At 33.6% G+C, this 576,716-nt stretch overlaps 2 protein-coding genes across 2 annotated transcripts; both read right to left on the bottom strand.

Moving 5' to 3' along the window:
• Positions 1-46,417: 46,417 nt before the first annotated feature.
• LOC118190946 (uncharacterized) lies at positions 46,418-88,905 on the bottom strand. The gene is made up of 27 exons (XM_035361742.2): positions 88,748-88,905; positions 83,552-83,677; positions 83,322-83,476; positions 80,853-80,961; positions 80,593-80,695; positions 80,424-80,521; positions 79,906-80,184; positions 79,367-79,648; positions 77,850-78,109; positions 76,784-76,940; positions 73,183-73,812; positions 72,891-73,097; positions 72,765-72,818; positions 72,565-72,690; positions 65,109-65,257; positions 61,598-62,036; positions 60,637-61,448; positions 59,235-59,358; positions 59,022-59,165; positions 57,151-57,412; positions 56,468-56,850; positions 55,847-56,046; positions 54,157-54,271; positions 53,769-53,989; positions 53,010-53,293; positions 47,094-47,284; positions 46,418-46,742 (listed from the first exon to the last, which is right to left on the bottom strand). The coding sequence occupies exons 1-27, from the start codon at positions 88,839-88,841 to the stop codon at positions 46,594-46,596; spliced, it is 6,153 nt and encodes a 2,050-aa protein (XP_035217633.2). The 5' UTR covers positions 88,842-88,905; the 3' UTR covers positions 46,418-46,593.
• Positions 88,906-114,609: 25,704 nt separating this feature from the next.
• On the bottom strand, positions 114,610-440,804 carry LOC118200694 (WD repeat-containing protein 17-like). Its single transcript, XM_085808418.1, has 27 exons — positions 440,696-440,804; positions 393,988-394,114; positions 368,615-369,041; positions 354,479-354,739; positions 340,162-340,400; positions 336,146-336,259; positions 317,506-317,649; positions 286,053-286,138; positions 281,423-281,509; positions 276,502-276,590; positions 273,485-273,560; positions 273,109-273,311; positions 267,495-267,644; positions 262,336-262,472; positions 241,675-241,794; positions 234,414-234,569; positions 220,490-220,554; positions 203,024-203,245; positions 202,765-202,864; positions 199,914-200,050; positions 177,942-178,053; positions 155,351-155,495; positions 144,772-144,874; positions 139,511-139,612; positions 134,164-134,265; positions 121,131-121,287; positions 114,610-121,050 (listed from the first exon to the last, which is right to left on the bottom strand). The coding sequence occupies exons 2-27, from the start codon at positions 394,108-394,110 to the stop codon at positions 120,931-120,933; spliced, it is 3,777 nt and encodes a 1,258-aa protein (XP_085664544.1). The 5' UTR covers positions 394,111-394,114; positions 440,696-440,804; the 3' UTR covers positions 114,610-120,930.
• Between the last annotated feature and the right edge of the window lie 135,912 nt (positions 440,805-576,716).

Genomic DNA, 576,716 nt, shown 5'->3' with positions numbered 1-576,716 from the left:
ATTTAAAATTTTTATGTGAAAATTGATTAAACTAAAACGAAGAACATAACGTATGTGTAGGATAAAGCACAGTTGCTTTAGAAAGTCTTCCACGAATGCCTCTTTTTCCTAGCCTTTTATATGGTTTTCCGTTATTTTCAATTAGGCTCATTGCATTTCTATCTGTTCTCGAATTTATGAATTATTCTCTCTTGAATTTCTGTGATTGGATTCATGTGTATTTTGATCAATGTCTGGGAAATAACGATCACTAACAACGAATGGTTCCAAGCACTTACACTGTATATCTTCGTCATCCCTTTTTCTTAAGAATACAGCCAGTTAAAAGAGGAAATGTGCTTGGTACTTTGCGCAATGTATCTATCTCAATTACTTATGATGTACTATACGCGTAATAAATTAAATGCCATATATGTTCGAAGAATTGTATGGATGTGTTGTTTAACTAAAATAATGCTTCTTTGAAAGTATTAAAATTTCATAAGAATATTATTCGTTCGCCTTCGCAGTTGCGCAAAGATGTTAAACGGTTTGGTGACGTTAAAACAGTCTTGCGCATGAGCAATCGTTTAGCCTAGTGATATAATTTTTTTCGCTGGTACACAAGGTCAATAGACAAGTTTTCTTCAATGTCTGATGTGGCTCTGCTTGCTACTAGATTCGCACTACCCTTGACTCATTGCTTACTTGCACTAAGTATTCTTCCGGACTTGGCGGTCGACTACATCCGTAGCATACTGGTATCGATTGGCTCATCACTATCTACTCTGCGGACCTTTTTCATCGACCTGTGCAATACTATTGCTTATCTTGCTGTTTCACATATTATACAATCTAGATATGCATTCGAAACTTATAAATATTCGAAAATCGGCATTTGTGTTACACTGGGATAGCGCTCACGCGCGGGCTCCTGTCAGCAAATGCTATTTGCCTCAACCGATGTGGCTCTGCGGTAATGTGCGACTCTGAAATTAGTTACAGGTTCGAATCCCAGCTTCTTAAAATTCCTGGAAATATATTGTTATTAAATTAAACAATAAAATCCATTAAAAATGAGTAAATATTAGGTAATGAGATGCTCAGTTATAAATAATTAAAGAATAAATAATTAAAATAATAAAGAAAACTGATGCCGTCCCAAAGACATATTAAACACGTCCCAAACACAAAAATAAAACTTAGAAAAATATTGCCGTTGCCACAAAATAAAAACGAAATCTTAAAAACCCATTACATCATTCAACCCGTCTACGTCACTTCCAAGAAAATCGAAGACGGTGACGTCACTCCATGATGGCGACGATGATGCTTCAAAGGCGCGAACCCATTGTTCTCTTCTTACATCATCTGTTGTTCTATTGCCTAATGACTTCCGAGCCGGCATCCTTTCAGCGCACGAGTAAGGCCTACTTGCACTCCTTAGAGTAGCCTTTCTCATTATATTCGAAAGTTTTGCATAATTAATTAAGAAAGTTTTCTGCTCTACATTATTTTTATTTAGCTGTTCCAGCGATAAAGAAATTCGGAGTATTTTTTCCATCTTATATCGCATGTTATTTTCAATTTGCATACTTATTCTTTTTTATCTTCAATATCTCCGTAACTCTCATTACTTACTAATACGGAATGTATTTTCTGTGTTTAAAGATATCAGATATCAGAGTGTGTTAAATGACAATCTATCGATTTTCCATATGTGTAAGCTGTATATTTCGTCTTATTTTTAAATAATAATTAGAAATCATCACATTTATCAATGAAATAGATTTTAGAATACCTGGTATAAATTTTCATTTTATCAAATTAAAAATGCAGTTAAAATGAGGAAGCTTTGCTACTGTTTATTGTTTTTTTAAATAATATACCAAAAACAGAAATTTCAAGCTAGCTGAACAAACTCATTACTTTTGATAAACATTAGGAAAGGGGGTTATTTACAATTCTACATACAGCAATACCTAGCATAGCCCGGCTTCGATCAGTCCGAATTCACTGTAGTCCGAATTAAAAATTTCAAAACAAACTAACTTTATTTGAATAAAATAAAAATAAATTCTAAGAAAATAGTGCACAAAATTATTTCTAATGTATAAGTGATAGATATTTTATCCATTATATAATCAAATTCCTTTTTGTAAAATTTTAAAGTTATGCGATATAATGCATATTTCTGTTTTTTCTGGGGTTCCCCGTTGTTTACATATGTGCCTATGCTCAAGCTTTTCATTCTTCAACTCTAATAGATGTCGCTGGACAACAGTCGCTGGACAACAACAATCAGAGTAATTACCATTACTCTGATTATTAATAGCTGAACAACTACAAAAAATTGTTGGGATGACTGAAACTTTGTAAGAGTAAGTAATGGGAATGAATTCCAAAACTGGGCGTAGCTTTACATTTCGCCGAACGATAAACGATTCATTTCGTTGTTACAGAGAAATGTCTGAAGTGAAAAGTTCAAAGAAACGTCTGCAGACATCGAAATTGAAATTTTTAGACTACAAAAAATGAATAACGATAAGCATGCATTTTTAAAAATCATTCATAATAAAGATATTTGAATTGATAAACTGCATTTTATTTGTTAAAAAACACGAAGAAAAAAAAATTTTTGGAACCGATTATTATTTTTTCTGTGCATTTTACTTTTTAGTCTGATTTCAAAAAGAAGTTGGTGATGAACTGAATAATATGTTAGTCAAACGATGACAAGTTTCAACAGGTTCAAAATTGTATTGTTTTAGTAAATGCGTCATAGTGAATTCCACGCATACTCTTAATGTGCACGAACTTATGGACTGACCCTATTTTTAAAACTTCGGTACACGATACTATATTTTGAAGCCGTTTTAGAAATAAAAGACTAGCACGATGAAGAGAAAAATTTGAAAAACACGTTAACAACACCAATGCTGTAGTGGTTTGAAAAAATAGCGACATACCTTACATTCTACAATTGGCAAGTATGGCTGAAAATCTTATGTATAGGTCATGAACTTAAGTAAGTCATGAACTTTCGAATAACGCTTACATTGAAGAAAATGCCTTAAAAATAAGTGTCATTATCTGAGCATTAAAGCCATGAAAGAAGAGTGGCAGCTTTTATGTCCTCTTAACGTTTCTCCTCGAAAACAGATTATGTTAGTTTGTGACAACAAACAGCGAAAGTTTCAAGACGGAAATTAAAAGGTCAATACATCAGTCTTGGCCAAAACAAGCAAGACTTAAATGCATCAACTTCGCTCATCCTAAGAGCATTACGGTTTGAATGAGTAATTCTATGAATTTAAAAACACTCGTTTTGTTCAACTAAGGGCTTAAAATGGATTTTGAATATAATATGCAAAAAAATATATATAACCTTTTCTGACGTATAATTTCCTCAGTAATATACCCGAAAGAAAACAATGAATCATCAAGGTTGATTTCCGAAAACTTTTTGTTACAACGTGGGCTCCGATAAATGTCAAATGATCTAACGAAATTAAATTCTGAATACTTCGGCTACAGTTATTTACTTCGGGGACTTATACTTAAAAAAATCCGTACAATCTGAAACAAGATCCTGATAGTTTTCTAAATAATTAAATTTAAGCGAAAAGGACTCAAGGTAATAAATACAGGAGAACCAAGGATTGCGAAATATTTAGTTCAAGTGCTGCTTCTGTGCGTTCCAGCATATCTTTACGAAACAGGCTTTTCGCATCGTGATGCAATGAAGAGAAGAATAAGTTTAATACAGCTCTGTCATAAGAATTCAACTCTGCAACATTTTCCCCAAACAGCAGAAGAATTCGGAATTTAAAAAGTTCAAAAATATTATTTTTAAACTAATGCTTCAATGTAATACAGTTGTACATGTCGCTGCCTTGGCCTTAATAATAAAGTTACGATCCATCTTCTCTTTGCCTTCAACAATACAAATAGTTTTTCACTTGCATTCCAAGTTAAAAAAAATTGCTCAATATATATATATTATTTAATTACATACGAAATGAATACGAATTCATTTCAGACTTTTTTTTTAAAGTTCAAAATGAGTTGTGTGTATTTTGCTATGACCTTTCCTAAATGTAATTCAGCCAACAACTTTCTTTCATGGTAAAGAAAGTGGTAAAACTCGGAATTTTCTTCGCAGGTAATTAACTAATAATAATAATTAACTATAATCACTTTTTAATATTTAAGTTACATACAGAACATTCTCAGCTTTTAATGATTCTGAAGCTTACTCGCAATTTTGCGCACCTTTTCAATAAAAAGTAGTCGGTCTCTCAACTATGGAAATATTAGGCAAGTTTATTTATAAAATAACTGATTATTGACTTTTAGTATTAAGAGGGAAAATATAGATTGCGTAGCTTTTGTTGCTTCATTTTAAAGTGTAAAAATAAAATTATATTGCTCAAATATTAATATAAAAGAGGTCTTTGATCAAGAAAAGGGAGTTTTAATCGGAGCTCATCAGAATGATTATAATGATAGACACCCATATTCCTCTTTTGCATCACCAAGAAGCTCCTCAAGACAAGTTAAGTTTCTAAATCTTACTGAATAAAAATCTAACTCAACAAAAACAAAATAAATAAACTGATTGCTTATTGTGAAACATTAATAGCAGTTCTTCATTCAGTGGTTCTATATTTATTACTAAAGGAGATATATGAGTTATTTATTTATGCTTTAGCATCAGATTAATTAATTTTAGCCCGGAAAAAATTAAGAAAATTTTACAAAGAGAGAATATACATAAAAACAAAATTCCTCTCCCTCCCGTACACGCTGAAACAAAAAAGGTTAGCATAGATGATTTCTTTTTAAAACCAGAGCGTAGAATATAGTACAGAGAAAAAAAAGCTTTTTTTTTTCAAGTTTACAAATATTCATTCGAACAGTTACAAGTGCTTAGACACTAAGAATAAAAAAAATTGATTCATTGAAAAATTTTTTTTTTGATTTAAATGAATACCATACAACTTAGAAATATTAAAGCACATTTTTTGTTATTTTGAATTTGAACAAATTTTTACCGTAATTTTTTTTAAATGTATACTTTATCTCCTACAAGATTTCCTATTTGAAATACTGAATAACATGCAGCTATATTGATTTTAGCCACACAACGAGATTATTATGTTAGACAACGAACTGCCTTGAAAAGGTACGGGGAAAACCATCGCAGGAAAAAGTATCATCTTAAAAAACGTGCCACTTTATAGAATATGTTAAGAAATCTTTTCAAACATTGGAAAAGAAAAACATTGCGAGTTCTTTTTATCTTATTCAGGTTTGATTAGGATGAAGAAATTATGTTACTGAAGTAGGTACAGGTGCTTCGATAATTAAGTAATCCACTGTCTATAGCTGCAGTTTATCCAAGTAAAATGAAAAATTCATTTCTCATCTCAAGAGGACTGTGAATTAAATCACCCAAATGTAGTTTGTTAAGCAAAACACATAAGTCCTTGGAAGTTTGTTCATTGGGCATTTGGGCATGGCGAAACATGCGGAGATATGCAGAGACAAATTCCATCGTGGAAGACTTGCTAAGGAAAACTGACTCATATTTACGTTACACATGAGGAAAACCACGAAAGCATACATCATTTCGTAAGACGCGATTGGGTCAAATTACCTGTATTCAGCGGTTTTAAGCCTCGCCGCTGGCAGACTCAACCAATGAAAGAATTTCCTTGATAGAGGGCTTTGCTTATTTAAATTAATACGGGAAAGGGTATGAGGACTATTTGCGTAAAAGAATGGGCTCTTTCGTGTTGGATTTTCTAAGAGAGCCTGGTTCTGCTTGCTTACCTGTTGGAAAAATCATAAAAACTATTTCTTTAAGGAAAACTGACTCCTTTTTAAATGAATACCATACAACTATACATATGAGAGAGGACACTTATCATTGCTGAAATACTATGTGTGTGTGTGATTATGGCAAAGCCTCGAGGGCTATCTGCCTAAGAGAAGGGATGCCTTCATGGAGGACTTTCTAAGGGAAACTGGCTCGTATACACGTTACACATGGGGAAAACCACGAAAAAGCCCATGCAGCCAGCCCGTTCGCAGAATTCGAACTACCAGTGTTCAGCGATTTTACCACTCGGCCGCTGGTGCGCCACTGAAATACTATGATTTTCGTCTATAATTTCATGCCTATTCATTGCGAGATTTTCAAAATATCGATATTGAGATCTTGAAGCTTAGCCTGCAAGAATTATTGATATTTTAAGAATAAACTTTTCGAATATTTTAAAGCAAATCTAAATCTCTCAGTTCTGTAAAAATAATAAAATAATAATTTTAAGCTTGATGATCGGTTGTGTGGAGTGTATATATAATCTTTATGAAAATACGGTAGTTCAGATAAAGTGCTTAAAAGTAAATTAGACACATGATCCTAAATTTATCTCATCTTTATTCTTTCTCTTTTTAAAGTACTCATAGTTGAAGTGGTGTATTACTGTAAAAGAATTATATATAAATTTGAGGATGGAAAAGTAGATGGAAGAAAGCCAATATATAAGTTGAGAATAAAAATCGTTTGCCGCCTTATTGGCATGATGATAGATAAGTTGACTGCCATATCCTTGGGACCGGGTTCGAATCCCGGAGAAGACAGGGATCTTCGGAAGGGCACTATGTCTTTGCAGCATGAGGGTACTTAAAATACCGTCGAGCCGAAAGCCCTCACGAAAGGTTATGGTAGGGCAGAAAAAAGTAGAAGATCCTCTAATCCATCTACCGGCGTTCTTCATTTGTTGTAAACATTATTGTGTAACCCATTTAGGGTAAACATTATATATTAACTAGCTTTTTGATTTAATTACATTTTTGCACCTCTATTTTCAATAAATATTTCATTTTGTTTGAAAAATACAAATGTAATTATTCTTACCTCTATATTATAACAGTTGATTGCATTTTCCTCCCAGCCAAGGATGTGAGTATTATCAACCGTGTTTTTGTTGCGTTTTGTACTAGCCTCTCTCTCTCTTTTTTTTTTTTTTTTTTTTGTTTGTTTTGTTTTTGTTTTTGTCCTCCTTTTCTCCTAGTCTGTCCATTATAGTTATTTTTTAATAAAATATACTCTTTGTTCTTTGTGTAATTATACATTGTTTACGAATAAATATAATATGAATGCAAATATTTATTTCAGTTTCAAAATACTTATATACCTCTTCTGTTACTGATATCATCGTCATTATTTTACGCACATTCGAGTTATGTTACCTGGCTCAGGCTACGCTGCTCATTATGTTTTTACCATAGATTTTATTTTATCTTACTTTATTAATATTGTTCATTTTCACTGCACATTCATGTTACTTTTTAAACTGTTTTGTACCTTAACCTACTGAACTCTTACCTTGGCCTTAGACCGAGGTTTGGAAGTTTAATAGATTCCACTGCTGGTAGAGTTTATTTGTCTTGTACACGTAGACGCTGGTAAGCTATCGTAGTAGCCGAGTAAAGGAAACTGAATTAGACAAAGGCGAGGCTCAACAGCGGACCTGTTAAAATACTAGCTGACCGGCTGTCCCGTTGTGGGTGCGAAACTAAAAATGTTAGAAAAAGTCTCGATCTTTAAAACGTAGGTGTAAAGAAAAACAATGGAAATAAAGGGAAGCGTATGAAGTTATTACTTTATGAACCCTTTTTTTAATTTTTGGTATATTTGTATAAATGTTTAATAACGATATTCATACAAGTATTACGTAGTCGTTTAAGTAACTGACGAAGAAAGATTATATTGAAATAGGAGTAAATGAAAATGAAAAGTGAAAATACATTAAGGGAAAAACATAGTACAAGTCTTGTTACTTACGCCTATTTTTTTTCTTACTAAAACGTCTTGCATGCTGTGCTGAAGGCTATAAACCCGGAACTCGGTAGCAAGAAAACAAATAAAAATAAATTACAAAATGTATAATGTGGGACACGTTTTTAAAACCTTCGTGAAATACTGTTTTAGAAGGAAGAGCGATTTATAAAGCTTATTTAGAAAAGTATAAATATTTTCAAGTGAGCAAAGAAAACCTTTATTTCCTTAGACTGTTATACAGTAGAAAATAATACTCGTAAATAAGTAAAAAAGAATAAATTACTTAAAAATAATACTACAGTTATGTCGCTACTTAATCTATTACTTTTAGAAGTAGCAGCTCAGAGCACCAACGACGGGTTCTCGTGTTTCCTTAGAAATCATACAAAAGAGGCACCCTTCGTAAAGCAGATAACCACTGAACGTTTTCCCCGTTATAATTATGTTCTTTTGTTGCAAAAGAGACAATCTTCAATTTGTAAATTTTGAGGAAAAACTATATAATTTTTGACAAGTTTTTAAATTTAAGTATCTGTATTACGCAAAGCAGACCAGGACTATAGTCCGGTCTGAAAGGGATACCTTCGTGGATGGTTGTTTGATGGACGGTGACTCTTTTTAACTTATGCGTGGAAAATACTATGCAAATTCTTATGCAACTAGCCAGTTCGCTAGGATTTGAACACGAGTTGTGCTACTAGCTGTTAGAAAATTTTTTGCTAGGCCATTGATGGAACGACAAGTTTTTGAATCATATGTGTGGAATTCAAAGAAGTGCATCTTCAAGTATTAACTTTTTTCTGTATAACTGATAAAGCATATAGTTCCTCCTTATATTAATACACGTGTCACTGAAACTATAATAATCTTTTTTATTTAAACGCACGTATCATACTGGTCGTTCGAAATGAAGTCTTACTCCCTGTAGTAGTGGAAGAACACAAATCCTTTCACTTGAGATGAAATTCATAATTTTGAAAGAAAGGTCTTTTTGAAAAGAAAGGTCTTCTTAAAAACGGTCTTTTCAAGATAACTTTTCTCCTTATCCCTAAAGATTAAATTACATTCCTAAATTCAGCAGGCACTACTTTTCTTATAATCCATAAAAAGCCGTTTCTTTAATGCTGCACTAAGTGCACAGAAAATGCACACAGGATTTCTTACGTTAAATGGTCCAAATACCAATAATGAGCAGCTTTTCGCCGGAAAACACCAACACAACAATAAAAAACAATAGGAAAACATCAGCATAACGACAGTTTGCTGATGAAATAAATTAAGAATACTGGTGAATAAAGAAAGGATGACTATGATATAATAAATAATTCTGTAAGACACAAACAAAAACTCAAAATGATAATTGACTTTTCCAAAATCCTCAAATATTGTTTATTTACCTTTGATCAACTTATTTTAGATTCAATCTGGAATAAACAAATTTTATTCTTAAAATTTCTGTAAGTGTTAGCTGTATAATAAATGGACACACAGAGGAAAAGATAATAAATAACATAAATACAATACATGATATGCCACAAATGCAAGAGTCAATGGGCTTTTTTGCTGGGTTTTCGTAAAATATCAAATTAACCAAAGTACGAAAATAGGCTTTAAAGTTACATTGTATTTAAAGCGCATAAGTTAGTCGCATTTTTATCAGTAGTTATTAATTATGGCCGCGGTTTTTCGTTCGTCAGAAATTTCAGATAATTTAAAGCAACATCAGTTCACATTACCTCAAGTAATAAGAGTTCGACTCAAGTTGCAAGGGCTTATGAACTCATTTATGGACCACGAATTTCCATGATCTTTGCGTAACATAATTTCAGTAAAAGTGGGATTTCAATAATATTGAAGATATACTGTTATTGAAGATCTGAGGTTCAGCTTCCTTAATTTTTGAAGTCATCTTTCCTTTGACTAAGTATTTATAAAAGTAGATCCAAATGATTCTGGCATAATATACTTCTAAAAGAAACAGAAAATTTTAATAGGTTTTATTTCTGTATAGTATTGTACTTCGATGCACCTTTCACATCATTTCACATCAATAAGTCGGTTCTGGGCAGCAAAATATCAGTGCCGCATGAGAATCGTGTATGGAATGAGCGGTAGTGAGAGAGGGAATCAGTCCCTTCATGAGTTTATCACTTTTCTGTCCTCGCCTCCAGGTGCTGCTCACGGTGTGATGTGGATTTATCACATCAATCGTGATCGGATACCTTTTCTTCGAGCAGATGCATGGTTCTGCTAACCAAACTGTCGGTGTGACGTGTGCGAGGTACGCTGATATGATACAAAATCGTATCCTCCTTTGTTTGCCTGATAAACACCTATTGGAAGGTATGACTTTTATGTAGGCTAGCGCTTCAACCCATATTGCTACACGTGTGAAAGATCTTTTGCATTCATCGTTTGTTGAGGTTCACGTACTGGGACGCCACTTTTGTCATGCTTGGCTTTTCAGGTTCCCTCATCTCAATTCGTGTGATTATTGGTTGTAGAGTTACCTGAAGTTACAAGTCTATCGCGATCATCCAACCTCATTAGGGATGTTAAAAGACAACAACCGACAGAAATTTCTCACCCATACCTACAAATATACTATACAATGCTGTTCATAACATTGTCCGTCGACTACAGGTATTGTTGATGAATGACAGCCGGCATGTTGAATATTTGTTATAAAGAACATAGTCTTTGCTAAAAATCACTTGTTATGCTAATTATAGCTTTTGCTATCATATGAAGCGCCATCAGTTGGCCGTTTATAGCACTTTTTTGCTTTCAATAAAACCTCATATCATTTCAAGCATGTGTACAAACTTTTACCTCTATACCTACATTATTCAGTGAATTATTGAATTTTTAAATCTTAATGAACTTCTGGGTCACCCGGTATATTTTCTTCAATCTGGATACGGTATGGAAAACGACATAACTTTGTGATGATTCTCAGGTATTTCCAGTAAAAAGTGATTTAGCGTTAAAATATATTTTTAATATTTTATAATAACGTCTTTTAACTTTGAGCTATATCTTTAAGACTCAGGATCTGTAGTTTAATTCGAAAAACAAGAACTAATTTGCAAAGGACAATAAAGTCGGGTAATTGTTTTGAAATATTATTTTTGAATCTTTATTCTCTTGAAATCTTTACGTTGAAATGCATCCTTTAATAACATTATGAAATTGGGGGAAAAGATTGAAAGCATTTTGACAGGCGTCAAACTGGAAGAAGTTATTAATTCATATTGATTTATTATTAGTTCGCAAAATTATTGCAACTTTTTATTAATTTCATAATTGCTTACATCTGCAGGAAGAGAATGTTTATACAGTAATATTGTTTCAATGTTTATACAGTAATGTTCATGTTATGTTCAATGTTTATACAGTAATATTGTTTAAAATGAAAATATTTATTGGTATATCGAAGGAAGTATAGACGAATATCGTATAAAATTATCAAAATTAAGTGAAAAGTATTTAAATTTGAAAGAATCTAAGTAAACAACAAATCTAATTGGTGTTAAAATGATAGCTCTGTCATTTATTTAAATGAGCTTGCCAAAAAAAAAAAAAAAAAAAAAAAGGCAAATGCGAAAATTAGAAGTTTTTACGACGTTTATCCTGCTAATTAGAGCTCTCTAAGTATAAGTGTCAGATAATAAAAATAATTTTTACTTAGCTGTACAGAATTTTTTTTTTTTTTTTTTTTTTTTTTTTTTTTTTTTTTTTTCAAATGAGTGCTTTATAAAATAAAGTTTTACTTTAAAACCCACGTTTTGAGAAGAATCTATCTAATATTAAAGAGAAAAAATTAAAATCCTAAGATTTTGAAAATTTTGTAACATTTTGAAAATTTTGTAACATTTTGTTTATTCTTTATCAAAACGTTATAATAATTTGGAAAAATTTATCACTAAACAGTTTAGAAGGAAAGTTATTAAAACTTGGAAAAATTAATCTTTTTGTACTGAATGTGCACTGAAGAAAATGTATTCTTTTCATTAAAGCATTATCATTATCGTGATCTTAAATTAATTAAATGAATATATAGATTACATTGTTAGCCTAATATGTATCCTAATATGATAAACAGCTGCGTCACTTCTGTGCTACATGATGCACTTCCAAAAGAAAGAATTCGTTTTCAATTTCGTTCATTTAAATTTTTGATAATAATAATAAAGGCAAAATTTTAGTAACATGCATTTTATAATATTTATTTTATTATTTTGGGTTAATAAAAATAACAGTGAAATTTTAATTGAAAAGAAACACATTTTTCGTTTCGTTATAACAAGTAAATAAACGAACAAGAAAAAATTAAATTAATTAATTTAAAATTAAAATAAAATAAACAAATAATTTCTTTGCTTATTTTCTTAATTTCAGGGCCTACATAAATAAAAACTAATTTCATTGTTTTATTTTAGATGAAATGGTAATGCATATAAGAAAAGAATTTCATTGTCCAGGTTGGTCGAAACTGTCACTTTTTGTATAATGGAAATTTAAATATTTTTAATTGGATAATAAATTGTCAAAATGAAGTTTCTGGCTCCTTTTTCCAAAACCCTGAATGACTATCTTATGTCAGGTTTTTTTAACAAAATATGTATATTTTTTACATATCTTTTAGATACGACAGACTAAAAAATTACAGGGAAAACGAAAAATTTTAAAGTTTTTGAAAGTTTTGTTTAAAAAAAAATCATACATTTTTAAGATTCTTTTTTTAATTAATATGAGGCCCACCAGCGGCCGAGCGGTAAAGTCGCTGAACACTGGTAGTTCGGTCCGAGGTTCGAATCCCGCGAACGGGCTGGCTGCATGGGTGTTTTCGTGATTTTCCCCATGTGTAACGTGTATACGAGCCAGTTTCCCTTAGAAAGTCCTCCACGAAGGCATCCCTCCCCTTAGGCAGATAGCCTTAGTGAGCTTTGCCATAATTAAATACACCACACCTAATTCATATGAATATTCTTCCTCTCTCGTACTTTATTAGTTGAATATGAAATTTCCTTTATTAGTTTTCTTGATTGCATTGTCGGAAAGTTTTCTGTAACGTTTTTTAAGAAAATAATCCTTTCCTTCATTATCTACTTCTATTTTTTCAATAAATGGATCTCCATGTTTAGTTTCTATTTTTCTCAATAAGATCAGATAATATCTTCCAGGCTCTAAATCTTTCAATTTGAGTTTTAGGATAACATGCGGGACTATTGAATTCGTCCATTTATTTAGTAAACTGTTTTTGAAAGCTTTTCATTTAGGCCTCAATATATTTATTAGTAAACATTTCTTTTCCGATTTGCACATATGTGAGATAATAATATAACGAAAATCTCTCATGTTTTTTAATGAAAATTTCTGAGACTTGTAAATTTGGATTACACCATTCTACTTTGTCTTCATGTTAATTTAAAAATTTTTCACTGCAACACTTGATGTTTAATTATTTCATCCCAATAAACTACATCTTTCAATTCTTCAAAAGTATTTTCTGTTAACTTTTTATATCTAGAAATTAATTTCATATTTAATTTTATAAAATTTTGTAAAATAAAATTATTACTTAAAGTGTGATATTCTGAAAATATATCCCAATTTATTTTATCTTTGTTATCTAGAATGAATTTTTCAAATACTTGATATCTACGTATATATAATATTCCAATTAATGAGATTTTCGTGCGTAATCGTAAAGGGTTTAGATAATTTCTGATAAGATGAAATATTATCCCAAAAAACTGTGTTTACATTCACTGATGAAAGTTTCAGAAAATTTTTTATATCTAGAAATCAAATCCCAGTGATCAGCATTTTCAAAATTTCTAATTAAATCTTCATTTAAAACACTGCTTCTAGAAACCTCACCCTAGTTAAAATCCATTTATTTAGGACTATAATTCAGGCTTCCGATCTAATACTTCAATTTACAACTAAGAATGAATAATAATATATCTCTTTTTGTTCGAACTTTTAATTTTGGCACATACCCTTGCTTAATAAGTATAAAGATCTATCTTTAGGAATTTTTGAATTCAAAATAAAAATATTTTCGTCAATTTCAATACGAGCTTCGACAAATTCTGGTTCTTTTGCAGTTATTTTATATATTAAAAATAACATGATTCTAACATCCCCTTGTATTAAAAATTTAGAATCTTTATCCAATGTTCCATATTTTGTAAATTTTTTGATTATCGCCAGGTTTTTCTTCGTTAATCGCGCTTACTAAAACTATAATATGTCTTGCAGTTTCTTCAGTAAATTTTGACAGAGTGGTATCTAATTTCTTAATTTTTCGATTAATTTTTTTAATTCAAAATAATTACGTTCTACATATCTTAATACAAATTCTTTATCAGCAGCATCATGATTATCGACTGGATTTAAACAAATTTTAAAAAAATATTCTCCATACCATAATTTCCATCATCCGTTAATTTAAAACCAATACCAGGAGGGCTTATAGGTCCTTCTTTCATTTTATCACGATCAAAAAGGTGGATAATAAGCTGCCATTCATTATAAAGTTCATTTTATGTTAATACTTTATCACTAGATCGCTTGGTATGATAATTATTTTTAAATGTCTTTTTTTTTATGGGCAAAAGAATACTTTTTACCACATTCACAATCCTATTTTGTATTATTAATTTTAGATTTAGAAATACTATCACGATTAAATTTTCCATAATTACAATGTTTATAAATTCATCTAATGATTTTGACAGTCTTACAATATGTACATATTACTGTCCCATCCGTTTATTACGATTTAATTTTTAAGGCCTTTCGGCTATAAGGAAATTATTCCTTATTTCTCATATTTATTTTTTATTTTATTTCTTTTTTGGCTAAAGGTTATACTTTTTTCGCTTGGAATATTATAATATTTTTATTATTATATATATTATTATATTATAATACTAACATGAAACTCTTTCACAAAGGGTTAAGTCTATAAATTTTAAAAGCATATTATCTGCTTCTTGAATTAAAATATTTTTTAAATTTCATTAAATAAAAATACTCTACTTTTGTATGTTCTGAAAACACACACATATATATATATTAAAATCGTAATAACATTCATCTTCTGAACTAGCATAAATTATTGGTGTTTTTTTAACCATTTTGTTATTAATCCAAAGGGGATCCAAATTTCTCCAGAGGGACAATTAATTTCGTTTTGGCATTTTGCTTCGAAATGTCAGTTCATTTTTCAAATTGTTGGCAACAAATTTTAGAGCCCTGTATTATATTTAAAGAAATTAAATAATGAAAAATCCGCATAAATGTAAGTATGTGTTCTCGCATTGTGATAAAACAACGGTACCTAGAGCCATCAAATTTTGAATAACGTACGTTTCCACCCGAATATGGGCATCTGGAAGCCCGAATTTGGAATTTGTTTTATTATCTATTTCATATTTTGTAAAAACTTAACGAAATTTTGATTAACAAACTCAATGATTTAAGAGCAAGCAATAGCAACACTGTACGGGAAAAAATATTTTTATCTCCAGTGCGCGAGACTGTATCGGAAATTCTAAAGAAATGCTCATTTAAAAATTATTTTCGATACTGCTGTTGAACTAAATTTTATGGTTTAAGTGCGAAGAACATATTTAATAAATAAAGGTAACACACAAAACATTAAAAAAACTTCCCTTTGGGCGTAATGTAGAATGTGAAAGCTTTCAGATTTTTATATTATCAGAAGCATCTTTGTCAGATTCCGCAGCTTAGGTATCTTCAGAGCAATCTTGTGCATATTCAATATCTTTGAAAAAATTTGCATTCATTTATTAACGCCTCACAACTAAATTTTCGTTAAGTTTGCTTGGAAATTCTGTAAAAGATTTAAGTACTTTCTTTGGTCAATTACCTTTAATTCTTTTAGAACTATATTTCATAAAACACATTTTACAGATGTAGGATGTTGTAAAAAACGCATTATTATAGACTATGTATATATTTTTAATAGAAATTTCCAAATGTTATCAGGAATAAGCTTTTCTTTCAGTTTCATTTTACCTAATTTATATTCACCAAAAGAATCCAAAATATTCTCTATATTTATATTTAGAATCGTTAGAATAACATACCCAATGAGTTTAAGGACCTTTAGATACATCTACATTAATAACTCTATTTTCAAATTCTTTAATCTTTTCAGGTAATGCATCTGACGTAAAAATGCCATTTAAATCCTTCCGCATTTTTAATATTTTCTTCAGTCATTTGTCCTGAAAATCCCATTGCTGATATAAATCCTTTCACTTTTTTTTTTTTTTTTTTTTTTTTTTTTTAGAAAAAAAAAAAAAAAAAGACTACGGAGCTTTTGACTTAGACAGCAGACAAGCGGACAACCCTTTCCTAAAGCTTTTTGAACCTATACCGCTTATTGCTTCTAATTCTAATGACGTTAAAATAGGCAACAAAAAAACAAAACAAACAAAAAAAAAAAAAAAAAAAAAGGTAGAAAACCTCCAAGTAACTTGCTCTTTCTTTAAATTATCTGAAGTTGTGAAAAATCCTGGATTTTTCTTTGAAATAAGATTTTTTAATATTTGAGTATGAAGGTGTCCGGATTCAAATAACCAACTTTTTAATGTTCGAAGTATTTGAGGCAATTTTAGTTTTAAAAATGTCATAAGTTGATTAAGAACTTCAGGATTAATTTGATTTAAAATATCTATAAATAACGCACTACCTTGTTTTGATTTAAAATGCTCTTAGATATTTGATTTTCAATTATTGTAATTCTTTTTCCATTATTAATTTATTTGTGTTTTTGTTAAATTTAAATCATATTATGGAGTTTTATATATGTATAAAAATGTATTATATAAAAAAGAATTTATATTGTTGGTGAAATTATTTTATAAAAAGCCTTTAAAAATATTTAACAATAAATGAATGAACTCAATAGTCTCGGATATAATCCTAAAACTCTAAAATTGAAAGATTTAGAGCCTGGGAAATATTACCTGATCTTATTGAGAAAAATTGAAATTAAATATGAAGATTCATATATTGTAAAAATAGCATTAGATAATGGAGAAAAACAGTGTTTTCTAAAAAAAATATCAAGGAAACCTTTCTGACAATGCAATCAAGAAAATTAATAAATGAATTATACAGTCAACTGTATAAGTATGATAGATGGATGATATTCCTATGAATTAGAAAAAGAATCTTAAAACTGTATATTTTTTAAATTTTGAAACATCTTTTATTTTAGAAAACATTTTTATTTTTCAGATTATTTCGTAGCTAAAAACAATATTTTTATTTTTCAGATTTTTTTCGTAGCTAAAAACAATATTTTTATTTTTCAGATTTTTTTCGTAGCTAAAACCAATATTTTTACGTCATTTTTATTTTAAAAACTTTTTTTGTCATTTTTATTTTAAAAACTTAATTTTTGTGCGTATTTCTTCATAAAGCACACGTTTTTCCTCCAAACTGAAGATACTTTTTCGTTTTACCTGTAAATTTTTTGGAGCCTGTCGTATCTAAAAATATGTAAAATCATACATATTTTGTTAAAAATACTTGGTATGAGATAGTCTTTCAGAGTTTTTGAAATGTGAGTCAAAAAAGTCACAGACTTTATTTTATAATCTTTGCGAAATAAAAATATGACAAGAGAAAAAAAATTAAGTATCCTTATTCGTGTCACATTTAGTACGTATTTGCCGTTCAGAGAAATGACAACCCAGTGATCTGAAGTTTTTTTAATAGGGCTGAATATAATTATACTGCTCATGAATAATAATTTGCAACTATGAATAAATTGTTTGAGTTATGATTTATATTCATCTTTAATAAGAAAATTGAAGGAATAAAAATTTTTTTATGTGGGTGTACATTTGATCTTAAACAGCCTACATAACCAATGCTATTTCGAAAGGCAAAATTTAAAAACATTTTGATGTGTTTTGGGGAAAAGGAGAGGGGGAACGAGTCATTCAGTGTTCGCCACCAACACAAGAAAAGTAATTCTGGCATCATGAAAGGAGACGATTTAATCAGAATATGACTCAAACATGCATATATATTAATTTTCCTAAGATAATTTGATAATATGAATGATAAGCTATCTTGATATAATTAACAGAATTCAAAACTGTTTTCTTCCCCTTTCTAAGAGAAACGGATTTGAGCATTTACTCTTCGAATAAAAATGAATATAATCCTTATATTTGCATATAAATGCATAGCTGAGTAGTTGATGAGAACATGGTTCTGATTAGAATTCCTTTGTTTTTGATTGGAATGAAAGTTAAGTTACCGAATTAAATACAGCAGTTTACGATAGTATAGAAATTAGGAAAAATTATCGTTACGTTGTATCTTACTTGCTTTCAGGGATACCAATAACCAGTATAATGGATGCAGACCTAAATTTAAATTGTCGAACTAGACACGGCTTTTATAATTAATGGTTGTTTTACAGTTTGTAACTACGGTAATAATTTGTATGGTTTGTTTAGTATTTAAAAAGTATAATTATTCCATGTGGTATGATAATTAAACTCCTTTCTCTCACTCATTTCTTTAAATACCGATGTTAAGATTCTACTAAATTTTAGAGCAAAAATATTGCAAAAAAATGGGGTTATATTCGAGTAAATATGGATTTCAGTATTTTTAACATTATATCAAATTTTAATTCATTATATTTTGAAAATAACACTAAAGTTACGATTTCAACGGTCCCTGTGATGGTCAAACTTTTCAAACGAAAACTAGCCAAAACCTATCTAAAAGAATGCATTTATGACAATTATTCACGCAAAAGAAAAAAACATAATGGTACAGTGTTGTAACTGACTATTTGATTTTGCTTCGATTCCAAAAGTGGTATCAGACCTAAAAGTGTATCATAGTATCGAAATATTATACCATACTCTGTAACTGAAAAGACGTCACGTTTCCGCGTTTTTTCGCATGTGTAACGTGTATACGAGCCAGGTTTCCTTAGAAAGGTCCTCCAAGAAGGCAATCTCTTAGGCAGTACGCTTTCGAGTACTATTTAAATAAACCAATTTAGCCATATTTAAATAAACCAAACCAAAATTGAAACCAGCCCGTTCGCATCGTGTTGGACTACCAATAATCAGCTGTCTGGATAATTTGGAACAATAACCGAAATGTTTCAATATTATTGAGGTAGGAAAAGCATTGAGATTTCGATATTGTTCGAATGTCGAGAAATCTCTCACTAATGCATGTTGTCCTTTATTTTCCAGAGCCAACCAGCTACCGAGGGGGGAAAGTCGCTGAACACTGGTAGTTCGGTCCGAGGTTCCCTCGAACGGGCTGGCTGCATCGGCGTTTTCGTGGTTTTCAGCCTGTGTGACGTGTATACGGAGTCCTCCACAAAAGCATCTCTTCTCTTAAGCAGATAGCCCTCGAGATTTTGCCGTAATCACATAAACCAAACCAAAACTTTCTTTCCCAGAACTAGATATTATGTTTTCGTTCTGCAACAATAATACGTTATTTCAATAAGTGCGAAGGTAAAAGTGTAAGCAAGTATTTTTTCAAAACATTAAATGAAAAAGAATAAAGAATAGCCGATTATACGATGAACAAGCAATCGACAAAAAGGGAGGCAAGGTTGATTGCTAGAATATTCTGATCTTTAAAAAGTTAATAGTTTTATTTAATAGTGCTATTCGCAAACGAAAATGATATTAAAATACATTCCGGATTAATTCTAGGAATGTTCCTTTGGAAAAATAGTACGAAAAGAAAGCTTTTCAAATCAAGAATTTGTGATCATATCATAGCAAAATATGTCTCATTTACAGTTTCCTTCCCTCTTGATAAAAAAAAGCAGAATTGAAATCTATTTCACGTTCTTAAAATAAATCCTTCTTGAATTAAAAAAAATATAACGATTAAATACGAAGAATGCATAGTAATAAATTCATTTCACGTTGAGTAGTAAGCTACACGCATTAGAATTTAAATATAATACTGCAGTCTCTTAGATCGTATAAGATACCATTCATTGAAATGCCTCGGAAGAAGAGTCGTTACTTAGATTGATAAAAGGGAAATATTCTCAACTAAAATTAACTCATTTTGCTACATTTTACGAAAGTTTTAAATAGAGATTATTTTCTTAAAAGCATTTCAATTTGGTTATACTTCTTTTAAAGATTAAATAAAAAACATTTGAAACCTTTCTGGAAAACGAAAACTTGTTAGAAATCTGTTTAAAGCTGCAATAAATTTAGTATTTGAAAAGCACTTTTATAAAGAGCCAATTTGGTACTATTCCGTTTTGGGGACCGTAAAAAAATTGCAGCGAAAATGTATGGGCAAAAGCGCCAAATCTAGCAAACGCGCCCATTTAACAGCGTGCTAAATCTAGCGTACATGCTGATTTCAAATTGCGTGAGTTTAGATAGTTCTATATTTCTTAAGACGTCATTGAAATACTAATTTAATTTTTAAATCCTTTTTTTTTTTTTTTTTTTTTGATAGCGCTGTGGATTTTGACAATTTGGGAATTGCCCAGTGACGAAAAGTCTGCAATAGAATTTTTTAAAGAAAAGGCATCATTCATTATAGAAAATTATGTTTGAACAACGAGATGAAACAATGCTTTAGCGATAACTCGGTAGGCACTCAGTTATGTTTAGCCTTTTTTATATAAATTAAATAATGATCTGAAATAGTTATTTACTCTTATGCTTCCATTCAATTATGTTTATCCTTTTTATATAAATTATAATAATAAAGTATTATATGAAATTAATCTTTTATCTAAATTAAAACAATAATCTTTAGTTATTTTCTATTATACTCCTTTCTTGCGTTAGGGTTGCCACAATTATTTTTGGCAGCACTGGCATCAACAATAGTTTGGCGATATTTTACGGTCCTCAAAACGGAATAGTACCAAATGGAATTAAATCATGTTTAAATTTTATTTTTTAAATTTCTTATTCAAATCAAAGCTTAGCTTCCAATATCTTCTTTTTTACTGAATCCTAATTCTGATATTTCTGATGCAAGTGATTATATTGAAGATACGGTAGCAAATGAAAAGAGGAAATTTATTTTTCAAATAAAACTTGCATATATACTTTCAAATCAACAATAGTTTAGCAATTTTTTACGGTCCTCAAAACGGAATAGTACCGATAATTTTATTGCAAAATTCAGCAGACATTTTTCATTAAATGTTAGTTTAATCATCAAAGTTTGGGAAAATATACTATTTACTAATGATAAAGAAAAGTGTATCTTTTCGCAGGTAGCATATGAAAAGGTAAAATGTTCCCCTCTTACACGTCTATTTGAAACCTACCAATTCTTATTCGTAAGATTTTATTTTTAGAGAAGATATGACTACTTACTTGAAATTAACGGCATTTTCTTCATGTACAGGCCAACTAGGGGATGAGGGCATTTAACCAGTTAGTTCTGCCTGAGATCGGTTTTCAGCGACTTAACAAGGCGGCTACATGGCGTTTTTGTGGTTTTACTTTTCTGCAACCGGAATACTAACCATTGCTCATCAGAATGTCAGACAAACATTTCCATCGTAAAGCAAATATATCACAATTGCTTTATCATAATATATAATACAAATTAATATTTTCATACATGTAACTTTAACAGAAACAGCAATTGTAGCAAGCTTTACATGAAGGCATAACATCTACCCGTTAGGTAACATAAATATAAGCCAGTATTACATAGAAAGCTATACACGAAGGCACCTTTCCTCTTAATAAACAGGCCTCACGTTCTTTTGCCATTAATAAACTAATCCTGTCTTATCACCCCCCTCCTCAATCAACAGATAAAGCTCTACTACTTTGCGATAACTAACAAAAGTCATTGTAATTTGTAAAAATAAAATTCACTCTACGGCGAAGCACTGAAGGGCTAACAGTTTACAGCGACGAATGCCTACGTAGAAAGTTTCTAAGGGAAATTAGATCATACTTGCATAACATAGGATGCAACTCGAAACAACAAGCATCAGGCACCTGTTCAGCCGTTCAGAAATTCAGTATGAAATACTAGTGTTTTGCGGCTTCCACTATTCGACCACTTGTGAACTAGATGAATCAGTGTTAGATTAACCACCAAGTAAAATAAGTGCTTGCCTAGGGCAACAAGGTCAGGTAATACCACAAAATTTTCTTTTACCGGTTTTACTATGGAGTGTATGGGGTTAAGTTACGTTATCTGAATATAGAAAAGCACACGAAGGCTGTCTGCCTGCGGAAAGAGAGCCTTCATGGAGGACTTTCTGGGAAAAACTGGCTCGTATCCACTTTACACATGGGAGAGTACGGAAACGTCTATGCAAACAGCCGGTTCACCTGACCCAGGTCCGTGTTCAGCAACTTTACCCTTTAGGCTCTGGTGAGCTAGGACTTTCTAAGGGAATCTGGCTTGTATTCCAATTACACAGGTCGCCGCTTTTTCGGATGGCCCAGACTGTCCTTTCCCCATCGATGACGAATAGCTGATAGCTTTGCGCTTTGTAATCGATTACGAAGCTTCGATACTTTGTTTACGTTTTATGTGGAATTGTGGTAAGATTGTATATGGAAAATCTTGCGGAATTGATAAGGACCGCTCTTCATATTTAATTTTTTTTTTCTTGCTGTATACGAGAGTGGACGCAATATGAATAAATCTCTACGCTACAGTCAATTATTTCCATTATTCGAATTAATTCATCTTGAGAACTTTAAAAGTCTTAATAAACAGAAACTTACTCATATTGCTGATACAAAAGGATTGATATGCTTTGTTCAATTCTCTTGTTACTAAAAAACAGCAATTGTGCATGTAATGACAGTAAAAAATAGTGAAAATTTATATATGTCTGTATTGTTGCCTAAGTAGTAATAATGCATGATTATAAAATAAATATTAGAATCTACTGAAGTAATAATTACATATGTTAGAACACAAGAAAAGAATCTGAATTTTTATTTATTTTAGTGACCCGTATTTTTTTTTTTTTTTTTTTTTTTTAATTATGTTCACAGAGTTCTTTTTTAAGTTTCCCCCAAACAGCAGAGATGCGTGACCTAAATTTTGTACTGAACAACACAAAATTATGTTCAAAGAAAAATTAATAAATTCTGCATTGCCTACGATTGCTAGTTAAAAAAAAAATCATGTTTTCCATTTCTCCACATCGAAAAATTATACTGGGAGGGGGAGACACCACTTCATTTGGCATTTGATGTTTTATATCAATAAAAATCCCATGGTTTTAACCATTGATTCTAATATTAATCCTTCTTCATTGTTAGTTTTTAAGGAAATTTGCTTCTTATTTGCATTTTAGTCTCTTTCTGTCAATAGTGGTATTAAGGATTTGGTTTTTATCATTTAACCATACTCTCCAATTTCTTTCTGTTGCTTCTCTTTCCTTACACCCAGTGTGCATGCTGCGCTGAATGCATTATTTCAGATTCAAAATGTGTAGACAGAAAACTGTACCAGGACGACAAAAGTGGTAATTTAACAACATTGGCATCAATTATCCCCTCCCTAAGACAACCACTTCCGTAGAAATATTTTTATAGCAGCTGTGTCTGGCTGTCTTACATATGGTTCACTGTATTTTGTGATTTAAAATTTATTAGCTCGTTATAATACTGATGCAATTTAAAGTTTTTTCTTAGTTAGTTCAAACATCCCATGTTATGAATCAAAAAGTAGTATCTTATGATTATTAGTCATATTATTAAAAATTTCAAAATGGCTTTTGGAAACTTTCTTCCTTACGCAATGATTTGCAGTTTGGCAAAAAATCTTTCACAAGTTGGTCTTACTATGGGCAAGTATTGAATTTTGTTTCCGAAACGATAACCAGTAATTTTGTTTAGAGTTAAAAATCATTTCTATGGTATATATAAATCTTTTTAGTTTTTAATATATTAAATATTAAATATATTTATATATTTAATATAAATTAAATATATTTATATATTTATATATATATATATATTATTTTTTTTTAATATATACTCTAGTGAGAGTAAGAAATTTAAGGAAATTATGCTTTTCTGTCAGGAATTAAATTTTCTGTAAATAATTCTCTCAGATCATCTCTATTGGGAGTAATTGACTTTCAGCGACTGTTAGATTTTTACTGTATAATGGTAATTGTTTAACTTTGTGTGTTTGATGCTTATTATTGTTCAGTTTTGTTGTTTCCACTACTTATGTTACTGATTTAAAATTAGAAATGGTTTTACGTAGAACAGACGTATCTGACATTGAATGCATCTATGTTCTTATAAATTGTAACGGTTACTTGTAGCCTATTAGTTTTGTAATTGTTAATTAAATTTAACAGAAAATTTTTGTGACAATTTTATTATTTTGCATATTTTAATGCGTTCTTTTGTAATTGAATTGATTCACTTTGGTGAATTTGATAGGCATTAATTGTGCATTCTATTATAAAAATTTGCATTCATGATAGTTATTTTATATTAATTTTCTTTACTTTAATCTTGAATGCATTTTGTTTTTGATTTTGAAATTCTGTAAAATTTTGTGTCGGCATTTTTCTAGTATTGCATTTGTCTTAGCGATGCCAGCAAACCAAATCTAGAATAATTATTGTATACCTTTTTGCACTTTTCTGAATTGAATAGTTGACCTGTTTTTGTGAATTTTATTGGTTTTACTTGAGTTCTCTATTGTAAAATGTGCATTTAAGGCAGTATTTTATAATAATTTTCTTTGACTTATTTTTGAATGTTTGACTTATTTTTGAATGTATGTGGTTTTTGGAATCGGAATTTTTCATATATTTATGTTGGCATTATTCTTGTACTGTATTTCTATCGCGTTGCCAGCAAACCTGATGTAGAGTTTTTATATTACTTGGAGTGGTTTTGTTTTTAAACCAAATTTATGTTTTGCATTGTAATAATATCTCAGGTTCAGTGTATTTTATGATAATATACTTCAGGTATCAAAGTTATTGGTTCTTAATTCTGAATTCATATGAAAAAATTTTATTTGGCAGTTTATTATTGTCTTAGTTTATCTTTATGCATTTTTTTTTTCTAAATTGAATTGTTCTTCTTGAAATTGTGAATCTAATTGATATTAATTGTGTATAATGTAGTAATGGATGTATTATATTTTGTTTGTACTATAGTTTTTATTTAAATTAGTTGTACTCAGTTTTGAAAGTATTTCATATTTTCAGTACAAATTATGAAAGTATACTCGGTTTATTGTTTGAATGCTATAGGTACTACTTGTAACATGCTTTCTTTAGGGTCTTTTATGACTATGTTACTTATGTTCTTGTAGGCCTTGTATGCCACTGTAAACTTATTCTGCTTAGTCATAATAAATAGCTTCTGGAGGCAGGGGCTTTAATCCGTGTAAGGCAGACATCATGTCAGCTAGGTAATGGAGCCCCTGTTCTCTGGTTAACAGTTTTTAATATATTTCAAAAGTTCCTTTTCTTATGCCATAAGGCATGTGTAAAATAAGCTTATTTTCTTGTATTATTAAACCATTCAGAAAAAACCTTTCTGATAATTAATCACTGAAACTTACGCCGTACCTTTCTGTTAATTAGAAAATAATTTTGGATAATAAAATAAATGTATTAGAAAAGTATTATATTATTAAAATATTTTTAAAAATATATTAAATTAATGTATTAGAAATCTCTGTAATTTAAAGCAAGCTTTTGTTCTTTTCCATGTCCATTTCCGATACCCAAAGGCTAATTCCATCATAATAACTTATCTTTTACCCGGTCATTATTCAGTGAAACCTTTCTATTTGAAAATTCTGTGATTCAGATATTCAAATTAAATACATTAGGCAATTTGTGTTTATTATCTACATTTGTTTCAATAATAATGTTTTTGTTGGCATTAATTTCTCCAAGTAATTTAAACATGAGGTTGTTTAAGGCCATTTTTTATCTATTCATTTATTGAAATATTTACATTTATTATTTCTTATATATTAATATTTACATTTATTACTTCCCCCCATTATATAATCCAAGAATTTTATATACTTATAATTTATGGTATAGGCTTGTATATATATGCAATATGATTTTTTTTTTTTAATTTTCCAGAAGAAAAAATTCTTATCTTCTACTTGTTATCTCATTATCGGATTGTTTTATAAGGTATTTCTCCTGCCTTCGTAGCATGCCTCGGCACATATTCGGGAGGTCCATGGTTCTAGTCGCGGAGAGGGCATTGCTCGTTTTTCACGTCTCTCAGCTTCCAAAAAAATCCTAATTTCTCTACAATATCTTCTTCAAAATAAACAAATAATCTGATGGAATAAAAATATTTTGGTCATTAAAACTTTTTAATCACTGCTGTTTACATCTACATTTCTTTTTTCACATAATTTGAAGTTTTCAAGTAGTTTGAAGGTTTTCAAACTAAGTTTCAGAGAAATTTTAGATATCGTGCAACTCCTCTGGGACATCTTCAAGTTAAAATCAAAATTTAAAACTATTTTTAATATCACTGGACATGCAATAGAATAAAAATATTTCTTTAAGTTTTTGTTACAAAAAATATTAAGCAGATCTGTTTTTATGATTAACATCATAATGAAATAATGATTTTTTCATTTTCTGCATAAAATGCACAAATTTTGTATTTCAATTCTTTTTTAACATTTATTTTTTTTTTTGAGGATGGAAATGCTTCTCTCTAAAAAATTACAATTTTAGAGTTTTTTCTGAATTTACAGATTTGAAGACAGTTGGATAGGAAAGCCACTATTTTTTAAATGGAGGAATAAATACAGCCCTGGCTTTTGTTATGTTTTATGCATTTAATAAATTTCCGCCCAACTGTTTATTAATTCTACCTAACACAATTAATCGATACTTGTTTCTAATATAGAATTTTAGCATCAATTCTACATAATAACATGAGTAATCTTTTTCTAATTGAATTTTATCAATATTAACAAAATTCTTTGGCACTATGAACTGAGAATTTTTTCCTTGACTTTTATCTTTCAATGCTTTAGGAACTGGTCATTGATTTACATCTATAATAAAAGAAATAAATGCTTGTATGAGTTTTAACATATTGTTAAAAATGCAATAAACTTCAGCTCCTTTGTTGCATGAATAATGTTAAACTCCCTGTTAAGTATTTTTTTAGCATCTTCTATGTAACAGTATAGACTCCCTGATTATTCCTTAAAATTGGAAGTATCAGAAATAGATGTAAATATGTATTGTCTTCTGCATTTACTTACAAAAATAAAAGTGTGAATATCTGAATGGAATTATATAGAAAGAGCTACAGGACGCTATGTTGTCATGATGGTCATTCCACTATACAGGAAATATCAAATCAAACAATAAGTGCAGGAAAAGATTCAGTAAGAGTATATACTCTCTTCTGAAACAATACATTTGGCTGTAGTTGTTCCATATGATATTCCTATACAGCATCCCAAAATCTTGGTAAATAACTTTCTAAACCAAGATTACAGTTTAAAAAAAGTAGTGGAAAAATGTTATAGTCATGTAACTGGGCTACCATACATAAAAATTAAGTAGTGTTACAAGTGTTTTTATCTTAACTGCCTGTTACAACCAAATAACAAGCTATGAGAAAGAACATGTAGTGTCAGTACAGCTGGATGATCCCTGTTACAGAGTTGCTAATTTGAAAACAAGTTAACCTGTAAAACTACCCTTCATACTGGTTTGCTTTAGATTCATTTGGTAACAAATATGCCATTTAAGTCTGTACCAATCAATCAATAAACCTTGTTACAAGCAAGTTTTTGTTTGCAGGATGCTGTTCATAATTGGCTTTCTTTTGGTGGTATAGCAACAGCGAAGGGAGAAAGATTTCGGATAATTTAAATTCAACTAACATAGCAAATTCCATTCTTCTGTAACTTTATAATTTGATACAGCTTTATTTTTCAGGATTTTATTCACACCACTATTTCATCCATTGCAGACGAATTCCACAAGTGCATATTTTAAAATTAATTTCACATTTAAAAAAATATGATTTGTTTATAAATGATTTGTTATAAAAATAAAAATGAGTTATAAAAATCATTGTAACTTGGATAAATACACACACACACACAAAAAAAAAAAAAAATGGGGATCCTGCTTATTAAAAACTGAAGAATTGTTATATGCACATACACATGGTTGACACAGTTTGGTGCATCCTGTGAAATTTGTTATGGTAATATGGTAACAAAAAATTTTTTTTGTTATTTTGTATTAAAATTATTAAGGTTTTGACGGCTATGCTAAGTTACACTAAACAAGGTAACTACAGTAAGAGCTATGTACCTTAGGTAAAGGATGCCTTTGAGAAGGTATTTCTATGAGAAATTGACTTGTATTCACATAATACATAAGGAAAAACAGGAAAATCAGCTATCCCATTCACCAGTATTTGTACCTGGATCAAACATCCAATGTTCAGCTATCTTATCTGCTAGCCTACTGGTACCAGTCAAAATAGACAGTAATGTAATATTATACAAGCTAAGTAGCATTGACTTATACATCACTAAAGAAATAAATACACTTCAGAAAACCTGTTTTAATTATAAAATTATTTTGAAAAACGTTGCTCGTTATAAAACTAAAGAATGGATTTTCTTTACACACTGACTGTTAAATTATTATATTTCAAATCAACAGACTGCATTATACAACAAGACAGGATGAAAAATACAGTAGTCATTGAGGCAATTGTTGAGTTTCTGAAGAAACAATAAAAATTTTCAAATCTATCATAGTATACCCTGTTTAATGTTTAATATAGTATGGAAGGTTTTGTAAAGCATCAGCTATTAAAAAAAAAAAAAAAAAAAAAAAAAAAAGCATGCAATAGCCTGTCAATGAAACCAAATAAAAATCAAACAGAGTTCTATTACATGTTATGCAACAAAATTAATGAATATGAACGTCTATAAACAATTTTTTCTTTTTTAACTTGGACCAGATCTGGAAACATCAACCAGATCTTAGGCAATAAAATTAATAAAAATTTATGTTGATAAATACTTAAGAACAAAATGGCCAAACTTTCAACTAGATAACCAAATAAAGTGTTTGCGTTCTAGAGGATTTTATTTACTTCACATACATACATACATTATATTTACATTTACTTTCATAACTCGTATGATATATAACATACTTCGTAACATACTCTTATCATCGAATGGTTATGATTTTCTTTAATAATAAGCAAATTTTTATAACAGTTTCTACTTCGCGTCTGCAAAGTATTCCTTTAAATTGCAAGGTTTCGCGATATTAATTTTCCTCTGACAAAGTTTATACACGAATCCAAACATTAAAATCTTCGTAATCGATAAACAACGGCCATTTCATTATCGGTGGCAAAAAGCTGCCTATCGATAATAAAAGGACAGTTTGGGACATCCGAAAAAGCGGCGACCAATTACACATGGGGGAAACCTCAAAAACTAACCACGCAGCCACGTCATTCACCTGAGGTCGAACCCCCAATATTCAGCTGCGTTAACCACTCGGCCACTGCTGGCGCTGGAATGCATCAAGCAGCTAAGTACAACAGAGAAGGAAGGGGGCAAAGAACAAGTGTTAATGTTTGCGAGGGCACAAAAATCTTTAAGGTGCCTAGAGCGAGTAAACGTCTGAATCCGGCCCTGACTGGAATGGAGAAGAAATATTATATAGAAGTAATGTCATTAGCCTACCATTTGAATCATCAGATTGAACTGTTCCCCACTGATACTGCTTGCATTAAATAAACATTTACAATGAAAAAAAAAATAAAAGCCGAAGATTCACTGACGCAAAATATCTGCATATTTTGATTCGGATATTTTCCTGTAACTGCAGGCTTGCATGGAAAATACTTATTACCGATTAAAACTAATCTAGTAGAAAGAAAAGATAATACCCCTTCTTTGCTAAATAGTAAAATATCGCAAATACTGGAATTACATTTGAAATTATTTCATGAAAGCAAGAAACCTCTGAATTTAACGCACTTTCTTAGAATATACTTCAGAAATTCGTAATCCTAAAAATAGAAACCCACCAATAACCAAGGAAATAAATTTACGAAATGCTGCTAATTCATCTCACGTTTCGATTCCATACAGGTCTGCAAATCCTGAAGCCTTAAATTTGCTGAAAAAAATTTATGCGCGTCGATATTATAAGTCATTTGAAAATAAGCGAAACATTTAGCTGATAATATTCTATAAGTAGGTAGTTAAAACGTGAAAAATAACGAGATGTGATTACATAGCTCTACTGGGTAATTTTCCAGATTTTCAAAATAAGATTTCTAGTTCTACAGCTGATCGACTCACACAAGTAAAATACAAAATAATAAATTATATACAAAGAGAAAAAGATACATATTCTAGCTGTTAATACACGATAACGGAATACTGATACTGCAATCATATTCTCACGATAAAAAGTACCCATTTCACTTGATAATAAATTTGCTGACTGTGGATAAATTATGTAGAACAAATGAGATACTGAAAATAAAAATCAAAGCAGTAATGTGCTCTACACCAGCTACATTCAGCGACGGGAATCGAATTGCAAGTTCTACATTTGCAAGCTACTTAACTGTAGCTTGAAAGAAGAGAAGCACGCTAATGAAAAACGTTTTACTTCTGAGGTAGAGAGATCTGTACCTGATCGCCCTTAAAATCCATAGATTTTTGATTAAAACCTATACCAAGCAGCATACTGCCGTTTGGCCTAATTTTAAAGTTAGACTGCAGCTGGTTTACGAAACATAAATTCGTAGGATTTTTCGAAGCGATTTATATGCATCTTCGCATGTGAACACTCAGACTAGAAATGCCTCCATATTTTTATAATATTTCGTTGATAACTGATAGTGAGTAATAGTCCATAATTTAAAGATATTTTTCCTTCAAAAGAGATGCTCAGTTATTGCAATAAGTTTATAGAGAAAATTCTTCCAAATTCAGAGCACATGTGTCTCACGAAGTTAAATTCAAGAAGCGAGTGCAAGGAATTTTTTGCGAGAGGTTCACACTTTCAATGAAATCGAGATTTTTTAAAGATAACTAAAAGTCTTTAAGTAGTAGCTTTGAATACCGAGTACTTAAAAATACTCTGCTAATACCCATGCTTCAAAGTCTTATTTACTAATTTTTCCCGATTTAGTAGCAATAACAAATAACAATATATGCCTGATACACTCCTTCCAGTGCATTAGCTCCAAACGGAGCTGCAGACGGCTGAAACCAGGTAGTCCGATCCGGGTACAATCCCGATAAAAGGAATAGCTGCATGAACGTTTTCGAGATTTCCTTAAGTGTAGCAAGCAGTTTCTTTTAGAATGTCCAACACTGGTAGTTCGGTCCGAGGTTCGAATCCCGCGAACGGGCTGGCTGCATGGGGGTTTGCGTGGTTTTCCCAATGTGTAACGTGTATACAAGCCCGTTTCCCTTAGAAAGTCCTCCACGAAAGGCATCCCTCCCTTTAGGCAGATAGCCCTCGTGTGCTTTGCCATAATTAAATACATCAACATCAACCCTTAGAAAGACCTCCACGAAGACATCCCTTCCGTTAGGGGCATATAGCCCTCGAGGCTTTGCCGTAATTAAATAACCTAACCTTTTAGAATGTTCTAGTGTACTTTGCCATAGTGAAATAACCAAACTCTAGGTAATCAGGTTTGACTACATAGCGACTACATATGACTACATATCCTGAATAAATTTCTATGTTGAAATTGAACTGATTTGTGCATTAAATATCTGATTATCAGTTCATTTATAATCGTTCATAAAAATGTCTACATCATTCATGAAAGCAAGTTCAGTTAATTAAATATTAGTACTTTAGGTGAAGTAATCGTGTAAAGCTTCCCTTATTATTTTCCTGCTGATAGAGAAAATTTATATTTAAATTTGCTCAGTCAGTCTCCTAATGTGCGAAACGACTCGCCCAGAATTTTAGATCAGAAGCATTTGCATTGCATTAATGTCTTCTGGCATGCTAAAATTTTCTAGATTTCTCCTCCCCCCCCCCCAATCTCTGGTCTTTTGAAGCTGTTCCTCCAAATATAAATTGTGGTCAAATTACTAGCTACGTTTCGTTTTCCTTAGTCATATATCATGACAGAATTTTATCGCTTTTCCTTTATAATTCTATAATACATGATTTGCGTCTTCGAATTTTTTCCTCCTTCTCTCTCTCAGATTCATTACTTGAAGAAATATCTGCGAATTCGCTTTTAGAGGCGCTATCCAGTTCATTTTCAGAGCAAGTCTCTTCAGCTGATGAGGGTACATCGAGGAATTTTTCTGTATATTCGTCAAACATTCTTTTAAATTTTCCGGCATTAGAAATTTCAGTACTTCCTTATTATAACTGCCACATTACTGAAACAGCATCAAGAAACCTCTGGTTATTGGACTGCCCCCAAAGCTACTTCACAAACCTTCCGCTTGTCACAAGACACCCCTTGGACTGCGCCAAATTGTCCACTAGTCAGAACTCTTCACAAAACGTCCGCTTGCCGCGTGAAGAGCTCTGGAGATTGTTTCTTTGGCAGCTACCCTTAAATTAACGGGGGCCATAATATGAAGGTACCAAATCTTATCTACTAATTTTTCCCGATTTAGCGTAAAGTGTATTAGTTCTGGACACCTCATTATACTTTCCCAATTACCTTTTTATGGATTTATATTAAAAGTTGAACCCGATATCTTCTTAATTTTTTACACTTGACCGCAAACAGCTTGGAAGGAGTAGGGGATAAGAAGGGAGTAGCAGTTTAAGTAAACACTATATGCAAGATAACTTAAAAGCAGAACACTAAATTTTAGCATAAATAACATAAAGGCCATACATAATTTGATTATTCGAATGTGGCAAAACACACAACGGCTATTTGTTTAAACGGATGGATGTCTTCGTGGAGAACTTTCGCTGTATTTAAGTTACATACCGAAAAAACTGAAAATCAGTCGTGCCACCAGCCTTTTAGCCTAGGATCGAACCCAGGTCGAAGTGGTAATATTCTGCGATCTTAGCCACTCGGATCATTGGTAAGGCCACTTCAGAAGAAGAATTGGCAAAGTTTTGCAAGACGGCAAATTGAGCGAATATCTTCTAGTCCTTAAGTCATCGCAAGAAAGAATTAAAGTGCGACAGATCCTGAGAAAATGTTTCGCTTTGGTGATAAAAAAACATGTCGACTGCCACAGAAAAATCGTGTAAAATAGCCTGTCGGGGCCATTTTTTAATTCTAGTGTTTTCTTGTCCCATTTATCCTAAAAATGAGTTCAGTACTCAGTTTTGATTTGAACTCGCTATTGTTGAGTTTTCATTGTTGAGTTTTCATTGTTTTCAGCGTGAGTCGCCGGTGATTCACAAAGCCTTAATTTTTTTAGTAGAGCCTGGTGTATCACCAGTGATTCACACATCTTATTGCTTTCATCCGTTCTGCTACATCGATTTTATGTCGCAATTTAATATTTCAGTATCTGATATTGATTTTCAGTGTCTTACTTCCACATACCTAATAATTACTTAAAAGTTACTGCAGCAAAATACATATTAAAACCATATAACAATTTATGGAAAAAAGCCGGAAACCAAAAATGTGAAGCAACTTTCTGAGACAGTAGAAATAATTCTAACTGTATAAATTTGCGTGTTTGTGAAACACGGGCGACTCACGCGCCTTCAAACTATACAAAACCTGTTAATCACATTCGATGCGCACGGCTCTGAAAAGTAAGGCCATTGTAAATCATCGGTAATGCACATGGCACTCAAGATGTTAAATGTACAGGATCAACAGTATGTTCTTCCCCGAAACCATTTAAAGTTTAGGTAAGTATAGCCAAGAAAATTACTGAAAAACTGAGAAACAGTTTTTGATAAAGCATTGAAATCATTGGAAGCTTGCAGCACACTTAAAACCATAAACGCTTTTCTACGTAATGTTAAAAAAATGCTAAATCGATGTGAACAAGAAAATTAAAAATGTACAAATTCCATACGTGGTGATGCAATGTTGCTTAGGTAATTTTCTGAAATTTTAAAATCCTACCGGATTTCTTCGGAGAGCTTGCTGTTGATCAAAAATTCCACATCTAATTTCTGGATTACCTACAGAATATATACCGCCTAATTTTGAATTATATCGTGCCTTTTTAAAAAAAGTACGAAATAAGTTTCCTCTCTCCCTCCTCCTAGACAAATCTGAAGTTCAGAGTTGACTGGCTTTCCTTGGCAGTGACTGAATAGGCTGGCTAAATGGAGTTTCTGCTGTTTTCCCACAAGCGTAACGTAAATACGAATCACTTTTCCTTCGAAAATTCTCCATCATGGCAACCCTCTGAAGGCAAATAACTATTGTGCTTTCCCAAAATTGATTAACGAGTCAACCTAATAGTAGCCTTAAATGTAGCATTTTACCGCTTGATGCATTCCACAAGTTTCGTATAGTGAAATAAAAATGAAAGAGAAGTAATTACTAGGTTAATTAGCTAAAATAATTAAAATCTGTTAAGGTTCTTCCCAAGAAAAGGCATGCATTTAGGGGACACACTATCACGCCGCTGACCACTGGTAGTTCGGCCCGAATTCAAATTCCGGCATACAGGCTGGCTGTTCGGGTTTTTCTCTATGTGTAACCTAAGTACGAGTCCTACTTCTTTAGACAGCAGTACGCAAATGTGTCCCTTCCCTTAAACAGATAGCCCTCGAGAGCATTACCGTATTAAATTAATCGACAATGCAAATTAAGCTTCAGCTGGTCCGGTATTGGTCTCAGGGACCCAAACATATTTTACTGTACAATAAAATAAGTTTTCATGTTTTACTTCTTTTAAAAAAAGTAGATTTATCTTATCTCTATATGCAGGATTCAATACGTTATTTATAGTACGGCAAAGCCCACTGCGGCTTTTCGTATACATACTACATAAGTAGTATTTTTTTTTAATAGAGTGAACATCGAAAATGGATACATTTGTTTGATATATATATAAACACGCAATAAAAAACTAAATTTAGAATTGTGCAAAATTAAAACATTGTACACTAGGAAATGCACAAAATAAATACCGAGAGCTATGACAGGCATTATTTACTGAAAGCTCTTGGGAAATTTATAATTAAGACAAAGTAAAGAATACAATACGCAATACAAGCGAAAGATATGCCAAAATTTATTTAGACATAAACTATCATTCAGGAAATATTCCGTATGTATAAAGATGCATAGGAAATAAAGCTCTGCTCTAACTAAAAATTAAAATAAAAACTGAAACAAAGTAATGAAATTTCATGAATACGATGAAGATTCAAACTAATAAGACATTTCTCTAGTTAGGATGTTTTTGTTATTTATCACCCCAAATTATTTAAATCTCGTACGTTGACACGTATCTAGAAAATAATTCAGTGTCCTTAAAAACAAACTTCTTGTCCAGAATTTGCTTTATAGTTACAATGAATACGTATATTACAAAATCATAAGCCAAATATTACCTAAAATTTGACTCTTGCAAGTAGACTTAAAAGTTGTTCTGCTATGCACTCCGGTTAAAATTTAGTTTCGAAAATTAGAATGTAATACAGGAGACTTCGCTTATTGTAATCATTTGTCAGTGAATGTTTAACATTAACCCAAGGAAGTATTCCTTCTCAAAATAATAATCAAATTTAGTGGAAACACATATCAAATGCAAGAATGTACTTCTATAGAGTTTAAATGATAAAAGTTAAAATAAATCATCATTTATATTTCGTTTATAAAATTATTTACATTTCTAGGGTACTTAGAAATCATCTGCCTGATACTATACTCCTTACCCAAATGAGTTCATTTTCTCAGGCAACTGTTAGTTGCAATCACAAATATACTTAAGATAGCCATTTCTTAGATTATTTCTATTTCTTCTGAAAAGGCTATTGCTTCTTAAAAAGGCAAAACTATGACGAAGTATTGCAAAACGAATCGTATTGACTTTCCAGTACGAGATTATAGGAAATCTGCTTATTTTAAAACCCAAAGTAATTTTTTTTCTTTAGGAAGATGGTATCCGTGAAGGGTTTATTAAGAAAAAGAAGCAAGCATTTGCATTATACATTTTTTAGAAGAAACGCAGAAACGACTGTGCTTTCAAACAGTTTAAGATTCACAATTTTAACCAATGACGAACACAGTGGTTTTATTTGTACACTTAACGCGCTGAATGAATGCGGTAAAATACTTTAAATATAAAAGCTTAACTCGAGCTTTAGCACAAACAATATAATAGCTTAGCACAAACACGCACTGTCCGTGATAGAGAGATGTCAAAAAGATGCTAAACGAAATGAAGGTCAGTAAAGCTACCACAGAAATTATATGTGCATGGAATTTCGAATTGTCTCTTCTAGAAAAGACTGTTTAATGCCAATTCGAATAGAAAAATTTAACCACTGGTTAACGAGCGCGTTACAATTAGGCCCTAGGAAGACACGTAGAGAATTGGATTGGATTATTGTAATTTGGCACAAAACCTGTCTAGGTTATCTGCGCCAGACAAATGGTAACAATGCAATTAGTCATTTGTAAAAACTTCCAGCTTAGGTAAGAGACAGATTACAGTCTATGATAAGAGCTCATATCTTAAAAAAAAAAAAACAGTTTAAAATCTATTATAAAAGCCAATATCTTTTAAAAATAGAAACAAATTACGATGATGTGCTTTTTCCAATTAAATTTTTTAAGTCCAGTTCTGAACTATTAAAATGTTTTTGGCGAAAATAATTAAAACTCTGGCATTCCACCAAGATATGATGAACTGTCAGATCTGCGTTGCAGTTTGGGCAGCTGGGATTCTCTTCTCCCTTCAGAAGATACTCATGGGTCAGGCGACAATGGCCAATTCTCAGTTGAGTCAAGAGGACATCTTCCTTTCTATTAACCATACATGGCCAGTATCCAATGGTGGGTTTTACATTTCTCAGCTTGTTACATACTCTGTCATCCCATTGCTTCTGCCATTTGCTGAGGATTTGGCTTTTGACAAACCCTTTGATGTCTGCTAGTGGAATCTGAAGATTGTACATTGTGGTTGCAGTTTTAGCTGCAATATCTGCCAATTCATTCCCCTTAATGGCAACGTGTCCAGGGATCCATGAATATAGAATCTGGTATCCCCGAATTTTTAAAGAATGATTCAACTTTAGGATTCTGATTACAACTGGATGAGTACATTGAGCGTGATTTTTCAATGACATTAAGGCACTCATGGAATCTGTGTAGATAATAAATTTTGTGTACTTTTGTTTTGAAAGGTAAGTCAAAGCCAGATGGATTGCAGTAAGCTCAGAAGTAAGCACAGAGCAAACTGTATGTAATCGAACACCTACTATTGTTTTTTCTGTGACGAAAGCAGCGCCAACATGATCCTGGGATTTTGATCCGTCTGTATATAGAGGGATATATTTCCTATATTTGTTTCTATGTTGAAAAAAATCTGCTTGTAGATTTCATTAGTTTGTGATTTATTCCAGTGTCGAAAAGTATCCAGAGAATGGATTCTCCTATCCTCCCAGGGAGGAATTCCAAAAAAATCCTCCATCTGTATATCTATATTAGATAAATTATACTCCTCCACCAGAGCACTCATCCGCAAGCCGAAAGATGGGACACATGATGGTCGTGCCTGATATAAACGGGAGTATTGGTCATTAAGCAATATTGACCGTGTAGAATTTTCGGTTTGTGATAAGACTTTAAAATAATGCTTTAGACAAAGATTTTCACGTCTTAACCGCAGGGAGGTCTCGTTACTTTCCACATATAAGCTTTCCACTGGAGAAGTTCTAAAGGCACCAGTGCATATCCGAAGTGCATGGTGATGTATCGGCTCAAGTTTGGCTAATACTGAAGGCCTTGCCGACCCATAAATGATTGATCCATAATCTAGTTTCGAACGAATGAGAGCTCTATATATAAGAAGCATTGAGCTTCGATCAGCACCCCAAGAAGTATTTGACAGTACTTTCAGAATATTCATAGTTTTTAAACATTTCTTTTTTAGATATGTAATATGGGGGAGGAACGTAAGCTTATGGTCAAATATCATTCCTAGGAATTCTATTTCCTTTTCTACAGGAATCAGCACATCTTGCAGATAAAGTTCGGGGTCAGGATGAAGAATTTTCTTTCGACAGAAATGTACACACACAGTCTTGAGTAGAGAATCTGAAACCATTTTCCTGTGACCATTTAACAATTCTATTGAGAGATGTCTGCAATTTACATTCGATGTCTTTCAGGTCTTCTCCCTGGCAACTGACTTGCAGGTCATCGACAGAGCATACCCTGGACTGCTAGAGGCAGTTGTTTTAAAACAGAATTAATTTTTATACTAAATAATGTAACACTTAATACACTTCCTTGCGGAACGCCCTCTTCTTGATGGAACATGTCAGAAAGTGTATCGCCTATCTTCACATGAAACTTCCGATCCTGTAGGAAATGTTTAATGAATATCGGCATGTTTCCTCGTAAACCATTGTTATATAGGTCACGAAGGATCCGTATCTCCAGGTGGTATCATAGGCTTTCTCTATATCAAAGAAAATGGAAACAATGATTTCTTCTAACGAACGCTCTACGGATACCTGTTTCTAAGAGTAGGATATTATCGATAGTTGCTCTTCCTTTTCTAAAACCGTTCTGATAAGGGGAGATACAGTTATTTGTCTCTAAATAATAAACCAGACGAGTGTTGACCATCTTTTCAAAGAGTTTGCAGAGGCAGCTAGTAAGGGCGATGGGACGGTAATTCGACGGATTAGTAGGGTCTTTTCCTGGTTTAACAATGGGGATGACAAAAGCTATTTTCCAGTCATTTGGAAAGACTTGTTCCTTCCATACTCTATTAAAGAGAAAGAGGATGGTTGCCAATGACTTGGAAGGAAGATGTTTCAGCATAGGATATGCAATATCATCTGGACCAGGACATGAATTTTTTGTCTGCAGCAGAGCTCTTTTCAGTTCAAGCACAGTAAAATCCTGATTATATGGTTCAGTATTGGGAGAGTTGAAATTAGTTGTTTTTCAATGCATTTTTTTGCGGAAAGAAATTCAAGAGGGTAGTTACTACTGTGTGAGACGGCTGAGAAACTCTGTCCAATAGCGTTGGCAATTTCTTCCCTACTAGTAACTGTTTCGCCACTTGTCTTTAAAATGGAAAGTGTGTGCTCTTTGTAGATACCGGACGCTTTCCGGACTCTCTCCCACACCTTCTTACCCGAAGTTGAAGAGCTAATCGAAGACACATACGAGATCCAAGAATTCTTCTGACTTTTCCTTCGCACCTGCCGAGCTTTTGCTTTAGCCCTTTTGAATATTACGAGATTTGATTCTGAAGGATATCGCCGAAAAATGCTCCAAGCTTTTCTTTGTTTTCTGATGGCGTCCTGGCATTCAGGATTCCACCAGGGCTTTGGGTATTTTGGCTGTTTACCCAACGTTTTTGGTATACATATATCAGCTGCTTGAATAATTTTATCTGTAATGATCTTCACAGCCTGATCAATGTGCACATTCTTTATTATTTCTTCAGTAAAAAGAGCATAATGTAAGGAAGAGTCCCAGTCGGCTTTGTCCAACAAAAAGCGTGGTGTTCTAGGTATAAACACACTCCTATTTCCTGTAATGCTTATGATAATAGGAAAATGATCGCTATTATATAGATAATTCTCGACATTAAAAAAACAAAAAGGCAAAAGCTGTGGAGAAGCAATAGCAAGGTCAATGGAATGGAAGGTCCTTGTTGGCTGATGAAAATAAGTGCTTTGTGTTGTTAAGGATACAGAGACAGTGGTCGTGGAGTAGCTGTTCAATTTGCTTTCCTCGTGGGTTGGTGTCTTTACTACCCAACAAGGGATTGTGTCCATTGAAATCACCGACTAGAATAAACGGAGCTGGTAATTGGGCAATTAGATCCTCTAAATCTCTTAAGTTAATGTTATTAGGCGGGATGTAAATACTGCAGACAGTAGTCAGTGTTCGAATGCTCAACTGTACTGCAACTGCTTGGAGAGGAGTATCCAAAGGGAGAGCACTCGAAGGGCAATTAATTGAGGTAAGTAGGCAGACACCACCACTTGCGCGTTCACTGTCATATCCTTTCTTGTCATCGAGTACCTACATAGCTTTGCAAAATTACCAGGTTTGAGGAATGTCTCTTGTATCGCTATACAAATAGGTCGATATTTATTAATAAGTTGCTTAATACCATCAATACCCTGATAGAAGCCCCGGCAGTTCCACGAAATGAGAGTAGCCATTAGGAATGTTTATTGCTTCGATGCTGTTTCTTTGTTTTGTGAGGTAGAACATTTTTCGAAAGATCTCCGCCTCCATCTGTTTCCATCTCAGATTCTATAAAGTCTGAAAAGGTCCCTTCAATAGAACTTCGGCTTGAGCTTCTCTTTTCTGAGCTTTTGATTTTCTTTTTTGAACTCTGTTTCTTGTGTTTTTATTTCTCGACTTTCTATTGTCTGTTTGGGAGGAGGTAGAAGAAAGACTTTCTTTGTCATTTGTTTTTGGTCCAGGTATCTTCTTCTGTGTGCTATGCGATGTTTGTGTACTTATTGACCGATATGATTTAGTGGCTTGTGCATAGGTGACATTTGCTTTTGACTGACCCGTGCTAAAAAGTTTCTTAGCTTCAGGATAGGAGATTTTTCTTGTAGTCTTAATATGCTGTATTTCTTTCTCTTCTTTCCACTTAGGGCAGTTTCGTGAGTATGCTGGATGATTGCCATGACAGTTTGCACATTTTGGATCAGCTACACAATCCTGACTTTCGTGACCTCCTGCAGAACAGCGAGCACATACCAGGTTTCCCCGGCATGCGGCCTTCGCATGGCCAAACCGTTGACACTTGAAGCAGCGCAGTGGGTTCGGCACGTAAGGTCTGATGGGGCAATTTAGGTAACCTGCCTTAATGGCTTTCGGTAGCTCTGGAGATGAAAAAAGTCAGAATAAGATGTTTTGTGTTGACGAGTTGCCCGTCTCTACGGACTTTTATTCGGCGGACGCCACATACATTTTGCTCGGCGAGTTCTTTTGAAAGTTCATCCTCAGAGACTGATATCAAGTCTATTTCCGAAATGACACCTCTTGACGTGTTCAAAGACTTATGTGGGGATACAGTAATAGAATGTTCCCCCATTTTGGTCATTTTTTGGAGAGAGGAAGATTGTGCATCAGCTGTAGTCTCGATGAGCAGAGATCCTGAACGGAGCTTTATGTGTTTTGGCTCGCCTACTGAGGCCGCAATATGCTTATGGATGAAGAATGGTGATAGATTTTCTAGCTCACCAGTGATAACTAAGAACTTTGGATATTTGTTTGTGCTAATTAAGGTCGAAGTACAAATTCTTTTAGCAGCTCCAGAATTTTTCACATCCATATGGTTAGGAGAAGAAGTTAAAGTATTCATATTGAAAAGAGAGAAGGTTTCGGGCCCGACCGCCCCACCCACCATGGAGCCCAACAAGGGAACACAGATCCCTGTGTTAGGGCTAGCCGGGCCTATACGCAAACTGAAGCCCCCACAGTCGGCTTTCCCAAAAGCGGAGACTTCCGAGAGCTTATCCCCTAGCCACTGACCAATAGGACTAGTGGCCAGCCGATTGACACTAGCGGGGACAGCTAAGTGCCTCCCGTTTTAAGTAGAAGCAGAGGCCAAAGCAGTGTGTTGGGGACAGTACCTCGCCCCTCAACTGCCAGGATCCTCCTTTCCCACCCTACGGGTCACCATGCACGGCAAACGCATAGACGGTATTCTCACCATGGTGAGACAAAAACCAAGAGTAGTAGCTGCATCTCACAGTGAGCCCCAACCTCCAGTAGAGGAAACCACAAGGGAGAAAAATAGGAGAGAGAGCTAGACAAGAGGAGAGGAAAGAGAGGAGGAAAGGTCACTGGGGCCCCGGGAGTGTGATACCCGATCACCAAGACGGCAATCCCCTGAGGGTTCTTCACCTGCTATGCTTTAGCTGGGCATGTTGGAACAGCCTTCACGCCTAGGGTGGCCCTACGAGGAGCTATGCTCCCGACGTACTTCGCCCGTTCCGCCCAGTGACACCCCCCCGCCACGTTGAGGCAGCATAGAAGGAGTTTGGGGGGGACACGTAGAGAAAGCTTCAGCTAATGCTTTACGCAATATGCATAACATACACAGATGCCAGATTTAGTAGTAGTAGGTATATTGTTATAATACTTCATAATTGGAAGGACCGGTGAAATAGAGCAAGCAAATTAATTTTCAAGTTACTAAAACGGATTCAGGAGAAGGTGCTGCGAAAGTTTGCTAAAATATCCTCAAAAAACACACTAATAAAATTATCCGGTTGGTGGCAAAGTCCATGCAGCTTTTCATAGAATGTTTTCCTAAAAGTTAGACGATGGCAAATGGAATTTAATAAGTCAAATTGTATCTAACCTCTCTTCTAAACTAACCTCTCTTCTAAACTAACCTCTCTTCTAAACTAACCTCTCTTCTAAACTAACCTCTCTTCTAAACTAACCTCTCTTCTAAACTAACCTCTCTTCTAAACTAACCTCTCTTCTAAACTAACCTCTCTTCTAAACTAACCTCTCTTCTAAACTAACCTCTCTTCTAAACTAACCTCTCTTCTAAACTAACCTCTCTTCTAAACTAACCTCTCTTCTAAACTAACCTCTCTTCTAAACTAACCTCTCTTCTAAACTAACCTCTCTTCTAAACTAACCTCTCTTCTAAACTAACCTCTCTTCTAAACTAACCTCTCTTCTAAACTAACCTCTCTTCTAAACTAACCTCTCTTCTAAACTAACCTCTCTTCTAAACTAACCTCTCTTCTAAACTAACCTCTCTTCTAAACTAACCTCTCTTCTAAACTAACCTCTCTTCTAAACTAACCTCTCTTCTAAACTAACCTCTCTTCTAAACTAACCTCTCTTCTATCTATATTCTATTATATTCTATCATTAAAGAAAACGGTAAAGATTTAAAAAGGTCACAAAATCAACGGCCTAGCTTAATGAACAGCATTCATTTTTTTTCCAGGACACTCATTAAGTGCTGTTTTGATGACAAACTTCTTTAGAATTCTTCATACTGATTATGGGTGTAATGGCTTTAGAATTTCTGCTCTCTCATTCGTAAAGAATTTGGTTTCGTTCCGATGATCGTCGAGCACTTGGAAGTTTTCGTGGAGGATTTCAGAAAGTTTCCTATTTATGTTGCACATGGAAGAAAACCGCTAAATAATCGCGCAGCCAACCCGTTCCCCGATATTTGAACACGAGTTAAAGTACCAGCGTTCAACTGGAACCTTTGGTAGGCCAATTTTTCTTGCGACGTGAATGATTAGGCTTACTTCTTAAATTAACTCCAAGACTTCCATTTCCGTTCCAAGAATAATCGCTTTCAAAAGAGCCTACATTGTATAATTTACGGCATAAGATGAAGGCGTGTTTTATTGCTCATTAGTAATATAATTACTATTTAAAAACTTAGAGCAAATAACAAATCAGAGCAAATAACCCCTTCTTTGCCAGCTTTACGGTATTTGTTCGATCTACGCTGTTCTAGGCCTGAGTTATTTTTGGGACAGTCTAACACGACATAACATTCCTTCAAAAGTTCTGGTCTTGTTCATGTTAACGAGTCAGATTTAAATACAGAAACTATTCTGAAAAGCAAGAAATAACCCTTATTAATTTCGAACCTCATGAACAGTGAACAATATTGTACGTATTACGTCGAATTAAGTATTCAAAATATAATGAGAGATTACTTGCTGGATTTATCATGGGAACACTAAACAGAAAGAAACAATTTCTATATAAATGTATTCTGTAAAAAGGTCTTCACAAAATGTAGTGTACTTGAGTAAACTCGCTTAATGAAACAAAGCAATATGCATGTTAGTTGTAAATGAATTTGCTTCCACATCAAGTTAAAGTATGTATGCATTCTACAGACGTTGTGCCCCCCTTACCACCAACAAAACTAATCTGCCAAGAGCTGAATGGAAAAGAACGTTGATCACTCGCAGTGTTTCACGGGTTCGACTCCCGCAACTACATTAGCTATCTGAATGAGGGTTTTTCCTCATGTGTGATGTGGCAAGGAGCTAGTTTCCTTTAGGAGGGAGAGAAAGGGCTTAACGTACAGAATTTAGGGCTGCTTTAACCCAGTATAGCCTAAGAATTAACTTTTATATTAAACATTTGACGACTAAAATTTTTAATTCACAATCTAGCAGTTTTTACATTAATAACAAAAGATAAACAATTGCGTTATAATTAAGCAAGAACACAAGAAAGTTTCAGAGATTGTTTTATTTGTGTGGATTTCAAAAATATACGAGCACTTGAAATTAAACCCCTTGACATTTTAACCTTGCATCACCCTTGAGAACGCTCATTTTCTAAGAAAAGCAAGCAGCGATTAAATGCAACTGCATCTCAAAAGCTTTTAAAATTATCGTACGTTATCAATGAATTTCGAATTTGCGAAGCGATAAGGATTTTGATTAGTCTTTTCAATTCCTCCCATTTCATAGAATTTCAAAAGCAGGTACTAAGCAAAAGCTTTGAGACATTTATAAGCTATTATATAAATTGTCTATGCAAGAAGTTTACGCTGTTCAGAACAATCTATTAAAAGGAAACTAGCCTGTTGAGGGGATCACCAAGAGGCAAGTAAAGAGAAACGCTGTATAGTTGCGCTTTTAAGATAAAATAACTCTTGAAACATACTTTAGCTGAGTCTGTATAATCGCAGAATTAGAGAGATAGTATTAAATTTTTCGAGTTAAGAGATTTCTGCCAGATAGGTAGCGTACTTCCTAAAGCTTCTAAAGATAAGGGAATAAAATAGCTTACAGCAATGTTTAAAATACGCTCGATTTGCGGGCGAAACTGCTGGATTTAATAACTGAATGTTTCAAGTCTTACGAGAAAAGGAAAATTCGTTATAAAGCATTTTAAGTTTCACTTTCACCAACTTCCAGTAATGTATTGAGCATTTACAGGAAACTCATTTGTTAAAAATTTTAATATATAACAGTCAATTGCCATGTCGAAAATAAAGACAATTTAAAACAAATTTCAAATCATTTTAAAATACCAAATCATTTTAAAATCATTTTTAAATTATAAATTATTAATATTTTGAAATAAGTACATTTCTAACAGAAGTTAAAATTTAGTCTATTTTATTCTTCAACGCGGCGTTTCCTTCAGCTCTGAAATACTGGTTATACCCAGAAAAAAATGGGAAAGTTATAACTACATTTAGACCTCAAGATTTCCAAAACTAGATTCGAAATAAGATGCAAGTTTATTTTGGCGAAAACAAAAGTGCTTAATCTAGATAAAGAAAAAACAGTTCAAGGTTCAGAAATAAGCAGAAGTGATGGGATTAAAATGTGGGAGTGCTTTATTTGCTATAAGATCTGGCAACCATATATGGAGCCCTGGCTTTCAGGAGTAGGAGTTAAGATTCGTAGGCGCAAGTCATTTTACGGAAATTCGCGCGGAAAAACTTTGGTACAGAAAAAAATTGAATTTGTTTTTACTCTTGAATGAATATTGCATATATACATAATCTAACGACGATCTTCGACCAAGATTTAACAGAGTATTTTATACGAAAAAAATTAACCGAGATCTTATTTGTGGAAAATGTTAGTAGCCACTTAATGTCAAGGGATTTAAAAGTAAACCTTCAAAATGCTAAACTCGCTACTCAAAACTCAACTGAAAGTCAATACTTACTCAAAAATCTTTTCTACTTTATACAATATGATTTAATACAACATCACTTATAGCGAACAGAAAAACTTATCTTAAGACTAATACTCAAGTTGTAAAAGTAAAATGAAAACCCGAAATTCTATGTCTCGATATGCATCATATTCATTAAAAGTAAATAAATATAAGATAATTAATAGCATCAACGTTTGTTTGCCCAACAGGATGGATGTTTTTGCAGAGCGCTTACTTTTGAAATGATCGTAGTTACGTTATATAGAACGGCCTGGCGCCGTAGCTGTTAAATAGCTGAAAAGTCCAAATGCCAGTGTTCTGCAGTAGTAGCCACTCTGCAGCTTCTCAATAACATTCACAAGTGACTAATATGATCAAGACCAATAGATACCATGATCATAACTGTATCTAAACTTGAGTGTTTTAGAAGTAAAAGGTATAGAAATAAAAGCTACTCTATAAATACATAAAACAAAGTAACAATAGGCAAGATTATGTGAATTAAATGCCCTTTGTTATTTCAAATAATTCACTTTTGAAGTTTTTTTACTTGTTGTATACCCTAAATTCTTCCATCAAATACGTGCAAAATGTGAAATGAATATTATTTTCACCATTAAGCATCTTACCATCTTGGCATTCTGTTTTTGCTATTCAAAGCCTGATTATTGCAATGTCGATACTGCAAGTTAGTCTCGTGTTTCACAAAATGTAAAGCTCAGCATTATTAGATTTATTTATTGGAAAACGTTAATAAAATTAACAATTTTAACTGTATATATATAGGTATTCAAATAAAATCCAGTCGTACAATTTCTGAAGTTTACAAGATTTAAAGAGAAGTTTAAAAAGTTTAAAAATAAAGTCACGGTTAACAGGCAGCTGTTTTCACTTGAATTTAGACTTCAGAATTTTAGCATAATCAATTCCTTGCGATGGCTGCGCCATTAGAGCTCGTGGACCAGCAAGAGCAAGGTAATGGTTCATACTATCGCTTGGATCTTCATGTCTGATGAAAGCATGGATATTAACAGTTCCTAAAATCAAAAGTAACATAATTAGAATCAAATCATTTTTAAGTCACTACAAAAATTTTGCTTGCTGTTAAGGCCTAGAGCTTAATTCTTCAAAACAGATCGCTCAAGACCTACTTAAAAATATTGGACTTTGCTCTTGTGAGGCATAAAAACATGTCAAAAGCTAATCTTATTTTAAGCCGAAATTACCTCTTAAAGTATAGCTCATGTTTATCTAGTTGCCATAAGGTTTACCAATTTGAAGTTAACTGCAGTCATGGAGTTCAGTTATCAAAGATACAAAATTAACAATTAAATTTATCGCATAAAAAATTTCTCACTGTGCAGAAAATAGCTGGAATCATTACATACCAATACTGGTAATCTTATCCACTTTGACAAATCCCGATGCACCTTTGTACTGATAAAGCTTTATTTCGCCCATTTGAGAGTCTAAAGCGAAGAAAAGTAGTTCTCCCGTTTCCAAAACTATCCACTCGAGATCACCGTAATCTTTTATTTCCTGATATTTGTGGAACTGCTTGTCTATTGATGCTTCATACCTGCGCATAAAACAGATATAAAAATACGTTACATGACATTCCTGAGCATGTTAACAAGATTAATCACTTTAGAATTACTTGAATGGATTGAGATCAAAGATTAATTCACTGCGATAAATTTGAATAGGAAGGAAATTTGTTAGCTTAGTACGAGTTAAAATTCATACAAGAATTTCCGGCTAAAGGCGGACAAGGAAATTAAACAATACTTAGAGGCTCACTGTGGGAATAGCAAAATAAATGTTATTTAAAAAATTTTAATACTTTGTTAAAACACAAAATTCAATTCATAAAAATTTGATCAAAGAAAGGAAAGTTAACTGTCAATAGAAAAAATCTTAAAATACGAAATGATATCTACTCCAATATACACAGTTTGACTAAAGATGAAACTGAATATTAACTCGCTTTATTTATCAAACGTCACAAATACTGCAAAATGCACCATCCGCATTGCAATTAGATATTGCAAACAGCGACTAAAATATTTGGCAGCAAAAAACAAAGGCAGATAGAGGGGATAGAATTAAGCAGATATTGAGATTTTGTTATGGAATATGAGGGTGGAAATGGTACTTTCGAAAAGTATAGGTGTTGTGGAGATCCGTAGGTGAAAGCGGTCAGCTAGCGTTAAGTTTTCTATGCACTTTTCGAAATGGTATGCATGGTTACACGAAAGCAGAGCTAAATGATGAGCAATTATAAATAAAGGTGCAAACAGATTACTCATTTAGAGGACTTTTGAAAGCAGACGGTTACCCTCTGTATGGTAACGTTAGCCACTGCTATCAATAGCAGGCTGCAGTAAATCCAGACTTCCATTTGCCCATTTTATTAACTGTTGAAAATAAATTTGTACGTTCCAATAAGTTTGTTTTCTGTAGTTCTTGGGTTCGGGTGACTATAATCCCTGCGCCACAGTCCCATGGCTAACAGGAAAATCTCTCCATTAAGATTTCAGTCAGCATGGTATAACGATTATATTTAGCAGAACTAGTCTACTTAATGCTTTAAAGTAGCACATACGAAATCTTTCCACAAGAAATCTTGCTGAAACTTCTTTCTGATGTACCTCAGCTGTTCATTGGTTCCTGCGCTATGGATTGCGAGCACACTGCAGTAGTAACATCACAGATTACTTCGGCGGTACTTACGACCTTCACTGGATCAAACAGAGTAAATCTGCTCCTCGGGTAACTATTTCCAGCAGTGGCATGTCAGTGGACTAGAAGGGTTAGGTTAGTTACATAACATTTTAGGCATTAGCACTTTCAAGCATATTCTTACCCAGCATTTTAAAGAGCTAAAAACCTTCCTGAAGGAAAAGATTAGCTGCCTTAGATATACTGTTGACTTCTGGCCCGAGGTTGGGAGAATTCTCAACTTTCTCCCGATTCTTATAAGCTAAATTAACTTCTAGTGCTATACTTAAAACATTTGCGCGATTCGTTAAAGTATTCGTAAAAGTCGTATTTTCGAGCAACTGTAGTTAAAGGTTGAACCATTAAAACTTACTTCCTACCTTCTTTACACGCTATTAGTTCACCGTCAAATTTTTCGTATATATTCCATTGCAAAATATATTTGATTCCCTCAACCAGCCTTTACATTTTTGCCGGATGTTTTAGAATCACGCTATATATATATATATATATATATATATATATTTGGTTATAGCGAAGAGCAACTGTATATGAGTAATGATGGCTTCACGGAGAGCTTAAGAAAAATTGGCCCGCGTTTACTTTACTTATACTCGAGAAAACGCTCATGCAACCAGTTCAATATTCAAGCGCCCACCAGCGGCCGAGCGTTAAAATCGCTGACGGCTGGTATTTTAAACTTAGATTAATGATTACAGGCGAACGGGCTCGCTGCGTAGGCGTTTCGTGTTTCTCCCCGTGATTAACGTGAATACGAGACAGTTTCCCTTAGAAAATAGTCCATTAAGGTATCCCTTTCCCTTAGGAAGGTAGCCTTACCGTGCATCAAATAAACCACATTTTCAGCATGGAGGTAAGAAAGGAAGGAGTGGCCAAATCGCAATTAGAAGTGAAGCACTGCTCCGAAGCTTCAGTCACAGATGGGGTATTTTTTTGTTTACATTCAGAAGCGCTCCGATAGTATTTCGACACACGATAATTCCATACAAATCGAAAAACGGGACACTTCCGCATAAAAGAAACATTCCTAGCATGACTGGATTGGTTAGGTTATTCAATTATGGCAAAGCACACGAGGGCTATCTGCCTAATGGGAGGGATGCCTTCGTGGAGGACTTTCTAAGGGAAACTGGCTCGTATAAACGTTACACATGGGGAAAACCACGAAAGCACCCATGCAGCCAGCCCGTTCGCGGGATTCGAACATCCAATGTTCATCCTCGGTTCCTAGTATGATGGATAATAGGAATTTGTATAGTTTAGCGACATTTACACAAAATTCACATCTTGGTTATTTTTCGATAACTAACAATAGCGATTTTGATTATGAATTTCTTTCATAAAATTCTAAGCTGTTTAATTAAAAAATATAGATTTTAGCAAAAACGTTATGCTTAAAGAATGAAAAATACCTCACCGTACCTTTAAAATTGTATAAATTTTTCGATACCCTTAATACAGTATTCGCTACATTTATGTTCCAAGACGCCAAAATGTTTTAAATAAAATAAATTTTTTTTCACATCCACATATTATTGTAACATGTACTTTTTAAAATTAGTGTAAATTACTTTACTCGAAAAATATAGTGAATGCACAGATATTGAAGATTTCCACATGCCGGAAATGAAAATATGAAATAAGTATGGGTATTTATGCATGTATGCCTTTAACAAAATACGTAAATATTTATTAATTTATAAATTATTTCAAATGAAGGATTTATTCATTCATAAATAACTGAAAGTTACTGCGAAGAAATCTAATTATTAAATTTATCTAAATTTATAATGATTATAAATATTATCTAAATATATAATAACCTTAACATTGAATTGTAAACATAAATTTACATCTTGCTCACAAATACGTTATAAAACTATTTAAGCAAGAATTGTTCGTACTGGAAAGCAATCTCTTAAAAGGTATTGTAAAGCAATTTCTATGAGATGCGTATTTAAGAAAGTAATAAAGAAGAGTTTTGGAATACGCATTGTTGAAATTAAGTGTAAAAAATCTGATAAGTATAATTAAAAGAATGATTCCCCTTACATTTTATAATAAGTCAGTTATAAGTTTTAAATAATATTTAAAAAATAATCCTTACTTTATTCCCTTTCAGAAATATTCAAAGAAAGTTAAGTACTATTTAAAGTACACTCCTGTCCATAAATTAAGGATAATTCGGAGTCACGGGGAAATCGAACTCTAAAATAAATATATCACCTGTAAAATCACTACACACATCTTCAAGAATCATATGAAAAGTTCAGAAAGTAACCAGATGACACCGATGGTACGTCACAATGAGAGTAAGAGTGATATACAAGGAATACAGGCAAAGAAGTGAAATTGTTCGCAGGCACTTTATAAGCATTTCAGTGCAATAACCGAATAGTTATGACACAAAGGACAAATTTGAATGATTTTTTACGTGGTAGAATTATCGGCCGTCTGGAATGTGGGCGTACCCAACTGGAAGTATCAGAAGAACTTGGAATTGCCCAGAGTGTCATCTCCAGGCTTTGGCAACGACTCCAAGATGATGGTAATGTGAGTAAGACGTTACAGCACAGGTCGCCCCAGAGTTACAACGCCGAATGAGGACCGGTATTTGGGAGTTACTGCCAAAAGAAAGAGGCGGAGCACAGCCTCAGACTTCTCGTCAGCTCTCTTCAGTTACTGGTACGACAATTTCAAGGCAGGCCGTGTACAGACGCTTAGGGCAGATTCGTCTATATGCTCTTAGACCTGTCAGATGCGTTCCAATTACTGCAACTCACTGTCGCCTGCGGTTAGCCTGGAGTAGAGAGCATGCATTGTGGACACCGCAGCAGTGGACTTGTGTGATGTTTTCCGACGAGTCCAGGTTTAGCTTGCAGTCTGATTCTCGCCTGACTTTCATATGGAGAGCTCCAGGTACCCGTTATCACCAAGAAAACATCATTGAACGACACCGTTACGGTGGTGCAGGAGTGCTCGTTTGGGGTGGAATTATTCTGGGTTCCAGAACTGACCTGCATGTTCAAATTGGAACCATGACAAGCCAAATCTATCGGGACGTCATTCTGGAACAACATGTACGTTTGTTTCGGGGCGCCATGGGTGCACAATTTGTATTTATGGATGACAACACCCGTCCTCACTGTGCAAACATCGTAAGCGAATGCCTTCAATCGGAGGATATCACCCATATAGACTGGCCCGCATTCTCACCGGACTTGAATCCAGTAAAGCACGTATGGGGACATGCTTGGCCGACAAATTGCAGCCCGTCAACCTCCTCCTACATGTCTACCGGAACTTCGAGAGCATTGCTTTATGAATGGTGTAATATCCCCCAAGATCAGATCTATAATTTGATACTCAGCATGCCTAGGCGTTGTACGGACTGTATTGCATCGTCTGGGAGACATACAATGTATTAACAATCATACCAACCATGTTATATTGTTTTTTTTTGTAAACAGGTGTTTTTTGTAATTTGCTCGAGGGAGAAAAAATCGCTAATTTTTTTCATAAACATATAGCATCTTTTTGCTCTTTACCTTTTGTTTAATAAATAAGCTTTACAAATAAGTCAAATTTGTTTTGCTTTTCCTTTGCCTGATTTTGCATTATCTTTAATTTATGAACATGAGTGTATTTCGCTGTTAAATTAAAAGGTGCTCTAATTTGAAATGGACCGACTAGAGCATTAATTATAAACAGATTTATAGTTTTCGATTTAAAAGATGCCTTAGAAGCTAAAAAATCATGTCATTTGAGAAAGTATTTTAGGAAGAAGCTCTATAAATAGAAAAGGAATAATGCATAATTTTAATACAATAAACTAATCTTAATTTTTGTAATCCTTAACCGAATCAAATTGAATTACCTTAATTTTTTTCTAATGTAATTAACGAAAACTTGTGAAAATATTTCAAATTAAACCATTCTGAGCAAACTATTCTGTGAAAAGTATAGCATTTAATTCCGTTCAGAACGAAATGTTTAAAAATGTATTCTTTTCATATACTTAGAACTCTGAAGTATTGTAGAAAAAGAAAATATATACATTTATATGCATAATTACGACATAATTACAATATTTACGTCCGATCGCGTCAAAAACCATTGAACTTAATGGTAAATGACCCAATGTTTTGGTCACCAAAGAAGGGATCGCCAGTGCTTCAAAGCAGGGTATGGGGGAAACCGGTTTAGGGCCACTCCATCTAACTTCCTACCTCCATGACTTTCAGCACTTAAGAACAAAGCTTGAGACTTATTACTGGTGCTTAGTCGTCCCGTCAAAAGTTTGTCGTCGCGTCGTATTAAATTCAAATAGATTAATCATGCATACTTAAGTATTGAAGAAGTAAAGCTTATTATATAACTGTTCAAAGTTTGTATTTCTATGTCAATATGTCTGACTACCTATACAATTTTGAAGGGTCTTAATCTGACAAGTTTCATAAATCTGAACAGTTAACTTTAAAAATGTTAATCAGAATTCCCTTTCATTTTCCAATTCCTGCGTTAAAAGATAACAAGTATACCTAGTAAATTTGGTAGCTTACCTATAGATCAGAAGTTTTGGTTCGTTGTATATCTTCGGTATTCTACCTTCTGCTATCACCAAGAAAATGTGCGAAGAAAGCATATCATGGTGGCTCATCAGCATAACCGACTGGGCGTAAGTTGACAGAATGGTTTGAGATGGATTTGAAAATCGGGACTCGACTGGATTCCAGAAATAAATATCCACTGGTTTTTTTTCTTCAAATGACCTCGATCTTAAGTTCAGAACGTCTTCGGTGGCAATAGCTAGTATTGTTTGACCATCCGACTGTATGATTGAGGCCTGCAAATTAAAAAAATTGTAATAACAGAAACGCAACTGAAATATTTTCCGCCAGGTCTTCATCTAATGTTACAAACGATGTAGTTAATTGTTTTACCAGTAGCTAAATTACTTCTCTTTAACTTTTAATGTTTTGTACGCATTATAGCAGGGAAAACAAGTTTCCAAAACTGCTGCACGCGAAGAATGAATTCACATCCAATAGTTAAAGATAAGTTAATGGAATTCTAAGTCTTTGCTAGTCTAACATATTAATGCCCAAATAATATAATTAATTTTTAGCACAGATCATTAGCAGATCCACAGTTTGGCTGAACTACAATGATAGAGAAGAAATCTTGGAAAAATAAATTTGCTAACCACTTCATAATTGTATAAACAAAGCTGAAACTGAGAATGAATTCCACAAATTCAGCGAAATTTGTCCTTGAGCTTCTTTAAAATGAAACTGCAGGTACATTGGGGAATCACTAACCTTTCGTCCACCTTTAGTGTGCAGAATTTCTGTGAAAGCAAATTGTTCGCCATTATGGGAACAATATACTTTTACATCTTGAAACTCCATGTATATAACACATGCCAAACTTCCATCAGTAAATGCCATCATGTTGATTACTGAAGTTAGTTCTATGGTTTGGATTTTTAAGAATGTAGCATTAGTCCATAAATAGATGTCTCCACTTGCATTATCGCTGCCTAGAAAACACGTTAGAAAAGAAAGTAACTGATAATGAATGGTAATTGTATAACATTTCACAATAAATTTTAAGTTTTTTTTTAAAGTGCAGCAAGTTTAGAAGAGAATAAGGTGTTCACAGTACACCAATTAATTTTATTAATACAAAGCATCAATTACTACATACCAGATCCAATAGGGCTTTCGCAAAATTTTGTCGGATTTTGGTTAGCTACGAAAAGGTGGGTTCTTCCATGAATAAGCAGGCTTTTAACAGAGACCGCATATGAAGTTGTGAGCTCCTACGAAGAAATAAAAGTATTTACTAATGATATAGGGATCCATTATATTTCACTCATGTCCTTGGATTGATACGAGAAGACAACTAGCTCAGTGTGAAACTAGTATAATATCCATCTCGTTCATCACTTAATTTCGGCATTTAAAATGCCGAAATTAAAAGTGATGAACGTTTGGATTTTTAAGAATATATATTCTTAAAAATGAAAGATAAAAGAAAGATATTTCAGAAGAAAAAAATATTTCTAAAAGAAAGAAAAATATTTCTAAAAGAAAAATATTTCAGAAGAAAAAAATACTTAAAATAATACTTAAAATAATAAAAGAAAGATATTTCAGAAGAATGCCTCTTATGCCGATGAAAAAAATAGAGGGGAAATAGCTGGATTTATAAATTGCATATCATGAAATTGAATACGAAGCTTCCTAAAAACAACGTACCTATTAAATTTTGCTGGGTTAAATTATTAAATAGCTTTTGTGAGGGCACAAAGAACTGCTTAACACCGCATTTTTAAGAAATTCCATTTCTGTGAATAAGCTATCCTATATTATGTACCTTTTCTCTGCACGATATGGCTTAAGGACAAGCATTTTGTTTCATTGCCTTAGTAGGATTGCTTCTGTTACTACGCTTCAGCTTAAAATTTTAGTTTACGCTGAATTATTTCAGCAACATCTCATACCCAGTTTGAAGCCTAACCCATATTTCGTATTTAGTAAGAAAAGTTGCATTCTATGAAGAATTTTTTTGAAGTATCATAACTGAAGTACACTTAATCGGCATTTAGTTCAATAAAAAGTGACTATATGAATTTTGCTTATCCTCATAAGTACTCGTATTTACCTACTGATACAGAGCTTAACATTTAAATTTTTATACTGCTAATTCACGTCCGTCTTGATATCAGTTCTAGAATATCTATTATAAAACTTTATATACAGAAGATATTTTAAAAGAGTTTATCTCATATTACTACAGAAAGCTAGTAGCAATAGACGAATGTTTTTATTTCTACTATACTCGACAATAGCATTAATTGTAGAAGCTTTCCTGGAATGCAGACCAACATTTGCTAATAGACTGTATGAGCATTTTTGCCAAATTTCAAAATCATAATACAACGCTTAATTCTGAAGCGTCAAGTTATAAAGTAACGACGTATTTCATTATATTCTTGAGAAGTACAGTAAAATACAACACTCACTTAGCTTCTGACTGTACCCCGCCTCATTTTTCATTCTCTTGTAAAATTGTTTATCCACTTTTGAAACACCCTGTATTTCAAATAAACAAAGCTGTTTTACTTTCTTCCGCTTGAACTGCAGCTTAGTCTTTTTCAAGGGAGAGCAAGCTGCATTTAAAGCTTCCGTTTTAACTGCGTACTGAACTGTTCTGCACTAGTTTATTTCTTGCATTACTTTAGAACTTAGTCATTAAAATTTGTTCCAGTAAAGCCTAATGGCTTCAAAATATAGATGGCAAATTCCCTTAAACTTCATAACAATTAAAATGAAAGATTTTATCTTGGCTTTAAAAAATGAATCATTTCTGAAATATAAAAAGGGCATTTTACCTGTGGGTGAACTATGAACTCGTCTCTAATTTTATCATAGTTAAAGAGTCTTATACTTGAGCAATGCGACATCGAGCTTGAATTATCTGAAAGCAACAGCAGTTCGCCGCAATCCTCTCCAAACACATGCAGCCAACTATAAGCTGTGGGTATATCAAATTCTTGAAACAGTTCGTAGTATTGAAATATTACAGCTTGCTCTGTAATTAAAAAGAGATTCCATTTAGAGAATTGGCATTTACGGAATGATTCAATTATAGCAATCATTAGTAAGATAAATGCAGCTATAATAGGTTAGATTATTTGAATACGGTAAATGCTGTCCAAGAGGAGGGATTTTCTGAGACACATGGAGAACACCAACTATGCAGCCAGCTCTTTTATCTTGCGATCGAACTCTGGTCAAACTCCCAGTGTTCAGCGGTCCTAACCACTCAGTTTTCATAGTAATTTAAAGAATTAGTACAATAAAATTAAAACTGAATATCTAAAAATTGATAAAAAGGAATGATCGGAAAAAAGTCTTCGAGAGTTCTAACTTTCAGAACTTCAGTTGAGAACTATCTCGGAACATGATTTAAAGATCATTACAGTTTTCGCAATCTAAACATGAATACTTACTTGAAAATGCATCTTGCATACCCGTTGTAATTTCTTCAAGCTCTATCAGTTTATTCTGTAATGAAGAAAAATTGAAATCTGCATTCACTTTCCTCTCTAAGGCAGTAACATCTATACCAGCGACTGTTGGGGCCTCAAGGAATGTTACCGTTAGTGGCTTCTTGAAATATTTTAAACCACTGACCGAGTTGTTACGGTTGCGCTGAAGAGTTTTTCTGGATAGATAATCTAAATCGACTCCGTTAATCAGGCCATTGATGTTAAGAGATCCCTTTATTTCAACATTTCCTCGAACGGTCTTCTTTCCAGTTATTACTTGATTACCATATACCATTAAAACTTTGTCTTCAGCTATGCTGATTCCGTTGATGGTTCCATCCACTCTAAATGAATATTTAAAGAGAATGTTACGATTTTCATACAAGACTTTAAAAAAATTTCAACTCTACCAAAAACAAATTTATTTTATTCTTCCCAAAGTTAAGATTAACTTTTACATAAATATTCTCAAGCGTTCAATGAATATAAATTTAAGGATATCTTCCGAATTTAAGTTAGAGGGCAGTATTTACTCAAATAATATGTAAATAAGCATAAAAATGATCATGTACATTAACTACTAAGAAACGTTTCATCGTAATTTCATTAAGCAGACTACAAATAAACAAGCTTCTATAGCTTACCTTGCGTCGGTAATAGAGAGATTATGGAAAGTTTTATAACCGTCGATTATAAATGTTCCTCCATCTTTCAATACAGACTTTTTATGCCACTCTGATATGTCAATCCCTTGAATAAGCTTTCCATCTTCAATCGTGAGATCGCCAAGAACACTGACAGTTTTTTCGAATATTTTTGGGCTTTGTATATAGTTTGTTCGATTGTAAAGCATCAGGTCATCGGGAATTTTTAAACCATTCACTCTTCCTGCTACAAGTACATCATCTAAAAAAGAATGCGCATTTTCATTCTGGAACGACCTCAAGTTTTAAGTTTAAAATCTTAAGCGAAAATAAAACTCATATGCGAAGTACCCTCAGCTTTATTATAAACCAGAATTACAATAATTTTTATGTATTTGAAAACAGAAGGCGGTGGTGCTCCTACTTCACCATTTTACAGTAACAGTAAAATTAAATAGTATAACTTCGTTAAACCAATAAAACATTTACTGCGGTTAACATACGTTATTCCTATCTAGATTCCGATTTAAAATGATTAGGGTAGCAATGCTGCTATGAAAACTTTTTAACACTACAATGCTATAACACGAGCAGTTAAACTAAGGCTTGTGAGAATATTTTAGGTCAAATGGTTCCTTAAGTTAAGGCACGCAAAGGTTACATCTTAAATGGCTTTATAAAATATTATGCGGAGTAAATTAGCTCATATCGCCTTACACGTTGGGGAAGTTTTGAAAGTCTCATGCAGTTAGCCGTTCGTCCGGAACCGAACCCAAGACGAGTTGGTGTACTGCGGTCTTGTACTGTTTGTCATTGGGGGCAGCACAAAGATGGTTTCGCTGAAGTTGGGGAATAATGAAATCAAGTTTTTTTTGGCCACTTCTGAGCAAGTTCAACCATTTTCACATTGATACTGCAAACAGTAGCAGAATAATAGTCTGGAAAATTCATACTATCTCTTTCTTACAAAGAAATTAACAAAAATTTTGAAGTCTTATAGGAAAGTTGTTCCATGCTGTTTTATTCCTAAATGGTATCGTGCATAATTATTTGTTGAACTTTATTTTACAGATAACATTACAACTAAGATACAGCATCTTTCCGAAAATCTACGTACGAAACTATGTGAATAGCTCTTCCTTTCACTGGGTATATTTATCACGCAAGAAGTGCTTTTATTTAAGCCAAACTTGAGGCAATGTCATAATGTGTAACGCTGAAAATTATGTTCACAATTGGATGAGTTTAAGGAGAACAAGCTTATATGAAAAGAAAAATTATAGAAAGAATTTGGGCGTTTTTAAAAGTTACTGGACAAAAATGTAACGCGTCTCATGTAAGGATCGAATCTGAAACTGCACTTCGAACACCACTTGCTTGCCAAAGGATTAGAAAAGAACCCAAATAAGTAAGCCAGTGCGTTATCCATTAAGTCGAAAAATTTCATAATTAAACTATATATTTTAAAGTGAGCTTTAGAACTAATTTTCGTGCAAAACAGTCATGTCTAAAACAAAGCTACTTTGCAAATGGCAGCGAATGGAAAAGGCTACTTAACTGATTACGGCAAAGCACGCGAGAGCCCTGCTTCAGAAAGAATATCTTTCGCAGGAACTTTTTAAAGGAACTTGCCAATGTTTACGTTACGCAGGAGGAAAGTTACAAAACTATTATACTATGAGAACGCTTTGAGCACTAATTTCATTGATTATTAAATTTCATATGCACTGCGAAAATTTTACACTATCCAATAAAAATGTATCAAATTAGCTTAGAAACAGACTTAACTAAAGTAGCTTAATATTTAAGCGGCAAAATTTGAGCGGACAAAAGTTAGAGACAAAATAGACAAGGAAGACTAGTGAACTTACTGTCGAAAATTATTTCATCAAAATGGTAAGTGGTATTCACTATTTGAGTTCCATTTTTCATCAGCAGCCTTTCGCTCATCTGCTTAATATCGATGTCATTAACTTTATTGGTACGAGTATTGAAGTTTTTTGCAGTTAATTTGCCTGTAAAAAACATTAGAAGTTATTAAAAGCAATTTCGATCTGACTAAAGAAGAATCTTAAAAAACATACCTTCCACCACTAATTCTTCAAATTCCACTTGCCCAGAAATTTCTTGATCGCGAGTAAGACTCATGTATGTTTGATTTAATAATTGCAAGTCTATTCCTCCGAATTTTCCTTTAATTTCAACAATCTGGAAATAAGATTAAATGGAAAAAATCTACAGTATATTAGCAGTCTATAGTATATAGGACATTTTGGGAGTTCTCGTTTTTTATATGGCAGGTCTTAAACAGGAAAAATGCATTATGTATCGCGCAGTAAGCTCGAACAGTATACTTTAAACATACTTTTCAAAATAGTACAAAATGTAGTTGATAATTACAGTTTTCCAAACATTACAGACCTAATCTAAACAAACAGGGCTAAGCTAAGGAAAATTATTATTGCAGCGTTAGTTAGGAAAGTTAATTCCCAACATCTCATTAACTTAATTGTACCACAGAAATATTAATTTTCAAAATTCAAAGTACATTCGCAGTTTTCAAGTGAACGTTGATTATAATGAACCTGGGCGATTAACATATGATATGCCGCAATTTCTGATTCTATTTTTGATAAGAAAATATTAAGGATGGAGCTAAAGCGTAAAATTATTCGCTTATTCCCCAATTTAGCCGAAAGTGTGAATCAGCCATTTCAGGATAAAGGCAATCATTTTGGTAAAAAATACCTGCAATTATTATTGATATCGTCTTTAAATGAAAAATAGATGGAAGATACTATGGACCAGCGGGTGTTCCATTTTAACCACTTGCGCTAAAAAGACGCGCCACGCACGTCGAGGCGCTTTTGTCTCAAACCGCGAGCGACGTGTAAGCCACGTCGATAGGCATTTGCCGCAAAAATGAAAATAACGTGGTGCACACGTCGCCTAACGAGATTGTTTATGTTTAGGAACGTGCGCGAACTCCGTTAACACACAATTTAATAATGCAGATTTTTTGTGCCATTATAATGTAGATTTTTATGGCAAGTTATGTTTTTTATACATTGCTTTGAGCTTGATAACTCACGGAATGTTATTTTTGTAATGTTTAGAATGCTAAATAAATAAGTTCGTTGTTAATTAAAAAGGTTTTCTCTGCGAAATATATTACCATTCGTTCGAAGTTATTAAATAAGTCAAGAATTGATTAATTTCAAATAGTTTATTTCTTGAGTTACAGCTCTGGATTGCACTCGCAGACGCGGAACGGCTAAATGAGACCCTTTACCGCTTGTTATATTGTAGCGCACGGTACCGCAACCGTGAAGTTTAATCGTAGCGCAAGGGGTTAAGAAACCTCGCAACAACAAGATCAACAGTAAGCATTAGCAAATGTTAACTACACATTTGTTAGATTAGTTTGATGTGAAATGATGCAATTTACGTATTGAGTTAAAATGTAGAAGTATTTTAAAAACTTACACCATCTATCGTAAGGTCCTGGAATGTCTTCCTTCCTGTGATGTTTATTCCAGAATCTCCAGTAATGACAATGTCCTGGAGTTTCGCTAAGTTCACACCTGCTAGATTCCCGTCAATAGTTCCACCTCCAAGAAGCGTAACTTCTCCTTTAATAGTTAAATGTGTTATATTCTGCTCTTTGCTTAGAAGCAAAGTCTTCTCGCAGATATCAGAAATAGAGATTCCGTCAACTAAACCATCAACAGTGACGTCTCCTTCAATCACCAGGTCATTCAAGAAGGTCTTCTCTCCTGCTATTAATAAATTTCCCGACTTCAGTATGGCTTCCTCGGACAGGTCATAACCTTGTACCTTTCCTGACAAAGTTATGGCCTCGTTTGAAATCAAAGTGCCTTCAAATATTACAGGGCCTTCTATAACGGCGGGTTCATTAGTTTTCACTATTGTATTATTCAAATGCGTCACATTTATGTTATTCAAGAGGCCGGTAACTTCCAGATTCTGCACCGAGAGGCCGTTAACAAAAGTTGCATTACCCTCAATAACTTGAGCAACATTTTTCAACATCCATTTATGTTTCATATCCCATTCAGTAACACCATCGATAGTCGATTTGAAAATTAAGCTGCCAAAAATGACATTATTGGCGAATGTCTTAATCCCCGATATAGTTTCAGGAGTATCCAACCATACAGCATCGTTCCATAATTCACTAAAATCAACTCCATTCACATAACGGCTTTTCAAGTCATGGCCGTCAGGAACATGAATAGTACCTTTCACACTCTTCTTCCCTTTAATTTCCTGGTATCCTGAAAATAAAACCAGTTAAACTAAATTTAAATATTTTAAGTATTCTTCAATTCAGCATGTTAATACTTTTTTGAAAAGCAATATCAATCTTATGTTTAAAAAGATTACCTGAACAAAGGAAAACAATAAATAAAATGTACAGAAATACCTTCGTAAGTCAGGGTATCTTCCATCATTTCATCCAAGTTGATACTATTAACATTTCCGTATATTTCAATGTTTTTAGCTTCGATTTCATTGAAAGTGACATTAGACAACATCCTAGCGTTAGAAATGATCTGGGGTCCAGTGAGTGTAACAAAGTCATCAACAGGAACACCATTAATAGAACCGAAGACTGTTAGGTTCTTCACTTTTACGTCGCCTGTGAAAGTCTTGGACCGCAGGGCTTGATTTCCAATTTTAAGAAAAGTATCAGTTAGGAAGCTTATGTTTAAGTTGTTTATTAAACCTAAAACTACGCTATTTTCTTCCAAGATGATGGTCTCAAATACTTTCTTTCCAGACACGTTTTGAGGCTCATTTATCAATACCAAATCCTCTTTCACGTTGATACCATTGATATCCTGACATTCGAGCTCTTCAATCTGAAAGAAATTGCGAACTTTATATATACGTTTTAAAATAGGTTTAAAATAAGTGTACAACAAGAAATGCTTTTAAAAAGATAAGTTTTCGAATTCGATTATTTGATCATGGCAAAGCCTACTAGTGCTATTTGAACAAGGAAAGGATTGCTTTCGTGTAGAACTCGAGGGGATATTACTACTGTTTACGGACGAAATAGGCTGAAAATTCAAATATTAGCTCCTTTACTTTAAAAAAATACAGACACGACAGAACTGCATCAGGATACAGAAGAGGAGGTAAATTGGTTACGAATGTCAAAGATTTGAATCATTTCAGCATTTCCTTAAGCATGCGCAAGAATGAGTTATTCAACCAATATGCACTAAGGTACTGGATGGCAATAACGGAAAATTAATGCTTAATTCAGGACAGCAAGAAAATAATTTGGTTAAAGTTAAGAATGCAATTTATTACGGCAAAGAGTTGATATCATCTGTAGGGATACAGGATTCAGAATTTTAATGTAAATTCCTCTGCATTATTTAAGGAAGAAAATGCGCGAAGAGACTTATCTAGATATATTCGATTAAGGTAAGGGATACTATAGTCAACTGTTCAAGGGAAGAGCTGTCTTATTCAAGAAAACAAACTTCCTTAATATATTATACACAAAAAATAAGCCTACGCACAACAGCTAGTTTGCTGGGATAAGAAGCGAGGTCAAACTACCAATGTTAGCTAGTTTCATCCACACAGCTGCTGATGGGCACGAACAGCCAGATAAATTGGCTCCAAAAAGTGTTCGGATACTTACGAATCTGCTCTAAAAATAGTATACACTGATTATCAGTATCTAATTTATTCTCTACAGAATTATACGAAATTTATCCAAACAGTTTAGCAATTTTCAAAATAAAAATTAGTTGAAAACTGCATAAAATTTTTGGAAACCCTATTTTTGCAGCTAACTTGAGATTTACGAAAGTTCTTAATAACTATGGTAGCAGGTTAAATAATCAGAATTTCTTTGAAAATTTATTATGCAAATAAACTAAATTTAATGAGGTCTGCGAGGTTAGTGCACTGTATCGAACGTAAAATGAGATCAGGAAACAATTTTTGCATCCTAGTGTGATACCCCAGTCCATACTAGACAAAAGACTCAAAATTTGAATTTACAGAGTTCTGTTGCTTTCAGTATTTTAAGGAAATAAAAAAGAAAAGAGCAGAAGCAGTCATCCATCGAAACTTACTATGCGAGACTTTTTTCTTGGAAAATTTTAATAAATCCAAGCGTAAATTCTGTAAAACCTTCTGCAATTTTAAAAGTGATGCATCAGTTTCTGTTGAAGGAGATACCATGATCATTCAGCAAGAAAACGCTTTTCGTAAAGAAAATACTCTGGTTTTTATTTGAAAACCCATAATAAATTTTAATCGCATTGGACTCGGGCTCTCCTTGTGAATGAGGGTTAAGTTTAATACTTTTTCATATGGTTGCAGTATTTAACAGAAAAATTATTCCGAAGAATTTGCTACCTGAAAGAAGGGTCATGACTGTGTCCTAATATAGAACAGCATGTTTGCAACAGGACTATTAATTTTTATCGATACTGTGAATGGATCATACTTGAATAGTTTAAAAGGGAAATTGATAAAAGATCAGCATAAACTGGGCGCGGCAAATAATTTTACATTGAATTAAGAACGATTTTAAAAATGCTTTTTTTTTCAAATAATCGCTTTAAATGGATGTTCAGTTATACAGTTTGATTTAAATCCATTTAAGCATATTTATAAAGCAATTTAATTATGATAAAGAGCTTTATGTCTATTTGTCTAAAGTGAGAGATGACTGCGAGGAAGGTTTTCTAAGGAAAATTAGCTAGCATCTACATTAAAATGTGAAAAATAACGAAAATCCCCTGCAGCCCAGTCTGTTGAATTAAACATTTTATCAAAAGCTGACTTCAGAGTGACGAAATAGAATAGTATTGTAGAAGACACGAAAAATTCATCCCAATTCTAAAAACGTTTATAGTGGTTAATAAAAGCAAAAGGATAAGCCCATCGAAAACTAGATCTTCAGGCAGTTAAATATCAGGTTGAACAGATTTTTTGCATCCCAAGATCCCTGCATCTTTTGCATTAATTTTTTAAATAGTTTATTCTTTGGATACATATCATGCCTAACTTTTAAGGATAAAGATTTTACTTTAAAATAAAATGATTTAATTTAATCAGTAGAAGCGTCAAACTTTTATGGTAAAATTCAGGGTATTTTATCACTTTTGAAGCTGTTGTTGTCAACTTCGTTCCTGATCAAACACAATCAATGTGAAATGACAAGTATTTAAGATTTTTTTTTCGCTTGGATTTCAAGCGGATCTTTCTGTAGGAACTTAGCAGTTAAGGAAACTATACTCGTTCGTATCTATAGATTGTATTACATGAATTATGGTAAAGTAAGCGAAGGCTATCCGGATGAAGAGAGGAAGTTTTTGTGAAAACCATTAAAGAAAAACTGTCATTTTTCACATTACATGTGGGAAAAGCTCGAATACTCCCACGGAGCCAGCTCGTCCTTTGACATTTGAAGCTCACTTGAACTGCAAGTGTTCAGCTGTCTCAACGCTCGGCCGTTTATGGGCCATTTCGAATCTTTTGCTTTGAGAGCTATATCATCATTTTAGAAAAAAACTTAAAATATCGGATCTGGTAATATGTGGTTTTAAAATAGTGAAATTACGTCAAGATTTAGACATTAATTTACATCTACAGACGAGAAGTTTCAATCAAGAAAGGAAAAAAAACTGAACTCTCGAAACAATTCTTAAAAATATAGGATGTCCTTTAATTTTGGTGTCATCAGGATTGATAATTTTGCATTTCTATTAAAAAGCATTGAACAGGCATCAGCTATAAATTTCACTTGCGTTCAGAGGAATTCTAATGGAGCGGAGGTATATTTATTTGCGTATGCAAAGTAAATTTTTTGCGATGTTTCAGATTTAAAAATGGCACCAAATTTAAAGTACACCTTGCAATATTCTCTAGCTCTATGAATGGATAAACATAAGTGAACTTACGTATACAGTATCGTTGAATATTACTTGCGATGCATCAGATTCGTGAAGTTTGAGCGCTCTTTCATAGACGTCATTTATGTCAATATCGGCTATTTTACCATGCACTGTAAGTGGGCCTTTAATGACTAAATTTTTAAAAGTCCAAGTACCTATGAAAAATAGAGAATGAAGTTTTAAGAGTTTGATTTTAATTTCAAAAAATCTTATAAGGATAGTTAATCCTTAAGTGTTACATTCTACCTTGAGTTATATTAACCCTATAAATATCCCAAAAGATTGGAGAAAATACATGTTTCGCCTGATACTTAGTTTTCCAAATATTTGTTTTCCCTTTACCTTCAAAGAAAACACTCAATTAAATTTACCAGTAACTGATCATATAACTTTCTCAAAAGATAGTTATGTTTATAGTACTTAGTATTTGATCCTACGCACAGATGTTTCCATGTCAGTGAAATGCTAAATTATTATAAAGAGCTCTTAGAGAAATACTATCAAAGCATAAGCGAAAATATCCCAGCAAAATCTCGAACAGAGGCTGTTGTAGCCAATAGAAATCATGTAGTCAAAGCCAAAAGGCAGTGTCAAAATCATCAGATCTTCACACGGAATGAAGAATTTCTCGCCAACCGCACACTAAATTTTTAGCTAAAAATACATTGTGTAAATGTTTCTAATACACAACCAGAAAATATATATAAAAGCATGAAATCTTGTTTTGTTGCAATACTTAAACTGCTTCAAATTAATTTTTCAGGTTAGTATTGCTTATCATAAAGCATAGCCTTATACATAAAGGATATCTTAAAAGTAGATGTATTACTCAAGTTCAAAAAATTTATTTTGGAACTCTTAATAGATGTTAATGTGTACGATGAACAATGCTATAAATTTTCTCTTCTTCAAACCGTTTTCGCGTTAGATATTTGAATACGGTTTGCAGCTTTTATTACATAATATGAGGTTAAAAAATGCAATCTAAACTGATTGTCTCTCCTGCAACCTAACGCGTTGCATTTCGGGAAAGGGAAAAAACAGCCATGTACCCAACCCTATCCACTACTTGCTATCAAGCTTGAGAAGAATCTAGTATTATTTTGCAGTTTAAAATATCACGGAATTGCTCGGTTTTTGACATTCGTGTGGAACAATAATTAAAAGGAAAGATTGGATTGAGATTACGACAAAGCATGCGAGGTTGCCTCCTAATGGAAAGCTTTTATGGTAAGGTAGCCTTTTCATGGAGGACATTTCAAGGGAAATCGATTCGTAATCAGGTTACACATGTGGAAAATCACGAAAATTCCTACACAGCTAGCCCATTCACCAGTATTTGATTTCGGGCGGAACTATCAAACGTTTAGCGTTTCAACCGCTCGGTTGCTGGTAGGCTTGGTGAAAGGGTTAGTTTGTAGAAAAAAGAATATGCAGAAGAACAAACTGAAATAAAATAGTCATCTTGAAACGTAACTCAGTAGAAGGGAAAATATTTAACATGGTTGAGAGAATGCTCCAAAATCAGTGTAAAGAATATTTTAGCAGAATACCTAAAATTTCGAAATACACCATACGTATTGTTTGAAAAGATTTTACATAAATCTTGCATAAGCATCGTACGTAAAAATTTATTTTCGCAATGTAGCAACATAATGGCCCAGTAACAGTTTATGATTAAGAAAGCTTCTTACATGGACGCGAGTTTAGCGTAAATGTTAATATATTTTCGGTCCTCAAAATCTGAAGATAAAACACGAGATTACTTTCACGGAGGTACATGCCGCCATCCGAGAGCTCTGAACTCGAAGAACAATTTTCCCCTTCATAAAAAAATGCAAGCACATAGAAAAGTGATAACTTTTCGTTGGTCAGTAGTCCAAGACATTCGTAATCGTCAAGTGCCTGGAAGGTGTGCGTGTATGAGGGGGAAGTTTCAATACCCTAACAGCCCACAAAGCTCCGTATGCCATTTTATATGCTTATTCCCTTCTTATCTCCTACACAAATCTCCAGTTTTGATTCTCATATGGAACATGACAAGAGCTGGAAATTAGATTGTAAAAACATGCAAGCGCAATTTAAAGGATCTGTTAAAAAAGATATAAGCCAAGCTTCTGCTAAGAAAAACTTATCAAAAATCAGAGTTTATCAATTAAAAGTATAACCCTATGAAATGTCAAGGCTTCAAAAATTTCCTGTATCGTATTACGAAGAATTAAACACCCATTTATTACTTCAGTTTAATATACATTTTCTTGTGAATGTACACTAATGGCAAAATTGTGAAAACTTTTTGGAAAATGCGGATTTTTGATGTTTAATTGCTTTCAGCACTAATACTTTAGAATTTTACAAATATTTATGCATCACTACAATGGCCATTTAACTTAATATGATGCATTTTATAGAATAAACATCTTAATAAAACTTATGCGTATTGAAGAGTAAATTTCTCAGTTCCTTACAGTTTCCATCAGCGCTTTGCTGAGAAGCCCTTCAATGCAGTTACAACCTCCGAGCGACATCGCATGGAATGAACCGATGATTTAAGTTCGGCAAGCGTTTCAATATAATACCACTGTAATACAACAGTTTAATCAAGTTTTATGCTACGTTTGCTCCCGACACTTAAGTTTTAATACTGTATGGACTTTCTAACAACGCAATCCTTTTTTGAATGCGTTCGCACATTTTATATTGAACAGAAACATGACAAGACAATTTTGCCGAGATTTTGAATTTACATTAGCTCAGAAAATATCATGAGCTGATTATACTGACCAATATGGCATCTATTTTTTGCTGTTTAAAACTTAAGTTTATATTACGATTTTGGTTGTGTTTTTAATGGGTTTTCAAATAGCAAATTTTCCTCAGTTCTTCGGACACATTTCATTCCATCCCTATCAAATATGAGTGTTCTTTTTCTTTCCAGACGACACTATTGCATTGCTCTAGCCGATAACAAACTTAGCAAGCTTGTGACAATTTTCTTTGAAAAAAATCTTGAAGTCTTCATAGAATAGCCCTGGTGTTTTACACAGCTTTTACGAAAATACTCGTCTTGGATCATTTTCTTCCATCATTAATACAATGCTTTTAATTCTATCAGTTATAATCCTGTGGAGCTTTCTTACTTTTACTAATTTGATTTTCAATCAGTAAGTCTTGATACCTATTCCACAATTGATAAAATAATTTCAAAACTTACTGAAACATTTCGAGAATGTGTTGAACGCCAAAAGTAAGAAAATGTAACACCAATATTTCTGTTTACTTTGATTTCATATCTTCCATCCAGTATTTTATAAGTAACATTCAGGATAATCAAAATTTGGTTGTTTAATCGAGTAAGTTCCGCGATTAATTCAATCGGTTATGACAAAGTATGAAGTTCTGTTATTAGGGAGGGATCTTTCATGGTGAATTTAAGGAAATTTTACAGTCTTATCCACTCTACTTTTGGCAAAATGTTAGCTTAATTAGAGTAAGCAAATGCCTAACGCAAGTTCAAAGGGTTGTGATTTTAATAAGACTTCAATCCCTTTACGATGCGAACGAGAAACTTCAGTTCTTTAATACAGTCGAAGTTTGACTTCGAAATTTCCACCTGGGGTTCCTTCAGAAACTTGTTAATTTGTATATACATTATAGAGAAATGCAAATTCAGCTTTTCTATATATAATGTAAGAATTACTTTCTATGTAATAAACAAATTGTATATTAACAAATCCTTCCGAGTTTAACAGTAAAATCACGTTAAAAGCTATGAACCTATTAAACTGTCCAGAAAATAAAATTAATGACTTTAAAGGAAGAAAAATTTGAATTTTATGGTACATTTTGCTCCAATTCGAATCAAACTAATACGTTTTCTTACAAATATTCTCCTCTGAAAAAATATATTAACATATACCTTGTCCGCGAAAGTTCTTAACCAGCATTTCGAAACCGTCGGTCGTAGGACACATACTTCCAGTTATAGAAGTGTTTTAAATATCACACGTATTTTGGCATTTTTAAATTTAGAGAAAACAAATTTGTAAAAATTAAATGTCAGCTGTTATGTTCCTCCTGTCTACATTTAGGAAAAATATTATAAAAATGTGCAATACCCGAACAACAAAAATTGCCAGAGATATTTAGTTTTAAAATTGGATATCATATTCAGTACTGTACATGTTTTGGAAAGAAGCGTTTACATTTGTACTTAACTACACTCTTGTCCATAAATTAAGGATAATTCGGAGTCACGCGGAAATCGAACTCTAAAATAAATATATCAATTGTAAAATCACTACACACATCTTCAAAAATCATATGCAAATTTCAGGAAGTAACCAGATGACACCGATGGTACGTCACAATGACGATAGTGTAAGACAGTGATATATAAGGAATACAGGCAAAGAAGTAAAATTGTTCGCAGGCGCTTTCTAAGCATTTCAGTGCAATAACCGAATAGTTATGACACAAAGGACGCATTTGGATGATTTTTTACGTGGTAGAATTATCGGCCGTCTGGAAAGGTGGGCGTACCCAACTGGAAGTATCAGACGAACTTGGAATTGCCCAGAGTGTCATCTGCAGGCTTTGACAACGATTCCAAGATGACGGTAATGTGAGTAGACGTTACAGCACATGTCGCCCCAGAGTTACAACGCCGAATGTGTATTTAATTATGCTAAAGCACACTAGGGCTATCTGCCTAAGAGGAGGGATGCCTTCGTGGAGGACTTTCTAAGGGAAACTGGCTCGTATACACGTTACACATGGGGAAAACCACGAAAACGCCCATGCAGCCAGCCCGTTCGCGGGATTCGAACCTCGGACCGAACTACCAGTGTTCAGCGACTTTACCGCTCGGCCGCTGGTGGGCCTACAACGCCGAATGAGGACCGGTATTTGGGAGTTACTGCCAAAAAGAAAGAGGCGGAGCACAGCCTGAGACTTGTCTCGTCAGCTCTCTTGGGTACTGGTGCGACAATTTCAAGGCGGACAATGTACAGACGCCTAGGTCAGATCGGTCTATATGCTCGTAGACCTGTCAGATGCGTTCCACTTACAACTCACTGTCGCCTGCGGTTTGCCTGGAGTAGAGAGCATGCATTGTGGACACCGCAACAGTGGGCTTGTGTGATGTTTTCCGACGAGTCCAGGTTTAGCTTGCAGTCTGATTCTCGCCGGACTTTCATATGGAGAGCTCCAGGTGCCCGTTACCACCAAGAAAACATCATTGAACGACACCGTTACGGTGGTGCAGGGGTGCTCGTTTGGGGTGGAATTATTCTGTGTTCCAGAACTGACCTGCATGTTCAAATTGGAACCATGACAAGCCAAGGTTTGGTTTATTAGATTACGGCAAAGCACTTGAGGGCTACCTGCCTTAAGGGAGGGATGCCTTCGTGGAGGACTTTTTAAGGGAAACTGGCTCGTATGCACGTTACACATGGGGAAAACCACGAAAACCTCATGCAGCCATCCCGTTCGCGGGATTCGAACCTCGGACCGAACTACCAGTGTTCAGCGACGTTACCGGTCGCTGGTGGGCCCCATGACAAGCCAAATCTATCGGGACGTCATTCTGGAACAACATGTACGTTTGTTTCGGGGCGTCATGGGCGCACAATTTGTGTTTATGGATGACAACGCCCGTCCTCACCGTGCAAACATCGAAAGCGAATGCCTTCAATCGGAGGATATCAACCGTATGGACTGGCCAGCATTCTCACCGGACTTGAATCCAGCAGAGCACGTGTAGGACACGCTTGGCCGACGAGTTGCAGCCCGTCAACCTCCTCCTAGAACTTAGGAGAGCATTGCTTTTTGAGTGGTGTAATATCCCCCAAAATCAGATCGATAATTTGATACTCAGCATTCCTAGGCGTTGTACGGACTGTATTGCATCGTCTGGGAGACATACAATGTATTATCATACCAACCATGTAATATTGATTTTTTGTAAATAGTTTTTTTGTAATTTGCTCCAGGGAGAAAAAATCACTATTTTTTTAATATCAAACATATATCATCTTTTTTTTTGCTCTTTACCTTTTGTTTAATAAATAAGCTTTACAAATAATTTTTGCTTCTAACTCTTCCCTTGCCTGATTTTGCATTATCCTTAATTTATGGACATGAGTGTAAAAGTATCAGTTTAGGAAAAGACTGCTGATGGTAACTGATTAAATGAGAGCCTTTCCATGCGTATTACCGTAATTAAGGTATATTAAGGTACTCCCCTCCCCAAATGGCGGGATTTAGCCGTTTAAAGGTGCTAGCTACTGCCAGGACCGAAGCGGTGGTCTATTATGGATTGGATTATTCAATTACAGAAAAGCACACGAGGACTATCTGCCTAAAGGGAGGGATAGCCTTTGTAGGGGACTTTCTAAGGGAAACTGGCTCGTTTACACATGGGGAAAACCACGAAAACGCCCATGCAGCCAGCCCGTTCGCGGGATTCGAACCTCGGACCGAACTACCAGTGTTCAGCATCTTTACCGCTCGGCCGCTGGTGGGCAGTCTATTATAGAAGCACCTTACAGGTGGGCCACTGTTGCCTGCTATGAAGGGACGGATAATTGACATCCATGCCTTCCCCGGGATTCGAACACGGGGACTTTTGTACAACAGTCAAGGTCACTAACCACTTTCCTGTCCAGGCCACACGTAGTGCCGGGTTTTAATGTATAAGCATAATTTGAGTCAGAATCGAAATGTGAAAAAATTGGTATGTTATTTCAGAAAAAGTCTGATTTTGTGTCAAAATACCTATATTAAAACAATGCTATAGATAAATCTAATACATATCCTAAGTCGCGCTTTTGAGACATGAAAAACGCAATTTGAATTTGGTCAATCGGCCCAGTAGAACAGGAGATATAGAACTGTCAGTTTTTTTGCGCAGTGTACTTAGAAAAGCCACAAATGTTTCACGTAACATGTTTCACGTAACTCTGGAAATGCTTCATATTTTTATTTCATTCATATGCAGCACCCAAGTATCTGGCATTGAGTTATTTTCATTGTGAAGCAGAACTTCTTTTGAATATGCCACTGCAATTTACAAGTTCGTACGACATTATATACGCGTTTTAAAATTCTTGCCGCTTCTAACAAAAAGTACACAAATTAGTTATTCCATGGAGTTTCATTCAAATTATGATGCCAGTATCTCAGCTTTTTTTGAAAAAATAAGTTTATTAAACCGAGACTGAAGACTGTGCTCATAAGGATTTATAACGACAGCAAAAAAACAGTGAAAAAATTTGGTACGAAATCAGTCAGGTCTGATGAAGAAATTGATTGCATAATCGAAATCAGTCTTAAAATAAACGAAAAATCATAATTGGGAACAAAACAAATCCCAATCATTATAAAGAGATTTAGATGTTTAAACCTAAAACATGAAAATTTAAACTATCAAAATCAACACAAAAAGGGAAACGTTACTTACGATTCGAAACAATGGAGGCATCTCGTCGTAGTGAAGTTTCCTTCAGCTCTGATAAATCTACGCCATCCACTTTTCCATCCACGAGACTGTTGCCATCCAAGTGAACAGTATGGAAAGTTTTCCTACCTAGAGAAAAGATGAAAATTTTACTGCATTATATAAATGAAACCTTGCATACAGCTCAACAAACTCAAATTTACCTGTAATCATCTGGTCACCACTCCTCAACATTATATCCAGCTGACGAGCTTCACCTATAAAAAAAACAAAATTTTAATTTATGCAAACATAGTTCAGAAAAATCATTCCATTCATTTAATCATTACCTGGCTGATCGACGAAACCAATGCCATTTATGGAACGCAATACTTCAAGCCTGTTGATACTCGTAGAAGTCAGGAAATTATGGGTTGCAGTGACATTTGCTGGCGATTTGATGTCAACTACTCTGGGTCCAGGAATGAGAATCCCATTGATTCCAGCAGGAACATACAAGTCCTTGTTTAGAGTCACCGTGGAGAACTGCATTGGTGCTATAATACACAATATTTTTAGATGAAGATTTACAGCCATGAAAAAGCGTAAACGAGTTTTAAAGACTTATGAATTTTTGTTTACCTGTTATTTCCTGATAGCCATCTTTCCATAAAGTGTGAGCCCATAAATCAACAAAATCCACGCCATTGATTGTAGAGCCAGGGGTCAGTTTTAAGTCGTTAACAACGATATCGTTAAATATTTTTTCGCCTGTAACTGTATAATGTTTGTCCGAAAGTATTAGATCATCTAAGAAATGAGACAAGCTTCTGCCGTTAACTGCACCAGGTATTTCTAACCAAGAGGTGTCAATATCATGGAATATTAAGTTGCCCGTTATATTCTGGAGACCAGTGGTTAACAGCACATTAGAGGGCGATATCTTTACACCGTCTACTAAGCCATTAACTTCGACATCCTTGGCTTTCAGAAGAGTCGTAAAATCTTTCTGCGCCGTTATTTCATGACTTCCAGATTTAGTTACCAAATGTTGGGGATCCATTCCGTCTACGAAACCATGTACCGTGATATCAGTTGCTCTTATTTCTTTGGCGTATATAGTACCTGTAATAGGCTTCTCGCCATTGAGAAAAACTAGCTGATTTTCCCAATCAGCCACATCCTCTCCATTAAGAATCATAGTAGTAATATTATTAAAATTACAACTTTGTCTTTGGCATTCAAACACAGCATCCTGGAATTCCAAGTGTCCTAAAAAAAGATGAGTATTAAAAATTCCTTCCAAACTTAGAGTTTTCAAGAGAATTCTAAATTTCAAATAACAATAAATTAGGAAAAATGTATAGACTTGTTTTTCAAATGATGCTATAGTAGTGCCGCGCATGACGAACGTAATCCGTTCCACAATGGCGTCCATTGTGTGGAACGCTGTTTTCTCGATACCTTAAAGAGGGAGTAACTGATCTATTCCCAGATTGGTCCAAAATCAAAAAATTTGCTAATTTATTAGTTAAAAAATTTTATATATTTTATTTTTTGGATAGTCGAATTTTTCTCGAAAGCATTCCTTAGAATATATCGAAGTTATTATTTTAACTGCATGATCGTCCAGAATGTCTTACACCCCACGTGGGTAGAAGAAAAAGCTGAAAAGGGGGCAGACACACAGGTCAGCCTTTCACTGGATTAGAAAACGCATCCTGGACTCCGGATTAACATTTAGCTTCCGTTAGCCAGTACACCGCCCAGAGCTTATTTACACATTTTTCGTGTATATGCTTTTTCGCCTAAATAACGTTTCGTCCAAAAATACCTTCTTTTGATGACTCTTTCCCCTCTAATACTCTTTCACCCAAACTACTTCGACCCCTTCCCTTCTGTGGAGAGGTTAACCTTCCCTCCCCCGTTCGCCTAAAACCAAGTTTGTTCTGCACATTTCTGCTCTATAACATGCCTGGGCTTAAATTTTTTCCTGCAACTTATATGCATAGAATATTCTGCGTAAAAATGCAACACAAACAATATTTTACATTGTATTATGTATTTATATAATTACTAGAACATGTACAATATTCTAAAATTTTAATTTATTTGATAATTACCCACATATTTAAACCATTTTAACGACTTCACGATATAATTTGGACTTGTACGATGCTTAATTCACTCATTTGTTAAAATTCAAATAAACATTCTCTTATAACTAACAATGCTTTGAAAAAGTCAAAGAGGTAACTTTCTATTGACGCAAAAATTAAAATTTCTGCTGTTTAAGCAGCATACTTAGAGACAAGCCACTTCTGATCCTAATGAATCTCCATGATACAGCTAAATGAATTTGTTCAGTTTTGGATAATTCCGAATGCAACTGAATAGTGTCAGTTTTAAGACAATTTATTGCTACAGCTTCATGAGACTCGTGAATTTTAATTTATTTTGTAAATATGTATTTATATTGGTTTTTAGTATTAGTTTAAAAAGGAAAACATTTTCACGTGAGCTATCAAAAACACTTCAGTGACCTGATAGTTCACCGAAATTTTGCAGACCCTTGTTCTAGATTATTACAAACAGTCTGAGCCGACAAAGTTTCATATTTCATGTTATTACGGTTATTTAACTATAATCACAAAGAATTAACCAACCTTTTAATTGTTTGTGATCTGAAACTGCTATATTAATATCTAAATTAAGAATGAAATTGTTATGTTCAATGTATTAAAATATTGATATGCTAAAATAGCAATATTCAGTTATAATAACGTTGCATAAAACCAAATCAAGTTTGAAAATGTATATGCAGAGGTAGGACATTAAAATAAAATTAGCTTTAACATTTTTAACACCTAGGTTTCCAAATGAACCTGTGCTCAAAACAGATAATTTTCTAATAAAATTTCGTTGCTTAATATTTTCTTGAAATTTTTAATTCTCTGCATTTCGATGGGATCACCGGTTTATCGCCGCTGCGTAATATCAGGATGACCGATTCATTTTCTGCTTGGTCTTGCTTTAGAAGCTGAATTAATGAATATGCGTTTAAATGGGAACCGGCAGCTTTATTAATTTGGAATGCCACCATCAATGTAATTAGTTCAGGCTATCATTTGAGAAGTGATTCCAGATATTTTTTGCAAAGGAAAGTATTAAACTTAGAAAAAACATGCTTTTTGCATTTTCCATCAAAATACTCGTCCATTTTTCAGTTAGTCTAAATATTAATAAAGGGTGTCTGTAACCCCATATATTATGTACCATGGTACAGAATAATCGTTTGCGCGTTACTTAACTGTAAATTCTTAATAGCGTAATCTTTCTAAAACATACTGGACACAAAAAATAAAGAATTTTCTTAAGTTCACTTATTTTTTAATAACTGAATGAAAATTAGGCGACATGTGTATTCCCCTCCCCCCCCATCTGGAACGTAGTACTGGAAATAGGACGACAGTGAAGAAACACTCCACAGATAAGGGGCAAAAAATTAGATGAAACGTCATTTCGGCGAAAAATTCTTTTGGGCTCAATTTAGTCTTTCTTTGGAGGTGTGAAACTCAGTTGTTTGACCTTTTATATCTTTTGGGGGTGTGCAGATTTGAAAAACCTCTCTAAATTGGTCTAGTTGCCATTTGAAGCTCTCCCCTTTTCCTCGGGATACCCTGGTTTGATGGTACTGTTACGAAACTGATCAGCTATTCTATTTATGGCAGCTAACTGGAATAGCATGCTTGGTTATGTTCTGAACCAATTCCTTTTCTTATTTAAATAAATTTCCGCTTTAAGAAATATGAAATTAGTTTAATTTCCTTATATTTAAATCCTTCCTTGATAGATGCAGTAGGCATGAATTTTTACTAAGAAAGAAACTTGCTAGGCTCCCGGTTTTGGGTCAAGGAAATTCTGCAGTGCAATTCTTCAGTGCTTATTTAACATCTAGAAAAATGTTTATCTGTCCACTTCCCGCCTCCTACATTTTATCAGATTATTTTTGATATTTACGTGAAAAGCATAATTCTAATTAGGAAACAAATGAAACAAAAATTAATATCCGCGTTTGATGTATAATGAAATCAGCGTACCGTCCGTATTGCAGGACAGAATTCACCACGTAGGGCATTTTTCGGTTCGAGCGCTCATTCGCTATGTGGAACGTTTGTTATGCGAGGCAGAACTTTTAAAGTGTTAAAAATTCTTATTTTAAACAACTGTTTCATTAACATACTTGATATAGTTTGGTTTCCTTCAATCAACAGAGCTTTTTCCAAGATATTAGCGTATTCCAGCATTTTTAACTTAATTTCGTGAAGTCTTTTCTGAAGGTCTTCCAACTTCGTCAGAAAACTGTTGTCGAAAACTTCTTGAGAGTTTGTTACTTTAATCTATATTCATAAATAAAAACTTCCAACGTTAAGAGTTTTGCTATGTTTAAAAGATGATTAACAGCAACTATTTAATATAGAGTAACAATTCTAGAAAGAACGATATTTTAAGTGCCAGTCAAAAGACAATGAGGAATTTACGAGGCTTGCCCCGCTAAGTTAATGAGAATGGAATTTTACCACTTACGCTGGGAACGCGGTATTCACTGCACATTAGAATGACGTTGCAAGAAGTTGCTTACTTAACCAGAAAGTATTTGCTTAGTGTAGTATGAATCAAATTACCTACCAGTTATAGAAATTTTATTCAAATACTGAATTCATGTCATCAAAATATTGAATGTAAGGTAATCATTTTGTCTTAATGAAACAGAAGAAATTAATTTTAAGAGCATATGTACATGGCGTTTTGCTTTAAAAAGTTTTCTGACTTTATAAATTTTTCACAAAGACCAAAGAAATAGCTTCAAATGAGAGACTTTACTATATTATTATGACCGAATTAAAAGCGAATAACAAATGAGCTGAGGATTTCTAAGGACCAGCCTCATAAACAGGGGAATCTTAATCTGTTTGAAATCGAATGTCACTTTATATCCGTTTTTATTTCATTTAAGATTTTGGATTAAAACCAATTGAAGGATCACTAGTACAGGCACGGAATAAACAAACGGCTATGACAAATTCTAACGTAATAACACTTCTGTATATATTACTACGGATACCAAAACGCTGAAAATTAAGCCTGAATTTTGAAGGAGTACATTTCTGAAGATTACAAACTAAATTTCAAAATTCCCTACATCATTACTTTTGAGGCAAGCCTCGTATATCTATTTGGATAATCCTTTCACACATTTCATTAGCGAATTTTATGAAGGTATTTTTCAAGAAAGATAAATAACTAACCTGCGATGTTTTTAGAGTTCTAGCTCCAAGGCCGTTTTTAAAATTAAGATTTCCATTTACAACAATAGGTGAAGTCTGATCAACAAGAACAATACCATTTAGTAGATCTGCTACAGTGTCTGTACTGGAGGCTTCTAAATGTTCTAGAGTTCTTAAACACCATTCGGTGCTTTTATTGTGCCATGCTTGCAGTTTGTTTTCATACTTAAAGAGTATTTTGTACACTGAATACCCTCGGAAGTAGTGGGGATTACTTACACCTGTAGGAAATTTTAAAAAGTTAAGTAAAAGCAAGTAGTAGTTACATTATGAAAAGAAAAAAAAGATCTTCACACAAGATCAAAAATGCATTGCCTCAAAATGTCATTGTGAAGCCACAACTTAATGCGTTTATATTAAAACTTTAGAAATCGAGGTCAAGAAAAGTCAAGATCGAAAATCCTCTTAAAGCTGTTCACAAGAAAGAATTGTTAAAATGCTGCATTTCTGACCTTTATTGTTTAACAATATTTAAACAATGTTCAAAGCTTGTGTTCAAGATTAAAGATGAAAAGCTTTTGATAATATCAAAAATGCAATCTTACGTTAACGAGATGTTTTTCCTTCAAGGTGTCAGTTTTTGCTAATTTTCATCACAAAAACTTGCAAGATATTTAAATTTTCCAACTGTGCTCAGAATTAAAATTAGCCTTAATTTCGAAACTCATTTATAGCAAAATAAATAAACGCAAGCGGAGAAATAATTAGGTGTTGTATCAAGTAAGGCAAAGTTCACGAGTATCTGGAAGGGGGTTAAGGTGGAATGCTTCCATAGAGAATTCAAAGAAAACTCATTCATTCTTCTCTTATGTAACGAGAACGTAGTAAAAGTTCCACTCAAGCCAGCGCATTCGTCAGCATCTGAACGCGGATCTGACTACCTACGGCCGTGGTTCGACACGAAACCGAATTCGTATGAAATTTTGTAGTTCCCCTACCCTCTATTTGTAATGCGAAGATAAGACAGTTTCCTTTAAAGTTCTCCACGAAGACTTGGTTAAGCTTATTTGATTATGGCAATGCATGCGGCAAAGCATATTATCTGGGAAGAGATGTCTTCGTGTAGGACGTTCTAAAGGGAACTGTCTCGTATATACGTTACACATGCGAAAATCAAGAAAACGCTAATGCAGCCAGCCCCCTTTCGCCTGGAATCGAACCCAAGTTGAGCTACCATTGTTCAGTTACATCACCGTTCGGGGGCTCTACGAAGGTATTCCTTCCCTAATACAAATAGTCCTCGTGTGCTTTGTCGTATTCAAAATAGCCTACTAATTACCAGTATTCAGAAATATCTGAAATAACGTAAAGTTGATTCAGGTCTCGTACACTAAATAAACAGTGTATTTTAAAACTAAAAGCTATCATTAATCAATCTGAAATCTCAAAATTCACGGCTTTAAATGATTAAACATGCCACGGATACAAGATTCAGAAAACAGGGATGAAACATGAATAATTTTTAGGAAGTTTCTTACCAAGAACTGGCACTTCGGCACCATTTTGCTTCACTGTATGAAAAGTCAGATGCTTCACACCATTAGACATCGTTCCATGAGAATACTGCATACTTTTTACAAATTGCCAACCATCGTACTGATACAAATGGACGAAGTCATTGAAGTTGGCAACTGCCAACAAAAAGGTTGAATCAATCGTCAAAGCAGCGACAGATGTTGCACCATAAGTAGGCAAGCATTGAAAAGGCACAAATTTGTCATTCACAAATTTATAGATTACTGATTTTGCTTCCGAGATATCTGTAAAAATAAAGCTAATTTAATATAGTGAATTGCGTCCGAGCGCTGGAACTTTTTGATACAAGATTCTGCAGTCTAAATAACCGTTTCCTTGAAAAACAAAGCAAATGCTTTAAAATATTTGCAATTATTCAAAATAAGTTATAATAGACAGTAACATTGTAAGCAGGATTATGGAAATTTCAGCCAACACTAAAAGAAACTTAGAACATGCACGAAAATTAAATACGCCTTAAAATAATTAGAAGTGTATTTACCAGGATATTTATTGGCAACTACAAGGAAGAATTCTTGACCCAAGCCGGGTCCTAAAGAAAAAAATTCCCAGTCAGAGGCACCGTACGTCCGGATTTTCTGATGAGAGAGCCAAACATTTCGATCCAAATCGTACTTCAGGATCTCTGAATCCACTTGAAAGTTGTCCTTCCCTCTCCTATAATTAGCGACTGCTAAATATGCGTCTCCATGTATGTGGAAAGGTTCAATATCTGCTACATCATATGCTTGAAAAGTTGCATATCTATCGAAGTAGGTATCTGTTAAAAAGATGATTTAAAGGAAACAATCAATACCGAAGGGATAGCACTTTTTAAACTAACTAATGTCCATTCAGAAACCATTTAAAGTACATAAAAGCTCCATTCAATAGCTAAATAATGTAACTGCTCGTTCAGATTTTTGAGAGATTCTGCATTAAACCCTATAGCGTTATAGCTTTCTTTATATTGCAAAATAAAACTAGCTCTTGAGTTAAATGGAGACTGAAAATACTAACCCTTCCATACGTAAACGTAAACTTCAGAACTCAGGTCAGCTGCATCTTTGCGTCCAAAGGAGTTTGCCAGTGCCATGTGAAGTTTCCCATCGACTTTCCTGTAAGAATTATTCTGCATGAAAAATAAAATTATATGAATTTAAACTAGATTATATGAATTTAAACTTACATTCTCCAAACAGAAATGCTTGTAACGTATTTGCTATTAACTTCGTATTCTTTAGTCTTAACTCCATTTGCGAGATTTATTTTTATGAGATCCGTCCCTTTAGCTGCAAAAAAAATTAGTAAACCGCAGGTTAATTGATCTTTATTATTACATTAAATTAACCAGTTAATTTTAATTCAATCAAATTTTCAGTTTAATTTTTTAATTAATAAGCAAAAACCTGCATTTATAGGATCTCTTGACGACAGATAGTGTCTTACCATTATCAGTGTCAGCGACCAGGACATAAAGATGCTCATTGAAGTAAAATGCTGATAAACTAGTTGGACTGCCCACCTCCCACCGATAAAGTGGTTTCCATATTCGCTCCTAAAAATGATTCTACGTTAGAAACACTTTTATATTTTGGAGTTCATATTACAGCATTTAAATGCTCGTTGAAGGAAATTTAAACGTTAAATATGAAGAACATTAAACCGTGTAACGTTGCGCTTGAACGTGGCACGTGCCTTTTCTCGGCACATGGGATGATTTTCGGTGGCACTGAGTGAACCGAAGTAGAGATTATAACCTCAAAAATTGGTGAAGAATTGAATTTTTGGATAAAAGCATACAATTCCCGTTTTTACATGCCTTCAAAATGAAAGTTTAGAGTGGAAGGCAGGAGGAATGAGAGTCGAAGTCGGTAAAATTCGCAAATTTATAAAAGATTTATTTACATCAACAGATAATTTAGGTGTTTGAAGTTGCATTTATTATCGGTTTTAGGGTCAACCTGTAAACAAATTCTGTTACGAAAACTGCTTCGAGTCCACTAGGAAGCTGCTTCACAGTTATGAATTCAACATTCTGTATGAAACGTAAAATAACCAAATGCACGCTTGATATTGAAAAATTAACCGAGGAAACCAAAATGGAGTGCATGATTAGTTTTTTTTTACTCAAATGAATGACATGACTAATCGCATTAAAATTTTAATAGCATTCTACATTTAATTTATCAGTTACTTTGTTCTTGAAACTAGTGGATTTAATATCGGGCTTTAATAGTTTCTAAACAATGAATTCAGGATTTAAATTCTGAAATATAGTTTTTGCTTATTTATTACATATTGGTTTGGTTTATCTGAATATTGAAAAGTATACCAGGGCTGTTTGCCTAGGGGAAGGAATAATCTTCGTGTTTAAAATAAGAGGAAACTCGCTTGTATCCCCGTTTCAAAGCAAACAAAATACAGGAAACAAAAACGTTCCTGCAGCTAGCCCGTTCACCTGGAATGGAACACAGGTCGAATTACCAGGGTTCAGCGGCTTTACCACTCCTCCGCTGAGGAAATAAATATCGAAGTTAAAATATTGAATTATGAATAACTTGTAATAGTTAATGATTGGATACGGGTTGAAGCAAGATAAGGATTAGTGTTTTAATAGTTACTGAATACGAGAATAACGTGGGATTACACCGGTATACTGAGCGACTTTGCGACATTACTTCGGCACAATACTAATAAGTTATCGATTCCTATATATTGAGTTGCTTGTCAAATCATCTGCTCGTTTAAAATAGTCATTATGAAAGTTACTTCTTTCTCAAATTGTTTAAAGTACTGCTACGAACCCAGCGGCATCTTAACCATTCTAGTCGTAAGCATCGCGTCACGCTGTTTAAATTTCTCTGCGACATCAAGTTGATGGCATGTTTATGATGGCATGTTTAGATGGCATGTTTAAATGGCATGTTTAAAAATGGCGTGGCATTTCTCGATATTAATAAGCCTAGTGCTACAGCGCCAGTTGAAGTTTTTCGAAAGAACCTGAAATAAGCTATATCGCACTACTTGACCCTTTCCGACAAGATACTCCGAATTCAATGCGCTTAATTTCAATAACGCTTAGTTGTAGCAGTTACTCTTTCGTGTAAAAGTAATAAGTTTGCATATAGTTGCCTATCGATTGTTTTAGCTCTATAAATTAATATTTAGTACTTCAGTATGGCAGAGACTCGCGTTTGCATGCAATTTGAAAATAATAATAAATGTTTAATTTATAAACTGACACTGAACTAATTACTCGTATATAATACCAAGGAAAAAAATGGCTTGGCATTTCTCGATATTAATAAGCCTAGTGCTACAGCGCCAGTTGAAGTTTTTCGAAAGAACCTGAAATAAGCTATATCGATCGCACTACTTGACCCTTTCCGACAAGATTTCTTTATTAGAATTCATAATTTTAACATTTAATGAAGTCTTGCCTAATAAATTTAATTTTTGAATTGTAACCTTTACTTGAAGTAAGTGTTGAAATCAAAATAAACATTGAATAGTGTCAGTAATACTGAAGTGGCATTCTGTTAAAACATTACAGATTTTCCCTTCTCAGGGGTTTGATTTAGTTTTTTTTTTTATTCCGGCAAAGCTCGCGAGGGCTATCTGCCTAAAGGAAGGGTTACCTTCATGGAGAACTTTCTAACTGAAACTAGCTCGTATCTGCGTTAAGCATGAAGAAGGAAAACGCTCAAGTGACCAGCCAGTTTGCCTGGTTTTAAGTCCAGGCCAAACTAACAGGGATCATAAACTTATAAAAAAAACGAAAGATTTAACTAAATTTTGTTGGCCGTCCTATTTAACTTTTTGCTGAATTCATTTTTTGCACATCCACGAAGAGAAAAATTCAAACTTATGGAAATAGAAAACTGAATGCTTAAAATGGAATAGTTTAACAGTTACCTCGTATAATCCTACAGCAACTTCCGCTGAACTTTGTCTTGTCGATGCAGTTATGCAAATCGCATACGTTGAATTTCCTATGTCCAGAAATCGGATATAAAGTGGCATGTAACAAAGCTCCGAAACAGGAGTAACACTATAAAGGCGATAAACACCTAAAAGGAAATTAAACAAAATTAAGTGGCAAGCATTGAAATAAAGAATATGTAACGGATATTTAAAATCATTACCTATGTCATCAACAAGTGATATACTAGTTTCTTCTGCAATTTCTCTTTTCATTCGCGTTGTACGCTGAGAATGAGCAACTTTTAGAGATGAAAGCAACTCCGCGGCTATCCTGTCATATTCAGCTTCTGTTTGGTAAAAAATTCGATTAAGCAATCACAAAACTAGTATCTGAATAAAAAATGGGCATCGACAAAAAATTGTAATTAAGAATAACTAAGACTAATGCATAATTCCAGCTAATTTCTGAAAAACTTAAATATTGAATTACGGCAAGCTTATGAGATTTTCATTGAACTTAAATAAGTTTCCACATGTATATTTCATACAGAACTATATTTCACTGCAATTTTTTCCTCGTCATTTGAAGGAATTAAAAAATAGCGATTTTTTAATCTGGAAGCACAAACACAGAAAAGAACTACAAAATTGCACTGCTTCTGAAACTTAATGTACCAGTGGCCGAGTAGATAAAAACACTTAATACTGGTAGTTCGAATCACGCCAAACAAGCTTGTTTCATAGGCATTTTGCAGTTTTCCTCCCATGTGTATGGTTTATATATATGCACACACACTAGTCCGGTTTGTGTTAGAAAATCTTTCACAAATGTATTCTTTTTCTGAAGCACAAGCCGTAGTGAGTTTTACCATAATAAAATTTTCCAATCCAAATCTTTTTAATTATTGATTCAATCGCATCAGGAGCGCTATGGGCACTTAGTACGACAATATAAATACTTGGCTGAACATGTTTAAACTATCCCAAGCATTATTCCAAGCATTGATTTTGACTGAAGCCATTTAAAAATTAAACCGTGAATATTTTGATATTGAGCGAAAACATTAAAGATGAATGAATGAATGAAATGAATTTTTACTTAGGTATTAAACTGTAGTGTCAGTAGCAAAGAATTCAAGTCCAAAAATAAGTACATACAATGATAATCTTAAAATCTATTAAAGTTGCAACTAAATTTGTTGATAGGTTTAGTTTACTTGATAACGGTAAAGCATTAAAGGGCTATTTGCCTAAGAAGAGGCTTTTGTGAAACACTTTCTAAGGGCAACTGGTGTGTACCCACGTTACACAAGGGATAAATCTCTAAAACATCCATCTTGCCATCTCGTTCGCCTGGAACAAAGCCCGGTCAAACTACCAGTGTTCAGCGACTTTAGTTATTTCGCTGATCGGCCAAAACATTTAAATTTGCAATGAAAGCAAATACAAATTTATATTCGAAAGAAGATCAGTTCTAATAGAACATCTCCTAAATTCACAGGAAACACTTTTCTTACTGATCATCTAAAATATGCTTGTCATGCTTAAGAAGTCTATCCTTAGGCATGACAGCATAGTTTAGTACTAAATGCATTCGAGTTCACAGGGTAAACCGAATGGGTGAATACACACAGATTAAAGAGGACAGAATTTTTCGGAACCTATGTATATATATTTGGATAGTTTTTATCTGCTTAACTCCATCCAAATTTGACACAGAACCTCGGCGAAAGGGTTGGGGGAACCGATATTCTTGCACAATATTGCCAAACTTTACCGTCAAAAGGTTAATATCCATAAATCAAAAACTAAAGCCCTAGTACATTAACTCAGAGAACCATTAACAGCATAATAACGCTTTTCCTTTTACATACGTGCTAAAGGTATCTTGAAGAAAAGTTAAATATTTTGATCCAGATAAATTTTTAATTTGTTCACTTTCCACAGTTACATATTCATTTTCCGAACTATGAACTCCATTGAAATTGCACTTGAGACTGATGAAAACTCTGCTAAAGTATTTCTAGAATATGTACTCGTGCTGAAGCAAAATTTGTGACGCATTACAAGCATTTATAATAAAAGTAAAGCTCCGAAACACTCATTATCGTATTAAAACAAGCATTTGCTAGTATAAGCGAAATAAAAAATCCCAGAATTTTAAAATAAAAAATGGCGTAACTTTGAAGTTGAACTCAAAGGCAGACTTACCCACTTTTTTTTTTTACATAAATGAGAAAGCTATCTGCTCTCGTGAATTTCGAAAACATGTCTGAATGCTTTCAAGCAGAACGCACTGCATATCTTCCTTCATTCTTGATAAATTACCGTAATTAATCCTAGCCTGCTTATTTAATTCATTTTAACCAATTCATCCAGTATTTGTTGGGGAAAATGAATGCTTGACGTACGATACCTAAAAGATTTAAGAGAGCATTTCCCTATTCTAGGATATCATGAGGCAAGGTGCATTTGAAGGTTCATTAAACAGAGTAACATAATGCGAAATTCAATAAATTTAAATTTTATTGAACCTAACACATTCAAACCCTGGATGCAAGACAGCCAGTATCATTCACGGAAACTCACAAATACGTACAGAAATTTTGATTTCCTTCCCCAAATTCTAACCACACTTTCAAAACTCTTGTTCAATATTTCGTCGCTAAGCTGTCAAATTACTTTTTATATTAGTATTGAAAATTCTCTAAAGATTTATATGAAAGTGAGATCTTTAATATATATCTGAACATACGATAGCTATGACAACTTTGAAAAAGTTTTCATGGTGGAAATAAATGAATTTTTATTCAGATGTTAAAAGGCAGAACATCTGAATAAGAATGCCTTTGCGAATAAGAGTGCGAAAAATGGGTCCTTTGTAAGATTTGGAACAGTTTGCACCTGATAAATTTTAGCAACCAAATTAACTGTTTATGCTGAACAAAAAAAAAAAAAAAAAAAAAAAAAGATTTCGGATACAATGTGGAATCTCCCAAACAAAGAAATGAGTTTTTTTTTTTTTTTTTTTTTTTTTTTTTTCAGATTCTCATGCTTTGGAAATAATGCAGGCATATTTTAAATGCTTAAAAGATTGAACGAAAAGTGCTGTCTGAAGAGGTTACGAGTAGCAAAAAAAGTTAAATATTTCTAAACATTATTTCATTACGCATACTTGCGTGGAAGGCTTTCGAAAGCAAAATCACAAAAGTTTATTCATCCAGTAGCAGACAAGAAAGGTAAATGTTTCACATCAAATACACAGAAGATTTAAAACAACAACGTTCCGCTATTTTAAGACATTAAGAGGCACTCAACAGCTAACACGTTCAACTTTGAAAAATCAAACCAAAGAACTGAAAACCACCATTTTGCAATTTAGCTTTACAAAAGTTTTAAGCTATTAATATTATACAATTGTACGTATTTCAAGCATCTACATGCACTTTTAATTTGACAAATTAAAAACCTCTGGTAATATAAAAAAGGCTCTCTGCGTAACATAGACTGTGTATTCTTAAACACTAAAGACATGTACAGAAATCTAACCACATGTATTTTGATAATAAAAAGACCGCCATGTATTTGCGGAAAAAAAAATCATTACTCTACCAATAAAGCATGAAAGCATAGAATCATTCACTTCATTCCCTTAAGAATAATACCATGTATGTTAACTGATTATTTTCAAACAAATAAATATGTACTGTCAGAAAGTATCGAATGCAAATGCGAAAACTTTAATCAAATATGACGGCAAAAGGAAATGCATTGCTGGAAAACCGGTGTTCAGACAAATATTTTTTTTTTTTTTTTTTTTTTTTTCTTTGGAAGGTTCAGGCTTTACAGTTTAAAACCTTTTCCGCCAAGGTAAGGTAAGGAATGCTTTGTGTATAGTAATGTAAAATTTCTTTAAAGGGAAGGAGGACTTGCAGATCGATTATTATGGTAGAACATCTGAAAGGCTTTTTACCTAGGAAGAAAACCCTTCGTACAAGACATCGAACTATTCTGCCAGTATTTGAATTTCATTAGAGATTACACAATCGGTTTTTCCTCCCCCCCCCCACACACACAAGTGGGAGCTGTAAACTGAATAAAACTATGGTATTCTATGGTTACTGGCAAATTCTGAGCCTAGGAACAAACTTCTACCTAGCAACTGTATGAAAATACCAATCAGAAAATGGAAATAAATCTCCTGGAAAATAAGTTACATACCCTTATTCTCCCCCTTTCGCAAATACGCATAAAAAAGAAAAACTTCGTTATTTAATATTCAGATGTCTCATTCATTTAATTAAAGAATGAATTAACGAAATAAAGCTATTAGCCACGTACATTTGTGTATTAATCAATAATCGTAAAAAACAACCTTTTATTTAGCGTAAGTATATTGAAACACTCAAGTGTATTTAGCGTAAGTGAACAACTTACGCTAAATACAAGGTTGTTTTTTACGATTTTGATTGTCACATTAGCGTGTTTCTCTTCTAGTCTAATTTGTGTATTAATTTCAGGATGAGAAACATCTCTTACTTTATGAAGTTTTTCTGCTTACAGGCTTTTAAAATAATAAAGATTTTAAGAAAGCAGGATAGAAGATTACTATCAACATATATTCTACCTGATACTTTTTCATGATTTAAAGTAATTGGTTAATCTTTGAATTATGGTAACTTGGCGATTTTATGGCGACCAACACCGCTACAGCAACCTGCTAGCTTTTGTTTGGACTCCATTTTGTTTTCACGAAGTAAAGGCATTTTTTTTTTCCAACAATCTGCTAGCCGAATTACGCTTATGCTAGAACTTTTATGGAACAAAAGTGCTTAATCATGACGAAGATTAGAGGCGAAATCGGGAGCAAGTGCAGAATCGCAAACTGCTTGCCGCGTTTTTTAAGAATTGCACATACACGGTAACCATGTACACATCGACCTATTTTCACTTAAAAAAAATCCCAGAATTGCACAAAAATGGCATTGCGCACGCTCTTGACTTTATCCATGTACACTGCTAAAGTCCTAGCTAGTAACCTTTATCGCCTTACCAAAATGTCGCCAAACTACCTGTTACCATATTCCAAAGATTAGCCAAGTAAGGTTAATGCAAACAAGTACACATATCGCACAATTTTTTATAAAAAATGGAATGTTTTCTTAGAAAACAAGACTTTATAAATCGGTAAAACGGAAGGCATGAGAAGTTATCGGATGGAGCGAAAAATAAATTACTGAAATTCAGTTTTCCTTGTAGCTATATAGTGGAAATACAACTAAAAGATTTCGTGGCGCCATCAAAAAGTAGCCACCTTAGGGGATTTAATTACATTCGGTTCTATATGAAACAAAACATCTTGCCTATATTTATAGCAAATACTACCTCGTATCTAAAAGGTAAATAGATTAGCTTACCTGTCGTTAGCCGTGAACTGAATAATCTTTCACCGTGGATGAAAACTGGGATCTGGACCAGCCAAGCAACTGCGAGAAAACATAATCGCAACATGGTAACTGGAAAAAAAAAAAAGTGCGGGCATAAATTTTAGCTGAATCAGTTATCAAATCTCAAAAAGTTTTATTATCACTCCTTTCTATGAGCCAACTTTATAAGTAAGGCATTTAGTCTGACTTTAGAAAGAAAATAAAGATTCTATACTTATGAATAGCTTTAAGCATGGAACTTTCTGATTTACTTTGTTTTCAATAAGTAACTAAAAAAGATACTCAACAAAGAAGTAAAAAAGTGATCAACGCAAAACTTACCAAAAGTATGCAAGGGCGCGCCATTTTGAAGTTTTGATATTTATACTATCTAAAGTACAGGAATAAATCTTCTCAGATATCTCAACCGTACAAAATTCATAACCCTGTACGGCACTAAAAGTGCTTACTTGACCTTCTCGCTGCATAAAACTCTTTAGTGACTGAAAGGATATCCCTCAATACTGGCAATTCGTACAGTCTCATATCCCAGCAAATGGGCTGGCTGCAACGAATTTTCATAGTTTTCTTATGCGCAAGGTGTACACGAACAATTACCAATCAGAAAGGGCTCCACGAAATTGTATTTTCTTTAGACAGGTAGTCTGTATGCGCTTTCAATTTCCGCAGTAATCCAGTCTTTGCGTGAAGAGAATAAAAATGCTGAACATTCAGGCTGAACTGACATTAAATACCAAGCTACAGTATTAAAAAGTTTATAAGTGCACACGGAAGATTCGACCAAAAATTTTAAAAGTCACTCCCTTACCGGTGGATACAGAATGAAATGCACTAATTTTTTGTTAATTAAGAAACAATCAGGAATTTCTCAATAACTGACCTAAAAGTAGTACAAGTTCATGAAATTTTACCTTTCATTCAGTAAAAGAATGTCGTATGCGTGCATTATGTGGAACTTAGTCTAGCTAGTATAATCCGATAGGTAGCATAAAAACAGGTACTTGAAAGGTTGGTTTTCTTTTATTAGTGTTAAAAATCTCGAAGTAACCGTTTTCTAAAAATGCCCATGATAGTACATCAAGAGCTAATGACTAATGATTAACATACCAGTACAAGGACTAATGATCAGAACATACTAATACAATAACTAATGACTAAATGCCAAAGAATGAGAATGAATATAAATGAATGAGAATATTAAATGAATGGAGATAGAATGCCAATGATCGGCTGAGTCACTCAGATATAGTACGATGACTGAGTTTTTTTCTGCTATTCACTTAGATTGTCATATCAGTTTCTTAGCATGGACACTTATTCCAATTGCTAAGGCTAGACTTTAAACTCCTGAACAAGATCCACAGAAGGGGGTTTCTAATTTTAGAGAGGTAACTTCATGTGCTGGCAGAGTCCGCTGAAGCTGACATTTTATATAATGAAGAATGTCTTATAAAAAGGGGGGAGAACAAATTTCGAGTTGTGAACTGGTAACGCAGTGAGGTAGGTGACATTGCACACTATACGTTATTGAGAAAAAGACATTGTGTCTTTTCATTATTCTGATACAGTTTCACTAATAAACCGAGCAAAATCCGCGTCAGTTATATGAGCCTCCTCCACACACGAAGAAAAGTAATTATAGATGCGATTATTATCATATGCCCTTATTCATTTAGTTAAAAAAAGTTTTGTTAAGCTCGTAGTGCCTGTAACGGCTGATTACTTTGTTGCTATGCTGGACACATTTATTACTTTGAGAGCTGAATCGCTGTCCCTCCCCCCTCATCAAAACAATGCGTAGATTCAACAAAGATAGAACAACATGCCTACATGTAATGCTATGGAAGCTTTCTTCTTCTTCTTCGTCACCCCCCTAAATCTGTGTAAACATGGGATTCTATGCAAGCACAGAATATTAGCTATCTGCCTTTATATATTACGACTTTTCTGGAAGCTGAGTAGGTTAAGAGCTTGGATTGAGCTGTTCCTTGGCCAAGCGGGCGTCCTGCATGCAGTCCTAAGTAACCAATGAAATCTCTTGTCAATCTTTCGATTGAGATTTGTACTCTAAGAGTAAGCTTAAATAAGCAGCTAGCTTAAATTATCGGCGGCTGTTTTTAGCGCAATTATCTATAAGTATTTAAATATATAACAGAGGGAGGTAAAGAATAATTCTGTCCTTCTTATTGGCGAATTTTTCATGTAGAGAAAGAGTTGAAATCTCTGTTATCTATTTGAATACAAATGACAATCCAAAACACTAAAATCAAATTAATATGATAAAGTCCCTTCTGTCTCTCTCTAATGAAAGAGTTCCTCACGCAACGTGGCATAAATTCAGCTAGATGTTGAACCATATCTCTTGATATTTGGTACAATGTTGCAATAAAAATCCCTCAGTAGCAGAAAATTGTGGACTAGGAGGGGGGTCGTGTTGCCTTCGAAACCATTTTGTCTACTGAAGCCATAAATACTCAGTCGGAATCATATTCAGCAACGTTGGGCACTCAAGGCAATAGAGTTAATTCCTCATCGTGATTCCGGAATTATTTCTTAACTTTTTGGGCAGACTGATATCGATCATTCCGACGTTGAAAGGAGCCAGCTCCGATAGAAAATAAAATCTCCATAAAAGCGTGCAGTTCTTCTTTTATGATATGTAGGTAGTCATACATTAGCACTTGTTCTATAGGCCTAAAGGTTCCAAGTGTTTTCCAAGAAAATATTTCTCATATTTTCACACCCTGTACACCCATCTGGGAACTATGTTGTGGAACGATTTCTGACATTAGTGAAGAGTGGGCGGCCTTGCGTTGTTGAAAGATCGATGAGTTACCATGTTTCAGAGCATCTTTGATAGACTATTTTCTCCGAACTATTTTACCCCAGCTCTTATGGGATTATCACATCTAACGACGCGTGATGATAGAAAAAACTTTTCTTAGAAACGAACTTCTCCTCCTACCATTGGAGGGTTTTTAGCCGAAGCATGTTTCGTTGGAGCCTACGTCTCTCGGCTGACTTTTGAAACTGAAATGAAAATGTATTGCTTGAAGTTTTGTCCCTCGTATAATTTCTCTAAAAAACTGATCTTCGCAAAAGTTAACCAATCCGAAAACAAAAATTCTGGGAAATGTTTCTTTTGACGCTTGTAGGTGTGATATTGATTAGACTTACCTGAATGAGCCTTTGCTAGCCGTTTTGCTCTCCTGTTTTGAGGTTCCTGATACAAAACTTATGTTAGGGCCTTCCTCTGTCAGTTGCATACTTAAGTTACTTCAGTTTTATTTTGAGTTTTATAAGTTAATGGTTAAGTGGAAATACTTTAAAAAAAATATACTTATTTTTATACTAAAAAGAAGCTGCGTTTTTTATTTACATGGAGCTAGAATGTAACTGTAAAATAGTTAGGTTTACCTTACCAAAGAGCCCTGTTTTTGTTTAAATCAGATTACAATCTGCTGTTTAAATCCCCTGCTGATGTCTAAATCTGATGTAACCTGTAATCATTCTTCATTATTGTAGCATCAGCCGGGTTGGCTCTAAATACCTCTTCACGCTTCTCAAATTGGCGCTTCAGAAAAGCTTTGATGTAAAATGATGGGCGCAAGGCACTGTTCAACGAGGGAAAGTCCCCAAACAGTCTGGTGGGTTAGAACTTGAGCTTTTTGTGGCAGGATATCAAATGGACTGTCATCCACGTTGATTATGTTATTTCCTCTGTAAATCATCATTTGGGAGACGGGAAAGAACTTCATTCTTTTTCACTGCCTTTAAAAGCTCCACGGCTTTCAATCCTATCTTAATCTTTTCCTGAGGATACTTTACTGTCTTTACTTCAGCACCTAAGTCAATTTTTTCTAAGATACTTTTAATACTGGAGCTTAGAATGGTAAATGAATTTTTTTTCTTTCTCCTTTTTCCTTCCTATAACGGCGTCGCTGCAAGTTTTACTTTCCCCCTCTCTATTTTTGAGGATGAAACTTCCAGATTATTTGGTTTTGAAAAATCTTCTTTCCGTAACCCATATCCAGGTTTTTGAAGAAAATTCTTCGGTTAGTTATAATATCTTTTGAAAGAAGTAGCATGCTGACCTCTTTGTCATTAATACAGCAGTCCGGTTCGGCTTTTATCACATCACACTAGTACGACAGATGGCCTTTCGAACATTTAACACACCTTGGTTAAAGTTAAATGTAAGCTAAAATAACATGCCGCATAATGATTATTGGAGATGTTAAGGCAACAAGAATCAGCATAATATTCGTAAATATGCACGACTAGTTTCGAAAGTTTAAGCATAGAACTTTCTTCTTCAGCTGCAGAAGAGTAAATGATGAAAGACAAGCCTGTGCTCAGGCGATAACAGTAACAAGAAGGAAGTCAAGCTGCTGATGCCATCTATAAATAAAAAATGAAAACAACTACCAAATAATTTCCTTAAAAAGCTGAGGGTAAAGGCAGACTGGGATTGGAATCGTTAATTAGAAATAAAAGATTTTTATTGATGTGAAACGACTGTAGAGAGTCTAATTCACTAACGGAAGATGTTTTTGAATAATTTGAATCACTTTTTTGGTAATAATAATTAAAGTCTCCAGCTCGGCGAAAAGGCTGACGTTACTCATACTTCCTAAAGCTTGGTACTCTTTTTTACCTTATGCTACTTACAGGAATGATTTATTACTCAAGTTTCCTACTAATGCATTACAAGATTTTACATTTCATCAAAAATAGGCAAAGTTTTACTATTCCTAATGAGTGTTTATTAAATATTTTATTACATTTTCCCACGAATAACGCTGGCGACTAATCCAATAATATGTAACATAAATATCCTTATCTTTTAAAAATCCTAATTGAAAGTTAATTAAAGTCAATTGAATCAGTAGTAAATGTATCTAAACTGCTGATCGTAAAGCAAAATGATTTTGAGTTTTGTGAGTATACTGATAAGGCTAGATAAAATGAAATTCAGGTTTTCCCACTCGTAGTAAATCTTAAATATAATGTACATTTTCTAAAACTTGTTGGGAATTCTGGATAAATAACTTAATTTGGGTAAAGATTCCATCATCATTAGGGTAAAATACTAAATATTCTACAGAGGAACATACTTATTTCTTGTTTAGTTCATAACATTGTAAGGATCTTAAGTTTTACTAACGTTTATTTTATTTTAAAACTTTACTATCATCTCTTATTTCCCACTTCCGGCCAGAATAAAAGCGTTAAATTTGTTTATGCAAATTGTACTTGCTAACGTTTAAGTATTTAAGTTGTGGTTTTTTGCCAAGCGCAGAGTTAGATGGGGAGAGAGTGAGCCTTCTTGCTACTATACTTCACTCGAGCTTGCATTCAGTTGCTGGCCGTCTTTAAGGCCAGAAGTTTTAGTCCTTTTGAAAGCTAAAGACGCATTGTAGTTTCCGCAATTTGCGTACTACTTACGTAATAATTTAAAAGGTCAGTCTTAGTGTTAGTCATTTGTGCAAAGTTTTCAAAGTTAACTCTTATTTTTAGTTAGTAGTTTTTACATTTTTACGTTCAGATCACAAGTGGCTGGTCTTTGAAACCCGAAGTACGGGAGTGCCTGTAATATCGTGGAAAATTAAGGTTAATTAAAACCCTTCTCATCTTTTCGGCTCTTCTACACTCCATAGGACATGGTTTGTAGTTAAACTTACTGTCTAGTCAGGACACGTCATGTTCGCCAAGCAGATTAGGAGAAACAGTAGTCCTGATAACATTATGTTAAGAAAATAGTTCTGTGATGGGTATTCTAAGGTAGTATGTAATGTAGGAAAATTTGAATTCGTGGGTATTCCTGAAAGGTTGTGTCTATGGAAAAAGCATAGGAACTATGCCTAAATTGAAAGCAAACGCAACACGTCATGTTGCTGCAATTGACCAAGAAACCTTCGCGCTGCTGTTGAATAGCTTTGAATGTATGATTGACGCAAATAAAATGCACATTGGACAAATGCTGTGATTGAATAAAATTTTGTATATTTTGTTCTTCATGCTTCCCCTTCTCACTTGGTGGTGAAAATTTGAACTATTATTTTTCATTCCAGTTTTCTTTTTCCCATGGTCCATGTAATGTATATACCAAGTCGCAACGAAACAGGCCTACCAGAACGGGCTATACACAGATCTAAATAGAGTAAATTTAATTATAACCACCCTGTACTTAATAGCTTATACTCCTTAGCGATATTAACATTTCGTGACATTGTATGATAAAAGTATTTTAAGGGCTCCCAAAATTTAAAATTTCATTTCGAAAGTTTAATTGTATAATAAACTTTATATAGCTCTTAAAAGTCAATTTCTATATAGAGAATTTTATGGTAATTAACCAGTTATTATAATTTCAGCTTTTACTGTAGCTTCTTCTTTCCGTATTCCTCACTAGAATACAAAAGAGTAGCAAGTATTTAAACTGAGTTTTTTGGAAGACAAAGGGTGTTTCTGGCATCCCTTGTACGCTACGAGTTAGTTTCCTGCCAGCTCTGAAAGTTGCAATTATTCGGCTGTGCGTTTAGTAAAGTTAATGAGCCAGCTTCTAGTATTTTGACGGCTGCTTTAAATTTCACTGTTCTATTTAATTGCATCAGCACGAGTTGTGGTTATACTACAGCACAAGAGAAGGCCTTTGTGTTCTAAATTCTGTTTAAATAAAAGTTCTTACGACTTTGCCGTTTTTTCAGACATAAATAATTCGCTTCACGCCTGAAGCCATTTATTGTAATAATGTCTTTAATAAAATAATTTATTTGGTTCGCAATAAACCAAATGATTTATTTATTTATTTTACATTATTCAGAAATTTTGTTGAGAGCACCAGCGTAATAGATATGCTTATCGATCCGCCATGTAATTGACTAAAATTTGTCATCTTTTGTAACATTGTGTCAAACATTTCTAGTGTGCTGGAAAAACTAATTCATGCTAAATCCTACAAGCGCGAAAAAGTTTTTGGCACCTCTATTATATGAACTTTTTTGTTATTACCAGTTTATGAATTGTTTAACACTGAACACAAAACTAAAACTTTTTACAAGACCATGCTACCATCTAAAACAAGGAGAATTTTTATGGCTGTCTAAGACTATTTTATATTTTTTGTATTATATAACATTTAAAGCAGAATCATAGCAAACATTTTAAAATATCTCAAGTATTAAAAAAAATTATACTTAAAACAGAAGTTATTTCAGAAATCTTAAGATTATATAGAAGTCAATCTCCATCTATTAGAGTCCTAAGATCGATAGTTGTTGACATTTTACATAAAAAAATTTGAAACAAAAATTTACATCAAGTAAAGCAATTCCATCTCCTAGTGATTAGCCGAAATATCTTTACCTGAATGGCAACAAAATCGTCTTTCCCGTTGACATTAGTTGAAAAGACTTTAAAAATTTCCTGAGACATTCAGTATGTTACCAGAGAAAATCGAATTAAAAAGTGCATTTTCAAAAATGTGAAAATTGTATTTACGAAATTGAGACTGGACTTCCGTGCTAGAAATTCTGCAGTATAAGGCTGAAAGACAATCTTACACTGCACAGCAAAGTCTGTTATATCTTTTAAGAAACTCTTAGATATTAAATAAAACCCAATACTATAATCAAAAGTGTTTAAACGTTGCTAAGTACTCAATTAAATATTTCATCAATACTTTGCAAAATACTTTTCTTTACTGAGAAAAACTATATTCATTTAGAAAAACGAATGTAGCACAGCCAGCGTAAAGTTCGTAATAGGAGTAAACATTTAAAAAATCAGAAATAACTTTGAAACTACCTATTAAAAGCACCCACTGAATTAACGCGGTAAGAAAATAAAAAAAGTACCCTGCTGAGAGGAGAAAGCAGTCAGCCACGCCTCCAATTAACAATACTATTTATCCTTTTTCCGGGCGGTTTTTATTACAGATTTAAAAACCAAATGAAGGAAATAAGGAAAATAAATGGCAGCTGGATAAAGTACTTTTCTAGGTCAAGTTAAAAAGCTGACCTTTTCTTTAATCCTCACTAAATTTTTGAAGTAACACTCTGGGATTAACATCAAACTGTTTTTTACATTTCAGTATACCTAAAAACAGCCCGCTAATGGCTATGACATAAATTTTGCTAAGGATTTAAGTAAAAGAAATAGCAAGACTTTTAAACTCCAGATGAAAGACATATAATAACTTCGCATGTTTCTTTTTCAAGATTTATATTCTTCGTAGTTCTTAATGCTTTTGTTATGCTTGAGGTCGTTCTAGCATAACTTGTTTTGTTTCCATTATTTCGATTGGTATGTTATGTTTGTGAGCTGAATTTAAAACCATATTAATAAATAGCCAGGAAAATTAGTAACTTTTAAGGCCTTGTCAAAGGATAATTCAAAAGAGGGATTTAAAGTTCTCGCTATTTACGTTATTGAACGATTTTCATACATTCCCTCTGATGAAATTATCTGTCATTCTATGAAATAGGTGCATGGCAATTTTAACATTCATAATTGGCAAAATTCAGGCTTTGGTTATGTTCTCATTTGAATTATTACTCACATTACTCACCGTTATTTCAGAAAGAAGAGATCAGTCTCTTAAGCAAATTATCTTAAGTAGGACAGCTGGTGCTTCTGTCGAAATACTTTGCTGGCCCTTAAAATTGCAACACCACATCATGAAGGAAAGCAAATACAAAAATGATATTTATTGTACGTAAACAGTATGGCTTGAAGGCAAAATGATATATTTGTAAGCAGTTTGGGGGTTTAAAAGGGTGCGAAATTAATAGAAACAGCTGCCCCACCTGGCAGCTAAAACGGCCCTTACCCGGTTAGGTATAGAGTCGAACTGGTCTTGAATGACAGAAACGGGCAACACATTTCATGTTGCTTCAAGTCTATGCCACACTTCATCAACCGTATTAGCTGGAGAGGGGTGGCAGGCCAGTCTCTCAGCAACCCACGACCAGATGTTTTCGATGGGTGACAGATCTGGAGACCGTGCAGGCCAGGGCAGCAATCAAATACCCTGTGTATCGAAGAAGATCAGAACACGACGTGCAACATGTGGTCTTGCATTATCTTGTTGAATGATGACGTTTGGCAGGCCTCGAAGATGGGGCACAACCACTGGACGTAAGATGTCAGAAATGTACCGATCTGTGTTCAAATTACCGTCAGTGCGAACTAAAGATGTGCGTGTCGTGTACCCAATAGCTGTCTAAACCATCACACCAACTGCAGGGCCCCTATGCGGATACCTAATGTAAGCAGGCGACGTGCGGCCTCCTCGGAGCCTCCCAACTCCTATGCGGTCATCAAAATACTGCACGCAGAATAAGGACTCGTCTGAAAATACGACATTGTGCCACTCCTGTACCTAGCGCACCAGAGTCGTCGTCTCCCTCTATGCTGCTTTGTCAAGGGAAGCCGAAGAATGGTCGCCGTGCTGATGGTCCATGCTGCTACAAACGTCGACACACCGTACGAGAGGATACTGGGCGTGCTGCAAACACGCCCATTTCCTCACTAATGGTCCGTGATGTGGTTATACGATTTTGCAAGGCTGACCTCACAATATGTCTGTTCTTTCGAGTGATAGTCATGGGAGGGCATTGAGATCCTGCTTGTTGTTCAGTATGACCCTCAGCAGCCCATTGATTTCATATTCGCATGACAGTGGTTTTGAAACCGAGCAGTGCGACGGGCGATATCATGGAACGATAATCCATACTCTTGATAGGCAACGATCCCGCCTCTATCGAATTCTGACACTTGATGGTAAGCTTTTCTTATTATTATTCGAGGCATAATACGATATTCTGAGAATATCGTACAAAGCGCTTTCCAAATGAGAAATTCATTATATAACTTATCTTTTATGCAGTGCTTCAGATGTCATTTCTCCCTCCTATGTTGTGTAAATACGCTGAAATACTAATCATTTGCGTATCCCAACCTGTTCTTTCTTTCATGTGATCTTGACGTTCGTCAGATCCTTCCTTCCTGGTGTTGCAATTTTAATGGCCAGCAGTATATAATGTATGCTCGTTGTAATTAATATTATTATTATTGCACATAAGGTAGCTCCCTTCTTTAACTTACACATCAAGAATATGATAAAAATATATATACCATTTTCAAACCAAAAATTTGAAACGATGACGGAATTCAAGGTATTAATTTTCCAACGCCAAATATTTTATGAAAATGATAAACAAGAGATGCATGCATTGAAATAATAATAAAAGAAAAGGGAAAATTATGCTGTTCTTTGTTTGATTAATATTTAGGTTTCCGATGTCTTCCTCTCATATTTTTCTCCATATAAAATATATTCAAAAAAGTGGATATATATTTTACTTCATTAATAATAATCTTAGACGTTTACTTTCAACTGCTAAATTGCTTAAAATAAGACGTAGAATTTTATGGAAGCATTGTCCTATCTAGGTATGGGAAAGGTTCTGTAAAAATAAAATCCAACTTCTGATGTTAGAAACATTTATAACTTAATTAATACATTTGTCGCTGTTATATTAAGCTACACTACCAGGGCATTTATCACCTAAGAACTCTGTCGAACTGCCAATTCCCATATGTGTTGCCATTTGACGTAGAGTTAATATTTTAACTTTCAAATTAAAATCATATATTGTTTAACAAAGTGAGCAATTTTAAAAACAAATCTGTGGAACTCTTAATAATATACAAGTTCATTTATTTTTGAACAGTATATCTAACTGCTAAAATTTATGACAGATATTATTCATAATAATAATGATATATCTAATCAATAATTTTTATAAACTTATATGATGCTAAGCTCGGTATTAATATCTTGGCAGGGATTCTCGGAGATTATCTATTGCGACCGTACTTTCTGCCGGAACGCTTCAACGTCACAAATTACCTTGTTTTCCTATAGAATTTTCTCCCGGATCTAATGCAGGGAATACCGGCCACTGTGCGCCTAAACATGTAGTTCATTCATAATGGTGCACCAGTACATTTTGCAACTGCGGTGCGTAACCACCTCGATGCTACATATCTCGGAAGGTGGACTGAACGCGGTGGACTTGCTGTTTGGCCTTCAAGCTCCCCGGACCTCATTTCCTTGGATTTCTTCTTCTAGGGCCACCTGAAATCGCTTGTATATCAGACGCCGTGGATACAGCACAGATCGACGTCGCTTTAATAGCACACGGGATATGTTTGAACATTCGGACAATCCTTCATCCGTCGGTATAGGCTATGCAATGACATTCGTGGCTGCAACTAAGAACGCTTCCTATAAAACTGTCTCGTCGTCTCCCTTCTTACGTTGAACTTTGATGTTCTGTAATCCTGATTTACGTCAAATAATGTTTGTCTACTTAGTATTGCCCACCCCGTTTTTTTCATTTGATGTCACACCCCTCATAACGATTTTTGCGATTTTCTTCTATTAAACGTGGTTTGCGACCCCATGTTCTATGGCAAAGTTTCATTTTCTTGATACCTACTATCACGCTTCCGAATTTGTCGATCGCATTCGGAAACACCCAGTATATATATATCTATAATTCGAGTGGCCCACAGGCCAAGTTGTTGTAAGCCCTGTTAAGACCGGGAAGATATAAGGCATCCCGCGTAGTACTGGAGGGTGGAACTTTGAAGACCAGTCAAATCTCCAGGCTTTTAGAGCCGCACTCCGTGTTGGTCTCTGGTCTTCGAGAGGAGTGACCCGGGTCGAGCAGTTCAGCCATGGGTTTTGAGAGAGGTCTATTAGCATCTGTCGCACGTAAGTGTGGATCGGGCGGCACTTGAGTGAATTATCTTTGCTCTCGTTTGTGGCGAAATTTGCCTGACAGACCCACCTCCTGCCTAATATGAAGGTTTTAATTTGGGGTTCGGTCGTTGATGGTGGATCTTAGATGCCCATCCATTCAGCTGCTTTTCATTGCAAATTGAAAAACAAAACGGATAAAATAAATGGCATTTTATCCATAATGTAATGCTATTTCAAAACGATCGCATGATACAACTTGAAAATGAATGACTAGCCATAACATTTACCAACGTCTTAAACTTTATCTTATCAGTCAGTTGACCAGAAAATAAACTGATGATTAAATATACATAAGTTCTTTTCAATAAAATCTTTGTTGGTTCGAAATGTATGCAAACAAAATTTAGTCAATAAAATGATTTAGAAAATCAGTGTGATTAATTTTAAACGGAAAACGAAAGTATAAACGTACATTTTTAAAGCTTGCTCTAATGCATATGCAGTTGATCTTAACATTCCGGTGAAGATACATAAAAATAATTATTTACACTCAAACGCTGTTAATTTACGAGAAACTTATTTAGCATCGTGTGAAGCCTCTTCGAGACGGCAGAGTGGAGTGTTTCGATGTGGTATATGCCAACAGAAGGCTCCTGCAGAAATAAGGAGCTTGCCACCATAACAGCCTTTTTTTCGGAATACTCTTCAAATCAATATTAAACAATGCTTTGCGGTTGACATGGAACAATGTTCCCTAAAAAGTCCCTTCGTTGTTGGGTACGTGAAGTAAATGAAGAGCTGCAAATTGTTTCCAAGCAACCTAACTTAAGGATTCATATTTAATAACGTACTTAGCAGGACAAAAGGATCCAAATGATGGCATAAAAATATACAAACGGCCATTATGAAACCACTACCAGCTTGTGACGCGCCAAATTTCCTTGGTTTTTATGAGTTGTGCTCTACATCCGAACCTTAACATATGCTCGCAACAGTGTGTACCACAATTTATTGGACTAAGTTATTATGCTTTCCAGTATTTTAGGATCTAATTAATGCTGTCGCGAGACTATCTGAGTCGCTATACTCAATGATCTGCTGTTAGGAGATGCACTGTAGTTGTCTTCTGCTAAAGCACTAGAAGGCCAACTTTCGCTTCTACAAATACTCAGAGGCGCCCAGTTGCACCGGGCGTTAAATTGCACCAGTTATTAATTACACCTGGCACACATTAGCCACTTGCTGTAATTTAGTCGCGCCACTAATTCCCCGTAACAGAACATATATATATAGATATATTATGTGAATTCTTTAAAGGCTTTAACCCTATTTATTATCACTATTTAAATCTCGCCCTCATGTAAAACTACAATAATCTATAGCAATCGTTTTTTTCAATGTCATATGAAGCGTTATACAAATTGCTTAGAATTTGTTATTACAAAAGTTTCGTTGCTCAGATATAAATTAAAATGGTGAATGAAATACACTAACTGTTTGAATTAAATAAATAAAACCATAAATAATTAATACATATTAATTAAATAAAGTATAAAAACAAACATTATGTATACATTATTCACCGAAATTAAAAGATAGCTAAATAGATAACAAATTACAAACATGTCGGGAAAATTAATAGTATAAAGAAACAAACAGAAAGCAAATAAATTAACAATACAAGGATACGAATGACAAAAGAAAAGCGAATATTGTTACAGTATTTCAGTTCATTTATGGTTATGAATTACGTTTTTTTACTCATTTATTTATGAAAATATTTTCTTTCGCAAGTGTGATTGGAAAAAATTACCAAAATTGCCATAAAGAATTTTCCCACAGAAATATAAAAAATAGAGCTAAATTTGTTAAATATAAGCTTCTTAATTTCGTCTACCTCCTTATACTTGATATTATGACCCTTAAATTTTATCCAAAATATTTTCCTAACAGTAGCTTTATTGTAATGATATCTGAATCTTGAATAAAGCCCAATTATCATTAAACCTTCGTTTTTTCCCCCCCCCACATATTACGTGCTCCGGCCTTAGGCAAAACTCGGAAAGGGAGGGATGCCCCGTGGAGGTCTTTTTAAGGGAAACTGGCTCGTATCCACGTTACACACGGGGAAAACCACGAAAACGCCCAACCCCTTCGCCGGAACTCGAAACCTGGACCGAACTACCAGGGCTCAGCGGCTTTTGCCGCTCGGCCGCTGGTGGGCAAAACCTTCGTTTGAGCTATAAAAATGAAGAAATACCGAAACCTTTCCAACAAAGATTAAAACCTTTCTAAAAATGGAAATACTATTAAAATATAAAATTAGTAATACAACAACCGTAAGTTGACGTAGATTTAGTCAAGATCTCAATAGATTTTGAAGGCGAACAGGTACAGATCCCTCTTCGTCAGAAGCAAGGAAATCTCCAAGACAGGAAAGCAGTGACAGGGAACGGTGTTTAAGACACTCGGGTACCTGGGCCCAGTGCCCTACCCCGAATCGAGCGATTAAAAATTTCGAAATAATATACTTAATAATACGTTAAGAAATAATGTAACAAATTTCCATTAATGTTTAAAAGTATTGTTAGATCCAACTTATCAGCAATAAGACCCGAATTTTACCAAGTAAATTAATACATGAACTTCACATAAAAGCAAAAATCTAAGATTAAGGCATAGATTTGAAAGAAGAAATTAAAAAACTAAGATGCTAAGACATTGATTGGAACTAAGAAAGTAAACAAGGGAAGTAATTGTGCAAAAAATTAAACAATTATGCAAAACAAAATTTTAATCTCCCTTGTCTGGAGCTTCATAACAGAATTATCACAGGAAAAGTGTTTTGAAGCTCCATACTTGGTCGATTAATAAGAGAGCCAAGACAAATTTCGTTCTAACATTCACTGAGACTTGTAAACGCAATATTTAATCTATTTGTCAAATAATTTGAAGAATAAGAAGTCTTATTGAATTGTCTCTTTTCCCTATTTGTCTTAGCTTTCTAAACACAAAAAAGAAAAAAGAAATATTTTACATGTATACAATGACACAGATAAAAAAACTTTTTGCTTCAAAATACACATATAGAAAATACCTGCGGATTCATGCAAAAAATTTTTCACTATGCTAAAAACTAAAACGGAAAAATTCAAAATTAGCCTCTGTTAAAGAATTAAAAGAGACAGCCCTGCAAAACAACTTAAAAAAGGAGTGTCTCGAAAAACTGTAAAGAAAAATTTTAATTTAATACTCAGAGCCTATGTAAGAGCTGGGAACAAAAAGTACTAAGTGCACAAATGGAAGCTTTCGTAGTGGTAAAGTTTAGAAAATTTAAAAAGAATACATACATTAATAATACAGTTAAAAATATTATTCAAGGAAGGTAAAATTATGAATAAAATGATATTCAATACTAATTACTCCATTATCACTCTAGGGTTAAGTATGGCAATGGGCCATACTTAACCCTAGAGTTCTTTTATATTTCTCATCCAGATAGTTATAGTTCTAGATACGGAGATCAGGATGACCAAGTGTTATCATTTTCGCATGAAATTTAACTGCAAGATGGTAATAAAATGATCTTATTTGGACAATGCCAAGTTCTTTATGAAAGATATTATTACGAACGTACCAGGGTGTTTTGGAAATCTGCCTGAGAACACAGTTCTCTGCAAGTTGAAGTTTTTTCTGTCAGATTTACAAGAATACGCCCTGGACAGGCATAACATAGGCCCGCATTATAAATGAGTAACTTTATCAGGACTACTAATTTCTTTTAATTGTTTTGACAAACATGGTGGAGTACTGGGTAAGAACAGAGAGTTTACTAAAAACTATGTTCCTGAAAGTGTAGAAGATACAGGGTGACCAGCGAATAAGCCCTGATTTCAAAATTAAATATCTCTACAACAAAAATCGATAGAATTATGCGGTAAACTGTACATTTGTTAGCAAAACTGTAAAAATGGTGTACAAAAGTTTAGAAAATTTAGTTATAAAAATCGTCAACAGATGGCGCTCTGCACTGAAAATTCTTTCTCTGAAAGGAGTAAAAAAAATTAATTAAAAAACTAAAGTGAAGCAGCCTTTGCAATCAAAATACAATTTTTTCAAAATGTTCACCTTTCGAAACAATGAGGTGGCGTAAACGAACAATGAAATTTGACATCACGTATTGCAATGTCTCGACAGAAATGGAATCACTTGCAACACCAATCAACGATTCAAGCTCATCTAGAGTAGCAGGATTGTTTCGATAGACAGCATCTTTCAATGTGCCCCACAGAAAGAAGTCACAAGGACTCAGATAGGGAGAAGATGGAGGCCAAGCTAATTGATTAACTGTGTCAAGCCAATTGATTAAACTGTGTCAGTAAATTGAGGATAATCTAACGCAATTACTCTATTCCCAAAGTATTCATGAAGAAAGTGAAAAACTTTATTTGTTCGATGTGGTCGAGCCCCATCTTGCAGGAACCAGTTGATACCTGGTCGATTCTCCAACGCTAGTTGAGTGCTGACAAATTGTTCCAAAATTGTAACGTAACGTTCAGTAGTTATCGTTTCTCGTACAAAAAAGGGTCCGATAATGCCTCTGGCGCATACCGCAGCCCATGCCATAACTTTAGGCGAATGCAGTGCTTTTTTTCACACAAATGAGGATTTTCGGTACCCCAAAATCTCCAGTTTTGTTTATTAACGATTCCATTCAAATGAAAATATGCCTCATCTGTGAACCAGATGCAGCTCACATCAAATCTGTCGTTGTCGATCATTGTTAGAATCTGATTCGCAAAGTCCACCCTTTGTTGCACAGCTTTCATGGGTATGGCCTGATGACTTTGGATTTTGTATGGAAACAGCCGTAGGCTATTTTTAAATATTTTTTGTGTGCTTGTGTACTTCACACCTGTCTCTGATGCAATCCGTCGGATGCTTTTCCTAGGATTTTGCTGAACAAATCCAGAAACTTTGGCTGCATTTTCAGGAGTGACTATAGTTTGCTTAGCCCCAATATTTCCCTTTCGATCATCAGCCACGCTGGCAGTCCATTCGAATTTCGCGAAGAACATGCGAATGGTTTTCGCATCGGGTCCAACTGGAACATTGAATCGGTTTTGAAAACTGCGACGTGTTGCCGTAGGACTATGTTCTAATTGGTGAAATTCCAGAACCAAACTACACGTTGTTCAATGGAATACATTATTTCACTTTCTACGCTAGCCTCCTTTCACTAGCCAACAGTTGTACTGATCACTTTCGACTTCGAAGCACATTTTAAAGGCTATTGATAGGTCATTGCGATTAGAGCGCCATCTGTTAACGATTTTTATAACTAATTTTTTTTAACTTTTGCACACGATTTTTACAGTTTTGCTAATAAACGTACAGTTTACCGCATAATTATATCGATCTTTGTTGTAGACATATCTAATTTTGAAATCAGGGCTTATTTGCTGATCACCCTGTACAATACAAGTGGGAAGGGTTTAACTACACTTTTATTGTTCACAGTTTAGAACTGTTCCCGAACTTCGGGATAGAAAGACCAGTACTTATGATCTGAAACGTAAAAATAAGAACTTCAAACTAACTAAATTAAGTAAGAACTAAACTCAGATGCCTCACAAAGACTAGTAACGCGAGAACTGGCCTAGTACGCAAAATGCGGGAAAACTACAATACGTCTTCAGTATTAAGGACTAAATTTTGGCCTTAAAGGTCGACAGCAACTGACTGAAAAGCGCGTGAGATAAGGTAGCGAGAATGCAAGCTCAATTTGTATAGCTAAAACTAACGGCGTTTATTCTGGCCGGAAGAGGAAAATAAGAGGGGACAGTAAAGTTTTAAAATAAAATAACGTTAGTAAAACTTAAAATCATTACAACTTGTTGTCAATAGATAGAACACTGTTTGAAGCAATTAAGGATTATAGTTTAACTTCAGGATCTCGAAACTTCTGGAGAATAGAGCATGTGTGTGTGTGGGGGGGGGTCCGAGTGAGAGAATTATTGAGGATCACCCCGTGATAAGGGATTTGCTTAGCCTAGGGCAGAGTTGTTCCATATAGCTGCAGATGCTGTTGAATGTTCTTTTTTCTGGTGAAAATGACTGCAATGGTCTTGTCCACACTGACTTCGATTTTCCATTTAATAAGCCAGGCCTCCAACGCATTTCTGTGGCTTTGAAGATAGTGAATAACTGAAACTGGAAAGCAGTGGGCACAGGTCGTTATATATACTCAATAAAGTGAACGAAAAGGTAGCGCCATCTATCAGTAAAAATAGTAACGAAATTGAAAAATTAAGTTAACAGAACTTTAAAAGTGTTAGGTAGGACAGGATTGGACTTAAAGACATTAACTAAACAAGATACCGTTTCTTGAATGTGAAAAGCCTTAAGAAAATCCAATTCACCAACTAAAGAAGCTTTTTGAATAATTTTTGTCTACCCAAATTCAAAATTATGATAAACTTTCCGACAATGATTAGCTATCGAAGACTCCTTAATTTCGCCTTTTCGAACATAGGATTCGTGTTGCTTGATACGAAACTTTCATGCTCTTTCAGTTTGGCCAATATATCTCAAACCTTATTCACATGATATGCTATAAACTCCCCAAGAATTAAAGTCAGAAATGGAATCTTTAAGAGCCGAGCCGTGGTTTTTATTGATAGGTGAGAAAATGACTTGAAAGTTGAACTTCTGGAGAAGATGTGCAATTTTATAACTGACAGAAAGGAGAAATGAAAGTACAAGGTTATTAATGTTATTTCTAATAGCGGAATGCCTTCTTTGATAGTAAGTTGAAAATTCTTTAAAGGGTTTATCATTGACAACGGGAGAAAATCCTCGGTCAATAGCAACTGATCTCAAATAATTCAGTTCTTTAGCAAACAAAGGTTCTGAGGAACAAACTTTGAAAGCGCGAATTACATAATTGTAAGAAGAAGCCATTCTTTGCTTAGCCGGGTGACATGACTTGGTAGTGCGTGCGACGTGACATGACTTGGAAGGCGTGCGACGGTAAGGAAACAGAAAAGGGTTTACGGTAAACAGCAGTGTTAAACTCAGATTCATTGCGAATAATAAGAATATTTTTTCCAATGGCAGATTGTGAACAATTACAAATGTAACATAGTCCATTAATCAATACAAGGCCGGATGTGGTGGTCTCTTTATTATGGAGGCACCTAATAGGTGGGCCACCATCGCCTTTCCTATAAAGGGACGGAAAGTTACAACCATACCTTCTCCGGGATTCGAACCCAGGCTCTTCGGCATCGCAGTCAGCTTCCTTGACCACTACACCGACTGGGTTGCAATGATAAGAATACAAGACAGGGAAAGGAGTTGTCAGATTCAGTTTCAAATGTAAACTGGATGGCTGGATTAATCGAATTCATAATAGATCAAATCTGGAATAAATCTTCTTTATTATCATCAAAAAGCGCGAAAGTGTCGTCTACGTAGTGAATCCTGAGATGAAAAGATATTTTCTCAAATAATTTGACGTCAAAAAAGTGCATGTAAATGTCATCAAGTACAGGACTGAGGAGTTACCCATAGCTAATCCATCAATTTGGCGACTATATTTATTTTGGGAAACAAAGCATGTTTAACTCGACTCGATTGATTCTTGGAAGGAAATCTGGTGCTTGCTTTGTGTGTTCGAACATCCTCTCTTTCTGCGGAATCTGTTCTTCCAGCTAATGTTAGTGCCACCTCGGCGAAAATTCGACCAAGAGGCGATTTACCTGTGGACTTACAAGTTAGATAAGCGTTAAGTCCCAATCACATTATGTTTCGGCTACGCGGGACTTGACGTCGAAAGGGACAATTCTCAGAACCCGCACAATTCCAGGAAACACACGTAGCTAGGTTACCATTCTCACTTACTACAGACTTGAACGCCAAATAGTAATCGATGATCACGTGATCCCTTAGAAGCAGAACTTTCGTCTGATTAGTTGTCTCTATCCGTGACCCGAGACATTTTCGGTGAGGTTTGAAAAAACCCCGCGTAGCCGCAACATTGCTTCCGTAGCTAGGAGGGACTTTGCCTCAGGCGGGGCTCATTTTTCTAGGAATCCTCCCGTTTAAACCAGTGCTACCAGAAGTCTCGTTTCTCAGAAAAGTCCTATCTAGCAGGGACTGTAGCCATGTGTGATAACCTCTTTACACCTAGCATCATTCTGTGTTGTGACACGCAGCATCATTCTGTGTAAGTATAAATATATATCAGTTAAAATTTAATTCTTAAATCTTTAAGAGCAAAATTTATCGATGTCCGAATCTTTTTAGGAATAATTAACAAAGAGATTACAATTTCAGGAATAATTAAAGTTTAGAAATAATTAATAAACAGGTAGAAACAAACTTATTATAATACGTTCAAAGAGTTTCGAAAATAAATGTATAAACCGTTATAAAACTATTTAAAGTAAACAAAAAAATTATCATATGGGGATTTATCTAAATTTAACCCGCAATTAACAGCAAAATAAAAGAATTTTATTTCAAGTTTTTAGGAATTTTCAGTGTTTAAAATTAAATATTCATTTGAAGATAAGTATCAAACCCATTAGCATAGATTCTAAAAATGCGATGAAATGCACAAAACTTCAGTTTATTGAAAACTTGTTTTTTTGTATCCCAGCTGGATTAAATGGCAAAAATCAGGCAAAGCGAATATATTTGATAAGCAATAATATTTTGAACTGTTACTTTTTTTATTTTCGTCTAGAGATATTGATAAAGGAAGTTACAGATATCCTAAAAATGATATTGTTGTGAAATTCCCAGCTGAGTAGAGATAGCTTTCCCCCAAAACGGGGTAAAATTGTCATAAAGTGGCAGGGAAAGGCGGGGTTGCCAGATTTGGCGCGAAATCGTGCACTTGGCGATATTTGTCGACAAAATCGGTGGTATGCCATAGATGGCACGAGAACATCTTAGAACGCATTCTTAGTGGTTTTCTCGCGAACATTCTCGATGATAGCTTAAAGCTATATATACCCTGCCTGCACACGGAGAAAGTAGTAGTATTTTGAGTTCAGAGATTAGCTTGAGATCGACCGAATCGGGAGCTGCACTACAGTGCTTTGCCATGAAGCTGCCTTCCCCGTTATAGCCTGAAGGCTGTGTTGCCGATTGTTTCAGCGTGTTTTCGATGGCTGTAAATGTGTCCTTGTAACTGCCTGTGAAATACTGGCGAATAAATTGTGTTTTGATTCTTCATCAAATGTTATCATCAGTTGCTCCAAATCCATGAAACCGTAGAATGCAATAGTATGTATTGGTGCAGTAAGAGAAAGACAATAGAGTAGAAATGGAATTTACGAGTAAGATTACCCTGCATTTAATTTAATTAAGGGTTTTTCAAGTATATGTTTTAATGCCTTGTAATATACAAAATTAATCTTTTTTTTTATAGTAGTGTTTCCAGTATATATGCATTCTTTGATCCCTGATGTTCATATTCTGAAGTCATGCTGTAAGCACTGCAAATGTAAACATATTTTATGATTTTACTACCGCGTAATTTTTGTGTAATTACTTTAAAAATATATAGAAATTAAACGTTTAATTAAAAACATTGAAGGAAATTCAAATAAATTTGAAAAGTTATAGTTCTCAGAAATTTTAAACTTATTATTTTAATTTACAACATACTGTTAAATTTTATTATTTTAGCGCATATAGATCCTTGTAGTTCTCTTTAGAAACTTGCCTCAAAATTCCTATTATAAACCAAAAAATAGTTTTTATTATTGGTTTTTAATCGAAGGAATGATGAATTAAATTTACCATCATTAACATATTATTTTAATTTCTACAACTAGAAACGGAATTTTTATTACATTACTGGTTTGCTAAAAGTTTTCCTTCTATGAAAATACAAATAAGTTTACATTCTTTACAATTTTAATTTTCCAAATATTTATGACCTTCGTTAAATAGTTTTGTGATGCGCAACACAAGTGTGAGAAACAGTAACTGTTAATGTGAATTAGGACCCTTTTCTTTCTGATATGAAGTTACGGCAATTAATATTATTATAGATTAAGTTTTTTAATGGGAAACATTAAAATTCAAAGTAAAATTTCAAATGCACAATTAGAAATGATCAAGATAATTTTACGGTTTACATTAATAAGTTTGAAAAATATGAACTACTCCGCATTCACTACATTAAGCAACATTAGATGCAACTTGATACAAACAGTATTACAAACTAATTCGCCGCCATTATAGTCCTAGTCATATCTAAATGATAGAAGGCGAAGGGTATATAGACACCTGATGTCTAACACAGGGGGTAAACAGTTGTATGCATCACGCCTTTCCGTATCCAGCGCAGCACCTCCCAGGGGCCCAGCCAATATTTTGTCTACACTGGTTGACAGTGCCTTCCATGAGGCATTCTGTATATTACTCATAACATCGCAGATCGAAAAATAGTTACCAGAACAACTTCAGGAATTGAATGGATGCCCTATTTCTTATGCCAACTATCAATCAGTGTTCAAAATCAGACACTTCACGTCAATTTTCCGTAATCACACTGGAAATAGTTTCGTAAAAATAACGAAATTACTAAAAATAAAATTTTCAAAATAAAATTTCTTCTGAATTTGTTGTTCAGTTACATAAAAGTGCCAGAGCCTGCTGATTAAAGGCTCCGGCTAGAATTATGAATTATCCTCAAAACCAGGAAGGATCGGAGCAGGGTTTCGGTGAGCTCCTGCGCAATTTAAGCTCGAAGTCTCATATACGAACACCGCGGGGGGGGGGGGGGGGGGAGACCGTTTTATATCTCTCGTTCTACTCGGCCGATTGACGAAATTCAACTTGTGTTTTTCATGTCTCGGAAGCGCGACTTGGGATATCTATTAGATTTATATACAGCATTGTTCTAATATAGGTATTTTGACACACAATCGGACCTTTTTCTTAAATAACATACCATGTTTTTTCCATATTTCGATTCTCGACTATTAGGCCAAACTACCCAGTTTTGTCAAAATCGCACGAATAGTTTTTAAAAAATTAGCTCTCAAAATTTTAGCTCCTCAATGTTAATTGAGTTTGGTATGCATTTATTAATCTCTCTCCTTTTATTAAACTTACTTGATACTTCCTTTCACATTTCGAAATTTAGGTTCATTCCAAATAAAATTCACCCATTTTTTATGATTTATTTTTTTAATTTGTATTTTTAAATAATTTTTAGAAATTTTTCAAAAAATTTTTGAATTATAATCTGTAAAAATTTTTACCATCATGTTATAATAGACGCATTTCTAAGCATACCTGCAAAAAATTAGATTTTTATTCAAAATTTCCGAAGATATACGTGAATTTATATATTGGTACGTTTTGAAATTTGGCTTATTTGTTGAAAGCGATGAAATATCAAATGTGGTTTGGACACTGCTAAAATTATTTGGAAGTAGAAACGAAATGATTTTTTTCTCGTTCACGCACAATGTAAAAACGTAGGAATGAGGTGCCTTTTTTTCCGCTTCGGCATAATGTAAGGGAAAGGAAAATTGGTTGCCACATATTAAGAAGTTCGCCAAGTGAATTATTCTTGGCGAAAACTGAAAAAATTGTGCAAGATAAATTTGTGAATTTCTCAGTAAATTTCTCTCTAAATTTTACAAAATTTAATATCTAGGCATAATTTGAGTCGTAGAATCGAAATATGGAAAAAAATTGGTATGTTAGCTCAGAAAAAGTCTGATTTTGTGTCAAAATACCTATGTTAGAACAATGCTATATATAAATCTAATATATATTCTAAGTCGCGCTTTCGAGACGTGAAAAACGCAATTTGAATTTAGTCAATCGGCCCAATAGAATAGGAGATATAGAACTGCTCTTTTTTTTTTTTTTTTGTGTGTGTGTGTGTGTGTGTGCAGTGTACATGACACTGAGTATATGAGATCTAAACAGTAACAAATGAACTTCTTTATCTAACTTTGGCCTTCTTCAGTCGCAAGGAAGCTAGCCTTTTCATAACAAAGCAAAAAAAAAATAAATAAATAAATAAAAAAAAAATATAAAAAAAATAAAAAAAAAAAATAAAGCATGAAAGAGGCAACTATGCTTACTTACAAATTCATTAATTTTTATTATTTGTACAAATGTAAATTTATACCAATATTATCTTTCTATGAATTTTAGACTAAACTTAAAATACTACAGTTTTAATAATTTTACTTTCAAAGGAATTTTTAGCAGCTGTAACAAGATAATTATTACTATGCATGAATGACGGTTATTTATGTACTATTTAATCTTGACACTACATATCGATCAATATGACTGATGGGCATTTTTACATTCTCATATTGGCAACACTGGTTGAGCAAAGGAACTGAAAAAGTTTGTGAACTTTACATTATGTCAGTATATAATATGTCAATGCCTGATAAAACCAAGTCTTCTGCTTTTGTAAAAGTTTCAAAATTGTAATACATTTAGTATCAGTCAAGTTTAATAATCTTTGTTTGTTAATTTAAATTTTATTGCCTTACGATATTTTTTTTAAAATAGTAAAATAGGTGAAAAACATTAAAATGGAATACACGGTAAAAATAACCACATGTATAACTTTGCATTAAAATAAACATATGCTCTTATAGGTGTTAAGCAATAATCAACATCTCGGGAATTGCAATATAATTTTTAAATAATTGATCGCATTTTTCATAAACTGAACTTTTGAATTATTCTCGAACAGAAAACTGAAAGATTGTTTTCAAGTTTTGTTACTTTCACTTATAAGGTATTTTTCCTGCCTTCTTAGCGTGCCTTCGTAGTGTAGTGGTCTGCACGCTCGATGCGTATTCCAGAGGTCCGTGGTTCGATTCCCGGAGAGGGCGTTGCCCATTTTTCATTTTTTCTGCTTCCAAAATAATACCTAATGTCTCTACACACTGCAAAGATAAATTATTTTTCTATTATAATGATGTTCAAACCAAGAAATAAGTTAACCATTTTGCCCAATTAACTAGACATAAAAAGACTCGCACCAAGAATATTTTATATTTGATAATATTCAAGGTTTACAAAGAGCTATTGGATTCATCTTTTTTTCTCTCTCAGTGCTTTTTCACCTTCCTTTTCTTTTGTCTTTATGTTTTTCTTTTCTTGTAAGGTACAAGGCTAACGAATGCCCTAGTTTTTCAGTAATTTCTTCATGAAATTCAAAAATTACTATTAAAATTGAAACACTTTCAAGTAATCAATGGAGCAGTTCTGTTTTTTCCCTCTATTTCTTAAAGACTATTAAACCCCTAACAGTGAATGTTTTAATGTCACATAAATATTTTAAACAAAGAAGGAAATGAGAATGAATGCACAATAGCATAATTTATACATTAATACTGTGTAAACGGTTAATTAACCTATTAGAACAATTAAAAAAGTAGACATAAAATGAAACAAAAAACAGCAAAGAATATATGAAAGAAACTTGGGAATCGATATCTAAATGCACATTATAATTATTTTCTTTATTAACACAAAAATTAAAAACCTTTGAATAACAAATAGTTACAACTTTTTCTTTTCTTTTTTTCACTATACCTAATTTTTTTAACTTTAAAGTAAAAAATGCAACATCAAGCAAATTATAATAAAAGCATATTTTTAATATTTTAATTAATTAAACTTTGCATTTTACACCATTAATTAAATTAGTATTTCCACAGAAATAATTTCTTCTTAATCATAAAGATTTCTACAGTAAGATTCCATGCATTCAGGTATTTTTCAATATTAGTACATTTTCGGTATTAATAATTCAATATTAGTACATTGATAAACCAGCAATTAGTACTTTTTCCCAGTAATAAGAAATATTTTCCAGTTTGAGCACATTTTTTCTTATTTAGTGTATTACTCAAAATCAAATTAGTCTTCAGAAAATCTGTATTTAGTATGATAAAATGTATAAGTTATCATTTCATGTTGTATGGTATAAGATACACATTTTTAATCAAAACCAATCATGCACCCTTAACAACATGTCAGCACATACAATGTCTACAGGAAGTTTATTGTTTACAACCAAAAATTTGACATACATATACATGACTGACAAAATACAAATGAAATTGGGAGAAGGTACATAAAAGTAGTTAAATTAAAAACATGTATTCATAAATTTGATCAGATTCTAAATAAAAAAATTCGTTGAAATTGCCACCGATACAAAATTATTACAAAGTGTAAATGTTAAATATACAAAAATAATTTGAATAAACCACGATCAATACACAACACAAATACATATAAGCTACTATCTTCCTTAATATGTGTATACATTCCTTAATTAAATCCCTTTATTCTGAAGCCTCAGCAATACAAAATTTTTATGAGAGTTCTTTTAATTCAGTTGAACCTAGCTTTATGAGTAGCATGTATTCACATACATTTTGTGTTAACATATCACATTTATAATAATATAAAAAGAATATTTAAAAAATAAAATAATAAATTAATAAAAATAAATTAATTTACCATCAGAAATAATAAAAAATAAATAAAATTTAAATAAAAATACACAAATTATAATAAAATGAATTTTTCAAATACAATAATAAAATTATAAATAAATGATTTTAAATAGTAAATAAACAGCAAAGAATATATGAAAGAAACTTGGGAATCGATATCTAAATGCACATTATAACTACAATAAAATAAATTTTTTAAACATAAAATCATAAAATTATAAATAAATTAAATTATTTTAAATAATAAATAAAAATAAATTATTTTGCCATCAGAGCTTCAGGAAATTACATAACATGCATATAACAGATCACTAAAGTAACAAAACTAAAATAAGTGAAAACAAGTGCTGAAAATTTTAAAACATTGTTATACTTTCCATTTAAAAAATATTACACTCTTACAATATGATATAATTATACTTCATTTCTACATCAACAGGAAAAATTTACTGGCTGAATTATATTACTAAGAATATCTTTTTAGAGCACAGTACAGATTAAACTTAATCTGATAATGCCAAATGCCTGCAGAGAATTTTAATATACTATATTCACAGAATAGATTCATTCAAACTTATTAGCTCAAATCTATCTGACACAAAAGACTGCACCCAAATTAATTACATTTGCATGCTGAATTTACCAAAACAAACATATATCATGCGAATGACAAATCTGACAGAAAAAAATGATTAGAATGTTTAATACAAATTAAGTGCATTTACAAAGTTTTCTTTACATCTACAAATTTTTCTAAACTAATTCCAGCAAACTAACCAAATGATAATTGACAGCATTTATTACTATAACATCTCAACTTGCTTTCCCTAAAATATCATCTGTCCTTATGGTCCAAATTTTTGATACCGTTAATGTTTGTTTTGATCTAGTGAAATCTTCCTGTTATAGTTTTGAAGCTGAGCAAACAACAGCAAAAAAAGTGCTGCAAAGCTGGATAAACAGCAATGGAGACATTTGAAATTTTACATAAATTTATTATTTAAAAAGTATTGAAGAGATCCAGAAAGCCATAGTGAGATATTTAACCTCACATTAGGTGCAAATTTTTGTGTTGTACAGTTATGCGCTTGACTGACAGGTGTCACACACCTATTAAAATGTATCTAAAATAAGGAAAATCAATTTTGTGCTACTGCCACCACAAGAAACACTAACAATTAACATTCAGCTACTGAAAGGTACAACTCAGGAAATAACACATAGTGTTGCAAACTTTGTGAAAAATATCACTGGGGGATACCTGTTACCCACATGCTTATTCTAGAGCTAAATAGTATTCCAAAAGATGAATTATCTGAAAGAATACAACAGTTGTATAACCAGGCTAAGCATTGCATAAGTTTACACAGATTGTAAATTGAAAACTAAGAAGTAAGAATGTTGCTTCCTACAACTTTCGATTTTATACAAATTTAGTTCCAAGTATTTTGTAAAGGCATTATGCATTTAAGGCATAAAAAGAACAAATCTGCAACACTTATCACAATGCTACACAAAAATTTACAATCAATATTCTATAGTGCTATATCACAGAAGTATCCACATTTTTTCTCTTTACATAATATTTAAAACAAGTACATAATCCCTTGCATGGATAGAAATAGACAAAATATGTAGCTCTGTAATAGCATTTAAACAATTTTCAGTAGTAGTTAAAGGCACATCTACAATTTAATAGAATATACAATGTCAACACTTTTAGATAAAATTTGAGCAATAACATAAGACATTTCATTAAATATAATTTAAATCAACTTAGTGCGGATTTAGAGCAAACAGCATATCCAGAATTTGTGACTTTTTAGCAAATGTTCTTACTAACAGAGAAGAAAATATGCTATTCAGAAATACTAAGCTTTTCTATCCTTACTCTCTAGAAACCTAATTCACCATTTTAGTTTCATTCACAAACTTCTGTTTGCTATATATTACATGCATTAAAATGGCAAGATCAATCAATTAATATAACAACTTACTTGTTCTGCACACTTTTATAACAATCATTTAAATAAAAAATATGCATCTTTTCAGTGACATTTGATATCTATTTATGTAAGAACAAAAGAACAAAACAAAAGAACCTGAAACAAACAAAAGAACAAAAGAACCTGAAAAATGCAATACGATCCCAAAAAGTTCTATGATTCATTTGTAAGTTGGCAGGATTTATATGTGTGGTTTGAAGAATGATTAACAGGTGACAGTATGACGCTGGATTACTGAAGAAGGAAGCAATGTCAGTTCAAAGATAGCCACCTCATTGTTGTTGACATGCAACACATTAGAGCTGCAAGTTGTGATGCATGTTTTCAGTAGTAATGGTATAAAGCCAACTTCAATTCGTTGCAGAATGTAAGCACAATACAGGGGTGCCCATGGAGTAAGTATATGAGTGGTACATGAATTTGAAAGTGGAATAACGTCTGTGGAGAAGCTTATCCCATCAAGCAGGAAAAAACAACATACTCACTCTCTTCTAGGATGCAATGGGAGGGGGTGGAATTATGGAACATTACATAGAAGAGGGAATAACAGTTGACCAATAGTTCTTATGCAAATCTGCTCTAAAATCACTTTCACCTTGAAATCAAGAATTAAATGACAGATTTATGACTTAAGGTGCACTATTACTGTACGTTGAAGCTCTACTGCATACTGCCCAGTTAACAATTGCAACCATTCAGGGCTGAAATCTGAATATATCATGCAAACAAATTTATTCACTAGGCATTGATTCTAGTGAATTTTAGGTACTCTGGCAGCTGAAAGAGACAACATGGGACATACATTTCCAAAGCAATAAAAACCACTCTGCACAACTGGCTACAGTTGCAAGTCATCTTGCAAGGCATCCATGCAGTTTTGAAGCTCTGGAATACATGTACTACACATAATGGAGACAACATCAAAAAATGATGTACAGAAAATTTTTCTGCACATTTTCATGTGTCTCATTATAAAATAATTTAAGGTTTCCGTTTGAATCACCCTTGTATCATAAAGATCAATAACCCAGAAAACAGAAAACTGTCCTTTGAAACATGATATAAACTATCACAATATTCAGACTTGGTTTATTCACATATCCTTGTATTTTAATGTATTACACAGAATCATGAAAACTGTTCTATGATTTTATAACACTAAAAATATTAACAGTAATTAATATTTTCATCTTCATACAAAAGAAGTATTTTTACAATTTTCCTTTAATGATTCATTATTAATTTGATTCAATGAATGTAATTTTACTTATAACGTGTATTAGCAACGGAAATGATTTTTGACAGAGGTAAAGAAAATAATGCCCCAACGTATACACAGAAGGCAGTTAGAGGGAATAATAATCCACAGCCAGTGGTCCGATAGTCTGACGATAAATTCTCATATAATTCTTTTTTTATGGATAAAATATTACTGCTACTTAAATGATAAGGGAAAACAAAATTCAAACTAATCTTTAAATTACCATAATTGAAAGTGCGATATCCCTTAATTTCAAATTTCATTCATAACCAGTTAGGTTTTTTTCCAACAAACATATTTGGAATTCTAAACTGCTGAAGCATGAGAGTTTAGTTCATCAAACTACACTCATTTCCTGTGATGATGAATTATATGATCTGATTTATATGATTCTCCTATTATGAACGGCACACCAGAGTTTATGATGAAAATGACAATCCTATTTATTAAACTTAAAAAAATAATAGCAATATTTAGGAATATATGCACTTCACTGGCATAAATTGGACTGAGGAAAGAAATTTTAGACTTAAAATATTTTTAATACACTACAGTTAAAATTTATTCACAGACATACTGCATTGTACAGAGGGCAGGGAGAATCAACACAAATAAAGGAATATCAAAAAATGATTTTTAGTGGAGAGCAAAATATAAAACAGATCATTAAAATTTTGTAGGAGAAAACAGAAGAACTACAGAGAATGTTTCTAACTGTCCCTATTCAGAATAAAAAATGTTTAGTTTTTTCAACATTATAGATAACCAAAGTTCATCAAGAAAGAGATTTAACTTTTAATAATGCTTGTCGGCATCTAACAAACTTCCCATATCTTTTTTAAAACATTCTTTTATAGTAGGCAGTAGATACACAGTAAAATCCCCACTGCCTATTTACAACTACAGTTAATAATATTGAGAATCTGGGACCCTTTCAGAATACATCAAAATTCCACTGTGCCTTATGTTCTCAGATTTGGGAGTAAAAGAACTTATAAAGTCTACTTATAAAGCATATAATAAACAAAATATTGAAGAAAAAATAAATATATTACTGATGGTAGTAGATTCATGAATAGATTCATTTCATGTTGCCTGGCAATGCTGCATTCAGGTAGCCCAGACATTGTACTAAAAATATCATAGATTATCAAAAATCTTTAATGTTGAATAATAAACAATGCCTCTTTGAAAGAGGTCATTGTATTTTACTGTCAACCTGCCCATCCATTACTCCAATCATATGGATATAATAGGCTCCAATCATACGGAGAAACTGACATGACACTGGACAGAAACTGTGGCAAATTTGCATTTTTTTTAAACAATTTAGAAGTAGTTACATATAAAGAATTCACTGAAAGAGCACTAATTCTCTCATCTAGCATTTATACTTTATAAAAAGGCTTCCAAATAACAGCATCCATTTTACTAATTATGATATTCAAGAAAGGAAACTTACAATAGATATTAGCTATGAAAGATATACTAATGTTCATTGTATAAATAACTGATACCCTCCTCATAAAATTCTTAATGATAAAAATTTAAACATAACTTGTCCAGCCAACCTACTGTTTCTTCTAGAAAGTAAAATTATTGACATGCTAAGAGTTATATACAAAAGCCAGTATTAATTACATATTTAAGAAAGAAAATACAAAATTCCGGACTGAAATTCATTAAATGTGAAGCCACAATTAGAATGCAAAAAGATATGCGTACTTTAATCTCATAACAGCACTATAACAAGTAGTTATTTTTTGAAGGAAATCATAAAATTACTAAGTTTGAGACTACTAACATAGTAGATACTGCTAACTTCTCAGATTTTATACTTTAGTTAAATTTTAAAACTATATCAACTGTCATAATACAGTTATCCTAAAAAATATGAAGATAACACTGTATACAGCATGTAAGCATTATTTATTGTGAAAAAATATCAAAGAGAATCATATGAAATAATAATAATAACAAAACTTTGCTGAACTTTCTCTCCAATGCATGGCAAATTTACGTGCAAAACATCATTATCACATTCATTTCAATGTCTATAACCACTCATATTTGATACTTCTGCACAGGGTCAGCACTAGACTTTTTTGCCACCTGCTTTCAATCTGCACAAATCCAAAATTCTGCCACCCAGTTCCTTTCTAAATAAAAAAAATTGCCCCCCCCCAGTGGGGTCGCACAAGTCGCAAATGTTCTGGCACTGGGCCTGCTTTTGAATTAATTAATAGTAGCAGTTTTCTGACAGGAAAAATTTTCAGAATTGATTTCTCTCTAATATATCTTTAAATTATTCTTCAAGAAATACCAAGCTATAATTACATTTTGATGATAATGAAGGTGATACCGAGAATGTATATTTCATATATGAACATAATGCCCACATAAACAGTCTAATGCAACTTTTTTTTTGTTAGATTGCATATTTATTTAAAGCATACACTAAATATGTTAATTAAGGAGAAACTATTGCATTATATATCACAATATGCTTATGAGCTTATAATGAAGTTTCAGTCTACAAAATGCCTTAACTGCTTCTGAAATACATCACAGTATTAAAACGGATTTATAGTCATTCCAGTTTTCAGTGGGGAGAAACGATTAACTTTTGCCCACATTAAAGCATCATTTAATGATATGGCAGATTTAGAATCATCAAGGAAATATACAGGCCCCTAAAAATTAAAATAAATATGTTAATACAGTTATATGATTGATTAAAAAAATTTGTCTAATATAGTAGAAGTGAATCTACCTTAATAGTAGAACCTCGCAAGTAGCATCGATGATGATCAGAATGCCGTGGTAAACTTGAACCACTCACGATTGTCACACCTATATCACCAAATGGTTCATTTTCAAGAGCTTTTAACAGCATGTCTTTGTAAATGCCCTGTTCCCCAGCAGCATAACTTAAAATATAAAAAGAAAAAATAATAATTATCATTATCTACAGCTACTAATATAAAAAGAAAAAAATTATCATCACATACACCTACTAATTTCTTTTTAACATAGATAATTATTAGATATGTATTGTATCATTTATACTTTATGACAAAACTATTTAATAAAGTACAGTAGACCATGATATCTGAGAAAGGAAATATAGTGAAATATAGGTTCCCTTCATTGTTTTTAACAAAGATGATTGTTATTCAGCACTAGCATCGTTTTGGTTTATTTAAGTTTAAATTATTTGTGGTTTAATATTATGCCATGGAAACTACTTTACATATGATAATTACCTGAAAACTATCTATCTGTACAAGAATATGTATTGCCTTGATTAGGATGATCTACATTCTATTATTCTTATAGAAACTATGAAATTGAGATAGAAACCTACTACAAAATTTTATGAAGAAAATGAAAAATAGTATTTATGATGACCATTAGGTAAAAAATAAATAACAGTGATTTATGATTGAGCAGATACTATAGTGTTACATTCAATGTTTAATCACAAACAATGACTGAATGAGAACTAACATTTACCAATTCAACTCATCTACAGAAAAAATACCCAGTTTCATAACATATTTTTGGCATGATGAAATTAATTCATCCCATCAAAAAGGCAATAAAAGGCCAAGTTTGTATGTTGAAGATTTTTTTTAAGTCACTGTAAAATCTAAGAGGCAAATATTGCATATAAACAAACCTGAATTTTAAGCTCAGCAGTATTTTTTTTTAAGTCTTGATCCATTACTGAAATATCTTTATTAAATATATTTTAATGCCTTAATATTCTATGTGCAGTCTAAATGAATATAAGTTGAACCTTGAGAATATATCTACCACCTATTCCCTCAAAAAACGAAGGGGGGGGGGGAGACCTCCAAATGCTAGTCACTAGCAATTTTTAGAAGCAATTAAAAAACTTTTTTGGCGAATTTAATTAAAATTGCATACTAGCATCATACACACATAATTTTTGGTTTAATATGAGGCAACATGAACACACATGAGAAAAAGTGTTATAAAATAGTAAAGCAAAATACAGAAATGCACTGGCTACCAGTGATACCAGACAGATTACTAAAAGTTTCCTGAGAACTCTTTATACACAATCAAGCAGCTGTGTTCAAATAATTGAATAAGATGCTAAGTAGAAATATCATATCATTTGTAAATGATGCTCATAATCCTTCATCTTCCTTCTAGCTGGCTGAACTAAGAGGAAACTGACTTGGGAGCAGTATCATGGGTTTCTTTACGAAAAATGTTATAAATAAGAACCAGTTTTCAAAGTGAATTGACAACAAGCACCTTTTTAATAAAAGTTGCAGCTGGTTGAGCACTGCCAGGAATATTGTCCAGTTTCGTAAGATCCTAATCAATCATGGATGTTTATAACACATCATAGATGTTTATAATATTTTTTATTTTTTTGGTAGGTAGGTAGGTCAATATCTCCAATACATGATTTTTCAGAGGTTCTGGTATGTCTACTAATATATAACCTCCAGTTTATAATTACAACGGCAATTTATCATATAAAGTTGCATTAAAAGTGACCTAAAGCAAACATCATTTCAACCATTAACATAAACATTTTTATAATATTTTAAACTAAACTCAATAGCACAACAGCCCTAGTGGGCCAAGGCCAGCAGTGCCCTGAAATCTGCTTTCTTGATTGTGGGCTTAGAATATTGTAAGGAGTTAATATTCATAAAAATTTAATGCATATTCTTTGAATTTTTGATATTCTCATGTTGGAATCTGAAGATTCTAAGGAACATCATTTCAGAAATGTTACACTAGAGAAGTGGTTACCATCCAGCCAAAGTTTGTTAATTTCATGCTGTCAGCAACCTGTTTAAAAACAGATTACGTTCTCTCAATTACTACTGATTCAGTACCATATGTTCTTGATTCTCCAAAACACCACATTATTTGAGAAATAAATGCTGTTAATTTTTTTAACACTTTTTCTCCAAATCTAGCTTGAACAGCATCTTTGATACATGGTATTGCAAAATGTTCTGCAGTTACTTGGTTTTTACCCTTTTTATCAATATGGAAACTTACTGTAACGGATACTTAAACCACATTTTTATTAGTGTAGTCTAACTGCACAAAAAAGGAAAAAAAAAAAAAAAAAAAAAAAAAAAAAAAACAATCAACTGCATGAGTAATATTTAATCCCCTATCGAGCCAACTACATAAAAAATATCTTCTTTTCCTCAGACATCACAGGTGTCATCACACCTTCCAAAGAAGACACTACAAATACCTCCCTTTTCAAAAACAGTTGAGAGGTTACCACTGAATTTTCCTTTTCAAAGCTAAATTGTACCCAATGTGCATAACAGAAAATGTATCAATTACATGCTTTTGGGCATAAAATTTTACTCATCAGAAAACTATTCTACTGATTTTATATATGAACATGCAAACAGATCATCAAGCGAATTTTGTACATGAAACTTGAATGCTCAAATTTTAACAATAATGCAATAATTAAAAAAAAATCAAATAAGGCAATATAAAAAAATAACCCAAATAACGCAATATAAAAAATAACCAAAATAAGGCAATTTATGTACTTTTCAATCCATTTATGAAATTTCATTAAACCAGCTTTTATTCAACCCTGTGATTTTTTATAATTTAATTTTTATTCTACTTGGACAAAACTTCTTTCCTTACACTACAATAAACTGATGTATACATTTACATTATATTTATAATTTCATCACGCCTTTAACTTATACCATTTAATTCTTCAATTCTCAAAATATGTATTATTTAATTAGTCTAAATGATTTACAAATTTGTTTATATGCAGTTTTAGTAAAAAAAAATTCTATTAGAGATTTTACCACTAGCAGTTAATTACATTTCCTACTATATAATGATTTAGTTAAAATTTGTGTGATATTAGAACAATTTCAGATTCTTGATTACATGCTTATTATGTGACAATTTATAGTAGTAGACTTAATCTAACAAATCAGATAGTTTTAATACTCATTACAATATAGAGACAACAATGGTGTCAGCACAGCGGTGACAAACTTTCAGGAGAGATACAGTGCGCTTAGATAATGGGAAATCACACAGGAATTGCATGGTCGGAAACGCTTTCCTGGCACAGTAGATGACACAAAAGTCAAGAAAGAACAGACGAACAGGGGTGAGAAAACATGTTATTATTCGGAGTACAACAAAAACATAGAAAAAACAACATAGTGAGACAACGAACATCATCAAAGAAGGTATTCAAAATTACAACCCATACCATGATGCAGGAACCGTGTGTCATATATCTTCCATGTGATCTTCCATTCGTGATGCAAATCTTCCATGCGCCAGAGTATGCATCACGGTCCGGGGTCGTAATTTCGAACACTTTCTTTAATGACAATCGTTGTTTTTGTTCTTATTTGTAGGTTTCTGCTACATAATAAAAGACGTTTTGTCTCACTACTTGTGTCCTTTTTTTTTTTCATTTTGTGTCAGCTCACAGGTGCGCCAAGGAAGGCGTTTCCGACCATGTATTGTTATGTGATTTCCCATCGTATAGGAAAAAAAAGGTTGTCACCGCTGTACTGACACACCCTGTACATATATATATATATGGATAGGAAATTAAAAATACAAAATTTCTACTAAAACTAAGCAACATTAAAGTAAAAAAATAACTAAATAAAGTGACATCTATTACAACTATACTTTGTATAAGTTTGAAAAATTTGTGTGTAACTAAAATTTTAAATAATTTAAGTTACTGGGTTAAGAAGATTTGCTAATATTTAACTACAAAGGATGAATAATATAAACAGTGAGACAAACTGAAAGCATTATTTCCTGTCAAATATAATAAATAATAGATTAATAACACATATATTGCATCCACAGAAGTATTTACTTAGCCTTACTTTCTGAACTGTTTGGCTGCAGATATATTGTTTCAGTTACAAAAATATTTTAAATGGTACAAATATTCATGACTTGGCATTTTTAATTTAAGAAAAATCCTCTTTATAAAAGTTAGGAAATCTAACTCTTTATATGCTCTCCTGGACTCAATACTTACATTTAGGAAAAAGTAATAATCATCTTAAAAAATAAAATACAAAATGTATGACTCTCCTATGACAAAAAAAGACAGAGATATTCCATTTTATAGTTTGAGATCATAATCAAGGGCCGTATGCAAACTGAAATGCCTGCATTTGTATATATCTAAAAATAAAATAGAAAAAGGTTTCTGATGTTAATAGATTAAGTGACAAACATTTCTCTGCAGATTATTGCAAAAAATAATAATCCATATGAATTTTTTTCAAAAAGCAGACTTTATTCACAGTGTCTTAGAGAATTTATGCTAAAGAAAATTCTAGCAGGCTTCAGTAGCGGTACATAGCCAACTCGGAATATTATTTACGTAAATTTAAAATGAAAGTATTTCTAGTTTAATTGATGTTTTGTAAAATTATTAGATTATGACTATAAAGCAATAAAACTTCAAAATGAATTATGAAAACTTATGACATATTTAAATGAAATTTGGCATGAATATACAGTTATAACAGAGAAAGAGATGTATCATTCAAAAGTGATTTCATGTACTCATGATTATTGTTAAAGCTCAGTGCAGGGACACGTTGTGATATTGAACCAAAAAATGAGTCTAATATGGGGTACAATACCCTCTCACAGCTAGAAAGATTGTGCTACATGACAGAATACTGGACAGGAGGCAGTTGAGGAGTCCCTGTAGCAGTAGATCTCACTCTTAGCAGTTTTCAATTCCAGGATGATTCTTGGAGGCTGATGGCGAGATGAAATTGCCCTCCCAAGAGCATTCCAGATACACTCTACAGTGGTCAAAGTCAGGAGATATGGCTGGCCAATTCATATGGCGAATATCCTCACTTTCTAGGTAATCACCAACCACTTGAGTCCTTTGGACAAATGTTGTCATCCATTAATAGGAACACACCTGAAAAGTCAAACATAGTGCTCCAAGATCTACTCTATCTACCTCATAGCAGTTAGGAAGCCTTTGTCAAACACATACAAGAGTGTGCGGCCACCCAACATAATACCTTGAGAGGCCTTCTTCTAATTTTCCATCTCATTCTGTAATCCATATGTTTGAGGCTACTCATTTTACCTGACACCTTACAAAATTTACCCAACTCTAGCGAGACGCATGGCAAATGTCGTGAAGGAGTACGAGTAGACAAATTTCCGAAAAAACCCTTTGTGTGTTTACATCGCCTTCACAATCACAACTCCGCAGACACGCAGGTGTATGCTTATGTATTTGAATATTTGCATAATTAGTACCTTCGATTCAATACATTTCGTAAAAATAAACATAATTTGCAAATTCTCTTAATTTTGCACATGAGGGTATATATATATATATATATACAAGTTGGTCATAAAAAAAAACTTTCCTGATATATAAACCCCTAATGAATTATCCTCTCAGACAATCAAAATGAAATTTTAGATACTGTTATTTTAAGGTACACGCTCGAGATTGTGATGATTTAACAAAACAGAGTTCTCATGGCTACAGATACAGTGAAAAAATTTCTAAATTTTTTGAAAGGCAACTCTTTTATTTCAGCACAAATTGATCAGTGCATTGAAAAACTTTAAGTGGCATTGAAATGATACACATGATGAAAACTACTGAGCTAAAACTTTTGCAAAGCATTGTAAAGAAGCAGTGGCAAAACAAAGAGGAGACACACTGACACATGTTGCATAATTCATAAGAATAGACAGCAGAAGCACAAATCACAGAATACCATGTATAGGGAAAAATCATTAATAAGCAGTGTGGCAAGATTGTTTCTTCAGTCATGTGTTCAAATGTGCTAACAAGATGACACTTACAAGGAAACAACAAGGTGAATTTGTAAGGTTTCCCTTATTTTGCTTAACAAATTATTTTAAGTTTGATACCTTTCCTGAACTCCTCAACTTCCCCTCACATTTCTTTGCCAGGATCTAAATTTAAAGTTAAGTGAAGTGATCATTTAAACGGGTGAATCTCTGAATTTATTCAGGACATGTTTTCGCTAGCCAGTGCACGTTTTGTTGCTATATCACTGTTACGCTAGTACGCTCCTTTAACATTTCGGATAATTGCCACGCCTGTTAGGTTTTGCTGAGTCAACCTAAGTTAGCCATACTATAGTGTGCTAATCCAGCTCTATTCTAATTAGACTTGATTTATATTCTATGTTTAAATTTCACAGCAAGTTGATGGTGATGGTGCTATTGTAAAGCACAAAGATCATGCCTTTCTGTTATTAGTTGGAATTAATAAAGGGTTATTTTCACCCTTCGTCTGTGCTGGTATTTCATTTACGCCTGTGCGAGAATTCGCTAGGTTCATTGCAGGATCCAGTTTAGTTTATGTGGAATAGAGAAACAGATCTTACAAACAGATACAGTTCTTTTATCTGAACAGGGAAAATGCTGTCGAAGAGGAACAAGTTTATTGGTGAAATCATAAGGTAAAATAAGGCCCATATTCCATAAAGACTATACCTATTTTGGTAAAAAAAAATGAAAGAAAAACTGTATGCACATATGATAGACCGCGATTCGAACAATCTGTTGAAGCTGTTGCAGAAGTGCGTAATACGATTACTGTAGGTCCAATGCATACTGAAAGAAGTGCTGTCCGCAGTTTGGATTTATTGAAAACCACAGACTTCAATCTTTTGAGCTCTGTTCTGCAGATGTTTCCTTGCCGACTCCAGTGCGACCAGTTGATACAATGTGGAGACGAACAACAGCGTGTTCATTTAGTGAAATGTTTCCTCATTAGACATGATAAAGATAGCAAGTGGCAGCTGCGGATATTATGGACATATGAGGTGCATTTTTCCTTAACTAGGAATGTAAACTCCAAGAAATGCATTCATAGGGATAATGAAAATTCTCATGATGTGCCAATACTGCCTTTACATAAAACTAAAGCGAGTGTGTGGGGCGGCATTGCAAAAACATTCGTTCTTGGTCCACACTTCTTCGAAGAGGTCACTTGCAAAGGTTTGCTCCACCACAAGTATCCGTATACAAAAATATTGCAGAATTATGCAATTCCAGAACTGTAGCAGCGAAATGTCATTAATAACAATGTATGGATGCAAGATGGTGCTTCTCCACACATCGCCACGTGTTCGGCAAGTGCTGCAACAGCACTTTGGAGATAGTCATTTCCCGTAGCTTTGCATTTTCATGGCCACTGTGATCTCCCAGCCTCACTCCAATGGATTTCTGATTCTGGTTTATCTGAAATCTAAAGTGTAGACATCAAATCCAGGACATTTGTCAGACTTAAAAGATGTCATAAAACACGAAGTTACAGATACCTGCTGCAATGTTACGGTCATCATTGTTGTCAAATATCTTCTGCATGCAATGCGTTATCATCTGCAAAGGTGAAACATTGAAAACTTGTAATTCAAATAAAAGTTTTCCCCTCTCTCTTCTCTTGTGAGGTTACTGGTCCTTTACAATGCTCTGCGCCGGCAGTTTTTGTTACATATAAATAGTTTCAACGCCATTTATGGCTTTTCAATACACTGGTTAATTTGCACAGTAAAAAAGTAGGTGTTGCCGTTCGAAAATTTCGATTTTTTTTACTCTAATCGTAAACTAAATTTATGTACAGCGTACTCTCCAAATTGCAGCCTCTATCAAAGTGAGGTGCAAACAATCAGTGCCAAAACAAAATACTCGGAAATTTAAACTATTACGCCAGAAACAAACTCATTTTTTACTCTTCCTCAAAACAGCACAATTTTACACTAAAATACTATAGACAATTTACCAATTAAAATTCATCAAATAAACTCACAATATGCAAAATTAACCTCCTCTCAGCTTGCCAAATTTATAAATGACAACCTTCAAGATTTGATTTTAGTACAGGAATCTTATTGCATAAAAGTAGTCCCAAGTAATTGGAATATTTTTCAAAGCACCCCGAATGATCAGAGATGCTCAGTCAGAGCAGAGCTGCTGTCATCTGCATCAAGGAAAATGGAATCCAGTCCTAATAAGAGCAGAAAGAGATGTAGTTATCCTTTGTCTTAACACTTAACACGATCAACTCCTGATAACGTTGTTCTACTCATCTCAAGAAGAAGACCTCATCATCATCCCCAAAATTAGTAGCGGGCGACTTTAATGCCCATAACCGGATATCGGGATACCAACACAACAATAGCAGAGGGGATCTGCTGGAAGACTATTTCTGCTAATAACATAGGTATTCACAATAATAGCTCTTTTCAAACAACTTCAGGAAGAAGATGGCCTGATTTGTCTCTCTCACTCACCATCTTAGCAACTTTAATTGGAAAACTTTTGAACATGAAGAGAAGAATCCTTTCCTGACTATAAATCTGTTAGCTTTGAAATCAATGAAAAAGTTGGCATCAGTAATACTCTGCGTTTTAGAATCACAGACAGTGGTAAACAAAAAATTTATTTGGCTATTCAATACACACTCTTACAGATTTTATACAAAAGCCCTGAAATGAAATCTTTAAAATCAAACAGAGTATCCAAACTCATGTTAACTGGTATACAGCAGCCAAACTAAGTGCCTCAAGAAACAAAACCAAAGTTTTCAAAAGAAAGCTGAAAAGCGAGCACTCCTTTAGAAGAAGAAAGAAATAAAGCATATTTAGATTCTGCAAAGCAAAAAGCTATTTCTATAAGGGAATTACCAGAAGCCAAATTAAATAGTTGGAAAGAATTCTGCAGCAACAATATTAATACCTATGGAATTCACCACAAAATCTCAATAAGAAAAGTTTTTTTAACCAACACAAATCAATCTATCAGTTGTTCAAATTTCATGAACATGTCAGTTGATGCAACATTGTTCTCGTTGAAAGAAATAATAGATCCTGTTTTTATATAGAACTCTTCTGAAAATGATACATGAGAACAAGGTGCAGTCAGAAAAGATCAAAGCATTTCAAATTTCAAGGAATACCACTGTTTTACTACTAAAGAAATGCACAACATATTCAAAGTAAAATAAAAGCCTTTCAAATAAAAAGGTGCTAGACCTGGACAGGATAAATAATAAAAATCATAAAACTAATTCATAAGGCCTCATTCCAACTACTTACAGATTTATTTAATAAATGTTTCCAACTAGGAATGTTCCCCAATGTCTTCAACACAGGCCATATCATCCTTTTCTCCAAAAAAGGCCAAGACCCAGCAGATACATTTTGATATAGGTCCATAAGTCTCCAGCAATCTGTAAAGTTCTGAAAAGAGCCTCTGGCAAAAGAATAAGGTACCTCTTTTATAAATTTCAAATAATCAGATAGAATCCGTCATTCTACTATCATGTTGTAAAAGAAATATTGAGGCCAAAATAACACAATAAATCACAAAATTTTCATTCTGCTTTGATCTATGTTGACTTAAAAAAGGCACTTGATTCGTCTGATGGCCTGCTGTATTTCAAGTTGTCAGACAGATAAACATTCCAAGAAATATCTTTATTATTAATCAAAACTATCTGATAAAAAGGAGAAGTACAATCACCTATAATAACTGAACAGTATAAAAGCGCCATACAAGTAGATATCGACAAGAATCCTGTTTTAGTGCGGATCTCTGGATTCTTACCTTTATCATATCACATGAATGGCCAAATCAGACAAAAGTCCTAGCATTCTCAGACACTTCCACATTCATCATCTCTTGCAAAACAAGAGAACAACTCAAAGATAATACCAACTTTTTCCTGCAATCTTCAATCAACATTGTAACGCACAAAAACTAAAATTTTAGAGGAAATGTCCAAAGAGATGATATTTCACAAATCTGGCTAAACCATACAAAGAAAACCAGCCTTTGAATGAATTTTCTTAGAATTATAGTAGACAGAAAACTCAACTGGATACAGTACCTTCAAAATATTAGAATAAAAAATCCTAAAATTCTCCAAGAGAAGAATGAGGGGATATGATTGGGGCTTAAACCCTCATATCCAAAAGCTACTATTTAACACCGTGATAGAGAAAATTAATTACAGAGCTGCTGTCTGGGCAATCCCTGTGACAGAAAGGAAGAAGCAACAGTTCCGTGCACTTGAACGACCATTTCTCCTCAACATTACAAAATCTTTCTGCTCCACATCTAATGCTGCGCTGTGCATGCTCTCGAGAATACCTCCTTTATATCTTCCATTGGAGCTAGAAGCGTTTAAAACCAAAATATTACACAATCAACAATATCGTAAAATACCTGTGGAATAAGGGCAAGATATTTGTGAGCAGTATCTGTTATGAAAGTCTTTATATTAATACACAAATTCTTATAAATAATAACTGCATAAAAACATTTTGGAAATTTCACATGGAGCTTCCATAGGACACTTCACTGAATCAGTAGCATATTACTACCTGTATCACCATACGGTGCCTTGTATGCTTATTCCTGTCCTGTAACTGTGAGAGCTCTTTTAATTTAAATCATTACATTCTTGAGCGTGTACCTTCAAACAATAATATCTGAAATTTCATTTAAGTTGGTTGAGTGGACAGGCCATTAGGAGTTCATATACTGGGGAAGTTTTTTATGACCACCTTGTATATAATTAACTTATCACATTTATGAATACTAAATATGTTTTTGAGTGTGTGTGCATGTACATGAAACATAATAAATATATAAGTCACAATTGTAACTTAAATTGCCAATGGCCCCCGATTCTCCATTTTAATTTGGGTCTATTCTTGTCTATTTTAAAAACAGAAATTGCTTACAATAATTTTCTCTGACTGCATCATTTCTAGATTAATCAATATCATATGATTTTTCCATAGCATTCTGATAAAGTAACTTACATAAGCCTTGAGCCAATTATTTTAGAGCTATTTATTAAACCCTTCACTCCCAATGACATATGATATGGCTCAGTTTTCCTCCATGGGCTCATCATATGAAATGTGATGTGGCAGCGAAGTGTCACTGATGGCCCACCATATCATGATATGCTGAAATGGAACATTTCATTTTACATTTTAAATGCACGTAAATTATGTCAGAATGCCGCAAAACTTGCTGAATAAAAATGTCTAGAGTGCTAGAATTGTTGAGATGAATATTATTTATCACTTTATGCTACGGAAGTTAAACATGCAATGCTAATGATGTATGTTCATAATTTAAAAAGATTCCATGCAGTGCAAGTGGCTTAAAACTTCTGTAGGTAAATATGGCAGTAGGACTGATATTTAAATGTTCAAGTTATATAAACATTGATATTCAAATGCTCAAGTTTCTTTCTTCATTATCATATACAAATAATTTACATTTCGGAATATAATCATTATTACTAATATTGCATTTTTCCTGAATTTTTATTTTAATATTAAATATTAGGATTTTTCCGTTTGTATGATAAGAAATAACATTTAAACAAATTAAAAAATTTATATAAAAACTTATTTCGTACGAATTATTTTCACATGTTAAGCTTAATTCCAAAATGCACATTGGCACACAATGATGCTTAGCGTTCAAATGTCCCAGCACAGGGAAGGAAATTCATTTGCTCGATGTCAGGAGCAAAGAGGTTAATTATCAATTTGTGCAGCAATGCCAGTTAGAGATAAGTCTTCATGAAAGTTTACTGCTCTAGGTGTTGAAGATACCAAAAGACAGACTTTATTGCCATTATCAGTACATGTAGGATACACTTCCATGAAGATGACAACCATGAGGTAGAACCCAAAGAATGCGTTACTTCAAACATCTTTAATTTAAAATTAGGCAAAAAAGCAACCTTAGTTTGGCATACATCTTGAATAAAACTTTACTGATTTTGAGAGCTATCAGACAAAGGTCTCAATACAGAAAAAAAAAAAAAAAAAAAAAAAGTAAAATGATAGCGATAGCCTTTTTTTTTTTTTTTTTCTTTTTTTATCAAAAGCAACAGCCTTTACATCCTCAAAATCAATGCAGTTTTATTCAGAAATCTATTTCAAACTAAGGTAGCTTTTCTGCCTAATTTAAAATTTTACACTGCCAAGTTTCTCTTCGATTTTGTCTCCTTTAATCCTGCAAGTTCTTAAATCTTGGTGATTCGATCCTTATCACAGTTCACATCTTTGACTTACTGACAGAAAGCTGCTTCTATGTGTTGTATTAAAGTTCGACCAAGAGGGTTTTATCAGGTAATGACATGTGAATACTGTAGTAGATCTGAGCCTGGCAATTCCTATGATAGCTGACACTTTCAAGTCATACTTCTAGTATAGGCCCACCAGTTACAGAATGTTTAAGTCCACAGACATAAGTTCAAATATCAGTGAAAGAGCTAGCTGCATGGAGTTCTTATGTTTCCTCTAAGTATAATACAAATACCTGCTATCTTTACTTTAAAACCTTCCATGAAAGCTAATCTCCCCATAGTCATGTACATCAGGTATCTTTTGCCTTAATCCATTAATCAACTTAATAATGCCTGCTGGACACAATTGCAACAAAAATATGCAAAATAAAAAACTTTAAAAAATAGCCCTATGCAATTTTATACTTGCCAGCACTAACAACATTGTTAATTCAGAGAAATAAAAATTTTTAAAACATTTTCTGACCTTTCACCTCTCCATAAATTAATGATAGCTCTTTGCTTTAACACATTTTACACCTCTTCAGATTATGAAGAATTTTGTGGGAAAGCTCTACTTTCATACAGCAAGGGAAAATACTTTTATAAAACAAATGAGAAATTTAAATTAATAAACATTTATCACACATACTTAGCATTTGCAGCTTTTGAAGCAACCCAGGCATGCATTTCAGAAGAAACCAAATCTTCTGTTATTGAGAGATTTGCATTATGTACTCTTCTCATGAGGTTTCTGGGGGGAAAAAAGAAAAAAGATTCTTACGTGACAAAATAAATAATGACAAGGTTTTTTTTTTCTACAGTTATTACATTCATAATCCCTATTATTTTATAAATGAAAAATAACCAATTAATAATTTTAGCAAGCTATCAAGGAATATTTTTTTTTTTTTTTTTTGTCAAATATAACTGCCTTCTGCACCATTTGAACTGTATTTTTTAAACTTTTTCTGAAAGAAAATTTTTCTTAATTTTTTTTCCAAAAGAATTGGAAAATCTAAAGTGAATTACTTTACAAATCTTTTCAAAAACTGGAAAAATATATAAAAAACTTTGACAATAGATTCAGAGCCTTAGTACACTGATAAGAGTTACATCCTCAATAAATTATAAAAATTGTTCTCAAAGAAATACAGAAAAGAGAACATCTTTTACCAAAGGAGATGGTGAAATACAGATAGAATGTCCACAACATTTGATAAATGTAAACTGACAAAATCTCAGTCTAATTTGAGAGTCTAATCTAATTAGGTGGTTCCACAAATAATGTTACCGAGGAGAAATTAATATCCCTTCGTCGGCAACATAAACAAATATGCAAGAAAAAAGCTATGAAAACTAAAACAAGCTGGGTGAAAAAGGTACAAATTTTCCATTAAAAAATGAAATAATTTAAAAATCAGTTGATTGGAAAGCTTGTACCTGACCCACTGATTTAAGTAATTAAACTTTTATGGATATGAAAAATTTAAAAACTAATTCAGCAACAAGAGAAGTTTTATGAACAATTCTGACATATGAAAAAGATTAAATAAGAAAAATGATGAAAGATTCTGAGCATTCAAAAATTCTGATTCTTTTCTCTGAGCATGATTCATCAGTAAAGATTTATTTTTTATACAAAATTTTAAGAACACTTTTACTTTAAATGATATCACAATAGACTTTCCTGTAAGCTGCTTAAAGATGAGTGCTCCATATTGTGAATACATTTTTGGTTACTGTTAATACAAAATTCACAATAAAAGCATTTACATTATTGAACATGAACCAAAGAACGTCCAATTTTTAAATATATTAAAGTATATTTAAACACCAGTGTTTTGTGATTACTAATAAAATATTATTTTCTATATTGCTAGTCGAAAGTTTTCAACTGATCAGTGCTTAAATTGTGTCGGAGACCCCTTGAGCTGAGCTCCGGTACTTCTCAATTTTTAAGATAAATTACAATTCTAGCTGGAGCACACAGAAGTCCTAAATAAGATGAGCTGTGGTACTTTTTTTTTTATAAAACTGAACCACAATTTAAAGGAAAAAAAATTTAGAATTCCTAATGTTTTAGTTTAACAATAAGCAGACCTTGCAATACTCTGTTTCCCTAGAAATACAAACTCATGAGAGCATGAGACATTCAAGTAAAGTCCCCTCACTCACATGTGGAAACCTTTTCCTTTAAGGAGGGCAATAAATTTAGGGGAGTTTATTTAGGAATGCGTAAATTTTTTGCCGTGCCATCGTATCTAGTATATTGTTATCGAAGCTTACAGTTCGTCATAGGAAGGAAAATTTGTGTTCTTAAATGTGCGTTAAGTTACAGCGAGTACAATAACAGTGAAATACTAAGATAAACTGCTCAAGCACGTCCTATACATCGTATTCCCAAAGTATCCACTAATGGGGCAAAAGCGTAACCAGCAACTTTACATTCAATCCTTAGGAGTCAGATTCAGGACTCATTTTACCCCTGACACACATCTGCTTGATGCCTATAATTATATCAGTAAAGAGCTGTGGTCTCTCTCACCAAGATTTCCCTCATTTTTTGTTTACATCCACTCATACGCTCATTCTGTCTTGCCCTGGAATTTTCATCAGCTGTACTTTAAGTATACATAATTTTTGTGATGATAAAAGGACTTCCCCTCCCTACAATCAGAGCTTAAATTGAGCCGGAGCCCACCGGATCTCGGCCCAGTGCTTCTTAGTTTTTGTAATAAATCATAATTCTTTCTGGAACACACCAGAGACCTGAACAAGAAGGCTGCGGCACTTCTTCTATGTAATTGAATAACAATTTCAGTAAAAATTTTATCTCAAAAATTTTATTTTAACAATAAAATTATATTAAAAATCGCTTATTAAAGTTCAATTTATCTCTTTACATTTTATTTAATTTTTATTACTTCATTCTTTATTGATTTCAATAAATAATAATTAATTACCTAAGAATCATCAATTAAATTATAACTAATTAATTAGATAATAATTATTGATTAAATAACAATTTATAAACATTAATTAAATAGCTATTAATTAATTTGATAATAATTAACAATTTAATTTTAAAATTATTAATGAGTTTAATAGTCATTTTATTTATTTATTTACTCTTGTTCCTCTTTGCTGACGGTCTTCCATAGGGCACCGGCACTTCTAATCTTAGAAATTAAGCCCTGAACTGATTCCACTACACTTCATACAATATGCTATCATTTATCCAACACTTTATGTTAAGACGCAATAACACGCCGAACAAATACTAATTCAGAAGTCAAACAACAACAATCAGCATTATTTTTTCAAATTTTCACAGTATTGTATCATTATTTTCATTCAACATTTCATAATTATATTAATACATTAATAATATTCATGTTTAAGGTCTACATAATTAAAAGTATACAGAATTCACATATCATTAGTTGCTTTTTATGCATAAAAATTAATTAATAATTAATTCACAGATGGTATGCATTTTAAACTGCAATTTTGAAGTTTATTATTTAGCTTAAAATGTTGCTTAAAAAACTCAAATCTAGTAAATTATTTCCTTCAGTGTTGCTTTCTCTACAATCAATATTACATTTTCAAGTAAAAAACTGATTATATAGATCTATACTGTTTGCAAAGCAGAAGGCAATACAAATAAAACAGAAACAGCATAGTACCTCAGATTTCTGTGGATCCGCTAAATTTTTGAATACTTGGCAATTAGAATGCATTTCATGAAAAACAGATAAATTCATTTCAGATTTTTAACAATAAAATCCAGTTGAAATATTAATTTTCATAAAACTGTTTACTTTAATACTTAGCATACTTACAGATATAAAGTAATAATTTAATTGGCTACTTCCACAAGTGATGGAGGATGGGGATATCTGGTGGTTAACTGAGGTAGCAGGTATTTGTTCTGTATAGCAGGCAGCACCTGAGAGTACTCTGAAATCCATTATTCACTACTTTTTAGTTAATTTCTGGATGATCTTGTATCATGATGAGCTAAATGATATACTACCAGATATTTTGTGAATTTATTCATCTTATTTGGAAAGCTAGAATATTTATGAACTAGGAAAGTGGTATTTTTTAAATTTAAATCATTCCTCCACAGCTGGAAGGAAAACTTTTGTATTATCATAACAAAATGGGCAGCATTTTACCTATCAGTTAACCAATTCTTTAGTCATACACATCTGACATATCAAATGGTTAAACATGCATTACATATTAAGATATATGGTACTCAAATATTAAACTTAAATTCTAACTTCTCCAACATATATATTACATAAACTTTATTAAAATGTACACTGTGAAAAAAAAAGTTTGAGATATTAAATTATGTTGTAAGGTATTTCTCCCGCTTTCCAGCGTGCCTTCGTGGTGTAACAGCAGCACACTGGGCCGGTATTCCAGAGGTCTGTGGTTTGATTCCTAGCGAAGGCATTGCTAATTTTTCCTCTCTCTGGCTCAAAAAAAAAAAAAAAAAAAACCTAATGTCTCTAGAAGTGGCGCCCGAACTAAAAGGGTTGTGGATGATGATTCTCCGCACCCAGGATTTGGCGACTAGGTCCCCTAAAACCCTAGTCGGACTTTAAAAAGGGGAGTATGTAAGGTATTTCTCCCGCTTTCCAGCGTACATTTGTGGTGTAACAGTAGCACGCTGGGCCGATATTCCAGAGGTCCGTGGTTCGATTCCCAGCGAAGGCATTGCTAATTTTTCCTCTCTCTGGATAAAAAAAAAAAAAAAAAAAAAAATACCTAATGTCTAAAGGAACTTTTTTTTTAACATTTTGTGTGTTGACTTTCTTTATTAAACGTCATGTTCTTTGCACTTAAACCACAAAATTCAGTTCAACAGTAATATTGCAACATAATTTTAAAATGAACATATCTTTAGAATTTCTCATACACAGATTCGCACGCTGGAAATAAAAAGGTATCCCCCCGGGGTACAGTGTTGCCATTGTTTGCTTTTAAATTGTTGAGTTGGTTAATCAAAAATTTTTTAAAGTTTTACAAAATCTGAAATAGATTATAAAACAAATTCGAAATTTGGGCTTCCAGATGCCGATATTTGGGTGGAAATGTATGTTATTCAAAATTGGATAGCTCTAGATACCGTTGTTTTATCACAATGTGAGAATCATACATACATTTATGCAGATTCTTTATTATTTAATTTCTTTAAATATAATATGGGGTGATAATATTTGGTGGCAACAATTGGAAAAGTGAATCGGACATTTACAGTGAACCAACACAAAATGCCAAAACAAAAGGCAAATTGCCCCTTTGGACTTTTAAAAGTCGTTTTTTTAATGTTTTGTGTGTTACCTTTACTTATTAAATATCATGTAGTTCTGGAGATCATAGATCAAATATGAAAATTCTCTTAATTTATTTCACCAGTGCACTTGTGCGATTTTTACATACTTGGTAATTTGGCATAATTTGGGTCGTAGAATCGAAATATGTAAACAAATTGCCATGTCATTTCAGAAAAAGTCCGATTTTGTGTCAAAATGATTATATTTGAACAGTGCTATATATAAAAATGTAACACATATCCGCTATATATAAAAATGTCTATAATAAGTGCTATATATAAAAATGTCGCGCTTTCGAGAGATAAAAAACGAAAGTTGAATTTCATCAATCGGCCCAGTAGCATGGGAGATATAGAACTGTCTCCCCTTTTTCTTGCTCAGTGTATATTAAGACATTAATAACTGACACAGCATATATCTTATAAAAAAGACGATATAAGGTCTTATCAGTGTTATCTAGTTTAATGCCAAAGTAGTCCTTATAATTTATCAGGTAAAATAATATCAGCTTATAATCTATCAGGTAAAATAATATCAGCTTATAATCTATTAGGTGATAAAAATCTTTTAATATTTTGTACAATCAAAAAACAAATAAATTAGAATACCTGGAAAAGAATACTATATTGTATAATAACTTACAAAGTTGTTGAAAAGAGAGGAACAACAATGGGATAAAAGCCTTGCCTAATAGCAATAAAAGCTCCTACATAGGTACAGTACACCTGAAGTTCAAATCTTTGTCTATAAAAAGAAGGGGAAATAATTATATTTCTTTACTATTTAAATATACAGACTTTGTTTTAGTTACAAAAGTGTCCATATTTAAACATACAGCATAAGCAGGTACTTAACAAGGCATTGTTATGAATGGATCTTAAAACCAATGTGTAATTTATGGGAGCTAAATAAAGCTTAGATAGTTAGAAAGAGTTTACTCCCAAGCTACAATGTGCAAAATGTGAGGACTGTAACATGATAAAATACATCAGCAGAATTATACCAAATACTAATTTTCTGTAGTAATTAGAACCAAGAACAGAAATGCATATCTGTGATATTTAATTGCTCCTGCAGTACTTTGGTAAAAAAGTAAACTTTTTATAGTTGTGATATCCTTAAATAAATAATACAAGTACAGCAGTTTTGGAAGTGATACTGTAAAGTACAGATTCAGTATTTGTTCATCACTGCATTAATCATTCAAGATTAGTCTAAAACATCAGGATTTCTTACCTTCACATATACATACATATATAATGAAAGAGTCTATAATATTGATAGCATAAAACATTGATCTATACTAAAAAGCAAACTCGCAGCTGAGGCAGATTGAATATTCATCTTTATTTCAGTTGATATTTGCAGCCACAATTCACTTGGCACTCAGGTTATGCCTATTCAAGAACATTTACATTTTTGATGATACTACGATAAAAAGACAGCAGTGAGGCAGAATCTTAACGGGAACAGAGGTAGAACCAAAAGTGCACAATTATTCCAGTATGGCAGCTTATTAAGGAAAAAGTTTCAACTTAAGTTCTGAATTAGTTACAGACATCATCAATGTTATGCAAGATATGGACTAATCTAGAAATGATGCAGTCCAGAAGCAGTTATTACTATTTTTAAAATATAGAGAGGGACTTACCAAAATTAAAAAAAATAATTAAGGGACTGTTGCTAATTTAAATTATAATTTTGATTTACATATTGTTTATCTTACATATATACAAGAGAAACAGAAAGTATATTATAAATGTGCATTGTTGCATACAATAAATTTACCATTACGTTTTCAATGCTAACAATATTTTAGTATATGTATTTATTAATTAAGCTTTATACACAAATAACCTCTTATGTATTGTGTTTAGTATTATACTCACTAATTTCTGTAGAATATTGCCCTGCATAAAATAATACTACATGCTGTACATGGTACATGTGTATATAGTATATGCATGTATGCATCTTTCACTTTCTCTCTGTCTGTTTAGTATTATACTCACTAATTTCTGTAGAATATTGCCCTGCATAAAATAATACTACATGCTGTACATGGTACATGTGTATATAGTATATGCATGTATGCATCTTTCACTTTCTCTCTGTCTATATATATATATACACACAGGTTCACAAACTCACACACTAATAACATTATACACCTAAGACCTTTAATTAACATTACCAAAACCTATGTGGAAAATCTTAAAATAAAACAGAATATGAACACTATATAAAATATGGCAAATGTTCACAGAAAACTGAAAATTTAAGTTAAAAATATGAATAAAAAATTATTGTTACAAGCAAATACTGGCCAATGATGAAACTGTTAGTGTTCATTGCTGTTACGTAAAACACAGACAAATTTTTTTTATTGAATCATATAAGCACAGTTTTGTTCTATGAATTTCTGCTGTCTCTCTGCAGCTTCAAAATTCTTTTTTTAAAAATGGCATTAGGTTTATTCATAAAGAAGTTATAAAGGTGCTGTTTCACAATTCTCCAAAGATGTAAACTTCAGTCACTCAGAGAATCTGGAAGAGACATGAAGAAATGAAATTCTGATGGGCAAGGTCTAACAAATACGAAGCTGGGGGATACAAAACATCCTACACAATAACTCTTTATCTGCCATTTATCAAAATGTTGGGCCAAGCATTGTCATGAGGGAAGATAACATTTCAGTGATTGGTCAATTCTGAGCACTTTGCTACAATTCCTGCTTTTAAAACTGTCATTTAGAAATAGCAATCTTCCACAGCTTCAAAAGTTTTGGTATTTATCTACATTTTCTATGCTTTTCCATGTTTAACACAAAACACATTAAAAATTAATCTAAATTTAAACAAATGGAGGGGGAGAATGATCATTTAGCAATGGTGAAAGAGGTGCATGTGACAAAAAAGCTTGACAGCCACCATGCTAAAAAAAGCAGACAGCATACAACGATCAAAACATAGAAATAAATGACAAGACCTTAAGCCTAGAAGCAAATTTAATCAAATAATATCTATAGATTAAATTGGATACCATAGCAAAGTCAACTAGTGATGCCACTACTGGGCTAAAAGCCATACAAAAGTAAGAATAAATTCATGAACACAATAATGCAACTCAAATTGATTATGAACATGTCTCCTTCCTCAGGAAACATTTTTTCAAACAATTTTCTGAAATTTTAAAACATACAACAAACATGTTGATTCAATGCTAAAAAGAAAACCTATTTATTTTTTTCCCAGTTCCAGTTAATTTTATATGAAAAACAATATTTATTTTTTGTTTCTGGAAAACTTTCATGAGGTAAGCATAACATTTTTTAAAAAAAATTATGAGAAACCAATGGATTTCACGTTGATTAAATTAGTAGAGTTAGAATATTCCATCCCTCCCAACTTTATCACTAAAAAGAATCTTACATCTAAGCATTTAAGCCTAACACAATTGTCGAGTCAAATGCCGATAATTATTTACTCAGTTTTTGTGCAGTTTCTCTTAATGGCTATATAATTTAAATTTCACCTGGTTAGATGTGAAACGCAGCAGTCTGGCTGCAACAGAAAAATTTGCTTTGTCAAAACCTAAACCATTTCTTAATGACATCATCACAGTTGTTGTGTGAGCCTCATGCATGATGCTTCAGCTTTTTTGGGAAAAAATTACTTGGATTGAAATTACTTGGAAAATTAGGTTAGGTAAGTATAATGAGTAGTATATGTGTTTGGGGGGGTGGTAGTTGGAATATGAATTGCTCAACAGCAGTTTGGGAAACTTGATCTCTGTTAGTAAGCACATTGTTACATTTTTTGCTGAATTTCACATATTTTCCTTTTACGGGTAAAAGTTAGGTCAACAATCAGGTATAACAAAGACCTATTATCCTTATGTTTGGAAAATAATTAATGTGAAACAGCACTACTTCATTACCAAAGAGGGTAGAAAAATATTCCAGAAAGGCTTCTGTGCTCTGAAATTTAGTGTTCAGAGTTATCAAATGAGCTTCCATATTAGGCTTTCCTGTAGCATTTCTGGGTCACACTGGTAAATATCCAGAACAAACAACTTAATTTTTCTTCATTCTAGTGTCAGCCTTTAGGTACCCATCTAGCATATCATCCACTTTTCAGCCAGACCTTTTTCCATCAATTCAGTGCTAATGCTCATATCTGTCTCAATTTCAGAAACTGTCAATTATAGATTTTTCATTGTATGTTCCTTGACTTGCATACATATTTCAGTTGTCATGTCCCCACTATGGCCTTGTCTAGGGTCAAGAGACTCTCTTCCCTGAGAAGCTCAACTTTAGATAATGGTACATGATAGTGCAGTACAGAGTGCAATCATACATTCATGTGCATTTTGATACTGTTGCATTCCCCCCCCCCAAGAACTCAGTACATCGAGCAATGTTTGATATTTTCAATATTCACACCTTTAAGAGCATCAGAAAAATCATCTGATAATTACCAGAATATTTCAGTGTTTCTTTCATTCCAGAGGTAAATTTCCAGTTATATAAAGAATTTTTACACATGTTCTGGACATGATATATATATATCCCATATACTGGGTAATCCAAATCTAACCGAAAAAGCAAAAAGTCAATAATCTGAAAAGTATAGACTGTATCACAAAGCAATTTTTAAAGAAATGCACAAGAAATATGAAATATTTTAATAAAAAAATTGCTAGAATAATTACATTTTCCACCAACAGATGGCGCTGTAACGGTCTTCGAGAACTGGCACTGTGTATGAGAGTATGTGACAATTATTCATGATCATCCTCAATCCTTACACAATACAATACATTATGGAATTGAAACCAGCAGATTTGCAGATTAGCTGTCAAATGACCCATGGACTGACAAGAAGCAGTTTCTGCTTAATAGAAGTTTAAATGACACCAACATGTTCCTTTTATATGACAGTTAATATGACTTTAGAAACTGCTTTGCATCAGCCAAAAATGACAGGCTTAGTTCAGGGTCACTGCATCATTCATTTTAGTCCCCCTTTTGACTTGAAAAGGCTACAGCAGCAAATTTCAAACTGTTCCCGTCACAGCTGAGTATTATGTACCACTTTAAAGACACCAACATTTCCTCCTTGTAAAAGAGGTAAGTACTCCATAGTATAATATTCATGCAAAATTGAAATTGCTCAGCCAAGTTCTGCCCAGCAGTGGCTTTGACTGATATTTCATCATGTATCTGTTCTTATTTGCGATTTCCTGCATAAGTGGCCATCAAGATTTCAAGACCTGACACCTTGTGACTTTTAGTTATATGGCTATGAGAAGTTACAGGTGAATGCATGCCAGTGGACATTATCGACCATACCGAAACAAGTTATTCACCATCGACAGAAATTACAGCGAAGGCCTCTACAGTGCTGTGAAGGTGTAGAGACTTGTGACACAGATGATGGCCATTCTCATTAATGAGAAGCAACAAACTGAACATTTCCAATCACAGCTGCAGCATTAACAGCATTGCACTAATGTATGAAATTCAAATGACTTTTTGTGGCAAACCTCATAACCCCGTAAGTTTTGAATTATTGAACTTTTATTTCTGCGCTACTTTTTGGATCATCCAGTATATCTGACTGATAATGAATTAGAAAGCTATTTTTGTGGAGTAACATTTCCAGGCAGAACTCATTCTGAAAGCAGGCAAAATATTAGTACTGTAATAGAAAAGAACACACATAAACAGAAAATAAATGTTTGAAATAATATCCTTAAAAGGACAAAATTAAAAAAATTTATTTACATAAAAAAAAGTGTGAAAAATTTACAATGCATGAAATATTATTGCATTTCATTAAATGAATGTACAATATAGTTAAAACAGCATTATAACATTTAAATAACAAGAGGAATGTTACCTATCGAAAGAAATGTCTTGCAATAAATGACTGCTGACAGAGCTCATAGCAGTCAAAACTTGCCAGACAGATTCCAGTTTCCAGTCTGACTTTGTTAAGGCATCTAAAATTGAGAATAAAATGATTTAAAAATGTTTTGCCAAATATACTTTCAAATGAAACTGCAGGTAACTTATAAAGCTGACATTTAACATTAATTTAAATGAAATTTCACTTCATTACATAAAATGCAAAAAGTGACAGTTATTACATTGCTGTCTATTAAAATTGCTATACCAGAAAGGAAAGCAAACAGAAGAATGCTATTCATTTTACATATACACTGTAATAGGAAAAAGACATGATTATATTTGCCGGTAGTTTGGAGTATACAGCATGCAGAATTCTGTATAACTACCACCTCTGGAGCAACAATGGCTGCATTTGCTTGGGCATCGAGTTTAATTGAGCTTGGATGATATGGAATGAATGAAGTAACCATTAGGAACATGGAATGAAGTAGCCATTTCATTCCATTCAGCTTCATTTCTATGCCAAAATTCTTCAATCACAGTAGCTGGCGTTCCAGTCTCTCAGCAATCCATGACCAGATAGATGTTCTCAGAGGGAGTAAGAACTGGAGCACATACTGGCCAGGGCTACAGTAAAACACTCTCTGCATCAAAGAAGGTCAGGACAGCTCGAACAACTAATGTTTGTGTATTATCTTCTGGAAAGATCGCATCACACAGGCCTGCCTTAATATGCTAGGTATGTAAGGGCGATTTTCCTCATTACTGGTTATGCAAACAAGAGGTGACTGGGATGTGTACCCAATGGCATTTCGTGCCAGGTGCTAAGCCCACATGACAGTAATGAATGCATGCTGACAGTGCTCATTCTCCTTAGTGCCATCACAGACATATCCATCATGATGATGTATGCAGCATCAGGATTCATCTGAAATGCAACTCAATGCCACTCCTGAATCATTTAGGATCTGCAGACGTTGCACAAAGCAGCAAATGTGTAGCACCTTCCCTTACCATACCCCAACACCTCAAGGGCCAAAAGTGTGATCCCGGCCAACATCAATGCAACACTAATCAATATATGATTATTGGCTATGGTGCTACTCCCCAGCCAGGCAGATGTTTGAAAAAGACATAGAGGAATCTCAGTTAGTTAAGAGAAAAATCTCATTTACAGCACACCTACTTCTTTTCATTGAGTATTATATTCTCCCTGCCTAGATTTTTAATGGGGGGAGATTTTTTTATTATTATTTATTTATTTGGATGGTGGTCTAGAGGTACAAATATTAGGTCATTCCAGATTTCAAACTTTGTAGATAACTATTTCAGGGCTATTTTGCAACAACTGTAATTGCTACTGTGTTTTAAGGCTATTTTCCTGAAAGGATATTTATTATCAATTTCCTTTTAACAGCTATTAAGTTGTGAATGCTAAAAACAACCAAAACTTGAAAAACAATATTAACATATTAAACTTCTGAGTGATAATACTTGTTGCAAATCGTCATCAAATAAACTACTAAATTTATGGCCTAGTGCAAAGGTGCAAGTTTATAAAATAACTGATTTATGATCATTTATCATTGACTAATTAATTATTTATTATCCTTATTAAATGATAATTTAATCCTTTCTTTAGTGCTTAATTTCTAAAATTAGAAGCACCAGAGCGCTATGGAAGACCATCAGGAAAGAGAAACAAAAATGAATAAATAAAATAAATAATAAAATAGTAAAATAATTAAAATTCAATAAAATGAAAAGACAAAAAATTTAATAAATTGTTAAATTAATGGTAACTAGTTAAATAATAAAATAGAATGCAGTTTATTTGGTCATTCCCGATTTCAAACTTTGTAGAGAACTATTTCAGGGATATTTTGCAACAACTGTAATTGCTACTGTGTTTTAAGCCTATTTTCCTGAAAGGATATTTATTAACAATAAACTGAATAATAAAACCCAAATAAACTGAGGTTATTTGCATTAGGAAATCTGAAATGACCTAATGCAAATAACTTCAATTTATTTGGGTTTCCAGCTGGAATTATAATTTCACTCAAAAACTAAGAAATAGCTCAGCCATGCCCAGGGTGAATTTAAACCCTGAATATACAGCATAATATACTACTTCAATGGATGATGAAAACCAAGATCATTCTTTTTTAGAACACCAATGAGAAAAAAGGTTAAAACAGCTAAAGCATCACTAGAATGAAAATATAGAGAATAATATAAACAGTAACAGAGGATGTGTAAGCACAAAAACAAAGAGAAAAAGTTCAGCACTTTCTGCCCATGATCCCCAGCTAATACAATGCTAGTTGTCAAGTAAAAAGTGACAGGGAGAGCAAATCAGAAAGTTAGCTGAGAAATCATGACCATTTTCATCCCCATAATTGTTCCAAAATGTCTGTAGGTGCTCTTTTCCAGGGGATGGCACTAGTGTTAAAATGAAAAATCCACCTTCTGTAATAAATTCTTTGCACTTTCTGGAGTATAACCTTTGATGTATCAGTGGAGCTTTACTTTTCTTAAACGTCTCAACCTCCATCCAAGGGTTTGTTTCGCAGGGAAAGAGAGGCAGGTATTAAAAACTTACAATCGATTTTTAAATAAATTTTATTATTAGAATAACATTTTTGAGATCAAAAGATTTTTTACCTTAAATTGTGGTTCAGTTACATAAACAAAGTACAGAAGCCCTCTTATTCAGGAGTTTGGTGCACTCTGGCTAGACTAATGATTAATATCAAAAATTGAGAAGCACCAGAGCTGGGCTCCACTACAGTATAAACTCTACCTTTTGTAGCAGTACTTACAATGCCAACTTAGATTTCAGTTTCAAATTCATGTATACAATGTTTTGCTCAATAGCATCCAAGTAGGTTTCAGTATAACCCAAATCTGAGAAACCTACAGCCACTCACTGGATGGTCTAGAACTCAAATGGGTATTCTTCCAGATATATTCAAATAGTTTTGGCCTGGTGAGGTAGTACATTGCTTTCTTAAGATAAATATGCCCCTTCAGGATGTATGTAAGCCATGAAAAGTAGAAAATAAGATCCTGGCAGCAGGCAGCATTTATAAACACGATAAACATGATAAGTGCACTCATGTGGCCAATCCAAAGGCTCCTTTACACCATAACAAAGTCAACTCTGATCTGAACAAAACGAGGCTGGCAGGATGGAATCATGGCTTCATGCTGTGAACAAAACATAAGGCCATGCTATGGGTGCAACATGAGGTCATCCTCTTCCTATTTTTCTCTTAAAAACAAAGATACCCATATCTTTCTCGCAGGAACAAGGTTTCCTCTTACTGTACACAGCCTGTAGCCGTTCTTCAGAGTTGTCTTTTTAATATTTCAACCATTAATTGGAGTACAACGTATTTGTTGTGAAATGAACTGAAGTAATAACCGGCGCGAGGCGCTGCTGTTCGTGACGCCAGCCTGTGTGCTGAGTGTTTTTGAATGTTTTGCTTGTAGACGGTACGAAAGCTGATCTCGGAAGAATGATACTGTTTTGATGGAAATAAAGAATGGCTTATTAAGAATTATTTGTCTTTATTCATAATGCACCCAGCCGCGGGTAGAGGCCACCCGCAATCGAACGAACTGTTTTCAATATATTTGATTTATATATTTTCTGTGTTCTTCGTAACATAGTGGTACCCTCGGCGGAACCGGGTGCTGTGAATTAGAATTTTCTGATTTGATCACTTTAAAGGCTCAAAGAAGAGGACTTAGAATTGCATTTTCGCAAACGACAAGGAAAACCAAAAGTGAATTAACTAAAGAAGTAAAAGATTTAAAAATACTTTCGATTTTGAAGTGTCAACTTTGTGATAAGTTCCAGAGACTTGACGTATGCCAGAGTGCTATATCGCAGCAGATTTTGCAGACTGAAGATGGAGAAAAATTATTTAGTGATGATTTTCAAGAAGCAGAGGATTACCGAGATAAGTTTCTAGAACAGTGTGCTCAAATAGATGCGGAAATACAAGCCTCCTCTCTTCCAAGTAACTCCGAATCTAGGAAATTTAAATTGCCTAAAATTGAGCTTAAAAAATTCAATGATCTCTTGATAGATAAATGGACAAGTTGGAAATAGTATCTCTACCACGTCCTCTTTTGCAAATCTATCTGTGATAGCATTATCCTTCAGATTTATATAGGCTACTATGCACCAAAAATAAAAACTGCTGTGACTAGAAATTTCTCAAGATTGTTAAAGATCTCAGTTCCAGCTTGTCTGACTTGTCCTTAATATCTTTGCTATTTTGAAAGTTTACGATATCAATTGCTGTTGACATGGAAAAAAGACACCGGGCAATAATTTAAATTTCTCCTATCCAACTTGACAGTATTACTATGCATTATATACAGAAATCTATTAGTACTCATTTCTACTACCACCAAAGTAGCTTCTGAATAGCTATGGGTAATCAATTCCAATGCACTGAAGCAAAATCTCAAGTAGTATTATTCCATATTTTGGGACAAAGAAGATTCCTCTATGCTCCTTGATTAAAGAAGCTTTTTCTCTTTAGCCTGTAACTGCTTTGCTAGCTAGCCAGGAAGCCTGAGGTGGTATTTTACAGGTCCTAGTTGTTATGTTTACTGCAGATTTAGCAAGAGAAAGAAACTTTGTAGTTGGAAGTACATATTTAGGATCAATATTTAAGGAATTACAGTTTATAGCCATATTTCATAACTACTTTTTCCTAATTTCCTTTCAAAATGCTTGCAAGTTCATTCTAGTTAAACTCAATTATACTACCACAGATAAACATTTCCTGTTCCCTGACACCACTTGGAATTCAATATAAAGCCTAATGGAATAATTTTTATTTGCCAAAAAAATTCATGTCCTTCAGATCGCCTATAACAACATGGATTTAGCAACTAACAGGATCCTGTAATTGAGAATAATACGCATTAATGAGCAGAACATGCAATTTCATTTGAAAAAAAAAAACAATGGCAATGCAATGCAAAAAATTATGATAAATGGTTTAAGTTTTTTGCATGCTATATCTATAAACTGTATTGGTTGATTTTCTAAGTACAGGTTGTGTACAATATGTAATGAGACTGAATTTTTTGCATCAAGCAGAAGGCCAAAGGGGTGGAGTTTGAGGGCAATATGGGTGGTGGGAGCTCTCAGCCATACCGTCTGGCAGAAGTCAGTCGTTCTTCAGCCTTTGCAGCACACAGATCGCTTGTGAAGCAGACATGCATTTGAAAGTTGCGCTAGGTGATGCAGCAGAGTGTCCAGCAGCGATCCGCCGAAACGTTTTGTGTAAAACTAAACAAATCAACTACCGAGATGCTTACCATGTCGCAGGAAGCTTACGGGAAGGATTCTTTGTCCAAGCTTCAAGTGTTTAGGTGGCACAAAGCCTTCAAAGATGAAAGAGAGGATATCGATGATGAACAAAGCGGCTGGGTGTACATCAAGTTCTCAAACTTCAGACGATGTGGCTAAAATTACAGCACTTTCAGACCCTGATCGTTAAATGAGTATCCAAATGATTGTGGACATGTTGGATCTTAAAAATCGTTTGTGCATCGAATTGTCAGGGAAGAACTTTGAATGCAGAAAATTTATGGCAAGCTGGTTCCAAGGATTTTGACTGATGGACAGAAAGAAAACTGTGAGTTGATTTCATGTGATCTGTTCAACTGTTTGACAAGTCACTGTAAATTTTTGAAGCGAGTGATTCTGGGTGACAAAACAGGGTTTTTCAGTATACCCCAAAACAAACAGACAGAGTGCTGAGCGGCACACGCCTCAGTCTCCTCGTCAAAAGAAGACTCGAATGGAAACTGAAGTCCATGCTCATTGCCTTCTTTGACACCAAGAGAATAGTGCACAAAGAGTTCATACCAACCGGAGAGACAATTAAGCAGATTTTTACAAAGAAGTGCTATAAAGGTTGAGTAATCGATTTCTGCATATACACCTGAGGCTGACAAACAACTGAATTCTACACACACACACACACACAAAAAAAAAAAAAGCCTCACCAACCCACACATCCTTTAAAGTGACTCATTTCATGTCAAAACACAACTTTGCAATGTTACCCAAACCACAGTGTAGCCCCGATTTGTCACCGCCAGACCTTTTTTCTATTCCCTTGGCTGAAGTCTAGCTTAAAATCTAGCTTAATCACTGTTTTGACAATAACATGAACCTGCAGAAAAACATAATACACGTTCCACTTAAAGATTTCCAGACCAGCATCAATGGATGGCAGAGCCACTGGCAAGAGAGTAATAATGCACAAGGAGGCTGTTTTAAAGATTATTAAGTGTCTGTAAAACTATCTTCAAATAAATTAATTTTATGGAATTTCATTACTTTCTGGACAGACCCTGTATATAAAGAAAAATCTGTTCCTTTAAACTCTTGACAGAATAATTGCCACAACTTTGGAGGCATCTCTGCAAACTTTCATGGTGGATAGAATTTCATAATTGGATAAGATACTTTACTTTCATATGTTTCATTTCATGTCAAACGAATTATGTAGGCTATTAATATTGAAGATGATAATAATTAAGAAAACTGTTTTTATAATTTTAGACCAGGTATTTTTTTCTCCTATTCATGTAGCTTTTTTTTATATGCTTAAATCTCTGGAATTTTCACATATACAGCAATCAGCATTTTCTGGATAGTCACACTATATAGGTATTTTCATTTTACGAGCTCTTCATTTACAAGTTTCTTAACTTTATGAGAATTTTTTGGAGTTTATAAAAATTTGTGCTAATTTTTTTAAACTTTACACGCAACAAAATACAACACCAGTGACACATTATGGGGTTATTCGATCTAGCAATGTATGATACTAGTTAACATTTATCCAAGAAATGAGTTTTTCCCGAACATTGATTTAATAGAGAGGATTCCTAGCTGAAGCAGTCCTGCTGCCTGATCCTCATCATGTATGGAAGATATTTTGCACTCTGGTGAAAATGTTTCTCTGTGCATACTCTGTCTTGCACAGATCTTCGCTAAAGAACTGGTTTTCCATAAGTCAACCAGCCAGATAACCTGCACTGCTGAGGGTAGCTAGGTGATCTGAGTATGGTTTCAAGATGCGCTAATCTGATCCTTAATGAAAATCAAATGGCAAATTTATACTGGTGAGATCTGGCAACCCTTTTCACTACCCTCAAAGCTTTATAAGGTTGAAGGCTGCCTCATGGCTCCCGGGTTCAGTGTCATTCTCAGACTCCAGATTTTTATCTCTTTTCACTCCTTTTTTTTCTAAATATAAATAACTATCATTATGCCGGGAAAATGCAAAAATGCTAACATGTCAGTAAGAAACAAAGAAAGGAAATATTAGAGGAAAAATATGAAATTATAAAACATCACAAAGCCGGAAGCACTGTAAAAAGCATTCATGACAAATATTCATTGGGTTGATGTTGGCTCAGTTTTAAAGACTGAAGGGAAATAGTTGTTGAAGAGTGCACAGTCTGTTGAATTTACATGGTTACAAAGGACCACAGCATAACTTCCCAGAGATTTTAACTGCATGGATTAACAATCACACACAAAGCCCATCACATAAAACCATGCCCATTACATATATGCCATGAACTGTCTAAAAGTACTGTCCATTTTTCAAATGCTTATGAACAAAAAATAGGACTGCAAAGAAACTTTCGCCGCAAGCAGTGGCTGGTTTTCCCACAAGAAGAGGCCAGCGTGGTATGCTGTTACGGTGCAAGGTGAAGCAGCAAAACTGTTTCCTGAAAAATTATAATTAATGAAGAAAGAAATTAAATGTCTCTACAAGATTCTCAATACAGACAAGATTGTATTTTTTTGTAAAAAAAAGTGCCATCTAGAACTACACCGTTAAAAAGGAATTGCTAATATCATGCTTTAAACCTGCTGAACATTGACTAATTTTTATGCTTGGTGTTTGGAAGCTGAAACCATTGGTTGTTTATGGGTCAGAAAAACTAACAGCATTAAAAAGTATTGAAAATGAGCTTTGTCCTAATTTCAAAGGATTTGAGGAAAAACTACAAATAATTCAGCATGAAGCTGAAAAGATCACCCAAACTGCTGAAATGTTAAATACTGAAGCTTCTGCCAGTGATATAACTGATCTTTAATTACACAATAGTGAACCTTTCAAATGAAGAGTTGCTTGAAATGTTATCTTGTGAAAGTGAAAAGCAAGAGGAGTAAGAAGATACAGAAATTTACATTGCCATATTTACAGTTAGAATTTGAAGAAGCCTTTGCCTTTAGATTAACAAAACAATGAAAAGGATATGTAAACCTATGACATACTGATTTGTTATTCAGATAAGTACAGGGCTGGTGTGGCTGCAATCAGTGGCACAAATTTTAATTTAGAGAAGCACCGAGCAACAAAATTAATGGCTGGTAAAATATATACAATTTAGGGAAGGCACTGAGATGCAAAATTTACGGGTGGCAAGTTTTTTAGAATTTTGGGAGGCACCTGACAGCAGAATTTAAGGCTTGTAAATTGCACTGGGTGGCAAAATGTATAGTAACCGACATAAATAAGTATACATGGGAATTTACTTATTCCAGTGTCAGAAATGCCTTAATCATGTGCGTGAAACTGACATGACAATAATAAATAATTAAACAAATGCAATTCAGATTAACTTTCTCAGAGCATGATTGAAGCAAGACAAAACTTAACAGAACATCACAATTTTAGTTGTCAGTCTCATGATGCATTGCCAAGGGAAGGGTTAGTCAATGATTTTATAACTACTGCCCACTTTGTAGGCAGTAAAATTTCTATACTGCCCACCCGTTCACAGTAACTTAATACAGCTCAACTGAAAAGAAGTTTTTAAATGGAAGTTTAGTAAAAATATATAGTTAAATTTATGCAATTATTCATACTATAATTTAAAATATTAAACACTTAAGAGACAGAAAATTCATTAACAAACTACAAAGCCCTATAAATTTACAGAAACAGGAAAACACTGTACGAAGGGGATTGGTCAAGTAGAGAATTAAACTTTAAGGGGTGTGTATATATCAACACATCCATGCATGTTTTGATCATCCATGGTCATTATCGGAACCCCCCCCAAAAAAAACCACTTACCGTGAAAGCTTAAATCTTCCACTAGTGGATGGCAGGGACCAGGTTGTATATCTCTGGTCAAGAGTTTATAGTGAATGCTGGCTAATGCTGATGATAGTCATAAATTCGAAGGTTTTTAGATACGGCAAACATAATGTGAAATTTTCCAATTGAATTTAATTCGAGAAGAAAAATGAAGAAATGGTGATAAGTAAAAATTATATAACAGAAGTTTTCCACTGCAGTGACAATGTCCCAAATAATCAATCAATTTGTGGATAACAAAATCTGTAGTATAGCTCTAAATCCAGAAATCATTGCTTCTAATAGTGCAGAAAGTAACAGAAAGGCTGTTGAGAATGAAGAAATTTTCATTGACAATTTAGTGGGAATTCTTGATATGGTAATTACAGGACTTGAATAATCAAACTTCATAACTGAACAAGAAATTATGTCTGTGTATAAATTTGCAAACAAATAAAAATTGAGCTTTTTTTCTAAATTTTGATTGCTTAAGATTATAAATGATTTATTATTTCATTAACAACTACTTCATAATTTTAATTTTATAACTGCTACATGTCATCTTACTAGATTTAAATTGATGATCTAAAATACAGAAAGTTCCCAAATCTAGAATCGCCGAAGTCTCGACAAGTCTGGATCTCAGGATTATTGTAGTACTTTACATATTGTTTGTAGCAATATTTTAGAATTATATTTAGTTTTCTAACACTTATTAAACAGACAAGAATATTGGTTTTAAATTGTAAAATGTACTGTAAATGCTTAAAAAATTGTAAATTGTAAAATGTACTGCATATATTCTTATGGCAGATCCCGGCAAAAGCAATAGTATGATAAGGTTAAATAAAGTAAAAAGATTTTTTTATATGATTCGATATAAAGAAGTTACAAGCTGAGATTAAATAATCAGACCCAAGGCCCAAAATCTTCAGCTGAGTTCTATTTCATCAAATGTTTTTAATCACATTTGTACAACTAAATGCTCAGAATGCTTATATACAAAATTTAATATTATTAGGTATTTCTCCCGCCTTCTTAGCATGCCTTGGTAGTGTGGTGGTTTGCACGCTGAGCGCATATTCCAGAGGTCCGTGGTTCGATTCTTAGCGAAGGCAATGCTCATTTTTTATCTCTCTGGCTTCAAAACAAATTAATGTCTCTACAATATATACTTATGAGACACATATGATATATCCATGGCAATTCTTTTCATGTCATACGTTAAGCACTTACATAAAACTAATAATTATAGAACTTATAAGCAAAAAATTAAACAAGACAGAGTAGCAAGCAAATAATTGAAAAACTTCCTTATGTTTATTTAATCAAAAAATACCTAAAAATAGTTTTAGGACATCGTAATCCCAATAAACTATTATTATATATAGTCATAATTTAAATTTTTAGAACGTTAGGTACCTTTTACACATTTCAAGCCAATATCCAGCCCTTTCTTAGGATCATTTGATAACAGAAAGTACAGCACAACTTTTACAATAGGTATATTTTTTGTAAGAGAATCTTCTGCCAAATTTTTATATTCTTCCACAGAGGATAAGCCTGCCTAGGAAAAAAAATTAATTACTACTCTATTTCTTATGATTTTAAATACATTAAAATATTACTCTTCATTTACAACAACAGATTTCTTAAGAAAAAAAAAAAAAAAAAAGGAATATCTATTATCAGCATATCAACCTACAGTGTCAGAAAATTCATGTGTAACAAACCAATAAATTTTTCTTCATAGAATGAGCTGCAGGAAAACCTAATTACCTTTACCTTTGTTTCGGCCACCTGAGCTCTCTGCCTGTCTGTGAGGTATTATTTCGCAATGCGCAGATTGTATGCGTAGCTCGCATTTTGTTCTTGCATTCTTAAAACCGCTCATTGTAACTCTGTCGTTTTACTTTGTGCTGTGTTGTGTTTGAAAGTTCAAACCGCCGAATAAAGGTTAAATTTTACAGTCCACTCGCAGTGATGTATTCTAAGGTTTATTAATTTAAAGTTAAGATACCACTTCGCTACATTATTTGGTCGTCATACGCCGGAACTTCGAGAAAACCCCGCGCTTGTGAATAAGAATTCTACGTGTCCGTAATGGTGGTGATAATGCAATTTCGGTTTAGAATTCTCAAGAGTTACAGAATGGATACAGTGTTCAAGGTGAGTGAAATAGTTAACGCATTTTAATTGCATTTGAGATTTCCTTATTGCTACTATTTTTGTGTTTAAAGTATTAGTAAAATCGTGAATTTAGAATATTTTCAAAATGTCAGATATAAAAAAAAAAAAAAAAAAAAAAAAAAAATTTTGAAAACACAGTTAATTAAATTCATCGAGAGAATAGATTATGATAACTTAGATAATGCTGAAGCTGAATTAATCTTAGAAAAATGTAAAATCTTTAAGGAAGATTTTAAATCTCTATTTAGAGAAATTTATACAAATTGTGATGATGAAAAAATAGACACTTTCGTTGAGGAAGAACAGTCAATGTTAGAGAAAATTGAGGAGGTTCACTTAAAAATTATTCGTAAGTTAAAGATTTACAAGGTAGTAAATGCAAATGGCGATAAACCTGTCGTACCTGAATCAATTTCTGAAAGTTTAAAGTTACCGAAATTATCTTTACCCACATTTAGCGGAAATTTAACTGAATGGATAACATTTAAAGATTTATTTAACGCTAGTGTTCGCAACAATCCAATTTAACGCGAGTGTTCGCAACAAAATCTTTCTGGAGCTCAAAAATTACAATATTTAAAGAGTTCTTTGAAAAATGATGCTTATCGCATTATTCAGTCAATTCCCATAGCTGATCAAAATTTCAGTATTGCTTGGAATTTACTAGAAGAGAGATTTTCTAATAAGATAGAACAGATATTTGCTTTTATTAAAAGAATTCTTAACGTTTCACAAATACAAATGGAATCTGCATCATCGATATTAAGTTTAGTAGATAACGTAAACGAAATAACTCGCTCATTGGAAATATTAGATCAAAGGATAGATAATTTTAGTGATACTTTGTTGTTGTATATTATTTTGCAAAAACTTGACGTTTCGACAAAGTTGTGGTGGGAGCGTCAATTAAAAAAAGACGAAATACCAAAGTTGAATGACTTGATAGAATTTTTGAAGAATTACGCTAGAACATTACAGAACAGTAAACCTTTAATTAGTAAAAGGCATAAATCAGATAAACCAGTGTATAATAGGGTTACATCTCTGATTACTAATTCTACCTGCTTATTTTTTAAAGAAGATCATTTTTTTATACAGGTGTTCTAATTTTTTAAATTTACCAGTACAAAAACGAATAGAGTTTGTTAAGACTAATAAACTTTGTTTTAATTGCTTGTCTAATGTCCATAAAGTTAAAATGTGTAAGAGTGCAAACACCTGCAAGCATTGTTTTAAGCATCATCATAGCATTTTGCATTTAGAAAATAATTTCAAACCAAAAAATGCATCTAGATTCCCTTCACCGGAAGCACAAGTGTTTGTTCCGAAATCGCAAATTAAACCAGAAAACAACTTGAGTGAGGTTTCTCCAACTGTTTGTGCAAACAACTATGAAAATCAACATTTTGGTGCTCATGCTTATGGTAAACGTAGTCATGTACTTTTGTGTACTGCTTTAATTAAGGTTAAAAACTCAAAAAATGAATTCATAAATTGTAGATGTTTACTAGATTCAGGTAGTGAAAAATCATTCAATCGTCGGAAAACAGCTATCAATTTAGGATTGAGCATAAAGGATTCGAAGATATTAGTGTCATGCTTAGGTACTTTCAATACAACTACTACTGGAGAAGTTGAGTTGTTGGTTACACCTCATTTTAATACTAATTACAGAATTTCAACGTCCGCTTACATAATAGACAAAATTACAGGAAACATTCCAAGTGTAACATTACCTTTGAATTTATATGAAAGTTTCGAAGATTTAACTTTAGCAGATCCTACATTTCATGAATCGGGAGAAATTGATATTTTACTTGGAGTTAACGTATTCCTTACTTTAATCAATGGCGAGGTAATTAAAAGGGGCAAAAATCTTCCATTTGCATGTTGTTCTAAGTTAGGATGGATAATTGCTGGAACTACACATTTTGAATTCCCAAACCGTAAGCAGGTTTCAGTCAATACGCCAAACGTAAACACGGAGGAATTAGTTAAATCATTTTGGGATTTGGAACAAATTCCCACATTGAAACCTTTAACTAAAGAGGAAAGATTGTGTGAAAATCATTTCGTGGAAAATCACGTGCGTAGTGAAAAGGGTCGTTACTCAGTAAAACTGCCATTCAAGCCTAAAAGAAATGAGTTGGGTAATTCCAGACCATCAGCCTTTCGCAACTTTCTTAGTCTAGAACAAAAATTAATAAAAACTCCTGAAGTATATCAACAGTATAAAGACTTCATGTCCGAATACTTATCACTTGGACACATGGAAGAATTATCCGATGATAATCCAGATAAAGTAAATTTTCATTATTATATACCTCATCATCACGTGCTAAAAGAATCAAGTCTTACCACAAAATTACGCGTCGTTTTCAATGCTAGTGCCAAAACTACATCAGGGATATCGCTTAATGAAATGCTAATGAATGGTCCCAAGGTACAAGACGACTTATTTACTATTCTTTTGAGGTTTAGATGCTATCCCATAGCCATTACTAGCAACTTATTGAAAATGTATCGACAAGTTCAAATTCATGATGAAGATCGCGATTACCAAAAAATATTTTGGAGAGATGATCCATCGAAGCTGATTAAAACTTACAGGTTGTGCACAGCTACGTACGGCACTACTTCCGCTTCATACTTGGCTACTCGCGTGCTCAAACAACTAACAACTGACGAAAGAACTAAATTCATAAAGGCAGCTGAAATAATATTACATAATTGTTATATTGATGATGTCCTATTTGGTTCAGACACAGTAGAAGACGCAGTAGAGTTAATTTCACAACTGAGTGAACTTTTACAAAAAGGTGGCTTTCAATTGCATAAATGGTGTACAAATGATCGCTCGATTTTAAAAACTGCTTTGAGTGCTCGGAACTCAAATTCTTCATGTACAATATTTGATACTAAATCAATAAAATTATTGGGTTTGGAGTGGTATCCAACGCAAGACGAGTTTGTCACTTTGGAAATCTCGAAAACAGAGAGTGTTCTACTAAAAGAATAATTTTATCTTCTATTTCGAAAATCTTTGATCCACTTGGTTGGTTAGCACCTTTTATAGTTGCAGCAAAAATCTTGCTTCAAGATATATGGAAATTACAAATTTCGTGGGATGATCCCTTGCCAGATGAAATCAATCAAAGATGGAAAATCTATTGTGAAGATATCGCAAATCTTGAATGCATTGCATCCATATTCCTAGGAGAGTATTATTGCCCAAATCTACAAATGTAGAACTTCATTGTTTCTGTGACGCATCAGAGAAAGCTTACGCCGCAGTGATTTATTTAAAGTCTTCAAATCATTCTTCAATTTCGGTGCAGCAGCTACTAACATCAAAAACTCGCGTAGCTCCCCTGAAAGTAATCTCTATTCCTCGTTTAGAACTCTGCTCTGCAGTTCTATTAGTGCATTTGGTTCAAGCTGTTCAGAATTCATTGCAAATTCATGTTGACAGTATTTACGCATGGAGTGATTCAATGATAGTTTTGTCCTGGATACAATCAGAACCAACACGCTGGCAAACCTTCGTAGCCAACCGCGTCTCAGAAATTCAATCAGTCTTACCTTCATCGCATTGGAATCACATAAAAGGAAAGGAGGATCCAGCTGATTGCGCATCAAGAGGTCTTTTGCCTTCAGAACTTTCTACTCATGACTTGTGGTGGACAGGTCCTCAGTGGCTTAATTCAAATAATATTCCGTTCTCTATCAACTTACCATTTTCAGAAGAGTCTTTAAGGGAACAACGGAAAAATATTTCTTGTTCAATTGAACAGTCGCTTCGCAAATTCCAGTCCTTAATGAAATTTCATCATTTTTGAAACTTAAAAGAATCATCGCATGGTGTTTTCGGTTTGCGAATAATTCAGCTAAATCTACCGCAACAAGAATTAAGGGTTACCTTAAAACCGAAGAATTGCAATACGCTAGAAATGCAATTGTTATAGTAGTTCAAATGGATGAGTTTTTTAACGAATATAATCTTCTGAAAAAGAATCAACCGTTAAACTCAAATAGTAAGATCCTTTCTTTGAACCCGTTTATCGATAAGAATGGACTTATACGCGTTGGAGGAAGATTAAGACAATCCAACATTGCGCAGGACAGAAAATATCCTATTTTGTTGCCCAAGAAACATCACATAACACAGATTATAGTGAATCATTTTCATATATCCCATCTTCATGCTGGCCCCCTGCTATTGCTATCAGTAATTAGAAGAGAATATTGGATAATCCACGCTAGGTCAGTTGTAAGACAACAGATTTGGAAATGTGTGAAATGTCATCGTGTAACAGCTAAAACATCTACTCAGATAATGTCTGATTTACCATAGTCTAGAGTCATTCCGTCAAAGGTTTTCTCCAAAGTTGGAATTGACTACCCCGGGCCGTTTCAAGTGAAGCCCAGGCAAGGTCGAGGAGTAAAACCAATGAAATGCTACATTTGTGTATTCGTGTGTTTTACTACAAGAGCTATACATATTGAATTAGTAGGTAATCTTACATCAGAATCATTTATTGCCGCTTTAAAGCGCTTTGTGTCTCGAAGAGGAAAACCAGAAAGTTTTTCCTAGCTCAGATAATATTGTGCGTATCGTGAAGATCAAAACTGCTAACGGAGTTTTCAAAAGGCCAATTCACAAACTTAGTGTTTTGCCTATCAATGATTAAGTTTTTTTCCTAAAGCATTATAACTTTGTACTTTGCTTTAGCTATAATTAAGTTCCTGAATTGTATCAAGGCTTCTGTGCATCTGTTTTGAGAACAATTTAGTTTCATTGCATAATTTCATAGTATGTTTTCTTGTGAATATTTTAATGATACATTTTTGCATAATTTAATATTGTTATGATAATTTCATTTGTAAAAGCTATTTAGTTTGAAACGATGTTTCAACGCCGGGCGGAATGTTTCGGTCACCTGAGCTCTCTGCCTGTCTGTGAGATAGTATTTCGCAATGCGCAGATTGTATGCGTAGCTCGCATTTTGTTCTTGCATTCTTAAAACCGCTCATTGTAACTCTGTCGTTTTACTTTGTGCTGTGTTGTGTTTGAAAGTTCAAACCGCCGAATAAAGGTTAAATTTTACAGTCCACTCGCAGTGATGTATTCTTAGTTTTATTAATTTAAAGTTAAGATACCGCTTCGCTACAACCTTTAATACAATTTTATGAAATACAGATAATGATATGGCCTGATCCAAAAGTGTGATAAGTGCTTCATACAATGTTTTACCAGCAAAGTTCTGCAATTCGGAGTTTGATCACTGAGTCACTGCTCATAGAGCCAAAACACTTTTTGTAAGGCACAGAAGTAGGATCTTTACAGTGGAGAGTTGTTAACAATTTAGAAGAAGTGCAGATAATTATGGAAAGAGAAAGATAGCTGAATATTTCATGACAAGCTGTCCTCTGGAAATGATATGAAAACTATGAAAATGTTAGAAATCAGAGACAAAGAAGTAAAAAACTGTTCTTTTGGGATAGGTTTGTTTTAGTAACTGTCTGCTACAATAAGACCTTGGAAGTTATGCAGTAAGCTCAAGCTTGCAGTCATCAGTGCAACTTTTGTATTGCAGTTAACTGTACATAGAAGAAAGCTTTATGCCATTTGACAAACTGCATAAAAAAAAGGGTAGGCTTGCATTTGTGCAAAGAACACCAGAGCTGAAATCAACAATATTGAACATTGTCGTAACTTTAATGATGAACCAAACATCAGATTCTGAACATATTTACAATTGAAAGTAGGCCAGGCAAAGAACCTGACGACTATCTAAGGGGATGAATGTCTCTGTAGAGAACTTTCTATGGGAAACTGGCTTATATTCATGTTATACATGAGGAAAAACTTCAAAACTAACCACGCAGCCAGCCCATTGCAATATATGAAAGAAGCCATAAATTCAAAATATTTCCACACACCATAGTTATCACTATAGCAGCAGGATGGAATTGTATGAGGATGGAATGATGTTCAGTGGGCATACTCATAATGCACCTTTTCTGGAAAGGATCTGCCCTCATGTCTAGATGAAATCTTCTCAGGCATTCCCATTGATCAAACCTGCTTGATGAATATTTTGAAAATATTTATACTATGAATATTTTGGCTTGAATCGAGCAAGCCAGTCAAACTTGCTAATTTTAACCTCATACAGAAATTTCAGTATATCCTAGGAAAAATTCTCTCCCTAAATTCTCTATGATTTGCAGACCATACTGATGCAGCACTGGAACTATGTTTAAATTAGACATCACATAAAGAATATAGAACAGCAAGTGTGTAATTCTTGAAAGCATACTCATATTTGCTTTAGATTGTATTTATGGGGTATACCATGTATCATCTCAAATAAGCTCATTCAGTTTAACTCAGCAATATCTGAGATATCAAGTTTCCACCCCCATTCCCCAAGTTAAAATAATCTTGAGCACCACTGCATATTTGATAAAAAATCAATGTACACACAGGCATGTAAAATATTCAGATGCTGAATTCAAAAATATATGCATGGAATGATATTAAACCATTGGAAGGATGCAAATTTAGAGATTTTTGTGGAAGGGGACAATATGATACACATAAAAACTAGCAGAACAGACTCCAACGAGTGGTCAGAACTGAAACAAAGAAGTCACTTGAAAAGGAGGAAATAATATATTTACACTAAATATAGCAAAACATAAAAAGAAAGCATATAAGGGAAGTTCGGCGTCACAATGTGCATCGCTGTTTTCTTCAGATGATGGAATGTAACACTGGGGAGGTATGCTGCATTTTTGTGGAATTATGGAAAAAGCACAAGATCTCACTTCAATGCTTTTTTGTCTCATTTCATTAATAAATGTCATAAATTAGTATACGTTGTATAACTGTAGTCACTAAATATTAATTAACATATTATTTAATCATCATTAGCGCTATAAATGTTTGAACTGATAGTGTGATAAAAATAAAAGAAATGATGAGATACTTATACATTAGTACCACATTAACATAAACTTGAATATGAAAGAAATATAAAATTTGTTAACGTATCTCATTCTTGAAAGAAGAGATTTAGATCAATACTTTATTGATTAGATAGCATACACAAAAATTTCATTATCAAAAGCTTCTGAATTCGAGAAAAGCTAAGAAGTAACATAAAAATTTTAAGCTTCTGTTAAATCCGGTATTTGTAATTTTTTATATAATGGAGTTATACTTTAAGTTAGCAAATGAAAACACATTAATTAATTTACAGCAATAACTTATTGATATAAATATAAAATGCTGTTTAAAATTCACTACAATTAATATTTTGAACCAGAAAAAAACTATCCATTTTCTAATGAATCACAAATAACTACAAAAGGGTATCACATATAAATTAGCAAAATTCATTTTCACAGAGCCTTTGATATTCATTCAGAAACAAATATTAAATTAAATACAAGAAAAGCAGCAATCGTGATTAAGGCAGTAACTTTATCGCTGCTAGCATTTCCGCATTATAGGAGATTTCATGAATTTATTGGAGAAAGGATTTTGCAAATATGAGATCTGTCCACAAATAAAGTACATTTCAAAATTTCAATTTTTGTTCAAATATTTTTCTATAACCATTAGAATTATTAGATTATTTTTTGATTTTAAATAGCTTTGGTATAGTAGAGTCCTGTAAACTCAACATAATGTGGACTGAGAGACTGTCGAGTTTCCAAAAAGTCGAATTTTACGGAATAAGGGTTGGGTTTTTCAGAATTCTTACTATTTAACTGTAAATTGTTTTAGACATTTGTAGCACAATATCGGACACGAAAAAGTGCAGCACACAATTGAATTAATGATGACTTTTCTTATGCCAAGTTCAGCATAATGGGAGTCATAAAAAAGAACAAATACCCTACAATAATTGAGTAAAAAAATACATACAAAAATGAAGAAACATTATTATTAGTTCTTGGTAGAAAGATATTGGTAGATTAATGGCAGATTGTTTCTCACACTCATTCTGTTGTTGTGCAGCTTCATCTCGTAGTTGATCGAGGAACAAAATGTCCATATCCAGATTCACCTTGCTCCTCCATGTAACCGAGCATTACTTCAGCGACCTTTAGTCCTTCACTATGGGTTATCATTTTAGTTTTTCCGTTGTGTTCAGTCTCTTCGTTTTCTGATTCCTTTTCATCCACATTGTCTTTCACCAGTGCAACTATTACTACATGTACTGAAATTTCATAATTTTCATCTTGTCCCATACATTCTTCAAAATCACCATCACTAACTTCTTTGCAGCCTGGAATTTTCTAAGTAAGTCAACTATTTCAGAATTTTCTGTCTCCTCTGCTTTCGTAAAATTAGTTTTCTGAATGATCCAGCAACTTTCTCCAGGAACGAATGAGGCTTATCTGCTCGATTTCACTCCAAGAATGAGCCCTATCTATCCAATATATCTATTTTCTTCAGTTTCTCGGTCATATCACATCCTTCCTCCATGGCTAGAACAAGTGATGAAAGAAATTTACGCCTGTATTTTTTCTCCAATACCTCCAAAACGCCCTGGTCCACTGGCTGACACAGTACAGTTACGTTAAGAGGGGAAAACATGGCCCTTATATCTTCGTCTCATAACTGTTCTGCATCAGGATGGGATGAGGCATCATTGTCTGTAATGTGAGTCGTCTTCCTTGGTAGACTTTTTGATTTAAAAAACTCTTCCACCAATGGAACGAACTGCTGCTGAAACCAATCATTAAACATTGCTCCATTCATCCATGTGTTTGAGATCGATTCCGGTACCAAAAAGGAAGAGCATACTTGGTTTCGGTCCCATTAATGTACTTTTTACGTTTTTAAACGACCGGGGACTTTTTGATTTGCCTATATGCGCTAGTGTGAGCTTATGGCTGCCTGTTACATGCCATGATTGTGACTTTCTCCTTGCTTCTTTTGTAGATAGGTGCCGATATTTCTTCCCTGGATGCCAGCATTTTTTAAGGTAGCACTCGAAAAGTCAGACCAGTCTCATCACAATTATAAATTTAATCTCCAGATATACCCACCTTTTCGATTAGTTTGTGGAAATTATCCTTGAATATTGCAGCATTTTCCAAGTTAGCAGATAGCTTTACCGCACAAACGTTTAACTACCTGATGCCGTACCGCTTTTTCCATCTGTCGAACCAACCACCAACAGCAGTAAATCCATGCTCTCCTTCTTGAAACTCATCATAAAATTTTAGAGCTTTCTTTTGTAAAATTCGTCCTGAAATGGGTGTTCCCTGTTCCCTTTGCTGCTTGAACCATAAATAAAGCGCCTCGCTCACTTTTTTGTATTCACCACCTTTCATAATTTTTATTTCCTTTAAACTATCCGTACATGCTCTTTTCACACACCAAGACTCAACTTCGAACCTCTTCTTTTTCCACCCTTTTTCACCTTAGTAGTCCATCCAACAGCTAAATCTATGGTAATTTTGTTATCACTTTCCTCAGTCTCTTTAAGGCACCTACACTGGTTATCATAAATTAAGGAAAAATCACAAAAATAGCGATAACTCCCTCAAAAATAAGCCAAACCGTGTAAAATTTGAATATGTTGCCAAGTAAGAGTAGCCGAGTAAAACTGCGATATGCAAATTAGTGGCGCTGCTTTCGGAATACGTCATCTGAGAGGAGCATAAAAGTCCATGTTTGAGTGCAAGCCCACATATTTCACTGTGACAATGACATCAGAAATTTGAGATAGCCAATTCGTAACAATAACCTTCAGGCATCATTTGCCTGCAGAACTACGATGGAGAGCCATTGGGAGACTAGAGGCAGGACAAAGTCAAACAGAAGTGGCCAGATGGCTAAATGTGAGTCCTTCTGTGGTTCATAGACTTTGGAGGCAATTTCAAACCACAGATTCGGCATCTAAGGAGGTTCAGCCAAGGACGGCCAACTGCTACGACGAGCGCTGATGACCGATATTTGGCATTATGTGCACGCAAGAATAGAACAGCTACTCCGACTCTTCTTAGATCCTCCCTTGCTGCAGCCACCCGAAGGTTCGTGTCAACGTCAACTGTGCGTAGAAGGATTCACGAAGGTGGTCTGTATGCGAGGCGACCAGCCATTTGTGTGCCGCTCACATCCCGCCATAGGAGGGGCCGGTTTTCAGTGGGCACGACAACATGTCCACTGGACGCCTGATCAATGGAGGGAGGTTCTCTTTACGGATGAGTCCAGGTTTAGAAAGCGATAGTAGGCGTTATTTGATATGGAGAAAACCTAGAACCCGTTATCATCCGTCAAACATCCGTGAAAGAGATGCATACGGAAGGGGCAGTGTCTGTGTTTGGGGTGGCATCTCTTTGGGTGGACGCACACAATTCAATGTCTTTCCAAGAGAAACCGTGAATGCTCAGATTTATAGAAATGACATCCTTGATCATGTTTATGTGCGTCCATATGCCGGGGCAATAGGTGATGCTTTCCTGTTACAGGACGACAACTCAAGACCACATAGGGCTCGCATCGTAGATGATTATCTTCAATAGGAAACAATTATGCGCATAGAGTGGCCAGCTCGATCCCCGGACTTGAATCATATCAAGCACGTTTAGGATGCTTTAGGGAGACGTCTAGCTGCTCTCAAACCGCCCCCTCAGACCTTTGTCGCGCTTGCAACTGCTTTGCAAGAGCAATGGCTCTCGCTTCCTATGGAACTGATAGACCGCATAATTGAAAGCATCACACATCGCTGTATGTGCTGTATTGCTTCTAGAGCCGATCATATTCCATATTGAAGGTACTTTTCCTAAAGCAAACTGACACCTTCGATTTGTTCATTTTATACATGTGCTAATTTCTATACTACCATATTTGTCTGGTAATTCCTTTTTATGTTATTTGATACCTTACTATGTGCTGTATATTGTGGGTAAGTTTCATTAAATTCTACATGTAACTTTTTCAGTAATCGTGATTTTTGTGATTTTTCCTTAATTTATGATAACCAGTATAGTTTCATTTCCATTGCCATGTTAGTTTGTTTTCTTTTCTTTTCGAACGATACTTTTCACTTCGCAGAGTATCAGAAGTCCCCCAAAATATGTACATCTTATACGCTTGGATGTGAACTGTGAAACGATACCCGTAATGAACTGGTGTCAGTTTAGTTCGCAATAAGATGCAGTCACAAAAGTTCAGACAAGTCTCCTAACGTTTCTTAAAAATAAAAAGGAATGTGAGCCTGCGTCCAGCCGCTACCCCTTCCACTGATATACAGTAATCCTCGACTTATGTGATACACCCCTCAACTAAATTTGAAGTTACATAAGGACGCATAATCTGTAAAATTCCAACTGAAACTTACCAATAAAAAATATGGACTCTGTGAAAAATTTCTCCTTTTCTCGAACTGCATGTCTCGCATGCCATCAGTATTCAAAACTGAAAACCGAATGGGCTGGTAATAAATCAACAAAACTGCAACTGTGATTAGTTTAAAAGAAAAGTTGAAAATTATTCATACGTATGAACTCGAAAAATTTATATCAACAGTAACTCGAGATATAAATCAGCCTATTTTTATAGTGAATAGGCCAGTGAAAAATGAAGTTCGCGTTGTCTAAAGCATGAAAGGTACAGTAATGTTGAAATGCACAAACATTACCAACATAAAAAAAATAGGCCTGATTTTAGAGATGGAGAAAGTTGCGTCTCACTTGATAAAAGGTCTGATACAGAAAAGGATACTACTGAGTTTTCTGATCATCCAAGGGAAGGCTAAGCGTTTGCACAAAGATTTAGACCAAACAGTTCGAGAATGTTAACAACCGCATCTATTCTGATATGTGTAGCTACACGGCCAAAATACAAAAAAGCATGTGACTAGACTATCTACTCTAGGTATACACTGGTAGACAACAGCTATGGACGGATGACAGTAGCAGCGATAACAGCAGCAAAATGGAAGGCAGAAAAATGTGGAAATTAGCACATTTTGTTAAATGGCAGAAAAATGTAGAAATTAGCACATTATAAGTGCGGGATACAGTAAGACGTGTTGTGCGTATGCAAATTCTGGATTGCCGAGGTTGTTCGTCACGTGATGCGCTGAAAAAAGTGATAAAGGATTTGATGCGTGTTGACTTTGTTGTTGAAAAGCAAAATTTAACAGGAAAGAATCAATTGACGAACTTGGAATTTTCGGTATATCTTCCCGACATCAGTTAGATGAATTTACGCGTGATTGTATTATTGGCACGGTTGAAGAAAGGCGAAAAATAGCAGATATTCATGCGGAATTCGACGTCAGCCACAATGTTCTTTCAAGGCTTTAAGAAATCATTTCAAACAAACAGAACGCATAGCAAACGTCACGGGAGGAAGTCGTGTTCGCGGTACGACGCCTGCAAAAGTAGATATATAGTGCTATCGACAAAAAGAACAGAAGATTAGTTATTTGCTCCTACTGGCAAGAGGATCTCCCGAAAAACTGTAGCCAGACGTTTGCATCAAGGAGGACTGTCCTGCTGTCCTGTTGTGTGCATTCCATTGCCCAGACAGCAACGTACCACCCTTTGTAACGGTGTCGAGAGCATCGTAATTAGACTCAACAGAGCTGGGCTTGTGTACTATTTTTAGATGAGAGTAGGTTCAATCTGTTACTGGATTATAGACGCCAGCTTATCTGACGTGACAGTGGTACTGCTTATCGTCCAGAAAATACGCAGGATAAAACCAACATCCGAGATGCAGTATCATGATATGGGACGGCACAATGGCCGCACGCCCCTACATGTGGTTGCAACGGGGACAATGACTGGCCAACGATCCACTAATAATGTTCTGCTGCCTCATGTTCGCATGTTCCGTGGTGCTATCGGTGACAAATTTGCCTCCATGAACGACAACACAACATATCGTTCACCAATCGCTGTCCAGGAGTGTCTAGATAGTGAAGATATTTAACGCCTCGTATGGCCAGCGAGTCTCCAGATCTGAATCCCATTGAAAACACTTGGGATGCTTTGGAGAGGAGTCTTGCTGGTCGACAATGCCCTCCAATAAAGAAAAACAACCCTCATATGTGATCTGACTGAGGAATGGGATAAATTACTCCAACAGCTGTTGAATAATGTTGTGCAAAGTATGACACGACGTGTGGGATCCATGGTGACCATATCCCTAATTGACATCTTACGCCAAAATTCCCGCGGAAGGTAACTGCATTTTTTCCACTTTTACGTATTCAACACAATATGACCATTTTGTCGCTTGAACACTTTCCAAAGCTTCTAGAATCCAACCCCGAATAAATCGTCTTTCTTGGTACAGAGCCGTAGCTAGTATACCCTTCCTGTGTGTATTGGTATATTTTAGTATTCTTGCATAATTTTATTTCACTTGGCATCCAAATATACTTACTTTCTAACGCGCTATATAGCCGTTTGTGATTAGTCCTTCGCCGTGATTCGTCCACCATTAACCATTATAACATTATTTAGAGGAACAGAAATTGTCATAACAGTATTTCTCTCCATCCACATCCAGTGCCGACATTCTCACTACAGAGCCAAATCAGTTCTCCTAAGACTTTTATTTTTTGAAAAAGGTTATTTCGGTTTGTTTCTTTTTCCTCTGGATATTTTTCATACTTTTACATCTGAGTAAGTAGTGCTACATGATGTTTCCCATTTAAAAGAATACTGTGTAATGTACATACGTATAATGTATATTACAGTTTCTTATGAAGACACACAAAACTTACGTAACAAACTCATGTAAAATTTGAATAAAATGCTTTATGGAATGCTTAAATGTCGTTTCACAAAGCTACATAAAACAGCCTTCTGTTGGCTATTTAATGTAACTTTGGAAATAGCAAAAAACAGGTTCGATACTGAATAATTCTTTTTTCTAATTTCAAAAATGTGGCGCACAATGAAGAGTATTTATGAGAATGCAATATACATAGATTTCATTATTTATTATTAGGTATTAAATACATATGCGCATCAAGTCACACTCTATCTTGATGGAAACTTTAATCTCAAATATGATTGTAAGGATCCTAAGTTTTACTAACGTTTATTTTATTTTAAATCTTTACTATCACTTCTTATTTTCTACTTCCGGCCATAATTAAAAGCTTTTACTTATTTATGCAAATTTGTCTTGCTAACGCCAAGTACTTAAGTTGTGGCTTTTTGCCAAGCAAGAGAGAGGAAGGAGTTATTAGAAGCAGGCCTCTTGCCATAGTAGTTTTACTCGTTTGCTGGTTGCCTTCAAGGCCAGAGGTTTAATCCTCTTGATAATTTTAAATGTATCGTAGTTTTAGCAGCTCTCTGTACTACATACGGCTTTTTGTTAATTAACGGCCAATCTTAAAGTAGGCACTTGTATATTATGCCAAAGTTAGTTTAGTTAGAGTTTTAGTTAATATTTTTATATTCTTACGTTCAGACCACGAGTGGTTGGTCTCTGTATTCCGAAGTCCGGAAATCTCTGTAAAGATAGAAAAATAAAGGGTTTCGTATACCCTTCCTGTGCGTATTGTCTACTTCCCACATTTATTGAACATAGCTTTAGTAAGCTCCCTGTTTCGAGTCAGGACAGTTCATGTTTCCAAGGCAAGTAAAGAGGAATACAAGTCCTGACAGTGGCGCCCGACGAAGAAGAATAACCATGGCCGAGTTTCAAGAAGAACCTGTGCTGCCTGCAGAAGCGGCTCAGAATCCAGAAATGCCAGCTGCCGCCCTGGAAGGATTTCGTTACATCGTACAGACCATGCGCGCATCGATGAAACCAGAAGTAACATTCTATGGAAACTCACCGGTAACCAGTTTTTGGGAAAAATTGGATGACCACTTCATGCTGTACCCAGTCCATGAATACCAGCGCTTTGAGGGGCCAAGCGCTTAATTGGTTCAAATGTATAGGCAGAAGCCTCTTGGGTCAAGCGGGAAGTCCCACCTATACTTACGAAAATTTCAAGACTGCCTTAGTAAAAGCCTTCCCTGTCGTAAGAAATCGTTCCAAATTAGAAGCGGAACTCTTCAGCATATACCAGAAACGAATTGAAAATCTCTCAAGCTTTATTTTAAGAAAAATTCACGTCTTTAAACTCTTGTATGGAAGCCGTCCGGATCCTGAGATAATCCAAGTGATTTTGCCGAGGTTACTTCCCCAAGTACAAGACTTTATTGGATTAAGGAATCCGACTACACTGGAAAAGTTATTTGAGCTAGCAATCCAGTTTGAAAGTAGAAGAACGGCGGACATTGAAAGACGACGCCAGTATGAGCAACGAAGCCAATTTGGTACGCCAAGACCACAGCAAAGGCAAGAACACGGTTACGGAAGCAAATCGAATCAGTGGGCAAGGAAACACGAGTATCCAAAAACAACCGGCGAACGTCGACAGTTCAATAGTAAGCCAGAAAAAAAGTCTGAAGGCCAGCGGAAAAAGAAGGAAGCCATGGAAAGGAAGAAACAAAATTTTAACTAAAACGTATTTCTGCTGACGGGAGGGTGCGGAAATCCGAAGGCCAAGAAAACCCCTCTTCCTTCAAGTTAAATACAGTTATGGTGAAAAATTTGACTTATCCAAAGATTGAAGTTTTGGTGAATAACATCCCAGCCACCGCACTCCTGGATACAGGCGCGCAGTGTTCCTGTGTGGCAGAAGATTTTTTTAAGAAGTATTTCCGTAGATACCGCATATAGAATTCGGATAATACGACAGTGTTAGCTGCGCAGGAAGAAAGATGCAAATGCATAGGTAAAATACCATTATATATTCGTATCAAGGACGAGCAAGTAAAGATCATATTTTTTATCGTAAAAAATTTACAAGCTCATGTCATTTTAGGGATAGATTTTCTTTCAGAGGCAGAAGCAACGCTGGATTTTAACGAAGCGTCCCTTAAGCTGACGATGAAACCAGTTCGAGAAGAAAAAAGAGAACCACCGACGTTAAACCTCGACCACCTGCCTAAGGAAGAGCAACAAAAAATTCGACAAGTGGTAAGTGAATTTGCTTCGTTATTTAGTGATATTCCCGGATTTACTCAAGTTACTAACCATAGTATCGACACCGGAGATTCACTGCCAGTTCGCCATAAACCATATCGATATGATAAGAATAAAGAAAAAATTATAGAGTGGTACATTCGAGATATGTTACGTAAAAAGATCATAACGCCCATCTCAAGTAGTTATGCTAGCCCGGTTGTGTTATGTAAGAAAAATAATGACTATACGGTAACACATCCGAAAAGGTGGCGTTTTGCAATTGACTATCGTAAATTAAACTCCATGACTAAATATCCGGTATATCCGTTACCTATTATTGAAGAAATTCTAAGGAACATAACTTCTACCAAATATATGACTACGTTAGACTTAACGACTGGTTATTTTCAAATAGGGCTTAAACCGGAAGAAGTGCCTAAGACTGCTTTTATAACCAAGTCTGGCACTTATGCATTCTTGCGTATGCCGTTTGGCCTTTCAGGGGCACCGGCAACATTTCAGCGATGTATGGACATTGTGCTAAGGCCTGTTCTTGGAAAGACCACATTTATCTATTTAGACGATATCATTATTACTAGTGATAATCTGGACCAACATGTACAGGATTTAAGACAGGTGTTTTCATTATTAAATGAGGCCCGTCTAAAAGTTAATGTCGAAAAGTGCAAATTTTCAGCCCCTGAATTAAAATACTTAGGTTACAAAATATCTCAGAAAGGAATCGAGACAGAAGAATCAAAAATAATCGCAGTGCAAAAGTATCCGCCTCCAAATACGGCGAAGAAGCTCTCTTCTTTTCTAGGACTTTGTTCATATTATAGGTCCTTTATAAAAGATTTTCCAGCTATTGCTGAACCATTGTTAAAACTAAAAAGGAAAAAGGCAAGATTCTCGTGGACGGCCGAAGCCAATAGTGCTTTCGAAAAATTAAAGCAAGCATTAACGCAACCCCTGTTTTGAAATTTCCTGAAAATGATGAAAATTTAGAAATTTCAGGATTTTGCGGTGGGAGCGGTACTTTCGCAAAATCAGCAGCCCGTGGCATTTTTTAGTAGAACTTTAAATCAAACAGAAAGAAATTATTCCGCGACTGAGAGAGAGGCACTTGCAGTTCTGTTAGCAGTGCAAAAGTTCCGAGTCTATTTTCGAACGGCGCCAATAACAGTGTATTCTGATCATGCGGCGGTAACTAGATGGTACTCAGGGAAAAACTTATCCCCAAGGTTAATAAGATGGGCACTCAAGTTACAAGAATATAATCTGGTAATTAAGCACACCCCCGGAAATGAAAATATCGTAGCAGATGCCCTATCCAGAATAAAAATAGATGAAGAAGGTAATACTGTAAAGGTGGCAATGCTCACAGCATGTACGATACATTCCCGAGAAACTGTAATAACCGAAATGGGTAAGGATCCTGAATTTAAAAACATTTATGAGTATTTAAAGGATCCTGAAAATTTTAGCCACCAAGATATTGTGGCGATAAGAAATAGGGCGGCCCATTACGAACTAATAGATGATCTATTATTTTATACAAAAACTACGAATTCCAACAACGAATTTCGACCTGTTATCCCAGCTAGTCTTAGATTAAATATACTGCAGGAGTTACACGACTCCCCTTTAGCTTCTCATGCTGGTATTCGAAAAACCATCCAACGCGTACGCGAAGCAGTTTATTTTCCTGAGCTGCAAAAGTTAACAAGGGCGTATGTCCAGTCCTGCCCAACATGTCAAGCAGTTAATTATATTAATTTCCGCCCGGCCGGGTTTCTAAATAGCATTAAATCGGAATTTCCAAATGAAATAATTGGCATCGATTTATTGGGCCCTTTCCCGAAAAGTCAGTTAAATAAAAGTCGGTATCTCCTTGTTATGGTTGATCATTTTAGTAAGTGGACCGAAATTGTTCCCTTAAAACGAGCCTCCGCGAAATTAGTTACTGATTCTATTTTAAATAAATATATTTTAAAATACGGGGCGCCCCTAAAAGTTATATCGGATAATGGTCCTCAATTTGTAAGTAATATATTTGAAGACATGTGCCAAAAACTGGGCATACGTCATTTAAAGATGGTCCCGTATCGGCCGCAATCAAATATAGCGGAACGGGTCAATAGAAATATTGTGAAAATTATCCGTAGTTATGTTAAAAATTTTCATAAAAGCTGGGATAACTATGTCAATGAATTAGCTTTCGCCCTTAGGACCGCAAAACACGATACGACGGGCAAAACTCCTGCTGAGTTATTTTTAGGCAGAAAGATTATAACGCCGTTAGATAAATTATTTTATGTTCAACAAAGAGCCTCAGAATTTAAAATGGGCTATATAGAAAAGTTAATTAAAGAAGCAAAAAAGAACACTGAAGTAGCACAAAGAAAACAGAAGCTCTATTACGATATGAAACGACGGGGAGTAACTTATAAAGTAGGGGATGAAGTGTTAAAAATTAAGCATTCACTTTCTTCAGCACCAGAAGATAAAACTGCCAAATTTTATCCACGATTTGAAGGACCATATGTCATAAAAAAAATAACTCAGGCTGTAGTGGTGTTAAAAGCCAAGAATGGTGATACCTGCACCGCAAACGTTGACCAGATAAAACCATTTTATAAGCGTAATAAAATGCCAATATTTCGAGATCTTTTGCAGGATCCGGCACGGCAGGCACAAGCTGCAGAGGTGGAACAACGACAATCACAAGGGCAAGCCATTAGAAGGCAGGAGCAATTGAAAAGAAAGTTCCCCCGTTGGAAAACTGAAGGTAACAAGAAAAAGAAGCCGTTCCACTGACCAGAAAAGAGAGGGCATGACCACCCCCAGAATGAAGAATGAAGAAGTACGACGAATGCAAAGAGAGCCAGGAGAAATGACGGCAACTATAACCCGGCTCCAAAACAGAAGATCTACCCATCGGATAGGAGTCTACGCAGCAAATGTCGATGAATTGATGAAGGAACACCAGCTGCGAAGGCAAAGAAACAAGAAAAATTTGAACAGCCAGCAACGAGATCCAGGCAAGAACGAGAGACAGATGTCCCGGTTCCGCCGAGACAAGCTGCCATCAAACGGCCGAGACCACAGCCAGAGGCTAAAAAGAAGGTCTTCAAAGGGTGACCGAACTGGAAGGAAAAGAAAGTTCATGGAGGAAGGAACAGAAGGGCGAAACCGTACAAGATGGAAGATCAACCAGACTGTAGTCTTCGCCACTTTCCAAGCCTGGGCAGAAAAAAGGATGTCTGAATATCACAAAGATAAGTAAAACTTTACGTTACTTTGAAACCTTAAGTTAATTTTTCATTCTCACTGCAAGTGGCAGAATTCAAGAAGTTTTACCTCATGTGAGGCCTAACTTTATCGCCAAAAAGGCGAGAAATGAGTTGTTACCTATTTTGATATTGTTTTTCAATTACTCGCGAGTAAAACTAAAATTAATGTATAATAGGAATGTGTAAATACTTGAATATTGTAAAAGCACTGATAATCTTTGAGAAAGGTACCTTAAGAAAATTGTAAAAATTATTGTATAAAATTTTATTTAAAAGATTCTGGCAAGAAAGAAGTTTTAGTCTGAAAGACTTTTGAAATGTAGTATTTCAATGTAGAAGAATTGGCACCTGCTTGGAAAACAATAGAAGTTAACAATGTACTACTAATGTATGTTTTAAAATGCGTGAAATCAACGGCATGTTAATATGTCCTTATATACAATGTGAACTGTTATTTTAAAAGTTAAGAAATACTGTGATATGTTAAAAGTAAAAATATTAGAGTAATGCCAAAAAAAAAAAATTTTTTTTTACTTATTCGTGTGACTGTAAAAAGAGCAAATTATTGTGAATATGTGTTAAAGGTTGAATGAATGTAGTTAGGCTCTCTGACGCTGCACTTCAGAGTTAGCCACTTTTCAGAATAGTACCTCAGGGTTTAGAGATGAATATAAGGTGTGTTCTGAGGTCTTGTTATGTTGAATTTTAACACGTTAGTGTTTTGATTGCAGGCGGTAGTGTTGAACACTTGTACATAGACACACTCGTGTTTGGTGTTTTCCTTTACAACACATGTCAGAGAGCACGAGGAGATAATTAAATAACATCATGAATGAAATAACAATGTTAAAAGAGAAATATAAGTATTCATGTTACTTACCATTTAATTGTGTAACATTTCATTAAACTAGTTTTCCTTCCAGATCTCTGGAAGGAACCAGATTTCAACTAAGAAACTCCTGTTTGAAGATGCAGTACAGATGAAAAATCTTGTCCGTGGAGTTGATAATGTAAAAATGACCCTTTTTTAATTTATAGTTTCTAGAGAGAAATGTTTGTAAAAGATTGGCCTCACGTTAGATTCTAGAGCTAAAAGTTTTCAACAAGGTCGTTTTAGACCTCAGTTTCAAACTAATTAACTTTGGCGGGAAGTATGTAAGGATCCTAAGTTTTACTAACGTTTATTTTATTTTAAATCTTTACTATCACTTCTTATTTTCTACTTCCGGCGAGAATTAAAAGCTTTTACTTATTTATGCAAATTTGTCTTGCTAACGCCAAGTACTTAAGTTGTGGCTTTTTGCCAAGCAAGATAGAGGAAGGTGTTATTAGAAGCAGGCCGTTTGCCATAGTAGTTTTACTCGTTTGCTGGTTGCCTTCAAGGCCAGAGGTTTAATCCTCTTGATAATTTTAAACGTATCGTAGTTTTAGCAGCTCTCTGTACTACATACGGCTTTTTGTTAATTAACGGCCAATCTTAAAGTAGGCACTTGTATATTATGCCAAAGTTAGTTTAGTTAGAGTTTTAGTTAATATTTTTATATTCTTACGTTCAGACCACGAGTGGTTGGTCTCTGTATTCCGAAGTCCGGAAATCTCTGTAAAGATAGAAAAATAAAGGGTTTCGTATACCCTTCCTGTGTGTATTGTCTACTTCACAATTTATTGAACATAGCTTTAGTAAGCTCCCTGTTTCGAGTCAGGACAGTTCATGTTTCCAAGGCAAGTAAAGAGGAATACCAGTCCTGATATGATTACAGTACCAAAATTTAACTAATTAAAAAACCTATAATAATACTCACTTATTCATACAAATTGCTTCTATTATTACTACATAATTAAAAAGAACTGTTTTTTTTTTTTTCTCCCAAGAACTGTACACACAAAGGCTACGGGGCCGTGAAAATTTAGCAAAATTTCACGATTTACTAACAACTGCTTTGCAAACTTTTCCATATATTTCAGTGATGAAATTAATGCCATAATCATGATGAATATCAGATTCACTTTACAGATGCAAGATAAATATAAGTCTCAACATATAGAAAATAATGTCCACATTAATATATTACTAATACAGTAATCAGACATTTCATTAGAATAGAAATAAATAACCAACATATTTTTAGTTCTACCAATTTTCAGTAACGATACTGAACTGTACATTAAATGATGTTACTTCATAAACAAAAATACATGTTCTACATGGAAAATCCTCTATAATTCTATATAAGTACAGAAATCAAGCAAATTTCTTCAGTAGCTTTAGATAGTATACAAAGAATGACATGCACAAGGGATCACTGACTAAAATGAATTTTTGCATGTAAAGGCAATACTATTAATACATCAAATCAAAGTAGAGACATTTTTCAGACCTGCTGTGACAGCAAAAACTGAAGCACATTGTAGTAATCCCTTTTTTAAATATCACTAAAAAATTGAACCCATAATGAAACTTCTGACTTTCAATGAAATTCAATACAGGCAATTAAATAAAAAGCACAATAACCTTTTTATAGAGATCAGCTCTTTCTGCCATGGAGAGGGAACAATTTACACAAATACGCATCTTTTCAATTTCAGTTCCTGGGCAAAGATTAAGAATATCCACAGCAAGATCCCTATCAAAACATTGGAGGAAGAAAACCTATTATTTGCTGTGGTTTGGACAGTTAAAAATATAAAATACTGCATTTACACACATTATAAAACATATTTCACTTAAAACACTTTTTTATAAAACAAAACATATAATAATTTAAACCTATTCTCATTTTAACCACAAACCTATTCTCATTTTAAAGTTTAAAAATAAAGATGCAAATCCATACATATAATGCTTATTCTTATAATCGGGCAGTTAAAATTTACAACATAAGTAAATGCAAATGTATATATAAATTAATACACAGTATATATGTAGACTATTATATGTATGTATGTATTTACATGAGCATCTATATATGCTGACTTATGCTAATTTGAAGTCATAGATACTAGATAATCTTCTCGAATGGCTATAACTTCTTTAATAGCTGATGTTTTGGCCACTTCAGTTTTTTATACAAATTAACAGAAATTTTGAATGAATGAGTTTAGATATATCGATATATAGGTAATATACAGTGTAAAGGTTGAACTACTCTAATTTAACTTTAGACACCTCACAAAAGCCGTAAGTGAACAATTTTGCCATACCAACTTTAAATATGCACATAAATTAAAAAAAAAAAAAAAAATTATTGGTGACGGTAAGGCAACAAGAATCAGCATAATATTCATAAATCTGTAGGACTAGTTTTGAAGGTTTAAGTACAGGATCCCCTTTTTCAGCAGAAGTACAACAAATTACTAAATCTATCGATCTCCAACAATCGTTATTCAGCGTATTATTTTAATTCAAAGCTTAAAACTTGTTTCAGTTATGAAACTAAAAAGAATTAATAGATTCACTGCAGACTGTATACATTATAAAGAAAAACTTCTTTTTAAACTCTATATAAGCTTAATTAAACTTAAAACTCTTATAAACTTAGCAACCAGGCAAAAGTTACCAATAAAATAATACAAAATAAAATCAAACATAGAAAGAAGTTAAAACCTAAAACCTGCATCTAAAGGATTTTCCATATTCTGCAGCACCTGTTGACTTTAGAGATTTTACAATTAGTGCTGCCCTGAAAGTAAAAAGTACCTTTGCGAAAAGTTATGTTTCAAAACTCCAGAAAAGCGAAAATGCTCTCAAAGTTAAAAAAATATTCATGTCATTTTCCCTTTTCTCAATGCATTCAGAGAATGAGCTCCTCTAAATTAAAAAAAAAAAAAAAAAAATGGCTTCGTCAAGGTAGTGATTGTTTTCATCTTATTAGCAACAAGAAACCCTTGCAAACTACCTTTAAATGTTATACTGAACCTTTTCCTTTGATTTCATTCATTTGCACTTTCACCTTTCCTAATTATTCGTGGATGATCTGAGGTCTAAGGAGTAGCAATGACAACAATACGAATGGGCGAGACCTTCAAAACTAGTCCTACAAATTTATGAATATTATGCTGATTCTTGTTGCCTTACCGTCACCATTAACATTTTTTTTTTTTTTTAAATTTATGTGCATATTTAAAGTTGGTATGGCAAAATTGTTCACTTACGGCTTTTGTGAGGTGTCTAAAGTTAAATTAGAGTAGTTCAACCTTTACACTGTATATTACCTATATATCGATACAGGGAAGTTAGAAATGAAGACATCTTATAAGATATTGTAATGTTAATGCTATTATATATTCTTGTTGGAATGTAGGTTTCTTTTAAAGAAATAATATTGTGATAGTTACCTGTAGTTTATTCATGACTACTTTGTTACGTATTTATTGTAATGGCAGCCTTCGGAAATTAAATTATTCGCATAATTTTCAACTCTCCATTTTCAGATGATAAAAATTAGTTTAAAAAAGAGGGGGGATATGGCATATATATATATACTGACGAGCCAAACCATTATGACCATCCCCGAATTTTTCAATGAACTCGTCTGGATGATGAGGAGGGCACGTGATTAAGTGAGAATGGTATTCAACTGCAGCTTGGAGAAGGTACGGAATTATAACCAAACCTCCAGAAAAAGAGACTGATATATCTTTCAACAGTAGGACCGATAATGACATATGCTGCACTTTGCTTGGGTCGCAGCAACAATAAAGGACATACAAAAGCTTCAGAGAGTGCTAAATAAATTCCTCAGAATCATCACCAATGCCCACTATTTTGTTCGGAATCAAGTGTTGCATAATGATTTGAAAATTGATCCTCTGAATAAATTCATCCAAAAAATCAATACCAATTTCTTTAATGAAGCAGTTAACTGCTATCATCTCAAGGACTTTGAACTGTTCCATAATGAGATTTAAGATGAGGACAGATTTCTACGTTCCTACACTGCATATTTATTAAAGAAAAATCATGATTACTTAGATTACTTTTTTTTCTCTAATCTACAGCTGTAATTTTCCTGCGAAGTTACAAAACTTAAACAGCATACGTCTGAGCCTTCACTTGGGTGAGCGACCACGCACGGACTCTCTATCATTATGTCTTGTTAATTTTTCCTGTTGAACTTTGGCATTTGTAGAGTTGTAAACAACACTCGAGATTGTCAATTGCTCCTATTTTAATTATTACTTGCTTTGAATTTTGTAAATATGCTATTTTCGCGGAAGTTTCCTGGGAATCCCGCTACCAACGCCATGCTTGCTTACTGCTCACGTGACAAGCTGTCACACTCTTTTCACCATCAGCTCCTGCCAGAGTCGTAGCTAGGGTTTTCAGTGCCCAGGGACAACTGAAGATTTCGTGCCCCCTACTGCTTACCAAGGATGGAAAACATTTAATTCTAAAATGTCGTAACATCAGTTTGGCGCCCCTTGGATTCTGCGCCCGGGGACAGATGCCCCCTCTAGGTACGCCCCTGGCTCCTGCCCTCTTGGACCTACGGTTCGGACTCAGTCTACCTTCTGCACCCTTTGTGCAATCACCTGATGACAGCCGGAACAAATCATGCATTTTGCTTGATAATCATGGCAAAAGAGGAACTTGAAACTGTAAGGAACCATTTTTGCACTTACTTTTGCGAGTGATGGGAAATGCTGCTCATCTAAGTGAATTTCATAAAGGGCAGATTGTAATGGCCCGAAGACTCGAAACGAGTATCTCAGAAATTGCACGACTGGTAAGTTGTTCACGATCTGCTTTTGTTAGTATTTTTCAAAGTGGATAACTGACAGTGAAATTAGCAGCAGAAGCCAAGGTGATGAACGTCCACGCGTCATCAAAGAAAAAGGACGTCGGAGAATGTCCTACTTGGTATAGCAAAATCGGCGCCAGACAGTGGCTCAGCTGACAGCCCAATTATGCAGGTCCAAATGTTTTGGAACACACAGTTCAGTGGACACTGATCGATACGGGACTGCGCAGACTCGTGAGTCTCTGTCGACGAAGCGTCGCTGTTAACTACGCCTAAAGTCGGCATGAGAACATCGAGACTGGACCACGGATAAGTGGAAGACAGTTGCTTGGTCAGACGAATCACGATTCATCACGTCAATGGTCGTGTCAGGGTACGCCATTTTTCAGGCGAAAAGTTGTTCCCTCTGTACAGCAGGTCACACGCAGGTTGGTGATGGCTGTATTATGCTTTGGGGGACATTCTCATGGGTGCTCTGGGACCCTTAATTGTGGTAGAACAGAACATGAAAGCTGCGGACTATCTGAACATAATTTGGATAAACTGCACTTACATGGCGTCTGTTTTCCTGACCAGAAATGGAATCTTCTAGCAGGACAACGCCTCATGTCACAAGGCTCGAATTGGAGTGGTTTGAGGAGCAAAGGGCATAATTCCAATTAATGTCCTGTCCACATAACTCGGTGGATCTTTACCTGATAGAGCACTTTTGGGATTTTATGGAGCGGCAGCTCAGAGCTCAAACACTACCATGTAAGAATATCTTGACTTCACGTGACTGCTCGTTATACATTTAATATAACCTGTCTCCAGTTATCGACCAAAAACTCTTGACATCTATGCTAAGGCAAGTTTCAGCTGTTTTGTAGGCCAAAGGTCACACAACACGTTACTCAGTAGGTAGTCATAATGTTTTGCTCTTAGTGTATATTTCTTGTACAGCCATTAGGTTATTTTAAAGCAGGGAAGATGAAAAATGTGCAATCCTCGTCGGGACTCGAACCCCAGACCTCTCGAATACGCGTCAAGTGTGCTACCATTACACACTGAAGACAAGTTGGAAGGAGGGAGAAAATACATTATATATATCTCTTTTAAATGCTCTTTATACCTCTTTTAAAGGGCGATTAGGGATCTCTTTTGTACCTCTTTTAAAGGGCGACTAGGGATTAGGGGACACAATTGCCAAATCCTGGTGGTGACGAATTAGTCTACCACCTTTTAGTTCGGGTGCCACTGTAGAGTCATTAGATTATTTTGAAGCAGGAGACATGAAAAACGTGCAATAACCTCGCTAGGACTCAAACCTGGACATCTCGAATACGCGTCGAGTGTACTACCGTTACACCACAAAGGCATGCTGAAAAGCACAAGAGAAGAGACAGAAAAAATCATTTATTAGAATTACAAGTTTTCAACGTGCCCACCTTCGCAGACGATAACGTACCACACGCGGAAGATTGTTGACAACAATGATGAACATAACACCCGAGGAGAAATCTACAACTTCACGTTTCAATTCTGACAAATGTCGTGGATTTGATCGATACACCTTAGATTTCAGATATCGCAGAACCAAAAGTCCATCGGAGTGATGCCGGGGGATTACAGTAGCCACAAAACTGCAAAGTTACGGGAAATGACTATCTCCAAAGTGCTGTTGCAACACTTGCCGAATACGTGTGCCAACATGTGGGGGAGCACCACATGTTGCCACACATGCATACAATCGTACATACACCACACATACATACAATGTTATTAAAAAATATCGCTGCTGCAATTCGGGACTTGCTTAATTCTGGAATATTGTTGTATCCTAATTACTTGGGGTGGAGCAGGTTTTCATACCTGTGGAAGTGACCTCTTCGAAGACGTATGGACCGAGAATGCTTGCGATGCTGCCCCACATAGTTAATTTAGATTTACACTGGTCTGCAAAACTTAAGCAACAATGTAAATTTTAATCAGATAGCCATGAAATTGCAGAAAAGAGGTTCTTGCGATCAGTACAATGAACACGCAATTCAGTAGAAAGGTCATGCGCATGCAAATATCAGGAACAAAGCATCACAGGCGACGTGAGCGTACACAAAAAAAACGCGTGCGGTCGGCGCGCTCAACTCAACACTGCAATAAAAGGAAGGACGGAGACGCAATTAAAGACTGTGTGATTATGGCAAATCCTCGAGGGCTATTTGCCTAAGGGGAGGGATGCCTTCGTGGAGGACTTTCTGAGGGAAACTGGCTTGTATACACGTTACACATGGGGAAAACCACGAAAAGCCCATGCAGCCAGCCCATTCGCGGGATTTGTACCTCGGACCGAACTACCAGTGTTCAGCGACTTTACTGCTCGGCCGCTGGTGGGCTCTCAGTTACAAAGAATATTCAAGAAATTACTTCAGACACCGAAAAGCAAACTTCTGGACAGTAATAAAGGTTAAAGAAATACAAAACACGGAATTCTCACCAAGTAAAACACAGAGAAACAAAGGCACTAGCCTTTTTTATCTGAGCTGTTTAGCTCTGCATTGATCATGACACAGTTGCAGCTGTTGATGATATTTGGTCTATTAGAATTTTCTACTGATCTCTTTCAAATCTTATGTTTTAGTTGAAGTAGATGACCTGAGTATTTTAAACTTGATGACTGATAGATATATCAACAACATAACAGACTTTAATAAAATATCTCTAGAATTTTGCATGTTCATGACTTAATGCTTTGTCACGAATAATTAGAATTCTAACTTTCTTCACTAATTATTAAACATAAGCTTGCACTGCCCACATAATTCTCTAATTGATACCATGTAACTTATTCCTCTGCAGTATCTAGAAAGCAGATACAGGAGGAGAGTAATAACACATACAGTATCAAATTTAGTAGATTTTGCAATTCAACACAGAATATTATCACATATAGTATAAAAAATAGCATTTTATAGATGAGTAACTCTATACAGGATTATCAACACCTGCCGAATTTTAATACATGAAAAATATATTGCATTTGAACACTATGTTGGAACTAATGATGAAATCTATTTAAAATATAGTATAGAAAGAAAAAGTACTTTACATACATGCATCATATATAAGAGAGTAGGCAGAATAAAGATTGCATTCTATTAACTGCAATTCTATGGCGTTCAGTAAATAGAACATCTACAATTTTAGAAAACGCATATTTTCTAAATCATCATTAATCATTCATTAAAAGTTTTTTGCATTTATTAACATGCATATATTTTTAAAAACAATTTTTTAAATAAAGAAAAGTGTACTTGAACACTGATACCAGCTACTTCAATGTGTCAACATACAATCATTTGAATTACTAGCACTGTTTCAAATATAAAGTTGCTCATTCTATACCTAAGAAACAATACTTTCAGAGCACTGTTTCTTAGGTACAGACCAAGTAACTTTATACTGTTCAGATATTTCACTGTACATATACATTTAAATATATTTTTGTATCAAATATTCACAAAGGTTAGTGAAATAATAAATAAATAAAAAAAACCTCTCAGTAACAGTAAACCAAACTATTTTGTATCCAGATATGTTACATTAGGGTTATCTTTTATTAATCAGAATAATTCTACAAATGTTTATTGAAAATACGATGGTAAGTTGAAAAATAAGTTTAACCTGTCGACTGTGGTCAGAGTTGTGTATGAAAGTCAAAAAATAGAATGAGGCATTAAAGATATGACATACCTTTATTTTACTATTCTCGTACGAGTACGTTGAGACATTTGTCATATCGCTTGATAAGCTTCAAAAAGTCCTCCAAGAAAAATTCACGCTTTGCATATGGAAGAAGCGTTGAATGGCTATGGGCAAAAGGCGATACAGCAGGAAAACGCGCAAGTCACCGATACACCATTGGGTAGAGGTCACTGCAAATCAAGCAGATGGCACTGTTGCAGTGCCTGCGCAAAGCGGAGACCAGCCTCGCATTTGAGCCCCGGTAGGTATGGAAAGAAGGTGCGTTTTTAATTCGTGGTCAAAGGAGGAAGTGAGAGCGGTTATCCACTATGAATGGGCACGTGGAGTATCAGGAACAGAAATTCATAACCGCCTCGTGGAAGTCTATGGGCCAGGTGTGATGTCGAAGCAAATGGTGCGGAGATGGTGTCGCACATTCAGTGATGGACGTCAGCAAGTCGAGGACATACCGAGAGCTGGACGGACCCGCACGGCCACTACAGATGCAAATGTCAGGAAGGTGGATGACATAATTAGAGCGAACCGGCGTATCACCATCGATGAAGTAGCGGAAGAACTTGGAATCTCACATGAGCGAGCTCAAAACATCATCCACGACATTCTTCGATACAGAAAAGTGTCAGCACAATGGGTGCCCCGACATTTGACCTCGACACACAAGGAACAACGCATGGGGGTCAGCCTGGAACATCTCGTGCGTTACCATGAAGATGGCAATGACTTTCTGTTTTGGATTGTGACGGGGGATGAAACGTGGGTCCACCATTTCATGCCAGAATCGAAGGCCACATATATGGAGTGGAAACATCCGTCATCACCTGTCCGAAAGAAGTTCAAGAAAACTCCCTCTGCAGGTAAAGTGCTCCTCACAGTTTTCTGGGACGTCCAAGGAGTTTTGTTGCTGGGCTTTTTGGAGGTTGGAACCATCAATGCTACGCGCTACTGTGACACCCTGTCGAAATTGAAAGAGGCGATTCGGAAAAAGCGGCCTGACCTTCTCACATCTGGCGTTCTGCTGTTGGATGACAATGCCAGACCACATTCGGCAACGGCAACGCAAAACCATATTGCAACTCTTGGTTGGGAGCGCCTACACCATCCGCCATACAGTCCTGATCTCGCACCAAGCGACTTCCATCTGTTTCCAGCTTTGAAGAAAAATCTCGGGGGAAGGCGCTTTGGAAGCAATACTGAAGTGAAACAAGCCGTTCAACGCTTCTTCCATATGCAAAGCCCTGATTTTTTCCTGGAGGGCTTTTTGAAGCTTATCAAGCGATATGACAAATGTCTCAATGTACTTGGTACCTATGTGGAAAAATAAAGGTATGGCATATCTTTAATGTCTCATTCTATTTTTTGACTTTCATACACAACTCTGACCACAGTCGACAGGGAAAACTTATTTTTCAACTTACCCTCGTATCATAAATTAAACGTACTTTAAATTATATTAATTAGGCATCTTATTAAAAATAACATTAAGACTTAAATTATTAAGAAGTGCATTTGTTGTTTTTAAATCAAACAGTTTGTTAAGCAATTACAGATTGATTAAATTTTGCAGATTGATTACACATGGAAGATAAAGTAAACATGAGAACATTTGGCCCAGTTGCATCGATGGTAAATGCACTGTGGTACAGTGGGAAAAAATGTTTGGAAAATATCTGCTACAGATATTTCTGATAATAACAAATATGGAAAAAAATCTTCTAAAAATTTTTCTGATAAAAACAAATATCGAAAAAAAAATTCTATGTATTAGTGTTTAGAAATTTTTAGACTCTGTGCATTAATTTTCAGATTACTGAATCACACAAAATTACATTTCTCATTCCCAGTGATGCCAAATAGGTATTTATATATATATGAGTCTCTCTTTACATATACACAGTATCCCAGAATAAAATTGTTAAATGTAGACAGTTCATTCAAGGATAAGTGAAAAATGTCTCATGATCATATGGTGAAAAAAACATAATTTAGAAGTTAAGACAAATTGAATTTGATGTCAATGACAAATAAATGCAAAAGCTAGTGTAATATATATTACTCAAAACAATTTGGGGATATTATGATTTTGGATATAGTCTGCAGGTGAGGAAATGTTTTAGTGACTGATATATAATATATAGGTGTTGTAAGATATGAGAAAAGAATCAATGAACAAGGAATAATTAAGTTTTATTGACAATATTTGTCAGTTAACAAAAAATGCACAGTTTGTGCATATTATACAAACATGCAAAAAATGTGATTTCTTGGATACAAATGAGTTTCAATAAAGAGTATATTTTCCCCTGACCAAAAATAATGTTGCACACCTGTGAGGCATAGATTTAATGAAGTTATCAATGACTGCAGTACTCTCTCCCACTTCTGTAGAAGAGAGCTTTCAGATTCCTGAACTGTTTCTGAGGATGATAAGCAACTAACAACTCTTGTTCCTAGAATGTCCCAAACATGCTCTGTTGGATTCATAACTGGGAGACATGCTAGCCAATCAATTGAAGGATTCCTTCATTGAAAAGGAAACTGTCTACTAGCTGAGCATGATGTGGCACATGCTCAGCTCAGCTATCCTCGAGAATGAATTAATCCTCGACTGCTGCAGCATAAAGGACCACAAAAGGTTAAAAGGATCTTAATCCCTATACCACTGAGCCAGTCGTGCTCCATTCCTAATAATGTGCAGGTCGGTGTCGCCATTGATAGAAATACTAACCCAGACCAACATTAACCAAATCAGGCACTTTCATGCACAAATGCAGGAGTATTCCATGTACCAGATTCTTTCCAGATGAGAATCCACCTACTTTTAGGTTGTACATTAAAGCAGGACTGGTCCATGAAGAGCATTTTTCTCCACTCATCTCATTCGCATATCATTCACATCTGAGATACTCCTGTACCCACCTTCTGTGAACAGCATGATGGCCCTATGTCAATGAAACACAAACCATAGGTCTGAGAGCATACAAATCCACATGGTTTTGAACAGTTTGAGTTCAAACTCTGGCACCAGTAAACCTCTGAAGGTATTGTTGCAAGAAAGTAGCCTTCATAATGCAGTTTCTTTAGGCCGTTAGTGTTAAATACTGATCCCCATTTTGTGTTGTTACAGGTGTATGATCTTTCCTTGTCCCTATCTTCGGCAAACATTTCCAGTTTCCAAAAAACTATTCCACAGTCTGGAAATGACTCCTAATGCTTATGCTACAACAGATTACATTTGACCCGCCTCTAAATGACTGATGTCCTTTCAGGCTAAGTCATCTGGCTAACACATCTTATTCACTGCTACAAAACATTCAGTGCATGTTGTTTTTAATCTCCTCCTACAGAAGAAATGCTGCAGGTTGCTTTTCAGTCCTTATCTAAAATGCATAGTTTTCAACATCACAAAATTTGCATATTCCCGACTTTCTAAACATTATAATTTTCCTTTTTAACCTCTTCTATTTCATTTTTATTAAAAAAGATCTTGAATGGTTATTTCATAACTCACAATATCCCCCAATTGTTTTGAGCAGTGTACAAAGCATCAAAAAATAAAGTCATCAATGCTAGCAGTACATTTTGAGCTGAAAGATAAGCAAAAAAACAGCTTAAGGATGTGCCTAAGAAAATACATAATTTATGAGTTATGAGATGTTGGATATTAGTGACAGATGCAGAAACTAGCTGACTTCCCCAAGTGGGAATTCATTTGCCAACATCCTCAATATGCTGATGGAATTCATGGAACCTGAATAGATAGGAACTGTGGGCATTTAAGAGATGCTGGAGCTCATCACATATACTCAGTCACAAGATGGATCTCCAGTGTTCCATAACTAGTAAATTACACATTTCTCATTATATATATTTATATGACAAATTTTGCTTGTCTTGCACATAGAATACACTTTTGACGCTTGGCAATTTTATCCTGGGTTACCATGTATATGTATCATATCGACGATTCCTTACCCAGCCCTTATTTTTGAAACCTTTAGTCAAAGACATATACTTAAAATTACAAAATGTTTAAAATCATGTAAAAATTTCAAGTTTTTGTATCATTTAAGAAAAAAAAATTAATTTGTATAAAAACATGACATCTAACCTTTTTATACCTTTTCTTAGTCCCCATACTTACATTTGAGAAAGGACTGTCATAAAAAATAAAACACAGAAAGTTTGATTCCTGTGCAATACAAATTGTGATTTTTGACAAAATTTTGAATTTGCATTGAGGGGCTAATTAATAAATAAAACAGTATAATTTGACGTTGGTTCTCCCCCCTCTTGTATGACATTCTTTTGTGATATACCAGTATCTTTAATTTATAATTCTGTTACATTTGGTAAGCTGAAAGAATTTTCATACATGTAATTTATAAGTTTTGAAATTCTAAAAATACAATCTCATATAGTTTTATTATTTTAAAATTGTAAATAAAACAATTGGTAATTCCACAAAAATGAATTTAAAGTACAATTATTTTTCATGCTTGATTAATGCAAATAATATTATGAATTGGCTATGTACTATTACTGAAATCTGCTAGCATTTTCTAAAACATGAATTCGAAAAGATTTTATGAATAAGACCTCCATTTGGAATATATATATATATATATAGTATATACTGACAATCATTTTCCCCAATTATCTGCATACAAAAGCTCTTCACTTATTCTCTTAACATTAGAAACATTTTTCTGAACAAATATTTTAGTCTTAACTGCATACAAATGCAAATACACTAATGTTTGTGAAAATTGCAATACCATGAAGGAATTAGGCAAATTGAACCAAACTTACAGGAAATGTAAATTGAGTTAAGACATGCAAATGACTAGAATTATGAAGCGATTGGGTACGCATGGAATGAGAACCAGCTGCTTGTTCCATGTATATAAAGGACTGTGAAACTGCACTGAAATTTGTTTATCGTCCTCTGTCAGCTGTAGTAGTCAATGTACAGTGGAGGGGGCCATACCAACAACTAACAGACTTTGAATGAGGCCGAATCGTTGGTATGCGATGAGTGGACTTTTGTATCAAACAATCTCAGCTGGCACACAGCATAATGCCACAACAGTGATGCATGTCATGAAGAAATGAAGAGAGGAGAACCAAACAAGGTAAAATTCTAGCAGTGAGACATGCAGTAGCACAATAGCACGGGACAACAGACATCTCATCTGCATAGCTGTAACGAATTGTACAGCATTTTCTCATGTGTTAGCACAACACTGGAGCATGGCTACAGATTTTATGTTGTCTAGCTCCATGGTTCGTCGCTGTCTGCTGCATCATGAACTGTGACGCGCCACTATCGAACTCCACGAGAGGTAAGTTTCTCTGTTACAGAATGGCAACGAGAGAGATTGTTGTTCAGAAAAGATGGATGATCGAACTGCGTTGTGACGATCATTTTTGTGGATGTTGCGTATTGTAAAATGAACCTATTACACTGTGCTAAATAGTATTAAAATGCTATATATTAAAAGATCTTTCATCTGATCTAAATTTTAACAAACAGCTCATTATTTTCTCTTAAACTCACAATGTTCACGACATTTCTGGCGCCACCGGGTGGGCGTGTTTGTTGGAAACATGTTGGATGAAAGAATAGATAGGGTAAGTTGATTACCTTATACTTCCGTTTTGAAGTTATTGATTATTGTTTTACTGAAGTTTAAAATACTTTTCTTGCCTAATTTTTATCTGAATATTTTAAACTTTTATGACAAAATGGAAGTGATGAAAAGAAACAAAACTGCGCAACGTTCAGCTTTTACTAAAGCATATAAAAGACTAGATGAACTTTTAAATGATGTTAATGTTGATTATGAAGAAGCAGAAATGTGTTTTTATTTGTTCAAGAAAAAGGCAGAAATATTAGAATTGACGCACAGTGCTTATTTAGATACTATAACTGATGATAAAGAATTCGAAACAGAATTTGAAATAACAGAGGACTATCGAGAGAAGGCTGTTAGGATACAGTTAAAATCCGAACAATTTCTCGATAATATTAAGAGTAAATTAAACGAAATCCAAAATACATCGTCAGAGAGTAGTCAGAAATTAGTTACTGATGAAAATACATGTAAAACTTTGTGCCAACGCCTACCGAAAGTAGAACTTTATAAGTTCGCAGGTGATTTAAAAAATTGGCTTAAATTGGAATCAGTTTAAAAACATTCATGAAAATAATAACTTAACGAATGCAGACAAATTCCATTATTTGATACAGTCAACAAAAATTAAATCAGAAGCTAGAGATATTGTAGAATCTTTTCCAGTGACGATCGAAAATTATCCTTTGGCTATAGAAAGCCTTAATGAGAGATATGGGCGTAAAGAACTTTTAATTGATTTTTATGTTCAAGAGTTAATAAAACTTGTTTTGGATAACGCAGCAAAAAGGAAGCAGGATTCTTTGAGTAGTTTGTATAACAAACTTTCAACACAACTTAGAGCCCTGAGCAGTCTTGGTGTAACGACTGATCAGTGTGGAACAATTTTATATCCTCTTGTGGAACGTGCTATTATTATTCACGTATTGCGATCGTTTGAAAGACAACGAAAAATTACTGAATCTGAACGAAACATTTAGAGTCTTGATGCAATAATTGAATTTCTGAAAAGCGAAGTTCAGTCAGAAGAAAAAAATAAAATTAAGCAGAGCGGATATTTTTTCTAAGTCTGATCGTAAGCACTTTGCAACTAGCCAAAATATTCCTTCCGCATCGGATTTGATGAATCACGAAGCAATACCTTCTTGTTCGTTTTGTTTAAAAGATCATGAAACGCGTAATTTTAAAAAGGCGTTTTATATTACGTTAGATGAAAAAATGTCTGCGGTAAAAAAGGAAGGTTTATGCAGAATATGCTTGGTTAAAGGTCACCTCAGTAACCAGTGTCGATCAAGTGTTAAGTATCAGATTTGTTCAAAAAGGCATTTGAAATTTTTTTGTCCTAGTCTTGAATGTAATAAGTCTAGTGAAATGCATAACCAGGAAAATGATGAGAAAAAAGAGAAAACAATCAATTCTTTGCATTCGCGTGCTACGAATGAAGTTTTCCTTCAGACCCTAGTCGTAAACATAAAGGGTAAGAATAAAAGGCGTAAAGTTAGATTAATGATCGATACGGGTAGCTCAAAAAGTTATGTTTTAAAGTCTACCGCAGAAGAAATGGGTTTTGACTTGCAATGGGAGGAAGAATTTAGTCACTCTTTATTTGGTGGAATGAAAACTGAAATTTATAAACATAAATGTTACAAGATTTATTTGAGTAGCCTTGATGATAAATATTCATGTAAATTAGATGCTGTAGACCATGATGTTATTTGTAATGATATTTCAAGCATAAGATACGGTTCTTGGATTCGCGAATTAGGAAATAAAGGAATACGCTTAACTGATACCCAAGGGAATCCAGGCCCTATTGAAGTACTGTTAGGGGCAGACGTTGCAGGGAAGTTATTTACTGGCAAACGAGAAGAACTAAGAACAGGTTTAGTGGCTATAGAAACAAAATTGGGTTGGACTTTGATGGGTAAAGTACCTCAATCCGAACATCAGCACAATGTAAATATGACTATAGTTTCTATGTTATCTCAAGAAGACCTGCCTATTTCATCGTTGTGGGACTTAGAATTATTGGGTATCCGAGATCCTGTTAAACAAAAAACTAAAGAAGAGCTATTATGGTTCATTTCCAAGAAACAGTTCGTCAATTAGAAAATGGTAGATACGAGGTTGATATGCCTTGGAAGATTGAGCATGCAGTCTTACCTGACAATTATGACCTATCTTTGAAGAGACTCAAATCTACTACGAAGAAGATCGTGAAAGGTATCATGAAGTCTTTAATGAATGGCTGCAGGAAGGAGTGATTGAAGAAGTTCCCCAAAAGGAGTTGTCTTTACCCGCTGTTCATTACGTCTCACATCGTCCAGTCATTAAGGAAATGTCCTCACTATCTTCCATGAAAATTAGACCCGTTTTTGATGCTTCGGCAAAGCTTTCTAATCAGCCATCTCTAAATGATTGCTTAGAGACTGGAATTAATTTGATTGAAACTATTCCATCTACTCTAGCAAGATTTTGCTTACATGAAATTGGTGTGATTTCAGACATCAGAAGAGCTTTTTTACAGGTATCTCTAAATGAAAGAGATTGAGATTTTTTACGATTTCTTTGGTATGGTGATGATGGTAGAGTGAAGACATTTCGTCACACCCGTGTGGTATTTGGCATTACTTGTAGTCCATTTTTGCTGATGGCGGTTATTGACCATCATTTATCCAAAGAAACGTGGAAAGAAAAATATTCTGAAGAATTTCTTAAAAAATTACAAGATAGTTTTTATGTCGATAATTGCGTAACTAGTGTACAAAATAATGACGAACTAGAAATATTCATTGAATCTGCAACTAATGTAATGAAAGAAGGAATGTTTGATCTCAGAGGATGGGAAAGTTCTGGCATTCCTGCATTTTCAGAAAGTAAAACATCACCGGTATTAGGACTGGTTTGGGACAAAGATTTAGATACCTTAGAAATAGACACAGAATTTTTGAAATTTGATGAAAGAGAAAAAGTAACTAAAAGGAAAATGCTTTCACTAGTTAGTCGAGTATTTGATCCCACAGGTTTCCTTGCACCTGTTATGATTCAGCCTAAGATTTTGCTGCAGGCCGCTTGGAAGAGCAAAGAATCATGGGATGATGAAGTGAATGATGAAATAAAGAAGAATTCTTTAAAATGGGGAAAACAACTGAAATACCTCAAAAATATAAAATTTCCAAGATGGTTAGGTGTGATGAAGGAATCCAATTTAAGTATCCATACTTTTGTCGATGCCAGCAAAACAGCCTATGTGGCATGCATTTTCTTAAGAAGTGAATCCAGTATGGGTTCAGTGACTGTTCAATTACTTCAAGCCAAATCACGAATAACTCCAACGAAGACTATTACCATACCACGACTTGAACTAATGGCTGCTACCATAGGTGCTAGGCTGTTTAGTTCTGTGAAGCAAGCTCTAAAACTTCCCAACATCAACACTTACTTTTGGACAGATTTTTCCACAGTTCTTGTGTGGATAACTCGTCGAGAACAGTGGTCGGTATTCGTTACAAACAGAATAAGTGAAATTAGAAAATTGACAATTTCGGAAGATTGGTTTCATATTTCAACTGACCAGAATCCAGCAGACATTTTGTCAAGAGGTTGTAGACCTAGGCAACTTCAGAAACGCAAGTGGTGGCAAGGGCCAGCCTGGTTGAAGAATCCGAAGGAGCAGTGGCCAAAGTCAGCTGTAAATATTAACAAAAAATAAGCAGAGATAGAGAAACGAAAGTCAGTCATCTCTGCTAGTAACACAGAGCTAGAGTCAATTCCATTACAGTTAGCCAGAAGATTCTCTAGATTTTCAAAGATGATTAGGGTTATGGCTTGGATACTGCGTTTCCAACCAAAGGCCAAGGGCTTAAGAAAGTAAAAGGAACTTCAAAATGAAGAATTGTTAAATGCACAAAGGACTATTTTCCGTGTAATACAAAAGGAATGTTACTCTAATGAAGAAACACGAAAAAATTTGAAAGGTCTTCTAATATTTGAAGATGAAGAAAGAATTTTACGATTGAAGTCCAGATTGATAAATGAGGAAGAATCGAAAGATTTTATTTCTCCAATAATTCTACCATCAAAACACCTGGCAGTGAGAAGATTTATAGCCCAAGAACATATTGCTAACAAGCATGCTAGGACATTAACTCTACTGACTGTTTTACGGGAAAGATTTTGGATAGTGAAAGGGAAAAGAACTGTCCGGAGTGTTATTAAAGAATGCTTAACATGTAAAAGGGAAAAGGTAAAACATCTTGAGGTACCTTTTCGGCCTCTTCCAAAAGACCGAACAGAAGTAGCAGCAGTTTTTCAAGTATCAGGTGTAGATATAGCTGGACCTCTGTTGACTAAATCTAAACAAAAGGTGTGGATAGTACTTTTTACTTGCGCCGTATTTAGAGCTGTCCATCTTGAGCTAATACCTTCACTGAGTACCAATGACTTCATCCAAGCTATGCGTAGGTTTATAGCCAGAAGAGGACGAATTTCTGTGATGTATTCAGACAATGGTACTAATTTTACAGGACTAAATAATGCTCTGAAACAATTAGATTGGACTGCAACTGAAAGTGAATTTAGAGTCAACGAAATTCGTTGGAAGTTTAACCCACCCTCCTCTCCATGGTGGGGAGGCTCCTGGGAACGCTTGATTGGGATTTTGAAAAAATCTTGGATGCTCCTGTTTGTCTTACGAGGAATTGCAGACTCTCGTCTGTGAATGCGAATTTATTCACAGACTGAGTCTGTGAATAGATTCGCATTCACAGACGAATGTGATCAGAGACGAATCTAGCAGACCGTTAACTTACATATCCGAGGAACAAGATCTGAAGACCTTGACCCCTTCAATGTTTCTTCAGGTCATTCCATTAAATGATGTTCCTGATTTGGATCAAATTGAAAAGACTAATATTGTTTTGAGATGGAGACATATTCAAAAGGTTCGTGAAAATCTAAAACGAAGGTTTAAAAGGGAGTATCTGGGTTTCCTTCGTTCTTCAGTTAACAAAAGGGAAGATAAAATAAATGTAGGTGACATTGTGTTAATTGGTACAGATGATTAAAAAAGGCTCCATTAGCTGCTAGGGAGAGTACTGGAACTCTTTCCAGGAAGAGATGGAATCATCAGACTTGTGAAACTGCGAACTGAAAAGGGAAACATATTAAGACCAATCCACTGACTGTACCCTTTGGAATTGACCCCAAATTACGAGCAAGTCGTATCGGAGAGGTTCCGGAAGTGATAGCTGAAAAACCTGAGCTTAATACTGACCCTAATGAAACTGTTCGCGTGTCTCACTCAGGACGAAAAATAAAACCAGTTAAAAGACTGGATTTATAAACTTCTAAACAAACTTTTGAACTTTCTGTGTTTGAACTCTAAAATATTGATTTCAATTTGCATTCTAATATTTTGAAATATTTCTATTATTATTATGTACGTTATTGTTATCTCAAAATTGTATGTATGTATTATCATTATATTACTGTTTTGAGTTTGTATCCCCAAACTCAAGGTGGGGAGAATGACGCGCCACTATCGAACTCCATGAGAGGTAAGTTTCTCTGTTACGGAATGGCAACGAGAGAGATTGTTGTTCAGAAAAGATGGATGATCGAACTGCGTTGTAACGATCATTTTTGTGGATGTTGCATATTGTAAAATGAGCCTATTACATTGTGCTAAATAGTATTAAAATGCTATATATTAAAAGATCTTTCATCTGATCTAAATTTTAACAAACCGCTCATTATTTTCTCTTAAACTCACAATGTTCACGACAAACTGAGTGCAAGGGTTCCCCATCCCCAGCAGAATTCCCCCGTCATTGAATCACAGATGTCTCCAATTTCAAAGGGAATATCAACACAGTGGTTAGAATACCCTGTGGTAACAAGTCGTTTTCTCCAATGAATCTCGCTACAATCTGGAGTACAATGATAGAAAAATATGCGTCACATGTTGCAGTGGGAAACGTCTGCTCCCACAGTGTTTTATCCCACATTATACTGCACAAACGCCTGCCATCATGGTGTGGGGAGTTGTGGAGTACAATTGTTCATTCCATCTAGTGCAGATTGCAGGCAACTTCAACAGTGATCGCTATATAAGGGAAGTTGTGGAGCCAAAGGTCCTACCCATTCTTCAATGAATTTCAGGTGCTGTATTTCAGCAGGATGATGCCCATGCACATTTCTGACTGCACAAGCCTTCTTTAGGGCACAACAGGTTTCGCTTCTTCCATGGCCTGCTTGTTCCCCGGATATATCACCCATTCAGCATGTCTGGGGTTTCATCAGTAGGCGACTCGCTCATACGTGCATCGTTGCGACTCGCTGGTAAGGCACACACTAAGACTGAACTTTGACATCAAGTCAAAGTCATAGGGAATGCCATGCCCCAGGATTACATTCAAAGCCTGTATGATTCAATGCCATGTATAGAGGCTCTCAACATTGCAGACACACAATGTACTGATTTTCGGCATTTCTTTTATTTTTTGTCTTGTAAATTTGATCATATATCTGTACCACTATCAGTAATATGTGGAATGAATTCCTTCATTTTCGACAATTCCTTCATCGTGTTCCATTTTTCACAAACATTAGTGTATTTCATGCTTTGAGTATGGCTACTTACCATGACGTCTAACTTTAATATAACATATCTCCATGAATCCATCAATTTTTGTCATGGGAGTAACATGTTTCATATTTTTAGAACAAATACAAAATTTTCTTATATAAATAGGGAATGCAGGTATGTATAAAAAGTTAGATTTTGTAATTTTTACAAAACAGATTTCTTTAAATTTAAAAATACATGATATGAATATTTGCATCATTTAAAACATTTTTGCAAATGAAACTCAATTCTGCTTGAATGGATATGTGAACAAATTAAATCAGCATTCTGGATGTGAAAAAAATTCAGAAGTCATGCATCAGAATTCACAAAAGGTCACTGTATGATGTGATTAATGGTATATTGGCATCACTATGCTTATGCCACTACTGACATACTGCAAAAAAAGTTTCATAAAAGGATAATTTCATGAAATGCAACTGTTAGTTGGCCTCCCATAAGCTGAGATTGAACTGCTTTAGAAGGCATTTTGTTGAGTTAGTTGAAATCAATGGTCTATGCAAATAAAGCACAAATCCTTGAAGCATTAAGAATGGCAATAAGCATTAAAAATATATTGAAAAAATTTTTAATCTATTTTATGTTATTTTTGTCTGTTCTGTAAATTTAAAATGGCCCAAAGAATATGCAAATTATGTAATACTATGCCATTTGCTGATGACTGAATGTTTGGATAAACTCAGTTAGCAACAATTAATGCTGCTTTTGAATAAAGATTTTTTTAAAATTTAAAATGGTAATAAATTAGATCTAAATATTTACCCTTGTGTTATTATTGTAAGATATTTCTATTTCATTTCCTATCTTTTTAGAAGTACTCTGTATATTAATTTCCATGGAATGTGTTCATTTTTTAATTATCTGGTGAAGATATTCTTTTAATGAAGATGGAATTTATTTATTGAACATTTTGCTATCAACATTGTTATGGTGACAATAAAGAATTATCATCATATTATTGAAGATATTTGAGTTTCCATTGCTTTATTACTTCTATGACTAACATAATTATGGTAGATATATGAATTATATTAAACAAACATCCTATATCTCATTATTTTTATCCCTCCAGAGTTGTAAGAAATTGCAAGTAATTAATTCGTCTTTTATTCCTTTTATTAGTTCTTTTAATTTAAAAGCTTATCATATACATTATCCAGTTTTGACAATTCCTGCAGCACAAATTTTAACATTTAATATTATTAAATAAATTAGCATCTTTGCTGCATACTAATGCAATGCTGCTATTCGAACCGCTAATAGATCCATGTCTTTCTGCATAAAATTAATATCAGTTTTCAAATTCAATTTTTAATGAAATTTGCAACTTTGTATAAATGCTTCAGCATAGCCTCTAAAATGTTCCATCTGGTTTTGAATCTACTATTACTTATTTTTTATTTCTAAATTTTTGCACTACTTGTTTTAGAAATAATTTCTTTGTTCTTTTTTAGTTGCAGATTTTCAAAACATTTAAGAATTCCTTAGAATGATCATGACACCTGTTTTATGAGTATTGCAATACCTGTTACCAATAATACTAATATTAATTTTTGTAAAATAATGATAATAATTTCTTCAATGTCTAGTACACATATCACAGAGTAAAAGCACAAAAGAAACTTAATTTAACTTGTTTTGTGATATTTTCTTAAAAAGTTAACTTGTTTTATTCCTTGATACTTGCTGGAAATTTAACACGTTTCTGAAATTAAGCCTCTCACTGCGTACATTTTTTATCAAAATAGGTTCAAAAATTGCGTATTCTTTTTATTACATAGTTGAAATCTACATATATTTTAGAGTTAAATTATACAAAAGAATTTTTTAAAAGTTTTTTTTTAGTATGGAATTAGATCATAGAAAAAGGATGTCAGAATACTAAGAATAATGATATAAAAGGAAAATTTTGAAAATTAATATTGGTTAAATTATGATTTATTTTATAAAATACAAAGGCAAAACATATATATTAATGAAAATATTTGCATAATGTAATATTTTAAATATTTTGCACCACTGTTGAACGTTTTCAATAGAAACTGAATTTTCAGATTCATCACTATCTGCAGAGGAATCTGAAAAATTCTCACCAGTTTCACTATAACTATCTTCAATATACTTGAAATCAGAGTCAGAACTACTATCAGTGTTGGAAATATCGTCAGGAATATAGGTTATATCACTCGTGAAACGGTTCCTGCCAGACATCTTTGAACTCTGAAAAGCGCACACAAAATGCTACATTACGTATTCTTGTATATTTGGCAGAAATGTGGACAATTAGCGCCATCTGTTAGCCCACATCTAAATAAACATTTAAAAATCACAGAAAAGCTGAAAGGAAACCTTGAACTTGGAAAGAGCAGGTTGCACAGTTAAATAGAAGGCAAAAATTCATCCCTGCGAAAATTGCGGGTTGAGCAAATTTTGCTACTTCTACATTGCCCATGGAAATCGTGGGATACACAGTGAGAGGGTTAATGCATAATAATTCTGCCATATGAAAAATATAAATATGAGCAAAGTAAATTTTATATACTTGAAAAGCAAATATATGTGACCAAGCAATGTACATTTTATATATTTCAAGACACAAATCTATCTGATCATTACAAAAATTATTATCAATATAATAACTACTTCTATTTTCATCTAAAAGCATTTAAAAATTTCTCACAAAATTATTTTCTCAAAATAATTGCAAAAAAGCATTTTACCAATCGCCTTTTTGAATGCATCTCCAAGATAAGTATGTAACAGCCATTTTTAAGGAAGAATTTTTAATCCCCAAACTTAGGCACAAGCTTACTGCAAGTTCTAGCTCATTTCCTCTCAATAAACAGTACACAGCATCCTGAAATTGAAAACTATGAATGCTCAAGTCTAAAACACTTTTGTTAAACAATGTAACATGGGTGGGGGACAGAATAAAAACAGTGTACACGAAATTCTGATGATGGCATACATAAAATATCAAGTACCTAAAATTAACTGAGAACACAACTGAAATGGAAAATGAAATCATATAACTAGGCAGAATGTTCACAGAAAATAAATAACTTGTACTAAAATTTTAACCTAAAGATATGGCACTGCACAGACAACAAATTCCTTACTTTTCCCTTATGAGATTAATATACAGAATTTATAATAAAAATAAGGGAAAAATTTCCACCTTGAACTTATTATTTTGCTTTCAGCTAAAAATTTATGCTATTTACAAATTAGAAACTACAGTTTAAAAATCAAATAGCCCAAGGATTGATACTGAGCAATCTGAGATTACACATTAAGTAAAATTTTCATCTAATTATATAAAGCGTTTTCAAGTAATTTTACACTTCACATATTAAAGTCAGGGTTTAAATTCAGCTGAAAGTCACTAAAGTACCCGACTTTTGACTGAAATCACAATTAATACCAAAGCCTCAGATCAGGTGAGTTTTAATATTTGAATTTATTATTTAATTATTTTCAATTAATTCTCAACTTTTTTATATTTTATTTATTAATTATTTACTACTACATTTATTTGTTTTTAGTTACCTTTCTAATAGCCTTTAATAGAGCTACCACACTTCTAATTTTAAAAACTAAATCCTGACTGAGGAAATTTTCACAATAATTACAAACACAGTATATGTGTATATACAGGGTGATTCAGAATTCATCATCAATACTTGATGGGGAGGTAGGGAATAGAAAAAGAAGGAGATTTCACATAGGAATCCATGGGCGAATATTCCATGTAGTAGGGCAAAATGACCCGAGTTCAATAATGGAAAGAACACATAAAAAGGAAGTAGTAAGGAAAAAAAACATTTATTATCTTACATGTAACATTTCTTTGCATTGGTTTTATAGACTTGCAAGAGGTGCTCGAACTGCTAACCATGTGCTAGAATGCATGACTCATAATGGTGCTGCATGAACAACCGGACCTTCTGGAATATGCCTGGCATTTACATGCATATCTGCAAGTTCATTCCACGCATGCCAGTTCATGTTACTTCTGCAAAGTCACCTAGTCGAATGAAGACTGTCTGCACATGTCAAACAGCTGTGCTTATGTATGGAAGTTGTGTACACACAGCACCCTCTACACCACCATGCGTTCATCTGCGCCCATACTTTACTATGTGAAATCTTATTTTTCTATTCCCTACCTCCCCACCAAATATTGATGATGAATTCTGAATCACCCTATATATATATATATGTAAATCTATGAAACTTTTGCCTCCTATAAATTTTAATTCATGAAAAGGTAAGTTGTTTAAAATATAAATACCTATTTATTTAATTTCTATTCAATTACATAGTAAAAAAAGCACATTAACAGAAATTAGTGCTTTATTAATTCACAGATGAAAAAAATTACATCAATAAATAAATAAATAAAAATAAAAAATAAACAAAGCTATTTAATTTACCATACCTTATTTAGACTTTCTAGATTTGGTAATTAAATGAAAATGTGCTTAAGTTCATAGCAACACCTAAAATTATTCTCAAAATCCCATATGATATCATAAGCTGGAAGTGCCATAGAAATTCGTTCTGTAAACCTTAAATTACTAGCAATATATGATTACATTTAAAATCTTCTGTAATTATTTACTTGCTAAGACATTAAAAGTCTTTATAATGAGGAAATGGTGATCAGCAAAGCATGCAGCTCATAGCAAAACTTGTGCAGATCCATTTAGCATTAAAAAATAATACTAGAATGACTAAACAAAACAATGTAATTAAAAGATGCAAGTAAGAAGATGAAATGATCACAGCAGGCACTTTGTAACTTAAGAAAAATACACAAAAGTTAGCAGAGTAAATGTAGGGATGACATCATAGAGAATTTTATGAGAAAATGACTTATATTTGGGTTATACATGGGGAAAACCATGGAAACTCCATGCAACCACATGAGGTACCATTACAGGTCTATCTACCAACTGAGGATTATACATTTTTAGTCTCCAATTATTTTACAGCAACTTAAGATGCGCATATAGCTGAGGTACTGGGTCAAACGTATCACGAAAATTATTATAAGAGAAGCAAAATATTTACATGAATGTAAAATGCCAAAATTTTTATACTAACCTTGACTTATTGGCACTGGCTCAATCAAATAACACAGATATAATAAAGTACAACTGAAACATTCTTTCACTGAATGCAATATTTTAAGATTTACATAAATCTCTACACTAGCCACACTGATCAAATGATGGAACTAATTACATATTTCACAACAATATTATCACCTTTCAATTTGCATATAAATCCTGATATACAGCATTAGATAACACAATTTAAATATTACATATATAACTAAAAAAAAAATTTAAAAAAAATTAGCCTTTTTAATTGTAAAAAAATCTGCTAGTTCTGGAAACTGAAACATTTTTTAATTTTTAAAATAAAATGTACAATTGTAATTCACATTTATATGGCTTTCACACAATGCTAAAAAATTCAACCTACTCATGAAAGAGTACAGAATTATTGTGGTTTTATTATGACTATATACAACTATTATTATGATAAACAATTCAGATTTACTTGAATTTTGTCATCAGATAAATACCAACATGCAGCTTTTACAGGCGTTTCACATAACATGTATCGTTCAGACATATGTTTCAAATTTTCATTGATCAACCTGAAAAAATAAACAGCCTAATAAAGTCCCTAGTTTAATTCAGTTATAAGATATTTTAGGTACTACACTCACAGACAGACACTTAAAAAAAATTCACGTTACATTAAATGGCACAGCAAAAAACATAAAACTAAAAAAAATCAACTATAACCAACTTACTGTTTGTAATAATGATTATCAGCATGCGTAACAATACTTTCATTATTATCTGTCACTTGGGGAGCTGGCATAAGACTTTCACAAGCAGCAACAGAAACAATATATGCTTTCTCCATAAAGTTTTGCTTCATATAATATTTAATTAATTCATCTGCCTTATTTGTTGCAATACACACAGGTGCAATTAAGCTGCTATTTTCCTCTTTTAACACAGTAAGCCACCTAAAAAGAAAGGGGGAAAAGAAGTGAAATAATCACAGAAAAAAATTATATTGTACACTTAAGATTCTGTTATATTTAAAACTATCTCCCTTCCCCTAATTCCCTCAAACAACATGCCAGCCTGGACAAATTTCACCTAGCTGCATGCAAAATGAAGATTGTGTTTGTTGTTTATCATTGAATTTAGCATATTTTATTATAAAATTTTAAGGTAAAGGCCAGTTTTCATTTTGAGGTTTACACCATACAGTATATTTAGTTAAGATTTATTTATCTTATTTCTGAGCTTCTTCCAAAGTTCACTATGATAATGCATCAAACCTAATAATTAAGTGAAATATCTTTTCTGGAAATTTGAAGCATGACTGAAAATGAAACAGAGGTACTTTTAAACAGCCTTATTCAACACATGTTTAGTTTTTTTTCCTGCCCTCTTCAGCAAAAGAAAATGATCTGAATATGGTAAACCTTAAAGAGCAGGCACAGTAAATAACAAACAAGACACATTTTCAAACTATGTCAAGCAAGAAAATTAACTAACATTTTATGTTACTGAAAAAGATTTTCTTTTGGCCTGGTTAGTTTTAATTTATTATTTATTAAAATTTTTATTCTTTCATATTTAATTTAATTCTAATTATTCATTACTTATTGTTTTATCCGTTATTATTTTACCTTTTAAGGGAGGTTGTCTGTGTATTATTTCTGATGACCTTCACAAAACTCTAGTATTTCTAATTTTATTTCTTTCATACGAGTAATAAAGTAGAGAACTTCAGTTAAATAAGCAAATAAAAACATTGGTGAATTTAAATTTTTGTATGGATTGATAAATTATATACATTGGCATAGCTAAACAAGCACTGCCATTTGGAAGGCTTTATCAGTCTGTCAGTTCTACGAATAGATAAAGTTACATAAAATTTATAAATTTAAATAAGAGAAGAAAAGCACAGTTTAGATATTTCTTACATCTCAGAATGATCTTATAAATTACAGGTCAACATTAAAAAAAGAACAGCGATTTCTTAGTTTGTTCCAATCAAAAAGTGCAGTTAGCAAATAAACAAGGGAAAAAAATAATTTATCAAAAAGATAATGTACTGAAAAATGTGATATCAGTTAATTACATTGAGAGAGTGTAATATGTTTAAACAAATATGTGAAAAGCATGTTTCCTATAATAGCAAATTCAAATTTACCAGCTCTCTTAATGCAGAGAAAGTTTCTTCTTCCTGAGTTGCATTTTCCTGAAATCTTGTTAAATAAACTAACAACAGTCTTGCAAATTGTTTACATCCATAAACAGGGTTCGTACACATTTCTGCACATGGAAATTAAGTACTTTTAAGGACTTTTAAGGACCATTAATGAAAAAATTAAGGACCTATTATCAGGTTCAATGTTTCTTCTTACCTTCTTCGGAAACATACAATGACCTGACTAGAACAGAGAGCTTACTAAAGCTATGTTCACTAATTGTAGTAAGTAGACAGGATACAGACGAAGGGTATACAAAACCCTTTATTTTTTTCTTTATATACAATGACTTCCGTACTTCGGAATACAATGACCCTCCACTCGGGGTCTAACTTAAAAGATATCAAAATAAAACTAAACTCTAATTTAACTTTAGAATAAGATTGGCCTTATAATAACAGGAAGCGTATGTAGCACAGAGACTGTGAACACTACAATACGTTTAATTTATCAAGAGGATTAAAACCTCTGGCCTGGAAGGCAAAGTAGCAACTGCGTAACTTCTAAGGTAAGCGGCCTGCTTCGAACTCACGGCTTCCTCTCTTCTGCTTGGCAAAAAGGCCACACTTAAATACTTGGCGTTCGCCAGACAACTTTGCATAAACTCCTTCACGCTTATAATTCTGGCCGGAAGTAGAAAATAAGAAGTGATAGTAAAGATTTAAAATAAAATAAACGTTAGTAAAACTTAAGATCCTTACATACTTCCCGCCAGAGTTAATTAGTTTGAAACTGAGGTCTAAAACGACCTTGTTGAAAACTTTTAGCTCTAGAAACTAACGCGAGGCCAAACTTTTACAAACGTAACTTAGCTAGAAACTAGAAAATTTTAAAAGAAAGAAATTTGTTACAATAGCAGCTCCCGGAATATACAACAATCTTTTTTCTTTTTAATCTGTACTGCATCAAAACAGGAGCTTTATTCAATTCTGGTTCCTTCCAGAGATCTGGAAGGAAAACTAGTTTAATGAAATGTTACAGAATGACATTGTAAATAACATATAGAATATACTTTTCTTAACATTCTTATTTCATTCATGACTATTTTAATTATCTCTCCCCGTGCTCTCTGACATGTGTTGTAAAAACACCAAACACGAATGTGTTTCTGTCTATGTGTTCAACACTTCCTCCTATAATCAAAACACTAACGTGTTAAAATTCAACATACGAGACCTCTTAACACACCCTAATTTCAACTCTAGACCCTGAGGTAGTATTCTGAAAGTGGCTAACTCTAAAGTGTAGCGTCAGAGAGCCTAACTACATCATTCAACCTTTAACACATATTCACCATGATTTAATCTTTACAGTCACACGAATAACAAATTTTTTAACATTACTTTCACTTTTACCATATCACGGTATTTCTAAACATTCAAAATAACAGTTCACATGTATACAAGAACATATCAAGATGCCGTTAATTTTACACATTTGAAAACATACATTAGTAGTACATTGTTAACTTCTATTCTTTTCAAAGCAAGTGCCAATTCTTTCTACATTGAAATAATACTACATTTCAAAAAGTCTTTCAGACTAAAACTTCTTTCTTGTTAGAATGTTTTAAATAAAATTTATATAATAACTTTTTACAATATTTAAGTCTTTATACAACGCTATTATACATCAACTTTAGTTTTACGCGCGAGTAATTGAAAAACATAATAAGAAAATCGGTCACAACTCATTTCTCGCCCTTTTGGCGATAAAGGTAGACCTCGCATGAGGTAAAACTTCTTCAAATCTGCCACTTGCAGTAAGAATGAAAGATTAACTTAAGTTTGTAAAGTAACACAAAATTTTACTTATCTTTGTAATATTCAGACATCCTTTTCTGGGCCCAGTCTTTAAAGGTGCTGCAGACCGTTGCTTGGTTGATCCTCCTTCTTGTACGGGCTCGCCCTTCAGTGCTTTCCTCTGGAAGCTTCCGTTTTTCACCACTACGGCCACCCTTGAACATCTTCCTTCTGTCCTCTGCTTGTGGTCTTGGCCGTTTGAAGGCAGCTGGTCTTGGTGGAACCGGGAAACTTCTGTCGTGATCCTGCTTGGACCTCGTTGTTGGCCGTTCAAATTTTTCTTGTACTTTTTCCTCCGCCGCTGATGGCCCTTCCGCAGTTCGGCGACTTTTGCTGCGGAGAGTTCTGTCGGATGAGTCAATCTTCCGTTTCACAGCCGGGTTATAGTTGCCGTCCTTTCTCCCGGTCTTTTCCACATACGTCGTCCTTCTCCCTTCTTCATTCTGGGGGTGTTCGTGAACTCTGTTTTTTGGACGGTGGAACGACTTCTTTTTCTTTGTACCTTCAATTTTTCCGCGGGGCAATTTTCTTTTCACTTGCTTCTGTCTCTCATTGGCTTGCCCTTGTACTTGTCGTTTTCCCACCTCTGGAACTTGTACCTGCGGTGTCTGCCGTACCGGATCCTGCAAAAGATCTGAAAAGATTTGCATTTTATTACGGTCATAGAATGGTTTTATCTGGTCAATGTTTGCGGAACAGGTTTCGCCATTTCTTGCCTTTAATACTACAACAGCGTGAGTTATTTTTTCTATAACATATGGTCCTTCAAAGCGTGGGAAAAATTTGGCAGTTTTATCTTCTGGTGCTGAAGAAAGTGAATGCTTAATTTTTAGTACTTCATCCCCTACTTTATAAGTTACTCCCCGTCGTTTCAAATCATAATAGAGCTTCTGTTTTCTTTGTGCTACTTCCGTATTCTTCTTTGCTTCCTTAATTAGTTTTTCTATATCACCCATTTTAAATTCTGGGGCTCTTTGTTGCACATAAAATAATTTATCTAACGGTGTTATAATCTTTCTGCCTAGAAATAACTCAGCAGGAGTTTTGCCCGTTGTATCATGTTTTGCGGTCCTAAGGGCGAAAGCAAATTCATTGACATAGTTATCCCAGCTTTTATGAAAATTTTTAACATAACTACGGATAATTTTCACTATATTTCTGTTGACCCGTTCCGCTATATTTGATTGCGGCCGATACGGGACCATTTTTAAATGACGTATGCCCAGTTTTTGGCACATGTCTTCAAATATATTACTTACAAATTGAGGACCATTATCCGATATAACTTTTAGGGGCGCCCCGTATTTTAAAATATATTTATTTAAAATAGAATCGGTAACTAATTTCGCGGAGGCTCGTTTTAAGGGAACAATTTCGGTCCATTTACTAAAATGATCAACTATAACAAGGAGATAGCGACTTTTGTTTAACTGACTTTTTGGGAAAGGGCCCAATAAATCGATGCCGATTATTTCATTTGGAAATTCGGATTTAATACTATTTAGAAACCCGGCCGGGCGGAAATTAATATAATTAACGGCTTGACATGTTGGGCAGGACTGGACATACGCCCTTGTTAACTTTTGCAGTTCAGGAAAGTAGACTGCCTCGCGTACGCGTTGAGTAGTTTTTCGAATACCAGCATGAGAAGCTAAAGGGCTGTCATGGAGCTCTTGCAGGATATTTAATCTAAGACTAGCTGGGATAACAGGTCGAAATTCGTTGTTGGAATTCGTAGTTTTTGTATAAAATAATAGACCATCTATTAGTTCGTAATGGGCCGCCCTATTTCTTATCGCCACAATATCTTGGTGGCTAAAATTTTCAGGATCCTTCAAATACTCATAAATACTTCCAAACTCAGGATCCTTACCCAGTTCGGTTATTACAGTTTCTCGGGAATTTATTGTACACGCTGTCAGCATTGCAACTTTTACGGTATTACCCTGTTCGTCTAATTTAATTCGTGACAGGGCATCTGCTACGATATTTTCCTTTCCGGGGGTATGCTTGATTACCAGATTATATTCTTGCAGCTTGAGTGCCCATCTTATTAACCTTGGGGATAAATTTTTTCCAGACTACAATCTAGTTACCGCCGCATGATCAGAATATACTGTTATCGGCGCCTTTCCAAAATAGACTCGGAACTTTTGCACTGCTAACAGAACTGCAAGTGCCTCTCTCTCGGTCGCGGAATAGTTTCTTTGTGTTTGATTTAAAGTTCGGCTAAAAAATGCTACTGGCTGCTGATTTTGCGAAAGTACCGCTCCTACCGCATAATCCGAAGCATCCGCTGAAATTTCTAAATTTTCATCCTTTTCAGGAAATTTCAACACAGGGGCTTGCGTTAATGCTTGTTTTAATTTTTCGAAAGCACTATTGGCTTCGGCCGTCCACGAGAATCTTGCCTTTTTCCTTTTTAATTTTAACAATGGCTCAGCGATAGCCGCAAAATCTTTTATAAAGGACCTATAATATGAACAAAGTCCTAGAAAAGAAGAGAGCTTCTTTGCCGTGTTTGGAGTCGGATACTTTTGTACAGCGATTATTTTTGATTCATCTGTCTCGATCCCTTTTTGCGATATTTTGTAACCTAAATATTTTAATTCAGGGGCTGCAAATTTGCATTTTTCGACATTAACTTTTAGACCGGCCTCATTTAATAAAGAAAACACCTGTCTTAAATCCTGTACATGTTGGTCTAGATTATCACTAGTAATAATGATATCGTCTAAATAGATAAATGTGGACTTTCCGAGAACAGGTCTTAACACAATGTCCATGCATCGCTGAAATGTTGCTGGGGCGCCTGAAAGGCCAAACGGCATTCGCAAAAATGCATAAGTGCCAGACTTGGTTATAAAAGCAGTCTTAGGCACGTCCTCAGGCCTGATCCCTATTTGAAAATAACCATTCGTTAAGTCTAAAGTTGTCATAAATTTGGTTGATTTTATGTTCCTTAAAATTTCTTCTATAATCGGTAACGGATATACCGGATATTTCGTTATGGAATTTAATTTACGGTAATCAATAGCGAATCTCCACCTTTTTGGATGCTCCAAAGGATAATCATTATTTTTCTTACATAAAACCACCGGACTAGCATAACTACTTGAGATAGGCGTTACGATCTTTTTACGTAGCATATCGGTAATATGCCATTCTATAATTTTTTCCTTATTCTTATCATACCGGTATGGTTTTTGACGAACCGGCAATGCATCTCCGGTGTCAATACTATGGTTAGTAACCTGGGTAAATCCTGGAATATCACTAAATAAGGAAGCAAATTCACTTACCACTTGTCGGATTCTATCTTGCTCGTCATTAGGCAGGTGGTCGAGATTTACCCTTGGCGGTTCAACCTTTTCTACACGCACTGGCTTCATCGTCAGCTTAAGAGACGCTTCATTAAAATCCAGTGTAGCTTGTGCGTCTGAAAGAAAGTCTATTCCTAGTATTAAGTGTGCTTGCAAATTCTTTACTATAAAAAACATCACCTTTACTTGTTCGTCCTTGATACGGATGTACAAAGGTACTTTACCTACGCACTTACATTGTTCTCCTTGCGCCGCTAATACTGTTGTATTATCCGCATTATATATGCGGTATTTGCGAAAATACTTTCTAAAAAAGACTTCTGCCACACAGGAACACTGCGCGCCGGTATCCAGGAGTGCGGTGGCCGGGATATTATTTACCAAGACTTCAATCTTCGGAAGAGTTAAATTTTTCACCATTACTGTATTTAACTTGTAGGAAGAGGGGTTTTCGTGGCCTTCGGATTTCCGCACCCTCTCGTCAGCAGAAATCCGTTTTAGTTTAAATTATTTTTTCTTTCAGTGCTTTCCTTCTTTCTCCACTGGCCTTGAGACTTTTTTCCTGGGTTGCTATTGAACTGTCGACGTTCGCCGGCTGTTTTTGAATGCTCGGGTTTCCTTGCCCACTGATTCGCTTTTTCTCCGTAGCCATGTGCTTGAGTTTGCTGTAGTCTTGGCGTACCAAATTGGTTTCGCTGTTGATATTGGCGTCTTCTTTCGACGTCCGCCGTTCTTCTACTTTCAAACTGGATTGCTAGCTCAAATAATTTTTCCAGTGTAGTCGGATTTCTCAATTCAATAAAGTCTTGCACTTGGGGTAGTAACCTCGGCAAAATCACTTGAATTATTTCAGGATCCGGACGGTTTCCATACAAGAGCTTGAAAACGTGAATTTTTCTTAAAATAAACCTGGAGAGGTTTTCCATTCTTTGTTGATATATACTGAAAAGTTCTGTTTCTAATTTCGCACGATCCCTTACAACAGGGAAGGCTTTTAGTAGGGCAGTCTTGAAATTTTCGTAGGTATAGGTGGGACTTCCTGCTTGACCCAAGAGACTTCTGCCGATACATTTGAACCAGTTAAGCGCTTGGCCCCTCAAAGCGCTGGTAGCTAAGGTAACTTTTTGAAACTCGTGCACGGGGTAGAGCATGAAGTGGTCATCCAATTTTTCCAAAAAACTGGTTACCTGTGAGTTTCCATTAAACGTTGCTTCTGGTTTTATCGAAGCGCGCATGGTCTGGACAATATACCCAAATCCTTCCAGGGCGGCAGCTGGCATTTCTGGATTCTGAGCTGTTTCTGCAGGCAGCACAGGTTCTTCTTGAAACTCGGCCATGGTTATTCTTCGTCGGGCGCCACTATCAGGTTCAATGTTTCTTCTTACCTTCTTCGGAAACATACAATGACCTGACTAGAACAGAGAGCTTACTAAAGCTATGTTCACTAATTGTAGTAAGTAGACAGGATACAGACGAAGGGTATACAAAACCCTTTATTTTTTTCTTTATATACAATGACTTCCGTACTTCGGAATACAATGACCCTCCACTCGGGGTCTAACTTAAAAGATATCAAAATAAAACTAAACTCTAATTTAACTTTAGAATAAGATTGGCCTTATAATAACAGGAAGCGTATGTAGCACAGAGACTGTGAACACTACAATACGTTTAATTTATCAAGAGGATTAAAACCTCTGGCCTGGAAGGCAAAGTAGCAACTGCGTAACTTCTAAGGTAAGCGGCCTGCTTCGAACTCACGGCTTCCTCTCTTCTGCTTGGCAAAAAGGCCACACTTAAATACTTGGCGTTCGCCAGACAACTTTGCATAAACTCCTTCACGCTTATAATTCTGGCCGGAAGTAGAAAATAAGAAGTGATAGTAAAGATTTAAAATAAAATAAACGTTAGTAAAACTTAAGATCCTTACACTATGAGCAAATAGCAAATTTATAAATTCAATTAAAAATATTATCTATGCTTGAACTTCACTTTTGTAATACCATCCAAAAAATAAAATATATCCATAAGTGGGCTACATTATTATTAAACATAACTTAGTTAACATTAATTATTAATAAGTTTGAGAATAAAATACACTTTACGAAATTTATCAAATATCATTACATATTTTACACTTATAATAGTTCGGCATATTTGGAGGAAGATAAGTGACATTTTATTTACGTTTTACTAATAGTTTCATACTGATTTTTTTAATGTCTCATTTTGTCACATACTTGCTGAATCTGGAGGTTTAGTAAATAAGAGGTAGATTTTATGTCAAGCAGGATAGGTTAAAATGAGAAGTAAAATCATAATCAGAATGATTTATAACAAAAGACTGGCTGCTGTGACCACTGCTCCTTGCCTACAGAGAGACCTGCTGATCAGAACAAAACTGAAAGACCTGATGTGGGCACAGTTCGCATGTTTTGAAAGTTAGTTGGGCTCTGTCTGATGCAGTTAGTGTAGTAGCTTCGTGTAGAGTTCCAGGGGTTGTAACCCACTTAATATACTTTAAGGTTTCAATAAGCCACTAAAGCACCAGAGGTGATACTAAGTTCCTTTGTATTATTTCAGGTCTCACTAGATATGAAGAATAAGTTTTATATGAATTTTTACATTTTTGTGTTTTACCTTGTACTATGATAAGTTTTAATGAAAGGCAATAACTCGCTTTAATATATGATAAGATATTTTTTAAGGGTAAGCAGTTAGTTATAAGTAATTAAATTAGGTAGTTAGATAACCTTAATCATTATGGATTTACATGACCACTATTAAATTTTACTTATTTAAGAATATTTCTTAAAAAGCTCTATTAAAATCACAATCCAATAAAATTTCACAGTTTAAAATACATGGAATTTATGCCATTGATATTAGGATAATTATACATTAAAAGCTACAAAAGATTTATGTTTTATAGCAACAACCCTCAACAAAACATTTATGCGTCTTTTTAATCTGAAGCCTGCCCAGACATTTTGGCTAATTTACACAGATTTCCTTCTCTTTAAGCATCTTTTCTAAGAATTAGAAATTTCTCTCAATATGCAAACCATTTTTCTCACTAGTTTCTGCATGCTTTTTCTCCTAACTTGTCAACCTCTCCACAATGTACCTATGAGGGTTTATTTGATCTGGTAAAAGTTAAATAGTCCAAAACCCCCCGATAGACGTGAAGTAAATTATTGCTATGTCTAAAAGTAACTACAAAGGTTTAAATAAGCCTCTTATTAAAAAGAACTTAAAGGCATGGTCTTATGCTAACAAAATCAATTGCAACTTGTGGTGATGTTATCAAAGAAGAACGGTCAAATTCAAAAAAAAAAAAAAAAAAAAATTGTGGACCAGTGGTCAAAGACTACACAATTTAATTTTAATTTAAGCTGGCTCAGTAACTCTATTGTCATAGCAAATTCAAATGTCAGCAGTAATAATGCAGAAAAAAATTACAAATTATCAGAGCTGGCAGGAACTAATGCAGTGAGCAAGCGGAGATTAAAAACACATTCTGCCTTGCGCACCAAAAACCTCAGTTTAAAAACTAAAAACTGTCTAACTGATTTGCATTCTGGGGAGGAAATAGAAATGGGAAATTATAGTAAAGGCTGAAATTATAAACAAGTGAGTAATTTACATAATAATATCTGTATTTGAAGAATAATTTTCTTTCTCTGTATGTATTTGTTTTTTTTTTATTCAACACACTTCCTTTTCAATTTAGAATTTTTTAATTTCTGTAATTCCAAAAAAACTAGATGCATTTAGAATGTATAGAAAAAGCTGCTAATTTTATTTCTTTAGTAATACGAACATTCAGAAGAAATATGAAATATATATGGTAAAGGCCGGTTACAGAGCTGGTGTGGCAGAAGTTTTAGAATTTAGTGACACACCGAGCAAAAAATCTAGACATGGCAAAACTTTTAGAATTTAGAGCAGGCACTGGAAGCAGAATTTTGAAAGGCACTAGTCAGCAAAATTTTGGATCTACAGAGATAAGTTTAATGCTCCACATGACTGCACCAGGTGAGGCAATGCCTAGCGTCAAACCTGTGTATGATGCATTAAGACATATTAGATTAATCTTTTAAAACTGCCAGCTTCAAATTTCTTTATTAATCAAAAAAATCCTTTCTATAATGCCTCTCCATGTGATACTATTAGAAGCATTTTCAATATTTTCCATGCTTGTATCTAGTGAAAAATAAAGAAAATAAAGGGAAGACGAAGATTCTAGTATCAGAAGTAAAACATTCAAATATTATCTTTTTCATTGTTCTTCTAGATGTTCTCCAAAAAGTAAGAACTTCATTGCAAACTTTCTGTGAAATACACCCATTACATGTTAATACCATAGAGATATCTTTCATTTGTCACATTTTTCTAGAATCTTCTAGAATCATGGGTCTATAAATCTTGCTTTCAAACCCTTCTAAACTTTCCAACTTGCATCCTTCTTCACGTTGTAATGCCTAATGTCCTGAAGCAAAATTACCCCTACTAATTTTGTAACAGCAAACAGCCAGAAATATTTAAAAAAAAAAAAAAAAATCACAGGATAAATGTGCAAAATTATTTTATAGAGAAAACTGATGCATAAGAATTCTGAATATTCTGAGACAATAACATGAGAAAACTCTTATCATGGGAAAATTAAAAAGAAGATAACTTTAATTAATTACATAGCTATTTTGCTTTTGCTAAGAAATGTTTCGTAAATTGTGCTTTATAGCATTATACCTTGTTTAGTTTTCAGATTCAAAATATAAGTGATCAGATATAATAAATGATATAAGTGATAAGTTTTCAGATATAATAAGTGGTCAAAATAGAACTTTATAATATGACAACAAAAAATAAAAATGTTAAATTTTAATGTTAATTTTTAAATATAATTTCAATACATTACCATTATTTTAATGAAATTTATGAATGTTACAAATGTTTTAAAAAAAATCAGAGAAAAATTCCCAGGTCTTGGAATTAAAAATTTACTATAGAAATTGATCTTAAAAATCACCAAAATGTTGATAAATTGCCAAATTTAGAGCCGTTCAATAAAAGAATTCACATCTCCAAAAGAGAAAAGTTGTTTAAGATCTCTTCATTAGAAAAAGTGAAATAATTCCTAAATGCTTATATTTCACTTCTTGCTCAAAAACTAGAGTATCCCACATTTACATTAGAAATAGGAACAAATTATAACCCATTCAAAAGATAACCATATTTATCAATGAATCGCCAAAAATATACCTCCAAAATGCTAATTCACACTAAAAAATATGGCAGTCATAAAAACGGACAGAAATTTCACATGATTAAAATTAAGGACCTTCTGCCGATTTTGGCCGAAATTAAGGACTTTTAAGGACCAAAAATTGATTCCAAAAACTTAAGGACTTTTAAGGACTCTTAAGGACCGTATGAACCCTGATAAATTATTTGAGCTGAATGTTCTTATTTTCCTCTTGAGATAGAAAAGTATTTGTGAATTAAGAGTGAAACATAAAGATTGATTTACTAATTTTGTCAGGTCTCTATCAGAGTAAATTTTTATCAATATTAAGACAAATCAGCAACTGCTAAAACTACACTGCTGGCCATTAAAATTGAACACCATGACGGAAAGCAAATACAAAAATGATATTTATTGTATGTAAACAGTATGACATGAAGATAAAATGGTTCAATTTGTAAGCAGTTCGGGGCTTTACAGGGGTGCAAAATTAGTAGAAACAGCTGCCATGCTTGGCATCTAACACGGTCCTTGCCTAGTTAGACATGGAGTCAAACTGGGCTTGGATGACAGAAAGGGACAACTAATTCTATGCTGCTTCAAGTTTATGCCACACTTCATCAACCGTATTAATTCGAGAGGGATGGTGGCCAGTCTCTCAGCAACCCATTACCAGATGTTTTCAATGGGTGACAGATCTGAAGACCGTGCAGGCCAGTGCAGCAATCAAATACCTTCTGTATGAAGGTAAGAACACGACATGCAACATGTGGTCTTGCATTATTTTGTTGGAAGATAGTGTTTGACAGGCCTCAAAGATGGGGCAAAACCACTGGACGTAAGATGTCAGAAATCTATTGATCTGCATTCAAATTACCAGTGATCCGAACTAGAGATGCATGTGTCATGCAACCAATGGCTGCTCAAACCATTATACCAGCTGCAGGGCCCCTACGGCGATACTGAATGCAAGCAGGTGACGTGCAATCTCCTGGGAGCCTCCAAACTCCTACATGGCCATCAAAATACTGCAAGCAAAACCGGAACTCATCTGAAAAATCGACCTTAATGACAAAGCTGGATACAGGACTTATGCCACTCTTGCATCCAGCTTTGTCGTTTGGTACACCAGAGTGGTTTGGTGCACCACAGTAATGTGTGTATGTGATTTTTCTCTTGTATAACATGGTTACAAGTCAGTTTCCTTAAGTAAGGTTTCCATGAAGGCATCCCTCCAATTAGGTAGATAGCTCCTTCATGCTTTAAAACTATCCTTCATGGAATGTGTATATGGAAGTGGCGAATTGAAGCGCTAAATGGTGCATTTGAGATTGGGAGGTAAAAGTGGTCTACTAGAGTAAATCATCATTCACCATGCAATAAAGTGAGATTCACCATAGAGTGCTATGCACTGCTACGTGAATGTGGTGCTTGACTACATGCATTTTATCTATAGAGATGGAGATAGAAACAGTGCAGCTGCTTAAATGATATATATACAAAGAAGGATTCCCAAGTAAACAGCTTCTGAACTGCCAAATATTGCAGAGTATAGCCTGCATAAAACTTGATTTTGTTACTGGTGGTGGTTGTGCTTTTGAGTGCCTACTGTAAAAAGATGAATCATTAAATTTTTTTTTTTTTTTTTTTAAACTTTAGCCGTCCTTCTAATTTACCTACTTTTCATACTATCCTTATGTGCCAGAACTGACATAAGCTATTTCTGCATGCACATTCCATAAAAGATCTGCTTATTTGAATCTCCTCTACTTTACATTTTTACCAGACATTTTAGATTGGATTTTTGGACTGTATTATAGCCAAGCAGCCAAGCACATAAGGGTTACTTACCTAAAAAACGAAAGCCTTCATGGCGGACTTTTTAAGGCTAATTGGCTTGTATTCACATTACACATGGAAAAAATACAAAAACTCTCATGCAGCCAGCTCATTCGACAGGATTTGAACCTGGGTTAAACTACCAGTCTTCAGCAGTTTTACCCCTCGGGCGCTGGTGCTTAGGTTAAGTTATTGGAATACAACAGAGCACATGAGGGCTATTTGCCAAAGGGGAAGGATGCCTTTGTGGAGGTCTTTTTAAGGGAAACTGACTCATATTCATGCTACATATAAGGAAAACCAGGAAAAAAACCCATGCAGAGCAGACTTGAATCTGAGTAGAATGACAGTATTCAGCTCTCTTAATCACTTGGCCACTGGTGATCCCAGATACATTTAAATCACCTTGCATATATAAATTTACATACATGTGTGCATACCCGAACATACATGCCCACATTAAACATTTTATTGCAGATTTGAATTTGGAATAGGTTATGCTGATATTTTGAATGTCAACAAACTCATGCACTTGCTGCACAGGCAATATATGCAACTGCATATATAATGATCATACTGTGATACATAAAGTCTGATTACCTATAAAGTATAAAATATATACAATGTATTGGCATTGGTTTGGGGAATTTTTAGAGAGCATAATTAACCAATGTAACCCACTAGTGTCTAAAATAAACTAGTGTCACATTGTAACTGTTACACGATATCTAATTCAGGTAAAATTTTCAATTAAAAATTCTACTCACCAAGAATTCCCAACTGATTTTATTTCTTAATACAAAAGTTTAAAATGCATTGAAGCACTGAAAATGAATTGTAGAGTCATTAGGGTTTTTTGAAGCAGAAGGCATAAAAAATGTGCAATGCCCTCGCCAAGACTCGAAGCCTAAACCTCTCGAATATGCCTCAAGTGTGCTTCCAGTTACAGCATGAAGGCATGCAGAAAGGAGGGAGAAAATACCTTATAACATGATCCACGTTAAATTAAAATTCTGCAAATTTCTTCGAAGAATTATAGAAGAATAATATAAACATAGAGTAATAAAATTTTCATAGATGCTTTACTGCTTTCATTTTACCATGCATAGATGTTTTTAGCATTTAAACATTACACATGTGGAACATAAGGATTTCTCTGAAACGCAGACATATATAATATATTTAGATACATTACTGTTTTATTATCATTTTATTACACATAAAATAAAAAAATATTTGTATTTTACTTTAAACATAATATTGCTTATAAGCATCAGTAAAGTAACTCAACTAAATCAATGTAAGATAATAATTTGTATCAGCTTTAATTAAACATTTAACTACACTCATGTCCATAAATTAAGGATAATGCAAAATCAGGCAAGGGAAGAGTTAGAAGCAAAACAAATTTGACTTATTTGTAAAGCTTATTTATTAAACAAAAGGTAAAGAGCAAAAAAAGATGCTATATGTTTGATATTATTAAAAAAAATTAGCGATTTTTTCTCCCTGGAGCAAATTACAAGAAAAACCTATTTACAAAAAAACAATATTACATGGTTGGTATGATTGTTAATACATTGGTCTCCCACACGATGCAATACAGTCCGTACAACACCTAAGCATGCTGAGTATCAAATTATCGATCTGATCTTGGGGGATATTACACCACTCAAAAAGCAATGCTCTCCGAAGTTCCGGTAGACATGTAGGAGGAGGTTGACGAGCTGCAACTCGTCGGCCAAGCATGTCCCACATGTGCTCTACTGGATTCAAGTCAGGTGAGAATGCTGGTCAGTCCATACGGGTGATATCCTCCGACTGAAGGCATTCGCTTACGATGTTTGCACAGTGAGGACGGGTGTTGTCATCCGTAAACACAAAATGGCGCCCTGAAACAAACGTACATGTTGTTCCAGAATGACGTCCCGATAGATATGGCTTGTCGTGGTTCCAATTTGAACATGCAGGTCAGTTCTGGAACCCAGAATAATTCCACCCCAAACGAGCACTCCTGCACCGCAGGTCAGTTCTGGAACCCAGAATAATTCCACCCCAAACGAGCACTCCTGCACCACCGTAACGGTGTCGTTCAATGATGTTTTCTTGGTGGTAACGGGTACCTGGAGCTCTCCATATGAAAGTCCGGCGAGAATCAGACTGCAAGCTAAACCTGGACTCGTCAGAAAACATCACACAAGCCCACTGTTGTGGTGTCCACAATACATGCTCTCTACTCCAGGCTAACCGCAGGCGACAGTGAGTTGCAGTAAGTGGAACGCATCTGACAGGTCTACGAGCATATAGACCAATCTGCCCTAAGCATCTGTACACGGTCTGCCTTGAAATTGTTGTACCAGTGGCTGAAGAGAGCTGACGAGAGCGGTCTGAGGCTGTGCTCCGCCTGTTTCTTTTGGCAGTAACTGCCAAATACCGGTCCTCATTCGGCGTTGTAACTCTGGGGGACCTGTGCTGTAACGTCTACTCACATTACCGTCATCTTGGAATCGTTGCCAAAGCCTGGAGATGACACTCTGGGCAATTTCTAGTTCATCTGATACTTTCAGTTGGGTACACCCACATTCCAGACAGCCGGTAATTCTACCACGTAAAAAATCATCCAAATGCGTCCTTTGTGTCATAACTATTCGGTTATTGTACTGAAACGCTTATAAAGCGCCTGCAAACAATTTTACTTCTTTGCCTGTATTCCTCATATATCACTCTTACACTCTCATCATTGTGAGGTACCATCGATGTCATCTGGTTACTTCCTGAAATTTGCATATGAATCTTGAAGATGTGTGTAGTGATTTTACAGGTGATATATTTATTTTAGAGTTTGATTTCCGCGTGACTCCGAATTATCCTTAATTTATGGACATGAGTGTATTTTAAGAGATGACCTAAGTCTGAAAAGCTATGTACAAGATTCATTGATAGGTAAGCATAAATATTTAATCAGAATAAATAGTTGAGAGCATTATATCAAGCTGACACAGTCTTGCTGACAGTAAGTAAAACAGAATTACAATAGTGTATGAAATTAATGCAAGACCTAATGATCATATTGTGCTATTTGTAAGTTAAAACAGAGTTTATTATAAGCCTTGCAGAAATGAAACGTAGGTCTCAGGTTTACACAACTCAAACTCAAAGGCTTTAAATGAAAAAAGTCTAGATAAAATTTTGCTATGCCTTTGAGATATTTGAAAAGCTAAAACATGTTATACTCATTGTTACAAAGGCTTCATCCTTGGGAAGGGGGGTTTGATATCTATACAAAAAGAATTAAATCACAAAACATCATAATATAATCATGTAATATACAAATAGTTGCTCTTGATGAAGCACAAAATGCACAGGGAAATATGAGTTATGAAATATATTCCTGGCTTATGAGATTTATATGCCATAACAATTGTTTGGACGAAGGAATAATAATTAAAACGTAAGCAATTTCAATTATTACATAATAGGCAGCATTTCTTTGTAAATAAATTTTATATTTAATTAGCATGCCTGATAAGTGAATCGTCCTGCAAATATATAGTTCTAATATCATCCAACAATACTCAATTTTTCTCCCCTCTAAAAGCATTACATTGAACATAGTGTAAAACATTTCCTAATTTAAAAAAGTTCCAAAATATTGAAAGGAAGAAACGATAAAATTTGATTTTTATTATCCAGAAACTTTGTCAGATTATTTGTTATAGTCATCATACTTATGTAAATATAAAATGAAATAAGATGCTTTTCAAGAACAAACCTATTACAGAGCTCGCTCCAATAATTTAAAGAAACTCCAGGTGCAACAGATATAGCTTCAAGCCACTAAAAGAAAATAATTGTACTGTCAAAGATAATGCATTAATTTTTTATAAATCGATCAAAAACAAAAAATGTGAAAGACCCATGGATTCTATAATTAAAGATTAGCTATAGATGGATAAAAACAGATAAAACACACTTTCAGAAGTTAGATTCTGAAAATTTTCCTTTTTCTATTCTATTTACTACACAGTTCATCTTTGGATAATGTTTTAGTATATTTTAAAGTATACATGCAATAAGAGCTAAGCCCTGCATGCACATACTATGCACTTGTTTCAGTATGTATAGATACATTTACACACTTTGCATTTAAATGTCATTTCACTCAATAGTATCCACCAGCTGTGAAATGTAAATATTGGTCTTATATGTATATATATATAATAGATTCTATAGTAAAACGCAGGTGGCTGTATCCGCAATGAACAGCTAGAATTTTGATGCCAGAGAATGCTGAAATGCCGATTTACAAGGAAGAAGAAATTTGGCAGGCAAGGTACATTTAATTTAACTTTTATTTCAGTAAACATGTTGTGGCCACAAACAAATTGGCACATTTATTGTTCCTATTCCAAAAAGCTTACATTTTTGATAGATTTGCAGTAATAAAGAAGGAGCAGACAGACAGCAGTCCTGCTAAGCCAAAGCGGTGAAAGCAAGTGCGTTATGTTCAGGGTGAAATCTTAATTCCGATTGAGTTAAGTTCTGGTTCTCAATGCATTTTGACTGGATAGTTAATATTGCTGTAAAACTATTATTGGCTGCTTGAGTTTTAGTTCCATTTACATCATCAGAATTATGTAAGAGTAATATGACATAGAATTTTCTCGAAAGACGCAGTGCAAATAGAAGTTACTATTTTTAGAATACAGAAGACAATTAATTCTCACTGCTAATTTAATCTTTTACATATTCTTTATTTTTCTTACACACACACACACACATATGTATATATATATATTTCTGAATAGAATAGCATCTATGAGTGATAAAGATTGCCAAGTAAAAGTTTTTTTTATCAATGAGCTGGTAGCTTTTTGGTGTTAATGATAGAAAGAGTCCATTCATGCAGCAGTCAAAATCCTATTACAAGTAGTATTTCAAGAATGTTTATAAACATTTCCTAGGAAATGTTTAAAAAAGCCACCAAAAAATAATGATCTTTTGAATTGAAATGAAGCCACAGAATGTAACAACCTTTAAAACTTCACTTTTCACAGGCTCATCTATATTTTACCCTTGCCATTCTCAGAACAATAAGAATTGAGCAAAATGAACATTTTTATCAAGAAATATCGAAAACTGGAGATTGTATCAAAATCACCAGCATGTACACTAACTTCTTCAAGATCCCAACCCTCTGAGCAGTGCAGGATTTTAGATCTGTCACGAAGACTGATATTTAAACAGCATATATTAATTAAGTTGGTATAATTTTGTATTTTAGTCTGTATTTTCATAAGCTTACATTTATTAAGATGATATTTACATTATTACATATGCACTATAAATACTGTCTGGTTCACACATTTTTATTCATGTCAAGCAATTTAGTTTTATAGATATACTCAGTTATTATGTTATTTTATTTTCAGGGTCAACCACAGACATATGGATCACAAGAAGCTGCATTTTTTAAAATCAAGTTCTGATGCTAAGCACTTTTGAAAGCAAATAGCTACAGTTAGGATCTAAAAATCTCACCTTCAAGTTCATATTTTAGTGTCAAACAGCTTGAAATTTTAGATGATATACATGTTACTAAAATACCAAAAATGAAAAGTTTTTAAAACAGATTTAGGTTTATTTTAGGACTATAGATTATTAAATAGATTAATATTGACATACAGGGTTAGAAATTTAATAGTGATGACAGCATTGCTAGAAGGAAATAGCAAAAGTGCTATCCTGAAACACACACAAAATCAGACCTTCTCATAGTGTAATGGTGATTGTCTTTCTACTGCTAAAGAAGCAAGTTAAATATAACAGTTATCATTCATACGAGTGAAAGAGGATTTCAGTTATCCTTCAACTTCTTTGTGGGTTTATTCCAGAACATCCTGCTACAGCAGTGGTTCTCAACCTGTGAAGCATGAAAGGCTTTGGGCTTGCATAGCTATCCTATATTTTTCAGAAGTAACTAAACTAAGCTTAGGATTATTGAAAAGTTCCACACCTGTTTTCAAATGTCTAACAAAACTGATTCTATGTCAATATGGTGTAAAAGTCAGATTTCTGGAAATCATGCATTGAAAAAAAAATACACCAAAATTTTCAAGACGCTTTACAAATTCTTGTCAGAAAAATTAGCTTCAATTTACAAACAAAGCCAAACAGAGCATAAGAATCCACTTAGAAGGTCTCCAAGGGGCATTTAAGCATTACTTGTCCAAATGAAATGAGAAGGACATTTGAGTTTCAGATCCTATCAATTAAAATTCTTTTAAAGTGGTCTCAAAATTAATATCCTCTGAAAGACAACCTATAGATTTCTAACCTTATTTATGGCAGTTATTAATTTTAGGGTATTTAAAAACTGTAAGATAAAACTGTAAGAATACTGAAAGAGAATAAAGGGGTCATTAGTTCTTAATGGGAAGGTTAGGGTACTCTTTATAATTACAGTCTGTCTCATTAGAGTTATGCGAAAGAAAAAAAGTTGAGTACTGCTGTGCTAGAGCAACATTTTGATAAAATGCTAAGATTGGAAATTTGCTTTCAGCCTGATTTTAAAGAGCTGCTTTCTAAGAAAAGCTGCATATCCATACAGGTGTTGCACAGTCAGATAGCACTTTAATGTTAAAGTGCAGATAAGCTATTTGATAGGAAAATAAGTTTTACATTTTTGGTTTAAAACAGAAATACCAGTTGTATCACAAATGACTAGTATGGGAACATCCAGAGGCACACGCAGCACATTCTGCACTAAAGGGGCATCCACACTGGGGTCTAACTGAGCTTGGGGACATAAAACACACAGGAAGAACAGACTTGTCAAGGGGGAAAAAACATTTTCTGCCATAAGGGAACCAATATTTCTGAGTTAAAAATCTCAAGTTCACACACAGCAAAGCCAGTAAACACAGAGAAATGAATAATCATAAAAAAAAAAAAAGAATCCATAATTATCATAAGCAAACTGAGTTTCAGTAAACAACATGACCAAATATCTAAGCCAGAGTTTCTTAAAATGATGTAGATAGTCTTTGCAGAGGCTGAGAATAAATGTGAAATTGCTGCTGAGAAGTGAAAATATTGTTATATAATATGTGGAAAGAGAAATGGAAAATAAAGATTATTCATTTGAAATAAATGCATTGCAGAGAAAGAATTTTAAAAAATTATACAATAGGGGGAAAAACATAATCCTGAAAAATTTAAAAAGATGTCTCGAAAAAATTTAATTTTTTGATCTAAACTAAAATTTTCAAAGAAATAAATTTTTTTGAAAATATGATATACTTGTAGCAGAAATATAAAAGAATAGAAAAACATTAAAAGTATTCTATGTACAAATAAAAATTTAATACAGTTCCCTGACAGTTATCTGTTTTTATTATTAATTTATAATTTTTCTTTCTTATTTTAATCCTTTCAGGACGGGCGTCCTATATATGCATTCCCTAAGAACGTCTCTTACAGCCGGGCATCCCATCCACGAATCAATAGAGACTGCATTCAGAGGACGGGTGATGCGTATACGCATTTTAAGCTGGAACATTTTTCTCAAGGCCACTAGATGGCATTCTATGTCCATTACTTTTGAAATGAACACAGTTTTAGGTTCCTGGCTTTGAGTTTGATATATTCTGTCTGACTGTGGTATTTTACTCATAAACTGTTGCGAGGACGGGGGGGGGGAAGTGAAAACGTAAACAGAGGTGGGCTCTTTAAATCGCTGCGTGCTAATATAAATATTCGCGTGTCTGATTTATATCCAATTCCTTTTTTAATTCTATTTTTTCCTCTACTATATACGGTCTTTAGGGTTACTAGACAGCCCAGTCAGTTTTGCATTGACTTCAGATATATTCCCGTTTTTTCTCTTTTTATTTCGGGAAGTCTCACCTCTAGTCTATTATGGCGCGAAGGCGCTATTTATCAGAGGAAGAACCCTCGTATCGTTAATGAACCATTTACTAACGTAGATGAGAGTGATGATTCTTTTTATAAAGATTTAAAAAGTGATACTTTTTCTAAGAGTTAAAAAGTGATACTTATCCGTGCTTTGAGATTTACCACACTCAGTCTTCATTTTAAATTTTGTTACTTCTTACTGTAAATAGTCTTTATTGTGTTGTTTTATTAATTTTAGAGTGTATTGGTGAATTTTATCAATTAAAACTTTGGAATAATTTGAACAGCGCTTCCGAAAATTATTTTACAAGATAAGGAAATTTTTAAGTATATTTTCATGTAAAATAAAGGGAAAAAACGTTATTAAGTGCTAATTTTAACATATACAAGAGCTCAAGTACACTGCTCAAAACAATTAAAGGATATTGCGATTTTAGGTGGATCTTGGCCTGGGAAACTTTTTAGCTGATTGATACATGGTCGACAGATGTAGTAGGTTATATGAGAATAAATTACACATGTTTTGCAGAAAAAAATGCATTTTATTGCGCATTTGTGCAAAAGAAAAAAAAAAAAAAAAAACACAATTTGTGCATATGAGAAAAAAAAGAATAAGAAAAGGTCTTTTCTTCAAAGGAAATCATTTTCAGTAGGGGGTAGGGTTTCCACGGACGGCCAGCAACGTTGAACACCTTTGAGGCTATTAATCACGAGTTGGGGTATTCTGTCCCACTCTTGCAAAAGAGCTCTTTCCAGTTCTTGGAGAGTTTGTGGGGGTGGTTGGCGGCCAGCAACTTGTCTTCCTAGAACGTCCCAAACGTGCTCTATTGGATTCATGTCTGGAGAACACGTTGGCCATTCCATTCCTACGATTCCGTTCTCGAAAAGGAAATCCTCCACCAGGCTAGCACGATGTGGCCTGCAGTTATCGTCCATTAAAATGAAGTCATCTCCGATTGCTGCAGCGTAAGGGACTACAATAGGTCTGAGGATCTCATCTCTATATCGGCGACCAGTCAGAGGTGCATCTCAAATGATGTAGAGGTCTGTGCGCCCGTCAATGGAGATGCCACCATACACCAACACTCCCCCACCGCCAAATCTTACACTTTCGTACATGAACGCAGGATTATTCCTACTGCCACGGTCCCTCCAGATGAAAATACGCCTATTATCAGGATGAACAGAAAAATGGGACTCGTCAGAAAAAAAGAACATTGCTCCATTCATTTCTCCTCCAGTTCACATGCTGTGTTGCCCACTCCCTTCGGTCGCGACGATGCCTTGATGTTAGTCTAACACATACCATCAGTCGGCGAGCACACAGACCTACACCATGGAGCCGGTTTCGGACAGTCTTAGTTGAAACCGTGGTTCCAGTAGCCGAGCGAAGGTGTTGTTCGAGAAGAGTATCATTCATATTTCGGTGTCTCCGAGCCGTTAACACTAAATAACGATCTTAGTCGTACGACTTTGCCCTGGTCTTCGGCCTGCACTTCCAGTTTCCAAGAAACGGTTCCAGATCCTGGAAATCACACTTTGTGACACTCCAATGGCTTGCTCTACTTTGGCTTGAGTTTGGCCCCCTTCTAACCTACCAACAACTCTCCAAGCTTCTGAATCGGTTAAATGACTTCGCTGAGACATCGTACTCATCGAAACAAAGCAGTCACTGAATGCCGATCATCCTTGTCTTCATTGTCTTTTATTCAGTTGAAAGTCAAATTTCATTCGCTGCCGCTGAAGCGACGTTTTTAACGTCGAACTCAAAATTAGCATACTCCACAGTTTGAAAATCAGAAAAATTTGCATTTGTGATTCTCTTCTTCCATTTTGGGAAAAAAAATTTCGCTTATATCGTTATTTTATATAAAACTTACAATATCCTTTAATTGTTTTGAGAAGTTTAATAATCTAAAATGCTACAAAAAATTACGAGGCTAGAGGGGAAACTTTTTTTTTTCTAATTTTTTTTTTTATAAAATTAGGCTTAGCGATGCAAAACCTCCGTCCAGTACGGTGACTGATTTCGATTCCCTTCCGTCCCGCACGAGCATCTTAAACAAAGGTGCGCTGTCGCGAAAAGGTTAATAACAATTCAGAAAACCTAGTACAGCTAATGCTAGAATTGTATATAAATTCTTTTTATATATTCTTATGTAAATAAAATAAATTAAATGAATACACCAACACTTAGTAATGTTACAAAATTATCACATATAAAATATTTATCCAGAAAATAAAGGCTCTGTTAACTATACACAGCATTTAAGGGATTGTGTGTTATAATTGTTATATTTTAAGATAAATGCAGATAAGCTGCAAAAGCAATTCATTTCCTGACTGTAATATACCATTTTATGGGATAATACAATGGAGGGGGGGACTGTGCTTGGAGACTAATGCCAAACTGGCTTCATCAAAATGGACAATTATTTTTTTTTTTTCATTATTGCTGGTACTACATTTATGTTATGAGAAGATAATTGTGAATAACATATATCAGCCACTTGCTTTAAAATTCAGCACAGCAAAAAATGCAATAGTACATTTGAAAATATAATACAGAGTTCTTAAATATTAATTAATAACTAAGTAATTATCTTTAAGCAAAATACACACAAATTAATTAATTACATTTCCTCTTTAACCTTGAGTTTAACTTTCATTAAATCTTACATTTATATTTTTATACTTATTACATACTTATTAAAAGTATAAAAATATAAATGAAACTTAAAAAATTATAAAGCATTAATTAACATTCAGAAATAAAAACACTGTTCATAAAGCATTTCAAATTTTGCTATGATTTTGTTCAAAATATCAAATAACTTTCTTATGAATAATATAAAAATTAAATATGAATTAGAGCATGGTGCATGGCTCAAAATTTACAGTGAAAAATCATCTCATATGAAATGCAAACAGAAGAAAATGTGAGTATTTTTCAGTTCCTATCAGCTGTCTGGAGTTCAAGCAGGTGTCAATGTGCTGCTTCAGTTAGATCACAGCTTTGTACATTGCTTATCTGTGCTGAGGTCATTGTGTATATAGTGCGAACAGGAACCAACCTCAAGAAGCCAGGGATTGTGAGAATGTCAATGATGAGCTTAGGTCTTACTGGCCCTACATTTTGGATGAATAAATGATGGCCCTGCCTGATAAGTAAAATTGGATTGCTCATGAAGTCACCATGAATGTGGTCTCAACCATATAACTATCCTTAATATACTGAAGAATAGCTACGCATGCACAAAATTAAGAGAACTGGCTTCTTCATGAGCTTATAGAATCTGAAGCTTGGTAGTATATGAAGCTACCAGGATCTACATGGAAAGGTAAAATCATGAAAAGACTGAACTTTTATGAAAAAAAATACTGCCTTAGATCAAACAATGGCATGCTTATAAGAAGTCCAACTGAAATAATACAATGTGCATCATCACAAAGATCTATTTACACTAGCAGGACATTGAGCCCAAGAAATGCACATGAGCTTGAGGATTCTGCTAACATAAGCTGAATGGTTGTTTATCAATGCATTATTGGACCCAGCTGATGTAAACCCAAGAGATTTAAAATTTCAGTTCTGAATGTACGAGATGAATGGTTTGACCAATCAAGGACCTGAAGGTCTCACTAGGTGTTTTGTTGATAATAAATATTAGAAATCTGGATGAAGATTAAACTTCTGACTATATAAAAATGGTACAACATCCTATTTTATGACATAAAAAACAGAATAGATCAGAAATTAAAGAAAGCAAACACAGCGTTTTTACTAGTAATTAGCTGTGAAAGTCAAAAGATGTACTATATATTTCCATTTATTGAAAATTTTGCTTATCAATGTCAGCATTGACATAAAGCTGTTTATAGGTTAGATGTAAATTTCTTGTTATAATTAAAGATTTGCACTATGTATAATTATGCAGATAATGTTCTTTTACCTCATATATCATATTTAATAAAAACAGTTAATGAGAAACTGTTATATATGAATTTAGATGAAGAAAAAAATTGTATTTTACATGATACTTTAAAAAATGCAAATACCATTTTTCATTTAATTACATGAAAATGTAGCAGTATTTAAAATCGTATTTATTATATAAAGTATAAAGAACTCTTTTATAAAGTATAAACCTTGTAAAATATCTTAGCTTTCATTAAATGAATATGTAGCCATATTTAAAATAATTTCATTAGTCCTTTTTAAATGAATTAATTCAGGTTTTATTTCTTTCCTTCTTTAGTCTATTTAGAAATCCAAATTATTATTTTGCACAAAAATTCATTTACCATTACAATAAATTTATACTTCAATTAGTTATAATTATCTGGTGTTTCAATGATTTTATAGAAAAATTCCACTCTATTGTACGAAGGTAAGTTGAAAAATAAGTTTCCCCTGTCCACTGTGGTCAGAGTTGTGTATGAAAGTCAAAAAATAGAATGAGACATTAAAGATATGGCATACCTTTATTTTTCCACATAGGTACCAAGTACATTGAGACATTTGTCATATCGCTTGATAAGCTTCAAAAAGCCCTCCAGGAAAAAATCAGGGCTTTGCATACTGTGACACCCTGTCGAAATTGAAAGAGGCAATTCGGAAAAAGCGGCCTGGCCTTCTCACATCTGGCGTTCTGCTGTTGGATGACAATGCCAGACCACATTCGGCGACGGCAACGCAAAACCATATTGCAACTCTTCGTTGGGATCGCCTACACCATCCGCCATACAGTCCTGATCTCACACCAAGCGACTTCCATCTGTTTCCGGCTTTGAAGAAAAATCTCGGGGTAAGGCGCTTTGGAAGCAATACTGAAGTGAAACAAGCCGTTCAACGCTTCTTCCATATGCAAAGCCCTGATTTTTTCCTGGAGGGCTGTTTGAAGCTTATCAAGCGATATGACAAATGTCTCAATGTACTTGGTACCTATGTGGAAAAATAAAGGAATGTCATATCTTTAATGTCTCATTCTATTTTTTGACTTTCATACATAACTCTGACCGCAGTCGACAGGGGAAACTTATTTTTCAACTTACCTACGTAATAGCTAACGACTTCAGGTTTCAAAACTATGTTCCAATCTGCATGATTCCTTGATTTTAATGCATGTCTTCATATCAATTTAAATATTAAATGAATGGTAAAAAAAGAACATATCATTGCATTACTAATAAACAAGTGAATTACAAATTCTAAAGATTTAGCAATACATGTTTTTAAGTTAAGAGCAGTATTAAAAAAATATGAGAAATTTAGATTTACGAAGATGATGTTATGTTTCTTGTTGCTCCAGAAAACTGAGGCATTATATTGTTATGAATTTTGTAGATATGTAAATAATTTTAGTGAAATTATATATGTAAAATTGTAGTACCTCTTGTATAATGTAACAAGAAAGGCCTCAAGAGAATGAAGCTTCGCTGGGGAAAAAAAAAAAGTTTAGAGAGGCAAGTCTAGTTAACATTGAGGTAAATGACTACTGTGCCAAAGGCAAGATGGCACCAAGCTCCCAATGGCTTTCTGAGGAATTCTTATCGCGAAATTTTTGGTGACATTTTGGTCTCTGTAACTGGTCTAATCCCTATATGTAACTGTATCCACCATATATGTAACTGTATATGCCTTCCAGCAATTTTGAGAAATTGAAGATACTGGAAATATTTTGGCAGCCAGTTGAAAACTATATAAGGATTGGAGAGAGCATCAGTTCTCAGTTTCTACTTCAAAGCTGAATTCGGATTATTGAGAGATCTCTGCACGTGCTTCACTCTTTAGATGTGCTTTTCACTGCATTGTGTTTAATGTTCTCAGAAGTTAGAAGTGTTAACTATTGATTAGGCTTTGTGACACTGAGAAGAGCTGTAGAAGTACTTTTGTGGAAAGTTCCAGAACTGTTAAGTGTTTCTTTTTGACAAATAAATTTTATTAAGTTATCATTGGGTCTGTGTGCATTCAATCCATTGGGAACCTGTACGCATGCAACAATTCTGTTTTACACTGTATTAGGTTTCCAAATTTCAAAATAAATTATTAAATTGCTTGGTTATCAGAGTTTTATGCTTCTATTATTTACATAGCTGCTATGTTAGGTCAGGTTATTTGAATACGGCAAAGCCATGAGGGCTATTTGCACAGAAGAAGATTACTTTTATGGAGGACATTTCGAGGGAAACTGGTTTGTATTCATGTCACATATGGGGTTAGTTTATGTGATTATGGTAAAGCACTCGAAGGCTATCTGCCTAAGGGGAAGGTTGCCTTCATGGAGGACGTTCTAAGAGAAACAGGTTTGCATACACATTACACATGGGGAAAAATGCCCATGCAGCCAGCTTGTTTGTCAGGTTTCAAACCCTAGACCAAACTACCAGTGTTCAGTGACCTTACCACTCAGGTGGTAAGGTTCAAAAGCAAGTACAAATTGCCTAATTTTAAGTAACAAGTCTCTGACATGATAGGTGAGATAACAGATTTTAAAACATGAAAGTTATATGGTAGATCTGTGCATTAATTTATCTATTAACCTATAAACACGCAATTTTATCCAATAATTAAAATTTGTTCAGATATTAAATGCTTTGTATTATGAAGAATATAAAAAGATTATATGATATATGCTTTTCAAAAGTTTACAGAAGAAATTAATTTGCATTAGGTAATTGTCTACTTTTGAAATCAATGTCCAGTTTGTAATCAATGAAAACTTACTAGTTAAAAAGTTTAACATTAGCTCTCATACTAAACTGTAGTCTATGAACATGTAGTTCATAGCATTGTTACTAAACAGATGGAAAATGTTTAAAATTTTGAAATGCATTTCATTAAACAATTTTTTTTTTTTTTTTTTTTTTTTAAGTTTACTTTAAGTAATAGACAATTTATATATATAAAAAGCAGATAAGCTTGTTTATATGCCGAATTCAAGTAATACTATTGTGAATTAAAAAAGCAAGACTAATATTCAAAGCATACATAAAATTAAAAACATAAATGTGGTTTAGAGTTTGGTTATTTAAGTTTAGCTTGATATTAAAACTTAAATAAAAAAATGGATATATTGGCATCTTAGGCAAATATTTATATTATATACTTAAAAGTCATAAGTTCTCAGCTCATAAATCTCACAAATTATCCGGATTTGGCACACATTTTAAACATACTATTAAAACTCTGTTGTTACATAACTACATTACTTTTTGCATGTTAAGAAATAAATATCTGGTTGTAACAAATGTTTCCCCGCCAAAAAACTTTCTTAATAAAGTTAGGGGGAAAAAATGAAAGCAGTATCTTTAGTGCGGGTAGTAATCACCACCCAAATCTATGATTTTCAGCAATATTTTGGTAGTTTTCCAAAGCCATCAGCCCAGAAACTTGGTGGTTGCAAGTAAAAAATCAGATCTACTCATTTCATATATCCTGTGCAGAATGGAAGACAACACTAGCAAGATGTAGCTGCAGGTGTGGAAAATAGTAGAAGTCCGAAGAAGCGATGTCAGGGCTATATGGTGGGTGAGGGAAAAGATCCTATTCGAGTCGGTACACAGTCCAGCCAGGGAATGCAGACGCATGTGGTCTTGTATTACATTGATGAAACATTACCCTTTTGTGATGGAACTCAGTTTGACATTTTTCCTTGATAGCAGCGGCCAACACGGATTAACAACTTGCTGTCAACAGTACCCTTTTCCCAGCTATTCTCTGTGGATAATACCATGGGAGATACAAAGCATGATCCTTTTGTTAGTCAAATTGAACTTTGAAACACTACCAATAGGCTCACGGGGTGCAGAGCCCCCTTTCGGCCTGTGTTGTTGAAGTAAATCCACTTCTCATCAAAAGTGATGATTAGGTCCAGAATTTTGCCCCTACATTGATATTTGAGTAGATTAGTGTAGGCCAGAACACATCTGCCCTTGTCTGCTTGAGTCAGGTCATGCGGGATCCAGCAAATGAACTTGTACATCAAGTTACGTGATGCATAGCATGACTAATGGACATGGCGCTAACGTCTAACTACTTAGCAAGCTCACGAGTGATTGCATATTGATCTTCTACTGCAAGTTCTCACAGGTGGGCCTCATCAACATCAGTAGGTCAGCCTGCTTCTTAAATGCCATAGTCCTTGCTTTTGAACTTTTGGTACCAAACCTTCCCAGAGTCATATGATACAACATTAGTACCTAAAGCTATACATATGATTTGGTGACATTCTGTAGCTGACTTTTGCAACAGAACTGGAAGTAAATGATGGTCCTAATCTTGTAGCGAGGTAGTTCCATGTCAGACACCTTATGCTTAATGATAATGATACTTTTTTACATATTTTGCAACAATGTTATAAAGCAAGCCTCCCTTTCAAATGGCAAAAATCATTTTACAAAATATGATTAAACACGCCAATGCAAAGTGTTTGCGCAGATGATATTTGCAGCGGCAGGAAACTTTCATTAAAACCTGATATATTACTTTAATTAAATGTGAAATTAGTAGTAGAAATTATTTGATTAACATACATTACAAGTATGAATGAACATGAGTAACAGTAGCTTGGTGCAAAACAGAAAAAAACGAGGTTAATAGTTTTACACTTTATACATTAACATTTTTTAACTTTTTTTAAAATATACCCCTTGTAATTTCTATTATAAGAATGTACAGAATATAAGATATATGGATTACTTTTTTTTTGTTAAATATGCATATATATATATATATATACATGAAAATAAATTGTGTGTAATATTTGTATTTTTAATGAAATTAGTTCCATTGTGCTGAGGAAATATTTTAGTCTTAAAAGTTTGGATGACATTGCCTAGGACTTTTATTAATTTTATGGAATAAAGATAAAGATACTTAATTTTATATCAAAATGTGTAAGTCCTTTTTTTCCCTTTTAAAAAATATAAATGTATAGCAAATACTTGTTTAAAACTTGATTGTGCCAAACAGAATGCATAATACATCCACAACTGAAGGTAATCTAATTAGCTAGTGATAGTAACTTTTGTTGCTAGAATAAAAGGTTCAGGTTAATTCACTCACTGTAGAAGTTGGGCTTTGCTTTGTTTAGACTCATGATTTTGTTAGGGTAAATGGACCTTTACAGTCTTTTTCAGTACAAGAAACTCGTGTTTTTAAGTCCCAATTATTGTTGTGTACATTTGTTATGCTGCGATCCTTCTATCACTTGTCATCCTATATTCAAGAAGTACCCAAAGGATAACATGTAAATGCTGCATAATATGAATATTTTTTACAATGCAACCTGCGTTAATTTAGCAAGAAAAAACCAGCATCATTTTCTAACCACTTCATCCACTATCCTCTATGAAAACACTTGTTGCTGTGTGAGTAGTGGTATCAGCAACCTGCTTGCAAGATGAGATTGGGAAATGCTGTACTACTCTCTACATTGTCCAGAATTTAGGCCACATGACTTTACTACATTCCTTAAAATCAAGAAATACTTGAGATGTATTTCCACAGGGTTCTTGACAGTCAATATGCAGTCCACTGCTCTGTCTTTGACATCAATAAGCTATTTACGACATGCTGACTTTTTTGACATTCTAACGCTACATGGTTTTTTCAGTTTTTATAATTACCATAAATCTTAACACACTTTCTCAAAACATTTGTTGATAAAATATCAGCATATAAACGAAGCCATACACTGCAATGCCCAAGACACCCACTGCAACCTGCATTCTTCAAGGATCAAACATGTGCAGATATTCTTAAAATAAAACAATACCTCTCCTAGAAGAATCTTCAGTTCACAATATTTCCTTAAATTCCCAGTTAGGAGATGATAATCAGCAGCATTATGGATATTCTCACTTTTGCCACATGTATTTACCCCAGAGCCAAAGAATGACACATTTGCAAGTTCAGTTTCCAATGCTTTTGCCTGAGAAAATAAAACAATAAGTTAAATAGATGTATATATTTATTTATATATGCATATAAACACATGCATACAAAAAGAGAGTTGTATGATGGTTAAACAAATGGAACAAAATACAGTGTTACCTCATTTAGCTAAATATTCAGTACTATGACTAAAATTTTAGCTGTCAAAGCTCCAACTAATTTACTTCAAAAAAAATTTTTTTTATTTATAATGACATTTTGCAATTTATGTTATCACCTTTAGGTTAAGCTCGAAGACCTTACTTGTTTTGAATTGTTGTAGCTGGTGAAGTATCTTGTACTCTTATCACTAGATACCAACACTGGTGTAATTTTTAAACACTTTGATGCCTCAACAGTGTCATCACAGCATATTTCATCAGCTGACAACACATGAAAAAGAGTTTATTAATGACTTTTCTCAGGTTAGTCAGCCACATCATTATAAACCATGCTCACAAGTCCTTACCCAGTTTTTATTTTTACAACCTTTGGTTGCAGATATATACTACTAGTTACAAAAATGTTTTAAATGATGTAAATGTGAGTGTTCCATCATTTTTAAATTTAAAAAATAATACAGTAAAAATCATTAAATTAATTTTTCCCTTCCTCTGTTCTCTATACATATATTTAGGAAATTTATTTGGTTATAAATTAAGAAATTTATTTCTTTAAGACTATGAATCATAATCAGGGCAAAATGCAAATGTCTACACAGAACTAAAAATAAAATATCAGTTTAAAAAAAGGTTTCTTATGTTAATAAAATAAGTGGCAGGTATTTCTATGCAAATTATCGTGAAAAGTATTGATGAACTTAATTTTCTTTAAAAGAAAAGAGAATTTATTCACAGAATCTTACAGAATTTGTATTCTAGGAATCAATAGCAAGCTTCAGTATTGTCACTTGTAGCATATTTTCATGAATTACAAATGTTTCTACTTTAATACTTTTTTGTGATAATTAGTTTATGATTCTAAAGTAATAAAACCACATGAGAATATTAAGTCCATATTTCAGCATTTGAAAACTTATAAATTATTTGTGCAAAAACTTTTTTGGCACAACACGAGTAAAAAAAGCTATAAGTTAAAAGAATGTTACACATCACAATGTAATCAGAAAAGAATATTACTGATTGGCATTTAAGGGATAAAAAATCAACCTCAAATTATTCTAATTTATTTATAACTGACCCTTAATATCAATTTAAAAATTATGTCAAAAATCGCAGATTATAAAATTAAATATCTTAGTCGATTTTTGTCATCAAGCATTTTGTGTTTTATGCTCTATATGCAGTAAAAAATTTTTCAAAGTACAAGGAATGGGGGACTACACAAAAAGTTCAGATTTCGCATTTTTTAAAAATTTATTTCTTTAAATTTAAGAATACCAAACCATTAATTTTAAATCATTAAATTTTTTTTTAACTAGAAGTATATGTCTATGATTGCAAAAATAAAGGGATGAGTAAGGACTTTCTTGGGCATATTGTATAGCCACAGGAATGGGACATGTTATTAGCACAATTTGACAGTGCATATGTCAGTGGCATGAAGAACATGCAGATCATATCCAATGACAATGGGGTCATACACAACTAATACATGCAAGGGAAGATCACCACATTGTCATGTACAAAAAAAGATAACTTTAAGATACCTCTTTGCATATCCTGAAGCAGTGATAGTATTAAAAATATATAAGAGCCAGTGTGCTACCTAAATAAGCGATAAAATTAACTACTATACAGCTATAAATTGCCTACATTAATATTGCATGGATCTAATGCAAACCAGATGAATCTTAACACTGTCCTGAAGAAAGTACAGTTCTTTGCCTCAATCCATAGCCAACAGCACTATACTTTGTTATATCCATACTACAAAACTTATGCTTAATATCTAAGATGATATGAACCACTTACTCCACAAACACACCTGAATAGATTCTGCTGTGGTCACATGATTGGGAAACTGAATGGTAGAAATTAGTTCAAGATGATTTGTTTGAGCAGATTACTTTTACTTAATTTTTTAGGTTCAAACACAAGGAGTTTGTTTTTAAACTGACGGTACCATCTGTAGCTTGACAGCTGGAATGTCACCAAATTTGGTAGAAGGCCCAATGACGACATTAACGTTAGTTCTAAAAGTTGTCCATAGAAGAAAATGTGGCACTGTTCTAGTCTACACAGCTGAGAACCAGACAAATAAATAATTAAGAAGTTTCAGAGCAACACCAATTTCATGCAGCAAATAGACTGCCCCAAAGTGTTACAGAGAAGATATTTCAGTGTACCATAGCACTTCATTCTGAAAAAGTGGTTTCTAGGTGAGGGAATAGACCTCTTACAATCTGACCACCTTCTTGTGGACCACATGTTACATCCTGTACATAAAATTCTCGATGACCGAATGTAACAAATCACCAGAAATGCTCAGTACAGCTCTCATGATATGTTGTTCTTTAACGATTTAAGGTTGTCGAGGTCAGGACCCCTTCTAAGATAGATCCTGAACTTCACATAATCCCACAGGAAGAAGTCACATGGGATTCAATCTGGGAAGCGATGCGACCATGCAAGTGGAAGAAAGCTACTTATAACCCTTTCTTCTTCAAAGTGATGGCAGAACAGCCAGTATACCGATAAACCAATGCATGGTGGTGCTCCATCCCGCATAAAAATTGCTTGATATAGCAACTACTTTGCTGAAGTCGTGGAATGACAAAACTAGTCAGCATATCTTGAGATGTTTATGTAGTAATGGCACAAGTGTGTGGTCCTGCTAGAGTAATGTTCTCAAAAAAGTGGTCTGCTGATGAAATCTGCTGTGAAGCCATGCTAAACTGAATTTTGGTGAATGCAATGGAATTTCCTGAACTGTATGGATTGTTTGGATGCCTAAATTCGAAACTTATCAGTATTAACAGCCCCATTTCAGTGAAAATGAGCCTCATCTCCCCACAGAATTCTCCACGGCCAACCACCGTTGACCTCCATGTCAGCAAGAAATGTGAGAGTTAATGCCACCCTTTAACTGCACACGATTTATCTTGTATGAGAAGAAGTGAAAAACTTCCATGAGATTTGCCATCCCATTGAAAGATCACATCCAACTGCTCTGCTATTCGCCCTGCATTGCTACTACCAGCCATGGTTCCATGTGTGCCATCGATTACAATGACATCAGTAACTGTCTGTTCTGACACTGGTTTCCCTCCTCTATCAAACTGAACTGCTAAGGATCCTGTTTCTTCAAATTTCCAAATCATGCCTTTCAATGAATTAATTGCAAGAGGGCCTTTATGTAAGTTGTTGTGACTTTTAAACTCAGGAAGAGTAATGGATGCATTTGATTGATGAAGTAAAACAACATTATGAGTAACGCATGCTGAGGTAAAGTGAGATGATGAATATTCAACCCAGCTAATATTTGTAATATCCTTCAATGTCCCCCCCTTATCTTCATAGACTAAATTACTAATGCTGCTGCCATTTACATAACAGGGCATTTTCATTTTCAAATTTTATCTGTGTTTCATGAGAATTTTCATTTGTGTAAAGTAGAACAGTGTTGTAAATGTTGCTGATAAGGAGAACCCTATCAGCAACATTTTTCTTTTCTTGCTGTCTGTCATTAATCTCCCTACCAAATTTGGCAGCATTCCAGCTGATAGTTCGAGCTACAGATGATTCTGAGTAGTGTCAGTTTAAAAAAAAACTCTGAATATATATATATGGAGAGAGAGAGACAAATAGCTACCAATATATATACATGGATATAAAAGTGATATTTTGCCAGCTATAATTTTAGTCCATAAAAGTAAAAATACAGTCAAAAGTCGTTAATTTGGACACCCATAATCCGGACCTCAAAGCTACAAACTTTCTGCGCATGCGTCGCATTGATGCATGCGCAGAAAGTTTGTAGCTTAACGGCTGCGACCTTAACCTTAAGACCTTAACGGCTGCGAATTTGAGTGTGCGCGTGCGCAAAATACGTTTACGAATGCGCGTTTAAAGTATAACGGAGGGTATAAGCTAAGCTAAAATTATCTAATTATCTATTTCAGTTAATGTTGCAGATTGCGTTGTTCCTTAATCTTCAAATTGGATCCGGCTTATTATTTTTTGCAGACTGTTAGAGCAATTTTATAAAAGTAAGCTTGACCTTTCGATTATGTCAAATAGAATTTCCGATTTATATTTACTAATATGTAATGGATCTACAAAGCGACAGTATGTTTCGGAGTCCATTAAACAAAAAGTGGAATTGCTGCAAAAAATGGATAAAGGCATATACTTTGTTTATCTTAACTTTAATGTTTGTTTATCTAAACTTTGTTTATCTTTAATGCAGGCAATGAATTGGAAGTTGATCTGTCAGCACTATCCTTATCTTCAGGGCACATGTTTTTATTTTATTTGGCTTATAGTTGCTTACTAAATGTAGTATTTCATTTCGATGTACTCTGTCTTTGATATGATTTAAATCAAATGCCTCGTCATTATAATTCGAAGAAAGTGACAGAGGTTATTGAAAACGAAAAAATTTCGATTGACTAATTAGTCGGTATTAGACTAGAAGAGAAACACGCTAATGTGACAATCAAAATCGTAAAAACAACCTTGTATTTAGCGTAGGTATAATGAAACACTCAATCGATTTCGAGGGCAGCTAAAGGTCCCTCCTCATGAGGAGGAAGAAATACCTAGAAAGAAGAAAATAAAGGAGAAGGAGTCACAGAAACACGTGGTCCTTATCAGCACTGCACGTAGTTATAACTAGATTTTTAATCAGAGTTGCACTGGCCGTCTACTTTTACTGAGCCAGGCTATCTGATCGAGCATGAAAAATTAGCGAAGTTAAAATAGGGAGGGAGGGGCAAATGCACCTTACGCTCAAAATCTGAACTTCAAATAATGGAAAGCAACCACTGAACGAATTTTTATACCCTCTGGTAGTACCAAACGCGAGGAGGTAATGCCTGAATTAAGATGGTAGAATTTTAAAGGCATTAGGAAGGACTGGATTGGACTTCAAATCATTAACTAAACCTGCTAAATCTTTGTGAATGTGAAAAGCCTCAAGAAAATCCAATTCAAGCTATTCAGCTATCTCACCGTGCTAGTACACTTCGTAACAGTACATTCGTTTTAACTTTTCTGGAAGAGTATTCTTTTTCTAGTAGCAAATAAAGAATTAATTTCTAAATTTCTAATTTCATATGCTTTTAGAAACAGCCACAAAAATTCTAATAAAATTGAAATAAATAAAAAAGAACAAAATCCAAATTCTAATGAAACTTTATTGACAAACTAACAGACAATATTTTAGACATTATCTGTTGCACTGATATAAAATTAAATGTGATAAACATATACAGTAGAATTCCAGAAATCCGCAAAGCTTGGGACCAGAGGTTGTGCAGATTTTAGGATTTTCCAGATTTCAGGACAGAAAAGATAAAGCATAATATTCAGACTAAAAGTGCAAAATGAATAAGGTGTATTAGATACATTTAATTAAATTATTATATACATTATTGCAATAATTTATTATATGCATTAAATTATTATTACATATATAAATTGATTATATTATTCATTATATGTACACAACATCGAGGTTTGCCAATTTCGCCTCATGCAAAGATTTCCGGTTTCGGATTCTGGTGTTAGAATCACTGTTGCTGTAAAATTTCAACAGCTTTTCTTTATTTTTCTGTCGCAATTTAATACCATTCTGCTATAAATCAAGGCATAGCACCTGCATCCAACATTTGCAGAATTTGCACTTTTTGTGTTACCATCAATGCAACGTGTTTACGTTTTTCAACGTTGCAAGCAGTAAAATCAAGAGTGCGTTTCTTATCTGTCATTGTATTAAAAAGGGCTGAAATTAAAAATATTCTTAATTTATCCACAAAATATCCGGATAAAAAAGGCAGCACTTAACAATCTCATGAAATGAAATAACAAAGCTCAGAAAACACAACAACATGAATCGTTAACTTGAACAAAGTGTTGAGTGAATCATCTGCTTTTTTACCTCGATGCAGATTAGAGGGAAAAAAACTTATCTTATTTATTTTATCTTATTTTATTATATTTTTTTATATCAATAATTTGGTATTTCCGTTTTGACTCATTATTATTTGGTAATTATGATATCATTATTCAGTAAGTATTTTTTTCTTTCGTACTCAATGTTGCGGTTTCCAGAACCTATAAACTGAATGTTTATATTCTGAGAGGCTTTGCAGATTTCAGGTCAGCAGATTTTCGGTATTTGACTGTATACTGTTTTTATTCAAGATGAGTTTGTTTACAGTCCCTATAGTGTCTGGTCAATTTTGGAACATGATTATAACCACTCAAAATGAAATGCTTAAAATTTCCAGCATTTTCCCTTTTAATTACCAAAAACAAAAGGCTAATGCATAATTTAAATGCAAGATTCTTTCACACTATGCAAACTTCAAACAAAACCATATTTTACGATTTAAGCTCTACACATTAAAAACGTTTGACACTATTTAAAAAAAAAAAAAAAAAAAAAAGAGGAAGGGAAGACAGAAAATTAAAGAAAGAAAAGGAAAAATGTGTTTGAGGGTTTTTATGAGGGCACTATTCAAAGATTTTTATCTGAAATTGTTTTCAGGAAAGTCAAGTAAAAAAATTGTTTATGTAAACGTTTTTTTGAATTGTGACAATGCCAAAAGTATTTTTCATGCTTGTAAATGGAAATAAATGTGTATGAATGAAAGAGTTTATCAAGCTGATAGTAGAATGTACGTAAAAGTAAAAACTACATTGAGAATGAATGAAAATTAAAGTTAGAGCTCTCCAGCCAACACTAAGTTAATTTTCACTGGAATTAGTACCTTAGGGCAAAGAAGAGAACATGATTTTGATCACTATGGAAGTTTTATTGTTACCATACATTTGTGACCTTTATAAAAGAAGATAGTAATTTATAACAAAATTCGCAAATCAACATTCTGACTGTTAAAATTAGTTATGAGATACCATTTTCATGGACTAACAAACAGTAATAAAATTTTTCTTCAATTTGTTTCATGAACTTACCTTTGTCAGCTTCATAACATGCTTTTTGTGCACTATACCAGTTTTATAGCTTCCAAAATCAATATTTTGACCTTTTATAACTGAAACTAGCTCCCATAAATTTGTAATTCCTGAAGGTGGCTTGAAAAAATAAAACCAAATATTATACATACATATAATAAAATAACCATGCTCTTTACAGAGAAAACAACAGTATTTACACAGCCAGATTTTAATTAACAAGATGCACTGATAAATGAAGTTAGAAGTTAAAAATCTGCGATAACTTAACTTTTCTACACTATTATGCATTTTAACATACACCACAATTTTTTTTTCATCAATACAGTGACACAGCTAGATATTTTGGGCCCTTAGGCCAACCTTAAAATAAGATGTATGTATGTATATACACTGGTCATTAAAGTTAAAGGCTAATGACAGAAATAAAATGTAACTGATACTTAAATAAAATTATAATAGAAATTTGTACAAAAGCATTATTTAACATAAATTACAATGTTTGGCAGTTGATTATTCATAAAATATTGTAATTAAAATCCAAATTTATGGAAACTACAAAATTATGAAAAATTAAGCGTGTGGGGGGAATTTTTTTCTTTAATTTTTTTCATTATGGTCACTTTGGATAGATATGCATACCACACACCTTGATTTCATAGACTTTACCAAAGTGTCTTGTAGAGTTACAAGCCACTCTTCTAAAAGTGCACTTTTAAGCTCCTGAAGGCTCCAAGAAGGAATTTAGTGCGCTGAAATTCAGTGCCCTAAGGCATCCCACACATGCTCAACTGCGTTTAAGTTGGGTGAGTACGGTGGCCAATCCATTCGAGTGATATCTTCTGTTTGCAAGTATTTTAACACCCCAATATGCTCGATGAGGCTAAGCACTGTCATACATTAGCAAAACCTGGGCCAACAGCACCCCTAAACAGTCTAACTTGGGGTTCCAGTAACTTGTCCACATATCTTCAAGCGGTTACAGAACCTCCTAGAAAGATATACAGCTCGGTGTGACCATTTACCCAATTCCTCTCCAAACCATTAAAGCGCGCTCACAGAAATGGGATATTTCACAAACAAGGAAAAGCAAGTTCCTTCTCTCCAGATCAAAACATGTCTGCTTGAAAGTGAATTGCTTATGCTTATGTAGCCTTGTGGCTTTTGTAAGCTCTGTTCTTTAAATCCCTAGGGAACACTACAGTGTAAACTATTAACTAAATCCCAGCTGGGAAACGGATAAGGTAGGAAAGAGGGCTCGTTGGCCGCGAAGCGCAAAGTCAAGCTAAGATAATCATAATGTAGCTACCACTTTTCAAAGAGGTGATGAGAAATATTCTTAACCAAAACAAACATGTGCAAATGTAGCGCTATCAAGTTGCAGCAAATGAACAAATCAACAAATAAAGTGTAAATTAATGAAATTTACAATGAGAAATGCAGCAAAATGTGTGTTTACTTAAGTGACAAAATTATGGTCCTGCATTCTGTGAGCAGTAAATGGCCTTAGTGTGACATCTTCTGGGATGCATATGTAATTTAAAGAAGCATTAAAATTGCACATGTAATGGTGAACAAGATTTTATTTTGTACAACTTGTAACTTGTGCAGGTCATTACTCTTCGCAGTAGCCCAAACTGGCAAAATGGAAAGATAATTCTGTCGCTTCCTGCGTAGGTCCAATTTAGAACACCTACCAAGTAGTAGATTCAGTTGCTGTGCAACACCTTTAGTTTTGTTAGCTACATAGTTGACATGGGTGTTCCACATGAGCCTTTGATTGAGATAAAAGTCTAGATATTTGGCCTTGTCAACTGTGGGTACCCGCTGGTCGAATAGGTACAGTGGCCGAGTAACAACTTTTAATTTCTTTCTGTGTACGATAAGCAGTTGAGACTTATCAGCATTAATAGAAATCCTCCAGTTGGAGCACCATTCTTCAATATCTTGCAATATGCTAATGGCTCTGTTAGGATTTATTGATTTAACTGCTACCACCGTATCATCCGCATAGCAGGCGAGTAGCATGTTCCTATTTAATTTGTCCCTTGAAAAATCCATCGCATAGAATAAGTAAAGAATTGGCCTCAAACAGGACCCCAGTGGGACCTTTGCTGAGATTATCTTGTGGCCAGAATTACTCTGTCTGCAGCTCACAGTGAAGAATCTGCTTGTAATGTAAGAATGTGTCAGTAGGATAAGCTCTCTGGGAAGATTAAACTCGATTAATTTGTAGATTAAACTCTCATGCCAGACATGGTCAAATGCTTCAAAACATCTCTAGAATCACTGTTCTGACTATATTTGGACTCATCAGTACACAATACTCGGGCCCAATCATCTTGGCTCTATTGAACATGACGATGGCACCAGTTTAAATTGGCCCTCCTGGAAGCTGGAGTGAGTGGGACACATACCATTGGTTTTCTCGCATACAGTCCAACCTCGTTAAACCTTCATGCAGCAGGCTAATTCCAGTTCCTATGGCAGCCTTAAGGTCTAAAACCAGATCTTTTGTAATCACTTCGGAGTTTCTTCAGGCTCGATAATGACAGAAAACAGTCTTCTGATGCACCTGTTGCACTTGGCCACCCTTAATCAGGCTGTCTATCAATTGATCCAGTGCTTAAAGCGGTTCCAAACTCTTGATACAACACTTTGAGGGATATTCAAATTTTCAGCGACCTCCATTTGTGTTTGGCTTCTCTCAATTATACCAATTATTTGTCACTTTTGACACTCACTTAAATGATGCCTTTGAGCCATAATTACTGAATACTGATCAGGCTCAGAAAGGACATTCACTTTATTACAATAACATTACAGACTAGAATTCCAACATGCCTCCAGTACAAACCACATTGTCAATCCCCAAATTTGCATATTTTCGGAGCTAATATACGCGCGGAAGTGCAATTGTATTTAATTCACATAAATAACTATAGCATTGGTCATTAGTTGCAACACTCAACTTAGTGAGGATATTTTTCCTCATTATCTTTTAATTTTGATGATCATGGTGTGTGTATAATTACAAGAAGTTATATAAATTACACCAATGCTAACAACTATTTAACAAGGTGAGTAAAATTTAGAAAGAATAAGATGGGCAAAAGGTGAATAAAATTTAGAAAACACCATCCTTATGTAGATAAGCCCTTGGACATACAGTCAAAAGTCGTTAATCCGGACTCGTCGGGACTTCGGCGATTCCGGATTATCGATTTTTCCAGATTACAGATCATCAGTTTAAATGTGGTAAGATGGCATGCAGAAATTATAAAATTAAAAATATGAAACCGTAATTTATGAAATAAAAAACAATTATGATCTAAAGGGTATCAAAATTTACAAAAAGAAAAAGCTTAATATTTATATGTTTACTTTATTAAACATTTCTTTCAATGTAAGTTGTTTAAGTTGCTTCGTTTCATGTGATAATAATTTCTCTCTAATTCTATTAAACAGACATAATTTCTTGTTTAGTTACAAAGTTCCGCTGTTCAAGTCCTATAATTGCTATGTCGACAATACCGACTAATTTGTCAATCGAAATGTTTTCATTTTCAATAACCTCTCTGTCACTTTCTTCACTATCGGAAGCGAATTATAATGACGAGGAACTTGATTTAAATCATATCAAAGACGGAGTACATCGAGATGAAATACTACATTTAGTAATGAATTATAAGCCAAATAAAATAAAAACATCTGCCCTGAAGATAAGGATAGTGCTGACAGATCAACTTCCAATTCATTGCGCGCCTCGGCGTTCCCCCCCCCTGCCGCAGAGCAGCATGAAATTGATAAACAGATTTTGGATTTCAAAACATACTTTCGCTTTGTAGATCCTTTACATATTAGTAAATATATATCGGAAATTCTATTTGACATAATCGAAAGTTCAAGCTAACTTTTATAAAATTGCTCTAACAGTCTGCAAAAAATAATAAGCCGGATCCAATTTGAAGATTAAGGAACAACGCAATCTGCAACATTAACTGAATTAGATAATTTTAGCCTAGCTTATACCATCCGTTATACATTAAACGCGCATGCGTAAACGTATTATGCGCTTGCGCACACGCATATTCGCAGCCGTAAAGGTCTTACGCGCACGCGTAAAGGCCTATGCGCATGCGTAAACGTGATGTTTGTAGAAAGTTTGTAGCTTTGAGGTCCGGATTATAGATCATTCCGGATTATGGGTGTCCGAATTAATGACTTTTGACTGTATAATCACACGGAATTTGAATATTGTCAAAGAACCAGACCTAGACAGCCCATGAAATTAGGAACTAAATTTAGACCAGTCTCCAAAGTTAACAGGAAGTTTTGCCCCATTGAAGTTTGCCACTTTTGAGAAAGACATACATGAATTTATTGCTAAGACTAGCTATACAATTAATCTCCCTTTTACTACATTTTTAGAATGGAAAGAATCTGTTCTAAAGAGTATCAAACATAAACTGCCTAAGTTGCAAAATTTTACTGGAAATTTCCCAAGATTGAATTTTAAAATAAAATTCTTGAGCTCAAACAAAATTTTACAATAACAAAAATTGACAGAGCCTGTAACAATTTCAGTATTTCATAAAAATTAAACCAACCTATTACTTACAAAATAACTAATACCAGCAAGCTAAAAGCATTTCACCAAAAACTCAAGATTTCTGTTCTGACAGACTGTAACAGATTTTCTAACCTTTATGCTTGACCAAAGTTCCAGAAACCTCTAGTAAAATTTTGGTTTATTACATTGCTCTCAAGCTAAAGAAAATTTGGATAATTATTTTAGCATCAGCAAATAAAGAGCGCCATTAAAGATTACTAATACGACATTTCAGTCATTTCTGCACTTAAAAATTTTGAACTAAAGACATGAACTGTTATAATTTTGAAAATTTATATACCTAACTTCTTTTAAAAGAAATTTACAACAGTCTGTTAATTCTACCTTTACTTTTGTCTGAAATACTGACAGTTATTACAGAAGACAATCGGAAAATTTTCCTTCCTGTGTACTTTTTGTAACCGCATTTAGAATACAGATTCTATTTTTCAATTATATGAATGGGATACCAATGGATTCCAATTTTGTAACAAAAATTTGTAACCTTTATCTTATCTCTAAAGGATTTCACTTCCAAAAGACACTCAATCAAGATATTAAAAATTACTTTACAAATAATTTCAAGTATATTAATATTACCATAATTAATAATTCTGAAAAAATTGAAAAACCCAATATTTACCCTACGAGCTTAGTACTATAAGACTAGTACTACTCAAAATGAAATTAGCTTTTGGATTTGCATGTTACTGATTACAACAAAATTAGATTTTATGATAAAAGAAGACATTTTAATTTTGACACAATTAAACTAATTAACTTAAATTCAAACATCTCCAGAAAAGTCACAGGTAACACTATACACAATCAACTACTTAGAATCAAGAATATTTGTACAAAAGTTTATTACAAGAAAAGGTTCTTTTATTAGTCAATAACTTAATCGAAAATAAAATACCAATTAATTATAGTAACCGTTCTCTTAAAAAAAGCAGCATTAACTATCAAATTTAATTTCAATTTTATTACATAATGACTGCATTAGTCCAAACCTTTCAAAGAGCTTAAAGCCCGATATGTAATTAAAAGTACAGATTTTCGCTATCATGCAAGTGTCAAGATCTTAGTGGAAAGCCTGACGACTTCTCAAACAGGCATGATGAATAGCAGCATAGAAGGAATGGTGCAAATAACACTTTTATTCTCAAACCCTTTAACAACAAGGCACATATTTCGTGCTCACCATAACACTGACTGCTTGCAATGAGGAACTTAAGGATATTTTGACAATAAATTCAAAAATGGTAGATAGTAGTGCTAGACTACACAATTTACTTAAAGATAAGAAGCTCATTCAACAACTTAACCAGCGATAAACTTAATAAATGGCCAGAATGCGTAGCCACAACTAAGATTAGCAGCTGGAGGGAGCAAAATAGCAAACGTGCGCTACACTAGTGAAATCACACTCTGTTTAACCTTCTCTTTTTTGCCTGTTTAAATACTCTCTTAACTTAACGTGCATTCTGGCGAGGAAATGTGAGGGGAAATAAGAAGTTCAGAAAAGGTACCAAAATTAAAATAACTGGTTATTCAAACTAATGGAAATCCTACAAGCAACATATTTAGATCTTGCTATTCATGTATATAGTTTCTATATACATTTCTGGCTTCTCAACTGTTAATAACAAAGGCTAATTCCTTTTTTTAAAGATGCAATAGAAGCCAATTTCATGTGAAGTTTTTTTGCTTCTATCCTGTTAGTTTGGTTTTCTGCAACTTTATGCCAGAATATTAAATTTTAGCAACCAATTTGAACTTTTAACGAATTCCTCATGCAATTTTACAATCTCTTAGTGCAACCCTAGTTCTTAACAGTAGTCACATACGTTCTTTAGTATTGTAGAAAAAGAGATAGAGGATGCTGCGCCATCCATATGTTTAGCTAATTAAGAGTTTTCAGCAGAGAGAGTTAAGAGTGTGCCGAGAGAGGTTGAGAGTGATATAAACTAGATATCCTGTAATCTGTATATAATACTTGTACATAGTCTTTTATCCATAAATAGCTTTAGTTAAAGGAAAGTGTCTTTATTTGATACCATAACATATCAAGATCCACCGATGCAATGTATGGAATATTAAGTGAGTTATTCCACACAAACTTTTTTGGTGCTTCGGCCAGGAAGGGTGAGTCATTTCATTTTTATCTGCATGCAATTTATCTTTGGAAATCAAAATGAGTTTTGAAGAAACACTCGAGAGAAATAGAAAGATTAGAGGTTCAATTCGAACCAGTGTAACAAAATTAATAAGGAAATTGAAAGACAAATGGCAAAGCGAAATGCCGAACCTAGAAGTGTTGCAGGAATCGCTTTCAGTGTTAATCGAAAGAGAAACTAGTTAAAATATGATGAAGTTATTAATGCTCAAAACACTGTTCAAGAATTAGAGACAGAAGTAGAACATTGTTTAGAATACAGTGAAGCCATCATTAGATGAAAATCGAAAGTCAATAGATATATTCAAAATGTGGGTAAAACCGCAACAACTTCACAAGTTTCAGAAATCAAAACTAATTATAATACTAAATTACCTCGCATTACCTTAGAAACTTTCAGAGGTGATTTATGTCAATTTACTGAATTTTGGGCTCAGTATAAAGCTGCCATTCACAAAATACGCTTCACAATGCTGAGAAATTTAACTACCGTATTTGACGGCATATAAGACGCACCCTTATTTAGACAGCCACACACAAGAGAAAAAAGTTTCAATAGCGTGGTTTCTTTTAGTTCTCAGGTTTCGTAAAAGCCAAACAAACAATTATTGAATGCAATTACCTTCACGTATAAAATGCAGGTAACTTTTTGAGACCAAATTTAGGAAAAAAAGTGTGTCTTATATGTCGTCAAATACGGTATTCAAGATCTTTACTCACCGATTCAGCTGCAAAAGCTATAAGCGGATTGCCATTAATAGGACCCACCAGAGGCCGAGCGGTAAAGACGCTGAACACTGGTAGTTCGCTCCAAGGTTCAAATGCCGCGAACGGGCTGGCTGCGCAGGCGTTTTCATGGTTTTCCCCATGTGTAACGTGTATACAAGCCAGTTTTCCTTAGAAAGTCCTTCACGAAGGCATCCCTCCCTTTAGGCAGATAGCCCTCATGTGCTTTGCCATAATTGAATAACCCATAACCCAGCCATAAATAGGAGAAAACTATAAAAAGGCCATCAAAATTTTAACGGACAAGTTTGGGAAAAAAGAAATATTAGTTAGTGTGCATATGAACGTTTTCCTAGCTTTGGAGCTAGTACGTCGTTGAAGTGATGCATCCAGTTTAAGTAAAATATATGATGAAATAACAGTTCAAACAAGAAGTTTAGAGACATTAGATATTGATTTTAATTCTTATGGCAATCTCTTACTTCCTATTTTATATAAGTGTATACCGCAGGATTTAGTGTTACAGTTTAGTAGAGAGCAAAATGTTGGCACAGAGTCAACAGTGTCATATTTATTGTTTTTTCTAAAGAGAGAAGTAGAAGCGCACAAAAAGTCATTAACTCTCTTAATCAACAAACACTTTCGAAATCAAGCAAAAGACATACCAACAATTATCGTACGAACGTTGCTCCAATTAAAAAGAAAATGGTATCAGCGGCGACGCTTAATACATCAATTGAAAATTATTCATGTGACTTTTGTCTTAAATCTCACCTCTCAAAAGACTGTGACTTACGTATTTCAGAGAAACACAAAGCATTATATGAACAATTTAAGTGCAAGCACTGTTTAAAAAAAGGTTACAAAAAACCATTTTGTAAGGCGAAATGGGTTAAACGTAATATTTGCAAATCTAAGTCGCATTTAGAGAACCTGTGTAACGCAAATGTGCAAGAAAATAAATCCATAAAAAATGCAGCGAGCTCTGCAGAAGAGACAAACTATATAGTTCACTATTCCTCGAGACGCAGAGTAAGCAAATTCCTAATGACGTGATTTATTATCAAACATTGAGAGGTCAACCAGTCGGAAATAATTCCACATTTAATGTTAGGCTGTTATGTGGTTCTGCTCCCAAAAGATCTTATGTTTGTCAGTCTATTTAAAGAAAAGCAAGTTTATCAACTATTCGTAGGGAAAGATTAAAAATTCATACATTTTCAACTTCAAATCTGCCAGTAAGAGATTAAAAGAAAGAGACTTGAATTAAAAAACAAGAGTAGGTTCACTCTAATTATCGAAGTACTCGAAATAAAAACCATGTTTCAATGTATTACCCAGGCCATCTAGAGAGATGTGCCAGGAAGGATTTGACTTATCTGACAAACAAGCTGTGCCAGGAAGGATTTGACTTATCTGACAGCTGCGAAAGTGAAGTGGCAAAGGTAGAGATTTTAATTGGGAATGATTATTTGAACTGCATTTTAACAGGGAAAACACATCATTTGACAGAATGTTTAGTGTTGTATGAAAGCATATTCAGTTGGACGTTGAGTGGTAGAGTGAGGGGAGAGAATAAGAAGCTGAGTTCAGGGTCAGACTCCACTGATTTGTTTATACACATCAATTCTGAACAGGAATTGAAAATATTGGAAGAGATTCATCAGCTTTGGGTAATTGAATGTCTAGGTATTTCGGAGTGCACATCAGAAAGGAGTGCTGGCGATGCGATAAGCAAATAATTAAACAATTTGAAGAGGATTTGAAATATGTAGATGGAGGGGGCTATGAGGCTTGCTTGTTGTGGAATAGAAGTCCAGAGAATTTGGAAAATAATTTTGGTTTAGCGAAAAGGTAGTTCGAAAGGGTGCAGCAAGAATTAAAAAATAACAGCTTTGTAAGGGAACAGTTTATGGAAATAATTAAATTTCAGACACAAAACAACATTATTCAAGAGTGTGAGGATATGAGAGAGGGATACTTTATGCCATTCCGAGCAGTGGTCCGTAAAGAAAAAAAAAAAAGCACTCAAGTTCAAATGGTATTTAATTACAGCAGTTGCGAAAGAGGAAAGCTATCGCTAAACCATTGCTTAGATAAAGGCCCAAACCTAAATCTAAATATTTTGGATATGATTCTTTCTTTTCGAAAATTTAAAATTGGATTCTGTGGTGACATAGAAAAGGCATTTTTGATAATTGGGATAGCAAGAGAAGACAGACAATATCTAAAATTTTTGTGGTATCCTGATAATGACAGTATAATGAACAGAGTATTATTTGGATGTAATTGCTCACTGTTTTTATTGAGTGCAACGATCAAATATCATTTAAAGAAATATGCAGAAACAAACAAAAGCTGTGCCCAGATGCTAAATAGCTTGCTGTATGCAAATGATTTGTGTTATGGAGGGAAAAGTGTAGAGTCAGCTTTCAGTCTTTCATCAGAGGTGGTATCTATTTTCAGAAATGCGAGTTTTAATTTGAGAAAGCTAAACACTAATTCTAAAGAGTTGTATGACTTGTGGCTTCAGAGAGGGTTGTGTGAAGAAAGTAGGTTTGAGAGAGAAAGTTGAAAGTGTTAGGCTTGGTGTGGAACTTGGAAGATGATGGTTTGAGAGTAGACATTACATCATTGTTGAGTAGTTTAGAATCGTTAAGAAATCGTAAAAGATCAGTGTTAAGCACAGCAGTTAAGGTGTTTCACCCAATCGGATTTATTTCTCCACTTGTGGTGCGAATTAAGACACTTATGCAGGAAACATGGGAGAGAGGTTTGGAGTGGGATTCAGAGTTGCCAAAGGGGTTACGGTGCAAATGGATAAAGTGGTGCGCTGAAACTGAGATACTACTTTCCAGACGTTCTAAGTACAGGTCAGTTGGTTGAAATTCATATTTTCAGTGATGCATCAGTAGTGGCATACTTTAGATATAAGAATAAGAGAGGAGAAGAATGTATATCATTTATAATATTGAACAGTAGGATAGCTCCGTTAAAAAAGTTGTCCCTACCTAGGTTGGAATTAATGGGGGCTGTAGCTGCAGCTAGATTAGGGAAATATTTATTACGTTCTAAGTACAGGTCAGTTGGTTGAAATTCATATTTTCAGTGATGCATCAGTAGTGGCATACTTTAGATATAAGAATAAGAGAGGAGAAGAATGTATATCATTTATAATATTGAACAGTAGGATAGCTCCGTTAAAAAAGTTGTCCCTACCTAGGTTGGAATTAATAGGGGCTGTAGCTGCAGCTAGGTTAGGGAAATATTTATTGAAAGTATTTCAAGATTTGGTAGGTAGGTTAGTTCTGTGGACGAACTCAGAAATTTGCTTGTGGTGGACAAAGGGGTCTGCGCGTAAGTGGAAACAGTTCGTGTTGAATAGAGTTGCAGAAATACAAGACTGTACTTCACCTGATAAGTGGAAATATTGTCCAGGGTCGGAAAACACAGCAGATAACTCATGGTGAAACAGCAAATGCATTCGTGAAGGATAATAATTGGTGGCATGGTCCATCATGGTTGGAAAATTCTGAAGATCAATGGCCTGAGTAGGAGTTTAAAGTAGAAACTGATACTCAAAGTTTGGATGTTTAAGCACTTATGTTCGAGGAGTTCTGGATAAAGCAAGTCCAGAGATAGAATTATTTTTTGGATATTCAACAATTGGAGAGGAATAATCTAATAACGCCAGATTCGAAGCTTTACAGTTTAGCACAATATCTGTACAGTAGAGGTATTTTGTGTGTTTTTGTGTATTTTTTCATTACAACGTTTTTTAGCAAGAAGAGGGAGCTGTAAAGTGATTTATTCAGATAATGGCACGAATTTCCACAGCACATGTGAAATAATTAAGGGATTTAAAAGAATAAGTGTAGAGCCAAGTGTGAGAGATTTCTTGACATCTAAAGAGATAACTTAGAGCTCTCTACAGTATTAACTGAACTTGAGTGTGTGTTAAATAATAGGCCTTTAACGTATGAGAGCAACAAGATGGATGAACCTCGCCCACTCACAAATTCACAGTTTTTACTGCCAGGACGTGATACATTTAACTTTCCCGAGCATTTCTTGGAAATTTTTAACAAGGTGTCAGACAAAGAGACCTTTAACTAGGAGGAAGCTTTACTTATCTAGGCTCTTAAAATTAACATAGATCAAGTGGAAAGAGCAATATTTATTCCATCTTCGAAATATGTATAACTTTACTAATCCTACAACTGATTGAAACCTTAAGACTGGAGACGTTATGTTGGTAGAAGGACTAAAACAATCCAAACTACTTTGGGACATGGGTGTAATTGAACACTGATTATAGGATGAGATAGACATGTTCCAATGTGCCTCGTTCGTACGCCAAAAGGGGAATTCAGAAGATTAATCCAAATGTTATATCCTTTTGAAATTTAATTTAGAATTTTAATATTATTTAAGTTATTATTAAACTATTAATTATTATGTTTATTTGTGGTTTAGATATATACAGTAAAATTCCAGAAATCCGCAAAGCTTGAGACCAGAGGTTGTGCTGATTTTAAAATTTTGCAGATTTCAGGACAGAAAAGATAATGCATAAAATTCGGACTAAAAGTGCAAAATGAATGAGGCGTATTAGATACATTTAATTAAATTATTATATACATTATTGCAATAATTTATTATATGCATTAAATTATTATTACATATATAAATTGATTATTCATAGTATTATATGTACACAGCATTGAGGTTTGCCAATTTCGCCTCATGCAAAGATTTCCGGTTTCAGATTCTGATGTTAGAATCACTGTTGCTGTAAAATTTCAACAGCTTTTCTTTATTTTTCCGTATATCATACACAATTGTGTCGCAATTCCATATCATTCAACTATAAATCGAGGAGTAGCACCTGCTTCCATCTTTTGCAGAATTTAAACTTTTTGTGTTACCATCAATGCAACGTGTTTATGTTTTTCAAAGTTGCAAGCAGTAAAACCATGAATGCATTTCTTATCTGTCATTGTATTAAAAAGGGTTGAAATTTAAAATATTCTTAATTTATCCACAAAATATCTGGATAAAAAAAAGGCAGCACTAAATAATCTCGTGAAATGAAATTACGAAGCACAGAAAATACAACAACGTGAATCATGAACTTGAACAAAGAGTTGAGTGAATCGTCTGCTTTTTTACCTTGATGCAGATTAGAGGGGAAAAAGCTTATATTTTATCTTATTTTTTTAAACTTTTTGATATCAATAATTTGGTATTTCCGTTTTGACTCGTTATTATTCGGTAAATATTTTTTTCTTCGATATTTCGTACTCAATGTTGCGGTTTCTGGAACCTATAAACTGAATGTTTATATTCGAATTTTCGGTATTTGGCTGTACTAGTATAGATTATTCATTTATATATGCCATACTAAGTATTAATCAATGTTAATATTGTTATGTAAGTAGGTGTACTCTTATTAAAGAGTACAGGTGGAGGAGTGATGTAGAAAAAGAGATGGAGGGCACTGCAAAGTCCGTATGGTTAGTTAATTAAGATTTTTCAGCAGAGAGAGTTAAGAGCGTGCCGAGAGAGGTTGAGAGTGGTATAAACTAGGTATCCTGTAATCTGTATATAATACTTGTACATAGTCCTTGATTCATAAATAGCTTTAGTTAAAGGAAAGTGTCTTTATTTGATACCATAACATATCAAGATCCGCCGATGCAGCGTATGGAATATTAAGTAAGTTATTCCACAAGTACGAAATCCAATCACATTAACATGGACACCAATTTTGTAGCCAAAGCTTTTTTATTAAAGACCTGGGCTCTTTTTTACAATAGAAGTACTATGTATGCATTGACTGCTTGAGCGTTTTGCTGCTTCTACTCATTTGTGCAATGATTTTAGCCTTCACTAGCAACAAAGTCCATTCGAGCATCCCACCTTAGCAATAGAAAACTTAACATTTACTTAATTTTTGCTGCACTATTTTTTTATTTAACTAACATTCTTAGCTGATGAGGCAGCCATTTTATTTCAGCTGATAAGGATACTTGAAGTAAGTATTTTTTATTTATATGTAGCATTTAAGAATTATTTTTTAATCCTGAATTTCAATTTAAATTTTGAGAACTTTTGTACATTTAATGTACACACTCCTTTTAAGACACTTTTTGTGACTAAATTCCACAATATTTACTTTTGAAGTAAAAATTCACATTGTTTTATTTTACTAAGTAATACTTTGTTTTTCAGCCTTCAATGGCAGCTAAGAAATTTTAGCATTCCTTAGTTACTGTAAAGCTGCGTTCACAAGAGCAGATTCGACCAGTAGCGAAAACTAGCTCTTAAAACGTGTCCCATTCACATGGCGAACAAGCATTAACTGCCTTGCAGAATTGGAGGTAGAACTTGGTTGAATGTTCCTACCTCTCTGGAGCAGGGCAAATGGGAAGATTTCCTATACTGCACTGCGCGGTTGCGCCGTTCACTTAATTTTAACAAACAACATGGCTGACGCGCAAATGTCTGCTCGCTGGATTGTCAGCGAAACAATCGCGTTGATAGATATCTGGGGATGTGATATCGTCTAAAAAAAATTAGACAGAACCGTATGAATTTCATTTTGGCATTTTGTGTTGAAAACTAAACGGCGAATCTCTTTCCAAATTCTTACCACCAAATATTATCGCAATGTATTATAATAAATTAAATAATGAAGAATCTGCATAAATGTATGTATGTTTCTCGCATTGTGATAAAACAATGGTACCTAGAGCCATCTGATTTTGAATAACGTTCGTTTCCACCCCAATACGGGCACCTGGAAGCCCAAATTTGGAATTTGTTTTATTAACTATTTCATATTTTGCAAAACTTTCAGGATCTTTTTCATTAACAAACTCAATGATTTCAAAGTGAGCAATGGCGAAACTTCATGGGAGGGGGAACTACTTTACCTCCAGCGTGCAAGACTGTGTATCAGAAATTCTAAAGATATGCTCATTTTAAAATTATTTTGCGATATTGCTGTTGAACTGGATTTTACGGTTAATTGCAAAGAACATGATATTTAATAAATAAAGGTAACACACAAAACGTTAAAAAAAAAAGCCGCTTTGGGCATAATGTAAAATTTGAAAGCTTTCAGATTTTTTTAGTCCAAAGGGGCAATTTGCCCAGAAGGACTTTTTTTGCTAACTTTTTTTTTTTTTTTTTTTTTTGCACAAGCATATTATCTGGGAAACCAGATAGTATAATCTTTAATTTTTGGAGAATTAAAGATAATAAATATTGCATATGTAAGATAAAAAATATGTAAATCAGCTTTATAATTTAATTTAGTACAGTACAAAGTCCATAATCCGGACTCGTCAGGACTTCAGCGATTCCAGATTAGGGTTTTTTCCAGATTATAGATCATCAATTTAAATCAGGTAAGATGGCATGCAGAAATTATACAATTAAAAATATGAAATCATAATTTATGAAATAAAGAGCAATTATGATCTAAAGGGTATTAAAATTTACAAAAAAAAATTACTTTATTAAACATTTCTTTCAATGTCAGTTGTTTAAGTTGCTTCGATTTTTGTGCTAATACTTTTTCTTTAATTCTATAAACAAACATAATTTCTTGTTCAGTTACAAAGTTCCACCTATTGGAAGCGGCATTTTCTGGATTTAGAACCCATACTACAGATTTCGCCGTCTGTTAATTGATTGATAATTGGGGCATTGTCGTCGCAATGAAAAACTTCTGTTATATCACTGCTTCTCCACATTTCTATACAAAATTCAATAACTGGAAAATTTCACCTTTAGTTTGCAATGTCCGAAAACCTTCAAATTCGTGGCTATCATCTTTGTCCTCACCATGAAATATGGTAGCTGGCCATAAATTATGCCAAGCATTTTTTAACGTATCTAGAAACATCCTCTCAATGTGCACGCGCATGCTTAAATGCGCATGTGTAAAGCTTACAAAAAAGAGTTTGTGGCTTTGAGGTCCAGATTATAGATCATTCCGGATAAAGTACGTCCAGATTACAGACTTTGTACTGTAATAGCCTCTTAATTATTAATTTGAGCATTTCCTCTCTGTATTCTAAAAGTAGTAATAACTTTTCTGGACTGCATTATTTCTAAATTAATCTATGTCACATGGCTTGCGTTACACTGACGATTTAGCTAATTCAGAACTTGAGCCCAAAATTTTGAGAACTGAAACAGAGCAAAACCTTCTCTTGGTGAGCCTGCATATTGGATAATTGCCTTCACTTTAGCTTCTGTCTCTCTTCATATAATGATGCTTTTTCGCTGTGTGCTCTTTCTATTGCAACAGTATTAAAAAATGTAAACATTCTTGAATAGGCACGATTAGAGTCAAGTAAATTGTGTCACAAATGTCATTGAAATAAAAGTAAAAATTTAATCTTATTTGGCTGCCAAGTTTCCTAATCATTATGGATTCAACTTTTTAGCATTCTATGCAATCAGAATTCTTCCTCTTCAATATGGATCTACATTCTAACCTGTCTACATGCTATGCTATGAACACTGCTACATCTTTTTCTCTTTCTTTTCATTACAGCATATATATTGTAACCATATTATATTAAATACTAAAATTATAACCTTTGTAAATATAATTTTAAAAATGCAAAAGTTGAGAACCAGCCTCCCCCCCCCCCGAAAAAAAAAAGAACTTTAGCAAAAGTGAAGTAAGTCAAATAACCAAAATACACTCTATAACAAAAAAAAATTGTCATACCAAGAAGGAGGATAGGAAGATTAGGTACAGAATAGAAAATGATTAAAATTTCAGAACAATTGAAAGATTTATTTCAGAATTACATAATTACAAAGTAACTATCGCAATAAGGTGCTGACCCATCTCTACCTTGGATGCGAACTGCCACACTGCATAGCATAGACTGATAAAGCTCCCTGATGGTCTCCTGCAGTATTTCTTGCCAAATTTGCTCCAATTGTCAGGCTTTGTCATCAACATTCCTCGGTAGATGCAGTCAGCTTTCCATCATATCCCAGACATGCTTGACGGGAGAGAGATCTGGCTGACCAAGGAAGTGTCTGAAATGCTGTAAGAAAGTTTATAGCAACATGTTCTGTATGTGTTCTGCCATTATCGTGCTGAAAAATAAGGCCAGGGTAATGCAAAAGGAACAGTAGCTAAACAGTTCACAGAACGTTGTCGACATACCACTTTGCTGTACGTGTGCATCTAATGATGACCAAAGGGTTCCGGCTATCAAGGGAAATGGCACCCCAGACCATAACTCTTTGTTAAGGGCCTGTGTGGTGTGCGATATTGAAAGCAGGATCGGAACACTGCTCTGGACGTCTTCGAAGATCGTCACGATACGGTTGGGAGCGGGATTCATTGCTAAAGACTATACGTCCCCACTCAGCATCATTCGAACCTTATCGAGCCAAGCACCACTGTAATTTGGCTCAACAGTGTGCAGGCGTGAGTGTAAGCTGGCGTAACGGTTGGTACGAGTATAGATTTTTCTGTATCAGTCGTTTGTGAATGGTCATGGTGGACACTCATATGCGGGTTGCATGTCTGCTGGTTGATAGCGATGAATCAGGCACTGTGACAGCTGATCTGACAATCACTCTGTCCTCCTGATCTGTTGTGGCCCGAGGTCGACCACTACCATTATGATGCTGAAATCTGCCATTGTCCACCCATTCTTGCCAGCATCTTCTATTCGACGCATCGCTTCGACTCATATGATGAGCAATTCTCCAATTTGCCTAACCTGCCTCTTACAATCCAATGAGAGACCTCTTTCAAACTCTGATAGTTGCTCGTAATGAGCTCGAAACCTGCGGTGAGACTTTTTTCAGTCGTTGAAAGGTATCCTAATCGCAATACAACAGAAATTTTTAACAGCAGTTTAAAAACAGCTCCTTATATACATCTGCTGGATGCACAGTCCCGATGCGGTGGAGATTACACTATTCATTTATTGGACACCAAATTTTAATCATTTGCATATTTGGTCAAAACATTTACGCATATGACATTTCAAAGCAATCGGATAATTCCTTCTTGGTCTATCATTTTTTTTATTATAGGGTGTATTAGAAAAGTCATATTGAGCTATTTTTGCAATCATCAGGGAAAAGGACAAAAATATATTTTTGCTGCTAAAGTGCAATTATTTCTTTGATTTAGATAGCATTTATATTTTTAAAGATTTTAATTTCTTTTTCTATACATACAGGGTGTTTATAAAAGAATGGTGTGGTTTTAAGAATTAATAATAAATCTATGTAATACCTTATCCATGTAAAAACCTACAATATAAGCATTAACAACTATCCAAGTTTCTCATGTGCTACCTACTGTTTGCTTGTTATGCTTACTGTGCAGCCGCAGCGTGTTTCCAAGATGGTGCCATAATAGGGAAAGCTTTCTGTCTGCTCCGTTTTGAGGTGTCCAGATCTGTGTTTTCAGTGCAGTGTGAGTTTCCTGCACATTTTCTGTGCGGTGTCCCACAAGAAAGTGCACATCCCAAACAAGAAACTGTGATTGGTGACTCATTTCTAGATATATCGAACCTGATTTTTATCCTGGCTGAAACCAATTCTGATGATTACATTTTGCAAAGAGATGGTGCTCCGCCCCATTTTCACAGCAATGTACGAAAACTTCTGAATCGTATTCTTCCCCAACACTGGATTGGACGTGCTGCAACAGCAGACAACAACCTTTTCTTCTGGCTACCCTGTTTGCAGAATTTAACACCATGTGATTTCCTTTTTGGAGGCTTGTTAAAGACCAAGTTATGTACTGTCAATGCAAGTTTATGTAATGTCCATTGAGATAGTTTGTGGTCGGATGAAGCAGACCATCACAGTGGACATGCTACACAGAAGATGGGCAGAATTTGATTACTGTATAGATATGTGTCACGTGACCACAGGTGTAAAAACAGTTCAAAACCTAATCCAATTTTGCACTAATAGCAGCAACAAATGTGGGTAAAAACACAAAATAAAAAAAAAAAATATGCTTAAAATCCATCCCATATTCTATCTGGAATAAACCGCATGCAAAATCCAAAAAACAGGAACAATATGGCACAAGAAATAGAGGGCAAAACATGCTCACAGTTTACTTGATACAGCCCTTACTACATCACAATTTTTATTTGTTTATTCCTCAAATTTTTTACTTTTTCAAAAAATGTTTTCACGGAGCATTACAATTAAAAAAAATATTATTTAAACACTATAACTTTTCTCATACATTGTGCTAAACAGTACAACTTTTTTTTTCATTGAAATGAAGTGAATTAATACTTCTCTTGAACTGAAATTGCCTTCATCTTGGGATTAATTTTCCAAGTAATTTTATATTTTCCTTTTTTCAAATTATTCATATTTATGTTACAATAGAAGCTTTTTATGATACAATAGAAGTTCAGTATAACTTTGTAGTTTACACTACAAAATTACTTTTTTCATTTGTTGAAGTTACCACAACTACTTTTTACAGCTGTTGAACTGTAGTCAATTAATACTTCACTTATACTGAAACTGGTGGCTTTTTGATTTATAAACCAGATAATTCAATATTTTTTCAAATTATTCATTTTTAATTATTAAGATCATCTTTACAGAACTATAATATATTTATAAATTGTAAAGTAAACTCTGGCAACAATATTTTAGAATAATTATGTACTAAATTGTCATATTTTTATATATATTCAGTTTTATTAGCATGGATTATAAGAGGTTCCAAAAAGCAAAATTGATCTCTCACGTTTGTCATGCCAGTAAATCGATAATTTATTTGTTCTAAATTAATGTCTAAAATGTGAAAATATATTCACCTTAAAATATTTTTATGGGATTGAAATTTATATGTCAAAGACTCCTCAAATGATATTTTATCTTATTTTGTCTCTTCATTGGAAATTCTGAAGTAATAATCCCACTTTATGGCCATTTGTTTTGATTCTACTAAAATAAGTTCAAATTCATTTTGTAGTTTCTTTTTACGATAGTAGTGATGAAGCTGCAAATTTGAAGGCCTTTTTTAATATCATAAGCAAAAGTCAAAATTTTCCAATTAATGGAATTTGTGAAAAAAATGTGGAGAAATTGTAAGAAAACATGATGTAACAGAAGCTCTTCATTGGTGATCGCAATACCCATTTATCCATCAACTAAAGGATGATGAAATAGGTAGTATGCTTTTAAACTCAGAGAATATCACTACTGATAGTGAAGAAAAGACAAAGAGGCTGGTGCAGATGAAAACAAGGGTTTAGTCAGCATTCTCAGTGTGAGAATTACAGGACTTGAACAACAAAACTTCATAACTCAAAAAGAAATGATACCTATCTACAAAATTAAAAAGAAAGTATGAGCACCAAAATGAAAGAGCTTAAACAACTTACATTGAAAGAAACGTTTAATAAAACATGCAAACAAATATTGAGCTTTTTCATAAATCCCAGTTCCCTTATGGTCATCTATGTAGCATTATTTCATAAACAACTATCACATAATTTTATTTTATAATCTCTACATGTCATCTTATTAGATTTAAGCTGCTGATTTATAATCTGGGAATTGCAGAAATTCTGACATTTCCTGATCATGAACTTTGCACTGTACATACATTATCTGTAAATTACATGCTGTTTACAGTCAAAAATATTACTTATATTTACAACTGTAACATATGAAGTAAACAATTAGACCTAAGTCAACCTATAATTCAATTTTTATTTAATGAAGGTTATGCTAAGTAAAATTAAGACAAAGGAACTCAAGGGTTTTCAGCCTACAGGAAAGGATGCCTTCATAGAGGATGTTTTAAGGGAAACTGCCTTATATTCATGTTACTTAAGGAGGGAAATCATGCACACTTACATAAGGCCAGCTTGTTCACTGAGATTTGAATCCATGTTGAACTATCAGTGTTCAGCGATCTTACCGCCTGGTCACGAGTTAGCTTATTTTAATGAAAAGAAGGACCTGATATGTAATATGTAATGTACAAATTTCATAAAATAAGAACAATATAGCTGGTACCTAAAATCTAAAAGTTTCACCATTTTATAAATATATAGATATGTATGTGTGCACATATACATATAAAATGGACATTTCTTACACAAAACAAGGATGAAACTGCTCGCCACATATCAGGGTTGCAATGATCATGATTTTTAGTTATAAAATCTTTAACAACTTTTGACTGTGATCCATACAATCCTAAAGTTTCTTCAAATTCTTCAGTAGGCTGGCCAGCTGAAATACAGGAGATTAGTACAATTAAAATCCTTGGTACTGCATATATTATTAATTCACAGAGTAATGGAAGGAAAACAAGGATTCTGATATGATTTTCTGAATCTGTAAACTAATAACACAGAAATATATGGTACAAAAAAACACATAAACAAGTCTAAAAAGTACAAAGTCTGAAGTCTGGACATCCAATAACTGGTTTATTATTTGGATCTTCCATTATTCTTTCCTCCTACATGTTGTTTCAGCTTTAAACCTTTAATGCAATAATAACAATTCTGAAAGTGTTCTTTACATGCTAATTTTTTCATTCTTATTTTAATTCAACTTCTTTTAGCATTTTAACTCACAGCTCTAGTGAATATATTCTGCTGGTTTCATATCTGAGGAAAAAAAAAAAAAAATACTGATGCATGGAAGTAATTTACTTTGATGTATCCAAGTTAACTCAACTGTGTGCATTAAGAGGTTAAATACACGCTGGTAAGTGAACTACATTTTCATTTTCAGCTCTGGAATAGTTGTCGGGGTGCAGCCTCTTGTTATCTTATATAATGCAAGCATTAAATGAACCCTTAAGATCAATGAGTGGAATGTTGCACATACTTGATTCCTTTCATTGGTATAGCATGGAAGAAGGCAGTTTTGACTATGTCCCAAACATAATTAATTGATGGATGGTAAAACCTCTAGTATGGTTCTTAAATCCAGTAAATATTACCACTGATTGTGAAGAAAGTGATGAAGATGTTATTGAAAATTAAAAAATGGGACTTCTTGACATGATAGTTATAGAACCTGAGCAATGAAACTTTATAAGCAAACAAGAAATTATTTATATAAAATTAAAGGGAATGCATGAACAGATGAAAGGAAACTGCTTAAACAAGTAATGTCAAAAAAACTTTTAATGAAAGAAAAAAAAAATGTTAACGTGAAATATTTTTTGGGTAAATTTTGTTTCTTTGAGATCATAAATGCTTCATTATTTCAGAAACAAGTTTTCATATTTTGTTTCTTAATTTTTACATGTATTCTTACTAGATTTAAATTGTTGAGCCCAAATCTGGAAATTTCTGAAACCCAGAACCATCAAAGTCCTAAGGATTTTAGATTTCGGACTTTGTACTGTATTATATTGGATTTTTTCAAACTGAAAAAAGCTTGAATCTGATTATAAAGGAAAAATTACTATCAGATTATTCTAAAATTTTAAAATCATGCATAATCTATGTATTAAAGATCGAAAACAAGATTCGATCGTTAACTTCGTTACATATTAGAAGAAAAACTTGTACACAAAAAGTGCCTTTATCATACAATAGCAGCTTTAAAAAGTTACTTTTATAACACATCATTCTTCACATAGAAAGACGAAAATATTTCCATATAAAACATAGAAGTATCAGAAACATTCATAAAAGTACTGAGGAGGGGAGTTTATAATGAAAAATAATAAACAAAAACAAAAACATAAAAAATTTTTGCTTTTAAAAGCATTACAGTAAAAAATAATTTTTTTAGCTATCACAATATCTTTGTCATATGGGATCAAAAATAATGTCCTGGATGCATTAATAATGACTAATTTTAACTCAAAATTGTTGACAAGAAATTTAAAGGAACTGAATGCAATTATTTTTATGTATGTTATTTGCATATTATCACTTCTACTGCTCTTTAAAATTCTGTTAGTGTCTCCCAATATAATTATATTTGCAACCGACGATTTGCAACGATTTATGCAATAAATCTAAAAACATATAGCAATGAGAAAATATGATTAATAAAATGAACTGAATGAAACTTAAGCTGAAGAAGGGGAAGAACTTAGGAAACTAAATGAAAAACTTAGGCTGAAGAAGGGTTTGGTTTATTTTAATTACGGCAAAGCACACTAGGGCTATCTGCCTAAAGGGAGGGATACCTTCGTGGAGGACTTTCTAAGGGAACTGGCTCATATACACGTTAAACATGAGGAAAACCATGAAAATACCCATGCAGCCAGCTCGTTCGTGGGATTCGAACCTCGGACCGAACTACCAGTGTTCTGTGACTTTACCGCTCGGCTGCTGATGAGCAGGCTGAAGAAGGGAGGAAGATAGTACTTGTAAAGTGGCAGATTTCTAAAGTATGATTTTTTTTTCAAATAAAGGAGGAATCTGTGTGGAAGAGGGATAATGGTGAGAGGATACTCACAACATATCTTCAAAACTATGTGAGGTAAATCATGTTATGACCAGCTAATGGGTCTCAAAAATGGAAACAACTCCATAATGTCATAATTATATTATTAAAAAGAGTTCTGGAAACTTAATTAATCTTTCTTGAATCTTTCTTTTAACCGAGTTAATTTATCTTCCTTGTTTCAAAACAGGGAAATAATCTGCAAAAATTTCAGAAAGGTATGAAACCGATATTTTAAGATGCGGGAGTTTAATACTGATAAAATTATCAAAAAAATTGACCTATTTTTGAAAAATAACCGGATTGATAAATTATGTTATGGAGAAAACAGGTAAGTTTAGCTTTCTTAGTTCAGTCATAAAGCGAACATATGAATGAAAAATCCAAAAAAAAAAAAAAAAAAAAAAATCATTTCAACACTAAACAAAAAATTTGAAATCGAGTTCTGAAAAAAAAAAAAAAAAAAAAAAAAAAAAAAAAATCGCTTCATGGTGCACACCTTCACTGTCCAACCAATAAGTGTACTGAATATCAATAGCTCTGGTCCTATATCTTTGCACTATGTGACATACACATATGCACTCATAGGCATCTCTCTTTTATTATTACAAATATAGAGATATTACTGTTGTGTTTCATGTTTACATTAATTGATAGAATGTATTACTGTGTATATTCAACTATTAATTTATGGACTGTTGAAGAAATAACAATCTTTCAAGATTGGAATGGAAAAATTCTTACATAAAATTATAAAGTAAATGTAAAAGAATGCTATTTTATGCACCTGAATGCATTTTATGTATCTGAAAAGACAAAATGAAGGTGTAGCACACAAATAATCCAATAGACTATATTCCCAAATTCCATTCTTTATACTTCACGTGCTAATTTTTCTCAAAAAAAGAATAGGATGGGGGCGGGGGTAGCAAACAAGATAGAAATAACAGCATGGGAAGAGCCGATAAAGATAGCCAATATATTTTTATGAAGAACAAAAGAATTATAAACAACAAGGCTATAATACTCTGGGAGCCTAGGCCACAGGTTTGTAGGCTTAGACAGTAATCAAGCCCTGCAAGTAATTAAAGCAGGGTTTGATCTGCGTGGCTTGATTAAGTCCGTGTTCCACTCTTTGCAAACATGTAGCTTTCTAGATGACAGCAAACATTAGAAGCATTAAGATGTGCCGGTCTATTTCTCTATTTATACTTTATTCCTTATACTACAGAAAGTACTGATTTGTTCAAGAATAATGTTGAAAACTGCAGCAAAGTTTTTAGCGCAATAGCCACTCCCATTTCTTTTTCAGTTTCAGAGGTCACTGGGTAAGAAAACGCCTCCACAGCGCCTGCTGCATTCCTATTTCTTTCATGACCATTCCTCCACAGGAAGATCAAAATGCCGTAGTTTTTTTTTTTTTTTTTTTTTTTCCCATCAATAAATCATTTTTGATTTAGATTTTGAAGAAAAAGCCAGTGTGCTGTTAAATGAAACTTATGTGAACAAAAACTGTAAAAGAATCGATTCCGATAAAGGAAATCCACATTACAAATAACAATCATGACAGAAAATCTGGAATGGATTGGATTATTTGATTACGGCAAACCACATTATAGTTATTTGCTTATGATGAGGTATGCTTCTGAGAAAGATGTTTTATGAGAAACCGGCCTATATTTACGTTTACATGGAAGGGAAATAAATCATGCATCTAGCCCATTAGACTATAGAAATCAGATCGCAGGAAGAATTATCAGTGTTTGAAGCTTTTAACCACCTTGGAACGGGGTGGTTCAAGCACATTCTGTAATAATGGATGAGGGACAACATAGTCACTCAAATATACAAACGCAATCTCTTTAGAGTAAAAGGAGAGCATTTTACTGAAAAATGTCTTCTGAAAAGCTACCTCATAATGTCTACAGTCCTTCACAAACTAGAATAAGCCATCTTTCCAGGCTAAAAAAGAAAATATGTCAATTCAGTCAAGAAAAAAAAAAAAAAAAAAAAGGCTTGGATCAGTTATCTTACCTGCAAAGGAGAAGCTTGAACTTAATTTTGAACCCTCATTCGAAATTTCTTACATGAAAATTTTCAAAGAAAATAAAATGATAATAAGAACTAAACATAAGAGGCACACTTTCTGTTTTTAAACAAGGATAAAAATAACATGCTATAGAAAGAAATATGTGTAAATGCCTATGATTGACGAGCTCTATCTTGCATGGAGCTCACAACCCATATAAAATAAACAACTGTTTAAAACTCATATAAAATAAACAACTGTAAAAGAAAGGGGGAACATTACTAATTTAATTTTTAAATTTAAACTGTACTTATACCACACTTATTTTACACTAAGATATTTCGTTATGTGCACTTATAAAACTTAACGCAACAATGAAAAATGACATAAATTCTCATCAAATATGACTTAATTTTCATTGAGTTTAAAAGAAAACTTTTTCCCTAAAATTAATTTTTTTAAACATTAATAGAAAGTGAAATAAAGTTAAAAAAAAGCTTCATAAAACAAATGTTAAATATTAATATGTAATAACAAAATCTTCAAAAATACTTTCCTCCACTACTTTCGTTCTGAATGTTTCATGACACCAGTTGAAGATTAAGTTAAAATTCTATTTCCAGATGAACTGAAAGCATGCTTAAACATCCACAAGAACAGCCCCTTTCAGCATATAATTCTGACAGAATTTTTTTATCAAAAGGCAAAAACTTATTTTAATTAATATATATCACGAACTACTATCAATACAGTCTTTATAAATTATTATAATGGAAAAATGAACAAATTACTGTATGAACACATACCTGATGGAGAAAATATTTCTTGTACTGGTCTAGAAAGTATTATTCTTAAATAAATAGTTGAAACTAGAGGTAAAACAGACCATAAACGAACAGTAGAATCTCTAGATGTGCTTGCAAGGACAAATGGTCTTTCAGCATGACAAGCTAAACCTAAATAACAAGATTTTTAAATAACTGGAACTATTTTGCATGTAATAATAGGTTGGAATTTTTTAATAAAAATTACTCAAACATTCAATCTCAAAAACTCAAATTTTTATTCCATGTGTATTAATGATTGCAAGCATTTTTGCTTATGGAAAATAAACTAAACTCGGTGGCACAAGAGCCCTAGTGGGCCACGGCCTGCAGTGCCCCAAAATCTGCTTTCTTGACCTTGGACCAAAGGGTGCATCAGCATATGCTCTGAGCAAGCGATCAGCTTGTCACAGGACCCTTGATGTTTAGTCCCCAAGCGAACTTGGTACTCATTTTATCAAGCCATTCAAGGGATGAAACTCTGAGTCAACCTTGCCCACCCCAGGGATTGAGCCCCAAACCTGTGGTGCAGCTGTGCGATGCACTAGCCACTTCGCCACTGGGCGGTTTATGGAAACTACTTTGATAATTTTTCTCTTTTTGGAAAATAATGAAAACACTATTTTTTTTTTTAAGATTTTAGAAAATGTAAACCTAATTTTGAAAGGACATCATATTTTATGGTTAGCCTGTAACGTGTTTAAATACACATCCATATGCATGCAGTATAGAGTATAGAGATGTTTGAGTCTATGTAAGCAATTCTACTGCATATTTCACATCATTAACAAATTCATGGCAAAATTTAGCAACTCATCCTGAAACATCCGAGATGCAAGAGGACATGTCTGCTGTGGTTTATCAAAATGTCAGATGACAATAAATGACCTTTTTCCTTTGCCCTATATCCCAGCCAACTAATGCTTCTAAGCCACCCACTTTGCTTGCTTTATTTCTTTTTCTAGTGAGTGAAAATACACTTGTATATATATATATATTGACTTCACACAGAATAGGTAGGAAAATTATGTCTCAATTTTAATATATTTAATTAATTCTGTGTTTTATGTGTAATTTTGCATGGATTTGACAGTTTTTTTAGTCCAACAAGTGCTTAAATCATTTTTCCTTGTACAAATTAATGATTAGTCCTTCTTTGTTTTCCGCATTTCAGGTTACAAAATGTTTCACAAGCACATTTTTTATACAGAAGGGTAAAAGGCTGTATTCAGATATTTTTCAGTTTTGCATTTAATTCATACCTTTCAATCTTCTGATCTTATCCTACTTACAGGTCTGAATATCTTAAACATACTCCACAATGCCACATTAATGCTTTACAGTCACATTATCACACCACATTATAATATGGGGCTTTACAGTCAGCTTCATAATAATGCACAAATTTTACTGAAGAGAAAAGAGGCTAGTAATTGTAAAATTGAATTAAAAAGAAGAATTATTTATGTCAGAGAGTTGAGTTCAAGATGAAAAAAAAAAAAAATTAATTTATTTTTCAAACAGGTTGTTGCCAGGGTCTTGTATTATATCCCAGTGGAAGTGGGTGGTTCAAAGCACAGATGGAGCATATCCCAATTTTTATGAAAAGAGTCAATCATGCATCATACCCAAAAAACATCTTATGCATCCTTTATTTTCCAAACATTGGTCAGATGTATACTCTGAATTACAAAAATAAATAAATAATTAAATAATACAAATATTCATCCTTTTTGGTATTTTTAAATATAAGTAATCAATTTTGTAAAAATTATGAAACCAAACTAACACTTTCAGTAACTCTACACTTATTTTTAGTAGAAGTTTATACTCATAAAAATAAGGTAAAAATATTTAATTTAAAAATGGAATTTTTTGGCTGTCTCCTTTAGCTTGACTTTAGGAATTGGTCAAAGAATTTACAATAATTTGAAGCAACTATTTTCCCACTTTTATTGTCATTCAGCAATTCTTTATAAATTTACTAGTGTGTAACATTCTTTAGCTTATAATATTGTTACATAATACATGCTGAATATATTTTAGCACAAGCATAAGTTTTCAAATGCAAAAAAATACATTATTAATATTCACATGCTGTTTTATAACTTTAGAACCATAATTTAATAACCATACAAAAAATTAATTGAACTAAAACTGTTTTTCATTTTTAATTTAAGCAAATGGTGTTACGAGTTGGCTATGTTAATACTGACAGCCATGCTACTGTTTTCCAGAAAGTGAGTTCTATTAGATTCTGTGAATAAGATCTCCCTTTTTGGCAAGGGAAAACTTTAGATTCCCCCCTCCCCTAAAAAAGAAGATCAGACTTACACATATGGATCAATACATTTCATGACAGTCCACATAGCAACAACTGTCACAATCTGCTAACACTAAAAATCCTTTATAAAGCTGATTTCTTTTTAAAAATTTTTAATTACATACAAATGCAAACATTTCTTTCTTCAATTTGTATACGATCTCTGAGTACAGTATTAAAGTTTCTAATCTTAGTATCTTGAATGTTAAATCTCAGACAAATTTGTCATTCGGGAGTAAATTGTTTTGTATTTTACTTAAGAATGAGTATACATTTTACTAACATAATTATAGGAATAGAAAGGCCGTATGAAAAGATAGATTTTGTAATTTTGGTAAAATTGATTTTTAAAATTTAAAAAGGCAAAAATATTTTCCTTACTTTTTAAAGCATTTCTATATTTACAAGTACACACCTATGACCACTGGTTGCAAAAATAAAGACCATGAAAGCACTTCATGAACATGTGGAAGTATAAAAGGAGAATGTATGGAGATACGAATAATTTTTCACCACTCTAAAATTTAATTCCTAAATTCATAGATTTTACTTAATGTTATAGCTGTGTTTGGGCATAGACTACATCTCTTCCTTTTTCAGAACGACAAGCAAGAAAATAAATTTGCTCTAAATATAGTTATAAGTGAAATGCAACACCTAAGCTTACAGCAAATATATCTCAGATGATAACAATACAGTAGTTTAAGAAAGGGATACTGGTGGATGTATGTAATATCACCCCTTTCTTCATACACTACCTCACAGAGAAATAAATCCACCTTCTTGTATTTTAAACATTTATTGCACACTCACAAAATACTGAAACTACAATACTAATAACTGAAATATATACATTAAGTAATACAAGTTAATTTCGTTTTCATTAGTGGTTCCCATGGGCCTTCCGTATGACCTCTCTGTAGGTCTCCCTCTTGGAAATTAAACTTTTGGTGCCTTTCAGACTGAGTGTTAGGGCCCTCTATACATCTTGTTGGTTGGCATCACCTATACATCACAATGTAAGTAACTGACAGGTAGATGAATCCACTTTTTAACACCATTAGCTATGCCACTTAAAGAGAGTTACAATTCAAATAACAAATTTCATTTTGTGGACTTCCAAGAGCTCAAGATAGGCAGAGTGCTGAAACAGGAGACACTTTAGAGACCACATGTAACTAACACTTATCCCTCCCCCCAAAAAAAGACATGATTTATACTATCAAAACATTCTAACTTGCATTCATTATCTCCAACAACATCAAATGATGAGGAAATGCTTTTTTTCGATCTACACTAAACTGAATGACTACTGAAGTATGCTACCACAGTTTTCATTAATATGCTCAGTATACCTAAATTGTTCATCTTTCTTACAGGATTTAACCTTCCAGCGGGCGCGCGTATGTGTGACATACACTAGATTTTAATTTCGCATTTTTTTCGTAGACCAGAAGGCGCTATGACCGCGTGTTCTTGGCTATTCTCTCCTCTTCGTTCACCCTTCTTTCAGTCGTCTGCTAGATTTCGAGGGGTTAATGTGAGTCTGCAGATTTACTATTCGTATTCCAGAAATACGCGCAACCGTTGAAGTAAGTTTTTGCTATATCTAATTTCCTTTTTTATTATAGAAAATCTTTATTCTTTTGCATCTAAATCTTATCATTTTGTATAATTTGTGTGCATAATTACTTTTAATGATAAAATAGAAGCACTGTATGCGTCACATACGCGCGACCATGTATGATATTTTTGTTCTTTCCTTTTCAGTTATGGCGAATAAAAGTAAAATGCTCGACATGAATTATCCGAAGGATCTTGAGATTATAAGAAATATGCTTTTATGTAACAGTGAGGATGATGAGGACATTATTTTAGATGAAAGCATTACCGATGAAGAAGAACGAATTTCAGAAAAAGGTGATTCAGAATCGGAGATAAGTGCAGAGGGCAATTCTGAAGAGGGAAATAATGATGATAATTCTTCCGAAATTTATATTTCTCTAGAGCACTGTAAACATATTTGTTCAGACTGCACCGATGCAATAAAGTGACTATGAAATTGATTTGTTATGTAATATTTAAAGTGTTTTTTTACTTACTGATTAAAAATATAAAAGTTCAGCTGAAATATTGGCAGTTTAATTTTGTTTTACTTTCAAGGTAGGTTGATAAGTCTTTAGTCCCTTTTATATTGTTTTTTTTTTTTTTTTTTTTTTTTTTTTGCTTTATACTTATTTTATTTTCCTTAATTTAAAGTTAATATTGTTTAACTTAATTGTGTTTATTAACATTTAACTATTTACAAACTAATTTTAATATTTTTGCTCTGGAAAATTTATTTTTTATAATAGCGTATCTAAGAAATACGCGCGACCGTTCTTGTTGGTGCAGAAGGCGCGCCCGCTGGAAGGTTAATATATCAGTGTTAATTGTATCATATATAACAGTAAAAAAATGTTTTGAACTTCTCATTATTTATAAGACTTTTAATTAATGTGCCTTTGCCATAAAAACCATGAAGTTGTGTCACTTTTACCCTTCAAATATAATAGAATTAAGAGAAAATAGCTCAGTACTAATAGAGACAGAATAATAATTAGATTGGGGTAACAAAAGATGGCTGACACAATTCTTACAGCTATTGATAAAGAAGAGTACGAACAGATTTGCAGTAAAAATACATTATGCAAGAGATGTAAGGATGTGAGCAATACAGGAAAGATTGAATTACATGTTGCCAGTCTTGACTACAAAACATAACAACCAGAGCACAATTTCAAGGTAAGAGCTTTTGTAAATGATAATTATCACTTCATATCTACTAGACATCATACAGAAATCAGGCACAATATTTTTACCATGAATTGATAACATAACTCATTTGGATTGCAAAAAATGATACTACAATGCTTAATTATTTCAAACATTGTGAAAATATCAAGAATTTTTTTCCATTACATTCTTTCCTTCAAAATTTTAAATACATATATTTACTGCATACATTCTTTATGACAATTATACTTCAAAACTGACAGAAAAATACTGTGAAATGTATACAGTCAGTATTCTAGACATTAGTCTTAAAATTATATGCTAAACATAATTTTAAAATGGTAAAATCCATAGAGTTTATAAATAAAAACTTATAGCAAACAAAATTTGAAAAGTTTTTTAATGAGTAAAAGGGATCAAATGATTAAAAAACATGATACTGGACATTATTTATTATGCCAAATTCTTTCAGTTTTAAACAGAAAAGAAAATTTTTACCATATACATCAGCTCCGTGGTCTTCAATCACATCTAAACAAGCACCATCGCTAATGTCCCAAACTCTTATCGTGGAATCCCAGCTCCCTGATATGACAACATTTGGAAGTTCTGGACACCACAGTAAACCTCTGGTATAGTTTGTATGACCCTCGAGGATCCTGACAGCTATTCCACGGGCATAGTGCCAAACCCGAACAGAGCTGTGAACACACATTTTATCTGAAACCATACAGAACAAAGTTGTTGCTGCAAGAATGATAAGTTACAATCTTTTACTCATTAAAAATGTTAATAATATAAAATATTTAATATTTTTATAAAATAACTAACACATGTGTTTAAAAAATTTCACACAAGATTTTGCTGTGCTTACCAATCATCAGAAGTGCTACATAATATTCCATCTTTCAATGGAGACCATTTCACTCGAAAAGCTTTTCCCTCATGACCTATGTATCACACAGAAATGAAACAAACTATCAATGAAATGGTTTTAAAATATACTGCACATGAATAAATGCTATGCAATTACGGAACAAGTACGTTTTTAAATAAGTTCAAAAAACAGAAAATACTACTAGATTTATTTTTTCTCCAAAACAAATCTGTAACACTTGCTACAGAAATACTATCTTTTGATAGCTATTCAAGCTCTTTTATAAATCTAGTTCAAATAGTTGCAAGAAGTAATGCATTCTACCGAAGAGTCACTCTGAGGAGAAGTCCTAATTTAGTAATCAACCAGCAGGATTTCTGAAGTACAGTCAATTCTAGCTAAGTCTACCATGTAAAAAACCAGCCATTCATTTGGGACAGATTAAAGAAAAAAATCCCTCCCCTCACAAAAACATAAACTATTTGCTTAATACAACATGCTATTCAGTATGGCTAATGTCAGATTGGGAAAACATCTCTCATTGTATGTTTCAGCATCTAGAACACAGGTTCTCAACTTTTTCTGACCACTGCCTCTTACACAAGTAAGAAAAAATTCCAATGCCCCTTCTTCCAGAATAGTTAATTTTACCAACTATTAAAATATTTTTGCATATTATCTATACCTATTTTATCTGCCTATCTATCATAAACCACAAAGTAGAAATGAATTGTAATGATCATCAAAATTAGCAAAAAACATTTTTATTAAAAATTTAAAAATAAAGACAAAATCAATTACAAATAAAAAAAAAATTGTTTGAGACTGGTAAAGTTTTAGGAATTTCTTCTTAATGTTGGGTTTCAGTTTCATTAACATTATCCACAAATTGCCACATTCAGCGACGTGCAGTCTGTTCCTTTTCTAGCTACTGTATATAGTTCTTCACTTTTATTCTGTTAAATTAAGCACCAAGAAACCTAGTGAACTGCTAAGAGAATAATTCCTTAAGTCCACAAACAGCAACGTAAACTCAAGGATTAATTTCCCTTTATTTCACTCAAAATAAGATTAACAGTTGGCCCCCTTTCTTAGAGCATACAGCAAAGCCTCCACTTGAGTTTAAACTCAAAATGTAAGAAATAAGAACTAACCAATGAACTATCAAATGGCATATAAATATGACATAGCCAAAGGCAAATGTGCACTACTCAGGAATAATCACTCTCTGTCTCGAAGTCAGTTGAACTTGACTTAAATACTATTCTCTTTCTCATCTGCATTGAACGCACTAGTAAAAACTCATTCTGGTAGGGAGTTGTAATCTGAAGCTAGGAAAGACAGGAAAGGTGAACTAAATTAAAATAGCTGTTATATGCTTAGTCAAATATGATGAAGGATACACAATTAAGGAATGCTGCAAGGAGACGATATCAAAGAACTAGACACCCATCTGTTAAGCAACTGCTTAATCTACTTCATGATGTGATTAGGTCTCTTACTAGGTCACACGCACAAAAGGACTGGACTAACTATCTCAATTCATTCTTTACAGATGATAACTCAATCTGGAGAGCTGCTTCTATAGAATCCATTACAACAAAACTGAAAAAGGCAGAACTTTAGCATTGCATCTGGAATCTTAGTTTTGCACAAACAACATTCAATGATATTACAACAGAACACAGAGTCTCTGACTTTCATTCCAATTCCACAGTCACAAATAGAATGATTAAAATGTTGTCTCATAAGATGATTTTCCAAATTGTCCCTTTGAAAATATGCATGCCTCAGCCTCATACACCTGTCTTCCCAGTACTGCACATTATTCTAAAATGAGTTTCATTAGATTGTACACCCTCAACCAAATAATAATAATAATAATAATAATTACACTGTTTCTCCAATGTGTAGAAAACTCATGAAAACCAGGAATCAAGTTTTTATGTTCTTGTAAGTGCTGGGTTACCCAGGTTAGAAGATGACTGATTACATCAGCTACTTGCAAAAGCCAAGTACTCTCCATTCCCCACATATCTATGTGCCACAACTCTATTTGCTTATATAACCAAAGCATTGTACTTACTTTTTGATTTATTTACATTTTCAATATCAATTGCGTTGTGTAACTATAATTATACAATTGCCTTGTAATACAGTGCAAAGTACAAAATCCAGACATCCACTATCCGGACCTCCAGATATCAACTAAATATTTAATACATAAAATAAACTATTAAAACAATCCCCTCCTTACGAAATTTAGGAATGGAGAATATAACAAAAGGAAGCAAGTGTTCTGTAAATGGGACTTTTCTCCAGACTGAACGAGATTCCTGCCTGTCATTTTCTAATACCTGCATGGCCAATAACAATACAGTGACTTTCAATGTAGCGATATTGGCCTGGATTTCACTTTCAACCCTTGAGTGGCTGTGGGTGTGCCAGGGCCAGCACTGTGCATTTTGCCGCTTATAGTTATCTCTTTGGGTCCTAAATTCTCCTGCCTATCACCTCCCTTAATTCTAGTGCCCATTGCCTCTCATAAACCAAAAATTTTGCCCTTCTTAATTTTTTCGTAATCATTGCTCCACTAAATCCTAAAGTTTTGTGTCTCCTAAATTCTGACACCCTGTGTGGCTACACTGGTTGCACCTGCTCTATGGGGGTTAGCATTTTTTAAATCTGATCTAAACAGTAAGCCCCAAAATTTTCATGTCTACATGTCATCTTACAAGATTTAAACTGGTGATATAAAAAAGAAAAATCCAGAATCACCGATATCCCAATGATTCAAGATCTTGGAATTTATAAGCCGTATATAAAATGCATCTGGTTTGAATATTTAACATCAGATGTCTATTTATAGCATAAAACTATAGAAATAAGGATCAGATTACAGTAACACTATCAAAAATATTTCAGTTAAAGGAAGTAAAAATTAAGAACTTAACAAGCTCCAAAAAGTTAACTTACTCTGACAAAGTATTTACTACAAAATCATCCTCTCTTACCAGATAACACTTTCAAAGGCTGATCAGTGCCACTTCCAACATAAAAAATTCTGATAAGCCCATCTTCACAGGCAGTTGCGATAATATTTCTAAGACAAAAAAGTAAAAGCACTTGTATTCATTTTCTTTTAATGAAGAAATTAAATTATTAAAAATACATCTGACAAAATTTCTTGAGCTCAACAAAACACAACGAATAAAGAATGACAAATAAAATTTTCTGACATTAAATGAAAAGTTTCAGAAATATAAAAGGCTTATAAAAGCTTTATAAACACAAGCATATCACACAGTTCTGCTGTTGCTTCTTGCATAATGAGGTAGAAAGCAGCATTCAAAAGGTCGCATGCATAACTACAGATGAGAAAACAGATGTATTTGTCACCAGCCAAAACCTTTGGCACCTGTGTTGAAAAAATGCATTTATGCTTAGTTGTGCACTAAATCCAAAAATGATTCAGAATCAAACGATCTTACAAATTTTTCGCTCATCTTCAATCTCTTGAAACTACTTTTGGGCATCTGCAATGCATTTGTCCCTCTTCCACAAAGGTATTACGATAAAAAATGTCTTTGCTTTAAAGCCAAACTGAATATGTATACAGTTTTTCCTCTCTCACTAATATTTAATGCTTCTTTAAATATAATATCCTTTGAAAACAGTGAATATATCATATTTCTAATAATAAATTAAGGAAGCATTTTACAGGGTTGTTCACACATCATAAAATAATTTAAAGTGTGAAGTCAAAAAATTGCTGTACATTTTTCTTAAAAAAATTCACTTTACATACTTCTAATCTCTGGCACTTTCACCATAATACATTGAAATGTCACATATACAACTCCTACGCAATGAAAATATACAAAATTGTTTACAAAACCCAAACCCATTTTACTGGGATTTAAAGAACAGATGCAAACTAAAGTCATCGTAGTTACATTTCAGTTTTAATTGATTAACATTACCCATAAAGCTGGAATTCCATCTTCAAGTTAGTGACATTTTATCAATTTATAATCAATTTCAATTAATATAATTATAAGCAATTTTAATCACTAAAATTCATTATAATAATTAATTATAATCAGTTTTTAATGTGCTGTAAAAAAGTAAATTTGATTGTGATAGAACAGTTTGAAGAAAGCTTTCAATTAACTAAAATGGTTAATTTTTAAGAAATTCATATAATGTACTCAACACATTTATTCAGTTCCACAAATATTTGTCACCCAGCCTTGCAGATATGCATAAATACCAAATATGAAATTGGTGAGAGAGAAACTGAGAGATTCTAATGCAAAGGTGTTATGCAGATCAGTATATTAAAAAATTTAATTATTACAATAGGAATAAAAATACTGGACCCAAAACTATTTCCACAAAAGTTTGACATTAAAACTTAGGTTCTGAGATGGAGTCAAGCAGTTTAAATAAACAAAAAGGATCAACAAATGCATATAGACTTAAAAACATTTGATTGAACATCTTTCCCAATGACTCATTTTCAGTTAATACTGATATGGAATACTTTAAAATATTTTAAATGAAAATCACATAAAAACTGAAACATACAGGGTGATTTTAATTAAAGTTGCAATTTCAAAATTCTCCAACATTAAAACTACTGGTCAGAATAACTTGATATTTTACCAGAACAATCATGAGACAATAGAATTTTGTTTGGCAAAGAAAGAAAATAGTTAAAAAATGTACCGATAGATGTTGCTATCAGGAATAATGTCTAAATGGATTCATTAAGCACAGGAATGTTGTCAGCCCAAAGGAAACAATAAACTCTAAGGGCTTATGACAAATTTATTAGCGAAAAGATGGGAATACATCTTTACAACAAAAACAATGGTTGTGGCAAGAGAAAAAGAGGAGTTTCATGAAACAAACACCTTAAGGATGATTAACGCTTTAGTTGTTCGATATGCCCTCTGGCTTGTTCTGCTACTAGTTGGAAGCACAAAACTCTATGTTTCACAGCAAATCGGAGGGTATCTCTGTTGATGCTATGAATATGGTGCGAGATGCTTGCCTTCACATTGGTCACATTTGCAATCCACCCGTTCATCATTCTTTAGGTATCCCCCAAAGCCAAAAATCACACAGGTTCAAGTCAGGGGAATGTGGCAGCCACACTGTTGAAAAATAGCAGCTTATGATTCTATCATCTCCAAAATGAGGATTTGCAGCTGTTTAACAGGAGCAGCAATGTGCAGAGAAGCACTATCTTGCATGACTATTGGTGCAATCCAAGCACTGACACTGCTGAAGTGCTGGATAGACATGGTTAAGCAACAGTGCTTCATACTGCTTGCGAGTAACTGTGCAGGTAACGGTACCCGCAGGTGAGATCTCGAAGAAGAACGGCCCGATGACAAATGCTACCATTATTCTGCACCACACAGTGACCTTTTAAGACTGATGGTAATGGCTGTAGTGGAAATGGGATTCTCTGTCACCCACATCCTGCAGCATCTCATACTTACAGAAACTTGCAAATGGTAATGGGCTTCACCAGACCTGAGAATGTTCCATTCCATCCCTTATCCACTTCCGTCTGGGCAAGAAATCATAGTGCAAAAGATTCCAGGTCACAAAGTAGCAACTGTTGCACATTAGTTATCTTGTACAGATAATACCACAAGATGTTCCCACAGGACTTTATGCACTGTGCTGATAGGCATATCTAACATTCATCCAATTCTCTGTGCACTGCTGATTCTTGCATCATTGTTTGTCTGTTCTTGTATCGTTGTGGCCATATCTTCCACTGCAATCGACAAAACTGGTTTTCGTCCTCTATCTTGTATTATGTCAAATGAACCAGTCTCTTTGAATTTATATACCATTTTCCACAGACCATAAGTGGCCATTGGGCCAGATTTTATGCCTATTAATGTCCATAACTTCCTGATAGCCAGTTACGCACAGTCGCCGTTCTGACAGAAAACCTTCACATGCAGAGTGTGATCCGTTGTTATCATGATGAAGTACTCAGGCAAAGCATTATGTGTTCGTCTAGTGCTCTGCATAAGTCTGCAGTGCTCATGTCACATCTTAGTAATTTGCACACTTTTACAACTGCAGTGTGAACCATGAGAGCACCATCTATCGGCATATTTTGAAATTATTTTTTTCCTTTGCCAAACAAAATTCCATTGCCTCATGATTGTATTGGTGAAATGATTGTATTGGTATGAAAGGATTGGTGAAATATCAAGTCATTTTTACCTGTAATTTTAATGTTAAAGCGTTTTGAAATCGTAACTTTAATTATAATCACCCTGTACTTGGGGATTTCAATAACAATAAATTAAAAATATTTAGTAATAATTTTTAACTATGACCCAAGAAACTAGATAGTGTTACAATGTTTTCACTTTTACATTTTCCTGACATCAATCTGTACCCATATATATTAATTTCCTAACATAATTTCCCCCACCAATGGCAGGGCAGTGAAGTCTCTGTACATTGGTAGTTCAATGTGGGGTTTAAATCCTGATGAACCGGCTGGCTGCATTGCCATGTGTGATGTGGATATGAGTCAGTTTCCTTGAGTCTTCCATGAAGGCATCCTTTCTCTTAGGCACATAGCCCTCGAGTGCTTTGCCGTAATTAAAAACAAACCAACCTAATATAGTTAAATAGTGGCACAGACTGATGACAGTAAAATTGAAGCAGCATTTAAGTGACAGAAAGAGTCAGAGGTAGAAACGGTGCATAGCAACGAAATGGCATATTTTTTTTTAAATTTCTAATTTAGTATGTTGAAGATGTACATGATAATTCGAACTGTTTATTAATTCAGAGCTTGAAAAACCACAGCAAAGAATTTATTAATCAAAGATTGATGTTTTAGCCATAAAATGAGGGCAATTCATTTATGTTTCAAATATTTGTTACTTTATAATTTAAGAATATACAACTTTTGAATTACTGGGAAAAGTGATAATTCTTTCAAGAGAACACTATTATGTTTTGATCGTACTTTATCATGTTTCCATCAGCCACTAGGGTAAGAGCTCAGGAGAGTAAACAAAAATAAGCACCAGAAAAGTCTACTCAGTATTTTGCCAATAAAGGATGTATATAAAATTTTCTCAGAGATCTGACAGATGCTATCCTGGAGAGAGGTCAGTTCAAATTAACACCAATAATAAAATAGTGCTTTTCAGAATGATATCATTAAGAATATTAGACTTATAGGATGCATACATCAATTTTCAGTTTTTCTGAAATATCTTTGATAGTCAAGGCCAATCAATATACATGCACTATACTCCCTAAGTTGAAATCTTTAAAAGACAATCATAATTAAATTGGAAATACATGTCACTTTCTGAAGTATAGAAATCCTAACAGTGAGTTAAGTTGTTTGCCCGTGATATAACAATGTACAAATTCATTCATAAAGAAAATTCTAAATGAAGTGAAAAAATTCTGTGTGAAACTTCAAAGGACTAGAATCTAGACCACAAATGAAGTAAATGAATTGAGACTGAATTAAAATATATATATATATATATATATATATTGCAAACACTATATCATCAACAATGCCATAACACATTTGAGTAAAACTTGTTTTATAAATACGAACATATAATGACAATAGAGAATCAACATAAACAGCCTAATAGCTACAAAATTTATATAAACTTCATTACACAGTGAAATCATTGAAAGACATTCCTTTAAGAATTAGCACAGAATAAAAAATATTACCAGCATATTCTTATCATACTAAGATAATTTACTCTGATAAATATTATAATGATTATTAGAAGAAAACTGAAATAAAGAAATAATATAACCTATGAACTCATTTACTTAAAAAAATAGTAATGTAAAAGTGTTCACTGAAAAAGCAATTAGCAGTTATATAGGTAATATTAGTATATTTACTCATTATTTGGATTCCAATCACATCCATATACGGCAGATGGATGTTTAAAAACTTGCAATAACTTGCCTTCTATCTGGTGAACCATGCTACATGCAAAATCATACACATGAGAAATGGTAAAATGCATCCATTAAACACATACATTAATTACAGAACGTTTCAATAATAAATTATATTGCCAGCAGTGTATAAAATTGTACAAGAACTACAGCAGCATATAAAAAGGAAATAAATATACCAATATTGTCAAGACATACAATCAAAGATGCTTAAGATTATCACTTAAAAAACTGTAAAATGGATGACTTATGAAGGGTAATCACATATCAGACACAATAAAATAAACATCTAATGTGAAATTAGTAGAATGAACACCAATTTAAGTATTAAAAAATGTATAGGATTAGAAATAAAATCAAAAGTCAAAAAAATTTAAATCTTAAAGTTGATATCCAGAGGATTTTGACCCTTATGCAGTAGCATATGTTTACTTATTTTTATAAGGCTTTAGCTGCAGTTTACGTCAAATGTTAGAGGTATCTAAAATGGTTTCCATTAAGTAATATATTGTCAAACAGAGTAATTTTAAATCCTTTCATCTAACAATAAAGCTATAAATATTTAATATTAACATAATTTAAATATTGGCACTTGTTTAATACAATGTAATCTGTATAGATGAAAAAGACCAATTACATTTGCTAGCTAGAAACTGACCAATGCCTATTCAATATACAGCAGTATTAAGACAGAAGCTTAAGCAACAGTGTGAATTGTATATAAGTATGAAGCTTAGATGTGTGGTAATTAAATTTTACCACTCATTGATTATAACCCTATCTTATTATCTATATCTGATGCACATATACTTAATAATGCAATATAAATAGTTTATAAATATGTGCTTCATAAGCAAACTGGAATTAAAAAAACTCGGTACAGATGCATTATTTAGGATCATTTACAACTATACCATGAAAAACACAGATCTCATGATTTGCATTTGATTAACTATAAAAAAATGGCAAAATCTTTACTGTTTTCTGCATTCATTACATTTCATATACAGTACAAAGTCCGTAATCCGGACGTCCATAATCCGGAATGATTTATAATCCGGACCTCAAAGCCACAAACCTTTTTTTTGTATGCTTTACGCATGCGTATAATGCGTTTACGCATGCGCATGTAACGTAGAGCAGACGATAGCCACAAATTTGGTTTTTGGACATCGCAAACTAAAGGTGAAATTTTTTCAGTTATTGGTCTTCGTAAAGAAATGTGGAGAAGCGGTAATAAATGAAGATGATATAACAGAAGTTTTCCATTGCAACAACAATGCCCCAATCATCAATCAATTAACGGACGGCGAAATCTATAGTATGTTTCTAGATCCAGAAAATACCACTTCCGATAGTGAAGAAAGTGACAGAGAGGTTATTGAAAACAAAAAAATTTCGATCGACAAGTTAGTCGGTATTCTCGACACAGCAATTACAGGACTTGAACAGTGGAACTTTGTAACTGAACAAGAAATTATGTCTGTTTATAGAATTAAAGAGAAAGTATTAGCACAAAAAATGAAGCAACTTAAATAACTTACCTTGAAAGAAATGTTTAATAAAGTAAACAAATAAATATTAAGCTTTTTTTTTTTTTTGTAAATTTTGATACCCTTTAGATCATAATTCCTCTTTATTGCATAAATTACGGCTTCATATTTTTAATTGTATAATTTCTGCATGCCATCTTACCAGATTTAAATTGATGATCTATAATCCGGAAAAACGAAAAGTAAGAATACAGGGGCAAGTCTATTTAATGCTAAGTAAATGGCTATCTCGCTAAACTGCCGAGATATCGGCAAGCTGGTGATCGTTTTGGCGACTAATTTTTGTCCCCAAATTTTGAGAAAAATCGCCAAAAGTCACCAAAATTGGCGACATTTTGGTCCCATATAACTGTAATGGATATTGTAATGGAATAACTGTTATTGATTCTTTATGTAACTGTGACTGCATCTGACCCTCATATGCTTTCCAGTAATTTTGAGGAGTACTAGAGATTTCTCGGTAGTCAGGACAAAACTATATAAGACTGGAGATAGCATCACTTTCTCGGTTGTTAGTTCAGAGCTGAATTTAAGGTGTTTAGATATCCATGAAAGCTTCACCTTTTAGATGCGCTTTGCATTGCACTATGTCTAATGTTCTTAGTAGTTTGAAGTGTAACTACTGATTGTACTGTGAAGTGTTTATGACTATTTGCATGGGAAGTTCTAGAGATGTGAAGTTTTCTTTTGGTGAAATCTATTTTATCAAACTATCATCAGTTCTGTATTCATTCAACCTATTATGAACCTATACAGATGTAAAAGTATTAATAGGAAACTAGTAAATCTCATAAAAGCAGTCATAAATAAGAGCAAATATGCAAAGGTCAACACCTAGCTGTGTAATATCCATGATTTTCATTTTATTGAGCATTAATTTGAATTCAGAATGTGCATGCATAGTAATCATGACAGCATGCACAGCAGTATCAAGACCTTAATGCACCAATAAAAATTCAGAAAATGGTGTCTTTTTGGCCAACTTTTTTCTTCTTTACTTTAACTGAAAACTGCAGTGCATATATTTTTCTGCATTCAACTGGGGGGGGGGAACCCTTGAACAAATTTACTCAAATGGACGTATGGATCCATTTGAGTATCCATTTATTCGTAGGATCCATTTATTTGTACTCAAATGGATGGAATTTAACTTGCCGTACCTGAGTTAACTTGACTGAGTGAACTAAGAGGTTAATATATAATATTAGATTAAAAAATAATATGCTCTGGTTCATTTTTGACTTATGCAGTTGGGAAGGAGGAGATTTCACACACATATCACATCTGGCTTTAAATTTCATGACAAATAATGAGTAAGTATTAGTCACAAGGAAAATGTGGACATCGCCAATTTTTGAATGAGACAAGAAGTTTTTGACAACACTTGATAAAATGAAGATCTTTTTAGATATTACAAAGTACAGTAATGGAAGAATAATTTTCCAAATTTACTGCCCAATTAAGTGGCAGCGATTCATAAGCATAACTATTTAAAGGATGCAGCCCCTTCTCACTGTCACTAAAGGAGCTTCTTTTGGCTTATACCATGACCTTTTTTTTTGTAACATTATTGTATAGTTCTCATCTCCAGCTGCTATACTGTAGCCCCAGTTACTGTACTGAATTGACTTCTCATCTCCAGTCATAAGCTATTTTAAGAATAAATCTTCCTTATTTTTTCCAACAAAGAACCCCATGCTGAAAACTTAAATAAGCACATTCTGCTCTGTTAAATTATCAGATACCCATTCAAAGCAAAGGCTTGGATATCCAATCTTGTTCAAATGATCTTTAGTGTAGCTTTTGGAATAGTTAGCTTGTTTGATAGTTCCTGTACTGGATAATATGGATTTTTAGTGATAATTTCTTTTATTACATTCTTTTTTTATGGAAGATTTTTTTTTAGTGGCAATGTAAAGATATCTAACCAGAAGAAACATTTCCTTCACAAACCTTATTTGGAGACTACGAACGGGAATCATTACATTTCTCAAATCTTTCACAAAATCACATTATTCAATAAACAAGTTTTTAATATTTTTCTAGTATACATTCTCTATTGTGCTTCTCAAAATTACTATAAAAAACTCTCATGCTCTCGATAAACATTAATCACACGTTTGACATTGCGAAATCACAAAACGCTGATTTAAAAAAAAAAAAAAAAAAAAATCACTTTTTCTGAAGACGAAGAAAACGAATTACACCTGTTATCACTAAAAGATTTAAAATTGATCATCACTAAAAGATTTATAAATTGCAAGATAATATTTATACTCTCGCTCATGTATTAGATGGAAAAATGCAAAGATGTAGTTTTCAATAATAGTCATCCAGAGTTGACACCAATTTTTTAGGCCGCAATTTCCTTGCTTAAACTTCCCAAACCATCATCAGAAACAGCATTCTTTCCACATATAACTCGGATTTTATGAACAGTCTGACTAGAAATTTTCTCCTATTTTTAAAATAAAAGAATGTAATATGACGAAAATAAAATTTAGGTTCTCCATTCTTTTAGCACTGCAATGAAACAAAAATTATGCCCTAACATGCTGGAATTGCGGAATTTGTGCAGAAAAGACTGTACTTTAACATTTGCTTTAATCAAGATCACTTTGTATCAGCAGTAATAAAATAATTAGGAGAAAATGTGTTTTGATTTGATAAACCATGGAACTTTTGCAGCGACCCAATATCAAATGCAGAATAGTTCTTAACACATTAAATGCTATTTTTCTATGACATGATATTAATGTTACCTATTATATTTATTAATTTTGTCATTTGAAAATTACTACTCTATTAAATTTGAAATTCAAACACCCAAATTCACAGTAACTATAAAACAAATTTAAATTCCTCCCATTATCAGCTCGAAGTAACGAGGATGAATGATTAACTGCAGTGAAACTAATGCAAAAGCACAAAATTAAGTATTTTTATTAAAAGGAGTACAATTTAACTTTTATTTCAAAAGAATTTGGGAAGTGTTATTATAAAATCAAAGTTCTTACCACGTTCCATCTCCTCCAGCAGAAGCAATTTTTCGGGCATCCTTCTGATTCCAAGCAACGCAATACACATATGTGCCCTTTTCATGCTGCAATATGATAAATATTATTTCATGATTATTTACATATGTTTATTAAAACATGTCACTTTATTATTTCAAACATCATTGTATATACATAGTAACACATAATTATTTCACACAGATACATATATAATAGAATTTCAGAAATGCAATCAGGAATCAAAAATAACATTTTTCATTTTTTTAATTTAATGCTATATGCAACAGGAAATAATCTTTATTTCACTAAGAAAGGAATTCCACATAACCTTACAGTTTTGAATCTTTATTTGCCTATTAAAGAATTTAATTTATTTAATATTTTCACAAATGCAAGAACAGAAGACAAATTTTTAAAAAGTCAATAACTTGATCAATTGATTATAACAAAGTATGCAAGGGCCATCTGCCTTGAGGAGGACTTTTCTAAGGGAAATCATCTTGTATTCATGTTACGTATAAGAAAGACTACAGAAACTCTAGGCAGCTTTTCTATTTGGAGGAAATTACATCCAAGACACATTACTGGTGCTCTGCAGTTTTAGCCATCTAACCACTGATGGAAACAGAGCTGAAAAGTTACTAAAATTAAGGATATGTTAAGGCTATTAATTACATTATATTCAAAAGTTATTAATGTTATTTATTTCTTAGGAATAACATCATTATTTCGGATCTAGATACAAATTGCATATTAATTAGCATGAAAAATCAGACATGCAGACATAAAGTACATGTTATCGTTAACGCATGGAATACATAGTTATTTCATGAATTAACTGATCAAGTCAGTTCAAGTATGTAATAAACTCTAATTCCATACTTTAACTGGTTATTCCACAGAATAATACTCCACCCTCCATTAAAACATAAAATAACTGGCATGATTCAGATATTTTAATTAAAGTTTCAAATTCAAAAGGCTGTAAAATAAAGAGAGAGCCACTGGTCAGAAATAGCGCATTATTTTCAACCCATTATAAAATGTTATGTAATAATAATGATATTAACTTTTATGTTTCATTTAAGAATATGGAAACTATTACTTCCTTTTACATGTAATATTTTTATAATTAATGATCATTTGCTGAACTTAATGTATACAGATTATCATACCATTTTTTTATCATACTCTCATAAAAATCAATACTTATCATCAATTGTCTTGGAACATGATAATGCAGTGTTATTGAAGAAACAAAATTAAATAATGCATTAGTAAAGTATGTATGATTTGTCCATGAGAATGCAGCGATGTAATGATTCTGCTGACATATCGTGTTTAGAAGACTACGTTTTGGAAGACACAGTTGTTCAGAAGATCGGCAAACTGAATGTTCCTAGAGAAAGAGGAAATTCTAAAGAATGTTTGGAAATTTAAGCTAAGAAGATAAAATTAATATCACATAAATCTCATTCTGAAGCCTGTTCGAGGCTTACAGTCCATGAGGTTACATCATATCTATTTTAGCTGTTATCATGAAAATAACAAAGATAGATTTTAACTGAAAACAAGAATCACATAAAACAGCTATATTCTCGATTCCAGTTGAGCCTATTAAAGAAAAACTAATTAAGATAGAAGAAGTGACGGATATTGTGGAATTGCTTCGGTCGGTTGCTATAGCTCAAAGTTTAGGCACCAGCCAGAGATTTAAAAAATGAATATAAAATGCAGTGTGTCAAGAAAAAATTTGTTTTAGAAATATTGTTTTATGCATTTCCAAATAGCCTTTTAATAATCCCTTGTTGTAATGATTTTATTATGTCTTTGTATAAATAACATTGTGTATGTTGTATAATTCAGTAAATTGTTTATTTTTTACTTTAATTGTCTACCATTAATTAAGACACAATAACACGCCGAATAAATACTAATTCAGAAGTCAAACAACAAAAATCAGCGTTATATTCACAAAATTTTCACAGGACTATCCTGTGAAAAGTCCTATGAAATCCTAGTCCTAGTCCTGTGAAAATTTTGTGAATATAACGCTGATTTTTGTTGTTTGACTTCTGAATTAGTGTCTACCATTAGTTAATTTATAGAATAACTAATTGTTCCCTGAAATAGCTAGTTAAGATGCTTAATTATGAATTTATTAAGTGAAATTATTATTTATTAAGTGTGGAATTATATGGTTAATGGCAACATACATATCATTTGAAAAAACAAAAATTTATGAATCAATACATAAAAGTACCACAATATGCTTATTTCAGATATATATGAATCTTAAAATTTCAGTCACTGAATATGCTTTAGCCATTTAGTTCCAGAATAAAATGGTTTTACAGAAAATCATGCAGTATGCATGATTTCTTTCTTTAAAATACAGAGCCCCTTTTTATCTGTAAAATTTTCTACAATTGCTTTCTTATTAAGGCTTCAAATTTCATTAATATTTGATTAATAAGAGCTATAAATTTGTCCCTCACACTAAATTTAATTTAAATTACATGAAATTTGAAAAACAGTTTCAATTCCAAAACAAAGAATTTTAAAAATATCAATGACTTCAATTCTTGGTACAAGCAACTTTTATGTTTGTTGACAAGTGAAATAAAAAAAAAAAAAAAAAAAAAATACAGCATTTGATTTCCAGATTTTGGAAAAGGAGGTTTTACAGAAATACTGAAAGAAAAACAATCATGTGCTACTGAATTTTTAAACAGTTTTGATGCAATTCAAATTTCTGTGCTTTGTAGTATACTAAACAAATATGCAAACAACCTTTAAACAGAACTTTAATTACTGATGTTCAATCATTTGTTCACTACTTAGTTATATTATCAGTTGAATGTCAGTATTTGTTTTCCTTTGCTGTATCATATCTTTATAAATTCATTGTTTTAAGTCCTACTTCCCATATTAGGTCACTTTAATCAGATTCTAAGGAATAACCTAATAACAAGGTCTGATGGTAAAATGATTTTAAAATTATTATAAACACATTGTTCAAAATTCTTCACTCAAAGTTAAACAAAAACTAATAATAAAAGAAAACACTGATAAATTGCAGTAGCTTCCTGCAACCATATTTAGAAGATAAAAAAAAAAGGAACAAAGATGAATATTGATGCATAAAAAGCACTTTTTTTATTTGAAATTTAAAGCCATCATTAAACTACTTCTAGTTATTTATTAAAGTCCCATTAGTCGCTGAGTGGTTAAGGACCACTGAATACTCGTAATTTGATCTAGGTTCTAGGTGAATGGGCTGGCTGCATAGTTGGTTTACCCCAATGTTAGCGTGAATGCCAGCCAGTTTACCTTAGAAAATCCTCTACAAAGCCATCCCTTCCCATAGGCAGCTAGCCATTATATGCTTTGCAATATGCAAATAACATACTCTATAATTTATTACTGCTTCTAAGCCTGTTTTAAATTCTTTAAATGGGCACTTATTCTCAGACTAGTACCCAAACTTTTACATCAAAATAAAGTGATTTAAAAAATGCTTCATAACAGAATTAAAATGAAATATGAATAGGTGTTATAAATTTTTTATTTAATTAGTGATGGTCACTAAGCTGGCAGATTATGCAATAGTCATAACATTTTTTTTTTTATGTGTGTGTTCCAACAATTATAGTATATACATACTTATAGCTTGCTGTCAGTAGATTGTAAAGGACTAGGCTAGTCCTCCAACATTTTAGATAATAACATTTTCAAGCAAATTTTTACCTAACATTCAAAAGCATTAAAAGGAACATATATTTCTTTCTTCTGAGAATACAAGGCCTTTCAAATTCAAGTCATATTTTTGCATAAACTGCACTTTAACACGAGGAAGTACTAACTGGCTTTTATCAGCTCCCATAATACAGTAGACATGCTATTAACTACTCCTGGTAGTTAACAGCATGTAGTAAGAAATTTCAAATTCCTCATGACTTTTATCAGCAAAATTAACTTTTAATATTATATTCTAATTTATCTTCTTGAAATATTCTTGTGATACATGAAAGAATTTGAAGTAAAACATATTGAAGCAGTTAATTCTAAATTCAAACTATGGAGAGGGAATTGGTATGAAAATGTAGTCCCTATAGGAGTTTATTATAGTGCATGTACAACAGCTTATCTTCTAAGCAACTTCTAAAGCAGTTTTATGAAAACTTGCTGATTAACTGCCAGTATCAAAATTCTACCACCTCTATCACTTGTTTATCATGTTTTTTAGATAATATGTATTTAAAAGAAATTATACAATGTATCTACCCTATATTTTCTCATTTGTACAAACATGAAAGAGTATATCATTGTTCCAAGGTGGAATATTATTATATAAACTTAAAATTATTAATGATTTGCAAACTAAGAGGTAATTCATTCTGCTGGCCTTGTGTTGTTTTTGAAGAAAAAATGTTTTCAATTAATTTTATGCATAGCTGGATTAAACATTAAGCAAAACAAACACATGCTTAGGTCAATAAGGAAAAGAGGTACCACAAAAAGTTACTTATGGAATCAGGAAAGGGGGCATCTAAAGAATTTCTCATTGCTATTTTTACCATCAAATGTACAGTGCAGTTAAACCAAGAATGAAAGAGAAAAATCAGGCACAAATATATATGAGGGCACCAAAATCTTTTAAGCCCTTAAAAGTCATCAAGTCTTCATCCGGCCCTGGTTTTACAATATCAATCAGAATTTAGAAAATATTTATTACAACATTAGTTTGTGTTCATCAAAATGCTTGTGGTATGCTAAAACCTTTAAAATATATTGATGTAGATATTCTGAATTTAATATTTAACCCCTTAACTGCCGCGGGCATATATATACGCCTTGCTCAGCCGATGCGTTAACTGCCCCAGGCGTATATATACGTCCTTCCAAACTGCTATCATTTGCTTTGCGCTGCTACACCTAAAATTATTCGCAAAGTTAACGCATCGGCTGCGCATCTGGGGCAGTTAACGCATCGGCTGAGCAAGGCGTATATATACGCCCGCGGCAGTTAAGGGGTTAAAGAGAAAGAAGAACCAAGTAATATAGGAAGAAATCATTATAAGGGCATAAAGAAACAAATTATGAAGTTGCTTATGATTATGAGCTAATCAGCTGTTAGAATCCCACTCCTATGATCTCAATCTACTCCAGAACACATCTTCACCTGTCCGGCCGATACAGTCAAATACCGAAAATCCGCCGACCTGAAATCCGCGTTGCCTCTCAGAATATAAACATTCCGTTTATAGGTTCCGGAAACCGCAACATTGAGTATGAAATATCAAAGAAAAAAATACTTACCGAAGACGTCATAATTACCGAATAATAATGAGTCAAAACGAAAATACCAAATTATTGATATAAAAAAGTAAGATAAAATAAATAAGATAAGTTTTTCCCCCTTTAATCTGCATCGAGGTAAAAAAGCAGATGATTCACTCAACTCTTTGTTCAAGTTAACAATTCACGTTGTTGTATTTTTTTAGCTTTGTTATTTTATTTCACGAGATTGTTTAGTGCTGCCTTTTTTTATGGATATTTTGTAGATAAATTAAGAATTTGGATATTTTGTAGATAAATTAAGAATATTTTTAATTTCAGCCCTTTTTAATACAATAACAGATAAGAAACGCACTCTTGATTTTACTGCTTGCAACGTTGAAAAATGTAAACACGTTGCATTGATGGTAACGCAAAAGTGCAAAAGATGGAAGCAGGTGCTACTCCTCGATTTATAGCAGAATGATATGGAATTGCGACATGATTGTGTATGATATATCGAAAAATAAAGCAAAGCTGTTGAAATTTTAGAGCAACAGTGATTCTAACACCAGAATCCGAAACCGGAAATCTTTGCATGAGGTGAAATCGGCAAACCTCTATGCTGTGTACATATAATACAATGAATAATATAATCAATTTATATATGTAATAATAATTTAATGCATATAATAAATTATTGCAATAATGTATATAATAATTTAATTAAATATATCTAATACGCCTTATTCATTTTGCACTTTTAGTCCGAATATGCTTTATCTTTTCTGTCCTGAAATCCGCACCACCTCTGATCCCAAGCTTTGCGGATTTCTGGAATTTTACTGTACTTGCAGCTCTGCACAGCTTGGGGGAATTTCCTTTCCAAGAAGAGCTGTGTAGTGAAAAGATTGTGGAACTGGCAAAAGCTGTGACTTCCATGCATGGATCCATTTGACTTCTCAAAGGACACAACATCAACTAACCTTCCTAACACTTCTGAAAGGATCCAATATTTTTGATAATATAAGTAAACATTTGATCAAACTCATTTGGAACTGTAAGTGTTTGTCTTATACAGTATATGTGAAATATAAGCACAACCCACATTAGTAGAAGTTGTCAAATTTTCAGAACACCACAAATTCTGGAAACCATGCATGTTTCAACAGTTCTTCAATTTTTAACACGCCATATAGTATTTTTTCCTGTGTTCTTTATGCTGCATTCCAAATTTCAACAGTTTTCATTCCAATACTTCCAAATAAATCAGTTCTAGATAAATCATGACATTTTTCGCCTCTAACTCAACTCTAAAACATGTGTCTGTGATATTTGCATTGAGTAAAAGAAACTGCAGTGAAATTCTGTGGACACATAGCATTTTGCAGCAAAATTGTTAAAGAGAACAACGTTTTGAATCTCTTGTTAAAACAATCAATGCAAAACTTCCACCAGAACAAAAGAAATAAAAACTGGCTTGTAAGTAAGTTTACAGATTGATTTTCAGGATAATTATTTAATTGATATATACACTTAATAAATAATTTTTCACAATTATGTTTTATAATTCTTTCCCATCTGCAAAGCATTGGCTAACTGCACCAAGGCAGCAGAGCTAATATGTAAACACAATTTTTCTTAATACCTAGCCCCCCCTTTTTTTGTTTTGTTAAAGCTACTGCATGCCATTGACACATACAGGTTAAAACACACCAGCACAAATAGATAAATCTTCACTAGCTTGATTTGTAATTCATATTCGGGATTACTCATTTAATTGAACTGTGCACATCTGAGATAGCGTCAGAATTTACAATACAATATAGGAATATTTATAACTATCCATCTATCTCTATATGCATATCTATATACAGTATAAAGTCAAAAATCCGGACTCGTCGGGACTTCGGTGATTCCGGATTTTTCCGGACATTAGATCATCAATTTAAATCTAGTAAGATGGCATGTAGAAATTATAAAATTAAAATATGAAATTGCAATTTATGAAATAATGAAGTATTTATGATCTAAACGATATCAAAATTCACAAAAAAAAGCTTAATATTTATTTGTTTACCTTATTAAACATTTCTCTCAATGCAAGTTGTTTAAGTTGCTTCGTTTTTTGTGCTAATATTTTCTCTTTAATTCTGTAGATAGACATAATCTCTTGTTTGATTACATTGTCGAAGTCCTGTAACTGCTGTTCCGAGAATTCCAAGTAACTTGTCAATCGAAATTTTCTCGTTTTCAGTAACTTCTCTCTCACTTTCTTCACTATCGGTAGCGGTATTTTCTTGATCTAGAACATTACTACAGATTTCGCCATTCATTAATTGATTGAGAAGCATTGTCATCACAATGAAAAACTTCTTTTATATCATCTTCATTTGTTACCGCTTCTCCACACTTCTTTATAAAATCAGTTAATTGGAAAACTTCACCTATGATTTGCGATATCCGAAAACCTTTAAAATTCGTGGCTATAATCATCAAATTTAACTATCCTTCACTACACAAATCTAACTATCCTTCACTACACAAATTTGGCTATGCATCATGAGCTTGGCGATTAACGACAAGTTGTCCCATTAAATTTTATTTTGCTTCTATCGCGTACTGAGACAATTACGCTTGGATTGTATTAGTTTACTTATTTATTATACTTATGTCAATTTCTTGCACATGCTCAAGACTTATCAGAGTTCTGAATAAATACAGGGGTTGGACAAAAATATGGAAACACCTTTAAAAAAATATGTTCCTTTGCTTAATATGGTGTAAGAAACCCGTTGGCATCCAAAACAGCTTGCAGTCTTCTCGGAATGGATAAATACAGTTCCTTTATGTTTGCCAAGGGAATATTATACCATTCTTCCTGAAAAATGATGGCAAGTTCAGATAACAATGTTGGCGGTGGATAACGAGTATGCACTTTCCGTTCCAATGTAGACCACAAAGGTTCGATAATATTCAACTCTGGTGACTGTGGTGGCCAGGGGAGATGGGACAACTCATCCTCGTGCTCAGAAAACCAGTCCTGGAAAATGTGAGCTGTGTGAACAGGGGCTTTGTCCTCTTGGAAGACACCATCACCATCGGGGAACAAAGTTTGTACCATGGGATGAACTTGATCGGCCAAAAAGTTAAGTCTTGGCAGTCATATGCCCTGACACAGTTATCATGGGGCTAGCAGAGAACCACTATATGGCTGCCCAAACCATAACAGAACCCCCGCCGTGTTTTACTCTTGACAACAAGCAGTCTGTATTATAGGCTTGAGATGGCGTTCTCCAGACGTAAACTCGGCCAGAAGTGGGAAACAATGTGAAAGAAGACTCGTCAGACCATATTACTCGCTTCCACTGCTCTATAGTCCAGGCTTTATGACTTAAACACCACCTTTTCCTGTTACGGGCATTAGCATCACTGATGAGTGGCTTCTCAATTGCAGCACGGCCAGCAATTCCCTGTTTATGAAGCTCCCTTCTAATTGTTTTGGTACTCACAGGGTTTGGTAACACAACATTCATTTCAGCAGTAACTTTTGCAGCTGTAGTCTTCTTATTTTTCATCACAATTGCCCTTAATGATCGTCTGTCACGATCACTCAGGACACACTTTCATCCGTGCTGTGATTTAGCAGATTATGTTTTTCCGCTTTTCAAATATGCGGAATAAATCTTTGATACAGTACCTCTTGAAACACTAAACACCTTGGCTACCTTGCTTACGGAAGCACCTACCATACGTGCTCCAACAATTTGCCCACGTTCGAAGTCTGTTAACTCTGACATAATGCAATGACAACCTCACATAACAGTACTCTGAGAACAACTGAACTGTTTAGCACATTTACAAAGTTGTATAGGTGGCGTCAGTAGTCAAAAACGCCAGCACCACCTACATATTTTGTTAAAATCAATCTTTCTTTTCAAACATGCATTTCACAAGGTGTTTCCATATTTTTGTTCATCCACTGTAATTCCCACTACTTAAGCCTTATTGAGGGCCGGCACTAGATATCATACCGCCTGATGCAGTCTCTGTGGGTCTTAAATTCTGCAACTCGGTGCGGCCATACGATCCCTGATACTGGTTCTGGTTTTATGTGAATAACAAATCAGTTATTCTTAATTAAAATAGCCCTAAATGTAATCTTTGAGTCTATGAGTATCATCAACAAAATCTATTTTAAACATATGGAAAGATAATTTTGGTATATTTTTTCTCATCAGCATATTTTTGCGCATTTAACTTAAATCTGTAATCATCGCCAAGCGTAATATCAACATAAAAGGTTACCATACTTCTTTATTATTCAATTACTAACATAAAAAAAAAAAATGTTTAAGCATCGCTACATGAGTCATTACTAAAATTGTCATGTTTTGATAAACATGCGATGATGAAGGGAAAGGTATATAAAATAATTATTCACCAGGTTTGCATCAGATCAACGATGTAACTATGTGGAATGTTTCAGTTTGAGATGTGTGCCAAGCAGATACGCAGCAAGGGAGCCAAATTACTGATTGTACAAATTATGCTAAAATGATTGTTTCTTCAATAACAAGGTATTTAATGTCGAAGTGAAATTAAGAATTGGGTCTCTCCAGATGTTTTGTTATGTGTGGAGGGGGAGGGGGAAATCAGTGCATAAAGCCTAGGAGAAAAACGTTGCTGGTGGTTTTGAGGTCCGGATTTTGGACGACCGGATTCTGGACTTTGTACTGTATATATATATAAGAATATTTATAGCATTTATAATTATATATGTGTGTATACATATAAAGTTCCATAAAAATCATTTGCAGGCTTTTTTTGTTTTGTTTTGTTTTTTAACAACTGCTGGCAGCAGACGTGCTTCCAACTACAAAAGTGTTTTACATGATGTAAATATCATGTTACGATATCTTCATATTACAAAAATTGATTTTGTAAAAATTATGGAATCTAATTTTTTATGGCTCCACAGTCCCTACAGTTACATTTAACAAGAGTTTATAGTCATTCTAAAAAACAGAACATGAAAAGCTTCATTCCTGTTGTGAGAATACAATTTTCTCACTGATAGATTTAATTGTCATCCATTTAATTGTAAGTTGAATCATCATTGAATAGCAGCATGGTGAAATAAATTCTCGCAAAACTGGTTTTTTTCTCTCATTCTGATGCCTATGTTGAATGGGAAAATGGGGTTTTCGGCCCTCGCTCCTCCCGTAATGGAGTTCAAGGAGGTACGAGGAGTTAATTAAAAAGCACAAGGTGCAGAAAACGAGAAAGGAATCAAGTCTGCATGTTCTTAAAAGTTTTGCAGAGTGGTAATCTTCTACATCATTTGTGTATTTCCTCATGTTTTTATATTTCTGCAATTTTTATGCATTTCCTCATCATGACTGAAGCACGTGCCGTGCATTTTGTGAAAAGTATGATGTAGCTGAAAAACCCTTAATGTTTGTCGAGCTTAAAAATTAAAGTAAATTCCATTCCAGAATCTCTTTTGCAGAAAATAAGTGATACATCGTGAGCATCTTGACTGCACCAGTGCAAGTGAGAATAAATTAATGTTTGTAAAGATCGACAGCCTGCAATGTGGACAGATTATATCCGAAAGTAATTGGTTGCACATGTGACGTGCGTAGCCAGTGTCTGTAGTGATAATGTTCTCATGTACCATATTTAACCAAGAGTAAGATGTTATTCAGTCATGAATGATTAAATAAATTAATTTGATGTCATTATGAGTGTAGTTATTGAATGGAACTGTACCAAAGTAGTGGGTAAGTGGAGTGTTTTACATATTTCTCTTTCTAGGGTTATTAATACAATGTACTAAATGTTAGTGTAGGTCAGCAGTTATTGGGCACATGCGACTTTCTTCTCTACGACTAGAGCATACCTTGTTTAGTACTAATTACACACCACCTAACTCGTTAAAACCCAAAGCCTTCGCTACCCTGTACACCACTTATCTCTTTAAAATCCAATGCTTTTGCTACCCTGTATGTTAAAATACTGAACCACCCGAAATGGTTTTTGAAAGTCACAGCAATTTCCTACCCTCCCTATCCATTAACACACAAAGAAGAATGAAGGCTTCAAATGACATCCTTTCTACTTCTAACAAATAAAGATAAGAAACCACAAATAAATCCTTTTAGGACAAGCTGTCTACAATAAACTGATATAATGCATTTGGGGAAACTGCACCTGCTACTGCATACCTTAAGGAAGAGAAGAAAGCAACACCGGGATTTCGGCCATTGGGGCAGATTTGGTCATTTGAATGAAGAGCTGTCTGGCCCGAGATATGGTCTTCAAAGAGTTAACGGTGCCTCTCCACCACACCTTTGCATAAATAAAGCAAGACATTTAATTTAAAAGTTTGGATGTAACCTAAGAATAACCTTAAAGATTATTCTTAGGCATTTTTCAATGTTATGAAGATGTCAATGTTATGTCAAAGATTAACATAAAAAACTTTTTTTCTTAACTAAGATTCCAGTTTTAGTTACATACAAATACAGACAATTTGTTTTTTAATTTGTATACAATCTCTAAACATGATTTCAAATTTTAATCTTGGTTCATTTTTGCCATACTGATGTCAAACGGTTTTTTTTTTTTTTTTTTTTTTTTTTTTTTCAGGGACCAGATAATATCAGATTTCATAATTTTTACAAAATAGACATTTTAAATTTTAAAAATGCCAAAAGGTGAATATTTGCCTTATTTAAAACCTTTTTGCAGATAGAAGTACATGCCTATACCCAACAGTTCCAAAAGTAAAGGCTGCATAAGGGCTTGCATGTACAAACTGTACACATAAAGATTTAAGCTCACATATACAAATCTTAAATCTTTATTAACTATTTTATGATAATTTTAAGATCAGCTATGCATTAAAATTTGTCTTTCATGTTTCATTTCAGCACTGTGTATATATATATCACTTGCTTGAAAAATTATTTCTTGTAATATAAAAATGTGTCACATATAACCTAAGAAGGAAAAGATAAAATCTGCTATGCCAGCTATTTCCTGCCTGCACTTCATGCAAATCAACATGCATCAATTAGTAATAAATTTCATACATGTTTTCTAACTGCACTACAGTTACTGATGTGCAATTGTAACAATTTGTTGCCATATCTTTCATAAACTACCAGGTAAAAGGTTATTAGGTTCAAGTCTGAAGACCTGAGTGACCTCGGGCACCACTAATAACCAACTTATGCACTGCAGTCTGTCAAAAATAATTACATAGGATAATAAATATTCTTAAGGTAAAATAGGTACAAGGATTTAATAATTCTTCCGCAGTCCCAATCAGGTAATGAATGATACATTTTTGTATTGAAATAAGAATTGCTACCAAGTAAACTCTATTCTTTCTTTTTGAAACACCCTTCATACACAGCATGCTAAAAAAATATCTTGCAAAATGTAAAAGCAGATAAAGGAGATTAAAACAAGCAGATTTTGTAATGCAAAGTTTGTCAAAATGGTGCATTGAGATGATGCAGAGCAGTGTTAAAATAAAGCTAAATCATTCAGCTGGTACAAAATGTCATTCTCTGTGTGAATTTTGAATGGTATGCATTGCTACATGAATGTGAAGTTCATCAACATGCATTTTATCTATGAGGCAGTGACTAGAAAGTGCTACAATGAACAATTCAACTTTTGGTGCTCTGTTTCCTGATATTGTTTGATGCTCTGTTTGTATCTGCCTTACAAACAAAATGCACGCTGGCAAGCTCCACTTTTGGGTAAAAATGCCTAGCACTCAAAATCCACACAGGGATTAATTCAAGGCAGCAGAACACTTTTATTTTCCTTCAACAGCATCCTGCATTACCTCAGTGTGCATTTGAGCCCACACATTCCATTACAAAATCTGTTTACTTCGGTCTCTTCTACCTACTTCTATATTTTTTGAAAATATTTTCCGAACACCCTGTACATAAAGAGGGTTGATTGTTCCTTGCCAAGCTTGATATAACAATATATATATATATATAACTTGATATAACAATATAGCTTGATATACAATTGATATAACAAAAGTGCAAATGGCACTGTTTTCATGTCTGATAACTACAGCTAATGCAGTATTAAAATAAACATCTCAGTTTCATTTCATAATAAGCAACAGAAAAAAAATTCATTTCACTATTAAGGTATTTAATTAACTAATTTTTTAAAAAAAAATTAGTTTCAGTGTAACAGAAGACCCATTTTTCAAATTTTGCTTACATATGCTGTCCCAGAAGAAAAGAAAGAAAACTGAAGGTAAATTATGTTTAAAGTTGAATTTCAGGAAAGCAAAGCATAAAGATGACTATAAATATATTTCTACAATTCAAAATATAGAAAAAATTGACTGTATTTTTTCAGATACAAATCTTAAAATAGGTGATCGCAGGCAAAAATGCCTGTCCTTTTTAAGTTTCATGTTATTCAACCTCTTTGTTTTGCAATCTAATTTATTTTTTAAATAAAGAAGTTTAATTATTTTAAATATGAACTATTAGTGTGTTAATATATTAATGTTAAAAATTAATTACAGAATTTTTTTTTCTTTAACAAATCAATAGAAAAATAATTTGTCTTCCACTTCATGTCAAGTCTGTTACTTTGAGATTATTCTACCCAAAACTAATTGGGGTACAATAATATCAAGGTAACGGACTTGAAGTGGAAGACAAATTATTTTTATTGATTTGTTAAATTGATTTTTTTTATATTTTAAATTGTAGAAATATATTTATTGTCATTTTATGCAATGCACCACTCAAATCAAAACTTTTAAATATAAGTTATCTTGAATTTTCTTTCTTTTCTTCTGGAACACCATATGTAAGCAAAATTTGAAAATGGGCCAGAAGCAGCATCTGAAAAATATCTGGATTTCTAACATTCGATTCCCAATTTTGGCATATGTAAAACTTCAAAACAGAAATTAATTTACAAATATTGAACTATGCTGGAACAGGTATCCTCAAGCAGGGTAAATATTATCTGTTATAACAAATTTCTGCGAGGAGGAGGAGAAATTATCGTAATGCTTTCACTAAAAAGAAACTAAATTTGGGATATTTTTTCAAAAAACAAAATATAGAGACGCATAAAATACCCTAGATTGAATCTTTTCTTATGAATTTGCATTTTTCGATTATTTGATTGATGGTATACGCCCTACACACAAATTCACACCTTATAGGTATGAGTGAACCTCAGAACTTGTTTGCAAACATTCAGTACGAGGTGAGTTGTGTGAGCCTGTTCTAACGACAGACAGACAGACAAAGTAGACAGATGTCTTTTGTTGCACCCGCTAAGTCTTTCTGCACGATGGGCGAAAAATCAAACATATGTGCGAAGGAAAGGTACATAGAAAGGGGGGCAATTTCGTATTTCAGAGCAGAGTAAAAAGGAACTTCGTATATTTTATACGAGTTCGAAAGGCCAGGAAGAAAAGATGGAACAAAATAAAGTAAAAAATAAATGGCCCAAAAATAATGGAGAGGAAAAAAAAAAAATTATGTTTATAATGTAAAAAAAAAAAAAAAAAAAAAAAAAAAAAAAAAAAAGGGGGCCTTTAGAAAGAAAAGGAAAGGAAGTAAGAGAATTTTGTTAAAAAAAAAAAACCCACGATTGAGTCCATGAGTGTAGTGAAAGGAAGTTGTTATCATTTACATTAAATAGAGTCTTCCAGGTGTGTGTAATGAGTGTGTTTTGTAAAGCTGAATAGATGTGAAGATGGGGGAAAATTAATAATAAAATATAAATATTGAGGGTCCAGTCACATAACAGTCTAGTTTAGAAGCTTACTTGTGCTATAACAGGGAAACTAAAATTTAAAAATTTTAAATTAAACTTTTATTTTTTAACATGGGAAACAATATGTTAGCCTCTACCTTGAGACACAGTAACAGAAGACACATAAGATCAAGATGCATATAATATCGTGCAAAATTATACATTAACTTAAGTAACATCATCGATTGCGGTTTCCAACGTATTCATATACTCAGAAAACACCATCAGATAAAATCATAAATCTAAAACAAGGCGAGAACACATCAGCAAAAATAAATAAGTAAATAAATTACAGAGTTTTTTTTTAATTTTAATATTAATTAATTTTTTTTAAAAAATAAGCATTTTATTTATTTATTAAGTTAATGGTCATAATTTATTATATGTGTACTATTTTATCAATTTGAGGCACACTGTATTAATATATGCTTTTAATTTAAACAGATAGGAAATATAGATTAAAGGAGCAAAAACTACAAATCTATACATTCATTGAGGCCCAAGATCCTGTTTTTTGCCTCTCGAGAAATTCCTCTAGGGGGCCGCAATGGGTAGCGCTAAAAGACTACACTACAGATAAGGGCTACTGATAAGGATGGCGTCCCTACGAGATGGTAACCAAAAAACAGAAACAAAAAAAGGAGCCTCGTGATTTAAATCAATTATTAAGTATTTAATGCCAGAACATAATAAAATGAGCATACTAATAATAATCATAATAAATAAATGAATTTAAAGGTACTTTAGTGACAGATATTTGATTTAGCTTAGAGAAAAGAAGTTCTACTTATCTGAATGTTCCGTCTTGGTGTTGTAAAAGATTGCAAGGACGATAAGGCCTTTAAATACCGGAGAACTGTAGGTTTTGAGAACGAGACAATGTAGGGGATATTCGCGAAAATTTTTCTTAAATAAATTACCTTTTTCTGAAAAAAACTTTGAAAATTTAGGAGCTCTTCTAAGATCCTGCCTCCATCGTACGTGATCAAAGCGCCCTCATTTTCTCTAACGACAGACAGACAGACAGATGTCTTGTTTTGCACCCGCTAAGTCTTTCTGCACCGATGGGCGAAAAATCAAGCATAGGTGCGAAGGAAAGGTATATAGAAAGAGGGGCAATTTCCTATTTGAGGAGAGTAAAAAGGAACTTCGTACATCTTGTACGAGTTCAAAAGGCCAGGAAGAAAAGATGGGACAAAATAAAATTTAAAATAAATGGCCCAAAAATAATAGAGGGAAAAAGAAAAAAAAAAAAAAAAAAGGGCCTATAGAAAGAAAAGGAAAAGAAGTAGAAAATATCCTAAAATACGATTGTGTCCATGAGTGTAGTTAAAAGGAGAAGAAACTGTCTTCATTTACAATAAATAGTGTCTCACAGGTGTGTTTGTGTAGTGAATGTGTTTGGTAATGGTGAATAGATGTGTTACTGGGGAAAAAACAAATATTGACGGTGTTAAAATGCTTCGTATCAAGGTATTTAGCATGGAATATAAAGTAATCTGTACGCTTGCATAATGAGATATCAACAAAGGTCATCAAACAAAAGTATATATTAATTTAACCAAAGTAACTTATGCTACTTTCATTCTCAACATTTTCATACATTTTTCAAAAAGCAGCAGCAGACTAACAACATAGTACCATATACAATACAAGACCACAACCGCATACACCCAAATAAATAAATAAATAAAATAATATATATATATATATATATATATATATATATGTGTGTGTGTGTGTGTGTGTGTGTGTGTGTGTGTGTGTAAATTACTGAGTATATGTATTAAAAACACAAATTAAACAGTATTTATTAATTTAACTATCATAATTTATTACAAGATTAATTATTTTATTATCATAATTTATTACAAGATTAATTATTTTATTATCATAATTTATTACAAGATTAATTATTTTATTATCATAATTTATTACTAGTTAAATAATGTTAATATAACACAATGAGGCACACTGTTATTTATATAAGCTCATAGTTCTAAAAATTCATTCAAGGCGGTGAAGAATAAACCATCCCTTACATATGGACATTTAACAGATAGCAAAGAACAGTATGAGAAAAAATCGGTGAGGTATAATATTATTTAAAGGCGAAACTATATTCAAGCGATCTAGAAAGAAAAGAGAATCCAGAAGATCCGAGAGGGAAATAGCGCGATGCCCAAATTATCCCTCTCATCCCCAAATTTTCCCTCTCTCGAGATTCCTTAAGGGCTTTGTAAGTGTTGACAGACGTGAACTGATAACGCTGGCGTCTGTTTCGAGTTGATACACAAAGGAAGCCACAAGCAATGGCAATTTCAAGTATTTTTTAATGTTTTAAACTGATGAAAATTTAAGATTTATTGATTTAAAGGCACTTATTTATAGAAATTTGATTTTGTTTTATAGTTTAGATGAAAGAAAAGTACTTATCTTAAAATTCCAGGCTTTTGGAGTATATCCTTACATTGTCCGCTGTTTTATTCTCGTCAACATCGGAGCCGAAATTCATTGGAATGATATAGGTTTTGTAGGGAAAAAATAAACATTTTTCAAAGAAATTTAATTGATAATCACCAAGAGGAAAGGAAAAATTTTCACTTTTTTACGGAGCGCAGCGATCGTGCTGCCGCTTGCCTCGTTGATCACACAGCCTTCCTCTAACGACAGACAGATGTCTTGTGTTGCCATAATTGTAGCGGTCATTGTTGCTAGAGTCGGTTTAGGTTGACCGTAAAATATAATGCCGTGCGAATCTCAATTTGATACCATAACCGAAATATAGATACCTTAAAAAGAAATTACATGCGAAAGCACATAAAGTACCAAAGCAATAATAACAAATTCCCAAACTACAACGTATTTACAAAATTACAAAAAAATGGGGGGATAGACGCTACGAAAACACTCATTGCCGAATTAATTATTCCTACAATTACTAATGGAGTTTGCAGCAAAATTTTCTTCGAAAATATTAAAAGAGTGGGTTAGAGTAAATTGAAATGTGTCTCTTGTAGTATCACGAAGTTGTTTCATTTATCGCCATGTTGTTGTTTCAACCTGAGTAGTGGTATGTTATGGAAACCGGCCAATGCTATTCGCACAACCGGTGCGATTAGCCGCTTAAGCTATTCGCACCAACATTAACCACGGTTACGCATTGTGTTGTCAGATCCGTCAATTGAACCCAATCGAAAGGAACGGTTTCTACGTAAGCGAACTGTTGTAGTGAATCTTTTTTTAAAAAACAGGCGGGTTTCTACCTTGTCGTAGTTTATCATTTTTTAAGCGTTGGCGACTTTCAAAAGTTTAGAAAGGAAAATGGGTTTCTTTTCATATAAAAAGAAAGAACACTTTTCCTTTTATTAATGTATATATAAAAAGAGCAGATTTTTATGTTCGCAATGTTTATCCTATTCCTGAACGGTTTGAATAGTTTAAATGTCTGATTTGGGGGGAGGACAAAATCTTGTTTATTACATTTTTTGTACTTCTTAGAATACATTTAGTTTTAAAGATGTGTTTTGCGCAATCAAGATTTTAATTCATTCCTCTTTGAAAAATTTCGTCCAATAAAAGATATTAAAAATTAGACAGAGGATTTCTGCTTAGAAAATTTAGACAGGAAATAAGTTAAAAGCGATTATATCAACTATTAAAAGAATTATACTGTGTACCTCCTTATTTTTTTTATGGAAATACTTGGCATTTTCAGGACACAAAAAGTGCTTCAAAGAACTTTGAAATATTAGTACAAACGCATTAATCAATTAAATTGAAATAAATAATGGGATATAATTTAATGTAAGAGATTTAGATTTAAAAATTTGCACACACAAATGATTTATCAGATTTTCTAAGGTTTTATTTCATAAATAACTTTGATTTTGAAATATGGCATTTGAACCTATAAATCTGTGTGGATACTGAAAAGTGATGAATATATAAGAATATTATCATTTTCAGTAAGTTTTCTTATTGAATAATAAATTCTGACAGCCTTATGCTATAAGAATAGTGTTTAAGTTTGCATAAAAATTCCTCTGTTAAATAAAAGAATTTAAGTAATTTCTGTAGCCGTTAGGTCAATACACTAAAGATTTTTTAACTAATTACCCGTCCTCGCTTGCAATTAGAACCATCATTAAATCCTTATTTTATCTAATCATTTCCTGAACATTATCATGTATATAGTTTGACCTCGTCTTCGTAACTAATAATTATTACTTTCAAATTATTCTCCTGCTGGTGGACTATTAACAACATTCGCTCTCACTACCGCCTGTCTTACGGAAATCGGCGTAAAATGCTGGTACCTGGGCTGATTGTGCGCATGCGCGAACGTAGGTGGTGTGAATAGCCTGTTAGCTATTCGCACCGTCGGTGCGATTAGCCACTGCGATGGAAACCAACGAGATATCGTAGTGGCTAATTGCACCACCTACGTTCGCGCATGCGCACAATCAGCCCAGGTACCAACATTTTACGCTGATTTCCGTAAGGCAGGCTGTAGTGAGAGCGAAGGTTGTTAACCCTAACTCAGCAATAGAAAGGGTTGTTAATAGTTCACCAGCAAGAGAATAATTTGCAAGTAATAATTATCAGTTACAAAGACGAGGTCAATCTATATACATGATAATGTTCGGGAAATGATTAGATAAAATAGGGATTTAATGATGGTCCTAACTGCAAGCGAGGACGAGTAATTAGTTGAAAAATCTTTAGTTTATTGACAAAAAGGCTACAGAAATTACTTAAATTCTTTTATTTAACAGAGGAATTTTTATGCAAACTTAGACCCTATTCTTATAGCATAGGACTGTCAGAATTTATTATTCAATAAGAAAACTTACTGAAAATGACAATATTCTTATATATTCATCACTTTTCAGTATCCACACAGATTTATAGGTTCAAATGCCATATTTCAAAATCAAAGTTATTTATGAAATAAAACCTTAGAAAATCTGATAAATCATTTGTGTGTGCAAATTTTTAAATCTAAATATCTTACATTAAATTATATCCCATTATTTATTTCAATTTAATTGATTAATGCGTTTGTACTAATATTTTCAAAGTTCTTTGAAGCACTTTTTGTGTCCTGAAAATGCCAAGTATTTCCATAAAAACATAAGCAGGGATACAGAATAATTAATTTAATAGTTGATATAATCGAATTTAACTTATTTTATGTCTAATTTTTTACACAGAAATCCTCTGTCTAATTTTTAGCATCTTTTATCGGACGAAATTTTTCAAAGAGGCATGAATTAAAGTCTTGATTGCGCAAAACACATCTTTAAAGCTAAATGTATTCTAAGAAGTACAAAAAATGTAAACAACATTTTGTCCCCCCCCAAATCAGTCATTTAAACCATTCAACTTGTTCAGGAAAAGGATAAACATTGCGAACATAAAAATCTGCCCTTTGTTATATATACTTTAATAAAAGGAAATGTGTTCCTTCTTTTTATAAGAAAGGGAACCCATTTTCCTTTCTAAACTTTTGAAAGTCGCCAACGCTTAAAAAATGATAAACTATGCCAAGGTAGAAACCTGCCTTTTTTTTAAAAAAAAAAGATTCACTACAACAGTTCGCATACGTAGAAACCGTTCCTTTCGATTAGGTTCAATTGACGGATCTGACAACTCAATGCGCATGCGTGGTTAATGTTGGCACGAATAGCTTAAGCGGCTAATCGCAAGGAGGTTAGACTAGAAGGAGGGAAGGTTCAACTCAAACGGTGAAGCTTGGCGGCCATGCTCCCTGTTAGCGCTCTGACTTGTGCAAAGAAATCTGTAATTGCAATATTTTTTTTTCTTTTCTTTCTAAAGCATGTCAGATTGTGTTGTATGTGGATGCACAAAAAATTTTCGAAAAAGATTCCTGGGATTACGTTTCACGCGTAAGTATTGATTTTCTTTTTTTTTTATGTAATTTGATAACTATGGTTAAAAAATATCACAACGTCATGTTGTTTTCTTTCCAGATGTGAAAAAAAGGACCTTTTGAATAATAATCAAAATATGTTAAATACATTTTAATGTTTCTGTTTATAGCTGGCATCTTTGTTCTTTAACATACAATGATGTATGCTAGGATTTGAACTGTATAATTTGAACGTTTTAGGTAATTCGTTTCATAATTTTTATGAAAAGTAAGACGCCAATTGTTACTATTTTTATGAATTGTAAAGGTGTTCAATAAAGTAATACTTTTCTTTATGTATTATTATTCATTTTAAAATTTTGTGAACGGTTAGGAATATAATTTGTGCATTTGATCAAGATAAATTAACTTTTCTGTTGTTAAAAATTTTTTGCATAAATTTACAAATTTGTGGGCAGTATAGCGATAAAAGTAAGTAAAATATTTACACAATTGAACATGTGGAAAGATGTATCCAAAAATTTATATAGTTATATTTCTGTTTTCTTGTTGTTATAAGGTTGTTGGTTGTGAAAAGAATCTACTTAAAACTTTCATTTAAAAAAATGCAACATGTGACTATTTTTTAGATAATTATCTGCTATTAATTTCAGGTTAAAATTATTTTAAATGTTTCTTTAATAAATTTCAATATTGTGAATAAACAGAAATCTTACTTAAAAATTTACTTATTAAAGGAAAAATTGGAAAGTACACCCAACAGGTTGCTAATAAAACCTAAACAAATTCTTGAAATATGAGAAATATTATTTTTAAAGGCTTGAATGTTATGCACATGCATTTAGATTTCGAACTATTTCTTAATGATTTTCAGTACGTAATAAATTACGAATATCATCTTTATAACTTTAAAACAAAAAAACTAACAATAGCGAAGTATTTCATTATAAATTTTACATATTTTTAGTGGAAAATACATGCACGTTTCACTGCCGTAATGCAATGTTTCGAAGTTACAAACATGGACGCCGCTTGTTCGGTGGAGTTTCATTCCCCGATAATGGCGGAAACTGGGAACCTTCCCTCCTTCTATTCTAACGTCCTTGGCTAATCGCACCGGTGGTGCGAATAATATCGGCCACGAGATATATACCTGTTATATGAAGTCGTTGATGGAACTCCAATGAGATACATTCCGGTGAGGTCACGTGATGTAAGAACTGCTAATGTAAACAAACAAGCTTGTGCTGTGGTAGATGTGTTGAAAATTTGTTTATTTTTAATTAGTTATGAAATCTGCATTTCATCTTTAATTACTATTTCATCCATTAATTAACTGTTTATTCATTTGGTTAGTATAATTTTAGTAACTCTTATATGCTATTGTTATCTTTATGATACTCTTTTGTTCGCTGCTTTATCATGGTTTGATTGTTAATATTTATTTATGAATTCTTTCCTTGATCTGATAATTAATTCATTTATAAAAAATGTAAAAACGAATACATAAAATCATCTTTACATATATTGCTCTTCTATACTGAAAAGAAAGTTACAATAAATATTTTTAAGTCATAATTTTATCAGCTTAACAAGCAGAACACTAAATATAGATGGTTTCTGAAAATCGTAATAGTCAAATTTCCGGAGCACTATGAATGCAGTTGGCCGTTAAATCATGTAAGGATAACGATGCCATTGTTCTGCGCAGTTCAAAATTAATATATAATTTTATACAACCTAAAATTTAATTTTTAGAAACTGACTATTATCTTATTGATAGTGTAAACTTCAAATTAACACATTTTGTACACTATAAGTGCCAAAAAGAAAAAATATAGAGATTTGTGCAACTGAGTTCACTGCAGTACTAGCTGTGAAACTAATAATCTTTCATAATATATATTTCTTCATTTTATAATAATAAAGTACTATCTGTATACATTTTAAATATTCAAAAAATAAATTTAAAGTTATTTTTAATCTTGCAAGTTACATAATTTATGTGCAGCATTTTTTATTTTAAAATCATGTAGCTCAAGAAGATTTTCAAGTGTATTTATTGAAAAGATCTACCATAGGAAATAGACTAGTGTAGTTCTAATGCATATACCTGAGGCGCATGTTATCTCAAACTATGGACTGACACAACAATTGATTTTCGAGGACTAAATATGCATGCTAATTTAATATTTAAACTAAAAAACTCAGCAATCTCCCATGAAAATTTAGAATTAAGTATAAATTCTTATAAAAGCATCCTTTTATATTAAAATGTTCCAGAATTACTGATGCTTCTAATGTTACAGCTATTGGTATCCTTAATACCTACAATGGAAGGTATTAAAAAATTAACATTCCGATATTTATGTGTATCATTAAAAATCGATTACAACAGCTAAAATATTAAAACATATCCTGATGAAATTAATAAAATTTTAGCTGCATAAAATACTCTCTGACAATAATTAATATTAATAACAGAAAACTGGCTTTATTTATGTTCTTGCAGATAAACAGATCTTTCACGAATTCAGCTATTTCAGTAATTTAGAACAACTATTTATGAACTATGAATATACTATTATTACACTTACATTTAAAAGTTAGGGAAACGTTATTCAAGGTCTCGGGAATAGTTTTCAATTAACCGATATACACTTAATATTCTTAATGAAAACATTATTAATACTGGTAAGCATCATGCATAAGCAAAATTTATAAATCTTACCTCGTTTTCTGCAGAAATTTGCACAGATGTTTCATAATTAATTGATTTCTTCATTTCGGCTTTAACACAGCTTGTTATAAGTACAGTGCTATACGGCATTACTTTGAAACAAATATTGTTCACATGTTTTTCCTTGAATAACAAAAGACCCTTCTTGTTGACATCAAGGAAAGAGAAATCATTTCCAAGCATATTTTTTAATTTCTCGCAATAGCTATAAATTTCTAAATTCGTAAAAGCAATTAATTTCAGCGGAATATCTGCTATCGACTCCACTGTAAACATAGCACATGCGGATGTTGTTGTTATTAAACCACGTAACCACATTTTTCCTCTTCTTCTCTTGCGGAATATATCTCATTATGACGTAATAGGTTGCGTGATGGGAGATTTGCGAGGGCTTGTGGTGTGTGTTGATTAGAAAGTACATTGCTTGTTTTGTGGTATAGACGGTAGAATGGCTGAATGTGGTACGATTAATTTGAAGTTTCTGTATGATTTGGAATAAAAGGGGAAAAAAGCATTGATTGACTGGTTTGTAAATGAAGGTTTACTTGGTAGCCATTATGAGTGTCCTGTTTGTAGGAAGGAAATGCGTATAGTCGAACGTCCGAAGATATCAGCACTACGGAGGATGTTTTTGACTCTTTGTGAATTTATGTGGCGATGCCAGTATACAGATTCTAGTTCCGATAATTTTGAGGTGGTTTTGGATACTGTTAAGGAATTTTGTTTGACCGGCAAATTTTTATATAAGGTAAGTGGATATTTCCTTTGTGTAGTGCTAAGATGAATATCCTTTTTTATGTTATTTGATTGTTTGATTTAAAATGTAGTTTATCGAGATAATATATTTTTGTTGGCTGTTACTTTGACTTTTTAAAAGAAAACAGATCGATGTGTACATAGACAAAGTCAAGCGAGTGCGCAATGCCAAGTTTCTGCAATTCTCTGATGTTTTTAAGTGAAAATAGGTCGATGTGCAATGCATAAAGTCAAGGAAGTGCGCAACGTCAAGTTTGTGCAATTCTCTGATTTTTCTTAATTGAAAATAGGTCGATGTGTACATGGATACCGAATTTGTGCAATTCTTTGAGTTGCTATTTTGGTCTTGTGTTGCGGCGATTTTTGGCCCGAAAGTCGCCGCTACACAAGGCCAAAATAACAAGTCAAAGAATTGCACAAACTCGGTATCCATGTACCGTCAAAAATCACCAATGTTCGCCAAGGGGCACCCGTAAATATATGTTTACCATATTGTGAATTATTTGTCTCTAGAGGTCGGAGTGCTACGATTTTGACTCTACTCTTATATACGCCCTAAGATCACCACATGTGGCGATATGTGTTCTGCGCTGGTTTTTGGCGCGATTGCGTGTTGTATGGCAATTCTTTTCACGTTTAAAATTCTTTTGCTGGAGTGGTTTAATTGCTCGCTGGTTCGTGTAGTGCGTGTTTTGAAATAGCCTATGTTGCAAAGAGAAACGTGGTTGCAAGAGGGTCTGGGAGATTATTTTTAATGGTTTTGCATGATAGAAGTAAGGAAACGTATTAAAGAGTGCTACAACTATTTTTTCGTATGGCTGGAAATCTTACAAGGATTTAGGAAAAGAAAGTTTTGAACATTTATTTGTGACCCATAGTATGAATTTTGTGGATAGCGAGTCTGGCTGTCATATAAATACCATAGAGAGTACGTGGCGGCATGTTAAAGTTACGTTCTGCTGTCCGAAGAAGCATCAATTATGGTAAGTGCATTTGGCTAATCTTTGGAATATGGTAACAGGTAGTTTGGCGACATTTTGGTAAGGCGATAAAGGTTACTAGCTAGGACTTTAGCAGTGTACATGGATAAAGTCAAGAGTGTGCGCAATGCCATTTTTGTTCAATTCTGGGATGTTTTTTTAAGTGAAAATAGGTCGACGTGTACATGGATACCGTGTATGTGCAATTCTTGAAAACGCGGCAAGCAGTGGGCGATTCTGCACTTTCTCCCAATTTCGCACCTAATCTTCGTCATGATTAAGCACTTTTGTTCCATACAAGTTCTAGCATAAGCGTAATTCGGCTAGCAGATTGTTGGAAAAAAATGTTGAGTAAAAAAAATATGCCTTTACTTCGTGAAAACAAAATGGCGTCCAAAACAAAACTAGCAGGTTGCTGTAGCAGGGTTGGTCGCCAAAACATCGCCAAGTTACCATAATCCAAAGATTAACCGTGCATTTTATTTTATTGTTTTTATTTTGTAGAATGTTATGTTCATTGTTTTTACTATGAATTTCAGTTGTTATTATTGTTTTTGAATTATTTGTAATTTATTTTGTTGATTTGTGCGCAACGTCTAGATTGTGCAATTCGTAGATACTTTTTTAAGTTTAAACAGAATGTTGTGTACATGGTATTTTTTGAAATTTATTGTTGTTATGTTAATTTATTAAAGCGAAGTATGCGTAGTTCGTAGATTCCTTCGCTGACTTGATTGTGCAATTCGTAGATTTTTTTAAGTTAAAACATATCGCTGTGTACATGGATTCTTGTCAAATATTTTTTCTTAGAAACTTTACGTTTTTGCTATCTAAATTTTTTGTTTTTGTTTCGGATTTTAGCTTAAATTGTGTGTTTAAAACGTGGTTTTTGGAGACATTTTAGGCTTAAAGTTCGAAATGTAAACAAAAAATTTAGATAGTAATATGGCACCATGGAGTTTCTCGACAAAAATGTTTGGCGAGAAATTTGGCGACCTGAGGGCGCATATAAGAGTAGTTCCACGAATTTCATTCGCTTTTCTATTTTTCTTATTACATCAAAAATGAAATGTTGAACAAAATATAGCTATTAATCTTTTTAATAATTTTTAGGAAATCACTGAAAGCTCCAGAGATACTTTCGAATAGGTTTCTAAGGGTCTGCTAGCAGAACTAGAATTTGAGTTGTGGCTTTTCAGAGGCCTTGTCCTTGGGTATAGATTTCTGAGTGTTATTCACAGTATCTGAAGTTTTTCTAGGTTACCTACAGTCTACACTCGTTTCCAGTTGAGGATTATTGTCAGGAGCGGGCGAAATTCCTTCATGAGCATCTGAAGTATTATGGTTATCATATGGATGAGTGGATAGTTTAGAAGCACACTGAAGGGGCGAAGCTTAAGATTTTCCGAAGTTTTCTGCTTGAAGTTAAAAAGGATTTTGAGGACATTTCTTATAAATGACAGCGTGAGGGAACCCATAGTTACAGCGGATTCATTTGGAGATCCATCTAACCTCGTAGTCGGCACTTTTTCGCGATATAGCACACTTAACGCAACTTGGAACGAGCTTTTACTCCTTTGAGGAGTAATAGAAACACTGCCAGTTGTTGCACTGATCCATACCATCTTTAAATTTGTATGAATCAATCAAAATATCAAATCAAAGAAGGTTAGTTACATCATAAAATTGTTTCTCATGCACTAATTTTTTACAGTCTCTGATGAAGAACAAACAGCATTTTCTTACAATTATTCAGTGTATAATTAGTCCCAGTGATCCAAACATTGAGCAGTGAAATCTAAATAAATCAGTGTGAAATCTGTTGAAACAAATCATAGCAAAAATATGACAATCTGCAAGATTTGTTCCTTTATTTTACATTTGTCAAGGCTAATTATGCTTAGTGCCACAAAAGCTGGGTCTAGGGCTCATATATTCCTCTATAACATGTCCTAATCTTACTTTTACCTCATAAACAAAAGGAAAATAGGTACTGGGGCTCCAAAAGAATGGTGTGTGTAGGGCTCCGGACTGATTTATGCAAGCCTGAAAATTGTGAAACTTAGGAAATGTGTTTCCGTTAAGAGTTAAACACTTTGAGAAATGTAATAAGAAATTTTTTTTTTTGCTAATAATGTGAGAAAATAATTGAATCTAACAATTTGTAAATAGGAAAATAATTCAGATGCCACTATTCATCATAGAAATACCTAATCCCTCTTTGTTTCTCTGAATCTAAATTTTGCTATATATTCTGAATTTTGACAGACAATCAACTTTTGGTGTAATTACATTTTTATTTGATATTAAGTTACTTTGTGATTTTAAAAATATTTTTGTTTCACATCTCATAGAGGTTCGATGTTTTTTATTTTGATTCACAGGAGAAAATATCATGACAGTTATTCCTTTCAATCATTCCTAAGTCTTGCCCAAATCAACTTTGTCAGTTCATTTCCATCCATTTATGAATATTATTTGTCAACTCTGCTCACGAAAAATAAAATGGCACACTCATGTATGTTTAACAATAACAAAATAAGCTATATTTTCATTCTTGAAATACAAATTATCTCTTCACAAAATATTTTTTTGAAAATGACATCAAACGCACGACTAATACATTTTAATTGTAAAAAACCAAAGAAAAACAGAAAATAAGCCAAAGTTCTTTCACACGAGCATGCCGACCCATCAACCACGCTTTTTTCTCTCTGTTGCCAGATTTCCCATCTCTACGTTCAGATAGAGGTCGTTAGCTTAACCCTTCTTCCGGCAGGGCTGTTTCGGTAGCTTCCCCTTACCAAGTATGAGCATGACAATTAACAATAATTCTTTAAACATTATAAAAATAGGGCTTTATAAATTATTATGACAAAGAAATTAATTACTCTTAAAATAAAAAGGCTGGAACTCAAAATATTATAAAATGAACTGTGTTATATTCATTTATTACATTAATTTTTTGTTATGATAAAATTTTTTGCTTCATAAACACATATGGTTACGTATTTCACTGGTTAAATTTAAATAGAAAAATGATTTGAATATATTTTTCTTACAAGAAAATATATCAAATCTTGAAATCGCGAATTAGTGCATTAATTGATTTCTCCCATATTGTTTTGGATGACACTATTTATTGTTACAACTTGACATCCCAGTGGTTTTCATATTTCCTTTGTTCTTTTTTTAGAAGCTCTTTTAGCAAAAATATGAATTTGAGTATCTGGATTTTGGGAAGCAGATGCCACAACCTTCGTTTTTACATAATGAAATTAACACATAAAGCAATTGATGAATAAAAAATTAACAGAAAATTTTCACTGTTACAGTTTTTCCAGAAACAGGTTTGCATAAAATGCGATCTTGCTGGATCACGCTATTCAGAGGTCAAAAGCAAAACATGAATCTTTCTTAGATCGGACTGGCTATTTGGGAATGAAATTAGTGTTTTCTTGATGCATAACATGGATACTAGCCAATTTCCCATAGAAAGTCCTCCATGAAAACATTCTATCCCTTATGTAGACAGCCCTCACATGCCAAATAATCCAGTCTTACTCAGTAAATGGTTGCTATGAAGTTAATGGTTTATAAATTAAATGGCTTGAAGAAGAAATGCATTAAAGAGTTTAATTTTAATGTGCTATACATTTAATTTCACTCAAGTTTGTGACTGCTATGCACGGAAGTTCAGATAGCTGAGAAAATGAAGGATTTGTAAGGAATTAATAAATGATTTAGCAGAAATGAAAATAACAGGATGCAAATTTTAACAAATCAGGATTTTTTATTTATTGATGAAGGTTTACATCATCAGTTTTATCAGTCATATTAGTCAGCCACAATATTACCTTAATTACCAAAAAATTAGAGCCAATGGAAAGAATTAGGGATTTAGCGATATTAAACGGAGAGGGAGGGGGAAAATTTCAGAATATATATATATATATATATATGTTTTATAAAAGTTACACAGTCAAACAATTTTGCTTATGAAACTTCTAATATAAATGTACATTTTAATGTGAGATAAGCATTTTTTATACAGTAAGAACAGTGTTTATTCATTTTCTTTTCAAATTTTTGAATTACTCATATTTGTCAGCTAAGTAAAGCATGGTGTACTATTAGCATGATTTATTTCTGTATGTTCACTAATTATATCTACAGTACAAAGTAATCAGGGCGTCCATTATCCGGAATGATCTATAATCCGGACCTCAAAGCCACAAACTTACGCATGCGTGTAATGCGTTTACGCATGCGCATAAAGCGTTTACACATGCATGCTTCCGATAGTGAAGAAAATAACAGAGAACGTTATTGAAAACGAAAAAATTTCGATTGACAAGTTAGTCGGTATTCTCGACACAGCAATTACAGGACTTGAACGGTGGAACTTTGTAACTGAACAAGAAATGATGTCTGTTTATAGAATTAAAGAGAAAGTATCAGCACAAAAAAACGAAGCAAATTAAACAACTTACACTGAAAGAGATGTTTACTAAAGTAAACAAACAAATATTAAGCTTGTTTTCTTTTGTAAATTTTGTTACCCCTTAGATCATAATTGCTCTTTATTTCATAAATTATGGTTTCATATTTTTAATTGTATAATTTCTGCATGATATCTTACCAGATTCAAATTGATGATCTATAATCCGTAAAAACCCCTAATCTGGAATCGCTGAAGTCCTGACAAGTCCGGATTACGGACTTTGTACTGTACCTGTTAGTCTGTAACTTAACAAGTCATTTATTGATTTCTTAAAAATAATAAACAATAATTATTATGATAGAAAAACTTTAAATATGTGCAAATTTTGTAAAAAAAAATTCAAAATAAAATTTTACATAAAATTCCTGTTAATTTAGGGCTCTCTTTAAACTAACAATTATTATTGGTACCAATACAACTAACAATAAAAAATAAGCTAATTACTTAAGACACATAGGCATTCATTTACATACTTATGAAATTTATGATTTAAGTACTTAAAAATATTTAGTAGAAATTTAAGTACTTCAAAATAAAGGAATATGTTTTTTGAAAAAGAATACTGGTCGATAAGGTGATGAATTGTAATCATTGTGCTTTTCATCCACTTTATGCGCTTAATTTATGCCTTAATATAGGATCAAACTTTTAACAGATGTCACTAGCTTAATATAGGACCAAACTTTTATCTTCTATCATAGTACGTGATGTAAATATGAGCTAAGCTTCCTTTAGAAAGTCTTCCATGTACGCATCTTTTCCCTTGTGTACTTTGTTGCAGTCATTTAAATAGATAAAACTTTTATCTTAATACCTGTATGAAACTTTAAAAGGCCAGCTAAATTTCATATGCACAAAAAGTTAAAACCATGTTAAATTTTGCATCATATAAAATATTTATAGAGAAAAACTATGGACAACAGAATGCAACGGTTTTATGAGCATTTCTGCAGCTTTCCTCATTCGTTAATAAATATGAGCCAGTTTCCCAAATTCCTCAATATAGGTTATATTCTCAAAGCAGATCAGTTTCTTCCACTTTGTAATAATAAATTATTTATCAGTATAGTTATGTTTATAAGAGTTAATTTTTTTCCTATCAACTATCATTTTTCAGCTACGAAATTGAATATATGTCAGGAGTAGATTTAATACTTTTAGTTTCATATAATATACAATTTGTATTACTCAGAATGAAATAAGTCAATGATTTCTTCCCGATCCTTTTAAATGCTACAAAAAAATGAATAACAGCCAATAACAGGATTTGAAGATTATAAAATAATAACAGATCTAAAATGCTTAAGCTAGGAATGGAATAAACAAGAATTTCAAGACAGAAAATAATGCATTTAATAGCATAATGTTTTATAAAATTTTATTTTTGAACATTTAAATTCTAAATGTGTACAAGATATAAATGCAGAAAAATGCATCGCATACAAAAGGTAAAAAATGTCACTCACATCCTCAAGTTTTCGTATTCTCCCTTTTTTAAGATTCCATATAAATATACCGCTTTTTGACGTAGCAGCAGCCAGACAGTCCATATCTCCTGGTGCCCACGATAAAGAATAGATTATGCTGGCATCACCATGTGAAGAGTCAACCTACGAAACATAAAAAAAGTACAGAAACATGAATATTTAAAAATGTCTGCTGATTTACTCACTAGAAAGGGTCAATATTTTTTAATGTCTTTGCATTAAAGAATGAGGCCTGGAGGAGAATAAACTCAACCATGATGTATGTAACTTAGCTAAGAGCGAGCAACCATATGCTCTTACATCAAGTCAGAAATCATTCATACTAATAAAGCAAAAACGAAATAACTTTAGGGTTACACTAAAGCCAAACTCTGCTTGGCGTAAAACAATGCTGCCAAGCAATACTCTTTCAGACACCGAACAAGGCTGGTTTGGATTATTTAGATTATAGCAAAACCTACATGGGCTATCTGCCTAAAGGAAGGGATGTATTCATGCAGAACATTACAAGGGAAATTGGCTCATACTTACAGCTCAAAAATAAGCCATGAAATTAAACCTCAGAAGCTCCAGTGTAGCTAGCATGTTCCCTGGAATTTAAACCCAGGTCAAACTAGAAGCATTAAGCATTTTAACATGAAGTAATCGTAGTTAGAACAGCAAGCAGTCTAGCAATGGCTTGCAACACATTTTGGTGATTTCTTGTGTCATACTAACAACTTTCTAAATTTAGCACTTCTATACTTGAGACTTTGGAGGCTTTTTAACTTTTTTCAAGTACTATGTTTTCCTGACATTTGAATGTTTCAGAAGTATTGCTGGGCTAAATATTTCTTAAATAACTGGCCTTAGACCTATGGTTCCAATTTAACAAATGAAGAGTACAAAATACACTTTCCATTTATGTTTCAGTAATGTAACTAGTAAAAATGCACGAAATTTAAATTTTTATAACTGCATTCAATAAGACAACCCTTATTGAACTTAAAAATCTTTCTGAAAGAACAGGTTCTGCAATATGCAGAAATGGCCCTGAAAAGAGTTGTCAAAATTATGTGACTTATACCACTTTTTCACACAATAAAGTGAATGGCAGAAATATTGATTTTAAGGGGCCATGTAAAAATGAGTTTCTTAACATGAAAAATTCCAAATTTGAAGCATTTCTTCAAATATAAAATTTATGAATTATGCTTTTTTACTAACGCTTTGCTCCCACTAATGGCCGAGTGGCTATGGCAGCCCAAAACTAATAGTTCGACAGAGGTTCAAATTTAGACAAATTGGTTGATTGCATGGTTGAGTTTTGTAGCTTTCTTTATATGCAACATAAATATCCAATTCCTCTTAAAAAGTTCTCCATAAAGTCATTCTTTCCCTTAGGTAAGTAGCCCTTGTGTGCTTTGTCATATTCAAATAACTTAACCTATTCTAATGTTTTTCTGCCATAAAAATTATCTGTTAGAAATATGCACTCAAAATCTTAGCATACATAACTGACTGTAGCACTTAAGGTGATCAATACTTAGAGTGGGGTTTATCTTCAAATTTGAAAAGATCTCTAGCATACCGCAAAACTGGCACAAATGTCTGACAGTATTTCAAATGAATTTAGATATAGCTATTTATAAACCCAGTCCATATAAATAAATGCCAGGACTTGAAATCAGCAGGGACAAAAAGAATCCAACTGTCAACTAACTACACATACAAATATACAAAATGCAACTACAAAATTCTATGGCCAAATTAAAAAAAAATTTTTTTTGAAAATAACAACTTTATTATTATTTTGCCCTGCACATACATTCCTTTTAACAATGCATATCTACTGAGACATTCATAGACATTCTTGATGTTTTCATTGAAACCAACTAACTTGGAATACCGTTTCATTTTTGCGAACAAACAATACCTAGATATCTCCCTTATCCTTCAGATTTATTATAAAAATAAAAAGAAATTGCGGTTAGGTGATGTTGAGGAAACTTTCAGATCCATTCATAGGCCATTGGAGCCTGCGTACTTTGATCAAATTGCCACACCCAAATTTAAAAAAAAAGAAAAAAAATTCAATAATTAATAAAATTTTTATTTCATACTCACTAAGTACTTACTTATGACAGATTGTATAAAAAGTACCTACATATGACAAGTATTTAAAATGAATTTAAAATATTTTAGGTGTGGTATCATGAGAGTCAGTCTGTCCGTCCTTGATTTTGTCGCCCGCATACTTTTACGCACTGCATCCCCGCTAGGCATGGCCCTGCATTTAAGGTTAACTGGAGTTCACCGATGGAAGGCTACTGCATCGAATGGGGTCAGGTGAAGGAAGTTTGGAGAGACAGCCTTGGCCTGTAATAGGCTGTGGAGCTTATGAAGAAGAAAAAAAAATAAATTGCAATGTTTCTTAATATCAGGCTATCTAGATAGTCTGAAAGTTTCACTTGTCTTAGACCTAATTATATATATCACTCCTTTTTAAAAGCCTGAAATATTAGAGGTGGGCACAGCTGCTCTTTTATGGGCTCAGATCAGAAACATTCATTCATTGAACAAAATTGTTTCTTTTTTATCTCTCATCACTCACTGACAATTAATCTGGTGAATTAAGATCAAGAATGAGGAGTGAGTCAAGATCAGTGTGTGAGAATGGAGCAAAGAATAGAAAGAATTGAATGAGCAGAGAGATCGTAAATATCAAACCCAAACTGTTAATTTCTAGAACTGATTTCTTTCAATCATATTTTTGAAATTCTCTAAAACCTCCTTTCTACATAAAATTGACAATAAAATTTTAGAATAAAGAATGCAAAAAAAGTTGGGAAATTATAAAAATTAAGCTCATTTTTAACATGGGATGATAAATATTCTTTTTTCTAAAATGGGAATTGAGCTTTCCTCACATGTTTGCAACAAGATCTCTCAGTGGGTGAACATAAAAGAATGACCACTTTTTTTTTAACAAATCGGTGCTTCCTTGTTAGAAAAGTAAACTCGTTCTTTGAATCAGTTCACAAACAAATAGCATATGTCTAACTGATATATTAAATTGTATACTGATGCTAACATATTATAATTACAAAAGAGATTGACAAGATGCAGCTACAAATTCATTAAATGGCACTTTTTGTTTAAAGGGATTTTTGGCTAATCTTTGGAATATGGTAACAGGTAGTTTGGTGACATTTTGGTAAGGCGATAAAAGTTGCTAGCTAGGACTTAGAGTACACTTAGTAGTGTACATGGATAAAGTCAAAAGTGTGCGCAATGCCATTTTTGTGCAATTCTGAGAGGTTTTTTTTAAGTGAAAATAGGTCGATGTGTACATGGATGATACTGTGTATGTGCAGTTCTTAAAAACGCGGCAAGCAGTTTGCAATTCTACACTTTCTCCCAATTTCGCACCTAATCTTCGTCATGATTAAGCATTTTTGTTCCATAAAAGTTCTAGTATAAGTGTAATTCGGCGTAGCAGATTGTTGGGAAAAAATGTTGAGGGAAAAAAAAAAAAAAGCGCCTTTACTTCGGGAAAACAAAATGGCATCCAAAACAAAACTAGCAGGTTGCTGTAGCAGGGTTGGTTACAATATTTTCGCCAAAAAATCGCGAAGTTACCATAATCCAAAGATTAAACGGATTTTTTTATCTAGATAGTACATAGTTAAAATTAAAAAAAAAAAAAAAAAAAAAAGAAGAATTTAAATTAGAAACAGTCCTTTAAATTATATAAATATATACTAATAAATTAAACAATAAAAAATGCATTAGCTCCCTTTTAAAAGCACATAATTATTAAAATGCTTTCTGTTTTAATTTCCCAGGTCTTTGTAATGTTTTCTTACATTCCAGTTAAAAGCAAGCATTAGAGTGTGTGTATACAACTAGCAAGCAGTTATCTTTAGAATTAAGAATTAGTTAAATAATTGATATTTCTCATGCTTATTAAATTTTCATCTGGTACAGAAACAAGAGACTATCAGAAAGCTCTTGACAGAAGGATGCATTCAGTCACTGTAATTTGCAGAATGTCAAGGGCTAGATAACTTCTATACATGCTTTTATCACAGTGGTATTCAAACCTTATGGCAATATAAACCCATAAAAATGCAAATGGCATGCCGAAATAATTTTGCAACCCCAATCAAAGCATTGACACTTAGTTATATACCCTAAAAATTACCCTTTTTTATAAAATTTTAACCACCTTGCAACCTCACTATAAATTTTCATGATCGTAAATGGGATTGTGACCCATAGTATGAATATCACTGTTCTATCACATAATAATTAAAAGAAATATATCAATAAATATCATGTAAATAAACTATTAATATAACATTTTAACAAAATTCAGAAAAACCTTCACACATATGTTTCTCAAAGAATATTTTAATGTTTATGCTGATACTTTCTACAATATAGTTTAATAAAAAACACTTTACCATTAGCAGTGCAAATATGGCTTAGAAGAGAACGAATACTGCTATATGTTCTACTACAGTCGAGACATTTTAGTCTGTCTTCATTTTTATGAACCAAGGAATGTTTTTCTAAATCGCATTCTTGATAAAATCCTTTATTGCACACTGTGCAAAGAAATGGAATTCCCATGCTGCTGTGACGGTGGTTGTGATGAACTCGCAGATACCTAATACTTTTAAAAGTTGCTTTGCATATTGTACAAACACAAGTCTTTGTATTGGTGTGAATTTTACGATGAGAATTTAAATCAGCCTTTGTTACATATCTCTTATCACACATTGGGCATGGAAATGGCCGGTTTATATTATGCATTTCCCTATGCCGATCCCGCCTCTTTTCTGTTGTAAAAGTTTGGCCACATACATCGCAAGTATTAGCATGTGTTAAAACATGTCTTTGTAAGCTACTTTTGGTGGTAAACTTTTTACCACACATCACACATGTATGTGCCTTTTCTTTTGTGTGAGTCACTTGATGTTCTCGCAAATGTGAAATTTGTGTAAAGGCTCGCTGACAGATTTCACAGCTGTATGGTTTCTCACCGGTATGAATCTGATAATGCTTTCGACGAGCACTTTTATCCAGAAATTTTCGTCCACAAAAATCACATGGATAGGGTTTCTCACCAGTATGAGTAAAAGAGTGCTGTTTAAGGTCACAATTTAATCTAAAGCCACGACCACAAATATTACATACATATGGTCTTTCACCAGTATGTATCATGATATGCCTTAAAAATCGATTTTTAGGGAAAACATTACCGCACATATTACACTCAAGATTCTCAGATCCTTCGTGTTTCATCTTATGTAATGCTAAATTATACTTTCGCTTGAATGTTAAGTTGCACAAATCGCACTTAAGCATTTTAGGATCAGATTCATTTTGATCACTGTTCATGTTAATGTTATATGAGTTTTCACTACAAACTGCAGTAGACACAGCATTCAACATTGTTTCAGATATTTACCTGACAACTTCACAGCGCTTTCGCTTCTCGCAGTATTAGGCGTTAAAATCCGAAAGTTAAGCCGTTAGACGCGACATCGATTCTAATTATCCTTCTTATTTAATACCTTTCTTTAACTCGAAACGGTGTTCTCCTTGCTCTTTAGCCAATGTTTCCCTCTTATTTAATTAATTTTTATTTCAATGATGTGGAGGTAATTCTGATTTTATTACAGCAGTACTCCGTAAACAAAACAATGTCATCAAAATTAAATCTCCACAGTGTCTACCTGTCAGACGACGGACGGTTAACAGATCCGCAATGGAAATGCTAGACGACCGAGTAGATGCCCAGAGACGTGTTTGGCATTTCAGAACCCGGTTTTTTCCTAACGTGGCCGCGTAGCCAAAGAACGTCTATAGTCACAATACATATTCTTTGGAGTAGCCAACAAACAGACTTTCATCATTCGATTTGGGGTAGGGCCTTGTTACCCAGGTATCCAGGTGTTACACCGTTTAACACAGACAGACAAAGTAGACAGATCGTGGTGGTAGGTATAGATGCGATTTCTGTTGGTTCTTGTTGTATGCTGAAATTAAATTTCTCACGCATTTTCTGGCTAAATTAATAATTTTTTAATTTAATTATGTATTTGAATTTGAATCTATAGAAGAATATAAAGTCAAATTTGATAAAGCTATAGTTTGCGTCAATTCTTTTATAGTAAAGTAAATCACAGCAAATAGGAATATATTAAGTAATGAGAAATCAAAAATAAAACTTCTCAAACTTGAACTAATGAAATTTAGCGGTGAAGTTAAAGAATGGTTGGGTTTCTGGAGTCAGTTTAAGCGAATTCACGATCATAAAGAAATTGAATTCTAAGACAAATTCCAATATTTAATACAGTGTATGTTGCCTGGTACAAGAGCGAAAGAGATCGTCGATAGCTATTCACATACGGGAGAAAATTGTACAAAAGCGATTGAAAGCCTCAAAGCAAAATTTGGCTGTGAGAAATTGATAGTGAAATACTATGTTCGTGAACTATTAACTTTAGTTGTTAAAAATGCTACCAAATCAAGGCTTAGTATCACTCAATTATATCATAAACTTGAATCCAACCTTAGATCATTAGAATCCATTGGGATGACCTCGAGTCCTGTATTCCAGAAGACGTGTTGAGAGTTTGGTCGAGAAACTCAGTAAATGAAGAGAAATCATATAGTGCAAGACTGAGCCCTTAGAAAATTTTCAAATTTTCTAAGAGTTGAGGTCGAAGGGGAAGAAAGAATAACTCTAGCAAAGTCAGGTATGAAGCAAAGTGATCCCTATAGAAAATCGCATAAGGATAAAGAACTTATTACTATACCTACTGCAAGCAACTTTTTTTCGGGAGCAAAAGAAATAAATAACAATAACGTTGGAAATTGTATTTTCTGTGAAAAATCTCATCAAAGCAAAGATTGCTACAAAGCACAAAATTTAAGTCATGATGAAAAATTGAAAATTATGAAAGAGAAAAAATATTGCTTTACGTGTTTGAAAACAAACCATCGAGATAAAAATTGTAAAAGTAAAGTTCTATGCATGTTTTGTGGTAGGAAGCATTACATTGTTTGTTGTCCAGAATTTAAGCAGAAATCAAAAGTTCCTGTCACGTGCAATCAAAAAATTGTGACATTAGCACTCTTTCTTCAACAGACACTTCAGGAAGAGTTTTGCTTCAAACTTTACTGGTTGCCATTCAACATGAAGGAAAGAAACTTCATCTTCGAGCTTTGATCGATACTGGATCTGAATATTCCTATGTTTTAAAATCAATAGTAGAATCTTTAGGAATGAGAAGATCAGAAGCTCATAAAAAATTAACACATAACATAAAAAATTAATTAATAAATGTGTTTGGAGGAAGGACATTTGATATGAATCCTAAATGTTATAAAATAAATGTTGAGAATCTTCATACTGGTTATAGCTGCAAGATTCCTGTGTTAAATCAGCCTATAATTTGTGGATCTCTACCTAGTCTATAGAAAGGCCCTTGGATATCAGAATTAGCTGGAAAGGGAATTCATATCACAGATGTTGATTGTGTCAATCCACAGACTGATCTTTTGATAGGCTCAGACTTTGCAAGATATATTTATACCGGAAAAACATAGAAATTAAGTACAGGCATTTTTGTCATGGAAACACTGCTCGGATGGGTTTTGATGAGTAAATCGCCAACAGTTGGAGGTAAAAATTCTATTGCTGTTGTAGTTACCTCACTCTTAATTCGCAATCAAGATATCTGAAACCTCTGGGAGTTAGAAACTATTGGCATTACAGATCCATTTGAATTGAAATCTAGAAGCGAAATTGATAAGGTCGAAAAAGATCATTTTATAGCAAATTTAAGAGAAGATGAAGATGCTGACTATTTAAAATGTTTGAATGGTCAAGAAAAAGAAATACCAAAGGAAGTTAAGAAAGATATGTCCTTTTTGAAGAAGTTTAGGAATGATCCAAACCTGGATGAGAATAAGAAAATTTTGAAAGATTTTATTTTAGATAAGAAGTGTAAAGGAAAATATAAAAATGGTGAGATTCCGACTTATGAAGAAACAGATACTGCAGTGTCAAGTGATGATGAAAAAGATATGAAAAGGAAAGAATTGTTTGAACGTAAGTATATTTTCCGATTTGAAGAGCCGGATTCAGAATTCATTAAACGATATCGAAGGATGATTGAAGATTCTCTCAGACGTGTTGATAATAAAAGAAAGAAGAATCATGAAGAATACATTGAGAGAATTAAAAGAAAGAAAGAGCAAAAAAGAGAAGATATAAAACGTTTAAAAGATTTAAAGAGAAAAGAACTTGAAGAAAAAGTTTTAAAGTTGAAAGAAGTGCCTGGTCAAGATGATTTGAACCTTAATAAAGATAATATTGAAAGTGATTTTGATCCTCAAAAACATGACCAGAAAACGAAACTGCTTTTTAATGATAATTATTATGCTATTCAAGAAGAAGAATGTCCAAAATTTCCATATGAGGAACTCGATAATGAAGCTTCCATTGGATTGGACCAAGTAAAAGTGATGAGTATGGTGAAGAACAGCTTGAAGAAAGTGCTTCTGAAACATCCGGTGTTGAGATTACAAATTCCAAAATTTACTCTAAATCACAGGTTAAGAAAGAAATGATTTGAGTCAACTTACACAGGAAGGATAAAGGTTAGAAAGAAATCCTTATTTCATAAAGTAATTTCTAAACCTAAACCATTTGTGATACAGATGGCAAAACGTTTGATGACTATTTGGATGAGTGCTATAGATTAGATTATGAAGTGGTCGAGCTATAAAAGTGCCTTCTATATTCAAGGACTTTGAACTTTAAAACAGTCTTTTAAGTGAACTTCAAAATGGAATTTTAGATTATATTTTAGATTAATTAAATATTTGTTTTGATAAAAATCCTGTTATCAAAAGGTGGGAGTATGTAAAGTATAGCATTGCTCATATACATTCAAACAGTGTAATATTAATTTCCTTTTTAGTTTTGCTTTGAGTGGCAACAGCTGTAAAACATTATTATTTTGGTAGAATAAACTTGTTTGGTAGTGTTTAAATTTTTGAGAGATTATTTAGGTAGAAATGAGTTGATGAATGAACAAAATGGTTTACATTTACTGTCGTATCTAACAGTGTGTTCTTGTTTATGAGATTTTTCAAATTTATTATGAGTGAGAATTTAAGCGAAATATTAAATGAATGGATACCAGTTATCGGCATACATATTCAGTTGTTACGCTTGAAAAAACAGGAGACGAGCAGTTCTTGACGGTTCGACTCAGTAGTAAATACGATGCATTCGTCGGAAAATTCACCGACTACAGTAAAACAAACTGCATTGTTGGCAAGACTTAACCAGATCTTATGTCACTTGAAAAAAAAATTAAACGTTTCCCAACGCAATGATTTTTTACTAAAAAGCACTTGCAAATGCTTCAGATAAATTCGAATCAAGGAATCAGATTTACAATGCATTTGTGGGTAAAAATTGCGAATCATTCTCAAAATTTCCCTGCTAAAATCAAGACAAAACAGCTTAAATATCCTTTTAATACTTCGTTCAGTGCACATATTTCATAATTATTAAAATAACTCGCACAATTGTTTGATTGCTTAAAATATGAATAATAAAGTTTATCTATAAAGAAATACAAACACCTTCAAAATAATTTTATGTGTACATATTATGTAATGTATTTTCTCCCTCCTTTTCGCATGCCTTCGTGATGTAACTGGAAGCACACTCGACGCGTATTTAGGAGGTCCGCAGTTTGAATGTCCGCAAGGGCACTGTTAATCTCTTCAGTTCCTGACATTGAAAAATTCTAAAAGACTGAACTATTTGTGCCCGAACTAAAAGGAAGGTGGTGGACGATAATTCATCTACACCAGAATTTGGTGATTAGGTACCCTCATCCCCAGTCGCTCTTAAAAAGGGGGAGTATATAAGGCATTTTTTCGCTCCTTTCCTCATGCTTTTGTGGTCTAATTGGAAGCACTTTAAACGCGTATTCGGGAGGTCCGAATTCCGAATACCGGCAGAGGCATTGTACATTTTTCAAGTTCTTGCATCAATATAACCTAATGACACTACATAGATTTCATCCATTAACGACCAATATGTATAGAATCTATATTTGTTTAGCCATTTTTTATGGATGTTTATTCCACCAATTCAATACTTTCACTGCATTTTTGTTCTAAAGTGCTACATTTATAAATTTATTCTGGAAAAACAAATTTCTTTATATATTTGTTCCGCTATTTCAGTGAGCCCCCCCCAGAGGCTGAGCAGTTAAGTCACTGAATTCTGGGTACTGAAGTTAAGTCATTGAATTATTCAACCTGGGTTCAATTCCAGGCAAATAGATGACTGCATGGATGTTTCCGTGGATTTATATGTGTAACGTGGATACAAATCAGTTTCCCTTAGAAAATCCTTAAGAAAGGCATCCGTTCCTTTGGGACAGATATCCTTTGCGTGCTCAAATAAACCAAACCAAAGCTGTTGTCTCAGTGAAAGTTTTGATTGCAATTTCATTTAATAGACATTGTAAAACGTTTTAGCATCTGTTTGTAGTCCTTCTTTCAAAAGTAAAGCACTTTCGTTGAGCTAAAATACTTAGAAAGAAAACGGAAAAATTCTATTGGAAATATAATTAGACACAGAATCAGAAAGCAAACTGCGTCTCCCAAAACTATGAGTTACCTTTTCCTGCTGACAGTCATTTTAAAATGTTTTAGAATGTATTTTTCATCTTTGTGACAAATGTTAAGTGTTTTCATTCTGTAGAAATGATAAGAATACGGAAAAATTCTAATGGAAACAGAATTCAGTTTAGAATCGAAATTGGGAAAAATGGCATCCGAATTAGGCTGGTCATCAAATTACTAGTAACTGAAGAGTCACCAAGTATGTATTTCATACTTTATGTACTATTACTGTACTTTAATATGTTTAGATTTATGCTTTATGAAAATATGTGTTAGCAATTAATTAGTTCCTTTATTAAAAACACATTCCGTCAAGCATTAATTGTTAAATACTTGCTTTATTCAGAAACATTACCGTCAACATTACTGCTCAAAAACATTACAGTTCAAATTATTATCGTTTTGAAAAAAACTGTTGTTGCTAATCGGGAAAATACATTTTAAATAAAATTAATACGTTGCGTTTACATTCGGGCATCCTGACTTAGTTACGACATTAAGACTTAATATTTAAAAAAATTAAATCTGTAATATTAATGTTTATAGTTCGAAAGCAACGTATTAATTTTATTTAAAATGTATTTTCCCATTGGCAACAACAGTTTTTTTTCAGAACGATAATAATTTGAACTGTAATGTTTTTGAGCAGTAATGTTGACGGTAATGCTTCTGAATAAAGCAAGTATTTAACAATTAATGTTTGACGGAATGTGTTTTTAATAAAGGAACTAATTAATTGCTAACATTTGTTTGCCATAAAAGCCAACATATTTTCATAAGCCTATCTAAACATATTAAAGTAAAATATCTTATACGATTATGAAATCCCGTTGATCATGAAAACCGTTTTAGGTCCCGCCAAACTTAGCCAATCATTCTGGTAGAAATTTGAAAGAACCAGTCTCTCTTTATTTAGCTAGATAAACAAGAGTCACAAATTACGGATATAGCATATAATAAACTTAAAAACCATTTTGTAATAATTTTTCATGTTCCCCTTCCGCTGTTTATTCAATTTCAAATAAAGTCACATATCAGGGAACCCACTAACGCACAGCTTTCTTGATGGTTGAAACCTATAATTTTAAAAATGCCTCACTGCTTGCTGTCCGTTTAGGAAAGGTCCCAAATTTCGGTCATTGAGAAATGAGAAATTTCGGTCATTGAGAAATGAGGTCAATGAGAAAGGCGACAGCTTTGGTGCTGAGTCATAGTTCTGTTTGTGCTTTATGATGATTGTGCAAGTCTCATTTGCTTTGTATTCGTTAAATTTTTTTAAAAAATATTTCGGTTAGTTCAGTGCTAGATAGTGGGGTTTCTACTACAAGTGCTAGGTAAATAGGACAAAATACATGCGCTTTTTGGAAATATTGTCTCCCCTCTAGAGGAACAAAATCATAAGTGTACATGTAGGAATTTTGAATTTGTTACATAAAGCATTAGTTACTGGTACTTCATTTATCTTTCTTTTCACACATGTTTTGTGCTGCAGAAGTTAATTTGAGCTTTACAAGTGAGAATGAGTGGAAGTGGTTGAATTTAGAAAGTGAATGACATTCAAACATGCTTTTGGGGGAAATGAAATTTTTGGGTAAAAATTGCTGTGCTATGATCTAGGGACGAAATATAAATAAATAATTTAATTAAAATTATTGAAAGGTTGGAGTTTGTATAATTTTAAGTTGTTACACTCCTCTTGCGTATGAAGTCTATTTTTATTTTTTGCTGTGTATCATAAATTATAAATGTAAAATATCTAATTTAATTAAGTTGATTCTAGCTATCATTTTAAATGAGACATTAACTTTTTTCGACATTTTCTGTTATCCAGTCATTTTTGATAAAACTATCAAATGTGTCACTAAATATACTTGTTTTCTAATTAGTCATAAAATGTTGTTCATATTCTTTTACTATACGTCAGGAGTCTAAGCATATTTGAGTAGCTTCATCCTTCCTCCCATTTAGCATCATGTGAGTAACTGAACATATAAACTCTTATGACTCCACTCAGTGGTCATACATTTTGTTGCACTGATGTGCACATGTGTGATAAAACTAAGCCCTTGCTCTCCTGTGCTCTTTCACATATGGGGACATGTATAGATAGGTGGCGTTTGCACATGCGTCAGTCGGGTAAATGGGATATAATCATGTAGTCAACTTGCATTACTTATTAAGAAGGAAATGTTGTGGGAAGAATATTAGTCAGAAAGTCAGATTACAAGTATGCTACATACACATTTCTTGTAGCTATCTATAAATTATACACATATTTCTATAATTGCATTCCAGGTATTATGAACGAGAAATACATGCCCTGGCGAAACTTTGAGATAATTTCGGCTAACATATCTTGAGACTATAGAAAATATAATTTCTAATAGTATTATTTTCAGTGGTACCAACACAGATTTCAGTTTTGGTGGTCTAACTCAGAAAACTGGAATGAACATAATTTTTGACCTTAAACACAATGTAAATAAAGATTTAATTGATGTTTACCCATAACATGCATTATTGTTTATAGATAGGTGGCAACTTTTATTGCATAGTAAGATCAGCTTTGAGCAGTTTGACTTTATTTCCAACAGTTGAAAGGAAAATTAAGTTATTTTCTCTTCTAAAGGCCTATAACAGTGCTGATAAATATTTAGGGAGAAGTAAAGAGTATAGCTCTTAAAATTTTCAATTATTTTCATAAATGTCTGCATACGGAACTCAAAAACTTCTGTGAATTTATTGAAATCAACAACTTCCATCTCATGCTGCCCAGATAGTGTAGTGATTAGGGGAGCCGACTGCGACACCAAATGGCTCTGGTTCGAATCCCGGTGAAGGCATGGATGTAAATTGTCTTTCCCCTTATAGGAGGTAACGGTGGCCACCTGTTAGTTGCCTCCTTAATGAAATGACCACCACTGCTGTCCTTAGCAGTGGTGAAAGTCTAAAAATGGCTAGTGCCCGCATAAAAAAAACTTTCATCGCACAGTAAGATCAGCTTTGAGCAGTTTGACTTTATTTCCAACAGTTGAAAGGAAAATTAAGTTATTTTCTGTTCTAAAGGCTGTTTCTTTCTCGGTCTATAAAATCTGGTTCTTTGATAATAAATTCTAATAACTTGCTGTTTCATTCTAACATGCAAACTACAAAACTTCTAGTACAGCTGAGAAAAAAATTCTGTTGTAGAAGGAAACAGTCCATCGAACTCTGTGAAAGCCTAGTTAGAGAACAAATTTGTGACCTTAATTTTTTTTTTCGAACGGCGGGCTCTATTTTGTCTTTTTTCGATATTGGCCACTCCTAAGGCTGGAAGTGGTGGTCATTTTGTTGTGAAAGAACCTAATAGGCTACCTCCTGCGAAGGGACGGAAAGTTACAAGCATGCCTTCTTTGGGATTCGAACCCGGGCCTTTCGGTATTGTAGTTGGCTCCCATAATTACTGTACTATATGGGCGGAGTGACCGTAAAATTAAAACAGTCTTTTAAAATAGTTTAAAAACAGAATGTAATATATTTAAAAAAAATTCTAGATTTTTATGAAGCGTGTATTGAATACCTGCAAAAATGAAGAACCCTTTAAGTGTTTCCAATGAAATAGTCAAAGAGAGTTTGGTGAAGTTATTCCTGGTTTGGAGTATCTTCACAGGTGTGATTATAGATGACAGAAAAGGTTTTGATCAGTTTTTCAGTATTCAAAAATATGTCACAACTTCTGGTGTTGACGAAAGTTTGATTTAATGAACAGTGGTGTATATTTTTGAAAGCAAAACCTTCACTGAAGTTCTAAAAAATTATCATATTTCCCCAGTACAGAGCAGTAATGCAGCAAACAAAAGTATGTTTTCTCTAATCAACACTCAGTGAACAAAGATATAAATCTCACAATAGCATCTTTAGTTAAAGGGATCATTAAGGTAAAATATAGTTTCAAACATATGATGTGTAAAGAATTTTACAAATAATTGTTGAAAGAAAATAATACTAATTTTGTGTCAGAACTGAGGAATGGGGACAAGTGTTACTTGGTCCAGATTAGTAACTAAACACCTTCATTCTTAACACAGGGCCCACCAGCGGCCGAGCGGTAAAGTCGCTGAACACTGGTAGTTCGGTCCGAGGTTCGAATCCCGCGAACGGGCTGGCTGCATGGGCGTTTTCGTGGTTTTCCCCATGTGTAACGTGTATACGAGCCAGTTTCCCTTAGAAAGTCCTCCACGAAGGCATCCCTCCTCTTAGGCAGATAGCCCTCGAGGCTTTGCCATAATCACACACACACACATTCTTAACACAATTATGACATTAACTGTTTTAAAAATTCTGAAATAAAAAGGCAGATTTTTATGAAAAGTCGGCCATTACTTGAAAGACTACCTTGTATCTGATAATTTAGACATGGTAACCTTATCTATACCCAAAACTGTTTTCTTAAACAATACAATTACCAAATTTAATTCAGAACTGCAGTGACATCCCATGAACTTTCAAACGTTCATTACTGAGAAAATATCGAATAAATTAATATACGTGCAGAAAATCTCTCAGCTGAATAAACAGATAGGATAATATTTTCATTATTGTTATACCAATGTTTGATTATTTTAATTAAGGAATATTTTTCAAAGTCTTCATGAGTGAAAATTTTTCCTCCGATTTTTGATAAAAGCAAATTATTTCTTCTTATCTATAAAAATGTTGCAGTAAACCTTTAGCTCATATTTTGAAGCTTTCAAAATGCTTATATTTTCCTGTTATATCAGCACTGAAATTAGATTTCTTTCTGAGACAGAAATAAGTCAACTGTTGAATTTACATGCAGAATTTTTTCCTCCATGCCATTAGCCGCATCTGTTACGAATTAAATATCAACTAACTATTTTTGTAATATTTTTCAATTCAGTAGTCATATCAATCTGTGAAGCACAAGATTTGTAAAAATTTTTTATTACGCTATTGAGAAATAATAGTTTAAAAAAAACTATTATTTTTCAGTAACGTAATAAAGCAGAAACAACCAGAAAATTTCCAGCAGAGATAATTTTTTGAATAGCTCAAACTATGCAATTATATAAAATATCATACTTTCAGACTATATACTTAATAATGTTAGCAAGTAAAAAATTAATTAACATCTTTTCAGAACTGAAATACGATATTTAATCACTAAGTAAATATTTACACTCGAGGATACCACAACTCGTTTGAATTTCCAAATGTTAATTTATCAATTTTATCATATTGTTAGCTGATGTGTAAGCTAGTGTGTATGCAGTGTGTTATACTTTTTGCGAGAACGTTACTGTGTTTATCTGATTACATTCTCTAACCCCTTACGCTAGTGCTAAAGTCTCACCCTTCGACTGCTTAGCTCATGCGCAAGGATTATGCAAGCGAAACTAATCGATTTTTCCATGACGTCAAAAATTCAAAAAGTGGGGTAGGGTTTAAAAATAAGCAGTCAGTATAACAGGGCAAACGGCAAGCTTCAAAGGTCCATTACTATTCCGAAAGGGCTGGCTGCATGGACGTTTTTGTGGTTTACCCCATGTGTAGCTAGTTTTCCTTAGAAAGCCCTCCACGAAGGCATCTCTACCTTAGGAAGACAGACCTCCAGGCTTTGCTGTAATCACATAACCAAACCATTAAGATTCGTTATGAGAGAAACAAATGCAAATGAAAAATAACCGTTGAATTTCAGACATGCCTTTCCACGTGTGTTACCTACATACTGTTTCCATATAAATACTTTTTGGCGACATGACACCTTGCCTTATCAATACGTTTTCCCCTTCCTTTAGGTGGCGTTGTGAATAATCATAAAGTACAAAATAAGAATGAACATGCAAAATTTAGGAGAAAATTGTAGTATGCATTGAAAGTTTCAGCCGCTAAGTGCTTATTTCCTCTGCTGTAATCCAAACGAAATCTTTGTACGTTGACTTGCTTTTAGGATTGTTGTAATTTTGTGGCTTCACATAAGGCTTCTAATATTTTAATGGTTGGAGAAGAAAATAACTAGAAAAGGTCTTCGAAGCCTCTTCCTCCCGCCCCGGAAAAATTATAGAAATATCATTGTTAAAAACACTTTAATATGTACAATATGTTAAAAAACATGATATAAAAATTATAGTATAAAATAAGCAATTTTAAAAATAAAACGTATGTTACCGCGTTTATGGTTTTTGATATTTCTCCCGCCTTCTTAGCATGCCTTCGTATTGTAATGGTCAGCACATTGGGTGCGTATTCTAGAGGTCCGTGGTTCGATTCCCGGCGAGGGCGTTGCTCATTTTTCACATCTCCTGCTTCCAAAATACATAATGTCTCTACAGTGGCGCTCGAACTAAAAGGTGGTAAATGATGACTCTTCACCACCAGGATTTGGCGATTGGGTCCCTTAAAATCCCAGTAGCCCTTTAAAAGGAGGAGTATATAAGGTATTTCTCCCGCTTTCTTAGCATGCCTTCGTAGCGTGGTGGTCAGCACTCTCGGCGCGTACTCGAGAGGCCCGTGGTTCGAGTCCCGGAGAAGGCGTTGCTCATTTTTCATGACTCCCGCTTTTTAAAAATAACTTATGTCTTTACAGATGTACTTGCATTGCTTTATTACAAAATATCCAGCCTTATTGAGCCTACTAATCAGTATGTATATATTTTATGAAAATTTAAAAAATGCAAAGAAATTCAGTTTTATACGTAACGCTCGTTAACAAAGTTGTGCGGGTAAATTTTAACGCCTGAGGCAAATACCAGAATGAGGTATTTTGTATATTCTTTTAATTGCTTTTACATTAATTCGTAATTGATCGTATTTTAATTTTATGAGCCCCTCCGTTTTTAATCTCCAGATAAATGCCTCATTCACACCACCCTCGGCGCAGCTCTGTCAGCTGGCAAAAACTTATTTTAGTACATTTTAAAATTAAATATATGCAATAGTCGTTATTAGTCATTGTGCATTATTGTATTCACTTGATAACCTGTGTTCAATACATCACCTCTTAAATCGATTTCCATAAATTTATATAGTATTCGCTAGATAAATTTATGAAACGTAAAATGATCAGCTATAATAAGTAAAACTTTTTAAAAATTCTGAGCCATAATTAATTAAAAATATTTTTTATCTCTAAATGAACAAAAGGCCAGGAAAATAGATTACTCCTTAGTTTGCATACTATTGATTATCTTGAATCCGTATAATATTCCTCTTTGGAATGACGGGTATAATGTCTCATGTTTCGGCAAAACAGAATATGTGGAATAGATCTACAGTTTGTAATTATTTCTTGTTTCTTTTGAATATTATCCCCAAAAATATGGTGCACAAATTATCGATAATACAGAGTTGTGATACTGACACCTGATTAGCAAGCGTGTTGTCATAAACGTCTTCAAAAGTTGCTTGCGTATGTTCTGTAATGATCTCTTGTGTGAACCCTTTTGTAACCCTTTTCTCTCCATAATTTAAATTTGGAATTACTGTCTTTATATAATTTACTTTGAACACTCTCATGTACACAAGAGCGCTTTCATGAAGATGAACTAAAACATAGTACTAAAAGGTTAAATTAATTTCACTTATGAGTCATGAGAAAATTAAATTTTTTTTTACGATTTATTGCCAGTAGTTAATAGCATGGTCATAAGGCAGCTGTGAGAAAAGATGAAAGGCTGTTAGCCCTTTCTCTCGTAGGACTGACGCAATTCCAGCTCCTACCATTCCAGCGAAAACTCGAATGGAGAGTAGTTTCAAAAGAGGTAAAGTGATGTTCTTTTTAATGCTTTTGAATATTAGGTAAAAACGTACTTAATAGTTTTAATGCCTAAAATCTTAGCATTGACAGCACATCACTAGTTTTAAGTGTTTTAAGTCACTATTAATTATAAGATGTAAAATTACTTACAGCTTCCATTGAATTAACATTCCAGACTTTAACTGTACCGTCAAAGCTGGCTGTTGCTAGCAGATCACAATTATCAGGCTTGAATTGGCAGTCGAATATTGTTTCTAGATGTCCCTAGGAAATACAGTTTTATAAAAGATTTAGCGAAATATGTAGTACAAAGAAAATACTTTAGTAATATATAGTGACAACAGCAAGCAAATGCTTCTACTAACAATGATTTATTAAGTATTCAACCTCAGGACATAGATACCAGAATGGTAGTCAATATCGTATTTGCCAGAAAAATTTCCGAAACATATGCGTATTACAAAAGTGGTTTACTCAATAGCATTCTGCAATTTTATTATCCCTATATATAGTGCAATTCTAAAGCATTAAGCATTAGTATACATTTTCAAGTTTATTGGTATGGTAAACTAGCTATTTAAAGAAATAGAAACAGTTTTGGACATTTGAAATGTTATCAGGCACATTTAACAATGGCATTAACAATGACATCCAAATTCGTAGTTGGAGGTCTAAATTGTTAGCTTTAACTGAATTATTTTTTAAAGTTATTGATTATATCACCAAGGGAAGTCAACCGTTTTCTTCTCTCGAAGTCAAACCTCATATATCAGTTTCTAATCAATGTTATTTCAAAAAGATAATCAAGATTTTTTAAAAACTTTGTTTTATTTGTTTTATTCAATTTAATACAATCCAGATATTCATTCATACTTTTATCCATGCCAAATTCATTCATTCCCTTCATTTCATTTACACCAGACATTTATTTATGCCAGAGATATTCATTATCAGAACCGGACTTAGTTCTTCCCCAACATTGAAGGGGGACATGTTTTCTAATTTTCTTCTTTGTTAAATAATGCACAGTCGAATCCTGTTATAACAAGCCCAGCTTATAACGGACCTATTGGTGCCGTTTAATTTCCTTTCCATTTAATGCTGCTTTTTCTGCTATAGCGAACCTCTAACGATATTAAAATTGAACATAACGAACTGTACGAATATTTTCATTTGTGACTTCTTTATTTTTAAGTATTTCAGTTTACGATATTTCACACTGATATATTTGTTTATTATTTATCTATATTTCATTCAAGTTTGCTGAAAATAAAGTCACCATGTTTTCGAAGCCATTGTGGGCCAAGATAATTTCGACTATATGAAGGACAGAGAATTTTGTTTGAAGTATAATCTTATTATTTCAAAGAATCGACAGCCTTAGCTTTTTACTTATAGTTGCTTACATGTTACAGTCAAATTTAATGGAACCTTATATTATCTAAGATGTTAAATTCTGGCTTCGTATACACAGCCAGGCAGATTATTGCGCCATCCTAAAGCTTCAGTTAAATAATATAAAGTCAGGAGAAGACTTCAACTTTTTTGTTAGATCTTCGATCTAAAAATTTACACAATTTCAGTCATAAAGGAAGACCTCCTTTGCTTCGGGATTAGTAGAAGACAAGCGTGTTTCTAAAATATGAAAATTTACAAGACAAATTGCGTCGATAAGTTTTAGCTCAAGTCCTTGAATCAAGCGAGAAAAGACGCCTAGCAAAGGCTAAAGCCAGTACTAGTCAATCTAGAAGCTGGACAAAAATTACAGATGAACGCTCAGCGGTCGTTCTCAAAAGCTCTATTCTAAACTCAAGAGCTCTGTTCTTATACACATTGCTAATTTTTCATCCTGGTGGGAGTTGGCGGAAGTATAAGTGACAGTAAAGTAATAAGATGATGAGTTAATAAATATAAACCCCCAAAAAATCACCCCATATAGATTCCACGGTAACTGTAAAGGTAACTTTAGAAAACGTTACTGTAGTTGATGTTCAATACTTATTTGTATTTTCAGAAATACTATTCGCTTTGACAGGCGGTCGCCATGAGAAGTTTCATTGTATTTATTATTGAAATATACGCTGTGATGCTGCAGCTCTTCCTACTAGCCTGAGGTCAGTTATTAATGTTGCAGACTTAAAAGACACATTGCTGTTTTGATTATGGAAAAAACTACCCTCCATTTCGGTCAACTTACTTTTTTATCTTTTCGGGCACTTCATAGTTTTCTATAATATTTCATATCTATCTGTAAGTCGTATCTTTCAATAATTTTAATTATTTTCCTATAATATAATATCTAATATTAGTCTATCTATAGTTTGTTGCCTTATATTATTCTTTGTCAAAATTCTTTCTTTTGGCATTTTATTTTTTTTCTATATGGATTATTCGATGTCTCTATATGGACATTCTCTATATGGAATATGGATTATTCTATGTCTCTATAGAATTCTGTATATGAAATATTATGGATTATTCTATGTGTCTTAAAATTCTCTATACTGATTATTTGATTATTGAATATATTTCTGATTCTACAAAAACATCTTCATGACCGAATGGATTGACACTAAAAAAATTCATGTCATATGTATTTACAAGTTCCGGGGCATTTTCCAGAATATATCCTGAAGCAGGAAACTGCATTGAAATGTATGGTCATTGGGTCATTTGTCATTTTAGCCGAATAGTTCTATGACATCTTTTTTTTGTAAATTAATAATTGTGGAAGCAGTTAAGAGCAGGTGTTTCATTAGATATTATAACTATACTACCGTATTAAAGTTGGTTGCCATATCATACGGAAACGTCTTGTGCGTTTAAGTGCTTTTGCCGAGAATTATAGTTCAACGTGAAATTCAATTTATGTTACTTAATGGGAAATTCATTCTGAAATTAAATGGCTTACTGTGTTTAAATACTTACTGAGTGGATTTAAATGGTTCATACTCATTAAAAAAGCAGCCTTAGTATTTTTAATAATGACTAGAAATTTATTTTGAGTTTCCTTGGCCTTCTTGGATTTGCATTCCTATTCGCGATAGCGTTCAAAATTTAGAAGGAAACTTTATACAAAATAGCTTGGCCTCAGAGCTTTCTCATTTAACAGAAGGGAAATCAGAATACTAACTAGAAAGATCTTGATTATTCTTACTTAGGAACTCGTTGTTGTGTTTGCCTCATTGCACTTTATTTACAAAAGCAGTTGTCTCCAGATAAGATATATTTAAACGATTATAATTCTAATTCATTACTAACAAGTAACCTCTTGTACTTTGTACAGTTTTATTTTAAGAGCAAAGTGTTAGAGCAAAGTTTAGGAGTTTAAGCAATTTTAAAAGCCTCATTCTCTCTAAAATTAATATGATAAGAACGATACTTCTTTTCAAGAGCTTTACATTTTAAAGTTTCATGTTGCTACTTTCTAATACTTTTGCAAGTAGCAATTTATGTAGCTGAAGTTTAGACTAAAATGGAAAGTTTTATTAAATATGTTTCGCTTCGATTTTAAAATTCAATTTTATTTAAATTTTTCACTTAGGATTAAGTCTAATTTTGGAATTAAAATAATTTCAGATAAAGAAAAATTTGCAAACATTTTCTGATTTTCATTCAAAGTTTGTAGAGACATTAGATTTTTTTGAAACAGAAGTCATGAAAAATGAGCAATGCCCTCGCCGGGACTCGAATCACGGACCTCTCGAATAAGCGTCAAACGTGCTGACCACTACACCACGAAGGCATGCTAAGAACGCGGGAGAAAATACCTTATAAGATTTCTGTGCAATAAGAATTTTCATCTAGTTGTTAGTATATTGTCTGATTTGGCAAATCTTACGGATATTATTTCGATTTATTTTTAATATGCGTAATACTCTCCTCTTTAAATTTAGTAAAAGGAGTTAAAGAGAAACGCTTGCCAGATGAAAAGTAAACGAATATGTGTAAAACATGCACTTTAAAATTTTACTCTTCATTTTTATTTTGTAGTTTTATACTATATTAAGTTGTTATGAGAAAATGAAATAGATACAGACAGTTAATTAAAGTGTTATTTTTGGAAGCGATAAAAGCGAACTGATCTATTGTGCTACAAAAACTCGTATCTGAAATAGTATTTTGGAAATGTTTTATTCATTATTTTAACTAACCAATGAGCTTACCATATTTCGTAGAAAGTCCCATGAAGAGTTTCTGAGATTGTAGACACCAACGCCACCATCAAAAAACAAGCAAATTACCCTTGAAGAAAATTTCACTTTGCCTTTAACTTCTTTTGTTGTTGTGACGCTTTCCGAAGGAAGAACGCAAACTGCTTTGAAGCCAACTTGCTTCAAGCGTAAACTTTCCTCTGGCTTTTCTTTAGATACAATCCAAATTCTAAGTACTCCAGCCTCCGAATCTTAAATAGTAACAAAAATATTAAATTAGAAAACAAAACACTGAAGGTAATTGAACACACTAATATCAATAAACATCTAACCAGAAAGAAAAAACTTTCAGTTTGCAAAATTATGGTCATGTTTTTTCACATGAGAATCAATAACTTTATATTAATTATACATAGGATCATAATTGTTAAGGATAAAGTTAGTTTTTCCTTTATTAATGATAGTTAGAGCAAATGTTTAAAGAAACTTCTGCGTAGAATTATCTCGCATTAACGCTATACTCAGGTATCTCGAGAAGAATCATGAAAAAACTTGTATAATGAATATCATCATATGGAAAAGTTACTTCAATCTGCTTAAATTGATAATTCCCATATTTTGAAATAGTTTACTTAATATTCAGAATGGTAGTTAAAAAAAGACTTCATATGTGATTTTGTGGTAAAGGCCATTACATTCGACAAGAACACTATAATATCGCTGTGGTGTGTCGTCGTCAAAGAAAGTGGATCATCTAACCCAGTCGTCGGCAAACTTAGCCAATTAACAACAATTTTACGATTGAAATCTCTTTTGAGAGCCATGTGTTTTAAACTTAAATTATATAGGTAGGCATATTATTATTCACTTAAATAGGGTGCACTTACGCTGGCTTTTACTAAGAATGTCCTCAATCTGATCAACGTACGCTCTCTGAGGTCTACCCTGTTCCAACTCTCTCATCCACACTTGTTTTGTATACTCGTTTAATACTTCTTTCGTACATACTCTCTATATGTCCAAACCATCTTAAAATACCTTTCTCAATTCTCAACACTAAATCTTTTTTCACTCCACAACGCTCTCTAAAATTAATAATTAAATTTTTAAATCTTAGTTAAACTATATAGGTATGTAGAATAAAACTTGATATTACACTTAACAGTGATAATATTTATTGATAAAATAAAATTCTAAGGTATCCAAAAACTTAAATCATGATAATGACGAACAAACAGTAATGCGAAGAATGGCCTTGCATCTCCTTGGCAAGATTATGTAACTGAGATTTGCATGTTATTTTTAATTTTAAGCATGATTCCAAGTTCTCATCAATAAGACGACTTATCAATTTACTCTTGATAAGTTCATGCTTGAAAATGATTGTTAGTGTGAATATGTAGACCCGAATAAGGAAAGAACAACAAACGATAGTTTTTTTCAGCTTATTATATGAGTCAGGATTACTGTTTCGTGTGTTTAAAAATCAACATATCTTTCTTCTCCAGGTCTTTCAAAGCAGACCATTTTGCTGTGAACTAAGCTCACATTTGTTTTTCTCCAACGTTTCTACGCATATCAGCGCCAAGACGTTCAAGTTTCGAGCTCCATAATTCTTTGTTTTTTTAAATCCAGCAATTGGATTTCAAAGTTGCCAGTGTCAATATTAAAGGAAGAAGAATTAGTTCCATTACAATAGTATGAAAAGGTTTTTTTTTTAACAAAGGTTAACGTCACTTTATTGTTTCTGTATTCCTGAAACCTGCTGAGAAAAACTTCTTTCATATTTAAAACTGTGGTTTTGATATAGCAAATGTCAATATTGAATTATTTCCTTAGCAATCTTTCCACAGGGTTGGAAAGTTAATCAAACTTATTCTTTCGAAATCTTGAGTAAAAAGAGATAACCTGTTTTCAAATGAAAATTAACTTCTTCTAACATCGAAATAATTGTGTTTTCTTTCCATTGTAGTTTTTGATTAAGCTGATTTAGATGAGATGTAGCGTCTACCTTGAAATAAAATTTTTGGATCCACTGATCGTTCGTTAGTTCTGGATAATAAACCCCCTTTTGAAGGAGAAATGATTTAATTTCTGTTAATAAGAACACGAAACATTTCAAAACATTTCCTCTTGTTAACCAACATACTTTGTTATTGAGCAGATCTGCGCACACACTCTCCATTTCAGCTAAAAATTCTTTAAACTGGCGATGATTAAAAGCCTTAGCTATAATGGAGTTGATAATCTTAATCCCAATTCCATAACTTTTCAAATGTCTTCTGGCATTTTCTGGGCAAAAGCGCTTCTTCATGAATGATCCAATGGTAAGTAAGCATCTCGTGACTAACAAATGGGCCATTGTATTGAAATAAGTGCTTTATATATTATCATCAGTAAAAATCTTACTAGGATCAGTACAATGGCAATTTTAACTTGATACATCAAATAACGTAAAAAGAAATTTTGTGTCAAAATATCTGGGTTTTTAGTTTTTTTAGACATTTCCAATTTAGATTTTTTTCAATATTATATGCAATGTATTTTATGTTGCCTAAATTCAGATGCTAGGAAAAGTTTTATTTCAGACACTGTGAAAAACTTTGAAAGTTCTAAGATGCTAAAAATCCTGATACTTTGAAACTAAACTTCCTTTATATATTATTTGATTTCTCATTCAATTTAAAATTGCCATTGAATGGTATATTAATTCAAAGCACTTCATTAGTTAAAATTCGGCATATGACAATTACTACGACAGCCCAATTTGGTGTATAATCACTACAATCAAAACGCAGAAATCGGTCCAAAAATATTTTCTAGGCATAGTATTGGCGGATATGTTTTCATGCTTGTGTTTCATGCTTGTGTTTTCATGCATCTGACGGCCTTAGTATTGCAATTTCAAAATTTTCTTGTTTTACGTGCGCGCACCCGCATGTGGAAGAGCCACACTCAAGGAGCCAAAGAGCCACATTTGGCTTGCGAGCCACGGTTTACCGACCAATGATCTAGCCTGATAAGAAATCAAAGATGAAGAACTATAGTAAATATGCTTATATAATTCTCCAAGCTGTTTAACTCCTGAACTGAATTGGAGTTTGGCGTATGAATGTAGTCTCTGCTGACATTTACTCAGACGAATCAATTCCTTAACCACAAACTTTTGCCGCACATCTGCAGCAATGTGTGAGTAAAATCCTGCCGTTTTCTATATCTCGTGGAAATCGTAAGACTTTCATGCACTTTTATTCGAGCAGAGTAGTCCATTATCTCAACCTTACACTGGATTACATGAGGTCTAACTGATAAAATAGTAACGATTGGCCCAGGTAGTCATAGGGCTTTCTTTAAATGTCGGCATTTTATTTCTTGCCTCATTTACTTCAAACCATGATATATAGTTTTAAATCAAATTCTATAACTGTTCTATCCATTAAGACATACTTGAAATCTGCATCATTTGAAACTAGCAAACACAATTAAAGCAGCAAATTCAAAGTCCGATAGATATTTTTAGATCCATTAAAGTCAAAGTGCTGGATTATAACTCTGATGACTATATTACTTAATTAACCATTGTATTCCATTAATAACATATACTTTTCATAGCTGTTTTAAGATTGCATTAATGAAAAATTGTGGAGAGATATTATTAATTTTTAAAATTCATTGTTTAAATTCTGTAAGGCTTTTGTAGAAATAAATTTAAAGCATTGCCATATTCTTTAGTTCGCATATAATACTCGTATAAGCATAGTTTTTCTTCTTTTGCATTAATTTATTTTACAGATTGCAGGTATCCTTTGTAGGATTTTTCCGAATCAAGAGAAGTTAAAATGGGCAATGCCTTCGCCGGAGCTCAAACCTGGACCTCTCGATACGTCCCGAGTGTGCCACCGTTACACCACGAAGGCATGTAGAAAGGAGGGAGAAAATACCTCGTACCTTCTCTATTTCATTGGTGGTGATATTAATATAGCATACTACTTATTATGCTATACCAATAGCTACTAATATAGCATTCATGACGCGGATAGATTTTAATTTCACTAATCGTCGACAGATGGCACAACTTTCCTACTTTTACTGTGAATTTTCCTAACTAATTATTGAGATCCTTAGCGAGGTATGTGATACTATGTGCTGTTCATCTGCTATTAAAGCAATGTTATTGTTAGACATCTTCACGTATCTACTTTATTTCCTTTGGCTGCTATAAATCATTACATCTCAATAAACGTAAGCTCATGATTTAAAGCAGGAGCCGTCAGAGACTGCAGGTCGTTACTTTTGAGCCTAATGCTTTATGTCTGGGATTTAGACACGTATGATTGACATATCCCTTCCTGTGGTAAACCGTGGTACATTGAAATTAGGTTCGAAGTTATCGAAAGATATTTCCATTGAATTAAGATTTTTATTTAGAGGCTACTTTCTAACTACCTTTACATTTTTCAGCTGGAAAAATAATTTCACACACACACACACACACACACACACAAAAAAAAAAAAAAAAAAAAAAAAAAAAAAAATCCGATTTATTACGATTAACTATGAAACTAGCTTACCAGTCATTTTGACGGGTATCCGTAAGACATGTACACATCATACAGAACTCTTAAGAATTAAAGAAAAGAAATTAAAATTTAAAGAAATTAAAGGGCTGAAGGAAAAATAAATTTGGGTATGTATTCGTCTCATTACATCGATAATTGTCAGCACAAATTGGAATACTACAAAAATAATGGTCTTTGTAATTTTGCTCATGAAGTTTCAAATTCGTCAAAATTATGGGCCCCGTAAATCTAGTGTTAAAACTAAGAATGCAGTTGAATTTCACATTTTATTAGCATTATAAGTTTCACTTGCTGTTGCTTCTTTAGATAAAGAAATAATTTTTTAAACCTCTTCCATTTTATTTCAACAAATAATGATTTGTATGCTTTCCTAAGTTATAGTTTATTCTTTTTTCTTATGTATCAGATTACTGTCTTTGTTAATCAATTTGTAGATTTTATTTTTTACCGGAAGGAAAAACGTAAAAAAATCCATTGTGCTTTCTTGGAAATCGAACAACAGATTTTTTACTTGCTAGTTTGATGTGCTATATATGAAATATACTTGTTCAACCATGCTCTAATCCTCTGTATATGAAACTTTCTAAATCTTGTGTAACAAAAGGTCTTCCGACTGCAAGCAGTCGTGGGCTTTGAACTCTGTATTTATCCTAATTCTATGTGAAGGTTACTTTATAAGCTATTTCTCACGCCTCCTTAGCATGCCTTCGTGGTGTAGTGGTCAGCGCGCTTGACACGTATTCGAGAGGTTCGTGGTTTGAGTCCCAGCGTGGGCTCATTTTTCACTTCTCCTGCTTCGAAATAACCTATTGTCTCTACAGTGGCGCCCGAACTAGAAGGTGGCGAATAATGATTCTTCATCGCCAAGATTTGCCGATTGGGTCCCCTTAAACCCCAGTCGCCCTGTAAAAGGGGAAGTACATAAGTTATTTCTCCCTCCTTCTTAGCATGCCTTCGTAGTGTAGTGGTCAGCACGCTTGGAGCGTATCCGAGAGGGCCGTGGTTTGAGTCCCGGCAAGGGCATTGCTGATATTTCACATGCCCTGCTTCCAAAATATCCTAATGACTTTACAATTTTATACTTTTATTGAGAACGTAGTTACTTGTTTCTTTCAAAAAATGAGCCTTTTTTACATAGTAAATAAAATATGCATTGTAAAAAAAATATCAATTGAAAAAAAAGTGCATAAACATGTTGTTGCTGTTGTGTACTAACTTAACATTCGCAAAAGAATTCGTATTATATAAGTAGGCTGATTGAAACGTTTTGAAAAGTTTCTTTTATTCAGAATCAGATGAATTTATGTGGTCCCATATCTTTTTCTTTTTCAGATTTGCTTCCTTCGCCCTGCATTACACCTTTCACAACATTTCATAAGCGACTTAAAAACGAAATAGTCTGCTTTTTGACATCCCCTTAGCGCTGCAGGCATCTCATATTTCATTTCTTCATCTAAATTGAGCCTCTTCCTTCGAATGGTCTTTCCAATGTCGAGAACAACAGAAATTACATGTCACCAAGTCTGATATATTCAAAGTATTTTAGGGTTGATAGATCATTTTCGGATGGTACTGCCAAAGCAGTGCAGCAACATACAGCCGGACATTGTCCTAGTGTGAAACCACTGTTTCTTGAGCAACTTCTTTCTCATGCCTTAACGCAAATAATTTTACGTCAATGTAATAGTCACAAAGTTTTATGCAGTTTATACTTTTATGTTTCATGCCAATGCTATTACGTTTGTGTAATAGTTACTGTTCATTGTGGAATGCTGACATAGTTAATTGTGAATATAATCTGCCAGAACGTGAACTGTTGAACACTGTCATGAGTTATCACCTTGAATTGAATGGGGGAGTCGACTGGGGGCAACTCCGGCGTTTTGGCTAAGATCTGCACTTAGACAGACTCAGGTCCTGGGGTACATAATAAGTCTTTACAGCGACTAGAGCCATTGGTAATTCGATGATCCGTTCAGACCTGGCAGAGATCGTAATGGTACTGTCAAGTCTGTCTCGGACTGTGTGATGACTACATGGTAGATATTATCAAGGTTGTCCTTGAGGGTTCTCCTCCATTGGTCAGCCCTAAGGGGGATCTGACGTTGTCTTAGTTTTTTTCGGTAACGAGTTGGTGCCTGGTTGCCCTTGTCTTCTGCATAAACCTGACCTGATTCACTGTAGCCCGGGATTGATAACTGGGGGTTTGCGCCCTCGTGGATCGCCTCTAGAGTTTTAGACATCACTCAATGTTAAGGGGTTTTCAAAGCTCAGGTCAGGAAGTCTCTACATTCTAGTGCACTGCAACTGAAATGTCTGCATGACTAAATGTTTCATCATTATATGCATACTGTAATATTTCGAGTGTCTGATCACTGACCTACTCAAGTTTAATATAAAATTCAATCGTATCTCTTCCCTGTAGTCATACAGACTACTTCCTTATTTGCCCCGAGAAAACGTAATAGGTACTTTCATTCGTTATGACAAATACGATAGGCCATCACGTCCAGCTGTAGGTGCAAGCATATCGATATTCATAAAACCCAGTATAGGGTTGCCAAGTCTCATATCGGGAGAGAAGAAACAGGGATAGTTTCAAAAATTTTTAGTCAGCCCTTATATATTAATAACTATTACAAAGCAACATCCCTCTGCACGTCAATCTTTTGTAATGGCTTGGTGATATTTCTATGAAGTATGGCTAGATTATGTGATTTATCGCAGATTTATTACTTTTGATAAATCTGAGCTACTAAAATTTATCTCTATGCAATTTTGAGAATTTCCTGCTGCTCCATTATTTTCTTGCGCTGCTCTCGCATTGTATGTTACATCACATGATAATATAATATATTTGCTAAAGTTAATTTATAGTAAAAAATAATAATTTATTTAGCCTTAAATCAAAGTTGACAGTTGGCAGTACTGCGATTGTAAACCATGAGCACATGCGCACTTAATTTTCATTGTTGATTACGGCTGTTTTCAAGTGTTTCATCAATTGTTTTGTTTGATATTTTAATGATCCGTGAGTAGGGCTCCAAGGATTAAGTCAAATTTTAGTTGCTGTGTTAACTCAGTTGTGAATAATGAGTAACGAAGAAAATTCAACGTAACTTTCAAAAGGCTGGGCTTAGAAGACTCAGGTTTGAGATTTGTTTAGAAAGTATGAAAACAGACAAGACGAAAACTTATTGTAAAAATAAATATGAACTGAAGAAACATAAAATTTATTTAATGAAGCATAAAGCATAAATAAAATTCTGTATTTGAAAACGGGTGATTGTCTTAGATATTCGTCATTTTGTTTTTTTGACTATACATTAAAGTTCAAACACTTCTCGATTAATTTTAAAATGAAAAATGCTTAGAATATTTAATATGTACACTGCTCAAAAAAAAAAAAAAAAAAAAAAAAAAAAATGGGACAGTGCTATATCTCCCGTTCTACTGGGCCGATTGACAAAATTCAAACTACGTTTTTTATGTCTCGAATGCGCGACTTAAGATATATATTATATATATATATATAGCACTAATCTAACATAGGTATTTTAACACAAAATCGGACTTTTTCTGAAATAACATACCAATTTTTTTCCATATTTAGATTCTACGACTCAAATTATACCAGAATACCAAGTTTTGCAAAAATCGTACGAGTAGTTTTTAAAATATAAGCTCTCAAAATTTTAGCTCCTCAATGTTAATTGAATTTGGCAAATATTTATTAATATCTCTTTTTTTATTAAACTTTTTTGATTTTTTCTCTCACATTTCGAAATTTAGGTTCATTCCAAATAAAATTTACCCATTTTTGTGTTTTATTTTTTAAATTTCTATTTTTAAATAATTTTTATAAATTTTTCGAAAAACATTTTGAATTATAACCTATAAAATTTTTATCATCATCTTAAAGTAGGTGTATTTTTAAGCATATCTGCAAAAAATTAGACTTTTTTATTCAGAATTTTCTAAGATATACACGAATTTACATATTTTCGCATTTTGAAATTTGGCATCTTTTTTTTGAGCGATAATAATGCCAAATGTGGTCTATGGATTTTTGTTACAGTGAATTGCCACAGCTATTTTTAACCTTAAATTTCAAGTCAAATTTTACGGAGAATTAATTATATAACATTTTCCCCTCAATGATGCGTAATAAATATTTATTAATAATATATGAAAAGCTATTTTTTTAAATTATAGATGATATTATTCAAATTTTTAACTATTTTTTTAAATTTCTCTCTATCTTAAAAAAAAAAAAAATAATAAGAGTAAATTTTTGTAAGAGTAAATTTTTACCTTCGGCGTTTTATCGTCTGCTACCTTACTTCGTTTAAATCAAATTGTCTAAAACTGAGAATTTTCGTTTGATGTTTATTTGAATTTTATGACATTAACTGCATAATTTATTTCTAAACAAACTGTTGCTTTTGAAGTGGCTAAAAGAGCGGCTGATACTAACATCTATATTTTTAAAGCACAGTATATTTTTATAGAAACATAAGATTTAGAATAATCATTTTTGTAAAAGTCAAATTATGATATAAACATGCAATCCTCTAGATACTCAATTAATAGAAGTTCAATGGTTATGCAGAAATGATCTGCAGCTACTTAATGGCTGGATAAGTCAGCAGATTCTGTGGACAAGTAAGAATAATTATATAAAGGACACCCAACATTCTGGATTCAATTAATAACGAGGATACGATGTTTATTAAATGAAAAATGTATTTTTTTGCGTAGCGTATTTTCATTATATCCTTAAAATTCTAATTTGCAATGAAATCGTCAAGAACTGAATCCTAATCATCAGTAATATAATAAATAATTATTACGGTTATTAATGAATCCTTCTTATAAAGTAATTGCAAATATTTCAAAAAACTTTGTCTGAATGCAAATACTTTTCTGTTCAAATATTTTTAATTTTATGTTAATGAAGATTGCACACGATATTATTTATTTGCACTTCAATTCTTACCGTCAGTTCTAGTAGAAGTTACAAATCAATTATATTTAATTAAGGATTGGATTGGATTATTTAATTATGGCAAAGCACACGAGGGCTATCTGCCTAAAGGGAGGGATGCCTTCGTGGAGGACGTTCTAAGGGAAACTGGCTCGTATACACGTTACACATGGGGAAAACCACGAAAACACCCATGTGGCCAGTCCGTTCGCGGGATTCGAACCTCGGACCGAACTACCAGTGTTCAGTGTCTTTACCGCTCGCCTGCTGGTGGGCTACTTAATTAAGGAATGACCATCTAAGTTTAGAAACAGCGTACCGTAATAGCAATTCAATTATTGGCGCCGTATCTTTCATGTTACTCCCGATTGGCAAGCTACATGATTTTTAATGAGTATTGGGGTTTTGCTAGTAACTTCACTTGAAAATCGCGCTTAACTAGGTTAGTTGGTTATTTGAACATAGAAAGAATATGGGAGCTATTTGGTTAAGATGCTTTCATAGAGAACCTTTGTAAAGAGAACCTAGAAAACTACAAAAACCAACCATGCAGCCTGGGTTAGATTTTGCAACAAACAATTGGTATTTAACAATCTTCAAATGCTAGTCAACTGGTGAGGCTCCAATTAAATCTCCAATTTAATATTTTATTTGTAAATATTTAAAATATTGTTGTATTCTTAGACACAAAAAGCAGAATTTAAGTTTTGTTAACTCGTTAGTAAACTACCAAGCCGTAGTAGTTGACTTAAAAATAAATGGCTGTGAATTAAGCATATGACTTTTAATCTTACGTTTTCAGTCAGAAAACGAATTCCAAATGTTTTGTATTGCATGACAATGCATCTTTTCATTATTCAATAACCAGTCGGAGAACCGCTTGCGTTCCGAAAATAATTATGTGTACTCAATCGTCCTGCATGCTCTTCAAATTTGTCTTCTTGTGATTTTTTTTCTTTCCCAAAAACTAAAGTTGCCTCTCAAAGGAAAGTTTTTTGACATTGAAGAGACAAAGGAGTATGAGATCTACTTTCAGAGGCATGTCAAAAACAGATCTCTACAAGCCTTCTCTTCCATTACATGTTGTGCAGTCAGACAAAAAGTTGCATCAGCGTAAATTCTATAATCTATTTTTATTACACTCTGATTACTTTATTAACATACAGTGAATATATACTAAATCTTTTACTTCAGCTTAAGTAATTCGGAATTTTTGTCGGAACTAGGACTTAGAAGATAAGTCAAATTAAATATTTCGATAAGCCAATAAATTCAAGGTCGAAGTTTCAATATTTTATTTTCGGAGGGAGGGGACATTTTTTCAGTTTTGGTCCATTATCCTAAGTATATTTGCTTCAATTCTTTATTTTTCCATAAAAGCGAAAAATTTACGCATGGTATACATATAACGCATAGCTTCAAATGAAAATTTAATAATATACAGAGTGGTTATAATTAAAGTTCCACATTGAAACGGTCATAAAAGGAAAACTACTGGATCAAGTGTTATCAAACTTCGTAATCGTGTAAAGGAGGTAATAGGAATTTATTTTCCGCGAAAAAAAGGAAGTTCGAAACCTCACCACCAGGGGGAAAATGGCGCTGTATGCAATATTGTTAAACGAAATATGGGTCGGAATCTAACTTAACCTTTTGTTACACGGGTTTAATATGTTGTATACCCTTAAGAAACTATGAAGTAGGCAAATTACCATTTAAAAGCGTTAAATTCGATAAAAGTCGAGTGCGCCATCCGTGTAAGTGAGAAATTAGTCCGTGAAAACCACGAATTAGCGATTAGAAAATGTGAGATCGCAAATCACTCGCACCAGTGCGTACAATCTGGAAATCGTTTTCTTACAGATCGCTAATTTGTAATTTTTGAAGCCTGAATTCAGCACTAAAACATGAAGATATTGATTCAAAACGCTTTTAATCGATTTGGGTCAAAGAAATCCCTTATGTTATCTATCTTGTTCCATTGCATTCTCCTACTACATTCGATTGCATAGCAGTCATTCCACACCGTTTAGTGTTGAATGAGAGCTAGTTTTATAACTGAACCATTTTTCTCTGAAAAGCAGTCGACAGCTGGACCACTGTGATTGCAGCTCACTTAGAGTCAATGTTAAAATGTTTCGTGATACATGAACTGCAGTAACGTGGCATTTTAGATACTAAGATTTTTATGCAGGGCTGGGCACCACCTCACGTGTGTCGCACAGTTACTTAGGCAACATTTCACGAATGAACGTCTTATAGGCCAACACTTCCTCTCTTCCCCCCAGACCTCAACCTCTGTGACTTTTGGCTATGGGGTTATCTCAAAAGCACTGTTTATGGTGATAATCTAAACAATTTGGCAGAAATGAAAAATGTGGTCCGAGGTTCGAATACCGCGAACAGGCTGGCTGCATGGGCGTTTTCGAGGTTTTCCCCATGTGTAACGTGTATGCGAGCCAGTTTCCCTTAGAAAATCCTCCACGAAGGCATCCCTCCCTTTTGGCAGACAGCCCTAGTGTGCTTTGTCATAATTAAATAAACCAAAACCTCTTGATGAAACCAGTCTTTCCTTTCATCTCATACCTTCAAAATGCTGTCACACACGGTACACATGAGAAAATCCACAAAAACGCCCATGCAACCAGCCCGTTTACCGGGATTCGAACCCCGGAGTGAACTACCAGTGTTCAGTGACTTTACCGCTCGGCCGTTTGTGGACCTTTATGAAATGGAAGGCGATAACTTTATTTAAAATGATTGTCAGAAATATCAAGACATATTCGAAAAGTTGGATGCTTTTTAATATACTTGCAGAATGCCTAAAGAAAAAGAGCAAGAATAAAGTAGAATGCCTGAAGAAAATGAGAAGAAAAAATAAATTTTTGCGTAAAATTTAGTATTAGTATTTTTTTTTAAATTTAAAACCTTTTAATCTTATGATATTTGATTCTTGCGATTTCAAAAATAAAATATTTGACTAAAATATGAATAACATTTTAAGAAACCAAATGTAGGATAAAATTGTGTAAAGCAATGAGCACAATGATAAAACTGCTTAAAGCAGTGTATGCAAGTCATCCTAAGTTAAAATGTCGGTTATATATCTCTCTTATTTATATATACTTGTTCTGAACGGAACATTGAAAGGCGTGTTAACTGTGCTTTACTGTATTTTCTCTTTTAATATATGCAGTTTTCAAACGCATCGTAGTCTGGGTTACAAAGTATTCTTCCGAAAGAAACGCAATTCAAATAAATAAAATCAAATTCTGGAAAATTTATATTAATAAATATATTTAAAATGCTCAGTTAGAAGGAATAAATAGAAAATTTTAAAACAATTATCTGAAGAGACAATGCAATACAAACAATTGAAATAAAGGTATAAAAATTTAAAAATTACCTAAAATAATAACTACGACAAAAAATATATATAAAGAAAACTATTTGAAAAAAAAATAAAATAAAATAAACACTGCACCTTTAATTACGCAGTTCGAATAGGTAAATAGAAATTTTTAAAACGGTTGTTCGGGAAAAAAAAAAAAAAAAAAAAAAAAAAAAAAAAAAAAAGTGCAACTTAAACAATTAAAATGAAATTCGAAAAAGAAAAAATTACTTAAAATAATAAGTTATAATTAAAAATATAATATAAAGAATATTATTTGGAAAAAAGGAACGATGGTGACTTTTTTTTCCTCTTACGGGAAAGGAAACTAGGTTGCCGTATATTAAGAAGTTCGCCAAGTGAACTATTCTTGGCGCAAACTGAAAAAAAAGTGCCAACATAAATTTGTGAATTTCTCCGTAAATTTCGCTCCAAATTTTATAAAATTTCATATTTAGGCGTAATTTGAGTTGTAGAATCGAAATATGTAAAAAAATTGGTATGTTATTTCAGAAAAAGTCCGATTTTGTGTCAAAATACCTATGTTAGAATAGCGCTATATATAAATCTAATATATATCTTAAGTCGCGCTTTCGAGACATGAAGAACGCAATTTGAATTTTGTCAATCGGCCCAGTAGAACGGGAGATATAGCACTGTCCCATATTTTTTTTTGAGCAGTGTACATTCTGAGTAAAACACAGACAAAATTTTAGAAGCTAAGACATTAATGCCTGTTTGTAACTGAAATAACTACCTCACTGTAAAAATAAAATACTATCTTACTGAGAAAAAATAAACTGCCAAATCTAAAGAATTATTACAACAATGTTAACAATCCAAAGGTGACAAACTACCGTAACAACATATATAAAAAATTAACTCAATAATAGCGTAAAATTAACTGGGAATTAATAAAAAAGAAAAGCAAATTCAGAAAATGGAAAATTAGCAATCTGGCTTTAAGATTTTCATCAAAAGTAATATACCTAATAAAACAACCAAAGATCGAAGTACTGTCTGCAACTCACGGAGCCTACAATGATGACGTCAGAGGTCATACTATGAACAAAAAAATCACGTGATCTTTGATGACACATGCTGCTTTTTGATTTTTCTCTTGCTACTCTAGCTCAAAAATTTCTGGCTGCACTGGTTCTGTGCACAACTTGATTTTATAGAACTCCCTTTTACTTCATTAGCGTCTCATATACGTCAAATAAAATCATTTCCTTGCAACCAGAATTATACTTAATCTTATTAACTGTGCTTAAATAATAAAATTAATGTATTAAATGCATGCTCTACTATGCAAAATACAAATCAGTGGATAATTATGAATATTCTTCTAATACTTTTATGTGCACTTACCACCAGTTACAAAAGCTCCGGGTGCCTCTGTAAGCCAAGCAACGCATTTGATAGAAACTGCTTTACTGGGAAGGCTGTATGTTGTGACTATAGTAGCTATTTCAGTCGATGCGTCAACAAGTTGCAGTCGACCACTTGCAGTACATATTAGTAAATAGTTTTGGGAGAACGGATCCCATAAAAGCCAAGAAATAGAATTTCCATCACTTAATGAGCTCGAATCCGATCCCGAAATCCGTACGTGTTTTTGAGGCATTTTTCCTGGAAGAAGTAAGAAATGTGAAGAACATGATTATTTTTAACTGTATACTCAAATAGCCACATAGTTAATTCCACCCTGAAACCTTCCTTCACCACCCTGAAATTCTGATTTTACATTAAGCCTTCAGTTGTAAAAAAATCAACTAAATAGGTTTTCCTTTTCTTAAAGAATGTTTAATTTTTGCATATATTTCCATAAAAGGTTTTAAATTTAGAAAAACAGGCAATTTCAATAAGGACTTTTATGGTAATTGTTATAAACTCCATATAAAAATTTTTATGTGCGTAACAATAACTTTTAACTTCAGACTTGCAAGGTCTGTTATTGTCAGTAATTAAAATATTTATATTAATGTAATACTTTGAAAAAGCTATGCTATTGATTCGAGATCCTACCTGCCCATTAGAGATTGGGGAGCTGGTCTTCATCAGTCTGAGAGCAAGACATTGTTCTCCCATTAGCGAAGTAATAAATAAGAGTGCACCCAAACAATGGACTTGAATATATTACGCGGCAAGGACGAATGGGCTACCAAATGAAGAAAGAAGCGAAACGTTCTGCGATCTAGAGGCTCAGACATCCAATTACTGTATGAAAGATCTGATGTTCGATTCCTATCAGATATTACTAAGCATTTACAGCCCAATGTATTCTTTTTAGTAAAAAAGGTGTTCATTTATATTAAAGCTCTCTTGAAACAATAAAAATCGTTTAGTAAAATTAGTTGGGTATGAGCTCAGACAGCAAAAAGAATTTTAACAGTATTCAATGCAGATGAAAAAATTAATACATTTCAAAAAAGAGAAACATTTATCAAATTATAAAAAAGCTTTTTTTTTTTTTTTTTTTTTTTTTTTTTCTTTGGTTTGCTAAAGTAGCGGGATTTGCGAGTCATTTTTATGTCATTTACAAACACAAGTGTTATACTCAGAACATTTGGGGCTGCAAATTTGAATGGAATATTGGTTCCATTTTGCAATATGTTAACCTTGATGTCATTACATGAATTTCAGTCTGCTGTAAATTTTTTCCGAACGTTTTGTGAAAGCTTTTTCTTTCTTTAGATTAGCAGTATGTGAGTTTAAAAGAACAATGTGGTGATATTTATAGTGATGCCTGGAATTGATTGTGATTACGAAATCAAATAAAATAGAAGGGTTAACTTAGTTTTATAAATATACAAAATGAAATGGAAACATTCAGACTTTGCGTAAGTTTATATTCTTTTACCCAAAATTAAATTCATGATTTAAGTAACATCTGTGTAATGCTGTTTCAAAATATTTCATTTTCCACTCTAATATGGCTTTTAAAAATAAATGCAAATTCCAGGGCATAGAGGAACAGTATGTTGAAACTGATGAAAATATATTGGTAGAAATTTTCATTCAATTTATTTTGAATTACTGCTTTGGTTGTAGAGTCATTAGGATTTTTTTGAAGGAGACGTGAAAAAGGTGAAATGCCCTCCCCGGGACTCGAACCTGGACCTCTGGAATACGCGTCGAGTGTGCTACCTTTACACCACGAAGGCACGCTAGAAGGAGGGAGAAAATATCTTATACAGTACTCCTTTTAAAGGGCGACTTGGGATTAGGGGACCCAATTGCCGAATCCTGGTGGGGACAGGTGACAGGTGACGGAGGACGGGGACGCCTGGTGTTTAACATAGGTAAACAGGCGTGTGTCCCACGTCCTCCCCTATCTAGGAATAACAACTCCCTGGGGCCCCGTGAGGCTGCCTCGGGAGTTTATAATACATATCTAAAGATCAATACATGGCCAAACAGGAGATGAGGATTATTGTTTGACAATGGTTGCGTGACAATAACTTTGTGGGTGTGCATGGCTGTTGGAATAACACAGCTACATAAAAATATACAAAACAAATACAAGAATAGATACATGTACAGGCAAAAACAAACAAATACTAACAGATACGAACATAAGGATGCATTGATATTAAGATAAATATGAAGAGTGACACATATGTAAGATACAAGAGTAAAAACAAGAGTAATACAAGAGTAATAAATACTTAAAAAAAAAAAACTAAAATACAGAGTGGGGTAAAGGGAGTCATATGTGTATTGCTGGTATCCTTGTGGTTGTAAATGTGCTGTGAGTACTTAAACACAGAGATGAAGCAATGAGTACTGGATGTAGAGTTATGGCGCCAGGAGTTAGTGTTAGAGTTCGCTGAAAGTACAGTCTGCACTATAGTTCAAATTTGCAAGAGTTCAGGCTACACTAAAGTTTAGTGTACATTGTGGTACTAATAGCACTAAATTTTTTTGGAGTTTGGCACAATCACTAAGTTTTAATGCAACTGCTATAGGTTCGTACAGTCGCTACAGCGCAGACACTATGTTAGGCACAGTAATTTCAGTACACAGTCACAATGGTTGCACAGTTACTATGACTGTGAACAAGTTTAAGAGAATTATCTAAGTCACGGTGTAGGTACTGACGTTCACTGATGTGTGCACTTATGTAGTGCTTAGGCATAGTCGGAGTTGGTGCATGATGTATACGTGCGGTGTACCATGCATTGCAATATGTTGGAAGGTGATGTAGGCATTCGAAGGCACTTTGAGTTGACACAGTTGGTACTCTGCTACCACACCGGTAAGGTAAGTTCTAAAGAAGATTGACGTGTGCACATAAAGTTGAAGGCTTGGTGGTGGGGAGCTTTTGTTTAAAAACTTGTGGGGGTGGCCCCTGAGTGAAAAGCTTTTGAAAAGGTTGGATAGTCGGTAGGGGGGACGAAAAGATGATCGTGCTTAAAGAGTTGCTGGATGGGTCTTGGTCTATTGCGGTGAGCAGATATCTTGGCCCATTGCCCCGATTTGAGTGATATGGCTGGCTTGTGAGTGATGATAAAGCGGTGGTACGCATCTGTGTTCATGGTTGGACATGGGAGGTGATGGTCTTTTGTCAGCTGGCAGGTGAAAAGATAGTGGTCTGGGTTGCCTGGGGCTCCACAGACGCATATATCTGTTGATGAAATGTTGTGCCTTTGGAAGTAGCTGGGGAATGGGCCGTGTCCCGTGATATATCGTGTAAGCGGAGCGATTGCGATGTGTCGATCCGTGCTGACTTTTGGGAAGAAATCGTAGGTGCGGCGGCTAGTTGTGCTATGGTTCCACTCCTCCTGCCATTGTTGGAGCCCTTTACTCCGGAGCTGTCCCTTTAGGTAGGAAGGTGGGGCTTGAAGGTGGATCTGCTGTGCATTTGAGTCAGTTACTGCCTGATTGGCTAAACGGTCTGCTGACTCATTGCCTTCGTTGCTGGCATGTGCTTTTATCCATATCAGCGTCGTGTACATATGGGAATTTTGCTGCAAGAGGTGCTGAAGGGTGATGACTAGTGGGGATCTGTGCTGATGGTTCAGGAGGGCTTGAAGTGTTGAGTAGCTGCCTGTATGAAGTGTGGCATGAGTTAGATCATTATGGACCATGTGCTGCCGTGCTGCTGTGATGGCCAGGACCTCCGCTTGGAAGATGCTGTTGTGATTTTGCAAACGACCTTTCCATTCTTCTTCTATCAGGCCATCCTGGTAGTGGATGTAGGCACTGCCTACACCTTCCTCCTGTTTAGAACCATCTGTAAAATTGTGGGTACCTTGTGAAGGTACTTGCATTCCAGTGTTGGTAGGGGTGCGTGGGATGATGACAGAAATTCCTTTGCCTTTAATTGCCGGGTGTGTGTGGAGAGGGTGTCCAGGTGTTTCAAACTGGACTGGGCTGTAGGTACTATTGTAGAATGTGACGTCTTTTCTTAAGTATACTAGAGTTGTATATGCCGCTTCCATTTCTACTTTGATGTGGAGAGGCAGCAACCCCGCAAGGACAGTCACCGCACTTGTTACAGTTGTGCGAAAGGCTTTCGTGAGGTTGAGGCGAAAGGGCGTTGGACGGTAGTCAGTAATTTGATTTTACGAGCGCCCATTGGGTGGGCCCAGGCAGCGGCAGCGTACGTGGCGATCTTCTCTGCCACAGTGTGATATAGGATCTTCTGTATATGATGGTTCTGCCTCCAATTTTGCCCTTGAAAGGTGCGTGCCTTCCTTGCAATGGTGATAGTTTTCTTTCTGATGTCTTGAATGTGCGGGAGCCACGTGAGTCCTTGATCTCAGAGAAGGCCTAGATGTTTAAGAGTTGAGACTATCTTGATGTTTTGATTGTGCAATTTGATACAAGGGCGGCGTGATGGATTTGTACCTACCCTAGGGATGACAAGGGCCATGGATTTCTCAGTGGAAATTTTGAGTTTTAATGCAGTGCACATATTTTCGAATATGGTACATGTTGCAGTCCCATTTCTTTCTAATTCCTTCCGTGTGCGTCCCTTGACCAGCAGAGCGACGTCGTCTGCGTAAGCAACAACTGTAGTATGCTGTGGCCAGTCAGCTTCCAGCCCAGAATTGACAGTTAGGTTCCAGAGAACCGGTCCGGCGCAGGAGCCCTGGGGGCATTCTCGCTCCTAGCTTTTGGTGGTTGTGCCGTTGTCGTTGGAAATTAAAAAGCTTCGGTTCTCCAAATAGCTATTAAAGGTGTTAAAGATATTTGCTGGGCAGCGTGCTATTCTGAGGGCTTGTTTTATAGCAGGCCACAAGAGGGTGTCGAACGCGCTCTGCAGGTCGATGGAGATGAAGGCCGTATGATATCCCGTAGCTCTGTTGCGTTGTATAGTGTCCCGGATAGTACAGAGAGCATGTGTGGTGGAGAGACGTGGTCGGAATCCGAACTGTCTTGAGCTGAGGAAATTGGTCACGTGCAGGTGATAGGACAGCCGTTGGACAAGTAGTTTTTCATAAATCTTACCCATTGCGGATAAAAGGCAGATGGGTCGATAAGAGCGCAAATCTTGTGCGCTTTTATTTTTCTTTAAGAAGAGAACTACTTGTCCTTGTTTGAAGGCCTGTGGAAAAATTTGTAGATGAAGAAGTCTATTGAAGAAGTTGCTGAAGAATGATGGACATGCATTGTAGGCCACCTTGATGATAGCATAGCCGAGGCCGTCTGGGCCTGGTGCCTATTTGCGCGGGAGGAGTTTGAATACGTGTCTAATCTCACTGCTACTGAAGGGAATATCATACGAGGTGGTGGGAGTGCTTGCATTTTCACGGATGATACGCTGTGAGGGCGTGTCCTCATCTGGGTTGTCATCAGGGAATATAGTGCTCAGGATTGTGCTGGCAGTGTGTTCCACTATGTTGGTATTATCGGCCAGTGCTTGAGTATGGATATGGATATGTGTAGGGCGAAAGACTTTGCCGGTGGTAAGTTTGTGGAGGATGCCATATGGGTTATTATTAGCTGTACAATAGTTCCTCCAACTAGTCATTTTGGCTGTTAGAATATTATTTTTGTAAAGGGCTCTCTCATTCCTGTATGCCAGCATAATTTGTTGTCTGATGCTGTTGTTTGCAGTGCGGATGCGACGTCTAAGGGCTCTGCATTTTTGTCGCTGTGTGCGAAGCTCCTTGGTCCACCAAGAGACTCCTTGTAGTTTCGTCGCGGAACGGGTGGGCAGAATGTTGTGGCATATGTCTTTCAGTGTCTCCAGGAGTTGATTGGTGAATAATTCCATGTCGGCTGAACTGTTAATGCTGTGAAGTTTTCTTTCTTCGTTATGTAAGATGGTGAAGAAAGAGGATGTGAGGTGCCGGATCTTATTGCCTGGGAGCTTAAACCTGGTAATAACACAAATGGTGGTGTCGCAGCTGATGGAGAAATGTATATACTTGTGGTCTGAGTTACTCTCTTCTTCATTTACTGTCCAATCTTGAATTGTACGTGCGACGTTGTGCGTGCACAGAGTAAGGTCTGGCCAGCCAGTATAGTAGGAATTATCGTAAGTGGGTGGAGCGTCTGGAGTGTTGAGGAGGTGGAGGTCATGACAAGCCACAAAGTCTTCCAATTCTTGGCCCTTTGCGCTAGTATCCGCGTAGCCCCATATGCTGTTATGGGCATTAAAGTCACCACCTACAAGAATCGGAGTTGAGGGATATCGTTGCATGACATCAAGGACATTGGTGGTGAGATTCATAATATCTTCAGAAGGTGGTGAGTAAACAGAGATGAGGAGGAGATGAAAGTTTTGAAGGGCTAGTAGTATGGCAACTATGTCGCGTTCTTGTTTAATAACTATGGGGGACCAGGAGGGATTGCAACATGCAATGGCTGCTCTTGGGGCTTGATTTTGGAGAACGGATTTCTGTTGAAAAAGTGTCCAGCCAATTGGAAGACCTGCAACTTCCCCTTCTCTGGTGTAGGGTTCTTGAAGTAGAAGTACGTTGGCATCATTCGTAATTGCGTGCTGGATAAGCTGTGAAGTTGCGGCTCGTGCTCTTTGAAGGTTGATTTGTATACATTTTACAGAGTCGTTTGACTGCGTAGTGTTGCTTGCCATATTGTTTGGGATGTCAGGGGTACCATTATTCGTACTGTGTGCTACGCTTGATTCGTGCAATGTACCTTCCGTATGTAGGGCATGTGACGTCGTAGGCTGGATGTGAGCAGAGTGTCTTATTGTGGCTCCTATAGTTCCAGTCTGCACAGCTGATGCAGGTGGGTTGGCGGGCGTTGCAGTCTTTAATGCTGTGGCTGCCAGAACAGAACGCGCAATAGATCTTGTTTTTACAGTTCTTTTGTGTGTGCCCGAATTCCTAGCAGCGGTAACATCTTCGAGCGTTATAAAATTCTGCAATTCGATGTGCTCGCCAACCGAGGTACATTCTTGGGGACTGAATGTGTTGATGATATGCTGGTGGTGTGCATTCCAGGACCCACTTGACTCAATTTCTTTTGTCTTTTAATCTGTAGAGGACTTTAGCTAAATTCTTCTTGAGGTGAAATTCAGATCCTAGTGCTTTTTCGATGTCTGCCTGGGAAACTGCTGGGTGTATGTCGTGGATGGCAACTTTGGGAAGTCTAGTAGAAGGTAGTTTAGTCGTAACTAGTTGCTTCCCTTGGGTACCCTGTAGTTTTTGGTAAGTTTCTCAAGATCTTCGGGAGTAGCACAGTCTACGGCCAGGCCTTCTTTTTGAATTGGTCTTAGCGTGGTGATCTTAACCCCTAGTGTGGGAAGAGGAAATTCAGCACTGAGTCGATCTTTAAGTTCCTTCCTTGTGAGTTTTGTGTCTTCTTTAGGGTAAAGCAAGAGAGTGTGTTTCGGTGGTGGTTTAGACACCTGTGCATAGGATCTTGAGACTGTTGGAGATGTTGTTGTCGTGGACACACTGAGGAATCCAGGATCCGTGTTGGTGGCTGTGCTCGCTGTTGGTGGCTGTGGGCTGTGCGTAGGGCCTCTAATGGCTAATTCTTTGAAAGCGTCGAGGGTGCCTAGTAGCTGTTCCGTAGGTCCTTGGTTAATAGATGTTTTTTACTGCTGTAACTAACTGCAATTTCAGCAGCACTCGCGTACAGCGTGTCGAATTTATCTTTGTAGCTGATGTCTTCTGAATTGATCAGGGCTGACGCTTCAAATTTACTATGGTACACCGACGTATCTGCCGATTTATCAGATGTCATTGTAGTGATTGCACTATTTGTGGTGCGCTGGTGGTGGTGCATTGTTGATGAGCAGAGAAGCGCGTAAGGAAAGGTAAGATGGTTTGTACTCAATATAGGTGGGGATACCAGCTTACAGAGCGATGAGAGTAGCAAATATGAAACTTATTTGAAACATTATTAAGTTAACAGGCACAAAGCATTGGTAGTAATAGCAATCAAACAGATAATAAAAATAGTGCTTAATAATAAAACAGGTACCAAGAATAACTTATCGGCACAATTAGGCTCACAATTAATGCACTAAATAGGATATCACTATTTGAATACTTGCACTAGTTAGGAAACCACTATTTGAATAATTACATCTTTATGAACACATGTAGATAACACATGAAAATAAATTAGACCAGATGTAGTTGTGAGTGGTACCCACACTGTTAAAAACCTTTAGGTACACTGGAAATCTAAAGTATGAATTATCGGCGTGAAAACCAGAAATTAATAATTATTCATCAGTACACTAAAAATCATGCATACATACTGTGAGTTTGTTAAGAATAATACTATAAGTATGATTTACATATATGAACTGTAGAACTGTATTAAGATACTTAATTATTTCCCTGTTGGCAGTATTTAATTAAAAAGTGCTTAACTTGGGCGTTAATTTTCTCTGTTTTTCATGTGTGTTTAAAAAGTAATCCAACGATAGCTGTTACTGTCACTGAAGCACTAATCCATAATCACGGCACCAACACAACACTTCACAGATGAAACAGCGTGAGCACTAATTAAATAGTGTAATAATGGGCGTAGACTTACGCATATCAAAAACCAGAGTCCTGTTAAGAGGGAAGAACCAGCACAATTCCGTAGACTCGGCACAGGAACGACACTTCACTGTAGAACCGGCGTAATCGCTCGTCTTAATTAAATGGCATCTGGACGGATGTTTCCTTTCGCTCGTCAAAGTCCAAATAAAATGGGAGAAAGTGATATCTTTTGCACTAATCACCTGATTTTCACCAATTTTAGAAACTTTGGTAGCACTCCTAATGACTGGAATGATGCCGTTGTCTCTATCCAATTAGCGTAATTAGATCATTTGCGATGACTAATTAAACAATGGTCCAGTCCGGCGTATTCCTTTCCCTTATTGGGATGTGAATCTCACTCCGCGGGGGGGGGGGTAGCTGCAATCTTCACGACCGTTGGCGTTGGCGAAAGGTCAAAGGGTCAAAGGTCATGCACAGCCTCGTGGTCTAAAATGAATATTTTTAAAGATTCATATCTCTGGCTCTAATTGTCGGTCCGTCTTGAATTTTATATATCTGTAATCCTTAGAACAAGGGCTTTCCAACGATGTAAGACACTTGTCGCGGCGGGCGGTGGCGGCTGCTCGATGGTCGTTCTAAAACTGCCGTATACGATAACAATGGAACTCTCGTATTTAATAATTTAATTTCCTCATAATTAATCAACCAGAAGCATGTAGAAACTTCGAACTGGTATCTGCGTATGCAGGATGACTTAGGCTATCCAATGCAATAACATTTAGCTTCCAAGTTGATTACTTCCGCTGTAATTATTCCAGAAAGCGGAGCTGCACAGATCCAAACTTCACGCACGAGGAAAAGAACGAAAAACCTCCTGGTCGGGACAAATTATCGTCCACCACCTTTTCGTTCGGGCGCCACTGTAGCACCATTAGGTTTTTTTGAAGCAGGAGACGTGAAAAAGGTGCAGTGTCCTCGTCAGGACTCGAACCCGAATACACGCCTAGTGTGTTATCGTTATACCACGAAGGTATATTGGAAGGATAAAGAAAATAAGGTATTTTAAATAAGATATGTGAAATAACAATTAAACTTTGTAATAAATATCTCGGAAAGAACTAGACACAACCTTGGTAAATGACTTCATTACAAGAAAAACAGTATAGAGAAGAAAAGCAACAAGCGAGTATGTGCCCAGTCCTTTTAATTAAATTCATTTTCTTTGCATTTTTCTATGTTTTCATTATTAATTTTGTATTTCATTCCCCTTTCCATTAGAGGGTGGATAAACTAAAAACAAGTTTAAACTATTCTATTTTTTCTTCTTAAAAAATGCTATCTGAGTTATTGAAGGTAAAACAAGAAAGAAGACTAAATAAAAAAATAAACAAAGTCTGCCTGCATAACTCACTGAAACTCAATCTAATTGGTATAACGTCAAACATGAAAGCAGAGAAGATTGTGTAGAGCAGGCATGTCAAAGTCGCTGCCGCCCGTATATCGCCCTTGACCCCTTTCTCAGCGACTATCGATTCACCCTGAGAAAGTAACTAAAATTGTATAATTATAATATATATTATTAAAATTGGAGTTTTACCGAATATTGAAACGTAACCCTGGTTGCTAAACAGGATTCTTGAAACGGTTTCTTAAACAAAGATATTTTCTCAACCGATAGTGAGAAAGTTCTCGCCAATTGCAGTCATTAAGGTTATTGTAGATGACAAAGTATGAAAAATAAGCAATGCCCTTGTCGTGTTTTGAGCTCCAAACCTTTCAATTGTTAGCTGGGTATGCTTTCCAATTACATTACGAAGGCATAGGGCAAGAGAGAGGAAAAATTCCTCACACATATAAACGATGGAATTAGCATAAATTCAGTTCGGCTCTGAAGAAAAAAGAAATCTGTAGGGCGGTTATCCTCGAATTTTATAAATAGTTATCGGAAGCCGAAAAATTGCATCGTATGGGATTTTTATGTTCGGTAACACGTATCAATGTGAACAACATTTCTCACTTATGAAAAGCAACATGTCCCCAGTGAAATCTGGATTAACGAACCTTTGTTCCGAAAATCACTAGTGCTAGTAGCATATCTCCAGATATTCGAAATCTGTTTTCAAGAAAAACATAGCAGGGATCGGAAATGAAACAATGGGTATCTATCCACTACCCAGAATTTCTTATATTCCTTTTATATGTATAATACAGCAGTGGTTCTCAACCTTTTCACTAGCACGTACCATCGAAACAAAAATTGAAAAACTTTAGTACCACCACAACATTTTACAAGGATTATTTTTGAGTTTCTCAATAGAAATATTAAAAGAAGGTATATTTTGCCATTTGCACAACTTGCTGGTTATTTGTATTAAATATGCACACATAAAAATATTAGATTAAGAATTGGTGATCGTTTTATTTACCAAAATTTAAGTTATAACACTTTAATTCTAAAATTTAGTGTGGAATTTGGGCCTGCTTAAGATTGATAAGTTTCGTTATGTCTGATCTTATTTCACTTAGCTTTAATCGTCAATTAGGATCCATTTTAAATTTTATTCTGTATTTATTTTTCAAATATAACATGGAAGATTATCCTTGTTCACACAAACAAATTGTGCAAAAATGCAATGAAAATTTAATAGCTTTATTTGAAATGCCTTAAAATTTTTTTTTTCGGTTCAGCCAAAGGTTAAGAAATGCGTTATTTTTGAAATCTTCAGTTAGAGTTTGAGCACAGGAAATATCTATCAATTGTTCTTTTCTTTACGCGATACAATTTTAGGTGCATTTGAACAAATGTTTTTCTAATCCAAATTTCTTTTTCATAATCCTCGGGAAAATACATGTTCAAATTATCTATCAATGAAAAACAACGATTTTTAGTGTCGGATGCTGATTCTTCTTTTATTTAAAAATTTGTTTCGGTTAGAAAACTTTCTAAAAGTTTTAAAAAGCTTAAAATATTATTATCTAATTCTTTGATTATTAGCTCGAGATTTTTTTAATCATTGCATTTATTTTATCTCTAATGGTAAACAAATTAACACTTTGTCCATGTAATCTTATAATGATTACATGGACAAAGTGTTAATTTATGAATAAAATAATAATAATGAATTAAATAATTCATTTAACTTTCCAAATATATCAGCTAAATATGCTAAACGCTCAAACCATAATTCACTAAATAAACAATTTTTCAATTCAAATTTTCATTTACAGAGGAAAATTTGAATTTATGATCGAAGTTCAAAAAGACTATTTAAAACTTTGCCTCTAGATAACCACATTACTTCGGAATATAGCAAAAGTGTTTCATATTTACTACCCATCTCTTAACATGAAATTGTAAATATTCTTGAATTTAAAGCTCGGCTTTTAATAAAATTAACAATTTTTAGAAGCTTGATTCAAAACGATTTTTAGGTGTTCGGGAATTGTGTTAGATACTAAAGCTTCACGTTAAATGGAGCAGGGAGTAAATTTAGTTTCAAGTGCGACTTTGTTTATTCGAGAAATAAAACCGGAATGTTTGCCTCTCAAAGCCCGAGCTCCGTCACTGAATACGGCAATGCACTTATTCCAAGGAATATCATTCTCAGACATAAAACTATCAATTACTTTGGAAATATCATTAAGCTCATTAGCCGCTTTTTCTTTGAGTGTGTTAAAACGGTATCTTTAGCTGCTTGTAATATAAAGGTTTTCTCTGCTGGTAATATAAAGGTTTTCTCCAATAGTGTGAGTATTTCCAATCTTAGCAATTCTGAGGCATACTAGGTAACTAGCTTTCTAAACTTTTTAACTTGAAGTAACAAAACTTGTCATTACTTATTTACTATTTTGAATTCATAATTTCCTCTTAAAATATTCTTCAGATTTATCCTTTAAACTGACATTAGATTCAAGATGTCTTTTAAGAAACGATGGTTTCATACATTGATTGGGTAATAGTTTATAAGGTATTTCTCTCACCTTCTTAGCATACCTTCGTAGTATAGCGGTCAGCAAGCTCGACGCATATTCGAGAGATCCGTGGTTCGAGTCTCGGCGAAGGCATCGCTTATTTTTCGCCTCTTCTGCTTTGAAATAACCTAATGACTCTACGAGTTCACCGCAAATAACACATTGATGTAGAGAGTCCATTTCATCTCCATTACAAGTAAACCCAAATAATAACTAACTTTCATTATATTTTCTGTAAACAATTTTTCTTTCCTTTTCAATATTGTTAGTGCTAGTAGATTGTCATGGATCCATTACCTGTGAATCATCTCTTTTACGTTTAGTCAATCCTAGCCATTTTTCCATTTTGAAAACCTAGGTTTGTTTCAATGTTTTTTCACAATTTAAATGCACAATATATTACGAGTTCTTCAAAGGCAAAACGACGATATTCTCAAATTGCATAGAAAAGTAAGAAACACAAAGTAAGAAGACAAAATACTTGCCGTTGTATTTTTTATGTGTGCATATTTAATACAAATAGCCAACAGATTGTGCAAATGGCAAAATACACATTTTTAAAAATATTTCTATTGAAAAACTGAAAAATAATTCTTGTAAAATGTTGTGGTGCTACTAAAAATTTTCAATTTTTGTTTAGATGGTACACGCTAGTGAAAAAGGTTGAGAACCACTGCTGTAGGTTTTTTTTTTTTTCAAATAAAAGCAACATAAGAAAATGTGGGTAGTGGCAAAGACAGCAAATCGACGTAAAAAATTATTCTAATTGAAAATAGAGCAATATGAGCCCGGAAATGGTGGAAAGTATTAATGAGATGCTAATATCTTTCTAATGAGAACTTATTTTTTATTTCCAATTAAGTACGGCATCCATTTCTATTATTCCTTTCAAAAACATCATTTATGACAAATTTTGTTATGTCTATGGCTAAAAGAATATTCGTGAAAATAAAAACGAATTATTTTGCTGAAGTATATAAGCTGCTACTGGTCCTGAACAAAGCTCAGATCCCATTAATTTACGAATGTTAGAGAAAAAACGTAATCAGGATGTTGAGGTACTTAATTTTTGAATTTAATAATTAAAAATACTTTGTCTCTTTGCGTACCGCCTATTTTTATTTTGCGTACCACCAGCAGTACGCGTACTACCGGTTGAGAATCGCTGCCCTACAGTATTATGTAGGATTTTATGTATTTACTCATTTTTTAAGTATATCATTAAGTGTAAAATAACATTCTTTCTCTTGAGGCCTGCACTATTATACCCTGAGACTATTTGGTACGCTTGAGATATTGAGTTTGACATGTTTCCAGTAGAGACGTAATGAACATATTTACAGTTTTGAATGAATGAAATGCTGTAAAAAGCGAAGCTGTGGTAGAGTAGGAGTAGAATGAAAGATGTGTTTTCAGAAGTTGAAAGAAAAGGCAGAACTGCAGTGCTGTAGATGACTTTGTATAAAATTGATGCACTGAAGAATGTTATTTGAAATAATAAAAACATTAGAACAACATGTAATTAAAATGCATAGTACACGTAATTTTAACACGTATTATTTAATAAAAATTTATGTAAAATGATATATGTCATATTATAAATTACCTTGAATATATAACGATATAGTTCCATCAGCATGTCCAAGGGCAAATCTTCCTGGAGTAGAAGGATGCCAACTCATTTGAGTAATATTAGAAGAAACTGTTGAGATTTCTTTCAACGGATGAGATACTGGCCCATCTCGGCCATTTTTTTCCATGTATTTCCATAAATAAATAGGACCTTTTCCATCAGTATAAGCAACACAATCTTCATCAGAAGTGAACCATGACATCAAGGTCGGTGCAGCATGAGGAGTGTTTAATGATGCTAGCAATTTATGTTTTGCAACATGCCAAATGCAAATTTTGAAATCCGTACTGCTACTTGCAAGTATATCCTTATCTTTTAAATGCCACGCTATTGCTGAAATAGTTTTTTTATGCTCTGACATGATGGAATGCAGATAAAATTGGTGGCTGTCTGGATTCCACTGAAAATACCGAAAATCATTTTGGTTATTAACAATAAATCTATTATTTCCAAATACAAATTAAGAAAATCTATTGGTTTTAAGAAGCACAGGTTATTTTTATAAATAATTGTTGTGCTTATTTAAAAAGGCTTCAAGACTTTTTCTGCTTTTAATATTGCGGTAATTCCAAAAAAATAAAAACTTACAAAAACAAACATTTTCTTGAAATCTTAAGAAATTAACAACTTAGCTTATAATAATAGGCCCACACAATTCAAGTCTGTGAAAAGCTCTTTAAAATTTTTCATTGAATTTTGAGTTCTTTTGAGATACTCAATTTGAAAATGATTTTAATATTTTCGTCATGACACATATCATATAATTATATTACAGTTTGTATTAGAATTTTCTTTTTGGTGTATAAAATTAACTAGTTTGTTGATCAACAGTTTTATTGTAGTTTATTAAATATTTCATGATTGGTTTATGTATTAATTAGCCTTTTGAACTGAAAATGTAGAAATAATTAAAAAAAAAAAAAAAAAGACTACGTAGATGATACATGTACTTCAGTAGAAAATGCTTTATATGAATGTAAAATACTTTATGCTTATAAAATGCATTAAACTACATTTGTTCGAGTTAGAAAAATATGAGAATAAATCTTTTTCTTTCTTTTGATAAAGCTACAATTGTTGTTTTTTCTGTTATGGAAGGCCTATCCTATAGAATTTCAAGTTGAAATCAGCAATCTTATTAGCATTTCAAGTATTCTAGTATTTTCTAGTTCTAGTATTTTCCCATTTCTTGGTGGAAGTACTAACATTGTTTCTTGCTTACTGCTTAAAGTTTTTTTTTTTTTTTTTTTTTTTTTTTTTTTTTTAGGGATATGTGAATTTGTGTGTGGATTTAAAAAGTGAAGTTTTTTACTTAGCAGCTTGAAGATTTGAGCTTATGTAGCACTACTTTGTAACTTGCAGATTTGAGTTTTTGTAGCACATCTTTAACTCTGACTACACAATCAGAATATGTATTGTTCCTTTTTGATGGCATTCCAAGCTTCCTTTTCAATTTCATTCATGAAAACCGCAGGTTAAGATTCCCTAATGTCTTGTCTGTGAGGATATCATTTTCCAGCTTATCTTTAAAGAGAAGAAAGAATTTCAGAGGAATTTAAGATATTTAAGACAATTAGAACTCTTTGTCAATGCTCTGTTTCATGAAAAGTATTTTTAAGGGAAATAATTGTAAAAAAAAAAAAAAAAAATCCTTTGTTGAGAACGCCTCGACGTAAATTATTTTTCTTTCTGCAGTTGAAGAGATTTTCTTAGCGACTAGTGATTTTCATTCTCAGTATTGATTTATTTTTTGCTACTCAGAAATGAAACGAGAGAATTTAGCACAGTCGTTCTGTTGACCAAAAGGCCCCATCGGGGGTCCTCCCTCATCCTGGGCGAGGGGCGGTTACGTATTAATGTATGGGTTGCACTTTTGCCTATGCGATTAATGGGCCTGACCCGCCTGAACTGATCACTCGCTCTGTTTATACCCTAGGAACAGTTAGCAAAGGGGGAGAATAACTTGCTTCACAGGAGTACAGCCATCGTTTCTATGGTGTTCTGTTCAGGTGTGGCAGTGACCTTAGTGGTGCTATCAAGTCTCGTCTCGTCTGTGCAGATATAGCCGAAATATCGCTCAAGTGCGCAACTTGTCCGGCTCCTGAAAGTAAAGCCCAGTGGGCCCATGACTTTGAAAATTCTTGACAAGTTGGTAAGGTCAAAGGTGGTTTACAGGGGGCGACCAAGAGTTGCAAAGCCATTGAGAGGCAAGCGCAATGAGAAGTGCATGAAACAGGAGTCGTGAGGATACTGTGTGACATGTTTGCGTTGTTGCATCAAATAAGACACAGAAACAAATCCGACAATTAATTACAAGACATATAAAATTCAAGACATAATACCTATAAATGCAATAGTGATAAAATTATATACAATTATGATACATAGGTTGTTGAAATGTGAAATTAATAAGATACAAAATGTTGGATGCATATTTAATATTTCATTTCTTTTTTTCTTTGTATATTTTATTTCCTCACTGCTTAATTTTATGTTATGATTTTTGCAATAATCTTGTTACTGGCAACGTGCTTTATTTTACTATAAAGTTTGTGTGAATGGCAACAGTTGTTCATGTTTATGTTTCAGTAGAATAGCGTTCTTAGCCGCAATGCGCTGCAGGCAATATTTCTCTTAAAGAATTTTATGTTTTAGAATAGCAATAAAGTTTATTATACAAAGCTGATGCTTTTTAGTTCAAGGCAACTATTTTGTTCCCCAGGTGAGGCATTTAATGCTATTTAATGTGTTATTATATGCTTTAGAACTGTGTTTAACGAACTTTTAAGTACTGGTACTGCGAATCGTCTGCGTGACGTCAGAAAGATAAGCGGAAATATTTTTTGCTGCTTAAGTATCTTGTTGAAGTTATTTGTGCTTATTAATCATTATTCATGGTAATAATGACAGAATTAAGTGAATCTGATCTTAAAAGATTAAGAGGACGAACAAAATCTACCCTAACGCGGCTTCACAATAATTTCAGTAATCAGTTAAGTTTAACGGAATTAAAAGCACGATTAGAAAGAATTGAACAAATATTTAAAGAATTTGATCAATATGATGCTGCTTTACCCGAAGAAGCTTCTGAAATTGCTGAATTCGAAGCTAAATATTTTGAAACGAAAGTAATGTATTAATCCTCCATTGAATCCGTAACGGCCAGAAATGTTTTGATTTCAATTCCCACTGCAGTTGAGGCTAGCTTTAAACTTCCACGTTTAAACATTCCGAGTTTCAATGGTAAATATACTGATTGGCTTAATTTTAAAGATCTGTACATGGCGACAGTTCATACCAATCAGTCATTAGCGAAAATTCAGAAATTCCAATATTTGATAGGACTTTTAAAAGACGAACCAGCTGCTATTATTAAGCACATCCCGATTTCCGAAACTACATACGATGAGGCTTGGGACAAATTGATGAATCGTTATGATAGAAAAAATCAAATTGTAATGTCGCTTGTCAGAACATTTCTTGAGCAACCCAAAATTACTAGCGCTGATTCTGTTAATCTAAGAAAACTATCTGATACATCTGATGAAGTTATCCGTGGATTAAAATATCTTGGCGAAAAGGCTTCGTCTAGAGATGTTTGGCTAATTTATTTTTTGTTAGAAAAAGTCGATCCGGAAACGCGCCATTTATGGTCACAAAAAAATGGTGAAGAAGAATTTCCTACCTTAGAATGTTTTTTGGAATCTTAAAATCAAGGTGTGTTTCACTTGAAATGTTAAACACTCATAATAATGAAAAGCGAGTATCGCATAAAAATCAGTGCTCTGTTTCGAAGAATGTTTCACATAATAATAAAAATTCTGTTCTAAAATGTCAGCATTGCAATGGTTCTCATTTTTTATCAAAGTGTTATAAATTTAAAGGTGCAGATATTACGACTAGGAAAAATATCATTCGCAAGAATTTATTATGCTTCAATTGTTTCGGAAATCATCAATTAAAATTTTGTTCATCGCAGAATGTGTGTTCTATTTGCAAAGCAAAACACCATACTTTACTGCAAGAAGATATTAAAAGTAATAACGTAGTTGTGTCAAATTCATCTCCATCTGATGAACAAATTTCTAATTCAGACGAACAAAATAATATTCCGAGTTTTTCTATTCAGGGTCAGAGTACTTCATTTTTACCAACGGCGGCAGTAATAATTTACGATTCTGCTGGTCAAGGTCACGAATGTATCATTCTTTTTGACAGTGGAAGTGAAGCTTCTTTCATCAGTGAATCATTTATTCGACAATTAAATATACGCAGACAAAATGCCCGTATTTGCGTAAAGGGACTTGGTGATTCTGAAGCAGCTTTGACTCGTGGTTATGTAAATGTAAAATTGTTTCCGAAATCTGAGTTGAAAAAAAATGGTGTTTTAATGTAAGCATATATTCTTAAAAAATTAACTTCGCATTTGCCTTCAGTAAAGATTGATAGCAAGGACCTTGATTATTTGAATTCAATTAATCTTGCAGATCCGAATTTCAGTACGCCCAAACAAATAGACATGATAATTGGAGCTGACTATTTCTTTTCTCTGCTTCAGCCAGGCAGATTGTTGGCTATAAAAATGTAATTGCGCAAAATACTATTTTTGGTTGGGTTGTATCAGGCAGAATTAAAACAGAAGGCAATACTCCGCATCCCATTAGTGTTAATCGCATTAGTTTACATATTGAGGATAACGTCGATGCAACACTTAAGCGTTTTGGAGTGTTGGAAGAATTAACGTTCCAAAATCAGAAATCAACGATTGAAGAAGAGTTTTGTGAAAAGCATTTTAAAGAAAATTATCGAGTAAACGGAAATGGCAGATTTGTTGTCCGACTGCCCATTTTCAGTAATGCTGAAGAGTTAGGCGACTCCAAACCTTTGGCTATTTCTCGCCTTCTATCTATGGAAAGAAAATTTGATTTAGATAAAGAACTTTGTAGGCAATACAAGGAGTTCATGCAAGAATACGAAACTTTAAATCATATGGTTCCAGTTGTTCAGACTGAAGAAAATAAGCAAGTATATTATCTACCGCATCATGCTGTTGTTAAACCGAGTAGCTCTACCACTAAACTTCGTGTAGTATTTGACGGTTCATGTAAACCTAAAAATTCAGTTTCTTTGAACTCTGTTTTAGGGGTAGGTGCAACACTACAACGAGATATATTTTCAATATCGCTCAACTTTCGTATACATAAAATAGCTTTTTCTGCTGACATAGAAAAAATGTACCGCCAGATTTTAGTAGATAATGAGGATCAACATTTACAAAGAATTGTTTGGAGAGAATCTGTTAATTCAAAAATGCAGACATATAAATTATGTACAGTTACTTATGGCACTGCATCTGCACCATTTTTAGCAACACGCTGTTTGTGGCAAATTGCTTTGGATGCAGAACAGGATCATCCTCATGTATCTTCCGTTCTTAAAAACGATTTCTATGTAGATGATTGTTTATCTGGAGCAAACAGTTTAGAGCAAGCAGTTGACCTATGTTCTGAGCTTTCACAGCTATTAGAGAAACGTGGATTTAATTTAAAGAAATGGAGATCAAACTGCTCAAAGCTTCTCGAAAATTTATCCATTGATAATCATGAAGAAGGTGACCTGGAAGTTCACTCAGATGAATGTGCCAAGACTTTAGGGCTGTTTTGGAACTCTACAGAAGACGTATTTTTATTTAACATTTCTATGGATTTTGGGACTGAAATTACTAAAAGAAGGTTCATTTCTCAATCTTCTAAAATCTTTGATCCTCTTGGCTAGCTATCACCATTGTTCCGTGTCTGAAAGAGTATTGCTTGGCAGCATTGTTTTACGCCAAGCAGAGTTTGGCTTTAGTGTAACCCTAAAGTTATTTCGTTTTTGCTTTATTAGTATGAATGATTTCTGACTTGATGTAAGAGCATATGGTTGCTCGCTCTTAGCTAAGTTACATAGGTAACTATAAGCACATGCGTGTGCTAGTATTCAATAATGTTGTTTTTGTTAAAATGAAATTGTTATTGTTAATATTACAGTCCACTTACTGAAGTTAAGTATCATTAAATAAGTTCGAGCTATCTTCGGCAAGAACAACCATGTACAGTCAAGTTGAAAATGTTTTATCAGCAATTGTGGTTTTTAAAACTTGGCTGGGATGCTCCACTGCCTAAAGAATGGGAAGAGAAGTTGCAGCGACTTCAAGAAGATCTTAAGGCTCTCAAAAATGTTAAAAGTTCGAGGTGGCTTCAAACTACGTCTAACCACATATATCTGCATGGGATACATTTGAGTCGCTATTTTCTGCACTTGAAAGCAGATATGAAAACAAAAGAGCAGTAGTTGATGCCTTTATCAATAATTTGTTGAACTCTGAAAAAATAAATGACTCACCTTCTCAGTTGAGATCACTGGTAGATAATGTTAAAAGATGTTTGAGATCTTTAAGTGTATTAGAATTTGATAGAAATAATTTATCTGATGTTTTGATATTAAATATTTTATTGCATAAATTAGATAGAGAATCTAGAAAAGCATTTGAACTAAACGTAAAACCAAATGAAATTCCCAAACTTGTTGAATTTTTAGAATTTCTCGAAGAAAGAATTCGCATTCTTGAAGAAATAAACAAAGTTAGTTTTCCTAAGCAGAGCTATGCTACTAAAGTATCAAATCAATTAAGTCGCTCTAGAAATTCAAAATCCTTGGTAACTAAAACAAACCCTTTTCGAAAGTGTATTATGTGTAAAGAACCACACCCAATTTATCATTGTTCGAAATTTAAGAGTCTTTCTGTTTCTGAGCGGTATGATTTTGTTAAAGAATATAAATTATGCATTAAATGCCTTTCTCCATCACACGTATTATCGCAGTGTAAGGCTAAATTTAGCTGTTATGTCTGTAAGAAAGACACACATCATTCGCTGTTACATAAAATTGACGAAAAACAAAATGAATCATCGAAAGAAAATGAATTGACCTTGAACCTTTCGTCAGTGAATGGGAAAGAGGATTGCCCCTCTCCCCCCCACACAACTTTGATGGCAGCTGCAAATAAATCTAAATGTGTGTTAATAAATACAGCGATTGTTTATCTTCGCGATGTTTACGATGAACGAATTCCTTTTAGAGCCGTGCTTGATTCAGCTTCGACTTCTAATTTTTGTACTGTAGGTGTTATGAACTCATTAGGAATAAAAAAAGAACGAGCATTTATTCCAGTTAGTGGAATAGGCAACACAACTTTGAATGTTAAATCGCAAATAAAGACGCGTTTATCGAACTTAGAAAAGGAAAATGAATGGGAAATAGAGTTATTAGTTGTTCCCAAAATAACTGACATGACACCATCGAAATCTATTAATATTTCGAAATTAAATATTCCGAAAGGAATAAAGTTAGCTGATGATGAATTTTTCAAGGCAAAGAAGGTAGATTTATTATTAGGTGCGGAATTATTTTTTGAATTTTTAAAAACAGATAAAATACGTTTAGAAGATAATGAGTTACTTCTTCAAAACAGCTGCTTCGGCTTTTTAGTTTCTGGAAGCATTAGAATTCCAAATGTAAAAAATTATGACTTAAATTATTGTTATTTGTCAACAGAGATTAATTCGTTAAATAACTTAGTAAAGTCATTCTGGGAAGTTGAAGAAGTAAATGAAACTAAATCTACAGTTAATTCTGAATTAAATTATTGCAACGAACTTTTTAAAAACTCATTTTACCGGCATGCGGATGGAAGATATGTGGTTAAAATGCCGTTCAAGCCAGATATTGGTGAAAACATACAATTAGGGGATTCAAAGGAAATCGCTGAAAAAAGACTGAATCAGTTGTGGAAACGTTTGTCGAGTGATTCTGTAATGAAAGAACTTTATGTTTCATTTTTAAGGGAATATGAATCATTAAATCATATGGAGAGGACGGAAGACTATTCTGAAACTGAAGGAGGATATTTTCTTCCTCATCATGGCGTGCTGAAACCTGATAGTAAAACAACAAAGTTACGCGTTGTCTTCGACGCGAGTGCCAAAACTACTAACGGTTGTTCATTGAACGACATATTATGTAAAGGTGGAATGATTCAAGAGGAACTTTTTTCCATCATGATACGGTTTAGAAAGCATATTTATGCATTTACTGCCGATATTGAGAAGATGTTTCGACAAATTGAAGTATTGCCATCGCAGACCAAATATCAGAAAATACTTTGGAAGGAAGATGAAGATAAGCCTATAGAACTATACAGACTCAAAACGGTAACTTATGGCACAGCATGCGCTCCATATTTTGCTCAAAGGACTCTTCAACAGTTAGCGAAGGATGAAGAAAAGGATTTTCCTGTAGCATCGAAAGTGGTCTTGGAAGATTTCTATGTAGACGACTGTCTTACTGGGTCTTCGAATTTGAAGGAATGCATTCAGCTCCAGAAAGATTTGACAGAATTGCTCCAAAAAGGAGGAATGAAGCTACACAAGTGGTGTACTAGTTTTGATTCTCAGAACTCTGATTTACAGAATTTTTCATTTGATCGTAATAGTAATACAACTGTGAAGACGTTAGGTATGTTGTGGAATAATAAGAAGGATACATTGCAATATAAAGTTACTGTTAATGAAAAGTCTGATGTTACGAAGAGAGATGTTTTATCTCAAATAGCAAGATTATATGATCCTTTAGGCCTACTCGGTCCTATTATTAGCAAGGCAAAGATATTCATGCAAGCACTTTGGTTGCTTAAGCTACACTGGGAGGAACAGTTACCACCACCTCTTGCCAATGAATGGAATGTGCTTATTAAAACTCTTCAGAGTATAGAAAATATACAAGTACCTCGTTGCATTTTAAAAGAGACCTTTTCAATGCTCATTTTACAGGGATTTGCGGATGCCTCCGAGAAGGCATTTGGTGCAGTGATATATCTTCAAAGCATTACAAGCCCTGGTGAATATTGTAGTAAACTTCTTTGTAGCAAATCTCGTGTAGCACCAATCAAGACTATGACTATTCCTAGATTAGAACTATCAGCATGTCTACTCCTGTCCAAACTTATGCAAAAGGTTTTAGAAGCTTTGAAACTCAAAATTGATGACGTTAAGCTCTAGTGAGATTCAAGCATTGCTTTAGCCTGGATCAATACATCACCGCATCTTTTGAAAACCTTTGTGAGTAATAGAGTCTCACAAATTCAACAACTTACTTCTAACTATCAGTGGGGACATGTGTCTTCAGAAATGAACCCAGCCGACATCATTTCCAGAGGATCAGATGCTACAACTCTTGGATCTAACAAGCTGTGGTGGAAAGGTCCTGATTTTTTAAACAAGGACAATTTTCAAGATAAAAATGGACTTAGTGATGAGCTTTATTCTTCAGAACTGAAACCAGTTACGACTTCCTTGTTGACTTTAAAAACTGATTCATTCTTTGATGACTTCCTAAAAATAACTAATGATTTCTTGAAACTAATACGAATTCTTAGTTTACTTTTCAGATTTATCTACAACTGTAGGAACACAAGTGAGAAACGAACAGGTAGTATTAGTATAGATGAAATGGAGCTGTCAAGGAATACACTCCTTAAATATATCCAAGGTAGGTATTTTGCAGAAGAAATTTCTTTGTTGCAGAAAGGTCTACAGATAACATCAAGGAGTAAGTTAAAATATTTTGATCCCTTCTTAGATGAAAAAGGTCTGCTAAGGGTAGGTGGTAGGATAAAGAATTCTAATTTAAGTTATAGTCAAAGACATCCCATTATTTTGCCTGCCAAGAATAAGTTAACTGAACTTATATTTATTTATTTTCATGAAAAAGATTTTCATAATGGTCCACAATCACTATTAAATTCTATTAGACAAATTTATTGGCCCATTAATGGCAGGAATATAGCTAGAAAGATAGTGCAAAGCTGCATAATTTGCTTTAAGGCAAAACCAATAATTTCTCAACAACTAATGGGAGAATTACCTAAAGAGAGAATTAATATTAACTTTACATTTAATTGTTGTGCTATTGATTACTGCGGCCCATTTTTGATAAAGTACAAAGGGCAACGCAAGGGTAACTATCATAAGATATATGTTTGTATTTTTGTTTGTATGGTGACAAAAGCAATTCATCTAGAGATTGTCAATGACTTAACCGCAGAAGCATTCATTGCTTGTCTGAAGAGGTTCTTTGCCCGACGAGGTAAACCAAAAAAAATATTTAGTGACAATGCAAAAAACTTTGTTAGTGCAAATACAGAAATAAAAAAAATAATGAGTATTTTTCTAAAGCAGAATGGAACTTTAGCTACTTTTCTAGCCGAGGAAGGTATACAATGGAAGTTTATACCCCCAAGAGCACCAAATTTTAATGGTCTATCTGAAGCAGGAGTAAAATCCTTTAAATTTCATTTTAAACGAACAGTAGGAAATTCAGTATTAACCTACGAAGAATTTTTGACAGTAACAGTTCAAGTAGAGGGAATCTTAAATTCTCGCCCTCTTACACCGTTAACTTCTAATATTGATGATTTAAATGTTTTAACCCCTGGTCATTTCCTTATAGGTCGACCGATCAATTCAATAATTGAACCCAATTTAACAGAAGTAGATAATAACAGACTTAGTTTATGGCAAAAAACTACAAAAATGGTACAAAATATATGGAAGAACTGGACTAATAATTACTTGAGCACTTTGATTCAAAGATATAAATGGATGATTGCTAAACAAAATATTAAAATAGGGAATATGGTAGTGATTAAGGAAGAAAATCTTCCTACCTGTAAATCGTTGTTAGGGAGAATTGTAGATGTGTTTTATGGGAAGGACAACCTTGTGCGAGTTGTCTCTGTCAAAACCAAAAATGGTATTTATAAACGAGCAGTTACTAAAATTGCTGTACTGCCAATTGAGAAATAATGTACGAAATTTTATGTTTATTTGAAGGTTTGAATTGTAATTTATCATATTTGTTCTTTTCACATTGTAATTACTTGTATTATAATTTGTGCATTAATTTACATTGTATCATTTTGTATTGTATGAACATTTATTACTTTTTTGAATTTTACTTATTGTATTGAAATTCATATTTCAACGCCGGGCGGGATGTTCGGTGTCTGAAAGAGTATTGCTTGGCAGCATTGTTTTACGCCAAGCAGAGTTTGGCTTTAGTGTAACCCTAAAGTTATTTCGTTTTTGCTTTATTAGTATGAATGATTTCTGACTTGATGTAAGAGCATATGGTTGCTCGCTCTTAGCTAAGTTACATAGGTAACTATAAGCACATGCGTGTGCTAATATTCAATAATGTTGTTTTTGTTAAAATGAAATTGTTATTGTTAATATTACAGTCCACTTACTGAAGTTAAGTATCAGTTACTGAAGTTAAGTTAAATAAGTTCGAGCTATCTTCGGCAAGAACAACCATGTACAGTCAAGTTGAAAATGTTTTATCAGCAATTGTGGTTTTTAAAACTTGGCTGGGATGCTCCACTGCCTAAAGAATGGGAAGAGAAGTTGCAGCGACTTCAAGAAGATCTTAAGGCTCTCAAAAATATTAAAATTTCGAGGTGGCTTCAAACTACGTCTAACCACATCTATCTGCATGGTTTTTGTGACGCGTCAGAATCTGCTTACGCTGCTGTTATCTACTGTGTTCAACCAACATCTCACGACAGAAATGAAGTCAATTTGGTGGTTGCTAAAACCAAAGTTGCTCCCATTAAACAAGTGTCCATACCTAGACTGGAACTCCTAGGTGCATTCCTCCTTGCCAGATTAATAAAAGCTGTCCGTAAAGCCTTCTCCAGTACTGAAATTTCCTTTCACGCTTGGACTGACTCTAAGGTTGTTCTCTGTTGGTTAGCAGCTCATCCTCGAAAATGGAAGCCTTTTGTGGCAAACAGGACTTCAGAAATATTATATGCTATTCCCTATCAACAGTGGAGCTATATTTCGTCGAAACAGAATCCTGCCGATCTTCCTTCTAGAGGAATCGATCCGAAAGTTCTACCGAACATATCCCTATGGTGGCATGGGCCATCATTCTTAGCGTTCGACAGTTCAAAGTGGCCTCTACAATATTCTGTCAGTAATGAGACTAACAGTGATGCAACTGTCTTAACTGAACAAAGGACAGAATCAATTTTTTGTACAACAGTTTATTTGACTAATGACACTCTGGACAATTTATTTCAGAACTGTTCTTCTTTATCTAAAATAGTTAATGTAATTTCCTTTTGTTTAAGATTTATTTCTATGTGCAAAGAACGAGTCTTTGGTTCTGAAGATAATAGGTTAAAAAGTCCCGCAGTAGTACCTTCATCTAATGAAAGGCAAGCAGCTATGAAGTTGATCATTAAATGGATCCAGTTTGTGCACTTCCATAAAGATATAAAGGATCTCAAAAATAATTTATCTTTAAGTCCTAAAAGTGTTTTAAGCTCACTTTTTCCTTTTCTAGATGATGATGGTGTTTTACGGGTGGGAGGTAGGCTGCAAAATTCTGACTTGTCATTCAATGCTAAGCATCCCATAATTATACCAGGTCAACACAGGATTGCTTTGTTGCTTCTTAAACAATATCATGTAACTTATATGCATGCAGGGCCCAGTTTACTAGCTAACATTTTAAAGCAAAGCTATTGGATTGTAAATGGTAAGAAACTTATTCAGTCTTTTATCCATAAATGTATTGTTTGTCACAGATATAAATTGTCATCTAATAATCAGTTAATGGGAAACTTGCCAAAACAAAGAGTAACACTTGAGAGACCATTTTTTAGCACAGGTATTGATTATGCCAGTCCTGTAATTTTGAAATGTTACAAAGGTCGTTGCTTTAAGACCACTAAAGGTTATATAGCTTTGTTTGTATGTCTAGCTACCGAAGCTTACCATATTGAGGTAGTTAGCGACTTAACTGCAGATTCTTTCATTGCTGCTCTTAGGCGATTTGTATCGAGGCGTGGTACACCTCGATACTTATTTTCGGATAATGGTACGAATTTTGTTGGCGCAAAAAGAAAATTGTCCGAATTGCAAACTCTGCTACTTTCACTTAGAAGCAATGAATTGATTTTAAATTATTTGGCTGAAAATACTATGGAATGGAAAATGATTCCACCTGCTTCTCCCCACTTTGGTGGTTTGTGGGAATCAGGTATCAAGTCCATAAAATTTCATTTAAAAAGAATGATAGGAGAGAAAAAGTTAACATTTGAAGAATTAACTACTTTACTAACTCAAATTGAAGCTGTGTTAAATTTACGCCCCTTATCTAAAACTAATCACAATGATGTAGGTAATTTAGATGCTTTGACTCCATCACATTTTTTAACTGGGGATGTTATTACTAGCATCCCAGAGCAGGATTTTTCTAATATTCCCAAACCCACTTTATTAAAACGATGGGAATTATTACAGCAAACGAAACAAGGCTTTTGGAAGAGATATTATAAGGAGTATTTAAATTCCTTACAACAAAGATACAAATGGAAGCAACAACTTCCAAATTTGTCTGTAGGTGATATTGTATTAATTAAGGAGGACAACATGCCTCCTGGTGTTTGGCCTTTAGGTCGCATTGTTGAAATCCATCCAGGAAAGGATGGCATTGTTAGAGTTGTTACAGTAAAAGCTGTTCATGGTTATTTTAAAAGACCTATAGTAAAACTTTTACCATTGCCATTGCATCGGGAATGATCTATTGTTAATGCAATGGCAAGGGTGGGAGTTAATGTTGGATGTATATTTAATATTTGCATTTCTTTTTTTCTTTGTATATTTTATTTCCTCACTGCTTAATTTTATGTTATGATTTTTGCAATAATCTTGTTACTGGCAACGTGCTTTATTTTACTATAAAGTTTGTGTGAATGGCAACAGTTGTTCATGTTTATGTTTCAGTAGAATAGCGTTCTTAGCCGCACTGCGCTGCAGGCAATATTTCTCTTAAAGAATTTTATGTTTTAGAATAACAATAAAGTTTATTATACAAAGCTGATGCTTTTTAGTTCAAGGCAACTACAAAATATTGATATAAATACAATTGAAAACTAAAAATATAAACACTATGTACAAGATCTCAGCACATTTTGCATGGCAAATTACGTAGGGAAATTTACGTCCGGGCGAGGTGGGCCGCTAGTGGTCTAACTTAGCATCTTCTTCCAGAATAACATAGATTAAGACATTAAGGTCATTCATGTGATTGCAATCCTGCGCCTTTTTAAAGAATTTAACATTAGCTTTATGTAAATACATTTCTATTAAATCCATTTTTAGATCTCGATGAAGAGTCTGATTTGAGACATAATAGTGTGCATTGGTAATCATTCTTAGAACTTTGTTCTGAGTAACCTGAAGTTTGCTCAACTCCTTCTTCTGAACCGAGGCCCATGCGGGAGACGCATATGCAAAAATAGGCCGTATTATGGAAATATAAATATGTCTTTTACGCTTCATATCCAATTTAGAAGTCGCAGACAGAAATGGCGTAAGACTTTGTATGACACCATACAAACACCATACTTTGTATGACACCATACAGTCTTGCCCCTGACATAATTAATATGATCCTTCCATAGGAAATTTGAATTGTATTTAAGTCCTAAATACGTAGCGCTTTTGACCACAGGTACAACGGTATCAAAAAGTTTCAGCTGGACAGTCAAAGGATGGTTCATCTTATTTTTCTTGAAAATTAGAAGTTTGGACTTGTCTGCATTAATTGCGATTTTCCACATAGCGCACCATTGCTCAAGCTTGGGCATAAAACTTTGTAGTTTATTTACGGCAAAATTTGGCGATCCAGACTTGACAGCAAAGGCTGTGTCGTCTGCACAGCATCCCATGAAGAAGTTTCGGTCCAGGTGTTCTGCAGGTAGGTCTGCCACATAGAATAAATAGAGCACAGGTCCGAGTATAGAACCCTGCGGGACTCCGGCCTTCACATGCCTCTTATTTGAAATACCTTTACCAATTTGAATAAAGAACGTCCTGTTGAACAGAAAAGAGTGGATGATCCTTATTAACTCGCTGCTTAACTTTAAGTTAATTAACTTGTAAATAAGCCCCTCATGCCAGACGTGGTCGAAAGCCTTCGCCACGTCCAGCATGAGTAAGGGAACGTATCTTTTGTTGTGCAGCGCACTGCCTATGAACTCATTCAGTCGTACTAGCTGCTTTGTCGTAGAAAGGGCTTTCCAAAATCCGAATTGTTCGAGTGGTAGCTTATCAAGATGGGGCTGGATTCGGCTAAGGATGATTCTTTCAAGTATCTTGCCCATACTGGGAAGCAGGGTGATGGGCCAGTACCCTTCTGGCTTCGTCAGATTTTTCCCCGGCTTGAGGAGCACAATCATCTTAGCAGTCTTCCATAACCGTGGAAAATAACTATTGTACAGGCAAGCATTTATGATACCCATGAGACGGTTGACAATATTAATAGGCAGCCATTTCAGCACCACATTGTTCACATTGTCCAGCCCAGGGGCCTTCTATCTGAGCTTTTTAATAATGTTCAAGATTTCTTGAGGCGATGTGAGATCTAGTCGATTATGCATGACGTTTGTAAGAAACCAGTCGGTCACTGTGGAGCTGACAATAGATGAAAACTCCTGGTTGCATGGGGCGGTATTAGGGGTGAACTGTTTATCGAAGTGCTCTGCAAGAGTGTTACTCTTCTCGATGTCTGTGAGCGCAATGCCGCGCTCATGATAAATAGGTCTATTGACAGTGGTTTTATTTTTCAAGCGTCTTACGAATGACCAGAAAGAGCTACTTGGTTCATTAAAGCTCTCAATCTTCTCATCCCAAAGTTCTTTGCGATGCATAGTAATCTGCTTTTTAATTTCTCTGCTAAGTCTGTTCATACTTTTATTGGTGTTCGGATCACAGGTGAGATGGAATCTTTTCCGAAGCTTATTTCTTTCCTTGATAAGATTTTTGATCCTATTAGGTAATTTATCAGTAACCTGCCTTCTGAGGATTTTTCTAGTAGCCGCTTTATAGGCATTTTGAATATCTACAGTAAGCTGATTGGCAGCAAGTTCAATGTTGTCCGGCGTGCGTAGTCTATGATTATCATCGTGACATTCACTGATAATTTCATGAAAGATTTTCCAATTAGTCGTATTGATATTAATCATCCAGGACATCCTTGTTCGTGCCTAGTGTCGCAACGACCGGGCAGTGATCCGAATCTAGGTCTTGATGTAGTGCTATCAAGTCTGACTCGGGTTGTGTGATCACTAAATGAGTTTTAGGTAAAAACTTGTATTGAATCCCATATGGGTGGCCGCAGATCGCCTGGTTTGAGCCTGCCGCTAGAGTACTGCTGAGCAAGAAGCATGATGCTGTAAATTTCTATAATTTGAATTCATTTGATTGCGTTAGCTTTGTGCATTATGATATTATTTATTGTTTTAATTATCTATGTGTTTAATTGTTGCATTTTATGTAGCAACCCTAAACAGGTCAACTAAAACACAAGACATAGGCGAAAATCCCCCTGATGGGCTTGGGTAAAAATTGAAGACATTTGGCAATATCTTGGAAACTTGGCAACTTTTTTAATGTTTTGGAAAAACTAAGTCCTCTAGAGCCCCGTTTAAAAAAGTGGATTTCACCCATTGTTAAACAGAAGGGCAAGTTCATTCGATTGAGTGATTCCTTGCCGACGCGATCTTTATAGGGGTAGTTAACCAGAAGTAATCTGACGTGACTGCTTTGCATCAGCTCTGATTTCGCGCGTTTAAAATTGTAGTTCCATTTTGATGCTAGGTGATATTCTAGAGGTGTGGTTATCTCAAATTAATTTTACTCATATATATTTGTCTTCAAAATGTAAATATTTTTAAAAGTTCTATATGTATAGTTTTAGTCAGTTTTCTTTTTAAAATCCATATTGTAAAGCATCGTTTAGGTAATATGGCTTCTTGCGCTGTAGCAACGGGCCGTAACACTTATAGATATAAGAAAGGAAGATAAATTGTATTTTATGCTTGCCTAAAGGATAATTTGCTTTTGACGAAAGACATCAAAATGAGTACGTCATCACTTCTCACTTCCTGTTTTAGGGGGGAAAGCTTTGTCAGCTAGCCCTTCTCTTCTCAGACTGGGATTTAGATGGTGGTGAAAAATCGGTCATACTAATGTGCTGCGTTCATATGCCGAAGAAGCATTAAATGCTGGTCGAATTGAGGGTAGAATATTCCTGCCTTTTCGGAGCAAGACAAATGGGAAAAATTTACAATACTTCATTGCTCTGTTCACTTAATCCTAGTAATCAACATGGCTGACATGCAGTGAACTGTCAGCAAAACTACTGCGTTAATAAATATCTGAGGACGCGATAACGTTAAAAAAATTTAGATGGTATCGTACGCGTTATGAAAGTGTACAAGGACATATGTACAAGTTTAGCTGCGGATGGATATATAAGAAGTATTTTTCAAAGTATTGAGACACGAATATCGCCAGATATGCGACAAATTAAGAATAACGTCGCTCTAGATACGCAAAGTATAGTGACATTAACGTTGCATTTGTAGAGGAACACATTAATTTCTTTCCTCGAAGCTACTCTCTTTGGTGAATTAGCAATCTTTCTCTAGACACCTCATATTTAACTGTAGGTACAAAAATAATTTTAGAAAAATATTTTAATTTAAAAAGTTTTTGTAAAGAAAGCTTTTATTTTAAACTCATAAAATAATTAATAAACTAAAAGTAGTGTGGTGATCCACGGTTTGAAAATGGTTTCTGAATCAGAAGAGATTCGTGCACTAACCTAGTGCTTCGCATTAGAGAGTAAAGAACATCTATGATATAAAAATATACTTTTATTTACACAGCGAAAACGCGCAGCAACATTATTAACGAAAGCTCCTTCTCCTAATAACATACTTCTTTTTACACTCCGCTTGCGCATGCGCAATGACAATTACCAAAGGAGCTTGGCAGATACTGCCATCTGTTGGATAAACTATTCGCTACATATTCCTCCCACCTGAATTTACTGGGAGGTAAATTCACACATCTGTTAAGTATAATATATGCATAATAGTACAGTATACAATATTGAAGTATAAAATTATGCCTACCAAGATGTTCTAATTAAATTGAAATACAAATTTACCTGGAGATGCAGCATTCCATAATTTTCTAGACATATTAACAGATAATACTAAACCTAGAAAAATAAAAATAAATCAAATTATTACAAAGTATTCAAACAAGTACAAAACATTTCACAGACGTATCACTGGTTTCACAGTTCTACCACTGCTGGTAGTCATAGGAATATTTTCAGTCATATCCTTTTGGACTGGGTTATCCAGCTCAAGTCTGTACAGTCTTTGCACTGGTCTCAGAAACTCAGAAGTCTCTGTTTTTATGACAGCAAGTCTTATTTGTCCATCACGACCAGGTAGCAGCTTTATGACACGCGCCAGGTTCCAAAAAGCACGTTTTTTTGTTGTTATCTTCAAGTAGAACAATTTCACCCACCTGGAGAGGTTTAGCTATAGAGTTTTTAATGGACTGCTGACGTAACTGTCCTAGATATTCCACACGGAATCTTGCTCTAAGTTGTTCTCTCACCTTTTGTAGATACTTAGCTCGTTTACTCAGTTTTTCCTTATCCACTGTATCGATATCAGGTACTCCTGATTTGGAAATCTCCCGCAGGAACATTTCTGGAATTAATGGGGATGAATCTTCAACGTCTTCCGACACGTAGGTAAGTGGCCTAGTATTGATTACTCTCTCACAGTCGCATAGTACTGTAAGCAACTCCTCGTCATCCAGGGCAGCACGACCTAGAACTTTTCTCAGAATCTGTTTCACCATTTGAACTAAACGTTCCCACCAACCGCCCCACCAAGGTGCGGAAGGAGGAATAAATTTCCACTGAATTCTTTGCTCAGCGGCCTTTGATCGCAGACTCTCCCAATCAATTGTATGCAGAAGGCTCTCCGCTCCTTTAAAATTACTGCCATTGTCTGAGTATATTATAGATGGTCTTCCGCGACGAGAAATGAATCGTCTCAATGACTGGAAAAAAGCTTCAGTTGTCAAGGATGTTACTGACTCCAGATGAATGGCCCTATAGACCGCACATGTGTAAAGAACAATATAAGCTTTTCGACCATCTTTAAGGTAGAGGGGTCCTGCCAGATCGACACCCACTATCTCAAAAACATTTGCATCACGTACTCTATCTTTCGGCAAAATTCCTGGAGTTACATCACAACTTTTGGATTTAAATCTTTGACATTTAACACATTTTCTAATGCAGTTTCGTACTGTCTTACGAGTTTTGAGGATCCAATACTTTTCCCGCAAATGAGACATCACCATAGAAGTACCAGCATGCAGCAGCTCATTATGTGCATTCATTATTAGTAATTTTACTACTGCATGATCAGACGGCAAAATGACAGGAAACTTAGTCATCAGTATCGTCGCGATAAGAAATATTGGTTTTAGCTCTGATCAAACCATCACGATCAACTATAGGTCTGAGGTCTTTAATTTTATCATCGTTCACACTCTTAAATGATTCTCTTTGAACCAATAACATAAGAGTTATCTCAGCTCTTCCAATTTCCGAAACTGACAAAATTTTGGAGGTTTCGTTTGTAATTCTTCGTAATTTAAAGTAAAACCTAAGAATCCAACCTAACATGCGTACAATTTTCTTTATGGATGAAAAGTACCTGTAATACCAATTGTCAGGTTTAGAATCTTTGTTAAGAGTTGTCAATACTGATTTACGCCTTTCTGAATTTATGATCTCTTCGTCCGGCAAATCGGTGCCTCTTGACCATGACGATTCTGGTTCTAACAGCCATGATGGGCTCTCCCACCATTTCGACAGCAAAAACTGTTTAACTGAACAGCCTCTAGAAGGGAGATCGGCGGCATTCAGCTCCGAAGGGATGTAATGCCAATCTTCTATTTTTGTAAGTGTTCTGATTTCTTGGACACGATTCCAAACGAAAGTTCCCCACCGTACGTCTCGCTGGATCCAGCACAAAGCGGTTGTTGAGTCAGTCCAGAAGAATGTTCTTAAATTTGGCATGTTCAAATCTGAAAAGACCATACGTCCCAAGCGTGCTCCGATTAAGCAGGATAATAATTCCAAACGAGGAATGGATATACTCTTTAAAGGCTTAACTCTAGTGCGTGCTTGCACAAAATTTAAATAAAACTTATTTTCGGTCTTCACTCTTAAGAAAATACAGGTAGCATAGGCATGCTTGCTGGCATCGCTGAAAACATGAAGACTTAAATCTCCGTTAACCGAACTGTCAATATTAAGCCATCTAGGAATTTTGACATCAGACAGCAGTTTCATTTCCTTTACCCATTGTATGGACTTCTTTTCTAAATGTTCTGGCAATTTTTGATCCCAATTTAATCGTAATTTCCAACACTTTTGCAATGTCACCTTTGGGAAGAGGGTAACGGGAGAAAGGAAGCCCACTGGGTCAAATAACTTATGCGCGCAAGAAAGGAGTGTTCGTTTACTCGCGACAATCTCCACTTTCTTTAGTGACTCAATTTTACAAGAAAGAGTATCATCCTTCAAATCCCAGTTTAACCCTAGAACGCAAACGAATGTATCTAATTTAGAGTTGGGAATTATTTCGGTTTCACAATTCGACTGCCATCCTCTAAGATTAAACTTTCCCAGTGACAATAACATTCTCGATTCTAGTACAAATCTATTCAATTCTTCAACATTCTTAAAACTAGTCAGGCAATTATCAACATAGAAGGACTCCTTCAAAATGTTGGCTGTAACTGCAAACTGATCAGGGGCACGATTTAAATGATAGTTCAACGTAGCGGCTAACAAAAATGGACTACAGTTAAGCCCCAAAACCACGCGACAATGTCTGTAAATTTTAGTATTCTCTTCTTCTGCACCTTTCCAAAAGAAACGCAAATAATCTCTATCCTTCTCTCTTATACCAATCTGCAAGAAGGCTTTCTCAATGTCTGAAATTACTGCAAGAGGATATTTTCGAAAACGATTCAACAATGTTGGAATTATTTCTATTAGGTTGGGACCTTTCTCAAGACAATCATTTAAGGAAAGTTCTCCTTTGGCGTGTGCCGAAGCATCAAAAACTGGCCTTACTCGCGTAGTTTCGCTAGATTCTTTAAAAACCGGCCTATGAGGCAAATAGTGCTCTCTATCTACTTCGCCTTCATTTACCTCTTCAATAATTCGTTCCTTCAACCAAGTATCAAATACTTCCTGATAAACTTTAATTTGATTCGAATCTAATAATTTCCTTCGCGTATTAGTCAGGCGTTTTTCTGCCAACGTTTTATTATTAGACAAGAGAGAGGGGTCCAATACCCAAGGTAATGCAGTTTCACATCTCCCGTCTGAATCCAAATTCAAATTTTCCTCAAAATATTGCATGGTCTCCTCATGAGTTTCAGCTTTCTTTTTAGACTCAACTGGGTCATTTATACCAATAACGTCTAACTTCCACAAGTTTTCTGCTGATCTTTCGTTTAGCAATAAAGAAACACATGCAAGAGAATCATTTATACCCGAAGATTCCTTCGCTGGAATTTTACCCATTAAAATCCATCCCAAAGTTGTTTCCATCGCGACCGGACCACTTTGTAAACATTTAATATTTCCGGTGAATAATTTTCCAGCAATATCAGAACCTATCAACAATTTAATGTCACTTTCGTTTTCGGGAGCATTACCCCTCTACATCTGACACTTGAATATTTAATTTACGAAGTTCTTTCAACCAAGGACCTTTAGGTATTTTCTTAACATCAGAACAGATAACAGATTCACTTAAACAATGCACACTACATACATATTTATTATCAAGGCTACTCAAATTAACTATATATTTAGAATGCAATTTTTCTTTTGTTTCTACACCTCCGAATAATTTATGAACTAATTTCACTTCACCAACACTGTTACATTTCAAAGAATCTGTAATATCTTTCGTTAAATAACTTCTCTCGCAACCCGTATCTATAATCCCTCTGACTATCCTTTCCCTGTTGCCATTTTTTACCCTTACGATTAATGTTTGTAGTAACAAATCGGAGCTCGCGGATCTGCTAGCCAAAACATTGACCTCATTTTTCGCCACAGGCTCTACTTGTTTAGTCTCTTTCAATTGAGAAGGAACTTGTTGACACATTACTGCCAAATGCCTTTTCTGGCAAATTAAACACTTAACCTTGGACTTACAGTTACGAGAAATATGGTTTTTCTTCAAGCATAATAGACATAAACCCTTCTTAAATATTAAATCTTTTTTATCCTGATATGTAAGCGTACTAGCTTTAAAACATTTTTCTGTTAAATGTGGCTTATCACAAAATAAACACGATTCCTCAACTTTCTTAATAGGAGCATTTTCTTTAAATTTGTCTCCTGTATACAAATCATTACAAGTAGGAATATTAGACTCATCATTAATGTAACTTTTAGATTTTCTACTTTTATCAAAAGAAAAACGCGCTAATTTAATTCTCTCTTCAGATATCACTTCATTTTTCAAAAACAGAAGAATAGATTCAAGATCGCTCTTACCTTGTTGTGACGAGCTCTCCCGTTCCCTCTCCCACACGCGTAAGATGTCAGGGGGCAGGCAAGATTCAACTAACGGAAAAATAACACTAGCGTATTTATCTTCAGTCACACCGAGAGATTCCAGAGCACGCAGTTTTGTTTCTAAACTGTCGTACAACGATGATAGCGCAAAGTCCTTTTTGGTTGCATTATTATTTATCAACACAAGATTCAATAAATCCCGAACGTACACTTGTATAAGAATATCTTCACGTCCAAAACGATTCTTTAAATGTTCGATGACTTTCGGATAATTTTCTTTAGTTGTCGGGAAACTCTGCACTATTTCCCGTGCTTTCGATTTGGCAGCAGTAGCCTGGATCAGATATACGAATTTCAAATGATCATCTAGCACTGGATCTTCGTGTATCTTACTAAAGGTATTCCAGAAATTCAACCATTGTCGTGGATCACCTGTAAATTCAATCAAATTTATTTTCGGAAGCTTCAAATTCGTTGCCGTCGTTCTTGAATCAACAGTTCTGGTTTCATTTACCGATGCATGAGTCAGCAAATTTTTCTCTAGTTTCACAGTGATTTGCTTCACTTTCATCCTGGCTGCTATTAATTTCTCCTTGTAAGTCTCACATGACTCAAATTCTTTAGTATATTCTTCTTGCGAGACTTCTTTCGATTTTGATAGGAGATCCAATATTTCTTCATCCAACTGTTGTAGTCGAATTCCTTTATGTTCCAGGATTTCCAGGGACGATAATAGAACATCACTGTTCAATTCTGACTCATTCAAATGTCCATGTAGGCTATTATATGCTTTCGTGAAGGCTGCACGCAGTGGTATTCTTCTTACTTTCAAGTCTTCCATTTCTGCTGTTAAACCATCAAAAGTGTCCTTTACCTAACTAATGCGTCCTGTTAGACGGACGCCACTTTTTATTGTGGTGATCCACGGTTTGAAAATGGTTTCTGAATCAGAAGAGATTCGTGCACTAACCTAGTGCTTCGCATTAGAGAGTAAAGAACATCTATGATATAAAAATATACTTTTATTTACACAGCGAAAACGCGCAGCAACATTATTAACGAAAGCTCCTTCTCCTAATAACATACTTCTTTTTACACTCCGCTTGCGCATGCGCAATGACAATTACCAAAGAAGCTTGGCAGATACTGCCATCTGTTGGATAAACTATTCGCTACAAGTAGATAAATAACTTATCATACAGTTTAATGGAACAAGATATTAGATAATACTCTTCACAAAATACATCTACAGTTTTATATCACGAATAATAAAATAATATTTTTAATATTTATTTTAATATTTTTAGTATTACGAATAATAAAACTTGCGGTGCCATTGATAATTTTATAAAGATAGCTTATAGTTTTGACAATGCGATTCCCATATAAGATTTCTCTATTCAGACATTCTCGCGTTTACTATTTGTGACATGAAATTATAGATGAATTTTGTAAAAATAATTATTTAATCTCCTTTTCCTACTAAAGTATATGATCAATTCCTTTTCCTTTTTCATTTCAAAAATTATTTTATGAGCTTTAAATAAAAACTCATTTCATAAGAACTTTTCTATATCTTGTTACTTTCATCTTTTCAGTCTCACTGACACGTAGTCAATCGAATTTTTCAATTCAAAAATCGTTTCTCAGCAATGAATAATTACCGCCTTCCTTCCTAAACAATTCTGCTAAGTCAAATTGGTCGAAAATATCCAACTTCTTAATAAAATGCATTAAAGTCTCATAAAAACCTCATTTAAAATTTCTTTTTCTGCTCTATCTGATGGTGACAACAGTAAGTTTCTGTCATTTTTAATTTGTTCCTTAAACGAAGATATGTGCGAAAATTCGCTTTTTATTGAGTCGAACTTTTGTCGAAGAATAAGTTTTAGTTCTGAGTTAGCTTAAAGTGACGTTTAAAAGAGTTAGCTAAGTGAATTGAATTTTAGAATTTATTCTGCGAGTGATATCGGTAATTTGTGAAATTTCTTGTTTGTTAACCTTATATTTGCGTTTTCCTTATTTACTTACAGCTATTATGTTTGCTATGTACTGTCATTTTTGCAATAAATTATCAGTTTCTTCCTGCTCATCTGGAGCAATTACTTGAAGAGATCTCCCCAAACTATAGCTCGCAGTAATAAACGTAATTTTAAGCTCTTATTAAATCATTCATTCGGGATCATTGCACTTAAATGATTTATAACACTCATGATTTTCTTGGTGGTGTGCCAGAGACCAACAGATGGAGAAGCATATTTGATTCTATCAAGCAAAGAAAACGCTTTCTTCATAATTTATATAAAATTGAGGAATAAATTCTGATCTATTGCTTATTCGGTTTAGTCCATCAAATTTCTTTATGCCTAATTAATGCTGTATAATTTTAATATTATTAAACAAGCAAACATATCCAGTATATTAGTAGCTCCAGCATTTATATTATTCCTAGTATTCAAATACCTTAGTACTAGTTAATATGTGCAAATGTGATGGCGGACTCTTAGCCAAAGAGACACTTAGAGACACTTTAGGCTAACTTAGCAGTTAGCCAACAAGTACATTTTAGCCGACACGGACAATTAGCTAACAGGATTTTTTTTATGAAACAACAGAAAATGAAAGCACGTTTGATTAATATTAATTTTGCCCCACTTCTCAATATCCCAAGGTTTCGCTTATTAGTTTCTAAATATAATTCCTTAAATATTTGTTTTATGCGCAACGAAATTTCTACGTACCTCATAAATATAAATTGCGAGAGTAGCGGCATATGCGAATCTTGAACCACTTGCGTCGACAACATTGAGATTCCATGGTTGACACCCAGCAGGAATAAGACCCACTTGACGTATCAAAGTCATCAGTCTGTAAAAATGTAAGAAATAATATAGATTAATGAGAAGATCTGGTATTGCCTGTTTACTTTATTTTAATTTAAAACTGAATAGGAAATTGTTACATTCTGTGTAATTTGAATTAGAATTATAGTTTAACTTTACCGCTACTAGATGGCAGCACAAACGCGAAACTGGGTTCCTCTTCAATACTACATTTGTTTTTTGCCCTTTTTTTAGTTTCTGATCTCAAATGCGTAATGTATTCGAGAGGTGTCGAATGAAAACTGCTAAGCTTCGAAAGATGATATTAATAATATGGAAATTTCAGAAGTCGTATGCATTGTAACCTTAAACATATAAGTATTTCGAACGCAATTGGAAAAGAAAGACTAACTTTCTTTTCGAATTGCGTTCGAAATACCAGATTTTGCGTTGGGTTCAACTGGATTGGTCGCTTCTAGTTTAAAATTTCGAAAGAAGCTAATTGTTTGTGTAAAATAATGATTATTCTTGTGTGAGATAATTTATGCTAGATTTAATGATGCAAAAAATACACATATTTATAAGTGTAATTAAAGGGAAATCATCTCCCTCTCTCTATACATTATGTCGAAAAATAAAATTTTAACTCATCCTCTTTTTTTTTTTTAAAAATTCAGTCTTTATTTTTTTTAACGTCCCTTTTAGCGATGACTGATTTCTTTTACTGTCTTAGTGAGAGAAGTTGGACGTCTTTTTAAAATTTATTCTAGTATTTGCATAGATCCACTTACGCTGTTTGTCGTTTGTTGCATTCTACAAATCACAGTATAATCATACAATTAAAACAGAAAATAATATGTATGCAGTTCACGCCTATCGATTGCAATTTAAAAATCATTTCCAAGTCACAGTAATAAAACTTCTGTCTGTAGCAGAGGTGGCCGAGCTGCGGCTCATTAATCCGCATTGTACAAGCAGTAATTTTATTTCGAAATAAAATTATATGCTGAAATATCATGCAACAAGACACTTCAATAACTTTCTTAATTGCATTATGTGAGTAATAATTTGAAAACAATTTTAACATGAGCGCTGTTTGCTAATCATCAAAGCAGTAAAAGATGGTCATCATTTTCTCCATGTTTGACGTACACGCAAGCCAGTTTCCAAAGTAAATTCATTTACGAAGCCATCACTTCTCATAGGCTTGTCTTAATCGATTAACCATCAGACTTATTAATTTACTTAAACTATTTTATTGTGTTCAAAAACTGTTTTACTATTATTGCTAGCAAGCCGCCTAGCCAGTATAGTACTTAGTGAGGCTGACTGTCGTACCGACGGGCCTGCGCTCGAATCCTAGAAAAGACATGGATGTTCGTAAACGTATAGTGTCAGTGAGGCAAAGGGACACTTAAAATACTCGGTGAACCGAAGCCCTCTAAAGTGGTTGGTGGTAGGGGAAGAGAGGTTGTTCTTCCTCAAAATTGGGGCAGAACTATATAGTAGTGCGGTAGGACTATACTTGTATAGCCTAATGGTGAAATTCTGGTGTCCCGCCCACTAATTGTACCTACCTGTACCTATTAGGCAGAAATATATCTGAATTTACTCATCGTATTCTACAGGGGGAAAAAGTAAAATGTGGGATTCTTGAATCGTCTTCTGACGAATTTAATTGTTAATAACGAAGTTTCTCAAAACAACTCTTTAACATACCGCTGATTCATCAAATCGTCAGATTATAGTCTTATAGTATGTTTTGGAATCATACATGTACGGTCTAGCTGAAAAGGCTAAGTAGCGAATTCTCGCTAGGTCTTGGAAGTACAGATGAATGCAGAAGAAAGTTTAAATAACCGTTCAATTTGAGCTTAACAGAAAATGCACTCCCTCGGTGCTCACAATCTACCACCTCTTCTGGCTAAGTAACTTAACAGAAAAATAAGATGTAAAATCACAATAAAGTAAGATTGGCTACACGACTGGCTCCTTATTTATCTAAACCGCTAAATCGGCTGCACACAGCAAAGCCGAACCTAGAATACCATTATAATCTAAACAGAGTGGCTAAACACAAACTATTCACGTACAAAGCTACTTCAAACATGCGGAATAAATTCTGAACTAACTCTTCCACTACAAATTCTTAAAAAAAAACCACTGCTTACATACTGATTCCGAATTCATTTAGATTTGCATAATACGTCATTAAAATTTACATTCTGGCAAGAAACTGAAATCAGAAGGGAAAGGAAAGTTTCTACAACTAAAAATAATTAGTTAGAATAAAATAAGGTCTTTACAAGATCTGTTTCAATTTCCTATTCACCTTATTTAAAAGTGAATATTATGACAATAGTTGCCTATAATTTCGCCTAGTTTCGTTTTGAGAAACACTGCAGTCTGTCTTTAGACGTTAATTAAAATCAAATTATTTACGCCTTGTTTATGCTACATTATGTATGTATTTACTTTTTATGAAATGCTTCTGTCACTATTTTGATATGTAACGTGAATACGAGCCATTTTCCTTTAGATAGTCTTCCTTGAACATATCCCTACCCTTAGGCAGAGAAAATCGTGCACTTTACCATATTCAAATAACCTAATCTGATAAAAAAAATCATTATTTTAAAAACGTTTTTGGGTTATAGACTACTCCAGCTTTTTTAAGCAGGTTGTCACCGAAGTTAACTGGAGTATCATTTTCTTGCAAAATTTAAATAATAATACGAACTTCTTGCTGTTTTTATTCAATTTCTTTCCAATTTATAAATTTAATTATTGAAAAATTGAATTCTCTTCTTTAATCAAATAATTTTACTTCTTTAAGATTATAAATGCTGATTTCAGCAGCATATTGCGCTGAAATAATATTAGGATAATTTTGTTTTTAAATAAAAATTTGTATATCTGTATATATATATATATATATATATATATATATATATATATATATATATAAATAACAATTTATTTACTAAATAATATTGATTATATTATCTCCTAAGATTAATTATAGTAGAATTATCTGAAAAGAGTGAAAAGAGTAGAACAACTCGATTTCGCACTAAGTGAATTTAAGATTATATGTATATATATATATATATATATAATTAAAGAAGGGAGAACCAACTAAAAAAGACCTTTGTGGTCAAGAACTTTTGCGCATTGAGCTGCAAAATTTAGAAAACAAGTTAAAAGAATATTCTTAGTGCTTCCGCTAAAAAGTAGCTTAGATACTGTGGTTCCGGTGAAAAACATTTTAATATAAGTAAAATAAAGTGCAATGAAAAGTGTAAACATTAAATAATATATCTATATAAATTAATTAAAGTAAAAAGAACAAACGAAAAAAGACCTATTTGGTCAAAAACTTTGCGCATTGTGCTGAAAAATTTAGAAAAAAATTAAAAGAAAATACCTGGTTTGTACGCTAAAAAGTATCCTAAATACTGTGGTTCCGTGAATAAAGTGCAATGAAATGTGTTACAAAAAAAAAAAAAAAAAAAAAAAAAAAAAAAAAAAAAAAAAAACAATAAACACCCTTGAATATTTACAAATAAATATCAATACTAATATTAAGCAATATGCTAATAAAAGTAAGACATATTTAAAACATTAGAATAAAGTACGAACAAATGATTTAAGCAAAAATATAAAAACTAAGAAACGGTAAATGGTAGATTAGCTTAATTCGAATCTCATTGTAGCTCTTCAGAGGAAATTATTTTTAATGATTTTCGAATCAAGCTAACCCCATATCGCGTTTCGCCGAAATAGACAATTGAAACTGTATACGAAACACTTTTTATAAATTAATTGAAAAACTTTGCCAAAATCTTGAGTCTCAATTCTCTGGTCCAATTTCGCAACGCGTCCGCTTGAAGAAACACATTAAGGTGTAATAAAAACTATAGATAATGGATTGGTAATGCCGATGTACAAAATAAAATAAACAGCGATTTGCTATGAGTCAAAATATACAAGATTTTATGGGAGGATAAAGCTTATAGAGTTTATACTTTGTAAAAGTACGAAAAATTAATTAAAAAATTTAAAATAATAATAATAAAACAGAGGGATTTAAGGAAGGGTCTTGCCAAGACCAAACATTTACATAAGAGAAAGATATTGTTGCATGCGTACGGGTTCGTTATGAAATGAATGCACAAGTCCGATGAAAAATGAACAAAAATTTATTATTATCACAACAAAAATGCTTAAATTTTCTCAAATTATCATGCAGTATTATAATATCTCACAGTAGTTATCTTTTAACTACTCAAATGTCCAATAGAACGTAATTCAAAACAGCTAAAGAACGCTAATCCGCGAATTCGCTACAATCAACAACAGTAGTTTTCTAAACAACAACAAACTAAGCAACTGCTACAAACTGAGATGTTTTCCTCCTTTTATAAGATTTTAAAATCACGCGCTAGAATTTTCCAGCACTTTCTCGAAATCAAAAAGAGATATTTATTTATTTAATGCACGCGCTCTTGTATTTTTATTTTTCCCGGCTTAGCTTTCTTTTAATATTCGTCACGCGCTGCACTGCGCGAGAAATAAAACCATTTAATTTATAATTGAACTAACATTAGCTTTTTAAATACCAAATTCGTAACACTGCCCCCTTCCCAAGGACTGCACGTCCCGGGCAGTACAATCCCTGGACAGGAAGCTAAACTTACAACTGTGGCATAAATGCATTAATAAGCATTACATTACAATAATAAACAACATGAACAATAAATGCAATAAATAAAACAAATCAAATACAAAATGCAAATCAAATACTAAATACAAATCAAATCAAATACACATTTAAAAACAAACAGGACCATGGTCTGATACTATTTACAATCTGATACTATTGCATTACGTACTATGGCCATAGTAATGAGCTAACCTGTCGTAATGAACGACTTTAGGCTTAGAGTTCGAAGACTTACGGATCCAACCACGACGTCATTCGTATTCAGCACTGTATATGGACCATCCGAAGGTGACTGTAATTTATGACGCAGTCCTTTTCGTTGAATCGGGTTCAACAACCATACCTTGTCTCCTTTGTTGGATCTATGTCTAGTAGCTCGCGTGTCGTATCTGGTCTTCACTTTCTCCGTCGCCAAGTTGACTCGCTTTCGTGCAGAACGGTGCATCCTCTCAAACCGGGCCTGGACATCTTGGATGTGTTCCTCAGGCGATGAAGGCGCATTCGTAGGGCGACCAAACAATAGATCACAAGGCAGACGAAGGTCACGACCGAAGAGCATCTGTGATGGAGAATAGCTGGTAGTCTTGCGTTTCTTTTCGACCCTAGCATGATTTTGGCGGCTTCCCGAGCTGGGTCTTTCGGACAAGGCGTCGGCATTTCCAAGTGAGGATCTCTTCTGAGGATGGATACTCATGTCACCAGATGCTGAAAGCAGTTTGTTGTTTTTGAAGTCTAAGGAAGAATTGTATTTCCTTAAAAAGTCCAATCCGAGTATGCATGGATCTGTGATATCCGCCACACATAAGCCGTGTGATGGTAGGCGGCACTTCCAAACGTGATGTTTACGTTTAACTTCCCAGTTATGTCGATCTTATCACCAGACGCAGTCTGAAGGGTAACACAGGATGGCGTCCAAATAAGTTTATCTTTAAACTGTTCAGCTAAATCTTTCCTAATGATGGTAACATTAGCTCCTGTGTCAATGATCATATCGCAAGGAACTCCATCGATATTCCCATTAATGGACATTCCCTTACCGTTGCCACTCACTGTATAAATTTTAAGCGCTTTAAAACAAGGTTTTTCATTATCTGACAACCTCCGTTCCTCGATATGGTCACTAATTTGTTTGCTGCGTCGTTGCTGGGAAATGGTCTTATTTTCCGTACCTCGGGATGTTCTGCAATTTCTTCGTATGTGGCCTTCAACTCCGCAGTTCCAGCATTTTAGAATTAGTTTCTTTTCACTTATGTTCCGTCTCAAGCCACTGACTTTTCTGGTAAAATCATCTGCTTTATATTCCGTACCCTGGGGTGTTCTGCAATTCCGTCTTAGGTGACCTTCACTACCACATCTCCAACACCTTAGAGCCACTTTCTTCTCCCTCCTACTCCGTATCAAATCGTCGACTTTTCTGGCTAAATCATCTAAACGAGCCATCAGTTGATCCACTGGCTCATGGACTCGCACAGCTCTAACTGGGTAGCGATCTCTACTAGTTGCTTGCTGGGCTGCCTCGAACTTCATGGCGTACAACAGAGCGCATTTTATGTCCTTTACATCTGCCATTCGAAGAGCTTTCTGTATTTCAGGATCCCGGATGCCGTCGATGAAATATTGCAGCGACAGGATTTCTCTTGTTTCTGTCGGGCACTCCGAAAAGGCGTGTTGTGACAGCCTTTCAACATCCGTGGCGAGCTCCTGAAGTGTTTCGGTAGGCTTCTGTTGACGAGATTTTAATTGGAGCCTGCTGTAGTCTTTTAAACATTTCTCCCCAAAGCGCAACTCCAAGGCGCCGGACAGAGCTTCGAAATCTAACCTTTTGTTTTCGGGAAGAGTCTGAAGGATATCCGCTGCGTCTGCTCTCAGAGAAGCGGCGAGATGACAGGCCTTAGCTTGGGAATCCCATCCATTCGCATCTGCCACGATAGAAAATTGTGTCTTATACACTTGCCAGGAGGTCTTCCCATCATATGTAGATAGTTTCAGAACGGAACGAGCAGGCATCGATAAAAATTTGAAACCTTCACAATTGTTTCCTACCGTCGCTATGCACTTCTTTAGGCTGTCAACTTCTTTGGCGACGGCAGCAGAAACCCTATCATCAATTTGTTGTTCGACGGCAGAAACTCTTTCTTCAATTTGTTGTTGGAAGGCCGAAACTCTTCCTTCGACTCGTTGCTCCACAGCCGACACTCTATCTTCTATTTCATCTTTGACAGAAGAAACCTTTTCTTCAATTTGCCCGACTTTATTTTCGACAGCTCCTATTCTGTCTTCCATAGCCTCAAATTTACTTTCTATTACGCAGGTTATTTCTCTTTTCATTTCGTCTTGACCTGCTTCAATCTTTTCTTGTACAGCTTTTATGTCTTCTTTAAAAGTTACTTGACCAGCTTCCAACTTTTCGTGAACGGCTTCCATTTCCTTTTTAACGGATCTCATCTCTCCTTTAACGGAATCTTGGCCCAATTTCATTTCTTCCTTAACGGATTCCTGGCCCAATTTCATTTCTTCCTTAACGGAGTTGACGGCCCCTTCCATCTTTTCTTGGAAAGCAGCAAATGCAGTCATCATTTGCCTGAATTGTTCTTCCATCGCTCTTGTTATTGGCATTCAAATCCCACTTCTGACACCAAAAATTGTTGCGTGCGTACGGGTTCGTTATGAAATGAATGCACAAGTCCGATGAAAAATGAACAAAAATTTATTATTATCACAACAAAAATGCTTAAATTTTCTCAAATTATCATGCAGTATTACAATATCTCACAGTAGTTATCTTTTAACTACTCAAATGTCCAATAGAACGTAATTCAAAACAGCTAAAGAACGCTAATCCGCGAATTCGCTACAATCAACAACAGTAGTTTTTTAAACAACAAACTAAGCAACTGCTACAAACTGAGATGTTTTCCTCCTTTTATAAGATTTTAAAATCACGCGCTAGAATTTTCCAGCACTTTCTCGAAATCAAAAAGAGATATTTATTTATTTAATGCACGCGCTCTTGTATTTTTAATTTTTCCGGCTTAGCTTTCTTTTAATATTCGTCACGCGCTGCACTGCGCGAGAAATAAAACCATTTAATTTATAATTCAACTAACATTAGCTTTTTAAATACCAAATTCGTAACAATATATTTTTTTAAAACCAGACCTGGAGAGGCGCCGTCTTCATAGTAGTAAGATCAAACTCAAAAGGGGGGGGGGGTGCAAGTCTCGAGCAAGGAAACTGTTAACCAACAAGGCAGGTTGATGTAGAAAGGAGAAAAAACGTCATGAGGAAAGAGCCAATGAAAAGTGACTGACCGTTGGCAAAAACCTGACTCAGTGCAAGGCGTTGAAATAAGCTAAAACTGTTCAAAATGGCGTCTTGCTTTACGAGTTTGAAGAAATTTGGCCGCGGGTGAAAGAAAAAATGGATAATTCAACAAAATATTATAATATGGCCACAAAAGCGAGAAGAAATAATGAAAAATAGTTATTTGTTAATTAAAGTCGAAATTCTTTAAGCTAGAGAGCGATCAAGCTTCGAGAAATGAAATGGCCCATAAGTCAATAACAGGAAAGAATTGGCCAGTAAATGCTTAAAATCTATTTAAGAATAGAAAAGTATTGTGCCAAATTTTTAAGAGTAAAAATTGAAGCTGTGAGAGGAACTATTTGTACATTTATACATTAGATCGTCTGAATCAGCCATCCACTTTACACCGTCCCATAGGGTTTTAAGCATAAAATTTCATTCTAACTCAAAAAATCTAAAAAATAAAGTTAATGCCAGCTTTTTTTTAACGTATTTTTAATTACTTTTTTAGGAATTATGTTATTCTTCAAAATTGTTACAAAGTATAGTACTTCTTGGAGGTGTTTTGTTGGATTGTAATTCTAAGCAGTTGTGCGTAAATTGTATTGAGGACGACTTTTTTAGAAATGTTGGAATACCAGTTTGTTAATTTAAGTGTTGGAAAGTTGAATTCTCTTCGTTTATCGTAGAGTTTTAAAAAATTGTAATCTAAAATCTGCAAATCAAGGTAGACAATATCATGTTGCACTGTATTTGTAGTATTAAGTTGTAGGCATGAAGGGTAGATATTAGAATTTTCTATTTTGTTGAAGTTGTTGAAGGCTATTACACCATCAATATACGAAGGATGTGTAGGTAATAGTTATGATCTTCTTTATTGAGCGATCGTATAAAAGTCAATTATTGTGTAATAAGGAATAATTCACAGATTGCTGTTGAAAAATTGCCTTCCACAGGTATTCCCTGTATTTGTTTAAAGATGTTGTTATTAAATTGAATATAATTATTGAAACGTACGCTTGAAAGGAAAAGTTGCCATTTTTCAGCATTTAATATTGTAGAAATTTGGGGAAACAATTTAGGAAGAGCTAGTAAACTGCTATAAATTTCTTCAAGTGGCAAAGTAGTATAGAGCTTCTCAAAGTCGTAGCATTGGATATGTTCTATTTTAAGTGAATTTAAGGTTTTTAGATTTTGTTCGTTGCTTGATATCATCCAGTTGCAATGTAGATCTTTAAAATCATAATTATTGATGACATCACGTATGAGATGAAGTTTTTGTGCAAAGAGATAATCTATTTCCTTTAAATAACTTTTGGTACTATTGTCTATGAATCTAAACTTAACAGGAGTCTTATGAAGTTTTGGAAGTACATAAAGATTAGCAAACCTGTTATTATATTTGCAAGGATATGTTAATATATTTAAGTTTTTTTATGAAGTGCATTAAATGTATTGAGAAGTATCTTAGAGCTGGTAGTAATTTTTTGATAGGTGCAAGTGCTATGCAATTCGTTATGCAGAATGTCGAAATAAAATTTTTTACAAATGACACTGAAATTGTTGCTAGCTTTGTCAATCTTTGTGATGATAAAGTTATCTTGCAGCTTCAAAATAAGAGTTTCTAGATGACTTTTATTGTATAAATGATTGAAATTGGTAAGTTGAAAAGCATAAGCTGAAATTCTTTAATAAGAGCTGCTTTTCACTCAAGAAAAGTAGTCGTAGGCAAGTTGGTTCTATTACTAGCTAAAATTATAAATTTATCAAGATCATTACTGAATTGTTTAAGGCAAAAGTGTTTATGAATACTGAAAGTTGGACGAAATTTGGTACCAAGTTGCATTAGTTCTCGCAGTTGCACATCTTCAATGATATTGAGATCTCCTGTGACAATATGTTGATGAAACGGATCTACAAATTTATTGTAAACAGGAAGCTGGCAATTACAATTGCTATCATCTATTACATTGTAGTGGTTAATAATCAGCTGACCTTTCAAATTTATAACAGGGTTTAACCTGAAGTAGTTGGTCAGGGAGCAATTGTTGACATTTTTTGAACATGTTTGGAATTTTTAACTGATCATAATAAGGGTGCTTGAATTGTACTGTACAAAATATTTTTTTGTGATAAAAATTACTATTCTTTAATTTAAAATTGCAAAAGTCAAAAGTCTATTATTAGATCTTTGACTATTTGGTAACATTGAGATTGTTGATCAAGTATTTTAATAAGATTCCATAAGGTGACATTTTTAAAAGTATGCAGAAGTTTAATGGCGAATGCTTTATTTCCAAGGAAAGAATTTAGATTTTTAATAATTAATTCCAGATCTTGTGCTGAAAAAAAAATTTTTGTGGTTAGAATTACCTCCTCTTGTACCTCTAGGAGTTATAGTACTAAAAAATCTGAATTGTCCATATATAGAATCTTCTGATTGTTTATTGGTGGTATTGCTGAGATTGGCATTTAGCCCGTAAGGATAAAGTGACCTTTTTTGTAGTATGTAGATAGATTCTTTAAATAGTCTTAATTTTAAGTCAGGCACTATATCAAGCACACTAATATATATATAATAAATATAGAATATATATGTATAAAGTATTCATATACTTATTATATATACTTTACGTTTGATGCTTGTATATATACTTTATATTTATGCACATATTAAGTATTATACACAAATATAAAGTGTATATACATATAAGCATCAAATGTAAAGTATATGTAATATAAATAAGTATATGAATAATTTATACATATATATTCTATATTATGTATATACTTTATTATATTTGATGCTTACGTAGAAAGAAAGACGAAACACTCTCACTTAATTTTGTTGTTGTTAACTGATGGTAGACTTTGTTTATCCCCTTGATAAGTCGATTAATCTGAGATCAATGACAATGGCTATTTTTCTTTTCAGACTTAAAATTTTTACTTTTGATTTTGGTATTTTTGCGTTTAGGGATTTTTCTTTGCAAATTTTTTTTGTTTTTAAAGCAATAAAGGTCTAGATAATACTAATTTAAATTGCTAATTAAAATACTGAATATAAACCTTTTAATAATTCATGGTTTTAATTGAATTTCTATTCCTTGGAGATGATATATAAAAGTTTTCTAATCATAAATTATTGATTTATATATACATTTGCATATATTTATATATTATATGACATATGTGTGTATATATATATAGGTCGCAAAGAAGAGTTCAGTAAAGCTGAGCTAAAGCTTTTAAAGCCCATTTTATATTGCAAATCCAAAACTTATTTTTAATACCAAGTAAAACCAATTATACTAAACTAAAGCAGTTAAATTATACGCGAAACAATCTACTTGAATAACTACAAAATAAAATAAACTACAAAAACGAAATTGGAAATTTAAAATAAATTAAAAACCTAAACAACTGCATCACATTTGGTATATATATATATCAATATTCTTTAGTAAATAAAGTATATATACGTATATATATGTGTGTGTGTGTTACATATATATATGGACTTAAAGATTCTAAAGTTAAAAATAAATTGGAGTTAAAGCAAGGTTATTCCTTAACAATATTAACATTAGCAATCGTGTATAGAGGTTTAATACAAAATCCAAGCATATCAAAATTAAAATAAGAATTCATAGTAATGCAAATTCTAAAAATGAAAATGCAAAAGAAAAAAAAATCAAGATAATAAACCTCGAATATATATATGTATATGTTACAGTGAAAGACCGAAATTGGAGAATGTCGACTTTCACCGGAGAATATCAACATTCACCAAATACGTCGGTGAAAGACCGAATATTTCACTGTATTCTTGTATATTCGGACCCTCACCGGTGTATGTCGACAATCACAGATATGCTCTGGTGAAAGTCGAAAAGAGAGGTCATAAAGTGCCATAATAGTTTAAGTTGTTGCAATAAATAAGATTTGAATCACATAATTTAGTAAGTTTTTTATTACTGTTATTTTATTTTCTCATTTAGAACGTACTGTAAAATTAAGTAAGTTTTTAACTTCTACTATTTTCCTTTCTCATTTTGAATGTATTGTGTGTTTTAGGTTCTCATATTCTTAAGTTCTTATTTCAAGTTTCAAGTGCGTTTATTCGCGACTGAACTACGGAGAAGAAAATATAATATTGTTATATGTTCAACACTCACCATTAGTACATGGTGAATGTCGACATTGACCGGTGTAAGTCAGAAATAAGAGTATTTTGAAAATATTTCGGACATACACCAAGAGACTATGTGAATGTTGACATTCACCGGTGAAAGTCGACATTTTCCAGATTTCGGTGTTTCACCGTAACATATACACACACACAGAGTAACTGAGAGTTCAAGGTTGGAAGACCTTCAGTTTCAGTCAAGCTTTACCAAACGTAGCTATTACTAATCCTTGCCTGGGAAAATCTGTTCTGAACGTTTTCTCAATTTCATTCGACCAAGCAGTCCACAGCCCGTGCGTAGCACTAAACTTCTGCTGAAACGCTTAGAAGCAGCTCTAACGCTTTTTCAAATTTTGAAAATTCAAAAGCAAGTGCAGTCATCGATACATTTTACATTTTATAATTTTACACTGAATTTCGTCATTTGCTGACTTAAATTTCTTTAGAACAGACATATATCTTGTTGGGGCTCTTAGAAAAATTAGTTGAAGCTCATGAAATTTCTGAACTTTAACAGATAGTTCGGAATGACATGAAGTTTATCCATACCTGATGCATAATTTGAAAGGGAATTAAAATCTTTATTTGGCCAGTTACACAAATATAATTTTTGTTAAGTAGTGTCGCTAAATGTTGATAATTTTAATTTCATTTGAAAGTGCTATTTATTATCTCTACTTAAAATGAAATTGAAACTGTTTTATCTTTTCCATACATTGTAATAAATGTTTCGAAGAAAGAATTTGAATGCCAAATTCTAAATGAATGTTACTATAAGAAATTTACATTTTTCATTTCTAATTTCCATTTAAATTCATATCCTTATAAAATTTTGCCTAAGTATATCAATTTAAGAAACACGTTTTAGCAACAATTTATGAGATTTTCTTTATGAAGAAAACCTATGCATCGGAAGCATGCAAAAATCTTGTACAATTTATTTTAATTCACAGCATGAAACGAATGAGGTCAATAAAAGCTGCTCCAAATTGTATCAATATATTGAACGTAAAAGCGTTGCTCTAGAAATTAAGTGAGTGTCGCTGGAAAATTTTCATTTGTTATAGGTTTATGTTATAAAGGGATGATGTCGTTAATCGATAGCTTACACGGTTTAAGAGTATGCTATGTTTCGATTTCAGTTATTTCTTTAAATCTGTGTCAAATAATTTTCTACAAGATGTGCAATTTGTTCATAATTCAGATACGAATGTTACCGAGTCCTGTCTTTTTATTTGATCATCAACATACTCTATTTTCAAATCTATGCTTAAAGAGTTGATGTATTGGTGTTAGAAACTAACATTAAATATTTAGGTTCACTGTATAGAGCTGTCGCATATCTGAATTAAGTCATTAACGAATTACGGTTGATTAACAAACGAATTCATTATTAAGACGTTTTCTTAAAACTATTTTATGAAATTCTCTTAAGCTACAAATGAGTTACCATTGCTTTTGAAGAAATATAATTGTTTTACGGCATCTTCAAGGATAATTTTATTTCAAATAATGTATCCAATATAAGCTAATTTACAATATTTGATAAATTTGTCTTATGCAAAATTCGCACATACCATATGGAGAGCTGTGATATCAAAACTGTCTAAAACGTTCAAAAAATTCTACCTACTTTGAGATCTACGGGCTGAAACATAAAACATATAGAGCTAGGACTGAGAAAAAGAGATTCGTTTGATTTGTGTCAGTTTTGTGAAAGAAAGGCTTTTCCGCAATATCACACGAAAAGAAATCCGTTTTCGAAACTAGTTCGCTTTGACATTTTGTGAAATCCTATTCATCTTTTATTTTTGTCTATTTCAGATCCTATCGCACCAAATTCGAGACATATCAAATGATTATTTGAAGAGCCAAAAATAACTATTTTAGTTTACACTCCCTCTTTCTGAGTTGCTTAGATGAATTCCCTTCTCACTGTATTATTTTATTTCTATCACAATTAACAGTGTGTAGTAGCACTAATGCTCTTTTATGAAGTTTTTTACTGTAATCTTATTATGAATAAATTTAAAGTTTTAAAACATTTATTTATTTTTAAACATTTTAGGCATTATTTTGCCTAAATAAATAATTTAATTACTTAAGAAAGGACGAATATTCATTATTTAATATTTTTGTAGACGAGTATAATCTAATAACTGAATTCTGTCTTATTGTATTTGATTTATTATTTAAGGGTAATGATAATCTCAAAATATATATTTTGAAACAGAATGTTTAACAAAAAGAGATCTGGAATTTCATCGGAAGCCTACTTGCATTATCTGCTGGATTAAAATAAGAAACGTAGTTTAGATGTTTGTTTTAAAGCAGCCTAAAATTAAATTAACCATTATTTCATTTCGTTTCTGCGGTAGTAAATATTAAATATTCTTTGATAAAACGCCCAAATAAGTAAAGATTAGATTTAAATGTAGATGGTGAAATTACTTAATTCAAAGCTCAAATTACATTTTATCTTTGATAAATATCGAAGATTCAAGAACTGAAGAGAAATTTTGGTAAGAGGACAATTAATACCTTCCTGGTGTTAAAACGTTTCATTGTATATATTAGTCCAAGATGCAAGTCAGACAATTAATACCTTCCACATGTTAAAACTTCCAGACAATTAATACCTTCCAGATGTTAAAACTTCCAGACAATTAATACCTTCCAGATGTTGTATATATTAAACCAAGATGCATGTCAGACAATTTATACCTTCCCGGTGATAAAATAGTTGGTTGTATATATTAGTCCAAGATGTAAGTCAGTCATGTACAGATTTTTTGCTCGAAGTACGAAATAATTATTTGCTAGGAAGAGTGACAGGTCTGTCTGATATCATAAGTGACAAAAAAATTCGCTTCTTTATGAAGATAATGATTTTTCAGACTTTTGTGGCTTATTTGAGATATTAATTAAGCAAACGAAAATTAGGCTTGCGCGTTAAAAATGAGATGAGAATATTTTAAACTTTCTTTAGGGCGCATCTGATATATCAAGAATTTCATTCTCCTGCTATATGCAGTTTTTTACATTTTGCAAGAGTGCGTATGTGCAGCAGCTTTATTTGTATAGCAAATTTAATGTCGGCTCATAAACGAATATTCCAATCACAACAATAAAAATTCTTTTATTTAATAAAAAATAGAGAAAATTATTCTTCAAGCATCTACGTGGAAATGATAGTTCTGTTGCGTGAAGAATGATTCAACATACAATCTTCTTTTAAGCAAAAGAATGCATGAAGAAAGATTAAATATCTGAAACTACATGTTTTTGGAAGATACAGGATTACACAAATTTAATTCTTTAAAAGATTATAAGGAGATTTATGATATGTAGAAGATACTTTTCCCTTTCAACAAGCACACTTTACACAAATATGCATTATACGTGAGTAACTCATATTGCATCTTGAGTATTAGACAAAACTTCTTTTCTGAGAATATGTTGACTATGATGTTTACACTAATAATATGGAATGAGAAAGAAGAGGATAATAAAAATGTTGCAACATATGGGAAGTGGCCTGGGAAGAAAAAGAAGGCTGAAGTGCAATTTTAAAAAATGCTTAGCTATTTTGGATGCCCTGCTGTGTTTCAAAGATGTCCACCGTCTTCATATTCAAGCCAAATTAAAATTTGTTTTTAGCAGTTATTTAAAACATTCATTGGCACATCTCTTTTCTTTAATTTTGTTCACTATAGATAGTCGTTTCGCCATGTTCCATCACATTACGCAGAAGAAATAAGGCATGAAATAATTATATTGTTGCGTGCGTACGGGTTCGTTATGAAATGAATGCACAATTCCGATGAAAAATGAACAAAAAAAAATTATTATTATCACAACAAAAAAATGCTTAAATTTTCTCAAATTATCATGCAGTATTACAATATCTCACAGTAGTTATCTTTTAACTACTCAAATGTCCAATAGAACGCAATTAAAAACAGCTAAAGAACGCTAATCCGCGAATTCGCTACAATCAACAAGAGCAGTTTTCTAAACAACAACAAACTAAGCAACTACTACAAACTGAGATGTTTTCCTCCTTTTATAAGATTTTAAAATCACGCGCTAGAATTTTCCAGTACTTTCTCGAAATCAAAAAGAGATATTTATTTATTTAATGCACGCGCTCTTGTAATTTCAATTTTACGGCTTAGCTTTCTTTTAATATTCGTCACGCGCTGCACTGCGCGAGAAATAAAATCATTTAATTTGTAATTGAACTAACATTAGCTTTTTAAATACCAAATTCGTAACACTGCCCCCTTCCCAAGGACTGCACGTCCCGGGCAGTACAATCCCTGGACAGGAAGCTAAACTTACAACTGTGGCATAAATGCATTAATAAGCATTACATTACAATAATAAACAACATGAACAATAAATGCAATACATAAAACAAATCAAATACACATTTAAAAACAAAATGGACCATTATACTATTTACAATTATTTACATTATGTACTATGGCCATAGTAATGAGCTAACCTGTCGTAAGAGTTCGAAGACTCACGGATCCGAACCATGACGTCATTTAGCCTGTTTAGGATTGTGTGCGAACCATCCCAAGGTGACTGTAAATCAGGCCTGACTCCTTTTCGTCGAATCGGGTTCCACAACCACACCTTGTCTCCTTCGTTGGATCTATGTCCAGCAGCTCTCGTGTTGTATCTGGTCTTCACTTTCTCCGTCGCCAAGTTCACTCGCTTTCGTGCGGAACGGTGCATCACTTCAAAACGGGCCTTGACATCTTGGATGTGTTCCTCAGGCGATGAAGGCGCATCCGTACGGCGATGAAACAGGCGGTCACAAGGCAGACGAAGGTCTCGACCGAAGAGCATCTGAGATGGAGAATAGCTGGTAGTCTTGCGTTTCTTTTCGACCCTAGCATGATTTCGGCTGTTTCTCGAGCTGGTTCTTTCGGACAAAGCGTCGGCATTTCCAGGTGAGGATCCCTTCTTAGGATGGATAGTCATGTCTTTAGATCCTGAAAGCAGTTTGTTGTTTTTCAAGTCTAAGGAAAAATTGTATTTCCTTAAAAAGTCCAATCCGAGTATGCATGGATCTGTAATATCCGCCACATATGCCGTGTGATGGTAGGCGGCACTTCCAAACGTGATGTTTACGTTTAACTTCCCAGTTATGTCGATCTTGTCACCAGACGCAGTCTGAAGGGTAACACAGGATGGCGTCCAAATAAGTTTACCTTTAAATTGTTCAGCTAAATCTTTCCTAATGATGGTAACATTAGCTCCTGTGTCAATGATCATACTGCAAGGAACTCCATCGATATTCCCATTGATGGACAGTCCGTTATTGTTGCCACTCACTGTATAAATTTTAAGAGCTTTAAAACAAGGTTTTTCACTATCTGGCAACCTCCGTTCCTCGATATGGTCACTAATTTTTTTACTGCGTTGTTGCTGGGAAATGGTCTTATTTTCCGTACCTCGGGGTGTTCTGCAGTTTCTTCGTATGTGGCCTTCAACTCCGCAGTTCCAGCACTTTAGAATTAGTTTCTTTTCACTTCTGTTCCGTATCAAGCCACTGACTTGTCTGGTAAAATCATCTGCTTTATATTCCGTACCCTGGGGTGTTCTGCAATTCCGTCTTAGGTGACCTTCACTACCACATCTCCAACACCTTAGAGCCACTTTCTTCTCCCTCCTACTCCGTATCAAATCGTCGACTTGTCTGGCTAAATCATCTAAACGAGCCATCAGTTGATCCACTGGCTCATGGACTCGCACAGCTCTAACTGGGTAGCGATCTCTACTAGTTGCTTGCTGGGCTGCCTCGAACTTCATGGCGTACAACAGAGCGCTTTTTATGTCCTTTACATCTGCCATTCGAAGAGCTTTCTGTATTTCAGTATCTCGGATGCCGTCGATAAAGTATTGTAAGGACAGGATTTCCCTTGTTTCTGTCGGGCATTCCGAAAAGGCGAGATGGGACAGCCTTTCAACATCCGCGGCGAGCTCCTGAAGTGTTTCGGTAGGCTGCTGTTGACGAGATTTTAATTGGAGCCTGCTGTAGTCTTTTAAACATTTCTCGCCGAAGCGCAGCTCCAAAGCGCCGGATAGAGCTTCGAAATCTAACCTTTTGTTTTCGGGAAGAGTCTGAAGGATATCCGCTGCGTCGGCTCTTAGAGAAGCGGCGAGATGACAGGCCTTAGCTTGGGAATCCCATCCATTCGCATCCGCCACGATAGAAAATTGTGTCTTATACACCTGCCAGGAGGTCTTCCCATCATACGTGGATAGCTTCAGAGGTGGACGAGCAGGCATTGGTAAGAATTTAAAATCATCACTCCTGCTCCCTGCCGACGTTACGAATTTCTTTAAAGTATCCATTTCTTTGGCAACTGCAGAAACTCTCTCATCAATTTGTTGTTCGATTTGGTGTTGGACGGCACAAACTCTTCCTTCAATTCGTTCCTCCACAGCAGAAACTCTCCCTTCTATATGTTCTTTTACAGAAGAAACTCTTTCTTCTATTTCTTCTTTCACCGAAGAAACTCTTTCTTCAATATGATCTTTTACGGAAGAAACTTTTTCTTCAATATGGCCAACTTTATTTTCAACTGCGTCAATTCTGCCTTCCATAGCTTCAAATTTACTTTCTTTTATGCAAGTAATTTCTCTTTTCATTTCTTCTTGACCAGCTTGAACGGCTTTCATTTCGTCCTTAACGGATTCCTGGCCCAATTTCATTTCTTCCTTAACGGATTCCTGGCCCAATTTCATTTCCTCTTTAATTTCTTCTTTAAATGAGGCAAAGGCTGATATTAACTGCCTTAATTGCTCTTCCATCGCTCTTGTTATTGGCATTCAAATCCCACTTCTGACACCAAAAATTGTTGCGTGCGTACGGGTTCGTTATGAAATGAATGCACAAGTCCGATGAAAAATGAACAAAAAAAAATTTATTATTATCACAACAAAAAAATGCTTAAATTTTCTCAAATTATCATGCAGTATTACAATATCTCACAGTAGTTATCTTTTAACTACTCAAATGTCCAATAGAACGCAATTAAAAACAGCTAAAGAACGCTAATCCGCGAATTCGCTACAATCAACAAGAGCAGTTTTCTAAACAACAACAAACTAAGCAACTACTACAAACTGAGATGTTTTCCTCCTTTTATAAGATTTTAAAATCACGCGCTAGAATTTTCCAGTACTTTCTCGAAATCAAAAAGAGATATTTATTTATTTAATGCACGCGCTCTTGTAATTTCAATTTTACGGCTTAGCTTTCTTTTAATATTCGTCACGCGCTGCACTGCGCGAGAAATAAAATCATTTAATTTGTAATTGAACTAACATTAGCTTTTTAAATACCAAATTCGTAACAATATAATGTGCATGATTGTTGGATGGTAAAACATTATTTAGAAAGAAAAATGTATTTTCATCTCAGTTGCTTTTAGGAAAATATAGTAAAGTCTTTTGCATCTTTCTTATATACAAGGTACGAAAAAATGGTGTGACAATTCAGTGCAGTTTAACTACGGTTTATTGATTAAACAAATACAACAAAGAGTTATCTTGTAAGATATATTTTAATTTTATAACAGTTATTTTAAGTCTGAAAACATTTCCTTTCAATTCTTGTTGCCACTTACAACTCCCTATCAGAATGAGGTTTTATAACCGTGTTGAATGAAAATGAGTGAATATTAAATATAATTAAATATTAATATTAAGTATTTAAGGAAGGTTCAACTAACTTCGATAGAGAATGATAGGAGTCCTTAGTGACGTGTGTTTGTCTTCTGGCTAAGTCACTCTTGTAGTTGTTACCCTCGACCGTATTATACGTGCCTATTGATATCTGTCAGCTAGTTTAAATTAAGCGCTAACTACATTAGCTAAGTCTCGTTTAGTTAATTTGAGTTTAGTTCTTATTTCTTATTCTCAGTTAAAGCACGAGTAGAGACTTTCCTGTTAGCCCGAAAAGGGACCGACTGTTATTCTTATTTGAGCGAATAAAAGGGTAATTTAACCTTCTCGACTCTACGTCTTAGTTGTTCTGAAGTCAGCGACAAGTCGCTACATAGTTCACTACGAGGAACCCTGCAACCTAAAAGTTGTAAGTATATTTAAAAAAATATATAACACCAAAGGATACGAAAATTTAAAAAATGAACGGAATTTACAACAACAAACGCATTACGTCAAACCTTGAGAACAACTTTTATGTTGCCCTGCATTGCCCATTGACATAAGTTCATTATTTTATAAAATATTGATAGTAATTTTCTAATAACTATATTATGAGTAGTTGATAAATATTCTTATTTTAAAAAGAAGAATGCGTTTGAATTTATTAAAAAAAAGAGGAATGATGCATTGTTTTAGATCTCTCCCATTCAATTTTGTTTTCACATTTCATGTAGAAAAAAGATCAAAGAGTAGAGAAATTTATTGATAATATTTAAAACACCACATATAACTTTACACTTGAATTAGAAAGAATCGGTTTTATTTTCTGAGAACCGAGAAATTGCTTTTACTTTAGAACTAAATAAACTGTTAATATAATACTGATTTATTGAGAAGTAATGTAGCATATTTAAAAGAGAAGAAAATCCGAACAATGAAGCCTCTTATCATTTGTTGTCTATTAATATTCATAGATTTTCCTCGCCCTCAGAAATCTTATACATATGTATGTTACTGATCACATATCTTCCCTTGGTTTTGTCTGTCAAGTCATGGAAGTTATTTTAAATTACGATTCCAGTAACATTTGGAGTGATTTTGAGTTTGATATATGATTCCAGTACTATTTGAGTGATGATTCCAATAATATTTTGAGTACAGCTACATGTAAGGAAGCATCATTTGAAGCGGTGCTTAAGAGACTTCCGCATATTCTGACGTGGGTAATTTTTTTCAGCATTTATCCTCGACGGTTGAGGCGCTCTGGGTGAATAACTTCACCCTTAAATTATTTGGTTGAATATGTGTATCCTTGGTGAACAAAAATGAATTTCATTTTCCCCACGGATCCATAGCAGAATTCCCTTAACGTTCGGTAGTTCGGTAGAAAAAAGAACTATCACGCGTATAATATTTGGAAGGAAATGGAATCTTTTCTTCTTACCTTTTTGTTTTTTTTTTGCTCTTGTTTTGAAAAGGGTAGTGTAAGTAATTTCGGGAACAAAAATCTTTTACTTCTTTTGATGGGAGGAATTTTTTTTTTTTTTTGGTAACCTTTCTAATTTATTTCACCTACTCGGAGAATATATGACTTGCAATGGACGATTTGTTTTTTAAAGGGGAAAACCGAAAATAAAAATAAATTTATTATTACTGAATATGCAGACACCCCACTGCTGAAGCAGATCGTTGCCTGGCAACGTGTTTTATTTGGCAGAGGAAAAAAGGCGCTAAACTGCCATCTTGGGTGACATTATGCCGCCTCACGTTCCATGGAAGACCTGTGCCATAATGTTCTGATCATGTTAAACACATTTTATTTCGATTGCGCCCTTCCTAGTAGTTTTATCGCTTCTCTGTTCACCCAAGTCTTTATTCTTAGTTTTCGCAAAAATCCTCTTAATAGCATACATAACTGCAGCTTTAAGAAAAAGCAGTTATCATCCGAAACTTTTCTTATTTTCAGGTAAAAATGGTAATCATACGCAAACAAGCAAATAATTATTTGAAAAAAAAAAAAAACATTACCGCTCAGGGTTTTTGACATCAAATTAAGACAACGATTAGGAAAAAAAGTGGAAAAGTCCAATTTTACGAAGCTGAATTATTCTGTTATTTTACCCTTCTACGATACAAATAAATTCAGCAGAAGATTATCTCAACATACTTAATTAACGGTACTTATCTAAATTTGTAAATGAACAGTTCCTGTTTACGTATCAGGCAATCAGAAAAAATAAACACAAAATAAGAAACCTAAATATTATTCTTGTGATGTAAGAATTATGGCTAATGTTTAGAGATCTATTGGGTATCTCATTACCGAGAAATTAAAGGAAAAATGATATATGAAAAACGAAAGATATACTCGCAGTGAATTTGCATATTTCAAGAAAAGCGTTAAGAAGGTAACATGCAAAATGCTTGAAATTATATTTTATTGAAACATTAGTTACATCTTTCTACTATTTGAAAACCACACGAAATACACAAAAATATCTGCCTACCAAGATATGATGTTATCCGCACTAAGAGTGATCTTGAATAATTTTTTCTTAGCTTTCGTAATTTATTATATTTATGAATTTTCGATTTTATTTTCATGCTATTCTGCGAACAATCTAAAAAACACAAAAATACATTCCCTTTAAGAGAACAAGCTTGAATAAATTCTAGTCTTTCCATGCTAAGTGACATGTTTACATTGAAAAAGTTTAGATGGTTAGTAATTAGTTTATTTCTATAACTGCCGTATTTAAATATGTTCTTATAAGTATGATTTTTACAATCTGGGCGTAATTTATGAGGAAGTACGTTAACATTTAGGAATTTCTGTTGTAGGGCTGTGCTTAGATTGCTGCGTCATCAACCAATGCAATAATATTAATCTTAGAATTTTTGATTTCTTTTATGTATCAGATCATTATTAAACTTTCCTTTTCATTAACTTTTGTTGAATTATACTTACTAAATCACTGATATCGAGTTAAATTACAGAAAAATAATCTTCACGGAATACTCCAAGACTGCTCCGAGTGCCACTACACAGGGGTACATCCCCAAAATGTTTACGCTATTTGAATATGGCAAATCACACGAATGTCATCTGTCTAAGGGGAGGAATGCTTTCTTGGACGACTTTTTAAAGGATACTGGTTCGTATTTACGTCACGCACAGAGAAAACAACGAGAACCAACCATGCAGACAGCACGTTTGGTCTGGTTTGGAACCCAAGTCTAATTACCAATATTCAGTGGTTTCAATTACTCGGCCACTGGCGGGGTCAGTGCCCGCCTCCTCCATAAAAGTGCAAAAATTAATCTAGAATATTAGATTAGAGTTCTTTCAGTTTTCTGGGAAAGACTGAGACAGCAAATTTCTAGCACAGCAAAGCTCTTGCCCAACGCAAATTTTCAGACTGCGATTTCGCCTATATCCATTATATCTTAACTCTTTTCATTTAGTTTGTACAAGCATAAAATTTCATTCATACGCGGTTCAACATTCATTCTTCAAATCTGAACTTTTTTTTTGGCATGAGCTCTGGTCATATGTTATCAATAGTTTTAAAGGACTTCCATCGAGCAAAAATGAAGCCGAAAAAAATCATATAAATTGCAAAAGTAACTGGAGGCAAAAGATTTTTAGATATGGAAGAAGAAAGAAAATTATACAGAGATAACGAATGAAGATTTGGATAATCTTAGAAAAATAGAAGAAGAAAAGAGCAGTGATAATGAAGAAGAAAATAAAACTTCTCTAACATACAAGTCGAGAAACGAATTGTGAGAAACGGAAAAAGAATTGTCTGATTTTGCATTGGAAATTGACTCAAATAGTGAAAGAAGGGGACCGTTTATGAGAGGCATTGAAATCCTTTGCTCAAGAGTTGCGTCAGTCATTGTCTTAAGCAAACATAACCAGCTTTTTTAAAAAAGTAATTGCATCACGTACCTATTAAGCAGTAATAAAAATCATTTTAATTCACATTTGTCTCTTTTTTTCTTATAATTACAACAATAAGGTTTATTTAATTATACGTGCTTTTTTAGTCTGAATTATACCTAACATATTTTTCTCACTGAAGCCAACCAAAGGCTGAGAGGTAAAATCCTTGAACGCTGATATTTCTAACCTAAGTTCGAATCACGGCGAACAGGCTGGCTGCATGGGCGTTTTCATGGTTTCCCTCATACGTAACGCATATAGATTAACTTTCTCTTAAAAAATCCTCCACAAACGCATCCTTTCCATGTGTAATGTCATTTTTATGAAATTTATGAAAAAGTCAAATTTATGAAAAAGTGATAATAACATCTCACTGTGAGATTCACTGTACCTATTTTGCTTTTAAATTACATAACAGTTTTCCATCGATAAAATTTCCAAAGCATTAAGCATAAATTTTTTTAAGGATTATATTACGTAATTTAATTTTATGTTCATATGTCACAAAAATAAATTAGTTCTTTATTCTGAGATCACATAAAACATATTAGTTTTGTTTATAGGCCAACCAAAGTCTCCGCAACTCGGAGTGATGTAATATTTAGTATTTCTTGAAATGAAAGCAATAGCATCTGAAAAGAACTCATATTCATCATTTACATCTTTACTCATTTTTAGGCGAGCAGCACGGTTATAAATTGCTCGTGCAGTGTGCCATTTACATACGAAACTCAGGGAATAAGATTAACTGCGCGATGTTATATACTTATAATATAATATTTGGGAACTATAGCGTAGAAGTGTTATGCATTGAGGAATAAAATTTAAATATATATCAGTTGAGAATTTTTCAGGTTCCCGTGGAATTTCTACCAAGCTACAAAAACGCATTTCTCCCCTTCTAATGTTCAGAAATTAGAACCATTAACCTAATGAAGATTCATTATCCTGTAAAGACATTAGGATTTTTGGAAGCAAGAGAGATGAAAAATTAGCAGCCGCCTTCGCCGGGAATTGAACAACAGACCTCTGGAATACCGTCCCGGCGTGCAGAACCACTATACCACGAAGACATGCTAGGAAAGCGGGAGAAATACCTTATAACTCTCATAGAATATGACATTTAAACCCTAAAGACAACTACGTCAAACTAGTGGAAGCTGCATGCCTAAAACCCTAAAATCTATGTATTATTTTAAATGAAATGCTCTTCTGTGTTGAGACATCTATGCTTGCTATATGTATATTCTTCAAAATATTTACTTATTTTTTATGTGCATATTTTTATGTCTTCAATTATTTATGTACACTGAATTATTTATATTAAAATAAAGGTAAAACATATTATTTTGAACATAATGAATGCGATTTGACAGTATTGCATTTGATATATGATCTCTACTTTCGCAAGCAGCAGGGACAGAAATGGGACAGGCGAAAATGGAAACGGGGCAAGGCGATTCTAGGAAGGACAAGAATCTCTTTTAGTCTACAGGGATACAATTATGCCCTTTTAAGTGTGTTAAATGATAACATAATTTTTCTCTTATTTAAGGTGTAACTAATGTATTCAGAATTCCTATCTGCTTTTATTAATTTGTGACTTAACTAGCTCATACCTAATAAATTAAAACTTATTATTTTAAGAAGTAGGATTATTTTTTTCAAGAAACGTGTAGCGCAACTAATTAGGAAACTTACACAACTGCTTTCTCACTCTAAGCTTTCAGTCTTCTTAAGATGTGTTTTACGTAGGCGTTCCTAGTATCCGAGCAATATCAAATAAAATGCGTGCTTTCTTTCTTTACATGTCTTTGAATGCTGCCTCAGTTTACTCAAAGCGCAAATGGATCCAAACATGGTCTTCTCTAATTTTTCTCGACCATTCAGTGATACTAAATAATCGTCATTGCCAAAAATTAAATTTTTCGCAAAGTTTAATAGTTAATTTTGACCGTTTTCCAGTGCCTCATAATATTTAAGTATAGCAATTAAGAAACTTAATAAAAGGCAGACTGTATAGACAACTGATTATAGAAAAGCACGTGATAGACATCTGCCTGAGAAGAAATGTCTTAATGAGAGACATTTAAAGAGAAATCAGCTCGTTATTACTTTCGCATTGAGAACATATTCCCTGGGAGCTGAAACTGGGATAAAATAACAATGATCATTCGAGGTATTAGGGAACAAGTATCAGCGTAATATTCGTAAATTTCGAAAGTTTAAGCATAGAACATTCTTCTTCAACTTCAAAAGTGCAAATGGCGAAAGAGAAGTCTGGCTCAGGCAATAATAATGAGAGGAAGAAAGTCAAGTTACTGGCGCTAACTGTTGATGAAAAATTATAATAACGGTGCAATAATTTCCTTAAAATCTGATGGTAAAGATGGAGTGGAATTGGTATCGTTAACTAGAATTGCAAGATTTTTATCAACGTGAAACGCCTTCGGAAAATCTAATTCACCTAAGGAAGCTGTTTTTTGAATAATTTTGGCTACAGAAAAGCAGAAAATGTCATTTCGCCGTTCCATACTTAGAGTACACTTCAGATAGAAAATCTTGGGATATGTACAGGATTCCTTGCCAGTATGGTTTATTTTTCATTGATTAAACTAAGATAACCTTAAAATTTCACGTTTAGGAGCACGAGTCATATGTTAGGAAAAAGAAATATATTGCTTGCGAAATTTTATATACATGTTATTAATTTTAGTGAAATTGTATGTGAAACTGTATGTGAAATTGTATGTGAAACTGTAACATGAAATTCTTGATAGAAACAATGCTCTGCAGGAAAAATAAGATTACAGGTGCAAGCGGTCATTATATAACTGTAATAGGTACCGTAATTGATCCTATATGTAATTGTAACCGTATCGGGCCCTCATATGCTTTCTAGTAATTTCGAGAAGAGAAAGCTACTAAAGATTTCTCGGCGGCCGTAGGAAAACTATACAAGACCGAGAGAACATCAATTTCTCAGTAGTTATTTAGTTCAGCGTGAGTTCGGATTATTGAGAGATTTCTGTAGGAGCTTCGCCTTTTTAGATGCGCTTTTCATTGCTCTGTGTTTAACGTTATTAGTAGTTTGAAGTGCAAATATTGATTGCACTTTGTGATATTGAGAAGAGCTGTTTGAGTATTTTGTGTAATTCCTCTGTTACCGAACACTGATGGTCAGAAAATCACTCTTTGCATTTTTCAGCAGCTAAAATAGTCAAAAAGCATCTAAGCATCTTCCGTTAGCGAATTAGATTTTCTACAAGCGTTCCACATTTAAAAAAAAAAAAAAAAAAAAAAAAAAATCTGAAGGGTTTCAGATTTTAAATTACGTCCAAAGGGGCGTTTCTTTTAACGTTTTGTGTGTTACCTTTATTTATTAAATATCATTTTCTTTGCACTTAAACCATAAAATTCAGTTCAGTAGCAATTTCGCAGAATAATTTTAAAATGAGCATATCTTTAGAAATTCCGATACACACATCCGCGCGCTGGAGATAAAAATGTTCCCTCCCCCTGGTAGAGTGTTGCCATTGCTCGCTTTGAAATCGTTGAGTTTGTTAATTAAAAATTTGTTAAAGTTTTAAAATATTAAATGGATAATAGAACAAATTCCAAATTTGGGCTTCCAGATGCCCATATTCGGATGGAAACGTACGTTATTCAAAATTAGATGGCTCTAGGTGCCTTCGTTTTATTACAATGCGAGAAATATACATACACTTAACACTTTTGCAGATCCTTCATTATTTAATTTCTTTAAATATAATAGAGGACTGTAATATTTGGTGGTAACAGTTTGAAAAGTGAACCGACATCTAAAGTTTTTAACGCAAAATGCCAAAACGAAATTGATAGCCCTTCTGGGCTGACGCCCTTTGAGCCTTAAAAAAAAAAAAAAAAAAAAAAAAAAAAAAATAGTTTAAGTTAAGGATCCAATTCCAATCCGTCTTTCTCTCAGCTTTTAAGGAATTTATTTCATAGTTCTTTCAATTTTTCATCAATAGATGGCGCCAGTAACTCGATTACCTTACTCTCATTATTATCGTCTGAGCACAGATTTCTCTTTCATTTGCACTTCTGTAGCTAAAAAGGAAAGTTCTATGTTTACATCTTTGAAACTAGTCCTGAAAATTTACAAATATTACGCTGATTCTTGTTGTCTTAATACTTTCAATGATCGTTATTAAGCGTGTTATTTTAACTCAGTGTTCAATGATGAGAAAGCTGAGTTGCTCATCTATACCTTTCAACTTTTAATAAATTAGTTAAAAAATAAGACTACTTTTAAGTAAACAGTTAAAAAAGAGGAAAAATGAAGAGCTATCCATTAAAACTAACCATTCAGTTCTTAAAGATAAGTGAAATAAAAGAAAGAAATATTAAGTTTTTGTTCCTTAAGTTTTGTTCTTTTTGATTGATTTTGATTTGATTTTGAATAACACTTTACTTCCAATGATTTCACTGCTTTACCAAAAGCATTTCCCTCCAAATTTGCAATCTACATATGTTTTGAAATAGGTTAACAATGAAATTGTTACTGCTTTGTTTACGCTTATAACTGCTTATTAGTCATTTACATATATTTATGTAAAATCAAACTGCTGGCATTATTAAATCAGTTTTGTGACCTAAGCTCCAGCTATTCATAGTTGTTCGGTAAATTTAACATGTAAAATATATAACTGTTCTGATTATCTGTTCTACATATTTAATCTTTGATGACGGTTGTTGGTTGTCTCATTAATTGTACTTTCTTTGCAAAGCGTGAGCATCTCTCAGTGATTAAATTCGTTTCATGTCTGCTTAATATCTCGTCTTAAATTACAATATTTCCTGGAAAGGAGAATATATTTTCTTTTTGGATGAAATTCTTGGAAATTTTAAGAAATTGATTTCTAGAAATAAACATGCTTATAACCTTCAGTGATCAACATAACTAATGAAAGCCTAGGCGAATAGGTATGTAGAAATTAAAATTTCACTTAAATGTTACTTTACATTTTCTTTCTAAGAATGAATCATTTCGCTAATCAGAGCTTAGGAAATAACACAACGAATTTTTTTTGCAAAACAAAGCTGCGCTGCTGATAATGGTTATTTTTTGCTTTTTTTGTTACCTGGTAGAAAACATTAGGTATTTTTTTGGAAGCACGCAAGATGAAAAATGAGCAATCACCTTCGCCGGGAATCTAACTACGGAACGGACCTCTGGAATACCGGCCCAACGTGCAGAATCACTACACCACGAAGGCATGCTAGAAAGGCGGGAGAAATACCTTATATACTTCCCCTTTTAAAGGGCTACTGGGTTTTTTTTAGGGAACCCAATCGCCAAATCCTGGATGTGGAGAATCCTCATCCAACACTCTTTTTAGTTTGAGCTCCACTGTAGAGATATTAGGTTAATTGGAAAAGCTGGAGAGATGGAAAATGAGCAATCGCCTTCGCCGGGAATCGAACCACGGACCTCTGGAATACCGGCCCAGCGTGCAGAACCACTACACCACGAAGGCACGCTAGAAAGGCGGGAGAAATACCTTATAACCTGCCTCTCTGCAACTTTTCAAAGTATACGTATATATTCAGAAACATTGAACACTGAAGACTAAAAAACCTTTCTTGTTAAAGGCAAAAATTTACAATGCTTAGTTTGTTCTCATACGATATTTTTTTAATACAATAATCAGCAACTTGCTTATTCAGCTTTCGCCGGGAATGGCCAAGCTCCTCTGTCATTCAGCCATCTCTTCACTGACAAAGTTGCATAGGGTACACTACAGGAAACAACTGATATTACACCTGGAAGAAGGGAAAATATACAACTAGTAATAGTCATATTTTCTCTAAAATTCGAACCCGGGCACAACGATAATGGCAGCTAGCTTCGCTAATCATCATGCAGAAGAGAGCAAGGTGTCATATATATATGTACCGTAAATGTTGCGACAAATTTCTAGGGGAGGTAGGACACATCATAAGGATTAAGAATTGCATAGGAACCCATGCCCGGAAATGTCAAGGGTAAGTGGTAGCAGAGGTAGAAGATTAAAAAAGATATAAGAATGATTAATTTGAAACATTTATTGGGCACGAATACAAATGGTGTACGACAGCTTGAATGTTACAACAGATGCTCGAAGTTTGCACCATCAGACGCCAAACATGCCTGACACCGACGGACCATTGATTGCCGGATATGTTCAAACACACCAGCAGTGTCTTTGATTGTAGCAACTGCGTAGGCTAGTCTTGTCACGAAATCCATTTCAGACACAACAGGATCGTAATACACGACACTTTTGATGTCTCGCCACAAAAAGAAATCATGGCTCGATTAATCCGGTGAGCGTGGGGGCCAGGAAACCGGTCCACCAAGCTCAATCGGGAATGATGATGATTCTGCATGATGATGTTTCAATGGCTACAAACATCCAATTCAAAACGAGCAAGGGCCCCATCATGTTGGAATCACATGTTGCGCCTCACATTTGGTGGAACATCGTCAAGCAAATCGGAAAGAATCTGCTGCAGAAAGATCATATAATTTGCGGCATTCAAATGGTCCATCGGTGTCAGGCATGTTTGGCGTCTGATAGTTCAGACTTCGAGCAACTATTGTAACATTTAAGCTGTCGAAATACCATTTGTATTCATGTCCAATAAATGTTTAAAATTAACCACTCTCTTGTTTCCTTTCCCATCTTCTACCTCTGCTACCACTTACCCCTGACATTTCCGGGTATAGGTTCCTATGCAATTCTTAATCCTTATGATGTGCCTTACCTCTCCTAGAAGTTTGTCGCAACATTTACGGTACACACTGTATATATGATATATAAATGTAAACTCTTAAAATAAACCCAATTGCCAGATATTTCTAAACAATTCTAGGTAAATGGATAAAGCAGTACATCCATAAGTTAAATGATTTATTTGAACAATTAATTAGGTTTGAACATTTCCCAAATATGACTTTTCATGAAAGTTTGTGTTTCACTTTTCATATGGTTTAAGCAGTAAAATAAAGTTGTAGTGAGGAAATGTTCACAAAGGACCTGAAAGTTTCAGTTTTGTGGGTTTCTCTGAGGATGCCTTTACGAAGATGTAGTACAAATTAGTTCGTCACGTTATGCAGTAACTTAAAATTTCGCGTTTTTCAAGACTGTTCTTTTAGATTTCGAGAGAAAACGTGCTTTATAGTTAGACCAAAAATCATAGCAGGACTTATCAAAGATATTTCTTTACCACATACGTGAGCTTGATTCGTTTTGTATTTTCCGTAAAAAACCACACGAAGTCCTTCCTGGAAACAGTCTATTATTTATTTATTTTAACATCTGCAAGAAAATAATTCCCTTGTGAGCAGCTTTGCATATTTCACTAGTACATTATGCTGTCTTAACTCTAACCAATCATATTTGAGATGTATCCAGCACCAGTCACAATATATACTTATTGCTATTTAAATATTAATGCATGCATTAATTTTTATTGCATATTAATGCATACGTTAATATGCAACAAATTTATTAATTTGTTAGTAAATTTATGTATAATTTCTGTATTGTATTACCTTTGTCGCATTTTTAAGCTTTTCATATTTTAGAATAATATTTAATTATTCCTATAACTATTTACTAGCTTTTCGTATTAATTCCCAGAAATATAACTAGAACACCAGCCCTAAAATTCATCATGGATATTTATGCCATTCTCCTCCTCTAACCTCGAATTTCAAACAGTGTGTTCGCTGTCTTGAGCTTTATTCATGTATTATAATAATGGATATCATAGATGAGTCGAAAATCTTGAGTTTGGAGAAGAGACGATCACATGCTATGCGCTATTCTCTGTATTAGCAAGTGCGTCTCTTGTAATCCCAACGTCTCATTTTATGCATCCATTGGCTGATGAGGCTTTCCTGTTACAGAGACAGCCTTCATCGTTCACTTCAGACACTGATATACTTCGCTTTTAAGAGTATTAAAAGATTTATAATAATAGCATGTGTGCGAAAGCACTATAATTCACAGAATTGTATTAAAATTGCTTTTAGAACCAACAATGAATTTTGTACTAACTGCACTGTTTCTCCCCCTTGTCAATAAAACAATTAAATGGAAAGCCAATAAATGAATGATTTTGTCACTCTGAAAGTAATTGAAAGTGAACTAATAATTATTAATTCAATGATTGTACACTAGCGATTTAATTTAATGAATAATATGGTATTTTAATTATCATTAAAAGAAAACCTTTTATCTTTATGTTTGCATACATATGGAAGTATTCCAAATTTAAAGCGAAACTACAAAAATGTTTTTAGTATGATTCATTTTTCAATATATAATTGTTTATACAACTCCATAAAAAATAAGTGAAAAAGATATTTAAAAACAAAAACACTAGAACAAAGAATTTTGTACCATCGAAGTATTATCTATACTTATAAACGATTTACTTTTTTTCCTCCATAAAATATTTGAATTACACGCATTAAGCAATACGTATGACACGCGATAGTTTCAGAACAAAACACACGCATTTACTTTAGGAAGACTGTCTTCTTGAGGAGTTTCTAAGAGACACTGGCTCGCATTCACGCACAAAAACTATGGAATATCCCTGTTGCTAGCCTACGCAGTCGCTGTAGAAGAGTAACCAGGAAAACTTGCTCATATTATCACAACTTACACATTCTGCCACTAGTGAGTTAAAGTTCAAAGCAATTAAAAGATATGTTATATAAGAAATAGAATAGAATATGTTATATAAGAAATATTCTATATATTTATAGAAATAAATAGAATAAAAAAGGATTAAATTAAGTAAGATCAATAGCTTATTTACTCTTTGCATAATCTTCATCGTTTTTACATTTATTGAATTATAACAAACTATCCTTATTCCTGGCAATATATTCGACTCCAATCCCCCTTTGCCCGACTTTTATGTCCGTATATCTAGACATAACATCCATGTATTGATAAACTATATACATTTCAACGGTAAAGTAAGTAAACTAGCATTCAAAATTAACAGAATGAATTTAGGTCACATAGGACACAGGATAATATAATGAAATAAAATTCAGTCATGGTACACGTGCATGATCGTTCACAAAGTAAATGTGCATTGTTGATTTCAGTGAAAAGCACTGGCTGCAAAGTGCACATTTAGTTGATTCGAGCAGCGTCGATTGATATTACCATTATGCGCACGGTTGAATAAATACAAGCGATGAAAACAGTCACAAAGACGCAGAGAAAAGCGATAAAGAATTATCATAATTTTAGTGTTTGAATAATTTAACGTAGTTTATAATAATTCTGTAACTTTCCGTTTTTGGTTTTGCAATTTTTGAAAATCTTCTAATTCTGAGTTATATGCTGCAGATTACCCCAAAATTTAATTTTAATGTTTTTAATTATTTTCCCTATGTTTTATGCACTAAACTAAGAAAATAAAAATTGTTTGATTAAATATTTATTTTTGCTTCATATATGTAAGTATTATACAAAAGTATATTTATATAAAAGATTTCCCTCCACTGAAAAACTGACTTTTTTTAGATAATTGGCAGAAGTTCGGTTAAGAGGTTAAAAGAAACTTATCTATCAGCATGAACAATATTTTACAACTATATTGAAACAAACATTCAGAGCTTTATAGGTTTTCCTTTTGAGCGTTCATAAAATGATGAAACTGTTTGCCATCCAATAACATGAGTATTACCGAATGACGTCATGTCATAAACATATCAGCAAATCTGAGCGAGTATAATGTAAATAATAATATAAGTTGCTCAATTTGTACGCACATTCCAAACTCGTATTTATTGCTTTCAGTATTAATGTATTGCTATTTCCCTAAATCTGGGACATTTATTTGCTGCTGATAAATAATAAACCTTTAATATCTTCTATAAGTTTTAAGCTTGTTAGCGAAGAGTACAAAGCAGAACATAATTTACTTTCCAGGAGAGACGAGAAAACAAATGGTCATGCATGAAACAAATTTCTTTACTCCATTTATGGATAGTTAAAGCAAATTATATCCCGCGAAAATTTTGTTTCTTTAAAAAAGAACAAGCTTTTATTGACTTTTAATATCGACTGGAAAATGAGACTAAAAAGTAATGTTTGATTAAATTTTGCAGAAAAATTTATGAATCTAAAAATCATAAGGGGATAAAAATGTTAAAATTAATGCGTAATGCAAATATATTGTTACTTATTTGGTTGATCTTTACATTATGGTAACTTGGCGATTTTTTGGCGAAAATTTGGCGACCAACTCTCCTACAGCAACCCTCTATTTTTTTTCCCCCGCCGCCATTTTGTCTTCACGAAGTAAAGACATGTTTCTTTTCTTTTTATCTCCTGAACACTTCTTCCAACAATCTACTAGCCGAATTACACTTATCCTAGAAATTTTATGAAACAAAACTGCTTAATCATGACAAAAATTCACTGCAAAATTAGGAAAAACTGCACAATACCATTCTCCTTACGCATTTTTCAAAATAACACGTACACATAAACCATGTACACGCCGACTTATTTTTACTTAAAAAAACATCCCAGAATTGCACAAAAATGGCATTGCGCACACTCTTCACTATATCCATGTACACTGCTTTTTTCTCATAAATTACAAAAGTTTCACGAAAATACATGACAATTTTCTCAATCTTTAAACCCGGTAAAAAGAACATATATGAAATTACCTGATCGCGAAAAAGTATTTACCCTTTACAAATATGAACATTTCCACATATAAAATAAATAAAATATCCAAAAATTTTTACCTCTAAATCATCTATTACATTATACACGTCACCAACGAATTCATACCGCAAGCATTACAAATACTTAGTATCAAATATTTAAATTACTTCCATGCACGTTTATTTCAACTTAAACGTATACCAAATTCCTACAAGCATAAAATTCACAAAATAACTATCATTTCATTAAAATATCACTAAACCATGTACACGTCGACTTATTTTTACTTAAAAAAACATCCCAGAATTGCACAAAAATGGCATTGCGCACACTCTTCACTATATCCATGTACACTGCTTTTTTCTCATAAATTAAAAAAATTTCACGAAAATACATGACAATTTTCTCAATCTTTAAACCCGGTAAAAATAACATATATGAAATTACATGATCGCGAAAAAGTATTTACCCTTTACAAATATGAACATTTCCACATATAAAATAAATAGAATATCCAAAAACTTTTACCTCTAAATCATCTATTACATTATACACGTCACCAACGAATTCATACCTCAAGCATTACAAATACTTAATATCAAATATTTAAATTATTTCCATGCACGTTTATTTCAACTTAAACGTATACCAAATTCCTACAAACATAAAATTCACAAAATAACTATCATTTCATTAAAATATAATTAAATTCAAAAACACTACTTAAAATATAAATGAGCACATACATTAAATTAATAAAAATTACCTTACAATCCTAATTACTTTAAACTAAATCATTGCTAATAACAATTTTCCCAGTAATACCAAATTCCTTTCCACCTTACATTTACAACAATGCATAAAAATAATATCCTCAAATAATTAAAAATACTAACTTACCTAATCTTCTTCAGAATCTTGATTACGTGGCGGATACACTTTTCTTACTTCTGTTTCAGAATCTTTAAAATCATACTTATCTTTCAAAGCAAGATACCAGGTAAAATAAATAACATAATAAAACATCTTTATTTCTCTCTCGCACAACCTTAAAAAACATTTATTACCATCCTTTTCAATACCACTAAATACCCATTTCGAATTCACTTTAGTTACGGCCATGGGATCCAAAAATTCACAAACACTATTTCACACAACACAGAATAAAGCCAAATACAAAAATTGCCAGATTTTTTCCCGATTAAAGAACAGTAGTTCGTCCATTAATATCACATAACATATCCCATGATCTCTCATTTCCCTCACACAAAATAATGCGTAATCAGAACTGAATACTACTCACATTCTTAACAAAGTCTAACTAACCTAATATTCTTCCGAATCTTCCTTACATGGTGGATACACTTTTATTATGGATTCAATAAAATTACTGAACGATTTTTTTCCGAATTTGATAGAATTTCATAAAAAAAAATTTCTCTTTATCACATCTACAATTCACTTTAGACAGCGCCATACACTCCCAAAATTATTCAACCCTACTTCACACAACACACAATGAAGCTTAATACAAAATAATATACATCCACAGATACTTGTCCAAATTCCCCCCTTTTCCGATTAAAGAACCGTAATTCGTCCATTAATATCACATGACATATCCCATGATCTCTCATTTTCCCCACACAAAATAATGCGTAATCGGAACTGAGTACTGCTCACATTATTACCAAAGTCCCAGGTAGTAACCTTTATCGCCTCCAAAATGTCGCCAAACTACCAGTTACCATATTGTAAAGATCAACCACTTATTTTTCAGTTAATAATTTCTTTTCACACATAAACTTTAGCATTTAGCATTATATAATATTCTTGTACAGCATGGAGATATTACGAAGTTTCGCAAATGCTAATATTTAAATTGGAACTTTAATGTCTCTAGGTATCGTAGTTTCTTCACAGCACGAAAAACATACACATTCATGTAAATATTTCATCATTTAATTTCTTTAAATATAACACAGGGCGATAATATTTGGCGGCAACAATTTGAAAAGTGATACAGTCGTTTACAGTGATTTGACCCAAAATGCCGTTTCGAGACTAACAGTCCTTCTGGGCTAACGCCCCTTTGGGCAAAAAATTAGAATGGGTTACTTAATTTAGGCACATAATATCTTTTATCTCTCTTACGCTATTAATAAGTTCGGCGTAAGACTTTTGAAATCGATATATATATATATATATATATATATAAAAATTGTAGTAAGCTCGCCTAAAAGTTACCAAGAGCTGCTGCTCCAAAAGGTTTAACACGTTTCCAAAAAATTAATACACATGAAAATAAAATCATTAGACATGTAAAACATTAATAAAATTAAAAAACAGAAAAAGTTAAAAAGTAAGCGGAAAATGGTAAATTAGCCCAATTCGACTTCCAAACTTTTAATTTTATTAATGTTTTACATGTCTAATGATTTGATTTTCATGTGTATTAATTTTTTGAAAACGTGTTAAACCTTTTGGAGCAGCAGCCCTTGATAACTTTTAGGGAGCTTACTACAATTTTTATATTTTACTTATTTTGCAGCATATTGCGCAAGATGTTTTCTAGACCAAAATTGGTTTTTTAAAAATTGTTATTACTGCTTTGCTTGATAAATTATATATATATATATATATATATACTATTATTATATTTCTTTATATATAGCGATATATTTATCTATGTGATATAGTGGATGGATGGATGGCTATTTTGGATTACTTCTGCTGTTTTGGGACTCGGTTCATTGATATTAAAAAAATGCTTATTAGATTTTTAAGCAATTTTGCTTGTTCATGATTTATGCTATTATTTTATACCCAGCATGTATGTTCTGAAATTTTTTGTATAGTTCTGTTATTTTCAATTTTGATAATAAAATTTGCATATGGGTTTGTTCTTTAAGTATTGGGTAATTTTTCAAGTTTTGTCTTTGGACTTTACTCAAAATATTCTTTTTAACTTGTCTATTATTTCTCAATTTTTTTGAATTTGCCTATGTTTTTGATTCTATAATTTTACAATTTTGGCACTGTTTACCTCAGCCTATAGGGGATGGACTGATAAAGACACGGACTACTTTGATTGTTTTACTAAGATTATTTTTTAATTAAAATTTTTAACTTTGATTTGTGTCTTTTTCAGTTTGGAAACAGGCTGTTTTGATTATTTACTTCTATCGTTGCACCAAACCCCTGATGACTATTCGGCGAAAGATGTAAATTTCATTTTCATTTTGATATATTTTGCTCTCTTATTTCTTGCAGGTTGCCACTGTTCGTTTTTTGTTTTTTGTTTTTTGTATGTGGTTTATTTCGAATTGAATATGGGATGAATTTAAAATGTATCTTTTTTTTTTATTTTCTTTCTCTTATATATATATATATATATATATATATATATATATATACGTTATATATATAGAGAGAGAGAGAGTAAAAGAAATTTGAGCGTATCAACTTTTTTCCAACGAATTGTATTTGATAGAGTTTAATTATTACGAAGTTGATCATAACTCAGTTTTACGAAAATACTTTTGCTTTCTCTCTGAAATAAGAAACTCTAAGATACTTTGGAGAAAAGACATAAAGAAAATAACTTCCTTTGAATCGATTCTTTTTTTCAATTCTCCAATGATACGTTATCTCGAGCAAAATGTAGGTGAGGCTCAATTCAGTCTCTTTCGAACGTGCACCGCCACTAACCCACTGATGAAACTGGGCAACCATTCGAAGCGTAACAATGCAGCGAACGAAACATTCGAATCGAACATTCTGCTAGCATTTGATGAACACCTCGATTAAGGAATCAGGTACATAGCAACACATTCCGATACATCCCTGGAAGTTGGCAACAGCAACGGGGAGGATTGCTATGCCCTTAACAGATAGTTAATCATGAAGGAGGAATAATTTCAGCTGCTAGGAATAATTGAGGGGTAATGCGGGTAATTTATTAAATTTCGACCTGGCGTTCCAAAAGCATTCTATTCCTTGTTTATTAGTTGTACTTGAATTCTGGAAGTTCTTTGGAGCTAATCTTGCAACTTTCATGCTGTGCATTTATTTATGTGGCACTTATTTATGTGCTAAACATTAAAATGATATCGGAAATGAGAATAATGTTCAGGAAATTAATGGTTTAATTTTATCTTTTATGATGTTGATGTTTTTTGATTAAAAATAATCTATGAAATTTTCTGTTTAATAGTTTGAGACCTTGTGCTCAAGAATTAAAAATAAAATTATGATTCTGAAGGGATGACAATGTAATAATGTTCGCATAAATGTTTAATATAATCAATAAGTGGCTAATGGATATACATGTTTTGATTCAAATTTAATCATAACTCGCAGAGTTTTTGTTGGTCCTTAACTTTATGCAAAATCCAGTTCTAAGTTAAAGAGTTTTTCTGGACCTTTTGAAAACCACCATGATCTGAACTGCTAAAAATATTTATTACTTCTCCTAAAAAGAAATGAATAATTATTGAAGAAATATGAGTAACTTTATCTATTCATAGGTGATGAGTTCATCAGATGAGTACCTTTTTTTACCTTGCAGTTTTTAAAATCTTAAACGTCTTCTTTAATGCTTCATATTCTGGTAAAGAAACGCGCATATATGAACGTAAGCATCTGTATATCAGCGCATTCCAAATATAAGCCTGAGTATCATCTAAAATTATTAACTCTTATTGTAACTTATGGTACGCGAGTTGTCGTAAAGCATATCATTAGAAAGCTTTTTTCAGACTCCAATAAAGTTGTGGAAAGAAGAATACGAACGAAAAGGCAGTACCAAGAAGTCTTTTAAAATTACTTGTAACTACATATATAATAAGACAAATAAGACGTCTTCAGAAAAGATGTAACAATAACGATCAAAGCAAATAAAAATCGATGCGTTCAAGAGATGAGACAAAAGCTTTTTTAAATAGTGAGAGAATATGTTAGAAAGGAACATGTTTATAGTGCTTTTCAGAACTTAAAGAATTTTTTTTTAAATTTGTTGTTTCGGGATTTTTTTAGCGTTGTTTCCGAAACTACCAGCAACGGCAAATCTTCCAAAAGTGATCATTGTTGGGGACAGCCTTATGGCTATGAAAAGCTCTGAATGCGGCAAGCCTTTAAAAGAGCCGTTTCAGCGCCGGCTCCGTTATTGTTATTTTTCTGAAGGGAACGGGGAAAGCTTTATAATAAAAGTCAGTAATAAATAACAGCTCCCCATCCTATTGCCCAAATCCAAGGTTTTGCATGAGGGGGAAAAACAATAACGACCTATGAGACGCAATTATAGACCCTCCGCTTAATGTTTCTTTTATCTTGCATAACCATGCGATTTCAAACATCAGAGAAGAAAAATCACCGGTGTGATAAAAAAAAAAAAAAAAAAAAAAAAAAAAAAAGGAGAGAGGCAGAGAATAGGAGGGGGGAAAGAAGAAGATGACAGCAACAAATTTAAAAATTCTCGAAAACGATTTTACTTTAAACTTACTTCGGCTATTTCTCAAAACGAATAATAATTCTTTATACCGGGTGATCAAAAAGTCAGTATAAATTTGAAAACTTAATAAATCACGGAATAATGTAGATCGAGAGGTAAAAATTGACACACATACTTAGAATGACATGGGGTTTTATTAGAACCAAAAAAAAAAAAAAAAAAAAAAAAATACTGTTATCGGGCCTTTTTTCTTCAAGGAAATGCGTGATTCTGGTTTTGTAACTGCTACCGTGACGGGTGAGAGGTACGCCGATATGTTACAGAATCGCATCGCCCTAGCCTGGCTGATAAACACCTGCTGGAACGTACGATTTTTATGTAGGATGGCGCTCCACCCCATATTGCTAGACGCGTGAAAGATCTCTTGCGCGCATCGTTTGGTGATGATAGTGTGCTCAGCAGCCACTTTCGTCATGCTTGGCCTCCTAGGTCCCCAGACCTCAGTCCGTGCGATTATTGGCTTTGGGGTTACCTGAAGTCGCAAGTGTATCGTGATCGACCGACATCTCTAGGGATTCTGAAAGACAACATCCGACGCCAATGCCTCACCATAACTCCGGACATGCTTTACAGTGCTGTTCACAACATCATTTCTCGACTACAGCTATTGTTGAGGAATGATGGTGAACATATTGAGAATTTCCTGTAAAGAACATCATCTTTGCTTTATCTTAATTTGTTATGCTAATTATTGCTTTTCTGATCAGATTATTGCTTTTCTAATTATTGCTTTTCTAATAAAACCCCATGTCATTCTAAGTATGTATGTCAATTTTTACCTCTCTATCTACATTATTCCGTGATTTATTAAGTTTTCAAATTTATATTGACTTTTTGATCACCCTGTATATTAATACTATAATTTCACAATTCAGGGCCTTGAACTAATTTATTTAGTTTCCACTAAGGACCGAAAAACACTATGAATTCTATTTCGCTTCATTTTAAAAAGAAAAGTAATTAATTTCACGATTTCAGGACTTGAACAAACTTGTTTAGTTTTTGAGATGGATCGCAAAACACTATGAATTATTATATTATAAACTATGAATTATAGTAGTGAAAAAGTCTCTCGGTAGTTTACAAATAATTTTCGAATAGACTTCCAATTTTAAATTTATATTATTACTTAATTTCTTTGGAAAGTCTTTCAGGAAGGAATTACGTAGCAAAATGAAAAAAGTTTCGAATAATCTCACAGAATAGCAAATGAATTCTGAGGCATATTGTGTCAAATTGAACCTCATCAGCTCTTAAAATACTCCTGTTTAAACTTCCAGTGCAAAGTCTAAACTCCAAGGACTGGGAAAAGAAAAACCCAACAGGAAACTTTTAACGAAAAATTTTATTGTAAGATACATCCAACTAAAAATTTAATAAAAATAAAATTTAATGAAATTTAAAGACATGTACAAAACAGAGGATGACTGCAAGGCCTAATTAATCCATGTTCAGCTGTCGCGGCTTTAAATCCTAATTGAAAACAAATTAATTGTCCAGAATCGAAATTTCTCTCTTGCTCTCTACAAACTCATTTGCCATTTAAATATAACATTCCGTTGACGGCTAACAGAAGAGACAGATCTTACAGGAAAATATTAACACCAAAATAATTGTTAGCTAAAATAAATCCTACAACTTATTTCTACAATATTAAAAGGGATGCCGTGGAATATTGATAAGTTTAAATGATGAAAAGTAAATACGTAGATAGAACGAAGAGCATAACAGTTACTTTATTCAAAGTTCAAATCTAAAATTAACAAGAATATAAAAATGTTGCTATATTGCTAACAAGTAAAGTGTTATAAGGAAATCTTCTTCCTTCAAATACGAATTTAAATAAGGCAACATTGTATGATATCTACTCACCTATTTGAGGTGTGAGTGGTTTGCAGTTAAATTTTACAGATCTAGATTTGACATTTTAAAACGCTGATCTTTAATTGTCAAGCTCAAATATAAATAAGGAGGTTAAAAATGTTCTAGCGATTGTTGAGACTACTAGTAAATATCCTGGTATTTCAAAAGTGCAAGGTATCGTAAAACGCGAATGAGAACTCCCAGCAGAAATTTATTGCATACAAAGTAGAGATAAGTTTGGAAACACAACGGACTGAAAATTTTGAAGCTCGCATCATCTTTGCTGTAGCAGTATGTCATAGGTCAAAAGGATTCATTTTGCAAAGTAACAGAAATGACGATATTTAATTTCCTGCGAAATCTCCTATGTATCGGTGTATATATGTTTATCTACCTATTTACTCCTATGTATCGGTGTATATATGTTTATCTACCTATTTATCTATCTTTTCTCTATATATGTAGTTTGAAATTTATATGTATATATATTTGCATATTATTTTTCATGTAAATAAAGAATAAAATAATGTGCAAGCACAATTCTAAAGATTAAATTTTTCTTCAGTAAGCTGTGGAAATACATACTCATGAATCATAAATAATTATGATATTTTTATACTGTCTAAAATAATACTGGAGTTGAACGGGAAGATTTACCCATGAAAGAAAGTAAGAGAGGAGAAACAAATCCTCAGTCAAATTCAAGTTATCATTGATAATTATTGATTAGTTTTATTATTTGTGATATGAAATAAAAGTATTAAAAACCATAATAATGCTAATTTGAATGAATGTAATATAAATATACTAAACTAAGATCCTAAACGCACGGGGAGAACATTTTATCTCTTGTTTATGGCTGTCATAGTGTCACGAATATTTTTTATTTCTGGAAAGATTGTTTTTGCCCCACTGCTTTTAAATTTTAATTCTAGTAAAAAATTAAAATATTAAATTAGACTTTTTTGTTGCAGTTTTACTAAATTTATTTCTTATGTTTATGAAAACATGATCTATTTTGTAAATAATTATAACGAAGAAAAGATTATATGAATTATTATTATTATTATTTTTTTTTTTTGGTGTCGGTGGCATTAGCAGATATTTCTAGGTTAGGTTATTTGAACATAGCAAAGCCCACGTGGGCTATCTGCTTAAAGGGAAGGAAGCCTTCAGGGATGAATTTCTAAGGGAAAATGGCTTGTATTCGCGTAACACATGGGGAAAATCACGAAAACTAACCATGCAGCTAGCTTGTTCGTCTGAGATCGAACACAGGTTAAACGTCCGCTTTTTAGCAGTCTTAAACACTCTGCCACTGGTGGTGCGCAAGTAATTCGAAGTATTGAGAACTGCTTTTTAACCTTTCGCTGTTTTCTCATTTTTTCATTTCTATTGCGAAATGAATACGTTCATGTTGAAATAAAAGCTTCTTATCTTTCAAACAGCTTCTTTTTTAAAAATGTTTTTTCCTTCTTATCGCGAAATAAATACATTTTATTTCATTTGTGAATTTCATTTTCTATTTCAGAGCACAAAAAGACTGCTAAAAACATCTAGATGATTTTGCTTCAGTAAAATATTTTAGAAGCTGAAGGAAGGGAATAATTAATAAATAGAGAGTGTTTCAAAATCCAAATTAATTAAAAATTATGGAAAGTAAAAAAATAGTTATTAACGGCAAATGGTTTCATTGGATGACACTCTTATACTGTTACATGTAATATATTACTTGAAATTTCAGTGGCAATTTGTGTTAATAACTTTAAAATCCGTTTGTTTTATGCAAGATGGAGATGAGGTTGCATTCTTACGGAAAAGTTGTTTGAGCCTTCAAAGAGAGAACCTAATAAGAGAATGATTTTCCGACTGGTAACCTAAATTCGAGAAACTGGAAGCGATCGCCATAATGATTGAAGTGGCTGCCGTTTCTTCTGAATTCGGACAAAATGGACGAAACCAGAAATGAACATTGCGGTTACCAACAAAGAACATAAGAAAGATGTCATCACAAACAAATTTATGCTTTGCGATTTAATATTTAATAATAAAAATTCGTTTAGCTGTAGAAACTCATCTCCATCTTGCACCAAGCAAAAAGTTTTTAAACCTAACATCATAAACTGCAACTGAAATTTCAAGAGATATATTAGTCGTAACAGTATAGGGTATCATCCCTTGAACCAATTTGCTTTAATATCTATTTCGATATTTCCATAATTTTTGAAAGTCTGATGTGCGGTACTTTTGAATTCATGAGTATAAGAAAATATAAAACAAATAAAAGCGAAATATTACTTTATTTTAAAATAATGTAAAAGTGCATCTCTTAGAAACAACTCGAGTGCTTTTTAAAAATGTAAAACTTAAAAAAAAATTTGAAAAGGTTCGATACTTTATCTCACCCACATTTTGCCATGTCACACTTCCCAGATGGTTGATTTCTGAACATTAACATAATACAAGTTAAGTCGTTAGGCTGAAAAATATATAAAGCAAATCTCTAACTTATCAGTTCTAAAAGTAAACCTTTTTAAAGCATATTTGAAAATAGCCGTTTGTAGAAATTGGGTTTCTTGTGATAACTCTTTCTTTACAAATGAAATTGTGGCATTATCGATTGAATGTTATTTGTAATTTTAATCTCATTTGTACATAAGCATATCAGTTGTTTGAAATATTTTTAATTTCATTTTTTAAAACATTATAGATTCCTCTTGGTGATTTAAGACATAATTCGTTTACAAAAAAAATTATTATATATTTTTACTTAAAAGTCTTTTAATTTATCATTAAGCATTTAATCATTAAGTTACTGAAATCACTTTCGAAATCGAGCCTTATCACGAAATCACTATATCTCAAGGACTTCCAGGAAACTCCAGTTCACCATAAGTTATGGCATGATCTCACCAGATTTCGTTTTCTATTTACACGAGCATTTAAGTCATTTTTTTCACTGGCTCTCCTTTTAAGCTGCGCAATTTCGGATTTAATGCTTTTTTTTACTTTTACGGATTTTTCATTTAATGCTCTCTCGGGTCTAAGAAAACTTCACCTTCTCTGGCTTGCAGGACTTTTATAAGAACGAGATTTATATTACGGAAACAATGTGATATTATTTCAAACTTTGGAGATAATGTACAAAACGTAGGCGGGTTTAAGAGTTTACACTTAATTTTTAATTTTTGGCTGCTTATACAAATGTTATTAGCAAATAAATGTTTGTAACTAAGTTCTCAAAATACATTTAAATATCTTTAAAACACAACAGTATTTATCCTTGATGCAAAATATTTGCTAATCTTGTTTTAATGCTTCATAGATTCTCATTTTCATTATTAAAGATTAAAGAAGTTACACTGCATTACACGTTATTACGATTACATTAAAACGTTATTGCTAGAAGTTTATGATATGAGAATAAAATCAGGACTTATACTTTGTAAGATCTATCTGTAACTGTCCACATGCACTAACTTAGATCCTACGATGAACCTGGCGAATTCTCGCACAGGCGTGAAATAAATACCAGCACAGAAGAAGGGTGAAAAATAACCCTTTATTAACTCAAACTAAAATAACAGACAGTACGGACTTCGTGCGTTGCAAAAACACCGTTCACTTGCGGCGATAACTAAACGTAGACTAGAATACAAATCAAAATCTGAAAATAAAACGAGTGCAAGAACGCACTTCAAAATTACTCCTAAGAGATGGACTCACAGAAATCTAACCGGCGTGATACTAAGGCCAAAGGGCTTACTCGAGTGACCGCAAAATATCAACGAAACGTGCGCTAGGCTAGCGAAACACGCTCTGAATAAACTGAGATAATCACACGTTTAAATAGCACTTCATTTAACTTTGAAATTTACATCCTGACGAGAGAATGTGAGAGGAAGTTTGAGAAGTTGAGAACAAGTAAACTTAAAATAAATTTGTTATGCAAATTAAGAAAACCCTACAACTTTAATTCTTTAAGTAGCCTTTAAAACCACTTATATCCTTTTCCTTAATTTTAATGCTTAAAGTTTATGTTTTTATGGTACTAATTTAAAATTTTATTTTAAAACCTCTAGTACGTCCCTATTTGGAAACTAATTGAAAAATAATGCTTTGGTTTATAAAAGCAGTTTGAGAAAACACAAACATGCGTCAATAATAAGCGGAGATTTGGATTTAAGAAGAATTTTAGAAGAAAAGACAATTGCTGTTAATTAAGTATTCCATTGTTAATACTGTTATACTATTTAATAAATTAAAAAGTTATGAATAAAACAAAGACATGAAGAGGTAAATAATTCTGTCAATCACTTTATTTCTATATTGCTTTAACAACTTCGGTTTGCCTTATTTAGTATAATTTCATTTGCATAAACGCGCATTTTCTTTTCATTTATCTTAACATCATACACCATTTCTGAAGTTTTAAGATTATGTAATATTCGTCAAGGGTGGGAAAGCTATTAAAAATGCTTAGCATTTATTAATCGGCTGTATACTTTACAGAAAGAGAAATTTAATTTTGTATCATTACTGGCATTTGCCCTTCGTTTCGTGTCGTGAATTATATTGAATGAGAATATTTTCCTGCTTAAAAGGACTCTTGAACGTGCAGGTGTAAAACAAACAGACCTACAAACATACTCACCTAAGTTATCGCAAACAGAGGCTTTGTCTGGAGGTACTTCGTGAAAACAAGTAGTTAGAATGAGTAGGAAAGAGAAAAGAGGGCTATTCTTGTTACATTAATGTTTGCTTTTCACTAGAATCTGTTGTCAAGGGAACGGACCACGTCGTTTCTATCGATCCGGATTTGATGTGTAATTCTTAAAGTGTACATGTAGATTCTGTACTTATGCCTAAATTCAGTCTTAAAAGTGAAATGATTAACACGAAACTCATTTGATAAAGTTCAAATGACACTTTTAATTTAAAAGAAAAGTAAATGAAAATTCAATGCAAAATCACAATGTTTTTCAAAAGTCTTGAAAGTTTATACAAAGAAATACAGCTTTGGGTGTACTGCTTTGTTCAGTAAAGCATTTATTTATCCTTCCGCGCTATACGCAGACAGTTGAGATTTGCTCGTTAAGTGACAAAAGAACACTATTAAAACTGAAATCTGCTTTAGACTTTTTTATCTTCTACTTTATTTCCAGATTTACAAATGTTTGAAGAATAAAATTTGGTTACAAAGACGCTAATGAAGTTTTATTAAGCTGCAAACACAGTCTTATTTCACAGAAGAATTACATTAAGAAAATGTATTTTGCTTCATTAGTACAGATCTCACGAATATATTTTAAATTAAGACTATTAAAACAAATTTTAAGTTAAATACTTCATACCTTAAACGCGATGCCTTAAGAGGAGGCAGGATGTGAAATAACAAACCTGTTCAAAATAAAGAACTGAAATAAACCTTTCCTCTAGCATTCTCCTTCTGTTGGAAATTTTTATTTTGGACGTTTTGCATAAAAGTGTAGGCACTTAGGGTTTCATGCAAATTCATGCTCTATAAAGAAGATTAATTTTCGCAAGATTTAAATTACAAATTTCCCGCAGAATATTTATCTCAATTAACTTGACAACCGCGACTCAGTTGATCGGTAGCATATCAGTCGTCGTTGCTTAAATCAATCAAAAGAAGCAGTAGAGGGGAAAATAAAGGATTGGATTTCACAGGCTTAGCCTTTTGATGTCTGATTTCCTTTCACATTATTTTGCAGTTCGTAACTTTAATTACCTGCATGCAATCATCGTAATATTTGATAATAAGAGAACTTATTTACTGCTCGGTGCATGTTATCGCAGCGCTTGAAGATTTCTTCAAATTTGAAAGCTGCTGTAATAAGGATGGCAATATAAAGAAATTAAATAAATGTACGTAAAAATGTATGAGGATTTTTGAGTCAGACACGGATGCTGATCACATTCCGGATAAAGCATTACAATTACTTTGCACACTTGTTCTGCTTAAAATAGTTCTTTTTACATACATGTTGGCGTTACACGTAACACTTCTAGTTATCTTGAAAGGCATTTGCTTTATCATTTTATGTTTTATCATCATAATTATTATTTAAAGCATGCTTTGAGGGCATTGTGTCTTCTATCTGGGGTTTTCAATAGAAAAGTAAAGAGAGAAATCTACTTTAATTGAAAATGTAGGTGAAGATATTATCCCGTAATTTTTGAACGCCAGTCTTCAATTAAAAGAAATTTTTTTAAAGATGCACTAAAATTCAAAAATGCCTTCTGCAATCTAAAAACCAGATTTATAGAAAAAAGAGTTAATGATGTTTTTCCCCTAAAATAAGCATCTAGTTTGAGAAATTTTCGATATTATATTAATTGCAGAGTGAAACAACATTTCTTCAATTTGATTCTAAATGGTTTTGACCTGTAAGGTAAAAAGAATAAATACCAAACCTGATTAAACTTTACCTCACTTGATTGGAAAAAATGCTAGATCTGTTTTGATGATGACCGAAACTAGTACTGCCGTACTTTTTACATTAGGCTCTGTTACTGCACAACTGTTTTACTTAGCGGTGCACCACCATATGATGCATAGTGACGCAAAATTTGGTGTCATATTGATTCGACTTACCTCTTGGATATCTTTTTTGCCTGGAAAAAGATGTTTCTTCTTTTAGAGTTTTTTTCATTAGTTTCTTAATCAATGAAACTGCATTATTTTTTTTAACTTTATCTGTCTCTTTTTTTAAACTTTATTAATCTTTCTTTTCTTAATCTCAAGAAGACGAAAGGCCACAGCATATTTTTATAGTTTATGTATTATATACATTTATGACTGAAATATTACAAATACAATATACAGCTGTGGCTTGAAAAAAATTTTTAAATTCTAAATTTTCTCACGTCAGGTTAAAGATTGAACACCACTGCTTTAAACCATATTATGTTGGTCTAACAGAGCAGAAAGTACTTGAAAAAGATTTCTCAACCTTTTAAAAAGTTATGTAATTATGTGATCAATGTCGTTAAAAAAGCCTTTTTGCAGTATTAATGATTTAAAAAGAAGTTATTGTACTTAAATGAAATTACAGTTATTTAAAATTTTATGTAATAAAATATAGGGGAAAAATCGATATATCATTCCTATATTTTCCATCATGCTCAACATGCACGCAATAATACACGCAATAATACTTATTACTTCTTAATAATAAAACACATTCAGTGATGATTAAAAGTAGTGTTTTTATCTAAGCATTGGGTTGCATGGTTATTAAAATTCTGTTACGAGCTACAATTTAACATTTAAAACCCCAATCCATATTCATTCAATTCAATTTAAACCGAAAATTTACATAAAGTTAAAATTTCATTATTAAATTCTATTCTTAAAATTCTATTGGAATATTGTTTCAGATTTAAAATAATAAAAGAAAATGTTTTAAAAGTACAATTTTAGTGTAAATACATAAATATATTCCTCACTCCTGTTATTTTTACAGATTTGCATATTTAATTTTCTCAATAATTAATGTGTCTAATATGAAATTAAGTTAAAAACTTCCCTATTACTATCATCTCCGATTCCATACTGATGTTTCAATAGCATTATTTAATTATGTTCTAAAACATACTCGCGCTGTGAGCGATGGTCATCTTAGGAATATTGTGATGGGCTGTTGATTGTACTTTAATTATAATGCACACTAAGAATAAGTTTTCTAAGCAAACAAATTTAAACATTTTCTATAATGTATATATATATATATATATATATATATATACGAGTATATATATGAAAAACTTTCACAATTATCAGCAATATGTCAAATCATATTTCTTAATAAAATAAAATGTATTAAAACTTGTCGCAATTAAATATTTTCAAATTCTTTACATATGTATGTTTCAACAAAAACCTGCTGATATATACGTTAAATGTAATAAAATGTTATCTATAAAAACTGTATTTGGATCACTAAACGAACATCTGAAATTGAAAAACAGTGACAGCACACTACTGAAGACTAATAGTTCAACTTATAGATATTTTAGAAATATTTTAGAAGATTTGATGATGTGTAACAAGTAATGGTAAATTTTCCTTAGAAAGACTTCCATGAGGACATCTTTTCTTTCACAAATAGCTCTCGATTGCTTTACTCTAATTAAATGAACCACCTAACCATGCTTTAATCAAATATCAGTTTGAATCAAAAGTTTCTTCTCATCAGTTACCATAATAAACAGAGTGCATACCATCGGTTATATATTTCAAATATATTGCTTGTAAAAATTCTATTACTACAGGACCCAACTAAGTCACACACAAAATACTGTATTTACACAATAGCTTCCTACGATGCCTGCAGTTGTCATACCATCTATTTAAAATATTCCTATAAAAAGTAAACTTTAAGAAGCAAAATAATACTTGGAAAGACCAAACTAACTCATTACATGCTAAGGAATTAATGTAAATATTTTGTTCATTTTCAGTTTACATAGTTAATAAATAATTTGTAAAGTTAAATTTGATTTCTGTAAAGAATAACATTCATGATGAGTCATGATAAGCAGATGCAAATAATTTTTATAAATATCAGAATTTTGTAACACTGTAATGTTATTTCAGTCATCCTTTCGACTAGTGGGACATTAGCTATACATATGGCCACATTATTAGATTATGTATTGCATCAGAGGTTTATGTTGTTTTACAGCTTACACATACAGCAGAAATGCTTATTCCGAAACATCTGCTTTTTTCAAAATTCTTTTATCGAAATCGTTGTCAAAATGTGCAAACACCCTCTGTATAATGCTAAAGTATCCAATGTCAGCAACTGTCATATTGTCTCATGTGGTTATATTATGATATTATGTTAATGATTTTTTTTACTATTGTATATCCAGTCAGTTCTCAATTAACTAAGGACAGATAAACCAAGCTGAAAAATTTAAGTTTGTTTATGATGGAACGATGGAAAAATTATTATCACAAACCATATTAAAACAAAGCAAAGGTGGTTCTACAATCTACTGAGCCGACGCTGTTCTCACTCTTGTCTTATGCGAGGAGGTTAGAATAGAAGGAGGGAAGGTTCAACTTAAACGGTGAAGCTTGACGGCCATGTTACTGTTATCGCTGTGACTTGCGCAAGGAAGTCTGTAATTGTAACATTTTTTTTTCCTTTTCTTTTTGAAGCTTGTCAGCTTATATTGCATATGGATGCACAAATAGATTTTCGAAAAATATTCCTGGGATTACTGTTCACTCGTAAGTATTGATTTCCTTTTTTTTTTATGTAATTTTATAAGTATGTTAAAAATATCCCAATGTCATGTTGTTTTCTTTCCAGATGTGACAAAAATGACTTAATAATAATCGAAACATGTTAAATACATTTTAATGTTTTTGCTTATAGCTGGTATATTCGTTCCTTAACATACAATGATATATGCTAGGATTTAAACTGTATAATTTGAACGCTTAGATAATTCGTTTTATAATTTTCATGAAAAGTAAGAAATCAATTGTTACTATTTTTATGAGTTTTGAAGGTGTTAAATAAAGCAACGCTTTTCTTTATGTATTAATTAGTATTCATTCTTAAGTTTTGTGAACTGTTACGGATATAATTTGTGCATTTGTTGTGTATGGTGTATTTTAATTATGGCAAAGCACACTAGGGCTATCTGCCTAAGGGGAGGGATGCCTTCGTGGAGGACTTTCTAAGAGAAACTGGCTCGTATACACGTTACACATGGGGAAAACCACGAAAACACCCATGCAGCCAGCCCGTTCGCGGGATTCGAACCTCGGACCTAACTACCAGTGTTCAGCGACTTTACCGCTTGGCCGCTGGTGGGCTAATTTGTGCATTTTGATCAAGATAAACTGTTCTGTTGTTAAAATGTTTTTGCATAAGCTTAGAAATTTCTGGGCAGTATAGCGATAAATATAAGCAAAATATTTACACAATTGAACATGTGAAAAGATATATCCAAAAATTCATATAGGTATATTTCTGTAATTCAACTTAATTCAAGGTAATTTCTTTGAGATTCATAAATATGAAACGCGCATAAACTGAAATCATTGAATTCACATAAATCTGTTTTATTTTATTAATATTTATTTTCTTGTTGATATAAGTTGATTATTGTTTGTGAAAAGAATCGATTTAAAACTTTTATTTAAAAAAAAAAAAAAAAAAAAAAAAAAAAAAGCAACATGTTACCATTTTTTTAGATAATTATCTGTTATTAATTTCAGGTAAAAATGATTCTTTAATAAATCAGAAATATCACTTCTTAAAGAAACAATTGGAAAGTATAACACCCGAGAAGTTGCTAATAAAACCTAAGCAAATTCTTGAAATTATGCAGAATCATAATTTTTAAAGGCTTTAATGTTATGCACATGCATTTAGATTTCGAAATATTTCTTAATGATTTTCTGTGCTTAGTAAATTACAGATATCATCTTTATCACTTTAAAACAAAAAACTAACAACAGCGAAGCATTTCATTATAAATTTAACATATTTTTACTGGAAAATGCATGCATAGAACAGCTTACAAACACGTATGTTTCACTACCGTATTGCAATGTTTTGAAGTAACAAACATGGACGCTGCTTGTTCCGTGGAGTTTCATTCCCCGATAGTGGAGGAAACTGCGAACCCTCCCTCCTTCTATTCTAACCTCCTTGGTCTTATGCATATCATTTCGAAATAAAGATTACTTATTGTTCGTTGCTGTCTCTCTCCATTTGCCGAGTTTCATTACTTACTCGCCAATCCTTCTTGGTGTTGCATTTTGAATGTCGGGTAGTGTATTTGTCTCCATTTTCTTGCCTAGTTTACTGTCGAAAATAGAATTTGGTTTATTCTCTAGCTGATGCAAGAGGTTGGCATATATTGTTTCACAATAAAGATCTACACAGAGAATACGAAAGTCTACCAGGCAATAGTTAGTCATGCATTTTTAAATCTGTACGCTGTTTAACCGCTGTTCACAGAAACAGATGACGATTAGGAGTATGTTTTAGTGCATAGCATTAATTGCTGTAACATGATAAATGGTAACTCCAGTTTTTACCTTTATTAGGTATGTGTAAATAGACCACATTTACATCCTTTGATTTTTCTACAATTTTATTACTTACATACGTCTCACTCAGTATACCTGCGTTAATTCGATGGTGATTTGTAAATACGTTTTAAAGTCAGTGGCATAACTAGAGGGGGTGGAGGAGGCGGTCCATCCTAAGCGGCATTTTTCGCCTGAAGCATTCTTTTATGTGGATCGTCGAAGCAGGTATAGAATAATGAGATTCTGAATTTCCATAGGGAATTAAATTGAGAAGAAAAATTTTACTCTAGGTAAAGATTTCAAGAAATAACGACGAGGTTTTCGACAGCTACATACTCTTGTTATGCATTTTTTATTCCGTCAAAGCTTTTGAACGAAAATTACGAATATCAACTAAATTATGATCTCAGTGACATTAATAAGGAAGAATTCGTCCTTAAGAGAGAGATATTTCAAAGTTTTCTTCTCTTACTGCTAGCGGAAATGAAGCAGGAACAGAGAAGGGAGGTTCTTTTAACTTTCTGCAGTTTATTAGTAATTCCCCAGAAAAATGTTAATACAAACGAAGTAAAATAGAAAAAAATAAGTACGATCTCCAGAACAAAGTCCCAAATATTGTAATACTATTGCAAGCTTTCTTAATAATTGTTGTAAGTGTTGCTGTTGTCAGAAGAGTTTGTTTTAAAAATAAAAATCATTAAAGAAGTATTTAAGAACTACAAATATTTATTTTGCATCAAAGAAATCTTTCATACTATTTACGTTTAAGCAGTTGTAGTAATCAAGTAGACACCTCTACAATATTATTACGAGAAGCCCAGCCGCGGTAAGATAACTTCCCCGCAAAGCGGGTTAGGGTTGCCAGAAAATGTGAAGAAAAGGCAGGATTGCCAAATTTGGCTCGAAATCGTCATTTGGCAACAAAATTAGCGATATGCCATAGACAGAGCGAGAACATTCTAGAACGAATTCTTTCTTACCGGTTTTCTCCAGAATGTTCTCGAAGACAGGTCAGAAGTTAAAAATACTCTACCTGTACGCAGAGTAGGGGTGCGTCGTGCGTGTATCGTGGAAAGTATCGAGAGTACGTTGAGTTCAGTAGTAGTGTCTTGAGCTCCCAGAGCGAACGAATCGAGTCGGGAGTTGACTTTAGTGCTTTGCCAGGAAGTTGTCTTCACCGTTATAGCCTGATGACTGTATTGCTGATTGTTTCAGCGTGTTTATTGTAGTTTTTCGACGACGACTGTAAACGTGTCTTTGGAACTCTCCTGTGTAATACTGACGAATAAATTGTGTTTTGATTCTTCATTAAGTGTTGTCATCAATCACTCCAAATCCACGAACCCGTAGAACGCAACAATATCATAGATGCTTTTGCGGACGAAAAGCAAACAAAATAATATAATTTTGAGGTGTTGGTACTGAAGTATTTCATCAATATTAGACGCAGCGTTTTCACTCATTCCCCTATTTTTAACTTCGACATGCTCGTGTATCTAGAAGAGCAGCAAATTCAGGGACCGCCCGGGCGGCAAAAGCCGCAGTTACGTCGCTGTTTAAAGTGGATTTTTATCTTTGTACCATTTACACAAGATTACCGATTTTCATGTGTGTTAATTCTATGCTTCAGCATTTTATCCAAAAATGTATTGCATACAGTGCAGTATTTATGGAATCTAAAGTTTCTTTATGGACTATCATTTTCATTCCTGGATTTACATGGATTTGTAAAGCATCTGAGTCTGTATTTTACATCAATACGTCATTTTATGTAAACAATGATTATTTTGTGTTTTATGCTTAACAGAGTATTCTCGGAAATTTAAATCATGCACTCCAAGTTTTCTCGTTAATAGTTATATACATTTTATGTATTTCATATCTTTCAGCTGCTGTAAACAAGTATCTAATTACTTATGTATTTCATATCTTTCAGCTGCTGTAAACAAGTATCTAATTACTTATGTATTCTTTTATGTCATTTTAAAATCTGAGCTTAAAATTCTATCATTTGGATATATCCCATATATATCCAGTGCATGCAAATTGTGTACAACTAATCGACAATCCTCATAAACCATTAAAGCACAATATTTGCATCCTTTCATATATATCCTTCCAAATAACGGCGTGCAATTTGAGCAAAAACGAAAAGGACTTTTTGCTTGGCTTCCACGCTCCTTGGAACTCAATCTCTTGGATATATTCTTTTGCGCTACCTGAAATTGGTTCTTTATCAGGCGCCTGAAGATACACTAGAGGATTTGACACCGCAAGGAAAAAAAAAAGGTCATCGTTGCTTCAACAAACATCTTCAGAACACCGAGTATGTGTGAAAGCGACCAGTAGTCCTTTGACTGTTGATATGCATGTTTAATTACTTCGCGTACAGACAACACTGGCAGTCCTTTGACTGCCGGTGTCGTCTGTACAGTGACCTTCGCGGCCTCAACTTCAAACAATTCCTATAAAAATGTGGGCCCACCAGCAGCCGAGCGGTAAAGTCGCTGAACACTGGAAGTTTGGTCCGAGGTTCGAATCCCGCGAACGGGCTGGCTGCATGGGCGCTTTCGTGGGTTTTCCCATGTGTAACGTATATTCGAGCCAGTTTCCCTTAAAGTCCTCCACGAAGGCATCCCTCCCCTTAGGCAGATAGCTTTGCTGTAATCTCAATAAACCAAACCAAAACCTGTAAAAATGTCTTATCATCTCTTTCCTGGCGTTGAACTGTGTTGCTTTGATTTCATGTTTTACAGGAAATTAATGTTTTTTTACTTATTATTGGCCTTTTTTGTTCCACTTGACGTCACACTCTTCATAACAACATTTGCAATTTTCTTCCACTAAACATAGTTTGCAGCCCAATGTTCTGTGGCACTTTCTCATCCTCTTGATGTCTACTATCAGTCTTCTGAATTTGTCTGGTCTGACAAATTTTGGAACACTATATATATATACACAACATTTGATATATATATATATGGTGGGAAATATATATATAAAATAACATGAAGTGGGAAATGTACCCTCAACGGTTGATAAAACAAGAAGAATCACAGAGATAACGTTCTTTACATATAAAGTATATGTTTGGATATGTTTCATATGCAGATGTTTGGATATCGAAACGAAATGGTAATACGTAAAATACTTATTTTAAAGTTGAGATCTCAACTTCATATGACTATAGCAAAGAGCATGCTTTAGAGTAGGTAATGAAACATTGTATATTCATATGCGTGAGATGTACAAGCATATATATGCTAGAATAACACGAAATACACTAATGAAGTTCGGCGATGTATTGCGAGTATCCGAACTTAGGACATTAGTTGTCAAGCGGATAATAAAGCCATTCAAAAGTTACTATAATTTGAATAACTCTATTATAAATTCAAGTTCACTACTATGTATATAAAGAAGAATTTGATGGTAATGATGCTGATAAATATTTATGAATATCAGCAGTTTTATGTAAAAAGTGTCCAAATAAAAGTCCATTATAAAGAGTGTTCACAGTTGTCATCACTACCCGTTAATATACATTTAATTGTGTAAACAACAGAAATAAAATTACAGAAAATTAAAGAACGCAGATCTTTGCACATGTCTAATAATGCAGAAAATTAAAGCTACTGTTTATCAAGTTATATGTAATAAAAATATTAAATACTTTTCAAAACGAACTTTTCACATTACTTCAGCAGCGTTTTATTTCGTGTTTCAATATGGCTGCCATACTTGTGTCGAAACGAGTGCATTTTCTTTCCCACCCTTCTTCCAGTGAACATTTGAACGACATTCACAGCGGTCTCGCCAACTCTTTTGCCAAGGGTCGAAAACGCCATTCAACTTTTTTAAGCTGAAGGTTTTTTTTAATCCTAAAGGATTGATAACTACGGTGTTTACACCAAAAAGGTATAAAAATGGCATTTACCTTTTTAAATGGATCGAAATTTTAAGCGAAGAAATTAAGCATGCATATCAACATTTAACAACGTTAATACTTTTAGAACAGCAAAATTCGGAACTTTTTAAGAGCTATTTTGCTGAGCAGAAATATATCCATCAACTCTGAAATATAACTGAAGAATCAGCGCTCTTTTTACAAAGACTGTATTTATTGTGTTCGAAGACCAGTCGTACACAAACTGATGCAATATGCAACTAAAAGTGTATCAGTTTTATCCCGTTTGCTATTTTAATTGTCACCCTCTATTTTGACTTACAGTTTAAGAGCAAAAGATCAAAAAAGGATATCATATTGTTATCTAAAACTCAAAATTGCCAAAAGCAGACTTCTTTCACGAAGGGAAAATATAACACTTTTACTCAAAATGTTTAAATATCTTGCAACCAATGAAAAGCAATGCTAGATTGCTTCGAAGTTTCTCAGTTCTCAGTCTGATCGATTGCTCGACAATTTCGAAAAATGCTCTTCACCAGATGTGCTTGGGAAAGGGTGAGCTTGACCAAGCGTGAAAAACACTCGCTAGAAAGTAAAACAAAAGAGAACAAAAGCTAAGAGAATAAAGCAGAAAGCAAGGAGATCAGTGGCTTGAATGATCAAACTGTTAAAGAAGCTCAAGATTAATGCTGCCTTTATTTGCTTAGATCTTGGTTTTATTCGAAACTTTAGTGATTCCGCTATTTATAAGAGTATTTGAGGAGAGTGTGGAGCATTGTTTATAAGAAAGAGAAAGATCTATTTATAATTTTATCTGAAGACAGTGCTACGCAACTGAATCGAATCACTTGTAACTCTGACACTGTAATTTAAATATTAAACACCTATAAGAACAATTAAATACGTTTTATGACATTACGTAAACCAAATATATTTTGCTAAATCCCATTTAAATGTGACAAATTTAGTTAATAGTGACATTTTATGCATAATTAAGGAAACATTTTAAATAACTGTACTAAATTAATCTGTATTTGCCAGATTATTTTTAAAATACGTAGTATGTAAAGTAAGTGAGAAGAGCCTTCTACTGTTTGCATTAAAACCACAGAGAGGATGCTCTATTGATTTCTATTACTGTGACGGTTTTAAGGTAGTTCTTTAGAGCAGAAAAACTTGCAAAAAATACTTTGCCATAAATGATTTTATACTATGCGATAAATTTTCTGAAAGCATTTCTAATAAACACCTCTGTAGTAGTTTTTCAAGAAAAGTGTGTTTTCATCATCTTTCTGGGGTTATCACATCTAGCGATACGCGAAGTTAGAAGAAACTTTTGCGAGCTAAGGGTTTCTCTCAGCACTGGTTTAAACAGATAGGGGGTCCTAGCGGAAACAATTCCGCTGAAAGCTATGTTCCGGATGCATACTCGTGACATTTAGTGACGTTAGATGAAATGTTGGCCTTGCAGCTCTGTATCGCGAAATTTTTGAGTAAATCAATCGGTCAGATAACCTGAAAGCGAAGATTCTCAGGTATGTTTCTTTCGACGTGCAGTCACGGATAGCCTGCAGATCTGGAACGGTTTTAGACGTATCAGTTTAAGACCTTGAGTCATTATTCCCTTTTGTCGTTCAACCTTTAACAACAGTTTTGTGTGTTTTATGATCTTGAGATAATTATTTTTTACATGCAAAAGATAAATGCATTATATAATGTTTCCTTTGTGCCTTTTATTATTATTACTAGATCTGTAATAAAACGCTTTTTTTATTTTAAAAGTAGGAGAAGAAGCGCTGTACTTAATTTACATCCCATTGTGTTTATACTATATTTTATATCTTTTATTCTTGAATTGTTATACGATTAGATTCTCAATTAATATAGCGCTTGTCAAATTAATTTTGAAGACATTTAAATTAAGTTTAAAAAATTGTAACCTGTTGTCAAGTTCATTTTAAATACATTATGCTGACAAAAGAGATTTAAAATATCATTTAGCATCATAGTACATAACACGCAAAACTTAAGAGAAATACTAGTTTTATATGATACAGCACATACAAACTAACGTATTTTAAAGTAGTATATTCTCTTAAAAAGCTGAAAATTTTTTATTTCTTCAGATCAGTAAAATCACACTTCTTGCGTTGCAAAGCAGCAATGGGCCCTAAATAAATACATGAGCATTCAACAGTGATTATAACTACATGTCTGATTGCACTTAAAAGATTATAATGTGAAGCATAACTACAGAATAGTTTAACAAAACTGAAAAAGAAAAATACTGCTACATAACATGCAAACTCATAATCCTTTGCATAAGAGGAGGAACTTAAATCTTCGAGAAGTCCAACGCAACCTAAAATTATTCTAGTCATTTAGACCTGTACTGTTCCTGTTGCATACTATTACTAGTTACCGATTTAGTCTGACGCAGTTTTAGTTGAAACGTAACAAAGGACTTTTTCTATCTTCTGTTAAATAGTTTTTAAGGCCTATTTTGGAAGCCTTTTTTTGCAAATGTTGCATTATGCCGCATAAATAGTTCAGCTTTTTTCGTAAATTAATAAATAACTAGTGAATGAGAACACAACTATCGTTGAGTAGATGAGCTGGTAATTTTATTTCTGCCCATTCCGTAATAAAGCGAGAGACGTGCAAGAATTTTATTATTTTCTTTATATATAAAGCAAATACTTTATTTTTTCCGAAGGGTGGGCTCTTTTTTGTCTCTTTTTTCGACACTGGCTACTCCCAAGGCCGTCAGTGGTGGCCATTTTATTGTGTGTGTGATCATGGTAAAGCCTCGAGGGCTATCTGCCTAAGGAGAGGGATGCCTTCGTGGAGGACTTTCTAAGGTGAAACGCTCGTATACACGTTACACATGGGGGAAAACCACGAAAAGTCCCATGCAGCCAGATCGTTCGCGGGATTCGAACCTCGGACCGAACTACCAAGCCATTTTATTGTGGAGGCACCTATTTGGCGGCCACCGTTACCTCCTATGAAGGGACGGACAGTTACAACCATGCCTTCTCCGCGATTCGAGCCCGGGACTTTCAGCACGGCAGTCAGCGACACTAACCACTATACCGATTAGGCGGTTTGATTAGTAGTTAATCATTATGAAAACCAACCGTATGAAGTAATCGATCAAGCTTGGTTTCTTTTTCGTTTTTTAAGCTAGGTTCTTTGGAAAACGTTTCGTTAAATAGGTATGCGACCAAAAGTAATGTATATGTGTTCACTTACATACGCACATGTAATACTGCGGGTGCAAATAAAAATATGTACGATATATACGTATACATATTTTTATATTTTGCATATATATGGCCCTTTTCTGGTCAATTAGCAAACTTATGGGTATTTACAAATTTTCATAGCTTATGTTCTTCCATAATTTTTCGTCTTCAATTTTCATCTGTATTTATTACCTTGCTTCATTTTCACTATTTTGTAAGTCACATAGGGGAGTGGTGCACGGTTTTAAACCTCACATTCCCATTATTAATTGATAATAATTTTTATTTTTCCTAAATTACATACGCCTCAAGCTGTATACTCAGAAACATTACTAGTAATAGTTGATAGTATGTCATGTGTCTTCAGTCCCCATCAAGACAGTGCGTGATAGACAGTTTTTATTATCAATGGGATTTTTCATCTATTTTATTACTGTTTTTCAACTTTTGTGTTATTTAATTCCCCAGATTTCATTTTCGTTTCACATTCTGAAGTTACTTTACTGCAGGCTTGCATTTGTATGCTTCCTGTCATACAACAATTTTATGTAATTTTGTACACATTCTTTTGCTTAATTTTGATCCACTTTAAAGCTTATTTACATATGTACAGCAACCAGCTATGAAAGTAACTAAATATGTAAGCAGCATTATATTCATTACTTCTCACAGTTTTCAAAATTAAAGCAATAATCATTATGAATCATTATAAATAATAAATTGAATACAAATTTGTAGAAATATCAGTATATGCGACAGAATCCGTTAAAATATTCTAATAACGTCTCAAGAATGAATCTCAAAATTATATAGAGCATCGACATGCCGTGAACATCGAAAGCCAAAAGACTACTCGATGTCAGAGAAGCCTCACGAATACTTTATGCCTCAAAGAAGAAAGATAGTTTCTGTCTCAAAAAGGCATTCTTTTTATTTCAAAAACGTAGAGAAGAGTGAAACGGGTTTCTTATAGGAGATATTATATAGAAGTCTAAAAGAAAAGAATATTTCTTCGGATTTTCTGATGCTGCGAAATATTATGGGGGATAAAAAATTTACTTAGATTGATTATAGTCGACTATTTTTCATTGCTTGAAGTGTAAACCACAAGCAATAAAAACTTCACGCATTATTTATTCAACCTACAGAATAGGAGCATTAAGAGACATCAATAAATTCAATAAAACTGCTTTTGTCATTGAACCTATTTTTGAGGTACTGCACTATCGAGAGGTATTCTTCACTACTCCAGTAAAGTTAGTTTTCTTATCTAATTTATGTAACTCATAACGTTTCTTCCCAAACTTTAAGTAAAAATTAATGAGACAGAAAGTTTACGGAGGAAACTGGAAATAGAGTTTTAGTAAATAACCAAGAAGTTAAAGTCCGAAATTTTAGATTCCAGTTTAATACCTTGAAATCTTTATCACTGAAGTTTAAAAAAGTTAATAAAATATTCAAAAATATAAAATAGTAAAATTAAAAAAAAAGGAATCTATTATTCGTATGCTAATTCTACATTAACAGTTTAAGCTATAGAATTAAGATTAATCTAATAGTTTAAGAAATAATGTCTCAAGAATTCAAAATATGTAACATAAAAATCATACATTTAAAAGAACTTTTAAAACTAGCAATTGAGAGAAATATTTAATATGATATAATTTCATCATAAATTAATGCTATGTGGAGAAGTGTGTACTTATTTGATAAAAAACAGTCTTCATTATTCAAGACGTAGCTGTGCATTTATTTTATTGGATTGCTTGAAATAAATATTTTCCTTAAACAGCAATATTTTTTATTTTGCCAGGACACAAACCTGCTTACCAAACACATTAAACATTTCTTTGACGTTGTTAATAAAAAATGAAGAGGAAAAAATATATCAAATTTTTACTATTATATTCTTGCATGAATAATGAATGAGGATGAATGAGGTATTGATTTCTTCGATACATTTTTCAGTCTGACTAGAATTTGTGATATATGCATTATTAATGTGTAGAAATAGTATTCTAAAGTAATTAATAACATGCCAATTTGGTAGAAGATAATGATGCTGCTTACAAAAAATGGGCACTTTATTAACATTTAATTCTAATTCTTTAAGAGAAAAATACTAGGCACTATGAAAAATGTAGTTTCTTAAATAAGTATATCCAATGTGAAAAAGGGAAAGTGTTCAATTTATATCGAAACACCCAGATGAAGGAAGAAACTACTCATTATTGTTTATAATACAAGGTGATCAGCGAATAAGCCCTGATTTCAAAATTAGATATCTCTACAACAAAGATCGATATAATTATGCGGTAAACTGTACGTTTATTAGCAAAACTGTAAAAATGGTGTACAAAAGTTTAGAAAATTTAGTTACGAAAATCGTTAACAGATGGCGCAATGACCTATCAATAGCCTTTAAAAATGGGCCTCGAATTCGAAGGCTAGCGTAGAAAGTGAAATAATGTATTCCACTGAACAACGTGTTTTTTTGTATCTGGAGTTTCACCGATTAGAACACAGTACTACGGCAAGACGTCGCAGTTTTCAAAACCGATTCAATGTTCCAGTTGGACCCGATGCGAAACCCATTCGCATGCTCTTCGCGAAATTCGGACGGACTGGCAGCGTGGCTGATGATCGAAAGGGAAATGTTGGACCTAGGCAAACTGTAGTCACTCCTGAAAATGCAGCCAAAGTTTCTGGAATTGTTCAGTAAAATCCTAGGATCCGACAGATTGCATCATCGACAGGTTTGAAGTACACGAGCACGCAAAAAATATTAAAAAATAGCTTACGGCTATTTCCATACAAAATCCAAAGTCATCGGGCCATACCCATGAAAGCTGTGCAACAAAGGGTTAACTTTGCGAATCAGATTCCAACAATGGTCGACAACGACAGATTTCATTCACGGATGAGGCACATTTTCATTTGAATGGAATCGTTAATTAAAAAAATTGGAGATTTTGGGGTTCCGAAAATCCTTATTTGTGTTAAGAAAAAGCACTGCATTCGCCTAAAGTTACTGCGGGTTAAAGTTACTGCATTCGCCTAAAGTTACATGGGCTGCGGTATGCGCCAGAGGCATTATCGGACCCCTTTTCGTACGAGAAACGATAACTACTGAACCTTACGTTACAATTTTGGAACAATTTGTCAGCACTCAACTAGCGTTGGAGGATCGACCAGATATTGACTGGTTCATGCAAAATGGGGCTCGACCACATCGTGCAGATAAAGTTTTTCGCTTTCTTCATGATTACGGTGGGAATAGAGTAACTGCGTTAGATTATCCGCAATTTACTGACACAGGAATAGCTTGGCCTCTATATTCTCCCGATCTGAGTCCTTGTGACTTCTTTCTGTGGGGCGCATTAAAAGACACTGTCTATCGAAACAATCCCGCTACTCTAGATGAGCTTGAATTGTTGATTGGTGTTGCATGTGATTCCATTTCCGTTGAGACATTGCAAGACATGATGTCAAATTTCATTGTACGTTTACGCCACTTCATTGTTTCGAACGGTGACGATTTTGAAAAAGTTGTATTTTGATTGCAAAGGCTGCATCACTTTTTTTTTTACTCCTTTCAGGAAAAGAGTTTTCAGCGCAGAGCGCCATCTGTTAACGATTTTCGTAACTAAATTTTCTAAACTTTTGTACACCATTTTTACAGTTTTGCTAATGAACGTACAGTTTACCGCATAATTCTATCGATCTTTGTTGTAGAGATATTTAATTTTGAAATCAGGGCTTATTTGCTGATCACCCTGTAAATGGTATGAAATTCAAAGTTTGCCTTTAAGACCAAGAACTCAGAATTAGCTCTTTTTATTTGATTTTGAATAAAGCTCCGAGAAAATAAGGGAGATACAATCGAACGAATAATAAAATGTGAAACTGAAATCCCTACTGAAATCGGGGAAGACTTTAGTGCTTTCATTGAATTAACAGTTATTTCCCGTTATTAAGGAATAGATTTGAGATGTAATATGTTTTTAGGCCTAACATCTGAAGTTTCGAATAAAGTGTTAGCACGTAAAATTTGTTATACGATTTAATCGAACGAATAATAAATTGTGAATAAATTTTCATTAAAATCTTCGACCAACAGTTTAAGTTATATATTACGTTTTACGAACTAGCAGTGAAATTTACCACGCATTTAAAAGTTATTGAAACAAATTAGCAAACTAAATAAACAATTCAAAATTTTCCTTAAAATAAATCTTTCCTGAATACATTGCATGGACAAAGCCCCCAATTTCAATAAAATGTTCTTAGTACATTGTTTCAGCTCGTAGAAATACAATACCTTCTGTTTTTCCATTTATTGGATATAGATTATTATATTCATATCCAGATTAATAATGGATGTTAATAAATATTTAGCTTTAACTGAATATGAAGTTCAGTATAATACTGAAAAAAAATCTGAAAGTTTTCAGATTTTATATTACATCCAAAGGGGCTTTTTTTACGTTTTGTGTGTTATCTTTATTTATTAAATAGCATGTTCTTCGCACTTAAACCATAAAATTCAGTTCAACAGCAATATTGCAAAATAATTTAAAAAGTTTAAAAAGAGCATATCTTTAGAATTTTCCATACACAGTCTCACACATTGGAGATAAAAATGTTTTTTTTCCCTTACAGTGTTGTCATTGCTCGCTTTGAAATCGTTGAGTTTCTTAATCAAAAACTCATAAATGCTTTACAAAATATGAAATAGATAATAAAACAAATTCCGAGTTTGGGCTTTCAGGTGGCTATATTCAGTTGGAGAAGTACATTATTCAAAATTTGATGGCTTTAGGTACCGTTGTTTTATCAGAATGAAATACATGCATTTATGCAGATTCTTTATTATTTAATTTCTTTAAATATAATATTTGGTGGCAACAATTTGAAAAGTGATACAGATTTTTAAAGCTTTCGACGCAAAATGTCAAAACAAAATTAACAGCCCTTCTCGGCTAATGCCCTTTGGGCTGATAATAGATGTGATATATAATAGCTGGTATTAAACTGTATTTCATATACGTCATCAGGGATAAATTCAATTGCTTAATGTACAAATAGAGGAATATGCTTTTAGGAACAAAAGTTTTAATAAGTATCAATTCATTAATCTGGAGAGATTTCAATGCTTTCATCAAATTAACAGTTGTTTCCCATTATTAAGGAATATATGCGAGAAGTAATATATTTTTAGGTCTAATATATAAAGTTTCGAATAAAGTACTCCTACGTAAATTTTATTTTATTAATATTAGCTTGTTTTGCTTTATCTCAAATTGTTTTATCACGTCTGAGTTTCGTATTTACATTTCTTGCGGAAAGAGACGTTTCAGAAGCAAATAAACAGCTTTAAACAAATCAGAAACAAATACAATACTTTAAACATAGCAAAAAGAGAAACAAATGTAAAAAATTCGATGATAATTTAGCACAAATAAGTAAGAGAATAGAGATAACTGGAGTTTTGTTAAAGCTCAATTCAACTTCATGAAACCGTTGCAGTTATGTTGGACAGCCTAGAAGTTGTAATGCTTCAGAATGGAGTGCTTTGTGAAAAAAAAGAAGGGTGGTCAGTATAGGTATTTCCATGCCTATACAGGGACGGAGCGGGTCTGCATTAATCATGAGACTGCTATCCAAAGGTATTTCAGAAACATTTAAGAAATCAAAATTAAGGGGCGAATTATTACGAGCAGTAATTTAGATTTCCGAAAACTGAAAGCCATGGCTTTCACTCAACAGTGCTGTTCAAGAAATTTTCACCTTTTTTGAGGAAGGAGTTCACTTACTGAATATATTCGCTTATCCTGGATTCCTATGAATTCCTATAACTGAAAGTTTCTTTTGCGCCTGGAAAATAGTATCGTAAGACTTAGTTAACCTAACTTATACCTTCCATTAAGTTATGTTGAGTTTTATAATACCTAGTGAATTTTATGTTTAGAGAAGGACCTCTGGCAACCTGCAGAAAGCTATGCATTTTCTGAGAAGACGATCAGGCTTTTGCAGAATGATTTAGTATTTGTTAGTGCATAGGGCTAGAAGTGTGGTATTTGCAGCAGAGTTGGTTAGGTGTTTGAATGTTATCTGATATTTTGTTCATATTTAAATAATTGAATTTCTAGAACTCTACAAGTAGCAATGATTAGCATTTTAAAAATTTTAATTGTAGTAAAAGGTAACTGTAGTAAGAGTTTCAATAAAACTTTTAGCAGAATTGCACTAAATACAATATAAAGAAATAAAAACATTTAAATACTTTTATAAGAATACAAAATAAACGTGCAGCATTTAAAATATACCAAAAATATGTGAAAATGCTTACATTATATTTGAAACGTAATAAAAAGTATTTTAAAACAGTTGTTAAAATTTTGCATCTGAATGCTACGATCATTATACTTTTCATTTACCTAATACCATCACATTTCAGTTAAAACTAAAAAAATAAAAATTATAATACTTAATAATTAAAATCTAACAAAATCTCCGATCTAAGACTTTTATATGCATGTTTTCATCTTGCTTTGCATTTACCTCACATTCCGTCATAAAATGAACGTGCGGCATTTATATAATCGCTGCTCTCGCTTTTCTAAAAGTTACAACTAATCGGTTCAAATTTTAAAACTCCCCCTAAGTACTAGTTCCAAAATTCAAGCTGCCATTTATTCTGCAGCCTCCGATTATGAATGTCCACTCGTAGGAACTATACACTACATAAATGCATCAAAAATGCATTTTGACGGGGCAGAGAATGATGGATGCAGTAAGCAAGATGCTAAAAAATGGCAGGAGGGTAGAAGTATTTCCATAGCGTTATTTTTATCCATTTGGTGGTCATTTTTTAAAAGAGTCTTTCATATTCCCCCCATAGCTGCTTTAAATGGGCTTACTTCAGAATATATACGAACATAGGTGTTTTTCTCTAAAGTTGGTGAGATATTAAAAAAATGGATATGTTTTGATTCGAATACTTCGGAGGTGGAATTCTGAGCTCAAATGTTTAACGTTTTTGCTACTTTCTTCATTAGCTCGAATATGTTTAGAAACCTTCTAACTTCAGCAGAATGTGAAGCAGATTTGCGAGTATCATGTTCATAGTCATGCGTTTTGCTAACTTTTCCATCACATTGTCGCCTACGCATATTTACCCGATATATGCCAACTTTTAAATTTCGAATCTAACTCGAGAAGATGTTCTCGCATCCCAGGCGTTTTTAACTGTACAAAATCATATGCGGCCTTAACACGAGTAATATTGTCTTAATAACGTTTTTTGTTTTTTTTTATCAAGTAATGAATTCAACACTTGGATTTTTCTTAGGGTAAAATCAATTAACTCATCGATGTTCGACTGGTATTTACCTTACGTTTTAATGTGCGTCGGAAAAGGTTGCCTTGGCTTTTCTAAAGAATGGCCTATTTGCCAAAATATCAGCGTCATATTCTCATTTCCTTGCACTTTTAATGGTCCTTTGCAACAAATGTCACGTAAAAATATGTTCATCTATCAGCGAGAATACTTCGAATAAAAATATTAATTGAAACTACTGTGTTTAAAGAAAATTAAAATATCTGTACTAGCACTTAACATATGGAAATAGAAATATTTTAAATTAATTACAGTGACACTGCAGTTGTTTCTAAAAACTATAAGTGGCTGTGTTAAAAATTAAATATATTTTTAATTATTCCATATAGATATATTAAAGTAAACTGAAGTTTAATTTATTAAGAAATACATTTGCTGCTTTTAAATCGCTCAATTTGTTAAATAAAACAGATGGAATAAATTAGAAAAAGGAATTAAATATCTTGTGTTATGCCCAATGATAATATTCTGAGAACGACATAATGCGCACATGTTAAACTAAAGACTTTATTATTTGTGCTGTAGCAATACCTTGCAAAATTGAATGGATGATATATGCATGGTAGTTATAAAGTAACAAACATGAAAGTTCAAACTCTTTTTGAAACCTTTCCTAAGAATATTTCTGAACTCGAAATATACTATTAAGATCTTCTCGAAGCATCCCTCAGCAATATTTGACAGGCTCTATATGAGAGAAATTCATATTATTAAACTAATCTTTTTCTGCTTTTTTTAAAAATGAACTTAAGTGTATCTATATATTTGTCTCTCTCTATATCTATATGCAGTAAATGTTGCTTAATGTAATCATGTGTATCCATAGCTTTTAGATGACAACCTTAAACAACGAGAAAAATATCCATGCAAAATGTAAAATTTTAATTCAAATTTATGTTAATTAAAAAAATAATGTTAACACGTCGTTTCTTATGTTAGGATCTCTCTTGCATTTTCGTTGCTTCATCTGGTCCACCAAGAATGTGTAAACGAAATGAATTTTAAATAGGTGTGGTGGTGTGGTGTATTTAATTATGGAAAAGCACACTAGGGCTATCTGCCTAAGAGGAGGGATGCCTTTCGTGGAGGACTTTCTAAGGGAAACTGGCTCGTATACACGTTACACATGGGGAAAACCACGAAAACACCCATGCAGCCAGCCCGTTCGCGGGATTCGAACCTCGCACCGAACTACCAGTGTTCAGCGACTTTACCGCTCGGCCGCTGGTGGGCCCGAATTTTAAATAGGATCTAGAATCTATGAGAGAAATTTGTCAACATCAGCCTGCAGCGTGTAAACTCTTCTGTTATTGTTCGCGTTTAGCTATATTGCTACCAGCTGGCGAGTTAGTAGTCGTGAAATATCAGAGCCAATTGAAAAAGCAAATTTGTTGTGAAAAGTAGAAAACGTTACATTTTGACTCGTAAATTCATTGAATCATTGTTGTTCGTTAACTGTCCAAGAACATGAAATTATTTTAATTACTTGTTTTAGTTCTATATTTTAAGTAAAAGAACTGAAATAAATATTTTTAGTTGTTTTATATTATTATGTTTGCTTAGTATTTATAATACTGAAAGCTAAAGTCGGTACAAAAATTCGTCTATTTGTCTAGAAGGCAGTTAGGGTAGTGTTCAGATTGCGTAAAATCTTAGTTGAACTTTATAAATGTAGTTTATTAATTTAATGAAGTTATGCTACAAACATGCAAATGCATGTTTTAACATTTGTTAATAATCGGAAATAAAGTTAAAAATTCGTTAATAATAGACTGTCTTCAGGAGTTACTTCGTTTACAAACCGTTTTATTTTCTCAAAGTTGTCTAGAAATTTTCTCACCGGTTAATCACAGGATGTCAAACGCCGCATTTCTCCTCGCAACAATAATGAAGAATTACTCGTGGATTTGACTTCTGTTATTTTTTTTTGGCTTGCTATTTTCCTCTGTTCCATATAGATTTATCATCTTTCAAAACGTTTTCCACACAGCTTCTTGTGTATTTTTGAGTAGCTATTTACAACTGTATTTATTCGTAATCAAAACTGATACTACTTATTTGCACCAATGTTATTCACATAAATTAAAAGTGAAAAATATTAAAAAGTTAATGAAATTTTGGGTGATAGTTAAATTATGATTACAAAGTATTAAATCTATATAACATATTTCTAGCACTCGAAAATGTAGAAATTTTAATACTCGCGTGGAAGTTCTTTCTACTTCCCATATGTAACAAACTTTCAAGCTATATAAGTATATTTATTAATCATAAAAATATATCATTGAATGATATTAAAAGGAAAAACAACAACAACAACAACAACGTCGAATTATTCTAACTTATTTTTAACCTTTCAAGGCCAGCCGATGAAGATGACAAAAGTCCCAAATTTTCAAATTAAATAGGTCAGACAATTCTTGTGGTTAAACGTCAACGGTCAAACGGTTTTGCAAAAACGGTTTGGTCAAACGGCTGCATTAAAGTCAGATTTCTTCTCAATTTTTTAAGATTAATATTTAAAATTTAAAAACTGTGATAATATGTATATTATCCTCATTTAAAGCATTTTGCTATTGGAAATATATATATGTCTACGACTCATTTCAAAAATAAAGGCCACATAGATATTCTAAGAGCGCGGTGTATATAATCTGTCTAGTAGTCTAGTTCGTAAAGTGCAAATTATTTTTGTTATACTTTGCAATAATTTACTTAATGTTATATGAACTCAGGTATGCAAGTTAAACGATTCATCTAAATGAACTTGATTATGTGCCAAAAATTTGATAATCTAGCTTTATGAAATTAATTCGCGAAAACTGATGTAAGAAAGCAGAACGTGTACGAATTATATGTTTCATTTAGGTGCTTTATATGATGCCTAAATATTTTTCTTATTGTAGTTACTAATTTAAAAATTATCAAATTATGAAGATTTGCTTAAAAAAGACAGGCATTTGAAGAAAATTTTTTAGAGTGGATATAAATTGTTTCTTGCGAAGAATCTCTCAGTTATACCATTTTAATTACCATTCTGCTTTCAAAGTATGAAGTATTCGAATATATCCTGCCATTAAAAATTTATATCTTAATTCTCACTTCTTTTATGCTTTATTATTATGTGGTGTAGTGGCCGAAACCGCTACGCAAACCCTGGATTGTGACACAGGGTTGAAAGAAACCTCAAACCCAAGTTTTAACAATAACATGAATTTTAATAAGATGAAAACCTTAACAGTTGCATATCTTGACAGTATGAGACTTTGATAATTTTAGTTCTGTAATTTGAGAATTTTGTTACAGGAAAAGTGCTCTATCGCATTATACTCGAGGAATGATCGTTCTCGCAGACGAATATGCCCATAGCTCAAACAGGAAAGTTGGCCCTTCTTCTCAGGAAACTACCTTATATATCTCCTTGTGTTTACTTGCGCTGAACTCCCGGTGGGGAATGATTCTTTCACTCATACATAACAAAGTGTCCATCTCATGATCCTGATGAAAAGACTTCTTTTACCTCTTTGTCCACTGGAGTGACCTTCGAGGCTGCAACCGGAATTATTAACAAAGGCACAGGATTTCACCCCTGTTATGAAAACTGTTGCACTCTGAAAACTCATCCTAGACAAACCTTTATGCCACCTTATCACAATTATTATTATTATTATCATGATTATTATTGTATTTTTTGGGATTTGTCTCATTGGTCTGACAATAACATCAGAACATGGCCACACATTTTATCGTCGTGTGAAGTGCAGGAAGACATTTGTCTTGGGATAGATCTTAGACACATTATAAGGAACACTAAAATGTTTAATAAAAAAATCTGTACTAGCACTCAACAAAGAAGACAGAATAGTTGTTTAATAAAATTCTGCATAGCTTCATTCAAATTTTGAGGAAGAATTCTTTCTTTATGGGAAGAGTCCAAGGGTCTCCCACCCCTGGTTTCCTACCACCAAGCTATTCCAAAAGATTTCCGGCTCGTTGCGCATTTTGAGTGCGCCTTCCCCATGCCTCACAGACACTATAGACATATAAACACGTAGGCTGATCTGAGATCTGAACAAGGGCCCAAAGATAGAGCAGTCAGCAACGCTGTGCCAATCAGATTGGCATTATTTTATTTAGTAAGTTACGTACATGTTTTAAATTTTTTATTTTACATTCATTTGTTTTCGGTGTTAGAAGTTATTAAGACATGTTGTCTATAGTGCCTCACAGACACTATAGACATATAAACACGTAGGCTGATCTGAGATCTGAACAAGGGCCCAAAGATAGAGCAGTCAGCAACGCTGTGACAATCAGATTGGCATTATTTTATTTAGTAAGTTACGTACATGTTTTAAATTTTTTATTTTACATTCATTTGTTTTCGGTGTTAGAAGTTATTAAGACATACTTTAAAACACAATACAACTACAAAAGGAGTTTACACATTTTTTGAAACATTTTGGGACAGTTTAATCAATATTTAAAATTATTTTTTTTTTTTAATGTTCGAACTGAGAGCCTTTTTTTTTTTCTGGACTATTAGTATGTATCATGATTTCCATGATAGAACGGCTTTTTGTAAAATTTGCAGGGGTATTGATTTCAATTCATCTTCCACTATATTCCAGAGTCCATTAATCATGAAAGAGCTCTTTTCAAAAGACCAGAGTCATAGTAGTCCAGAGTTGAAACGCGTGGGTACTTCAAAAGAAAAAAAAAAAAAAAAAAAAAAAAAAGAATTTCTTCGGCAAATATCGCAAGTAAAATTTTCTGTTGATAGTTTGCTGATTTTAACAATTTCCCCCATTGTAAGATAATTCTGAGATAATAATTAACCCTTTACTGAAACTTTCATTGCATTGACGAAACCAGGATTGTACATATTTTCTCTTCGTTTTCGATAATAAATAGACCTTTCTTTTTTACAGTCATTTAGGTAAGCCTATGCTTCATCAAGCGCCACACTGTATTTCCATTTATCTTCCAGCTAAATAGTTTTCATACAGCGTTCTAGTAATTGTTCTGCTTTGAGCCACATGCATCGGCAAAATCTGGTGAATATTATGTTTTTTAGATTTTTTAAGTTATAAATCTTGGTTTCTTGTTTCATTTACGGTTATTACAGATATATTTAAAGACTCTGCAATTGATTTCTGCTTAGCGGGTTTTCTGTTGTCACAAACGATTTAACATCAGAAACATTAAAAATAGTACGTACCATTTTCGGGTATTGGTTTGGAGTCTTCTTTTCATGTAGAAGTAATAATTTATGGTGTCTTCATTTTCCGATTAATAATGTTGTTCATTTTGCTCTAAGAAATTTTACTATCATGCATTTCACAACGTTTTTGAATTGCGGAATAGGAATATTTTTCTCCGGAAAGCATAAAAACATTTCCTTCAATCCACAGCTTGCTTACATGCAAGAATTTGAAAGAAGAATAAATTTAAAAGTGACAGACGATAGTTCTCATTTAAAATAAGCTGCCATGAGAAATTTTTATTCCAAAAATTTTTCCTTTTTAAAAAATTATTTATAAAAATTGTTCTAAATATGTGTAAACTTCCTCTGTATTCTGATTTTGGTGGTTTTAGTTTTTTTGCATCAATTTTTATTTAATAATCATTACATTTACTAATGGAATCTCAACGCTTGATGATAATAATAATAATTTGATAATTTCAACATGATTTTGCATTTTAATTTAAACATTCAAACAGATTTGAGCGCACATTGCTTGATAATTTAATCTATTCTCTCTTATATATAAAACACAATTAACACATTAACACAAATTAGGAAGTTTAAAAACTCTCTTAGTTATGAATACAAAAGGTAGAAAATGAACGACGTTTTACTGATGTTATCGTAAAAGAAAAAAAAAAAAAAAAATCTACTCATTGCTTAATCTACAATTCTGTTAAAGCTGTCGACATTTGTGTCTTTATAGATCTAAATATGTTGAACTTCTCGTAGTTACTACCACTAAAATGAAAAATACTTTTAAAGACATAAATAAATAATGGCATTGGTAATTATAAAATATTATTCTCTAAGATGGCGACTTCCTAATATAACTCAGACCAACAAACCTACAGTTATTAAGGTAACTCCTAAAATGTGTGATTTCGTCATTGAACTAAAATATTTTACGAGCTAAAAAAATTATTACACTAACCATTTATATTTTTACTGTAATAACTATTATGAAGCGATTAACTATACGAATGCGAAGTTCGAAAGGCGAAAACAACAATTGACGATTTTTGTACGAATGCTATTTTCGTTTCGACGAGTTTGCATAAGCGGTAATTTTATCTCAATTTGCTATACAAAAATACATGACGACATCTTTCGTTTTTATTTAATGAAAACACCAAAATATATCACAATAATACAGTTACATACTGTAAACACATAAAAGAATTCTTTCGGCGCAACAGCGCCCTCTGTACTATGAAAAGTTCTAACAATAGCAAAACTGGCTTTATGAAAACTGGTAGTAAATCATTAATTTTACGCTTTCTAAGCTTGGTATAATTTATTAGACTTCATTCAGTGGTTATGATGCAGCACGTTTTATATGATTTATTATAGTCTAAACTGTTTGTACTAATTTTTTCACTTCCTGTTTACGCAGCCATACATATGTAACATCAAAGATCTTTCTATTTCTTCCCTCCCCCCCTCCAACATTATTGCAATAGGTCCCGTTTGTTTCAAAGTTGACAGCTCAGTACATCTATGCGCGAATTTTTTGTTAATTTCGCAAATATGAAATGAGTAATCTTAGATCTAACATGTCTCTTAAGTATGTCCTCGTACAAGTACAAGTTATTGAAGACACAGCTGGCTGTCCGTCTCAAAGGAAATTGTCAGGGAGCCTCCGTACGTGGCCGATAATAATAAGATAGTTGATTTACTTTATGAAGTTCAAGTTGTTTTAGAAAGGAAAGGATCGATCACATGTGAGAATCAAGTAGGCAGACTTCATTGGTTCAATGTTTTGAAATGGTAATAGATGTTTTTAAAATTACCAACCAAAGTTTAAAGTAAAGCTTTTGCACTGTTTTTTGTATTATACGTTAAGATAATTTTTCCATAAATTTAAATATAGTAACTTTACAGCATTTTTGAAAATTAAATACAACATAAATTTTCTTCTAAATTCCATAATTTTGCTGCATTATTCGCTAATTATCTTTGTAATTAATTTTTAATGATTTTAATATAAGAAGAAAATTAAGCCGATCTACCGTAGTTCTTCTCTGTCATTGTTAGACTCTAAGAGCCTTGAATAGGGTAAATCCAACATGCAAATCAATAATCTCCGTTACCGATAGTAATGTTCTCTAAGATGGCATCTCCGCTCACAGGCAGACCAGGATTAGGCACACGGGTGACTAGAACTTTATCACTGGTGAGCAGGTATAGTCCCACTGTGCCATTTATCAAGTACAACAAACCTTGCGATGCCGCAAGAGGACGCAAGAATTACATAGCAGCACACATTATTATTATTATTATTGGTTCATATGAGCCTGTATTACTAATATTTTGTATTTAATATATTTGCTGTGTGTGATTGTAATACAGCAGATTCGGGTCGATATAACACGGGCTATTATATCGACTCGAATCGCATACATGAATGTAGGTATAGCGGAGCTTTACATACACTTTGTGTTACAGTTGAGACTATTTTTCACTTCTTTGAGTGTATTATTATCATACTTTTATTTCCTTAGAGAATAATTTCTACAGTACTACACTTTCCAAATGACTTAACTGATTTTATAATAAGTTCATTTATAACAAGTTTTATAATAATTTGAGTCATAGAATCGAAATATGGAAAAATTAGTAAAAAGTCCGATTTTGTGTCAAAATACCTATGCTAGAACAATTCTATATATTAATCTAATATATATCCTAAGTCGCACTTTCGAGACACGGAAAACGCAATTTGAATTTTGTCGATCGACGCAGTAGAACGGAAGATATAGAACTGCCAATTTTTTTTGGGCGCAGTGTATATATATCTTCATTCCTTACATTAAAAAGGACCGTCATAACTTTAATACATTATTTTGTTTTGAAATTTGGGATTCTGTTACGCATTCTTCTGTCAGTGGGTATCTGAACAGACAGTGTTAAGAGGTACCTCTCTCTCCAAGATATACAATTATACGTTACCTGTCATATATTTTGCTTATCGAAATATTACCCTTTGTATTATGAGCTGACTAAATACGAGCATTAGAGTCTTAAATTTTATACTACGTAACACGTTAATATTCATGTTGAGTTTTTTCCGAACCTCTGCTTCTCCAACGATTCCACCAGAAATGAAAATTAAACGAGTTTAAACAGTGAGCAAGAATGTAAATTACAGAGACAGATTATTGGCAACTCAGCCAGTAGTACTGAAACTCTCATTTCACTTGCCGTAACAGCTGCCCTTGCGTTTGGTGATTTTTGGTTTTTGTTAGTTATTGACGTTAGAAGTCGCATTAAATAGGAGTCAGGTTATAAGTGAAGCATAAATTCAGGCACAGTAGGTTACGTTTTGTTAAGGGAAGAAGAAAAGCATATTTACTACAGCAACTTATACATTCTTTTTAAAATCTTTCAATGCAATAGTCAACAGACAGCTCCCCCAAAATAAATACATACACGCATACTGCGCTCCTGAAAAGAACATCGCTCCTCAAGGTTAAAATACTATAAAACGTCAGCACTCCTCCTTAATTAATTCTTAATGAAAATTAACGTACCTTGAAATATACACAATCAATGAATTAATATAACTCGAAATTACACGTTTAACACATTCTAAGATTCTAATTAAAAGTTTTCGGTTTGCTCGGATCTGATGGCTTAGTCTGCAAACCTTTCTTTAAATGAAAATATATTTTTCGTTGTAGGATTCTACACTGTGTATTTCTAAGTTACAGTTTAAAGTGAAGAACCTTAAAAGAACTAGTAAACGAATAATCGTTTGAGTTCGGGAGATAAAAAACAACAAGTAAGAAGGGTGCAATAACCCTTTATTATTCCAACTAAAGTTTAACAAAAGTCCTTTATGGAGCTGTACAATAATGCCGACACTTGGGCTTGAACTTAAGAAACTAAGAATTAAACTAAACTTTTCTTAACTAAGGAGATATAGCCGAAGCTATCAAAATTCTAACAGAGTTGGCCCCTTAACGCTAATTGACTGCGAAGCTATCAAGGGCCTAAAGTATGGGCGAGCTAATAATAGCTTACGAGAGAGTAGCCTAAAATGGCGGACGCGTGTAGCCAAAACACGTGCAGCAGTTCTACAGTCTTAGTGAGAGAGCTACCGCGATTATATACCGCTCTTCCTCATTAACATTCAGATGTGATAATTACATTCTGGCCAAAAGTGGTAAATTTTGAAGTAAGAATCCATAGGAAAGGAAGTTTAACTCAAAATTTAAGTGTTAATAAATGTGGAAATCATCAACGCTCGATGTCGACTTAGCGAAGTACCAGGTGACGTCATCACCGCACAGCGCAGTAAGAATCATTCCAGACAGCAGTAGATAGCGTCCAGACGTGGATGTGAGTGGAGATGCGAGCAGACGGCTCGCATGCCTTCAAGAGTTGAAGAAGACAGACGGTCTTCTTTTGATGTTTCACCTTTAGCTGTTATGCCTTTAGCTGATTATATTATTTAAAGCTACCCATGAATGTTTGTGTGAAAGGACTGTCTGTGCATCATTATATGAATCCGGTGGACTGTTAACTTAATCCTGCATACTGTTAACTTCATCTTTACTTAATTTATCTCAATTACTTTTTACTTCTTATTATTAAAATAAAAGCATGTACAATGCCATGATCGTGCTCTATCTCAGTTTTAAAAGAGAATCCTACATAAAATTAACATAATTCTTATAACTATGAAGATTCTTCCCAAAATGGTATTTCGTGTCTAAGCCTAATGGTCCAACTACTTCTGCCCTTATTTAACATGTTGATGCAAATTTGATTAAAACCTTATAGAAAATGGCAAAAATTTCCTTTTCATCGGAATCTTATTAAATATTTTTTTTAAAGCCGGATTGCTTCTTCAGCTGCTAGGGCAAGAGCTACGATATCCACTCCACAGAGTTGTTCACTCATTTTCCCTCATTTTACACCTTTCAGGGATTTTGATATATCAAAACACAGAGCTGTAGTTTTCACTTTTCCTTATATCTTCTAGATGCACTTTAAGATTACTATTTTAAATATCTAAAGAATCTTTTGATTTTGAAAGGTTTCAACATTCTTCTGGATAAGATGAAAACAGCAGCTGCTGATCAGATTTAGTATTAACTATCAGGTTGTAGAGACATTAGGAATTTTTTGGAAGCAGGCACGATGAAAAAGTAGCAAAGCCTTCTCCGGGAATCGAACCACGGACCTCTGAAATACGAGGCCAGTGTGCAGACCACCACACCATGAAGGCACGGCAAGAAGGCGAGGGAAATACCTTATATACTCCCCCTTTTAAAGAGGGGACCCAAGCGCCAAATCCTGGGTGAGGAGAATCATCATTCACCACCCTTTTAATTCGGGCGCCACTGTAGATTTTTGGAAGCAGGCACGATGAAAAATTAGCAAAGCCTTCGCCAGGAATCGAACCACGTACATCTGGAATACGCGACCAGCAAGCATACCACCACAGCACGAAGGCACGCCAAGAAGGAGGGAGAAATACCTTATAAGGTAAAGTAATAAGCCTGTTGCACTTTTACCTTTCTCAACGTTATTGAAAGGGTTTGAATGTGTCTTTTGTTTACAATATCCTGTATTAATAAGAAACTCATATGTCTTACAGTTCAATGCTTTAGTGTGATAATTTTCAACTTGTAGGAATGTAGCTTGATTGGTCCATATACTAGAAGATTCCGTATTTGTCACCTAAATGTAAGCCTAAATAGTTGTGAAGATTTCGTATATTTTTCTTCGTGATTTATTTATCGATTTCGATTTCAAAATTCTCAAGCATTTTTTTTTGCTTTTTTTGCAACAACCATATCAGTCACATATACAGTAAGGTAGATATAGCCTTCTTTATCCTATTTTGTTTACAAACAAGGGTAATTTTTCTTCCTTGAAATTTTGTACTTAAATTTATTCAGTTTTTTCCTATTTTCTTTATTTGTCCTTTTTTTTAGTCCATATAAGCTATTTACAGTTTTGTAAAATTTAAGTTTAGCATATCTTCAAAATTATGAAGGCTCATTCATGTATATTTCATCCACTAAATCTCCATTTAAATATGGTGACTGGATGTCATAGAGTCGCACTCGCACTTTTCTTTTTCGTGCTCCACTAAGAAGCATTTTCAAAGTAACTGGCTTGGCTACAGATCCAAATACTTCATCATAGTCCGGTCCATATTTTTACTGATATTTTAGAGCTATCAGTCTGTCTTTATAACGGGAGACTTACTTATTTTACTCTTATGTATCGACTTGTAGCTATGTAATGGTTTTCCCTTTAGGAGCATTTGTTGCTATGCATGTTCCATTCCTTTATTTTTTAGTATTTATCTCTTCTCTTATTTACATTTTTCTCCATTGGCACCCGAAAAAGCTTCGCGGTATGATGCTGGATTTGCTGTCGCCCAGCCGGCATGGTGTTTAGTGACGTAGACCGCTGAGTTGGCTTCCTGTCCAGGTACGTTTCTTATATCCGTGTCGATTGGTTACCAACCCAGAAGATGTCAACTAGTATCTGCTAGACCACTGCCTCGAGGCCAGGCGGACAGATCGGGTAGCATTTATTAAATCAAGTAAATAAAGATTAATTCATATACACAGAAAAATAAAACAGGCAAATCGACAACTTTGTATTCGGCGTAGATTTTGTAAAATACCAATCGATTTGAGTGCAAAACGGGTCCCCCTTCATCAGGAGCAAAACATTCTGCTACAGAACGTGGTATTTTACAAAATCTACGCCAAATACAAGGTTGTTATCTGCCTGTTTTATTTTCCCCGTCGGCGTGTTTCTCTTGCGTCTTCATATACACAGATTGCAGGTATATACAGATTAAAATTCAAGATACTTAAATGTATAAGCATTGTTACTACTAAATAGAAAATACAAATGCAAAAAAATGAGTCTAATCTTTTGTAAAATGCCAGAAGCAGAAATGTTCAATACAGTATGCAACAAATTTAGTAATATTGAAGTGATAGTAATAAAGCAATATGCCTAAGATTTACAGTGAAAGTTGCAATCAGTCATAGAGGATGAGTGCTTTATAGTGTCTAAAGCAAAACGAGTAGTCTAACAAGTGAAAGCTTTTAGAGGCTATATTCGTATTCTAGGCATATTTTCAGGCCCAAACATTTATTACAGCTTTCAGCTTCTTTCGAACAACCCTATTATGTTTCAAGTTCTGAATCCATTGTGGCCAGAAGCTTATGCTTGGCAGTTTTAGCCTGATGTTTGCTAAATGTGGGAAGGGGAAAGTGGTTTAGATGACCCTCCTCCCCATACTTACAGCCACTATCCTCTTTGAGGTCAAAGCTTCTGAGATAATCGGGAAAAGACCCATTCCCCGAAACATATTCTGTCAGATAATTGCTGATTGATTGAGATTCCAGTGACACTTTGGAAAAAAACTTATAGACCCGATGTCCTTTCGTGGCCTGCTCCCACTACTTTTGCCTTGTATGGCTGTTAAACTTGGAAGACGGAGTTTTCAAACCCCCATACATGTGTCACGTCACGATCTATGAAAGCACAAAACCCGGTCCTAGTGCCATATGGTGTTTTGGAGTTATCTGTGTATACACCTTCTAGCCCGCTGATTTATAGTGTCCCGTTAAGGCGAATGGTCTCGTCAAAATTGTTTTCAGCTGGATGGCAGAGGAGATGAGGTTTATGTCGCTTATAGCTTACTTGCTTCTAAAGACTCTTCGTTCGTCGCGAGAAGGGAGCATTTACTTTAGCCGCTTTACTTTCGATTAATAAATCTAGTGGAGGCATGCCTGTTATAATCTTCAGGTTTGCTACATAAGCAGTACGGTATGTTGTGCATACCATAAGAAGCTGTTGTCTCTGTAGTGTGAGTAGTGATCTCCTCATATGGACTGTGAGAGTATTACTCCAGAGCGCTGCTGCGTATAAAACAATTCATTCCGCTACTACTTTGTACCGTAGCATCAGTAGCTTTCCCTGGATTCCTCATCTCATTGATTTTAGAAAGCGCATGTTGATAATGTAGTTGCATGTAATGAGAAGCATGTTGATAAAAGAAGACAGTGTTGGTCATGATTTCCAGAAGATCAGTCCAAGACATCATCTTCCAGAACAGCCCTTCTCAAACTTCTTCCGAATCGTCCCTCTGTCCAGGCTATTTTGCACTTGATTTCCTTCTCCACAGTAGTTGATGAAGGGAAGTTGGTAAATTGAGAGATTCCAAACAGTTATTGATATAAGGCCACCACAGTGAGTCAAAGACTCTTTTTCGTCCAGGGAAATGACTGCTGTTTGCGTGTTTTCTGATCTGTTTATGTGAGTTACATCTAAAAGTGTGGAGAATGCATGCTCAGTTGAAGAGCCAGCCTTGAATTCACACTGGTGTCACCACTGGAATTGTCGAGGTAATATAGGAGCCTGATGAGCACAATTCTCTCCTGTGGAAACTTCTGGTGATGACTTTGATCAGAACATAGTCAACTCCATCTGGCCTGGAGCTTTTCAAGGAGGAACAGCATTGATTATTCTGTTTATTTCAACTTTAGAGGACAGTACACTAAGAGAAAGAGACTCTGTTACCTGGCTGTCACGAAAAATGCCTCACACAGAAAAATCGCAGACTCAAGAAGCGCTTCAAAGGAATCGCACGCCGATTGTTGAGGCCGGCCCGCTCGCACAGTCCGAAGCGACGGGGCGATCAGAAGCTCACATTCCACGACCAGGAGGGGAAGAGGAAAATCTATGTCAGAAAATCAGGGCGTCAAAGTTCAGGCACGGGCAACCACTTCGGCCATGAACAGAAACTAGGTCCTTCCAGGCGTCCACCTGATGGCGCCGCGAGGAAGGATATGGACAGCCCAGTATCAAGGTTCCATACGCCCGCTGGCAACATCAAGCAGTCACCAGGTCCGTCAGCGAATTACGGACCCCGCCGACCGAGGCAATTCTCCCAGGACCACCTGGAAATCGTACGTTATAGCTCCACGACAACCGGAGAAACGGAGAGTACCAGTACGGTCTCGGCCAGTGGCGTTGTGTCCTGCTGGTGTTGTAAGTGATTGGTATCAAAGTTGAGTCTTAGAATGTAATGGATCTCCATATCATTTTCTTGGTCCCTTAAAAAAAGATGCTATCCAAAGGAAATTTGTCCACATCCATTATTGAATTTTCTATTGGAAGGATGCTTCTAGGTAGATAGGCAAGCCTGAAGACTTATTATTTATACATCTGGCCATATGCGTTATCTATGTACAAAATTCTTCAAGGGGGGAGTTTTGTTTGGTAGACATTCTTTCAGTAGGTAGCCCTTGCTTTTTTAAAGATTAGCATAAGTTCGCTTGTGAGGCTTTGATCATTGGTAGCCTATGTGCGTGTTCTTATCAGACGGATTTCGTTTAGTATGGAACTAGTTTGTTTACCAGTGAGTCTTGGAACGACTGTTATAGATTTTAAATCCATAGGTATTACTACAGGCGGTGTCAATGCCGCAATGAAGCAGTCATATTCCTTGTCCAGCATCTTTGGGTTTTTACTGGTGTTAAATAAGGTGATTAAGTGTGGAACTTTCGGTTCAAGATTGTTAAAAAAATTTCGAATTTCTACCATAGATTTTTTTATATCGCCTCATGACGACATAGATAATTGGCGGGCCAAATTTTAGCTGATTAGTAGATGATCAGTGATTTTCGGGGCATCCTGTATGCCTAATTTTGAATGCATCGAACTAATTGGGCCATGGCGATAGTAAGATCTGACTGACCGAGTGTATACCTAGAAGTCTGGAGGCCAATCCGAAGCATTTATTTGAACCAGGTTAATTAGTGCCTGAAAATTCGACCACTAGACTGGCTCTAACATCATCTCTAATGACTCCGCAGAAAGGGATCATGATATATCCATAAGCTAAAATTATTCATTCAGAAGCGGAGTTACTACCAAAATTGATGAATAGGCTTTTATCATGACATATATGAACGAAGGATTCAGAATCAGGGTCCCAACAGTGATGTAAATTACTAACACTTGTAAAATAGTGATGCTTAGAGAGACTTGCCGCGCTTCGAAAATAACATTTGAATTCACAGCTGCACTGAATAGTTGCTTTTGATTATGCTTAATTTTCCATTTGACATATTTTCGACAATCAGCCTTTGCGTGTCCTAATTTCTTACTAAAGAAGAAAGTTGATACTATCTTTTTATTTGCTGAAATGCTAAGAACAGAAGATGATCCTGACATCTGAAATGCTTTATTTACTCTGTTTGTAAGGAAATTTTTACTTTTGTTTCGTCGAGTAACACTCCTAGCAATTTATCCTTAACTAATTCTATCGCTAAATTTGCTTCTGGCCTAGTTACTAAAGCTGTTGTTAGATATCATGATTTTCAGGTAAACTACCTAAAATATAAACAAACCATAAAGGTTTGGAAATTTTCTCATTCTAGTGATAATAGTTGATCAACAACAACTTCCATTTCCATTAAATGATTATCATCTGGTTCTTTGCTATTTTACTACAAATTACACAGTGTTTCAAGAGCCCAACTTTCCGGGAAAATGTTGCCATTTCATGGTATTGTTGAAGTGTATTCCATATCTCCAGAGCAGTTGTATACTTCCGCATATGCCCTAGTTCCTCTTTGGTTATTTTCCAATAGAAGTCTTATAGTTCCTGTTGTTTTTCCGTCTTTTGAAATCCACTTTGTTGTAATCGCAAATGAAAGTTCAATAGTAAAATGTTTCCAAGTCCTCTTTAATGAGCAATGGTTCGACTTTGAATTTCTTTGTATAATAATTTCGATTGTTCAGTTTTTCGATAAGGATAAGTCTCAAATCGATAGCCGAATTTTTTAATTAATTATTATGTAAACGAAAAAAAGGGAAGAATCATTGTTAATCGATTTTTAATCTAAACTATTGATCGTATGTACTATATACTGCTTGAGACTTCTTCTGGGCATTGGGCCCGTGATAACTCGCATAAATTCAATTGTCATAAATGTCGGTTAAAATATAAAAATAGCGATAAATAATCTCTAATCAACTATTTGATTTTCAAATATTTAAAGTAATATTGTAATCTTTAATTAGAATAGTGCAGTTAGATGCAATAGCTCAAAGAAATCGAGCTAATACAATCATATGGCTAGATAAAAAGCAAGAATTGTCTTTCAAGAATTAAAATTATCTGCGCAAAGGCTTCTGACTGGCATCGTTTTCATCTAATGCCTAATTTATACGTTCGTGGAGTAAATAGCATCATATTGTATTTGCATATTCCCTTCCTCGGCCACAGTGAGTTCTACCCAGTGAAATTGAAACAGGCATTTCGAAGCTTACAATTTCCATACGTGCTTAAAGTTTGAAAAGCAATACATTTCCTCCATATTTTTGACAACATATCTAGTGAGTAATATCATCTAATGTTTCGTCTAATGTCGTTTTCATCTAATGCCTAATTTATACGTTCGTGGAGTAAATAGCATCATATTGTATTTGCATATTCCCTTCCTCAGCCACAGTGAGTGGTGTTATTCTGCAACATTGCAGTTTTCCTATTTGATGGATTACTAGAGGTTAGTTAGTAGAACATGACATCTCATGAGCTTGTTTCTCACTTAGAGCTTTAAGAACAGCAGGGCACTGTAAGAAGTCAAATGCTTCCTTAAGTTCTAAACATAATATTGTCATGTACAGATTTTTGACTTTATCGCTGTAAATAATTTTTATGATTTTATTCATTGCTTGCGGGGTTGATAACATTACGAGAAATTTATATTGAGTATTCCAAATTATGTAATACTATTTCTCCCTTAGCCGTCCGAGTCTACTATTATTCTAAAATTTCTTTATAGCTGAGATCAAATTCATAGGTCTTACATCCGCTAACTATAACAACTTCTGATTTCTATATTTTCTGACAATTATTCTGTATTCTTCTGACCAACTCTTCATATAAATGTTTCCTAATCATTTCCCTCTCTAGCATAATTTCCCTTTCTGAGTGTTCCGTAAACTCAAATTCTGCAGCTTTCATTAGCGTGAAATTTAACAGAAGATTAGGCATTCGTCTTATAACGGTTATAGTGCCCAGGATATTTCCTTTTAATGGTTTCATTGTCGCCTGTCTCAACGTCTGGTATTGTATTCTGTGGATCTTTGTCTTTTTTGTTTTGGAAAATACGACAATATTTCTTATTTTGAGATTATCTCGGAATATGACAAATAAATCTTCGAACAGAAAAGAATCTGTCTTTTGTCATAAGTGAGATAAGAAAGTCATCTGTAATTCTAGTGCGTAATGCCGTAAGAAGCCTTTCAAAGCTATGTCGGTTTCCCTAAGCGTAAAATGCAAATGTAGTAAACACAGACTTCTGATTTTTCTTTCTAAGATTTTTTTTTCCAGAGTGTCACTTTCTTCAACTTCTTCATTATGTTACAGAAGGATTACATGTGCTACGCGTTTTAGTGTTTCTTCTGTTGAGTTTATGCTGGGTTTTGTACTGTGGCTAACAAGTTTCTTGAACATAATATGATAAATATCTATTACTTCATTTCTCATTAATTAAATCCTTTGTCTTATCAGCGCTCTTGGTCGGCTTACTGAAGCTGTAAATGATAAATGTCCATCACTGAATTATGACCATATCTTAGTCTTGAACTTTTTAACTTGAAGCACTCTTAGGCTTTAAAATTTTTTTTTGTAGCTTTATTTAACTCACGGGATTCCTCAGTCGGAAGACGGGAGAGCATGCTGGGAGTTGTGAATGGCTAAATATTTCGTAGAAATAAATTCACTTTTACATCTCGTGTCGATGTCTGCATTACCTCAATTCCTCTGTTAACTACTAAAACCTCCTACTATAATGCGCGGAAGTTTGTTAAATTTGATTAGTGTATTTCCACGACTGACTGATTTATTATTTGGTTTTCATGATTATTTACGTCTTTCAGTTATAACGTCATTTACACTAATTTTTACTATTCATTGTAATTTATTGTTAGGTGGCGGTTACAATTGTTGGGAAGCTATCTTAATTTGTTCATCATTTCTTATGAATACACTGATTATTTTATCTGTATAATAAGGTTTTTATTCTAAGATCATATTGCACTCAAATTGCATTGCATACTTGACCACTTGTGTTATTGCCCTTGTTGAGTTTTACAAATTCATTGTAGAAAATCTTTAGGACCCGAAAGATGCTATTAAACTTTGTGATTATATTGACGCATTTTTAAATTCGTTGGTGTTGTAATTCGCTCAGAACTTGATTTCGTTAACTTTCTTTTAAGTATATGAATACGAGGCACAAAAATAGTTGCAGTGCAGCGCTATTGCATTTATTAACTTTCTAGGTTCTTGTGTGCATTTCTTGGTTAACACACATAGCTTTTGTTATTCTACATTAGGTGCCACTTAATAGCAGAAACAGCAATAGCGTTTATGAATACATTTATTTCTGATTATTTGCATGAGTAATATCTTTGGACTCCTGCAAATCCAGAAATTTTCAAGATTCTAATTACCTACTCAGAATATCAAAATTGTCTGGAATCGCGGTGTTTGACTTATTTTACTGTGCATAAAGTTTTCAGTCTGTAAACAGCTTTGACGTCACTTCTATAGCGTACAGATGATGCAACAGACGTTTAGGGAAAATATTTTGTTACAAATACGTCACATATGTAAGTTCGATTCCTTAAATGCATTACGCAGGAAATTTCTTGCAATAAGATTGAAATTTCTGTTCTGCGCAGAATACAGGTTCAACAGTTTTTTGTTTTATCTTTTAATCTTGCCAGACTTAAATAAAAATACTCAAAATAGGTTGCAAAATTTACGTAATAAACACGCAAATTGTACATAAAAAGAGTTGTTTACTTAAGACGGGTTTATTTGCTTTCACCTCAGCTCAGAGTTTATCAATGATCTCACTCATATACACCTCAAGATCGGCAGATTTAAACAATAGTTAATTTGTTAATAGTTTGGCGGATTCTAATTTAACAAATATTCCACACTTTGCATATGAAAAATATATACCGTCTCAACGTCTACCAAAGTATTCTCAACCATTTTCAGGGTGCGTTAAATTTTGCCTTTTCTTTAAAGGTAGCAATACCTAATACTATTGCTTTAACTGACCTACAGCACATTTCAGCACCCGTACTTTTCATTTATTCTAAATAAATCAAATGCTTAAACTATCTTAAATTTAAATTCACTCATCTTTTAAGCATGAGTTTCGTTTTGTAATACTGTATCAGAAAAGGGTAAGATATTTATTTACCTTTTAATCATGTCTCTACACCTGCTGCAAATAGAACACTTCTAAAGATCCGGAAATAAAGATTTTCGTTGAAATACACGGCGCGTAATTTCCCCTGAATAATACCCAAGCATTTTTTCTTGAGCCTCTGTGAATATTTAATTTTTTAAATGTCTTAGAATGAAGTTCTTATCTAATTTTTGTGTCATAACTCTGGGAATTAAATTCTGAAGAGAAAAATAATTTATCTCTACGTCGCTGTCTGGTACACATGAATGAAAATGTTTTCAGTTGCATTTACCAAGAAGCCATTTTGAGGCCATTTCTTTTTTTAAATTTTGCATAAAAGTCAAGAAGGAAGGAAAGAATTTACTTTCGGGCAAATTTCGTTAAAATGATGTAACGTAGTTAATAATATATCTTTGTAATAATATTTTAGTCTACGTATTTATTTAGATCAGAAAACAGTTGTTATAGCCATAAACTTAAGTTTTCTGACTCAAACTCATTTTAAATTCTTACTGGAAAATTTATCTTATTTTCTTCTGAAATATTAGCTATTATCATCTGAATTTATGAATTTTAGATTAAGATAAAATAATAGTTTCATATGATATTATACTTCACGTAAAAAGCATTAAAGTTACGCAAAAAAATTAAATAATTTTTCCTGTTTCCGTAGACGAAAGTAGACGATATCTGCAGAAATTCCAGAAATGTCTTTTGTTTCTATAAGAAATTTTCATTTAATCTACAAGAAAACTCTAAAGATAGACGATAAATATATATTCTTTCATTTATATGCCAAGTATGAACAGTCTTAACAAAATGTACCTTTCTAAATCACAGTATTTCATACATAATGTCTGTTATAGGATTAAGATTATTAGGCATACCACCCCTTAGGCATACAATAGTATTGTGTTTTGTCATGAATCAAGTACAGAGAAGGCACGGAGTTTTCTAAAGATTATTCATCCATACTTTCTGTATTCTTTGAAGTGCTTGAGGTAATTTGAAAATTTTCAAGCTCTTGATATATAGAATACGGCTCGATTTCAGTAGCACTGGCCTCAGTGGAGGCCAATAGAGAACTCACAGCGCTCCAGTTTCGTTTGCAATTATTACGAAGCTTTAAGACGTGTCTGGAGTCCCAATATTGTTGGTAATTACATTTTTGATGAATAAGAGATGGCAGTTATTATATCAGAGTGAATAAAAATTTGATAATATATTTTCACTTCCTGATTTTTTAAATGTTATGCAGTTCCAATTCTTTATTAATTTCAACAGAAAACAGCCTGTAAAAAGTGCAGCTCAAAATTATTGAATATCAAACCCAGTCAGTCTTAAAAGCACAAGCAAGAGCTGTACACATATTCTGTCACTTTCAAGAAAGAAATCAGAGTGCAAAATTACTTCAATCAAAAAGTGTCAAATCTGCAGCCAAGTAAAATTCTACAGAAAACTGCATTAAGAATTCTTCTACACTTTTATGAAAGTTTGAAAATTTTGGGAGAAAAGGAAATAAGACATTCAGATGTTTAGTAAAACGAAATTGTGAGAGACAAGCTGTTATTATGTGTATTACTCATGATCATAATCAGGAACTAACACTTTTCAATGATATGATTTGCGGTCTTAATTAGTTTGTATCCATAAAAATTTCATTAGATTCTGTGGTGTACTTTCTGAGAAATTGAAAAAAAAAGTATTTGCTTTCTTAAATCCGAATATAATATTCGCTACTGAATAATGAAAATACGCTAATGAATAATATGGCTTGGTCTTGCAATATGAGTTTGTGTCTTAGTCAAGCATTGAGATTATTGGAAATATTTCAACGCTGTGGAGTTTGATGCTTCGAATATCAAATCAGATATTGAGTTTTTTTCTACTTAACAAATTTTCATTCAAAATACATAAACTCATCTTAATTCATATACCTGTGACTTTCATTCGAGTTTACAGGTCTTATTATCCTGAAGTCGTTAATTTAGGTACTAATTGAATCGGAAGATGTAAAAATGGACTATGTGACAAAGATTTGCAGGAGCAACAAGAACTATCCCGTTCCTCACAAAAATATCAGAAGACGTATGAAAAATGCTAAGTTAAACGGAACCTAGTTACATTGATCTCATAACTTTATGCTGTTGATTTTGACGTTCCTGTACGGAATGTGATAGTTGTTTAGTTGCTCCTGTAAAATTTGACATTTATCACATAGCCCATTTTTAAATCTTCCGATTCAATTATATATGATTTTAGTAACATTAAAATTTTTATATTAAGATAAATCAAAACAAATTTACATGATATTTGTCTTAGTTTTAAGTTTGCTTCAAAGTGCAGAGCAGGATCCATCATTCTCGATTAAAAAGTTGAGATGATTTTGAATGAAAGATTTTTTAAGGTAAAAATGCCTGAATTTCACATTAAATATAACATACAATTTGCTTATACTTTATGTTTTGCGAAATGTTCGCTTTCGGATTCAAAGAAATGCATTCAGCAAAGGTTTGACGCACCTATTTGCATCTTTATGCTTAGCGAAAAAATCCGAATGTCCTCATTAATATTGGTCTGCCTGAAAGTTTAAAACAGAAATTTGGAAAAACAAAGGATGTTCTTTGAATATCAAATCTCAAGTAACAAACCAGAAGAAAGAAGTGATTCTCTATTTATAGTGAACAGTCTGCAGGCAGTGGTTTCAAACAAATAACGAACGCAAAGGAATTGAATTACACTGAAATGCGGGTATATTTGCGTATTGCAGTATTCTTACGTAAAGGCTTTTGGAAATACAGTTATTTATAAAGCAAAATTAAAGTATTTTAAGTTGCTGTATGAAAGGCTTATGATAATTAACAGATAACCAAGTGCGCATTCATATTGATAATAAATCACATTACTTTGGTGGACATTGTTAAAGAATGATGCATTTGATTCCATTTGCAAAGTAATCTCCTTGACTGATGAAAACACTACCGAAGTACATGACGTAGCAAATACATTACTAACGCTTTCCGTCACGCTACCTTTTAAAGTCGGAGTTTTGATAAAAAAAAAAGGGTAGGCAGTATAATTAGGCCTAGAAGAGTACACAAGTAAAATTTTGTGAAGATAGCACTTATCGTTTTAATTCTGTGGGTGTGCCCAAAGTAACACACTGATTGAATAGAGCTTCGAAAAGGGTGCTGAAACGAGCATTGTTGTCAATGAATTGACCGATGAGATGTGGAGAAACACAGAATACAGAATCTCAGTTGTCCTAGATTATCGGTGAGCCCAGTATGGGCACACCTAGGGTTCGCCGTTTGCTTTTAGGCAAGATTTCAAGGTAAAAATTTAAAACTAATATAGAATAAGGAGATTAGCATACAGCCAAAAATATAGACATTTCTTTTCAAACAATTCCTTTTATACCCTAAAAAAATCTGGAAGATTTCTTTGAAAAATGAGAGCCATAAAAAACTAAACATGGCTAAAATATATGGACTGGTTTGTGTTGAGCTGCCATCTACTATAAATAATGAAGGTTCAGAGTAACCTATAGTAACCTATAAATCCTTTTTCATTCAATTTTTGTGTGCGTACAGAAGGAAAGTTTTAGGTGTGTCCGGACCGGACACACTGTGCCGCAAAGGGCTAATTGTCCTAGAGACTGCAAAGTGGTCGTGGTAACGTCTTTGCTACGTCATGTGCTACTTGGGTATTTGAGCGAAATTATAATACTCTCCTTAAGAAGTATTGTTCCTACAGTACCTCAAACGTTTCATTTGATTCAATTATTTATACGGGCAGTTACTTGAAATTAAGTATCTGTAGCATAAAGTGCAAATAGAATGAATGGCATCTGTCTCCAGATTCAAACATTAGTTTTATAACATTTAAATGCGTCATACTACTTAATTACACTATCTGCAACTAACTGCTAACCTTAGAAGTTACCTTTACTTGTTGGAGAGTTATCGCTTCTCCTGAATGTTTACTGTCGATACAACTCGAAAGGTAAGAGTTAACATAAAAATTTATTCTTCACAACATGTGGGTGCTATACTTAAAATAATGAAAAAAAAAAAAAAAAAAAAAAGGGGGGGGATCTGAAATGTTTCAGATTATAAATTACGTCCAAAAGGGCTTTTTTTTAACGTTTTGTGTGTTACCTTTATTTATTAAATATCATGTTCTTTGCACTTAAACCATAAAATTTAGTTCAATAGCAATGTCGCAAAATAATTTTAAAATGAACATACCTTGAGAATTTCCGATACACAGTTCGACGCACTGGAGATAAAAAGTTCCCCCCCCGTAGAGTGTTGCCATTGCTCGCTTTTAAATTGTTGAGTTTGTTACCAAAAATTCGTTGAAGTTTTACAAAAATATGAATTCGGTAATAAAAGAAATTCGAAATTTCAAATTTGGGATTTCAGATGCCCATAGTCGCAGTAGGATTACGTCATTCAAAATTATATGGCTCTAGATACCGTTGTTTTATCACAATGCGAGAACTATACATACATTTATGCAGATTTTTCATTCATAAAAAATATGATGACTTTACATAAAATTAACAATACTAGGAGTTAATTAAATGCTTAATTGCTAAGTTATCTTCATTAAACTTCGAAGCTACAAAAATATTCTACAGGGGGTAGAGCCTAGGCTCAGGCACCCTGGTATAGCAAGCACCATTCCACAGAGGAGCCCAATACTTGATGTCTCTATGTACCGTTGTTTTATCACAGTGCGAGAAACATACGTACATTTATGCAGAGTTTTCATTATTTAATTTCTTCAAATATAAAGCTGGACTCTAACATTTGGTGGCAACAGTTTGAAAAGTGAACCGACATTTATAGGAGTCCGACGCAAAATGTCAAAACGAAAGTAATAGTCCTTCGGGACTCAAATCCCTTTGGACTAATAAGTTATTAATTTTTGCTGATAGCGACTTGTTGGCCGTAAAAGATATTAGTTGGAAACTCCGGCAGTGCTAGTGAAGCTACAACACTCAGTGGGTCAGGCAGAAAAAAGTAACACTAACTTTATAATATATTTTTTCTCTCCTTTCTGCATGACTTGGTGGCGTAACAGTAGCACACTCGGCGCATATTCGAGAGGTCCAGTTTCGAGGCCTGGCGAGGTTCGAGTCCTGCTCGTTTTTCATGTCACCTGCTCCAAAAGTCCTAATGACTCTATAACTTTTAACGTTTATTAATGGTGATTACGTCAGGCGTTCACTTCTACTCGCAAGCGTGGCTCTCAAGGCAAAGCAGCTGCTCCAGCTACTTAACGTCTCCTCAGAATCATACCGGTTACGATTTCTTTCTCATTTTAACCTACGCTGCTTGCCAGCCGCAGCCAGCGGCCTCTGAGCTGAGTAAGTACTTGACGAAACTAGACATAAAGGAGACAACAAACTGTATAGTCCACTCCTGCTACTCAAAGCAACTGTGACTTGAGTCCTTAAGTATGGAGTTCTTCAGTATGGAACTCAGAATTTATTGATAGGAGAATAAACGACTTGAAAGTTAATTTTCTGAAAATTTCAGTTCAGGTCGTTTATTCTCCTATCAATAAAGTTCTGAGTTCCATACTCAAGGACGCCATTTCAGATATGAGTTCTCGGGGTATTTAAAATAGTGTTCCTTTCCAGTGTGGTTTAATTTACATTGGTCAAACTAAGAGAGGTTTAAAATTTTGCTTTACGGAACATGAGACATTAGTCAGAAAAAAGGAAACACGGAAGTCCTCTGTTGCTCAGCATTGTTGGTCCGAAAATCACACTTTCAAATTTTCTGCAGCCAAAATTATTTAAAAAACATCTTCCCTTGGTGAATTAAAATTTTTAGAGGCGTTTCAGGTTCAATAAAATCTCTTTCTATTCAAGTTAGAGACCCCAATTCCAATCCATCTTTGCCTTCAGCCTTTAAGGAAATTATGTTTTAGTTCTTGTTTCATCAATAGATGGCGTCAGTAGTTTAACTCCTGTCAAGCCATTCTTATCTTATATAATCACTATAGCTTATCTCGTTCATTTGCGGTTTGGCAGCTGAGGATGATGGTTCAGTAAAACCATCGAAACTAGTCCTGTGAAAATTTGCGAATATAACGCTGTTTTTTGTTGTTTGACTTCTAAATTAATACTTGTTCGACGTGTTATTTTATATTAAGAGTAGTTTATTGTCATTAAAAGTTCTTGAAAAACCAGCGGAGATCTGAATACATTGCAAATGTCTTTTTAAGCATATTATTGTTTCATTATATCTGCTTACTTGCTATTAAGGATTTAAAAAAATGTATTTTATATAAATAATTACTTAATTTAATTTAAATATTTACTTAATTTTTGGGAACTGTCTGCTCAATAACATATTGTTACGAAATTTATACGTAGATAGATGATACCAGTGCAATTATACGAAAAACCGTTGTATTTTTATTGCACGTCTTATAAAATCTAGAGAAGCAAAACTTCTCGAAAAGAAGGAATACAACTGCAGTTTTGTATCCATAAATTGTGATCTTAGATTCATTTTTAACTACAAAGTTTCTCAAAATATTTATAATTTTCTACTTAGTATACAGATATTTATGGGAACTCTATTAGCATTCTGGGGTTATTCAATTATGGCAAAGCACACGAGAGCTATCTGCCCAAAGGGAGGGATGCCTTCGTGGAAGAATTTCTAAGGGAAACTGGCTGGTATACACGGTACACATCGGGAAAACCACGAAAACGCCTATGCAGCTAGCCCGTTCGCGGGATTCGAACCTCGAACCGAACTACCAGTGTTTAGCTCGGCCGCTGGTGGGCGTATTAGCATTCTGAATAGAAAGGGTTTGTAAAAATAAAATTTTACTCTTTATATGATCCGCATTTGTAAATAAAGCAATTAATATATTAGCTTCGATCTTTTACATATAAAATATTTCGTATTATTATGCAACATATTTTCAGAAATATAAGTAACTAAAATTATAATTGGGAAAGCTATAAATTTAATATCGAATGTATTTCTACCTGATACGAAACATTAATCGTCAAAACGAATTTTGTACGAGAATTTTAAAAAAATCAAAAATCTTGGTATATATATGGAAAATCCTCTTACCCACAATGTTAAAGCTGTTTTCACAAATATCTCTAACTTATTTTGAGAAATTTCTGAACTAGAAATTACATATCTAGGATTTGGTACTTAAAGCAAGAGGTTTGTAGGCGCATTGTTTCGAATGTCTAGTGTAATAAGCATTTTTTAATTGCTTCTGTATAAGTTTAAATACCAGGTATCCAAAAGAGATTTCCTTTTATGCAGATTACTTTTATGGATTACGAAGTCTGGAAATAAAGGTGAAACCGAAACGCATTTTTTTGAAGAAAGAAAGTTGTGTATTCTAATTTATTTATAGAACTTTAGAACTTAATATAAACTTTTAATTAAACTAACAAATGTTATGAATAAATTAAGAACAAGGAAATAAAAACAAAATCTTATTATCTGCTGTTTTAATTACCTCTGCTAACTTTCATGTCTGTACTTACTTACTTATTTTATGCTTTAGTTATTTTGCGATATTTTTTTTGTAACATTAAATCTCAGGAAGGAAAGGTTCCCGAGGTATAATTTAATATTTATAATAAACACTGCAATCGCTTTCGGAAAAAACTTGTTGCAGTCTGTGCGTTGTGATTTATTTAATAACGTTGAAAAGTAAGTATACTAACAATATTTTATTAATTATAATCTCTTAAACATTTTCTCAGATTACGTCTAATAAAATAAGCAATTTTCGTTCAAAATAATATAAAGTATACAGTGAAATACTGATTTTTTTCTCACGAACTTAAATTTTCAACATGTTTCATAAATTATTTTATTTCTTTTCATTTTAGTAACATTATATATTTTTGATTATACTCCAGAGATTAGCATTTTGATGTTTTATTTATTAAAGCACTTTAAAAATTCTCGAGAAAGAAATAGAGCAGAGGTGTATGTTTTATGAAATTAAATGGAAATACAAATATTAAATTAGAATTTTCCGTTTTATTTAATAGGAAGTACGATAATGGCTTTTTTGTTTCCCTCAGACTGTACCCTACTTTATTCACCATAACTCAGTTTCTTTACTTTTCCCCCTTCAGAGTTTTCCTGTGAGATAATTTCCTGAAGTTAACAAAAGTTTCTTGAAGAAGAGAGTTTAATCCTTAGTCTAATAATTAAAAGCGTGTCACTTTAGTTCCTTTAATTGGATCGGCCTTCAGTATAAGCACTTGAGTCGTTTTTATCCCATTACTCTAGAACATTCTGTTTAACAAAAGTAAATCTTTTCCCTAACAGAAGATCAACAACTTTCAAAGCTGAAAGTTTTCAGTTTTTACATATGTTCTAGCTCTAAAGAGCAATTATTTTCGGGAAATATTATATATGCATTTGGCTTCTGTGGCAGTTAATAAAATTCTATTAATTTTCGTCTAAGGAAATGTAATCACAAGTACTTTCGGAAAGTATATGTGACACTGAAATTATATAAAAATGATAGAAAGCCCATTTTCTCTGAGTGAGATATCAGACTTAAATGTACATAACTATCACTGTACATAACGAAATTATCGCAATGTGTTGATGTTTGTTGAAAGCTCAGAGTATTCCAATTCCGGTAGCTAGTGAGAAGCTATGATATCAATAGAAATTTTAGAATTTACCTTTAATTGTATATAGATCAGGTACAACACTGAAACCGTTTACCTTACATAACAAAGGTTATTTTCTTGCAGTGAAGACGAGATTTCACATCGAATGACGTCCGCTTTTATGAAATATTTGCAGGCATCCCTTGTCATTGTTCACACGGCTGCAAAAGGAGCTGTTTTTCTCAGTTTCCTTAAACTACATGTTTGGAGCTGTTATTCGTAACGGGCTCACAAGTTCAATTGGTAATTACTTGGCTGATTTATATCCGAAAAGTTGTGGACTGTGGCTATAAAGGAAATTCCATATGATGTTCTTTTCACTTTCTTCAATAACTCGATATAACATGAGGCAGCGTCTTGTTGAAAGCCACCATCTTTGCCAGAAGGTATCAAGAAGTTATCAAGTTATCATATAGTTGTCAAGGATTTATGCTGTTCCCACTTGTGGGTCCTTTTATTGTAACTAATAGCCCTCCTGCTAGCAGTCGGAAGGTACGTGGCTTGAATTCCTAAAAGAACATAACTGAATTTTCGTGTTTCCTACGCCGAAATAAGTGCTTAATAGCTCTACAATATAAGGATATAATTTGAACAGCTAAATTTTAAAACACATATGAGGTGTCAGAGATTGCTGTATACGGATAGCTCTAACTGGCGTTTAAGAAAATGGTGTCCGGACCACCGCACTGTTTTCAATTGCTTAGATGCGACTTACAGTGCAATTATACGAATATCATTCATGAGTAAACCTGGCAGTAAAGATCCTCCGACTACATGGTGAAAAAGGAAATGGAATTCGTATGATTTTACGACCCACTTCTAGTCATTTGCAGTTTGATAAAGATCACTTATATACAGCTAATGATTAGAAAGATGAATGATTCTGAACGTAGTCCCCAAATGAGTCTCCAATTGCGGAAACCCACCTATCAACCATGTATTCGAATAAATTGGATTCATTATAGCAGGTTCACCCCTTAAGCGACCAAGAATTAGAAATCCATTGTGAAACAACAACTTCTGTAACACAAAATCTGCTATATTTATTTTGGCTACTAATTTGAAATTCAGCTGAAAGTTTAGTTTAAGGTTTTACTTATATGTTAATAACTTTAATCTAGCTCCGCCTTTACCATATATCTTTTTCAGATTCGCATCGCTCACTCTACGGTTAAGGTTAGTGCTGCAGTTATGACGATCATTATGTTTTAGGCACAGGCCGTGTGCCACTCCTTGTGAGCTTTCTTAGAAGTGTAAACTGGTCATGGAAGAATAGTGGATTGATGAGAGTTGTAAGTTAATTGCAATCATTTCTTAGTCACACTCAGTACACTATATTAGACGGGTAATCCTTTCAATGAGGGCTACTTTAAGCTTTCTTTATCGGGACAAATATTTAAATGTGCATCATTTGTATTTGCCAACAACAGTTGATTTTTAGTTGCTCTTACCTTTGTGACTTAGACATTACGTAAATTGAAAACGCTGAGGAGGTTAAATGATTATATCTCCTAGAACTTTTATTGCCAGCAATCAAAGGAAACCAAGCCCTCATTTTCCCGTAAAATATAGAAGATTATTTTATTTTAATTAATGCTTCATGCATGATTTAAGCTTAATATGAATTGCATTCGACTAATTAGTGCATAAAAATTATTTCTAGTTATTCGGCAAACAAGTTTTAAAAATGATGCCTGAATGTTTTCAGAATATTAGAGCTTGAAGGAAAATATTATAATCTCAATAAATTTTTATAAAATTATTCAGTTTCCATTTCAAAGAATGTAAAAAACTGGGATGGTAATAATTCATTTACTGAGGCTTTTATGAACATCTTTTTCAGAAGATGTAATTGCACAGAAAACTAAAGTGTGTAAAAAAGTGCTCATTTTTTATATTATTTACTATGTTTGAACATTCATTTAAATAATACTATAATTCTTTCCTGATATCTTCAGTTTCCTGTTTGAATGATGCATATTTACATTTAATTTAATTTTAATCTTTAATTATGAGCCTTCGATTTTACTGTAACTTGATGTTAAATGTTTTTATCCTTAAGTAGTTTGTTAATTAAAGCAAAGCAGACAATTCTGTTTATTAAAAACTAAAGTACTGCGAAAAAATTCCTCGCATATAATAGCACTCGTTACTTTTCATTTGTCTATGCCAGAATTTTAATAACTGATTGCTTTAATCGACAAGCTTTTCACCAGATTTCGCAAATGATTTTATAATGCAAGCTCAGTCTATTTCAGGAGTATTGTTATTATAAGAACACTAATAATGCTCACACAGTGATAAATGAAATTATTATTTACCATTCCTGAAAGTTAATTAAAATACCATTTAAAATTTTTAATAAGTTGATGACACACATTTATAAGATCATTATTTTATAAAAATGGAACTTCCGCTTTCTGTGCCACTGTGAATACCAGCATATCAAGCGATGCATTCATATCAGCGATTGAAATAGGAATTTTTTTGAATTTTTTGAACTTTCCTTAGACCTATTCCATCAAAAAATATTGTTTAAAACTAGTTTCACTCGCTTTAAGTATGCTTAAAAGCGTTTTGCAAATAACCTAAGAAATATGCAAACCGCAATTAATTGCCTTTCCATCTTAGTTGAAAAGAAGTATAAAAAGTAAATTTTCATTATTAACTGCAACAACTCGCAAAAATGTTGAGATTGGTTCACGTAGAAAACAGGTTAATCTAGTTGCATCTAGGTTTCGCGTATCCTTGAGTTCATATTTCCCCAATTAATTTGCATTTTTCTACATTAAACTGTTTCTTTTGCTTTATTAAAGCTTTCAAGACTTTACACCGAAGTATATTAAATGTTTCCTTTCTCCTGGAAAGTGAGGGGGTATTATTAACATGATTAGAAACTTTTTTGATAAACAATACAATTTTCAATAATTAATAAAAGCCGAGATGCTTCTTTGGAAGATTTTACCAAAATTAAGCTGTGGTTCAGCCTGCAATATAAGCTGTTAGCAATTTCATATAAGGATGATAACTATGAATACATTTTGCATCCATTGTTGAACTGACTTTACGTAAAAGTAAAGCAGTGTGAGTATCATACGAAAATTTTATGCAGACTTGAGTAAGTAGAAGGACAGGAGTAATACCATTGTAGTGAGGTGACATGTAAAAACGTATTCTATTATATCATGATTTGGTTGTAGACTTATTTTATGTAAATTCATTTAACCTTTAACTGCTGTGACAATTTTTTCGGCGTAATTACTGTGAGCGGTCTCACAGATCGCTTTAACGAAACGCGTATAAGTACATACTTTTATGCCTTTTTAAGGAATGTGATAGATACTTTATGCATATTTATAGAATTCTAATTCATTTAAATCAATATATTTTAAACATAAGTCATTTAATTTTACTCAGTTAAATGCATATAAAAATATGACTATTTTCTTCGTTTTAAGGAACAAAGCTTTTAAGAAACAAAGATTTTATTAAATATGCATGAAAATACGTGACTTTATTAAGTATTACTGTCAATTAAACCATTATTCTACAACAGTGAATTTAATTAATAATAAATGATAGATTAGTATATCTTTGTTTACAAGGATGAATCATAAGATGATATACAGTCAAAACGCATTTTTTGAGATCACTAAAGACACACTGATTCCCTACATTCCAAGCATTTGCGTGCTATATTTCTCTTCTTACGAGGTGGGCACAGAATACATGTTTTTCTTTCTTCTAATTTTTCTTCTTGATTTGATAAATCCATTCTCTTAATTTCCTTCTGTCCAAGGAGTCTTCTAATTGTTATGTTCAGTTCCCTTGACAAAAAAGCAGAAGTTATTCCAACTTTTTTTTTTTTTTTGCGGTTTTGTTGAATACATAAAATCAAGTGTTTTAAATAACTTTTATAACTCAAATTGACTTGTGGTGCCGGACAAAACTAACTAAAAAAACATATAATCCCGGTCAAGGCACCATTGTTGAATATCTGAAAATTAAGTTTTAATATAACTTTTATGACTTTTAACTTTGACTCATGGTTTTTTAACTTTGACTCCGGATTGAATGATCTTTAGTGTCCAATCCATTGGGAAATCAGCAAAAACAAATGTTTTTTTTTTTGGTCAAAATACTTTCAGAATCGTCCGTTGATTTCCGGAATCACAGGTGTAGGATATTAAATACAAATTCTTCAATCAGCCAGGAACCGCTTTAAATATGTCCATTAAGTGAGAGACAATTTTCGAACAGAAAGATCTTTAGTGTCCAATACAATCCACTGGGAAATGAGCAAAGACCATTTTTTTGTCAAAACACTTTCGGAAGCGTCCATTGATTTCAGGAAAAGGGGTGCATGATACCTCCTTCTGGAACAAATCTGTATCTCATGACAAATTTCTTTAACTGGAATGTCTCAAACATGACTATTCAAAAAGTTCTCCAAAATACACGACGAAACGGCGAAACTAAATTTTGCGTAGAGCACTTTCAGCACAAACTCTAGCTGTAACAAATCTCTTCTGTCTATGATAAACAATTCTATCTGGAAAGCCTCTTACATGACTATTCAAAGATCTCAAAATACACGATGAAACGGTGAAATTAAATTTTGCGTAGAGCACTTTCTCCGTTCGAACAAATTCTCATCAGCGGAAAGCCGCGACAAAACTCGCCTCAGACTGCAGGCGCAAGCCCCCGCAAGAGGTCAAGACCCACCGAACTTTTTTTTCTACTTTAAATCTTCGCAACTCAAATCTGCCTCCAATTCCTACTCAATAGCCGGCGCTCGCGAGAGCAAGACCCGCAAGGGGTCAAGCCTCTACTCTTTTCTCCTCTTCCTCTTAGTTCGAAAATCAGAATGAGAATGAACTGTAGCCTGGTGCAACTCTAGCCTCTCCGCCCCCCCTCAAAATTTCATTGGCTTACAAAAAATCATAAAATTAAAATCACACCAATGCCAAAATTTTACTTTATCTAAACTGAGAAAATTACACTCCACGACGAATGAAACACCACAAAATCTGACAATGAAGCCAACATCTGTACTCAGGAAAAAAAAAAGTGGGAACTAAAGTGGACCCCCCAACTAACAAGCGGAAACTAAGCTTTACGAGAATCCAATTCCCTAAGCTTACAACAACCCCACTGTCTTGAAGTAAACAAAACTTTGTAAATTGTAACCATAACAAAGCGAAAGCAAGACGATTTTCGTTTCAAACGCCATTAGTAAAAGGCGAAAACACAACACCTTACTGCCTTTATTGTTAGTAAAAAGGGCAATAAGTCAATAAACCAGTTGTTTCCTCGCAACCGTCTCTCGCCTTTGTTACACTCTTTCTACTCAAGAATAACGAGTTAAATAAAGCCCTAACAACTTAAGAAACTCTTTTTACCGGATTAAAATATACATGAATACAAATAAAAAAAACTAGACTAATGAAACTTAAAACAACTATTAATAATTAAAATTCGCGACATAACATTCCCCCACGCACCAGGGAGAGCTCAAAAGGTTTTCAAAACAAAACAAAACAGCATTTCAAAATATTATCAAGTGCCATACAAATAATGAACTCAAAACTAGTTGTTTTGAGCAGTGATTAAAAAAATTAAAATTTACTTACAAAGCCTTAAGTTTAACAAATTAAATTCAAATCTAAGTACAACTCGTATAACTAATTAAACAGCAGCAGGAGTGAAGTGTCATAAAATCTATTTGCAAAAACAATTTAATAAAATGCACACAAGCCAAAAAATTAAGTCACTAGTGAGGGAAAAAAAACTTTCCAGCCGACGAAACAGTGACAAAAATAAATCCTAAATGAAATAAACACTGAACTCAACCAGAAGTTGAAACAAACGGAGAACACCCCTAGGAACGGAAAAGAGAACTTGACCAAAAAAAATTAAGCCAAAACGAAACTAAAGTGCACCTAGAAGCAAAAGGGAAAAAATTTTGATAAACTTACTTGAAGCAAGGAAATGAAAAGTTCGGACCAGCCGAAAAAATCCTTAAACGCAAATCACTATTGTGTCAAGAACTCGAAACGGAAACTAAAAGAAATTCACACAAGTGCAGATAACTCCTAGACCCAAACCAATTGCAAAATATGGAGGAAAAATTTTAACTACTCTTTCAAGAAAACAAAACTAACACTTGAAAAAAAAAATGGAATTCCAATTCATAAGCAATTCAAAAGCAAACAAAAAAAATTTCTGAAATTAGTCAACATTCTTCCACTGAAACTGGTACGCATCTGCTGACACCTTAAATCTCTCAGACACCTTAAAAAGTAAAAAAAAAAAAAAAAACGTGACAACTGAAACCATTATAAAGTTAGAAGTGTGAAACTGGATATGTGACTTGGTGGGACGGGTTTGGGTAGGTAGGAGGTATGGAGGTAGGAAGTTAGACCATTGGTAGGACCTTTCTTACCTTTCTTCTGGTACCTTTCTTCTGGACCTTTCTTCTGGTAGGAGGAAGGACAGGGACCATTCTCCATGTTTAGGGGTGGAAACGACGGTTAGAAAATCCTCAGCGGTCTCTCAGACCGCTCACAGCAGTTAGAGGTTAAATTAACTAGTGTTCACATATAAAGCTATATTCTAAAACTACTAGAATCAATTTTTGAGCTCTAGGCGTTTTAAAATCCCATTTTCTTATTTTTTTTAAGATTAAAAGGTTGCCAGTTTCTGTGTTGGATGCTTTGATATCATTTTGGTATACATAGTCATTTGCATACGAATTGAATATTACTACAAGATCATAATGAAACTTTGTTCCTGGTAATACGATTCTGTTTAAGTATTCAGTCGGATAATTACGTATTGATATACTTCATTTTCTTCGCTCCGAACAAGAAAATCTTTCTAAAATGATTAAATGAATGAAATAAACAATTTTCTTCTTGATGGCTATAACATAATTCAGTTGGATCTTTAGTAGCACTTCATAAAATTGTACCAGAAGTGGAATATGAAATGCTTCATAAAAAGCCATCATTTAGAACTTAAGCAGCCTAATCAAATCCCTCTTAGTGCAAATGATCAGAAACAATATGAACATAATTCTGGAAAGAACAGTGTTTGCACCTTGTTCGACAGTCATTAAGCCAACAAAATTCTCAGAGCAATGATGCTTAGGACAGGATGAGGGGGATGGGGTACCAATTTGCGTTATGTTAATCTTTCCGAATAGAAAATTAAAAAGCCAATACTTTCCTTCCAACTACTTTTTTGTGCTTTCTTGAAGCTCGTTCCTTTTCTAGAAACTTGGCATGTCTCGAAGAAGTTAGGAAGAGAGAGAAGAAAAAAATAACAGACATCCATTAAGTTAAAAAAGAAAAGAAGAACGGAAGTTGGAGCAGAAAGGCGTTCAGTTTAATTCTCTTGTAGTGAAAAGAAATTGTTAAAATTGGCCATTCTTCCCAATCAATATGCTCCTGCTGGTGAGCATTGTGCAAGGTGCTTTGAAAAAAAAAGTTAAAGGTTGTTTTCATGATATGCTTTGAAAGAAGTCTTTTTAAGTTTGAAAGAACTGAGTAAAATAATTGAGTTGTATGTGAAAAACCTAAAAAATAGAACATGCTGATAATATTGAAACCATGCATTACCATAAATACTGTTCAGCTTATAAAAGTTTTCTAAAGTAAAGTCATTGTTTCAATGAATTATTAAGGTTCTAATCAAATGTATTGAAATTATAGTGGTGTTTGTTTTGAGTAAAATATTCATTACTATATCCAATAAATACACCGAAGAACTCCAAAATCTATATCTCTATTTTAAAATTTTGTCCAGTGTAGATACATGATTCAAGCCTTTTTATGATGTCGTCCTAGCTCGTTGTATTTTTACGAAGAAAATCAAAAAATATTAGGCTTCGATAATGACTCCTTGCATATAACATATGGATTCCTGAACACGATATTAAAAAAAGGGTGATAATGTTACCCATTTTTTTGATTTATTCCTTTTTCACTACTTTATTAGTATTAGTCCTGAGCAGATTATCGTGTGTTGGACACATGGGACTTTATAATCGTTCAGTACATACTTTGATACAAGACCTACTCCTTCTGAAAGGATATATTGCTTTAACGACGATAAACCTTTGTCGATAAAAGACTTTCAATCCAGATATATTTTACTGGAAAGGATAGAAACAATTTACAAAAGATTTACGAAGTCTTTAGCGGTATTACCTGTGTTCTGGGATCAATCGAATTGTCTCGCAGTTTTATAACCGAAACGAAAAGTTTTAGAAAAATTAAGCATTTAAGTATATGTCTTCACGTCTGAACTACAAGAATATTACCTTTTAATAATTTAAACTTTAGGCTGATATTCTATTGCAGTTACTTCGAAACATCAGTAATGCAAAGCCGAAAGAAAATGTACTTTTCTGCTAATTTTTCGAAATATATTATTATCCTTATTTACTTTCTTTCCAGGAATTATTTTTATTTTTAATAAAGTCTACAAATTCTTCCGGAAATGTTATTAAAGACAATATGCTGGATGAGGTACTTAGTTGAGGATGTAATTTGATTTTTATGCATTTTTTTCTAATATAGTTATTTTAACTTGTTACTAATTCCTCTGATACAGAAGAGTTATTACCTATTTTCGAATTTTGTTTTATGGTGTGATACAGTATGCTTTTTCTCCATTCCTCGTTTACAGCATCGTTTAAAAATCTGGAAACAGCTTTTATTTCGTGAGCCAAAAACTTATGAAGTTAACTTAAGTCAAGCAGATTATTAATTAGCTACTTTTTCATTACAGACGATTGAGCAAGGAATTTGCATCAAAGAAATGAGATCAGCCTTTTGATCTAGGGTAACTCTGCATAATGATTTAGATGTCACCAACAGTTTTACTGGAAACATCCATTGTGGAGCTGAATCACATAACTATGGTATGGGGAGCCCATATTGCGACCTGAAACTTTTTGTTGAAGTAATTTCGAAGTTAAACTTTGTACGGTGCTCTTTGTTTGTGAGTAACACACCTGCACAATCTAGCTGTCTCGAAATGTAAAAGTGTTAAAGAAAATTTACCGGATACGTCTTTGGGCTCAGATTTGGTTCTGGAACAAGACATGGATGGTTGTGATAGCAATGGTTCTATGATGGGAGCACTAAAAACATGTATATCAGGATATTCTTTCGAGAATTTAATTTAAAGGAAAGAAGGATACAAGATATTTGGATTCCATCTTTTAGGTGATCTTGTAGAGACATTAAGTTATTTCGAAGCAGAAGAGGCGAAAAATGAGAGCGATGCCCTCGCCGGGACTCGAACCACGGACCTCTCGAATACGCGTCGAGCGTGCTGACCCCCTTACCACGAAGGCATACTAGGAAGGCGGGAGAAATACCTTATAATCTCAGTGAAAATTTGAAGAGTGCTTAGAAAAATAACCGTCGCAGTATTACGTAAATTAAATAAGCGGCCTAATTTGCACAATCAAGCTCAGCTGACACTCATTTCAAGGATATCGAAAATATACTGTATTGAGGATTGTTCATGTAAATAGTCACAACTTCAGTGGCTATTGCTTGTTTCATTGCAGTTTAAGGATGTTTACTGTTGCGTTGGTCATATACTAATCACATTTTACCATTATAGAGAAATTTATATAAGAATTAGTCTATTACACTATGAGAAATGTAAGCTGTGTTGCACTGGTTGGTGAACTCATCAACAAAAATCTCCATTCGTTTCTGCACGAGAAATGTCATGAAGGATCATTTGAAATAGTAGAATATTAATAATGCACTTAAGGCAGCTTCACAGACCAATATCTCCTAAACGCGTAAGGCTATCAAAAACATAACCGTCAGGTTTTGATGCAATGCTAGCTTAAATTCTTGTATCACATGACCTTTTCCGCGTTTAAGTTTCTAGTGAAATTCAAGATGGTGTCTATGATGCTTAGGTTTGGTGTCATTTTAGGCGATGGAAATTGAGTCGGGAGGGAAAATCGGAAAAATAGTGGACTTTGAGCCAAATTTCATTCCCCGATACAGAAGGGACAAACGAAGCAGGTTACAAGTAAATCAACGCTCATCACTTAGCCGAGATCTCGCAACTTTGCCCGACGTATTTCGGCGTTAACCTTTTCTGAAGTCCAATGTCTTTAACTGGCTCAAATTTGGCGACCGTTTGCCAAATCATCATACTGATAAATAGCACTAATTTCGACAGAGCAGACTACTTAACGTTTTTTTCCGTTCGATCATATTTTAAACGAAATTACTCAGCACACAATACAATTTATTTTGATTTGATCGTGTTTAAGAACTAAGTACTGAAATAAGCTTGAACTGAAAAGACTAAAATTGTTCTTCTTTGTAATTCCAATTTTGAAAAAAATCCAGACAAATTAAGTTAAGGAAAACTGAAATGTGGGGAAACAATTAGTTTATTCAACTACATTAATATTTCTGTCTTCGACATACTATTTAAAAAAAAAAAACGGTAAGACAATGGTAAAGCTTTCACATTTCATCCTTGGAAGACGGCACTTTCATTTTAATTTACGGTTATTTAATTAATTAAATTTCATAGCAGAAAATATGAAAATCGTTTCACTGATACTTGTTATGACTTCTAATTGTTATTTAAAAAGGAAATGAATCAACAAGCTTAACATGTATGGCAAATGGCTGCATTCTGACCTTTTAGCTCAATGTAATATTTGATATTTCAGCGTTAGGCACAGTAATTGCAATCAGCATTAATGAATAGTTAAAAAACGATTTCTAAAACTAAACTTTGGAAGGTTGATTCGAAGAAATTTATCTCGTGGAAAGGAAATTGTAGATAAAATGTAAGTACACACACACACAAAATCGTTTAATTAATTATGCAAAGCCTTTCGATAAAATGAGAAAGCACCCCAAAAGACTAAGTACTGAAGTTAATAAAAATACGCTGATGGCCATTAAAATTGAAACACCAGGAAGGAATAATCTGACGAAAGTCAAAATCACATGAAAGGAAGAAGAGGTTGGGATCAAATGATTAGTATATCAGCGCATTTAGACGCGCAGGAGGGCGAAACGATATCTGAAGCACTGCATAAAAGAAAACTTGTGTAGTGAATTTCTCATTCGGAAAGCGCTTTGTAAGGTCGGAGTTTGTTCAGAATATCATTATATTTTTCGAATATAAAGAAGAAATGCTTACCAGCAAGTGTTGGAATTCGATAGAAGGAGGATCGTTGCCTATCGAGAGTGTGGATTATCGTTCCATGATATCACCCGTCACACTGGTCGACATCCAACCACTGTCATGCGAATATGGAATCATACTGAACGGCATGAAGAATCTCAAATCCCTTCCATGACAAACCCCAAGAGGAAAGACACATTGTGAGGTCAGCCCTGAAAAACCGGACATCACGGACCATTCATCAACACTGGGCATATTTGGAGCACGCCCATTATCCGCTTGTACGGTGCCTCGACGTTTGAAGAAGCGTGGATTATCAGCATGGCGACCATTACTTCGGCTTTCCTTGACAATGCGTCATAGAGAGAGATGGCGACTTTGGGCACCGAACGAACGACAAAGCTGGATACAGGAATGGAGCAGTGTCGTCTTTTCAGAAGAGTCCCGGTTCTACGTGCAGTATTCTGATGAACGTCTGGAGGCTCCGAGGAGAGCGCACGTCGCCTGCTTGCTTTCGATATCGGCATAGTGACCCTGCACCTGGTGTGATGGTTTGGCCAGCAAATGTGTACACGACACGCAGATCTCTAATTCGGATTGATAGTAATTTGAATGCAGATAGGTACATTTCTGACGTCTTACGTCCAGTGGTTGTGCCCTATCTTCGACACCTGCCAAACACCATCTTCCAACAAAATAATTCAGGAGCACATGTCTCTTGCCGTCGTGTTCTGACCTTCCTCGATACACAGGGTATTCGATTGCTACTCTGGAATGCACCGTATCCAGATCTGTCACCCATTGAAAACATCTGGTTATGGATTTCTGAGACACTGGCCCGCCACCTCTCTTCAGATAATACGGTTGCTGAAGTGTGGCATAGACTTTAAGCAGCATGGAATGAGTTACCTGTTTCTGTTCTCCAAGCCTATTTCGACTCCATGCTTAACCGCGTAAAGGCCGTTTAAGCTGCCAGGGGTGGCAGCTGTTTCTACTAATTTCGTCCCCCTGCAAGCCCCACACTTTTTACAAATTTAATCATTTTGTCTTCATGCCATACTGTTTACGTACAATAAATATCTTTTTTATATTTGCTTCCTTCATGTTGTTTCATTTTTAATGGTCAGCAGTGTATTTTTCTAAGGGGTAAGATCGGCTTATCATTTTGCGCAATTTGCAACAGCAATGTTTCCAAAATCGCATTTCAGTTTATTAAAATTATCATCAATCCAGAGAATGCGAAGCTCTGCTATGCTCGAATCGCATAGGAGTTTTCTTCATGTGTAACATGAATGGATTACAGTGTCCCTTAAACGTTCTCCCACTATAGCATTTTTCATTTAGGCAAATAATGCTTTGTCATAAGCTGTTGAACAAACAAACTGAAAATGCAAAGCACTCATAAGTTTTGATCATAATTTGTTGCGGTACTGTCTAAAATTTTAAAAGTCATAAACACTTGCTCCAGCAAACTGGAGAGCTGCATGCGGCTCGCTTCGTAATAAGCAGTAATTTATGAAGAATATAATTAAAATTTAACGAAAATATCATCGCTCTATGACACTTGTTTTTAGTATCAGTAACGTAAGTTTTTGATAACATTATTGTGCGTATAATAATTTCAAAATGTATAGAATGCGTTAAATAAAGTCAAAGTAATAAACAAACGACAACAAATTTCGTTTCTGGACTTTAAAGGAATTGTTTTTAGAATAGACATTAACAATAGAAGCGGCATAAAAGACATATACGTTGGGAATATACTCTACAGATATATCTTACTGAATAATATTATAGAAATAATAGAAGAAAAACACCGTCTAAAAAGAGGAAAGATTGTTCATTTATTTCAGACATTGCACTACTAGAAATAGCAAAATATAAAAATGAATAGCATACAAACATATTGGGAAGAATTTGGCAGATTTATGAAGAATAGCTTTCCAGTTTATTTTATTCAGATTTGTATTTCAAATCAGAAATCCTACAATGGCAAGCCGTAAATAGAAATCGTCGTAAAGCTTTAGATATTTCAATTATCACTCAATAATGAAGATTTAATTATTTCTGATGAATAAAAAAATAATTTTTTGATACACGAAGAAGATGGAATATCTGAAAAAGATCGAGTTCCTTATGATGCTCCTTGAAAAGAAAAAATGCAGCTAAAATTCTGAAAGGTATACTTAAAATTTCTATTTTCAGAATGTAATTTATCAAGATAAAGTGTATTAATATTTTAGGTATAATATATTTATATAATATTTATAACTGTATGTATCTGAAGTCTTAAAAAAACAGGAAATGTTCATATCCCATTTTTATTCATAAAGAAAACGAAACAGATGAAAAAAAAAATGTGAAAGGTTTTAGATTTTAAATTACGTCCAAAGGGGCGTTTTTTTAACGTTTTGTGTGTTACCTTTATTTCTTAAATATCATGTTTTTTGGACTTAAACCATAAAATTCAGTTCAATAGAAATGTCGCAAAATAATTTAAAAATGAGTATATCTTTAGAATTTCCGATATACAGTTCCGCGCGTTTGAGATAAAAAATTCCCCCCCCCTCGTTGAGTGTTGCCATTGCTCGCTTTTAAATCGTTGAGTTTGTTACTCAAATATTCGTTAAAGTTTTACAAAATATGAAATCGATAATAAAACAAAATCCAAATTTCAAATTTGGTCTTCCACATGTCCATATTCGTAGGAGGATTACATCGTTCAAAATTCGATGACTTTATGTACCTTTGTTTTATCAGAATGCGAGAAATGCAGATTTTTCAATATTTAATTTCTTCAAATATAATGCAGAACACTAACATTTGGTGGCAACAGTTTCAAAAGTGATTCGCCGTTTATAGTGATTCAACGTAAAATCGCAAAACGAAAACAACAGTCTTTCAGGGACAAAGCCCCTTTGGACTCAGAAAAGAAGGTGTAAATGAATGCGAAATTATAGAATAATATCCTGAGAAGATAACATTATGGAAATTTAGGTTTAAGAAATGCATTAAAGAACTTAATCATGACTTGAACACTAATATTTCAGCAGTTTCAACTCAGGATAGTGATTTAATTACACCGAAAACTCCGCAAAATGTAAAAGATATACCGAGTGTTAAATTACCAAAATTTTCGATTCCCGTATTTCATGGAGATAGTAGTCAACAGCGTAATTTTTGGGACAGTTCTCATTCCATGATAAGGATTCATTGAAAAAGGTAGAAAATTTAATTACTCGAAAGGAGGATTTAGAGGGAACAGTTGCCAGCCGCGTTCAAGGATTTCCGTTATCGCCAACACTTTACGATTCAGCAATTCAAATCTTAGATGATCATTTTGGAAGGAAAGACAGTCTTATTAAAGTTCGCATGAATTATTCGCTGAATGTTGGACCTTTAACCCCTTACCGTGCCATTTACCTCGACGAAACTTGGACCTAAGTGTTATGGGTCAACGCGTGGTAAACAAGCCAGACAGATGCTTGAGAATAGTCACGCCTGTGCTTATAGTCAGTTTTACGCGATGTTGCTGGAGTGGAAGTAAACTTTAATCCTTCTGCCTTTCATAGATATTATAGATATATTATATTTTGTAATAAATAACAGTTTCAAAATTATATTTCATAAATAAACAACACTTCAAGTAAGTAAACTTTAATCCTTCTTCCTTTTGTAAATATTATAAATATATTATATTTTTAATGTATAATTTTAATAAATATTATATAATTTATATAATAAAGAATCGTGAATAACACTTGTGGTGAGTTCCCATCAGTACACCACAAGAGTTAGTTCAGAGTTCAAGAGTTCAAGATTTAGTTCACAAGAGTTCAAGAGTTAGTACTCTTGAAAAGAGTTCATCATGGAGTACACCTTATCATGGAGTACACCACGAACGTTAGTTCGATTACAACCGTGAAATTACGAGGACAAAGTCTTCATCACGAGTCAGACTCGTTAAAGCAAAAGGAAAGGGTTAAAAAAGGTTAAAAAAGGCGAATGATTATAAAAGGATTTAGCAACTTGAATAATAAAATACAAACACAGATAAGATGTCTCGAAACGCTGGATATTGTATCGGATTCTAAGCGCTTTCTTATGTTGGATGGTTTTAAAATTACTGCTTTCGGAGTTAGCACTTAAGTTTAATAGAACGCAAAATACCAGCACCGATTCTAATATAAACGATTAATGGAATTTTTACATTGGGAACTGTCATCTACGAACCCACAAGGTCAACGATTACACTACAGAAGAAAAAAAAAAAAAAAAAAAAAAACTCCGATCGGCTACAGCCTCTTTCCTCTTTCCTCCCCTCCCCTCGCGACAAAAAACATGTCTGGTCTTCCAAACAGACATAATAAATCGTAGATTTCGACCGCCACAGATTTGCTTACAAAATATGAACGCGGAGAGGAAAATTTGAACTGCGCATTTTGTAATCAAATCCACAAGAATGATGACTGTAGTTTCGTTTCCGCTTTATCGCTGATGGAACAAGGGAGATTTTGAGAAAGAAAGACGAAACCAAAGTTTGAAATATCAGCATTAAAAAAAGTGCGAGATTTCAAAACAAAAATAATTAGTTCTGTTTGAAAAAACAAACATGCAACCATTATGTGTAAGAAATAGAATCTTTCTGTAGATGTTTTAAAGTTGAAAAAAATGAAGAGATAGAAAATAAAGTACTTTCAAATCATACAGGATGTTCAGAAGTATATCGAAAAACTTAAGTTGTTAGCGTATATGGAAAAGTGAATAACAAATTTATGAGATTTAAAATTGACACTGCGACACAAAAGTCTTACATAAGCGGATATGCGGCAGGTTGTAGCTAAGAAGCTTGGGCGAACAAGACGTAACACGCGAACTTTTCGATGGCATCGAAGTTTCTGAAAAATATAATAGTTATAGAAAATAACTGGGTCGCCTAGATAAACGATATAATTGCGAAATCAGCGTAGTGGATCAAAGAAAGGTATATGTTTCGGTTCCTAAAATCAAAATATACTTTGAAAGAACTTAGAAGAAAGAGAATTTACGTCAGCGTTGTTTTTGAAAATGAATATTACAGACTATTTCAGAAGAAACCCGAAGAGATTTATTTGTGGAGCAGATATTGCTTCAACTTTAATTACAGGCAAAATCGAAGCTTTTCTTTGGGGAAACTTAGTTGTTTAAGTACTAGACTTCGGTGGGCTGTTATGAGTAAAGTCAACACTGACAGTAATGAAGCAGACAATTCCTTTTCGACACTTTCGTTATCTTTGCATATTTCTAATGTACAATTTGCTGATTTTTGGCAAATTGTACATTAGAAAAGAAAAAGAACCCTCAGAGAAATAGTCCAGGAAGGAACTAGAAAAAGCATCTAAAAAGAATACTTTGTGAAGATTTTAGAAAGAGACATTGATAGTCGGTACTTATTAGTATTGCCCTGGATTAAGGGTCACCAAATTTTGCTTAACAGTAAGAGTATAGCTGAAAGCAGAGTAAGTCAACCATGGAGACTTTACAGAATGAAGGTCTAATGGAAGCTTATGAAAACCCCTTCAAGCAATTACATGTTGAACTACTAATTAAAATAAATAATTGAAAAAGTAAAACCCCGTGAATTAAAAACAAAAAACAGAAACAAAATGCTATTATCTCCCGTACAGTGCAATCATCAGTTCCATGACTAAAATCATTCAGTCTTCGACGCTTACTTTCAAGAGAAGAAAGTGCTTCTTTAAATGATTGTCTGACCAAGGACCTAACTACATAAAATTAATTCCCAGCATTCTAACTAAATTTCGCTTGCACGGGGTCGTAATGGACATTCGAAAAGCGTTTTTGCAGATAGGAATTAAAGATGAGGATCATAACTTTATGAAGCACAATCTCTCTCCTTTCTGCATGCTTTCGTGGTGTTACAGTAGCATACCCGGCGCGTATTCGAGAGGTCCAGGTTCGAGTAACAGAAAGGGCACTGAACATTTTTCACTTTTCCTGCTTAAAAAAACCTAATGACTCTACAGTGGCACCCGAACTAAAAGATGGTGAATAATGATTCTTCACTACCAGGGTTTGGCGACTTGATTTCTCTATCCTTTCTGCATGCCTTCGTGGCGTAACGGCCTTTTAAAAGAGGGAGTATATAATGTACTGTACTTATGTCATTACTTAAGTATGTACTTTAAACATCAAAGAGTAGTTTTGAGAGTTAATTCGAGTCCATTCCTTTTAGGAACTACTTTGAATTATCACTTAGACAGTGTTCCATACCATCTGCAAGAAACAACATCTAAACTTAAGAAGTCTATGTACCATGTATGTAGATAATTGTGTCGCAAGTTGTAAGTCCAAAGAACTAATGAATAAAATAAGACAGTCAAAAGAAATTATAATTATGATTTTAGCTTGTTTTGGTCTGAGAGGATGGATCCATAGTGACATGCAATTAGATACCTCACAAGTTAAGATTAAAAATTAAAAGAAGAAGAAGTTATAAGTGATAAAATTGTTCCTGTTTTGGATTTAGATTGACTGGGATGTTTCAGTAGATGTCCTGTTTGATATGAAACATTTAATGACAATAATGATTTACAATTGCAATGGATCCAATGCATTGCATTCAACGTAGTCCAAAAACACTACTGCAAGAGTATTGGCGCTGATAATTATCCTGGCATTTCAAATTACCTCACACAGAAAAGAAATTGCTAAATAGAAAAGAGAATTAAAATTTGGGGAAGATGTGAGCATTCCTAGAACGGTATTAAATGACTTTGAATCAGAGACTGATTAATCGTTTCATATATTTCGTGATGTTTCACAGTACGTTACGCAGCATGTATTTATCTCAGACAGGAAATTAGTTTCAGTGTGAAATGTCAATTATTACAAGCTTTTGCTCGTGTAGCATCTTTAAAGCCTGTATCTGTTTCTAGACATGAACTATTAGCCGCGTGCTTAATATGTGTCAGTCTGATAAACTGAAATAAGAAAGACTTTCCGTTTGATCGGATTCCAGTTTTTTATTGGACAGATTCAATGAATGCCTTGTATTAGATTCGGAATCAAGAATGTTGGGCTGTATTTATCATGAATAGAGTAAGTTAGATTAGATCTCTGAGTGTACAGGCGTATGGAAAATATTGCTTTAATACATTTAGGAGAATTAAATTCAAAGCTGGAGTTAAGGAACAAACTAGGCTTACATATTGAAAATTTATTTATTTATGTTTTTCTATGTCAAATCATATTGATAAGGAATACCGTGATTCATCAAACAATGAGTTTTATTGACAGGGAAGATAACTTTATATTTGAGCTTCTAAATAGTCTGAGCAATATTGTAACTAATAAAAAATGGAATCGTAATATATTTACTGTGTTTATTTAAAATAAAAGAACATCTCTTATGATGATAAGAGGAGAATTTTTCAAAAGCTTTAATAGTGGTTGTAGGAGGAAAACCTCTGCTAGTGCCAAAATATATCAAGTAAATCGAGTTTCTGATTAACAAAAGAGAGTGACTTCAGCGATCTTTTTCTCTGAAATTAGGGGTGGTCTGATTGATTTATTTTTCGAAAAATTAGCTCCTGAAACTGGGCTTTTGACAATCGTATTTAGATTATTTTTTAAAGAAGTTCAATATTTCATAGCTAATGGGGAGAATTTCTCCAAAAAGGAACATTAAAAATATATATGAGAGAAACGATGTTTTTTCAAGATCAATGTTTCTGTGGAAAGTGCATATTAAAACAACAAAAATAAACATACAAAATATAAGCTTTCACTAGAATTTCACTATATATTCTAAGAGCAGAAACGAAATTACAGTGATGCGTTATGGAATATACCAAAAAATTTCAATTCTTATTAGGAGAATACTTCAAAGGCCAGAAAAATTATTCTTTGTTGTACATGGTTGATATTGAAGACACATTTTGTAACTGATATTTCCTGTTGGAACTGTTAATAGACTTGGGTTATAAATAAGCCTTTTAACACTTACTTTGCCTGATTATCCTTGTTTTTTGCGTTTTAGCTACAAAAGCAGCAAGTTTTCCCAGACGTTATAAGTGTTTTAATGGATGGGTGCACGGTTCACAATATTGTTCGTAATTTATAAAACTGTTTGTAGAAATATGAGACTTTGTTGAGGGAATATATGCAATAATACTATATCACGTTTCAAAATGGTATTCATCATTAATAATACGCTATTATTTTCTAAAACTGTTTCTTGGTCTCATTTGAAGTTTTCTCTCAGTGAAGTTTCTTTTCAACGAAATAAAAGATTTGTTATGAAGACAAGTGATTTGAATATGCAGGCTTACAGCAAAAGCTTTCTGTGAGCCTCCTGTGTCTATCTTTTTTCGTCAGTTGCAGTATGTTTCCGTCAAGGAGGTTTTAGAAGCCTTTTCTATTCCACCAAAATAAGAAGGAGGAACTGAAGCCGCTCAGGATATTACTGCTGCTCCTGCTCTCATAATCGGCTCTAGGACCGAAAAAAACATTGGGTTGATTTTTTTTGCCCAAAGAAGATTTTAAGTTCGACAATGAATCACTAGAAACAGCGTTCACTAGAGCTGATGATGCTGAGCTTCTAGCTTAAGGATTTCTTACCTATGCCTTTTAGAACCTTGAAGTTTTCATTAGCCAAAATATCTTCGCTTCTTTGAAATTGAGAAAATAAAAAAAAGTCAAGAAGGTTTGCCCTTGCGCTTGCTAAAGCATTGAAAATAAGCGTTTTGAAAATGTTCTGTACTTGATTAATAGCCATACGATAGATCCTTTTTTGTACTGAATCGCTATGTTTATGTGAAACAAATGCTCTACAATGCTATGTTTATGTGAAACAAATACCCCTTTAACAAAAGTTGTCGTGAAAATGTAGTGATCATTGACAGTAAGGTATATTATTCTCTCTCTTAAACGGGTAAAACACTCGTGTAAATCCTTTAGTACAGAGAATCTGAAGAAACGTACGAGAAATAATACCCAAAACCCGTTTATCATTCATTACTTTAAAGGTTAATACATACATTATAATAAACGCTAGTGGATTTTGAAAGAAAATAAATATTTTATTATCCAAACACGTGGAAATCAGATACAAATATATGTTTTGTAATGAAAACAATAACGAAAAAAAAATGAAAATAGCGAAATTTCTACATGTAACTGAAAAGGGTGAAGTGAAATAGTTGCTTATAGGCATCGCGAGAGAAAAATTTAAAAGTTAATCATTCACGATTTTAAATTATTTATATAACTAAATATATCGTAGCACACATTTTAGCCTGGTAACATGGGGTATCCAACAAAGCGTTATGCATAATGACACCATTTTCTTTATTTTGGACAAAGAAGACTTCATTACAATAATTCAAAAAGCAGCGGGAAATTAAAGAAAACTTAAAACTTCTATAGCAGATTTCTTACGTAAACAAAACAAAACAAAAAAAAAAACAAAAAAAAAAAAAAAAAAAAAAGCGGCACCATAATTAAATGTGAGAGGGACTTTTTTTTAAATCTTAATGAGCATGAACTGCTGTAGAATTTAACAAAACAGGAATGGTAACGAATACGTTTGAATTCGAAAGAACTATTGCTCTAAAATGAGCAGGGTGGAAAATGCTCTAAAATGAAGGGGTTTTATCGAATTTGTTGGATAAACAGGCAGGACTAAATTTTAAGGGATTTTTTAACTTACAAACTAGTAGACCCTTTTTTCCTAACAGGCTTTCTTCCTACTTACCTCCCGCTTCCCTCAAAAATACACCAGCAGCAGAATGGGGAAGTTACTGAAGACTGTTAGATCGAAATGGTTTTAAATTTCGCCGAAGGCGCAGGATGCACGAGAGTTTTCATGGCTTTCGTCATGCGTAAGTGAATATGAGCGAGATTCTCTTAGAAAATCCTAAAGGAAGGCGTTCCTTCCCTTCTATTTGTTGAGTTTGGTCTTCTTAGGTAATATAAACTAGATCAAAGCTCTAAAAGACTATTTGTGAATTTTCACTATGTCTTGTCCACAGAGACTGGAAAAGAGTGTAAAGGCCCTTTTACTAACTCAAATAAAAGTTCGATGGAACCAATTCTTTTTTACAGAAGCCAACAGTTATGGCTTAAATCAAAGATAATGAAATAACTAAAATTAAGAAAGTATGTTAGCCTAATGACTTCACAAGTGAAATAACGTGCAAGCTCGCTCTGACTAAGGTCTGCGTAGCATTCCTAATAGCGAGAATAACTGAACGCTGCAGAATACTATTCGCAAGAGAATCAAATTAGTAACGTAGCCTACAAGCAGGCAGAACACGCTCTGATTTTGTCTTCTAAAACCTTCTTTCAAATAGTCTCTTCTTTCTACCTCATTTGAATACCATGCCAGTTAGAAATTTACATTCTGGAAGGAAAGTAGAAATTAGAGCGACAGAACTTAAAATTAGCATAAAATGACTGGTTAGAAAAAACTTAAATGTGAACTCTACATCAATAGCCGTTGAGTGCGTTTTTATACTCTTATAATTCAATATATCCCTCTGGATAAAGGCCTTATTAACAATTAAATATAGAGTGCAATGGCGACTTATCGATTAAATTGATTCAAATTGATCTCGACCTTCGTATTTAAATTCTCTCCTTTTTCTTTTCCTTTAACACAGGAATCCTTAGTTAGAATTTTTAAACTGAACTACTGTGAGAAATTAATTAACAACCCAGATGTGAGTGATCGCTAAGATACGTGAACTTAAATTTTGAGATTATTTAGAAGTAGAATTAAGTCGAAAGACAAATAGATTTTTTTTCCTTCAAGATGTTAAGTTATTGTTATTACATTAATGTATTCAATTTGGAATTTGTGTATAGTTTGCCTGAAAATTTAGCTTCTGCTTTGTTAACTCAAATGAGGATTCAAATAAATCTAAAGTGTTTTCTTATTACTTTACGAATTTATCTAGCTGCTTGTTATCTGATCTAGTAATATATCAGATTCATATAAAAGCTAAGAATTACATGACAAATGAAGAGAGAAAGAAACCTCAAAAGTCTGTATTTATCAGAGGATTAACCTGTATGGTACATCAGAAAAATCATTGCAAAATCAGTAATGTGACAGCTGTAGTAATACATATAATTTAAAAGCAATAACAAAGCTTCGAAAAACTACCTCTTTTTGTTGAGTATTATAAACGTGCAAATCACATATTTCGTAATGAAATCAAGTACGCAAAAGACGTTAATTGTAAAATATCTGTATGTAGCTGAAAAGGGGAGGTCTGACATAGCTGCTAGGCACTGCGAGAAAGTTGATCAATCACGATTTTAAATTTCCTAGCATATTAAATTCTCATTTATCTTACGTCATTAAAAGTGTTCTTATTACTATTAATAATTTATCATAATAACTTCATAAAGTAGAAAAATAGGCGAATCAAATACTCAAAAATATATAAATCCTTATTTTTCAGAATTTTATTCCAAATCTTGGTAGTTTGTTTTATAAGGTATTTCTCCCGCCTTCTTAGCATGCCTTCCTAGTGTAGTGGTTTGCACGCTGGGTGCGAATTCTATAGGTCCGTGGTTCGATTCCCGGCGAGGGCGTTGCTCCTTTTTCATCTTTCCTACTTCGAAATAACTTAATGTCTCTACATTCTGACTCTTTTCTGATGATGTATTCTGGAAGAATGAAAACGAATTAAATTCCTAACGTAACGTGAAATTGTATGCAGCGTAAAGCTCATGAGTATATCATATATTATGAGTATATCATGTAATTGAAATAATAATACAATAATACTTTGATACTGGAGTGATATTCATTCATAGTTTAATGTTTATATTAATAAAGTTAGGTGATGTATTATTAAATACGAGGACATGTAGAAATCTCACTAAAATGTACTAAGTCTATTTTTTTTGTTGTAACATGTTTGGTTTTTAAAACAATATACAATCTTTCTGCTTCATATTGGTTAAATGTACTAAAATAAGAATGAAGCGTAATTGCTTTCCCGCTGCGCAGAAGAAAAATTTTCGGTCACTCAGCGATTAGGCAAAAGATCTAATTAGAGTTTTTTCTTTAAGAGAACCAAATTAAATTTTGATAGACAATGCTTGCCTTATTTGTAAACAAACCAAATCATAAATCTTAAGGAATAACTATTAAATGGGAACTATTAAAAATATGAAATGAAGGAAGTTTAATCACGCTTTTCAAATAACATATTCGGATTTATTTAAAAAGGAAAGAGAAAAATATTTTGTCCCACGAAATGAGATGAAAAAAAAACGTCTGCTTCAAAGCAATTTATTTAATTGCGGTGTGCAAAATATTAGTTACGAATTATTATTTTACGTTTTTTATCGCAGAGTACCTCAGCTATTCATTAAAGAAACATTCGTGTATACCCTCACAAGAGAGGAAATTACTACTTTTTTTCTGATTATTCTCTCCCTCTTTCAACTCATTTTTGCTTATCTTACGATCGCACGTATTACGTTTCAACTCATTTTTTCCCTCATTTAAGATTGTCTTATTTATCTTAATTTATCCACGCGGGTTTCATTAGATTCATTTCTTTTATCTGGTTTCAGAAGATGAAAGTTCTCTTTCAATAACCGTTCTAGCTCGGAGGCAGATATACCCGACGCCAGACTAATCTGTCCTTTGATCGGGTGATATTTTTAATATCCGATTAATTTTGTACATAACGAAAAGAAACATTTCCTTTGTGCGCTTCTAATATTTTGCGAAGAAAAGAAGCTTTGTGCATAACCTTTGTGGTTTTCATCAAAATGTGAAACTTCGTCAATGCATACACTTAAGAGGCGTGGTGTAATTAGCTTGATCAATTCTTTTTGCAAGGGCTAAGTAGAAGCAGATCACATGTAAAGAATGAGTTCGTAGGTGATTGCCAGATTAATTAAGTAAGCTCATGAAGGTTTGGAGGCAAAAAGAATGATTTACGCTGTTCGTAATATTTGTATTGTGAATTTTCATAAGAAGAGAACATAAACAAAAGAAATAAAGGGCGTTGGTCAGAGGAAGCATTTATCTCTTTAGGTGGGGCATAAAATGAAACTACCATATTAAAGAACTGTTGCTTTGGTGAGGATTTACCTTTAAAAATTCGCTGCAAAAGTTGAATGCCAAATATAGCATATGATACCTATATAAATTAAGTACATATATATTTTTATAGTTGCTTTTATTTCGTTTAGTGCATCTTTTGCTTATAATGGGTTTTGCTATCACAGTAAAACTCTGATTAATCAAACTTCTTGAAATATAATTCAGCCTTGAATGCAACGGTTAAAACGTATAACAATAAGGAGGTTAAAAAATCAGTTATCTTTAATTTTCTAAATGAAAATTTTCACCGTCTCATTATATGGAAATCAGTACTATTTTATAATGAAAACAAGTGACTCAAGTATTCGTGTTATAATGCGGATTTCATAGTGAAAGTCTTTAAAAAATATCTGCTGATTGGAATAAATTTTCTCTTGAGCTCGAAGTCTGATCTAAGAATCTATTTTCGCTCTTTTTCAAGCTGCAGTTATAACATATGCTTCACTCCCAGTAATAATACGAGTCATTTATAACAACCATCGAGCATGAAGAATTCTGAATATACTATTGCAAATTAGCTGTTCCTGTAAAGGTCATCAAATCTTTGCCATCTCCAGCCATGTTTAAGAAGTTTTTAACTTCTACCGAGATGCTAAATTTCTGTTAGAAGATGAATGAAAAGTACTGGATGAAAATCATTCAAACCAGTCCATTAAACTTAATTTTATATGTTTCAGTAAACTAATATCATATTAATGATAATAAACTAATAAACATTTCTGATACATAAGTTGGCCAGTCAGTAAACTAATATCAATAAAAAGCTATTGTTGTATTTTCTCATGAATTCCAAAATTATATTTTAGTTTTCATTGAGAACTGCCATGAAAATATAACCAATAAAATACACACACACTGCATATGCAATTATATACGTATTCACTAAACTTACGAAAGAAAAATTTAAATCTTATAATAGTATTTAATTGTACAATCTATTGGATACTATGCTTTATTCTTCATGAATAAATCTTATAATAAAATAAACTTTCCAAGTATAACTTCAATGATTCTCATGAGTTAATTATGTTTCTTTAATGTGTTTACACTAATCAAATTTATCTCAAGCTCGGTGTGTAATATTTGTTGTAAAGGCCTACAGGTATATGCGCTCTTGGATGGACTTGAGTAACAGTGGTACGTAAAGGCTGTCTTTAACAAAGTCCTAAATAAAGAAATTGCATAGTGTAAGATCCGGCAAAAGGAGTGACCAAGGGAGATGATTTTTGTTGCCATTTGCCACAGGCCTAACCAGCGCTGTTGAAGAAAACAATTTGCACCATTTGCACATTTCAGTGAAAATGAGTGGGGGTGAAGTTTCATTGAGTTGTAGAATGAAAGCTTTTGTATTTTTCATAAAAAAAGTTACCAGCAAAACTTTATTAAAAAAGTTTAATTTATTAATGATCTTTGTTAATTAACTATGTAAATTTAAAATTCTGTTAAGTTCTATAAGTTGCATGAATTTTATACTCATTTTCAATTTTTAAATGCTTTATTTTTTCAGCAAAAATTTATTAGTTCATTCAAAAATAAGAAATATAGAAGTAAAAGAATCCCTCTTTCCTTCTTACGCTCCCAAATCATTGTGCGAATATGCATTTACAGCTCTTAAAACCTGAAAACGCACATGGGTGATGTTATCGTCATGCGATGATTTGTAGGTACTTTATTTTTTACCACGATATTTTCGACGACGGTGTTTTTAAACAGCGAAGTTTTTGAATCGCTTTATATTTGACCACGATATTTTGTACCATGATGCTTTTTTGTAACTGCGATATTTTCTCTTTGCTTTATTTTCTCCCACAATGCTTTGTACGTTGCGTTTCCGCCTTGCATTGTATTCTCAGCGAAGTTTTCGTTTTCGATGTTTTCGGCGGACACCTGAGTAGAGGGACCAAATTTTAGTCCACCCAAATTTGCTGTTTGTCTAATTACTGTTTTAATATGTGTACGGTATATTTTAACATTATAACAGTTATTTTAAGTTTATGCTTTTTTCCTCTTTCTCCTAGCTTCAGCTTACAACTCCCTACCAGAACGAGTTTTTAGAATCGCGTTAATATGCAAATGAGAAGTAGAGTAGTATTTAAGTCAAGTTCAATTGACTTCGCGAGAGAGAATTAGGATTCCTGAATAGCGCGCGTTTGTCATTGGACTACGTCTCTCTAAGCTGTTACTACGCCTCGGCCGTATTACGTGCCCTTTGATAGTTCGCTGACTAATTTAATATTACGGTCCAACTAGTTTAGAATTGTGTTAGCTTCGGCTAAATCTCTTTAGTTAGTCATTAGTTAGTTCTTATTTCTTAAATTTTGAGTTTAAGCCCAAGTGGAGGCTTTGCTGTACGCCCTGAGAAAAGGGGATGACTGTTAATCGTATTTTGAGTGAAATAAAGAGTAATTAACTCTTCTTGAATTTGCGTTTCTGTTCCTGGACTTAAGTAATTATTCGCTCAGCAGTTCACTATATTCCTAAACACGTAATTTGACAGAATAAAAATGAGGAACACTATACGTGTTTGAAGGCTTGAGAAATAAAACCCTTTTTTTTCAATATTTAAACATGATTTTGAAGGTATGTTTAAATACATACAATTGAAAATAATGATTTATTTCAAGTTCTTAATAAAATACTATGTACCGTGTCTGCAAAAGTCATTGAACGGCCTTTTGTTTCGCAACCGTGAGTAGTAAACATAGACTTCCAGTTACAAAATTGTTTTAAATGACGAAAATATTCTTGTAATCTCCTTTTTAAATTTAAAAAGAAATTGTGAAAATTACAAAATTTAACTTTTAATGTAGTCCCAACTCCCTATGCCTATATTTAGTTAAACTTTACACAGATTTTAAAAAATAAAACACAAAAAAAGTGATTACCGTGCAACAAAATGGATTGGATTGGATTATTGGATTATTGTAATTTGGCACAAAACCTGTCAAGGTTATCTGCGCCAGACAAATGGTAACGATGCAATTAGTCATTTGTAAAAACTTCCTGCTTAGGTCAGAAGAGACAGATTACAGTCTATGATAAGAACTGATATCTTTTAAAAAACAGGTTAAAGTCTATTATAAATACTAATATTTTTTAAAAACAGAAACAAATTACGATCATGTGCTTTTCCAATTAAATTTCCTAAATCCAGTTCTGAACAATTAAAATGTTTTTGGCGAAAATAAATAAAACTCTGGCATTCCACCAAGATATGATGCAACAAAATGGATCAAGATATTTTTACATTTGACCGAGATATTTTAGATATAATGCTAAAAGGTTGAATATAAAATGGAAAACGAAATGTTTGCATTTGTTGCTGACTAAAACTGAATTTGAGAAAATGGTTTCTAATGCTAATATAGTATTAAATGAAAACCATTGCTGTGAAGATGATGTACTACGAAATGTACTGATAGATGAATATAATATTTTTAAAGAGAATTCTTATTCACAGAATCTTATAGGATTTGTTTTCTAGAAAACGATAGGAGGCTTCAGTGCCGGCTCGTAGCCAACTTGTAACTTTATTTGCATGTATTCAAAAGGAAAATAACTCTAGTTAAAGGAAAGTTTCAGATGATTTCAAGAAAGGAAAGAGAATGGGTATATAAGAAACATATGTTTAAAAAGAGTTCGAAAGATACGTTTAGTTTCATAAATTACTTCGGTGCATTAAAAGTAACAACATTATAAAATGAAACTAGTAAATCACATACACACATACACCAAAGAAAAAAACATAGATGACATTTAAAGAGAAAATATCCACCTAAAATTATTCTAATTTACTTTTTAACAAATCCCTCAAGAAAAGCTGAAAAAACGTGGCAGAAATCCTAAATTTTGAAATTTCGTATCTCGGTCAGTTTTTGTATTTTCAAAATTTGATTTTTTAAATTTAAAAGTGAAACAAAAGGGATATTTGTGTTATTTAAAACATTTTTGTAACTGGAATTACATGTCTACGACCAATGGTTGCGAAAATAAAGGCTGTAGGAAGACATCAGAGGACACGGTGTATAATGTTTATAATCTTAACAACTATACTAAAATTTCAAAACATAAAAAAATTCAGTTTTTAATATTTAATTACATCTTGCAAAATCGATAATTAGGCCAAAACGTTAGACTAGCTGCTAATAAGTTTTCAAATTTATATACGGAATATAGCAAACATAATGGTATTTTTAATGATAATTCATTTTGTTTTTAGGTATATTGATAACCTGGATAGGTTTGGTAAAACAAATCATTCGCTTCCAACATTAAATGTTTATTCTAAATACCTACAACCTAAATACACAAATAATGATTATATGAAAGGAAAATCTGTGTATCCTTTAAGTCATATAAAACACAATAAACTATTAGAATACATGATAAACTATGATAAAACATAATCTGTGACATGTAGCTGTGGGAGGGAATGGAAACTTATTGACAAAGTCAGGAAGATGTTAAAGAAGATCACTACGTCAATAATAATAAGAAAAAAAAATACTGCTACTACTACTAATAATAATATGTTGAAAAAAAAGATCACTAATGAATTTAATATGCATCTATAGAGCCCAGCCTCTACTTATACGGTACGAAGGGAATCGCATAAGACGAATATATACAGCAGAGCTACTATCCCAAAAACTTTTGTTTCGCAAAAAAAGGCAAATAGTACAGTCATGTTAGGAACATAAACGTGTTGAACTATTTAAATATAGAGGCAACTTCAAGTTGTTTCTCATCTCAAGACCACAGCGGATAACTCCAGCAGAACGTTACAGTTCAAAATGTCTGCTCTCTACAGTAAAACATGGTGATGCTTCAATTGTGCTTCAGGTATTTACATCATGGATGGATTTTACAATACTCACTTTAGAAGAAAGGATAAATATCGTTTTAGGCGACCATGTCCTTTCAAAGGCATAGGCTACAGTTTCTTAAAGGTAATAATGTCTCTTTCAAGATAATAATGCTTTCGTTCATCGGAGTCGGATTACTCAGTTGCAGTTTGAAAAATATGAAATGAAGTTAAACCTCTTCACTTTGCTGCATGTACACCAAATGTAAATATCATTAAGTCACTGCAGTCTCTCTGAAAAATAAAGTTTTTCTTCCATTATTTCTTCCAGAATTTCTCATAGAAATGGAGCATTTTTGGATAAGAAAGTGGTGTAAAATAGCTATTGTCCCAATTCAGAAGGTGTATACCTTCATTACAAAACGATTTAAAGCAGATTGGTACATCAAAGAGGTTTCTACGTAATTTAGGTACAATTCTGCATATTTTAGGTTTTTCTATCATTTTGAAAAAAATGTAAGAATGATGAACCTTTTAGATCATTGTAAAAAAAAAGGTTCGTAGGATTTCTGCCCAGAGATCTGAAACGCGAATGTACGCTAAAAATCTCATTTACTAAGGTCTATATGAAACAATGTATGGGTGGGTAAGTATACAAATATCTTCATTATTAAAAATGTTAAAGATATTGAATGACTTACTCGGATCAATGTTTTGTCCCTTTAAACATGAAGGCTGAAATGTTCTCTAAAAATTTTTACATAGGATCCTAATGTATCAAACTATATCTTAGAACAGTCAGAAAATTTTCTTGAACTTCCTCGGGCAGTTTATATGCATTTAGTATGGCACATTCTTTCAGCATGAGTCCACCACCACTTAAAGTGGTGAATTTGCAACACCTGCTGTAGGTTCCAAAGAACTTATCTATATCAATACTGTATTAATAATGTGTTACACCTGTTATGTGAGGGGAATTATCAGCACCAGATTATCTAAACATCAAACAGTCATACACAGAATTAAAACACGTTAAGTTTATTCTACCCGACCGCTTGTTAGTGCTTAAATTAAAATATACAAACATAATGTTACCAGTTAATCTCGACCTGATTAAAAACTCAAAACTTCCTTTCACAAAGGATATAAATGCAATAAATTAAATCTAATTTGACTAGAGATTACAAGATTGCCTAAACCGTAAGAGAATTTCAAATTCACACTTACCAAAACAGGATTTAACCTCGATATAATGTATTCCCAGCAAAACCAGCATCAGCGTCGCCAACAAACTGTTTTCTGTTACAACAGACTGTTTTTCTGTTTCCAGAATCTGTTCTGTTGCTTAATTATGATTGTTCCACAAAATAAATTTGATTAAGTTGTAGAGTTCAACACTTGTAAAGGCTAAGTTACTGTTAAACGTGAAGAATCTTAAGAACTGATAAGCGAATAATCGCTTGAGTTCGTGTGACAAGAAAAACGAGATGGAAGGGTAAATAACCCTTTATTATTCAAATAAGATTTAACAGAACTCCGTCTTGGAGTGTACAATAAAAGCCAACACTTGGGCTTGAACTTAAGAGGTTAAGAATTAAACTAAAACTAATCTAAACTAAAGAGATATAGCTGAAGCTATCAAGATTCTAACCGAGTTGGCCCCTTAACGCTAATTGACTGCGAGGCTGTCAAAGGCCTAAGTACGGCCGAGCGTAATAATAGCTTACGAGAGAGTAGCCTAAAAAGGCGGACGCGTGCAGACTAGAATACCTGGCAACTTTAGGATCTGTACCTAGGCAGTCTCAACCACGGGGGTATACAAACAATCTTCACAGGACTAGAACCCGAGTATTGTACTCAGGTTGGTTCAGGCTTGGCAGGGACCGTACTGGTACTGTCGTGTCTGTTCCTCCGCTGTGGTGGAGCTGATATGTAAATGTAAGTGGGGTTCTTCGATGGGGGTTTAGCCCTCATAGTCCCAGTGACGGGGACTGACAGAGTAAGGCAAGGCACCGATCATGAATTAACTGATGCTGAGGGAGTGGTGCCCCGAGGCAAAGGTGACATAGTGTATCTTCTTCGTATATAGCATTTTTACCTCGCCGAGGCTATGTATAAAGCCGGGCAGGAACTGTGGAGTCTGCACCGCCACTGATGAGTCCCTTCCAGAGCCCGTTTCATCAAACTTTGTGCGGAATTTTTCAGGTCGAAGGTTCGGTCTCTAGTGCCCATGCCCATGTCCCATACCTGGCAACTCTCTTATCAAGACCGAAGAACTTCAAATACCGCTCTTCCTCATTATGTATTCAGACGTGAATCTAAAACTACGTTCTGGCCAGAAGTAGTAAGTTGAAGTTAAGAATTTGACATGACAGAAGTTTAACTCAAAATTTAACTGTTAATAAAATTAACATAATCCTTACAAAGTACTCAAAATATAGTATATACTGACTTCCTATTTTAACTAAAGCTATTTAGGTATAATTTACAGTTTTTTTATAATGGATTTGTTTCTGTAAAGTTACGTTTTGGCATGAGCTTACTTATAAATAAGTACCTTAAAACATAAACATTTTCTTAATAAGCCTTTCAAACTTAAAAAAAAAATTTGACGCAGGAAAACGCTGTTGTACCTCTTATTTGACTAGGCTTGTTCTGAGAAAAGTCAGATTAAGTACTGTTATGCATTAATTACTTGATGAAACCGCTAAGGCTATTGTTATAGTAGGTATGTCATATAATGAAACTACGACAAGGGTTTTTAGCTTATATTTGCTTCATGCCATTTCTACTCAAAAAGCTAAAACTGGTATTAAAAAAGAAATTTCTTTTCGTAAGTTTTGCTTGCGAATTTTGGGGCTCTTAAACCAGATAGCTCAGAAGAAAAGTTTCGATTTTTAACTTTGAAAAAAATTATGGTAAAAGAAATAACTAAAGCGCGTAAATGAAGGGAAGACGAAGTAAGAAAAGAAATATGTAATGTATATCGTACGTACGTTAGAAACCTAGATACCTATGCTTTTCTTCAGCACTTTTTACAGGCCAGAAGTTTTAATTCTGACATTCGTGTCACATAATACTCGCAGAAAATTGATATTTAGGTTGAATATTTCGACCTTCAGTCATACGTTCTCACTTAGAAACGTTGCTGTGTTTTTTACTAAGTTGAAAAATCTTTCTCTTTCATCTGATTATATTGCTATCAAGTTGTGCTTGTTTACTTGGCTGTTAGATGAAGTGTGTAATCAGCTGCTTAACAGAGTAAGAGATTTTAATATTACTAATTTATGTAGCGCGACTAAAATATTTTTGACTCAGATACAGGAAAGTAGGAAAATGGAGAGCTGAATTCATATTAAATGTAAAAGTACTTCATTTCCGTGATAACATTTTATAACGAAGTTATAATTTTTTTAGAAGCAGAAATATTTCGTTGTAATGGTAATTTAAACTAACACGAGAGAAAATTCATTGTTAGTAAAAAATTTCTTTCTACTCCAGTTTGGTGGATTTCAGTAATTTTTCAGGCCAACTTTCCCATGAGAGACCATGTTGTTGAAAGAGCAAGTCTTGCCGGAAATCACGTCATTGTCAAGGAAGAGTAATTAGGAAATTTTTTACACAGTAAATTAACCTAAAAACTTCAAACAACTCAACTCCTTTAACTGCATTATTGAATTTGCAGGGTCTTGGGACACTTCGTATAATACTGAATAATTATCTTCCTTTGGTTTAGTTGTATAATTTTCAATGCAAATGGAGAAGCTGCTATAAATTGATCTACGTTGATATAAAAACTTGTGGAGTCCCTCCTGGGATATTTAAAATATTTATATAGAGTTTACTTATTGCCGTCATCAAGCTTTGTAATTGCTATTTAACAGAATTCTTCTTAAAGTTTAGTTTACTTCATTAAGCTTACCTTTGCAGTTATACTTATATGGATATGATGGGGAATTACATTTCCGATAAAAAGGGGACTTTACTCAGTAATGCTTCAAAATTATTAAAAAGCATAAAAAATTAATTATTTGTAAACAATCAAACGGAGAAACACACTTTTAGGACTTTCCCTTATTTTTTAGTATTTTATTTGCAACCATAGCTGGAACTCTAAATGTAAATTTATTTAAATGTTTCTAAACCGAGAATAACTACTGGTTTAAAATGAATAGTCATGCTTTCCTAAACATTTATTTTACTACATTTTCATTTTTATACATTTTATTTCAAATTTTGCTGCAAATATTAGACTTTATATTAACATCTCTTGGGAAGCAATTGTTTACATTAAAAAGAATATAATTTATAAGAATGTTATAGTATTTATGACCTTCACTGTTTTTGGCTGCTTATTAACTACAAAGCACTGAAAAGTTTCGTAAAAAAAGGCTGCCCTCATAAACAGCGTTTCCATGAAAACCTAGTTTCTATTTAATTTGCAGATGTAGACCTCGAAAACGTTATCAGCAGAAGAAACAGAATCCAAACACAGCCACTAATACTTTTGCTTCTATTATCATTCAATCACCATTATCGTTATTGCTGCGATGAATGGAGTTAAGTTAGGGAACGAGCCATAGAATTAAATGAAAACGATGTATAAGCTTTTCAGAACTTTTGTAACTTTGATTTATATAGCAGCAAAGCTTTCCTGAAGCACTCCAATGTGAAAACTTAACTTAGTTTAATAATGCTTGTTTTAGTGATCCGAAGTACTATTTTCATCATTTACGAGTGTTTATGTAATTTATGATGAATGCCTGAAATTTCGAAGCTGCAATTTTTTCGCGCTCTTTAGGTAATACATGATATGGTGTGTTGTTCTTATAACATTTCCACTCGATTATTACAATACTGTTCATCCCCGAAAATCACGTAAGCAGAGTTAAATACTTTCTAAATTGATGAAAAGTCCACAGATTATAATAAATTCTGAAAGCATGAGCCGCAAGAGCTACTGGAAACTCACTTTACTGTTTTTTTAGAATAGGTAACAGAATATTGGTAAAAACATCTGCTCGAGTAAAATGCTGCTTGTCAAAAATGTTTATATATTATTCAATGCATTTCTCAGAAAACATATATTTATAACGCGAGTAACATGTTTATCTTGTGGTCAATAATTTTACTACTTTTGCACAATGAGTTTTATTTATTTGATTACAGAAAATCCTGCTAGGGTTACCTGCTTAAGGGAAAGGATTCCTTTGTGGAGGACGTTCTAACGGAAATGCCTGATATCCGCGTTACGCATGGGAAAAACCCCGAAAATGTACATACAATCAGTCTGTTCGAACCCAGGTCAAAATATCAGTGCTCAGCAGCTCAGCCGATGCTAGGGTTTCAGTGAAATTAGAAAAATATTTTTTTGAATACGCTGTATAAGTAATTTTCCTCTGACGATTATACAGTTAAACAAAGAGTAGTTAATAGTTATATAATTTTTAAAAAAACGCCATCTGTTTTTTAACGGTTCAGCAGAATTTTAAAGATTTTTTAGGGGTTTTTGCCAACTTTTGCCGTTGACGGGATGTTTACAAAAATTTACATATAATTAGGACTAATTTGTACACTTAAATTACATCTACGTAATTTAAATGTACAAAAATGTTTGTTCTATTTATATTCCATTATGGGCAAAGTTTTGAGTAAGCATGATGTTAAATGTAAAGAAATAGTATGTTGCACCTTAGCTCAGAGTTGAATATTCATAATCAAACAGTGAATATTTTCGGCGAAAAATTGCTAAATTGATTTAAAAAAAGCAAAGATAAAGAAAAGAAGATGCTTTTGATAATGTTTATTTTAGGTTTTGCACATTCATTCCGCTTAACCAATCTTGAACTTTTCTTCATCTGCTATAGAAGCTGCTGCAGCTGCTGTTCGCAACAGTGATACACTGATATATATTACGATAAAACAAGGCGTTCTTTACTAACAAAGGAGGGTTTCCAGCTCTGCACGCTCGATTTTTCTATACAGTGTGATTCTAAATTGGTTTTAAAAATTAAGAGGGGTGATAGTACTCATCCAGATGAGCGATAATTACCATAGAACATAGGGTCGCATTCTACTCTGAGAGGCAGAAAAGAGGAATATTAGAATTTCAACCTGAACTTACAACAGTGTTAGGAGAGTGAATGAATGAGACCAAAAGTTACAAATCAATTTAGTGAAAAACTCACAGAAAGTGTACAAAACAGATAAACCCGAAAACGTAGCTTTCGAGTGTTAATTCGAGCTCAGACTTTGATGGCAAATACTCAAATGCACACATTTGGTTGGCAAGGTCTCAACCTCGCGAACGATTGCAACAAGTTAATTATCTAATCAAGGACTGAGCATTATCAAATAACTCCAACTTCCACTGTATGCCGAAATTAGCATGAAAAGTTCCTGTTGTATTCCTGCTGTCAGAACTTCGTCTCCCATAAAAGGGCGCTTCAAGTGGAATGAGCGCAGCATAAGAAGTCCAGGAGGACAGGATAAGAAGATGGCGAAGGGGGAAAAAACTGCTACCTTGGGGGATATACTTGATATAAAGGTAGCAGGTTTTCCCCCTAATAGTTTAGATAATTAACTTGTTGCAATATTGTAATATTCCTCTTTTCTGCCTCTCACAGTGGAATGCGACCCTATGTTTTATGGTAATTATTGCTCAACTGGATGAGAACTATCACCCCTCTTAATTTGCGAAAACAATTTAGAATCACACTGTATATATATATATATATATATATATATATATATATATATATGCATATGAATCTATTCATCTAAAAATACATAATGTTAAAAATTAACTTCTACTATTCTATAGATAATTAGGAATTAAATGTTTTGAAAATATTAAATATGTACATTTTCAATTTATTATTCACATTGATTTAACAATTCATTTCTTATAATGTTATGAACATGAACAAAAGTACTTTCGACTTTTTGTGTAATGCTGTGTTTTCTACAGTTTCAGTGTTTTATCATACATGCTTAATTAGTTTTACAATAAAATTTAAATCTAAACTTATGTGAAACTCTAACTAGATTTGGGGAGTAGGGAGATATAGTTAATAATTCTGCAGTCTCAAAAGAAGGTTATAAAATTAAATGTTAAATTCCTACAAATATAACAAAAATAAAGAAAGAAATAAAGGTTTTAGTCACCGGAGGCAAATTTTCTCTTAGGATTCTCAGCGAAAAATGTACTTATTATATTCAAATTATTTTTGCATAATGTTATTTTTTCAGATATTCCAGAAATAAATTGTAAGTATAATTTCATTATTGCACTGGGATGTCACAATATTTTCTTTCACATTAAATATTTTATATATGTAAACGTACAACCAAAATATTAATAATACAACGAAGCTCTGAATGTGCCGTCGCAAGTTCGCTGCGTGATTTTAAAAGCTAAAATGCTTGTATACTTTTAACCAGGGCAGCTTATTGTAAACGTAGACGAAGCTTAAATTTTATATGAGCCCTGTGGGAGAAAATGTCAAACAGGAAACTATTCTTCATAGCCGAATCTGGGGAGGGAAAGCAATTCATTGTCATACTACCCAAATTAATCAAGGTATCGTTAACTGAAATTTCTGGAATTGTAGATAAATATTGTTAAACATAACCTTGCATGTTAAATTTCAGAATGCAAATTGCACATTTCTAAAAGATATCTCTTACATTAGGAAATATTAATTTAGAAGCATTTATTTTGAATTATGATTTGCAGAAAGTCTAAAATAAGAAAACTTTTGCTTCACAACTGAGTTTTATATGACTCCTAAAGGCTCCACCAACACTGACGGAATGGTTAAAAATCTCTGAAAGCTAGCCTGGGTTCGATCTCAGAAGAACGACCCAACATCATGGTCGATTTCCGTGGTTTCCCCACGCGTAAAGTCAATATGAGACAGTTTTTCTTAGAAAATTCGCTTACCAGAGGTCACATGATGAAGCTGCTGAACACTAGTAGTTCGACCCTGGTTTATAATTCGACGAACGGGCTTGCTGCATGTGCAATTTTGTGCTTTCCCCTATGTTTAACTTGGATGCGAGCCAGTTTCCCTTAGAACGTCCTCCACGAAGACATTTCTCTTCTTATGAAGATAGCCCTCGCGTGCTTTACCATATTCAAATAACATAATTGAACTGGCATCTAAAGTCTATATTTTCATGCTTAACGAAGGTGGCATAATATATAACATAATTCTGATAATTTTTTCATCGCCATGCTGAATAGTGCCCATAAGGTATCAGGTATAGTGGCCATTAGCGACTACCTAATATGCCATTAGCTGCATGTGTGGCTTCCGCGTTTTTTTCCTTTGTGCATTGTAAATCACAGCCAGTTTCCTTTAAAACATCCGATACGAAGGCATAACCGTGCTTAGGCAGATGTGTTCTTCCGTATTCAATCAAACTAAAGCAAGTTATTGATGGATGGCCAGCTTTGTGTAAATACGGACCGTATTTTTTTAAAAAAATCTTTGGTATAATTTACTCGAATATTTTTTGTGGAAGACCTTATAAAAATTTAAATGTAAGACATCTTTACTAATTTGTGTCACATGACAATAATCGTCATAGATTGAAAGGGTACTTTTGATCTAGCTTTGGTTTGTTTTGGTTTGGTTTATTTAATTATGACAGAGCTCTCGAGGGGTGTCTGCCTAAGAAGAGGGATGCTTTCTTGGAGGACTTTCGAAGGGAAACTGGCTCGTATACACGTTATACACATGAGGAAAACCATGAAAACACCCATGGAGTCAGCCCGTTCGCCTGGAATCTAATCCAGGTTTTAACTATCACTGTTGGTCTAACTCTGATAATAGCAGAAGTATTTGATAGTCTTTGAAAGACCCCTTAAATGCGAAGTTGTACTTACCCTATTGAAACAACGTTTGTAAATCATAGGAAGAAATAAGGAGATACAAAATATTCGGATTTAACATGTATCCGAAGTTTTTATTTTACCAAGTATCAAAAAAGAGTTTATAAGTTAAAATTGTTAAAAACATGATATTCCTGGGTAAAATAACACCCCTGTGAATTAGTGCAAAATTGTGAATATTACACTGATTATTACTGTTTTATCACCTCCAATAATATAATATTCCATCTGAAGTCAGAATACTGAGCGAAATGTAGTCGTTACGATCATTCTTTTTATCAGGTAATATATAATTTTGATAAAACTCTGTATTAAAATTTTTCAAACATAGGCAAATTGAGGCCTGTTTTTAAACAAAACAGTTGGTAAATTCTTACTAGTACAACAGTCACTGAAAAAGGCATAACGTGTTGTAATAAAGATGAATTATCTATTCCTTATATTTAGAGAGAAACGACATTTATTATATACACAAAATGAAACACAAAGTGACTTCCACGGTGATAAAATTCACTCCTATTTCCTTTCATGCTATTCTTTCTACGCAACAAAGAATTCGATTTATAATTTGCATATGTAAATGTATACTCTTGAGTCAGTATCTTCAGCATTTCGTTTTCCGGTCATTTTGAAAAGCACTAAAGAAAGAAATCCATTCTAAACATGTGTAAAAAATGTTTGTTTAATAAACCTTCAAATAATTTGAAATATCGGAGAATTTAAAAGGCATAGGTTTAATTAAAATCACCAACTATTTATTATCATTATTCACTATTTATTATTTGTAATACATATTTTTCATTTTCAGGTATTATTTCATAGCGGATATTTTGTTATGTGTCTAACTAGGATATTTTATAACTTTGAATCAAATAAAAGATCATATGAGAGACAGAGATAGTAAGAAGAGCAGAAAATTTGTTATTTATATTAAAAGCGCTTCCTAAATTCAAAAAAAAAAAAAAAAAAAATTTAATTACCTAACTATATATTTACACTGAGTTAAATTCAATGTAAATGGCTGAATAAGGAACATGCCTTAATTTTTGAATGATATATGTATACCGCATTAAAAGTATAGTCTGCACACTGTAATTACTTTTATGATATTCGCATTTAAAAATTCCATGAATTTGTTACCTGAGAATGCAGTATTCATTTGTGTTCAAAGAATGTTTCGTTGCGTGCGTAAATGTTTCACGAATTAAAAGTTTCGAGGAATTTTTTTTTATGTTCTGCCTGCGCAAATAAAATTTTTTTCGTTCTGCGTTTACGACTTAAGTATAATAGCAAAGTTTCCTTTGTTGTGAATTTATCCATTACAATAGTTTCTCCTTCACGGTTTCTCCTCATTTATTTATCAATTAAAAGCAATTTTGAAATGTTTCAGCCATCAACTACCTAATTAATCATAATCATTTTCTGCTGTTTTGCCGATTATTGGATATTTAATTTGTACTTCATTCTAATTACTCCCTTTGATCTTTCGAATGTATTACGCTTCTTGGTTTAATTAAAAGCGAATCGATCTTTTCATCAAAGGAAATTAAGCTATCTCTTTAAATTTATTTTTCCTGCTTAGAAATTTATATTCAAAGAAAACAATCTCTTATCAGTTTGCCTAGAAGTTAAATATTTAAAAGTTTTGAAAAATGCAATGCGATTTCGGCGTAAAAATACAGGATTTAGGTGTTTCCTTTGTACAAACGATTTTTCATTTGAGTGCTTTGTTCAATAATCCGGAGTTGAGATCACCGTCTTCCTTTTCAACATCATATAATAAAGTTAATCTTCGAAATCTGCTCTGGTAAGTTATCTAAATGTTTAATTCGGTAAAAACATCTTAGGAGAAAATGATCGTAAGGTCGGCATTAGTCTTCTAGAGAATTATAATGATTTCGACTTAGTCAGGCAAAGTAATACCATTTCTTCAAGGAAGGAAAGTACTGAAGGATATTCTTTTTCCTTAGTTGAGTCAGTGTATATTAGAGAAATAAGTAAATCTTCCATAGCTAATCGTGTGTTCTTGAACCACAATTCTGACTTTCTGCAAAAATTATCCAGCTAGTGAACATCGTTTTTTCAGCCAGTGATTTGAATTTTCCTGAAAATTTTCAGATTCATAGAATTCTTCCACCTCAAGTTAATGATTCTATGTCTATTCAAGTAATTATGATTCTAAGTTTTGGAAAGTGTTTAAAATGATAATCTCTTAACTTCTGATTTCTATTTTTAATTTTTATATTAACCAGGGCACAACTCTAAGTTTTCTAATTTTTTCTTAATTTAATTTGGCTTTTGCCCGCTTTTCAATACAGAATACTTTTTCTAAAAGTAAAGAGACCTCAATAGCTGACTCACGCGAAGTCGACAGAGTTGTCTACAATACCTGTCGAAATCAAAGTTAGACACTGTCGTATCCTTCTTGTTGGGCTTGTAGATTCTGGATATGCATTTAATTACTACCGTAGACGTATCGTATTGTGGGCGTTGCATAAAACAGCCATTTTTAACGGCACAAAATTTTATTAACATACGAATAAAAATAATAAGTACAAACGATTAACACACAAGTATAACTTCGTATTTTGCATCTAAGCTGACATACAGCACGTTTCCTTCGTTACTTCGCTACTACCTACTAGCTACTCTTCTCTAGTAAGTCTCATGAGAGAGAGGCTTTGCAGGCCGTTCGGCTAAACTGCGCATGCGTGGTCATCACGTCATGACACCTCCCCTCGAAAAGATTTGATTGCGTCTTTCAATGACCTGTCAAATCCACATATATAAACATTTCTTGAAACACAATAAAATAACATTCATGAAATTTTCGAACTTAATTAACCAATTCTTACCATTTTAAATTAAAATTACTTTAACATAAATTCAGTAATCCTATTCATTTAAAAAGATGGAACATTAAATTAACTTTTCAAACTTAAATCCTTCACATAATCATAATCATATAAGCAGTTATCAAAAAAACGAGACAATACAAATCAATCATTTAAAATTAAACATAATACTTTAGCAAACCCTGGCTAAATCTTTAAACCTATTACATAACGTTAGAGGGAAAAATTAGCATTTTAGCTAAAAAAAATCAAACTAAACAATCAAAATATCTTATAGTTTATAATTCATAACGTCAGTCATGCTCCCAGTGTGAGGCAGTCAATCGAGATAACGAATCTGCATTAATATGATCTTTTCCTTTCCGGTATGTAATCACTGCATGAAATCGCTGTAATGCTTAAGACCAGCGTTGTAAACGAGAACTTTGTGAAGAACATTCGGTGAGAAATCTGAGAGGGTTATGATCACAAACGATGACTATCTCAGAACTGAAGATATAAGCTTCAAACTTCTTCAGGGCAAAGATAACGGCAAACGCTTCCTTTTCAATTTAACAGCGTAATTTCTTTCTGGTCTCGGTCAACTTTTTACTAGCGAAGGCTATTGCGTGTTCTACACTATTTTCATCTTGTTGAGCCAAACAAGCTCCTACAGCGTATGCCGATGCGTCTGCGTAAATGATGAAAGGCAAACTAAAATTTGGAGGGTAAAATTTAGGGGCATTGCAAATGGCACGTTTTAATTGAATAAACGCTTCATCGTGTTCCTTCAGCCAAGTAAGTTCGTTCGAAGCCCTTCTTTTTGTTAACGACGTTAAAGGTTGTGCTATCGCAGAAAAATTGGGTACGTAAGACCGGTAATACGATAATAGTCCTAAAATACTTCTTACATCTTTCTTAGTAGGGGGAACGTCTAAACCCTGTATGGCTTCAACTTTTTCTGGGTCAGGTTCGTGTGAACCGGAACCAACTACGTGTCCTAGAAATTTGATTTTATGCGTTGCAAAGTCACACTTATTGAAATTAACCGTGAAATTTGCCTTTTCTAGCGTACTTAAGACTTTGTTAAGATGTTTCAGATGTGTATTCCAGTCATCAGAAAATATAATCACGTCATCAATATAAGAATCGGCATAGTCTTTTAGTCTACACATAATGTTACGGTTCCATTTTGTTGACACATAAACTACTAGATGCACATATTCACTTTCTGATTCAACGATTAGCTTTAGCTGTAAAAGCTTATCTATTTGACGACCAACTTCACTTCTTAGAACTTCAGGTATTCGATACGGTTTCCGCTTTCTTGGCATACTTCTAGGTTTCTGTTTGATGTTGTGTTCTCTAACATTGGCGATTTTCGGAATACCAGTTCTTAGGTTCTTATACCTTTTTAAAATTTCCATAAGTTCTTTCTTCTTATGCGGTTCAAGGTGCGTAAAATCACATTCTTCATTAGAATAGTGTTCTTTTGCTTTCCGTGGAACAATTCTTGGAACGTTTTCAACTTCGCCGAAATCAGTATCTGTATCATATATCACACCGACATTATTCACAGCGGTATTGAACTCTCGTATCTTGTTTGCGTGAACGTGCTTCGATGAATTGTCAGGCATTTGTACTATGTAACTATAATCAGTATGCTTTCTTATGATCGTAGCAGGTCCCGTCCATCTGGCATAAACTTTGTTTTGGCTATCAGGGATTAAAACTATGACCCTGTCACCTTCCTTGAATTCTTTATGACGAGTCTTTCGGTTACGATAGAATGCATAAGCTTGTTGCTTTCCAACATCTGTAAGTCCTGCGTATTCAGCAGCTTTTTCCAATTTCGTCTTCAAATCATTCAGATAATCGGTAACTGAACTTAACTGTCCATGAGGAATAGGAGTTTCATTAGTCCATGACTATTTCGAAATAGACAACGGGCCATTAGGACGTCTTCCATAAAGCATTTGGAACGGACTAACACCAGTCGTAGCATTAGGAACTTCTCGATAAGCCCAAAGTAAGTACGGTAGATGTTTCTCCCAATCTTTGGAATGTTCCCTAACGGTATGATGTATCATTCCCTTTAGGTTAGGTTAGGTTAGGTTATTTAATTACGGCAAAGCCTCGAGGGCTATCTGCCTAAGGGGAGGGATGCCTTCGTGGAGGACTTTCTTAGGGAAACTGGCTCGTATACACGTTACATATGGGGAAAACCACGAAGACACCCATGCAGCCAGCCCGTTCGCGGGATTCGAACCTCGGACCGAACTACCAGTGTTCAGCGACTTTACCGCTCGGCCGCTGGTGGGCATCATTCCCTTTAAAACAGCATTAAATCTTTCTACCAGGCCATTTGAACTTGGATGATAAGGAGTCGAGAACCTTGGGGACGATCCGATCCTTTTCAAAAACTCTTGAGTCAACGAAGCAGTAAAATTAGTTCCTTGATCTGAAGCAACAATTTGAGGAATTCCTGTGCGTGAAAAGATTTGCAACAATGCATCGCATGTTGCTTTGGCATTCAAATTCTTCACTGGCACCGCTTCGGGCTACCTTGTACATTGATCAACAGCACACAGAACATATTTGTAACCTCTACAGCTTGGCTCTACAGGTCCTAGGATATCTACATTAATTACCTGGAATGGTTCTTTAGGACGTGTTACTGGCGTAATCGGAACTTCATCAAAGGGACGCTTTTTCGCTTGAAGTTGACAAGAAGTACAAGCACTGCAGTATTCATTCACATCTTTCTTGATTTCAGGCCAATAAAACGAATATCTCAAACGTTCGGCTGTCTTCTTGTTTCGCAGGTGATTTCCCCATATGCTAGAATGAGCTAAGTCCAAAATTTGTTTTCTTCTTTCTTTGGGAACGACTAGCTGGTAAACTCTTTCTCCTAGAACTTTATCTTTATGATACAAAAAGTTGTCAATAACAATAAAGTTATTACTTCCGTTCTTAACATTTTGCCAGCATGTTTTTAAAGATGGGTCATTCATTTGTTGAACTCGAAACAGTTCTGAATCCGAAACACATTGATCGTGTCTCGTGCTACCTTTGGACTCATCCTTACCTGTATCTTCTTTTACAAGAGCACAACATTCTATTATCTTCTTAACAGTTTCATTACATTTTTCATTAATTAGGTTTTCCCTATCATGGTTAAGTATTTCTTCAAAATTTTCATTTTCATGAAAAAGCATTTCACCGAAACTATCAGTAGCAATATTCACATTTCTACATTCAAAATTAAGCTTTCTTTTATCATCTCCCCTTAAGTCATTAAAAGCACTTAACGACAAGAGTAAATCATTACATAACTTATCCACCATTGCACATGTTATAAAAATAGGTGACATAAATTTATCATTTTCAGAATATATTGCTAAAGGTAGGTTAATGAGAGGAGCTTTTAAAGCTTGTCCGAAAGCTGACGTGAGGATAACACTTCCATGTGGTGTACGGTATTTTTCTGGTACAATGTCGGCCTTGACAACGGTTAATTGCGTGCCTGTATCTGCTACTGCATTAATTAATTTACCATCACATATAAGTTTAATGGTTGGCAAGTCATCTATAATTCTTTAACCTCTTGATTCGCAGTAAAATATTTAGAAGAAATCTTTGCAGTTACGGCGTTAGAATTATTCTTAATTTCTTCTTTAGCAACCCTTTCCTTATCTTCATGCAACAATATATTATGATACTTAGAATTACATTTTGAACATTTTAATTGAGAAGGGCAATTTTGTATTCTACAGTTCTTTTCGAAACAAAGAAAGCACCGATTAGAAGCCCTTAAACTCTTTTTCCTTTCTTCCGGAGACAACGCATTTTTCCGAAGCATGATTTTCGCTTTCGCAAAATAAGCAAGGGAAAGTTCGAACGACTGCAATTTTGCTTACATTAGGGGAATAGCTGGCGCCAAATTTGTTGGCGTTGAATGAATTCCGAGTGTGGAAGTTGTTTCGCTTTTCATTTGGTTGTGAATGCCTTCCAAGAGAATTAGCGTGACTCTTAGAATAAAATAAATTTAATGAAGTTCATTCGCGACTTTCAATTTCCCGCTTTAGAAATTTCATGAGGTTGTCGACATTAAAAGTTTTCTCATCTGCGTTTTGACGAGCAAAATCAAGCGTTATATCCTGAGGTATGCATTTCATTAACAAAGGGTATAGTAACTTTCCATACGATTCGGTATTGACCCCTATCGAATTTAGTGACCTTACTTGTACGTTGCAGGTATCATATAATTCCTTCAAAGAATTAATGTCATTAGAACTTCGGACAGGATGTAAATTTAAAAGTTTATGCATGTAAGAATTAATAAGGAGATCTTTTTTACCATACCTCTCTTTTAGAATTTTAAAAGCTTCGTCGTAGTTTTCTGGAGATAAAGAAAAGCCTTCTATTGTTTTTAAAGCTGCACCGCCTAACAGGCTAAGCAAGTAATTAAACTTATCTACTTTAGATAGTTTTTCGTTTTGATTTATTGCCGTGTCAAAAGAATTGTAAAATGTCTGCCACATTTCAGCATTCCCATAAAATTTATCAATCATAATCTTCGGCAATTTAACATTATAATCAGAACTTTTATCGACACCAGAAATAGATAAATTGTTACTATCATTAGAAGAACCATTAGAAACTAGCGAATTATTGCTATTTCTTTTTTCTTTCAATAATTTTGTGCCTCTAAAGCTCCATTTCGCAATTTTTTCTTCGTATTCCAAGGCACTTTCGATTTCGGTTTCAATGTCATTAACATCAGTCAAAGTTTTAATTTTTTCGTCTAACGCATTCAAAGAAATAGCTTTTACTTTTAAAATTTCCAGTGATTCTTCAAGGTCTTCAAGGTTACCTGCTGCAATTAATGATTCAATAGCATTTGTTACTTTAGTAATGGCTGAACGAATAACTTTCCGTTCTTTCTTAGATTTCGTTAGCTCTTCAGCCATTTTCGTAACCTTGAATTCCACTTTACCACAAAATAAATTGAACAAATTTCTTACCTTTCTGAAGACTCACTTACGCATTTATCCGTGAACTTTGCAGAATGACATATCCTCCTGTTCTGACACCACTGTCATATCCTTCTTGTTGGGCTTGTAGATTCTGGATATGAATTTATTACTACCGTAGACGTATCGTATTGTGGGCATTGCATAAAACAGCCATTTTAACGGCACAAAATTTTATTAACACACACATAAAAATAATAAGTACAAACGATTAACACACAAGTATAACTTCGTATTTTGCATCTAAGCTGACATACAGCACGTTTCTTTCGTTACTTCGCTACTACCTACTAACTACTCTTCTCTAGTAAGTCTCATGAGAGAGAGGCTTTGCAGGCCGTTCGGCTAAACTGCGCATGCGTGGTCATCACGTCATGACAGACACAATTTTTTTTTCTGTAAATAATATTTCTGTAAATTCATTTATAGAATTCTGTTTCTAGTTGGAAAAATTAGAAGATTGTTCTCCTTTCAGTTAACATGATTTCTTGCAATAGTCTATACGAATCATATATAGGATTGTAGGCTGGATAGTCTCAAGAGGAGGTCAGTTTATGATTACGAGTGTATCAAATGGTATTATCCAGGTTATGACACCGCTTCCAAACAATGGGTACTGTCACCAGCCAAGGCCGTTCAAAAGATACGGCACATGTGGAGGATAGATAAGTGGCATTAAATGAGTGACGTCGTAGAGAGTTCAGGGCTAAAGAGCTCTACCGTATAGATGTATCATTATACAGCAGGGCCTTTACGCCCGGCGACCAACCATGTACATTCCCCTTAATAAATCGCAGAAGCCAGTAAGTCTTTTATGGAGCCCGAAACGCCATTCTTGAAAACAATATGATTGGGGCTATGCTTTACTTAGAGATAGACGAGTTTTAATGCACAGAGTGATTCTCGACGAGTCTATAGCTACGAAGAACCTGGGACCTGCATGTCTTTGAAGCGGGCACCTGTGACCATATAGCATTATATTGATGAGGTTCTGGAACATCACGTGAGGCTTTTCTAGAGAGCTATTGGAAGGGAATTTAATTTGATGGACGAAAACTCAAACACAAAGCTCATGTTGTTCACGATTTCTTGGAGAAAGAAAGTATTCGCCGTAAGGTATGGTCTGCGAAATTGCTGGACCTAAATTTCTTAGAGTGCATTTGAGATGTTCTAGAAAAAGCACCTCGTCACTGTCTACAGAGCTTACAGGCATTAATTTTGTTTTAGATAAATGGGATTTGTTGACACAGGCTATGATTTAGCAACATCTTTAATATTACGCGGGTAAGTAGTCAGGCACGTAAAGTCGCGCGGTTTTTTTTACCACACTTCGTTTTAGCTGGACCATTATGGTAATACAAAATGTCATGCTTTAACCAATTTTGGTTTCAGATGCATATCGAAATCATTCATCAACTGTTTATTTTGTTATGTTATTACTGACTGTCTCATAGTATTGTACCTCTGTGTACAAATGTTCATTACAATAAACCAATTAATTTTTAAGCTGTCTCATGTTATGTGTTTGTAATCTTAAACAACAGTGTATTGAGTTAACGGAAACATGAAGTTCGTTTTTACCTAGTTTCATATTTGCCGGTAATGCGCATCTCCTTCATGTATATATGACAAAGTCTGATATTTTCTTTTATTTTAGGCAATGATATAATCTAAAATATTTGTGAAGAAAAACTGCTATATTTATAAAATGAGGCTTTGTAAAATATTCTTAAGCTGAACGTAATGAAAACGAAGAATTTACGTGTCTAGCAGCGATGTTTTGGCGGATACATTTTAAAGGAAAATGATTGGTGTTTACAGTATACGAGAAAAAGTTATAAGCAGTGTTAAAGAATAAAGTCAGTAAACAATTCAGTGAATTCAATTTGTTTAATCAGGAATTCATGTTACAAACCAAGCATTTAAAATACCACGACATTTTATGTTGCTGAAAAGAAAAAGAAAATTTAGAAAGCGATTGCATCTAAAATGCCCATGAAACGTTATAAACAATTGTTTTCTGTTGTGCTTTCATTAATTAGCGCTGTTCTGTTTTTTTCGGAAGAAAAGTTAGCATTAATACACGTTTTACAAATTAAAGCAAAATTGTTGTGCGCTAATTATGAATTAATTAGGGAATTTAATTTTATTATTTTACTCAAAGGTTTTAATAATTAAATTTTCCGAATGTTTTGACGTACTTTTACAATGAATTGAAAGGAAAACATCAAAAGAAATTTTTAAAAATGTACAGCTGAAGAATCTGAAAGGTTCACGAGAGAAATTACCTTTTTTGACTGCGGGGGTTTAAAATGAGGAAGCATCAATTTAAATTTACTTACGGAATTTGATTTCGGATGAACTAGTGATTGATATTACGCGTTTAGCTTTTTCCTGACATCTAACTGAAGTTATGATTTTATTGAATAGAAGTTATTATTCATTGAATGAATTTAGAGTTTTTTGCAGTTAGAAAGCGCTGCTTTGAAAATAGTACCGCCGTTGACATTTGTATGAATCTAGAAGCTGAAGTAAATTTTTAGGTTAGAAATTTAAGAATATATAATATATTAGTCTTATTATGGCTTCACGGTAATTGACGTGAGTGGTCTAAATACAGCAACAATTTTTGTAGAAGTACAGTTGAGTGGAAATTGTTTAGAACAGTGAGTAATTATTATCAGAATTGACACTGAATGTAAGATCATTAGTGCTGAGATACCAGAGACATACACACTTATATTATGGAATCCTAAGTTTTTAATATTAAGCCTTTTTTTGTTGTTTGAAGGCATCTTCATACCCTGACAATGCATTTGCTTTTCACAGGTCATCATCAAAAATTTTTAATGTAACAAAATTCATAATGGCCAGATGAGAAAGCCGATTGTCCATGCTAACCTCAGTATCAAAACTGCTTACAAGAAGCGCTTCGAAAAGAGAATATAAATTATTTCATGAAGGTGTTTGGTCAAATAAACTAATCCGTTGCATATATGGGAAATTTACTTTGACAGGTGTTAGCATAAAAACATACTAGAGATTTAAGAGAAGTGACTTGAGTGTGTCTTCGAGTCCAGATACTAGTGTGTAGAATCTTTGTTGTCTCTTACCGTCCAAATCATCGTTGCAGACCAGGCATACATTTTCAGAGCTGGTGTTTGATGTTTCCTTCAGACATTGCCTTTTCCCCCAGCAAAATAAGCTTCAGTTACTTTAACAGGAGTTTTCTACAATGGTTGATGGAACAAAAAGCAGAGTTCCAGGTGTCATCCTGGTTTTCAAATTTCCGAAATATCAGTCCTACAGAATTCTAGTCAGAGGAATATGAACTATATTTTTTTTTTGATTTTTGGGTTTCAGTCATGAAACTTTGCAGACAAACGTGGCATACAGTCGACAGACGAGAACTTGCTTTAAGAAGATGGATGCGGTGTATGCGCAGCGAATGAAATCTCATGTTAGAAGACGGTTGCTGCGTAAAAGCATTTCCTATGTAGAACATCTGAGTGCCAGTAGTATATCGGATTTCTCACCGATTGTAGTTGATATAATATAGTTTCCTGTTTTTTAACTTTCTGAATTTATTTAACTTTTTTTATTAATTTACCGTCTTTCTTTTTAAAAAGGAAAAATAAGAACATATGCTTCTAAAATATAAACAAAAGTTTGCCTTTTCCTTTCAAAGGGGTGTCGTATAGCCCAGTGGTGCGCAAACTAAGCGTCGCGACCCCTGTGGGGGTCGCCAGAAGTTTTTTGGGGGTCGCCAAATTTTTATGAAATGCATTATGCTTGCATGCTGCATACCATACAGTGTATATATAAAGAGTGAAGCGCCGTCACTCACTGTTTAATTTCAATTTCATGCTGTCCGCTCTTTCTTTGACCGTAATGTGTAATGTATGTAAAGTGTGAAGACGCAAGTTTTTCACTCCGGTAGATAGAGCCCTCTTCGCGGTAATTCGCCATTTTTACTGTAAAGCGCCTATTTGACTAGACGTTAACCGCAGGGAAAGAGGCAAAATTGGCTTCCGTGATTAGCCAATCGGATGGCGAGGTACGCGGTGTATCTGATAGTCAGAGTGACGACGTGAAGTGTTCGCATGAAGTTGTAGCATGTAGCATGTAGCAGTTGGCCAGCAATTGTTTTAGTTTATCCTCGAGTTTTATCATGTAACGTTGTGTAATTATGATTTTTAATATTTTTATCGGGCTTTGCTACTCTTTGTTATCAGGTATGTACTATCATTAGAGAAAGACTGTTAATTTTATTGAATTTCTCGAATAAAAAATGATAAAATTTTATATATTATTTGTTTTAGTTTAAATAATTTAACCCCTGTCTTCATAAGGGATAAATGGGTAATACGTACACCAGGTACATCTTCAGCTAACAAACGAACAAATACTGATGAGGAGTCGCAAAATACTGAACTAAATGCCCGATCTAAAAAAATAAGAAAATAGAATGAGGAACTTATTAAGTATGGTTTTACATTTTGTGTTGTTGATGATAAAGAACTCCCGATATGTGTCATTTGCAACGAAAAATTAGCAAATAAGAGCATGAAACCAGCTAAATTAAAAAGACACCTGGAAACTAAACATAAAGAACTTCAAAATAAACATGCCGATTTTTTTCAAAGACGAGCTGAAAATCTGAAAATTCAAAGTGCACATTTAAAGAAATTTACAACAATACCTCATAAAGCATTACGAGCTTCTTTAGAAGTTTCTTATCTAATAGGAAAAACAATGAAACCCCATACAATTGGAGAATCCCTTATCCTTCCTGCAGCAACTATGATGACATCAATTATGCATGGCGATAAATATAGAAATGAACTAAAAACAATACCATTATCAAGAAATACCGTGTCTCGGAGGATTAACGAAATGTCACGAAATATCGAGTCAGAAGTCATAAAACGCATACAAAATTCATCTGCATTTGCTTTACAACTGGACGAGACTACCGATATTACTAAAATTTCACAACTAGTTATTTACGTTAGGTTTATTTTTAATGAAGATATAACATAAACGTTTTTATGTTGCAAAAGTTTGGAAGGAAAAACAACTGGAGAAAAAATATTCGAAGTAATAAATTAATATTTTGAAACAAAGTCCCTTACCTGGACAAACTGTGTTGCGGTTTGAACCTGTGCTGCAGCATTAACAGGTTCGAATAAAGGGCTCAGAGGCTTAATTCTGAAGGTGGCACCTCATATGGTATTTAATCACTGTGTGATTCATCGGCAAGCTCTTGTTGCAAAAGATATGGATGAAGAGTTGCACAACATATTACAAGACGCTGTTAGTTCAATTAACTACATTACATGCAACAGCTACAACAGCTGTCTCTTTTCAATACTCTGCAATGAGATGGGCTCAACGTATGAGAGATTACTGTTACACACCGAGTTCAGATGGCTTTCACGTGCGAAAATACTACGACGGATATTTGATTTGAGAAATGAAGTGTACATGTTTTTAATCGAAAAAAAACATAGATTGGCAAGTTATTATATCAATGAAGTTTGGCTAGGGAAGCTGAGCTATTTAGTTGATATTTTCGAAAAACTTAACGACTTAAATTTGAGCTTGCAGAGTGAAACTTCAACTATCATAAATTCAGCCAGTAAAATTCAAGCTTTTAAGAATAAGCTTAGTCTCTGGCAAACTGAACTGAATAAAAACAACATCGACATGTTCCCTTGCTTTAACGATTTTATCAAGGAAAATAATATAAATATATTTACATTTGAAAACATCATTTCCAATCACATTGAAAAGTTAAAGAAAAATTTTTCGAGGATTTTCCTAAAAACGATTTTGTTGGACTCGTGATCCATTTTCCTTTAACATACGCAGTTCAACTCTTCAAATTAGTGAGAAAGAGCAATTGATAGATCTAATTAGTGATTATACTCTTCGAAATCCATTTAAGACTCAGCCTTGCCAAAAATTTTGGCTATCTGTGGAAAAACAATATTCCGTTTTATGCAAGAATGCCATCAGAGTGTTAATACAATTTGCATCAACGTATTTATGTGAAACTGAATTTAGCAAACTAGTTTCAATAAAAACTAAATACCGCTCGCGTTTAAACCCTGAAGATGATATGCGAATTGCAATTAGCAACATACATCCAAACATCGATGAGATAATTAGAAACTTGCAGCCACGTACATCTCATTAAAGGACAATTTACTGATTTTTGTGTTATACAAAAAATATTTTCTTAAAATTATAAATAAAATTAATATGAGTCAGATATGATGATGTTTTTATTCGATGAAACGAAAGAAATGCGCAAAATATACATTGTATTTGTGAACATTTATCTCTAGGGGTCGCCAAAAATTTTCTCTCTACAAAAGGGGTCGCAGTCGAAAAATGTTTGCGCACCACTGGTATAGCCGTCCCATTCCTGACAGGTATCCGTGACAGGTATTCGTTTAGGCTGTTTCGTTTCGTTTTTTATTTAGTTGTTTCATTATTTTCGAGAAAAAAGGTTTCACCTGTAGTAAAAGATGCCAAACATCAAAATAGATTTATGAGGATGAAAGCAGAGATTGAAAGAATTTTGCATCGTCTGTTGCAAGCGTAATTTTTTTTTTTACTATAGCAATCGCAGAATAATGAAAGTGCAATAGATAGCGAAGGTTAATGGACATTATTTCTGAGTCAAATGACGAACTAAAAGAAGATGGCTTTACAGCTCAGAAACAGATTCAATAGGTAAGGTATGTATTTATGAAAAAAACTAGTTGTCCGTTATGCAGATGTTTTTTTTATTCCTTTCTTTGAGGTTCAGCCTTAAATTCTTACGTCATACCACCGTCATTTATCGTAATGAGTTAGTTTTATATGTTATATTGTAAAATTAATTAAATATATTTCAGTTCTTTTAAGTAGGATTATTCTTTGAAAATCTTTCAGTTTTAACAATGGGAATAAGGAAACATTTATGTCTACTTTTAAGGAATAAAATAATTAAGTTCTAAGGAAAAGAACAAATTATTTAACATTTTTAACCGCTTTGTATAAACTAGGCTTAAAGACTATTATGCCGTACTTTAGAGTGAATGTGCCGTCCAGCCGGTATAGTGGTTAGTGACTCTGAAAAGTCATATTAAAATTCGATTTAAAATACCTTGAAAACTCTGTCTTCAGTGAACTTATAAGATATTTCTCCCGCCTTGTTAGCGAGCCTTCGTGGGGTAGAGGTCTGCACTCTCAGCGCGTAACTGAGAGGTCCGCGGTTCGATTCCCGGCGAAGGCGTTGCTAATTTTTCATCTTGCCTGCTTCCAAGAATACCTAATGTCTCTACAGTGGCGCCCAAACTAAAAGGGGGGTGGATGATGATTCTCCACACCCAGGATTTGACGACTGGGTCCCGTAAAACCACAATCTTCCTTTAAAAGAGGGAGTATATAAGGTATTGTTTTCGCCTTCTTGGCGTGCCTTCGTGGTGTAGGGGTCTGCACGCTCAGCGCGTAATTGAGAGGCCAGCGGTTTGATTCCCGGCGAAGGCGTTGCATAATTTTCATCTCTCTTGCTTCTAAAAAATAAAATTAGATGCTTTTAGATAGAGCGGCCAAAAAATCCTAGCATCCGCACGTGACTGTCAGAAGCTCTCTTCGTTTAAGCTTAAAACCCCTCAGCTTATGTACTCTCAAAACTGCCCTGTGGTGAGGAATACGGAAAGAAGAAGTTATAGAACGGTTAAAATCATTACAAATAGTTCATTAACATAAGACCTTACAAATTTATACATTTGAAATTCAGTGCGTGTTTCATTATCTGTGTACAATTATGGGCTATATTTTGCAATCCAGATAAACTTTTGAGGACACCCTCTATTATCTAAATAACACTCGCGGAATGCGATTAAGTTGTGCTTCGAATGAGATATATAGAAATGTGATTAGTTTAAAAAAAGACTATTTGAATTTTCATTTGAAATCTAGTCGAAATCTTAGCTCTCATTCTCCATTGTTGGCGCCTTGGCATGGTGGTGGAGTTTCCTCGTCTGAGGGTCGAAACCCTAAATCTGCATACTATTGACGACATGGTCTGAACCCCAGGGTACCGTGTCAGCAAATACTCTGTGGTCAAAATGACAAACACCGCTATATCGTATCTAAGTGTCTTAATAATATTTCGACTCATATTCCGACAGTTATGCATATGTACCTACATACGACATTTCAGAGGCAGGCATTCCAAATTGCAAGTTTAAAATGCGTATGCATAACTGTTGTTTAATCCCTGTATGACTGCACCATTTCACACAGAATAGTTTGTAAGAAATTTTATTACTGTATCTTGTACATGTGTTAATATATTGGATATATAATACTGTACTTTATTTTACTTGCACGTGCGCCTTTTTTAGCATTATCTGATATCGCCATCATATGGTACCGATATGTGAATTTTCGTTTAATATTATTGCAATCAAATATTTGTAGACAATGCATTTTTAAACTAACATTCAACCTTCTGCCCGGCAGGAGGTTCTAACACCTAGAATATTTTTTGTGATGTCTGTACAAACATATACATATATCTTGAAATATGCCCAAGAAATTCAGTCAATGTATTAAAAATACATAAAATCCAGGTAAAAAGTATTAGGGGCGTATTGAAAGTATGATCAAGAAAATACCTCTTTCTCATGGCAGTCTTTGGAAATTTGGGCTTTCCTAGTGAAACCCGTACCAGATGAGCGTTTTAATTAGTTTTTGTTTTTAATCTCTAGCAACAAGAATCAGCGTAAGTTGCTTAAATTTGTAGGATTGTAGTTTAAAGTTGAAAAGAGCCTCCTTATTCAATTGTATGTGGGAAATTTTCAATTAACCTTTAGCAAAAGACATCTCGCGGCCGTATAAAGTTGTCAACATAATTGAAACTAAGTTTACACAAAGTTATGTAGGAAGTAATTTTACAAGAATAGAAATATTTTCTGTGTTATTCTTTTTTTTTCAGTATTTTGTAGCTAGATGGATATTCACTTATGACCTTGTAGTCTAGCATTTAAAAGAGTTTAACTTTCAAAAGTAATGTATGTACGAGTTGATTTATATTCTCTCTAGGGTTTCATCTATAGTGCATTAACTACAATACATACAATACTACAATACCTTCAATAAAAATAATGTGTTTATGATATCTTCAGTCTTGTGGATTATTTAATTGCTGGCACAGAATGCTGTTCATCGCTTAAGTGATGAATTGGTGTCGAACTACAGCCTTACCCGGATCGAACTACAGCCTTCAATGGATTTACTACTTGCCAATGGGGGGGGATCATCTACTTGAAAGCTTAAATTTATATTAGTACGAATCAGTGAAAATTAAATCTTTTCCCCCAAAAAAATTCTGTAACAAAGAACATCTCGTTTCAGCCTTTTTGCCAAGATCAAAGTGTAACACAGAGTATTTTGAAAAGTAAAGTATTTCCATTATTAAATTGCTGTTAAATCTCCTAATCATTAGATAGAAACTTTCCATCTTCATTTGCACATGTTTTAGTATACTTTAAGTATTTTTGAAAAATGTAACTCCATACATAAGTTGTGGAATTATTGGTGCAGCACGAAAGGAAAACAATAAATTTTCATCTTGAGCATGTGGGTTGAAAGATCATTATATGTCTATGCTCATATAAATTTCTCATTTCTTATTCCTAGCAATCTGTTTTTAAATCCGTAAAACAAGATCTCATGAATAAATAATAAGGTGCACAGTATTTATAATATCGAAAATGTAAAAGGAGTGCAGCAATTTAATTCCTTCTTCCACCTCTGTTTGTTCCCGCAGCTCTATTTATACACTGAAAAATGTAAAAAAAATAAAAGCATCATATCACATTTGTTAATATGCGTCTAGGGAGCTCGGATAATCCAGAATCTCGATTAATCGGAGTTCAGATGATTGGAGTTCTATTGTACGTAAATGATTTGTAAATAAACATTATATTTTTTGAAGGCTGCTGCTGTTTATTTTATTTACACGTTTTATTATGATTCTATAAAATTCTGAGACTTCCATTCTGTAATATTTTGAAGTAAAGGAAATAATTATTTTTAAAAATAAATAATAGAAAATATTATAGCAACAAAACATTACTTAGCTATTATATGGTTAATACGGCCCAATTTTCCTTAAAATCCTTTTCCACAAAACTTCCCTCTCTTAGCAGATAGCCTTTATGCGCTTAGCCCTAATTGGATTAATACAGCAAATTCAGCTATACCTTAAAAGTACAGAAAAATGTTTCATCTAATGATATGTTATCAACAGTAATAACGATATGAGGGTATGTTCTGATATAAACTACTCGTATACTATTTTTATTGTATTAAATTGTACATAAAATAATATTTCTTAAAAATTTATTTAAATGCTTTTTTTAAAAATCTTAATGATTACATGACTTAATTTTGTATAACAAAGAATTTCTGGAGTATTTTTGGTAAAAATCTAGCATTTGGGACAGGAAGAATTTCTCGATGACTTTCTATCTGGATTAGCTTGCTTTATAATTTAAAACTTGCATTTATATTTTCTAAGAGCATGAAAGAAATCTCTCTGGCTGTTTTTGAAAAGTAATAATAATAATGAAATTATTTTTGAAAAATAATAAAAAGCCTAATAATTCATCTTCGAAAAATGTAATTAAAAATCTAAGATATAAAAAGAAAGGTATTTAGAGCTTTAATAATCGCAGAGAAAATATCTGTTTATCGAATAACTGTATAAAGCATAACAGTCTTGTACTAATTGTTCACAATAGATTTCTTTCCATTAACTATTACACCTGCTTGAGGTTGATGGGTGATGCTGTCCTTTTGGATTATCTTCTGCTCTCCTCCAGCCAGTCTGTCGACAGAAAGTAAATTAAAAGGATGGTGAAAATGAAAGATCCTTAGCTAAGAAAATATTTGTCTTCCTTGATTTATTAGTTTCTTTCTTGCAATCATAGAATCTGAAGCATGCTTCTTGGTTTACTTTCTGTGACATAAAAAAACTCAGCAGTCCTCTCTCATCCATGGGATTTCTTACCTTAAGAATAAAGATAATATTATCGAAATTGAGTGTAGTTCTTTAGATGAAAATATTGTGTGTAAATTAGTGTGATGTAAATTTGAGGATATTAATGAATTATTTCAACCATTTTAGAAACTTTCAGTATGACTACAAATCATTATAGTCACACCCAATTTTTTTTTCAATTCAACTCAAAGTTTGATGAAAATTAAGAACTGTCTTGCTTTCTCGTACGTTGAAGATGCATAACAGATGAACAAAGGTAAAAGTGTTAGAAACACTGGTGTAATATTGCATTTAGGTTTACATGTTTTTTGTTTATTTTATGTCAACAGGTTGTTTGAAGAAGTTGTTGCAAATTGGATAATTTGCTATACATATCTTTCTTTTCTGATTACATTTCCACCAGAAGCCATTGCAAAGGCCGAGATTAACTCACTGTTCATTATTTATTTACTTGCAAAAGACTGAGATGCATTAAATTTATTGGTGTATTTAATTATGGCAAAGCACACGAGGGCTATCTGCCTAAGGGGAGGGATGCCTTTCGTGGAGGACTTTCTAAGGGAAACTGGCTCGTATACACGTTACACATGGGGAAAACCACGAAAACGCCCATGCAGCCAGCCCGTTCGCGGGATTCGAACCTCGAACCGAACTACCAGTGTTCAGCGACTTTACCACTCGGCCGCTGGTGGGCCATTAAATTTATACTTCCATAATATTTTCCCATCAGTAATTTATCTTTATTTGTTAGATTAATTATTTTCAATTCTATAAGTGCTGCTTACTAGTATATTAATTAGAAACAGGAAATGAATCACGGCAGATCTAATAAATTGCTGTGAATGATGCCAAGGCTTCTGAAACTTAAAAATATTTTTTAAATGAAAAATTCATTAACTTAAAGAAAGATGCTAAGTTTTCTAGAAAAGGTAATTTCTTGTTTATAAATTCTATTCTAGTCTAGTAATTGGTAGCATGTATTATATGTTTCTAATTTCACGTTTTTCCGACATCTGTTCTTTGAGTTACCATAAGTACTCTTAAGGAGATAAATGCTTAAATATACAAATGTGTCATAAAATTTGACATATTGAAATCACAACCTCTCAGTGTATTTGAACTAATTAGACTCTTTTTTTAGGTCTTCAGAATTTTTGGGTTGTGTTCTGGTAGTGGAAACAACGTCTTAATTTCATAAATTTTTATTCTTTGCTAAGCCTTCAGACAATCACATTATACCTTTACGCATTATCCCTATCAAACGGACTCCAATTGACCACCAAATGTTAAAATAACGACAATTTTGAAAGACTAAATTTAAATCCGAAATTTAGGCCTGAGTTAAGAAATCAAAGGAGAAATTCGGAACTTTGATGTGATTATAAATAGGGCAATTTTAAAATGTTGTTTAATTTTGTTTTTCTGAAATCTCAAATCATGTTATGTGTTTTAATTCCAAATAATCAGTATGATTTTTCGTATTATTTTTTTAATTATAGCCGACAAATAGAAAGCATTATCGACGGACTTCACATGCTACAATTTCTACAGACTGCATTACAAAACATGAGCAAGTAAGCTCTAGAAATGTATATTCAGTTACCAAGAAAAACGTCTTATCTGGAATGAGCGAGGTCCCTTTGCTGCCGCATAAAAAGGGCTATAAGGTACTTTCTCTTTCCTTTCAGTATGTCTTCGTGATGTAACTGGAAGCATACTCAACGCGTATTCGAGAGATCTGGGGTTCAAGTCCCGACGAAGGTATTGGACATTCTTCACTTCTCCTGCTAAACAAAATGACGCCCGAACTAAAAAGTGGTTAATAATAATTCGTCACCAGCAGGATTTATCGACTGGGTTCCCTAATCTTCAGTTTCCATTTAATAGAGGGAGTATTCCCTTTCTCCTTTGCAACATGCCTTTGGTGATGTAACGGTAGCGTGCTCGAAGAGTATTCGAGAGGTTCGGGTTCGAGTCCCGGTGAAGGCATTGCTCATTTTTATTGTCTCCTGTTTCAGAGAAAACGTATAACTCTACAGTGTAATTATATTTTACCATAACGAACACTACACATCAGAATTTTTTTTTTAATTCGACATAGGTCAAGAATGGGAAGAATGTTACAATTTATTATATTACAGAAATGAAAATTAATGCGTGTTTGGAATTCCAAGCGAAACCAGTGAAAAAATTTTAAAAATGATACTACGAGAGACACTGATTTATATATTGGTTGCCATGTTAGAGAGTTAAGGTAAAAAATTCTTTTAGAGTGTAAGTTCTAAACTATTTCACCAAAATACACTAGAAAGGCCGGTTGCCGTAAATATATAGCAATACAAACAACGCTCACTATGCTCTCTAAAATACTGTTTTAGTCAAGTAGGAAATCCTAAAATATTGAGAGAAAGAAACTGTTGTTTCATGTTTGCTCTTAATACCGCTAAAATATAATCCTTTCTGACATTGTATCCTGATACATTGCTCTAAGGTAGAATAAAATGTGCTTTGGCCATAGCGAAAAACACTTCAGTCAGTTACATCTTTCAATCTACATTTGAAAACTGATGTCACCTCTCTTTATCTTCTTGTTACCTTATGAAACGAGAAGTATAGAATGATTCTTTGAAATGTTAAGTTTTTCACATAAAACAGGATCCTGTACGACATGAAACAAGATCTAATGGAAAGAATAGGAAAGAATACTTCTCTGAAATTTCTTATTTGTTTTTAAAAGTCACCGAAGTTAATACATTTTGTTTTTCGTGTTTCTTTATATTTTAGCTACAGATTTTCGTGTCCGTTTCGTACCATTTTTTAAAATAATTTGTGTTATAATTCTATGTTTTATTTTTTCTACTTTTTTTTTTCAAAATTCATTCGAAAATTTGTAGAATCCGAAGCTTCCATTTTTTAGAGAGTTTAAATGCTGAGTTATTTTACTTATCTAAAAACGATATATTCTTTTGTTAAATAATTTCTTAAAGTTTTATGAAAACGTATTTTTCATTTAAATTTCATTACTACCTAAATTACTGCTAACCAGAGCTTCTGGGAATAAAAATTTCGATAGTTTGTTTAATTTGTTATCAGACTGAGTTAACAGCAAAATATCTTTCAAAACGTGGTTGGATTTCTGGTGATTAAAATGTTAAAATACTGTTTTTATTGTTCTAAATTATGTCAAATTTAATAAGTAAAGAAACTTCATGTATATAGGAATGAAAAAAGGGCGAGACCGAAAGTTAAGAACAGTATATGGGTAGACATATTTTTTTGAACTTTTGCATTTGAATTGTTATTATGTTTTTCCTTTTTATCATCATTTGTTTTCTTTTCCCTTGTAGAGTCATTAGATTTTTTTGAAGCAAGAGACGTGAAAAATGTACAATGCCCTCGCCGGGAATCGAACCTGGACCTCTCGAATACGCGCCGAGTGTGCTACCGTTACACCTGTTACACCACGAAGGCATGCTGAAAGGAAGAAGAAAATACCTTATATTCTCGCTGGGGATTAGAGGAACCAGTCGTCAAATCCTGGAAGTGACGAATTATCATTAACCACCTTTCAGTTCGGGCGCCCCTTGTAGAGTCATTAAGGTTTTCGAAGTAGGAGACGTGAAACATGTGGAGTGCCTTCGCAGAAACTCGAACCCTGGACATCTCGAATATGTGTCGACTATGCTTCCAATTACACCACGAAGACTTGCGGATAGGATAGGGAAAATACTTTCCCTATCCTATCCGCAACTGTTGGGAAAAAAGGTGTACCTTTTTTCCCAACAGTTTGCTCAGAATTGGATATCTAGCCTGATTCCGCTAAATAAATATCTTTTCCCCTTTTAAATGCATCTCCAGTGACAGTCGCTCACAAAGATATTCTACTGACATTTTTATGCTTTGGGCAAGTCTCAACGAGTTGTCCCAAAATCGTACTATTATTCTCCAGACGTTTATTTTAGGATAAGCCAATAAGCTGAAGTGTAGCAGGAGAGACACAAAGAAAGATAAGCACAAACGGATGGGATCTACAAAGCAGCGTCTGTCTGCTAAAAAAATTTAAATCGAAAAGACTTGTGTAGCATTACTGATTGGCCAAATGCCAAGCATAGAGCTAATACTGATGAAGTTATTCATCAAAAAGGCAAGCGAGATTTTTAGGGGAAGGGAACCAAATGAAAGATTTCAGCTACAGTAAATTTTTTTTTCGAAATCTACAAATAAAAAGAAAGGTATTAAAAGATAATCATCGAGACTGTGACGTTAAGGGGAAATAGAATGGTTAGAACTTGAAGTAAGGTTTCATAAATTACACCTGTTAGTAAATGAAAAGTGCGGACAAAGTACATCTGAAGAAAAGTCTTTATGCATGAAATTTTTGTAAGAAAGGAGTGTTATCTCATTATTTAAATAAGCGTCGTAACTGCATTTTTTTTTGAGCAGACCACGGCATCTATTCTTCGGTCAAGATTTAATTTAAATGAGTTTTTGTTTCCTTCTTATTTTTCTTTTCACTAAACCTTGCAGGATTTGTTTTAATTTCCTAATAGTTATTTTTATTTTGGAACAAACCTTTCTTTTAATTTCTCATTTTCCAACTACATCTCCCTACCAGATTGAGTTTTTAGGATTACGTTTTATGTAAATGAGGTAGAAACAAGTACTTAAGTTGAAGTCTCGGGCACTTGACTAGAAGAGTTTAGAAGAGCGTTAGGAGAGTGCAATCTGCCTTCCGGCCACGTTGTTTCTTAAAGTCTAATCTTACTACGATTCGCTCATATTCTTACGTGTCTGCTAGTATTCGCCAGTAATCTTTAATAAGCGCCAACTCTGTAAGTTATTTCTCTGCAGCATCTCTGCAGTTAGTATTAGATCAGTTTCTTATTTTCTACCTTAAATTAAAGCCTAAGTATAGGCTTATTGTAAGCCCTAGAAGGGGCCACCTGTCAATTATTTTGAGTTGGAATAAAGGGTAAATTTAAACCTTCTTTGGACTGTTTCCTGAATAGAACCCTGCGATAAGTCGCTATACAGTTCTTCCATATTCTAGCTCTCAAGGACTGCTGAATAAGTTAGGGGTATTACATACTCATAGAAGTTAACTGAGTCCTGCGCATAAAATTAATCAAACATTTTTCTTCATTTCTTTTGAGTTAATTTTACATTTTTATTTCATATAGATAGATGAATGAGGTCTTTATCGAAATTAAGCGATTAGTTCTTACATCTTATCTGTTAGTCTCATGATTTGATAAAACGTACATTACAGATGAAAATTTTACCTTTTTGCAGAAGAGGGAATTGATAATTTCCGCTTTCAGCTCATTGAGATAATTTTCAAAGAAAAATTGAGCTAATAAACATTACATCACTCTTCTTTATCTCATTTTGAATATATTTATTTGCAAGTGGGTAAATTAGTTAAATCGTATGTCTTGATTAAGTCTGAAAAAGAGAAGAAAGCGTTTTGGCATTATCTGGAAATCACACATTATTCTTACCTTGATGTGCGTTGATATTATGCATCTCGTGCGCAACTAGCTTTAAGCGTCTTGCCACTTCATTCCTATTGTGAGATTCAGCCTTAGTTTGTGTTTCGATTCTTCGAGAAGTAAGAATTTATTAACACCTAACAATTTGGTCGTAATTTTAATATATTTTTAATTGAAAGTAAAAAGCTTTGTTTGAGTCTGAAAACCGATAGAATTGTCTTAAATATTGCTATCTGTTGTTTAGCACATTTAAGACAAAAAAGGGGGGCTGTGGGGGGAAAAATCTGGAAGGTTTCAGATTTTAAATTACGTCCAAAGGGGGAGTTAGCATTCCATCTGTTACCTTTATTTATTAAATATCACATTATTTGCGCTTAAACCATAAAATTTAGTTCAAGAGCAATATCGCAAAATAGTTTTAAATTGAGCATATCCTTAGAATTTCCGATCCAGTGTCTCGCGCCCTGGAGATAATTTTTTTTTCTGTACAACGTTGCCATTGCTCGCTTTGAAATCCTTGAGTCCGTTAATCAAAAATTCGTTCAAGTTTTACAAAATACCGAAATCGATAATACAACAAATTCCAGATTTAAAACTCGGGCTTCCCAGATGCCCATATTCGCAGTAGGATTACGTCATTCAAAATTTGATGGCTCTAGGTACCGTTGCTTTTTTACAATGCGAGAAACGTACATACATTTATGCAGATTCTTCTTTATTATCTAATTCCTTGAAATATAATAAAGGACAATAACATTTTGTGGCAACAGTTTGATAAGTGAAATGGACATTCAAAGTGAACCAACACAAAATCGCAAAACGAGAACAATAGTCCTTCAGGGACAAAGCCCCTTTGGACTAAAAAAACATAAAATTAGTCAAATTGCATACGTAATATTTATTTCTGCTGTGACTATAAGAACACCTCAATGAAAGTACGTTATTTTTTTATAGTACGCGTTTTGCAGATTAAAAATGTAAGCTGTAATATAGTGGTCTTGTTTGCAGGAAAAAATTGGAGCTAGTTTCCAAAGACGTTTAGCCTTTTTTGTGCCGTGTGTGATATGTCATATTTAATTTTAATTCATTTTCCTTAAAACGCCTAATAGCGTTTTTGAAGCAACAAATTTGATCACTGGTAGCAATGAGACAAATTGAATAAACAAAGTTTAGTGAAGCTTATTGAGCAAACAAGGGTAAACTTAACTAAGACGAAATCTTCTTTTTATGAACAAAATTTAGAAACTTTAGCTGAATCTTTATGAATCACTTCATTCTAAAAGCAGCTTCTAAAGTTATAACAGCATGTCTAAATTTCTACTGAAGCGTTTTAAGGAAGGCTTAGCAGTATAAACTTCGTTCCCAAAGTTTTATTAACTGTGCTATGTAAACCTGGATCTTTATCAATCTAAAGTATCTGAAGGAATTCAATCTTTCCTTATCTTAACTTTCCTAGAAACATCCCGAATCTCATCCTCATTTAAGAAAAACGTAAATGAGAAATATATGCACAGAGGAGGAAGAGTGGGAACTCCAAAAGAGTGAATCGTCCGTCATTTCACCTTCAACAATCGTGGAACTCATTACGGAAACACTTAATGAGTAAAATGCTCCTTTCACTTTTTACAGTATATATAGCTAGAAAAAGAAGTCAGAGGTTTAAGATGCAAATGAGCTTCAGTTAAGCGGCGAAATGTCAAGAAGCGAGACTTGTGGGAAAGCAGTTCAAATAAGCTGCATTTGAAAAAGGGAAAGTAAGTAAAAAATATGTAGTCAAAAGTCAAGAAATCGCAAAGACTCACTTTCTCGAGAAGAAACTAGTTATATTTCTTTCAGAAATATGCGTTTTTCCGGTAGAATAGATGCACTGCTTGAACATTAAATGCATATCAAATGACATGCGTCTCCTAAAAAAGTTTATAACCCCCTGCAAGTCGATTTCTTTCCTTCAGCGTAAAAAAAAAAAAAAAAAAAAAAAAAAAAAAAAACTGAGGTAGAAATTCATGTTATTTTTGAGTAAAACGTTTTAAAATATTTGCTTCCATCACGAAACTGAGATGCAAATCTTATGAATGTAAGATATTTCTACTGCAATTACAGTAAAAATATTTTTCCTTCAAGAGAAGGGAAAGTTGTTTTTATTAATGGAGAGACGTTATCTCATCTGTACGTAACATATTTATTATAGTTATTTTAAACAAATTACTACACATTCGGTATATATAAGTGAATTTATTAAATTTTAAAATATTGACAAAAATTGCAGTATAAAAGTAAACTTATGACAAAAAGTTTCTTATAGTTTCTGCGTATAAAAATAATTCCTTCATGTGATTCTCCTCTAATTACATTTATTGTAAAGCGTATGAATGTTTGAATAACATTCTCGTAAAACGTATGAAGTAATCTGAATGGTCTTATCTGTTTGCATTTATCGCTGTTTAAAAATTAGTAGTTTAACTGAAGTATACTTAAGTATAGTTATACTTAGTTATGTTTAGTAGTAACAGGTCGAATTAATAGCGTTCAATGGCTTTATTGCTCGACGCTACATATAGAAAGAACTACTTACATAAAGGATTTCTGAAATAAACTGACATATTCGCATTACAAGAAAACAACGAAATCTCGCTCGCTCGCCGGCACTGGAACCTGCGTCGGTCTACCTGTTTTCAGAGAATTAACCGCTAAGCGGCTGGTAGGCGCAGATAGAAATATAAAAATGTTTTTTATTGGGTAACAAATGTAAGATTCAGTTGCTTTAGTACAGCAAATTTTTATAATCTAGTCAAAAGTTTTAAATAGCTATTTCTTTCTCTACTTTGTTTCCTGATCAAACTTTCAACTACATGCAATTTTCTGAAAACTTAAAGATTCATTCTATCCTTTTTATTCAACCTGCCACAGATTTTTTTTGAATATCCAGTAGCTTAAAACTCTTCATTGTTTACATTGGTTTAGAGATATTGCAGCCAAATGCTGTGATAGCATAATTTCATTTCATTCAATTTATTTTTTTTTAAATCCATGTTTGAACATTGCTAAAAACAAAGAAAACTTTATTTGAATATTTTGCTGCGCAACAGAATCTAATTAAGAGATGAATATAAGACGAATACATTTTAAGAGACGTTTTTATTGTGCTTTTTTGTACTCAACAAAACGAAAAAATTTGTATTAAAAAATGTTTTGCTTCAAGAAGAGCTGGGAGCGTTTTAGTGCCTGCACATGTTCCTATAACTAATATACATAAATTATTAATCTTATTAAGCACTGTTATTTAGTTTATGCACCTTTTAATCTAAACAATTAATTCCAAGGAATTGGAGTAACAACTAAAACAGCTTTGGCGATTTTTTTTATCAGAAGAACATTTTTAAAGCCGCTGAAATCTTCAGAAAAAGAAAACACTTAAATCATTAATTGCATGATGAACATAATTCTTGGCCTCAAAGTTTTGCATAAGAGTGCCTAATATAGTCTTAAATACTTTTGTTTTTCATTAAATGTTGAATTTTAGAATAAAAAACATATTTTATCCCATTGGAAAGTAATTACGCATTACAAGTATGCTTTGGTAATAGGAAACGAAAAGTTTGCTTAGTTAAAAGCATAGATTTTAATTTTCAAATATACCGTATTTGCTCCCGCGTTTTCTTCCTTTTTTTCCCAATTTTTGGCGTCCGAAAATCGAGATGTAAAAATCATGCGAATACTTTCATTTCCGAAGGACATGGTTACAGTAAGAACGTAGCAAATGAAAAGTATTCATGGATAAACTACCGGTAACTACCACAATTATTCATTTAAGAGAAATATACATACCAATAAGAATACATAGTAATGTGAACATTAGAATGTCTTGTACTCTCGTCATCATTTGTACTTCTCTGTAACCTGAATATGGACCGCTCTGACTGCTGTCCACTGCTACTCCTCAAATCATTTAATGTTACACTGGAACGTCTGTGACGCATGTGACGTCTGCTACAGCTTGCAGGCCGTCGTCATCGTAACCGTTATCACAGTCTAAGCCAGGATTCAGTCTGTCTTGCCAACATGGAATGATCTCCGGGACTATTAAGAACATATATATCCCCGTTTTCTTTCCCTGTTATTGCTTCACGAATCAGAGTCTATGCAAGCCTGATGAAAATAACCACTACTTGGAAGAATCTATTTTAAAATTTAGTTAAGCTCATTTTCTGAACGCCTTGAAGACGATGAAAATTACGTGAATATTTAAAACATTTTAAGTATTTTCTAAAGAAAAAATACACGAGTAAAATATGGTAACATTTGTTCTCAAAGCATGTTAAGCCTCTATCGTCCAAACCAGGATCTTTCAAGCCGTGGAACGTGTGTCACTAATGGTTAGTTACTTTATTTTGGGTACAAGCCATAGGATATAGATCACTATAGATGCATTACTTTAGTTTTTCGTGAAAAGACTTTACAAAAATGAAGTTTTGGTAGAAAAACTTTACATTAGGAATGAAAATGGCATGAATTTTAATCGAAAAATTGCTTTTATGATAGTATATATATTTCCGATTCTTATTTATGTGGTACAAAATTTAAATAATTTAAGAACCTCTGCTCTAAACATTTAAGAATGAATAAGCTTTGAGTTAAATCTAACAAAAACAATTATAGAGCCTAATTCTTTTGGGTAGCATAAACTAAGGAACTCTAAAAGAGTGTATGAAGAATTATCTCCGAGACTTTATTACAACAGAAAAGTCAGAAGAAAGGTGTAAAGATTATTCAATCAAATATAGTTGCACAGATGGCCCCACTTGGCCAAAACGTCTGTCTTAACCCAAACAGGTAACTTTGAACTTAAAATGAAATGTATCAAATTTAGCCTAACGGCTAGCAGGATAATAAGGCGCAAGAAGGCTCTGACTGAAGAAGCCGGCGGAAACAAGCTTAATGTCTAGAACTCAACGCCACAGAATTAAATCACTAGTTATTCAGAATAGCAGCGTGGCCTTCAAGCAGGCATAACATGCTGTAACATCGCCTAGTCTAGTCTAGTCTAGTCGTGGCCGAGAATATCGCTGAGCGATGTGTCTGGCTCTTCCAGATGTTGCCAAGTAGGCCATTCACATGAACAGGTCATCATTTGTTCCCTCTAAGAGGAAAACCTAAAGGAGATGAGATAAAAAAAAATGGCCTTCCAAAACGTTCGCTTAAATAGCTCTTCTTTCTATCTCATTAGAATGAAGCGTGGGTGAAAACAAGAATAAAAGGAAAGTTACTTTAACTAAAAATTAATTGTTAGTCAATCTAAATAAATCCCCACATCATGTGAAAAAATTATACTTTAAAAAATATTTAGTTAATGGATAAGGTAATGTAATAATTTATTCTACTTCTCAATCTGTGCAATATGTTAGGCCTTTACTTTTTTAATTGCTTCAACTTTTTTATTTTCCCCTGTCTAATCATACTTCAGGAGATATGTAACAGAAGAAGACATAAAATATAAGATGTTAAATGTTTTGGAAAGTTTGGGGACTCAGTGTTTTGGAAGAAGATACAATGCAAGAATGCAGTGACATCTTCATATTATTCGAATCCAGAAAATTATAGATAGTTTGGTTTGGATTGCTTGATTATGGCAAAGCATGTGAGAGCTATCTGTCAAAGTTAGCTCTGCCCAAGGAAGTGCCTTTAGTGGAAGAATTTCTAAACGAAACTCGCTCATTTATGTGTGACACATGGAAAAACAACGAAAACGCCCATGCAGCCAGCCCGTTTGCTGGAAATTGAGCCCAGGTCGAACTACCAGTGTTCAGAGATTTTTATCGATTGGCCGCTGATGGAAAGGGCCGGGGGAAACCAGTGCAATCGCATTTGGTGGCAGAATTCAGGGGGGCATTTAGTAATTAGGAAGAAACAGGGCAGCAGAATTTAGAAGTCGCAGAGTTTGCACCTAGCAATGAAAAGCCTAGCCCCGACCCTGCTGGTGGGGCGAAAAATGGGAAAAGAAATTTCCTACTAATTTATAATTTAAGTAAGGGGAGGATATGTGACAAACTGATCAATTAAAAGATTGGTTGAGATGAACTATACTTGTTATACCGAATTTAAATTTTTGGTTGTACTTGGCCAGTCATTTGTTGAGTACCTTTTAAGACTCTTGGTTAAGCAGCTAATTTTTAACAGATATAATTATCGCTTTCGTAGTTCAAAACGTTCTTCTTTTCAGAAAGTTGTCTGGTTTTCATCAATGTTAAAAGCAAAATCGTTGCCTTTTTCACTTAGTGATAACTCTTCTTTCCCTGATCACTATGAAAATTCGGGATTATTATTCATTAGAGCCTGGAAAATAGAAATAAAATTCTGCATAAATTTCTACGTAATGAAATAGTTATTTAGCTTATGATGACGTAAACAATATTTACTTGATAAAAGAGACTACATTGTAATTCTTCATTAAGAATAAGAAGCTAACAAAATAGTTCTCCTAATTTTCTGATTTAAGCCGGGCTTATGTGTAAGCAGTAAACAGTAATTAGGAAATAACAAATCTGTAATTGCATAAGTGATAGTTCTAGGAGAGATATGTTAGTTTGGTTTAATAAGGTACAAAAAAGTTATTTTTGCATGCATTTATTCTACCTGAAATAAATAATCTTAACCATTAATTTAATAGTGTTTCTTTTGAATGTGTACTTCCTATCAGAATTAAATAATATCTACATGAATTCATATAGTTTTCTGTGACGTATCGAAAACTTTTATAAATTTATCAACACATTTAATATTTTCTGTGCTTTTGAACTGATCTAATAGTTCCATAAATCTTCTTATAATTAAAAAAGAAAGCTCCACTGAAGAATATCCAATATCACTTCAACTTCCAGCGTTGATTCACAGAATCATCATACTACATAAAATGTGCTTTAGTACAGCTTATTTGGTTTAGAAAGGAAACAAAAAAGTTACTAATCAAGTTAATGAACACGATTAATTCTCAAATCTAGAAGCGCTTAAATGTAAATTAAAAAAGCGTAAAATTTTATCTACTCCTGGAATCGCCCAAATTTACATTCATATTTTGTCTTTTTTTGCTTTAATTTATCAATATTCAACGAGGTAGTGAAGGCGTCTAAATCTCGTCATCGACAAATAAAATATTGTAAAAGTGTTCAGACATGTTAAGGGAAAAAATTGGATTAAGTGGGCTAATTTGCCGTATCCTCTAGCTGATGGCTAGAGCGCAGTAAGCCATTAAATAAAGGGTGCGGTAAATTAGCCAAGAGGTGATAATTATTAATGTTGACCCTGGCATAGGAACCTAGGACAATTAAATTGCTCTCTCCATGGCTGATCTTCAAGCACGTTGATGGATGATACCGAGATCATTTAGGTAGCGAACAAACAAGCAGATGTAATTTTTTGTTACCATGAAAGCAAAAATAATTAAGAAAAATGATGAAATAAGTTTAATATAATTTTTGAAGCCGGTTTTAATGATTAATGTATTTCTACATTCTTAAATTTACATTAACGGATATTTATGAGAGCTACTGTTGTAAGCAGTTTTGATCGCACTTTGAGACGTGTTCCATCATCTAAGGTTTACTTTCTGAACATAGTTTAAATAGTTAAATTTTGATTACCAGACTTCTGACAGTCAAATTTAGCTGCATACATAGAGAGTTAGAAATAATGCTACACTTTTGATATCATCGAGTGATGGTAATATTCTGACTAAGGAAATGAAATAACGCCAATAGAAAAGCAACTCTTCAAACATAAGAATACAAAACAGTATTAATTAGATCACATTACTGAATGAAACTGTTCGCAATTTCGAATGTTGTCCTTATCGATGTTGTTGCATCTATGAGATTGCGAGACTTTTCAGGAGAATTTATTTTCAGAATGCTCCCAGTTGTAATCCGGATCACGGAACCCAACGCTTGTTTTAAAATCACATCTCTTCAGTCTCGTGACCTCCTGATCGTTCCAAACAATGGCCACACATCAGTCAACTTATTTTGATTAATAACTGGGAAATGATCAGTTATTACCCACACCTGGGCAGTGATCAGTTGTAGTACCAGGGACTGCAAACATAAACACCCATGATGCAACTGTAAATCGCTGCTACATATTCAACACCATCTTGGCAATTGATATAATCTTAGTACACATAACTGTGGTTTGAACTCAAAAGGAAAAAAAAATTAAAAGAAAAACAGTACGTATAGGAAAAAAAATCTGAAAGGATTCAGATTTAAACGTTGCACTAGAGGGTTTGCTAAGCTTTCTTATGCTCTTGTTTCGCTCGTAGTTTATCTATCTTCTCTTGGACTCTTTTCTGCTGAGAAATTGTTTTTATGTAGCTTTATTATTAATAGTCATTTGCTTTGCACTTCTGCCAAATAAAGTTCAACAACAAAATCATAAAATTTTAAAAAACAGCATATCTCTAGGTTTCCCAATATGTTCTTAAGAGCTGAGTTTACCTTGATCTTCAAATTATTAATTACAATATTTTAAAAATTTATGACAAACGCAGAGAATTCAATTTTCACACGCTCAAGCTCACAAACTGGAATTCTAACGTTTCGAAAAGGGTCATTATTACCATTAATTCATAACTTCTAAGAATAAAAAGAATCTGTAATAACACAGACCTTCTACAGGAAAAAAATTCAATACTTTATTAACATCCTGCAGGACAATCAAATTCCAAAAACAGTTATTAAAAAGTCTTTAAACAAAGCTGGCATTAACCTGTTGTTTTAAATTAGTTGGCTTGATATTTTATACCCAAAAGCCGGAAGGAAGGTAACTGGTGGATGACTAAAATAGGTAATCTAATGTAAAATAGATTCTCTAAATACTTTTACTCCCCCATTTTGGCTTTTTAGATCAATATATTTACTAAATAATAAGATTTACTGGCCAATTCTTTCTGTTATTAATTTTAAGGAACTTTTTTTCTATTTCCAACAGTCGCTTAATAGCCCGTTAGCGTAAAACATGAAGACTTTTACTAACTTTTTTCTCCTTTTCTCCATTTCACCTTACTTTTGGCCAGTTTAGCATTTGATTTGAATTTTCGCCTTTTTATTTAGTCCTTCGCTTAAAGAAAAAGCAATCTTTTCACACGACGCCATGTTGAACGCGTTACTTCTTGCTCCGATCCATCCCCCCCTAAGGTGTTTTCTTCCCTATTTCCGGACCGTACCATTGGCTACTACAAATTACGTTTACTTGATGCTGTTTCATTCAGTCCTCCAATAGGTGGAAATAGACTGTTTTGTAATTCTGGCGACACTCCTTAGGTCTACTGCACATTCTGGCAACATTTTCTTATGCGTTTTTTTGCTCAGTTTAGTTTTAGCAAGAATTCATGTCTGACGTAGGTATGATTGCACAATTTTGCACGTTTCATTTCTTCACAATTTGCTCTGCCACTTAGACGACTTAACAGGACTCCTCTTCGTAAAGATGTTTTCATTAGGAAAAAGTTTTTATTTTTTACGCCTACGGACCTACCCTTAATGTGATGTTTATTTAGACTTTCAGGTTATACAGTGAATAATTCGTTTGTACATTGCCTTACAACGCCACTTTGTATAGGATTTTTCTTTCATGTTCTAAATATTTTTTTTCTCTTTAAGAGGTCATGCACTTTTTTTTATAGTTTAAAATTCATAACTTTAATGTTTTAGGATACGCAAACACATCGGAAAAAGGGGCAAATCTATTGAGACTTCGTAAATCTTAGATGAAAAAGAAAATAGATTACGATGAATACCGGTTGCAGTCTCAATACATTTGCTCCACGAAATGTGTTTGCATGATCTTGGTTAAATCAGCTTGGTTGAGGGCTTCAAGAACTTTTCCCTTGATAAGTTCTGTTTGAAGCTTTGAACAAAGAAGATTTACCTTGTTTCTTTTTATATGTGCAATTTTTCTGTTTTATGTAGATTGTATAGGACTTTTCACATTTTAATGATTCGACATTGTTTTAATGATTTGACGTTATTTTATATATAATTTAAGAAATTTGATAGGATTCACAAATGTACTTTACGGCCCTTGCTAGGTTTTTAACCTCCCTTCTTTTAAAAATGAATTTTAAAATAAGCAGCTCAATGCGCTATTTTGACCTACTAGGTCTCACGTTTTTGTGACTTTTATCTACTTTTAATTATGTATATATAAATATATATATGTAATATTTTGGCAGTCGGGCACATAAATGAAGCTTGGCATGAAATGATGACACAGAAGAAGTTAGCTGTTTTGATTCAACATCTTTATTCAATTCAAATGGCAAATCATTATTCTTTTAGATTCTTCAAGATTACATACGCGATAGCAATTTAGACTAAATAGGACTAACTTTAAATTTACTGCGTCATGCTATTCAAACAAAGAAAGACAGACGGGAAGAGCGGCAGCTAGGGTCCTATGGCGGCATGAGGAGAAAACAATCTGAATGGTGCGAACTCTACATTTATAGCTGCGGTTACATAACATGCCAGAATGTTCTCGAAAGTACTGGTCTAGGGAGAAGATCTTAAAATTGCGGAAAGTTATTTAGAGGTTGCCTGTTCGCGTAGAGCAAAGTCATTGTATTTTTTATATTTTACATATATATGTCTATATATAGTATAAATAATAAAAGGCAGATTGCATTTAAAAAAAAATTAAATCTTACCCTTCGCCAAATGGGAGCAAACTGGCTCTTAGAAGTTAAAAGTACTGTGTTTGGTTTGGTTGAGTTAATAATGGCAAAGCACACTTTGGCTATCTGACTAAGGGAAAGGATGCATTCATGTAAACTTTCTAAGGGGAACTGGCTCGTATACACGTTACACATGGGAGAAACAAAGAATGAAGAAAAGTATCTCTAGGTTTCCCAATATGTTCTTAAAAGCTGCTATAAAATAATTTTAGCGCAGATCTTTGCTATAAAAAAGAATATATATATATATTATGATTTTATATATAAATAATAACAGGCAGAACAGATAATAACAGAATAGGTAATATATATATACATAATAACAGGCAGATTGAATTTAAAAGAAAAATTAAATCTTACGCTTCGACAAATGGGGCAAACTGGTTCTTGGAAGTGAAAAATACTGGTTTAATTGATCATGGCAAAACACACTAGGGGGTCTAAGGGATATGCTTTCGTATAGGACTTTCTAAGGGGAATCGGCTCGTATACACGTTACACATGGGCAAAACAAACAAATAATATATAGGGATAATATTTAATAGCAACATCCTTTTATTTGTGTTGCTATATTTTTTATGTTTTTATTATTTTAAAAATAATACATGGCGATAGCCTTTGGTGGCAACATCTGAAAAGTGATACAGACACGAAAATGATGTATGAGACTAATAGCATCTCTCGTGCTAAAACGCACATGCAGCCAGCCCGTTTGCCTTGAATCGAACTCAGGTCAGATCTACCAGTGCTCAGCGATTTTACTATTCTGCCGCTGTTGGGCGCCTAAAATATTTTGTATTACATATCTTCAGAATTTTCGCTAGTGTTAAATGTTGCCACACTTTTTTTCTCATTCGGTGCATCTAGTTGCAACATGCTTTAATTTTCCTTTCTATATTTTTTTAATATATTCGCTATATTATTTCTTTAAAATAATATATAGGGATAATATTTAGTAGCAACATCCTTTTATTTGTGTTGCTATATTTTTTATGTTTTTATTATTTTAAAAATAATACATGGCGATAGCCTTTGGTGGCAACATCTGAAAAGTGATACAGACACGAAAATGATGTATGAGACTAATAGCATCTCTCGTGCTAAAACGCACATGCAGCCAGCCCGTTTGCCTTGAATCGAACTCAGGTCAGATCTACCAGTGCTCAGCGATTTTACTATTCTGCCGCTGTTGGGCGCCTAAAATATTTTGTATTACATATCTTCAGAATTTTCGCTAGTGTTAAATATTGCCACACTTTTTTTCTCATTCGGTGCATCTAGTTGCAACATGCTTTAACTTTCCTTTCTATATTTTTTAATATATTCGCTATATTATTTCTTTAAAATAATATATAGGGATAATATTTAGTAGCAACATCCTTTTATTTGTGTTGCTATATTTTTTATGTTTTTATTATTTTAAAAATAATACATGGCGATAGCCTTTGGTGGCAACATCTGAAAAGTGATACAGACACGAAAATGATGTATGAGACTAATAGCATCTCTCGTGCTAAAAAAAAAGCTTCAAATTCTATATAACATGCGCCTTTTCTCTCAAGAATAGGTAATAACACACTACATTTTCTTTAACATGTTGTTATATTTCTGATTCCTTCTTTCGAACTGCATTTTCTCTTTTGGTGACAGCAGGTTTATAGTACTTTTGAGTAAATGAAACTCATGAAGAAGGAAATATAATTAAATTGCAGTGTAACAATTTTACTTAGGACAAAAAATTAATTTATTTTGCACATAATATTATACAGGAGACTTCTAAATAAATCTAAATGTTATGTTTCAGCAAGTGTTAACTAATGCATTTTTGTATTCAAATTTTTATGATTATAAAACATTCTCAGTGAGTCAAATTTTAATGGCATCTAATGTTTATATGGGAATTTTTGCATTATTATGTATGAAGAGATACATGTTGATTTCTTAGAATGTAATTCAGATCACATTTCATTGAGGTTCACTTGTAGTTGTAGATGAAATTATTTAAAAATAGGTTACAAGATACATTACCCTTGCAGTTGCCCAAACACGTACTTTCTCATGATTTGAAAATTAGTTTCTCATTCCATAAAATTTTAGATAGATCCTCCACCTCTTTGAAACATTTATGAAACACCTACATAAATCTGAGACATATTTCAGCCGCAAAATAGGAATTGTTTACCTACACACTTTAATAGATATTTACAGCTCTTCTATTCATCACAGTAAGTTAAGTACTCAAGTCAATCGATTAAACTCTTGACATCAAACGCAGCGAATATAAGCAGGAAAGCTTCTTCCTTTAAATTTTTGCCTTGACTGGATCAATAGCTGTTTATTTAAGTCCAGAGAGATCTAGAATCGAGTTGATTTGACGGTTAATGAATGGTAATTCGATTAGCCTGAAGCTTCGTAAAGCTGAAAAATCTGCGTACAAAATCAATGAGCGATGAAATGATACTGGACATAGCCTAATGAGCAGACTCGGGGGTTTATTGATCCGGGTAATTAAGGATTTCGATGAGATGCTAATTGATGACCTTTCGATAGAAAGCAATATTTTATTTCGCTTCCATGCTAACGAGCTTTGTCGAGCACGTTCTAGAAATTCTTTGACTTGCTTAACATAGGTGAGTGTGTCAAGGATTATGTATTACTCATTATGTGGGTCGCGTTTTTAAAGATAATCCTTGAAAGTGAAGGGTTATTGTGAACCTTAAGCTCGGAAAATCAGAAAGTTACCGCAGATTAAAGCCGATTCACTGGAAAGTTTATTACGCATAAAAGGACAGCACTAACAATGTTTAAGTAACTTTTTTTCTAAATTAAATTTAGGAGTGGCAAAAGCTACCCAAAAGGCGTTTGAGTAAAATGCGGAACGTAAAAAGAAACTCCTTTGAATTCTTTAAAAAGTACTTAAATAACGTATCTTAGAATAATGAATTTGTAAAATAATTAAACCGTAAAAGAGCCATCAATCTTAAAGCATATGTTGGAATACTATGTGTATAATTTAAGTAAACATTTGTAGACAAAGCATAGAAAATTCTGAGTTTAAATGTCTCCTTTACAGAATATTATGATTACGAACGTCTTTAAAGTGGGATCGCATAAGGTAGATCATGAATTCTCTCGGTGCTCAGATGTGAATTCAGAGCATTTAGTTTAAGCTGTAAGCATCAACTCATGTAAATGTGCAACATTAGAGAGTTCGGTCAGATTATTGTCATATAAACGAAATGAAATTTCTACTGTTTGCACCAAACCAATACAGAGAATAACTTTGAAATGCAGGTTCTTAATGTTCCTTTCACATTCAAGTGTAAGAGATTCTAGCGAATAATGATTAAATCCCTCTCTAGAAAGGTAAGCCTTTTCATTAGAAACTAGTAAAAATTCAATCAAGTTAATAATTTTGTTCTGTGTATGAAGAGGTTTTACTATTCTACCGTACAAAACTGCTAGAATCGTAGACACAGTAAGATGACTTATCCTGCTCTCTTTACCTTCTCACTACAGTAATCACAAGAAATCACAAACTAAAATGCAAACCTATTTATCAACACGTCAACTTGATAGCGATGCAAAAATGAGAAAACAACAGAAATCAACTCTGCAGCTTGCAGTAAATGCTAAGTAAGACATTTAAAACAAATTAAAATGTGAAACACAAACTCCTTAATTTTTAAATAAGCACGGGCTTAAATACGTATTGTTTCAGTCTTAAGTATTTGTGAAGCAAGTGCAGCTAGTTAAAGTCAGATCCGATGAAATCATTTTACGCAGAGCATAAGTGTGAACAGAATAACCGTCAGCAACGCGTAAAGTTCTTTCTCAGACTCAGGAACTCTATTTTTATATACGTTAACTAATATGCATTCTGGTGGCGTTGAAGAAAGTGGAAATGAAAGTGCAGGCAAATCAATAAGTGGGTTAATTAACGTAAATCCTTAAAAATCATTACATTAATCCTCTCGATGTATTTAGAGTTAATTATTTTCAAGCATAATTCAGATTAAATGTTTTCTCGTGATTTTTTTTGAAAAAAAAAAATGTTAGTTTTTTGAACGGTAAGAAACTACGTTTGATTTTTTCGCGCATCGAACTCGCTATTTTTCTAGTTCATTTTTAAGGTTCTTCTGTTGGAAATATTTAAGACAGGAATTAATAAGAGAAGTAATGCTGTCTTTTGTTTTAGTTGTCAATTCAGTTGTAATAATGTAATAAGAAAGGAAAAAAGAGGATGAAAACAGGAAAGTTTCTTGCAGTAAAAAAATACCTCAAAAGGCATTTGGACTAAAACATTTTGCCATAAAACTTTGTCCTCTTCAAGACCTTTAGTTTTATTGTGGGATAAAGAAACACTCTTCAGTGCCAAGTAGCTATGCATGTTTCGACATCACAAAAAAGGATCTTCTTGTTATAATTAATTGTCTTATAACTGGTAGTAATATTACAGAACAGCTATAGACCATGTGGACAAAATCCTTACCAGGCCTTTATTTTTGAAATTGTTGATCGTATATAGTATTTCAAATTAAAGAAAAATATTTCAAATGATGCAAATTTTCATGTTTCGGCATTTTAAATAAAAAAGTCACTTTTGTAAAAAATACGAAAGCTAACTTTTAATACGTTCCCTCAGTCCCTATACTCATGTTTAAAAATGTTACATTTATTGTAAAAAGCTCAATATAGAAAGTGTGACTCTCGTATGGAAATCGAGATGTTTAATTTTAAATTTGAATATCTTATTCAGGGTCTATTCAGAAATTGAAGCGCGAACTGTTTTTCAGTATTCTCATATTGCCAACTCATAAAATTTATGTTTCTAGTTTAATAAATTTGTTGTATAATGTTTCGATTAGGATTCTAAAGTAATGAAATTGCGTAAAAATATTAACAATTTCTGACGTTTCAAAACTTTCTTTCGGAAAACGAATTGTAACAAAATTATAAGTTATAGAATGCTACATAAATCGCAAAATAATATTACTAAACGGCATTTAAGGAAAAAGAAATCAACCTCCAACGATTCTGATTTATTTATTCATCGGTCGTGAAGGCAAATTGGTGTCAAAAATCTTAAATTCTGAAATTGAATGTATGCTTCAAACTTTATCTTACGGAAGTCAAGGCTTTGTGTTTTGTTTTTATATGAGTATAACATTTTAGTAAATATAAGCATTATGAAAACTTGGTTCATGAACTTAATTCGTTCCTGAAGGCCTTTCTTCATCCGAAATGTTCGTAAACTGAAACTATTTTCCCTATCTGAATTAATGTAAAATGGATTAATCCGTTCTTAGACAACATATGGATGCTTATCTAAAGTTTAAAACAGTGTGTGTATGTGTATGTTCATAACACCAGATCAGCAGAAGTCATTAAATTTAAAATTGAAAAAAAGCTAAACACAATACTAAACAGATAAAATAGGTGAAAACTTAATTTAAATTTACCGTGACTTTATGAAGTGTCTGTGCCGTCTACTCTCCCCCCCCGCACGGTTACCATAAAATTAAGTTTTCGCCTATTTAATCTATTTAATATTCTGTTTACAGTGACAAAGGAAAAGAAATGAAAGGGACATTATTGACAGTGACAAAGGAAAGAGACATTATTGTTTAGATGAAGAGCTTTTTCTATAAGAGCTCAGCCAACTGTCTTTCTGAGACATCGTCTATCTTTTCTTTGTCTTAAAGCTATTCAACCTTACTTTAGATTCACTGGGCCTCCATATCACTCAAAATTTATCCTATGTAATTTGTTACTGTTAGGTTTTAAAATGGTTCTAAAGTGGGACAAGGTACTGTAAGTGAAAATACTCATGGTGTAGCCAGTACGCATCATGGCGATATCTTTGCATAAGCACATTTCATTTTACTCCATTTTGCAAACATTTCCCTGAACAAAGAATTAGAATCACCTTTGCTTTCTTCCTATTCCTTTGAAGACATTAATCACTTTTTAGCCCAAACCGCGTTAGCCTAAAAGGACTATTAATATCTTTTTGGCATTTTTCGTCTAATCATTATAAACGGCGTGTCACTTTTCCAATTGTAGCCACCAAATGTTAGAGCTTTGTATTATATTTAAAGAAATTAAATAATGAAGAAATCTGCATCACTGTATGTATGTGTCGCGCATTGTGATAAAACAACGGTACCTAACATCCATTAAATTCTGAATAACGTAATCCTCCACCCGAATATAGGCATTTGGGAGCCCTAATTTGGAATGTGTTTTATTATCTACTAAAAGCTACGCTTTCAGCCTTCGTCTGGCTTTTAAATGTACTGGAAAAATGCCTGAAGGGAACACCAAACGTTAAATTTAGAAACTGCGGAAATTTTACTCTGCAGAACAACTTCATTACAATGAAATAAGCAATATACCTTAATACAAATATTAATTATTCTAATAAAGAAATTAACCAACTTCCCGTTGCCTTCTCTCAACAAACGTCTAGTATCCAAGAGAAACATTAAATTTTAAAAATGCACAGAATTATCGCCCTCATTTTTCCAAGTGGCAACAGTGCTGATTTTCAACAGTCAGCAGTCCAGTGTACAATTGAATGAGAAACTGTTGCTCAAACCACATTTCTAAAAGAATGAAACTATTCAAAATAATGTGATAAAATCGAAAAGATTAAAAAAAATCTGATTCGAATTTTAAAAAAATCGTTTTGAGGTGCACTGGCTCTTGTGTAGATGACCCATATACCAAATTTCGTAACCCTGGGTCTATTACCTTACGCTCAGCACGAACGAAAGACACACATACTCTTTCTTTTATTACATGCAGATATTTCATATTTTAACGAATTTTCGATTAACAAACTCAGCGATTTCAAAGCGAGCAATGGGAACAATGTACGGAGAAAAAAAATTCTCCCCAGCGCGCGAGATTGTGTATCGGAAATTCTAAAGATATGCTCTTTTTAAATTATTTTATGATATTGCTGTTGAATCTTATGGTTTAAGTGCGAAGAAAATGATATATAATAAATAAAGGTAACACACAAAATGTTAAAATACCCCTTTGGGCGCAATGTAAAACTGAAAACGTTTAGATTTAAAAAAGAAATTGTTGTTGTTTTTGAATTTTTTCCAGTGTTTCCCACTGAGCTGATTTATGTGGTTCTCTAGTCACACCTCCATGTATTCAATTTTAATTTCCATATAAGGTATTTCTCTCGCCTTCCTAACGTGCCTTCGTGGTGTGGTGGTCTGCACGCTGGGCCGGTATTGAAGAGGTCTGTGGTTCGATTCCCGGCAAAGCCGTTGCAAAGCCGTTGCTAATTTTTCATCTTGCCTGCTTCCAAAAAATACCTAATGTCTCTACAGTGACGCCCGAACTAAAAGGGTGTTGGATGATGATTCTCCTCACCCAGGATTTGGCGATTGGATCCCCTAAAAACCCCAGTCGCCCTTTGAAAGGAGGAGTATATAAGGTATTTCTCCTCTCTTCGTGGTGTGGTGGTCTGCACGCTGCGCCGGTATTCCAGAGGTCAGCGGTTTGATTTCCTGCGAAGCCGTTGCTAATTTTTCATCTTGCCTGCTTCCAAAAAATACCTAATGTCTCTACATGCAAGTCCATGGTTTGCCTAGAGTAGATATCAAAATTATCCTGTATCATATCGTAGATAACAAAACATCCTACGAGTGAAAGACTTCAAATCTCTCTCTGCAAGAAGATTTCGCAAAACGTTTCTCTAAGCCGAATTCATGGTTCTACAAGTCGCGTGTTTCCAGGCTTTAATACTGTGATTTACGCAACGGAGAAACTAGAATGATGTTTCCAGAAGTCCCTCAGGTTAATTCTATGTCTACATGCCTTGAAAAAGCTTTGAAAATCATTGTTGCCGACTTGTCTGTTTGTTACTCTAAACATCATTCGTCATCCGAGACAATTTTTTGAGATAATTGTTTCGTGAACCAAATTGTTTGTGAGAGAAGTTTTCGTGATCCCGAGATTCCACTGATAGGAACAGCAGAACGTATAAAAAATTAGATTTAATTTTTTTACAAAATTGATTTTTTTAAATATAAAAATCGAAGACATGAAACGTCATTTAAAATGGTTTGTAACAGGAAATGCATGTCTAGGACTTCAAAAATAAGGGCCAGGTAAGGACTTTTATGGATACGCGTATGTGAAACAAAACTCACTAATATTATAACTAATATAATATCAATGAATTTTGTTTCAAACTGAGTAGCTTTATCGAAGGAGAAGTAGTTATAGAACAAATAAATGTATCAAGAAAATCTTTTATTTTAAAATCTTTTTCTGTGTACGTGTACTTAATGTCTTATAAATTTCAGGTAAAATAATACGATTCGTTCTCCAGACAGCAACGAAGTTGTTAGAAAATTTCATCGGTATTGTATGGTTGTGCATTGAAGCTTTTTATGCAGGTCAGCTGTCCTTTCTCATTCTCCGTCTCTGAAGCCTAATACAGCAGTATATTTTTCGAAAGCACTTTATGACTTGCGCTATTTTCCTATAAGGATTATTCCTCAGGGAGGACTACCTTTGGGATGTCTACATTTAAGTTTCCTGAAACTTATGTTTCATTTCTAATAGGGAAATCTGAAGTCACCTCTACCTTCTATCCAGATTATGAAGATATAACCAACATGTGAAAGAAGAAGATATTTTACTTTGGAGCGAACTGATAGTTGTTTATGTTTCTTTATGACTTTAAAACTTTTTTTGCCGGTTTCGGTTAGTCATTCGTGTAAAGGTAAGTAATTGTGTTTTTAAAATAAGAATCGTTTCTTTTTAACAGTAGTGCAAGTAACACATTTTTTGTAACACATTTTTTGTAACACATGCGATAGTAATTTTCTGTAACACATGCGCTATTACCTTCGGATTCGAGAGCAATTAATTCAGGCTATAGATAACAGAAAACGCTATATAGAACAGGATGTCCATGCAACATATATGCATGCGATAAAGTTTATAAGGATTTATTTAGTTTTACTAACCAGTTATTTTATATTAATTACTTTTACTGTCTTTCCCGCTTTCCGTTTTCGAGCCAGAATAGAAATTTCTAGTTTACACGTATTCAAATGAGTTAGACAGTATTTAAAGGAAGGTTTTACACTGTAGAATCAGAGCGTGTTCACCCTGCTGAATGCCACGTTACTGGTTGAATCTCTTGACAGCAGTTTACCTGCGGCGTTGCGTTATTTTCGCCATTAGACTTATCACACCGATATCAGGTCTGAGCAAACCTGTGCGCATTCTGTCTGCGCTGCCTTGGGCTAAATTACGATTTACTTAGTTAAATTCTTTATTTTTGAGTTACGCCATAAATGCTGGCTGGTTCTGTAAGCATGAGTAGTGCCTTCTGTTATTCTACTGATTTTAATAAAAGGGTCTTTTACAGCATTTCCAAGTCTCTGTTGTAATTTTCAAGACATAGTAATAATTCACTTAGTCTTCTATTGTTCTTATCTAGCTTATATTACCTAAGAGATTGAAACATTTTAGTTTAATGAAATGTAACACTGTAAAGAATTAGCATTATTAATAAATGATAATCAGATGTACTATAAACTATCTTAGTCTTATTCTGCATTGTTAAAATAATGCAAAATTTACCCTTCAAAACGTTTATTTTTCTCACTGATAAATAGGACATCACGGCTTCTCTTAAGTTTTAGAACTGGTGACATCGCTACTCATACGCTTGGATGTTATTGTAACATACAAAACATTTCTGAGTATAAGAATTGTGATAGAATGTCACTAATGAGAATAGGAAGACTAATAAACAAAGAGCTGAGAAAAATTCAACGGAAAAAAAATCTGTCTACGGGGAAGAGAGGAAGGCGTCCCATGTTTTGACCATCGAAAAGCCCTGATCCCCAGATAACAATTTCATAGCCGTCAGGAGGAAAACATTAATTAAGGAAAGTGCAATTCTGAGGGACGACCTGTAACATAGGGACATACAGGTGGTCCCAAAGGTGAATATTTTCGTCCCCTTCCTATTTAGTTATATCCATTAGGAAAGTGTACGCACATGAATATTTGACCATAGATTATTGTCCCTTGGAGTACATTTTGAAACATTAAAGGACATCTTTTCCTCCGTCGTGAACCACGAGTGCTGAAACTCCGACTAACCCTGTGTTTGGTATTTAACTTTCGAAAAGATAGTCATGCAAATTTTCTCAGGTTACACCGAACCTCTTGCCTAGTATTAGTTTCTTTTAACATTCAGTTGAGAAGATTTACTAGAATTTAAACTCAATATGACTACAGTTTATCTACAAAGATGGCTTCCTAGCTAAGGGTAAGAATTATAAGACTTTGAGGTTCCCTTCAGCCCACCTCGACATGAGTGCCTCTGTAGCTCAAAAGAAAGAACTCTGTCTTTCCACAAACGAGGGCAACCAGCGACCCAGCTGAGCCAAAGAATAAATAAAAAAACAGATTAAAAACAAGGAAGCACATCTAACACAAAAACTGCATCCAAAAAAATCCTAGCTAAGGGTATATGATGAAGCTGTCTGACATCTAACAACGAAGCAGACCAAGTGTCTAACATATCCGGTTTTGGTGACTCCCTATGTAGCCTAGTTTTATCCATATATTGTAAATTCTCGTAACAATGACTAGATCACAAACAACATGATCAGCAGCGTATACTATACAGTTCTATAATTTACAGTCATCGTTGGCTATCATTGATTAATTGATAGAATTCTGAGACTTACAAATATATGTTCCTTCGTTTTACACGAGGCATAACATAACTTGTATCCAAAAAATGCAACGCGTAAACGTTATTTCGAAATTAAACTTAGCATTTCAATCTCCATATTGTTTAAAGAAATAATTACTCTTGTCTGTGATGTGCGCTAATCATGAAGAAATAACCATTTACATATATCAGCATATTTTACCTTCTCATGCAGATTTTATATTTGTTACAAGGTTTTATAATGATATAGCAATTTTAATGGCTGGCAGTGCATTCAGATCTATAGCATCACATGAGAAGTATTTCTAATATGATGCTGAGTCGTTACTAGTACATCTCTACGGTCTACAGCCATCATACTAGTAAGAAGTGCTCTGAAAAGAGAGAAATGCTTTGAAGGTTGCGTTGTAGGCCATACTATGAACGCAATCACATAATTCGTTGGCACATTTACATAAATGAATCTAGAATCAGAATACTACAGGGTTAAATATCTGCATTAAATACTTGCTTCAAATTACACTACGACTAATATTAAATGCAACATGCATTTATATGTAGAAATGCTGCACTGCGGGGGGATTAGTAATATAATTTTACATGCGTTTTATTCATGGGATTAACTTTTGAAACTCAAAAGCTGCGATACATCTTATTCTCTTCAGCTTTATCAGTTATGGCTAGTTAATAAGTTACAATATGTTTTAAAGCAGAAAATGACACTATTTGTTTTTTTCCTTCAAAACACCAAAGAAAATTTTCTGAAACTACTAGCTGTAGATTTCAAATAAAGCAGCATTACATTCATGACATTCTTTTTATGTCGGACGCCAACAACCACCAGGAATCTAATGGCACATCGTTACACTTTACGTTGTTTGAGTCAAAGGCCTAGCAGTTTAGGTTTCAGATTTATGCATTATTTTGTTTTCTTTATCGGTTGAAGTGCTTACATTGCTAAACTAATGGTGGTAGAATCTAAAGTCGGACTATTTGGAATAGAAGATGGCATGCTGTTTTAGATTTAGGTTTTATTTCGTTCAACATTTGTTGCCAAATCCTTCCCTTTGGTAGTGCAGTGCACAATGCCTAATTTTAGTAAGCAACATAGTATAATGGTTTGACTGAACAGAAAGATCGTCTTAAATCTTTCGAATTCGTGTGTAAAGTTTACTATAGTGTCTGGAACTAAAACATAGGCCAGCATCTGTCTATATTCGTTTGGTTTTATTGGTAATTCCTAAACGAAAATCTAGCTTAGGACTGCAACATCGCCTTTATTCATATTAAACCGAAAAAATAAACATGCTGAAAGATATTATGTTCTTTTCGTATAATAGCATTTATGTTTTGAAGAATCATCAGAAAATCTGCTTGAACACACACATGCTAATTTGACTATGTAAACGGTTTTCAGAGGAAAGTTGCATAAAAGTTAATAAATAATTATATTCATGATTTAAAACTACAGCTTTATAATTAATTCTTAAAGAGTGAAAAACAAAGCGAAGTTAATAAAATAGAAATAAAGCTGAAATTTTAAAAAGATTTTTAATTTTGAAATTTTGAAAAGTTCATTCAATAAATACATGAGATATTTTAACACTTAATATCATTAGTTGAACATATGCTTATTTTATTGATAGTAGCAGTACCACAAATGGTATTATTGCCAAATTTTATAAGCATTCAGTACGAAACTGGCTATTCCTGAATAAGGAAATAGTTTCCTAAACATTACTCTTTCTTAAAAATGCTTTATTTAAGAAAATACTAATTTCTGTAGCATGAAAGGGCCAATTTAAGATGTACGTGATTTGGATCATCTAATATGTTAACCAATTTAAAATTATTCAAAGTATTTTTCCTGTTTGATCATCCACGAAATTGACAGAGTTTGATTCAAAATCTACAACAAACTATGATCGTTTATTTTTGTCTAATTTTAAATTTTACATTGGCGTTATTTCCCTTTTAATTATGTTAACCGATATTTAGAATGCATCTTGTAGCACTTGCTGTTTCAAGACGGTAGTTATATTTATTTCAAATCATATATAAAGAACAGCACTGAGACCAAATATAAAATAACACATAAAAGTCAAAATGCCCTTCCTTACACATTGTTCAGCAAAATGACCTCACAGTTAAAAAAATAAAATATAGTAAGTTGCAGACTGTGCTCTAATGAATGATATATCAGTACTATAACTGAAAGTATGATTCTTTGGAAGAATTAAAACGGCATATTTAAGTTTCAAGTACAGATTCTGTTTTAAGTTTATGAGTATTATCGTGCATATATTTTCAGCTAAGTGTTATATATTTCCTATCTTTAATTATAAAGGATATTTTTAAAATTTACGTTTATGAATTGTACTTCAAAGTACCATGCAGTTCATAAATAGCAAACCAGGAAAACATCAATAAAGTAACGCTGGTAAACAATAACAGAGGTTAGTAAAATTTCCTTTAGTGTGATTTTTATTCTTTTCCGTAATCATTTGCCTTAAACCTGTCATTTATGAATTTGCATTAAAAAAACTGATTCATACTGCGGCACGAAAGTGGAGAAACTTCGAAATTAAAATATTTTTAACATTGTTCCAAGAAAATTTTTCATTTGTGGTTTCCAGATAATATATGAACAAAAATACTAGAACTTATTATTATTAGATTAAGACTTCTTTTGTAGACACTTCTTACATGCACTATAAAATTATATAATTGCATAACTAGACAAAGGATGCGTTCAAAGAATTTTAGGAAGTACAAAATAACTGTGTATGGAATGAATATATTATGTAAACGATTTTCCTTCTTTCATTAATCATTCAAAACTCAACCAAACTGCAGATTCTCTTAAAACGAAATTTAAAAGATAGTCATTTTAAATACAATTCAAG

This window comes from Stegodyphus dumicola, chromosome X1 (assembly GCF_044657685.1).
Source record: "Stegodyphus dumicola isolate Sdum_Otavi_A_Nest chromosome X1, ASM4465768v1".
Lineage (NCBI taxonomy): Eukaryota > Metazoa > Arthropoda > Arachnida > Araneae > Eresidae > Stegodyphus > Stegodyphus dumicola.
The sequence above is the reverse complement of the archived record's forward strand: the minus strand, read 5'-3'. Positions and strand labels throughout refer to the sequence as shown.

What these genes read in the sequence shown, in the direction of transcription:
- LOC118190946 (XM_035361742.2), bottom strand. Translation starts at nt 88,841, where the DNA reads ATGTTGCGATTATGTTTTCTCGCAGTTGCTTGGCTGGTCCAGATCCCA. An exon ending in ACACTAAAGGTGGACGAAAG is followed by an intron (nt 53,294 to 53,768) that starts GTTAGTGATTCC and finishes TTTAATTTGCAG; the next exon opens with GCCTCAATCATACAGTCGGA. An exon ending in CCAAAACTTCTGATCTATAG is followed by an intron (nt 47,285 to 53,009) that starts GTAAGCTACCAA and finishes TTTTATGCGCAG; the next exon opens with GTATGAAGCATCAATAGACA.
- LOC118200694 (XM_085808418.1), bottom strand. Translation starts at nt 394,110, where the DNA reads ATGACTTTGATACGTCAAGTGGGTCTTATTCCTGCTGGGTGTCAACCA. An exon ending in GGGACTTTCTACGAAATATG is followed by an intron (nt 336,260 to 340,161) that starts GTAAGCTCATTG and finishes TGTATTTCCTAG; the next exon opens with GGACATCTAGAAACAATATT. An exon ending in AGAAATATTTTCTCCATCAG is followed by an intron (nt 262,473 to 267,494) that starts GTATGTGTTCAT and finishes CCTGTATTTCAG; the next exon opens with CTGGCCAGCCTACTGAAGAA.